This window comes from Balearica regulorum, chromosome 11 (assembly GCF_011004875.1).
Source record: "Balearica regulorum gibbericeps isolate bBalReg1 chromosome 11, bBalReg1.pri, whole genome shotgun sequence".
Lineage (NCBI taxonomy): Eukaryota > Metazoa > Chordata > Aves > Gruiformes > Gruidae > Balearica > Balearica regulorum.
The window spans coordinates 8,682,870-9,170,456 of record NC_046194.1 but is presented as its reverse complement, the minus strand read 5'-3'; the positions used below and the strand labels follow the sequence as shown (position 1 = coordinate 9,170,456).

General features: G+C 45.6%; 7 protein-coding genes, 3 long non-coding RNA genes and 1 other non-coding gene across 23 annotated transcripts; 3 read left to right on the top strand and 8 right to left on the bottom strand.

Annotated features, from left to right (window-relative positions):
• Positions 1-3,328: 3,328 nt before the first annotated feature.
• Positions 3,329-71,270, bottom strand: GPC4 (glypican 4). Its single transcript, XM_075763180.1, has 9 exons — positions 70,882-71,270; positions 40,026-40,184; positions 25,416-25,807; positions 14,529-14,694; positions 8,677-8,807; positions 8,327-8,473; positions 7,793-7,929; positions 5,401-5,576; positions 3,329-4,398 (listed from the first exon to the last, which is right to left on the bottom strand). Exons 1-9 carry the CDS (start codon positions 71,240-71,242, stop codon positions 4,190-4,192), a joined length of 1,878 nt encoding a protein of 625 aa, XP_075619295.1. The 5' UTR covers positions 71,243-71,270; the 3' UTR covers positions 3,329-4,189.
• Positions 45,614-63,479, bottom strand: LOC142603344 (uncharacterized). The gene is made up of 4 exons (XR_012837260.1): positions 61,282-63,479; positions 52,506-52,713; positions 47,632-47,724; positions 45,614-47,082 (listed from the first exon to the last, which is right to left on the bottom strand). It is a non-coding gene; the product is annotated as an uncharacterized LOC142603344 (long non-coding RNA).
• Positions 71,271-90,361: 19,091 nt separating the features above from the next.
• Positions 90,362-242,756, bottom strand: GPC3 (glypican 3). Its single transcript, XM_075763177.1, has 8 exons — positions 242,444-242,756; positions 233,221-233,382; positions 171,774-172,468; positions 151,276-151,409; positions 148,318-148,443; positions 136,406-136,526; positions 117,911-118,064; positions 90,362-91,532 (listed from the first exon to the last, which is right to left on the bottom strand). Exons 1-8 carry the CDS (start codon positions 242,601-242,603, stop codon positions 91,360-91,362), a joined length of 1,725 nt encoding a protein of 574 aa, XP_075619292.1. The 5' UTR covers positions 242,604-242,756; the 3' UTR covers positions 90,362-91,359.
• A 58,941-nt stretch (positions 242,757-301,697) lies between these two features.
• PHF6 (PHD finger protein 6) lies at positions 301,698-329,338 on the top strand. Of its 4 annotated transcripts, none has more exons than XM_075763161.1 (11): positions 301,698-302,003; positions 307,065-307,244; positions 307,449-307,550; positions 311,107-311,240; positions 311,548-311,591; positions 321,465-321,631; positions 321,811-321,954; positions 323,171-323,275; positions 324,091-324,224; positions 324,872-325,001; positions 326,608-329,338. In XM_075763161.1, exons 2-10 carry the CDS (start codon positions 307,107-307,109, stop codon positions 324,999-325,001), a joined length of 1,098 nt encoding a protein of 365 aa, XP_075619276.1. In that variant the 5' UTR covers positions 301,698-302,003; positions 307,065-307,106; the 3' UTR covers positions 326,608-329,338. The 4 variants fall into 4 exon arrangements, with proteins under 4 accessions (XP_075619276.1, XP_075619275.1, XP_075619274.1 ...); XM_075763160.1 differs by having other exon boundaries at positions 328,267-328,404; XM_075763159.1 differs by lacking the exon at positions 326,608-329,338 and adding an exon at positions 325,294-325,525.
• Positions 329,339-341,209: 11,871 nt separating this feature from the next.
• On the top strand, positions 341,210-364,273 carry LOC104635135 (hypoxanthine-guanine phosphoribosyltransferase). Of its 2 annotated transcripts, none has more exons than XM_075763157.1 (9): positions 341,210-341,546; positions 343,521-343,627; positions 345,107-345,290; positions 352,631-352,696; positions 353,710-353,727; positions 356,056-356,138; positions 358,410-358,456; positions 360,325-360,401; positions 361,039-364,273. In XM_075763157.1, the coding sequence occupies exons 1-9, from the start codon at positions 341,520-341,522 to the stop codon at positions 361,084-361,086; spliced, it is 657 nt and encodes a 218-aa protein (XP_075619272.1). In that variant the 5' UTR covers positions 341,210-341,519; the 3' UTR covers positions 361,087-364,273. The 2 variants fall into 2 exon arrangements, with proteins under 2 accessions (XP_075619272.1, XP_075619273.1); XM_075763158.1 differs by lacking the exon at positions 341,210-341,546 and adding an exon at positions 341,917-342,025.
• Positions 364,274-369,559: 5,286 nt separating this feature from the next.
• LOC142603342 (uncharacterized) lies at positions 369,560-376,657 on the bottom strand. Of its 2 annotated transcripts, XR_012837258.1 has the most exons (4): positions 376,567-376,657; positions 374,619-374,786; positions 372,136-372,209; positions 369,560-370,418 (listed from the first exon to the last, which is right to left on the bottom strand). It is a non-coding gene; the product is annotated as an uncharacterized LOC142603342 (long non-coding RNA). The 2 variants fall into 2 exon arrangements; XR_012837257.1 differs by lacking the exon at positions 369,560-370,418 and having other exon boundaries at positions 370,795-372,209.
• A 26,397-nt stretch (positions 376,658-403,054) lies between these two features.
• LOC142603341 (uncharacterized) lies at positions 403,055-416,283 on the bottom strand. Its single transcript, XR_012837256.1, has 7 exons — positions 415,164-416,283; positions 413,252-413,481; positions 412,671-412,764; positions 411,208-412,584; positions 409,812-410,826; positions 407,096-408,064; positions 403,055-405,984 (listed from the first exon to the last, which is right to left on the bottom strand). It is a non-coding gene; the product is annotated as an uncharacterized LOC142603341 (long non-coding RNA).
• Positions 416,284-421,044: 4,761 nt separating this feature from the next.
• On the bottom strand, positions 421,045-432,394 carry PABIR2 (PABIR family member 2). 2 transcript variants are annotated; one of them, XM_075763179.1, is made up of 10 exons: positions 431,906-432,394; positions 431,357-431,435; positions 429,947-430,003; positions 429,522-429,565; positions 429,387-429,441; positions 429,059-429,160; positions 427,662-427,750; positions 427,030-427,091; positions 424,571-424,667; positions 421,045-423,491 (listed from the first exon to the last, which is right to left on the bottom strand). In XM_075763179.1, exons 1-10 carry the CDS (start codon positions 432,019-432,021, stop codon positions 423,341-423,343), a joined length of 852 nt encoding a protein of 283 aa, XP_075619294.1. In that variant the 5' UTR covers positions 432,022-432,394; the 3' UTR covers positions 421,045-423,340. The 2 variants fall into 2 exon arrangements, with proteins under 2 accessions (XP_075619294.1, XP_075619293.1); XM_075763178.1 differs by having other exon boundaries at positions 427,030-427,094; positions 431,906-432,393.
• Positions 423,576-423,719, bottom strand: LOC142603416 (small nucleolar RNA U109). Its single transcript, XR_012837342.1, has one exon. It is a non-coding gene; the product is annotated as a small nucleolar RNA U109 (small nucleolar RNA).
• A 3,281-nt stretch (positions 432,395-435,675) lies between the features above and the next one.
• LOC104640240 (P2R1A-PPP2R2A-interacting phosphatase regulator 1) lies at positions 435,676-452,923 on the top strand. Of its 5 annotated transcripts, none has more exons than XM_075763172.1 (10): positions 435,676-436,086; positions 439,544-439,622; positions 444,348-444,404; positions 446,422-446,465; positions 446,545-446,599; positions 447,060-447,152; positions 447,716-447,804; positions 448,490-448,554; positions 449,586-449,682; positions 450,817-452,923. In XM_075763172.1, exons 1-10 carry the CDS (start codon positions 435,971-435,973, stop codon positions 450,971-450,973), a joined length of 852 nt encoding a protein of 283 aa, XP_075619287.1. In that variant the 5' UTR covers positions 435,676-435,970; the 3' UTR covers positions 450,974-452,923. The 5 variants fall into 5 exon arrangements, with proteins under 5 accessions (XP_075619287.1, XP_075619284.1, XP_075619285.1 ...); XM_075763169.1 differs by having other exon boundaries at positions 435,832-436,086; positions 448,493-448,554; XM_075763170.1 differs by lacking the exon at positions 450,817-452,923 and adding an exon at positions 450,453-450,627 and having other exon boundaries at positions 435,832-436,086.
• A 6,800-nt stretch (positions 452,924-459,723) lies between these two features.
• On the bottom strand, positions 459,724-474,551 carry MOSPD1 (motile sperm domain containing 1). 3 transcript variants are annotated; one of them, XM_075763176.1, is made up of 6 exons: positions 473,904-474,109; positions 469,017-469,273; positions 468,758-468,833; positions 465,328-465,554; positions 463,238-463,399; positions 459,724-460,809 (listed from the first exon to the last, which is right to left on the bottom strand). In XM_075763176.1, exons 2-6 carry the CDS (start codon positions 469,168-469,170, stop codon positions 460,778-460,780), a joined length of 651 nt encoding a protein of 216 aa, XP_075619291.1. In that variant the 5' UTR covers positions 469,171-469,273; positions 473,904-474,109; the 3' UTR covers positions 459,724-460,777. The 3 variants fall into 3 exon arrangements, with proteins under 3 accessions (XP_075619291.1, XP_075619290.1, XP_075619289.1); XM_075763175.1 differs by lacking the exons at positions 459,724-460,809; positions 473,904-474,109 and adding exons at positions 460,826-462,646; positions 474,533-474,551 and having other exon boundaries at positions 469,017-469,274; XM_075763174.1 differs by lacking the exon at positions 459,724-460,809 and adding an exon at positions 460,826-462,646 and having other exon boundaries at positions 473,904-474,128.
• Between the last annotated feature and the right edge of the window lie 13,036 nt (positions 474,552-487,587).

The window sequence follows — 487,587 nt, the reverse complement described above, 5'->3', positions numbered from 1 at the left end:
ATTGCAAAGTTCCTGCATCAATTTTCACCCTCTACTAAGTATTTTGTTATTTATTTTTAAATTACTAGTAGCCCTAGATGGCATCCCAAGGAAGAGAAGCAACAGAGGACAGGCCACCCTCCCACCAACCCTGCAGGCATTGCAGTCTTGGCTTATGGACCAGTGCAGACAGGTGGCCACTGGCCATCACATCAGACAAAGACTCGAGGCAGCGACACTCTGCAGTTATCGCAGATACTCAGTCTGGCTTACACAGAAAAATAAAACCATCGGCATTTAAAAAAAAAAAAAAGGTGCAAGCTATTTTCTTCCAACAGTGGGATATGGATTTATCCAGGGTTGGGTTTTCTACAGCAGCTGTGTCCACCAGCTTCCACCCACACAATCCATGGTCCTCAGGGTCCCCAAGATGCTCCAGGACTGCCTGCGCCAGCAGGACCTGGGTGTCTGCTGCTCCTGGCTGCGGAGATGTGCCAGTGGCACGGGCTTTCCCAGGGACAAGAAGACATGCCGCGGTTTTGTGCTGGCAAGCGAAGGGTGCGAGCAGGGCAGCAGCCCCTGGTACCAGCTGTCACTGGTCTGGTTGCCACCATCACCGTGGGGGGACACTGCCACATTCACACCGGGGGGGGGCTGCAGGAAGGTGGGCTGGGAAGAGGGTGGCTTTGGGGGGAAGGTGACAAACAGGGCCAGCAATTACTGCAGGACATGCGGTAATGAAAAACATCCAAACAGATGGAAGGGATTTTTATGTGCCCTCCTCCAAAATGTCCAACACCAGATGCTATCATGAGAAAGGAGCCAGGACCACACCAGAGGTCTTGCCCGGTCCAGCAAGTCTTACATCCAGCTAAAGCAAAGAGAGGACAGTGATGGAAACTCCAGCACCATCAGGTCTATGAAATGACCAACGTGCTGAGAGGTCGCACTTTCCCGAATTAATACACCAACGTGCCCGACGAGGACAAAAGCCAGGTTGGCTGAGGCGGGGGGCAGGAGCAGGAGCCTGCCCCGGGGGTGCGGGAGGACTCCTCTCGCTGCCCTGGTCATTTGTCCCGACTTAGGGCCACAGCACCCATCACAGCACAAAATGAGAGACTGATTACAAGAGTCCTATCACGTGCTCTCCTTTCCCCCTTCTTTGCTACCAGAAGTGCAAATATGGGGGCTGGTTGCTGGAGGAGCCCAGGGCAGCCTGACCGCACGTGTCGCCTACGGAGCTGTATGTGTTTCAGAGGAGGCACGGAGCTGCTAAAGCACGTCTTTTCAAGGGCTGTATTTTTTAATTCCACCTCTTTGGGAGACAGCACCTCACGTGCTGCCAAGAACACCACCTTTCTGGTTCATTTTGCATTTGAAGCTCGTTACCACTTCCATTTATTTTAATTATTGATTCTATGTGTGGGAATTTTTCTTTAAATCATGCTCGTAATGGCAATGATTATGTGGAAAAAAAAAAAAAAAAAAGAAATACTTGAAGGAAGGGAGCACATGCCTTCCTCAGAGTCAGCAGCATGCCTCATCCCTACCACTACGGTTTAGTTTACAAGCTCTTGTCAGAGAGCAGATTTCACACACAAACACAAAAATAAAAGCAGTAACACAACTTTTGATCATTCTACATTGATGTTTACTCGTTTCCTGTAGCCCCAGGTGACAAATCTGTCCTTTATATAGGGGAGGACCGTTGTGCTATCAACAAAGTCAACTGGACACGCTTAAAACTCACGGCAGGTCTTTGCATTGGTGGCTTGTACCAAACTAAGGAATAATAATCAGTAAGCAATTAGTTGTAAAACGATAAATATAAATTCAGAAACGTTTTTTCTGAGCAGAAAGGCTCAAAAGCAGGAGAATTTACAAGCAACTTTCTTACATATGAACACTTACGCCAAGAAGGGAGATGTTGGAGAAGTCAGTCCCTTCGAACACAAGGGCTTTTGTTTCACCATTCTCTGAGCTCTGCAGAATTTTTTTATTTAATTTTTATTTTTTTCTTCATTTAACTTTGCTGGCCTGCCAGCTGGGTGTAAGCCAGAAGGGTTATCCAGTCAGACCTTACTGCGATATATTTACAATGGTAGTGCATCTAAGGTTTGTTTATTTCGGGATTAAAATTCAAATGGCTAGAATCATTTAAATAATTAAAGGGCAATCAGAAAATGCCATGAAACCAAACAAATCAGTAAAAGTCATGGAAACCATCAGCAATATTTAATTCAGAAATTCTCTTTGTTAGGGAACTTAGCTGAAAGAAAACAGCTGGATGTAGTTCAACCCTCTAAATTAAAAACAATCTAACAAGGTCTATAGGGATAACTCTTTCAGCTACATATTGGAGACCAGATTCACTTCTACCAAGTAAATGTAATAGCACTCAAAGCTAGAAAGGAAATTCCTCAGAACTGAGGTAGTTTCTAAGTATCAGCACATTTTCCAATTCCTCACAAGGCAACTTAGCTATTTACAATCCATTTTTTCCCACACATAAATTTATAACTTTTTCAATTTTATTTTCTAAAGAAAAATAATCTAGCCAGAATATCCCTACTCTACTAACATCATGTTTTAATAAATAACTGGCTACTTCTAGTAAAATTAAGCCTCCAGGATTGTTTATACCAGCCAAGAATACTCCATCTTTATAGCTTTGCAGAAATTTGGTGTGAAAATAAAGTTGAATATAATGCTGACCCTGAGCTAACAAGTAATTAATGCTTCAATATAAAAATAGAAAATTATCCTTAAAACACAAGGGTGGAATAGAGCAAGCCCTCTCTCTCTGGATTGCTCTTCTGGCCAGATCCCAGCATCCAGCCAGACCAAAAGGCTACCTAAAGCAGGAGGAGACGTGCAGAATAATTTTGAGTCTTTCCAAAGACTTTGTTTTCCCTAAAATATTTTTAAAATTATTTCATCTCTTTTCTTAAAAATATACATTTCTTTCATTAACGAGTTGCTGTTCACCACAACACTGTTCCAACTGCGAAAGTACAGGTAGAGAGAGGAGGGTGTCTCATGTAGTGCCGAAAAGCTACAGCCGCTGGGCATCAGCTCCCGGGAGACCAAATACATGGAAAAGGAGATGTCTTCAGCCCTGCCAGCTCCTGCCTGCTCCTACTCGGATCTGCCTAAAACAGTGCCACAGGCGCTGCCTGCCTGCTCCTTCCCTTTTACCCCCATCGGAGAGGAACCAAAACTCTTGCAAAAACAAACCCAACACCACCCCGCCTCCCCTCCCACACAGTATTCCTTAAAAACAAAACAAAACAAACAAACAAAAAATTAATCCAGCATTCATCTAACAAACTTGCAGACAGGACACATGTTGGCATTTGGATCTGCAACACAACAAGTTGCTTCCAAACGAACAAGTTTAATGCCTCATTCCCACGGGGGATGCACGTCGGGAACTGACCTACAGGAGTTACAGCTAATTGCAAGGATCCTGGGGAACAAACGACAACTCTTCTTAGCGTCTGTGGAATTCTCTATAGTCTCTTCCAATTTAACCAAACCTCCTGTAAAGAAAGTACAACCTGCTCCTGGCACTAACGCCCTATGCAAACGGGGCACTTGGCACACTGACCAGCTCTGCCTTCACCTCCTGTTTTACCGCATAATAAAGACAAATTACTTCCACTTTCCAGATAAGGCAACTAACATAATGTGGATAAATGGGAAGTTAACTACATGAAACATGTTTTCTGCTCCTTGGGCAATTATTTTTTTCCCCGTAAGATAACATGATAAATAAAACTTGCTTCTGTACAGATATTTGTCATTTCAGAAACATACTTGTTACAGGCCAAGAGAAGACCCTGGGGTGGTTTTTTTGTTGTTTTTGTAAGAAATATGGTAAAATAAAATAAAAATTTAAAAAAAAAAAGGTGATAAAGACACAAATCAGAGCTAACTACAGGCTTGTATATACATTTTTGTTATCCACCTCTAACATGGACTCTTGGTGAACAGGACAGACTGGTAGTCACCATTCCTGTTATTCCCAGAATAGCAAGGGAAAAAAAAATCATCAGTATCTTAAAACCAGTGGCAACATAGTAAAAACTGTACATTGTTGTCCATTAACTTAAAAAGCAAAGTCACTAGATGGTATAAAAGTGAAAGCAGGTGCCTTCTAACTTTGATAATAAAGTCTTTTTTTTTTTTTCCCCCCTACGCTGCACAATTATCTCCATTGTCTTTGCATGGCCAAGAACAAAATGCTAAGGAGCAAGGCTGCTTGTGATAAACTGCTCCTGGTAGCAGCAGAAGTGTTCACGTTCTTATTGCTCTTGTTGGAGTTCTCAGTGACTTCGGTGGCATTGAATTCGAACTCCGGGGAGCACTGCTGGAGATCACAGCCGCTGCCGCTCTCCTCCCCGCTGCTCTCCTCACCTGCGGGAGACAAACACACACTGTCCTCCTCTGCCATCTGCAGCGCCAAGCTTCGCTTGCAGAAGGCAGCAGGGGGAAAAAAGAAAGAAGGCACGCGCGTGGATGTTTCAACATTTATGAGATGTAAGCGCTGGTCCTCTGGTGAATGCGAATTCTCCATGCTGTTTATCACACCCACCCATGCTGATGGATGAAATGCCGGACATAAGCTCGCAATGTGCACTCGCAGCCCAGAAAACCTACTGTATCCTGGACTTCATCACAAGAAGCGTGACCAGCAGGTCGAGGGAGGTGATTCTCCCCCTCTGCTCTGCTCCTGTGAGACACCCCCCCCCGCAGTACTGCATCCAGCTCTGGGGTGGCCAGCACAGGAAAGACATGGAGCTGTTGGAGAGGGTCTAGAGGAGGCCACGAAGCTGATCAGAGGGCTGAAGCACCGCTCCTATGTGGAAAGGCTGAAAGAGTTGGGGTTGTTCAGCCTGGAGAAGAGAAGGCTCCGTGGAGATGTTATAGTAGCATTTTAATAAAGGGGGCTTATAAGAAAGATAGACTTTTTAGCAGGATCTGTTGCAACAGAAGAACGGGTAATGGTTTCAAACTAAAAGCTGGTAGATTCAAACTAGATTTAAGGAAACATTTTTTTATGATGAGGATGGTGAAACACTGGAACAGGTTGCCCAGAGAGGTGGTAGATGCCTCATCCCTGGCAACGTCCAAGGTCAGGTTGGACAGGGCTCTGAGCAACCTGATCTAGTTGAAGATGTCCCTGCTGGTTGCAGGGGGGGTGGACTAGACGACTATTAAAGGTCCCTTCCAACCCAAACTGTTCTATGATTCTACCGGAACGACCCTCCTCGCACAGCCTGCCAGAGATGCCGGCTCCCACCCTCTTTACTAAGATGCTTACCCATAGCTGAAGCTTAACCAGCTACCCCATGTTAGCATGAAATCCAATTAAATAGGAAAAAAGAAAAAGCAAAAGGCGAACAACAGCAAACGTACTTATGTCAATGAAGTCGACATCGTTCCCACTGTATGCATTCTTCAGCTTGTTGGTCATAACCCGCAGAGCCATGATTTGCCGGCGAATCACCATGTCTGGTTTGGTAATATCAACTTCTACCTCCGGGTTATTCACTTGACTTGCTAAGCCGTTTCCAGTCACTGCAAAGTCATACCTGAAAAGAAACCGTTCCTGCTGGTACGGGAGCTGCAGCTCGGTGGGGTCCCATGCTGAAGGGTGACAGCGTGGGAACTCAGCGATGCCACCCCCATTTTCAGCTTGGGCGATATCCTGAGCCCGACGTGATCTTCCCACGTGCTAACCCTCACGGAGCCCTTCTCCGGCTCCTTACCCCATCTCCTCTCCCTGCGACCTGAGCAGCATGTGGAATTAAACACTGTTTTCATATACCCTGTGCCACAAAGGAAGGGAAAGACAATTTTCTCCCCAACTTGAAAAGAGAAGGAAGATCTGGGGTTTATAATAATAATGGCTTACAACAGCATAAATCAGGTCGCTGCAGGCCACAGAGCAAAACAAGCTGCTGAGATGCCTTGATGCCCAGTTAGATGACACGTTTGGGAAAACAACCTTTGGGGCCATAGTTATACGAAAGAAACCTATAGTAAGTGTTGGAGACAAGAGTGTCATTCTGGCTTTGCATAATGCACCTTAACCATCAAGCTGGGGTATTAAATGTGTACTTCTCACCACGCAGACATGAGATGCAATTTCCCTAATAACCCCAGCAGGAGAAACATCTGTGATGTTGAAGGTGAGATAACGTAACCCCACGCATTGAAGTGGAGCCGAGCTGCTCAGTCTGAGGAGGTGTGCGTGCTCAGGTCTGAACACACGTACAGCCTCTTGGTTTAAAAGAGAGACCGAGCAACAAAACTCAAATGAATACTTCTCCTGAAACAGGTATTTGGAGTATTATCTTACAGAGTAGGGATATGACACTTGTTTTCCCCCCTCCTCTAATTACCTGACTTGCAAGAAAGATCACTGTTTAACAGAAGAAAACATTACTTGTCTTAGTTATGATGCCAACATCAGTATCATGAGAGAGAGAGAAAATCCTTTAACATAATCTACTGATCCTGGAGACCAGGCAGTGAGATCTAAGCATACATTTGGAGGGGGATGTTCAAACCTTGTCCTGTATATGTGAAGGTTTATTATTATTGTTGTTGATGGTTTTGTTATTATTTGTGATCAATATTATGTTGCAAAGAAGCCAGAGAGAGACCAAAGTGTGGAAGCCTACTGAACTTTCAGCTTATTGGAGCCACAGAGAAAACAGAAACAGCGAAGCAAAATATCTTGTACAACCCACATGGGATGTCCAGCCTCCCCTCTGTCTCCTTGCCCATGCTGCCGAGGCTCCATCTCCCCTCCTTACTGGTGCCAGCCCTCACGCACACTGGGGAAATCTGCTGTGAAAAGCCCCACACGAGCTGCTGATAAACAAGACCTCAGAAGGGGAGAGGTCCCTCTCTTGTCGCAGAGACCCAAACCATTGCCCTGGCAGAGCAAGGCAGAGTTTCAGGCACACACAGAACAGTGCAAAATGTATGAGGTATGGCTTAGTCCTGTGCCCCAGAAATATCAAGGGCAAAACCTGCTATTACTTAGAAAAATTATTGGAAAACCTTGGATGATTTTTTTTTTTAATGGAACATCTTGGATTTTGCTTATTTCCTCAGTAAGCAAACAGAAAAAAAGAAACTTCTATTTCCAAAATAAAAGTTAAACAGTTACATAAACCACATGACAGAAAACCTTTGGCTTATTCATGTGCTGGTAATTTCTTCCTTACAAGAAAAAAAAAAAAAGTTTTGTAACTATTTTTCCATAAAAAGCATGCATGAAAACCACTGGCCCCCTTGTGCCACTGACCTCAGCAGCAGAGAAGAGGACCCATTGCCAGCCTCCATCTCCCCCTGCCCTTGCTCAACAAGAAATCCAGCAATAGCTCCTGGTAGAAACAGCCATGCAATGGGGCAATGGGGTCACTGGGACAACAGCGCTGTCAGACAACATGAGCATCCTCGCTCGGTGGCCGTGATAGAGGATTTTGTACAAATCACCTCCCCAAACCCATGAGCAACCAGTAAGATGCTTAAGTCCAACGAGAGATGCCATATCTGGATATCTAGACTCATTTCTCTCCTTTAAAACAAACCACCACGAAGAGCTTGGACAACCCTTTAGCTTTGCATTCAAGCTCTGCCATTTATAAAAAACAAGGGGTAACAGCAACAGGCTGTCTCGGGGGAGCTGGGGTCACTCCTGTAGGAGAAGGGGGCTCGGGGAGAGGGGCTGGCACGCTGGGAAAGGCTGGGGCAAGAGGGAGAGAGTTAACCGGGGGCGGCAGCATGGCCAAACCTGCTCTTGGCGCTCCCGTTCCAGCACTCGTTCTCATTGACAGTGCCTACGGACATCTTTTCATCATTGCAAATGTTGCCAGGGAGAGATGACCAAAATTTTTTGGCTTGCTTCAGCTTCTCCTTCACATCAGTAACCTATTAAATAAAAGAAAAAAAGAAACATAGGACATAATCCAGAATACCAAACGCTCATTAAAAGTGAAGCTGGAAAGGTATTTTTTATCACAACAGACGTGTATAGACCAGATCTTCAGGCTGCATGTTTTGATGGTTGATTTACTTTTTTAATACAAAATTAAACACCGCTCCTCAAACACATATTACTCATAAGCCAAGCCTTTTAACAGGCGCTTTTCTGACATAGACGCGTTGAGGTAATTCACGTCTAGAGCCATGGGCAGATTACACCCCTCAGAGAGTTTAAGACAGCCAAGGAATATTAAGAAACCCTATAAATTACAAACGGAAAATTATATGCTGCGGTACAGGGGTGCAGAGCACCTGCGCAGCACCGGCAAAACCAGGCACTCACCAGGCGGTCCAAACTTGTGCCAGCGGCTGTAGTCGGCCGCTCCTCTGGGTTGTAGGGTCTGAAACGAGCACTGAAACCGCTTTCGGAGATGGAGCGAGCAGTCCGGCCCTGGGCAAGTGTTTTTGGCTGGCCACATCCCTGGAAAACCTATGTGAGAGAAGGAAAGGGTTTTATGAAATGGGAGGTCACAAGAGCCTCCCTTCTCCAGGCTCCAACCCAGCCCCTGACCAACATAATACATCAGCTTTATATATACTTGAAAGGACATTAAAGAAAAAACATACTGACAAGAACAGGGGAATAAAACACATCGGATAAATAAAGCCCAAGTGTCCTGTCAGTCCATTTACCTTCTGAGACACCTGCATGCTGTTCTCCTGCATGTTCATGATTGCATCGGAAATCTTCACATCAATGGGGTCCATGACTGACTCGATATTGAAGGGACCCTCCAGCCTCTCCGCTACCAGCAGCATCGAATCTGACACAAAGAGAAAAAAAAGGCTTTTAATGGAGGAGCTTCAAGAACAACGGATAACAAAGGTCACAGATCGAGCACATAGGCATTGACAACTGCAGTGTCGCTTCTGACCAGCACACATCTCCAGGAAACATTTTGCTCCATTCCCAGACCCTACAGCTTCAGCAGGCACTTACAGCCTGCCAGCACCAAGCCACAGGATGATATGCATCAAAAGCCACATTAAAGGAGGGAGAGCCATCGCAGCCTGCCAACAGGCAGCCTGTAATCAGCTCCTCCCATTAGAACAAGCATTACTAACACACTCCTCTCCATGCTCATTTATTAAAGGTTGCCTTGTATCATTTGTTTTTCAAGACTGCTTTCAAAGCCAGTGGCTTCCTCATGCTGGTCCTGAACGCAAGAGACCAATGCAAAAGGGCCCAAGATGATCATGGCTGCCATCTCTCCCTTACGGAAATCCACAGGCTTTGCCGTGCCTGGGGAAGCCAAAGGATGGCACCTTCTGGCATGACACGGTCAATTTGCACGAGGGAGACTGCATGAGGCCAGGGTAAGCACTGTGCACTAATGATTATTTGGCACATCCCTAGGCAAGGGGAGATGGAAAAGTCCCGCAGCCAACACTGGGTCACTCTTCCTGTGCCGACATGCACGTCTTCATCAAATATATCATTAAACATAACAGCGACTGAACATCCACTACTTCCTCTGGGAAATTATTATTAGCATTAAGGCTTTTACCCTGCATTGCATTTAAGCCCCCTGTCTGGTTCTCCCCTAGAAGGTCCCTCCAGGTACATGCCTGGTGCAAGCACTCATCTCTTCTCGCCCAGCGCAACCTATATTTAACGTTAGTTTCCACTGTAGTCCCTCAGTCCCAAAGCACCCCGTTTGCTGGTCTCCTCTCCTGTATCACTTCATGATGCTCTGCCACAAAAGCATCATTTTCCAGTTGCATTTAACTCTTCAGTTTTTCCTATCCTGGGTGACGTGGGAGGCCAGGGCACAATGCCCTTTCCTGCCCCGAGGAAACCCTCTCCCCAGGAGCTCCTCCCTGCTCCCAGGGATACGCCTGCTCCCCTCCATTAAGGACAAATGGGCGGTTCACAGTCAGTTTCTTAATTTCTCTTGAAAAGTGTTTCTCATGACACTCAACCTCCTCCTAAGCGCAGAAGGTACTTTCAATAAGCAGAGAACTTCTGTGGGCTCCAGCTACCTGTTAAAGCCCTACGAAGATATTCCACATACTGAACAATTCAGTAATAGCTCTGCCTTAGTGTCCAAGTCACATTAAACTACACTAAAAAACCACAAACTGATGACAAATATACAGTTAAGCTACTTGCATATTTAAAATAAAATAATAGTAATAATAATTAATAATCAAACACCAAATACACCACCCCCCTACCAGGAACTGCCTTCCTAGCCTGTAAATCCACAGACAACTCAATATTCTAAAGATTTGCTGGGTGTTAGTTAAAGGTCTATCAGTCGATCAACCTATCCTAAACCCAGCGTCAGCCAGGACTCCAAGGTGCGGGTGTTTGAGGAGCAAACCCTGGGAGGAGCCCCGGGAAAGCCCCTCGCCCCGTAGGCACACACCATCAGCATCAATGACGGAGCTGTTGCAGGGCATGGTTGCAATTTAGCCATCAGGGACTACAAACAGGTCTGAACTAAATGCATTTTAGAGAAAAAAAAAAAAAAAAAAAAGAAAAAGGAAAAAGGTAATAACAAGTGAAACAAAGAGTCTTAGACTGTATTGTGGTGGGCTCCAATAAAGTGATGCTTCAAATCTCTGAGTAATGACTGCTAGCATGAATATACCATTGTGCCGGAGCGGAGAAAAATGCTTTTGATGTGCTACCAAATGGAGACTTTTGTAAACAAGTGGAGCACAACTTAAATGTGTTCATCATTGTCAAAGCTTTTGGGGGTTTTCATGCACATAAAGAACATCCTGATGCAGTTTGCAGGAAGCTGCTCATTTCAAATAAAAATATTATGAATAGACAGATACTAAACCACACAAAATGCATAGGGTGGGGTTGTTGTTTTTTTTAAGAAAAAAAAAAGAAAGAAAGAAAAATCATTTCATTTTGTAACTACTTAATTCTCTGAGTGGCCAGGAAAGGCCGCAGATCAATAAAGTGTTTGTGAAAGACTGAAAGGAAACATAAACCCCAATTCTTCTGGCTGTTTGGCGTCTTTGTAAACTTTGAGCCGGGCAGGCCATCCACAAGACCATGGGAATGTAGAGCGAATTGGGTCCTTTGTTAGTGGGGGTGCCATGGCGTTACATGTATCACAGCCCAGGAATGCAGCCTCCGCTTTGACTGCCGATAGAGAAAATGCATTCGGCCTCCAGCAGAGCTGCCAAAGCTGGCGAGAAAAGATAAGGAAAGTAATAATTGCCCTTGGAGAATATATTCAACTGGAGCTCTTTGGGAGCTGGGATAGATACTGGCAAGGAGCACTAAATGAAATAAACTTTCATTAAAAAGAAGGGGGGGAATGGAGGGAGGAGGCGCTCTGCTTCATCTACAGTTTTGATTTTGGGGGCATCCTGCAAACTTTTACCTCCCACCAGGAGCTGGTTGGTGTCCCCAGCAGCAGTGGTGGCGCAGCGGTTCCCCCGGTAGCCACGTCCAACATTGGTAAGGTTGGCTGGGCTTCAAGATAACGCAAGCACCGCTGCGCCGATACCAGAAGTGAAGCTTTGGTGCAACTCATCTTCCCAAAAGATTTTCCTCTTCTCTCCCCAGTATTGGGAGAAAGGAGTTGATTATAAATATCAATTATTTTGCCCCAGCTCTGGTACAAAATAATTGATATTTATAAGCCACGGTGAGGTGGCTCAGAGTTTTATCTGCTCCGCAAATAAAAGTCTGGCAGAGTGAAAAATGTACCCTGGCCATTTATTACAAACACACAGCATGACAAAGACTGTCTCTCCTCCCTGTGATGGGGAGATAGAAGTGGATTTAGGAGGGGGGGAACTCAACCCACACCATATAGCACCATCCCTTAAAGACCCTTTTCCTCCTGCATACATTTGTCCTTGCTACTGGCATTGAGACAATCCTTGGCGACAAAGCACCTCGCTCTCATGAAGGAAAGCAATTCTTTCGCATTGTGCCACCAATAATCAGAAACCCACATCTTCAGCCTCACTGTCTGACTTGAAGAACAAAAGGCAGTTTTCAGTCTTAACCCCAAGATCTGATTTAAAAGGGGAGGGAAGGAGGGGGAAGACCTTGACCATTCATTAACAATCTTTCTTTTTTTTTTAAGGGGAAAAAATTCTTTGCACACAAAGTAGTACTCCAAATATGTATATGGAGCCTGAATTCAACATCTTTGAGCAGAGTAAACCTTTGTGGGGAGGGGGGGGGAAAAAAATCATGAAAAGGCACTGGAGATTAACACTGTTCATTCAGGAAAGCTCCAATCCCGGCAACAGCTTGTTTGAAACAAAGTGTACCCCTGTCTAATTGGTGTACAACTGTGTCAGGAACAGAGGGCGAAATAATTTAAAGATAGTTAAATGGGAGAAAAGAGTACAATTTGGTCATTATTTCATACACTGCAACTTTAAATGGTAGCATAAAGTCTTTTTGACTTGAAAAACCTACGAACTTTACATCCCAGTTTGGAAAAGCTTTACACAAGCGACTTACACATAGACCCGGTAACACGCACATGCACCCAAATTCATATATACTTGCAGCATTTATTTCAACTTCTCCCACTTAACTATATTTAAATTATTTCACTACGTTCAAAATCCGTTTTTGATATGTAATAAATCATTATCATAACTTAGTATTTAAACCCATGAAGCAAAATAGCACTGAGCACATGCAGGTGGGTTTGCAGTTGTGGGGTGGTTTTGGGGTCGTTATTGATTTATTTATTTAAACCTTTAAGCACACACACAGAGGACATTTGTGACACATGCCCTGCCCCAAACACCAGATCTATTTAATTTAATTTGCCTCAAGTGGCAAATTGAGATAGAAACCAAAATCTGCAACATCACCAGCACCTGTTCAGTTCCTAAAGTGACTAAAGAAAGAAAGGCTTAAGCTTTTGGTATCCCTTCTCTGCTGCAAGAATTAACCCAGAGTGCAAGAAACAAGCAAGTACTGCCAATAAATGTAACGAAGCTTAATACCATACTTAAGTAATGAGTGGGCAAGAAGCCCCTTGGGGAGGAAGCACAGCAAGAAGAGAGCTTTGCTTCCAACCTGGAATCGCGTTTATTTATTTAGTCTTGTTTAATAATCTTAATTATTGTATGCAGCCCCTGATCAGTCTCCTGTGACAGGGGCTCACTGGCTTCCCCCAAGGTTCGTTTTTAGCTGCATACCACCTACAGCAATTAGCTGCTTGTGCTTTTGTCTGTTTTCTGGCATTATGCCCTTCCCTTTCATGGGATTCCTCTTTTCTACTTGGAGTAGATGTTTGCAAGTCTCCTGGCTTTCAGCTATTTCAGCAACAATTGTAGCTGAAATACTTAATATTCTCATGAGAAAGACGGCTGGGAGGAACAGGGGGGTGTCAGCCTCCCAGAGAATGACTTGGAAACCCAATTTAGTGTCACATTTAACTCCCTATATGGAATACACAGGCAAAAAAAGCCTTCTGAAAATAATACCCCACAAACATCCAGTTGGCACGGGCAGCAAAGTGAAAAGCCAGTGCACAAACATGGGAAAACAAGTTCTAAGATTTAAATCTAGCCTGCAACACCAATTATCAGCAATTTCCCTTTTTTTATCTCACAGCTCAATGAAAGGGAAATCTTTTCTTTCTAACAGTGTTTTTTTTGTTGTTTTTTTTTTTGCACGAGTGGGATGGGAAGAATACCACAGCCTTGTCAGTAGCAGCAGTACTTTACTTCATCACACATTAACTGGAGTAAAGCGACTGCTCCCAAAGGATGCTCGTTCACAGATAAATCAAACCTCCTGGAAAGGGAGTACAAATCAAAACTTTTAACATTATCTATTGCCCGTGCCCCCAAAACATGATGCATCGCAAATTCTGCTGACCCTTGACCCAAGGTAGAATTTAACATTTCAGTCTAAATTTCATGTATCCAACAATACTGTTTATAAGCACGGAAGAGAAGTAACAGGAGGAAGAGGATGGCAAAAGCACTCGCACAGCATCACGTAAGGCCTATCGACATTTCAAAAGGATGGTGGCCAAGTGCCAAGCAAGCTGTTTAAAAACAGATTCAGACACATGTCCCACTCAATTTTTTAATGTAAAATACAGGCCTACAGCTTTTCCCAAAGCTCACTACGGCTGCCAGTGAGACTCCCAGACAGCTGAGCAAGAAAACTGGCTTCAGGAAGGACAGCTGTATGCTGACGACAATGTGTAAGGAGTAGTATAGGAAAAACAGCTTGCACACACGCTTGCTCCAGCAAGAAGAGATGCTCCAAGTCTACAAGAACATGGCAGCTCCATCCTCCTAAAGCTTGCTGCAACAGAGGTCACTGGCACAACAGATGTCTCATTTATTTACAAACTAACATGAACTGCAAAAGGAGTCTTGTATACAGAGGTGTGGAAGGAAAAACACCCACCGCAGACACCCAAAAAACCTGCTATAGCTCAGCACAACCACTCACAAGAGCTGTTTAGGTTGGGGACACAGTATCGATATATATTCACATGCAGTTTTAACCCATATTGCCTTACCCATAAAGATATTCCACTCAGCATCTAAGTCGCCTTGGTTGGCCAAGCAGCCTCTCATGACGTTAAAGCAGTAGTTGTAACAGGGCTTCACCGACACCAGACCCCGGCAGTGTGGGCAGTACATCATTTTCAGCAGCGCTCGCGTACCCTGTGGTGTGGGGTTCACCTTTAAAAGAGAAAAAGGGGAAAGAAGAAGAAGAAAATTAGCCCTCAGTCACTAAAGCAAAAGATCCCCACAGGTTTACCCTGGGGCTGGTGGGAACAGAGCTGTGCAGAGGAGATGCAATGAGGTCAGCCACTGCTGCCCGGTCAGAGCTCCTCGCTTACGTGGTCCAGGGATTTGGGGTGCAGATGAAATGGTTTGGCTCACCTCCTTGGGTGTACCTGCCACTCCAGGGGCACAGCCAGTCCCTCTCTCTGCAAAACATTATCTGCACTGCAATACACCCTCTGTATTGCAGGACTGCTCCCCAGGTTCTAAGGACAGGCACCCTGAGGGGACACGCAGCACCCGAGCTCAGGGAAGGCAGTAAAAAGCAACCAAGCCAAAAGGCGTAATGCAAGGCTGCTCTGTCCAAGCCCTGCTGCAAACACACGCTGAAGACGACAATGCTGCGATTTCTCGGGAAAAAGTGGTCGAGATGGGATGCCTGCTGCTATCCCATCAAACCCACTGGGAGCGTGCCCTCCTCCTCCTCGGCTTTTCCAGACAATCGCCCAGCAGGCTCTCCAGCAGGGAGACCGGCTCCTTTATCTTACATTCAACTCGTGCAACACAACATTTACATGACAGATACCCAGGTTCATTTACACTCAGCACCCATCACGCTAAAAAACTCCATTCCCCACAACTGAAGGCGGCAGCAGCTACACCCCTGCAGCTGAGGACAAGCCAGGAGGACCCTTGAAGCCAACGTGCCGGTGATTTTGCAGCGCTGGACGTGCAAGCGGAGCTATCTGCAGCAGCGTCACCCCCTGAGCCCTCGACAGGGCTGTTTTCCAAAGTGACTCATGGTCATTGATGTTTGATTCACTCTCTGGCCCAGCTTCAAAACATTCATTGAAACCATTTCATCCCAGCCGGTCTGAGAAGCATTGGCTCCAGCATTGCGTAGTAGTGCCGACCACGTGGTGGGTCTGTCTAAAGCACTAAACAGAGAAGCTCCCTCAAGAGTAAGTTTAAGTGTTAATTAGCCACACATGGAAACGGAAAATTAAGATGTGATCAGAGATACGCTGACAAAATAGAAGCAGTCTCTGGTGTTTTAAGCAATGCACTTGAGACTTCTTGTAAGGCATTTGTGGAGAGCGCTCTAAATAGGTTATGATCCAAGACTGTGCTGAAGGAGGAGACACACACGCAGCCCCAAGGAAGAAAGAAGTCATTCAATATAAATGGCTGGAGATGTAGATGGCCTCCACATCATATCTGCTGGAGGTCTGGAAACCGACTTCATGGCAGAGCTGATGACAGGACTGAATGGAGATGAACGTACGCAAGGAAAACCTGGTGCCACGCACAGGCTGAGGACCTCACTGTTGTGAAGCTCATCTCAGCACGAGGGCTATGGAGAAACTGAACAGGATCTTCTAGTGCAAAAACTAGTTGACAGCAAGTGAAACTAGGAGGCAACAGATTTTAACAAATACAAACCAGAAAATAAAAAAACTCACTACATAATCAGGCTGGCTTTGCTAATAACATCAGCAGATTTTTATACCCTCTTTTCTTATGAAAAGACATGAAAGATAAAAATCTGCTGTGTTTCCTGACAACTCTAGAAATACCACGGTTTCTCTTCAGTAGGCAAGAAAACTGGTTAGAAAGACAGAAGGACAATTTTCTGCAGCTGATGGAGCTCACTGCTGGATTTTGGCTGGCCAGCAATGTTCGTTCAGACACTCCTTTACCCCTCTTTTGTCATCTTTACCCCTCTTTTGTCTGCGAGGAGCCTGTTTGGCTGAGGAAAAGGAGACTCAATGTAGAAAGCTGTTTGTGGTAGTGGGGGAATTTGATTCAGATGCTTCAGTCCACATATACATACATATATATACACACACTCTCTTATATATATTTTTTATATATATATATATACACACACACACGTATACTTGGAAGGCGCAGTGGGAGCCCCAGCAGAAAGCTCCCTATCGGGGCAGCCTGGCTTTAAAGCAGAGCTAGTTCAAACACTGGGAAGAGCTCGAGCAACAGAAACCAGCTAAATCAGATGATTTATAGTAGGAAAACTGAAAACAGGCAAATGTAAAGGTATCATCTGCCATCCAGATGGTGCAGTCCTTGCATAACAAAAAAGTTGCAGGGGGGGGGAAGAGGGAACTATACAACATCTCACACCCAGAGACAGAGCTCTGAAGGATGCCCCAGTTTAGTAGTCGAGTTGTTTCTCTGACAAAAACCTCTTCCCATGACACTTGGTGGTAGGTGCCAGGATCTCCGTGCCTCAACCTGAGGCTTATCAGCAGATCCCAGCCAGCCTAGCACTGCTGGCCCTCAAAGAAGTGCTCTGCATCCTCCTTGGGAAGAAAATTAGGAAAAGGTTGATAGCACCAGCCACATGCTGTAGCAGTTTGAAGTGGAATGAGGAGCTACCATGAAAAACTGCAACTTTATGAAAGGAATTGCATGGCAGCGTGTTGCAAAAAATCACCGGCAGAGCAGCAACCCAGGAGGGACCTTCCCATCTTAGGTTCCCAGCTCGTCCCACGAGCACCGAGTGGCTGCAACCCTGCAGCATCCACCCTGCTTTGATATTTCATAGGGGTTGATCTTTACGAATCCCAGCAGATGCAGGGGAAACCGAAGCCGCTTTCCCGCGTTCCAGGGCAGATGACATGGAACGGTCGCTTGAATTAGGTCCTTTGAACAAAGACCCAGGATGCTTTTAGAAGTAAACGAAGTTTTGCTTCCTTCCCTATGTAGGAAGCTATGTAGTGCCTCTGAGCCCTACACAGAGCTGAGCAGAGGGTGACGGCAAAGGGGACAATGGCAAGACAAACCTCAGCCTGCAGTCACTGTCGAACCAAGCCCTAACTAGTGATGGACGTAACCCACACGGTAGCTGTTAGTTTGCAATATAGCTGTAGGAGAAGAGGAAGACAAAGGTGAAATTCATCAGTCCAGATCTGGCATTTTATGGTGTCAGAAAGCAAGAGGAAGGCACAAGCAGAGATCAGCTCTAAGAGAGTTTTGGGGAAGATTATGAGCAATTACACCTCATTACAACAATGATAAATGCTTAACTGCTGCGTATCGCTGCAACAAGAACCTCAACCCCTGGCGAGGGGCCCGTACCCGGTCCAGACCAATTCTGGATCTGTCGCTGGGCTGTGCCATATGTTGCACTGGCAATTCTTCACAAGCTTTTAATGCGCGCTGTGCCACGCCAGGTGCAAGCTCTTAAAACACCATTGTATGTAACAGTAAACCCAGATATGCTTTGTTCTGGGGTTGTGTTTATCTTGGAAAGCAACTCAAGTTCATTCAAACTCTACTTTAGAATGACCCTCAAAACCAAATAATCTCCTTTCTAATAAAGCAGAGTCCCAAAGAAAGCTTTATTTGCTGAAGAGGATTTACTCTGGTAGATTGAGCCCAGGTAGTGGTACACTGTAGTGCACATACCCTGTAAAAGCTTATAATAGAAGTAAATGCACTCCAACCCCTTCCTTTTATCTTCTGAAATTTATTTCCTTTCCTGGCGTTCCACGCCACTGCAGCAATCCATCACCCTGCGGTTTCATCATGTAAATTACAATTTGTCCATGTCTATATGCTTTGTCAAATGTGAAGATTAAAAGCTGCTAACAGATGTGTTTGGGCACGAATCTTCACATTCGTATCAAACTTGCTCCTTAGAAATACGTATTTGCACACAATCCACAAGAAAGAAGTGAAAAACAAACAGTTCTGGGCTTAATTCAAATGTTTCATATCATATTTGTTGAGATACCCCATATCTTACATTTAGCAGTGAAGATGCAATCATGTTCTTGTAAAAATGATGTTCTCCTGGTAAAATAAAATCAGGTTTTGTTGGTACCTTGCCATATCCATCCCATTTCAGAGTCTCAGATAATGGAAACCATTTGCCCTATGTCCTTAGCCTTTTTCAACTTGTTGGCAATTGCATCTGGACGTAAATGTCTGGGAGAAACTTCACCATTAAAGCACACACCTACCACATGAAATGCCTTGTTAACAGCCTACCACAAAGCCACCAAACCTCAAGAGAAAAACCCAATCTGTGCAAGCAGAAAAATTTCAGAGAAGGAACCGGTTTCTTTTCCCCCTCCTTCCCAAGGCAAGGAATAGCTGAGGAAGGATGACAGAGCTCCGACCATGGACAGTCCTGCAGGGAGCTCCCACCAGCTGCCAGACAGCCAGAGCCACATTTTATTCTCTCACTCTACCCTCAAGTTAACATTAAGAATATTAATAACAACATTTAAAATCCTGTCAGCTTTCATAACTATTTAAAATAACACTGATAACTCAGGCTTTCTTGTTTTCCAAGCTTGCACAACAACAGCGTTGCCATGCCAGCAGCACAGCCACCAGAAAACATAAAAATCCAACAATTTGAAAATAAATGCAGTGAAATTACTTTTGATTTATACTGTGTTTTCTTTGCAAAAAAAAAAAATTATCAGGGCAACACTGGATAAAAAAGACTGAAGGAGTAACTTCTCAGTTACACAGAAAGATGATTTCATGACTTCAAAAACTAACTCCAAAGCTGACTGAAGGACTGTGGGATGTTCCAGGTGAGCATCCACTTTAGACAAGTGAAGTGTCGTCTATTTTTTGGAACCAACACAACCCTACTTGCATCATTTTTTCCTTCCCTTAGTGTTGTGCAAGAGCATCATCTTGGCACATGCCGGTCCAGACGGTCTGCTTACTGTGAAGCAGAAGATGACTCGGGTGGCTCTTGGTTTGCTTCTCCACCCCAAATATTCCAATGAAAGTGTTTTGGAATTAACTACGCATTTAACCAATTTTGCTGGCCCAGTGCTAGCACATGAATAAGTTAGAAAGCATCTGGTTCAACCACAGATTTGGGCCTCTGAGGTCTTGCACAAGGGAGCACATTTAGGAGCGATACTTGGGAACCGCACGGCTCTGTGCCTCGTCGGTATTCATTACCCATGGTGATGTCTGCTGCAGCTGTATCTGGTGCGAGGAAAAGTTCAAGAATACGTTTACACTCGATTCCCCACTTATAGCTTGCTTTCCATCCCCCCAAGATGTGACACTGCCAGAGGAACAGCAAAGCTCCCGAGAGTCACACTGCCAGTCACTCGATCTCCTCAGTCTTAATATTAACGTGTTAAAAGGGGAGTGCTGCGTGCTGGTCTTCCTCGCTGGCACCCACCACCCACGTGGGGCAGAGGGGGACCTCAGGGTGCGAAGTGGACACCTCTTCCACCGCACGCTTACAGAGTGATGCTAGGGTCAGCATCTCCTGCTCCTGGTGTCCTCAGGACCAACCTTTCAAACAAAGCTTGTTCTCCAAAGCACTTGCCTCTCCCTGACCCAGAGACACAGCAGATAATTAGGAGCATTCTGTTTCCTTTAATGAGCAAAACAGCAAGAACATTTATCTTGGCAGCTACACCCAAAAACTTCCTTAGTTATCCCTCACATTGTTTTCAAAATTAGCAGCAGAACCACAGTGTGGGGGGGAGGCAAAGAAAGAAAAAGAAAGAAAAAACCCCCAGTGGACTGAAACGCTCCCGCATGATGCCATCAGCTCCAAACCCACAGCCGCATCCATGCGCACTCTCAGCACGTTAAATCCGCGATGATTGCCGCTCGAGCATGCTTTGAAGGTTGTGCCTAACGCAGACCCTCAGATGGCTGGAGCTGAGGCAGATGCAGCCACATTCTTGGCAGGTCTTCTCAGGGTCATCTTTGATGTGGAGAAGTGCTTGGTATTGTTTTCTGCATTGATGTTTGCCCTTGACACGTGGAAGGCAAAGTCCCTGTGCACGGTGTCCCCTCGGTCTGGCTCTACGGCTTGCAACTTGCTGCCTGGACAGCACTGCTTCCTGAGAGGTCCCTCTGCAACACTAAAAGGGCTCCTCGGCTCTTCTGGCTGGTTCTCTGTTGCCCACAAAGCAAAAGCATCTGCCCCTCGTCTCCTCCCAGTGCATGCAAGCAACACGTTTCATTCCTGTCACTTCCCCGGGGGAGTTTGCTCTTGCCTGAAGGCTGCCCAGCTTCGTTGGATATAGGAACATGAACGTCTTCCTTAAAAAGGATTAAGGTCGTGTTCACCTTAAGTCAAACCAAGGGCAAAGACCGCACAAAGGGAGAGACCTTTGGTCTCTGACTAAACTTTTAGATCCTCAAATCTAATTACAAGGGGCACGACATTTACTGAAATGGGAGCTGAGTGTCCTAGTATTTTTGATGATACAGGCCTTAATTCTTATTTTTTCATTTTTTTATTACTTTCATCGCTGCTTCTCCTAAGCTAATATCTGGTTCACATTTGGCATCCATGCCGAAGAGGGCAGGAGCCACGGTTCAGGAGATGGAGCTGGAGGTAAGGGAGATCACGCAGGCCAGCAGCAGGTTGGTTTATGCAGGTTCAGAGCTCCAACTTTTGTTCCATGGAGGACTCATTAGAGATGGGGCAGCTCAGAGCAAAAGGGGTTAAAAAGCCGCTGGGCTCTTGCTCAAGCTTTGGAGTGGCTGCGGTAAGGCAATCACCTGTGCCCTGCACAATTCTCTTCCATAAACAGTTTGAAGAAAACTCCCTCCTTGGCTTCTATCATCACACTTCAGTAGGGAAGAAACGCTGATACCAAGCAAGCTAAGCATCCTCCACTCACTGTGAACACCTCCAGCAGCTTCCTCTCGGCTGTTAATGTCTCTTGAGAACAGCAGATGAGGAGGCAGGTGTATTCCTCCTATGAAGCTGTGCATTATTTCATGCGGCTCACATCTGTGCTTCCATGTTAAACACCATTTCTTGCATAAAACTTTGAAGCTGCTGCCTTTCCCAGGGTTCCCAAAGATGGGCTGGAAGCCCCTTCCTAGCAGCCCAGCTGCTTTGGTGGCAACTGCACCTCACGTGGCTTTCAGCACACAAATGTTTGTTGGGGAGGTGATTTGGGAGCCTCCAGAGCTCCCAGCAGTTCCTCCAGTGACTGGACACAAGGGCAAGAGGGAAAAGCGGTAAAAACACCCCAAAACAGCTTATCAGCATAAATCTCCTGGAGGGCTGCAGAAAACTCTCACCACCACTGCGACTGCAGGAGGTCCCATCCGCACATCCCCATCTGCAGCTCTGCAGAGACAGTGACACAAACGCAGGGATTCGCTGTCACACGGCTGCACGTTTCATCCTTCGTTTCCCTCCGCTGCTGACCTCCAGCCAGACCTCCCCTCCCAGCCCTTGGGTCAAGCAGGCTCCTCCTGACCCTACAAAACGCAGTCCTTGACTTCGCCGCCGCCTTCTCCCCCCACAACAAGGACCTCCATCCCATACCTGTATTTGACATGCACCCAACGAGCCCCTGGGCACTCTGCCCTCAAAGGCGTCATGACCCTCAACTGGGCTGTGGGTTTAATCGCATGTAACTAATTAAGGAAACACCTCTGCAGCTTGAGAACTGCCCAGTTGTAGGTTCTCACCCTTTTTTGGTCACTCTGGGCTCTCGCTTGTATTTGCTTCTTTTTTCCCACCCCTGGCTGGGGCAGGAAATGTCACTGCTGGCAGCAATTTAACCCGGCTGATTTTAGAGCTAAGTAGCAAGCGAGCAATTAGGGGATGGGCAGATTTCCGTCTCCCGAAGGCGAGGGCAGGAAGGTCAGAGAGAAAGCACCAGACGTCAGCAGGCGATGGAGGGAAGCGCTGGAGGCCCCCAGCCCCTTGCAGCCCACCTCGGATGCAGGACACGTCTCTAGCAGGCAGAAACGGCATCCTGGGTTTTCTTCTCTGATCTGCTGTTCAGGACAGATCTGGAGGATTTTGTACTTCTTGAGTCCAAAGGAGGGAATTTGAGGGGTGAAAACCTGAGCATCAAAATGGTGGGGTTTAGACACAGTTTGAAAAAAGGCTGTGCTTTCCCTCCATTGTGTGTTTGGGCAGCAGCACACAGCTTCTGAGCCACCCTGTGCCAAATTAAAGTTATTTCCCTGCATTCTGGCTCAGAAATCAAGCATACTCGCAGCTTTTCAATATTCTCTCTTCTTCTTCCCGTTTACTCCTAAACTCATGCAAGAACAATACTTTTCTAAATGCATCTCCCTAGTGAAGATGTAAAAATATATAGGATCATTAAAAAGCCATCAAGGCTGTTCTACTGTAAAGCACTCTTTGCTCTCCTGATAGCACCTCGGGAAAGTAAAAAGCAACTGGGTCTTGGAGTAGTTTGTACTTCTCCTCCTGAGGATTTTCAATTACACATTTTTAACTTGCTTGTTACAAAACACTAAGCTAATTTGCATTACTTTTGACATTTTTCATAAAAAAAGAATAGAAGATTTATCCCTCAAGTTAATCCCTAGTATAAGCAGTCATCCCACTACAACTCCTGAGTAAAAATAGTAAGGAAGCAAAGTCAATAGAGTCATTATACAGAGCTCAGCAAAGCCAGGCTAATCTATATGTAATGTGGGAAGCCCCAAAACACAACCGCAAAGCAGCAGGCATAAAAACATCAGCTTTTAAACTCGCGTATAGAATTTCGCATTATGTCTAGCAGAAACGTGATGTTAAATTTCCACTAAATGAGATTAAAACACTACAGAAAACATCGTTATTCCTTCTATGGCTGCAACTAAAGCTTAGGCATTCAGCAGCAGGGACTTTTGCTACCACTTTGGAAAGTCAATCTGTTGCAGGATTTCCAGTGCAGCTTGTGAAACTGAAGTGGAAAGTGCAGTAACTGTGATCGTCCACGGCACGTGAGCTATTTTTGCAGCTGAGTGGGTCTCCGGGTAACCTTCCACACTTGAGCAATTAATTCTAGAGTTGAAGGCAACTCTACACTTGAGGATCTTCAAAAGCAAAAGAGAAATCACGACGCCACCTCGGGTTCATGACTTTGATTCGTAACAGATGCGGGGACCGTAGCCCTCGTGGTCCCGTGTCAAGTCTGGATACATTTTGATGAATTCTGAGCAGATGGAGCATAAACACGATCCCTCATCCATGCACGTTTACTGCCTATCAAGTGATTGCACATTCCCGAAAACCGTACTGGGGCTTAGCGGACAGACCTCCCACCCAAATACTTCAGCTGCACTCTGCAGCAGTGAAAACCCTTTTTCCCTTTCTTTCTGACCACAACATGTACCACAGCGCTACACAACTAGAAACAGGAGTCACCAAATTTGAAACCCCTACCAAGAAGTCAGCAGCCTTGGCCAGTGACCTGATACAGAGACACAACGCTTGGCCTCACCCAGCACCAACCCTCCCTCCCACGTCTCCTTCCCACCCACCAGAGGACAGTGTTCCTGAGACTGGAGGATTTTGTGCTCTTGTAAGAGGGACCTCACATGTTACCTGTGGAGCTCCACAACACCCATCCTCCACCAGCAGCACACAGACACATCTAACGCAAGAGTCATCGCTATTAAATGGGGACTTAAGGTGTCCAAGGACCTAAACCTGCCACCGCTAACTTACAACTTGCTCCTGGAGCCTGGATGTATTAGTATGGCAACTCTTGTCTTTGCTAATATTCTCTGCCCTATCACACACATGCAGGCTTATCGCAGGCTGTTTTTTCTCATTTCTCTTCAACAAAAATTAACATGGAAGTAATTTTTTTTTTCCCCAGAGAGATAGTATTTTAATATTATTCCTGTAAGTCAAAGCAATTTGAATGATTATGTCACTTAACGATGCTGCTTGTGCTGCCTCCAAAATTGCGTTCTGCTTCTAAGAGTACCTGAACAGCTATTCTTTTCTGGTTTACTTCTTTTTTTTCTTTCTTCTTTCCTGTCACTTAAGGTGATTCAAACTACTGCCTGCCCTTTCAGCCTGGTGGTTTTTTTACTCTGTATCCAGGTAGAGAGAAAGTAAACCTCTCTCTGCCCAATTAAATGATTATACTAAATCTTCTATAGCCCACAGGAAATGAACCAAGTTTGTTAAAAGGAAGTCACTAATATTTGCTACCTCACACAATCACTTTAAGGGGATTATTGACTACTCATGTTCCCTATACCACACAGCTTGAACTAAGTCACAGACAAATCTCATATCAAAAAAAAAAAGTCACCTCACCTAAACCATTTCAAAGCAGTGTATAAGAAGAGGGACGTAAACATTTAAGTCACCAACACATCACATCTGTTTGACCCCAAAAAAAGGTGACTTTACCATAGAAGTCTGAGGTCTAACTCATGCTGCATGTGTGGCACCAAGTGCAACTGGCTCCTGGCTTACTGTTATCATAAAAGTACTGTTTGCTCATGCTAACAGCCTCTCCCCGTGCCTGGGAGCAAGGAGCAAATCATCAGCTGCTCCGTAACAGATGCCCACAGCATCCATGACTCGCTGTAACTTGAAGGCAATATTAAGAAGAAAATACAGCCATTACACAAGCAAACATGGTTATTTCCACTGCAGAACGTATTTAATTTCCTGCTTCTTGCTGTTCTCTAGATAGGAGGACAGCATCAACCTGGGGAACATCCCTGCTGCTGGGCTGCAGCACTGGATGGTGGTGTCCCCAGAATGTGACTCTACCACACAACGACACAGTCTACATAGATGGAATTTGGTCCCACCTGTGCTCAAATGCCAGCAACGCCTTTAGCTATCTAGTCAGGACAACAGGGAAAGATGCTACCCATCACGGGTCCGTGGGACATGGGAATAATCACAAGACAGGGCTCACCGCGGACACTTTGCTCACGACGTCCCTCGCGATGGCGAGGCCCTGCGCGAAAGTGCGGGCGGCCACGAACGCACGCGTCACTTGTAGTTTGAGCTTCCGCGGCACATCCCCAAAGGGCTTCAGCTGCTCGGTGTACTTGCTGACGCACTCGAGGTACTCGTCCGTGAAGTGGTACTGGGGGTTGACTAGCCGGAACATGCGCTCCAGCAAGCGTGCCCAGAACTCATTGAGCATCTCCTCCAGGTTGACATTGCCACCCACGTAGTACCGCTTCAGCTCCACGAAGAGATCCTTGAACAGCTCCGAGTTCTGCATGTACAAACGGCCGTATGTCCGCACAAACATGTCATTCAGCGACTTCTCGGCATTTTCAAGAAGTTCTTTGAAGAACTCTAGAAAAGAGGTAGAAAAGATATGGTAAACACGGGCACTGGGTTGTGTGTTCACACACTTCTACAACTGCTGCCATTGCTTAACTGGAAAGTTCAGCACAATGAGACCATCACCCAAATGAAATGGAAAGTTAAAGGACTCCCTAAAAATTTTTAAACAATTTATATATCTCAAAATTTTTGATTATTCTTCATAAACCAACTCCCCCCAACCTCTCTCCAGATCCAAAGACTTACATGAGTGAAATATCTTTTGATGTAAATCTGAATACCACGACAAAAGTCAGCAAAATGAAGAAGAAAAAAAATAATTCAAATTTCTTATGCTATCATTCATTTGCACAAATGGGTGTTTCTTTTCATGTCTTGTCAATTCGTTTTCTGAAATTATCATAAACAAGCCTCAAAAATTAACAAGTTTTAATACATTCTAAAAACAAACCCAAAAATCTACCTGCAGATTCTTTCTCCCATCTTGCTAGTTTGTCAGCTCTCCGGGTAGAGCCTGTCTCTAATTATGTAATTGGTTCTGATTGCAGACAGGGCTTTAGATGTTTGTGGCAGTACAAAAAACCCCACAATTAAGGCAGAATTTGCTCAACATCCAAGGGCTAAATACTTGGCACAAGAACAACACAGAGATTTTTCAGGTGACAGCAGATGGATGGGGGCCCTTGGGTTTCATCACTTTCTAAAAGTGAATCCCCACTTTGGTTCCCCCTCCAAGAGCACCAGACAGCCCGGTACCGGAGAGCGGCCGCTGCCGAAGCGCGGTCACTGCATCTTGGCAGTGCCACATACATCTCTGATGCCGGTAACGAGCTGACCTGATGATGTCTGGCACATCAGATGCATTTGCCAGGTCAGTTTAAAGAACATCCCCCACCAAGCCAGTGCCACCAAAACCTCGGCACATGGGTCTAAGCAAAGACTGCCCTACTGCAAAGCCTTTGCCTTGGAGATTTGGTGTAGATGAGTTAAATTAAAAGAAATAATCAGGAGGGGGTCTACTAAGGCAACTGCACTTGGGACATTTTGGAATAAAACTCCACACTACGTGGCCTTGAGAAGGAGCTAAGGAGAGCAAGGGTAGGTGCCGCTGAGACAAACCATCACAAGCCAGTGGTACTCGCACCAAGCTGCTGCCCATTTGCTCCAACCCCACGGGGGACACCGGCACCCCGGGGCATGGGCGCAGCCGCTCCACCGCCATGCACGGCGCAGGCAAGGAAGCGTATTATTTTATGCATGCCACCAGCAATTGAGGATTCTGACCTCTGCTTTTCTGTGACTCATATTCAATAAATATTTTTTAATAAAACATGCCTCTGTGGTTTTTTTAATCCTCAAAGGAGTAATGTTTAGAGCCAGAAGTTGTTGGGGGGGGTGGTGGAATATTTTGGCCCAGTGTGAATTTAAACCTTGTTAAAACGTATTAAAAGTATGCTGAAGTTCAGATTTTCGTCTTCAAAGTGCTCCAGTACAAACAAAGCCTAACACAGAAAACATTTTCTGGAAAAACTGAAACATTCTTCGAGTTCCTGACGAACAAAGTCATGGGGCTCAGTGCCTGACATGGCTGTATATAATGCAGCCTCTTAGGAGCACAAGAGAAATGATCCAGGGAAGAAGAGATTGATTTCAAACACCCGACACGTCCTCTGTCCAATATCAGCAGGAACCTCCACTTTCGTTCCCATGACTGGCATTTCCTCTCCAGGAAGATTTTTTTCTATGAGTTTATACTATAGAGATTAGCTTGCTGGATATTAATTTCTAATTCACTTAATCATTTTGAAGGCTCACTTCCTTCCTTTGCTCAGACCTTTTAGTAGGACCAAATAAGTTGTTTATTTAAATATTTTTTTGCCAGGCACAAGAGATGGCAGATGCATCAGCAAACTCTTCAAAAAGAATTAGATTTTGAAATTATATTGATGGGAAATCTATTAAATACATCCAACCAGCAGTCTAAAGGAACCTAAAGCAATGTTTTAAGCCAGGAAAGTTATCTCAAGTAATACATCGGTATTACCATAACCAATTCATTCTTCTCTTGCCCCAACTCATTTTATTGGTTACACTCCAAAGTGGGAGTTGAATAAACTGTATCCAGGCTTTATAGCACTTCATCTGTTAGCAATTTTTCATGTGGGCTAGAACCAGGTATGTTCATTAATTATCCTGAAAAAAAAAAAGAATGCAACCTAATTAGCAGTAAATACCTGTGCACCTGCAGACTTCCAGCCAGCAGCTTTTCCTTGCCCAAAAGGAAGGTAAATAAAGGAAATGAAAACTTCCCACCAAAACCAGCCTCTTCTAAAACCCCAACACAACACTGCTGAAGGAGGTACCACGTATGTGCAAAGCTGTTGTTTCTGGCTCGAGCGCCAGCCAGCATTTTCATAGGCAGCAAACATCCGTTCTCAAGTGCCACTTTCCACATAAGAAGGGGAGGAGGACAGAGGAGGCTATGTGTCTGCAGCCCAGGGTCAACTCCCACCCTCCCGCCCCACAAAGCTTCCCCACCACCATGCACCTGTGTCCCCAATCCGCCCCAGATGGGATGCCCTGGTGACTGGCACCAGTGGCTTGGCCCATGGGTGGCCTCGCTGGTACCTCCTGGGGTGGGGATGAGGTTGGGAAGGTTGGGGAGGAGGGATGCCGAGCACAGCACGGAGGGCTAGGGGCCACCCCATGCCAGCAAGCAGGGATGGACCCAGCAGCGGGACGTGCACAGCGACATCTTCCTCCATGCAATGCACAGCGCTCTTAACTTGGTCAGCAGCAGGGATTCAATTTTTATACACATATATATATGCATATACACACACACATTTTACTCTAGCTGTTGGCATACTGTAAGTCTGCATCCTCAGTTTCTGTCTCCCCTTCAAGAAATCAGCTTGGGTGCAGCAAGGAACATTAAGCTTTTTTCTGTGCAAAGCATGAGCATAGATGTCTGCAACAAAAAGAAGAAAGCCCAAAAGTCCTTTTTATGACTTAAATGTTAATCTGACTAGTAACGCCCTGCATCTAATTAGATATTAATTCTCCCCTTCACAGAAACAAGCTGATTAGCAAACACCAGTGTAACCCAGCATTAACCTTGCCACCACTAGAAGAAAAATGGCAGGTTCCTCTCTTACGTCTTGACTGTTTGCTGGGTAAAATAAATGACCACCTTTCATTTGTATTAGAAGTTGACTTGTTCTCAAACAAAGCAAACACACAAAGACCTCGGTTGCTTATTTTACAGCACTGTAAAAGCACGTTTTACAGCTGTGTTGCAAGCAATCTGTACTCATTAAATTATCACTCTGACAGGCTTCCTGTGAAAAGCTGTCAAATGCAAACATTTTTCACAGATGACAAATCATACTTTGCCGGTGCTCTCCGAGACGCTGCTATCCAGAGGGATGGCAGGGTCTCTTTTCCCTCCAGTTATCTGGTTTAAACTCCCAGAACAAGGGCCGGCCCCTCTGTCGACAAACAGGTATAAGCACACACATCGCCTGGAAGGGCTTCACAAACTGACCCGCAAGGAACAGCAGCACGGGGCTTCGTGGTCTCCCTGGTTCTCCTAGCCACGACCAGAGCATGGAGAGATGTCTGGGTTACATGGAGAGGATGGACAACAGACAAGGTGCTGGGCTATCATGGCTCAGCCAGCTCTGGTCCAACCTGATATGGGACCAAGCCCACATTTTACTGCTTCAACTCATCTCAGCTAAGCCCTGCTGATGCAAAGTCATCTTGTCGCTTGGGGTGATGCTCAGGACGACGAGTGCAAGGGCAAGGGTACCAGTGCTGCCATCCACAGAGCGCCGTCGAGCTGCTCGGTGGGACCAGAGCCACAAAACCTTTCCTAATGCCAAGAAGAAAGTTTAAAATTTGTCTGTATTGTAAAATAAATCCTGTGGATGCTACGGACTTTGATGCTCAAAGTAAGATGACATTTCCAATGAAATTAACTTTGAGAGATAGAAAAGGCAGTAATCTGCAGTCAGGCAATCTACAGCTCTGGGCCATGTTTATTCTTTTAACACATATTAATTTCAGGGTAGAATTTCAATGTCCAACACTCAGGGAAAGCCTAGAGATGTCATGAAATAGTAAGACTGAATGTGACGTATCTAGTATTTCTCTGCAATAGGAGACCTGGGGGGGGGAGGGAGAAAAAGAAAAAAGAAATCTCTGGTTTTTAACTAACCCTTCCATAAAAGAGTACAGTAGGAAACATAACCGTAGTTACTTGGCAATTTCCTTTTTTTCAGGTAGTAAGATGTATTAGCTGTTTGCAGCTTGAGGGCAGACCAGCCCTGCCAGTAACCCAGTGCAGGAGAGCACTGTACCTCCCCAAGGTGCTTCTGCATGACATCAGTTCCCACTGCCAGAATAACTCAAAACAATCTTTCTCACAAATTGCAGATACATGAGGTACTTATAGAAACACAATCACTCCACCCACTGCGAGGCATAGGGCAAATCCCACCTCCAGACAATACATCCGCTTCCTTGGATTCTTGTACCCAATATTGGTTTTGATCTCGGATTCATAGGTCTCATCTGAAAATATCCTTTTTTTTAAGTAAGAAGAGATGCAACATTTTCCTCATGGTAACATTTTCAGAAATATTAAGAGTAGGATTTTCATACAAGAGGGCTTTTGATGAGGAGAGCCCGCTGCTGTAGGGCACAGTCCTACCTAAACAAAGGCAGCTCCTGGAAATCAGATGCACGCATCAAAGGAGCACGTTCCCCTTCACCCACAGGCTGGTTTGGCATTTCCCTATGAATGCTGGTGACAAAGGAAGAAGCGGCAAAACCACCTGGCCTGAACTGCCTCCTGCCACCCCTGGCACTGTCTGCCCTTCGGCAGGACCAAAACACCGGTGTCCTCTGCCCCTCCAGCTATGCCCCAGGCAGGGAATCCTCAGGGCTGACCCCAGAGCTGACCACTGCAGGAGTGCAAAGTTCTGCCTTGAATTTCCTGATCTTCAGGAAAGAAATACATTTATTTCAGAGAATAATTTCACACAGAAAAGCACACCGCTCCATGGCACCCTGCTTGCTCCTCTTCCAGCAACTGCAAAGAGTCAAACCATAAGCAACCAGGGCTCAGCACCAAAACCCCCACATTTCATAGAGCAGAGGAAACCTTAACTGTGGTGCAAAAGAGGCAGGGTCTTATCCAAGAGCTCAGCAAGGACGTTGAGCCAACGTGCTCTCTACAGACGCCCATCTGCTGGCCATGTCCAGGTGTGCTGGTGTCCATCCAGCAGGAGACCAGGGCTACCATGCACCTTTCTGCTCCCAACGGCTGCCGGACATACTATATTTCCCATGCACCAGGTTTGCTTAGTTTAGAGCTGTGTTTTCAACCGGCCTTCTTCTGTTTGAGGTTTCCAAATTAACTATGCAAACAGATACCAGGTAGACATGCAATTACTCAACACACCTTAAAAAACAAATAAAACCAGGCTCAAGCACACAGAGGGAACATGCTGGATTTTTATGGGCACAATTAATTAGTTGCAGATAATTTGCCACCCAGCTTTTTGGGTATACTCTTAATATGTTGTGCAGATTATGATTAATTAAGGACCGTCTGCCTTACTGAAACCTTTAATTTGCTTGTCTGTATAGACAATTATGCTTTCTAGTATGTACAGAACACTGCCACAAAGAGATTAATTATATTTTCTCATAAAATGGTTTACTTGTAAACTGTCCACAACAGCAAGATGGATTCCCAGACAAATGCTCTTGCCTGAGCCAGGGCCCCAAAGGCTGTGCCGCGGAGGGGTCGGCGCCGGCTCCATCCCAGCGCCTTCGCAGAGGTGCATCTGTGGATGTACACTCCGCCCTGCAGCTGCTCCTACCATGCAAAGCAAAATTCAATCCAGACAGATAAAAGGAATTTGGAATGAAAAGGAAAAAAAAAAGAAAAAAAAAAAGAAAAAAGAGATGAATGTTACACAGTTCTTTTCACCTCGAAGGTGAAGCCATCCATAGCCATGCTACCTAGGAAAAAGATATGTTTTTTCCTAAACATACCTCATTATTTTTAATATGCCCTTGCTTCTTTATTGCATCTATCACATTTGTAATTTCCACCAGGGAAAACCAAACCATAGCTTAACAACCTTTTTCCAGAAGTGTTGAGAAACCGATGAATACATAGTGTTAACACATTTATTGAATATGAACTCAGGAAGGGCAGGGCAAATCCACAAGCTGTTTCTCTGTCTTGTTTTCAAACATGTGTTAGCACTTACTGACATGGGAAGAAGTCTTCCACAGAGTTTGAAGAAGTGCAGGCTTAAATCATGCCAGTGTCACAGCAACAGCCCCGACATGTGAACCTTGGAGAGCTGAGAGGGACATCAACATCTGCCCAAACTTTGCTTGATTAGTGAAAGGTTTCAAGACGATAACAACAACTGGGCTGCAGCCTCAGAGAAGAAAAAGCAACCACCAAAAAGATTTCTAGAACTTCTTGTTTCTGGAGGGCCCAAGCACATAATCTTCATCTGCACCCCGGGGCTGGCAGGAGCCCAGAAGAGCAGGGAAGGAGCTAACATACAGTGCGAGATCACCACCATCACACTGAGAGCAAGCTCGTTAAAGGAGTACGAAGCAAAAATGGCGGGGGGGGGGGGGGGGGGGGGGGGGGGAACAGTATGGAAATTACCGTCTGTAATTCAAGAAGCAAACAGCAGCACATCACATCCTGCTACACGTAACAGTTGTCCTATGAATTAGGAAAATGGTGACGGCAGAAATGCCCTTGGTCCCCCCCTTGGTCCATCCCTTTCTGCCAAGTCCCACACAGCAGGACAAACCCAGCCTTCACAGCCTCCTCGTCCCTGTTTCCAGGGACTGTCACTGCTCACGTGTCCTGTTCTGGGTCAGCTATAGTGGGTTTCTCCTGCTGCTCCCTCCCCAAGCAGCAGGTCCTTCATTCCCAGCTCTTCCATCATCCTCCTCACGGCCACAACTCAACAGTCATCTTTGCCAACATGCCTCCCATGCTGCTGCTTTTCCATTTGCTTGCTCTTCCCTCCACTGCCCCCCCACCATCTTCATTTTCACCACACCCATTCCTCAATCTCAACTTTCAAACACATCAATTATTTCTCAGCTGCTTTAACCTGCTGACCCAGGTCCATTTGCTACCAACACACCAACTTCCCACCACAAACAGCAAACATCACCTGCAAAATCTGAAAGTGAGTTCCTTCAGGGTTCCCTCCCGCACAGCCCCATTCAGATGAGCTTTCTGGGACGCTCACTAAGGTATTTCACACATCCGTATTTTTCCAAGCTTCCCTTCCTACGACTGCTGTTGAAGAGCTTGAGGAGGACCCGTGCTGAACAGTGGGGATGGCTGTCTTGTTCTGGTTACCTCAGCTCCCCTCATCTCGTTATATCTGCACCGAGAACTCTTCCAGCTAGGGCTGCCTTTCTTATTTGTTCATCCAGCATGCAAACAGTTGGACGTTAAGACATTACAGTACATTTAACACTACATAAAACAGCTCCAGCTCTGCACTGGTGGAATATCACACTCCCAAACCCACCATGCGACCCCAAAACACCAACTCAACAGGGATCCAGGGGAGCAGCTCCCAGAACTACAGAAGCAATCAGAGTCCACACCAGGCTAGGTGGCTCCTTTGTGCAGGAAGGAGGAAGACAGAGTTAATTTAAACAGACAAACAATAGCTCATTGACCGGTTGACAGCAATTAGTAACCAGAGAGCACCAGGCACGTTTCCTGTAGCCAAGTATAGAGCGTGCTGCCCATATCTTCGTTGGGGGGGGGGGGGGGGAAGAAATCATACACCTACGAGCAGTTTAGCTGTGATCTTAACAGCAGAACTGCTTGGACCAAAGACAGCGGAAGACTGTTTGATCCCTTCAAGCCTGTACAGAAAACGGCTTTGCCCATTGCTACAGTCTTTGCTCAGTTACAAAATCTAATCTTTTTTTATTCCCATCTACAGGGCAGGAGCCTCCCCTGCTTTGAGATCTCCTCCTTCTGAGATAACTTGACCTCAGGATCTTTCTGAGCCTCCCAAAACAGAGGTCTGGTCCCCACCACCACCAGACGAGCATCACCCTTCTTAAAGAACAATACTAAAAATCACAGTGGTTTTTCTACCTCCTTAAAAATCTCAGCTGGAGAGGAGCCAGTTAAAAGAAAACAAAGAATAAACAAACTTCCACCACAGACAGTGGAGACAGCAGACAATTTGTTTCATTACTGTTGCAGTGAGTGGGAAAGCACAAACAAAAGCCCACAAGTGGGATTTTCTAAAGGAAGTGTGTTGGTGGTTGCTCCGTCCTGCTTCTCCTAAATCACTCCAGCCCTACCCCGAGCAAGCACAGGTCTGAAACCAAGTCTGAAGGACTGGCTCTCAGCAGAAGGCAACTGCTGCTTTGGCAAAATTTGAGGGATCTTCCCACTGTTTTCTGCCCTGGTTGGTATGAGTTTTGGTGCCATCCCTTCCTGGAGAGGGAAGAACAAGGCTGTGCCTTCATCTAAATGTGAGCGGCAGCAGATAGACAAAACCACTGTATTATTTCTATGTTAACGATGCAGTCGTCATCAGCGCACTCGCTAGAGGACGCGTTGTAATGGTAGAGCTCTCTCCACCACCCAGATTTATTCAGAAGCACAAACATCACGTGGTTCTGGCACAGCAATTATCAAAGGTCCATCAGGTCTCCAGTCTGAGCGCTCCTGGGTGGTACAACACCCAGAGCTGCCTGCTGCAGACACAAACCTGCCAGCAGCCAGGACTAACCCCACGTTCCTGGGTGCTACGGACACGGGGACCCTGGCACACGAGCAGGACAAGGGCCTGAGTCTCTGCTCTTGCAGGCAGTTTCTGATAAAAGAGTTAACGCGAGAGAAAGGTCCCCAAAGGGCAGTTATTTTGGTAAGGCGAAGCGCCCAGATGGTCTGCCAAATTCTAACTATAGGAGCGGTGGGCTGAGCACCTGCAGGGCTCATCTTTCACCGTTTGCCTCTGCACCGCCCGGAGCAGCGGAGATGAGAACACCAAAAGCTTTCCTTGTCCCTCCGGTCTCAGTCCCAGTTATTAATACTACCCAGCCATGTATCCTGCTGTCCCAGCATGCCTAAATCCTACCTGGAGACAGTGGCTGGAAACCAAGGGTTATCTGAATGATGAAATCTAAATTAAGAAATGAGATTACAAGGGGGGGAGGAGGTGTCCAACAGTTTTAGCAGAGTTTGGAAGGAATTTGGACAACGTTCCAGCTGATTAGTTACTTGGACTTAGCCATAAACCAGTTATCAGAAGTAAATCAGTATTCATGCACCCAGGAGTAACACAAAGCTCATGCTAGAAGATCAAGGGCACCTTGGAATGCTTCAAAGATGCATGGCACCTTATAAAGCCACACTTTATAGCTGTGGCTACTCTGCCCAACACAACCACAGAGCCAACGAACAGGGGGTCCCTCTCCAGCCCCTCTGCCCAGTCCCTGCGCATCAGAGAGGTGGCTGCACCACGGTCTCGGGCACCCCTGGCCAGCTCCTGCTGCTTGGGTTCAGTTTCTTTCCACTCATTGTCCCAAAGGGGTTTTGTTTTACACTTCTGCATTTGTTTTATCTTAAATGCTAATGAAAAAGTCAGGGGGAGCAGATCAGAAAGGGGACTCTCGGCATTTAATATCTTCCTAGAAGCTGCTCAGGCTGTACGGTTTTGTACAAATCCTTCTGTTGCTTGGGCACTGGAAAAGCCAAACCTACCGCCAGCCCAGGACAGACAGACCATCGGATTTCATGTTTGTCTCCTGTACGTAACCATTCCTGTATGACAAGGGTTGCAGAAGCTTGCTCATCTTCCCTAAACCCAGAGTGTGCAGAAGAAAGGGACAAGACCTGGCTTAAGTGCAACAGCAAAAGCGCTTGTGAAATTGAAACAAGCAGCCGCTTGCCGGACCCAGCCCTGCAGGGCAGAGGCTCAGCAGCCTCTCCACTCATGGGGGCTTGGGGCTCCGTCTACCCGAATCGCTCTGCAACCAGCCTATACATAAAATGAAATTGTGTGTGTGTGTGTGTGTGTCCCAAAAAAGGCCTGGCACAACAATTACATCTTCTGCGAGATTCAGGAGGTGTCTTTAATAAGAAAAAACTAAGAGCATCTTATCTAGAAAGCAAGAGACTAGCGGAAATGCTGAGGAAGAGTTACGGGCTATGTCCTGTCCCTGCTCCAGTTCCTCAAACAGCTGAGCAATTTCCCCAAAGCACTGCTTGGCTAGCACAGACACCAGCATGGAAAACTTCAGCCCGAAAGGGTAAAAGAGGTGAAAGTTCGAGTTTAATAAATGGGACCGAGCATTAATGTCATCATTAATCCTATTAATGTTATTAATCCCTGGGAGAGGGAAGGGGAGGGCACTAACTGGTGAAGATGAGACAATGCAAAGCAGATTTTAAACACTCCCCCCCACCCTATCTTTTTTTTTTTTTTTTTTTTTTTAAGTCCTGACTGCTATAACCACTTCGGTGGCATGAGATGTCATCACAGTTGCACAGCTTTGGGGCTTTCCCATGGCTGTCATTGTCACGGAGGGAGATGCTTACATGGCCAGAGAATCTCACCCATGAATTTCTCAGTGAAGCCCGTGAACCTGTATGTGAGATCATGTATGCCAGAAAAAACAGCAAGTCTTCACCTTACAAACATCTAGCAGTGGGGAATCTGAAAACTCCCGAAGTATTTTTTGTTTTATTAAAAAAAAGCATTTCCCTTACTGCTGAAAATATATCCCTTACTGCCACATCAGGGTTGGGCTAGTTGTTTAAATTACAACAGGAGAGACCCCTAGGAGCATGCAGAGCTGTACTGTAAGCAAATATTTAGACAGGATATGTAAGATACGGGACTCCAAAGCTCCAGTCTTCTCCCAGTGTCTGCAAACCAAACCCACGCAGGAAGATCTGACGCTGTCACATTACGCATTAGGAGCCGAAATGACTTCTGGTCAGGCCTTTGGGGACAGATAATCAGCAGCTTGTTCCATGCTCCCGATTAAGAGGAGATAATCCATTTCTGTACGGCTTTGGTGTCAGATCAGAGCAATTCTGGCAACGGTTCCAACGGCACACAGTGCTCCCGCAACAGCTGATGCAAACACTCCAAAAGCCACAGGGCATCGCAGCCTCCATCCAAAGGACGTGCCGCCACTTTGACTGTCCTTTTGCAGTGGCAACTGCTGCAAAGGTCAAGCACATAACGGAGGCAGCACGGGTTTGCCTCTCCTCTAGGACCTGAATGTCAAGTCTGAGAGATTAGCAGTCAGAAAACCCGCAACAAAGATTTCCAAAGAGCTGGAGGATGCAGGTTACTCCTTGAGCTGCATCCCGGAGTGGCCTTGCACAGCACAGGGATGTCTCATTCTGCAAGAGGAGCATCTGTCCCACTTGCTGGGACACCAGCTAAGTGAAGTGAATTCAGTCTCTGCAATAACTCCATCCTGCCTGCTCAGTCCCTCGACACTGCTGTAGCACAGAGGATTTCTCATTAAACAGAGGAAGGTGCATGGCTCATTTTGTGTCAGCTTTATTTTCATTTGAATGGATTTAGCTACTAGCAATGCAGGAGCCCTAAAGAGCTGCAAATGCTAAAATCAGAGCCTTGACCCATGCAAAGGAAGAGCTCTGGAAGGGTTGGCATGCTTTTCAAATCTCATCCCTAGAGATCGGGACAAATACGTGGGTCTCTCCTCGAGGCTGGGCACATTCCACCAAAAAAAGTGTGAAGAATTACGTTGGACAAGGAGAACTCAAATGTGCAAGGCAGAACAGACCACAGCCACCCAATGACCACACGCCAGGATCAAAGGAAGGCAACACCACACCACAAGCAGCCGATCACTCTGTAGGAAGCTCTTAAAAACAAACCAACAAAACTACCACAGCAGTCTTGGGCATGGCACTCCACAATTTTTTTAAGAAGAGCCTAGAGAGCTTGAGAACCTCAGAGGGGAGGCTCCTCAACCTGCTCCAGCCACCAGCAACAGCGCTGTTGGAAAGGGGGTGCCTTCAGCCTCTGGGTGACGGGGCTGGAGGGAGAGAGGGAGTCATGATTAAAAGCCTTCCAAGACGTAAATGATGGAGGATGGTAATCAGTTAATCTCTGCTTCCTCCCCAGGTAAGATTAAAAATTCCCTAAATCAGCTTTGTCTGCAGCAAATGAAGATTGAGATCTGATATTAGCAAACGCTCAAAGACAGGGTCATTAGGCTTTGGGACACACTAAGGAGGTTGCTAATTCTCCTTCATTAGTTTCATACAGAGCACAGAAACACCCTTCAGGGACAGGCTGGGCACAATCAATCCAACAACAGGATCACACCATTCCCTTCCAGATTTGCCTGTCAAGGACTCTCAGGGCTACGATCAGGGTGGGACTGGCACAGGGCATGCTGCGAGGGGCTGACGGAAGAACCATGCAGCACAACAAAACAGATCATACAGGGCTCCCTATCAAAGCTCATCCATTTTGAAGCCTTGTGCTTTGACAGGTATCCAGCTCAGCTTAATATCCCCCTGCCATCATGCAGCCCTGCAGCCATCTCTCACCCTACAAACGGGCAGACACACCCAGCGCTACGTCTGCACCACGTCAGGGATGCTAATACAGTGAACCGTGCATGCTCTTTGTTTTCAATGCAGCATTTCAAAAGGCCTCATCGTTCATTTAAGGTGAAGCAGATGCTGTTCCTCTGGTCTCTTTGAAAATGCTTATCTATGGGCTGGATTTCATTAAGTGTCTTGTTCTGCATTTAATAAGCTTGCAAGTCTAGACACTTTGGTTCTCCCTCTATCACCCCTTTGGTGTACCAGCAGGTAGAGACAACAGAGGTTAAGAGGGAAATATTTAGCCAGCAGATTTAGATGCTATCAAGATGATTGCGTAATTCCACTTTGACTCACTGCCATTTCAAAGCTAGGCAATTTTTTGCTCACCTGTGCCAAACCCTTTTGAAAGAAAGGGGCTGCTACCTGCTGCAGTAGTGTAGAGGAACCTCCCTGGCAGGTTCAGGGCACAGACTTTGGGGTATTAGTAGAAGATCCATGTTGAACCAATGACCAAACAAGGGAGGAAAAAGGTCCAGAGAAGCTGTGTGGTGGAATCGCCCTCTACTACCAGATGGTGGTGATGATGTACGAGCAGAACAAAAGCCTCAGCAACCCAGTCCACCTGACTCTTCAGGTATTTCCATGCGCAACTGGGTGTCACCTCATTCTCCCAGACAACAAGGACAACCCAGGCAGGAGCCTGACGCTCTGCACAGGGGCCCAATGACCGGGAGCACCAAGGTGCCTGCAGAGACCTGTGGGAACTGCCATGACCAAGAGCTCGGCAGCAAAACCAAGAGATGCTGCTCGGACCTCAGATGGGTGCTGTGCCTGATGCCTGGGCATCAACTTCAGCTGTTTGCATGAAGCGTTCTTGAAAGAAAGGCACCTGACTGCAAGGTGGGAACGCTAGAAGGGTGCATGCCAGCTGCCTCCGGAGGGAGTTTCTTCCTGCAGCTCCCAGGAGCCAGCCATGCTGTGGCTGATGGATCCCATGATCCACCGCTGCGGATCCGAGGGCAATGCCGAGACCAGTCATTTGCTTATCAGTCAGCAGTTAGCGTCACTCGAGCAATGGGAACTCAGCCGAGACTTTGTTCATTTTGCTTCTGACCCTGCATCACACTTGAACCCTCGGCCTCCACACAAAACCAGCTCTGTATTTATCTGCCGCTCTGCCTAGCCCCAAAGGCTAAGTGAGATGGATACAAATCCTGTTGGTTCACAACACACCGGGAAAGATCAGCATTTTTGTGGATCGGGGCTGCAAGATGTGCACGTTACAATTACACGTGCTGCAGGGATGTACCAACAAAACTAACTGCAATCTTACATTAAGAGCAAAACGGTTTTTCAAAAGACTAATCAGAAAGAAAGATCTCTCTCTTTGGGAAGCAAGCAGCCATAATCAGCAAATATTGCTCTCTCACGGGATTGCAAAACAAGGCATGCTCTGCCCTCTGAGCCATGAGTCATGAACTTCCCCAGCAAAGGGGCAGGCAGAGCAGAACAACTGCATAGAAAACAACAGGACAGGAATTTTTTACATTTTATCCCAAGGAAGGGCAAGTTCAAGGTCTCTGCACTTACCATCAAACTTCTTGTATCGGGAACTAAACATGGTTTGTAAGTGATTGCTAAGCTCTACGACGGCGTTTCTGAAGTCGTGTTTACTCTGCTGACTGTACTTCTCCTCCATTTCTTGAGAGCAGCATGTGTAGTCTTGCGAGCAGACTTTCAAGTGGTCACCTGAAAAGAAGAGAAGAAAATATCCCAAGTTAAAAGGATTCTCTGTGCAAGGGCAAAGAGGTCGGTTTGCAAGGCAGGGGGGTGTGAGGACCCACAGCATCATCTCTTCCCAAGGAGACCTTCCCTCACTGCGAGCATGGGACCAGGGGCTGGCATAACAAAACCAGATTCCGTAGAAGAACTTTACAACAACACATGTAAATACCACACCTTGTCTTTCTGCAAGAATATTAAAAAGCATCCTCTTATTTATTCAGTTACTAAATGGAATAAACAGACAGTCACCTTGCACAGTATAATTTGAAGAACCTGCAAATTGACCTGTATATACTATGCTATCTTCCATGAAGTTTTTGCTCAGTATTTTAATTACTTCCAATTCATTCAGTTAATACACAACACAGTATCAATGGCAACGGTCCTTTTTGCACAAGATAAATTCTTTTTCCTTCACCCTCCCACCTCCAGTTATCACAGGAGAAGTAATCTCTCTCAGAAAAAACTGTTATCACTGATAGTAAAATACACTGGATTTATCAACAGCTCATAAAAAGGCTTTGTATTTCCCAGCTCCTAATTTTACAGTTTTCTGTCATCATCCCAGGTGAAATTGGGTGTTTGTTTTTGGAGAATTCAAACAGATTTTCTTCCTTCACCATTAAAGATAGGTGTCTCCTAAAAGTCATCTGGCTCAAGTTGGCTTGTGCAGAGGAATCATAACATGCTTCAGTATCTACCAGAGCTGAATTTCAAAAGTTCACAGACAATCTGGGCATAGGATCTGGCCCCATATAATTTGCTTTTAGAGCACCTCATTGCAGTGCAGGATGAGGCCGTCCTCTTCTAGCACCACCAGGAAAACGCTGCTGTCAAGTTTTGTGGGCCAAGGCAAACTCTTTGCGTAGCAATCCTCAGCTCCAGCTTCTCTGACAGGTCCCACACCCGCAGCACCATCACAGGCAGGTGGGCTGATGCTAAAGTGGTTCAAACTTGGGGAAACTGTGCAAATCGTTGTCAACGCTGAACATACAATCAAAACAAGCAGTTAGGATGAGAAACTCATCCTTCCAAGTCAGATGGTATTTTAAAAGACACAGCCTACATGTAAGCTGCTCTTCTCTCCCATTTCACACCCCACTGCCAAACCTTATCCTCCATCCTGAGGAAGCAGATGGAGAAGCAAAGGCCCTTCCCTACCTGCTCACACCCTGGAAGCCACCAACAACCTCCAACCACCACCGAGGTTCAGAGACTCACTGCCAGAGCTGCAAAGGACTTGTCAGCTCCCTGCACAGAAAATAACCTCTTCACAACAGGCTGTGAACTATGCACTTACTGAAGAGCAATCCTACCTGCCAAGAGCATCAAGAATGGATTCAGAGAAACAAAAGCAGGTTCATGCACGGTGCAAAACAAAGCCTGCCCGTGACTAACACAAGCAGTTGCTTCTCTGCCTGCCTTGTGCAAGATCTAATAATGATGTCATTCACCCAGCTATTGAACATTTGCACCAGCTTGCATGACTTTCTAGCCCAGAAATGTTAGAGTCTCTCCTTTCAGACTTAGGGACCGTTTTAAAATAAGATACATATAAAATCCCTAAGAAACGCTCCTCCTAAATCTATTTTCCTTTTGCGCTACAGGGTTTGTTTGTTTTCCCTGGCATTACAGAGAGTCCTTGACCAACAGATAATTCTGCCACAGTTAATTTATTGCACAAGACCGTCCACTGCTCTTGAATTATGGAAAGCTCAAAGTCTGTTACAGGAAGTAGCACTACTGAGGCACAGCCTTCAGAAAACACAGAAAAATCTCACTATCTCCTTACAGATTAATTTTTCTTTCAGGGACACTATTTCTTTCCATCTCAGAGGAGCACTTCCAGCAGCAAATATACGGCATTAAGGGGTGCAGCACCAAGGGATGCAGCTCCATTTAGCTTGATGAATCATTTAAGAGAGAGGAAGACGCACACCCAGGACTTTTGGATCCTACCCACCAATCCATCCCAGAACACACATGTGCACTCTTTATGAGCCTGCCTTACTAGCGAGCATTAAAAAAAAAAAAGTGCCCAAGTGCCACGCTTTATTTCACTTTAAATCTCTTTGCTCAGGTTCCAGTGCAGGACACCAAGGCTCTTTGACACAATGGGAAACAAACAGCAGCAAAGTGATAGTTACAGCTAGAGCAATGGGTAATTTCACAGTGTCAAAATAATTTCAAAAGTCTTGAAACAAGTTTTAGTTTCCTAAATTTCTTGTGAAGGGGGAATATGTTGGAAATATTTTACCTGAAATGCACTTCATGGTTTCAGTACCATTTCCATGATGCGGGCCTGCCTTTGGTGTTACAACTTACATACTTCCCATTCTTCCGCGTTGGAGGGGTAAGCCTCTACCCTACTGGGCAAATTCAAGCCTGCAGATAGTGGGCTTTCTTTTCCTAGCAACACTTTGCAGACACTTCTGACGTTGCCCACAGACACCCCAGGATCCCTAAAGTAGTGATTTTAACAACTACTGCAATTAATTTATGACAAATAAAAGCCCAATGTGTTGTACAAACACAAGTAACAGTTTTATATCTATTTATACTATTAAACTAAAGTCACCATCCCACCTAACATTACAAAGCACAATGATTTTTCTCTGAGCTGCCTCACCCCAGATTTGCATGGTGCCTCCCTGGCACACATGTGCAAAGCCAAGTGAGGAGAAGACCACTGATAGTAAATCAAGCTTGCACGGATCCTATCTGGTTGATCATTAAGACATTATGCTCCAAAATGCAACTCAGACATTCAAAAATGAATGACCAAGCAATCTAATTATGGAAGATATTTCTCAGTCATGTCAGCACTATGTGGTCTTGGCTCGTGATCAAGAATTAGCTCTGTCTGGAGCTTCAGAGCTTCGGCTACTCAGTGCTAATCATAGGAGGATGGACTGTGTTGTTACCAAGTATTAAAAACCAGAAAGTTTAGGGCTGTGGGCTGCTTTTCTTGCAGTTTTCTTATGCCACAGTGGGAGATACCAATGGGAAGTCACTGGAAGACACTGGAGCCCCCATTTTCCCACAGGGAGAGTTGTCCTTAGCACCTCCACACCCCTGAGATTATATCCTCGCTTGAGCAAAGCAACTCACAGAGTTTGCAAGAAATCTTATGTCTAGCATTCATTTTAAATCAGCTAGCTGAGCTGACCCATTCAGCATCCACCTGCAGGACTCATCCCATGCCTGAGTTTGCAGGGAGAGCAACACAACGTCCCAGCATCGCATTGCCTGTCTGGGTGATGGACCCATGGCACGTCCCTTCGGCAAGTGGCTGTGGTGTTGGGAACCTCTTACGCCTCCACAGACAGACCCTGAAGCACGGTGTCATCAGACAACAGCTTCAACACCCAACAGGTCTACGAAGCCTGGAAAGCAGCCGCTGCCAGCAGTCCACGTGACCACGGACCGGTTACGCACACGAAAAACACAGACCTAGAGCCAAGACCAAAGACAATGCTCTTCACTTTTCCAACTGGCAGTGAACTCCTGAAAAATATGAGTATTTAGGCCCACTTAAACAGAGATCTAATGTTTATGTATATTATGTAAAGAACTCTCATGGTGTGCACTCACTGTCAAGGACACATTTGGCAATAATTATTTCACAAAGTTAAAACTCATCAAACAATGCCCATACAAGGCAACTCTTCATCTACTGTTGAGTGTTAAAGACTCGGCAGCTTTTGTAATTTATCACCATGTGAGCGCAGCAAAAATATAACTCTGCCACAGCTTCCTTTCAAGTTAGGCTTTTTATTCAATTGTTTGGCAGGGTGCGCGATCATCACGTCGGGGGCTGCATGGCAAAAAGAGCTTAAGTAGCAGAGAACGACTCCAAATATCTACTGCATATGCATACCATCGCCGCAACTTGTCATGGATTTGCAGGAGATCTTTCCCATCGCCTGTTGCAGCAAGACTTTTTCTCTGTTTTACATTACATGTGAATACAGAGAGACAGCGATGGACCAAAATTACAAAAGAAGCTTGCTCCTCAGCTAGTTAATGGCACACCTCTGGGAACGGAGGTGGTGGTTTAAAGATAGAAATGCAATGGTACACGATGTTACTGTCTGCACATTCAAGGAAATGTGCTCAGAAAGGTAATCTTGCAAACTTATGATTTAAGCCATTACAGAAATGCCACATTTATCAGACTCCAGGCACATGGAGTTTCTTCCAAATCAAATAACTATTTTGCAATGTGTCGGAAAACAAGTTTTCATCGAATGAGTAAGTGTGCAGTGCAAACTCAGGGGCTCCGTGATCTTGAAAAGCAGTTCCCTTTGCCGAACATTTTTCCAAGACCTTTTCAAAATGTTGTTTCTGGATGTCTAACATGCCTTCCCAGCCTGCTTCTCCTCACCTTGACCAAGTTCACACTTAAAGTATACCTAGTTGCGAAACTAGCTAAACTTTCAGGAGTGGTTCACTGGGAGGCAGAGGGTGGCATTTCTTTAAAACACTCCTGTACACAGTCTAGCCCTTCATTGCAGCTCAGTAAACAAGCCAAAAGCAGTTTATGGTCTGAGACGTTACTCTTGGACTTTGCTCCCACGTAAGAAAACAGGCTGGGGTAAGCTGGGCTGGTGGAGGAACAGGAGGCAAACGCTGCTGGTGGACCGGCGAGCGAGGCCATCATTTCAGCCTCGCGCTCTGCCTCTTCCCTCTAGCGCACATCGGCTTGTGTCATCTTTAAGAGAGTTTTATGACTTCCTCTGAACCAACTACCAAAGGAATCCTGGACTGTAATGCCAGGCTCTAATCCGATTTCACACTAGACTTACCTTCTAATTATCACAGAATATTAGGCTTCCACCCATCATATATAATTGACACGCTACCGAGGCTTTACAAAACCCCCAACAAAGATGACAAGAAAACTAGCATCACCCCTGAGCACAGCTCCGCTGCTTCGGCCCCACGTTAACAAGGGGTGAGAAGAAAGACAAGTATGAGCTTGTGATTGACTCCAGCGGAGCCATCAAGACAGACAAGGCTACCGAACCACCCACCCACTCTGATCACCTTTAATCGTACCCAAAATACCAAAACCTGTCCAGTTTTCCCAGCTACAAAACGAGCCAGAGATGCTCGGCACCCCCAGTAATGGCCCACGAGCACTCGCCGGTCTGCAATGGTGCTGCCATAACCCATAGGTGCTATCGGCACAACCGCACATCCCACAGCCACCACAGTCCCTGTCCCCCAAGGCAAGGCTGGGTCACCCTAATCACTGCTTATGCTGCTCGGAGATATTTGCTAATGAAGAGCACTACAGAAACACAGACAGCGTCTTGACATATAAATCTTTCCAGGTGAAATGACACTAAGCTGCAAACACCAAAAAGAGGAAAAAAAAGCAACCTTCCTGCCTCCTCCCAGGCTGACACACGAGCATGCTGCTTGAAGGCATGCTTTTTGCCTGGTATAAGCAGCAAACATGAATTTTTAGTTGATGGCTCTTATTGGAGTACTCCTTTTTCACCAGGTGGTCAGTCTTCCCTGCTTGCTTTAAAGTGATGCTGCTGTGCAACTTGTGTTTATTTTACTGGGGAGAATACTCCCATGGAGATGGTCGTGTGCCAGGAAGGGAGAGATGTAAAACAGCACTGAGGTCCTCCTAATGGAGGTGATGCATCCATGCAGGGCAGCAGGGTTAGAAGTTTCCAAGCTCACATCCTGCAAACAGTGCAGTGCTGCTGGTACCCTCTGGCTGGAGCAAGTCAAACCGGGTTGGGACACTTGGAGCTATACCTCCCTCGATGCTCCTAAGCACACGGTGCTATTTCCAGCCTGAACCATTATTTCAACTGCACACTTCCAGGAGAAGGGCTTTGTGCAGCATCCTCCCTACATCTATCACCATCAGACAAAAAATGGACACAATTTATTTCCAATACAAATCATTTCCTATCCTAAAGCCCACCATCACACAACCAGAGTCAGCTTTCCTTTCTTCCCTCCTCAAAACATTTGCAATTCTTATTGGGATCTCAAACCCAACAGGCACCAAAATAGAAAGTGAGCACCCCACGTACCCAAACCCAGGTCCTCACCATGGAGGTCAGCAGCCAGCATTGTCCTCCAGCTGGGCACATGGATGCCAGCCCTTCCACAGCCACAGAAGCCCTGGTCCTGAATTCGACCATCATGGATGCTCATACCCACCTGCATCCCTTTTGTCTAGCCACCCAGGAGTTCTTAAGCCAGAAAACATCCTCATGCACAGCCGGTTCCCAGAGCTGACTGGTAGCGTTATGGAAGTACTGCAATTTGGCAGCATGTGCCAGTGTGCAGCATATTTAACATCCCACTCAATTAGCAACCATTTTATATAAATGGTTTATTTGCCTTATTAATGTTAAAGCCACTTGTTTCCCCTGCGCTTCCACTTAGGTTATTAATCAACGTGTGTTTCAGTTTTTTGCTTATTACTCTAATGGCACAGAAGAATTCCCCAGACTCACAGTGACAGCTTATAATATTGAAATGATTTTTTTTTTTCAAACTTGTCAAGCAGTCAAAATGCACTCTTTGATACCCAAACCAAAGCCCTTTCACCTACGCTTAACAACAGTGAACTATTTTCAGTCAACCTTTACTGCATCTGTTAACTCAGCTGCTAATCCATCTTGCAGGCGTGGGGAACGCCAGCGCACACAATACCTCAGTGACATACCTCACTTCAACACAACAAATAATCCTAATTATTTCCATAGCACGTACCTACAGTTACTTAAAATATCGTACACAACCGAGGTCTGTCTGGCTTCTATTTTTCCATTTTGCTTTGTTGACAGCTTCGGGTTCCCAAATTTACTGCCAAGAGGGTCAGGGACTGAAGAGAACAAGAGAGATTTATATCCATGTGTGTACATTAAGCCAAATGCACATTAGGAACCTTAATTTTCTACTGGAAAGAGCAACTTAGGACACAAAGAGGGCTCTTTCCTTCCACCCATCCAAATCCAAATTACTACTGCAAAGCTCGTCTTCCAGCTGATGACAGAGCCAGGTCCCTGAAGGGCCAAATCCCAGCAAATGCTGCCTGTTGAGGCCAGCCAGAGTGATTTTGGGACATCTCCCCAGGGCGGGGGCAGATGAGGAAAGCCTTTCCCAGCCTCCTAACACAACTCTTCAGCTCTCCGTGGCACCCCAAAGAAGCATCACTGGTCAACTGAAGTCCCGTCCTGCCCAGCTCTCCCGTTGAGGTTGGGGCAATGGAGAGGTTCAGGTGGAAGTCCCCAAGGATTGAACCCAAAAACTCTCTACAGCACACCTGAGCCTGGGACTGCACCCTTTGCAGGTGACGTCCAAGTGAGGAGGATGCAGGATCTCACCTTCAGCAGGGTTTTAAGAGTTCATTTAAAGTTAAAACCCTGCTCACCTGAGGAAAAATACCATCACCACTTCATTTCCACAGCACAGCCAACAATTTCCTTCCCAACAGGGTGGCCCGAATACCGTGAGGTTTTACACCCTGGAAAAACACGCGATGATAGAGCACGCTTTTATTCCAACAAACAGGATATTGAGTCAATTAGTGGCACACCAAACACAAACCAGATAGATGAAGATAGCAAACATCAAAAGAGAGAGAAACCACACAAAGACCTGAATATACAAATATGGCAAGGAAAAAAAAGAATACTACATAATTAAACTTATTATTTAAGCAAGCCCAGAGAGTAAAATAGCTCTGGTTAACTAGAGGATTGTCCCTGGATCTAGCTAAGACAGAAACCTTCAACGAAAACCAAGAGTTGTTTCTTAATTAAAAACCAAAACCAAAAAACCCTACTTGACATTGCGTAGTAAGAACTTTGGAAATGCAAATTCTCCTTATCATCGATTTAGATTAGATGTTAGAAAGAAATTCTTTACTGTTAGAGTGGTGAGGCACTGGCACAGGTTGCCCAGAGAAGCTGTGGATGCCCCATCCTTGGAAGTGTTCAAGGCCAGGTTGGATGGGGCTTTGGGCAACGTGGTCCAGTGGAGGGTGTCCCTGCCCGCAGCAGGGGGGTTGGAACTAGATTATCTTTAAGGTCCCTTGCAACCCAAACCATTCTATGATTCTACGATTCTATCACCGAATTCTTTAGGTATGAAATAGTTTTCATAATGTGTCTCTGCCTACGTGCCCTAAGTGCGACATGTTACACAACGGACAAGTTATGCTGAAAATTATCTTTGTTTTTTTTCCATCTCTCTGGTGAGGAGACACAAAGAGACCCATCTTCAGGATGGCAGAGGCAGGCAGTGCCCCTGACCCTCCATCAGCCACCAAACAGCAACTAGAAAGCCCAACGCTTGCAGTCAGTCATTCTGGGTATAAGTAAAAATAAAAGCAATGATAAAAACAAACACCTGTATACAGCCAGTCATGAGACTTCAGAATTCAACAGAAACTGTCCAGCAGATTTTACAGGGGTAACCCAAAAAAACCCCACCAAGTATAATTTCATGCAATTAAAGACAGGTGGGGGGAATCCATTGGGAACAGCAAATGCCCAGAATTACTGAAGCCTCAGGCACAAGGAACAGTAAATAGAAGAGATCTGGCTGGGAGACAGTTACTTACTTCGTGAGACTTCTCATTTTTTCCTCAAATTCCCCATTAAGAAGGCAAAACAAAGCCAAAAAAACTGCTTGTTTGGTTTTTTTTCCATAAAGCTTTGGGCTATTTGCCAAAAAAGCAGCTTTTAACCAAAATGGATTCCATCACAAACACTGTCATTGGAACTGGAATATTTTTCCTGCTTAACAAGATTTTTCTCCCTCTGCTTTCAGTCCCTCTCCCTCTGCGCTCCCCAGACTCTATGCCAGGCATGTCCCAGGATGCTCGTCGGTGCAGGAAAGCAGCACACGTGGGCAGGCAGGAGAACCAGGCATACGCCACTGGCAACCACTTTTCCAGTAATTTTTTTTTCTTTTTCTTTTCAAACATAGATGATTCCAGCATCAATGCACAAAACCATGTTTCAGAGCCGCACAGTAGCTTCCTGTGAGATGCACCCAGACGCACCTACTTGTGCCAGCGGACTCATCATCTGCTGGCAAGTCCCAGATTTGACCCTCGAAAGGTTCAGCAACGTTTTGAGGTCATACAGCCCTAGTAATTTGGGGGATTATGCTTTATTTAGGGAAAAAAAACAAACAAGTGACCAAAAAAAAAAAATCTCAAAAAGAAGATGTTCATGGCTTTGTGGAGGCACTCTGACAAAGATCTCGCCAGTTGAGAGCTGGACAACCGTGGAAAGCCCCAGTAATCTCAAATGGTGGCACCAGCACATTTCAAGGCAAGGATTAGTCCTCGTGCTGGGATCGTGGCCGTGTGATCAACCTCCCTGAACGTCCTACCCTTCCGATGGCGCCAGCTACGCAGAGGCTTGACAGAAGTGAAGTTTTCCAGCTTGCAAAAGCAAAACCAAGCATGCACCATTGCACAAAGCAGAGCTACCATTTCCACGTGTTAAAAGTCCACCAACAGGAATAAAAGTACTACAGGCATGTGAATTGGCAGCTATGACCCAAGCAAAAATTTAAAAAAGCCCCAAAACCTAAAGATGTTTTTAATTCCTTAAATAAGAAACAAAGCTCGTGAAATTCAGCCACAATTTCCTGTTTTCGACTTAAAATAAAATTAAAAAAATATCCCAGGTTTTATACAAACAATAATCTAATCTATAAATTGGAACGCAAGAGAGATGGATGTTAACTTCCAGAGAGATTAATTCTCTATTGCAGGATCCAAAATAGGCACTGCGGAACCTGCTGCAATTCTGAGACTTTACACAGAAGGAAAGGAAAAGGGGGAAAAAAAACCAACCCCAAACCAAAACACAACACCAAGCTGCAAACAACTATATTGAAGGGCAGTGTACAAATAAACACACAAATATCTGGAAAGTAGCAGGGTGATGTTTTTCATCCATACAGACACACTCCTTCACCCTGCCTTGGGTGGTTTTGGGCGGGTAGGACAGTGGGTGGTATGCAGGGGCTCAGGAGAGAGCCAGGACCCGCCAGGGCCACCCCAAAGTCCTAGGTGACATGGACAGGAGGTCTACTTTACTTCATGCAACTGCCAATGACAGGGCTTACTTCCCACCCTGCAAAGGCAGCCTGGACTTTGGACCAGAGCACCGACTCCTTATCTTCTCCTGCCACCCCGTGTGCCACCAGCCACCCACGCCGCAGCACCCAGTGCCACCAATCCCCAGGAACAATCCCACTCGGGGGGTGGGGTGGAGCGGGGAGCAAAAGCAAGCCAAAGCTCTGCACTGAGGAGAAACACTTCATCTTCTCATTTTGCTAGAGTATCACTTACTTGGGTTTTTTTGGGGGGGCAGGAGTTATGACTTCTGGTAATTGAAAGTATATAAAAAAAAAGATGAAAAGCTTTAAGGGTTCAGGCGTAGCAAAGTCCAGCTACAATCTAAGAGTTGGCTTGTGCCAGGAAATCGGGCACCCTCCCTCGCCTCTGCACATGCCCGTGGTCCCCCAAGGCACCTCACAAGACAGAAAACTCTGAGCTTTGGACTGCTGCTATCCGGAATGGCTAAAACCTGAGGGCCAAGGAAGAACGAGGTCGCTCGGGCAGGTTGCCCATCCACACCTGCTGAGAGCCACGGGCAAGTGCTGCCCCATGACCCTGCCCAGCAGACCCCACAGCCACCACCAATCCCCCCCTCTCTCGACAAAGAGGCAAATAACAAGGTGTTTGCCAGGCTAGTAAGCATCTGGCACCAGCATTTAGATGAGAGCAACCAGGTGCCATGTTCTTTTCAGGCCTGGTTGGGAAGAGATCAGTTTTGACCTGGCATCACGGCCGGAGCAGTGCCCGTGCCCCACCTGCCCTCGCCGGTACGTTGCCAGCCCCGAGGGTCCTGCTGGTACCCGCAGCACCGAAGGGCAGCATCCCTCCATCCGCCAGCTGGGCCACCTGCAAACTTTGCTTTCTTCCAGGCAGGGACAAGTCTTCCCCAGAGCACAGGAACACAATGTCATTAACTCTTTTGGTCTGGCCGCCCAGGTCCCGCCTGATGGATGGCCGGCTCCAGCCACCATTTCACGCCACTCTGGCTCATTGAGAACCAACCCTGAAGGCCTTCGCTCCCCAAATCCCCCCTTATTGAGGTGGACGGATACCTGTGGCCTTTCTGCAAGACTTGAGAAACCAGTCTGACCTACGAAGGGAGGCAAGGTCCCCAGCACACTTCTGACAGCATCATGCCATTCCTCAAAACAAACTCACTGGCACATGAAGTCCTCCAGTAAGAGGCCTCCTACCAGCCTTAGCTCAGCCCCAGGATGAGCGTCCAGCAGTTGGGGACATCAGCTCCCTGCACAAAGCGACAGTTTTGCAACACCAGCAAAAACAGAGCCCAGACATGGTGAGAATCATTCATTTGTAGGACGTTTCCCACCAACTGCAGAAATATTTGCTCCAACAGCCTTGAAATCTTTAAGGAAGAACTTGACTTTTTTTTTTTTAACATGCCCCCCCCCATCCATTATTTTCTATTTCTCCTACAGCGACTAAACCAACCAAAACCTACCTAAGTCCTCCCTGAACAGACCCCAACTACCAGACTTTCCCCTTGCAGAACAGAGCTGCTCCCTGCATGGCCACATCCTGCCGCCCCTCATAGGACAATTAGCCTTAATCCTCGTTAGTTCTGTACGTTTCCTTTAAATCCTGTTACCGCATTCCTCCGTGCACTCGAGCGCGGCTCAGCCAGCCTCTGCCGCCGCGGCGGTGACGGTGACCCCATGGTGCCTCCCGGCTCCTGACCCGCTGGAGCTGCACTGGTCCCAAGGGCTGCAACGCTCCCGGACTAATCTATCTTTGCTGATTAGTTCTTAATCAGGAAAGCAGACGTGAACGAAGGGCGCAGATGAAAAGAGAAAGAGGGAGTGGGGTTAAATAGAAAAAAATATTTTCTTCAAGGAAAGGTTCCCCTTTGCTGCTTTAGGAGACAAGTATGAAAACTTTGTCCAAAAGCAGCATTTGAAGTCTAGCTACTTTCATATTTATAACATTTGAGTCACTCCAGAAAACCTCTGCCAAAGCAGACCGAGTTGGACTACTACATTCATTTATTTTGGAAGTTTATCCAAGCCTTTGGTTAAAGATAAACAACACGCCTGGATGTGAGAGAACATCAGAGCCGGGCTGCCAGAGCGGCGGGGAGCTTCCACCCGCTTTGATAGCGCCAAGGCACGAGATGGTATCAGCACGACCCAAAATGTACTTACTCCTTCCTGGAGAGGCATGGCGAAAGCGCTGGGAAATTATTACTTGTCCTCAGGAGGCATTCTTGCCATACTAATATTATGCAAAGGATTCAGCTTAGAAATCTCACACACAATCAAGGCATTTAGACCTGAGTCATTAACGGCCAACAGTTAATAGGCTGGAGCTGTAATTCCTCTGTCTGTGGGCTTGGGGGTGTCTCAGCCAAATCTGTAAAAAAAATATATGTATTACAGCTGCTCTATTGAGCTGTTACTGAAGGTAGGGAGCACCTTCCAGTCTAGAACACCCCGAAAACCAAAAGTAAGACCAGACTTTACCAGGTCTCCACTGATTCTCAAAGCCAGTAAGTGCATCAGCATTCCTAAACCTGTCTCCAGCAGGGATGTGGAAAAAAGAGATCGGTAACACGTCTTAACGCTCAGTACTCTTTAACACACCCAAGGAAAATCCTCCATAAAATAAACGTTTTACAGAGAGCAATTCTCTCAAGAGCAGCACCTGCAAGTCAAGACTATCTTTGGAGCCTGCCACCCTTCTTTCAATTTAAACTTTAGCAACACCAACGCACCAAAAACCAGGGTCTTTCTTGCGAAAAGCCAATCTGGAAACACATGGCGAACATATTGCCAAATTTGAGAGACACCCCAAAAGAGCGACGATGCGAACTTTTGGGACTTCAAATAAATAAATTTGAACTAATCAATCTGGAAAGTCTGTTTTCTATTTGTGGCTTTGGGTTTGCTGTTTTATGTTTCTTTTTTTGTCTTCCCTGTTTGTTTGCTTTCAATTACCCGGACCCCTCCTTATCCTAACCTCTAAAACTCCCTGTGTCGTGCCGGCCAGGAGGCAGGCAGCAAGACACCATAGTCATGCGACTGAAAAACACGAGCTGGAGGATTCTCTTTCTTCAAAAGCCGCTGTTTTGCTCTTAAATGAACTTTTTTTGGCTTGTCTCCCCCACGGCAAGGGTACAGCATTGGCAATTTGGCGTTCTCTCCTCTGGAGCGGGGACTATTTGCTGTTTCACAGGTCATCAGGAGGTAGCAAGCAAAGCTTACCAGATGTGGGTTTTATCACCTCAAGTGGAACTACTATTTTCTTTATGGGAACCTTGGTTTTTAAGGTTTTATCAGATCACTGTGATTACAAAAGCTTCACTTACATGCTCAGAAGCTCCTATAAAACCTCTAGTTCAACGTTTATTTGGTCTAGGTGGTTTTCAACTTGGAGGAATGACTTGCAGACACAAGTAATTTGTCCTATAAGCTTTGACTGACTAGTCATTCGGTGCGCTCGAACCGCACCTGCCTTCTGAGTAAAATTCCATCAACTCACTGACCAAAAGATGTTCTTTTAAGAATATTTAAAAAAAAAAAAAAGGAAAAAAAAAAAAGCTTGCAGCAAAAAGGAAGTTTCAATTACTTTGTGAAATCAAGCAGAAAAATTAAGATCCAAGCAAACTTTATTAGCTCTGACAAGCAAATGCTGATGCCTTTGTTTCTGATGTGCACAAAACTTTTACTGAAGAGGGGGGGTGTACGTATGTTTTTGGGGTTTGCTTTTTTTCTTTTTTAAGCCACAGAAATATGCATCTTTTTTACAACATGCTTTGCTACAACAGGGTTTTTGTAAAGATATTCAAACGAAGGAACTGGCACAGAGCTATCACAAAGCAGTTGATTCTTCTCTAAGCATCCACCAACTTCACAACCACATTTATCGATGTAAAATTCATGTTAATAAGCCCTTCCCCTGCCTGCAGAGCTTGCCAAGCACAGTAACAGTGCAGGTAACTTCAGAATTTAGAGCAGGTTAAGAGACTGCCTAAAAAGATACACAAAAGGCCAGATTTCCAAGTGTATTTTGCATCCATGCCTTTTTTCTTTTTTTTTTTTTTTTTTCATTTAGACAATTTGGCTCTTATGAAGCATTTCATATTCAGTTTGTGGTCTGCACTCCGGGGGCAACTGGAGGGGTCTGTGGAGGCACGCACATAGGCAGTGGTCTGAAGCTGGCAATGCAGGGGGCTGTGGCCCAGAAATTAACTGTAAGAGGTCTCACAAGCTAAAACAGCTCAGGAGAGCTATGCTATCCACTACCCCACTCAGCCCTATGCAGCTCCTGCTGAAAAAACCGTCTCCTCTGCCAGAAACCCTCACTGGCTCCCTGTCACCAGCTCCCCGAGTGCAGGTGGGCTGCAAGGTGGTGGAGCAGTTATTGCTTCCCGGCCCGAACCAAAAAGTCTCATTTGCTTAGAAAATAAAGTTCAGTCCAAAAGCAGGTCCTGGACAGGCATAAATGAGACTTCAGTTATAAGCAGAAAGTTTTCCACAAGACATTTTCATAGCAACACGGAGACCGTTTGGCACCAAAGGGAAGGCAGAGCATTCGCACTGCTCCATGCTTGCGGCTCCCTGGTTGTTCCCCCAGTATAGCTCAGTGCAGGACGACCTTCTCAGCCTGGACACAAGCAAAGCCCTTTCCACAGCAAGTCAGATCTATAGCCTGTCCCAGTTTTAAGACCAATATTTCAGCTGGGAACCTCCCACTGCACAGCAGCTTTCTAGAATTGGAATCCGGAGCAACCATTGCCATTGACCCTGAGATGCTTCTCTAGAGCCACAACTCAATTTTGAGTTTATCTGCAGGAACTCACGCTACACCTCACTGTGTAACTGTACACTACGATCACCCAGTAAAGCAGCAAGTTTGATTCACATCGCATTTTTCAGCGCTGCCCACAAAAGCACATGAAGGCTTTTCTTGCTTCACCGGTGACCCAGCAATGCTGCCAAGCCCTCAGCTCCAGCCTGCTTCCCAGGAAGGAAGGCCACGGGTGATGCTCCTCTGCCCCACGTCCCCCCTCTGCTCATGACTATAGAAACAATTCCCCAATTTCAACTGGACCAGAAAGAGACACCAATTAAAAGTGTTTCGGAAATAATTAACTCCCATCAATCTGATGCAAACCGGAGCTGGGGAAGCAAGACCAGATGAAGAGCTCTGGCAGGGACAGTCTGCAGAGCTCAATCTCTCGCAGCAACTCTTCCACCGCAGCTGAAGGACTAAGGCATGCATTTGTGCTTCCCAGCTCACCCCCTCCCAGAGCTGCACGGACACGCAATGGGCTCCCTGCGGCCGTCGCGTCGTGGCTTGCGAGGCCATCAGAAGAAAGGCTGCATGGGAAGTTAATGAACAATCTGTTTATATGATATTGTGCGGGGGGGGAATAATTAAAAAAATTCATACGTTGCTGTGTACAACAGAACACCACAATTTGACATGACTTTCCATTTTTAAAGGTTAAAAAAACCCCTCACACCACATGTTATTGCAAAAGGCAGGAAAGAACACGTTCCTCAAAGGGGACGCCAGCACCAAAAACAAGGAGGTGGGTCAGATTTAAATCTAAACAGGTCCACCACACATCCATCCTAGGGCAACTGTTTATAAGCAGAGAAAAGGAACTTTATACACAAAGATCACACACTAGTGGTTCCTGGCTGTTCCCAGGAAGAAAAGCTGCTTTTCAGCTGAACTTTTTGAAAACTGTTCATGTAAATAAGACAAACCTCCAAAAACGCACACAGCTGAGCCTGAAGCATCGCATGGATGAGGGCAAATAAGCAGCACAACAGGAGACAGGGAAGTTCAGTGCCAAAAAACCCAAGGTGCAGCTTCCCCAAGCCCTTTGAAATGCCCCTGAAATTGGGCCACTGTGCGCAGCTAAGAGCCAGGTAGAAATCCTCCCTCCAGCAAGCAGCACAGCCCTGGGTTTAGCCCCTCTAAAAAAAAGGGCTGCAGACACCTTCCAAGCTACAGCGAAGCAGGAGGCATTGACCCCAGCTCTGCTTCACCCTGGGCATGGCAGGCAGGACCTCAGCTGGGGGATGCCATCGAGGCAGAGCCCAGTGCCAGTGTCACTGCCTCCTCATCTGGGGACAGTTTTTGGGAGCAGCAGCACTGGGACGGGAGCAGAACCCACCCAGCACGGGTGACATCCCCTACACCCACGTCTCAGCTTTATCTCCCTTTAAACAAATCACCTCAGAGCTAAGACCACAGCTGCGTTTGTAAATAAGATTTTTACCTGTAAAAAATGTGCTTTTAAGTCTTTGCCTGCTACTCCCACCAAGCATTACTTTTTTAACAGCCCAGGCATCTGTTGCAGAAGCCACCCAGCTTGCACAAGCAGGGCACTGTGCTCAGCCAGTGTAACACCACCTGAAAACCCATCCCGCTGCCCAGGCTCCCAGGGTATTCCCCAGGTCTGGAACCAGCAGCCTGCTGGTATTTGTGGAAAAGGTGAGGCTCACTAGTTTAACCTACCCTGGAAGAGGCAAGGAGGGGAGTGGGAGAGAGGGGAGAAAGGATTAAGATAAAGGTATCACAAAATTAAAAGTTCCTCCTTCTCCCCCCTCCAGGACGCCCTATCTACCCCTCTCTCCTCGGTGCAGCTGTGAACACTGGCCTTATCTGCTGGCAGGTTCACATGAGCACTCCTCCTCCTCCTCACATTAGCATAGATAAGTCTCAGCATCTTTTCAACAATTTGCAAGCCAACTTCTGCGCCACAAAGTTTGTTTGAGCAAAATCCTCCCAGGAGGGACAGCACCATCCCAGATGAAGGACGCGGTTGCAGAGGATAACTGCCCACAGGGAGGGCAGGAGGGCACAGGAGATCACTTCAGCTTTTTAAGGCAATTTTTTGGTTTCCCTACCCTCCTTTCAAAGATGTTTCACTGCACGGGTGTGCAATTCCTTGGCAAGGAGCCGGTGGTGGCAACTGCAGCTGGCATGGGGCTGGCTGTGCTGCTCTGCATGCGAACATGGCGTCTCTCCTTCCCCACGTCTGAGGCGGCTTTGCCCATCCCACATGTTGGATGGCTCATGCTGCCCGTGCAAGCCAAGCCACCCAGGCCCTGCTTCTACTTTTGCAGAAACCCTTCCCTGGCCTGGAACGGGACCCAAAGCTTGGATCTACCCTGCAGTCAGCAACAGACCCTACACCCACCCAGGAAGGTCTCCTCCCCTCCAGCCACCACAGGGTCACATTTTCTTAGGTATTTTGGAAAAAGCAAGTTTGGGAGACCTCTGCCCGAGGTATCGCAAAGACTTTCGAACTGCAGACATGAATTTTGATCCCCTCTCATGCACAGCAGCCGGGCTTGAACAAACAGCTGCTCCCACACAGGCCCTCCACTTCAGCGGGGTGGAAAAACAACATGCCCAGCTGAAAGCACCTTATCGTACCAGGGGACAACTGCATCAAGGCTTTTGCTGGCAGGCATCGAAGGGGTGTATTTTGTCTTTTTAAGCACGGCCCTGAGCAACCTGGGGGGAGGAACGAGTGCAAACAGGACCTTTGCCATCCACCTCCCAGGCGGTACCGTCCGAAATCCACTGGCGGGAAAGTAAACAGCCCCCGGCATGCTGCGAGCCCCAGGGAAGGGATGGTGGATTAGAAGGATGGGATGCATTTACCAGTTGTGTTAGTCCTTCCCAAGCAGGGAGAGGGGCTCCCCACCTCCCCACCGCCACTGCTGTGCCATCCTGGCACCCTCCAACAGCAAAAACACTCCATAAAAAGTTTGCAGCTAAAAAAAGGCCGGAGGAGACAAGCAGTCCCCACAGCAGAGAGGCATTTAGCAACCTGCAGGTGACACGAGGAGACACCACCAGGGCTGAGACAAAGTTTTACAGCATGGGGGCTGCCGTCGGTGGCGTTCCCACGTGGGCTGGGTGTCTCCAGTGGATGACCGAGCAACTAGCCACTATGGGGATGAACCTGTCCTGCGGATGCAACAGGATAAAACAGATCAAGAAGCATCCGGAGAAGTACCCGCAGCAAAGCTGTGAGGGGTCACGCTGGTTCAAATCCACGTGGTCAGGGTGCAACCAAAGGGATAAACACCAGAACAGGGCAGAAAGCACATGGAGAGGAGAGAACCAGGAGCCAGCAACTCTCCTGTGAGAGTCCATGTGCTGACCACGACCAGGTTTCATGTGCTTTCAGTGCAGCCAACCACCAGCATTTCTGCCCACCAGTCAAGACTTTCCATTTTTTTAGAGGGAGTAGAGTTTAAAACGAGAGAGAGAGAATAAAAGATGTAGCTTTCCAGCTTGGATACCCTGGGACAAAAATCCAAGCTACTGCTGAAGCCCTAAAGCCCCCAGGTAAGAACATTTTCAAGACTGCCACAGGCTTAGGAACAGCCCCCCTCCTGCTCTCATGCTATTTTCAAACAATGACATTTTTTCCAAAACAAAGTGTTTTGCAATCCTTGAGCAATCCTTTCATTTTCCAATAAAAAGTGAAATTCTCTTCATTCTCCGCCGGTCGAGACGCACAACCACAGGCACAACCACCAGCTCCAAATCCACCCACCCTGTAGACGGCCACGTCAGAGCCCTCTCCCCAGGCTCCCGCACTGGGCTGGCACTTCTGCTTTGGGAAAAGGTTAAATTTTAACTTGAAACTCTTTTACTGAACAGCTTGACTTGTCTTCTGAACCTAGCTCCTGTAATTGAGGGATTTCACTTAATCTGTTTAACTTCCAAGCATGCTTCTTCTGCCATAACTTGTTTCCACAAAAAGAAATTGCTTAATGTCTCAGAACATTAAAATATATATATTACTGAAAAGCCATAGAGCCAAAGACGACCTATTTCTCACAGCAATATAAATACTTCCAGGTCCTAACAAAGGCACAGGAAAAGTAGCTCGACATCAAAATGTAACTGAAGCCAATAAAGAGATTTACTCTGAAACAAATTAATATGAATCAAATCCAAAGGAAGCGGATTTCATGGCACAATCCTCCTATGTTAACTGCCTGGTAGTCTCCCAAACTGCCAGTCCAAAGGCAACACACTAAAATTTACATTCTGTGGTCACTCAGACACACATCTGGTGGAAAGGCCCGCACTTTAAAATAAAAACCCATTGAAAACATTTCTGGAAGACCTTTGCAGTTTAAAACAACACCCAGGAACTAACTGGGGCTGAGCAATTTAATCCCAGAAGACACAGAGGTAGTCCCATTGCACATCCCTGGATTCAGCTGGGACAACACAAGGGGTTAAAACTCACGGTGGGCTCACGCAGCAGAAGCATGAAGAGCCTATTTAAGAAGAAGAATCAGAAATAAGGAATTTTGCCAGTTTTTACCCCTGATAAATCCGCATTCCAGTCTGTCAGCTATCTTCTTATCCCCAGAGCTGCTGAAGTGTCTTTGGCTGTAACTATGCATGACTCCGGCTTTGAGTAATGGAAATAAAGTATGTGCGTTGCAACTGCAGCGTTCCTTTCCCAACCCCAGAAAAAGAAAGGCAGAGCAGGAGGAGATCCTACAGCAGCTCAGGATTTTGTACGGAGAAGATGGAAAGCTGCTTGCACCCTACATCAGCTGCTTACCCCACCAAACCTGCTTGGGGAAGGATGCCTAGAAGTTTTAAAAGAGATGCCAAGTTTTAGCCTAATACAGCAGCTTTTATTGTCTGCAATAACAAACAAATAAATACTCTTCCAGATTCACAAGTCCAGTTTAGCTGGCAATTCATACCCGGCAAACATTTGGAAGCAGTATTGTAAAATTAAACAAAGTATCATTTACAGGAAACCCTGCCTCGAGTACAAATTATAGAGTTGTTAAGTTTATCTGGCAATGCCTTGCCCCTGAGTGCTATATAATTATTCCTAAATCTTTCAGGAAAGAATGCAAATATTTTAAAGCCGTAATTCATTGACAAGGAGGAAGTCTCGTTTAACCTTTTGTGCATATTTTGATACCTAGAAATTAACCCCTACTCGTCACAACTATTTTTCAGTATCCTATTGAGCTGGCTGGCTGGCGAGCAGGATGGTTCCTGGTTTCGGCAAGGCTGGCAAAGGCTGGCCGGGAACACCGGGCTCGCCTGGCATCCTCACCCGCTCGCAGACTGCATTTTCAGAGCGGCTTCGGGGCTCGTTTGGAGCAGCACCGTGCCGGCCAGGCTGTTCCCCGCGTGGGAGCCTTCCCGGTAAGGGAGGTTTCAGGCTGCTGAAAAGGCTGGCTGTTCTCACGGGGGTTACGGCAAAAAAGTGGTATAAAGGAGCCTTTAATAAAGCGGAGGGCTGAGTTATGCAGAGTTTTGATAGCTAGGCGCCTGCCACCGGGATCCCCACGTCCCTTTGGCAGGCTGAATTCAATGGGGCCAAAACAGCCCTGAGCCCCGTCCCTTCAAGCCTCCTCTACCCACCAAGCCACAGCTCTCCAGCCAGCCTCAATTAACTCAGGTTAATTAGCAGAAGCCACGTGGCCAAAAGCAGTGCCACATTCCCAAACCCAAAAAAGAGAGTTCTGTTTTGCAAAGGAGAAGAAGGTCAACTCATCCTCTGTCCGGGCCCCCCCTCCAGCAGCCGAGCCCTTAATCTACCACTGGCAGCAAATTGGGGTATATTTCTAAAGAAACGGTCAGTGCAGCCAGAGGGGAGAGGATGTGCATCCCCCCGAGACTGGCAAGCAGCATCTGCAAACCCACACCTGGAGCCCCTCCCCCCTCCCGATGGCACCCACTGGGCGAGCACCCACTGCCCCACAGGGACTCATCCTGCTCTGGAGCAGTGCTGCATCCACAGGGTCAGCTATGCTGGCCATGCCCTGCCTGCCAGCACTTGGCTCTGCCGTCAGGGCTGCTCTGAAACCATAATGCATCTGCTATTAAGCTCAAAAAGGAGAAGGAAAAAAAACAACACAAACCACAACACACCAACAAAACAACACCCAACCTTACCTTTTCAAGAGGTAGTGCTCACACTATTGTATTCTCCTCCCAGTGACATTATTTATTTAATAAGAGCTCAGTGGTGGGTGTTATCCCCTGGCGCAACCTGACAGTTTCTCGGCACCGCTGCTCAGATGGCGGGATGCTGCGGCAGGCAGGCGCTGGCAGCCTGTCGTACAGCAACATCGCCGTTCACAATTACTCAGACGCAGGAAGCAAACAAGTACTACATCAAGGTTAGGCTGCAGCAGTTAATCCAGTAGCTTTGTATATATAAACGATATCTGTGATGCACATCAACCGTCACAGATTAGTGTTTCTGATACGGTGGATCTTGGAGGTGAAAGGACCTGGCTTCGTCCTCCCAGTGGAAGCAGGTCGGTGGATCCCTTCCCTTGCCAGTAGCTAAAACCAAGAGTTCTTAGCACAAAGATGAGCACTGTACTGAGAAATCACCCTAAATGGATTTAAACCCAACTCCACTAAGACACTATGATGCTCCATACCACTACCTGGGTCTTTCAGGAGTTGTCGCAGCGATACAAGTCCCCTTCGCCTCCTCTCCTTTGCAATGACAAGTTGTGAGCTTTCCTCCACACCTGGAGCTGGGGAAGGGAGGCCAGGCCAGGCTTAAAGCCGTGCTCAGGGAGCAGGGAGGCAGCGGCGTGTAAAACCAAACCAGCAAGCGATTGCACTAGAAGAAAGCAATCTCATTATGAGAGCTAATAAAAGCCAACCACAATTATTATGTAAACAGCACTGAATCATTAGCAGACACTATCAAAGCCATTTTTCCCTCCACCGAGGAAAAAAAAAAAAAAAAAAAGCAAAGCATGCAGTCCTACGGCACCCTCATCTCTGAGCCAAGCCAAAACTCAGGAGGAAGCCTGTTTGTTTTCCCCCAGTCCAAACCAAGCCAGTAGCACCGCTCTGACCTCTGATCTGCATGCCAGGTTTCTGCCAGCTGCCCGCTCCTGGTGCTTTGGCCCTGGCTGGGGGGCATTGCCGCCAGTGCCTCACCGCCCCGTCTCACCGGGCACCCTGCGCTTCCCCCAGCCTGCTGGCCACCACGCTTTACAAACCCAAAGGTTGGCAGGTGGGCAAGAAATATCCACCCCACTCTACGCAGAGCAAAAGGTAAAGCCCGCCTGGGTGCCCACATATACCTGGCAGGGGAATTATTTTCCATGAGGCTTGTGCCGGTTTCTTTGATCACATAAATGGCCTGTCCTCCCATGGGAAGAGGCCAAGAAAAGCCAGGGAGCATGCAGGCGGTTATTCTTCCCCCTTATTGCTATCACGCAAAGTCTCTCCCCATCACAAATTTCTTTCTAACAGCACCCGCCGGAGTTGGGTGAAGCTGCTTGCTCTTCAGTCTTCCAAGGGGCAAAGTTACCTTTAAAACAAACAAGCAAGCAAGCTCCCTTGTAAAGAAGACACTACCAGCCAGTTGGCTATAAAGACACTCCAACGAGATTCCTCATGTTTGTAGTACAAGCAAAAAACTGCATTTCAGCCCAGTAAAAACCCTGGCTCCATCTTTACGTTCCAAGAATGCTGAATCAAACCAGGCTCCGCTCTTTAAAAAGAGTACAAAGAAGCAAAAAAGTTTGTATTAAAACCCATGTAATCTTTCTGAAACACCATCATTAGAACCTGTAGCACCAGCCAAGAGTAATTTATCACCCCCTGTCATCGCAGCCTGCAACACAGAGCTTTTTATACCTGTCAATGCTACCAATCTAAAGCCCCAGCTCGTAATTTCCTAAAGCTGGCCCTCAGCTGCCAGCAAATCCTCTAAACCCTGGGGATCTGGGGGTCCGGGGCACTGCTCCTCCATCAGAGCCGCTGCCGGGGGGTCAGCCATGCGGGGCGATGCGACCCAGCACCGAGCATCCAGCACAGGCTCTGCACGGTGCTTCAAAGCAGGAGGATGTTATAAGTCAACGTAGGTAAACAATTCACCAAAGGTTATTTCAGCTTCCTTCAAAAGCAAAGGCAATGGGCCGTAAAGGCTTTAACTACATTCTCCAATGCAAGCACATCCCTTCGAAGGATGTACTACTATGAGGTGCCCGGTTTTCATGGGGCGAGCGGTCAGAGCTCTCTGAAAACCAGACACCCTGACATTTGGGGTTTTCCTGTGAAGTTGTTACTCTAACACACCCCAAATCACCAGTAATTTCTAGAATAGCACTACAAACCACAAGAGGTTAAACTTACTGCACATTACTTAAACTAACCTAAGTGTGACCCCGGGAAAGGAACAGCTATTGGATGTTGTGGTTCTGTAGAAACTCAATTACCAAAGCCAATTTCCTATGAGCATTTTAAAAAAAAGGAGGAAAAAAAAAAAAAAAAGCAGCAACAATGCTGACAATGTGTAAGGGCCACATATTTTCACCTCCCAAAAGCTGCAGCCTAGCCTGTATAAGAACAGTTCCTATTCCCACAAAAATGTTGAAACATATTTTAAACATTTCATCATTGTTTGCGCCCATCTGAATTTGCTTAAAATCCAGACAATTCTCAACTTCTAAATTGGAAACATTAAGAGAAATACTCCCTTTGAAATCCTTCACTCAGGGCAGCACTTCTCTGACCACCATGTACCTTTCCTACACCAAAACCAGCCAAGCAAGGAGTCCCTCACTCACGTCCAAGTTCATCAGCCACCAATGAAAACCACAGAAAATCTGAGTGGAAAGACTGGAAGTGAGCAGATTCTATTTTTCTGCAGAAAAGATAAAATAAAGTATTTCTAAGAGTGCTTCTGGATGGGAAAAGAAATCAGGCAATGCTTTACATTGGAGAAAAAGGCACTACAATTCCAATTTCACGTTCAAATCAACACTGTCCAGCCCTTAACGAAGATCAATCCCACCCAGTAGGTATCCCACACGCACTTTTAAAGCACCGTCTCCATTCCTTCAAGCATCGCACTTTGCCAGTGAGGTGATGCACCAACGCCCTTGGGGACCACCACCCCTTCCCCATCCCATCTCGCCGCTCTCCCAGGCCCCGTGGGGACACGACACATGCCAGATTGCAAGGCACAAACCGGTGGGGAAGCAGAGCAGAGATGCCTGCACCAGCCAGCGCTGTTTGCAAACAGAAAACACCGTCCTAAGAAAACCAGCACAGCAGCATCATCGCGGAGGCAAAGCCTGACGACAGCCCACGTGGCTGCCACCAGCCCTACGCACGTAAAGCCTCCGATGCCTCCTCATCAGCTTCCCTCTTCCCACCATGCTGCTTTTATCCAAGTGTCTCTCCCGGACCGGAAAAGATGTAAACACGAAGAAAATCCCCCGGAACAAACACAGTGCTTCAGCCACAGCCTCTGCGGGGCTGCACACGCACTGCACAGGCAAAGAAAAACACAGGTGGCCCAAAATCCCTGCTAGAAAGGCAAAATAGTTTCATGAAGCAGTAAGGAGAGTCTTTAACATACTGGGAAGCAGGTAAGATAGGCTACAACAAAGTCATTCTCCTTTAATTAAAATGCTTGGCAATTAAAAAAATAATCCAAGCAGCAGTTTTCTTCCCAAGACACACAAATCTCAGCAAACAGCACAAACTGCCCCTTCCAGGGCACCAGAGGGTTTTGCTATGGGGCATCTTGGAGAACACAAGGCAATTTAGGGAGCAAGGGGGAAATTTTCCCGGGCCCTCGCATTGCTTAGCAATGGGAGAAGGAAGTTATCTTCATAATCTCAAAAGAAAGAGAAAGCCGGAGGAATGTGAAGAATGCGAGGAGGTTATTGCCCCGGAGACCGGAGCTGGCAGCCCGCTCTCGCCGCTGGGGAGGAGACGCACACCCTGACCTCTTTGGCTAACAAGAATTTCCTTGCCAAAAAAAAAAAAAAAAAAAAAAAAAAAAAAGGCAGAACAAAAGCAAGGAATGGGTCCCAGAGGGTTGCTCCTCTTCTGGGAGGAGGCAAAGGATTTGGAGCAGATGGGATAATACTGATGCCCCATCCCGTGGTTTGGGGAGACATGAAGGATTGAGCCCTTGCAACTCGACACACACATGCACAGCCACAGAAGTCCCATGGTAAGCACCCTTCTGCTTATTGGGGGAATAGACACAGGTGGAAGAGGTGGGAGGTGAAAACCACATGGTCAACACCTCCGGAGAAGCTCTGGCAGCCCTTCACCATTCACACAGGCTCCAGAGCACTGCCAGGGTTGGCAACTCATTGCACGTAACCAGGACAGCGGGGTCCACACGAGCCACCAGCCAACACCACAGGGCAGGCTAAGACCATGGACATCACCACCCCGGATAACCTGGGACCCTTCCTGCCTCCTGACAGAGGTCCCAGCCCCGCTGGGCAGATACTACCTGTGCCTCGGAGACAGAAGACGCTTGTCTGGGACCTTCTCCCATCTCGCACCTATTGCTCGCATGCAGCAGTGATGCTTCAGCCTAAACTTCCTTGGCCCCACAGGTACCAAGGATAAATACCACAGGGAAGGGGAGAGACAGAGACTCAGGGCAAACCCAACGCCTCGCCACCACGCCAGCCTAGCTCTGCTGCCGTTTTAGCGAGAATAAAAAGTCTGTTGACATTCGAAAGCCACAGAAAATCTCCCTGAAACTACAAAACAGTACTGAAAACATTGGGCAGCTCAGGCCTCCTGCACAATGTACACACTTCTATTCAGCCTCTTAAAAAACAGCTACATGTCTAAGGAAACATCTGATAATTAAGGCAATTTTAACAATAGATAATAATTTGACTATGAATTGTATGGAATGTAATGACTGCTTATTCTGGCAGAAAAAACAGAACTTTCTATGAAGTGTCTGCCAAGGAAAACGATACTCCCACTCAGCCCGGACCACTGCAAGCAGTTGCTGCTAACCACATGCTTCACGCTGCCGGCTGCTAGGACACGGCTTGCTGCTGCAGTCGAACAAAACCCCACGCTGCAGATTTAGAGAGAAAGTGGAGTCCCGGGCAAGTGACGGCTGGAGCCATGAGTCAGCCAGGGTCCGCTGCTGGCTCTCACCAATGCTCGCTGAGCCACCCAGCCGCCAGCACCGGATGCCGGGGTGCTTGCCACCAGCTCCCCCCTCCTGCTGTTTCCAGTTGCTAAATGACATTAGAAGCAGCTAAAAATACTTCAAGTGATTCTCTCATTTACTTTTCCATGCCAGCGCTTGCGTTTGCTGCAAGGACGTTCTCCAATGATCACTTCCCCACCCATGGGTGATCAGGCAATTGCTCCATTAAAGCATGCCGGGCAGGAAAACCCACCCTGCCCGCCAAGGACCACTGCCTTCGCTAGACACGAGTCATTGCAGCAGCTGCAGCTGGTAGCTCCACACCTTCAAACGGATGGCGAGGAGGACCAGGTACTTCTCATACCCCAACAAGCTCAGGAGCTGTCTTGTGCAAACCAACTGCAACAGGCTCAGCGGTGCCAGACAGCACAAGTAACAGTCCTGGATGTGATCCAGAAACCGTTTCCCAGTTGGAAGAGGCCACATGGAAGACAAGCACGTGAAAAACTAGAAGTGTTGAACTTTATACATAAGCAGCAATGCCAACAAAGCAGTCTTCCAGATCGACCAAGGTGGCACACCTGGGTGATGCATCGGCACCCGGCTGACACACCGGGGACGAGCGAGCAGCAGGACATCAGGGCACCCCTGCCAAAGTTACTTTGGGCAAAATCCCATGAGTCCAAAAGTCAAGGGCTATGTGATTTCTTCTGTCACAGTGAAAGAACTGCTCTCCATCGCCCCTGACAAATGAATAGAGCTATTCCATTAATTCTATTTACATAGAAACAAAGATGACATCGAGCATCTTCACTGACACCAAACACAGAGTATTGCTTGCACCCAGCTCCCTGCAAAGGCAGGCTCCAGGCTCACTCTTTGCTCCCCACAGGGCGTCTTCCACTCGAGCCTGCCTCCACGCCACCGTGAAATCAGGACGGCAGTGCTAGCGAGGGAAGGCATTACACTTCTGCAGAAAATTCGCAGGTTAACTGACATGGCTATCCACCAACAGGCAAGATTTTTTTTTCCTTTTCAATCCAGGTAAAGAAACATCTATTTCTTCCACTTAGCAAGAAAAGGGAAGGAATTTCCATCCGTTTAACACCTGAGGGCAAAGAGGAGCCTCTTGAAAGAAACATTGGGTTTTTTTGTTTTTAAATCACAGCCACTGACTGTGGGTCTCCCGATGCCACCGACACCAGCTCGCTTTGCATTTCATTCTGCAACCGCACCAGACCAACGCAGCCCCCGCAGATGGTCACTCCCAGGGAGTTCTGCTCCATCACCACCATGGCCCTGAGACATGTGGGTTCAATAAGGAACAACACTTTCCGGGTAGTGTTTGAACAAAGTGAGCAGCTACAGGCTGTAGGACCAAGACCTTCCTGAGATGTGCCCTTTCCTCAGGAAACTTTTAAAGTAATCTTAAAACCAGCCACAAACTGGTGCTCTCCCTGCACCACCTTCTATCTATAAGTTATCAAGAGTCAAGTTTCACAAGCCAATCATCTACATCAGCTCTATACAAGCACCGATCTCTCCAGCAACACCGATCTCGCCACTGCCACGAGCTTTGCAACATATACATCACAAGGCTATAGGTGCAGAAGCTACTAAAGATCACTCGGATACAAGGCAGTACCAAAGGGCCATAACTTATTAAATGCTTCCATGCAGATTTATAGCAGTAGTCTGTCTTTCTAGTCTGCTTTTACACCTCTAACACCAAGTTAACATAAAAGGAAACAATTTCTATATTATCTACACTACAAACAACACATCATACACTTCTTATCAAGCAAGCAATGAATTGACCAGCTGCACACTTCTTTCAGAAATGCTTATGTATTTCAGTAAGATGTAACTTGCCATTTATGCATATTCTAATTACATCCTAAACCTGGTCTAAACAAATATTAAATTGATCTCCTAGGTAATTATGGACAAGCAATAGCCATTTAATGTGACTGAAATAGCAACAACCTTTCTTGAAAGAAAAAAAGTTGCTACACCTACTGCTCCAGGAGAAGATAAACATGGCGAAAAAGTCTGTGAGATGCTGCTAAATCCCGAATGATTTCTGTGCCCATGTGGTGAGGATGCATTTCACTTGCTGTCTCGCAGCCCGGTGCAGGGACACATCTGCCCACGCTGCCCGGCTGCTTCACTTTGACAATCCAAGGCCAACATTTTGTAGGATCAGTAATTCCTGCTTTGACAGTAAAAAAAGTTTCTACACTTACAGAAACTAACTTGCCACAGCTTTGAGGACATCTTTTTGTAAAAGTGCTAGGAAGTTTCTGTCTGCGCACCGTGATCTAAAGCATTTCTCTAAGAGACTGAGACGATAAAGCACAATCAACCAAACCAGTACAAAAATCTAAAGAACTTGATGGACTTCAGACTTGAGTTCATGCCAGTTTCCATATGTTATCCCACCACCACCTCAGCCCGCTGAACCCTCTCCAACCTGTTCTCCACCATGGTTTAGCAAGCAGAGAGGTGCTAGCAAGCAGAAATCACCAGTTTCCATCATCACCGCCGTGGGATACCCGTCCAAACACACAGCTCTTTCCCATGCACGTTTATCTCCTCCTCACCAATTAGCCAGGCTCCCAGGCAACTGCCTTTCCAATTCTCTTACCCATCTGAAGGAAAACACACTGCTATCACCTGAAACACCAACTGAAATCAAAGGTTTGGCAAGTGACTCGTTTTTCAAGACGCAATACACACCTTTTGCCCTGGCGTCAGAGCTCAGCCTCCAGCATTATCACGGGTGAGGCTTCCCACCCAGCCCACAGCACACCGGTTCCCTGCACTGACCCCGCAAAGGCAGATGAAGCACCGTGCACTCAGAAAGGTAAAAACCAGCAGTAGGGTGAGCAGTTACTGTCTGTCTGTCTGCATACGCCAGCTGAGTGGCACGACAGGGATCTGGAGCCTCTAAACATGACACACTCCAAACCCACGTGCATTTGCCGGGGGAATGCAAAACTGCAGGTGTAGCACCCCACTTGGGGTTTAAGTGCAGTCGCACTTGAGGTACACCATGCTTTAAAGCCATACGCAGCACACACCTCTTTCAAAGACTTCCACCATCCTCTCAGAAACACTCTGCAGAGCAGGATGACATTTAAAATGCAACTTTGCAAGACCTGTTGCTTTCCAAGTGAAGCCAGTTGCAGGCTCCCCTCCCCACATCCCTGGAACAACGACATAACCCAGCCGACGTTTGCAGTGTGTCATTGCAGAAAGCCCTTCTTTTGTCAAATAATCTTATCTCGCTCATCTCGTTTCTCTGACCCCTTATTTCAAAAGCACAGGGTCAAACCAACAACTGCCTTAGAGTCTCCAATGGAAGCCCTGTCAGCACAATCTACTCTTGACATCCTCCAAAGCTCACCAAGTCATCTTCAACAATACATAAAATAAGGACTAGGTCAAACCTTCCCAATACCAGGCGTACAAGGAAGTCGGCTCACGTCCTGATCCTACACTGATGAGGGCTGGACTCAAATCAAATCCAAGCCTATTTATGAGAGACCATTTTACGAAGCAGAGAGGGTGTTTTAACTGCAACCAGTCAGACGTTTCTCATTAAAATATTTCTTGGAGAAGTAAACGGACCCGCAATTTTATTCAAACAGATGTAGGCTAAATGCATATCATTAGCCTGACAATATAAAAGTGCAACCAATTGAAATCATTTTAGTTTTGTCAGTAAAAAAAAAGATAACGTAAGCATATCTGGAGGGCACACCAATGGTAAAGATTACCCCCAGCTTCTATCTTAGCCGTCTAAAGGTATTTACTTGGGGTCTGTCTGTGTTGTGACAGTGTCCTAGACCGAAATGAATGCCTCTAACACTCCACATTTTTGAGCCATTCAGTCATGCATTTTTGTTATTGTTGAAAGTAGTGCGAAATTGCAGTGCATGAGCTGGAGTCCTTGGTGGTCTCCGAGGATTCCAGCTAAAAAGGCACTTCCTTTGTTCCGCGGAGAATGCGGTCCAGTAGGTCATTCAGAAGGGAAAATAAAAGCAGCGGCCCTGGGAGGGAGATGAAGGATGAAACAAAAAGAATAAAATGTTTTGGGTGTGAGCACATTAGCTACCATTTCCTACTGCTGCCGGCTGCGAGCACTCCTGTCCCCTGGATGTGCAAGTACCTCGGGACGAAGGTGGAAGAAAGGAAAAGACAAAAAAGAGAAAAAAGAAAGAGCGGCACCTGGGGCGGGACGGGGCCGCCGGCCGCCGGGGAGCAAGGCAGCCCAAGGGCAGGCAGCGCCCGCTCCGCCGCCGCGCAAACCGCCGGCCGAGCGGCGGGAGCGGAGCCGGCAACAGGCGCGGTCCCGCCCGCCGCCCCGGCACGGGGAGGGGGGGGGGGGGGCGAGCGCGCCGGGCTCCGGGGAGGCGAACCGAGCCGAGTTCCGGGGAGCCGAGCCGGGCAGCGCGCCCCGCTCCGGGCCGGGCCATGCCCCGCGCTGCGGGGGGGAGCCGGGCCGGGCCGGGGGGAGCCGGGCGCCCACCCCGCGCTTCGCGGGGCCGAGCCAAGCGCGCACAAAGGCGGCGACGATGATCGCGACTCACCGCTGATCTCGTGGCTGGGCGCTTCGCTCTGGCTGAAGCCTTTGGCGGCGTAGAGCCTCCGCACTTCGGAGCAACTTTTGGCGAGGGGCTCGGCGCCCAGCAGCAGCGGCAGGCTGAAGGCGGCTAAAGTGCAGAGGAGGGGCGGCAGGCAGCCGCGCCGCCGCGGCATGGTGCGGGCGGGCAGGGGCCGCCGGGGCCGGGCGAGAGCGCCCCGAGGCCGGAGCCGGCCCTCCGCCGAGCCTGCCCCGCCGCGCCGCGCAGGAGCCGCGCCCGCTGCCGTGCACCCCGCTCCGCTGCGGCTCCGCTCCGCTGGCCCGGCGTGCGGCGGCGCTCTGCAAACTTGGCCCGGCAGGAAGCACATGGGGTGGTGGTGGTGGTGGAGGAGGAGGTGGAGGTGGTGGAGGAGGAGGAGGAGGAGGGAGGCGGGGAGGGCGGCAGCCAAGCAGGATCGCGCAGGGCCGGGACAAGCCTCTGCAGCCCCCGGGAAAATCAGGAGCTGGGATCCGCCCGCCCAGCGAGGCGGAGCGGAGCCCGGGGCTGCCCGTCCGCCCGCCCTCTCCGCCGCCGGCCTGGCCCCGAGCGGCCGCCCCCTCCCCGGGGCGCCCCCGCTGCGCTCGCTGCCGGGTCCCCGCCAGCCCGGGGACTCCGAGCTCCTCGTTCCCAGCAGGGCTGGCCGGGTCTGAGCATCCCCCGGCCGTGGGGAGTTGCCACCTGGCACCCACGCTCCCGTCTATCCCTAGCTCCAAAGTGCCCTGCAAGGGAAGGAGAAATTCCCTGGTAGGGGTTGGGGAGGGCTGGGTTGGCTATTCTTCCTTGGCTGGAGGTGTAGATGGTTCAGCTCTGCTCCAGGTTTAATGGGTTCACTAAGCTGATGAATTTTGACATCACTGTGACAGGTTTGAACTATGTGCATGAAAGACTCATCAAAACCACCTGGTTTTTCACTGATCTTTGTTTCCAAGAGTTTGGCAGGACAGAGGCCTCAGGAGCACGGGCACCAAAATGCTCCGGCCACTCTTCCTCCTTTGTACCCTGGCCCTGCACACAGATACATGCATAACTGTAAACAAGCCCCGCTAAACCCTTGAACCAGGGATTTAAGCCCAACAACTGCTGCTTGCTTCTGTTTGCTGAAAATCACAGAAATTATACTGCAAGAATGACAGGCACTGTCATAATTTCACGTGGCTGTAACGTCACTTAAAGGGTCTGCTTAAGGAGACCTTGCTCCCTGTCTAGCATGGTGAGGTCTTGGTGTCCACATCCCCTGGGTGCACATACTGTGCAGGCACCTCTGTCCTGCTGCAGCGTCCGTGTGTCTGTGCCCAGTGCTGTGTCTCAGCACAGTGTAATTTGCCCCATGACAGTGTAATGGCCTGGCGATAGCATCATTTAAAAAAAAAAAAAAAAAAAACGAAATGTGCAGCAGTTTACGTTTTAATATGCTCCTTTATTATACTCATTTCTCTCACTGCCACTTCGGAGAAGGACAGACTGAAACAACGGCAAAGGAAGTTGCCAGCCTCACCCCCTTGCTCTCAAGCTTTTGTCAGCGAAACGCCGGGCAGGTCAGGAGGAAAAGACCCTCTATTCATTTCCCCGACGAGAGCGCGCTGACAGCAAAGCATGGCCACGCTGCCCCGCCAGGCACTTCTCGTGGGAACGAGATGCTCGTTTAGCTCTGAGCTTTCCAGCGGCGATGCTGGCAGCTCACCGCAGCCTTGGGGCAGCACAGGCTGCTGCAGTCGAGGAATTACACCAAAAGCAATGGAAAGCCACGTTACCGCAGCCCAGCCTGAGCCAGCCACGACGGAGAGGCTCCTGCTACGGTGGGGCTTCCCCTCTGGCCGGGATGCAGGGAGCATCCCCTGCCTGCACGGGAAACAGGCCAAGCCATCCCGAGGGGCAAAGCTGAAGTTTGCTTTATCATGGTTTAAAAAGTCTCCAGAGACAAATCCAGCCATCCTGCTGGAAAGGGGTGTAGGGATCTCAGTCACCTGGCCATCCGCCGGGGCCACTCACACCGAGCTGGTGAGACAAGCCGGGCCAGAAGTTCTCATGAAGTTATAAAGTGTCCTGAGAGAGAATAATCCTCTAGGATCTGGCCCTGCAATGTATGACTGAGTTCTGGTTTTCAAAGCACTACCTCACCCTCCCAGCCTTTATTTGAAGAGACAATGTGAATTTTAAAGAGAACTCAGCAGGGAGCACTGCATTTTTTATTCCAAAGTGAGAGAGAAAACGAGAGTGAGAAAGTCTGTGGGGTTAGAGACAGCTTGCCATTTGTTGTTTCTCATAATCCCATACCTCGGCAGGATTTAAGAAACCTCCTGAAAAACACGGAGGGTTTTGTCGAATACTTGATCAAGTAGTTAAATCAAAGGCTGCAGCAAAACAATGGCACTGCCTGAAATTTTTCATGAAAAACTTTTTCTTTTTTTCCTTCTTTTTTAAGGAACGGGAAAGTAGCATCTCTCAAAAAGGAAATTTTTCTCTGATTTTTTTCCCTTTCTCCAGAAGTTTCTCACATCTGGCAGAACCTCCCCAGCCCCTCACCCCAAACTGCTTGAGTAATTCCCTTGCCCCACTTCTCTCCCTTTCCCAGGAGAAAAAGACGTAGAAAAGCAGAGGGTAAAAGTTGCAGTTTAGTTTTTAAAAGACGTTGGGGTTTTTTTTCAGAACAAAAAACTTCTCACTTCCCACCTCCCCCAAAACTCTGTTCTCTCCCCATTAGTTATTTCCGCCCCCAGACTCACTGTTTCTTTTCCAGCCCTAGAAGTTACCCCGAGGCCTGCCATGGTGGCACGGGATGCTCCCCGATGCGGGGGCTCGTGTCCCCATCTCCCCCACCTGCGCAGAGAGCTGAGCCCCTGCTGCCTGCAGGGCTTTTGGAGCCATTTCGGCTCTGCCCGCTCACAAAGTCAGCTGCGAGCCTCCTCTGCTATTTGGGGGGAGCCCCAACATGTCCCTGCCACCAGCGTGGGCACCCCTGGGCTGGGCAGAGCCAGCTGTGGTGCGGACCCACTGGCACAGCCATCGCTGGCCCTGGCGCAGGAGATGGAGACAAGGTGACATCACCCATGTTACGTCTGCACCGAGCCTCTTCCAGCATATGCCACGGGCCTTGCACAACTTGGCATTTCAAATTTCCGTCATCTCATTCAGTGGAAAAATTGCAGCCCTGCCAAGGTTTTTGGAGAGAAGAAAGGGTAGGGAAGGAGAAACCAGAGGAGATCCAGCTACTCTGCAGTTTCTCTTCATCTTCCCCTGGTGTGCCACCTCTCCTCTCCAGCACAGACCTCCGGCCACGCTGCTCCTGCCTGGGCCTTCGTCCACACAATAAAATTGTGTCGGTTTAATTAAAACCACTTTGAATCCGCTCTAGAGGAACTTGCACAAACCCTTCACGGGGGTGCAGTTAAATCAGTATAAATCTTACTGGTATTGACCAAGTCCAGGTCGGTGATGTACCGCCTTATGCTAAAAAATCAATACGAGTAATTCCCACCTGCAGGGAAGTCACTAGATCAATTTTAACTTTGGGTTGGTGGGAGTAGGACAGTCCTCTGGCACTGACAAATCTTGGCAGCAGAGAGGAACCTCAAGCCCAGCAGTGGCACCAATTACATCCGAAAATCCCACTGGGGTCCTACAAGGGCTTAAGTTTTTGGTTTGATTTAATTCTGGTCCTGGCCAGAGGTCTGCCACAGCCCTGTGGTGTTTCCAGTCATCTGTCAGGGAATTTACCTGGGGGTTGTGCTTGGATAAAGATTTCAGATGTAGCCTTTTAGGAAAACCGGGCTGAATACAATCCTAGGGCTGGCTATCATTAAGGGTGATTAAATCCTACACTCCAGCAGGAAAGCCTGGGCCGCAGGGAGGTTAGAAAGCGTTGAAAGGGAACTGGACAGGCGTGTCTTCCCAGCTCCAGCTCATCAGCAGAAGATGGCTCATTGTAAACCCGAACCAGGCGCGTTCGCTCTCCTGCGGTGGAGCGGTCAGGCTGGAACGAGGAAGGCTCGAGTGGAAACAGCCTCCTTTGATAAAACTCCAAATGCCACAAATTTGGGGTGTGTTTAATCCAGGGCATCTGTCATGAGGATGGGGGGATTCTGCTAGTTGTAAAATGACGCTCTGAATCTGGGTTTCGAATGTCAACAGCCTGATATTTTAGGGCAAGCAGATCTGGTGTTTCGGCATGGGCTGATGTCTCCATTTATTTTTATCACTTATTTTTATCCTAGGGCTCCTTGACCCTGTCCAGCGAACAGAAACCTCCCGCAGTAACCGCTCTGCTCTGAGGTAAGGGGTGGTTTAGCTCCTTGTTGCCAACACCGGCCGGGTTCTGCCACAGCAGGGTGCAAGGTGCTGTGCACACTTCCCAAAGCAATCCAAAGTGATGGAGAGATGCTAAGAGGGCAGGGAGGAACAGGCTGGACATGCAATGAAGTTGCTGCAAGGGTTTCACTCAGCCTCCTGTGTCTGAACTGACTTGCAATGCATGGGGCTTACTGTGCGGAGCTCAAGACCATCTCCATTTTAGGGAATGCAAGAGCTTGTCTCTCCCCGAGCAGGACAAGAAGTTGTCCCAGCTCCGTCCCCGGACAGCATGGGGAGGAGACCTGGGGACACGCAGCTTTGAAGGGCACAGGAACGCACTCAGTTTCACAGATTTTCATGCCTGCACCTCCCAGCTCTCCCAAAAACGACTGTGCGGCAGATGGCTCTGACGTGTAGCACACTCACACCCAGTGGATAAAAATATTCCCCAACAGATCCCCGGCAAGCAAACGTCAGTCACTGTCGCTCCAGAGCTGGTCACGGCTTCCTCTCCTCCCTGCTCCTCCACCACGGAGGCACAAAGAGGGTCCGCGGGCTCATCTCCCCGATGGCCACCACATGGCTCACTGGACCGATGCTGTCAGCTGGACTGGCACCCCGGATCCGCGCCAGCTCACCCGCACCCCTTCCCACAGCCCAGCATCCCTGCGGATGTGTCCCCGTCCTCCCCACCCCAGGTGGCTGTACGTCCCGTGCCTGTGTCAGCTTCCCGACACATCTGGCTGCCGCCGAAGAGGCTGGGTGGCAGGATGGGACCCTGTGTGGGCCTTACACAGGCCTTTCTCAGCGTGAATTACAGCCATGAAGTTTAATTTTCCATCCACACTTGTATAATCTTCCTATAGACATGAAGCGGGGTGGGAGTGCACAGGGTGGGGTGGTTGGAGGGGGAGCAGCAGTTGGAGGGCGGGGGAGAAGATGAATAGCATAATTTGGGGGTGACAGAGGAAACAAGCCCACAGCCTACATTTCCATCCCTTCCAAGTGGTAATCCCTTGCTCAGCCCTCCCCCAGGCACTCTGGGCTATATTTACAGCACTGCCTAGGCTACTTTTTTTTGCTTTTTTTCCCCTTGTAAGAGTTGGTTCGGTGCTGGTGCCAGCCCGGCATGGGGTGGGCACTGGCAGGGCAGGGGCAGAGCGAGGTTTGTGGGTGCTGAGCGGTAGCACAGCCAGCCCAAACGCTCCAGCCTGCCCACTCGGGTTAGTCTCACCCATTAAATGTGCAGTCTCCCAGTCCACAGATAAGCGTGTCACCCAGCTGGTGGGTTCACAAAACACCGGAGCTGCAGAGATTAGGACTGGAAAAAGCTTCAAATACCTGATGCATCACGCTCTGGCCTGGCAGGACCAACCTAGAGCTGTCCCCTCCCTCTCTGTTCTCAAAACCCCTCCTCAATCAAGACTGCAGAGCCTGGCCCAGCTACCGACTCAGGATCTTATTGCACAAAAGCATTTCTTAATGGCTAACCTAAACCTCCCTCGCCATGAGTCAAGACGGGTAATTTTTTTTTTTCTTCTATCTATCTATCTATCTCCTGTACATGGAGAAAAACATACCCTGCTCTCGGCAGAGCCCAGAGCTCTCGGCACGTGCAGCTGGCATGGCTTGGCTGGAGATGGCCCCGGTCGCTGTTGGTGGCCCCTGTGGCCACGTGGCCTTGGTCCCTGCAGACCTGGGGCAGGGGGGAACAACCCCAAGTGCTGTCTGGAGCAGCAGGAAATAATCTCCTGCCATGGAAAAGAGAGAGAGGGGGAGAGGCAGGTTCAGAGCAGCAGATAACCCAGCCAGTTGGCACTGCTTAAAAATGAGTAATATCTACATATTACCTGAGCTCCCTCATGCCAGCTAAAAACCCACAGAGCAAGGTCAGGGGAGGAGGCAGCCTGTTGCTCTGCAGTTGTCAGCAAGACCATCCTGGTCCCCTCTGATGCCAGGCATCACCGTTGATGGCATTTGCTCTCCCTGGGTGGGAGGCTGGTTTCCACCAGCAGCACTGGTGCTGCGCTGCAGGCCAAGCTGTGCTTGTCCAGGGATGGAGCCGCACTGTGATGGTCAGCAGAGAGGTCAAGGTTGGTTTCTTAGGACCTGGAAAGATCAGTGGGAGCTTGACAGGGGAAGATCCAGAGATCCTAATTACTGCACCCAGCACTTCGTCTAGGGCCTTTCATTCCCCTCAAAGCACTTCTACCCGGGCACCGGTCCAGCAAGCGCTTCATTTGTAGACATCCCGCCTCGTTACAGCAGGGATGCGCGTCAGCGCCTTTGAGGATTTCGTTAGCGGAGGAGAGCAGAAGTGGCTAACTGCTTTAATATCACCTGGGACACGAGAGGCAAAACGGGTCAGCAAGAGAGTGGGGGGAGCCCCAGCTCCGAGCTGGACTTGTCCCAGTCCTGTTCAGTACCAATGAAATAATGATAAATAAAAATAAATAATGATAAAATAATTATTTTCTTTACCCCCAGGCACTCTATTCATTCTGTTTAAAGGCTATTTCAAAAGAATTTGTGAACACAGAGAGGAAAGTGTATGTGCTTACGCGGGTGGCAGGAAAAAAAAAAACCTACGTAAAATCACCACCGCTGTGGGCAGGAGGTACTGGCAGCGCACACAGCGCTCACCCATGTCAGCTCACCCATGTCGGCAGCAGGGCTGGACGGGCTGATGTGGCTCCTCTCCCTGACAGTGCCATGCCGAAAACAAAACCCATGAAGGAGCAGCCCAGGAGAATGGGGTGCAGAGTGAGCACTGGCTCAAGTCCCGGTCCTTGAGGAAGACTCACCGGACTTCACCTTAGACCCAAATAGCCACAGCTCACATCCCCACCCCAGGTGCAATGCCCATCTGAGGGTGCGATGCGGGGCTCGGAGGGTGCAAACCTCCCCGCTGTCCCAGCCCTTGCACAGATGCTGCTGGGCAGCCCAGAGCAGGGCACCATCCATCCCGCAGCAGGGATGCGCTGCGGGGCTGAGCACCGCTCCTCCACGAGGAGCATGGGAAGCCCTTGCCTGTGTCCCCCCCAAACAACAAATGCTTTGCGTTTCGCTCCATCCTGCCTGATGGGGCCGCGGCGGCACACGGGCTGCCAGACGTTCATGGTTATATTGGTGCTCCTTGCAATCCTTTTTTTGAATCTTTTTCATTCCCCTCCGCTCTTGCCCCTCACCCCCTGTGGTTCAAATGAAAATATGCGAGTTGTGACTTGCGGGTAGCAAGTTGGGGCTTGCAAGGAAAGCCAGGAGGGAGGAGGGAGGAAAAGAAAGAGCGATCTGCTCCAAGTGCCAGCAATTGTTTTTATCCTTTCCAGATGAAGGAAAAAGATCATGTTATTTGTTCGGCGTAAAGTTCCAGATTTTCAGGAATGAAATCTGAGAGCAACATGTCAACAGTCTGTCTTGAGAGCCGGGGTGGATGGCGGCCTTTGTGCTCCCAAACACCAGCGGGGCCGGTACGCTCGGCTGCGAAAAAAAAAGGCTCCATTCTCACACTCTGAAGTGGTGGCATTAGATATCAGCAAGATAATGGGCCCAGGGTCTAGCCCTATTTCTGCTCCCAACCGAACGGCCCCAGGCAGCTAGCTTTGATGTGCTCATTTATTTGCCTTTTCTTTTCACAGATTTTTAACTGATACTGGGATTTGGGCATAGATTGTGGAGAAAAGGGGGGGGGGGGATGAAAGTAATTTTATTGAAATTGTTGATCAGGAGGGAGGGAAAGAAGAAAAAAAAAAAAAAAAGAAGGAAAAAACCCCAGCCATTTGTTAGCCTGCAGGTTGATGTTTCCTGCTGTAAATCAGCCGGGACACGGCGGTCTCGCAGCTGGAGGGAGATCCCGCATCAGCCTGGGCGAACCTGGAGACGCTGGGACCGTACAGCCCGCAGCCCCGAGGCATTTGCACTTGAATCCCAGGGGAGATGGAGGGAGATAGCGGGGTCAGGGAGGTGCCGTGGCGTGATTCAGCCGGGGCTGATTGATGTGCGGGGCGGCGTGGGTGGTCCCGCGCCACGGGGCCGGGAGCGTGCCCCACACGAGATGGGGACGGCGGGAGCAGCCACTGCCCCTTTGATGTGCTGCCCCGGCCATCCCCACCACGGAGGGCTGCGTGGCGGGGCCAGACATCCCGCACACTCCCGTCCCGCGGAAATCCAGCCCGCAGGTTGGGAGAGCCCGCAGCCTCCAGCCACATCCAGGACAGGAGGGGGGGGGGGGGGGGGGGGGAATAAGAGAAAAGAAAAAAAATGGTGAAAAGAAAAAAAAAAAAGGAAGGAGAAGAAAGGACTTTTCTTGTTTCCTCTTTCCACTTTCCAGAGGCCACGTGGGAGCAGCGCTCGGCATCCCCGGTGCGGGAGCTGGGAACCCCCCAGGATGACCAGTGCAGGGCTGGGCACAGCCCCGTGTCCCCTTCCCCTGGGGAGTGTCCTGGGGGGTGATGGGTGTGCAAAACAGCAGCCGCACAGCCGCAGGGAGACCTGGCATCCCCCGGGCTGTTACAGCCACGATTTGCACCTCCTTGGCTCCACCTCGGTCCGAAACAGCAGGACAGGGATGTCACCTCTGTGCTGTGCTCTTGCCTTGCTTCTAAAACTGCCTGCGTGCAAAATCGTCATCTCTTCTCCTTGCAGCATGCTCACCATCCCGTCCCCCCAAAAACAACCAGCCCCCCCACAGCCGGTAGTATGGGTCCTCACCACAGACTCTTGTGCAAGGGGAAAAAAACCCCAAAACATGCAGCAGGTTTTGGTATTTATGATCAAGCAAATGTTCCCCCTGGAAAATTTCATTCTGACTCACAACATCTTCGTTTCGGTTGAGCAGTGAAGTGTCAGGTAGCTGTGTGCTCGCTCCTCTTCTGCGACACGGGTCTGAAAGTAACCGCCAGCGATGCTGAGCTCTTGCAATTTAGGTTTCACAATACTTAATGTAAGTGCCCAGTACTTGAAATTGTTGTCTCAGCTCTTTAAAGAGCTTTGGGTTTTGCGTTTTTTTTTTTCAAGTCCCACAGCTTCAGTGGGAAAACTGAAAACTCACACTCAAAACATGCAAAACCAGATGGCAGAAATGAAACTCCAAATTAATTATTTCTTAATTTAAAAATTCTTTTAAATTTAATTTGGTTTCTAAGGCAGGCCTGGCTGTCTTGGAGCCTCATTCACCAGCTTGTATGCTGCTGGGATGACGATACTGTGACATTTACAATGACACCAGCTCCTATGGGTGGTTTTTTCCAGAGCCCATAAGCCGGCACACATGTCCCAGAGACACAGACACGCTCCTCAAGCCACACCTCGACTGCAGGACCCGGCGCAGGATGGGTTCCCCCATTGCTGGGACATTTGCTGCCTGTGCATTGCCAGAGATGGGTTGTGCAGGCAGGCGGCTCGGCTTCGACCCTGCAGGCTCGCTGCCAGCTCCCGCTGTGTCCCACCGCTCCCTCTGCCCGTGTCTCTTCCTCTCCATCCCTGGCCCTGCAAACTTTCCCTCCTCTTCGCAGCATGCCCAGCTTGCAGATGGATGGGCAAAGGGTGCTCAGAGGCAGCCCGCTCCCAAAACAGGCTCACCCGAGGTGAGGTGAAGCAGGGCTGCCTCACAGGCTGCCCCTCCTGCCTCAGCACCTTCCCGCTGTTGGGAGCAGTGAGCTGTTTCCCCACGAAAGATGTCCTTCGTGATAGCAACACTGGGGCTGGGGGATGTTCTTAGCCCCCAACAGAAATGTGCTTCAAAAGCAAGAGCATCTGGCCCTGCTCAGAGTGATGCTTTCAAGTGGAAAAAATATAAAAATGAAGGTTTTAATTAGCCTGGAAATCCATGCTGGTGTGTACCTGCCCAGGCCCCTGTGAAAGGGCAGGAGGCTGATGGGAAAGCCAGCACTGAAAAATTATAGGGGGTGAAGCATTAGCACCTTCCACACTGGGTAAGCACCTTGGTGCTCATCACCCTCCGGAACATGGAGCAAATTATGTTTTATTTAACACTTTGGCTAACTGTGACAACTTTGGGATGAAGCACCACAAACTGCACAAATCCCTTGGCCAGATGCTCCCAGGGATGAGCAGCATTTGTGGTGGAGACCCCCTGAAAAGGGCAGAGCAGATTTGGCCGGACAGACACGTGGAGGAAGCATCCCCTCATCCCTTCTGTGTGCACCAGGCACCCACCAAAAAACACGCTGGGAAGGGCTTGCTCTGATCTTTCTTTGCACCTCAGGTAGCAGCGATTTTATTGCCTGAGATGCGGCTGCTCCTGCTTACACAGCCAGCTCTCCCTTGGGTTTCACAGCGATAACAGCAACAAGGGGGTTGGGAGCGAGTCCCTCACTGGCAGCTCAGAACCTGGTCTGCTGGCCAGGCGCTGCCGGCAGCCCTGCAAACCATCCACACGCCCATCCCACGCTGTCAGGAATAAGATCAAGAGCAAACAGCAGAGTGTTAACCAAAATGCCATGTGAGGCTGTGTAAAAGAGGTGGTAAAAGCCATTTCAACAGTGAGCGGGGAATCCACTTATCCCGCAGCCAGGACAGAGCATCCTGAGGACCTTGAGTTTAGAGATTGCATTAGCAGGTCAAGGTCACAAAGACCAGGGGCTCCTGCCAGACAGTTGCCAGAGGTAGAGTCTGGCAGCCCATCAGGCAGCGGGATCAAACAGTCTCCTTAAAAATAATTAAATTATGTCTGTCTTGACTTAAATGATCCTTCTTTAAACACTGTAAAAAAGAGTTTCAGGCAAGCAGCACAGGAACCGCACAGAGGTTTGAGGGGTGTGCAGGATGAGCTGCAGAGCAGTTGGTGGTGGTGGTGCTGGTATTACTATCATGCCATCACATACAAGTGCCCCCTTCCTCCCCAGGAGTGAGCAAACATTGTGGCAGTCTCTGCGGAGGGAGGTGACACCGATGCTGTCCGACAGCCACATGCAGAGCAGCTCGGGGTCCCTTGGCACTCACACCCCACCTGCACCCTGTGCCAAGACCTCCCAGCACACTCCTGCTTCTCCCTCGCCCCCTGCTCTGCCCCTAACACTGGGGACACCAGCTTGTGCCACCCATGGCACCCACTGCCATCTCCTCCCTGCATCTGGCACCTGCACCCCCCTGAGCGGTGACCTCGCAGGAGGACAAGTTAGTCCCCAGCTTCAGTGGGGTTCTCTGTTTGTCCCTGGGAAAGACCTAACTTAGTAAGTGGTGCAGTCCTTCACCCCTGTGGCGCAGCAGCAGCGTGAGGGGAAGCAGGAGATCCAGCAAGTTTCCCCTCAACTTTGTGGTAGAGTTGGAGTGCTAGTGACGAAGTGGCCTCCACTTCTCTTCCTTTTTTTTTTCCCCTTTTTTTCTTCCTTTTTTTTTTTTTTGTGGTCGCACATTTGGTGTCTGCAGGGTGGTTTCTGTAAATGCATCACAGCTTATATAATACTAAATAAAGCAGCATGCAAATCCCATCCCCACATTCGCAGTCCACAGACATGTAGTGTTTCAAAGGTGCAAGACCCCTGCCTGTATTTATTCTTTCACCAGCAGATACACGGCTGCTTAACATTCTCCAGGTTGTGGGATGCAGCTCGCCCGTGCATCTCAGCTCATTTCCCTGTCCGGTCTTTCTGCCTGAGCACCACGGGTTTGAAAGCAATCCTTGTTATGCCGATGAATTTTTTCCCTCCCTAAGCAGCCTTTCGTTATGGATCTCTACCACTGGCTGCGGGCTGGCTCAGGGCATGGGGCAGAGGCTGGAGCCATGGCTGTCCTCTCCCTGTGCCTTTCAACGAGCTGTTTACCTCTGCCGTGGCTTAAAAAGGTGGTGGTGGGGGGGGGAATCACCATTTCCTACCCCAGGCCTTGGTCTTAGTTTCTGCAGGAGCATCTCGAGGTGGTGAGAGGGCAAGAACAGTCCTGTACTCCCCCACCAGTAGCTCCAGCTTGCGTGGGAGCCGGCGGTTCCTCCCCATGTGAACGACTCTCCGTATGTTCCCACGCTGACTACACCCAGGACTTTTTGGCTTCTCACACTGCCCTGCCAACGAGAAGGCTGGGGGTGCACAAGATGCTGGGGGGGGACTCGGCCATGACAGCTGACCCCAACTGACCACAGGGATATTCCATACCATAAGATGTCATGCTCTGTGTATAACCTGGGGAGTTGGCCAGGAGGCAGCACGGCTCGGGAACTAGCTGAGCATTCGCTTCAGGTAGTGAGCAATTGTGCTGTGAATCCCTTGTTTTGTACATTCTGCTATCCTTATTATTATTGTTGTTGTCCTTTTCTGTCCTATTAAACTGTCTTTATCTCAATCCACGATTTTTACCTTTTTCTTTTCAGTTCTCTCCCCCATCCCAACGTGGTGGGGGGGTGAGCGAACGGCTGCGTGGGTGTTTTAGCTGCCAGCCGGGTTAAACCACAAGGCTGCAGGCAGGAGAGCAGGACCTTGACGAAGACACTCACCCCTCCCACCCCCTGCAAGGGTTTTTCTCAGATCTCTAACCACAGCGACACCAAAAAGGCTCCAGTGTGGCTCTTACCGCACGGTGTGAACGGGTCTCCTGGCAGAGGGTTTCCATGGCACAGGGCTGGAGCAGCACCTTTAGCCCTGGCCCCAGGGAGCTGGGCAGGCGGGCAGGGCGGCTGGCAGCCGCAGGCAGGGCAGCAGAGCCTCTGGGACCGTACCGAAACGTCTCACGTATTCAGAAGACACACGGCTCTGTGTTTTGTGATAGGAAAATACGCAAGAAGAAGGATTGAAAAGGGAAGGTTTCTGTATTTCCAGGTTTAGGAAAGATTTCTTTTTTTCCAAGCTCCAGCTTGGATGACAGCAATGCAGCCCCCACGCACCCTCTACAAAGGACCCATAGCCCACACCCCCACACCCCTCCCCCCCCAGCTGCCAGGCTGCCTTCATGGGTGCTGAGAGTGGGTGGCCACAGCACCCTGCCCCACATCGCCCTGGAGTAGATCATGTCCCTAGCCATAACCTCAGTGACCAGGACGTTGCACCCCCAGCCCGCGCAGCAGACGCTGCCCCTCACCCGGTGCTATGGGGAAGCGAGACAGGACTTGCGGTGTACCTCAGTGCTTAGCACCTAGCTCAGAGCCATGCACCCATGCCTCCAGGTTGCTGGCTCCCCAAAACAAGGCAAGGCTGGCTGGCAGCGAGCGCAGGGCAGCACCATCCCATGATCCTTCCATTACTGTAAGTTGATAAGAGGCAGCAATCAAGGAAAGAGCTCCTGGCCACAGGCACAGAGTGGCCCCCTCGCTGCCATCAGTCATTCGGTACCAAATCAGCACCCACCCATAGACTCGGTCGGACCCTCTCTGCAATTATCCAGGCCAATAGGCACCTTTGCTCCTCAGCCAGATAGATAGCATGTCCCTGCTCCACGCTGCCCATCCTGGCCTTCCGAGCCACCAGCATCTGCTGGAGGTGCTGGCAAGGACGTCCATGGGCCACTGTGGTTGCAGTGCTCAGCCTCAGCTTGCTCTGATGTGCAGCGAAGTGATGAGGAAGTCCTTTGCAGGGGATTTCATGCCACCGAGGCTACCACGCTCGGGAGATGTTTATCACACACACATTTACAGGCAATAGCAGTGACTTCTGCCACACGTCTGGCACCCTGGGCCAAATCCTGGATCCTTCTGCAGGTTTCAGTTCACCATTATGAGTCACTTATGCCACCATCCTCCCTTTACTTTTTTTTTCCCCAGAAAACATTGTTTTTTCCTTCAAATGGGAACAAATACACCCAATACCAGGAATTTTGCTAGATAGAGTCCAGATGACAAGTTCTCAGAAAACGCTGTCAGCTGCTGAGATTCAGCTTCAAGAGACATCATCCAACGTTAACCATAAACAACAGGGGCAACAAAATGTCTGGCAGATCTTGAAGTGACACGAGATGCCTGTGCTCCACAATAAACCCATTTCACACCACGGGAAAGGTCACCACTTTAATCCACTTCTGGGTGGAATGTACACAAACGTCATTCTTCTTAACATCTGTAATTAAACAGCCTCTTGCTTTGCTATCCAGCTCGTGTTTATTTTCCCATTTGCTAACATGGTGGATGGTAATATAATATGACACTGAAGGGATACAGGCTGCTACAGGCAGGCTTTCAGCTTCTTTTTAGTGATTTGCCTGCAGAGAGCTGGATGCGAAGGGTGGTTGTGCTGCTCGGATCCAGCAGCAATTTCCTTTCTGGATGTGCAGCATCTTTACGTGCTGAAATAATACCAGCAAAGAGGACAGTGAAAGCAAACAAAAACTGCCGGCAGAGATCCCCAAACGTGTTGACTTGTTGCAAACAGTTGTTGAGGTCTCTGCTGGGCTCCTAAGAGGGAGGAGACAACCACTAAACTGGGAGATTTAGCCTAGGTCTGTACGTCTGCTATAGAAAAGTCAAGTTATCAATACTGGCAATGTGCTGGAGCGTTTGGGAGAAGTCTTCTGTGTCCCTATGGCCACGGAGGAGCATCTGAAATAACCCTGAGAGTCTCGAACGGGGCCCTTCCTTTCCCACAAAGTGTTCTTGGGTACCAGCACCAGCCCCCACCCCACCGCACAGCACCCTGGTGGAAATACCCCACAGCAGCAAGCTTTTTTTTTTTGGTTTTTTTCCTCTCCAAACCTTCTGGGCTGCAGGGCTGGCACACGCTCGCGGGGAGCCCCGCTGGGAGCCGGGCATGATGGCATTTGCAGGAATGGCGTAAGGCATTGGGAAGGGCCGTGGGATACGGCACTTCGCAGCCCAGAGGCATGGATGTGTACTTCAGATGCTAGCATGCTCTCAGCAAAACAACACCAAGATGTTTATTTTCAAAAGGATACAATGTTTGACAAAATAAACGATATTTGATTAATACTGACTCCTTTTCTGGTGGGTTTTTTTTTTTTTTTTGGAAGGCAGTAGATTTGCTGACTGTATAAACATGCCAGGGCCACTTTAGCTGCCTATATCAAAATTTTGGTTACCTCATCTCTGGGGAATGTCCTTCAGTAACACTTTGATTTTGTGGGTCTGGTTTTTTTTTTTCCCCCCGCACCCACTTTTACTTCTTAGTGAGGTCTCCCATGAGCAAGCCACAGGCTGGAGCTGGATACCCGAGCTGAACAAAACCCACTGCCTGTCTTCACATGGAGGGTTTCACCATGTCCCTAATAGAAAACCCAAATCTTCCTGCTGAGGACCAGTGAGCATCCTCCAATGTGATGGTTTCACCCCATTCCCCTCCAGATGCAAATTTCATCCCCCGACAATTCTGTTCCTGGCTTTTTGCTAAACCGACAAATAACACGCAAGGAGGATTGTGAATTTGCTGATGCCCAGCTGAGTCACCCCCAGCTGTGGAGGTCACACTGAAAAATCCCTGGGTTTCTGGGAATGGACACCTGCTTCTGGGATGTGTGGGTCATGATGCTGTAAAGCTTTAGCAGCGTTTGTCAATCATTAAGCTGCAGTGCTGCTGGAACAGTTAGGGAAATTCCCACCAAGACACCCAAGTGTTTGGGAACCAAATGATGTTTCTGAGCTGCTTCAGCTGAGGTGAGCTAGAGAGCCTGCAGGGCAGGACTTGGCTGGTGGACTTGGCCACGGCCAGACCCACCACCGAGCTACGTGCTCTGAGGCTGGAAGGCGGCATCTCAGCAGCACACGTGGCTCTGTTTTGAGCATTTTGAGGTCTTTGTGTGGTTTCCTGTATTTTACTTTATAGATTTACGCAACATCCCACGTCTGGTCCCCACCAGCAGCCTGCTTGTCCCCCTGCTCCCGGTGCCTCTTTCACCCCAGGACTGACCACCACCACCACCTGCCGTGTGGCTGCAAAGGTCTCACCAGGCAGCTGCTGAGAATGCAGGGCAGGAGGCAGCGCAAGGCAGTCACCTCCTCGCTTCCCAACACAGCAGTCCTTAGCATGCCGCCACGCCAGAACCCTGGTCTGCGCCCCAACCGAGCGCCCTCCGAGGCCGAGGAGCAGCCGGAACTGCCCTCTTGGTTGGTGGCATCTCCCTTGCCGTACCCATAGCCCAGCATCCACCGGTTTTGATTCTAAAGCAAATCAAAACACCTGACGGCACAGGATTACGTGTGCCCCCCTTATGCAAACCCGCAGGAACAGCCCTGTGTCCAGCTGCCGCTTTTGCAGATGTGGCTGGTGCTCTCTGCATCCTCCAGGCAAGCAGGATTTTGGTTTGGTTGGGAGCCCCAGTGAATCCAGTTCCAGATCCCCGCTGGATCCCCGCTCCAGAGCACTTGGGGGCTTTGCTCATGAAGATGAAGGAGCACTTCTGAAAAAACTTCCTGAAAAACAAAACTGAGACGCTCTAGATTTCACTTCCCAAAACAGCACGAACCGTAAGCACCAGCTGTTTCTAGCAGCTGTAAAGTGCGTTAGATTATACCATTCCAGCACCAAATTATTAGTCAATTGATTAATGAACTGGAACTTCCCATCCAACAAAAATATTTTGGTTTTCAATTATAATTTGATGCATGGTTAGCAGAGAAATACATTACACATGCTAAGCACATGTTTGCATCTCATCACCACCCTCAGACACGGGGACAAGGTGCCGGCTTGCCACCTTTTCAAGGCTGCATGCAAACCCACCCAGGGATGTGCTGGTTTTTGTGTGCGGCGTGATGCTGCTCACTCCTGCCCATGCATGGGATGTACGCGGTGGCAGCAGGCTCCTGGCCACCCCGCTGCTGCCACCGGTGTTTAACCAGAGCTCCAAAACCAGCCAGGAAGCATGAGGTTAGCTGCTGGGGGTAAGGGCTCCAACCCCTGAGACTGGGAACCTTCCCCAAGGTCGCTGGGCCTTTAGTGGGTGCCACAAAAGGTGACAAGCCCACGAGGCACCATCGGGACGCGGTACAGGCAGACAGAGGGCAACCATGCTGCGATGACTAGCCCAAAGATCTGCAGGAGGAGACTCAGGGATCAGAGTCAACAACAGCCCGGGACCAGCTCCGAGTTTCACCGCAGGGCTGGAAATTATCTGGAAAAGGGTTTTTTTCCAATTTTTTTTTTTCCCAGAATCACCTCCGTGACATAAACCCCTCTGTTCGGCTGCTTTTACTGCTGGCAGAAAACCAGGCAGATATTTACTCTGGCCACACACCTCACTGGCCAGACACGGCCACCGCCGGTGCTGGAGCCACATCGCCATGTTATCACGGCGCTGCGAGCACAGCCGAGACGCTGCCCCAGCACCTACCACCGGCTTGAGCCCCACATCTCCTTGACTCATATAAATACATTATCAGATCTATGATACATATACTCATTACTGATATATATACTAATATATATACACTAATAATAATAAAGAAAAACTGAAATATATCTTGACCGTGTATTAGCAGTTAAACCCACAAGCCCTGCGACAAGGCGTGGAGCTCCAGGTATATGTGCCCGGGGAGGTGACAGTGCCCATCTCCTGACAGATGTCCCATCCCATGGCAACACAGGTCACAGTCAGCAGAGGTGGAGTGGGGACACCAACAGGGAAAAATTATTCCTTATTTCTCATGACAAGGGAATGAAACGCTGCCCGAAACTGAACGCCAGCTTTACTCCGCCTTGGTGGCCAGGGCACCCTTGCAAAACCCCTGTTAAAACATGTGCACAAACCCACTGCAGGGTAAAATTCGACAGCTTTTTCTCAAGTTATAACGTATTATTTTATAAACTTGGCAGGTAGCAGGCTCAAAGGCTGTTTTTTGTGATCTCTTATCATAACAAAGTCTCCAACGACACAGCTTTGCTGAACAGCATGTGTGTGCAATGGGAACCTGGGCCCAGCGTGCTACAGAGGGGTCTTCTGCTGAGAAGCATCAGCATCGCGCTGCAGTGATGCAGAGTGCAAAACCCAGTGGGCTTTGTGAGACACACAGCAAGGCACAGCCCGCGCCATCTCCCTAAGAGAAGGAAAGCATGCTGGACTCGCACTGAAGAGCCGGTGTCACCATCCCGTCCTGCTGCTTATCTAAAGAAGGAGCACACAGAATATTTCCGACACAATATTAGAGGCAAGAACGTCCCTGCGCTGGTATCAGGGTGCCTGGTGAGGCAGAAGCAGCACATCATCTCTGAACAAAGCCCACGGCCCGCTCCCACCCCCAGCGCTCCAGGGGGATGAAAGGAAATGATCAGAAGGGAAGAAGCAACGGGAATTCAAGTGGCTTTAATAAAATATTCCCTTTGGTGGAGCAGAGGCTCACGGGCACAGCCAGCTGCGGCTGGGAGAGCTGGGCCGACACATGAATGAAGCAGCTGGTGGGTCAAGAAACACCTCTGCCAGCAACTCCCCTGCATCACCCCTGTGCACTGGCAGCCCTTCAACCTGAGGGCTTCCCAGCGAGTGGCGGTTCTGAGAGATGGAGAGGATCGCAATGTGTTTTGTGAACATGTAAAATACAAATACACGTCACACTGGCACGGATGTAAAAAAGCAGCTGCTCAGGCAGCACTTACAAGAATACCATATGGCATCAACAGTGCCCAGACATCCCCAGCGCTCACCCCAATGCAGATGGGACACGAGGGGTCAGAAACCCAGAGGACAGCTCTCCAACCGTTACCCAGCAGGTCACGTCGGGGCTTAGCCCAGATCCGCTCCTCTCCATCAGGAGTGGTGAATTGGGAGTTACTGGCCCCAGGCAGAGGAGCGGGGTGAGCAGCCAGCTCTCCCTCTGCCATGGCTCATCACTACAAAAATCAGGGTCAGCCAGATCAGCCACACCGCTTCAAAGTAAGACCAAGCAAAAGTACTGCTCTCCAAACCATCTGATGGCGTGGTTCGGATTTATCTACTTTCTCCCAACCATAAAGTTGCTTTTAAAAAGGTCTGAAACACACAAATATTTAAAGCATGTACGTGCACGTGAGTGTGTGCGTGCACACGTACATGCACATGCTGCAGCTTAAGATACTGCAGATACAATCACTCTAGTAAAGGCAGCATCTTGAACAGGAGTATGTAACCATTTTGGCCAGGAACCAAAGCAAACACTCCCTGGCCCCAGCCCATCCGTTTAATCGGACTATGCCAAGCCTTTCCGTGGTGCCCCCGAGCCGGGCACTGGTGGCCCTCTCCAGGCACAGGGCAGAGCATCGCCTCGCACATGCGGCAGGTTACTTCCAGAGCACTGTTTATAGAGCAACCGACCTTTATTTTAGAGATAGCTTAAGTAAAGTAACATGCAAAGAAACACGTGAGTAAGAGTCTCATCTGCCTCCGGGCTCCTGCAAATCCTTTTCTTTTCCTCCCTTGTAGCACAATGCGTTGGACGCCTGTTATTCATCCCCGTAAAGCATAGCGTGTACATCCACGCCGTCTGTCCTTTGGCTGGAGCTCTGTTTGCAGATTTCCCGTGGGAAAGGAGGTGCTTCACTTCTGAAGAATAAAACCAGGGCATTGCAAGGGCCACGGGGATGCCGGAGGGGCCCGGCCGCCTGCACGGAAGGGCTTCGCAGGACCTCACTGGGAGGCGAGCAGCAAAATCACCTGCAACTCGCCACGATGCAAGTGTGCTTTGTGCCCACGGGAGCACGTCTCTACAACAATCCCAGTGCATGACAACTCCTCTTCCGCAGCGTCTTTCCTCGTGCCGTATGTCTGACCTTCTCTCTCCCCTGTCTTCATACGCCCTCCTTATTATGTGCCTGGCCACATTCCTAGGGGTGAGCTTTGAATTTGGAGTAAGTACAAAAACCATTTGAACTACAGAAAAAATCTGTATTAAGTCAACTAGGAACAGGGGTCTGGTATTTGCTGAGAGTATTTCATAAATCATAGGTGTTCTGTACCCCATGAATGCTCCAACAACTCAAGATGAAACATGGTCTTCAAGTTCACAGCAATGGAGACCTCGGTCTTCAAAAACTGTGAGGAACACAATTTAATATCAACTTTCTTATGTTAAACAGGATTATCTTTAAAAAGCACTGTTACATATTTACTAGTTTACGATGAACAAAAGCTTTTTTAGGGTTTTTTTTTGCATGAAGTTACCATAGTCTTTTATAAAACCGACTTGAGTCATTTGCCCTGTCTTTGGAAATGTGCGTATACTTCAGGAGAGGTTCTGAATGCCTTCCTCATTAAAAAAAAGCATGGAGAGACACTGAGCCATGCCGCTGGCACCGCTCACAGCCAGTGGCCCAGCAGCAGCAGGGCCAGGGCGACGGCAGCGGCAGGGCTGGGGCGGGGGGCCGCGCTCCCGGGGTCGCTGCTGCGGATCGTGGCACCGTCTTTACTTTGCTGGTTCAGAAGCTGCTTGTTTACAGTGGTGTCGTCCATATCCAGGTCGTATGCCAGCTCTGAAAGCAGAAGGAGAGAGATGATTAGCAAGAGGCGGTGTGTGCCGGCATCCCGACGCACGGCACATCCAGCCCCCACCAGCACTGGTGGCAGCCCATGCCAGCAGCTGGGGACAGTGGGGTCCGAGTGTGGTCGAAGGCATCATGGCAGGGGTGGAAGGGCCAGAAGAGCTTAGCAAACATCTTGTCAGTCCTGCACTCAGCCCTGGTCCCAGAGAGCCTCCTAGTACCCCACACCAAACCTTATGCTTGGACAGACCAAAAAATCACAACTATCAGGTGGGCCAGTAGGAACACAAAAGAGATAAGGGGATCTGGCTTACTGGAGAGCTACTCCCAAAGAAAAGCAGCTGAGCTTTGGATGGGTGTTTAGCAATGCAAATCGTGTCTGGTCCCCAGACACCGCAAGGATGCGTGCAGGAGTGAGGAAATCCAGGCAAGCACAAATAGTCCCCCCCGAACCCAGAGACAGCACAAGGCCTTGCTCACCAAATAATACCATCTGGTTGGAGGACCTGAGGAGCTGTGCATTTCTGCAGTCTTACGTAAGTGTGTGCAAAATATGTTCCTTGCAGCACTTTCAACACATCCATCCCATCTCCTGTCCACCTCATCAAAGTGCTGGAGAGCGAGGAATGTGAATGGATCATGCACCCTAGGCATGATGGTGTTGCAACATGGGAACTTTGAGATGAAGCACATGGGAGCTCCGACCCAAGAAAATGCCCAGGATAAAAGTTTTGATAGTCCTGGCAGAGGAGCATGACATTAATGGTGGAAAAGCTTGTGACAGCCCATCACTGGCTGCAAGGGACCCGTTGAGCAGTAACTCACAGTCACCCTTCTCTTCCTGGGACAGGGAGGAATAAAAAAGTCCAAATAGGCAATGTGGAAAGGCAAGAAATCAGCAAGTCTCAAGGCCAAGAACAAAAAATGGTTTAAGATGCCATTAGCCAGATCCACCTGGGGTGTCTGTACCTGCCAGGCATCTGAACCAAGAGGATGCACCCATGCTTGACTCAAGGCAATGGGTTCCTCACTCCCCTTCTCGTGCTGCTGCCGTCTCCTTCTGGGGCCCAGGTTTTCACCCAGATGGGAATCAGTTAAGCCTGTCCATCTCATCCCCAGAGCCTGGCCTTTGGAAGTGGAGGAAGCTGGTGGTTTCCATCAGAAGAGACCCTGGCTCAAGCTTTTCAAAGGCCCTCGTGGATCACCAGCATACTGACGGGTTTGGATCATCCCACCCCACCCCTGAGAAAGAATCCAAGAAGCTGAATAAACACTCCAGCTAAAAAAACGCTGCATCAATCCAATGAACGTCACTGCCAAGTCAAACAGGCAGTATTTCTTAATCAAAAATACCCAAACACTGGAAAACAAAAGCATAACGATGTTAGCATGACAAGTGAGTCAGCCCAGGCCATCAAAGAGGGTCAGAAATGGCTGAAAGGGAGCAGACACCCACCTGCACAAAGGGCCAGGTGCAAGTAAAACCTGCCTGGTAAACTCTAACTTCTCCAGCAGATTCCCACAGATACTGGGATTCCTCTTCTTCACAGTTTTCCTGCTTTTTTTTTCATAATAGTACAGATATGCTGCTGTCTTCTGGAGCCACACCCCCACGGGCAGAGCAGGAAAAGGTGCCGCTCTGAAAGGGATGCGCCGAGAGGCCGCCTCTGCCCAGCCTGTGCTGCTTTCCGAGCACGGAAAGGAAAAGTCCCTCTGGCACAAGGGATGCTCAGGCTTCGGGGCAGTTTGGGAGCAGCCTGGCCGTACCAATTTTCCCAAGCTCATTTCTGCAGAATAAGTGAAGGGATTTTGATAACAGCAGATTATTTCACAGTTGGCCGTTTTACGCAAGACTCCTCAGCCAGTACAACGTCTCATGAGGGCAATGATGGCCTGCCCTGGTGTGTTTTGGAAAGTGTTTCCACACACTCCAAAGACTCCTAAAGCTTAAAAGATGTCCCATGGGGTCACAGCACCAGCAGGCACCCCGGTGCTCCCAAGCCAGCCGTCTGCAGCTGATGGGCAGAGTTTTTGGGGCAGAAGAGTCTCTTATTGGACATCCTAGCAAAACTAAAAAAATTCACAGGAACTGGAGTAACAACTCTTGCCTTCAGTTTAGAAAAGAAATTTGAAGCAAAAGAGTGTTTCAGCAAGGTGCTTAACAGCACAAAGCGTTTTGGCGTTCCCATTTAAAGTCTCATTCTGTGATGTTGTAATTTATGAGAAGCGAGTTCCTGCACGGTTTGCAATGCAGCAGCTGAATTGTGTTGGACATGTTCAGCCAAAGGATACCAAAATTGTCATTTCAGATATACTCTTTTATATGGGAAATTTTCAAATTCTGAGATTCTGAACCTGAGTAAGGGTAATTTTTGAAACCACGGAATTTCACCCAAATGGGAATGTCGATTTTCTCATTCATACCCTTTAACCAAATTACAGAGAAGTGAATAGAAACCCTCTTGTCATCAGAGATTTGAGAGCTATTTTCCTAGACTCGTTTAACTGCTTTAGAAGTTTAGGGTTTGGGTGTGTCATCTGTTTTTGTTGTTCCTTCCATTGTTTCCTTTTCTCAGCTTATTTGTGCCCAATTGTATTTTTAGGCTTGATCAATTTAGCCATAGGTCCTTTATTTTGTATTAATAATGGATCTGTAACTCTTGCAAATCCCTCTCACTTAACTTCTACTGACCTTTGGGACATAGGGGGAAAGGAAAATAAAAAGTATTAGCCTCTAACAGATCTGAGGCAGCTGATAACCAGGTCCAGGCAATAACAATGTTAAAAATAAATAATAAACATATTTCAAATCCAGGAATCCAAATTAGCAAATGTTTCTAACTAGGTCCTTCCTGAGAGGGCTTCATTATAGTTTCCAGCCTTCATTAGGATCCCTGGTTAGTCCGGGTCACCGCTGCATCCCTGCACCTCCTGCTCCCACAGCTGCCGGGAGAGAAGGAGCCCCAGCACCCGGGATGGAGCTGCAGGGTGGCTGCTGGGGTAACAGAAACTAACCTCCCACATACGCCATTTCGGTCATTTCCACCCAAAACTCTGCCTTTATACTGCAAAATAACCCGAGAAGCTGCTCCTCTGCCTCCCCGCTCCCAAGCCATCCTCTGCGTGAAGGTCTCCACAGCCCCCACTGTGATCACCCCCTGAATTTACAACCGTTTCTGCCACAAAGTGGCTCCTTGGCCCGCAAAGGCTTTTTTTTTTTTGGGGGGGGGGGGAGGAGGGGGAGACGACTCTAAAAAAATCTGTTTCTGTTTATAATCAGTTGGAGTCCAGAGGGTATTACCAACAATCTGCACTAATTACATATTCAATCTTCACTCATTTTGGCCCCTCTTGTCCTCTGGGCTGCGGATTAGATAATCCCCTTAAAATAATAGTCAATCATTAGCTCTGCTTTTTTTTTTTTTCCCCCTGCATCCAAGCCAAGTGTGCCGTGTCGTTTCCCGGAGTCCTTACACAGCTGGTGAAAGGTCTCCAGCCGAACACAAGCCGGTCCCTCCGGAAGCATCTTTTGTAACAAAAGCCTCTCTAACACAAAGCCGCTGCACTTTGCTCCCAGGACAGCAAAAGCTCCTATGGTCCTGCAGTGTGGATGACAAAACCTGCTGCCAGCTCTGCAACATGCACTTTCTGCGCCTGCAGAATGAAGCTGTGACATTTTTCTGTGGATTAGGACTAGAATTAGGCATACTGACTCTGTGCAAGCTTATCTGGCAGGAATCATTAAAGAGCTCTTCCTGCTAGCTAGCTTTGGAGATGGCTACAAAAGGCAGCTGAAGCAGGAGGAGATTGGTTTTGAGTTGGTATAGTAAGTCCCATGGCAGCTGGCGCAGAAGAAGCCAGGAGGATGAGTACCGGCACGCAGGCAGCGTCACGGCAGGCATTCCTGTGCCAAACCCACCGCTGCCTACTGAAACACCCCTTTTCACCCCTACAATGGCAGCACAGTCTTAAGCAAAGAACCGATCGCAAAAGCCACTCTGGCAAATGACCTCCAAGAGGACGGTGCCCAGCTCCCTCAGGCTGGTGCCCAGAGCCAGCGAATGTCATCTCGCATGCAGGCATCTGGGCTGCCCGCCTGCCAAGCCTGCCCTGGCAGATGGCTCCAGCGATGGACCTAATATAGTAACAGAGTCGTAAGGGATGGCTGTGCATGACAACCGCTTCGCGGTGTCGCTCGATAGCTCTGCTGGTGCACTGTGCAGCGGCAATGGCTGTGAAGGAGATCCCCCCACGGGGAAAACCATCGTGCCTAACGCAGCTTGTTCACCAAATGAGGTTGCCAAGTGGGCCAAAGCACTTGCGGGGACGTGGTGATGGCCCTTGTTTGCAAATGATGGAAACTCTGCGGTATGAAGGGACTAGGGAACGGATCATGACCATGTGTTTCCAATAAGCACAAAACACATCGGGCAGAAATGTCAGAGACAAGTAGGGCAGCTTGGCAAGCTCCTGCAGCTCTCGTGGTCAGTTGTGAACATCTGCCTGCGCATGTCCTTCAGCATTTGTCTAGGAAAGTACATGCTACCATCGCCAATGAGAATTACAATCTCTGGGGTGCATTGCTTTATTTAATTTTTTAAGCAGCAAGCCTCATCATTGTGGGGAGTGAGTTGCCAATAGATGCAGTAGACGCTGGCTGTCTCCAAAGTAAGACTGGATTTCTTAAAGGGAGAGATGTTTGAGTCAAGCCCAAGCTGTCGACACACTACCAGGTGAAGCGTAAGAGACTGTGATTCCACAGACCAGACTGCCTGACCCTGGCTCCCAACTCTCTCCATCTCTATGGCACCAACCACTTCACTCTCACAGGTGTTTGCACCTGAAATCTAGAAGAACAGTCCCATTTCATCCCAAACTCTTCCTGTTGGAACACCAAAAGCTCTACTCACCTCAGCTTCCAGTTACCTGGCTTTCTCATGCAAACAGCTCATGCTACAAACACTCCTCTGCCTCCACAAAGACAACACCTGAACTCATCCATGGAGTTACACGGCACACACGGCCATGACTGTGTGCATACAGCTGGGATCCCCAATCCTTTGCTTCTCCAAAACACCTTAAAACTCTTCCAAACACCTAGCCAAGCATGGTTTCATCTCACCAGGGAGGTTTTGCCCTCTGGCTTATTACCACTAAAATCCTGGAGCTCCAACTGGTTTGCCAGTTGTCTTCTTGTGCAACGAGCTGCAACAGCCCAGCCGTAGGTGTGGCCGCGCCGGCACGTAATTAAAGCACCGAGCCAGGGCTGGCCGCGATGCTTGTGTTGGCATGGTTGTGAGATCACTGAGATGGATGCACAGCATGTGCATGGTCTTGTGCCTCTGCTTTTCCACCTCCTCCGCAGCAATTTAGGAGGTGCGGCTCTTGGCAATATGAATTTGGGGGGAAAAAAAGAAAAAAATCCCGCTCAACACCATCTTGTTGCCATCGGCATTGTGGCCGAGGGAGCTTGGCATGGCTCAGCAGCGAGTGGTAAAACTGACTTCCTGGGCACAAACCCAAAGAAATCGGGTTTGGGATTGCTGATTTGCAAACCAAGACTCTTCCCCTGCTTGCCTGTTTGACACATCCCAGCTGCCGGCGCACTCCTGACAGCCCACAGCCTGCGTGACCCAAAGACCGCAGGCACCACCACAAAGCCAGCACCTATCCAGGGAAGTTCCCCCAAGATCAAACCAATCTTGATTTGGGGGGACCAAGTAATCCAGCACGGAGAGGTGAGGAAGCTCCAGCTCAGCCCCACGCCAGGGATGGGACCAGATGCTGCTCGGGGTACGGGGGGCAATACGGCCATGAGCTCTGCAAGGCAGCCTGTATGCACACTCTGGCTCCCCAGCCTCAAGCACTACCACAAAAGTCTTGTCCATGGATATCCTCAAGCTTTGGATGGGGCAAAGGGACAAAAGACCCACAAAACCCAACACATCAAATGGTAGAGGCAGAGGGGCTGCACCACGACCCCAATTCAGGCCACTACTCTTCCACCTCACCTTGGCCAGAGGCTGGTGGTGAGGAAGGGCTATCATTTATGACCTGGGCCTATGTTTACTTTGAAAACGTACTCATTAAATTCCTCTTTGCTCCTTGGTGTGCTCTAGATTTACCCCGAAGAGAATCTGGCGTCTGCAATTGCATTAATCATTTTCCCTTTGGCAGCAAGTGAAAGAGTTTCTGAACTGTACTTGCAGAGCGGAGCCACAAAAACGTGTTTAGCAAAACGCACTCATGTAATCTATTAAAAATTAACAAATCTCATTAGCATTATTAATTGGAAGTGCTGGAGTCCTTGTACTTTGATGACGAAGCGGCGTGCCCTGGTCGGATATCCAGCTGTCCTGTCCAGAAAAAGAGCTGCTATGTAAAGGCACTTAGGAGAGAAGAATTGAAAAATAGGGAGCTGAACATGGACCAAAAGCATCTACAAAGGCAGGAGTCAAGAAAGAAAAAGAGGAAAAGCTGGAAACAGAAAAGTATGAATGGAAGCAAAGTGATTTATGAGGCAGCAATGTCCCTGCAGATGCCCCACATACCTCAGCCCACCCAGATGTGGAGTCACCCTCTCCCTCTTTGGAGACCTTCAAGGTCTAAACCCACAAAGCAATCCCTTCTGATCACTCTGCTGTCACCTCAGACATCTCAGGATAGTCTTGACTTTGGGAGGTAACATTCCCAGTGATAGTGGAGCAAAATTAAATGCTTCACGTTTCCTCTAATGACTGAAAAAAACATCATCATGTCAAACTGAAATTTTCTCCTTCGTCTTTGCTCCCCCAAAAGCTCTTTGGATATGACCAGGACAAGCAGCTCTTGCTACCTGCTGGCCTTCAACTCTCCAAGCTCAGGACATTTAGTGACATTCATGTACTAGCAAGACCTGCCAAGGCACTGTCCTAAGGGGAACAGCAATGGTCCCTCCCTTCCAGATGCCAACTGCTAGAAGCAGCCCTCAAGGCAAAAAGATGTTTCTCAATGCTTGATCAGAAGACCTATGGTGGTGTTACGGCACCCAGGAACATCTGACATCTTCCTTTGTGACTCACTGTGTGCGGAAACCAGACTTGAACAGGGCCCAGGCCACAGAGATGATGGCTCGTGGCATTCATGCTCCAAGTAGGCAACCAGGAACGTGCCTCTTCAACCAGAAGGGATCAGGACTTCGTGCAATGTCTATGCTCAGTCAAAAATCCCTGGACATACATCATTGGCTTATGCTCATAAGGAAAAGAAAAATCAAATGTGGCTGATGTTTTGCTCCTTGAGCATGCACGTAAGGAAAGCATCTGAGCAGCGCTCCCAGCCTGGGGATCAAACTGACAACCAGTCGTAGCCACCAGGCTACAACTCATGATGCCAAGGAAAATATCTGGAGTGAGCTTTTGGATCATAACCCAAGAATTTGGGTTGGATACAGACATATCTGCTCAGCCCACAGGTAGAGCTGGCAGGTGGGCTGAGGCATGGAGGCACGCACACATCTTCTCAGCCTGCCTCCGCTCCTGGAGAAACCACCCGAGGTTTTGTGCTCTTACACTGCCCAGGATCACTGGCGTGGATGGAGAGCACGCTCCCCCTGCCCGTGCTGGGGGAACGTTTGCAGGGCATGGGTTGAGGTGAGAGCCCTGCCAAGGGAAGGGAGCCGAGAGGCTACAGCACCACCCCCTTTTTAAATTGCGTTAAGCTGCTAAAATAAATAAATAAATAAACAAACCCCTGGCTCTGCATTAAAACATTAAAGTGACTTCAGCCTATAAAATCGGGGTAATGCAGGAGGCCCTGGGAAACATCAGCATACTCAACTTTCCCACTTTATATACAAAAAGAAGGGTTGGGTTCACAGGCTGGAACTTTTTAACAGCTTCAGGTCATGTTCCCCATGCTGGAAGGAGCCCCAGGAACAACCACTGAAGTCTGAAACCAGGACCTGGCTTTGCACTGCCTTCTGCATGGCTGCAGAGAAACACCCAAATTAAACCCAGCTGCTTATTGGGTGCGCGTAACATCTGACACAAAAGCAGGGCTGATTCACGCCCCCTGTCCCCCCCACCCCACCCCGAGAGCAAACCTGGTCCCAAAGCACTGGTGGAACCATGGTGCTAAAAGCTAGAGTTGGGTGGTGGTGGCACCTCCGATGGGCCAGAACACTGTGGCTGCAGTACTTGGACTGTGCCAGATCCATCTCATCACACTTGCTCTTTCCTGGGGGCCAAGGGGCTCCCGTCACGCTTGGGGACCCGCGGCTGGGACCATGGTGGAGCTGGGACCACCTTGGCTGTCCCTACCTCAAGAGGAGGGAGCAAGGGAGGGAGGGGATCAGCCCTGGGCTCCTGCCCAGCACCTCCCCAAGTCAGCTTGTACGTGCAGCCACAGAGGGTACCAGGGACGGGGACGCACAGCTCACGTGGGAGCATCCAAATTGGTCTGGGGACACATCCATTCGCACAGAGAGTGGTGAAACAAGGAGGTGACAATGCAAGAGGGCTCCGAGGTCCAAGTCCATGAATTCCTCCTTTCCCGTCCTATCTGTAGCACTCACGGCTCAGTCTCAGGAATGTCACAATCACAGTGGAAAATCAAAATAAAAAGGCTACGTAATCTAGTTTGTAAATCCCTTGAAAAATACAAAATCCTCTCTAAAACGGATTATGGAGATTAGAGATAAAAGTTTCCTGGAAATCAAGAATTGCATTACAGCCTCCCTCCTCTCCCACCCTCCCAGAAAAGGGAAAAGAGATGGGCTCGTGCCCCGCACCACCCGCCACACTCCTCCCCGGCCATCACCCCAGCCTCAGGGAGCGACAGCAGCTCCCTCCAGCCCCTGAAAACAGCACAGCTGTTTCTACCTGATTTTGCCCTAAACACTATTTTGGGGCATTATCTGCTGCATGTACCTGAGCCTACGGGCAACATGCGTTGGTGCTAGGAAACCTCCCTGCACTGAGGAGAGGAGGAGATGCTTGCCAGGCTACTGCCACGCTGCTTGGTCCACCCCTTTTCCGAACAGGCTCCGCAGGACCGTGCAACGTGCTGCCGTGGTTTTGTGAGCTGCAGGAGCTGCACCCAGCCCTGTGGGTGCCCAGCAGAAAAACGTCCTCTTAAATCAGGGTGGTCTTCTAAAACTCAAGATGTTTCACTTGGCTGTGCCAATGGTGACGTTACCAACAGGAGAAAGGCCAAACACTCATATGCCAGTGATATAAAAATATTTAGTGGCCATACCATTATTATTCTGATAGATTAAAACCAACATTTTGTTTAATATTTTGACTCAAGTATCTACAGTCAATGGTGGCAGAACAATTTTATGTTGGGAATTTTTATTTCATGAGAGTTTTTGTGCTTTCATTCTTGTTTGGAACAACAAAAAAAACCCCAGATTGCAATATTAGCATTCCCGGCAGAGCACGCATTCAGGTTCCTGACCTGTTACTGCTCAAGGACTTCTGCAGCTGCAGATGCCTGTTTGGAGCTACAGTTAGGTCACTTTGAATGATGCTCATAGAATAAGGATCAAAACACTTACAGCTTGATCAAAAGGACATTTTATGAACACTGCAGCCCAAGTTAAGTGATGATGTGAATACTTATGTTAGCCCTTATATTAGCTCAGCTTGGTTCTAATAAAATTAACACCCTTTTAAATAATGCACTCGGTTTTTATTTGTTTCATGTTTTTGTGCCTTATGGCTTTGAAAATATATCCTCAAAACCCTTCCATCACTCTGGAAATGTCTAGCTGTGTTAGGATCTGGAAATCAACTTCTCCAGAGGAATAAAGGGGGATTGCTGCTTTGTGTTGTTGCTCCACCTGCTCTAACCTGAATTTATCCACCAAAGGTTGGGGGGCTTTTCCCCCCACAAAAGAGGGTAACACACAGTCAGACTCTTTCTTTTCCCAGTAGGAATTACTACCTGTAAATAAACAACTAAAAACCGACCTACAAGCACCAGCAGCATCAATGCTCCTTTGAAAAGAGACAACAGAAAAAACAAAGCAAGGAAAAATCCTGTCTCTTTTCTGCATTTCACTTGCACATTAGAGGCAAAATGAACTTACCAGTCCAGGACAGGGGACGTCTTATTGGCGCAATACAGCCGGTTAACTGTTCTTTAGAGATATTCATCTCAAAAGCCAGAACAGAAAGAGCATTTTCCCTCCTTTTATTTATTTATCTTTTTTTGTGCCAACTCACCTTAGCTGAAAAGCACATTGAGATTGTAATTATGGGAAGGCCTCATCTAGTAGATTTGTAAACTCAGCTATCGGCTTGAATTACTGGAATTAGCAAGGCTAATTTAATGTCACTGTTCAAAATAGCTCAGATTTGGAATTTCTTAATGGCCTTAGGAGAAGGAGTCTTTATGCATACTGCAATCTAGGCTTCATTCTTAGACTAAATTCCTTCTCATAGATTTTGTGAATGCCCTGTTTTGTAGCCAACACAAACTCTGTCCAGTAAAATAATGTAAGGACTCAGAATGAAAAGAGATTAGCTGTTCCCTGCTCCTGTTATTTTAAAGCAGAAATAACTTTGGCTTCTACTGATTCATAGACAAAGCTTGAAATGCAAAGCATGCTCAACTCCAGATTCAGCATGAAAAGGACCTTAAAATATTCCCAAGTGCAAGTAATGGACTTATTAGAGGGATGAAAAGAAGCACTTTTCACAGAATCCCAAGCTCTTTAGTCCTGTCATATCAATAATCTGGCTTAAGAATTTCATTCTATTTACATTTCTTTCCCTTCCAAATATCCTGCCTGACTCCGATGAAATAGAACATTTACGCTTTTAAAGTGTTAATTTATTTCTGTTAATGCTTGGTGGCAAGTGGTGTAAAACGTCTGCAGATCACCCAAAGCGTGAGCGGGTGCGACAGCGTCAGGACCGCGTGTGACAGGGAACAATTCTGTACGACGTGCAGTTTTACACCTGACAATTGATAAATGAGGAGATAATTTTAAAGACTTGGTTAAAAGCATCTTCTTTAAATACGGACAGTTGATTGTGCTGGAATTCAACATACCTGCAATCTGTTCTCCTCTATGTTTAACACCCTCAAAAACAATGCTGACAGTGAGGAAAAAAAAAAAAGGCTTTATAGATATCAGGAAGGAAATCTGCCTGGTTGTCCTTAAGCTACCAAAATATACTCTTTTTTTTACCCAGCTTGCTTAGTCTTTACAGGATGGTTTATTGTAAAACCAACATTAAACAACTAGTGGCCATTTTCCCTCTTTGTTTGAAGAAATGGCTGCAAAACAAAGATATTTCAGGAACAAATTACAAAAGCCCGTGTAGAAACACCAGGAAAGCAGATGGAGATGTCCCCTTTAAACTAGCAAGGGGAGATTTTTTTCCGCCACTTGGCTCCATGTCCCCGTGACAATTTGCACCAGTCGGGGAGCATCATAGCATGGAGGGGATAGAAGATGTGTTGGGCTACATGTGCCCACGGCCCTCCCGAAGAGAGCACCGGCAGAGACCAAAAACCCCCCTAACCCCGCAATACGACGAGCAGCCAACCCGGGATGGCCATGCATGGCACGTGGTACCGGCCAGTGACGATCTTCACAGACCCAACTGTGCGGTTTTGCTCTGGAAAGGCAAAGCACAGCGACTGCACGTTGCCTTTCACCCAAGGATCTCAAAGCACGCTACAGGCATTAATTATGCCTTCTGCTTTGCAGAGATTAATTAAGCACTGAAGCCTCACGGTTCCCGAGAGCCGAGCGCAAGCCTCCATTCACTGACGGTTAAAACTGAGCCAAGGTTGCAACGAGGCTTCACGAGCACTGATGGGCAAGCTGCAAAAAGCACCTCTGAGCGCCTGAGTCGCTCTGCAGCAGCAGCCTCCTCCTCCTGGGATGCTTTTAATTCCTCTGGACACGTCCCAGCAAGTCCCCCTGTGCAGGTTTTGCTCTGAAAACACTCTTGATGGCAAGGCACAAAAACTAGAGAGACACCAGGGAGCAGGGAGGGCAAGGAGCTGTCATGTCCCACTGCATCTGGCAGTGCACCCGCTCAGTCCCTATTTCGAAGGACACCCCAGCAGGTCTCTGACACTAGCAGGTCATTTTTCGGAACGATGAACTTGCAGCCCTGAAGAGACATCCCATGTTTGTCCACCAAGAAGCAACAGAAGCTTCTCAAATCATCCTCGTGTGCCACTGGCTGCTGTGTCACCCCTCTTCGGGTGGGACAGGCTGCAGAAGACTACCAGACTGCCTTTTTCTGCCCATCCTCCCACCCCATCCACCTGTGAGAGACGTCCCCAGCAGCTCTGCCAGTGCCATGGGAAGGCACCCTGACATGGACGGGTGCTTTGAGAGGCTCCAGAAACTGTCCTGCAGCATTTGCAGAGCTGGCATCCTTCGTTGGGTCAAACCCACGCACATCGCATGGGATTCGTGCAGCCTCGGTCACGCCAGAGGCCTCCTGTGATGCTTTAGTAAAGCTGCAGGGAGAGGCAGGGGCTGAAGCCACGATGCTGCGGTCACCTGTCTGGATGACTTCGTGTCTTCTCAGAAGCTGGTCAAACCATTTGCCGAGGGCACAGGTGCCAAGCCATGATGGATTTAGATGAGCAGCCTGCTGACCCACAAACATCCACTGTCATTGTTTCCTCAGCAACAAATGCCTGGATAGAATAGGTGACAAGTGCATTAAAAAAATATGATACCTGTGCAGCAGAGAGCTGGAGGGCAAAGGGGGATTGCCAGTCCCTGCAGCTAACAAGAAGTGCTGGCTGTGCTGCAGCTGCAGCCTGGGAAACCCATTAAGACCACATGGGGTGTCAAATTGTATGTAACATGAGTGCCGGGCTTGCAGGCACTGCGTGACGGCAGCCCCGCAATGGAGCTGGGTGGAAAGCGGGTCCAAAGAGACCAGAGACAACAAGAGTTTCTCAGCACACACTGGCCTTTGCCTCTCAAAAAACGGGAGGAGCAGGTAGACGGGCACAGCCCTGCGCAGCCCCCTGAGGAAATGCAAGGACACGGCGGGTTTGTACGGCCCCGGAAAGCCCAGCTGTGGGATGCAGAGGGCAAGATGCCCAGGGAGGGATTCCTCGGAGCAGGGCTTGCTATAGGGGCTGCATCAGTTTGCTTCGCTTTATGGTCAGTGAAGCCCCCAGTGTAGGCTTCAATGGGGCGGAAGTGATTTAGGAACCTCCAGGCAATCCCACACAGTCATCCCGGTTACCCTGTATCCCACATAACAGGAGCTGGTTAAGTTTTTACAGACAGGTTTCTGTTCCTGAATGTATGCAACTGGTCAGGGTTAGTCTTACTGCTGTTAGCAACCAAAATCGATCTGAAACCTTTTGCTTCCCAACCCAAGCACAGCAGTTCTTTTCATTCAATATGTAGAAATACCTTGCTATGTCTTTATTTTTGGATTTTGTTTTATCTTTTTGTTGGTACACGAAACCATTTTTCTTTTTTCCATGTTTTCTAATGAGTTCTGGCAGTGGGAAGTTGTTTGTAAATCACACAAGTATTTGTTTTACTGGAAACATCTGCTTTAACACATTTGTCTTGAAAAAACATTTTTTTTTAAACAAAGGTATTAAGCTGCAATGTAAATTGGGCACATCTGTTTATGAGTCACTGCAATAGCGCTGCCTCCAATGCACCAGATCACACGGATCTCCAGGGGCCTGATCCAGCAGAAATTGGAAACTTAGAGCTCGCTCTGCTCCCTGTTCCGGCACTACTTTTCTGAGAGTATTGCTGCCTGATTTAATAAATTAAGGCCACTAAATAAGAAAGACCTATTGAGCATCTGCTAACAGCATTAAGCCTCTGGCCCAGCAGACACTTAAGTACCAGCAAGATACTTAAGCCGGTGCCCCACTCTATAGGCACCCCAGGACCGAGCTCAGTGGAATCACTTGTGTGTGGGGGACACTCATAGCTGGGCACTCCAGGCTGTACCAGACCTACCTCTGCCCACAGCGCCATACCATCTCTGCTGCCTTCAGCCGCTCAGTGCCGCCATTAAAAGCATTTAGAGAAGCTAACTTGATACAAAGACATGAGACCTCCAAGATCAAAACCTGACGCACCAGCTGGTATTCGTTCACTGGAAATACAAGGCTCAGCAGATCTTGGGCAGTGGTCTGGGGCCCAGGAGAAACCATTCAGCTGGGTTTTCTGGAGTGGCTGGAGAGCATGCCCTGATTCTTCTGGGCTAAATAAAGCAAATGTGGGGGGTAGGAAGGGGGGATCAAAAAGATCAAGGAGATGCCTGAAGAGGGTGGATGCAGGACCTCCATCCCCACAAGAGCTGCAAGACCCCACCCACCCCACCAGGGCAAAGCTTTCTGACTGCTGCTAAAGCCATGCTAAAGCGTCCCACCAGAGCCCAGGAGGGGAACGCAGGGCATGCAAAGCCTTCGCTCCCTGCACCCAGCCACAGTGGCTCCCCAATACGGTCCACCTGTCCATATGAACACCTCCAGCAAAAGCACCAGGGTACCACTGTGACCCTCACACACCGCATATCTGCCACTGGCCCCACATTTGGAAAAATCAGTCCATTGGGAAAAGCACCCATGGACAGCCCATGCAGCAGCCCCAGGGAGGTGGCTGTGCACAGCCACATGTGGGCTGCATGATGCTGGGCACACCTTACAGAGTCATACAATGGTTTGGGTTGGAAGGGACCTTAAAGATCATCTAGTTCCAACCCCCTCCCATGGGCAGGGACACCCTCCACTAGACCACGTTGCCCAAAGCCCCATCCAACCTGGCCTTGAACACTTCCAGGGATGGGGCATCCACAGCTTCTCTGGGCAACCTGTGCCAGTGCCTCACCACCCTCACAGGGAAGAATTTCTTTCTAACATCTAATCTAAACCTACCGTCCTTCAGTTTAAAGCCATTAACCCTTGTCCTGTCACTCCATGCCCTTGTAAACAGCCCCTCTCGAGCTTTCCTGTGGGCCCCCTCTAAGTACCAAAGGCTGCTCTAAAGTCTCCCCAGAACCTTCTCTTCTCCAGGCTGAAAAACCCCAACTCTCTCAACTTGTCCTCATACAGGAGGTGCTCCAGCCCCCGATCATCTTTGTGGCCCTTCTAGTCTTTGCAAAGGCAAAAATAAAGCTACAAGTACCACGAAGGGAAATCGAAGGCGACAGCACACCAGATGCTCCTTGCCAACAGACACCGGAGCACAAGTGGGGAAGTTTGCCCTTAGAGAGAAGGGGAGAGCAGAGCGTTTCGGGTATAAATGCATTCTTTCACATTCTCTGCACTTGCCTTAGCAGATGATTTATGTGGACAAGGGAAGAGGAAGAGATACTGCAGGCTGTGTTCTGCGATGACTTTGGGGAGCATGCATCTTTTTTTTTTTAATTACTTTTTACTGGAATGATCTACACAGAACCAGAACAGGACGAGTGAACGTACCGAAGCTGCAGAGCAGCCAGCGGAGAGTTATCAGGGAGGCAGAGGATATTACTCAGACTCTGATAATAACCACCGGCTCCCACCTGCCAACTGCAGTCTGCCTAACACAAAAAAAGTCCAAAAACAGGCGGCAGCAGATGTCTGCCTCCCCATGCAGGAAGCGTCTCCAGTATCCATGGGACACAAAGCAACTCCAAAATAGCTTTGAGTCCAACAATTTCACAGAGACTCAAGATACTGAATTAAAAAAGGAAGGAGGCTTAAAAAAAAAAAAAAGAGAAAGGATGTGCATCACATTGCAGTTGTAATTTACATTTAGAAATCCTGCTGGGACTCCTGTGCTGGACTGAGACAGTGACAGATGCCCCGGCAGTCTGTCCAGCTGCTGAACCTGATGCAGCCAGCACGGTCCCACAGCAGCCAGTGGTACCTGCCACCACAATACCGACATCATGGCATATAACTAAGGGAGCAGTCAGCCAAGGGATGCAGCAGCATCCTGGCCATGCAGCAGCGCACAGGGTCCTTCAGCATCCAGCAGAGTCACCCCCCAAGGCAGCGCTTTGGGCACTGGCTCCCGGCTGCTCAAAGATGGGATATGCAGAAAGGGCCCCCGGAGGAAGGAAGGTGTGGGAAAGGAAAGGCACTGCTGGCAGGCGACATTCTTGGGCTGGGTTCGTATTCAAGATCTGTGCTGGGTGCAGACCCAGCCTCCCGCGGGAGGGAAGGGCCGAGCATCATCCCAGGTCCCGCGGGAAGCAAAGAGCAAAGGAAAAGCAGGAACAGACAGCAAGATGTTGTCGAGGGCCCCAAATACCACTGAAGACATTTTCTGAAACAACAGAAGCTGGTCAAAACGCCAGATTTCCATTCCCACAGAAAACAGGGAATGTGCTACTGCTCCAAAGCAGAACAAAGGCAAAATGCAGCCAAATTTTCTGTTGTTTAAAAAAAAAAAAAACCAAGGCAAGTTGACATACCACTCCAACAAAATCCAGTCAATTCATTTGGATTTCATTTTTTTTCTATGGTATAATTAAAAATGTAATCTCAAGCAGACTTTTAGACAAGAAGCCGCTCTGGAGTGAAAGCTGACAGCATTACCTTGCGGTATGGGCAAGCAGGCTGTGGCTGCATTTCTCTGCTGCAGGAGCAAAGATGTTCCAATTTATTTCCAAAACAAAAAACCCCAACATCCAAAACCCCAGCATGCTTCATTGCATCCTGGTTCCAGCGGTGAGGCGTTTTACAACACAAAGTCTTCCCATCAGAAAGTTTCCAACTTGCCCTAAAAACAACATGAGGGGAGGTTAAACTTTGGGGTGAAGTCACTTTTGCCCCAGGTGAGATGCACCATAGACTCAGAAAAGCTGGCAAAGCCAATGAACTTCAGAAGCACTCGGTTGCATGAAATTTGTTGATATGGAAGAAAGCTATCTGGGCTCTCCTTAGAGCCACAAAAGCCCTGGAAACCCCTGGGGCTGGGGATGGATGGTGAAAGCAGAGTGCAGCCCATCAGCAGCCACCGCGTGGGATGGAGGACATCTCTCCTCCAGTTCACAGCTCATCCATCTCAGCTGCGCGAGGGGTCGGGATCTGCTGGAGGTCTGCCTGGGAATCGGAGGAGCCAGCGCTTGGATGGACACACCTGGTTCAGTTCACGTTACTCCTGGTGTCGGCCCCGGCAGATGTGCGTGCACAGGTCACGGCTAAAGCACAACAGTCGAACAGAGCTTCGTCCTGACGGATGATGAATCCCTCGTTTCTGAAGTGCACAGAGCAGCGTTGACTCAGTAACCAATCGTGTCCTGGTAATACAGCGACAGATGAGTGATTTGCAGCCCAGACCCAAACGCACACCATTTTCACTTGCAAAGCAAGGGGTGGGGAGAAGAAGGAAAGAAATGTGAATTAAACCCAACGATTCCTGAGAGATTTCTCTGGAGGAGTATCCCTTTCCTTCTTTCCGATATCTTTTTGGCAAGGACTAAAAAGACAGGCTGCTTTCTGGGCAGGTCTGTGTTTCCTTCTGCTGAAGATCATCAAACACCAGTGCCAGGCTCCAGGATCAGGCCCACGATGAGTCCAGCATAGTCTCTCCACTGATTTCATTTTAAGAGACTCATCTCAGGCAATGCCTCTCCCTCCACCCAGGCTACAACCCATGATTTTCCAGGGAGCATCGCTGTTTGGAAAAACCAAGACATCTTCCAGATATTTATCTCACAGCTTCATTTAGTCAAGCTTGATCTGTTCATAGATACATACGCATGTATTTATGGAAAGATGTAAAAACTAATTTTCAAGAAAGTGATGTTTCCATCTGCAGCAAGTATGAACCTGTTGGATCCCGGGTAAGGAGATGGCTGCCATGTAGGCTCTCACTCAACCGTATCTAAGTAAACACCAGCTCCCCAGAAACTTTGGTTGTTGCCATAATGCGGTGCTGCAATTCGCACTGCTAGGTCATCACCACAATATCCTATGTAAAAAACCCCACATTTGTTCAAATTTGAAGAGGGGAACCAAGAGGTCAGGATTTTTAAGGCAGTCTGGAGAATTTCAGCATTTCCTATCTTCTTCCCTTTAGGGCTCAAGAGTGCCCTGAAAGTTGTATCCAAAAGTTTTCCGTGTTCTCTTGCACATGTCCCTCAGGGCAAGATGATGGACAGCAATGCAGCAGCCACAGCTGAGAGCCCAGGACCCTCTCCTAGACCCTTTCAATGAGACAGGGCCACCTGGCCCAATGTTAATTGTGTCTCCAGTTATTCACATAGCTCTATTTCCCCAAGGCGCTTTCTGGGCAGACGCATGTCAAGCTCATCCTGAGCCAAGCTGTGTTTAATAGTCCTTGATGGACCTTAGCTCCATGAATTTGTCTTCTTTTGACTTTGACTCCATGTAACCTCTGGGTGCCCCCACTACATGACGTTCCTCCTGTTCAATCCTTGCTGTTGCCCGTAGCCAAAGCCCCAGCATCACGGTGGTGTGCACCAAAGGATCCCAGTCTTTCTGACCCCAGTCTTGCATTCAGCTGGTGGCAGTGGTTTCTGAGTACCACCGAGCAGTAGCTCAGCTACAGTGCTGTCTCGTGTCTGCTCCCTTTCAGTGGTGCCCAGGCAAAAACACCTGAAGTATAAGCAGATATGACAAATTGCAGCACGATCCCAAGGACCATGAGCTAATATGGGCACTCAGCACCCACCCGTCTTCACTCTGCATCAGGGCTAAAGACAGCGCGGTGAGGTACACTGATCTAGCAGTCGACAAGGAAGGAATCTCAGCTGAACCAGCCTGTCCTGGACCGCAGAGGAGTGGAAATGCTGCCAGGAAAGAAGGCTGCCCTTCCTCACGCAGGGCACATCCCCCATCTTCTGAGACCAGGAGCCACGGGGCAAGAGAGGAATGGCCCGGCCCTGTGCCCACAGGACATCTCCAGGATGTTTTGCAGTTGAGTGCCAGCACACCAACATGAGTGCTGGGCACATGCATCGGCCGGCACGGCTGGGACATGGTCTGGGGCCGGAGCCCTCTCCTGCAACGCCGAGCAGGGCTGCGCCCTACAGCCTCATTTATTAGATCCCCATAATCGCTCTTATCGGCTTAGCTGCAGTAAGGCATTAGCGAAAGCCAAGCCACTCATGAAAGGGGCACCCTCCTCTATGTGAAAAGTCAATCAACATGTTATATTGTTATCAGGCTCGCAGACAAACCTCTCTTTGTACGACAAACTGCGCAGATACGATGCCCTGACTATCAGCGTAAGGTTATCTTGTCGGTCCATTAGCAAGTAGCACCTGGTCTGCTTCTGTCTGAAATATTCCTTTATTGTCCCCCCTTAAAAAGAAATCCAGTCTCTCCACAACAAAAAACAGCACAAAAAGAAAAGCAAGTTTGTATCCAAGTCAGGAATTGTGTTTCCCAGCTTCAGAAGAATTCACATGTTTTTAGCCACAGAAAAACAGATTCATCATCCTTTAAAGATAAATATGACTATCACTATTGCAACTGGGCAAATTTTTGCGTGCTTGAAATTGTTTTGATGTGTTCAGTCATGTAAAATGCTGCGCTCAGTAACAATTTAAAGATACATTAGCTCCCAAATTACACTGTTGAAAAGTATCTCCTTAGACGCTCTGGCATAATACAAGCTGTTATTCAAACTTGCAACCCGAACAGAGGGTAAAGCTTTTGCCAGCAGACTGGCATTATAAACATCTGGGATTGGTAAGGGATCATAGATTCACAAAGACTTCTGCGCATTTGTACAGTGTAAGAGCAGAAGCATCACCTCATCTGACCTTCAGCGTGTCTCCAACCCTTCAACCTCACCCTCGCCTTATACTGAGCCCAAGAACCAGCCTCATCTGAGCTGATCTGGGCTTCCCAGAGAAGGATTTAGGCCAATGTCTGCCCACACTGGGAACGCAATGCATGTCATTTATGGATATGAGGATATCAGGGATTTACATGCCCTCCACAGATCCTGCTTTAAAAAAACCTTTGCTTTGGGTCAGAATGGTCCGAGACAGTGGAAGTCAGCTGCTAAAAATACCAGATACAAATTGCTCAGATGGACTTAGATCTGCAGCCTGTAAGCACAACACTGAAAAAGTTAAAAAAAAAATTAAAATTGAAGAAAAACTGAAACCAGAAAATAGGAGCATGAGCTTAAAACATCCAGTAGATTTACTTGCTGATTCCACAGATGTTTTTGTATCATTTTGTTTTTCTGAAAGTGCAAACTTATTCTGACAGATGAATTTCTAGTTCTTCAGTTGTGGACTTACTGTTTCTTTGGAGGAACTCACAGCACAAAAGTTACAAGAACCCTTCAAAATGTATATATTACATACAATGTGAGGCCTGGAAGAGTCACAGCAGCACAAACAGCCAGATGATGGATGCTATAAACAAACCCATCTCTGAAAGCCACCAATAATTTTCCAGATCTGTCAATAAAAAAAAAATCATTTTTGCTGACGTCAAAAGTGAATTAATGAACATGCCACTCAATTAGAGCTTCAGCCAACTGCTACATGTGACTCCCTCTCCATCTTCTAGCGTGTATTTGAACAGTGACAAAGAATTCTTGACTTCCACCCAAATCTTCATTAAAAGGAGAAATTTCAACAAACACAAACACTTGAAATAGAAAAACAATAATCAAGCTATTGCGCTGTTTTAGTTGGTACAATTCCAGCTCTTCCATCAGGATCATCTAGCTGACATCTAGCCTTGTCATTTTCTCGCCCTGGGACAGGATGAATGTCTTGTAAAACAGTATGCTTCTGCTATCCTTGCTTCAGTCAGGCATTCAACAGGACTCTCTTTGGAAAAAAAAAAAATTAAAACAAAAAAGTTGTTGCTACAAAAATGATAGTTAAAAGTCCTAAAGCTTTCAGCAGAACAGAAAAAAAACAGCAGAAGGATGCTGTGTCAAACCGACACGGCTCACCCCGCCGTGTGAGCCAGGGACAGGGCACCTCTGCTGAAGGCTGAGCAGAGCCACGTACAATAAATATTGATATTGTACGCATGACATTTTTCAGTAGGACAACCCAAGCCTGCAGGCTGTACAGCAGGAAGGCACAGCAGCCACGTGGCCCTGCGCTGTCAGCAAAATCCACACAGATGGGGATGTTTTCCACCTGCGGAAGGAGTATTTTAAAAGTCAATCAGGTATTTGAAAATGTCTCTCTCAGCAGACAGATGAACGTCCCAAGGCCCAGCACAAAATGGAGCAGAGCCATCAGCAGATACTAGCCGCTCAGATACGGCACCCTGAAGGCATTTCCAGGGAAGCAATCACCATGATAAAGGGTGGGAAGACATGATCTTGTAAATATTTTAACTACTATTGGTCTGTCTCCCGGCACAAGCACGGAGTGAGTGGAGTGAGTCCTGGTAGACATCTGAGCACTCCCAGATCGGGAGCATCCCGTTTTCCAGAACAAATACCCACTTCTAAGGAAACTTTCTGGCAGGAACGGGCTGCGGAAACCTGAAGGGCTGCACCCAAAGCGACCCTGCACAGCCTCCAGCACTGCCACGCACAGCCACTGCCTCGGCAGGGAAACCCACCGGTACCCGTTTGCTCCCCAAAATGAACAGCCTTTTGCACCCCATGAAAAAGCAATTAAAATGTTATCGTAGCAGCAGCATCTCCTGTTCCCTGCCACAGCGAGGGTCGGATTGACCTCAAGAAATAAACCTGGGAGAAAACAGGGTGACAAGAGGAAGGTTACCAACGGCTGAGCTGAAGGAATGACATCTCAGCATCGAGACCTCTAAAACGTGCAACGGTTTCCTGGGACATTTGGAGATGTTTAAAAGCAGAATAGGGTGAAAATTGCAACTCACAGGGGTTCAGAGCAGCTTCCAAAAACATGGCGTGAGGAAGAAAGCAGCGACGTCCCGCTCTGCGCCCACGCAGGGCACGGCTGCCCCTTCTCTCTGGGAAGGCGGCTGCCAGAGGCATCACCCGCTCTGCAAAGTGCCTGTTCTCTGTTGGAAGCAACACCACCACCTTTGTAACATGTATAAAGGGGTTACCAACAAAGGGCTTTTCCGCCCAGGAAGAGACCACGCTCAGCCAGCCCAGAGGCGATGTTCAAGCCTGCAATTTGACGAGAGCTCTCGAAACATCCCTGCCGAGAGGATAAGCAAGCCAGAAGGTATTAAAGAGTTTCAGATCTGGGTAAATCAAGGGATACGCTGTGCTGATCTTGACTTTCATCCAGCGCCTGGGTACGGCATGGACTGCTGGAAACCCGCACAGAGGTCCAGCCCACCCGGCTGGCCTGGCAGCACACGGTGGCAGCCGGAGCAGCAAACGGGCTGGGTACAGGAAAACTCGGGGCTTCTCCAGGGGCTGGAACTACAAACTCCTCCTTAGGCATAACCAAGGGAGAGCAGAAAGGCAAAATTAAATGCAGGTTATGCAGCAGGAACAGCCAGGCAGGGGAGCTGTTTTACACACGCAAACTTGCAGAGCCATCTTTATATATCTTTATTGCACACATCTTATCCTTACATATCTCATGGGATGAGGCCAACTTCCCTTCCCAGGACAAACTATTTCTACTTAATTCTGCCAAATCCATCTGTTCCCAAGACAACTTTTGTTACTGCCTAACACAGATATTTTGGAAGGCTAAATCTTCCCCTCAACCTCCCACTCCCCCAGTTGCTGGATCAGTCAGAACATTCCCTGGGTGATGCTCCAGCCACTAAAAAGGATTTTTTTTTCCTCCTGGCAAAGCTTTGTGAGATGCCCAGGAGCACAGCATCCCTGCACAGGTGAGCTGGACCACACCACCTTTGCAAAGCCCCCCAGAAGCCTGCACCTCCTCTCTCCCAGCACCTGCTAAAGCCGCCCAACCAGCGCAGGAGCCTCTCCAGCACCCGTGTTTTATTTTCAGGCTTCCTGGCAACGAGCTTGTCGGTTATAAGTGGGATCTCAAGTGAGAATGACAGAGGTGAGCTAATTAGTGGCTGGCTGGCTGGAGCAGCAACGAAGCGCCAGCCACCCCGGGCTCTGTTTGCTTTAGGTGCCCGATGTAGGACGACCGATCCCAGTGGGGTGCGAGCGCACTTTTGCGTCGTACAGCCTGGAAAACATTTGCACTGACTCGTAATTTGGGAGAAAATACTATAATTTATTCGCAGGCATGATTTACCATTGGTGTGGCATAAATGTATGTGTGTGTATGTACACAGCTCTATTTTTAGAGCTGCATGGCCAGGGTGCCGGCTCCACGGTTACTCCATTGACAAACAGGATGCGCTCTTCTCTGAGCTGGGAGGTTTTCAGTCTTCCCCCTTATTGTAAACATTATCTGCCTTCAAAATCCTTAATGTGTTGCAGATGTGACAAACAACAAAAGACCTATCATAAAAAAAAGCCTGCCATCTCCGCGTTTCCCACTGGGGCAACTAATAATGAATTTATTAGCATATAGCGCTCACCAACATATGTTTATAGTCACTCACAAACTTTTGACTTGACAGTTTACAAGTATGTTTAAATCATTAAAGTTTAAGTTGACTGTCCAGTTATTACAGGCTCATTATAAATAGGAAACAAAGGTTACATTTTATGCAACAGGCGATAAATCAAAACTAGCCTGTATTTGAGACTGACTGGTTTGGTTTTTTCTTTTGCTCTTTTTTCATCCCCACGTTTTGAGGGGACATCTCGGTGAGGCCACCACCGAACAGCTGTTTGCAGTTAGCTGGCAGGACCAGCGGCACCCACGTCGGCGAGCAGGAGAGACTCCGACTGCATCCAAGAGATGCAAAGACCTCAGAGGTGGCAAACTCTGCCAATGTTTTTGCTCAACCGACGGCCAAACCCAGCGCCAGTCCCAGGCACCCAGCCCTCCTCCTCCCCAAGGCACTGCCAAGTCCATTTGCAAGTCCTGGGAAACCCTCCACACGGGAGGAGATCTCCGCTGCCACCACGGGGCAAAGGAAATTTCCTCCTAAGCTGAACAAAGCCTCTAAGAAAAGGAAAGCAAAGCAAAGCACTCAAGCTGGGTTCCCTGACTGCAAACCTCTGAAGGTCGGCAGGGGCACTCAAACACCCTCAAAGGGGGTTTTGGGTTTGAGCCCACTGCTACGACACACATCCCCCCTGCAGCCATCCAGCTGCGTTCCTGCCTTAACACTGCAGAGCATCCAGTACGGGATAAAACCAGAGTCAGTAACTCAACCCCAGTCCTTTCTGCCTCTATTACAGGGTAACCACCTTGGGAAGGAGAGAGATAAAGCCACGCTAAATGTAAAAGTTCATTTTGCAAAGTATTTCCAGATTTCAAAGCCTGGCACCATTTCAAATCGGCACGCTAACCTAAAATTTAGGATTTGTGGAAGGGGTGAGGGGGAACATGGAAGGGTTTCTGGTCCCTTTTATTTCGTGCTATGTACATGTGATATGAGATGATGGAAAAAAATTAATTGAAAAATACCCTTTCAAAGTAAAAAGAAATATCGTTCTCAAAAATGTTGAAAGTGAGTATTTCCACACCATCAGCAACTTTTCCTGGGCCTGTTTCCAACATAAAACTTGAGCAGAGTCACAGTTTATATCCAATACCAACCAAATAGGATTCTGTCACTGTCAGATCAGCTTCGCCTTTCTGCTCTAAAGCAAAACACAAGAAAACAGCATTATGGCATGAGGAAGCACCAGAAAGTCTCCCCGGCCACTGCAATGGCACAGCTTGTGTCCTCCAGGGCCAGACGGTGCCTAAAAGCTGTGCTGGACAAACCTCATGCTCTCAGCAACCTGAAAGACTTAACCTGCCAGGAACACAATGCCCCAAAGCCACGGCTGCTTTAAAGTTAATATTTACCCATCCTGTAGCAAAGGCAGCAGCAAACACCCTCCAGCAGAGTAGCACAGGCAGGACAAGTCCTCGTTTCCTACTACATGTTCACATACCGCAGTGACAAGAGAGGTCTAAATTGCTAGACAAGCAGGTTGTTGGGAAGATCAATACAGTGATTAAACTAACCTAGAGAGACAGCAAAAGGCAGAAAGGATTATACACCCAGCTTCAGAGATCACTGATGATATTATGGGGAAGGCTATAAGAGGAAACTAGAAACACATTAAAAATAGCATAAAGGTGTGACACAAAGATCACGGAAAATGAAACACGTATCTCTGCTCTCGACTCAGGACAATGAGGATCACCTGTATTTCCTTAACGTACACTTTGATATTTAGTTCCTGGATGAAATAAAGTACATTTTATCCTTCTCCGAATCCTGTATTTCTCTTTCAGACCTAGATTGGGGGATTTAAAAAGCCTTTTCTTTCCCTTAACCAATATTTGAATATATGTATTTTATATATTTTACATAATGTGTCAATAATCTTTGATATGAAACTGGCATTTAATATTTCAGCTCTCACTTCATCAAGGATATTTTAATTATCCCAGACCAATGGAAGGGAATTTATAAACATCTGTGCTTCGTTTAAGAGCCCAAATTTGCCTCTTAAACTTCAAAGCTGTAAAGCTGATTTTATCCAGGTTCGGTTGTCTGGTCTCTGGAAGAGCAATGCATGGCACTGGAACCAGCATTAATTGGGTCAAGCCTCCAGCCTGCAGACCCACGTCCAGCAGACACTGCTCATCCACGACAGCCACAGCCTCTAACAGCCTGGTCTTGCTCACAAGAGCAAAACGATGATACTGAGCTCCATGGAGCCAGGAGTAGAATGACAGTAAGTGGTCAGTGGGTCAGGGAGAAGGCATTTGTGACTGCCCAAGTCAGAACTGGTCCTCTGCTTCCTCCTCCCGATGGGTGACCAGGGACTACCTCATTAATAACGTAGCCTCGAAGCACTAGGAGTGCGCCATGGCTGTTTTCAAAGCAATCAAAGACATGTCTCGTACTGGCAAGCAATGCAATTTTAGGCTCCTGAGTACCTAAATCACTTCTGAAAAATGAGCCTGAGTTATATGTAAAAAATTACCAGGGGTCTCTATACCCTAGATCAGAAACAACCGTTTTTTGCTGCAGTCAAACAATCCCTACCAACTTTCTGACGTCCTCTAGAAAGCAGAAAAGCTCATCTCTAAGCTCATGAGTGTGGGCAGCAGTGGGAAGAAAAGAAGAGGGTGACCTACACCCTCTGGGGACCTACAGCAGGTTTGCAACCTGTCTTGGACCCACTCCCATGGGTTGCCCTCAACACACCCCTGCAAAACCGACCTGGAAAAGCAGCAGCATTACTTCTCCAGCTGCTGTCCCTGCTGGCACCAAGACCAGTTGGCACGATGCTGGGCATGAACAGTCTCTGAGCATTGGTGGTGCCTGCAGTGAGCCAACCTGAGCAGACCCCAGAGGGCAGCTCCCCACACCATCAACAAGACCTACAACCCCCAGAGGGGCAGCTGCTGTGGAACCACCGTCCCCATTACCTGCTAAGAACCGGAGCTGGTTCCTCACTCGCAGCTCTCCATCCCCGGAGCCTCCACCACAGTCATCCTCATCATCGCAGTCTCCGCTTTCCTCCTCCTCCTCTGGGGTTTTGCCTGGAGCTTTTCGGCGGGGCAAAGCCATCCCTTTGAGCAGCTGAAAGACACGAGGTGCCACAGTCATTCAACAGCTTCCCTCCGCCCTCCCTACCGCTTCATCCCGTGCTTGCAGGGGGATCGGGTGACAAAGGGGGACCGGGCTCTATGGAGCCAGGACAGTGGGACAGGACCCCATCGCGCTCCTCATGCCAAAGCACTGATGAACTCGGGTTCATTCATGGACAAAGCTGCACACAAAACCTCAGTGGAAGAAACAAAAGGAGGAGGAAAAAAACACATTGAGTAACTCTGTCCTTCAGGTCCTGCCCGGCGAGCACCACATGAGCTGGAGCACGTGTACCAGCTGTGCGAGACCCCGCTGCCACCCAAGCTCTGGAGCTGGCTACAAAACACGTGTCCAGAGTTAGGCCAGACAGGACAAAAACCAGCAGCAAGAGGAAACTCTGCTCAGGGATTCTCACTGCTTTGAGGGACCTCTCCCATCTGAGAAGTAACACATGTGAAAAGAAATGGCAGATCTCTCTGGTTCGCATTGTGCCTCACAAAAATAACCAAAAAATCTCATTCCTCACTCTTGAAGTGCAGAGGATGCTAGTCGAAGTTTTTGGACTAGCCAAGTGACACAATGAAAGGATCTTTTACAGCATGTTTTAAAGCCGAGTCCTAACGGCGACAGGTTGCAGACCCCCAAGATGGGGGCTCGAATACCTCCACGGAGCCCGGCCTCAGGACTGCTTTCCAAACATGGTGGGAGCTCCCCACACTGCCCCTTCGCAGCACGCGGGTGGATTAGACACATTTTAAGCTGTCGGCTTCCTCTTCCCGCTGACTTTTCTGATTTTGCTGTTGCTGAAAGCAGCCAGCTATTTCATCATAAACCCAGATCCACTTTGAAAGTGTGAGTCAGCCGGTTAATATATGCTGAAAATTTCTATCACTACCACTCTGCTGTTAAAAGCCTTCTTGAATTTAATCTCAGCACTAAAAAAATAATAATGAAAAGGATAAGTAACAGAGAAGATATTGCAAAATGGGAGCTTTCCGCATACTTCAGGGGCTTAGTTAGTTCCATCTATTGCAGCAATATGCGTGCCTTTCAAGGCATTTTTTAATATCTGGAATCTAGGTTATATTTTTAAACTATTAAGCTAGTCTTAGAAAACAGTTTCTCAAATATTTAGCTGCTGAAGTTTATACAGCCTTGGAGGAATGCTTTCGGCATCTGACTTGCTCTGTCCACGGCAATGTCCACATACCTCAGTTTTTATATTAGAGGAGCATAACGTAATGAAAAACAAATGGCTCAACATGAGACCCCTTCGGGTTCCCCGGCTGCGTCTTGTGGGGAGAAGCAACGCAGCAAAACTCTCCTTGGCAAGTGCAAAAGTCCGCCCAGCGTGACAGCCGTGCCGGGTCCCACACCCACTGTAGGAAGCAAACTGCAGCTCATCTCCCCCAAAAGTCAGGGGATGCTTTTCCGTGCCCTTCAACAGCTTTTGGCTCAGACTGTTTAAGTTCACTTTTCAGGAATTTTATTTTATTTAGACTTTTACAGGCCTTTCCCAGAATACGGTGTAACCACAAAAGAACAACAAACAACAACAAAGGCAAATGCAGCACAGAGAAGAACTTGCACAGGAACCAAACACACTGACCACTCAACTCTTGACACCATCACTTGTCATTCTCTCCTCCAAATGAAGTCCATGGCTAACAGCAGCCCTCAGCACAGAGTATGTCAGCTCAAGGTATAACGAGGGTCTCCCATGTACAGCAGCTAATTACAACATGCACCCGTTCGGACCCACGGTCCCCGCACACCACTGCTAAAAAACCAAGCCCATCATGGTGGAAGGGGACCACAACTGCTCAGCAGCAGGATGCTCACGGCTCTGCAGGATGCTCACTCCTCTCACTCAAGGCATAGAACAAGCCAGCCGGGACCCCACCGCACTGCTCAGTAGCACAACTTTCATTATTTACCCAAAACAGCAGAGGAACTTCCTGGCAGGGAGAATTAATTTTATGATATTTTCAGATTTTATCAACTCAGCAGGCGGTGGGGGAAAATCAGGATTTTTCAGTTGTGTGTTTTCAAACGTTAAAATTACTGAGCATTTCTTGTAGTATTACTTTTTTCTTGGCATGCCATAAATTAGCAGCTTAATTTCTCCACCTTCATAGCTACAATAAAACAGGAATTTTCTGAGAAACAACACGCAGGCCCCAACTTTGGATTGAGTGAACACAACATCCCTGCCACCACGTTGCTCCTTCCTTTTCCAGGACAAAAGCTCCATCCTCGGCTACACGTTCCTCAGCTGCCGACAACCACGGGGAGGTTCAATGAGCCACATTTTGCAGCTGGCTCTGAGAGAAACGAAGCCTGAGACACAAAACCAACTGGCATCGTTAGCAGGCGAGCTGGCGCGGGGTGGAAATCCCACCCTGCTCCGTTGGTGCATCCAGACCCTGGAGCGCTGTCGGATGCTTCGGCTTCGGCCGGAGCAGTGGCCACAGGCCCACTCATCGACCATTACACAACCACCCCGATGGTCTGCACGCTTTATGAAATTATATTTGGTGAACTGAATATAGATTCCCCATCCTTAAATAGTAAGCGGAGCTGGCTGTACCCTAACATTACAGTTTATTCATGTCCTGTGGTTTAAAGCCTATGGTAAGAGGCAGGAAAATACATAGTCCAGTGATCGCTAAAGTAGTATGTAACAGTGAGATAGCTTTAACTTAATCACAACTCATCCAGCTGTAAGAGTCTACAGTTGTATCTACTCATCTTTGCAAAACCATAACGGCAAAAATACACTGTAATGTACCCGATGTAAACTAGAGCACTAATTGTGGGAGTCCATGTGCGCACACGCACCTCCAAGGTGTGTGCAGGGCATTCATCTCCCATCGGCACAACCACCACAGAATCAATCACTTTTAGGCTGGAAAAGACCACCATGGCATGACACACATGGGCCACAGCATTTGCTCCACTGGCTCAGACACGCATCGGTTTTATTTCCAATCTCATCCCTTTTAAATCATGACCCTCCGGACAGGAATGGTGGGCAGTTGTCGGCACGAGGGACGCTGGGCAGCCCCAGCTGGTCTCCATATACATCTCTATAGCCAACATCTTTGTTGCTTGGCTTGTCCTGTGGTCTCCCTGCAGTTTAAAAACCAACCCAGATGGGAACCGTGCACCAAGCCTTTCTGCAAGGAAAGCTCCCCAGGGCATCCCAGCATGATTTACACAATTATTCATAACTGTGCAGTGACCAGACAAAAACAGCTGCGGCAACATGGGGTAATGACTCAGCTGGATTTGGACGGGCCACTGTATGTTGAAATCTTCGTAACTCCTCATTCTTTACAACCACTTTACTCAGAGCTCACCATCCTACCAGCCCACTGAGCCACCTGGTCTTGTTTTTCCAATTTTAACACAAACAGTGAGAGCTGCAACATACTTTTTATCATTAATCTCTTGTCTCCGAAAAGAAATCAGCATTGTGTTCCTTGGACTGTAGTTTAATAGCTGTTTTCTCCTTTTGGAAACTACGCCTGCGGTATTGCAAATATCAGTTTGAGCAATACCCAAAATTGTGCCCACAAATTCAGATAAAATATCGGCAGTGAGCTACAAGCATTGTGCTCCTTTAGGGCAGAAATCATCCCTTTCAACATACTTCAAAAATATGTAAAGTAAAGAGAACAGCCAAACAGATTATTAAGGGGAATAGAAGACTTTTAGAAAAACATTTAATTCCTTCATGAGTTTAGGGGAGAAGTCTGATTGATATTCGTAATCTTTTGGTGGACAGAGCTGTCATTTAATTTAGCTTGCATGACTGAAAGAATTTAATAAAAGTGTTCCATAGAGTTTTGCTGAAATTCTTTGCATGTTTTTAGTAAGCCTCTGGAATACGATCAAACCTAAAAAGCTGGAGAGGACGGAGACTGAACTTGCAGCTAAAATAATATCCAGGATTGTAATATACACTTAATAATCAAGTATTCACATCCAGCAGAAAAAGTGCCTTAGTGCAGAAACTCCTCTGGATCCCCAGCCGTGTGTCCAGGTGCTGCTTGGCATCATGAAGGCGACCCTGGGAACGGGATCCCGCAGCGAAAACCAGCCCCTGGCTCTGCTAGAAACCTTTCAAAACTCAACCAAACCCACCCACTCAGGACTGTCTGCAAAACTTGGGACGCCTTCCTTTGATAAGAAAGAATTTTGGAGGAGCGAAGGTGTTATTTTCCCCTGCATCACACAAGCTGCCTGCTCCGGCCATGCACTTTCAGGTACCCAACACAGATGCCGCTGTACTTCCCACACAATTCCCAAGATTCCCGACAGGTCAGGTTTTTCTATTTTAAATTCCAGCCTGCTGAAAACATTGGTTTTGGGGGGAGAAAAACTAGATCTTATGGCCAATCTGGACCTTGAAATCTGCAATACTGCATAATTTATGGGTGGCTTTTAAATCAGGGCAGCATCACGGGAAACGTGCAGATTTTCACACGATACTGTTCCCTGTTAACAGCTCATTACAATGTACAGAAGTATATTCCCATTATGAAATACAGCTGGGGTTGTTTTGCTTATGAAGGTCATTATCTGATCACAAGCAAGAATCGGGGAAAGGAACGCATTTTAAAAGGCTGTAGTTGTGGACTTTTCAAAAACTCATGTGTTTTGAATTTTGTGGCCTGATCATACACAAGCATGCAACAGGAGAATCGATTCTCTCCACTTCCCCTGCTTATTAGCCCTGGAAATAGCATGGAAAAAATTATATTTTATTAGCAAATACTCATTTTATTATTTAACTAACCCCCACCATGAGATTTGCTGATGCCCTGCACTCCACTTTCCTATTTCCCAGCTCTGTTCAGTTTATCCTTTCTGTGAACAGGGGCCTTGGTGGCTCAAGAGCTTGTGCAAGCAGAAACTTAAAGGAACATCAACACCATCATTTTCACTTTCCTCTTTCCAAGCTCTAGAGAGCTTTCTCCCTCTTGGGCGGTAACACAATGCAACACATATTACAGAAAACCTCAATGTTCCCTGTCACCGAGCACCAAATGCCATTTAAAAATAAGGATATTTAAAACTTTAAAAATATCTGTAAATACCAGGATTTGTACTTCTATCTTGCCAGAGCGAGTGCATGTGCGCACAGGCGGGCATCGCTGCTCTTCCAACCACAACATTAGCCCATGGGCAGAAGAGCCCATTTTGGCAGAAGGACACTCAAACTGGGGTTTCGTGATGGCCCTTCCAGTTGGATGCACCTTGGCAGCGCAGACGTGGCAAAGAAACCTGTTCCTAATTGTACTCCTATTTCAAGCTCAGCACAACAAGGACCGATCGCTAATCAAACGTTAATAAAGTGGAAGCAGGCTTTGGAGCTGGAAAAGTCATTTTCAGTGCTTCGAAAAACAATGAGTTGGGCACGTCAGCTGTTTTATCAGCTGCTCTAAAAGCAAATTCTGCATTTCCCTGTGCTGCCTGCTTCAAGACGTCTCGGGTTTTGTACTGCTGAAGCCATGCTCGGCAGACCAAGCCCCAGGCAGTACCTCCTGTCTGCTCTGGGCAGGGTGGGCAAGGTATGGCCCCGGAATGCCCTCCCCACGCACCACTCTTGGGCCACTCCTGCTTTTGGGGCTCCACACTAGCCCATGGCGACAGGTGCCAAAAGGGGTGAGCCATAGCTCTGAGTTTATGTTGTGGCTCTTCAGCCATAAAAACGTTTTAGTCTTTACTTCTAGCACTCAAAATATCATCTCCTGGAACAGGAAAACTCCCTACTGTCCATCCTTGAGGTCTACCAACACAGCAGGACCCCCTTTACTGTCTTCACAGGCTCCAGAGGAGATGCTCTCAGCTGCCAGTAAATCAGTTTTCCTGGTCACTCCCTGATAGCACAAAGAAGGTGGTGACAACAGTGAATTATTGGCCAAAGGGTGGCCCTACTTTATGGATCATCAGCTTAATTCCAGATTAGCTATCAAAACTGACAACATCCCTATGGGTAAAGGAAGACAGATAAAGCCCCTGAAGTGCTGGCAGTAATTAAAATGAGTCCACACTGGACAGTAAATCTCTTCCGGCAGCTGAAGAGGCTGCCAAGCCGTTATGAATTGCTCCGGTTTGGTGATGGCAGGCTGATGCTTCTGGACACAGGGGTTAAGCCCTAGCTGGCACAGCAGCAGGCAGAGGGACGGGCTCCTGCCTGCTGTCTCCCAGGCAGGGGAGGTGTCACTTCCCCGACTTGAACAAATGCTCATTCATCACAAGGCACATGCAAAAAAGAGATTACTTGGGCTTTACGATCAGCTCATTCACCTTATATCCAGTTCCTTCCCCTTCCACTCTGCAGCTATTTATGGCTTGTTTTTGTGCGGTGGTAGGAAGGAACAGGACGGTGTGGGTGCTGAGCAGAGCCACAGGGTCCAGCCCAGTCTGCTGGGGACCCGGGCAGTCCCCATCTGCTTCTGGCTCGTCCCTGAGCCCTGTATTGATGTCGACACTGGAAAAATGATGCTTTTCTCTTTGTGAGCTGCTACAGCTCCTTCTCCTCCTTTGCATTTCTGAGACCAAACTATCACCAGCCCTTCAGCATCCCTTCCTACACCTCTCCATCCACCTGCATCAAACACAGACATCCCTCAAACTCCAAGACCCAATTATTAAACAATCATTGAACACACAGTTGGACCAGGCAGTAGATGCCTTCAGCACCTTGCTGGAGTCTGCCTGGATGTTTTCCTACCAGGACTGGATAGAAGTCTGTGAGCTACTGCTTCTCTAGAAGTGACGTCGGAATGCAGCTATTTACTGCAAACACTCTCTTCCAGCTCTTCTTCGCTTTGCCCAGGCTGACCCACGTTGCTATGTCAGTCTCTGTCACAGGGCCCATAACTGCTCCAGATCCGGTGCTACTCGTGCCAGAGCACCTCCTGAGGACGTTTCATTTGGTGCACAACCTGGGAAATCATTTCTGCTTACACCTGTACTTTGATAAAGGGGAGCAGAATGCCACGCTAATCCCGCGGGTGGACCTTTAAAGCTGTATCGAGGAAAAAGCTGGTATTTCGAGATCACTTGGGCTGTCAGACTGCCTGGAAGAATGAAACGAGAGAAAGTCACCAAAAGAGCTGTCCCCAGCAGGCAGATAACCACCCATACCTGTTGAGTGGTAAAGGCATTGCAAAGATGCTCCCTTCCTTGCTACCTGCAAGGGCTGTCTGCTTCAAACCCTTCCCACATAATCTTTTCATTGGCATCACATTCCTCGTCTTTCATCCCACAAAGCTTCTCAGTCTCTACCAGCAGCCCCAGCTGCCTTCCCCTCTCCTTTCCACCCACTCTGCATCACTAGACAGGAGAACCTGGACCAATTTCTCTACCTGCCAAGCAGCCACCCCTCGGGGGGTTGGCAACTCAGTGAAGAAGGGGCGTGGGAGCCTACATGGGCCAGGACCCATCACTGCTATTATCCATATTTTCCGTATTTTGCTTAGTTATGTTGGAGCAGAACCCCACTCTGCCACCCAAACACCACTCAGAAAGGCCCAAAGCACACATCACCAGAAGATAAAACATGAGACAACAAGATGCGAGAGCATCTAGAAGGACACCTTAAACCATCTGCCAAAAGCGCCCCACGTTTCTGCAGAGGGGGACCAGCGTGCCCAAGCAGGGTGTGCAGCAGCGAGCAGGTCTCCACAGCCCCCTCGCCACCCACCAGCCAGCTCAGCCCAGCCTGGTCAGAACGGCTGGGAGATTTCCTCTTGGCTCAGGCTCCAGCACACGTGGCTGCTCTCCGGCTGTCGGCGATGTCTGCCGGGGCTGCCTGCGAGACAAACATCTCGTCCTTGGCACCAGGTAGGAAACAGTGAGCCGAGAGCGGCACTGGAAGGATATTTCACCCCCCCCCGCTCCTTCTGCCACACAAACGAGAGGCAAATCTGTCCCAGCCGCTTTCCTTTTTCCCTGAAAGCTCCCAGCAGAGAGGGATTTCTCAAATTGTGTATTTCTGTGCAGTGTTGTCTTGTACAGAGGTTTCTGCCAGAACACCAGCCACTCTCCCCCTGCCGCATCCGGCCCTCCCAGGGGCTGCTCTTTCTAGCTTTACTTTTGCATTCACTTCACCCCAAGGCACTGGAAGCCCAAAAAACATCTGCAAACAGCTCTGCTGAATGTCCTCAGCTCCGCAGAGCTCTCACAGGGGACTGAACAACTGCCTCATATGCCAGTTATCTCCTATCAGACAAGACAATCCCTGTGCAGGGCTAATTACCAAGCTGCTGATTTCAGCAGAGACTTAATCAGGCAGGAGGAGGGGGGCTCCACGGTGAACACCCCCCAAATCTCTTAGCTAGGGAGGAGCAAGAACCTGGTCTGCTCTCCCTGGGGACCTGCAGGCCACCACACCAGGGCAGGCTGTGCCTAGCTGAGCCCTGGACGTGGTCCTTGGGAGCTGGGGGTCAGTGGCCTCCAGCATCCCGTGGCACCTCTGCCACCCGACAGCCACTGCTCCATCCTGAGTGGAGAGCAGAGCAGGGGGTCTGCAGGCAGGACGGGGCCGGTGCTGCTGGGGAGGGTGCCCAGCTGGAGCTGGGAGCCCAGAGCCCCAGGCCCTGCTGCCACAAGTATTTATGCACTTCACATTAAACAGGCATTCGACTGAGACAAACCAGACCAGAAGTAATCCCGGGAACAGGGTCTCTCCAGCCTCCGTGGTCCCTAATTAATGGCTGATGGCTGGGCTGGCTCCTGGGCAAGGTCACAGCTCTCCTCTGCATTCAGAGCATGGCTGCTGCTTGCTAAAACCCAGAGAGGAGAAAATTTAACTTCATGAACTGAGCTTTTCCAGTGACAGTATTGGCACCTGCCTCCTAGGATGGGTCTACAAACAGGATGAGGAAACATCCAGGCTCAAGCACGGGCACTGCTGATACGCCGGGGTGCAACTCATCACCGATACTGAGTGCATCCAACAGGACCAGACCCTGCAAGGCTCAGGCCTCCAGAGCTGCAGGCAACAGGAGCCCTGCCCAGGGCGATTCTCCCACACAGATGCACAGCCACCAGCTGAGCAGCTGAAGCAACTCAGCGTTTAAATTAGGTTCAAAGATGGTGACTTTATACCCTCCCCCAGCGAGACCCAACACTCGCAGAGGAAGCCCTGAAACGCACCTACACGAGTCTCACTCTCAGCATTTAGGAGCATATGTGCTGCACGAAAAGGTCAGTAAACTCCTTCCCCGCTGGTAGGTGGGAGGCATTCGAGGGGTCCTGCCAAAAATAAAAAGTAATTTCCTGCCCATCATGATACGTCTTGATGGCTTGGACACCCATCCTCTGCCAGCTGCCTCCCAGCTCCCCGTGCTTCACAAGAAGGCATCTCCTTACATGTGTCCTCAGAAAGGCCAGCCAAGCACATTTTCTTCTTTTAAATACCATTTCCTTGCCATAGAGTCAAGCAGGGCCATAGGCAATAAATATCGCTGCAACCTAAACTTCCGTTTGCTGCAAGGGCCATCTCTCGCAGCATGTGCTTCACCAGCAAGAGCACTAGAATACAACCCAGCCTCTGCAGTTAGTTAGGTGTCAAAACCAAGCTAAGAAGTTTAATGAGCAACAGCATTAACTGAGAGAGCTCTCCTGAGCCGTGAGAGTTATTGACACCTGCCCAAGTGCAGACAGGTCTCACTGACTGGGGACAGGGTTGGCCAGCACAGAGACCTGCCTAATTACAAACATCTGCTTTGTCAGCAGGCGTAACAAAAGGAGCGAGATTACAAATTATTCATTACCTAAAATGTACAAAACCTCTTGCACTTTCTGACAGCAGCGCAGCTTGGATGAAAGCTGCAGCAGCATGTGCCAGCCACTGCCTCCACGGAGGTGGGAAAGAGCATCAGGAGAGGTCCCAGGAGCAGCCTCGGCTTCTCGACTAGCCAAGCCAGTGCTTTGAAAAAGGGACCACCACCCTCTCCCAAAGCAAGATTGCTGGGTGGGGTACAGGTCGGATGCCTCTTCTGCTTCAGTCCAAGAAAGCTCTGGTGACACTTGTTGCAAGAACAAAGCTGTTGAGATGAGAAGATGAACTGCTTCAGCCAGCTACGGTCTTTCTGTGCACAGCAGTAAGACACCTTACACTGATACCAGATCACTGGGTGCTTTCTGTTCCTTCAATACACGATGCACACAAATCCACAGCAGCCTGAGCAGGCAGGATCGGGAAGGACTCCCCTGCTACCCATCCCCGGTTGGTGTTGCAGACCAGGTATGCATTAATGCCTCTGGGAGAAAAAAAAAGCCATAAATGTGCCTTGTTCCCACTGCACAGACTGGTTTGGTGAAGCGGCAGAATTGCACCTGGAAAATCCCCAGCTCCAACCTTCCCTGTGCACGGAGCAGCCAGGGATGCAGCAGGAATCCCACAGGCATCCCAGCTCATGGAAACACTGCCTGCACACCGTGCCACAGCTGGGCGCAATGCTCCCGAAGCAAAGCCCGGTGTGCAGAGCGGACCTCCTGCCAGAGCTGGCCCTCCCTGCCCACAGCAGGTCTGACAGCACTGCTTTCTCCTCCCTTCCCCTGAGAACATCATCATTAAGCAGTTACACGCCATCAGGCTGGAATCAAAAGTAACATTATTGTTAACAGGGCTTTTTCTTGGGGAACAAGAGCAATCAGATTTGTTCTGTGGCCAAGAAAACCATAGGTTACCTTCCAGGCCTGCTCTGGACAATGGAGATTAGCTCCCTGAACCCCAATCCCATCTCGCTCTGGACCACACTTTAAAACCCTCGATGTTAAGTCAAATTTTGGAGAAAAACACATAAATGAGAAACCTACCAATCATCCCACTAACACCAGAGCAAGCTGGGTGCTCCGTTACTGGGACCATCAGGGAGGACACCCGCCCTGGATATCTACTGATTAAATTACCAGCCTGAGTCACAGCACAAGGCGATACAATTAACGAGGCCCAGAATAACTGTAATTAACTGTTAATCTGGTATCAATGGCTCCACTTACACCATGTTTTGTTGCACAAAGATTCCTCCAGGTTTGTTTCCTCCACAACAGGATAAACCCCAGCGCTGGTACAGGATATCTGGTGTTTGTTTTAAAGCACCGCTGTGCATCAGCTGCATGTTTTGGACACAAAAACAAATGAATCTCTTACAAAGGTATTTTTTTCCCAGCTGATTTCCACAGCATTGTTTGGAGGCTGGTCCCTGCAGGACACACCTGAGGCACCCGCCTCCCCGCTGGAGCTGGAGCCACAGGGACAAAGTTGAATCCTTTCTCATGCGTAAGACCACAGTGACCAGGGAATTTCAGGGATGGAGGGTGATAAAACGCTATTTATGTTACCCAAAGGTTACGAACATCTAACAATAAACTAGTGTGGAAACCAGCCAAATCTGCTGCCCATCCAAGCTCAGCCCCAGCTTCCTGGTCTTGCTGAGAAAAGCAAGGAGCCAGATTCACCGCCCGGGAAAGCTTCACTGCTCCTTTAGTCTCACCTGAGCTAAACACCTATTCCAATACCAGGTAAGTGGTGAAACACCTCCGATGAGTAAAGCAACTCTCGGAAAGGCAAGCGGGAAAAAGGAAGCACAGGTGAGACACTTCTTTTTCATACTGGTGTAGGAAATATATGGCTTCACACAGGAACGCACCTTTCCCAGTCCTCTCCTGTGTGTTCCTGAAATTCATTGCCATGGGCAGGACAATGAAAGTAGGAAGGACAAGGAAACAGTGAATCTTGTCTCAGAAAATGACAGCTCTGCAGTCCCATTATTTACCAACAAAAGGGACACATGGCTGTGAACCAAAGGACTTGGGTGCTCCGAGGAACATCCCACAATTAATTACCTTCTCCAAAAACTGGCTGATGAGGACTTTGGATATTGACGGGCATTTTGGCACTACCTTCAATAAAAGCAACTGATCAGTAAGAGACGGCAGTCATATCCGGGTTACACAGCACACAGGAGATGCTCAGGTGCTCAGCACAACTCCGACTGTGCTGTCACTGAGCAGTACCAGAAATGTGCTTATTTACCGCCCTTTTCTTACTGAAAATGGGAAATGCCTCACATTCCACAGCAAATTTAACTGCAAAAGCCGTAAAAGCATGGGGCTTAACAGTGCAGCCCTTACGCTCCGCTGTCTCGTGCAAGACCATAGGTAACACAGGCGAGAAACTTCAGCAAACACAGCCCAGATTATGCCTCTGTTTAAAAACACACATGCAAACACACCGGGTCTAATTAATCTCGAGCTGTTAAAGAAAACCCATTTCGGCTGACCTGCGGGTACAGCATTCCCACAACAAACCCGATAACACCGGGACATTTGTAGATATAGTCCCGACAGGCGATAGCTGGCGTGGGCAAACGCTGGCTCTTACTAAGATGGGAAGGAGGGGGTTGGGTTTAAAAAGCAACCCGACAGTCAGATACGTTCAAATTTAATTACGTTCTCGTTACAGAGGGTCACACTTCCCCTGATTTAACTGTCCTGGCAAAATCCTGTAATTGCCGTTTGCATATGGAGTGGGAGAGGATTTACCCGGCGTGTTAACGAGAGCCGAGGCACAGCTCAAAGGGAGGATGGAGTTAGTCTTTAAGTACCAGGCCTAGACTTGGTGGAGCTATAGATTATTTCGTGTAGTAAAAGAAGAATTAGCTGATTCATTCCAAAATGCATTTATCATTAAAATAAAAATCTTTTGTCATTTTATTTAATAGCCTTAGTAAGAAATAACTGGTCTGGTTGCTCTCAACAACATGTGGTTTTAATATTTTAATTGTTGCAAACTGTTTAATAATGTTGAACAAAAGGCGTGTCCAAGTAATTGTTGTGTTTATTAACATTTCTTTTGAGGACTTGATAAATTATATTACACATATACAACACTTCAGACATTGTAGTGTTAAGTTACTAAATTTAAAAGTGGAAAATTAGCCAAAAGCAACTTGTTTTGGTGCAATTTAAATATTGTATTTTCAAGTGATAAGCGTTGCGCATCACGTTATTTAACAGTCTGGCAGTTTGTGCACTTTTCTAATTATTATGCTGCTTCATCTGGCCATGGAATTAGAGTACAGTGGGAATAATAAACCTCACAAAGCCTAGCAGGCCACAGAGAGATGTGATTCCATCAAAGCCGTCAAAGTCACGGATTTTTCTGAAGGGAAAAATATATTCCTGAAAAACACTCGGCTCCCCAGGGTGTCCCATAATAAACTCAATAGTTTTTCCTGCTTGGAGCCATCTGGGACAGGGTCCGGTGAGGCGGCACCCCGGGACCCCACGTCTCCCTGGGGAGCACCCGTGGCCGCCTCGAGCTGCCCTGCACATGGAGAGCAATTGTCGCACCGCCCAGACAGCCCATTTGCACGTTCCCCGTGTGACCCGAGCAGGGTCCGGATCCGACCCTTGGCCTCCCCGAGCATCGTCCCCCCGTGGCGGGGTTAAACCCCCTTCACCGGTCCCTGATGCTGCGCCATACTCGATATTTTGAGCAAAGGGGTCGAGACAGACTCAGGCACAAGGGCATTGCGCTGTTCCCAGGCCTATTTTGTTTACATTTGATTCAATCAAGTTGTGGCCTTTTGGCCTCTTTCCAAATTAACTTCTGGGTGACCTCTGCCGTGCCCTCTCCCAGCAGCCAGGCCGCAGGGAAACAGCCCATTAAACCTACAAACAAATATAGGACATATTGGTTGATCAACCCAGCTTCAAACGCGGCTATTTAAATGCTGGGGCATGCTTTTTTTTGCAAACTTCAAGTCTATTTTGTCTTCAGTCATTCGCACCTCTGAGCCTCCTTTTTTTTTTTTCTTCTCCCTTTCCAGCTAAAGCTCCGTGTTTTACTGCCTCGTAAAACTTTTAAATTTTGTTCTCATCCTCCTGTAAACCCCACGAAGAGCAACGCGAGGCACTTTCACACGGGGCTCGCCGCAGGACCTGGGTCTTTACGCCGAGTACGTGAAGAAAGGCGGCGAGATCCTGCTTGGGGGGGGGGGAACACAGCTGTAATACTCCAAGAAATTGTGTGTTCCCCTTATTTCGAAGGCAATAAATCAAAGTGAGTTTCTCAGGGTCTGTGAAAGCGTATTGCCTGGATTCTGATCCCCAAAGGGCTTGGGTTTTTTTCAAGAGCTTATATGGTAGTTAGATTTCTGGCTAGAGAATATGCAATATGGATAAAAACACAGTCCCTATATGGGGCAATAAATTACAGATTGTTTGATGTGGAAACCAAAGAACTGTCAAACTCCAGTATATCTGAAATATTCTAAATGAGCCCTTAACTCCAGTGTCTGGAAATGTACAATATGTTTCCAGGCCCTACAGTCTTGTAAAGACACATCTCCCCCAGTTAAGTTTCCTTTTATGGATTTTATTTTTCATTTTTGGTGGGGTTTTTCCCCCCTTCTCTCCCAATATTACACTCTTCCTCGTAGAGATGGTCCTATGATAAACACCAGGATTTATCTAAGTATAAAAAGTGACGAGAACTGGGTGCAAGCTTAAGCAGGTAAGTGCAGTAAGGATGGGGTAAAGCATCTGCTCCAGCGGTGTCAGAGCCCTGTAAGCGTTGCAGAGAGCAACAGTCAGCTGGGGACCAAGAGGGACAGGAGGGAGGACTAAGAGTGTCACATCAGCTGAGCTGGTACCCACAGCCTCCATCCCTGCTGCTTCCTGGCACCAGCATCCCTCAGGTCCGCTCTCTGGAGCCCTTCCTGGGAGGAGGTTCAAGAGGAGGTCACCAACGTGGCAGAGCGCCTGGGTCATGGGACACAGGACACCACGGCTCCCGCCTCCATATGCATCTGTTAAAAACTGAACCTCATCTCCATCTGTCAGCCACCTAAACATCCCCGTGGTGGGAGGAAAATTGTGTGACCAGAGGAAATAGCTCACCTTGCACACCACTTTTTGCCTAGGGATGCTACCAAGTTACAAAAAAACCGAGCAAGACCTCGTGCTGACACAGAATAACCTTTCAATTTCAATATAGTTTCACGTGTGGGATGAGTGAAAACCCTTCTAGCTAGAAACAGACCCCATCCACTCTGGGAAATAAAAGTTAGGAACCAATTCCAACTCATTTTCCTGAAGGTGACCCTTGGCCTCCCAGCTGAGATAACAATGCTAATATTTATGGATGGGTTGTTCATGCCTCTGGGCACACAGCAAAAATAACACAAATCAAAACTTGGTAGACATCTAACAGAATTGAAAAAAAAAATAAATCCTTACTTCCAATATGGCAATAAGAAACTACCCCGCAACACCCACAATCACATGTTCGGGTGAAACAAAAATGGTCTGGAGTCTTGATGTGGTAAGTAGGCACCACCGAGAGGGACTCATCCCGAAAGGACTGGCTTGAGACAGCACACTACTCAGGCAGTGAGCTTTATTCATTTATTTACTTTAACTTAATAAAAGGTGCTTGAACCAAACTAATACAATCTGGCAAATTTTTCCCCTTCTCTCCATGTTAAGTTTTCTATACTTCTTTCAGTCCCTGTGGATTTTGTTCTAAGGCACAAACACCATTCTCATTTCAAACTGCAAAAGTTTGATGAGAATTTCTCACATATATATATATATATGCGCACTTACCCAGATTCAGTTTGAGAAGACATGAACTAATGAGTGAGCACGATTTCTGCACACAACACATTTGCCAAACTCAAGCAAGCTTGAAAATGTGGCACACTGCTGAAAGAACACACATTTTTCAGCAGCGTGAACAGCCTGGAATAAATCGAAGCCAAGTCATCAGCAAATTACAGACATTAGCAAAAATCTACAAGTAAAAGTAAAAGCTGTGGAACTCTTAACAAAAATTGCACTAACTAGCATGGCTCCTGAGTCTACCCACATCCACAAAATCCAAGCTGCATCTCCAACACAACGCACGGGGAGGAATTCATTACATGGTTCCAGATTCACAATTTACTGGTAGTCACATGGGGAATCCAGTTTACAGCTATGAGCACTAAAAACACCCAAAAAGATGCTCTTTTCTCCAAAAGATTCTGGATGTTTGAAAACCCTTAAAAGCCACTGTTGGCTTGAGCTTGGTGGATCAGGAGATTTTCACCCCCTCCCAGCCTGGGAGTCCCCACCACTTCCCAGATCTGAAGCCAACACCTGAAAAACACAACTGTAATTCATCCAGAGCTGCTTCTTCCACATTTCCTACTCTTTGGCGTTCGAGATGCATTCCAGATGTGAAGGAGAGTGCAAAACTTCGGTAGGCCAAGAAATAAGTGTGATGGTGAACTATGACACCCCAAATCCCAAATTTAAGTGACCTCCACAGTTACTTTCACAATATATAAGCTATTTACCATAGACTAAAGACCCTCCGCAGGAATAGCTAGGTTTATAAGTAATTTTCACAAATCACTTCACATTTTCTCCTGATTTTATTCTCAATCCCCTTCTTTCTCAAACACAGCTTTACAAGAGGGTTTGATATTTTTCAGACTCTTACATTTACACGGTTTAAGCCAAAACAACTCACCTGTCCCCCATAACACGTTCCAATCCAATATTGCAAGCCAAGGAAGGGAAGCGCTGTAAGAGACCATGACCAAGCTGACCATATTCACCCCCTTACCACTATTTTTCCCAGAGCAGTGGCTGACCAAGACACTCTGCTGCTGCAAACAGCTGAGTTCAGCCTGGTGATGTTTACCCAGGGTCTCTTGTTCCACAAATCTCCGCTCCTCAGCAGCCTGAACTGTTCAGCAAAGACCTAACTTGACCCAGTGTGGCAGCCAGCTTTTCACAACCGCTTTATGTCAGCAGTTTCAAGTACACTAATAACCATGTTTTGTTCGGTGCGACTTTCTCACTGTGAATGGCAAAATATCATTATCACCTGCAGGTTGAAGCCTGCCCTCTACCCCATTTAATAGGGAGCTGATTATGCTATTTCCCTCACCCCCTTTTTCATAATTACGGGCTGTTGGCAGATGGCATGGCTCGGCACGGGGAGGCATGCAGGAAGGCAGACCGGGCTGCGCTGTCGCTGCCCACATCGGCTCCCACATGCCAGGGTGCTCCCGGGGACCCCGAATCCACCGCTGCGTCCCGCTCCCAGACAGCGGCTAGTGAGGCGTGCCTGCATCAGAAGGTGCAGGGGTTAAACCGGGAACTGCTATGAAAACAGTCCCTGGCAGTCTCGGGAGCAGGAAAGCAGAGGTTAGCAGAAAAGTCGCTAAGGCAGCAACTTCAGACAGACCAGCCCTCGCAACCCATCCAGCCAGGAAGCAAAGCTGGGCTTAACCCCAGGAACCTGCCGCTGCCCAAAGCCTTGTGCCAGAGCGACCCTGAACAAGGTCCCCACCACTAAGAGCTCTCTCGGGAGAAATTGGGCAGCTCAGCCGTAGTAACAGACAGCATTACCATCAAGTATTTGCCCTGCAAGGTCCCAACGCTGTGTCCCTGCAAAGTACAAAGGTCTGAGCTAACAGCCTGCTGAAAAACATCCCCTCTACTCAGAGACACAGAGCAGAGAGCAGAGTCCAGAGCTGGACCCCAGCTCAGCTGGCCCGGCTGCAGAAGGGCTCTGGGAGCAAGCTGAACACCACGCAGAGATGCCACCTAATCCCTTGGCAGCAGTGGCGCGTGTTCACAGACCTAACCTGGCCTGGCATGATGGGTAGAGACAAGATACTGCTTGTCCTGGCAAGCATGCCAGGTCTGAGACCATGGGAAGGAAGCTCCTTCCCCAGCAGAGAGGGTCTCATCCAGCTCTGCCATTTCCCTATTCGATGGCAACTTGCCCCAGTAGTGACTGGGAGTGGATGCCCAGGAAGATACAGCAAAGAAACAAGTGACCCTCTCTGCCAGCCGCGAGCAATGCCAAAGGGGACTCCTCTGACCAGAGCGGATATCAGGCACGTGCCACGTAGGCACCTCGTGCTCGGGGGCACCACAGCAGCTCTATCTTTCTGGGTGCTTCATCAGGTGGGGGATGGGTGTCCAGCAGAAGCGCACCGCAGGGATGCATCCATGCATCCTGCCGGGCACAGGCTGAGCCCCAGAGGGCTGCACGTACCCTGCAGCTCCCGCTGCACCTGCGGAGCACCATGCCAGCACACACGAATCAGGACCAGCCACACACGCCCTGCGAGGCTGGTACTGCACGGGGCCAAGGCGGCACTGGCTCTGCACGCAGCTGCAGAAGATGCAGATGCCCCAGGTTGTCTGGCTGAGCCCGAAGAAAGTGCGGGGGAGGCCAGACTAATTTGGAAACCGCCCACTCTGGAGCCATCCCTGCTGGCACGCCTGCAACAAACCTGGTTGATGTGTTTCAGCTTGTCAATAATCTGGCTGATAACTGGCTCAGGACCTTTCATCTTCACCTCGTGGTTGCCAGGCTGAGCTTTTGCTCCATTCCTTGTGATTTGGGGACTGTACCTGTGGGAGTGAGAACAGAGGAGAGCACAATGTCATGGGACGAGATCTTTAAAGTTCAGTACAAACAAAAGAAATCCCAAGATAAGCACCAGCCCTTCCCAAAACAGAGTGCGCAAAACAGTTAATAATGACAAAGGAAAGGCAGAAGATTCCCACAAATATTTCTGCTCTGCCTTTGCAAAGCAGCAAGATGATGTACTTGTATCACTTGAGGACAATGAAGTCCTTTCCAGTCCATTAGTAACCAAGGAAGATGTTAAACAGTATATAACAGGGATAAATATTTTCACATAACTTGCACCCAAGAGTCCTAAAAAAGCTGGCTCAGAAATTCTGGCTTGCTCATGTTTGTTTAAAATAAATCTTGGCAGACCACAGAGACTCCAGTACAAGAGCAGTAGTGTTGTGACCACAGCCAAAAAAAATGAGTGGGATGACCCAGTTAACTGCAAGCTGATTAGCATAACATCAACCCCCTTGCAAAATAATGACTATCACTGATGTGCGATTTCAATAATAAAGAATTAAAGCATCAGAATATAATTAATGCTGTCAACATTGCTAATGGAAAATAGGTGTTGTCAAACAATCTTGATTTCAGTCTTTGATGAGATCCAGCCTCGGGGATCAAAGTAACTGCTTAGACAGAACGTACATTGAATTTGGTGTGGTGCTGGGCTCTGCACTACATGATAGCTCGATTTACACGGGTACCGTGCAAGTCAGTAAAGCACCCAGAAAGCAGATGAAGAGCTGGTGGAGAGATCTCCAGATGCAGCTCTCCACAGGGACCCTCTCTGCGCAGCCAGCCGCCAGGGCAGCTCTGCAGAGGAGGGCGGCCAAGCCTGTGCTCAGCTTTTTCATCGGTGATTAGGAAAGAAATATAAATTCACTGCTGCAAAATGTATGGAATGACAAAGTTTATCAGAGTGATAGAAGAAAGGAGAAGAGGGACGGAGGGATCGCTGCATGCTTGCCTTTGGAGGAATGCATTTCTACATGCCCTACCGGTAAGTTCATGATGCTCAGGACACGAGAGCCCCACACCAACCTCACACTCGGCCTCAGGACAGAGTGAGCGGCTGCCACCACTGGCAGCCACAGCAGTGGCACAGAGCCCACTGGTACCTTCTCGAGCTGTGGGTTGTTGGTATTCATCGGAGCCCCAGTGACGGGCCACAGTATTCTACAAGCACAAAACAAGTCCTTGTCTCCAAGACCTGACAGCCTGAGCACATGCTGCCAAACCCCAGCACAGCCTACAAAAGCGAGATCGCCAAGATAATGCCAAGCATCAGTCTGCTTTACTGTACGTCCGTTTTTCCGGTGCCATGGGTAAATATGATGAATATTCCTTTCTGCGATTCATCTCCTACGCATCACATCCTCACCCAGCTCCCAGCACCAGCCCCAGTGACTGCCTCCCCACCTGCCAGCTCCCTGCTCCCCTGCCCACTAATCCTTCATCCCCACGTTGCCAGGGCAGCTCGGGCAATGACAGTTGCCCCATCTCACAGAGGCTTTGAGGAGGAAATGGGACTTCAGCAGGGATTTAAAGGAGGGGAGCGAGATGGGAGGGATGGTGGGGCCAGCTCAGGGAGGATGTTCTGCTGGTGGAGAAAGCCAGAGGCACAGGGACATTCAGCCACAACAGCTGTGAGGCCACACCGAGGGTTTTGGGGATACACAGGGGGATGACTCCACTTAAACTGTAAATTAGGAATGAGACCGACTCAGACATGTGAGGATGCAAAGGGAACCCCAGATTTATACTGGTGCAGCAGGAATCTGCCCCAACCTGAAATATTCCCATCATTTAAAATACAGGACTGAGGCTGATTTCCATGGCCAGGGTCTTTCAGAACAGGAGTTCTACGTACAGGAGTGCTCTGCATCCCTGGCTGGGTCCCCAGCACGGGGCCCTCGGGGGCCCACGGGCTGAGCGCCCCACGAGATGCTTCACTGAAAGAGATGACAGACAAAGAAGGATGGGAGAAAGGAGGTGTTTGTGCCTCTAACAGAGGAGCACACGCCTGTGTATATTCCTTTTTCCAAACATAAACAGCTTGTCCAGGTACAGAAGAAGCATCACTGCAAAGCAGAGACATCAGCTCGGGTCGCCCAAGCCCCACCAGCTCCTCAGCACCAGGGCAGCTGCCTGCAGAGTCACCCCACCATGCAGTGCTTCACCTGCAGCGCGGTGCTGCCCAGGCATACTGGACCCACTCCAACAGCTCTGTCCTCTCCCCAGACACCTCTCCTCATGCTGTTGCCTCCAGTTAGGAGTCAGTGTTTTGCAAAACAGGCACTTTTTTTTTTTTTAAATAGTTGCATTATCCTGGCAAGTATAAAACACAGCTATACCTTAGACGCAATAGCTTCCAGCTCCAAAAAGCACTTCCACATGTAATTAGAGGCTCATTGTAGCCCGAAAGCTGAGTGACTGGTAGAAGTGGGACCAGAGAGCGCCAGGCTGGATCCCAGCCTGCAGCAGCCCGTGCCCAGGAGAAGGGCTGGCTTCCCACCACAAGCTCCGAGCACCATCTTGTGGGAAGATGCTCCTGCTGCAAGCACAGACCTGCCTGGCTCTGCAAATACTTGGGCTTAACTTTTTGCAGGGGAAGAAAGCACTGGGAGCAGTGAACCATTCAATCTGCTGCTTGTTTGTCATACAGTCACTTAATGCCACTGTGCCAACCTGACAAACACATCTGGTGACTGAACATAAGCATCCACAAGATGCATGACTTTTTAGATGCCAAAGAAATTACCATTTTTGGTGTCACTGTAAATTTAATTTGAAACACTGATGGAGCTTTAAAGCACATTGCTGAAAAGTCTCCTGTGGCTTAAGAGATTTAACTAGCAGGATAAATCTCCCACAGGTTTTAGCAAGAGCAGAACCAAGCCCGTTTGATGCCTACCTAAATTAATACAATCTCTCTCCTAAACAGTTTTATACAAAGAAACTCAATAGCTTGGGTTTGAGTGGGCAAAACCCTTTCTGAAATCCATGCAACTGCCAGAGAGGATTTCTGTAGCAATGTCGTGCAGGAGGGAGGAACACAGCTATGGCAGGTCACCATAACTACGTGTCCAAAAACTGAAACTGCTCTCCAGAAAACAGAGTCCCTGACTTGACCTTGGTGAGGGTGGTGGAGTAGGATCACCTTCCCCAGGGGGACAAGTCTACCAAAGAAGGAAGCAAACCTGAAAGAGTTTGCAGAGGGATCTCTCCCTAAAACAGCGATGCTGGAGGAGCAGAGTGGCACTGCCTGGTGCTTCCCACCCGGCCAGGTACAAGGGTACGTAATAGGCCTAAAATGAACCATTTGCATCATCACGCAAGTCATTTGAAGCAGCAAGGCAGAGGGCTCTGCAAGCTGCACATCTTTGAGCACAAATCACAAAGAAGCAGATGCGTGGGGACACGCTACATCTGAAGAGGCAGAGATGAGCTCCTGCATGGTTTGGGTGCTTCAGGACATACTGCCTCTGCTCTGCTGAGCTGAGACCTCCTGGTGCATGTGGGTACAAGGGGGACACCAGCTCCCCCTCAGCTGTGCCCCCCTCTGCCCATGCACCAGGGCCAAGCTGGCATTCAGGCATGTGGGATACAGCCAAACAAAGGGTTAAAGACTTTGAAATGTAGCTTCAGTGAGGGATGGACATTCCTGAAATGCCAGAAAAGCTGGAAAAGGCAGCTGGCACCCCTCCCTGCAGCCTGGCCCAAGCAGCCAGGCCTTAATATGGCAGAGAGATGCCTTTGTAACCCCCATGGAACTGGAGGATGGGGGGCTCCCAGGGCAGTCCCCATGCAGGCTCCCCTGCATCCCACCAAGCTGCTGCTTGGCTGGTGGGCTCACAGGTCCCATTGCAAAGCCAAGCCAAAGCGTCACCTTCCTCCCATGTTCCCCAGCCACAGATCAGAAAAGGAGAAATCTCAGAGCCATCTCGAGCTGCTTTCAACGTATGCCAATAAAACAGCCCCTTCTGTAGGACAAGTGCCACTCCATGAAACTCATCACATACCTTTGCCATGGCGATACCGGCACTGAACAGCAAATATGCACAGTGGTTCAAGTCTGCCCCATGGTCCCAGGGGGTCCCTGTGCCGAAGGGATATCAGTGTTGCAATATGAGCATGCTCTGGCTCCCACTTCATAAGCAAAGCCCAAAATACTTTCCTCTTTGACGTGTGTTGACGTCAGTCAGCAGCATCTCCTTGCCTGGGCTCTCTGGGTATGGCTTTTGCTGGGGACATGGTATTTTCCAAAGACAAATGTCACATTGTAAAATGTGCTGATAAGCAGCTCTCGCTAAAAATGACTTTAAGGACAACCACCTGATGAAAATACTGATGATCTGAGGTCTTCTGTGGAGATAGCACAACTTACAGACCCTTCCTGCTCCTTCTCATCCACCAGCAATAAATGCCAAAGCATGCAGTCAAATTCAGGAATTTTCTCTTTCTTTCCTCCCCACCATCCACAAACATCTCCTGTGAATGTTTGGTCATTCCAGTCCAAATGCGGCTCCTTCCAGGCTTTCATTTCAGAGCAAGGAAGACAAGATGACAAATGCAATTTAAATATATGGCAATGAATGTAAATTGTGTGTTCATTCTACTTGGCCATGCTAGGCTTAGATATGAGTTACTGCAATGCCTGACGTGTGATTTAGAGAAAGTAATCCTGTAAGTCAAACATAAAGAATTACACCTTTTAGAAAAAGGAAAGTAAGTTTTTCATTCAAATAACAATTAATTTATGCCTGCCTTCCAGTTGCAAAGTACTTATTCAAATGCAGCTCCACAATTTAAATAGCGTGATATCCCTTGCAGGCTCTTCCTTTACTATCTCTGTTTACAGAATCATACTTGTTTGAGGGAGTGGATGTGGGACAAATACAAGACAGTCTGCTACAAGACAGGACTACAATGCAAGAGAAGAGGTTTCATTGCACAGGACTTAATAACCGAGCTGGAGAGAGTGGGATTTCCAGCACCTACAACTCTCTGAAGCTGCTCTGCATTTCAAGATGTGATTTACTACAGGCCATGTGGGCTGGTGACACCGAGTCCTCACCACATAGGAGGCAAAAAGATACAAAAAAAGGGAGACAGGAAACAAAAGGTTCTCCCCCACACTCCTGGCAGGAACCCAAGTCTCATGTCCAGCTGGTTTTCATGGGTCAGTAAAGGTGGGCGCAGTGGTGATGTCCACATTTTACTCTCTCTGGCCCTGCTGCCTTTTGGTTTAGTGGGACAACCTTAGCATCACATCAGCGGTGCAAACAGCAGGAGCCAAAAGGCTGGAAGAGCTGCTCCAACCCACTCATCCCACCCTGCGGCCAGGGAGTAGCTCCTGGATGAGTCCATAAGCCTCCAAGAAGAGGTGATAACTCTTTCCTTGTTGGTTCCTCTCTAAAGAGAGACTGTCCCGAGATACCAGGTCAATCGCACTAATTGCCCCAGCCCAGACAGGGTCTAGGCGTGCGATGGAGGCCAGCCAAGTGCAGGTCCACCCCAGCTGTCCTCTTCCACACAGGGTGCAGGGTCCCACCATCCCTTGACCATATGCTGACACCTGTTATATGGGGGTGCAGGTGGCAGGAGCGAATTGGGGTATATGGCACTTGGGTGCCTTCCCAGCTTGCAATGTGCACTCGTTTGCTCATTTGCAGTGAGTGCTTGCAGTCATCGCAGAGCTTGCAATGCCACAGTCAATTTACACCACCAGCAGCTCTGAGCAAGTTTCTTTAAAAGCAACCAGGAGAATCCAACGCTCACAGTGGGGAGTGTTCTCACCTAAATAAAAAGGAGCCATTTTCTGCTAGATTTCCAAATATCAACCACCTTGCAGCCTGCCAAAGGGAAGTGCTGCCTTTTCCCAACCACCTTATGCAATGCACTACAGCCAGTAAGCATGCTGCAGATGTTAATTTGTTTTATTAAACATGAAGTCTCCGATAATCACCTGGTTCTGGAAGATGGGACTTTAAGAACAGCAAAAACTGTAATATCCATAGCAAAACTATTGGGAGTTTGAAGCGTACAGGGACAGCCTGAAGTCTCCCTCCATTCTTACTTCAGTTGAGTAAAGTTCAAGACAAATAGATTATGGAAAAATTGCCTAAACCCGAGACCAAGCAGCAGGCTTAATATAGGAAGATTCATGATCTTCATTTCTGAAATACTCTGGAAACAATTATGGCCACTCAATAACCCACTGAATTTGCCTACTATCCTTTCATTATAGCTTACATTTGCTACAAAGCTGTGTTTTATGTGCTTGAAAAGTTATACAGCCTCTCTCTTCGGGGACTCCATTGTATCAGATATTTTGCAGCACTGCCAGAAATAACCAAACCCTTCTTGAACTAAAGGGTTATTGCTGGCATGGAATTTCCTTTGTTCCAATTACAGAATCTCATTTTTCTCTCTCGCTTCCAATTGTGCTTTCATTGTTTATGATTTGTATGATTAAAACAAACCACAGTACATTGGCAACAGCAGGGAAATGTGAGACTTGTAGCTTGAAGAAGAGAATCTGGCAAGGTGCTAAAAATATATTAATTTGGAATTGGTATAAAGAGAACAAGAATTATGCGGGTGATTTAGATTAATGTACAAGTTTGTCTCGAGAAATTTGGAAATGGCAGTACCTAACCATAATATTTAATGTGCTTACAAGTTTTGCAGTGGGCAAATGTTGCTGTCATTCTATTCAGAACAGCTTGAAAGGAATATTCTCGTGTAAGCAGATTATTAAACTCTGAGAATCTAGATTTTAATAGGCTTTTAGTATTAAATGCTGCAAAACCCTGATACGATATAAGGTTCAAATCACCTTTAAGATTCAGACACCTAACCGCCATAGAAACTGAGATGAATTCAATATCACGACACCCACTTGATTTAAGCTGAAGTCTTTAGATGACCTAATTATTCAGCCAGGACTTCAGTGATAAGAATCACCCTCTGGTTTTTCTCTGCATTGGATGGAGATAAGGATAAGAGAGGCTGGACAACATCTTCTCACCACCCAACACCACCAGCGTGAGGGCAGGTGGGAGGATGGTGCATGAAGACAAACAGAGGCAAGGACGGGCATGATGGCAACCCTTGCTTAAGCACGTGTAAGCTGGTTCACCCCTCTGCTATCTCAGGGAAGCGCTTGTCAATTAATTGAGCCCAGGAAAGCTGCAAAGAGGTGCACAGAGATGCACAGAGACAGAAGGAGACCCAGCAGGTCTGGTCCCCAGCTACCACGAACACTCAAGCACCGTGACCTCTCACAAGCTCTTCACAAGTGCTGGAGCCCCATGCGGCTTTTGCTGTGAACTTTTGTAGTGTCACATAAAAGCACAATATGTTTCTGCACACTTTAAAAAGTGTGAAAAGCAGTATTTTCTTGCCTTTTCTTTTTTCTTCCCACTTTGGCTTATGTTCTTCAACCAGGCAGCAACAGCACAGCAAAAGACACAGGCACCACTCAGCGCGTGACCAGAAAGATCAACCTTCTCTGTATGGTTGCCACTGTTTGCAAGCCATTATTTCTGACAGATTAAAGCACCATGTGCTAAACGCACATAAGGGATGGTGATCAATCTACCAATCCAGAGATCAAACCTCAGGAAGGAGGATGAATTCTTGCCATTTCCAACCTAGAAAAGTAGGGAGATGGACAAAGGATCACAAAAGTAAGAGTCAGTAAAAGACAATGAGGGATGAATCACATTAAAAACGCTAGAATACACAAAGCAGGATGAGTGATGCTGATCCATCAGCAGAGCATGTTGCATGTAATCCCCACCACAAACCAAGGTGTACAAAGCCCTCAGTCAAGCAGGTCCTCAGAGATCTTAATTTCAGGGGGGTTGCAAGGGGCTGCACCATGCGTAACCCTGCTCCATCGGTGGAAAATCCGAGAGCGAGGGATGAAACAAGAACATAGCTCAAGTAGAGTCAGACCTCGATCAGCACAACCAGCAAAGTAGAGTCTGCGTAGGACTGCACTGAAACAGTTTGTTGTGTCAGGAGAAAAGCACAGTAAAATACTCCAGCAGGCTGCATTATCCTCAGATGAACATTCAGTCAAGGCAGGGGGAGTTAAGGGCAAGGAGGAAACAGAGGATGGTTCAAGGATTAAACTGGGAAATGAGACCCAGTGGAAAGGCATTGAGCATGTCCGGTCTGCAGGGAGGAGGGACACGCTCACTCTCCGCTGATAACAAAGCGCTGAGATAAACAGGACAGAGTAAATACTGATTCAGAGAAACCACAAGAGGAGGTCTGTAGGGCACAGAAGGGACCGTTTGCGTCAAATAGCAGGATACACATTGTCGGTATTATCTAGTACCTGAATGCTTTGGCAAGGGGCTGGGAAGTTGCTATTCCAGGCTTGATGTAACATGTTATAGGAAAAGGGCTTAGAATAACCAGCAAATTTTGTCATGACAGAGAAGTCGGGAAATGGATAAACCAGTAGGGCTCCTCTCTAAATTAACACTCAGGTACCGCATTAAAGATGTGAGAGGTAAATAGCCACAAGCCCTATAGAAACACCAGACAAGCCCATATGGATGCTCATGCCAAGCTCACAGCAATGCCAAAGCAGCTTTATCGATCATCTGTGCAGCACCAGACATGGAAACACATGGAAACACAGCATCCACCCAACCATCCCTCTCCCCTGGTCTTCACCTGATGCTGCAAAGCTTTCAGCAGCTTTGGCAGGTGCTTTCTAACCTATCCCTGGGCTGGGCACCTCATATTGCTATAGGAATCGCAAGATGTCTCCCCCAAGCCCCAGCTGCTATTCCACAGGGACGTGGGTGGTCTTAGATCTCCCCCATGGATGTCCCAGAAACCCAAAGGGGTCTCAGGTTGCACGTGGTGCCCACGCTCAGGCAACTCAATCCTGCCCCGAGGTGAAACGTATCCAGCAACCACGCACAGCAGGTTAAGTGCAAGGCATGAGTGTCTCCTCCTGTCCAGCCAGCTGAACTTTCAGTCAGGAAGATGTGATTTGCAAAACTCAATATCCAACAACGCAAGAGGGAAACATTAAGATATAAAGTGTATTTTACATGCACAAAAACTAGAAAATCAGACCCTTCTTTCTGGCAGCCATTACACGCATGGGACAACAACCAGGTCACCATCCTGAAATTAATACTAGCAATTCAAAAACCACCAAGCTTCTTGCAAAAAGTGGCAAGCTGGAGTTTGATGACCAACAAGTGCACATCAGTCCAGCAGGAGAATTGCTGTAGTCACGCCAAAAACACTCCACTATAATAATGCACATTCTCAGAGTGGCTTGCAAAAGAACTCCTACGTGGTGAACAGCTGCTTGGCTCCCTCTTGGGGAAAACACTGAATAAAGAAATTGGTGGTTTGGGGTACTCAAGCACCATTACCTTAAATGCTCCTGATTTTCAGGAACCCTCCCAGACACTCTGAAAGAAATGCCACGCTGGGAAGTCCAAACACTTGAAGCAGTCGGTTTTGGCTCCACATGAAGCAATGCAATTGGCTTTAGAGACCATTTTAACTATATGCGTGCTTCTGTTTGAAACAGAGGAGCACCCTGGACCGTTATCTTAGTTCAGCTTTATTTAGCTGAGTTACCCCTGTATTTTCATCAGCAGAAACACCATGAGGTATGAGACACTTTCTCAACCTATGGAGAGGAGAGGGTCACCTTGGGAAGGGTTACAGTTGCAGATGCTAAAAATACAAGGTGGGAAGACAATCCATGTGTTTAAGGGACAACAGCTATTTCCATTTTGTGCATCCAGTTTCCCTCCTTCGTGAACACCCTGCCTTCAGGGGGGTTTCAAATCTCCTCTGCCTGAGCCACCACCCATACTGCATCCTTGCCCAGCCAGCAAGAGTTTCCCCCTCCAGGACACCACCAATGTCCCTGTGAAGGGATGGGGGATTTAACTCTCAGCACCCCTTTCTGCTCGCAACAAGAAACACCAATATCTGCCTGCAAGGGAGCTGTTGCTAATATTTCATACGAGCTGGCAGAGGTGGTGACATCTGTGAAATAGATCAGAAGGGGCAAGGAGGAGAGGAGTGGAAAGGCACGCTCTCTTCAAGCACAGCAGAGGATTTAATCCTCAAGTTAACAGCCAGGGGCTGAAATCTTGGTGCCCCCTTCATGCGCACACACTTTATCATCTCCCTGCCTTGCCCCCTCCACATACCTTTGCATCTACGTGACCTGCTGTATTGTGCCACCAACACCACACCATTGCAGCAGGGGACCTAGGATGGCATCTCTGCCTATGGTGGTCCACTGGTATTCTCAGCAGAAAGCTGGAGAAGGCTGTCATCTAAAGTCATGTTTAATCTGCAATTAATTCTGAACGTATATTTGCAGGAGGATCTGGACCCAGCACCTTTCCGCTGCTGCCACTTCACCCAGCCGTAGCATCAGCAGGACCTGGACCAGAGCCACTGGCTGCGACTCTGGTGAATTGTCATAAGCAAAGACCTCAGCCTAGGTCCTCCCCTGCAAAGCTGCAGTGTTTATAGCACTGTTTTAAGAAGTTTTAATTAACAGTCAGTGAGACAGTATTGAAATAATCTTTTTTTTTTCCAATTGTACTTCTCACATAGGCATGGAAACTCAAGATGTTCCAGAAATAGGTACAGATAGAGGACACATTTTTCCTTAGGCAAAGTAAGTACATTTTATTAAGCGTGTGATCTTAGATACTTGAGCAATTTTTTTCAAAATATAGTTTGATGCTATTTCAGTCCCTTCAGTGTTTCAGGTCACTATTGCAAGTACAGGCTAATTACCACCTGAGGTTACTGATCAAAAAGTCATAATTAATATCTTGGCATTTCACTACTTCCTGATTTTATTTCTATTTCTTCCCTTATGCAAACTACTTAATAGCAAAGGATGCTTTGCAAAGAAGGGTGATTAGAGGAGATTTATGTATAATTATAAAAAACATTTCCAAGTTCTATTTCCACATTCTTTAACATTCCTGAGGGGCATTTTTTGCAAGAAAAAACATCTCCATTTCTATTAACACTTCCTTCCCCTTTATGCTATTACTCCTGTACTTGCCTGTCTTCATTAACATCACAGTTACCACCAGGACATCCTCAGAACCAACGAGTGGGGCAGGGAAAAATGGTGAGGGCATGACCTGGACCCTGGTGTGAATGGCTCCATCCAGAGAGGACAGCCAGGGCTCAGTTGAGGGAAGATGATCGGATGGCAGCACTGGAACCACCAGAGCTCAGTAGTCCTGACCCCCTCCAGCACAGAGCCATGGCCAAGGAGAAACTCAACAAGGTGGTTTCCCTTGTCACTCCTTGGATGGGGCAGGGGATGCCAGCCATGCTGTCCTGCTACCACTGCACAGAGTCAGGTTGGAGACATCCCCACTGCAACGCAGTGCATGGTGGCAACGCCCCCACTGCTGCTCCGGGGGAGCTACCCCTGGCACCGTGGTGCACCTTGCCATGGGAACACAGCTGTGCTGAGCTGCTGCTGCTCTCCCCTCTCGGCTCGCCACTACCAACCCACCCTGCAAGGTTTTCACAGCAGAGTGCAGAAAACTCAGTGGAGGGCAGCACACAACCACTTCTCTCCATGCAGACTGTGCACATCCATCTGAGCTGCAGCACAGGTGGACACAGGCTCTGCAAAAGGTTTCTTAAGGGACCGAGCAGTGTCCTGGTCACAGACCACTCCTGCAGCTCATTAACAAAAGATAAGCAGAGGAGAGGGAGGGGAAGGGAGATGTGATTCACCTCTCCACAATTTCTTGTCCATTCCAGCAAACAGTGTTGTTCTGAACAGCAGAGCTGTGGTTGCAGATGTACTCTGGCAAGTTGCTGTAAAAACTGCCGTAGGACTTCAGCTTCATAATGAGTTCCCTGGAAGAAAGGGAGATAAAAATGGTGCTCAGTTAAAAGAGGAAAAGAAGATGGAGTTGGTGGATTTTAACCAGTGAAGGTAGTCATACAAACACAAGAAAGCAGCTGGTAACAAACCATTAAGCATTGGTCTTATTTCTGACCTCAAGTAGCATTTTGCATCATCCCCTGACGTTATTCAGTCAAGGGCTGCATCCGTGTTTCTTGGGGCAAAACCACCAGTGATGGGAAGGATGCTGGGGCAGCAGAACCTCAGCCCAACCATGCAGCACACCAAAGCCAGAGACACTCTCTGCACTCTAATGAAAGGTGCTGCTGGCTCAGCCCGTGCATACATGGGGTGCATCGGAGCTGTAAGTGCTGAGGCTGCCAGCAGTCCCCTCCACTTTGCAGAAGTCAACAGAGGCCCTTCAGGAAAGGACAGCCTTGTCACTTTGTCTGCCTGACATCGGCCATCCAACATCCCTGCAAGGGCAGGTGGCATTTTTGGTGGCAGACCAGAGCAGACACTCTCAGCACAGACCCGTACAGATGGGTAACGCTGGGTTTCATGCCACGCTGTCAAAAACATACAATTTCAAGGCATACGCTGGGCTGGCCATCATGTCACAGTCTGCATTCGAAGGGACAGGTTACACTCAGCAAAATGGCTCTGCCGCGGGAAGGCATGAGGAGCCTCAGGAGCAGTGCGTGTGCCAGGCAGAGGGGATGTGAACCAGGCTGCACCCCCACCCTGCGTCCCCCCTTCCCAGCACCAAGGTCCCCAGCAAGTCTCCTTCAGCAGCGGTCCATGGGACACAAGCTGACCCCAGGGACGCAGACAGCCACCAGAAAGGGGAGAGGGGCTGTGGGACCAGGATGCACTCGTCCTGCCAGCCCGGGCTGGCCCCTCCGGTGGCACTCAGCGGCTGTCACCAGGAAACACCAGTAGATTTAATTAGCCAAATGGCACGAAGAGCATGCTAATATGAATAGCAGGGGCTGGAGGAAGTAAGACTTAGCCTCCTGGTCTCCTGGCTTCAGTTCAGTGCATTTCCCCATTTGGCAAGGGGTTATTTCTCGGCCTCCTTCCTCCCCCGGGGGGGATGACAAGGGGTCAGCACCTTGAGCTGGGAGCACTCCCGGGGACATCCCCTCGGTGCTTGCAGCGGTGGGACCTCGGTGGCACCTCCACACCCCGCCAGCTCCGGGGAGCTGCCCAGCAGTGCCAGGCTGTCAGACAGAGCAAGCTCAGGCAGGCTGGGGGGCAGAGGGGGTGCCTAGCTCCCTCCATCCCTCTTTGCCTGGGGATGTCGTGGGGTTCCCTCTCCAGACAAAGTCCCCGACTGCCAGCTGGGGGCAGGCGAAACAAGGAGAAGGCGCCCCAGCGAAGGCAGCCCGCGCTGCTCTGCTCTGCCTTTTTGCTAACGAGGAGCCTGTTTCTGCCATCGGACCGACACAGGCAGAGCCAGCAGCGATGCAGGCAGAAGGCCACCCAAATCCTCCCTCGGGTCACCACCACGCAGCCTGCCCGGGGAATTGCAAGCACCAACCCGTCCATGCCAATGAACAAGGGTTTGCCCGAGGAGTCAAAGTTCCTCCAAAGGGTGGGAGTTCAGCCCACAACCCCTCTGCACAAATTGGAGGGTGCTTCAGACATTCACCTCCTGCATGAATCCCCTCCTATGGCCATCTCCTGCACCGGCCTTACGGTGGGGCAGGACGTCCAACCATCACCATTTTGAAAGCCAAAATGAGGCAAGACCTGGGTCTTCATTACACCAAACCCTGAGCAGCCTTACGCTGCCCATCACACCCAGCTCCTTACATCCCAGGCGCTGCCTTGCTCCCCGTCCTGCAGACCCCAGCAGCGCTGGGGAGAACAGATGGAAGAAAACTTTCCTGGGGAGCAGAGCTCCCCGCCGGGAAGGGAGAAACTCCTCCGTACCTGCACGTATGAGCTCATGTAATTTGTCACAGCAGATTTCATTAGACTTCACAGTCCTCAAAGGACATCTGCAGCAGAGCCTGGGCTATGCAATCCTCTGACGTGTTGAGACAACGGAGGAATGCAAGCCCTGGTGCCATACCTCAGGAACTGTATCAAGAATGTGGCCCTGTTACTCTGTAGAGAAATCCATCCAACTTAGTCAATCCCCAGTTCCAAAAATTGCCAAGTTTGCCTGTTTCTCTCCCACAGGGATGTTTCTTATATTCAATACAGCAGTAAAGGCACTGCACGTCTCTGGGTGCGCTTTCAGATCCAGAGGGAAGATGCTTCTCCCTGACACTCCAGCGTGAGCTCACTGAATTACAGCTTCTGTTTAGAGAGGGAAGGAAGCACAGGGTGCAGTGCCAGCAGCAGAGGCACCTGCTTCACTTTGAAAATATTCTGTAAAAGGCTGTTAACATTCCTGAACTACCGTAAAAGATTGCACAAAAAAAAAGTGAAATGAGTCCCCCTTACCTAGAATGACCATTTCCACCTATAACTACACCTGTGAGTATTTCTGGCACTATAGCAGTGCCCAAGAAGCTCAGACAAGGCATTTGGTGTATGAATCTGGGTGTCTGGTGCATTGCAAAAAAGCAAAACAAAGACAAAAAGCAGGAGGCAGTTTTACAGGTTAAAAAAAAAATAAAAAAAAAGATGCTCTAGGTGAGAAAACACATGTAGACACCTCGCTGCACTTCAGAGCCAGCCATAGAGCAGCTCTGATGTTCAGAGTCAAAACCAGCTGCAGGTTTATGGGTAAGGGGAGCTCTTCCATCCGCTTCCATGGGGCCATCCCGTATGGCGACCGCTCCTGCAGCCCATCCTGTGGGTACTGCGCTCAGCCCAAGCATTCTCACCTCCTCCTGCTCGACAAAGTTTCTTCTTGCTCTATGTGAGTCACCTTCAGGACTTTCTTTTCAACGAAAAGGTCTTCAGGGTAATTAGCTGATCGATACTGCCTCTGCTGAGCATGGCCACATAACCGGCTGATCTGGAAAAAACAAACACAGTAGCATAAGGAAATTTTGGGACCAGAAATACTGCAGGAAAATAGCTGAGATGCACATTGGCCCCTGCACATGAGCTGCTCAGTCGTCCCATCATCCTCATCTCTCCCACAGCTCATGCAAGCACCTGAAAGCAAACTGCTGCCCTAAGGATGCAACCCCACTCTTGTACAAATATCCCCTGTGGGAGGGAAGGCAGCAAACTTCAGGCAAGACTTTTGGGCATCAAAGTACCTCAAGATTGTCAAAACCCTTGAGCTGCAGGCATGACCAGCAGAGCTTCTTGTGCTGGCTTAAACTCGTGCTGGTAGGAGGGGGCTCGAGATGTTCCCTGCTCCTTCCTTGCTGAAAGCTGCGGCATCTCAGGATGCTATGCTCCACCACTCTAGCCAGGCTTTTAGGTAACATCTCCTCTCCAAAGGTAAATCCCAAGATGCCAGTTCTGCATGTCGAGGCAGCTCAGCATCCACATGGCCTGCACTGCAGGTGCCCAGGGATGAGCATCATACACGTCATTACTCATTAAAAAAATCAGGGCCTAAAATACAGCAAGCATTATGGCTACACCACAGTCGTACCATGGGAGGTCTTGATTAACAGGGCTCTGTTAATGATGCAAATTAGCTCATTAGCACACAGATGATTCGGCAACCGGCTGCAGCAGCAAGGGAAGGAATCCAAAATGCCTCATTAAAGCTCTCCTGCGCGGCCGCTGTCCCGAGACTCAGCCAGCAGCACTGCGGCCACCACTGCAGTCCCTGTTGCAGATGGATTTGCAGCCATTTTCTTCTCTGGGAGACCACCAAGGGACATTTTTTCCCCAAGGCACCACTGCCGCTGGGAAACTCGCCTTTTGAACCACCCTGTGCTATTCTGCAGGACTCGTCCACGCTGGGTTGTGAAGGGGACTTGGCCGATTGCTGGGATGACGAAGGCACCACAGCTAACAGCAACCTCTCTTGCCTTGACCCGCATCCCTGGCGTCCAGGCTTGGGACCAACCACATACCCATAAAATGCCTGTTCCTTGCAGCACCTCATTTATCTTCACGCCACACCGAACCAAGGCAGGCAGCGAAACTCAGAGTTAGCGACGCACCCGAGGCTAAAAGCACACCCGCCACCCAAAGCTACAAGCATCTGATGTGTAAAGAGAAGAGATTAATTCTGTTCTATTACATCCTGCATTTGGGTGGGCAAATAAATTAGTAATGTCACCTCTTTCATTATCAAGAGCAGCACTGTTTGCTCAGGCTGCCATACATCGAAGAGTAAAAGAGAAACCTCCTGGGAGCTGGGCAGTGCCGTTTCTGGTTCACAGCACAGTGGGAAGAGATGCTGGCACCGGTTCCCTCTGCCAAAGCGGCTCCTCCCGCAGCTGCCGGGGGGACCAGTTTCTGCAGCATCTTACCTGGTTTTTTTCTCCGCTGCTCTCCCTTGGTGGTGCTTCCTCTCCACCTTGCCAAGCCCAAGTCTTGCAGAAGAATGTGTTAGCACTACTGCCCTCCCTAAATTACATGGTAGGCTTAAAAAAACAGAGGGAGGGAGTAAAAAATATGAACACTGCATTTTGGGCTGTTTTCTTCACCTTTTGGGTTTTCTTTAGCACTCATCTTTCTCTCATAAAATTTGCAGGTAGTCCCCTGATGCAGGCAGCCAGGATAAAGAGGAAATGATGGGGCAGCAGGAGACCTGGACAAGGGCTTTTGGGACACCTGAGACCCCACTGCTGCAGAACAGGTCTGCACATCCTGAGCTCTCTCTGTGCTGCCTGGTGCCACCTCCCTACAACGGGCAGCTTGGCAGGAGCACACGAGGATGCATGGGGTTCTGCAGACCTCAGCCCCCAAAGGTGACCTCCAAGCCCATGGAGAGGTCAGAGATAAGACCTGCCATGGATCCACCCCAGGGAAACACAAGGTACACAAATGCTACAGGACGATGGACGCAGAACAAGAGCCAACGCAAAAGCAGCATCGCTGCACCCACGCTCTGCACAGGCACGTAAAGCGGAGAAGTGGGAAAAGGTCGGATATTTTAAGCTGCCGTTTGTGATGACTCCCTTTGATTCTCCTCAGCTCTGTGAAAAGCCTCCCCCCCTTTCAAAGCCTGCCTTTCAGCTGGTGAAGCCTATTGAACCCCGAGAGAAGAGCAAGTCCAGGATCAAGGCTTTTTTCCCCAAAGATGCTGAGATGCGCTGAATGGGAGGGGAGGGCCGGAGCGACAGCGTGAACAATGGCACCACCCGGGAGCGTGCTTCAAACGGCAAAGCAGCCGGGCGGACCGGGGCTGCTTCGTCTCCCACTGAAGGTATCACAGCCCCTCTGCTCCCAGCTCCGGCGTGGCAGCTGCGGCTCAGCCGCATCCTCGCAGCCCCGCTGGGTACCACGGGCTCCTGCGAGAGATGAAACCACAAATGGGATCATGTTAGCCCTGCCATGGGACAGTAGATGAAATCCTTATGGATAGAAGCTGGAAAGTCTGAGCAGCAAATCCACATTTTTATTTATTTATTTATTCAATGAACGATTAACTTTTTGAGGAGAAGAAACACACCCCTGCAGCCCATCTTGTCAAGTCACGGTGCAACAATTGTCACATTTTAGTCAAACAAAAACCCGGCTGAGATTTGAACTTTAAGTAAAGCGAGAGAACGTAGAAATAACAGATTGCCTGCTCATTTGCAGGGGCAGCACCGCGTGCACTTTTGGGGTGAGGGAAGGATTTCACAAACCATCTGCCAAAGTCTGCTGGGCCATGAGCGGTCCTAGGACAACAACTCAGAAATCTTGTTTCAATCTTTCCTCCTCTTTGGTCCCCGCTGCAGGCTCAAGAACACATGAACCCAGTTTCCCAGTCTCTTCCTAATCACCGCTATTCTGAAGCAAGCTCCAAAATTTTAAAAAGTCCTGAAAAATGCCGCTGTAGGGCAGTCAGAGAAGGGACAACACAAGCCTCAAACCTTGGGAGGGAAAAAGTGAGATGCTTCATCCCACGGGCAAGGTGGGATGCCTGCAAGAGTAAGAGCAAAAGGAAGGTGGCATATCTAATCACGTGTGCTAAACTAGTATCGAGTGACAGCAGTAAACACATGGTTGCCTCCCACCACACAACTATAAATGTGAAATTCAAAGCAAATTGACAGAACGGAACCGCCGGCTCTTCTCCTCAGGCTCTACATGCTATCAGCGGGCTCGTAAATATACACAAGTCCTTATCTAAAGTATATTCAGTGCAAGAGCCGTGCAGTCTCTTATTTCATGTCACACAAACAGTCCCAGAAGAGGCTGAAGTTTGGAACATCATGCCACAAAAAAAAGAATAAGTAAATCAAATGGTAGTCTGGTTTTTAGGCAATGAGGGTTGGGGTTTTTGTTTGTTTTTAAGAGCATCTGCCAGTCCACCAAAAAACTGCCACGAGGGGACACAAGGCAAGTAAAACCCTCCCAAAGCCCTGAACTTTTACAAGACCCCAAAGCCACCAATACTGTAACAGCCAGGACAAAACCTCCCTATCCCAGCTTATTAACCAACTCACTAATTACCTGATTTCATTAGCCACCTCCATGCGAGCGTGACCCAGGCCATGAGGAGAACGCTTTGTCTCCTGCCAACCGCTACCCACCACTCCATTTCTTTATCCCAGTGGCAGGGCGAGCCCGTGCCCGCCGGTCGGGCAGAGCTCCTTGGGGACCTCGCGGCTCCCTGAGCCCACCGGCTGCTGACGGTCCCCGCACCGGATGGGGAAGCAGCTGGCTCCCAACACTCCTGGGAGCCGCACGCCATGTAATGGCTCTGCTTTAGAGGGATCATTGATTTGAGAGGAGCACAGGGACAAAGCTAATGGAATAGCACTATCAGCCCATTTTAACGCTTCCCCATTAATTTAGGGTAAGAGGTGCCGGAGGACTGCAGGGAACTTGTTGGCGGCTGCATAGAAATGATGCACCGTAAGCATCCGGGGAGGACCAGCACCAGGTTCTGTGTGAACCATCCCAGCCTCGGTGCAGCTGATGGACGGCAAAGCCCCTGCGGGCACCCCAGCCCGGCCACGGCAGGATGGCATCGCTCGCGGCGCTGGGGCCACCGATCGAACCCACTCCGCTGCCCAGGCTTGAGGCAGGGCGGCCGCATGGGGCAAAAACTTCTCACCTTGCACATCGGCAAGTAAATCCAGCTGGGGAAAGATTGGAAAGCAGCACACGTGTGATCCTCGGCACCAATCTGAGCATCACTTTTAGGAGTAAGAGCTTTTTAAAGGTAATTTTCTAGAAGATTTAAAGAAAAAGCTAACTACTTGGAAGAGAAGAGTGCATTAGACACTGTTGAATACCTGCTGCTGCCGCTTCTCATTCAGCCCATGAGCTCCGCTCTGCTCTAAAGGAGAGCTTGCTATATTTGACCTTTACTTAAACTTTACATGGAGTTTCCACTTGTCTTCTCTGTGAACTCTTCTGCTTACAGATTTGTTCTCCAGGAAGACACAGTATTTTTTGTTTCCTCAAGGGGATGGCCTCATTTTTGAAGATTTCCTCCTGCAATCTTCTCTGCTCTCTGGAGTTCACGTATGTCATTTTATACCTATTCCCCAGTTTCCTCTGGGAGAAGCTGCACATTAAACAGAAAAGCGATTAACTATTATAATTGATTCGAACACAGCCTCTGAAAGGGTGGTTTGCTACGGTGTGCACAGAAGAGACGACCACAGACCTCAAGAGACCATGCAGCCTTTGGAGGAACCAACTGGTACCCAGTGAACCCTGCACATCGTTCAATGACAGAACCCAGTTTGACCAGTAAGGCTCAGTAACGCATCTGCCTGCATGGGTGCTTCTTTCCCAATTCTTTTTCACAACCTACTCTGCTAAGCATCACACATATTATTAGCATTATAAACAGGGCTCAAATGCGTTCTTTATCTTTGAAGTCACCGTAAAAGTGACCCTGAAGTCTATTACTCAAGCGCTGCTATAGAAATCCGCTTAATTAAATTCTAAAGGGCTTAAACCAAAAATATACATTGCGATGATGGGGGATAGGACATAAACTTTTTAATAGTAGTAACCAAGCACATTTACTATTTCTACAGGTGTAATAAAAATGCTAATATATGTTAATGTTTAGTCTGTGGTTAATGTTTTGTCTTGTTAATTTCCCCAGGGCTTTTATTGCTGATTTAAATCTGCCACACTACCCCAGTGATTGCATCGCCTTCCACAAACTGCACACCACACTCTCAAACGAATACTGATTAACAGAAGTGAAGAAACATTTAGCGAGGACAAACACTCTTATGCTTGTAATCATTATATACATTTTGTCAGGAAGATGGGAAAGAGACAATTCCCCGCTCCCACACTCTTCTCATAGTGGAAAATATGATTATGGGCATAAAAATAAATTTACAAGCCTTTATTTTAGGAAGCACATCATTATTAGCTAAGTAATGATTGTTCTTCCAGTTCCAGGCACTCGAGCAGAAGGAACAAACTGAGTACGATAACACAGATGTCTTCTACGCACATTTCACTAAAATTCCTCATTAATGGAGTACTAAATGTTATTAATCAGCTCTGTAGCATTACAATTTCCATTATTCAGACATCACCTTGCAAGGATTACATAAGAGACATCCTCACTCACTCACGCAGAGCAGCAGGAATCGCGGGAAGTGACCTACTCTCTGTGCCGAGCAGAAGAGCGTTTAATAATGCATTACCTTTAAATAATGTAACGCTATAATGTGTAAAATGCACACAAACACTAATGCTTAGAATAACAGAGTGCCTGTCACACCAGCGCCCACGGTGACGCCCAACACATGCTGCAAACACGCGCTACAAATGCTCAGGGACCCCTGCAGCTACCAGACCAGGTTACACTGAAGGCCATCTCCACCTGGTTTGAAGACGAGGTCTTCAAACTTCTGCAAATCACGGAGGCATTAAGGAGGCATTTTTAGAAGGAAAAACAACTTCATTTTTATATCCCATCCTTCATGTGGAGCACCACAAGACACTTTGCAGAGGCTCAGCATCACAGTAGGAACACGGGGCCCACAGAGGACCAATGGGTGCCCCCTCCCTGGCCTCACTTCTTGTCTGCAAGACAAGAGAAAAACAAGAGTGGGCTCAAGACTCGATGGAAGAGGAACCAATGGCACAGCCGCCCTTGCAGACTCCAGCTGCTGCCCAAGGTGCTCACCATGCCCCAGTGTGACCCAAGGGCTAACTGGTGCTGGTTCCACAGGGCAAGGAGCAGGATGTGTTCCCCACACAGCCATGTGTGTTGATGTGACAGAGGTGACACAAGAGCTGGCAGGTCTGACGCATCGCATGGTTACACGGTTGCTCTACCCACAGTCTGCATAATGGCGTGGGTGCAGCAGCTCAGAAGAGCAGCGGAGCAAGGGAGCACAAGGGACTTTTTAAGGTTTTCAACCCTTGGTGCTAATTCCTGAAGCTGGATGATCCCCATCTGCACTTCCCCCTGCAGCACCAGGGCTCAAACAGCTTACACAGATGGAGACCACCACTGCATTTCCATCACTGCTCCCGTTAGGTCATGCCACCCTGTCCCCAGGGGGGCCTGATGCTCGGTGCCCCGTACATGTGCCGCAGCATCCGCACCATGTCCCGCCACATCCCAACCCCTGTGCTGACCCAGCTTCTCCCAGCGCAGGATACCCCTTCCCTCAAAGGAACCGTGACCTCAGCTTGAGTCGAGCCCTTTCAAACCTACATAAAATAATGCAAACAAGATGTTTCTTCTTTCTGGCGTCCCCAGCATGCAGCGTTTAATCCACTGGAGAAAGCTGCTTTGTGTTTAAGCAAAAGGCTGTTTATTGTTATTTATAGGTAGAGAGGAAGTCAGACTAAATGATCACAGTTGTTCCTTCTGCCTTTATAATCCGTGACATATAATTAAAGCACAACTTTTCAAGTCAGTGTTTCCCTCCAGTGTTTTGTTAATTCCGCATTTAACACAAAATTCGGTATTTCGGTTCTGATAGTCGGACCTCAGCAGCAAACCGCAGGGCAGGCAGCTGGTGCCCCAGCCAGGGCTCGGACCCAACCCAGCCGACCGACTGGGAGAGTCAAGGAAAAAGCATTTGCTTAATTTTCAGCACACGCTTAGGCAGTTTTCCCAAGCGGAGACACTTCCTGGAACAGGGCCCCGTAGCATCTTAACGCACCCATTATGGTTTTAAGTTAGATCTGCGCAATATAAGGTTTCTTAGACAACCAAACTAAGGCTTTTTTCTTGGAAAGAGAAGTCAGCCTTGCCTGAAAGGTGACAACAGAGCAAAAGGGAAGACGTGGGAGCAAAATCCAGAGAGAAAAGTAGGAACGTGCTAGACTGACCAAAGCCGGGTTTAGGAGCAAAACGCAACAGCACCTGAAGCCCGGCTCCTGGAGAAGCCCCGAGCCCTTGACATGCTGTGTGTGGGCTAATGGCGGGCTGGGGGGCATGGCAGAGGCTGGGGGCACGGCCGATCCTCACCCCATGCTGTTGTCACACTGTTGGGACTCTGAGAAGCCTGAAAGGGTTCCAAACTCAACCAGATGATTTAAAAATCAGCACTGAAACAACTAATGTGCTAGAAAATTTGGATCCAAGGTAACAAAGCTGATTTCTGCTAAGGATGCTAAATACATTGCAATTATACAACTGTGCACTGCGCATACTATAATACATGCACAATTGCTACAGCAGGCCCCTAGAAGACCCTTCTGGTGCAGGCAATTAAATCTACTCCATCCCAACAGACTGAGAAGCAAAGCAAGGAATTGGCTTGAGGGATTATCAGTTTCTACCAAGAATTTAAAAAAAAAAAAATAAAATAAAATTACTTTCTGCACCTCTACCTGTTGCAGAGCGCCAGCAAGCAAACAATAACCCCTTTGAGAGCATCAAGTTCGGCACAGGCTGTGAGCTCCAGCCCTCTTGCAGGAGTCGGCGGTGAAGATGCTGGGACTGGCCTGTCCAGCCGAGGCTGGGGCGATGGGGAACGGCACGGGGCAAAGCCGGGCAGCACGGCAGCTCCGGGCAAACGCCATGCGCTTGTTATTTTCCTTCCCCGAGTTAATTGGTTTCCTTCGCAGATTTCTATGGGTTTTAATATCGCACCATGTTTGTGCCTACAGCACTACAGAAAGGAACAATCAGAGAGAAATAAATTCCTAGCAGCTTAATTTAGAGAGGAAAAACAGATACCTGCCATCAGTCTGGAACGTAAGCCAGCAAGCCGGAGACAGGGTCTGTAATAGGTTATTTAACAGCAGCCGTGTCAGCTGGGTTGCAAATGTGGTCAATGCCTACTAGTCCAACTTCCCCCCCACAGCCCCGAGCAGAGATTCAATTATTCTTTGAGAAATACATCGCTAAATAATTAAAAAGTTACTGCATGGCTTTTTCCTTTTTTTTTTTTAAATTTTGGAAGTATAAAGCCATATAATGTGTCAGCTAGCAATTAGCTACTGTACACTGTTTATTCTTGAATATAATCTTTGAGTAGAACGGCAATATTCTTAGAAACGCAGCATTAACTTGTTCCTCAATGACTTTAATATGGCTCTTTTCAAATTACTGCTCATAAAATCTCAGGGAAGAAAAATCTACCGATGATATCCCATCTCCTTAATTAGTTCTCTCTCTCTCTATCAGCAATCCAATAGCAAGTGTAATATTTATATAAAATAAAGCACACAAGGCTTACCGCTAACTCTGCTTTAACCGGTGATATCAAAACCAGCAGGTAAAAAGCAATGCCCGTTTTGCAACCTGCGCAGACTGCGTTCACAGGTATACACAGCTTTTCAGATTTTTACTTCAATAAATGCTTATACCGAAACCTTCCCAAAGGTTTTTATGTCGCTAACAGTATTTTTCGTTATAAAATGCTGTTCTCCCTTCCTGTGCTGAATGGGAAACCCTTTCGACTCCAAAGGGTTTGGTACCCGTCATTCCTCCCCACTCACCCACCCCTTAACAAAGGGTTGTAACTCTACTCGCCTTAACCTCCCCATGGGAATAACCCCCCCCAGCAGCCACATTTTGCTTCCTCCATCCGCTCTTCTCTTTCCAAAGACCAGTTTCCCCTAAAACAACGCGGCTGGAGGCACCAAAGCTCACCAAATCATTTCAACGGTTTTTAAGTTGGTTAATATCTTCAGCAGAATAATTACAACCATTTGTTTTCCAGCCAAGCCCGGAGCAACCCCATGGCGCGTTACCCAGCCCCTGGTGAGGGGTGCACGAGGCTCTCCCCGTGGTGATGCCATGAACCTCCCCAAGCAGAGTCTAAAATAGAACCATAATAACTGTTATTAACGGAAAGCAGTAAAAATACCTCAGCACAGTAGAGATTAGCTGCTGGTAAAATTAATCCATTCAAGGCCAAAAAGGGGCTCAAGGAAGGCCCTATGTTCTTTTTCCATCGTTTTTTTTTCTTCATCTGTTGATTTTTCTCAGTTTTGAAGCTACCATATCCATATTTCTTTTTTTTCCCCTGACAGCCAGTCCTAGCCTAATCCAATTAAAGGTCAGCACCAAGATAGTTTACCCAAAACATGGCAGACAAGGTAAAAAGATTCCCGTTAGATTTTTGCTCATGATAAAGAAATTACATTTTTCCAAAAGACAAATCAGGCTTATTGAAAATGTAAATCATTATTTTCTATAAAAATATAAATATCTGCAGGGCATTTTTGAGACTTTGTTGTAACACATCTTGTTTTCACATGTACTGAGGTTAGTACAATTGAATTACGGAATGACTTACAGCGTTAGATTAGTTTCTGCTTGATTGAGAATATCTTTATAATGGAAATCGGTGTGCACTTTTAACCTTGTTACAATGCTATATTATATGTCTGATTAATATATTAAGTGACTCATTCAACAACAGGCTGTTTGCAGACAGAAATTAATTCGACTTTATCACAACACCTGTATTAATGTCGTCAAACTGAGGACTAGAATTTGATTACCAGAAGCAGATTCCAATAAACTGATGTGCAACAATTCCAAAATGAGAGAGGGAAGCAAATGGACCAAATACTTTAAATGCATTTCTGTGCATCTTCTTTATTTTCCACTCGCCTTGCAAGGTGTAAGCTGGGTGCTTCCACAACTCACTGAAAAGAAAAACCTCGCATCAAAATCTTCAGGTAGAATGCTACTGACGTGCTTTCTGGCTCCGAACCAGCAATGGGAATTGCATGAAGCAAGGCTCAGAGGTGTCCTGGACATTTTTCAGCATCTGCCATACAAACCCTTTCAGACCCATCTGCTCTGACCTACCGGTGCTGTTTTGCTGGTCAGAGCCATCCGAGCATTGCCCCGCATGGTTCCCACTGCCATCAAGCACCCTCTGCTCCCTGCTTTTTGGGCTGTCCCTCGAGGAGGGGGCAGAGGAAGGATGACAAACACCAGCACAGGCAGTTGAGATATCTACAGAAATACCTGCTCTCTGGTGCTCTGGAGAGCGGCAGCATGAAGTTTATTTGTACAGTGATACAGATCAATAGGTGCAATCCAGGAGTTAATAAGCTTTAGAAAGACGTAACTCAGAGCACATCAGTCACCCCCAAATTATCCTCACTAACCACCAGGCTCACTCGCCCTCTCCAGGTCAGTGCCTAACAGCATCATCTCTACCACCGCAGAAGAGAATTAGGTGTGAAAATTGATTAGGTTAGAAAGATACACCTGTATAAAGAATTGCTAAATTCCCCAACTGCTGGCTCACTTTTTTTTTCCTTTTTAAACAGAATTAACTCTGCCAAAGTAGCTGTAGGCTATCGGCACAGTTTTCTGCAGCCAGCCTGCTCTCACCCAAATGAGGCTTTGAAAGAATAATGCAGTTAGCAGCAAACTTCACTCTCCGAGAGCAGGCTCCGTGCCCTTGGGGGTTTATTAGTGGGGGAACACAACAGGTAGGGATGGAAAAGGCCACCGGTTCATTTTGCAGCAACTCCAAGAGGCTGAGAGGACCGCTCAAGAGCTCGGCCGGCAATGAGGGGTGCACTGCTGCAGTGGACAGCTGACAAATCTGCCTCAATTATTTGCTGTAATTTTTTTTTCAGCTAAATGTATTTGTAGGCAGCAACTTTAGTGCCTTGTACCTCAAAGCCGCTTTACAATAACATGTAAAAATTATATAATTCACAGCACCACACACAGGCAGAGAATTCAAAATGAAGCAAAACACTCATTGCAACCCAGGCCCTCATCCTCTCCAGCACGAAACAAAATGCCGCTGCTCCGCCTGGGCAGCTCTGGGCACTATTTCTGCTTTGCAAAGGGTCGCTTTTAAGTTTCTGGTTTGTTCTTGGCTCATTCATCAGCATTGCTAATGGGAGAGTTAGTTCTAGTTTTAAGGCAGCAACACTCACGGGGGTTACTGTCACTGGAAGTAAACTCAGCACAGTTAAGATGAAGGATGCCCGGTGAATGACCCCAGATGGAGGTCTTAGTGGAAACTGCAGTCACGGATAATGAGGCCAAAAGAGGGTTTAGCGTAAAAAGCATAAAGAGATGGATATTGGTGAGCACAAGTCTGGTGTTGTAAGGCTGTGGGTCTTAGCAAGGGTAAAAATCTTCAGGAAGGGAAATGGTCCAGAATATATTTTGCTAATAAGGCATCTATGTTAATAGAGGTTGCAGGAGGCTGCAGCAATCTGGACGGCAAGCGAGGGAGCCGCATCCGCGGGGCTGATACTTGGGGAATTTTATCGCTCTGATAAAACAAAGATGTGTGGCCAGTTTTGAGAGAGACTCCCAGAGGCAGCTCCCCGATTACCCAGTAAGCGTAGAGGGCAGCGGCTTGTCTGGAGGGATGGTTGGAACTGAGCTAAATAAGAAAGGTAGTTTATGCCATGGACGCTTCTATTTCTGCCATGCACCAGCTTGTAGCATCCTTCAGGTAAACTAAACCTGGATCTCAGCAAGGACCCCAAGCATAAGGCTGGTTTAACTCTGAAGAAGGTTCAGCTGCAAAGCTCAGCTGCAAATACACCCACAGCGAAGGGGCTGCGCCCCAGCCCTCCCCATTCGGGGGGACAGCCCCTCCCCAGCCAGACCTCTCCCACTGCTCCTGACATGGCAGAAGCCTCAAGACACCTGGAGGGAACTTTCTGATGCTGTGATCTTTGGTTTAGCCTGAAACTCGGGGTTTTTCCTGCTTAAATCCAATCATCTACTTCAAGACCTCACATTATGTCCTTGACCATTACAATTTATTACAAAATGAGACCATTGGAAATTTCAAAGCCTAAAGCCCAGGGCCCAAGGAACAGACACCCCCATACATCCCCTCCCACAATGTGCAGTCTGCTTTGGATGACATGAGCACCAGCTCTCTCCTCTCCTACATCACAAAGCATCCCATGTCCTCCTGCCCAATACAGCTGTGATGGGAGCCAGGAAAAAGAAGAGAGATGAGAAAAAAAGAAGATGCTCTATGCAGTGAAGAAAGCTGCATAATATTGCAAAGCTGTGTACCCTCATTTCCAAATGCTAAGATGTATCCTGCATCACTACCTCTGCTAGCTCTTTGTACTAATGTCAGGGCATTTCAGAACCAAGCATCTTTTTAAACGCTTGGAAGCCAGTTGCACAAAGACAAATCAGCTCCTCCACTAAAGCAAGGAACAGGCCAAGGCACGGTATGTGCAAACAGGTATGCAGAACCAGTAATTAATCTGCACGAGATCTTTAGGCTTGTTCTGACTTCAGCTCGGAAAAGATGCAAGATATCCTGCCGTGTGCAGCCTGCGTGCATCTCACTCGTGCTGTAGCCAACACATGATTTGAAGCGAGATCAAGCCAGGCTCAGTGGGCACCATATGATATTCCCGCCCATAAAATGCAGCAGCCTTAAAAAGCTCTTGTTAAGCTGCAGAGTAGTGAGGATGAAGTTGCCACCAGCTGAGTGATCTGCCTCTGACTGAAGTCAATGAAAAGATTCGTGTGAGCTTCAGTGCAAAGTTGGGTTGGGCATCAAACGCGCTGTCAAAGGATGCTCCCTGTGCTGCCGTGTGTGCATGGAGGGAGGAGGGGGCACCGTTAGCAGTTACCTTCTACTTGTAATTAAATAAATTAAAAAAAAAGCGCATCACTACAAATTCCATTGAAATGGCACAACATGCCAGAGGCTAGAACACATCCACTTAAAAGGACGGAGGGAGAGTGAAAAAGGAGAGGACAATAAAAAAATTTACAAATAGAAGCAAAATCAAATGCTATTTTAAATTAAACCCATGTTGATATTCAATGTCACCTCCTCTGGATTTGTGCTGGCAGGTTTCAGCTGGCCACATCCAGTGCTTCCACCTAGCAGCTCTGCACAGTGCAGCCCTGTGTGCTCGCCCTGCTTCATCCAGACCCAATTCAGTGACAAATTGACCCAAAGCCTCAGAGTGCCATCAGCACAAGCAGAAGGGGACACCAGTATGCCACTTTGCCCATGCTGGACCCCAGCAGAAAAAGGGCAAGGCTGACCAAAGACCATGAAAGCATGCTACCCATGTCCTCTACAGGCAAAGCTCTTGTCAGCAATGAATTAAGTACCAAGCACTTAATTAGGTACCAATGGCCTCCCTCCCCAGGCCAGACAAGAAGTAAAACTTGCACTAGGCTGAGAATAACATCTGAGCCTCACTCCCTTAGAGAGGCAAATAATGGTCAAAAGCATCCATGCCAAAATGAGTTGCAGACCCTTAATTTGCTACTGTGTATTTGAATGTTAAACCAAAGATTTAAGACCAGCAACAGCGTGCCAAAGTTGCTGGATCAAAACTACAGGCATGAATACTTTTTGACCTTATTTTTTCAGCACCAGCCAAGCTGCCAACAACGTTGGGATTTCTAGATCAAAATCAACGCCTTACAGTTCAGCGCCTTGCCATATGCTTCCCCAACTATCAGAAAATCTTTAATATCTGAAACCTCTTCAGACAACTAATTGTAATGCTCCCAAGGTATTTTCACAGAAATGGGAGCGTTGCTGATACTGTCCTTGATGATCAGGTTTATTTTCATCCTGCAGCAGGAACAGATGCTTGCTTTAACACACCTTATCAGGCACGTTACACTGCCTATCACAACATGGTTAACAAAAGTACACGATAAACACACCTTGGGATAGCTACAAGTGGGTCTGAGCTTGCTGAAACCCAAAACCTCACCCATACTTCCAGTCTTAAGTGAAAAATGGAGCTAGCTACCAGCAAGCATTAAAGAACAGCCTGAGGATTAAACTTTGCTGATAAAGAAACTGAAAAAACAGAGGCTGTACATCCAGCCGACTATCCCACGAGCGATGCCAACAGAGAGCAACCCTGCATTAAAAGTACAAAGAAACCGATCTCGGCATCTCAAAGGGAATGACTTCTCGAACAGCGCTGTAATTTCAAAGCTTTCCTCACAAGTCTCTTGCCAGCTCTAGCACAGAAAAAAAATCCATTAGCAGATAGGAAAACACACTGGAGCTCCCTGCTGCTGTAACCCACCAAGCAAAGCAGCTCCCAGCAAGTCGCCAGGTGAGCCGGATCCCAGGCAGCATCCAGGGAAAACCGCACCGGCACCACCATGCTGACAAATGCACTGAATGACTGTATTAGGCGACAGGGGATATTTGCAAAGGCCCTTTACTTACATATTCTTGGATTTCATCCCCGTGCACGTGCTGGTGCTGCAAATTTCTACACCAAGTTGCAACAGAGCAATGCTCTGTTGTGCTACAAGCAAAGTAGTTGGTTATCTTTTCAGCATGCTCATGGTCTTCCTACCAGGATTCCCCAAACAATCAAGGGCAAATGCAGGTATAGTTTGCCCAACTCTGTTCCTCCCTGGGGCTCCCCCGGCAGCTTCCCATGGCCAGTGTCAGAGCTGGATTCACAGCCAGCATTGCCTGTGCTGGCTGCAGTGAGTGCTCCGGCTTTGCGATGAAAGCAAACCCAGCCTGCACTGTGGCTTCTCCTCCCCTCCTCAGCAGCATGGCTATATAACCTATTTAACCCAGACCTCAGCAGTCTTTTAAAGATGTTTGCAGGGATGCGCTCACATGGCAAGCACGCTGAGGCTCCCACCCTGTACTCACTCCTGTGGGTACCCTTCCTCTAACCCGCTCCCCTCCCCAGCACAGATGGGTGCAATCCATTGAACAAAGGTCTGGCTCCCTTTATCCTGCAATTTAACAGGATTTTCCAGAAACTCGGCCATCAGTTCCGAGTGAAGAAAAATGCTCTGCTGAGTTCGCTGCTCTTTCCTTTCTAGGCAACGCTCTGCAGATAGAGCTACACACCTCCACCGACTGCAGAGGAGCAGCAGGGGCTGGGCAGCTCTGTCAGCCCATGTCTTCACGTCTCTGCCTAGAGATGCAGATGCCCGGGCTGGGACACACCTGCCTGACATGCCTGAACTAACTGAAGTTGCTTGATATGTCTTTTTGGTGGTAGGTTGCTGGTGTTTTCCATAATAAACTTTTTCTATGACACTTGTAAGACTAATCTTGTATTCCTTCACAACCAGTTCCCATTCCCAGATTTGGTCACATTACAAACACGTCAGCTCCACAGAATCTTCTGTGTCCGACCTTAATTACACTAACATGTACAGGTCCTGCCAAGCAGAGAGTCCTGCTGTGCAAGGCAGGGATCCGCGCCTGCAGCTCCATGTCCAGACAGAGAGGCACCACACGACAGCTAAAGGGCAGGAGAAGTCCTGCCACCCCTATGTGAAGGGCTGGAAGGGGACACGTGCCCCGCTGGGTGTGCAGGACAAAGCAGCTAACAAAGCGAAAACCCAAATCCCTTTCTCTGATGACTCACACCTGCAGTGCATCCTCTTCCTTCTCACATGCAATACAGGGCTACAGCCTCACCCCAAGCCACCCACCTTTTTTGGTTCATGCCTCACTATGCTAGGAGTTGCCTGTCGTTTCCCCACTCTGTTGGGATGGGTTCAAAACCCTGATGAGTTGGGGGGGGGAATCATTAAGAAAAAAATATTTATGTAGATAAATTAGTACCTGTGTCAAATCAACAGCCTTCACACCTCAACTCTTCACCCCTCTCAAAATAAACTTACAGTGCTGGTTTAAGGTAGGGAACCCCAGAGGGGATCAACTATTAGCTATGTAAGGCCCCAGGCTTATTGTCTCTCTTTTAGAATCATAGAATCATAAAAGTGTTTGGGTTGGAAGGGACCTCAAAGACCATCTAGTTCCAACCCCCCTGCTATGGGCAGGGACACCCTCCACTAGACCACGTTGCCCAAAGCCCCATCCAACCTGGCCTTGAACACTTCCAGGGATGGGGCATCCACAGCTTCTCTGGGCAACCTGTGCCAGTGCCTCACCACCCTCACAGGGAAGAATTTCTTCCTAACATCTAATCTAAATCGACCCTCCTTCAGCTTAAACCCATTACCCCTTGTCCTGTCACTACACTCCCTGATAAACAGTCCCTCTCCTCTTTCAACATCCATCTTTACCTTCAACATTTCCATCTTTACTTCCAACAGCAGAGAAAGCATTCACTTCAAGAGGTGCAGGGGTTGAATGTTTTATGGAGTTTATGTGTACTGCATCTGTCCAATTGTCTTTGTGGTAGAAGTATGAAACCACTCTTCTCTACATTTATGATTAAAATATGTACAAAAGGTCCATGTACTACGTACATTTTCAACCAGAAAAAAAGTAGCAGATAGGAAAATTGATATAGATATAGCCCTAGACAAGAATTTTTTTCCCAATCTGCCTTGAGACTCAGCCTCCTTGATAAAGTATTTTAATAGCATATTTTAGGGGTGAAGTTTTTAAACAGACAAACTGTAGAAATAATAAAGCTCTAACACGCATCATCGCTGACAAATTAGCTATTAAAGCAGGGTTTGGGATGGGAACTGCCTACTGCCATATTACTGAATTCACTCTTCTGCATTGCGGTTTACATACTGGGAACACCACTGGTGTGTAGGCTTATATTTAAATGCATGCCTGAAGGTGCACATTTTCCAAAAGCAGATTAACAGCTGTATGACTCCTCATCTTGGGGACCGCAAAGATCCTCAGAAACCTACCTGGAGGCTCTGCAACACCTCTGGAGCTCAAGTTCACATGCCCTTTGTAGCCAGGTCTGCTGCAAGCTATAAAAAGGATCCAGGTCCCCGTGCAAATGCCTGCACCCAGCCTAGAGGTGGGTGGTGAGGGGGACAGAGGAGCAGCCTCATGAAGGATGCTCAGTTGGGTAACACACCTGAAAAACTACTGCCACGGAAGTGCCATCAATGCCGCGAAAAACCAAAGCAGCTCAAAGGACAGGCAAGGGCAGTAGTGTTGTTAGTCAGGCTATAATCACTACGGGCATGGAAGATAAGTTTTCCATAATACCAGGGGATTTTAATGACAATTAAATAACCTGTCATTATCCTTAATAACATACAGGTGAATTGAACTTTGCCTACAGAAGCAGTGGTGGCCAAGGTCAGTAATAAAAGAGGTCGATACAAGAAGCCAGCGCAAGAGCAAAGCCCCACATTTTCAAAGACAACTCCTGAGGCATTTTATACTTTGATATGACAATGGTGTCTAAAACCAATCATATTTACAGGATAACAGTAAATACAACTGTTTGCTTCTGGGTATATTCTTTGAAACTCAATATGTACTGATAAGTTTAACAGAGAAACTTTCATTCCAGCACAGCTAAAAAAAAAAAAAAAAAAAAAAAAATTTGTATTCCATCACTTACAGGCAGAGATATTTACCCCAGATCCCAGATGCAGACCAGCTATCAGAGTCAGGCCATCTGCAATGTTGTAGTTAAGACTGTCAGCACTTCCATTACTGCCTTATTCTTCTACTGAACGGCTCACACCGTCAATTTGTAAAAAATTTTGCTCTGGGCTCAGGTTTGACATAAGAGCCTTAACTGAGCATCACTGGTGTTTTAAAAATAAACTTTAAAAACCCAGTGGTCATTCTCTCTTAGTGACAATTGCCAGACAATTGGCTTTCTTGGCTTGGATTTTTTTTCCTCTGCACTCCTGTAACTCAAAAACATCTCTAGAGCAAATAAAAGAATCACTCAAGTATTAAATAATTAAGAGGAGTTATGTTTAAATAAGTACCTAACTATATATGCCACTAATGAATTCAAACAGCTCTATCAAGTACGAAAGCACTGAATGGTTTTGCAATGCTCAGTGATTTTTTATTTCAAAGGAAGTCAATTTATGTTCTGGTTTAGCAGAGGATGGGCAGATTATGGCTGTACTGCCATGGCTTGCGCTGACTTTAGTGGCGCTCCACCTACTTGTCCTCCCACAAACATGTTCTCTGTAGACAGCTCAAGGTCTCAATATTCAATAATACAACTGACAGTCATGTTCCTTCACTGCATACATGGACATCTTCAAGAAAAAGTGCATTTTTATTGTTGTGCCAATAAAAGAAGGATATGGGAGGACAAGCATCCTTTCAGGATCGTACAGCAACGCACGTGTTGTGTGTGCTTGCAAAACCCAGCATATACCCTGTAAGGGCAATGCTTCTGTTCTGCCTTAGTGCCTACAAGCATGGCAAAATCACTGTGCAAAACATGTTGGATGCTTTTGCTCACAGCTGAATATGTCAACCGATCTTTCAAGATCAAATAGGCTCACACTACATGTAGAAGTAAGTTTTGTTTCTTACTGCCTTGGAAATGCTACCTGGACTTAGACTTGAGCTGGATTTTCTCTCTTGTATACATCATTATCACCTGTAACATAAATTCTCCATCTCACCTGACCTCAGGCTAAACCTACAGTTACATCTCTGCTCCTTTGCTGTTCCAGAGAAGGGTGGCAGGTTCTGACTGATGGGAGAAGAACCTGCCCTGGGTCCATGGCAGCAGAAGTTGAGCCCAGCAGAGCTCCTGCCCCTGGACCCCATCAGCTGGAACCTCCCTGCAGTCCTGGGAACACAAGAAACGCTTGGCAGGCTGTAAAATAGATTTTCTGCAGAAAAGGGCTAGGGCACTGAAAGCCAGTGTCCTGCACTGTACCCTGGAGCCTAACATGCTGCCCATGCATCCTGCCTGCATCTATCTGCCCGGGTGACCAACACCAAACCCCAGCCCTCAGCCACAGCCTCCTGCTCACCACAACACAAGAGTAATCAACTTATTGGAGATTTGCTCCCTAAATCCCTTCTAAGCAATGACGAGAGCTTACACTGTGTGTGCCAGGGGGCGTGAAACTGCCCGAGTGCCGCCACGTTATTTCACAGCCTGCAGATATGCAGTGGCATGTCTCAGGCAATCACTGAGCAAAGATGGCACATAAAACAGCACAGAAGAGTGCTGCTGGCTGACTGCCACAAGCTCAAAATCCATAAGCTGATACACTTTCATGGTCCCCCAAAAAGATAAGAGTTACTTACAGTGCAAGTACTACAGTGACCTACATAAACATGGTTCTTTTGTAAACAGGAGTCAAGACTGACAGGAACAAGCAGCTAACAGGGAAACAGTGGCAGATTTTAATCATCGTTGGCTTTAAGCAAACTATAACAACATTCCCGCACCCTTGCCCCCATCCCCAACTCTACCCTACCTGCATGGAGCAGCTCAATTGCGTCTCAAGAAAAATCTCCTCTGCAAAACAAGCACCGTATTACCACAGTCCATTTGTCCTTGGCATTCAAAAAGAGCAGCAGGATTTTCTAAACAAGAAAGCCTCAGTTTCTTGAGAGGCTCAAAAATTCACACAATGTGTTTTAAAGAGTCAGGTCACTCCTAATAAATAAGAAATAACCTCATCCCAGGATTAAATGTGGCCCGAAACTGGAATGAGTTACCAAAAGAGGGAAAAGCAGATGTCCTTTAGTAAATCCGGAAGCAGGGGATGCCACAGTACGTGCCTCCGGTTGGCACCTATTTGGAGGTACATTTTAGCGATGTTAAAAGAGGCAGGGGACACCTGGAGAGCAGGACCAGCCTTTCAGAGCTGCCCAAGGCAAGTACAGTACTCAGGGAACACTGAAGATGCTGGAACATCTCAGCTCCTGATCTCACACCCCAGCTGCAAGGCTGATGCCAGGATGACTCCAGACCCTTCTGCTCTGACCAACCTGAAAAGAGGCAAAGCCCTTAACTGAAGCCCAGGCCCCACAAACACCAGTTTCAGTTGCTACCAAAAGCTTTTTAAAAGTCAGAGAAATGGGGGTGGGGAGGGGCGAAGGAGAGGAGCTGGTAATTAGAGCATTTGGGGTAGGTTGTTTTCAACATGTAGAGCTCATGGTACACAGCTGAGCCCTGCCGCGGCAGTGAGCTACAGGAACTGCCGAAAACTACTCACGGTTGTTGAGAGCTTTCCTTCATTCTTTTGCACGTAGACGATCGCATCCCGCACCAAGGAGAAGAGGTTCAGGAGGACATACTCCATGTCATAGATGCCGTGCATGCCTTTGGTCAGCCCCTCCAGAGACCCAATGTACTGTCGCCAGTGGTTATCGATCTCTACGACGCCCGCCAAGCATCCTTGCATCACCACGCCGCAGTAGCTGGCACAGGGCTTGGCCAGGAGGAGCCCCTGGCAGTGCGAGCAGTACCACATCTTTAGCAGCGCTCGTCCACAGTCCTTACTGAATTTTAAGTGGTCTGTGGTGTTTATCACCTCAATCCCCAGGTTCAGCGCTTGCAGAAAGACTCTCGTAGCCTGCAGTGACTTGGACACCTGCGTCATCATCACCTTCGGGTAGTTACCAAAGACTTTGAGGTCTCTCCTGGCTGCCCGCAAGCATTCAGTCATCTCCACGGAGGGATCAGGGAAACCGGGACTAATCAAGTGAGAGTAAACCAAAGGGAATAAACTGTCGAAAAATTCATTTATCATGTCATTAACACTGATGTCAGAGCCCAATATGTACAGCGAGACATCAGTAAAAAGTTCTCCAACAAACTTAAGAGCTCTGGGCCCCATGCTCTGGTAGTGGGTCCTAAACATGCTGTTGGTGAAGTTTCTTGCATGCCGTACTACAATTTCAAAGGCTTCTGCAAAACAGAACAACAAAAGAAGAAGTTATTAAGAGACGATGAGCTCAGGAACAGGGAGGATAACATTGCACCACAGTACTGCTGCGAAGGCTGGTCCCATCCTGCCCGCTTCGGGTCAAACGCCTGCTGGCAGCCACTCTTGCTGCAAAACTTAGCAGCATCAGCAATTTTCAGGGGAAATGCATATATTCTTTAAACACAAGCTACATTTCAAAATGGCAAAAACTATGATCTAGTTAACATTTCAGCTTTTAAAGAAAATATTGATTCAAGAAAAGGGCTAGACTGCAATTTCTTTCTCTCCCTCTTTCATATTGATTTGAAATTAACAGAAATTCTATCTCAAGACTTAATTTAAGGCAGAGATAAACGTTTGACAAACTGTACAGTGTTGAAAATCAGGAAACAGTAAATGCTGACATTCCATTATGAAAAGGAAAATATTCACAGAGCATATTCAGACTCAACCCCCAGCACCCACCCTGCACTAAGTCTCCTCAAAGCCATTTGAAAAGCCCCCGCAGCACTGTCACTTTCCCGAATGCACCAGGCTCCTTTCAGCCGCAGATCCAATGTTTCATCTGCCCCGGACATGAGCTGCTCCATGGTCCAAAGTGATGCTGAGAGCTGGCGACTCAGCACCCATCTGCAGGTGCCCAGCCAGGACCGTCTCACGCACATCAGGTTGTGCCAAACTGCCCCGTGAAGCTCAGGTTTTACATGGAGACCATCTGTTTGCCAGGAAAAGCCAGGGTGCATTCTTCACTCTCCGCCTTCACAGACTTGAGGACTTTCTGCTCACACCTCCTCCACACGGTAAGCAGGAGAGCCTCCAGCAGCACAGTCACTGCGGGGTTACTCCCTTAATTACAGCCCTGCTCACCAGGAGGTTTCCAAAATATCCACACCCAGGTACGTAAAGACAACATACCTACACACACCCCAGTTTGCAAGTTAAAGCATTAGAAGGGGAGGCCATCAGTGCAAACTAAAGTCTCTTTCTTTGGCCAGCTCTGCCAGGCGGTGTCCCACCCTCCAGGGTGCTATTCATAAAATGCTAAAAATAATGAACAGCCTCTCAGTTCCCAGGTCACTGACACCCCGGGATGTAACTGCTCTCAACTGTGTCACTCTGGAAACACACATCCAGGCTCAATTTGCATGAAAATTATTCATGTTCAATAATTAAAAAGGAATGTTTAATTTTTAAAACCATAAGTGTTATTTTTCCCATTTGTTAAGGGTGGGATGCAGCTGAGCGTCGCCTGACGCCTCTCCACAGGGCCTCGGTATCAACGTTATCACAAGCAATGTCAGGCCTTGCTGCTCGCCCTGCGTAACCCCCCACGTTACTCAAGAGCTTTTGAGACCATCACATCCCCCGGACTTCCAGCTCCGTCTTCCCGGGTGCGCCCTGGGCAGGCACGCCTGGCGGGACAGGGACCTGCTGCTATTTGCTGCCCCCCGCACCGGCAGGCAGAAAGCTACGGTGTAAGCAGCGATCAAAGCAAAAATGGCCGATATACTTTTGCCAACATTGTCTCCATCCCATCTGGTGCCTTGCATGCCTCCCGGGCGTGCCACTGAAGCATTTTGTCCGCAGCTCCTGACAGCCGCACCAGGACTGCCCCAGCAAGCCCAGAGCAACCATCTGCATTCCCAGACGACAGCCACCCGTCCCACCACCGCAGGCTGAGGGCTGCAGCAGCGCAAGGGCATGGAGCCCCTCTCTCCGTGCCTCCTTCACCACGACAGCAGGCATCTCACCCCTCACACCTGGACAGAATATTGCGAAGCTCTCCAGGCACAACAGCACGTGCGACAGAGCGGGGTAAACGTCTGGGCTACCCAAGCAGAGCACATTTTGATTGCACTGTTATTAAAAGTTTTAAAACAAAAAAAGTCTCTTTAAATAGGGCACATGGATTATGAAACTTTTTTTTCCTTCTTTATCCTCAAGAGCACCAGAATAGCTTTTTCCTCAAAGAGCACAAAGCACTTTTTGGGCCAGTGTTTTTTTGACAGCACTGCAGATGATGGCAGGATTTTCATGCTGTGCCTCACCATTCGCCTTTAACCTCTTCTCTGTTAGTTCCCTTAGAAAAAGTCATCCCTCTTCCTTTTTTTCGCTCCTCTGTGCTTTGCAAGTTACCATCAGAGCCAAGAGACTCTTCGCTGATTAGAAAAATATTCCAAGCTCCTATGCAAACCTCCTACGGCGAGAAATGCTTCAGAAAGGAATCAAGAACAGTGGCATATCAGAAGAGCATGCACACACAGTCCCACTGCTTTAAAGGTCATGACATGCACATAATTTTTATCATAATAACTGGCTAAGAGTGTCTATTTTATGTGCCTTGGAGCCTTTGCATATATCCATTAGAGCGAGCAACAGGGACTATAAAAGCGTATGGAGCCTCCTGCTGCCCTATTAATAGATGCAAGAAATAATAAAACATTGGGAAAAAAAGAGGAAGAAAAAAAAAAAAAAGAGTCTTACACATCCAAAATCTTTTACACCCAACTCCCCTAGTAGTTGCTTATTCTGAAATATTCCTTGCAAAGGACTGGCTGGAAGAATATAAAAGCCCCAGCTGCCAGCAGCAGCAGTGACCCCCAGCCAGACTCCGAGCACTTCAAAGAGCAGGAAACTTTGCGGGTCAGTCCCCCGTGCTCCCACGAGTGAGCCTCGCAGGGAAACTAGAGGGGACATCGCATCACAAGAAGCAGCACGGGCTTCTGCTCCCCCCATAAAATCCCACAGCCTGGATTTGCTGCCGGTAAAATCTGCCCTGCTCATAACATGGTATTATTGAAACTCCTGTTGCTGGAGGACAATTGAATCTTTTCTTTCTTCTATTTATTTCAAGGATATTTAAAAAAAAACCCCACACGCAATTTAAGAATTTAAGGCAGCTGGCTTGCAGGTCTGGCTGAACAAAGCAAATACCTTAACAGCACTGATAAAGTGTAGCATCAGACTTGCACCCAACTTCCAGCAGGCAAAGGGACTGCACAACAGAGCGGAGCTCACATCTTCCCGTCTCCATCTCCACAGCCATGCACACCCAGCAGAACTCAATCATACAAATGGTTATTTATCTGCTTTTAAAATATTGTCTTATATGTGATTAGTAGGGAAAAAAACAAACCCACCAAACACTAAAAAAAACCCACTTCTACATGCACTAAAATTTAAAGAACCTTGACCCACGAGTCTGGCTTGGGCAGATGACAGCCCAAGCTGCCATGGACCACCACGTCAGAAAGCCAGTTCTGCCTGGGTAGCTCTTAAGCACATCTCATCTCCAGGTACCTAAAGGTGCTGACCACATACACAAATTGTACTCCAAAGTCATTTCAGTCAGCACAGGGACAAAACCTAAGAGCAACTTAGCCACGCACAGCACCACGGTCCTCTGTCCCAGGACAGATGGGAAGAACCATACTGTGCCCAGGTGAAACACAGGGACCATACGCAGGATTTGAGCCAGAGCACCATCAGCAAAGCATCGTACCTGCTGCACTGGTACCGTACATCTGTTGCCTATCTCTGTCGAGGGCAGTTTATCAGGGCTCCCAGAGGATGCCTGAAAGCTGAAATTCGAGACCAGAGTTATCAGGCACCAGTTGAAAAACATGGGCTATTACTTATTTTTCTGGCAGGGCTCTTGCTGAAGCACCTGGAGAGGAATTGCTGCCTGGTTCCAGTGGCCAGGAGGGAAGGACTAAGCTGCTTTCAAAGTGCAAAAGCTCCCCAGAACACAGCCCAGGGAGAGCTGCATGGCCACTGCGAACTGGCAATTAGAGAAAAGAAAATAAATTGTAAAAGAGCATAACGGTGCCCTGAGTGGGGATTACTGGCGGGAGAAGGAAATCACTGCGTTCTCGGCTCAAATAATAAAAGTCTGCTGCTTAGTTCAAACGCCAGCTTTCCCAAGAAGGCGCGTTCGCTCCTGAGCTGCAGCTACTTCAAAGGGGCCGATGCCAGGGCCAGAGGAGCTCCGGATTAACCTGCTGGCTCCCTCAGGCTGCAGAAGGCTCCAGCCAAGTCTGGGGCTTGATGAGTTTATTTAAGGGATTATGTGATGCAGTCACCTGAACCGCAAGGAGCCGGCGCAAGCAGCCCCAGCGAGCTATTCCTGCATGGCATCCCCTGGAGAGGCGAGAGCCGAAATCCAACAGCAGCTGCAGAGCCTGAGGAGTGACAGACACATCACACAGCCCCGATCCAGCACCCCTAGGTCTGAGGTCAGTGGGCGCAGCTTCACAGGCAACAGAAGGTGTTTGGAAAGGTGCTGCTGCCAGGAACAGGGAGGTCTGTCCTCCTTCTGTCCCTCCATGCCAGCTCACCAAAACCTGCACCACAGCAGCCATCGTTGCAGCCACATGGAGCAGACGTGCTGGGTGCTCTACCTCCCTGCACCACCTTGGCCACGGGGAGATGATGTGAGCTGGCACGGAGCAGTGCAGAGGGGAAAGCAGGACGCACCGCAGCAGCATGGGCTTCGTGCCTGCCCCTCTGACACCATGCCGCTGCTGTTGTGCTGCAAATACAAGCTTCCCATATGGAGAGCTGCCCTTCTCTGTGCATCACAGCACACTGCACAAGTCCTCTTCAGCACAGGCACACCAAAGACAATGGAGCTGCACAGCAAACTTGCTGCATTAGGAGCCCATCTTCCATAGCGCATCTTGTAAGGGAACAAAGAGGGGTGGAAGTACCGGATTGTGTGACATCCAGTCACTCCCAGTATGTGCACACCAAGGGGTTAAAACTCCACCTACAACCTTGATTTTACTGTTTCTTGACATCTGGGCACACAAACCACGCAACCATAAAGCACCCTCTGAGCAGGGAAGCTCCCAGCATGGCTGTTCCCACCATGACTACTCCCACTGCCCATCAGGAGCTGAGCTCCCAACTCCCGTTTGCACCTTTGCAAAAGATGCTTTTCTTAAAAACCAGGCAATTGTCTCCCCACATTTAAAGCTTTATCTTGACCATGTAAAAATACATCTTCACAGTTGAGGAAGTACAACATGTTTGTTATTCTACTGCCAAGAGCTAGTAAAGACAAGGCCCTGTTTTATGTTTTGGGAGACAGCCAGGCAAGTAATTCTAGACAAGGTCACAGAGTCACCATCGTGTTGTTACCTCCCCATAAAAGCTTCAGGGCCATCTCCTCCAGGACTTTGTGGCAGAGTGGCGAATCCTCACAAACTATGCCAAACTGTAAAACAAACAAGAAAGTGATTTCTGTGCAGCAGAAACCTCCCTGGAGATCAACACGGATCACTGGCATCCAGCAGAATTTCTTTCTCTGCAGACAATGATGCATTTTATGATTCACTACACCTTTCTCAGGATGATGCTGCTTGGAAGCACCCCAGGCTGCAACGCCACATGCAGCGCTTCCCTGTCCTGCTCACCAGCTCTACATACAAAAATGAACTCTAACCACCTTTTGGGTGTGAATGTGCCCCTTCTCCCTCAACAAATCTCATCTAAGGATGCAACTGCTCCAGGGCAGCAAGTGAACCAGCTCCTGAAGCTCAGTGGATTTGCTGACATCCCTCCTTCAGGCTCCAATGGCTCTCCCCATGTCCCCGTGTTTGCTCCCCAGACACCCTCCCTGGAGGGTCCCTACTCCCAGGACCTGGCACCAAAGTCTCTGTGCAAGATGCAGCAATAACCGCCGGGGCTGGAGAGCCCCTGGCCCAGCCAGGCTTCACCTGCTGAGCTGCTCCAGCTCCTCCTGCTCTCTAGCACTTCCCTGACAACAGTAAAACCTCATTTACTGCCTGTGAAATGACCTATCGACGCAAATCCTTCTCCCTTCACTCATCAGGACACAAATCACACCAGGAGAGAACCAGGCACTGGGATCCCTCAGCCCATGGGAATCATTTCCATCCTGAGGCAAAAACATGGATGTCCAGGCAGGGTGGTGGAAAATTCATCAGTTAATTAACCTGGTCCCAATGCAATCTCTGCATCCCCTTCAGGCCCAGCATTTCCAAACCTTTAAAAGTCTCATACATCTAAAAAACCAAAAATGCTCAGCCACAAAAAAAGCCCCCACCCATGTTCACTGATGGGAATTCAAATGTTCATCAAAGAAACACCAAAATTTTTGCTTTCTGTAAGCTTGCCAAAATATTTTCTGACACGGCAATTGCAGCGGTACTGCTAGGAAGCAGAGAAAGGAGCTGTAGGCATCCACATGTGAGTGAGCTCTAAAGTAAATACTTCTTTAATATCTCCAATGAATCAGACAACTTCAGACTCATTACAACAGCCCGTCTTCCTGAAAGACACACAAAAGAGCTCACCAAGAGAGAAACAACTGTTTGCAATAACGGCCTGGCTGCCACAGGCACTACTGGTGAGATGAACCGCAAGTCATTTTTCAAACAGCAGGTAATATTTATTTACAAACTTGGAAAAGGTTTGCAATATATTGAGCAGAAAGGAAACAAAATCCAAGAGATTTTCCCCCGGCAGCAATAAGAGCAGACTCCAGATTTGTTCTGTTATGATTTATACTACACTGCAAGTTTTTAACAACATTATCTGGAGACAAAAGCTCTTCTAAACAGCATAATTACTTTTGTCTGTGGCATTACAAAACCGATCAGATGGTGCCACTGCTGCTCTTACAGGGTTTGTTTCTCTGAGCACATTTGGGTTTAGAGCTTAAGAAATGTTTTTTTTCAACTATGACAAAGCCTTTTGGATTACTTTTACAATATTGTCACTATAAAAATTATGGACTTAAGCTCCCGAACTTATGAGATTAGCTTCAAAGCATTAGTAATAAAAATTAGAACAGTCCAGTTATTCCGTCTTCCAAATTTTAAGCCATCAAGTTTAGCACTTTCCTCCTTTGCTCCATCACCACTAGATCAAGAGAGGAAAGGTGTCTGTCCAACCTTTCAATGAGACGGGGCTCCTTCCAGCTCCATGCCCACCACCCTCGCTCCCGCAGGAGCCAAGTTAAAAGTTTCCAAAGCCAGCTCACCAGCCAAAGCCAAATCATTATGCTCATGTCAGAAAAGTGTCTTCTCTAATCATCTGTGCCTATCAAAACACCAAGCTCTGAAGCCATTTACTTTTAATTGTTCAGCTTATCTAGTGCCCTGGCATTTTAAAATATACTCCCTGAAGTTTCTAATAAAAATACTGTCTGCTAGCATCTCATTATACCCACTCAAATCGCCCTGAAAACATGCTCCTATTATATTCTAGGTAACAGTCCGACTGTTAGGCAATTAGTCACACTGTGGTTCACCCATTTATTATTTATATCCCGCACACAACAACTTTGTTAATGCAGACAGCAGAGCCCACCAACACAAGCTGCTACAAGCCCAGAAGCAAGGAGGTAAGAAACACTGGTGCCCACGGCTCCCCACCTTCAAGCAGCCTCTCGTGGTGGTCCATGCCCGGACTGGACCCTGCCTGGAGGGAGTTCAGTGCAGAGCTCCGTACCCTCTGCAGGCATCTGCACCTCATGACAGCCAAAGCCAGGTTTAGGGATGCTGGAGGGGACCACAGGAAAGCAGCTTTTCTTTTGAGGGGGACCGAGGTGCCTTGAGAGATTCCTGGAGACCCTCAGGAGGACTCTGACGTAGAAAGCCCACACTAAGTGAAATTTCAAAAAAAGCCCATAAAAATCTCATAGCAAACACCTCTCAAGAATGATTCTGCAGTAAAATCTTTTCGGGGGGTTCGTGCTTGAACACACGGCTGTGGCACTTTTGATTAAATATGGGTTGCACATCTATTGTATAATTTGTTTTCCTGAACATCAAGAAATATTCCCCTTTGTGCTGTGACAGATGTGTGAATGCTTAAAAGATTCCTGAAAATTTAATAAAGACAAAGTTAAAAATGCAAATAGTCAGGGCTGGCACGAGTGGTAGATGAACATGATTCTTTATCAAAACCAAGGGGAATGGGAGGAACGAGGGCCTGGAGAAACAGGCTCAAACAGAGCCCTGCGAACACAAGTAGGAAAAGCAGAGACAGGGATGTAAGAGGCTTCTGCGGCAAAAAGGTAACTGTTGTGCTGGTAACCTGTCAGACCAAAGAAAAATAAACATCTCCCCATGCCCCAATCCAGGTGCTGAACCCCACATAAGGGTTGGGGTTCAAGTGTCCAGGCTGCTCTCCATCACTGGGCACCAGTTTAGGGATGCACCACGCAGCAGAACCGCTGGGAAGAGGCATGGCAGAGCCCAGACGCAGAAGTGCCTGAGGACGAAAGGAAGCCTTTGGCTTGGAGATGAGCCTGGACACTCTGCACCCACCACTTGTGCGGGGCGAACACTGCTCCTGCAGAAGTGATTTACTGCAAAAGAAACGGTGTTTTTATCCTCGGCCAGTGGACGGCTGGGAGGCTGCACTACCCACAGCAAGACACAAACTGCTGCTCCGCAGGGCAGGGACCGCGGGGGTCAGAGCGGTTTCGCCCAAGCCAGGCTCGTGGGAAGGCAGCGGGGAGTGCGGAGCCAGCAGAGCTCAGGGTCAGCCCACGAGGAGTTCGCTTTCAGCCACACGCAGAAATACGTACACTCCAAATCTTTCAGGTTTTCTTCTTTCCCTCTAAAGGGGAAAAGTTAATTAAACCAATCTCACAGAACAGAAAATAAATCACTGAAAACAGCACCACCAGGCTTTTGTTATGTTATAATTATATCAGTAACATGCTCAGAACTAATGTCACATCACTGGGGAACTTTCACCTTCACCATTTTTTTTTTTTACCCCAAATATTTACACTCTTTGCTTCTAGTTTCTCTTACCTCTCCAATTTGCTGCAGAGATGAGTGTCTCAGTCCAGAAGTCTTATTTTGAGCCAGCTGCTCAGCCAGGGAGCACAGCCCAATGAAGCAGGAATAGCTTCAAAAACTCCAGGAAAGGAACATTTCTGCCCTGGGTAACTGAGCAGACAGAGATATCACAGACTCAGGGATTTTACCACTGCAAAGCCACATCTGGATTTGTTTTTTTATTTTTAAACACAAAGTGCATTCCCAAAAAAGAAGAGACATGGAAACCAGCACTTGGTCAATCCCTCCCAGCCATACTTCACTAATTGGAAGCTCCAACATCTACCTAATGGGATTATAAAGATATCGAAAATGCAGCATGCCTCTTAAAAGATGAACAAAGAGCCACATTTCAAGCAGAGGGCAAGTGATTCCATACAGTCCCTCCCAAATTTACAAGCCAAGCATTTCTAAAGACCAGTACACCAGTTCGCATAGTTCCTCCATTTATTTTAAACTAAAAGTTTAAGCAATTTCTGGAAAAAAAAAATTTAAAAAATGCACGCCTAGCAAATTCTTTTATTCATCAGAATAAGTGAAGATAAAGCAAACCACTAGGTCAAAGTTGAGCTTGTATTCAAAAAGCAAAAAAAAAAAAAAAAAAAAAAAAAAAAAAAGTCTTTGGAAGTGCATTGGTCTCAGTAACTTTAGAGCAAGGCAGATCTGAGACAGTTTTCCAGGCTCCTTTTCATTCCAGTAGGCTTTATCAGCCTGCTAAGTCTCCAACAATGGAGAGCAGACTATTTATTTAAGAAGCAAATTCCTTCCTTTATAATCTCCCCTGGCCAAATTCTCTTTAAAGTTATCTCAACTGCCTGATGAAAAGCAAATGGCAGAAGATCAGTTCTTGATCCCTATAGTAACACGAAGGACTTGCACTTATTTAAGGGCACCTGTTGACCGTTTTTAAGTCAGTCCAGCCCCTTTATTTCTGATTTTGGCTTCCTACCTGTGCTGGCGGAACTTGGAAAAGGCATTTGCTCAGTAACATAGAGCAAACAACATCAGTGGGACTCTCTTCCCCTAAGGAGCGGCTGTTTCCAAGACAAAGAACAGCGCCCAGACTCTCAAAAGTAATTTAGTGATTTTTAGGCCGATTTTGTCTCAGGACACCTCAGAGAAGGACAGGGGTTTCTAACATGGAAATAAAACCATGCATCATCTCAGTAGCACGCGTGCAACCAGCCCCTCCGATGCTCCCCAGCAGCATCTGACTCACTGGGCACACGCAGAATATTTTAGCAGCATCTAGCTCGATGCAGAGCAGGGTACCCAAACCCCCATCCTGTCAGAGATGCAATGGGGACACACAGGACACCATACCCACACCCCTACAACAGGGCTCAGGACAGCCCAGACAAAAACCTCAGGCACTGTCTCCACCCATTAAAAAAAGAGGACACACCCATGGTCCCAGTTTCCAGATTTAGCACTCTCCAAAAATTGGACTGACTTCTTTCTTTCCTCCCATCCTCTGTGGTATCTTGAGTGGAGTTCCCAAAAAAACCTGGCTGTTCTGCTGGGGGCAGGGGGGCTGGGTATTGTTTCGTTTTTTTGTTCACTTGTGGGGGAGGGTGGTTTTGGTTGGGCTTTTTGGTGGGGTTTTCTTTGTTTGGTGAGGGTTTTTTTGTTTGGTGGGGAGGTTGGTTTGGGGTTTCTTTTTGGTTGGTTGGTTTTAGTTTTAGTTTTCAAGTTGATGCATGGGCAGGTCCCTGCCCAGGGAAGAAGCAGAAGGTGAGACATCACATCCTGGTGGCACCAGCTGAGCCCATGGCTGGGCCAGCCCCAGCATCCCACGCAGTTCCTGCATCCCCTTTGTCCTGGCTCAAAGCCCCATTTTGATTAACAGTCATTTTTTAAAGGGGAGATATTTTATTGTCTCCTTACTCCCTCCTGTAACGGCGAGGCACCCGTTTTAACGGGAGCACAAGATGATAATTTGGCTTTCAAGAGCAAGGTTCACAACCACTGCTGCCAGAAATCGATCCGAGGCTCCACCGCGCACTCCAGACGGGCTTTCCTTCAAGAACATGAATAATCCTCTGCAAAGTAATGGCACTATTCATCTCTCGAAAGTTCCTCACAGGCTTAAATCCCTTGCTGAACAGGGGGGGCATGTGTTCAGCCACGTTCCCAGTAAATTAAAATTCAGCTTGTTTTTTTTCTAAAGAGAAACACTGAAGAGTATCATTCAATAAACTTACCAAAAGTTTTATGGCAGCTGGTTTTCTCAGTAATAGAGCAACCATTGCTCAGACATGGTTTAACACATAATCTCCAGATCAATATAACTTTTTATTTATAAATAATGATAACAAAAGGAGCAAGGACAAATATGCTTGGGAAAAAGTAAACACTTTCTCTGAAGGATACTTTCAGTATAATCCTCTCAAAATAAAGACTGCGTACTTCAAAAACCACATGTGGAAACCAACAAAGAATATATTATCTAACAAAGTTGAAGATTCATCTTCATCATTACAACGTTCCAACTCATCGATTCTGCAACTATCAGCACATAAGTACATGACACTCTTGGTTGCATTTGCTAAGTACTAGCTTCTCATAACTCCAGAACCCTTTTTTCCAAAGGGAAGTTACCACCCAGAGACACCACCCTTCTGAACACTTCCACACGAGGTATTTCCTTACTGCAAATGTTATGTTTATTATGGAGCCTTTCCTAAGCCTGAAAAACACAGGTCAGGAGGATTATAAATCCTATCACCTGACAATTTTTTCAATTACTGTGCATGTTAAAATGATGCTACCACAAATAGGTTGCAAGAGATATGCTGAAAAATCTATTAACTTACTGTAAATCTATTTAAGTTGGGAATTCACGCCTTGCAGAATTTTACCATTAGTCCTGAGAATTAGTTTATTGCTGGACAGTGAGGGCAGAGCCCACAAGGGTCATTTCAAAGACGTACTGCTCCATGGCTGTCTAAGGAGACCCCAATCCAGGTAGTTAATGTGTTAGTGAGTCTTTGAGTAAGTGCTTGCATGCTTCCCTCTACAGAGATACTCTGCTGAATAAGAAAAGGCATCATCTTTTTCTAATTTTCACATTGCTTCTCCTCTTGCAGCAGAAGCACTGACATATTTAAGAGGTTACAACAACGTATGTACAATTATTCGGTTGCTTTGGGAATCAACACCTGATTTTTTTTTATATCCATGGAGAAAAATTAGGGGGGAGAAAGAGCTCAGGTTCAAATACAGAAATTTCTGGTCCAAAGGCAACCGCCTTCCCTATGCCAAGCCTACCACCGTTCCTGCCAGAAAGAATATCTTCCCTTGAAAAGCTACTTTTTGTTGACTTCTTGTCAAGAATCAAAAAATTCATTTCCCGTGAGGTCTGCACTTAACTGGCTGGCTCAGTCACATCAGAGATGGATCCTTCTTGATAACAGAGTAATGGGAGTTTTTACAACCTCTAGAGACAGAAAGAAGACCCAGCCCATTTTCCGCTATCTGAATTGATCATTTGCTGTTTGTCCTCTGAAGGCATCGGCGAAGGGGAGCTCACGGACTGTCAGCATCCACTACGGCTCAGCCGCTGCACAGCCTCCCACACAAGGAACGTGAAAGGGATGGAGCGGAAAAGGAAAGGAATCAAACGCTGGCAGCGCAGCGCTAAGCCCACATCCCCACCACGTCTCTGGAAGTCCACACAACCTTGCTGTTTTGATCTGACCTACGAGGTAGTAGAAAGCTCAGATCTGGGGTCAGACCTCCCTCGCTCAAGTCGCAGCCAAACTCAAGCAGCATGCAGCATCACGGCATGGAGAAGAGCCTTGGAAAGACAGAAGGGGAGACCTGCATGCCCGTGTCTGGCATTAGGAAAAAAATTGGCTCTCAACATGCATGAGGAGGGGTGAACATCCTCTTTGCAGACAGTATCCCATTTTTATATCAAAATACATTTTCCTGTTTGAAGTAAATAGCATTCTTCTACACGTCCTCACTTTTCTTCAAAGTTTTCAGCTTTTCATACAAGACCCAAGGACCTTGGAAAGTCCCTTTCCCAAGGACCTTCCTGAAGGTCCCTCAGAACAGCCTCACCCTGAGCTGGGACAAAAAGGGTGAAGCACCAGGGCAGTTTTGCCCTAGCTGATGGGCAGTCTGCGCCCCTTCATCTACAGATGCCCTGAGCCCCTTTTGTGAAAGCCGCACCCTCTGTCCATCAGCTAATGAAGAGACCTTTACAGGCAGGGGAAGAGCTGGGGCCAGCAGAGGAGCAAAGAAGCTTTACAACATCCCTGTACCCACAAAAGCCTGCCTGGAAAACACACTTGACCATGGCCACATTGCAACACCGTGGCCGCCCTCCCAATGTGCTTTTCCATTACAAAACAGCTGACAGATTCCCTTCATCTTCAGGGCAGATAGGGAAAGCAAGCGAGCAAAACTAACAGCAGTTAACACAGAGAGGGGATGCTCAGCACAACAGTTGGAGCAGGCTCATGGAGGTTGAGTCAAAGGCAGAGTGAAAACGCTGCCAGTGATCAGATGGGATGGACTTGCTCTGTTGCTGACACTTCTTCCCAAACACAGTCCATTCGCTGTGACAGACTTTGGAAAAGCTCCTCCTGACTTCCAGAAGCAGCAGCTCAAAGCAGGTCCATGCAGACATGGGCCCAGCCTTTCTCTGAAGCACACAAAGTCGGGCACAAAGCACTCCTTTCATTTCTCCCTTGCACACAGCAGCCCACTCTGCTATTGCTAAGCCCAAGGTTGCTCTGCAAGCCTCTCTCCTCGTCCTGTTACCAATTTGACGGCATTTTACATGCCCAAGAAATCTAAACTGCAATAAAACCACAGTGACAAAACCAAAGCTGGCTATAGAAAAAGCAGTTCCTGCCCAGCATGACTGTGCAGGGAGCATGTTAAAAGTCGTCTGGAGCAAGAGCCATTAAAATTTGCAAACATGCAGCTCTCGGCTAACTCCCCCCAGACACCAACCCCCCCTCAGTCCAGACAAAGAGCCCATGGACGCCAGGGCTGCAGAATCTCCCCATAAACACTTTCATTTTAAGCCCGTTTAACTGGAAAAAGGTCAAGACCAGTAACAGCACAACATGTGTTACCAGTTAAACAAAGTTAGCAGCTATCAGTTAAACAAAGACCACTTAGACACAAACCAAATCAAAGATCCTCTGTATTTCAGGCACCCAGATGAATCTCTAATACCCTGCTAAGCCCCTGCATTTTATGTGCAGTCTCCATGAAGTCTGCATTGTGTGGTTTTCTAACTGCACATGAATGAATTAACCATCCAGGTAAATAGACTACAACTTAAAAAAAATGAGTAGCAACATAAAAAGCTAGAAGTGTCATCTACATTTCTGCTGCCCAGAGCAACTGCTGTGTTTCTGATTTCCCATCATCAAGTACCATCTAAATTATTGCCCAATTTGTATAGACAGCCAATAGACTATTTTCTCCCCTGAAAGCTCAAATAGAGAAACCTATTAAAGACATATTTAATGATCAAGTTTGCTCTTTGCATGCTGAATGTTTTCATACTGTGTCATCTTAGGTATATAAATACAGTCAGGATTCAAACTGGTGTATTCCCCACTCCAATAATGATATTTGTAGCAAAGTTTCACCTTTGACAAAGGCTGAATCTATTCCCAACCACTGGAATTGCTCTCACATCTTGCACAATCTGTTTTTTTGCCCTGAAGCCCCAGCTTTGGACAGAGCAGATTATATAAAGACCTCAGTTTACAATTAAAAACCAAAACAATCCAGTCCTCACTGCTGTGGGAAAAAGCTTGAAAATGTGACCTGTAGTGCTGGAAGACAAGAAAAGCAAATTAAGGAAAACCTCACAATGTATCATTTTTCGAACTTACCAATTTTAATGCCGATCGCATTGTTCTTAAGGCTTTAATCACAATTTCGTAATGCCCCAAGGTTATGGGAACTGAAAACCACATGCTTCCACTCAAATGAGACAGCAAAACATTTTGCAAATTCATCTTTCCTATGAAGACACTCATGTTTCATCCTAATCTTTACCTCCCCACTAAAACAAAAACTTACCAAAGTCTCCCAAAGACTTACTAGCTTAAGATATGGGGAAGCGCCCACAAGAGCCTCAGCTTTTTTTTCCTTTTCGTTTTTTTTCCAGAGTACCAGGGTAACCCTACCCTGATGTGGGGGAGTCCCAACCTCTACCTTTATATATAGACAAAAATGACCAATTTTAAAACACTGGGGTCTTACTCTGCCCCGTTTCCCAGGCAGAGGTGCAATTTATCCCCCGGACCTAACAAGCGGCATGTAAGCACAAGATGCAATTTCAAACGGCCCCAAACCACAAATGATTCCTCCCAGATGGGGCACTGGAAATTCGGACGCGTTTTCCCCGCCGGCTGAATGGCGCCGGAGCCAGGAGGGTGCACCCCGACACCCCCCATGAGAGCTGGGGCTGCCCACCCGGGATGCCCATGGCACTCCCTGAAACAACCAAATTTCAGCATTCACCTCCAGAGCTAGGAAAGGAAAAATTAAGGAGGAAAAGCTAATTTCTTTTGCTCCTGAATGAATTATTAGCTACAGTTCCTGTCCTAAACAAAGTGTTTCTGCTGGCCTAAGCAGCATGAAAGCGATGCGGACTGGACAGGAAAAAAAAAAAAAAAAAAAGGAGAGTTAGCAAGCAGCAGGTTCGTGTTTAACAATAACAATGCCAGTGTATCAGCCTGCATGGAGCAGGAAAAAAAGAAGGGGGGGGAGGAAGAATTACAGGAAATGTTAAGGGCTCCTCTCTGAGCTTTGCTACTTCACATTTTCTGCTGTCAAATCTGAAGTTAAAGCTGAAAATCCCTTATGTGTGCATACAGTTATTCCAACACCACCAAGCTGTTACACTACTTTGCCGTTCCAATGCAAACACCCCCGAGCAGGGGGGCATAGCTGCAGCCGTCAGCGGAGAGAGCCCAGGCGTCACATGGAATATATACGATAGCCATTCAGTTTTGTACACCAAAAAAAAAATCAAAATAATTGATTTCATAAAGAGAGAGGTCAGTGAGAGATGCTGCAGAAGTTGATCATTTCTAACGGTACTTTGACATGGATTTGACTGCACATGCTCCTCCTCCAGCACTGATACACAGCAAAAAGTGTCTGGCTTAAATACCCAGCCACGCGAACGCCCTGGCTGGCTGTGGAGGTGATTTGCAGCCGCCACCCAAATCCACATGCAAAGAGGTCCCAGCGTGGATGGGGAGCGCATCCCCACCAGCACCCGCATCTCCCAGGCAGCCCAGGGGACGAAGCCCTGCTGTGGCGGTTCCTGCAGCACCATCCTCTGCCAGACACCTCTGATGGCCACCGCCAGCCAGGGAAAGGCTTGTTTCACCTAAGGACTTAGAGGGTTTTCTTTGGGCTTATGCTGGATAAAAGAGGGTGGATGGCAAAGACCAAAAGTAATTGTAAGTTTATTTAAATTTTGGAGCTTTTTTTTAAACTATGTAAACAAACAGAGCATCACTTCCATTCCTTGCTAGATTTCGTGAAAATGGACTGGGAATCCCCACAGCTAATTTCTTAGCACATGCTCTCAAAGTTTTTCTCTCCATCAAAAAAGTGAACTAGGCAGTAACATCAACTAGATAGTAGGAAAAAAACAAACAAGCAGAAGCTAAACTGCTTTTCACCCTTCACATTCCTGTGCAAACCCACTCCTGCAACGATCCACTCTTCTTCCAGCCCAGGCCTGAAATTTTAAAACCCTGTCTGCAGAGAGAATTAGGCTGGATTTATTGTGAACACCTCCTCTGGACACTTGTAAAGCAATCTGAGAGCACCTAATGGATTTAGGATTTAGCTAAATTGGTGCAACACAATAAAGAGATTAAGAGCACGGTCAATCACAAGCGATTGAGTTAGCGCATCCTTAAAAAGCTACCAGCCATCAGTAAGGTACAAGAGTAACAACCAAGCAGGGAAAATGGGAAACAGAAAGGCAGGGCAGAGGTTGGGGAAAGTCTCTAAGGAGCTGCACAGGGCAGCTGGCATCGCAGGGACGCAGAGCTGCCCTCACCCTCCTGCCAGCCAACACCCACCCTCTCACCTGACCCCCCTGCATCCCTTGTGAACGTGTCCTGGTTTCAGCTGGGATAGAGTTAATTTTCTTCCCAGTGGCTGGTACAGTGCTGTGTTTTGGATTTAGGATGAGAATGATGTCAATAACACACTGATGTTTTGGTTGTTGCTGAGCAGTGCTTACACTAAATCAAGGACTTTTCAGCTTCTCACTGCCCTGCCAAGGAGAAGGCTGAGGGTGTACAAGAAGCTGGGGGGGGCGGGGGGGATACGGGACGACGACATGGATATGACATAGCCAGCACAGCTGACCCCAACTTGCCAAAGGGTTATTCCATACCATATGACGTCATGCTCAGTATACAGCTTGGGAGAAGCTGGCCAGGGGTTTAGACTGCAGCTCAGAAACTAGCTGGGCATCAGTGGTCTGCAGATGGTGAACAGTTGTGCTGTGCATCACTTGCTTTGTATATTCTATTATTATTATTATCTTCCTTTTCTGTCCTATTAAACTGTCTTTATCTCAACCCACGAGTTTTACCTTTCCCCCTGCCCCACCCCCAATTCTCTTCTCATCCCACTGTGAAGGGGGAGTGAGCAAGCAGCTGTATGGGTTAAACCACAACAGAGCGCTGTGGAGAGACGGTGTTTCCCATGCACTACCACCACCACCAGTGCCTCTGCAACAGCCAAGGAGAGCTTTCAATTTTAACATAGGAAACCTTTGGCATCATGAAGCATTTGGTCCAAGCTCATCTGTATAGGAAAGAAAACTCACTACATTCTTCTACTACTGGTAATTTAATTTTGGAGAATGTACTCAAAGAGAATAAACAGATCTGAAATAGCACATTGCTGGATGCAGACTCATTCCCACAGGTGATCATCTACAAAAATACCTTCAGGATCCAGCCAAGACTTTATAGGATCATCTCAAAGCCTCACCTGACCTCACTGTGTTTCACCAAATGGTGTCACAACAAAACACCACATGAGGCTGAGTCCAAGAGTTTCACATGCTCTGCATGTCCAGGGTCTTTCTGGAGCTCAGCAAGGTACATTTTTTCTGTCTTTCACTGTGTATTTCCACGTGCTTTCCAGAGTTCTCTCCCCTTCCAGCTCTGCTTCAGCGCACTTTGCCGGGGGATGCAGGGGAATGGATTACACACCAGCCTCTCTGCCCACTGGCAGCTCTCCTCCAGCTGGGCAGAGACAGGGTCCAGGGAGGTCTTTGGGTGGTAGAAAGTGATTTGACTCAGGAAAGTTACAGCAGCAAATTCCATTAGCGCTTAAACAGCTCAGCAGCACCTCGCACCGGCTGCAACGCCTTCCAGCCTAATTTCCAGGAATAGGGTTCATGAGCAGGTTTGTCAAACCGGTCTTTTTTGCAGTCCAGGAAAAAACGTGCATCATGTTCTGGTTTCATGCTCATGGAGGCTCTACACGAGAGCAGAGCCAGCCTTTACCTATCAATCACGCTCCTTCCTGCACCATTTGTTTCTGAGCGAACAGAAACACTAATAACCTTCCTCCTCCTAATACACTGAAACTGCACATCTTTAGCTCAACCAAGTCCTATACTATTTCTATTAGCCCTTGCCAATATATAAGCTCTCTTCATCTTAGAAGCCATCCGTATTCCACAGTTTCAGAATAATTATTTTTCAAACAAGTTGCAATGAAAGGTTTCCCCTCATAGAGCTCCAGTTCCACATGAGAACATAAGTATCCAAATATTTTGGTTATTGGAATTATATAATAATAGCCTAGCTTACTGCTTCATTTTGTATCAAACTTAGTGAGGCTTCCAGGCATTTACACCGCCAGCAGTCCTTCCCTTACTGTAAAATCTTTTTTATTGACAATTCAATCATGTCAAGTTTGGAACAGTAGACGCACTGATTTGATCAGCTATCATTGGATTTACAATATATAAATGACAGCACCATATCTGGCCTGCGTCGCAAGCAGCTGCCTTTTATCGATTTATATTCTACTAGCAAGGAAGAAAAATTGCAGCACAATGTAGTGGTATAGTCTCAGATCAATACCAATTTTTTTCTTAATGACACGAAGGCCAAGATAAGGACAGCATAAGTCAAAGCCAGACAGATCAAATTTGCCCGATATCCCTTTCAATTACTGAGGTACATACGCAGGGATATGTAACATTAAAGCTGAGGGGAACATTATCAAAACACTTTAAAATTACAACAGGCTTACAAGGTTGCCTAACGTCCCCACCGGCCCTGGGAATCATGATGGAGAGCCCGGGGCTGCCTGGCTCCGCCAGCCACCACGCTGCCCCACCAGCCCTCGATGCCTGCGGGCTGAGGCTCCCCGGAGAGCGTGCAAGACCAACTCCACTGCTATGGCACAAGGAACTCTGGCGTGGCACTAACAAAGCCGGCAACAGTCACGGTTACTGATATTTGCTCCATTGCTGCAGCTTCAGCAATGCCTGGTGCACCAGGGTGCTGGCACGATGTCCCTGGTTTTCTGGGAACTGCCAAAGCACCACCGATGCTAATAAAAGGATGGGAAAAAAAAGCAGCAGATAGCATTTCAGTATTCCTCCTAGGTCTTCTCTGTGGGTTTAACCCTTCTCCTCTGATAGCCTGGGTGCAGCGATGATGGTGTGCAGTGCCACCTCCCCACCCCTCAGTAAATGATGCACCTACCTCCAGGCATCATCCCAAAGTGACCAAGGAGGAGGGAGTGCAGGTATGCACTTGTTTAGATCCTGCCCCCCACTCTGTGCCAACCAGCCTGACCCCACGTCACCTACGGGGCCATACATTTAGCCTGGCAGCAAGAGAAGCCCATCTGACAACGTGTTCCTCTTCCCAGCACGCTGCACGGCCCAGGCAGGCACGAGGCGGCTTGGGCACGCTTCCAGCCACTGCATGGAGCGCCAACACGGGCTTTGGGCTCTTCAAGATAATGCATCTCTCTCTTAGGGCCAACCCATCAATAATAGAAAACTCCTAATTATTCCAGCAGTGCCAACATCTCATAAATTCAGTCGTTGCTTAATGAGAAGTTATGAGCGAGCCCTTTCTTCATTAACTCTTCTACGAGACACAGGAACAGAAACTTCTCAGCCTAAACCCTCCACACTTAGGCAGCTTAAATTCCCGTTCTTAATTGGCAGCTGGAAAGCAGAGCTGTCATGATTTATACCTCTCCTGTACTCCAAGTTTTGATAATTACAAGTTCTGCGTGGCTCATGATTAATCTGTTTGCACTGTATGAATTACAAACCCAAACACGTGTGAATTTTCTTTTCCAAATGCTAGCTCAAGTACGGGCAACGTGACAGTGAAACGGGTGACAAAATACAAATCAGCCCAAGGCTGCAGTCGAAACAATGGTGCCTGAGATCATCCCTGAAATCTAGTTTGGGAGATTAAAAAATTAAAAAAAAAAAAAACCAAACCCCACAGTTTAAAGTTTTCTTCCTCCTCGCTGCTTCTCTGGAGGCAGAAAAGGGCAAAAGCACTTAGATAATTATTAATTTATATGACCTTGATGCGTATGCATTCCTCATCTTTTTAAAATGCATTTAGAGCAGCTGGTGTAAAAGCACCGTTTAACCAAGGTGTGTGCACACGCACACAGTTAACAAGACAACACATTTTTTAAAAGGTAAGTGGGAAGGAAATCAAATGATTCTTGCTGATTATTCCCATAAAATCAAACGCCCCTCTCTCCTAACTGGTGCAGTCTTTTGGGTGCTGCGAGCTCTCCCGCAGTGCTGACCACTGTGGGAAGACAGGACCGGCTTCTGGCCAAGGAGCCCAGCAGTGACCAGTCCTGGGGCACCCGGATGACACGGACAGGACCCCCAAGAGGGACAGGGGACTGCTCACTGCACTGATGCGCGGCCCCTTGGGCACGAAGGACCCACTGCGTGATATCCCCACCCAACAACACGCAGGACAGGGCAACCCCAGCATCTCACAGCTCAGTGCGGCCATCACTGTTCTGCTCCTTGTCCCGTTACAGGTGCTGCCATGTCCAACGCTAAGATTTCCAAAGACAAATGGGAAATGGGGACTGGCTTCAACAGGCACAGCCAGCCTTCCCCAAAAACCCCAGAAACACAGGGATCAGCCACCTCTCTATGCAACCCAGCCTTGGTGCTCACCATCAGCCCACCTGGAGACTACAGACCCCCATTTCCAACTTCTTTTTCAGAGCATAATATCGCTATAACATACATAGCATTTGGGGTAACCCTGTTTTTCTTCCTCCCCTTCATTTCATGAAGATTACAATTCATCCTATAAATCAGTGCGTCCTTTTAGTGCAATTACTCTGAAAAAAAAATGCCATGCAGCAGTGAAACTTTTCACTTGACAGCGGCCACATTCCAAGAACGACTGAAAACGTTACTTCCACCCTGAAAAACAAACACCAATTTTTAATTGCCTAAAAGGACAAAACAATTTTGAATTCTGTTGAGAGATTTCTTCTTTGGAATAAATATTTATTGATACCTACACCCCACCTACTTAGTCATTTACTTTTTTAAAAATATGCACATTTTAAAATGGGTTTACTTTTTCCTCTGTCATAAAAAATGCAGGCTACATTTCTCATTCATGAGGGTTTCATTTTTAATCTGCCATCTCAGACAGGTTTGGTCTGCATTTGTGGCGAGGACAGGCATGAGAAAAATAAAACTTTGCTTTTAGAAGATTGAAAAAAATTTGAAATAAACTCTAAGCTTCCCCACTGCGTTTGCCTCAGAATCCCACAAGTCCTTGTGGCAGCAGATGCAATTTGATGTTCATACCAGGTCCTTGAATCTCATTGTTCCCAGAGCACATTAACTTGACATTTAGAAATATTGTTTTTGAAAGCCATTTGAACATTAAGAAGTTCCTGGCTACTTCTGATCTGCAGAGCAGCAACAAAAGACGAGGTTGATAATTAATTTCTCCCCCCTCACAAGAAAAATAAAAAAGTCAACCTCGAATGAAAGCTTTCCCTGGAAAGTGGCAAAGCGTATCCCATGAACGCAGCAGCAGAGATATACGGCAAGTGCTGCAGCCGTGCCGACTCTCCATTCATCAAACGGCACGGTGTGAAGCGCATGCTGGGGAGCACGGCTCCTTCCTGGGTTTTGAGCTGCACCTCACACACAGAGCACACTGGCTTGGGCTCCCCTGCTTGCACACTCACCGCAGCTGGTTGTTAAATTTCTGCTGAGAGGCACAAGACTTGAGTGTGCGTACACCCACATGCAACGTTAAAACAAGGCATCTCGGCCCAGCGTCCTCAGGAGCTCCAGCCGTCATCCGCCTGGACAAGGAAGGAGCTTACCCCAGCCCAGGGCCGTGGAAGGGTTTAGTGACATGCTTGAGTCCATTGTTTTTAAAGGATTTGTCCAGGATTTGCCCAGGTTCTAGAACTGCTGCCCTGAACACAGAGAAACAGAGTTAAGCCACATTTACTAGGTGCAAGACAGCAGCCAAGCACCCAGTGTGAGGGCGAAGCGGTGCCACCCGCAGAAGGCGGAGGGAGCGTGCACTTGTGTACAGAGCAGTTAATTCCCACAGGGCTGCACTGCAGGAAGGGCTGAGCATTTATTAAAAGCTTTCATGTGACTTCTGGATTCTTCCTTTCCTCCCCAGGCACCCCCATGCCAAAGTATTACAGATAAAAATTACAGCTAAAACAATTTGTCAACTAACAGAACAGCATTAAAACAACTAATAGCATTTTGCAAGAATCCTAGCTGGCTGATGATAAAAAAAAAATCCCCAAGCGTGGAAAGTTGCAAAACACCACCACAAAGTGCAAGTTGGGACAGTCGCGTGGGGCAGAGCCAGGTCTCAGATACATCCTCAATCTTCTCCTCAGCAGAGGGCATCAACCCATTAAACTCAGAGTCCAATTCCTAACCTACACAGCCACCACATCGATTGCAGGATATCTGCGGCTGCCAACTTTAGCACAGGAGACCAGAGATTATCCCTCAGACAGAAAGATCTGCTTGATGCTTCCCAGTTGCCTCCTTATCCCCTCCACACCCTGCTTCTCGCTCACTGGAAGGGGAAATGTCCACTTGACCCATGCCCAAGATCAGCCCACCTTTGAGCCTTCCCTGCCCCTCTCCCCCAAGGGCTCAATCCAGAAGCGACGTAGAAGACACTGACATGGGAAATAAAAAGGCAGCGTGTCTTCTGTGCTCTGGCAAAAAGAGGAGAGGAAAAAAGTCTGGCTCCTGCGTTGCCACAGGTCTGAGGCATCATTCACCCAGTTTGCTTAGACTGCGTCGTCATCAGGACTTTCTGAACAGGATAGTGAACCTAACACTGCAGGATGGCAACTGTAGATATATTGCATTTAAAAATAAATGTTTTGCAGTCTAGCAGGAGGGATGCCAGGGTGATTTTATCACCTACACACTGAAGAATGCCCAGGGCTAATAAGCCACTAAGAGAAATGCTGGAAACTTGCCTTGGCAGGAATCTCTTCCTCATCTCTCCACAAAATGCTCATGGATCAAATGGCAGCCCAGCAGCGTGGTACAAAGAGGTCTTTAATACCCTTCTGGCTGCAAAAGGGACCTCAGAGCAGATAAATTAATACCTCCCTGTGCAGCACTGAACTGCTGTAGGGATGTGGCAGCCATCCCAGCTCGAGGGGCAGGGGCTGTCCCCAAAACCCACCGTCCTGCAGCTTGGAGGAAGGCAACAGAAACGGGATGCAACATCAGAGCAGCCCCCAGGCTGCTCGAGAGCACACAAGGGGCTGAGCAGAATGGGATAAAAGCAGCAAGCCAACAATTGTTAGCCAGTTATTGTTCTCAGTAGGGCAATATATTTTTTATTTAAAAAAAACAAAAACAAAACCAAAAACAATTTCTGAACTCTATTTCTTGGAAGACACCCAAGGAGATACTGAACAAACTGAATTAACAATCCTGTGGTTCCTCCTGTCTGAAGGTCATGAAGAGACGTGCTCTGGAGCACTTCTGTCCCCCTGCAGTACCCACACTCTGTCCCCAGCCCTGGGACACCTTCAGGTTAGCAAAGGACCAGAAACAAGGACCACCAAGGCGGGCTGAGATGCCTTCAGCAAAGAGATGAGCATGTAAGAAGAGGTAAAGAGCAATGCATAGAGCTGGGTACAGGGCAGAGGAGAGACAGAAGAAAGTCCGCAGCAAGAACTCTGTGCTTCTTGCTCATCCTCTGCCTCCAAGGAAAACAGACATAATCCCACAGCCACCTTCATCTGTGCTGCTGCACCATGCTGCTTCCAGCGCTGTTACTGTGACCTGTAACTGCAACTGATAATTGTTTCCTCCGCCTTGAGCGGGAGGGGTACCAGGAACTTTTAAACAAGAGTTCTTAATTTCTGGCTTGTAGTACCAACAGACAACTGAACCCAAAAAGTCTAGCAAAGCAACAAGTACATGTTCTGCTGAGTCCACCCAGCTGTGCCTGGGGAAAGGGGAATTTATTCCCTTTGCATCCTTTGCAAAACAAGGCATAAATAGCCTTTACTCCTGTCCACACACACCACACTGCTTACAGTTAGTTTAATAGCATAATTCTTAATTCAGGCACACGGATGAAGAGTGCAAGATAGTCTGTGCAGAAAAGTGGTATTTACTTATGGAGATCATTTTTGCAGCTGATGGACTAGAACTGCTCCCACTGTGTGCTCCAAAGCTATACTACTGACAGAACAGGCATTTTCCTGCTTTTCCTATATTTCCTCTAAATCCCAAACAGATGGGTTTGCTGGATGGTTAGTCACCCGAATCTGCCACATTAGAAGCAACAGGAACTGTAATCCACCTTGTCCTTCATAAGGCTTCTTTCAACAGACCCCCTGAATCCACCTCCAATACAGCAAGGCGAGAGATGCAAGACAGAATAGCTGTCCCAGACACACACAGGAAAGAGTTATTCAGAAAGAAAACATATGTTTTCTTCACTTTAAAAAAAAAGGCTTAAAACAGGAGTACAGTTCGTTCAGTCCAGTAAACACCACGTGCTGAGTTACATCAGTACCTGCAAGTTCCCACTGACGGATCCTCTCTCACGTATTTCCACACTTCAGATTTGTTTTCCTATCAGGAAACAAAGGCTGTGGGGCTAAAGCAGAAGTTTGGCTGCCAGCATTGCCTCTGTGTTCTCCATTATCAGATTCAGACACATTTGTTCTTACTGAGCTTAATGACGAACAGACTAGCTGTGATTGCCAATACCCCATCAACTGCTCTTCGTTGTGTACCAACACCCAAAGCCACCCTCCAAAGGAATATGCTAATATCTGTCATTCAGCCGAGAAAAAAGTGGATCTAAAATGTTATTAAGGACGAACAACCCCGGATCTTTGGAGGGGGGCTGAAGTTGATGGCTGACAAACAGCCGGCTACATAAATGTGTCGAACTTATCAAGATGAAATGTGTAATTGCGCACACACGAGGCCACATATGGGGCATTCCAGCACAGCCAGCCATCTGCAGGAAGAGAATATTTTAATTTCACTCATAAAAGAAAAAAAACGGGCATTTTATAATTTCCCCTCTCTAAATTTGGTCTCTTGCATCGATTTTTACTAACAATTCCAAGACAGACAACACGTGCTTTGGTTTGAAAAGCTTTCTTCCTCTTACGTTACTGAAATGAAGCTTTTTTTAAAAGGGGAGCTGTGATTTTGGACCAGCTCAGCCCCATAACCACCAAGCAGCACAGGGCAGAAGCTGTGAAACAGAGTGAGCAACAACTTTTAGACAAATATTCTATTTTAAGCTCATTATTAGCAGGGCAGGTTCTCCCTTCTCAATAGTTATTATTCAAACAAGCCCAATACAGACAATTCTGTGATGCAAAGAAATAAGGGGAAGAAGGATGCTGTCTGATTTAGCTGACATCTGGCTAGTGGTCCAGCACGCAACAGCTGCCTTGCACCGTGAATAGCTGCAGCCCAAATTACAGGCTACATCCTGCTCTCTTACACCAGCCACACAAATGTCAGCATAAGTGGTATTTTGGGTATAAATCCAGGCAAAGTTTGATGCAAGTTTCCCAAGAATTATTCCACTTTAAAGTAACTTTCCCATCTTACACTTTCTACCCTGACCAACCTCAATGCTCCAGAGAGATCCAATTCCATTTCATACCCGCTAGTCAAAAAAATTTCAGACAGGCTTGAGCAAAACTGCTGTAATTAAGCAGCCTTCTCAGGAAGCTTGACTTCGCTAGCACAGGCAGCAAAGCAAGTGCCTGCAGTCCCTGTTAAAATGAGTAATGGCTATCCGAAGAGCAAATGCTGCTCAGGACTGCTGATTCCTTCCCCCACCTTCACCAGCCCCATGGTGTCTAGCAAGCTGTGCCATTGGGATTTTATTTTTTTTTTTAATTCTTTTTATGTGATACCTCAGTTAAAACGTAACCACAGCAAGTCCCTTCAGCACTTGAAGTGCAAGCATCTGTCAAAATGACAGCAGAAGCAGCGTAATCCCCTTCGGTTTGGATAAACCAAGTTATAAAGCATAAGCCTCCCGGCCGCTGCTGGCTCCGACGTGCAAGCGCTGAGCCAGAGCTTCCCGCGCGGTGAGGCTGGAGCCAGCGATGCTGCCGTGCTCCAGCTGATGAGAGCACTTGAAGGGTGCACTCTGCACTCTCCAAATGCCATCGTGACCCACAGCACAAGGAAATTTGGGCTCAGCAAGTTCTGATGGAGAGGCAGACAAGAGTCTGGGATCCTCCTCGAGCAGAGCCCCCCGCCAGCGTGCCCTGACCCCCCTCACCAACAGCACACAGAGCAGATGCTCCCCGGGCAGCAAAGGTACAAGCAAGGCGGGTCGGAGCCTCACTCCACAGTGATAAGATCAACACAAATGAAGGGGGGGACAAAGCAGCTCAGAGGAGAGCTGGGTTTGGGACAGACAGGCAGATTGCTCTGCAGCGGAGGGTTTATGGTCAAAGGCTGTGCTCACGGTGTGCCCACCCAAAGCAGTAAAAAAAGTCATGAGGCTAAAAATCAAGATCATTTAATAAAAACAAGGCAGACTCGTTTTATTTGTCTCCTGACATCTTAGGCTGTAAGACAAGACTGGGTTGGGTTTTCCAGCCTCTCTGCAGTTACCCAGCCTAAGCTTTTGTTCGGAAAAAAAACCCAAAACCACAAAAACCTCTTCCTTCATTAATTGTATAAAACAAGGACTTTCTTTTAACAGCATACCAGGTGCTGTAAGCAAACTACTACTGCTGTTAACCAATAAGCTCTCAAGTGTCCAAATGGAATTAAATGATCTTTTTAACAGCTAAATTCACAACAGCACCTGACTTCATGAACAGTTGCCTAATTTCAAGAGAAATGCTCAAACTTCTGTGCCACTGCAGGCTGGAAAAAGCTTCAGTGCTATTAGGAGGCCAGTTGGGACTTAGTATGCAATCTGCATTTTAAGCCATGGGAATGACAAGCTTTGCTAAACCCTGACCTTGACAGCCATTGTGCATTCATAAGGGATTTTATCTCAATGTCATTTAATACTCTATAATTATCACAGCATTCAACAGCACCCAACTAGTTGCCATGTTTATTTGCAGCCTACAGTAGATTAGAGAACATCAATTTTATTTCATTTTTTTAATCCTTCAAAATGAATAAAAAACCACCACACCCCCACCTGCCTGCAAACCAGGATAAAAAGAGGGGATAGGAATACCAGCAACCAAAGCCTCAGACCACCAAAAAGAGGTGTCACATTATTAATAGAACTTCTTTCACACACTTGTCTACATCCCTTAACTTAAAAGCCTTTACTTTCATTGCAGAAAATTATAATGAAAACTCACAATCTTGTGTAGCCAACTCATTCTGGTGTGCCAAACTGCCACTGAAAACATAGCGCCTGGGTCTCTACACGGTAATGACCAACCTTATCTTCTCGTGCCTTCCCGCAATTCTCTGCGGCTGCCTGTGCAATTCTGTGCTTCCTCTGTACGAAAATACACGGAACCCCCAAAGCGCTGATTGCAGCCACAATAGCAGGGCGAGGAGACACACTGAACAACAGTGAGCACAACAAATTTTTGGGAGCTTGGAGCCACGCCTTCGGGCGGCCACCACTCCCTCCATCCAGCGCCAAGCAATTGTTTCACATAATTAGGTTTAAGAGATATTTATGGGCAGACATTTTGGGAGTCACCTCCTCAAACCCACCGGAGGCTGGTGGGAGAGCTGCTTGGCAATGATGCGCCAGGATCATGCACCCAGGGCTGCGTGCCAGCTCGCTGGTCCTTGCTATGGGCCACCCAAGGTGTCACCTGAGGACAGATATGGGACATCTGCCTGAACAAGGAGATGGATTGGACATGCTTTACTTCTACCATATCAGTTTCTTTCCCCCACAAGATAAAAATATATTTTTAACATATTCCTTGCAATACAACCAAATGAGACAAATCAAGTTGCTGTTGGCTGCTTCATCAGTTTTTCCCAGCAAAACACAACTACACATGAAATAAAATTCATTGCATAGATTGTGTGCTGTGCCGGGAGACAACCACAAATCCAGGCTTCTGTGATTAAAGCCTCTCTGGTGACAAGCCAAGACAGAGCCCCAGACCCACAGTCGTTCCACAACAGCCGACCGGGGCTGTGAGCAGACATGTGAGGCACGTTTGAGTTGGAGAACAAGGCAAGCAGCAGTATTGGGAAGTTGGGTGGTTTTTAAGTTACCGGTATGCATACTGAGCTAAAAAGTGAGACAAATATGAACACTATTATATTTTGATCATTAATTAAACAGAAGAGAAGCATGCTCCTCAGAAGGGAGTGCTACAGGAAAGTAAATAATGAGTCACGTAGCCAGAAGCAGCCTTAGATCAAAAAGAGGTTTATAGACAAACTAGACAGTTCAGTGCAGATAAGTGTAGAGTAATGACGACTTTGATGAGTCTTTATCACACATGCCTCTGTGTCAATGACTGCAAGAAATAACAAACGCGAGAGGAAGGCTCTGCTGACACTTGTGTACATCATTAATGAAGAATGAGAAATTGAAAACAAACATCCCAACGCTGAGAATAAGCACGAGGAAGCTGCGTTTGAGGAAACTCTGGGAAGTCCCAAAGTAGGAAATGCACCACACAAAACAGCCTTTGAAATGTTCATACGTCACCCCAAATATCAAACACCTTTGCATTAGTCATGCACGTTCAAGGTACTGCTCACTGGAGGATGGTGTCAGAGGCAGAGATTCATCACATTTAATGACATCAGGATGAAGCTCAATATTTCACAGTTATGTGCAGTTGGACATTACTATACTCCGTGAGCCCCATATGCCCTAAATAATTTTTGTTAACTCATGCATTTTGCATGTGGCATCTGGTAATCATTTAAAGCTGGTTCTATTGGTTTAACTGGTGTCCCCTGTAAACTTACTGACCCAAGTTAATTCAGTAAATCGACAAGAAAAATTCATGCATTTGAACAGCACCAGTTAAATCAATAGCAAATCACCCTTTCATATAAACCCTCCAACTCTCAGGTAGGTAACTTGAAAACTGCAACCCCTGCCCCAAGAAGACAGCTGGACCATATAAGCTCCAGACATCCTTTCCAGCTTAAATTATTCAGTGAACAGACTGGAGCGGTCATACCTGGACTGGAGGCTCCTAAGGGACAGATTTTTTTTTCCTCTTACGCCTCTGTTTAACACCCAGTGACTCTGTATTCCTCCAGCAATTCAGCACGCTGAATTTCTTGCACTGTCTCCCACGTTTCACATTGTATATTCACCATATGAATATTTTACAGTCTCTCCCACTGCTGAATCACAAAGTCCAGTCCAGGTTGGGCCAGCTTGAATCACAGTTTTTATTTGTATGTGTGAATACGGAAGAGAGGTCTGCCGAGGCACAGCCACTCCTGAGACCAAGGCACTGCCCTCCTCCTCCCCCCTCTGCACTGGCACAACCCTTCTCAGCATCCCACCGCTTTCCAACACTGTTCAGTTTTCTGCACTTTAAAAATTCCTAAAAGACAACACACACAAGCACCTGGATGGCAAACTTATACCAAGTGACATTCAGGTGGTCCTAGTTTCACAGCTCTTTCAGAAGCAGACCCAGGACACAGCACGGGGGCCGCGGATTAAAACCCACGGCTCTATGCAGAACGAACCCAGGGACATTTCTGCAGACCGATCGCTATTTCCATGTGAACTGAGGGACATCCAAAGCCTCCGAAACAGGCAGCAAGGTTCACATGTTCCCACGGGAGGGGACTCCAAAGCAGGGTGTGAGCACGCAGGGGTGCTGCTGGCAGAGGGCAGGCGGCTCACGGGCAGCACGGCGCACGCAGCATCCCCGAGTCCCGGCGGGCAAACAGGGCTGGGTGCGAGGACAGCACAAAACCTGGGGGCCACTGTCCTCTACAATAAAATTGCCATCCTTGGCTAACAGCATTTAGAGAAGGAAAGAAAAAAAGGATTAGCTGATTTTTGCAAATCATCTTCTCCCTGGTCGATTGCTTAACAAATAGCAGACACCAAAACTCCCAGAGAAGTAGCAATGTCTCTTACAACCACCTTACAGGAGGCTATCGCTCCACCGCCTGCACTGAGGAGACGGGGTGCAGCACAGCACCCCTGGCTGTCCTGGGACAGTCCTTCTTAACGCTCCCTCTTCTGCTGGAAGAGGGAATTCTCCTAGGCCTGAATACTGCCTTGCTGGGAAGGGAGAGGTTAAAAAAAAATCCTCTCGCATTTCTGGAAAACAAGACCAGAATTCAAGATCATCTTAACAAATTGGAGAGACGATTCAATTAGCTCAGCAGAGAGCCCAGGGATGTCCTCCACCAGGACAGCAGGAGGCACATGGACTGACAAACACAAGGGTGGGCAGGAACACAGCAGAAAAAGCATCCGAGGCTGCTCACAGGGCAAGAACTCACAGGCACAAGTGGAGAAGCTGAGTGCCATATATAAGACAGGAGAATATTTTTTCTGCTGTTCTGCAAAGGGCAAAATATTAAACTGAATACTGAATCCACTCTGTTGTGCCAGATGTTAATGAAAATGCAAGAGAACTACAAGAAATCCAAAAGAATGGGTCTGTTTAGAAAACAAATTGTAGGGTTCATACTAGACTCCAGTTTGTAAAGCTAAAATAAAGCTGGTTTCAAGTTTATTGATAGTGTTCACCCCATCCTTTGTACAGCTTTCCATCAAGATGCAGTTTTAAACAAAGTTAAACAGATGCCTTTTTGCCCCAGATCAGCAACATATGCTTTTGCCTTCTCTAAACAACTCATCCCTAGCAGCTTTGTTTTTAATAGCCATTACGGAAGAGGGGAAGAAAAAAAAAAAAAAAAAAAGACATTAACACTTCCCAAGTCTCACTCCAGGTCTCATGATGTAAGGGATGGGAATCCAGAGGCTAGCAACTCCAGAGTATCACTTCTGAGACCAGACTACCCCATCAGCCAAGGAAAAAAAAAAATTAAAAAAAAATCAGTATCTATTTGCAGACCAGCCTGTGAGCAAGTCATCCATGAGTTAGAGACCCGCAAGAAATAATTCTGGTATTTAACACAAGACATGATGCAAAAGCAAAATACAGTTTACGTGAAAAAGTTAATTCCTGCTGCATCTCTTCCTTCCTCTCCTCCCTGGAAAAAGCACAGTGAGGAGCAGGCTGGAGTATGCATAATTCCACCTCCCGGGAACTGCCAGTGTAACGCTTAACAGTTGTATTTGCTGACCGGTCTGCGGTAGCGTGTAACTCCTGGGACTGAGATGCTCATCAGCCCAACTGTTGCCAGGCAGCCCATGAGGACCACGTCATTCAGTACAAGGAAGTCACTGGAGCATCCTGGCTACGTTCCTGATATCACTCCTCTTGCAAAACAAGGCAGAAATGTCAAGATGTAAAAATCCACCCCAATACAGCCAACACTTTGGAGTCTCAGAAATAAAAACCTGTTATTAGGAAGCTGTCACGTGAGCCATGACAATGCAATGTTTGTACTGTCTTTATACACTGAAGATTGCTTTCTGGGATTCTTTTTTTTTTTCCTATAGGACTGAGGAAAAAAAAAAAACAACAATATTTTGGAGATAAATTCTACATAGCTTTTCCAAACACAGATGGCTCATCCACACTGCTGGGTGATCTGAGCCAAAGAACCAGTCCTGGTCCTTGTGCTAAATGGTGCGGGCTGGCTTGCACACAGACCCCCGACCAAGTGTCCCCTCTGCTCCCGCCTCCAGCAACGCTCTGATCCGCTTCAGTCCAGGGACTGGGAACAAATGAAGACACGGGGTGTGACCTGGGGTACCACCAGCCTTATGCAAAAGCAACACAGTGAGGAGTTAAAAAAAGGAAAGTATTGAACCAGCAGCGTAGGAGCACCCACAGCTGTGTCTCACAGGATGGGAACCCACCAAAATCCGTTAGCAAGCAAATATGATGAGCACCAAAGGGAGCATCCAAAAGCCCAGCAAAAGCAGCTACGGTGTTAACTCTCACATTTAGAATTATTATACAATTTCTTACATTGCAACAATCTTCCTCCCCCTACAGCCAGAGGAGGAGGCTGGGCATGCTCTGCCTCTTGGGTTTTACTGTCTTTCTGGTGGAAAATGTTGTTACATGAAAGTCTGGGGGTAATTTTGAGTGCAATGCCAGTAGTTGTCTAAACTAATTGTTATTTGTCATACAAATTTTATCTAAACAGCAGCAGAGTAGCATTTACCAGAGACATACACCCCTGGAAATACACAAGTACATGATATGGTAAAGTGGTACCTGTTATCTGAGCTAGCGTATGCTCTCACTTACAAATATTAACATCTTGGTTACAACTCATTTGTCTTCCTTATTGCCCTGCTACATTGGGGAAAAAAAAAACCAAACAAAAAAAATGACCTCATGTTATGCTAATTTAATCAATATTTCATGCAAGGCAGATACAAGTTTAGATGATCTGTCCATATGCAAATTTGAAATATAAAGCAAAGTTCCCTTTAGCACACAGTCTGGCATTAGCAAGCTATTTCACAGGAAGGGAATTTTCAGTAAATTGCACATTTAATTTCCATGTTATGGGAAGTGGTTTCCCTTAGTTCTTCCAACAGTCAGCTCCTGCTATTAATGACCACAAGCAATGCAGTGACCCTTATAATGTCTGATTTCACAGCAAATATTTTAATTTCTGAAGGTGAAATGTGAGATGTACTCTCCTATAACACTTATCTTTATGGCGCTCTTAATTCTTTAGAATTTATAGTCTCCACTAAAAGCACACAGAACATAATTGAAATAGATTTTCCAAGATATATCTTGATTATTTTAACCTACCTTTCCTTGTTAGCCATTTATATTATCTTATTCTAACATAGGAAAAAAGTATTTTCACTCTAAGAGCTTCACCAGCAGCTTTTTAAACTTAAAAAAAATAAATTAATGGCACTTTTAAAAAAACATTGGTTCTGACAGTAAAGATTTCCAGAAATCAAGACTTGAGTGAGGGCTTTACAGCCCCAGGCATTCTCCCATTTCATCCAAATGGATCAGTATCTCAAATAAAGGCATTAACACTTCCTTGAAATTACATCTCAAAACAAAATGTGCAGTTTTAGAGATCCTAGAAATGTATGAACATGACATTGTAACGAGAGTCTCCAGCATGAGGAGAACAACTGCGATCCAAATCGGCCCTGAAGACAGGAAAACAGCATTTTCCAAAAATCTTTCCTGCTCATAGGAGCCCCACTGTGCTCTGGGAGAGACCGCCACATCTCCGAGTTTGAGAACCAAAGTAGACAAGTGCCCAGCAGAAATGACAGAGGTGAATTTCAGCTTGCTGTTAGGTAAAAGGGGGACCTGAAAGCCCCCCCAGATCCCTCCACCTTACTACATTGCATCTGTTAGCCAGGGAGACATAGATCATCAAGACTGGCTTTGCAGCCCACGAAACTCCTCTAACTGTTTTTCATTGTTGTTTTATGTGGTTTTTTCCCTCCAGAAAAAAAAATATTGAGACAAAAAGAACAGTTTGAAGAATGAATGTTTTTTCCAGTGTTATCACTGCAGCAATAGGCACATATGGGAACTCAATGAGAGCTCAGTTCTGATTTATGTTTGATATTTCATTTAATTGAATTTTGCCAGAAAACTGTTTTCATTATTGAGAAATGGACCTCCCATCATGCAAAAGGAGGGGGGAAGGAATCAAATGCTTAAACTCTGCCTCATTTAGCAGTGACACTTCTGGAATGAACAATAGCTTCATACATAAATTTGCTTGTTTGGCTGCCACAGATATGAATTGTCAGGGCATTTTAGAACAAAAGAAATGACACGTCAAAGCAAATCTATAGTTTAGGTAATCAAAATGCCATGTTTTAAATATTCAGGTTGTTTTACACCAAAAGAAGGCATTTATCAGAAAGCATATAAATTGACAGGAAATCTAAGATGTAAGTGGAATGCCAACAAAATAAGGATTTTCAAGTACATACAAGAAATTTATTTCCCTATGCACTTTATCAACCACCACCACTTCCCCTCGCAAAAAAAACCCCATAACACATCAAAAAATTGTATCCTCTGCCTCTTTTAAGCCATGGAAAGATTAAAGCCACCTAAAGCACTTTAACTAACAAAGCTGGCTCAGCATTTTGCATCGTTCAGAATGACAGAGTTGGTCACAACACTTTGTGAACAGCCCTTGTTGCACCAGCCAAGTCTTTCCACTAAGTTTCATCCAGGTGTTGTGAGCTCTGGAAGCTGAAAACCAGTGGCATCGCTGGATAGGGAATGGAAATGTTGGATACATCTGCAAAGATTTACCTTACTTTCTGCAGGCAGCCTGGGGAGAGGAGTGCGAGGGGATGCGTTTGGTGTCTTTAACATATATATGTGCTCTTTACCTGTAAGCAGGTAAAGGACTATAGATACCTTCAAGGATACTGCAGCAGCAGCTTACTTAACTATGAAAAAAAATAAAGGCATTGGGCACAAAACACTCATTTTGTGATTCCTCTGCAGGACTTCTGCTGCTCACAGCCAGCCTCCTTGCACCCCCTTAGCACCGCTTTCATGGAGCCCCGCTCCCCCTCAGACCCCTCTGCTCCTGCCAGCCTGCACTGAAGTTACAGTCAAATTTGTCAGAGTGAAAACCTTATTATGCAGGCACGACAGCTCCCTGTGCTTAGCTCCTCACAACACAATGCCCAGTTGTGGAAGCTTAACATTATCTCTTAAAAGTTAAGCCCCATTTGTTTATCATCTGTTGGCAGAATAGTTACTAGGATGCAAAGAAAACACTCCGAAGGGAGGCTTTTACAGCAGTCGGTCTGTCTCCTGCTTCTCCATGCTTCGGAGGTTAAGTCCATTGCCAGAGTGGATTCAGAGCATGTAAAATCCCACTAAGTCCACTGAAGATGTTGGTCCAGTTGTGAATCTCACTGCTGCCTACAAACCTGCAGATAAGCTTCCTGGAAAAACATCGGCTCTCTTCTAGTCTGCCACAGCACGGAAAGCTGCTACATCCTAGAGGCACAAAGGAAAAGCTACAAAAGGTCATACCCAGACTTTTGAAGAATTTGAGGAGCTGGGCTTCACAGTCCATTAATGAGCTGGGAATCTAACAGATTAACCAGAGTTCAAGAAAGCACAGCTGGGGTCCATATCCACGGAGAAAGGAACAGCACTAACTAGCTGAAGTATTGTTTACCATAAGGAAAGCATTCTATGCCACCAGATATTACAAGTATCAAAATTATCTGCCACTTTTAGGCAATCTTTCAGCAGGTCCCAAAATCCTGGGCTCCTGACTGACTCTTTACTACACATGGAAAAAAAAAAAGTGTGAAAATAATCCAGTTTACCAAAGTTCCTGAATAAGACAGGTTTTTGCACACGCAGGATTTCTGTTCCAGGCCAGGTATAGTACCAATTCTGGTAGGAGAGGGTTTGCACAGACTGAAGTCCTCAGCCCAGGGACCAGTAGATGTGCTTCTGCAAGACAGGCTGCAGAATAAAGCAGCTTCAGAAGAGGCACCTTTTTGTCAGGCTAAAAGATCAGGGTGTTTCCTACAGGAGACTTGTGCTTTAGGGTCACTGTGTTGTTGATTCAGCAACAATAATTTATGATAGTCTAAACTCGCAGACAAAGTGACTTCATCACCAGAAATGTCTTGCTGAATCTGCAAAAGGGAACGTGGCGCAGCATCACCGTGCCCGTCACCATTCGAATGCCAAGCTCCAACAGCGGGGCTGCAAGTTGCTGCTGATTTCCTGAGAGATTGAACTCCTGTTGCATTCCTAGTAAGTGACTGGATTGGTAAGCATTTAAGCTCAAGACAAACACCACCACCCAAAAAAACCAGATATTGCTACATTTAGTGCTACTAGGCTATGATGTCAACTGGATTTGAAAATTAATGGTACTAGCAGCTATGTGTACAAGTGTCTTATTTCTCCAATTCCCCAAGAAGCTGTCTTCTAGCAATCTGACAAACCTGGCAATTCCCAATGACTAAACACTTTTTGATGCCCTCAAGTGACAGCTAAAACGCAGCATCTAACACTTTGGGGCTTTACTTTGGATACAGCTGCAAGAAAAGGCACCCATAAGATCTTTAACTGCAGCTGTGAAGCAAAGAACCCTTTAAATATTTCTTGTCACTAATTTTAATAACATTTTTAGAAGAAAAACCATCTCTACAGCCTCTCCAGTAAGTGCTCAGGCAGACAGCATGCCTGCTTTTGTTTTCTGTACTTTGAAGAAAGGCACAGGACTGAGGAAATCTGTTCTCTGCATGACCAGAGCTCTCCTGCCCCAAACCCACACTGCCCAGTTTTCCAGCACCCAACCCAGGCACCTCTGCCTGCAGCAGCATCCGTGCAAACAGAGCAATGAACACTGATCTGGCGGGGACACAAAACAGTACTTCAGCTGTGATGTAAAACACAGGTTTCAAATGCCTGCCAGGTATGTATTGCAGCATTTCATTATTTGCACTGGCAAGAAGGGCACCATTGCCACATGCATTTCACTGGGGTTCTTGATCTCCCGCTTTAAATTACTAAAAGTTCTCTATTACTGGGAACTATACCATTTTTAAAATTTTAACTACTTCTATGGGAAACAGGTTCAAAAGTAACACTGTTGTAAGTCACTGCACAGCTGTGATACAGTCACACTTCCTAGACAGGACAGGGGTTTGGGCAAAAGATGGCTGTCTCCTAAAACAGTGAAGCAATGCTGCATTTGGAAACATTATTAGACTATTTAGTTCTTTATTAGTAGAGCCGTTGAGATTTATAGCCTACAGAAAAGGGTTGTTCAATCAACAAGGAGCAACTGAAGTGAAAAAGCATTAATGTTACCACGGAGGCAATTATTGTAACACGATCACAATTCCTATGCATCTTTAATTTTTGCCAACACAATGGATTCTCTAATACATGGATCTCTGTTTCATTAAAATAATATGATTTGTAATAATAATATGAGGTGGGTGAAACAGAATCCAGTCTCTTAACACTTGAACATTGCTTTCCCTCGGGGGATATCAGTACACAAAATAGGGTTTCCGGCAAAGCACTCGTAATCTCAGAAGCCAGCGCACCTATTAAACACTTAGCAGGGCTCCAGTAGAAAGACAATACCAGAGACAACAGTCTCAAGCGAGATAAAAATCTGTCCTGCTCTCAGGAGTGGAATGCTGGTTTAGTTCCATTTAATGTCTTATCTACTTGGAAATCCAAACTGGCAAGAAAATGTCATTGACCTTCGAGGAACAGAGCAGCGATTCTCCAATCCCACATGGCTCCAGCAATACAATCTTGGGCAGGTGACCAGTTTGTCATGGGGAAACCGATTCCCCAGGACCAGTTCTCCTGCCATGTGTCTCCGGTCCAAAGATGACACTTTCCTTTAGCAGTCTTGAAACGCAGACCCAAAGGCATGGGAATGCCTTGATCCAAGAAACCATCCTGAACTACTACTGCAAAATTTTGTGTGGGTTTTTTGTTTCATAGAATGGTTTGGGTTGGAAGGGACCTTAAAAACCATCTAGTTCCAGCCCCTCTGCAATGGGCAGGGACACCCTCCACTAGACCACGTTGCCCAAAGCCCCATCCAACCTGGCCTTGAACACTTCCAAGGATGGGGCCTCCACAGCTTCTCTGGGCAACCTGTGCCAGTGCCTCACCACCCTCACAGTGAAGAATTTCTTTCTAACATCTAATCTAAATTGACCCTCTTTTAGTTTAGGTTTCTTCTCCTTCTTGGGGGAAGGAGGGGAAAAAGGTTAGAAAGCACCAATAAAACAAGCTGTTATAACTAGAACACAAAAAGATGATTACTCACTTTACTGAAAGATCAGATCCTATCAAGACACTGGTTATCTCCATTCATCTCCTAATGAAGGCTTATCTGAGAACTATGGAAGAGCTGGTCACAGACCCTAGTCCTACCACAGCACAGAGTTTCTGACAAACTTTAAAACTTATGAGATTCTTTACTTAATATTTCACTGGGTTGTAGGAGAGACTCAATGTTGTCAAGAAGAGACAGACACCTGTTGCAGCAGAGAGAGGAATGCTTGTGCAGATGCATCAGAGCAATGGTGCAAGCCACTCAGTAAGCCTAAACTTCAGAGCAATGTAAGAGAGAAGGGAAAAGGGACTCCCTTTCAGGATCAGTGCTGAGCTCTGGATGAAGATGTTCACAGAGAGGAGGGAAAAAAAAACCAAACAAAAAAAAACCTCAAAGCACAATTTCTCATTGTGCTTAGGACTTCAGAGTGAACCTAACAGTTTTCTCGCATCAGGGAAGCGGCAGCTTTGCTGACCTCCGTGCAAGCCAGCAGACCCTCTGCTGCAGCACCCTCCCACCGAGTACATTCCTGTCCCGTGCCTCTTCAGGTCCCCTCATGGACAGGCAGATTTTTGCCATGTGCAGCCCTCTAACATTCTGCTGTTCTTGTACAAAGCCACATGCTCCCCTTAAAACTCACACCAATGTCCTGGCACCTGCTTTGGCTCTCAAAGACGACAACAGTCAGAGGGACAACATTTCTGTGCAACCCTCTGACTGCAGAGGTATTGTATCATTCACGCCCACTTCCAGAAGGTATCATGCAATAAAACAAGAAGGGAAAGTGAGAAGCGTGCACAAAGCTCAGCCCTTCCCCTGGAAGCCCTCCGTTGAATGCCCTGCGGAAAACCCCAGCTCTGTTCATGAACCAGGTAGCCAGGCGAGGGCAGCTCTACAGACCTCCTCATCACTTTAGCTGCAAGACAACAGCTTGGGCTTATGAAAAATAGAGGTTGTGACATTTGTTTTTTTGCTGAAACAGATGTTTTTAGCTAACAGGCATTTTTCTGTCCAGCTCTCAAATTGATTTTTTTTTTCCTGGATTCTCTACACAGCGCCACTGTTGCTGTGTTACACACCAAAAATATTTACAGAGGCATCAAAATTAACTCTGGGTAGGAGTTTGGCAAGCAGAGGAGGGAGGCCAAAAGAAAGCAATTCTGCATGTGGAAAAGAAGCTGTCTCCTTCCACTGCAATCAAAGAACCAGAGCAAATGGAGCACCAGCTCTGAAGTTGAATAAGATGAATGGCAACTACAGCAAGGGCCATAAAATCACCAATAAAAAGTAAGTTGCCATACGGGAAATACCCAGCTCAACACCTCTCCAGTAAGGTAAGCATAATAAACTCACTCCTAACATGGACATCAGTTTATTTTTTCAGGTGCAACCTAAATACAAAACCAGGGAGAGATGCAGGAGAAGCAGCACCCAAATTAAATTCCATCTGCTATGTAAATAATCTTGCTTGTTGATGGAATTAGTTGCACGATTTAGATCAACATAATCTGACCTTAAACAATGAAATTAACAGCTAAAAGCCAGTGCTCCCCTTCCCTGGGGGCTGAAGCAGTTTCACTGCAACCCCCTTTCTCAGACTCTCAAAGAAGCGATTCCTTCTGCGCCTGTCTTGGCACCTGTCAGAGACCATGTTTTATTTTACTTTGCACCAATGTAAAGAGGTTCTAAATATTCTGGAACGATCACAAAACATGAAAGTGCTTATAAGGCATTTTCACCTTCTCATCTGGCAAGTGAGTGGCTGATTTACAAGCCAGCTGTCAATACAGAACAATTGCTTACCTCATTTTACACGAAAGCAAAAAAGCACTACAAAAAAAAAGATAAGACTTGCAGGGCAGAATACTGTGCAAAATTGCTTTTTTCAACATGACAATCAGGAGTGTGTGTTCATCACTGACCTGTCAAGGAAAGATGCCCAGTTAGCTTTCAGATCAGCACCCATGAGCTGGGAGCTGCTAAGCAAATACCCAAAAACCACTCCAAAGTTTCCACCCCTGCCAAGCAGCGACCAGCATGTCCCTACAACTGATGACTGGCCTTTCCTCTGAGCATCTGCAACTCTGCACTTACTTGTGTCAACACAAAGCAGGATCCCATGCACCCTAAACGTCAAAGATAATCCTTGCAGTTAATGTTTATCTAGGCCAGCACACAGTTACAACTCTCACAGGAAGACTCCAGCTTGAAACTGTGAAGTGTTAATGCCTGCAGAGGGTGGATGGCAAATGCTTCACTCCATTTGATGTAACCCTTACTAAATGGAAAGAGCATAACAAAAAGCTGTCCCATGCACCCAGGGACACCTCTGCAGTTTTCCTGAAAGAAGACACCAAAATGAAAGCAGAAGAAAGCATCAGCACCTGACCTTACAGCTACCAATTCTATCTGCCCAAGACTCTGCTTATGATGCAACAGCGGATGGTATTTCTCTTTCCTTAAAGAAAATATCCACGCTTTAAGGAAGAGCATGCAAAAAATACTGTATCAAGAAGGGCAAATCTAGCCTTGTGAGAGACAGGGAACTGCCTTTCAAGTCAGCATTTTCAAGTTTGAAGAATCTGGCACTTTTCTGTACAAGGAAACCTCAAAACTGCCTCCTTGCTATTCGCTACACCATGCTATTCACCACTCGTCCCCATGGCCTGCAACACAACCACCTCTGTGCAAGTCTGGGTAGTGCCCCAGGGCACATAAAAGGTCCTGAGGCAGTGAAACGCCAGCAGCAGCAGATGGACAACCCACGGCTACCACGCTGCTCTGAAAAACAAACAGCTCCCAGTTACAGCTACAGCTCCATCCCCTACCACATCCACCGGAGGAACCTGCTCTGGGTCTTCCCCTCCAGCTGGCCCAAGGGGACACACCGGACCAACCCTGTCCTCGCCCCTGACTAAGCACCAGCCCCTGGCAGCTCTCGCCCGGTGCCTCCCCAGCAGCCCATTTTGGAGACCCCTGTCCCCGCTGCAGTGTGTTGTACTTTCTTTCCAAATTGCTGCCAGGCAGAGGGTTTTGGCAAGCCCCGGACTCAGCCACTTGCTCTTCTCTCCCCCAGAAATGCAGTTGGCCATGTGCTGCTATCAAGTGAAACCCTCTTTCAAGAGTCTTGGACCAGCCCTCACGCAGCTGGATGCTATTACTGGGCTGCATGAGGCAGCTGGAAATTCCACAATTTTCATGTCTTTGGCCAGCCCCTCTCTGTTACACGTAGCCAGTTTTGCAGCCCCCACGTACAAGCAACGCAGGGCGGTTTAGGTGCACTGACCTCCCTGGGTTTCCAGCCCCCCACCAGTGCTAACCAGCTCCTGTTTACTGAGCTGGTGCCTTAATCCGATTGAATTCTCCATCAACACTGCACTTCCTAACACCCCTCAATCTGCTACGCCGCCTTGCTTGTTAAATTGCTATTAAGTGATTAAAACAAGACCCTTGCCTACTCCCCAGGCACCACGTCAAAGATGCATTAAACTGCTTTTTAAAATTTTAATTATTTAGCTATTGCAATCATATTACCCAAGCCTTACTGTAATCATTCATTAACCTTTGGTTTTAAATAATTAGCAGGCCTCTGCAACAGTAATAACGTTGCATTTGAGTTTGTGAAGTTTGTTAAATAGCATGAAGGAGGACACGGCGCTCCCATAGCTGCATACGATGACAGAAGAAGGGACAGGTCGGTACAAGATGCCTTAGTACTGAAGTTACGCAGGAGGACTACACAGCTGGCAGAAGAGCAGACAACACAACTGCAGAAAGACACTTCCAGACCACTGCCAAAGGGCAACCTGGTACCTTTAGTAGCGGTCAGAAGCCAGGACATGTCTCCTCACTGCCACCAGCTGCACACTGCATAAAGCTGTGGATTACACCCTCAGCTACAGAGTCAGGGCACGTCCTACAAAACCAGTGACACGACAGCACTGTACGCCCACATCTGCCAGACAGCAAACGCTTCAGCTCCATGGTGAAGGAACAGACCTTTTGCTATGAACTCGAGCAGGAACAAAGCACGTTCCCCATAACGGGATGAAAGCTGCCTACAAAAGCAATCTGGTTAGGAGCGAGACCAGCGGTGCACAAAACGTACACTTCCATTTTTTGCAGCTGTAGTGACTAACCACAAGCTAGTCCAAACCTCCTTCATGCAGAGGACCTTTCAGCAGAACTGTTGTCATTGGGAAAGCTGCTAGAAGTGTGCAGTTGTACCTACATGTGCCATTAATATGCACGGTGTCGGCCAGCAACTATTACAGTCCCTATTACTATACCCTACTAGAGTCAATGAACAGCTGTCATCTCCTCTACGCAAGAGAGGCCACAATAATACTACAGGAGGCAAAGAAAGCAAAACCTACAGACTGACTCATGCAGCAGGAAGCACTGAAAAAGTAAGTCAGATGGCTGGAAACAGATTCATCCCCAACTATTCCCCTTCACCTCTTACAGCCAGGCAACAGACCTGACAAATGCACCTGCTGTAATGCAGGAAACCATTCCCACACAGCATCCCCTGCATGCTTTTAGACTACATGCACCACAAAATAAATAGAGATGGACACTTCTATGCAGTGTTACATTACAGTAAAGCAGAATTGAGCCCAATAAAACAGCCACCTCTATGCTACAGGAGTTTAAAAGCTTATTATAATCCTGACATAAGACTCTGCAAGACAGTATCATAATGCATAAAAAATATGATTATGTAGTAAGGACAAGGCAACTGCAGTTTGAAGAAGCAACTGTGACTTAGCCTAAAATGTCATTACTAGTATGAAAATAAACAAACCAAGGACATTTCATTTAATGCCATTAAGCATTCCGAAATATCTGGGTGACACCACTGTACTAAATAACAGACTAGTCGCTTTCCCATATAATTTGTTTAACAGGCAGCTGAAAACATTAGAAAGACAAAAGGGAGTTTTTATATTCTGATCATTTACATTTTATCTATATTAACAATCAAAAGCATCATAAGCAGTGAAGGAACTGTTGTCAGATACCGTTTTAATGACATGCAGCCTTTTAAGTGTATCCAGCACTCCTCATATCATTAGAAGCAGTGGAAAATTTAATAGAATACTAATGGCCAAGCAAACTCTGAGTACAATAACTATTCTTCTTTTCCGTTCATGTTATCAGCCCATGTTCTAGCTCCATTTCTTCCTGAAGACCATTTGAAGAAATAAAATAGAAATTTAAATGTACTGGACAACTACTTAATTTTCTCCCGTGCTCCACTACACCTGAAGGGCTACCAGAAACAAGGGCAAACCTACTTATTTCTATGCCTTCAGGTTCTTCCTTCCCACCTTTTTTTGCTGTGATGCTGAGACCACAGCACTTCACATGCTCATCATTACACCCAGTTCTTTGCATCCCCTTTTGTCTGTACTCAACTGCTGTCACCTGGTTTACACTTGGATTACAAAGCCCAGGGAGAAGCAGGATCAGACACAACAGCACCTCGCCCCTTTACAGGGGCTGGGTACAAACAGTTGTGTGTGTATTTATAAGCCAATGCTACATCATTGTCATTCAGGTGTTGCCCCTAATCCTAGATTTAAGCAAGAACCTACATCATAATTTCCTTATTCCTAAACTGAGGCGCCCTGGTGATCCCTTCCTTTCAAAGGACAAAAAGAAAACCAACATAAAAGGTCAGAAAGGATCAACAGGACAGCCCTTTGGTATTTTGCCTCCCCTTGTACTTTTTACTAAACTAGATCTGCGAAAACTTGAGAATTGCACACATGCAGAAAACCCAGGTGGTTTTCCCCACCGGTACCTCCACACACTCCCCAGAGCAGCACGGACGGAGCAGCCCGTGCTTTGCTGTACCAAGTGTATCTGTGCATTGAGAGGAGCGGAGGAACAGGGAACGCCGCTGAAGAGCGGAGAAATTCATAGTCCGTTAACTGTAATTACAGAAAAGACTAATTTATGAAGCAGATAAACTTGGGTGTATAAATTAGCTCTATACAGTAAGTGCACAGAAGGTAATGCTTTCTGAAGAGTTTACATTGTTCCCTGATAATCAACACTTAATTAGATCTTTTTACCTTAATGCAGATTTTCTCTCTTTAATGTTACTGCTGTCCTTTCACCATCTCATCCTTGCCCCCTAACGTTAGTGGCTTTGTCCTCTGACAAAAGCCCACCACAAAGGGGAAAGTGCCAACATAATTAATTTTTCAGTAAAAGCCAAGTTGTTGTTTTCTCTGAAACATTTTACACTTCAGAAAACGTCAGAAATGTCAGAGTCCATAAGCAGAAACAAAATCAGAGATCTGCTTCCCTATTAATACTGCATGACCTCCTCAACCATCTCGCTCCGGGAGAGGGAGACAGGGCACTGCACAGAGAGCGGAGGAGCCAGCAACCATGGCCAAGGATGGGGGGGGGGGGGGGGGGCAGGGAGCTAAATTAAGTATTAGCCACTAGCAGGTTAGAAAAAGCAAACAAATTTAAAATACAGGGAGCACAGAACCAAATGCCTCTGCCTTGGGAGTGGGCTGAAAAGCTGGATGTTCTTCCAGAGAAGGGATGTCCAAAGCCTGGAGGAGAGCAAGGAGGCAAGACTTCATCTTCAGTCCCCAATCAGTCTTAAATCCCTTCTCCAACACCTCTGCATGCAGAGGTGGCAACCCAAAATTATAATTGTCTATAGAGAGGATGGAAGAAGAGTGCTATGTTGACTCTACTTGTCTCTAAGGGATCCCTTAAGCCTCCCTTCAGTGCACCACTCAAGACAAGGCGGAGGGTCTTCTACAGAAATAACACGTGTCCTGTTTTCTGTTCCCTTTTACCCTTGAGCTTAGCTGCCGCTGGTTTACTGCAACCTCAGCTCCAATACATGCACAAACACTCCTCCTGAAGCCTTCAAATATATCACAGTGAGTTATGTGCACTTGCAGACCTCTACAGAAACACAAGAGGAGATATATCTCTTCCCTAGGACAGCCTTGGCAGAAAGGCTCAGACACAACAGGCATTGGCCATGGAAGACACCACCACAAGAGTTTTACAGCCCTAAAGATCTAAGGGCTCAGGTCACCATTCCATTTCATCATTTTGCATAGCTAACAGCTGGTTTTAGTACCAAAACCCAGTCCTAACAGAGCAGATTAGCTCCAACTCAGTAACTCAAAAGTGTAGCTTTGGTGCAGCGTAAAAATGAAGCTTTGCTCCAGCCTGCTGGTGGTCTTTTTATTGCCCCATGAACCATGACCAGCAACGTTACTCGCAGAATTGAGCGGTGCTTCATCCTCAGAAGGGTGACATCAGGCTCAGCTTGGACTACTGCAGCATCATCTCTGCAGCTTCTGCCACCTAACACAGGTTCAACTCTAGTTACAGATAAAATCGCATCTTCTTTTTCTTCTCTTGTTCCATTTTTCATCCTCTCCTCTGAACACATTAAGGATCTCTGAACATTTTCTGGCACATTCACAGTGTTTAGAATCAAGTCCTTGTACAATTGATCATTTCTCAGCCCATCTAGCAAGAGAACTTAGTTTATTAGTCCCCAAAGAGTTTAGAAAATGGTACTGTAATGCCTTCCATGCAAGAATATCCACACATGCTTTAATTTGCTCACACTAACTCCTGCAACATTGCAAACATGAATAAAAAAGGCATAGCTGTTTACAGGATCAGAACAAAAATTTTCATTATGAATGCATCAGCAAATCAGTAGTAAATGCAAAGTTATGAAAGATTTGTTCATGAACTAGATTTGTTAGGTTCATCTATTACACAGACTGATTACAGGAAGAGTAAAACAGCAACGTGGATACATGAGAAGGTTTGCACGACTACAGCAGGTATTACTCACACAGATCTAGCTGTTAGGAGGTGACACATTCCTAACATCATCTATACAGAGAATAAAAAGCCCTCTCACATTCTGCAAGCAAACTCACTTTAAGTACAGCTTTTGAGTCCCTTCCAAATCTCTGAATGATCACACTTCAGAACAGCACAATAGCTTTCTGCAACAGACATTTAGATTAAATATTATAACTGATTATAGGCAGAGCTGGTAGCCCTGCATATTACAGTTGCCTAATGCTTCTGATCTTTAGACTCTATTCCTACTTACCTATAATTTTGCCAAGCTCTAACCATCTGGACTGCAACTTTGCATGCCTTTTGTCTGCCTCAGGCAAATTTTAATTTCAGCCAAAATGGTTCGACTGCTTCTGAGAATAAGGCAGAGGAGAAAGATTTATCTTTTTTTTTTTTTTTTTTTTTTTGCCTACACTGAAAAAATCCTGCTGACCTTTTCTTTAATTAGCTGAAACATTTCCCAGACTTTGAAACAGAACTCTACTTTTGACGGGATTTTGTGAAAGTCTGTATAAACATGAACTTTTTTGTCACAGTTTTGGGGTGTGGTTGAGGTTTGGGGATTTTTGTTGTATCTGCAAAAGCGTACCAATTCACTTTTGGTTTGAGGAGAGGCGGAGAGAATAAGAGTTGAAAATTTTTTTCGTTTCAACTTGAAATTTCCTTCTTTTTAAAAGAGAGCCCAGGTTTTGGTGCATTATTGCTCCTTTTTACTAACTTAAAGGCAAAGTTGAAACACTTGGAAGTTGGATACTGCTCCTCCAGCTCCTCACCTTGCCAGTTCCAAAAGTCCAAAGGTGTGGAGTGCACAAACCGAGCATTAACCAAAGAGTCTGTACCCAAACCCAAGACCTACGTCTTAAATAATACATATTGCTACGCTGCCACAAACGCAGTCAAAAAAAGGTCTTAATTAAGTTCCTTCTGAATTTTAACTTTTCTATCCATGGATCAAACATGCTGCTACTCAGTGTTGAGCATCAAGAAGCAGCATAAAAATATTCACATGCAATTGAAAATTTTGAAGAATTCTGTCCTTAAGTGTTATTTGAAAGTATTAAGAATCAGGCATCAAACAATGACGAGAAGGAAAATGGCTTATTAAGTGACATTCATTCAGTGCCCTTACACAAGGGAAGGAGTTTGTGGAAAATACACACGATGTTGTAATTAAAGGCTCAGGACACATGAAACCAAACTGAGATTGCAGAGATTGCCTGGTTTGTTCATAACCTTCATAAACTTTTCACCTTCAATAATGTTCTTCTGATGTAGTTTTCTGAACGCAATTTCGCGATCTAGCTGTTGGTGTGAGACAAATCCAGGAGAATCAATGTGCATCTGAAGAGGTTACTTTTCCCCCAGCTCCGTCTCTTCAAGATGCATTTCAGGATCAAATATTTACTTACCAGTGAGTCCAATTATTTTTCATGCTTATGTCACAGCAAAGCATCACAAGCCAGAGAAATAAATGGTTTTCAACCTCTCACCAGTTCAAAGACTGCCTTCTCATTTGATGTGAAGCATTTGCTTTTAATACTACTAATGCAGTGCACTTTACAGTGCATCTTCAAGGTAAAAATCTAAGCGCCCTAGTGAAAAAAATAGCATTATACTGCCCATTAGTTCAAGAAGTAGATTCTGAACCACATTCCTTAGAAAATGAACCATTTCCCCAAATGTCAAATGCACTGCTTATTCTTCGCTGGTAGCAAAATGTGACGTACAGGGTTACTAATATCATTTCCAGGCTGTTATCTAAACAAACAGCCTATGAACAAAGCAAGAGAGGAGAAAAAGCAGCTTATCACCTCCAGCTTTAAAGCTGCTGCAAATTCCAACACGCAAGTGCCATCTCTCAGCAAACACAGATGAGAAGAGCTACTCTGTATGGAAACATACCTTTAATCTTTCCTCAGAAATCACAAAGCTCATTCCCAAGGACAACGAAGGCTACATCAGCGTTGAGTGCTCTTCAAGGCAGACCTTTCCCCCCTTTTCAAGCCTACCCATTTATATGCAGGCACTTTCTTCATTTATTACAACGCCGCATCACACAACTTGCAATAAGCGCGTGACCTCCTGGTCACTGCAATGTGTGGTCCCCCCTCCGTGCCAGCCGACAGACAGTGGATGCATCTCAGCCCCATCTTAGGTCCCAGACCCAGGGCGAGCTGCCATAGGAACTCGGCACAGCTGGGCAGATGTGAACTTACAGCACACTAGGAGCTATGATGGGCTGTTCATATATGCACCAGACACCTGCAAAGCCTCCCAGTATTCAGTCCCCAGCACATCCCACAGCAGCACCCCACCGGCCCAGAGGCCAGCCATTGTCCTCCTGTTGTCCCCCTGGTTTGTAGAGAGGGTAAAGCCCAACACACAGCTCACCAAGCAGCCACACCGTCCTCCTGCAGGACCACAGGCAAGAGTAACCATCCCTAATCTTACTTAAAACCAATTCACTGCCTAACTCTGGGACAACCTCAGGTTATTCTCACACGTAATGCTCGTGTGCATCCGTGGCAGTGCTTTTGCAGGGCTAGCTGCGGTGCCTGGCATACAAGAACCGCACCGCACACAGCCTGACAGTCAAACGTTGTCTTCGTCCAACCAGAACATACAGCTCTTCTCCAAAGGGAGGGAGGACCACCATTGAGCACCCTGTCCCTCCATAAGAAGCTCAGCAGAAGACCACCACCCAGCACTGGGCTTTTGCAATTCCCTCAGCACCCCCCTCCCAAAAAAAAAGATAGTATATGTTTTCAACGTTTCTTACTGATACACTAACAGCAGGAGCCAACTCCTCCTTACAATAAACATTTCACTCATAAGAAATGCTGGGCAAGCAATTCAGCATTCTCCTGGTCATTTTTCTCTTTAGACAAGACTTTATATTTAATTTTTTTTTTAATGTCTTTTCTACACGAGAGGTGACTTAGCTGCAGAACCATTCACCAGCTGTGCATCCTAGCCCCGATTCTACCCAGCCGAGGGGGGCAGTGCATTACACCACACAGGAAAATCCTTCTTGGGCCAAAGACCTCCATCTAGCTCTCACTAAGTACATAATAATTCCCAAAGGTTTCATAAGAAGGTCGATCACAGCTGTGTGACCGGACATCAGAGATTGAGCACTCCCCTGACAAACAACAGCATAAATAACAACCTTAAAAGCCTCGTCCAGAGGGAAGCCGAGCACCTGAATTAGCGAGGATTTCTCTAATACAAATGGTAGTTCTCACCCTGCCGTGGTCTGGGCTGGCATGCTCAGCTGAAGGACCAGGGATACTATTTACTTCCATTTAAAGAACTGTTTGGAATTTATGAGCCAATATTTAAGAACAGTTGATAGCGCATTTACATAGAAGACTCAAGCAGATTGAAATAATTTTGTAATTAAAAGGCCGTAAAAGCATATGTGTCATTTCAATGTAATTTCTTGGAAATTCAGTAGCAATTTGATTTTTTTTTTTTTTAATGAGATGATAGATTCAAGAGAATGCATTGATCTGATTAGCCTTCACATTCTTTCCTCTGCTTTTAGTGTAAGCCAATCTCCTTACATGGATTACCAGGCCTATTTAATTTCCTTTCCCTATGAAAAGGAACATCATTTTTCACTGCAATCATAATATGAATTTGACCAATACAAATATGCTGCATTACTGCAATCTGTTATTCACCCATTTCCTTCAGAAAGGGTGAATTCCACAGCTATGAGCTGTAATCCTAGAGGCAGCCTTACTGTTCTCTACTGCCTTTAAAATTGCTTCTTTATGACACTCAATCATAGATTTTCTAACCTGAAGATGACAAATTTGGGAAGAGCTAATCAGCAACAGAATTCATTTACATTTGATCTACACAGCTGTTTGTTTTGCCTTGTCTCAGAGGGTTGGGCTTTTTAATCTTCACTATTTTTTCCCCAAGCACACATTCAGATGATTTTTTTTTTCCAATCAAGATTTTTGTTTTAAATATTATCAGATTAACTATGCAGTGCTTCCCACATTTCATCTGTCATAAAAGATGCATTGATTCATAGGTGCATTACTTCATGGAAATGCATTTACTTTCACATGCCGCAGTTTTCTCTGTCTCCTGTGCAACACCAACTGCCACATGCAAATCCCTATGTCCAACTCTGACCCACCAGCCTTACATGGGACAAACCGGTTCAACTCAGCATCACATCCAAACCACGCAAAGAAAGTCAGGCAGCGTGCACACTGCAGCAATGACAGATTCAATCTAACCACTGTTAAATCCAGCATCAGAAGTTATTTAACTCATCGTATAAATACACTCTGATGCAGTCTCCCGTGCCGCCTTAGTGTAAGACCCGAGCGTGCCAAGGTATCACCATCCTGCCAACATCACGTCCAGGCACTACAGGAGAGGGAAGGGTGGAAAAGAGATGTCATTTCATCAAGCTGGTCACCAATTTCTATTTTGTGGCAGTTTTGAACTAATCTACAATGCAAAGCAGAGCTGAAAATATTCTTGGGCATACTGCAACCAACTCCTTAATTCATCGTGGGCCGACGGGAATTGATTTTGACTCCAGCCCTCCACCCACACACCACCACCAGCAGCAGCACACAGGTTGCACAGGAACAGCAATCAGCTGCAGTGTCATTGAGACCTTCGGATCAAGATTAAGAACAAAAATATTTTCCCTTTGTAAGGGGAAAAACCTGTTAGGCCTATGTTTATCAGAAAGCCAGAAGGGTTTAATCTTCTTATTGGCTTTAAAAAACAAAAGCCCACCACAAAGAAGGCACCGGAAGCAGACAGTAATTCACACATTGCTATTTTCAGCCGGGGAGAGCATTACCAGCCCTGGGCACACTAGTAAGACAAATGTCATCCCTTCCCAAATGTTAATCAAAGTTGGTGCTCTTTCCAACCGCCTGGTGGGATCTGTCTCCGAGATGCACTTGGGTCACATTCCTCTGCAGCGAAAGTGCAAGAGCTCTAATTTCAAAAGCTGAGCTTATACACCCACATGACTCCCATGTCCAGGACCTAGGGGTCTATACTGATGTTTCATCCCAAAAAATGCTCCAGTTGGCAATACCACGGAGGGACAGCTGGAGGGTACAGCCAGGGCGTCACGTTATTTTAGCCAAGCCTGCCACATGGTAAGTTGCAGCTTTCAAACTCCACATAGCCCAACCTAGCTATATGCAAGGGAGACAGCAGACACCCTCCTGTTGCTTTGGCTCTGTTGCAAGACCTTAACCATAAGTCAGGTTCAATGTGCCCTAGCTGCTGGCCACCAACCTGTTCCTGCTGCCACCATGCAATGCCATGCTCGCGCCTTCACTTTGCGGTAGGATCTGACCCTGCTGCTGGGAAAAATGTGAGGTTTAAGGTGTCCTGGAAGCCATGGCAAGAGCTTGGGTCAATCTTCAGGAAGCACCATACCACCAGCAGTCTGCAGCTGAGACCCCACAAACCCCAGAAACACTCAGCCATGCCAAAACTTCCCGGGTTCCCAGCAGCTTGTGTAATCAAGTTTACAGAAAGAGGACCTGCAGTGTGCCTTTAGCAACCTAAAAATGAGGCATTTCTTCCCCATTAGGCAAGTCTTCTCCCACACGCGCATGCCCTCAGGGATTGCTCCCTGTCAGAGCTTTCCCAGCACTGTTGATGTCAGGCAAGTTGCCCATTGATTCAAGGAGGCTTCCCTTCACCTCTCAGGGTCACAGCTGACTTGGGTGGAGAAACTGCATCACAGGCCCAAACAGGCTACATGGCAAACACAGGGCTGGAGACTCTTCCAGCAACTCCAAAACTCAGCATATTTGCAGGGGACAGCACATGGGTCCTCTCCTGCTGTGCTGAGAGAAGGCCGCTATGCAACATCATGACCATCCTCCAAGGCTCACAAAGCTCCTGAAGCTGAGATTTCATTTTAAGAGGAAGATGAGACGTTTTAAACACAGCTCAGTTTGGTACTTTTGTAAATAAACACTATGTAGGCACTTACCCTTGCTGCCTGAACCCATAAAGCTACCCAGGCCCTTGGGAGAAAAGCAGACTGCTTGGCACACTCTGCTTGGTAAAGCAAAAAAAGGACCACCACAGGGACACCACCTCTCTGAGGTGCACCAAGTATCCACCAGCAACCCATAAAGCAACAGAAGATCCAAAAAGCTGCCAAAATAAAGCCTACCTCAGAGAAACAACGTCCTTGCAGCAAGCAAGGAGATCACCCAGAGCAACATCTATGATTTTAGAACATTTTAAGGACAAAGCCCAAAGCTTGAGAACTGAACTGTCAGTGCCTTCAGCGTGTCCAAAAGTTACACAGGCTTCTATGTACCAGATAATCCAAGGGGCACTACCAGCTGTACACACTCGTGTAGAAGACTCTCATCTGCCCTCACTATTTGCGTGGTGTTTTTCACAGATTAATATACTTTCACAGTAAAATGAAAGATTATAAATTGTTAAAATTGATTTCACATCAGTGGTGAAGCCAGAGTGAGTAACACACCTGAGGTGACCCAGTCTGCTCGAGGGAACATGAAACCACAGCGTATTGACAGTTTTATTGGCTCAGCAAGAGTTCATTTCCCTCAGATGAAATGCGCCATTGGCCATTTTATCGTTGTATCTTATTGCCACTTTAAAAGTAAAGTAGATGACAATCTAGCAAAATGTTTTCTTTAGAGACAGTCCCTGCCTTTATTGCTGGGTGCTGGCTTCTTTCCCCATTTCTTCCCCAGCAAATGCAAACCAGCTCTTGTTTGCATTTTAAATACTTTGCATGATGAGAATGCCTCTATTTCTCCTCTCAGGCCAAGAGGGAAGATGCTGCCGTGCCTGTTTCTGTACTGGAATTACAAAGGAAAAAAACCAAACAAAAATACAACAGCATCAAGCAGTTCCATAAACACTACATTCAAGGGTAACGTGGCATTTACATCATCCTACCATAAGCTAGAAAGATGTAATTTGACTGCTTTATAGCATTAGGAGGCATTTTAAGAATGTTTAGTACTTGAACTATCAAAAGATGATAACTTGTAGCTCAAAAGGTAATTACAGAAAACAGTCCGCTTGTAGAAGCGGAAGACTCTGAGGAGCACATGAGCTCTCGCTCCCCGGTTACCCCGCAGTTCACGCCCCGACAGGCAGAGGATCGTGTTTTGCCAGCACAGGTTCAGAGCAGACAAGACAGAGGCAGCACCACCACGCTGCACAACGCCGGGACGCAGACATGGAGGAGCTGCAGGAGACACCGCAGGTATCTCAGCCAGGCCACGATGCTCCTGCAGAGACCCAGCCCAGACACCTCCCCATCCAAAAGGTCCACATCTATGGAGGCACAGCACCACAGACACAAGAGGATGCGGGTGCAGCATCTGCGACAGCCCTGCCCAGGGAGCAGCCCCATGGGCAATGCCTCCGTACGCCTCTGAGAAGCAGGGGAGCACCATCCCCTTTCACAGCAGAAAAGCAGCAGCGGAGCTCATGCAGAGGGACAGTACCCTGGCAGCCGAAGAAGGGCCCATGGGTATCCAGGAATTCTTCCGCACACTCTGAATTGGGGACCATTAAGCCCAGACACCAAGCACAATGTTTAAAAACTGCTGAAGCAGCACGTAAGCAGTTACAAAAAGCCCTCTGTTAACTTAATTGCAGGGAAAAAACAAAGAGAGGCAGGACACAGGAAAGGGATCTCAACCACACACAATTCCCCATGGCTGCATCCTTCAAGCCAGAGACCCCAAAAGCAGGGTCTGGGGATATCTCCCGCCGCACACACTTCACTCCTCCACGGATGTGCCAGGGAGTCGCTGCAGCCCTCTGCAAAGGGCATGGTGTAGCCTCTTCCTACAGCAGCCAGTCTGTGGGCACCCAGCACAGGGACCCCACAGGGGCTGCCTCCATGTGGAAACACAGATGGGAGCACAAGAGGCCATCGGTGTGGGTGTACATTGCAGAGCTCAATGGGGATGCAGGGAAACAGCAGCAAAAGCCAACGAGCTCCCTCCTGCAAGAAGGGACCCCAAGGCGGCATGCCGAGCTCTCCATCAGCTGCGAGGGCTGCGCAAAGCTGTCCAAGATGTGCCGGGATTTTGGAAGATCATGGGAAATGCAACCACTTTGGTATAGACTGAAGCAGGGGAGAGGGAGTTATTCCCAGGCAAGGGAAGAGCCCCGTGTCTCGGGTTCAGCCCGAAAGGCTCCTCCTGGGAACAGCCCCATCCAGCACACCCAGAGCCCGGGGAGCTGCATGCCAATGCCATGCTGGCATTTAAACTCCAGACAGCGATAGGAAGAAACAAAAGCAAAACCAAACATCTTTCAAAATCTCCCTTCCTGGTAGCATGCACTGTCATGCAATACTTCCAAACCCGTGGTTTATGCGGCTCAGGAGGGCAGTTTCATGCCCTAACTCCTGCATGATGGATTTTACAATTTGTTAAAGAAACTCGTCAATCCTCAGCAGTCATTTTTAATGCCTAGAGCCTCCACAAACTCCTGCATTTTGCTGATCCCCCAATTTCAAATCATTTGAAACTGCTGCTACTATTACAGCTCTGCTCCTAAAGCTAAGCATTATAGCACACTCCAGACTTCCAGCTTCATATGCTAGTGTAATAAACAGATTAACTGTGATTTATGAACAATAAGTTCTGGTTATTTGAAAGGAAACATTACCTCCCTAGACCAATTCTGACAAGTGGAGATCTCTCATTATGCAGACAGCTCTTTCCACTTACCTGTAATCATTGGTTTAGAACATCATGATCAACCTGGGAAACGTATCCCCATAGCTTTCCACTAAAACTTTGTGTATCCAAAGCATCTGGCAGGAACCACTGCCAAAAGCAGAATACTGGCCTGAATTGACCCAGCGGGACAATTCCTATCTTAAATACACATTAATAAAAAAAAAAAATTAAAACAACACCACCACAAGAATCTTTCGGAGAGGAGAGCTGCCACTGTGGAAATAGGTGTATTGAAGCAGGATGCAGTGAGACTTTAGTTAGCAGAGGACTAATTAGGAACAGGAATTGTAAGATGATAGAGATTTATTTGTGGTGCTTATTTACTTGTAAAGTCTAATTAGAGTTTTAATATTCTCTTCAAAAAATTAATTCATCCTTTGATTCCATTCTAAAATGTCAGCTTAATATTTTACAGGCCCACAAGCAAGAGTTCACATTTTCACATGCACTTTTCACAACACACCTGCAGCTATTAAGCTGACCACCCCACTCATATCACATTTGACTACTGCTAAGAATCTTTTTTTTTTTTTTTTTTTTACTTTTATTCAGTTAACTATAATTGCTTTTTTCCTGCATAGAAAAGCTGTGCAAGAAGCCTGGCCGATGATCCAAACCTGCCCATTGGTAAGAGATCCGAACACATGATCCTTCCTGCATTGTCAGACTTAATTGGCTTAAAGACACTGGAGTATTAAACTATTCCAAATGATAAGACACGAGCTCTGCTTGGCAGCGCCGATATCAGTGGACCCTTCTCAGCGATTAATGTGCAATAGCTCCCACCACACAGCCCATCTCTTCTCACCTAACTAATGCCGCATGCATCTTGGATTTACCTGTGCAAGGCATAATTAGTAAAGATAAAAGTTCTTATATACTTAAACCTCTTTAATAGAATAAAAGAAATCTCAATTCCCTCACCTTGACTCTGAAGTAGTAACAGCGGCTCGTGAAAAATGAAAAGCCTTGAAGGATTCGGAATAAGAAACTTGGAGACACAATCGCTGATCTTTTATCTTCCAGACTTCAAGCAGAATCAAGTTCTTCAAAGAAAACCCAATAAAGCCCAGACATTTTCATCATAACAAAATAAATAATTCAGTCATACTTTAGAGGACTCTGACATTAGGATCAGCTGTTTGATATATTTGTGGCTTAGGTGCCTCTAAACTGATTAAAGATAACCTGATAGAAGCTTGCAATGTCAAAACCGCCTTCATTCCTGACAGATATAAATGGATAGTGTAAATAACTATAAATAACCAAAATGGCTGCGTTTATGCCTAATGGAGGATTTACAGCCTTCAGAGCCGTCTGGTAGGACTAAGAGTTACAGCTCTGCCTTTATCCTACCGCAGCACGTAGGGGGAGATGAATCGACATCCTCCTCGCACCGCCTGCTCTGCCAGAACCACCGAGGGCTCGGCTCCAAAGGGGAGAAAACACAGGATTCTCCCATGAATAAGAGAATACCATACACGTACAGGCAGGTTTATCCATATTGATTTATCACACGGTCTTCCTAGAAACTACTCTGAAAGATCCCAAAAGCCTGTCAAAGCCCCACAGCCCCTGCAAGCTCCCCTTTGGTACCCAGCAGAGCTCCTTTTGTCTTCCAGCTGCCGTTTGCAGAAGGTTAAATGCCATTGCTTTTGAGAGGGAACAGGTCAGGTCTCAGTTTAAGCTTACAGGCTTTCACCAAGTGGGATTCAACTGCAGCATCCCAGCCAATTTTCCAGTTCAGGTAATTGCACTCCTGCCTTCCCAGCATCCCCCACATTTCCAACCAAGTCCAAGAAGCTCTGCAGCTCACTGGAGCTATTTGGGAAGCAGGTGGAAGCAAGCCTTGCACCCGCGCAAGCAGCGGGGTGGTTAGACTCAGGGTCAGAAACAGGCGTACGGTCTATCTCGAGATTTACACCACTGCTACTCTGCTGGCTCCAGCGGCCTCACCATCACTGAAAGGAGATTGCAGAACGGCCACCAACATGCTCCGACAGCCTGGCGTTTGCACCATGCAAAGAAAGGCCACTCCAGGATGTGACTAGCACCAACAGCAAAGGCTGCAGAAGGGCAACGTGAGATCATGCTGATAGCTTAAGCAATGACTTCAAATAATGAAAGCAACTTTCTCCAGGAGCACGCTGCATTACTCCTGCAGAAGTAGCCCCTAGTAGTCAGCTCTCCCATTCCTGTGCTTCACTCTTTGCTAGTTGAGGAAGATGAGCAGCAAGTCCTACACAAAGCAACAGGCATAGATGCTCCTCTTCCCTTGGAGGGTCCTCCTGTCTTGCAGTCTTTCCACTTTTTAAAAAGTACCTTTTCCCTTGGACAAAGAACTAGGGAGAGTGTACCATGAACACTGCACCTGAGCAGCTGCTAAAGCTTTAATTTTCTGTTATCCACAGTGCAACACTGTCAATATGCAGGACAAGAAATTAAGTGATCACTGAAAAGCAAATTCCCAAACTTAGGAAGCAGGAGGCATCAGACTGATGAACATGCACACAACCCAGCCCCAGGGAACAGAGATCCTTAGTGGGGGTAAGAAGAAAAAAAAACAACAACAACCCTAGTATTTTCCTGTTCAAGTTTACCTTTCACAAAGCTGAGATATTCAGATTCAGATGTAATATTTAGGAAATCAGTAGTGTTTGCTGAGGGCTTTTTCTGTTGTTTTAATAGGCACTGGAGAAAAAGAGGGGAGAATGCAAACTGTAGGCAGGGCTCTCACTGTGTGCCATAGCAGGTTAGTTGCACTAACTCACCAGTTAGTTTGGATGACAACCCCAGAGCAATACTAAATATTACTTGCAAAAAGACACATGAGCAAGTTTTGAAGCAATGTGGTTCAGCCTACGGACAGTACACAATGTAGCTCCCATCAGCTGAGAACCTGAACGTGCATGCACGGGTAGATACCGGCACAGATACACCACATGAAAGCAAAAAAAACTTGCCCCCAAAGAAATTCTAGAGCAAGATTTAACTGCAGTCAAGGTAGCTACAATCTATTTTAACACTGTCAAAGGCAGCAAGTTTCCAAAGGATTAAATCACTACTTAAATCATCTTCATAATTTTAAAAAAATGCCTGTAAGATAAGACCGGGAGCTAATTGTACCATTTAAATTTAGTAAAGGGAGGATTTTTTTGGTTGGGATTTTTCCTTCATAACTTCAATAAAGAAAAAGCCCAAGGGTCTAAAATTAATAATCCAATAAACTTTGCTAAGTGAACATTGTAACAGATAGGCAGGGATGAAATTTTCTGTAAATGCCAGACAATTTCCCTTGATCTTTATCAACGGAGATGCTGCTCTAGCTTCAGCGGGAAGAAATTAAATCTGGTGCAAAATAATAACATCTGGGTAAGATTTTGTTTGTCAAACTAGCAGTCCCTTTAGATGCCAGGCTAAAAATATTAAAATTAACTCTGAGGGGTTTCACATTTGTGTTTTTAATATGAGTGGTTAGGATATGTTTCCATACCAACATATTACCCTGCTCTCGAGAGCGGTGCAATTACCCATCCTCAGCGCAGGATCCCCGAGCAGATGCTGGGTCCGACCCAACGCAAGACACACGCCGAGCTTCCTGCCTTGCCAGAGCACGCCTGTGAGAGCCGTCATTGCTTGGAGCAATCCCACTCCTACGGTCCCAGTTCCTGAAGCCACAGGACACCTGTCCCCAGCTTCGAGCAGAGACACCACGCGGGAGTAGGACCTGCAGGAGATGCTCAGGGACCACGGGGGCTCCAACAGCGGTCATGAGTGCCTCTTCCCTGACCATTCCAGCTTTCCCCCCTGCAGCTGAACACAGCCTGCACAGCCCCGGGGACAGCCCGGCCATGGGCATCCTACACTCCCCAGCTGTGCCAGGGCAGCAGCAAGATTTCTGACCTGCCACCAGCTGTCATAGCACATACCTTGGCAACGTGGGAGGAAGCAAACGGCACACTGGTGGGGTTTGATTTGAGACATTGCACCCCAGTGCCAGATCCCTTAGTGATGCCTCGAGACAAAAGCCTGTTCCTGGTGCCAAGAAACAAGAAATCAGACCACCGTATGTTGGGTCCAAGCACAATTTCTATAGCTGTAACAGTCTCTGACACTGTAGCCATCAAAATACTCTTACGCAAGCAGCAATCAAAAGATCCACTTATTTAAAAACATGTTCTTCTACAGACTTTGAGACTAAATTTAAAGATAACAACAGTACACAGTTTTCAAAGTCTAATGAATTGCCCTTCCAAGTCCAAAACACTTTACACGAGGCAAAGTGAGCTCCTCAAGAGTTCCAGCTAGGAATTCCTCTTCTAAATGAGATTGCAAGAGATCTTTAAAATTAGTCATGATCTTTTTTTATCAGCAGAAGTGGTCAGGAATTCTTCAATTAAATGCTTTTCTTCCCCACCACCAAGAAGAATGGCAATTCAGTATTCAGTAACATCAGGTCCAAAACCCCTGCACAGGGAAAGAGCAGGATGGAAATCAAAAACAAACAAACAAACAAAAAAAAAGAAAATATCAGAGCAAGGGATTCGACTCTGTCCAGGAGATACAGCAAATTCAGAGCTAGAGCACCCGATTGTGCCACGCTATGCACAACCTGTAGTAACATAGGGTGTCATTCCTATACACGATAAAACCTCTAATGTTACAATGCTTTTGTCAAATGGTCGGGGAGGAGGTAGACACTTTGTGTTCTGGCCAGGTTATTTATTCACCATTTCTGAAGCTAGGCCGCACTTCCAATGCCCAGGAAACCACACTCTCATTAGTTTTACCCCACTCTGTTTAGCAGAATTGGAGCCTAATGATCACCACATTAAGAAGCATTGGGGAGAAAAAGATGCTGTTACCACCTCAGCAATTTAATCTTACACCCAAGAAAAACAACACATTAGACTTCATCAGTGAGTTGTGGACCAGAACAGAGCTTTGTCATGATCTCACAGGCTTTGGGTCTTGCTTTAAGTGATGCATGAACAAAAATAAATCAATTATTCTGCAAAAATATCAGCATGAAGGAAAAAATGCTTGATTGCTCATGCCTTCTTTTTTAAATATAGGCAAAAATGCCATTAATATAGAACAATGAAACTCAATACAAGAGCACTCAACAAACAAGCAATCATTTCACCGCACATTAACCATGGATGGAATAAGTTTTGCTTGCGTACAGGCCCTAAAAAAAAAAATTATTACAGATTTATTTGACAAATTCGTATCCACAGTAGAAAATATTTTCAAAAAACAGTTTTGCTAAAAATGCAATACATCAAATTATCGTTAGAAGGAGATAGTGTGTGGCATCAGGTTACCAAGCACTCAAATATCCCATGGCAAGCACCAGGGACCACACTTGTGAACAAGGCAGCCTCTACCTAACTTCACATGGAATAACAGACTTTGTTTTGAGACGGCTAACAATAATCAATACACATGTTTTAGATGCTTACCAAGCATTACACTGGGTTTGCAACCCGATCACATTGCTACAACACGGGTTTTGGGACTGGCAGAATCACACAAGATGGTACTTGCACGGTCTAATTCTTGGTGAAGTGGGTTTTTCATTTATTTTTAAATTTGCACTTGAAGAGATTTAGTCTTTAAATTTACATTTGCTGTTTCAGCTACAGCAATATTTAGGACAAGCCCTGCAGAGCTGCCATATACCAAACCAGGTGTATTATTTATTATAAATAAGCACATATAATATATACAAACATATGAAAACAAGTGAACAGAAAGCTTCCAGCCACCTGCACTTCTGATTACCCGGTGCTGAGGAAGAGGAGCAGAAGTGCCTCCTCATCCCACCCCCCAGCGCTCACCTTGGAAGATGGCAGCATTCTGGATGACGAGGAACTTCAGCTCCATGCTGGCAGACTGCAGGAGCTGCTCCATGTTCAGGCGGGCTGTTGCCTGGTACTTCTCCTCCATCTTCCTCGAGCAGCACGTGGAGCCCTTCGGGATACATACCTGGAGATCAGCCCCTGGCCAGAGACACAAGAAGGGCAGAAAACTTGCATTAGGAGGTGGAATTGCTGGGAGCAGAGAGGAAGCCAACTCCATACGTTGGTATCGCTGCAACTACTGTTTGGGCAAACTGATGACATTTCTGGAATTTGTCCTGAGCAAGCAGCTCAGGAAGATGACCGATAAGGCAGAGCCAGGACTGCTGAGCAATAGCCCCCGAGAGCTTGCTACGCACGCATGCCAGCACACTGCTTGCTTTAGCTCCCACACTCCACCCACTGATGTGTTGGTACCGAGCAGAGCGATACAGAGCATCGCCCCGCTACCTCCTGCATGCCTACCAGCACACTGGTAAGGGGCTGCAGGCAGCCAGAAGAGATGGAGTGGGAGATGGAAAAAGCAGCCAGGATTTGAAGCTGTGGATTTACAATGAATAGAGCAATGCATGTAGCTCAGCGCGCAGGATATGCTTGTGATTTGCATAGAGACTTAAAACAAATAACAACTGCATTATTTGCCTCTAATCTCCATCCTTTTATATCCACAGCAATAACAGTAACAACAGGAGGGCACAACAATAACATTTTACTTTTTTTTTTAGTGCAGACTTCTAAGTTGTACATATCTCCTGAGTCCTCCCACCAATTTCACCATCCCATCCTTCCTCCATCCCAACAGGCAAAGCCCAAAGTTAATCATTTCACTTGTGCAAGTCCCACTGCAGACAGACAGGTCCTGAGGGACGCGCTGAACACTACAAAAGGCAAATGCCTTTGCTGCAGCAGACATGCAACTGCATGGCTGCATGGGCAGCACCTCCACCCATTCACCAGAATGGTAGAAAAGCCAGGGTACAGAGGCAAGAGGAGTATCGCTTGCTCTGGCATCTCAAGCTGCAACTCAAAGGACTAGTCAGTGATGCTAAATTTTTGGTTTTGACATTCCCAAACCTCTCACTCCTGGAGGCAGTAGACAAAGTTAGCTTTCATTTTAGGAAAAGTGCTAAAAGGTGATAAATAAAATCTAGAAAATAAAATATTCATCTTTTGGGTTTAGACAACAGGAGAAATGGAACAGAAGAGCTGGAAGTGGCAGCAACAGAAAGTCTCAACCAACTTTCAGTAGCAAACCATGGCTCTGCAATAAGCTCATATCAAAGCAACAGCCCTTATCATACAAAACACATCTAACCCGATGCTGCTGTTACAAACTCAAAGAGTAAGCAACAACTCCATTAAAAACAGCTATCCAGGGCCAGACGGCAGCAAGAACCTTCCATTTCAGTTTCTGCCACCCAAACTGCAGCATGCCCCCAGCACACCAGTGCAGGATGAGCTCCCCATTAGGCTCAGCACTGCTCAGAACCAGGATTAGGAAGCAGTCCCCAAGACAGCGACTGACAGCCCAGACAAGGCTAAAGGCTCCATGCACCCCTCAGCCCTCGCTCTGTCTTCCCGTTTGCTACAGAGGTTCCTTCCCTCATTAAAAGCAAGTTCAGTAATTTACATATTTGCTCTGGAAGGATTACGCACCCTTCCAGGTTCTCCTCTCCTCAAGAGTCTCTTTACCACATCTACTCTCTCACTAATTACTAGAAAGTGTCAAAAGTCACTTTTGTAAGCGTAGTCTAGAAGAACAGGATTAATACTAATGTCACTTCAGTCGTGTATCTCCTGAAGAAGAGTCACGCACACTGCGGAGGGAAAACAGCTGTCAGGACTCGGGAGCAGTGGCAGCAGAAACCCTCCTCCCTCCAGCCCCATCCCTTCCCCGGCACAGCCTGGGAAAAACATTGTGAAACACTCCATCCGCAACGTGCGTTTCATTGCGGAAAGGAGCTTCAACCAATGCAAGTCCTGCCCTCACTGCAAAACACCAAGTGGCAAAGTGGGAGGAAGAGGCACAGCCCAGGGCTGGACCCACAACACCATCCTGGCTCCATCCCTACCCGCTGCCTCAGTTTCCCCTTCTGCAAAACAGGGTACGCAGCAGAAATTCCTTCATCAAGCCCTCCAACAAAGAGCCAGCACCACTGACATCTAAAGATTGAGTCTCAGCGGTTCGTGAACTAACCCACTCCAGGAGTACAGCGACAGGTATTTCATGCATTGAAAAAACAACCGGGACCATAAAACCGCGTAACAGCAAGACACTGTGTTAATGAGAGGAGCGGTTATATAACAGCAAGTTAAAGAGGTTTTTTAAAGTCAAATCCAAGTCAATTTACACCGCAAAAAGGCTTAGCATGGTCCCTTTAACACTACAATACAGCCATAAATTTCTTGTTAATATAAAGCTTTTTTCTTCCTACATTTATTATATTAGGACACATTTCAAATTTAAAAAAAAAAAAATCCTTCCAAAATTAATGGAAATACCAATATAGAAAATCTGAGAGCTGGCAATTAAGAGATCTGTGCAAGTGAAAGCCAGGGCAGGAAGCAGCAAGGTCATCTACCCACCTCCTATCCTTCTTTTTAGCAATTAAGCCAATTTCTCCCCTTAAATGGATTTTTATTTCTGCAAAGTAAGTAAAGACAGACGCATGCTGTAGTAGAGCAATCACGGAGGAGGAGGAAAAAGCCTGGGAATTAACTCTGACAGCTTAAAACATTTTACAGAGATAGCCAACTAACACCGATGACCAGAAACATCATGGTAAATGCAACAGGTCAATACAGGCAGGACAGACTCTTATCAGCTACCAGAGACCAGGTCCTTCTGGGCACAGAGCGTTGCTACAGAAGGCCAGGGAACGGGGGCCTGACTCCCATCTGCCAGCTATTTTCTGTATGTGGCTTTCCCAGCTGGCGAGCAGACCCACACAGCTGTAAGTCTCAGCAGTAAGGAAAGGAGGTTTTGATGCCCAGTCCCCCAGGAGCCACTAACCCACCCGCTGACCCCAGCCACAGCAGACACCAGTGGAACAGGGACAGAGCTTTTTGACCTGCAAGTACATTTGGGGTTTATTCATGATGCTGCTTGGAGGAAGCTCTTCTGCATTCATGCTGCAGCACCACCCAAAAGACCCAGATCCTGCGCCCCAAGTGCTAGGCACTGTGCAAACCACGCGTGCTCCGGAAGCGTGTGGATGCAGAGACACAAACGCCTGGAAACACGCTGCAAGCCTACGGATCAGACACTAGCATGAATTAAACCATGGCATGTTTCTGGCTCCATAAATGCCACAGGAAAAGGTCCTGTGAGTCATCAAATCCTACCCCCTGCCTCCCAATCCACCCCCTCTGAGCATTTCATCTAACAAACGCCTCCAGTGATAGCTCGGACCTGTGAGATAGCAAAGCCCATTCCACTGCCTAATGGCCCTTACTGTTAAGATTGTTTTTATCTCCCAACCTACACACCCCCCCTTCTCTTAAAGTTTCAACCCATTACACTTCGTAATTCCAGGCTCAGCACTTGCAAACAACCTCTGCCTTTTGCTATAGATCATTACAAATTCAGTTTTGGAAAGAAAGTGTCCCACGAATTACTCCAACCGTTTTACTAAATTGCATTTGGATGCTCACATACCAATCTTTGCATGATTAGTGATACTGATGCCATGCTAAGCACGGGAGCCTAACCCTCTGACACCCAACTCCCATGGGTGGGAAGGAGCTGGATGTGGCCCCTTCCATAGGCGCCGCGGATGCCAGCCACCGTCAGAGCACTGTGCCATTTATGCCATCTTGGGGAACAGCAGTGTAAATGCTCCAGTAATTTTGCATATGCTTCTAGCTGACACAACTAATCTCTACAGCTGCAGTAATTTCAGCAGCACCCTGCCTCTTCCTCCTTCTGACACGGGGAATTTTTACTGAAGACTGGGTAGTAGTGAATTTAAAGCATTAAATTTGACTTTGATGTATAATTATTCCCACAGATAGGTGGTTAGTACAGCAGAAGTGAAAATAATTTCAGCGGATTAAATGTCAAAAAACCCCTTTGAGATCATCCGCAGGCAGTAGTAGACTCCTTTGTGAGGCTGAAGGACTATATTTTGATTTTAAGCATCCCAGGATAGCCCCAAACCTGCCATCAGATACAGGCGGACAAGCCATGCTTTCCACTGAGGCACGCTAGCCTGCCCACCCAGATCACACCGCAGCTTAAATCAGATTAACGTTCCCCCCAAATTTACCCCAGGCATTGTCAAAATAAGCAACTGGCCCTGCTTAATGTTACATTACTGCAGCCTCCTCCCCGTGCGACGGGAGAGCTCTGCTACCCCGTGCAGCAGCATCCTTCACCTTCTGTGGTCTGGAAACATCCGAGGGCCTCGTCCCAGCCTCTTTGCTCACCCATTTGTTAATACCACCCATAAGAAAGCTGCTGCTTTGTGTTAATTTTCTTTCTCTAATTGTTTCAGTGTCAGCATTATGCTTTAAACAGATAAAAGCAGTGATTCAACCTTTAAATATAGTGGATTTTCCTGCAGCTATTCCCATACTTTTTTTTATTAAAACCTCCTTTTAAATTATGTGACTAAAGGGTCGTGCATCTGTCACTGGCTTTTAATGCTCAGCATTCGAGGGGGAAAGGAAATGCAACTGTTCAGAACCCAGGTTAAGTGCTGATCTTTTAAAAACCTAATTAAAAAGATATAAATTATAAACCAACCTCATTCAATAAGTGATTAAAGTTGGAACAGTATGGGTACTACATGGGATATTTATCACTGCTTAATTATCCTTTATTTTTTATTCCACCTTGTGTTTCACAAGGCCATCTGACTCTGAATTCCTCCCCAAGTCTTGCAGTGTTGGCCAGATGATTGCCACGCAAATATAACGCTCTATAACACTGCATCTTTTAAAAGAAGTAGTTATGGAGAAAACAGAGAAGTTTTACAGAGTAAGAATTTCCTCCTAAGAATGTACAAATGTATCAACAATATCGTCATCAAAAATATGGAGTTAATTTGTGGGCACCCACTTGAAATACACATTTGTTACAGGCACACACACACCCCCCTGACAGCCATTCCAAAGACTGGGAGGAACACTGTTCAGGATGTTGTTAAAATTAACCCCTGGGAACAAAAAAAAAAAATTAATGATCGCGCTATAAAACCACTGCCTGGGGAGGTTACTAAACTTTCGGGTTCTGCTCCTGCTCTCTTAACTATCAAGAGAGCAACTTGCAGGCCTGAAATAATTAAGAACAGAAAACTCAATTATCTAGTAAACTAAGACCTTAAACCACCATGCTATGCTAAATGGAAAGGCTGCACGGGGAGGAGTATCAATATCCCAACTCAGGAAAAACAGGATAAAAGAGCAGGAGTACAAAGGGACCCAGCTCGCGAGCAAAGGTGCATCGAGTCCAACGGGAAGAGTTGGGATTTTCAGTTTTTAAATTGTACGTTGGCACACACTGCCAGAAAAAAAAAAAGAAAAAAAAATAAAAAAAGCTTGCCACACTCAGCCAGCCAGTTGTAAAGCTTTACACCTCTACTCCAAAAGCAAAAGGTTAATCTCCTCTATTTTCTTAGGGTGAATCCATATTTGCTTCCATCAAAGAGAATGAACGAAAAGCTGGAAACTGCATTCCGCTGTGGGAGGAGGAGAACAGACACGCCAGCAGATATTTCTGCCAAAAAAAATATTCCTCGGCTTCCAGGCGACCAGGGGCAGAGATGTCCGTCCCTTCTCCCTGTCTCGGCAAGGCGACAACTCACCTCTTTCCCTCTATCCACATACACCAGCCCAATTATATGGAGCGTCACCACTAACACAAAGAAATCCGAATGGCAAAGAGGAAAGAAAACAGACCGGGGGGGGGAAATTCAAGCTATTCTTTATACATGAGAAATTATGCAGGGAAAAGACAAAAGGAAGAAGAAAATCAAGACAGGCAGTGTAAGAGAGAGAGAACCTATTTATTAATGACTGTGAACTTCAGAAGAAGCTATGAAAAGCACTCTCCCATCACCCTGCCTTCGCTCCTCTCCAGCACAAGGCCTCTCATCTAGCTCAGTCGAGCTGTTGGCATGAATTACATCCTCCCACCCCTCTGAAGAGTCAGCTGCAGCTCAGAGTAGCTAGGTCGTGCTGCTCCCCACCTCCGAGCGTGCCAAAGCATGCTCCGGAGCTGCAAAAACCTGGTCCCCAGGCTGCAGGACCAGAGGAGACCAAGTTTCTGCTCACTGCCTAATGCACGCCTTCAGCTAGAATTACTCCCAGAACATTAATGCCGCTCATGAAACAGCACGACACATTCCTCACATTTATCAGAATTGCCTTTTTCTTTTTTTCTTTTTTTTTTAATTAAAAGAATCAGTCTGGTGTGGCTGGGATCCTTCACAGGGAGCACTGAGCCAATGTCCCCCCAGCCCACGCACCACTGATCCAGTTAAACGGAGCCGTGGGACATTTCTCCTGCGTGTGTTGCAACTCGGCAGCATTTCCTTTACTTATGCCTTCAGCCACAACTGCTCATAATGCAAAATCTGGCTTCCAGAAATCATCATTTTCTGCTTGTGTCAAAAAAAACCCTCCACATTTTAACTAAGTTCTTTAAACCCTGAGTTTCTCCAGGGTGATATGATCTACAGGCAAAGGTTCTCAGAATTGATTCCGTGGTGATTTGTGACTGGGAACTCCAAAACTTTTTTTAATTGACAGATGTATGAAAGGAAGAAAAGCAATAAACAGAAGCCTGGAAAATAGTCCTTGAGTGATGTTCCCCTATTACAGAGATTTATGCAGCTGCTACTAGGAGAAGCAAGTGCTCTGAAGTGTAATTACTACACAGAGTCATGCAAGATGGGCCAGATCCAAGGTATAAGCAAGCAGTCATTGCTTTAATTATGATCAAGTTTATGTACTTAGGCAAATGTAAAATCCGCTTTCGATTTGATATGTGGGAACTTTATCATCATAACAAGCTGGAAGCATTCACTTGAAACGCCAGCCGTGTTAGGAGATATTGATCCAGCTACCCACAGGCTCTACAGAGAGGCAAACGGCTCTTTTTCTCCTCCTGAAAATCAGGGATGCAACTGCGGCTCCTGGGGAGCAATAGCACAACTGAGCAACTCCAGCAACCTGAATCCTGCTGGGAAGGGAAGATGCCCAGGCAAAGGCACCCACTGCAATCACAGCACTGCCTGCAGCTGGGATGGAGGATGCCACCGGCTTCTGGGGAAAGGACTGACCACGTTGCAGCACAGGGGCCCCAGCAGCCCCCCAACACTCACAGCACAGCCTGCAAGGACCCGCCGGGAACACCCTGTCTGCCCACCCCTCTGGCACCTCTCGCTGTAAAAATGCACTCCGAGAAAGTTACCTAGGGATTAAAGCAAATGTTGCACCACTTTCACAGAAACAGAGGAAGACATTTCTTTGATTACAGACAACAGAATTGGTCATTTTAGTGGTGATAAGAGCAGCTCCTTCCCCTCCCTGCAACTCTCCGTGCAAACATGTAATCACAAAGTATTTCCAGCACTACCTCCACACTGACCAGGACATTGAGGCCCTGCAGAGAAAAGAGAGAAGAGATGCTGCTCCTGCAGCTACTCTGAAGGGAGCATTAAGAAAAGAGGAAAAATTAATATGGGAAGGGGATGCAAGAATAGGAAGGGATAGGGGAACTACTCCCTCACCAAGGACTTCCATCTAAGCTCTCCCGCTCGATCTAACAGCTGTTGGGAAGCTGAGGTATTGCTACAGTCCTACAGACCAAAGAATTTGGGATTTGCACCAGCAGACACAACACCTTGCAGTCCCAGCCCTACACACCCTGCTTCTCCCCTTCCTCTCCTGTGCTGCAGCAGATCGTTGCTGAAGCAACTCTTGTATTTCTGGCCTGTGCGACACTGAATGCAAGAAATGTAACTCAACACATCGTTATTAAAAGCAGCTACTGCTGGCAATGATCTCATTGCACCTCGCCTGCCTGTCACGTTTGCCTGTTATCTCTTCCTTTTCATACTTTGATCATAAGCTTTTCAGGGCAGGCGTTCTCTGCCGCGTATTTAACCTAACACAACAGCACCCGAGTTCTTCAGGCAGCTCTGTAACACAGCTATCAAAACCTATCCGTTTGTGTACACACACTCCGAGCGCACAGCCACCCACCTGGAGGAGCTGACACTCCCTAGTTACCAAAAAGCTGCAAAAGGACCTTTAAAAGGCAGGGAAATCAAGTATTTCAGTTGCATTTTAAAATAGGAATGAGGCACATATACTGAAAGCAGCCTCACAGGGCGTAAGTGGTGAGGTTTGGTGCGGCACCACGCAGGCAGCCACCTGTACTGGTGATGGCACAGCAGAGTGACACCTCGCCCAGATCCGTAACAGCCTCCTGCCCGGGTCATCGCGTCCCGCACGACACACGCACGGCTCGGAGAACGCTGCGCTGCCCGCTTCCAGCCCCGTTTTCTGGAGCTGTGGCAGCCCTCGAGCTCAGGGAGGGGACGAGGGTCTGGATGAGCGGGGTTCCCCTCAGAGCACAGCTTTGCTCATCACAGCGCTGCCCGGCACACGGCGCCTCGTGCCAAACCGCCCTGGCAGGCCCGGGGCCGGCGGAGACGTGACGGGTGCGCGGGGCCTCCGCTCGCCGGGCAGCGTCCCACACCGGACCCCCGGCAGAGGCATGCGAGGCGGCTGGCTCTGCAGGCAGCACAGCAGCTCTGCCCGGCAGCAGAAGTTTGCGTGTGAGCCTCCTCTAGGTGAAAGAGCCCCCGAAACAAAACGAGAGCAGTAAAAGACCCGCTCGTCTAGATTTCCTTCTCGGGGACGTAACCGCAGGCTCCGTTTTAACCCGGCTGGATGCAACGGGGCGCACCCGAAGCGCGGAGCACGGCGATCACCGCCACCGAGCGGCCGGCAGCCCTGCGCCCCGGCTGCCGGGGAAGAGCCGCTCCCCGCGGGAGAGCGGGCAGCCCGCACCCGGCTCCGCAGCGTCCCGCAGCCGCACAGCGATTCCCCCGCACGCACCCCGGGGCGCAGCAGCCGTTTCGCGCCGCACCCGAGCGGCCCCCGGGCACCGCGTCCCCCCTCTCTCAGGGGACCGGCGAGCCCCGCGGGGCGGGGAGCGGCGGCAGGCCACGGGGCCGGGCGGTCTCACCTGGCACAGGGCTCTCGGGCACCCACTTGGCTCCGGGCTGCAGCACCTGGAAGGCGGCGCGGACCGGGCGGCAGGCGGCTTCCCCCGCCAGCTGCGCACCCCCCGGGGCGCCGAGCAGCGCGGCCAGCAGCAGCAGCAGCGTTCCACCGCTCCCCGACATCCTCCCGGGGCACCGGGGCGCTCCTCTACAGCCCGCCGGCAGGCATTCCCGCCGGGCCAGCTCCGCGCCGGGATCGGGCTGCTGCGCGGCGGAGCGAGGAAGCGCTGAGCGGAGCTCAGCCCCGCGCCTCGCGCGGCACTCCCGGAGCGCCGGGACCGGGACCGGGACCGGCTCCGCGCGCACCGCCCCACCCCGCCCCGCCGCGCGCCCATTGGCCCCCGCCCAGCCGGCTCCCGCGCTGATTGGTGCCCGCCCCCGTACCGGCGAACTTGCCCCGCGCGCGGCACCGTCCCGACGCTTATTGGTCCCGCGGCTCCTGCCCCGTCCGGCGCGCGCCTCACCTGCCCCGCAAAGCGTCCTGCGCCGCGCGGCAGCTCGCGGGGGGCGCGCGGTACCGGCGCACGCTTGCACGCGGTGGGGGTTGCACAGTTGCTTGCAGGGGCAGCCCCGCGTTTGCACGGGGCGGGGTGCAGCAGCGTTGCAGGTTTACACGAGACCGCGTGTTGCTCTGGTGCTTCCGCACTTGCTGTCTGCGCAACGAAGCACCTGCGTAACTCGGCCCGGCGTTTTGCGCAGCGCCACGCGTGCATCCCACGCGGGATTCGAAGGATGGATAGTCGCTCGTTTGCACGTGCACGTGTAGCATGAGTGCGTTGTGCTGCGTCACGAATAAATAGAGCGTCTCTTGAGCCCTCGCTGTCCCCAGTTGGAGGTGCCAGGCAGAGCTGAGTTAGGCTGCAGCCAGCGCCCTTCCCCTTCGGCCGACGGACGGTGGGGCCTCACTTGGGAACTGCGGTGAGCAGCGCGGTGCTGAGCACAGGGTCCCTGGCACGGCACCAGAGACCTGGATAACCCGGTCTCTGGGGGGGCCCAGGGGCGCCTACGGGTCTGGGGTGCCACGGGGTGAGCGCTGGCCGAGTTACCAGAGGGGCTACGCTGGAAACAGGCAGCCGCGCGTGGGCAGGCTGCATTGCTCCACCGAGACCCTTTCCCCACCAGTTTCCAGCCGGAGCCGTTGGAACCCCTCGCTTACCGAGCTGAAGCCCCCACGGAGTCCCGCAGGCCTGGCCAGACCCTGCGTCCCCCAGCCGCGGGGACCCTCGCTGTGGCGCTGGCCGGGGCTGGGCCAGCCCAGCTCTGTCCCACCACCAAAATCCCCCTAAATACCAGCTGGAAGGGGCCCAGCTGGTCATTGCTCAGCAAGCAGCTGTAGAAAGTGGGAAGCGAGCAGGGCAGGGCGAGGGAAGGGTTTATGTTTAAAAAGCAGGAACCATGTACAAAAAATGGCCAAAATTGTGTTTGCCCAGGCTGCCTCCTCACTGCTTGCCCCCCCGCCCCCCGTCCCCTCCAGCCTGCACAACGCTGCTTCTGCAGAGAAAAACAATGAGGGAACAAGCATAAGCAGAAGAGCTGGGAAAAAAATCTATTTAAAATTTCCAGTGCAAATACAGGATCAAATTATCGCTAATGGCTCGCTACCAGCTCTTTTTCACTCTGAAATTTTGAAGAGGGATGAAAAATGAAAGTCCAACCTGTGTGTTTGTTCTAAGAAAATGCCTGCCAGGGAGAGATTGTTAAATTATATTATGGATATGAGACTAATAAGCTGGAATGTGCAACACGTCTCGTTGGTTAATGGATTGTCAGAGCCTATTGCTGTCCGCAGACTGCACTATTTATTATCCGTTTATTGTGTGTAGTAAGCACGGCTGACAAAACTCCCATTAAGCGGGCAGCAAAAAGTCCCACTTTGCAGGAATTCGGAGGAATCCGGAAATTTCATTTTGCTCAGAGGAGCAGGTGCTCCACGGTGCAAACTGCGCCTGAATTCAGCAGAGCGGAGAGCTGGTGTGCACTCAGTGATACGGATGAGGACTCATCCTTTACACGTTTCCATTTCTTACATGAAATACCGTCACATGTGCTTCGGCTCATGTGAGCCACGTCGTGCTGGATAGTTAACGATTCTTTTCTGCATCCCCTTCTTTGATTCGGTGATGGATTTGTTATGTTTGGGGTTCGGGTACAGTATTGCTTTAGGTTAGGAATCAATTGGACCAAATTGCAAAATACAAAGGCTGGTATTTGAAACACTCCTTTATATACACTATTGCAATCTATATTATGTTTATGGTCTGAATTACAGTTGTCTAAAAGGCATTCAAGCATCTTCTGTGTTCATCTTCAAACCTGCTGTGTGTATTTCATTTAGTACGGGAGGCTTTGTTCCAGGTAAGTACACAGATATTGCCAACCATGCCATTACAGCAAAGAATTACGTACAGCGCCAAATAGATGGCATTTAGGTATCTCTGCTAAGATGAGGGAGTGCTTTAAAATTTCAAAATAAATTAGAAAACAACATTACTGCTCTTTACTGGATCTGGCTTCACAGTGGGATCTGTCATTATCTTGACAATGACTCCCTGCAGAAATAAAGTTTATTTATCAGCAAGGAGTTATGTCAGAAGCGAGTTAAAGCTTGTGGACACATACAACAAAACTAAGTGGCAGCCCTTTCTTTCAGTCACTATTTTAGGTTATATCCAAAGTCCACTGGCAGGAAAAAAAGAGCTCACATTTTAACTGAAGACTTTCTCTAACTGAGCAAGTGATTTTCGCTCATTTCCCCCAGTTTTCACTCTGGCGTTACTAACTTCCCCTGGAAAGCCCAAGGATGCAGCTGGATAGAGAAGGGGGGTGAATCCCATCCCATCCACGGACTAACAATATTGTCATGTTCTGTAGCACCCCCAGCCCTGTCCCCGAGCCCAAAGGATGCTCTCCACCCCAGTGCCCGCAGAGGCATCCCCCAGGTGACAACTGCAGATGCTCTCACCTCTATCAGGACTGCAACAGCCCAAAGAAAGTCTGAAGCAATTTTCCTGAGCACTGCACGTCCACGTGACTTATCCTTTTAATGAGCAAGGGTAGCAAGTGCAGGTTTATCCTGGAGGAGAAAGCAGACGACTTGCTCCAAGATCAGAGGCAAAGTCACTGGGTTAGTTGTCTGCCAGCAGATGTAGTAAGAGCCAAGTCGTTGTCTCATATCCAGGATGATAATTTCCCTTGTTACAACTGCTCACACTGTAAAAATTTCACTTAATCATCTACCTGCCTCAAGCCTGTAAGTAATGAGAGGCAGGATCGTGTGTAGCTGATTTTATCAAATGCTCTTACGAAGTTCTCCACTGGGAAAACCCTGAATCAATTAAAACGCCAAGGAGAGACGTAGGAGAGGGATTCATACTCCCCAGTAGATGCTCACCAGGTTATCAACACGTTTCACTTACTGTTCCACTGTAGACGGGATGGATGAGCTCCATGGGGACAAGGTCAGCTGAGCCATGCCTATAGCAGAGGAAATCACCGTGGGCCAGGGGAAAAAGGAAAAAAACCTGGAGCATCTGTTGACACATCTGCGTGGTTTTGGCACATACCTGACAGCCTACATGGGCGTGTTTGGCCTGGCTTTCTCGTCCCTACCGTGATCCCGTTGTGCTGACTATGGCCCGGCTGCATCGCTTGAGCTCTCGCGTGCCCTGCTGAAAACAGGAGCTGCAGGCAATGATGGCTTCTCCCTGTCCAAGTGACCCTTTCCATCTTATTCTGCACCCTGCAGAAGTTGCATTTTCAGGCTTTCATAACCATTTGTGGAGGAGGAGAAGGGAGAACCTCTTCACTATATAACGGTATTCGCACACTGATGGAAAAAAGAAAAGTGCATTTGCTATGGAGCACGGGGAGCAATGATGGATTGTCAGGTAGTAGACAGCCCTCCCCTCTTTGGCAGGATATTGTATTCCATGTGCCATACAGGAATGCTGATAGATCCATAAAGCATTAGCCTTTTCCTCACCCCAAAAAGCAGTGGCTGATAAATCACTAGCTCTCTGGAGTTTGTTGGGAGCAGATCACACAGCAGAAGCAGTGAAGCCTTCAGAGAGATGCATCACCTAAAGACACCGCAGATGCCAATAGAGCTGTACATCAACGATACCCAGACAAATCACTTTACCTATCCAAAAATGAGATAGTTCAGAACTGGAACTTTTTTTGTAAGTATGTACCAGTTTCAGTCACATTCACATCAGAAATGCCTCCTAGGGCCATGGAAAATCTCTGCCCTCTAGTCCTGGGGGTCCTCCCTTTTTTACAAAGAGTTTGAAAAGTCTTCTCTCCCACTATAGGACAGAAAACTTCCTGAAATTGCAGAATATTTCACAGGACAATATCCCAGCCAGACCCAAACCTTTCCAAACCAGCTCTTAACTGTGGCTAAGACACAGGTTTTGCAGGGGACAGCTAGATTTACAGCCAACCATCCAGTTATCTAAAGAGTTTTGCATCCTTTGTAAAACTAAAAACACACGGCCACAGCAGACGTGGCTCAAAAGCTCTTCTACACACCCCACATCTCTGGAGGACCCAAAGCACAGTGTGAAAGGATGAAACACCCAGCGTGCAGGAGTTTGGGGCACGCTGGTCACGGGACGCAGGTGTCAGGGAGGAAGGATGCTCGTAGCACTCCTCACCGCTGCCCAACCTGCAATACCCATCTCTTCTCCAGCTCACAGCGAGTGGGGCTGAACACTAGTGGAGCTCCGGAGCACAAGAGAATCGCTTGAGACGCAGCTCTACAGAGGGAATCAACGCAGAAGAGATGGGAGAAAACTATTCACCATGCACTGCTGCCTCTGCTGGGAGCACAGGGCAGACGTTTCTCAAGCTGATATTTTCATTTATCATAGCACAATGATTAATCAACTGAAAAGGCACCACCGGGAGACAAAGTGAAAGGGATCAGCCCAGAGCATTCACCTATGAAAATAAAGTGCTGCTGGCAATTACCAACCCAGGGCTCTCACGCCACGGGCATCCCACTCGCGGGGGGAGCTGGGATGTAAAATTACAGGGCACTGCTGTGAATTAGCCCTGCACAGAGCGAGCAGACTGACAGCTTCGGTGCAGGCATGGGAGGCACTCTGGATTTAACTCCGGAGGGAAACTGTGCTCCTGATTCCCTGCAAGCTCTGCAAACACCTGAAGCAACAGGCGATGTGGTGCACAGTCTAAGCACAAAGCAAGACTGGATCTTTGCAGACCAGGCAGCCCGAATAAGTGTTGTGTGGCTGCACACACTGATGAAGTCCCGCTGTACGATGTAGAGAGCACACAAGCTTTGAGGTGGGATTTACAGCAGAACCAACAGAAGTTATATTGAATATATAAATTGCTCCCACTCCAAAGGAGGCCACGATGTATTCAGGTGCCTTTCCAGGAGTGCTTTTTTCCTGTGCAGTGGCACCACAGTAAAACCTGATTTATACCTTATTAAATTATTTTAATGCTTAATATTATATGCAAAAACTCCATGAAGAGATATATTAGAGCAGTATTTCTGCTAGCCTCATGCAGAAGCTGTCTCCAATCGCATGGTAATGAGGCTCTTCCAAAGGTATCAGAAGCATTAGACTGCTCCTCAAACACCACTTTGCAGGTAGAAGAGTGGATGGGTGACCTAGTGGCAAGTTTTATGCCCAATAACTCAAGAAATTTTAGGGACGCAGCGTTCCTCTCCCTCCCTGACACAGATCAGGAGTCAGTTGCTGGAGCCAATGGATTTGGGGCAGCCCCAGCGAGCACCGAGTCCCAGCAAAGGAGGAGACCTTGGAACAAAGCAATGTGAAGCAGCATGAAGAGCCTCCATCAGCGACATGGTGAGCATATGTTGGCACAAGGGAAAGACGGTGGCTCTGGGGCCAGTGATGGCCTACCACAGTGTTCAGCCACTGATGGACATCATCTCTGTTACTTGTTCTGTCCCCTCCAGCGCCTTCTTCCTCTCCCTCTCCCATTAGGGCTTCCCACTCTCTTTCTCATTAAGGAAAGGTCATTGCACACAATGCCAAGGAGAAAAAACTTCAAACCGAAGGAGCTTCTGATTTTACAGCCACATTTTCCAAGTTCCCACCAGACCCGTGTGGTTGTTGGGAGCCTCATGCTGCAGCGGGGGAAGTGGCGTGATGTTCACCAGCTGCACGGTCAGCTCGCAGTGGGGCACAGCACCAATCTGCCCCTCTGCTGCAGATGCCTGCTGTTCCCCAGGGGCTCTCTTGGCCTCTTTGGGCTTTTACTGCTCCAGGTGTCCCAGCGCGGACATCGTGCCTGTGCCAAGCATGGCTGGCTGTGTCCCAGGACCCTTCTCTGCCCAGGAGGTGAGGGTCCCACGAGCCATGTAGAGCTGTCCCTTGCCATCAGCAGCTCCCTCGTCCTTTGTCCCTGCTCCAGCCCATCACATTGGGAGATTGTGACCTTGCACTAATCAGTTTTTTTCCAGCTGCCTTCATGCCCTGATCCTGCAAGCAGCAGCTACGCAAGAAACCGTCCGAGCTCTCCTCCTGGCTGGCCAGTCTCGGAGCTCAGCACACACTGAGCTTCTCAATATTAACATCCTTGCTTGCATCTGTGAGGACATTAATAGATCTCAGAGGGCTCTGCTATTAAGATTGCGTCCTTCTTGCACAAGCCAAATAATTTAATAAAAAAACCCAGTAAGATTTAACAGTTGTGCATTTGAAGGTGTTTCCCAAACAATAACTAATTATCCTGCTGGATGCTCAGCCAGGTTTCAGAGGAAACATCACGCCTCCACGGAGGAGGACAGCATCTCAACAGAAGGGAAGTTTTCTTTTAAAAGGAGCCTCAGCAGACGTCCACGTTTGTCTCATTTCCAATCAGTTAGAATAATGAACCACCTTCCATAGAGAGATTTATTTTGTTTTTAAATGCTAAATCATTCCTGCACACAATGCGTAAATGTCAGGCCTCTCAAACAGCTCTTCAGGGGTTTGGGGTTTTGTTTATATTATTACTATTAAATGTTAAGCAGAAATTGAGAAGCAGATAAGTGTGAAGCAGAGCTAGTTTCTCCTGACTCCCCCAGTCCTTTAAATAAGACTGAAAACCCCACACCTGAGCTATGGGGGTGTCAAGTAGAAATTCTCCTCTAATGCAGAAATCTCTCTGTGTGTGCATGTTTCAGGGATAGGATGGGAAAGAAAGGGAGAGAAAGCCACTGTGCTAAGTCACCACCACTGCTCCTTGGACACTGGTTTAGGGCACTTCAAAGGTTTTCCTTAAAGTCAAGGATTAATGCAATTAGGTCAAATCTCCACTTTAATGAAGAAGGAATAAAGCTGTTGACAAATTACTCCAGAGGGCTTGGCCAGCAATGGAGAAAGCAAACAGAAACAAGCCTGAGCTTGTTATTTTTTGTGCTTTGAGGTTGTTGAAATCAGTCTCATGGTACCGGAGGTGTGGGGGACCTGACTGGGCAGCACTTGGAGCTGGCGCTGCCCAAACCCAGGACCCAGAGCCTTGAAACGTGGGGGAGAAGAGCTGCTGGGACCAAGGCACTGCTCGGTGGCATCTCCAGAGGAACCCGAGCGCAAGCGGCATTTCAGGACTTCATTTTAACCTCAGTCTAAGAGCAAGCATTTAGAAATAAGTGACCACGATGTATATTCAATGGGCTGTTTTAGGAGAAACTGAGTAATTTAAACAATACATGCTTAAAGCCAAGTGAGTTTTTCTCCCTGTGCCCCCCTTTCTCTCATTGCACCATCTCTGAGGCCAGCAGTAAACGTCCTGCAAGCACCATTCAGGGCTTACACACGGCTTTTCAGGGATTTGTCCCCATTTGTAACCTGGGCAAGAGTAAGAAGGAAGAACTTAGGGAGAAAGAGGTTTGGCTCTGCTAGAGGCTGCTCTCATGAATGAGAATTGACGAGCGTTATATTGAACTACCCCAGTGCTGTCAGTGACCAGTATTTAGTACTCACAGGGTGAGGGTGGGTGGCTTTGGTTTAGCTTCCTCTGAAAAGCCAGACCTTGATTCAACAAGAAAGTCAATTCAATTCAAGAGCAAAATACCCCGCTGCTGCATGGCACAAAGCATTGAACCAATACAGATGTACTCTGCCAGTGCAAGCACCTTGCAAATGCATGGAAGGTTCCCGTTGTTCTGCAGACTTTCTGGCAGACGAGGCATTACCAAGTGCCGAGGGAACACAAACTGATTCTCGCTCGCAGGGCACGGTGCTAAACAGAAATCCTGCCACCGCGAGGTCCCGGGCTCCACCGCAAGCACGGCACTAAAGCATTGCAAATCAGCCGGCAGCATCTGACCTTTTGGGACCCACTCAACAAAAAGGCTTAACTCCAAACTACAAAGTGATCCCATTAAGCGGGCCTGTGTGCGTACCCCTGGCTGAATCCAGCCGGGAGTCTTAGAAGTGAAAAACATCACTACAAAAGGAATTAGTGATAGTCTCGCATAAGTATATTAAGCATCAGCCACGCAGCGTTACAGGAGGGAAGATGTGCAAGCAGAGGTGAACATTTAAGTGTTGGGATTTAGAGCGCAGTAGCTCCATCTCAAATGCCTCCAGACTGGCCGACCTTGGGAGCTCCTTCATTGCCTTGCTCCTCCACCTCTCCATTGGCAATGTGGGGATAATGGTTTTTCTGTGCTTTGCTGGGGTGGCGAGGAGATAAATTCATAAGTATGCTGAAGATGATCAGCAATTACAGTGCTGAGGTCACTCTCACACCTATCTCAACCACAGCCCAAATGGACCGTGCGAGAGATGTCCCTGCATCTTCCCGGGATTAGCATCGATTTAATACCACAGAGAAACTGCATCATTTAGCAACTTCTGACAATTATGAAGATGGTCAGGTTCGTACCTTGGAAAAAGGCTTTGACAAAGCTGCCAACGGGAAAGCAGCTAATTCCTGCTGGCTTCGCTCAGGCTGTGGCTGCAACACCAGAAATCTCCGAGGTCCTGAGAACACGAAGATGCCGTCTTCATTTCCAAATGGATTTCCACATTTATTAGATATTCCTGATAGAAATGGACGAGTAAGACAGATCCAATTAGTTCACCTAATAGTCTTGCATGATGAGATTGGCCTAACCATCTGAGCGCAGGATTTTGCACAAATGAAAGAGCATTCCCATAAAATTGAAAATGTAATTCAGCAATTTGGAAGGAAAATCGACAATCTTTTGAGAAAACTAATAGCTTTTTACTGTGTAGTATAAGCTCACCTATCTAGTGTGGAAAAAACATATAAGGCATTAAAGAGACAACCCTACCACTAAATGTAATAATAATAAAACCTCCTCAAATTATTTCTTATTACACATCTTTGTTCATTTTCAGACTCCCCAGAAACAGGGACTCTCTATGCTTCTGATTGATAATCTCAACGATTCCTCATACACACTCCCTGCAAGTTGCCACCCAAAAAAAAAAAAAAAAGAAGAACATTTTCTGCTTTATCATTTAAAAGGCAGCCCCGGGGCCCAGATTATGGCAGGTGTGAACTGGCTGAGCTACAAGTGATTTCATGGCACTGTTGGGCTGAGACCAGTCAAGGTGGTTTGTCTCTTTTCTGGATGTATTCGTCCTCACCTAAGGCCTTTTTTCCTCTCTTGCAGGGGAGACATTCATTTGTAACCTCCAAGATCAGAAGCGCTGGGTGCATTACCTGCTCTCCTGCACAGCACAGCTTCAAACCGCCTCCCGTTGCCTCTGCCCCTCGCCCATCTGTATTGTCTGGAGGCATCTGGGTTCAAAGTGAAGATGTTGCAGGATGGAGAATCCAGGGTTTGCCTGCCTGCTTCCTTCCCTCAGCTTCCCCTGCCCCAAAACGCAGCCCTCCTGCCTCCGCTGCACGTGTCCTGCAAACTGGCGGCTCCAGCCGCGCTTCTCCTGCCCCTCTGCTTCTGCCTTTCTCTCCAGAAAGGCACGGGATGCAAAGAGCACATCACCCTGGCAGAAAACATTGCCTTTGCCTTTTAGGTTGCCAAACTGTGGGCTATGCACACCCCGCAGCAGCCGAAGCCATTGAACACGGCATTAACATCACCTAGATCTTTGGTCCCCCTAAATCCTTAAGCGTGGCACCTTTGCCATCGCTGAGGCCACCTGAAGCCACCCAGCACAGCTCCCGTGTCACCAGCATGGTGATGCCAGGAGCTGAGTGGTCAGAGCAGGTCAGGGGCTGTATATGAAAAAAAAAAAACCCTCTATCCCACCTCCCTGCTGTGTCTCCCCCAAATCACTCACTAGCATTTACTCCTCAGCCAGGCAGCAGGGAAAAATGCTCTGAAAAAGTATTCCACAGCTGAGCAAAGAAGAGCTTGCATCTGATGAGATGGTTTTGCGGCGCTCAGTATCGGTTAATGCTGAGCACGCGGCACACGTGTTGGGTCGGTGATGCATGGAGATATTTACCTGACCCCTCAACTGGAAGCAAAGTGCTTAAATAACCACTGAGAGCACGGAGGGTGGTTTCAGAGAGATAGCTAGAGATTAAAACAATGCAAGCAGCGAGAAGCAGCACAAAGTTAAAAGCTGTGCTGGTGTTTCTGCACTGGATTTTGGAAAGACCTATGATTTGCTGCAGATTAATCATGTATCTGTCCTATTTGGATCGTTCGCATCCCCCATCAACACTTTCTTGAATGCTGCTGCTGTTTTCCAGGTTGCAGCAACAGCAGAAATCCAAAAGTTGGTCCCACAATGTGCGTAATGGTCTGGCGGAGAGTGTCCCTGCCCATGGCAAGAGGTTTGGAACTAGATCCCTTCCAACTCAAACCATTCTATGATTCTACAATTCCATGATAATTACCAATTTCAGAGAAAACCTACCCCTCCAGCAGCCCTGCTTGTATAGGTTATAATGTCTGGAAAGGGAATTAATTAGCCTAGGCAGCTCTCCGGTACACCCATGAACTCACTGCAGCCCATTTACAAACCTGCTTAGAAATGCTGGCTTAGCAGGTAGGCAGTCGGCTATAAATACAGCTGCAGATGGAATCCCTGAACATTTCAATGGTAGTTTTGAATGGGAATAACTTGACATTTAATTCTGGGACAATAGTGAAATGTCAACATCTGCTGTGGAAACACAGAGTAATGATTAAGTTAACACTACTTGCAGCTTTTAAGTGTGCGGTAGTGTAACACCACACCAGGATGCACTTGTAGAAAACTGTACTGAGCTTCATGGTCTGAATTAAAAAGAGAAACTGTCTGGGCTGGAGCACAGCAGGATCAGGCCCTGCTCTGGGCAGCTGTATTTCAAGGATGGAGAGCCTGTAGCTGCAGCCTGCCAGCTCAGGGATTGCCATATCTATATCAACCTGATTGCTATAGTCTGTAAACGCATCACTCGCAGCTTTTACAGAGGAAGAGCCTGTAACTACCATGGAGACCTCAGACCATCCCTTATGACTTGCCAGAGCTTCACTGTGATACAGTCAAACAAACCAAGGCTAGCTCAGTATTTAATTATAGGTCTGAAGTCTTTTACAAGGGTTTATTCAAGGATTTCACCTTTTGCTTCCTCTGATTAGCAAGCAAGCTGGATGTCCTAGGCAAAAAACTGTGGGATCTTGGTCTGACATGTCCTAAGTGAAACATCTCCCCATGTCATGAGAACATGATGGTGGAGCAAGGTGAGACCCCACACAAGCTGATAGACCAGCTGGAAAGCAAGAGTCTCCTGGGCTTAGCACGCAGAGGGGGATCCCGGCAGCGGCACCAGCTTTGCTGTTCACGGCTTCTCTACACCACCGACAAGCAGCCGACAGCCTCAGGCAGACTGCAAACACAGCAGCCAAAAACAGCCTGGAAAAAAGCAAATATTGGTGCATTTTGGGAAAGACACCCAAACTTCTCTACACCACTTGGTCCCAGCCACGAGCAGGGAGCAGGGCTGGGCAGCTCACCCCATTTGCAGGACTGTGTCCAAGAGGTGCCCAGGGCTCCCCTCATGCCCCCCCCCAACCCCGAAAGGCACCAACCAGGGCAGCAGTTTAGCTGAGCAACACGATGCTGCAAGAATTTCTCAAATCACTTCTACCCATCTTGGCTAAAACAAGCCGAAGCACCACGGACTTGGCACTGAGCGAGTTTTTGAGCTGCGTTTTAGGAACCAGTCTGAACGCAGGCCAAACCCCAAAGTACTCAAGGACATCGGTGCCATGGATTTTTTGATCTGAAGGAAAGTTACTGTATTTAACCATTATGGGGCATTGTTAAAAAATGGTCACTATACCCAGCCATCAAAGGGGTGGCACATTAACAATACTAGCCGGTTTGGCAAGCAATAAATACACAAACTGTTTTTCTCCTCCCCATGGTCATGCATCTACAGATTAAAAAAAAAAAATGCCTAGGTCAGCTGGTCTGTCTCCTTGGACATTTTACGCCATTCTGGAGGAGCCTTTTGTGTTCACAGGGCTGGATCCAGAAAAGTGCTGAGTCTTAAAATTTAATTGCGGGTATTTTAAAGGTGAACCGAATTGCAGCAGGGCATTGCGCACAGCATGGCAGATCCCGGTGCTTCGCGTCAGGCCGAGCATCCTAAGCTCACCCCACAGTCAGGGTGGTGTCGGGCATGAGGAGCCCCAGAAAGGGACCCAGAGAGGTCACCAACGTCCCCAAACTAGCAAAAAGAAATGCAGGTTTGTTTCCATAGCCAAGCTCTCGATTGTGCTGAGGGGAAAAAACCAGCGCGTTACCTGTTAACCTACAACCCACGGGACGGGGGAAGCTCCTGTGAGCAGGGACCGCCTGTGCCAGAATGGCCCAAACACCCTGCCCAGCGTCTGCTGGCACTTCAGCTCCTGCTGCAACCACAGCAGCAGACCTGACACGCAACAAAATAGTTGGATTCAATGTGGCTAAATCCTGCTAAAATAGAGGTTAGTCCTCAGGGCTCCAGTGCTGGAAATGGGGTGGAGGAGCTGGGCTCAGCATCAGCGCTTTGAGCCTTTAACCCTGCTCCCCCCCGACTCAAATCCTGGCCCAGCTGAAGTCAGAGGGAATTTTCTCATTGACGTTCAGCCCCTGCCTCTTGCCAGAGGGCCAGATTTCCCCGCAGAGCGGCTGGAAAGCTTTCCTCCGCTTCCACCAACCTCACACAACACTGCAAAGAGATTTGCTCCGGATTTTCTTGGATTTGAGCTTGGCATCAGGTCAGAGACCCTGACAGAGTGGCATCAAAGAACTGCAGGAAAGCAGCGCGCAGGGCCAGTACCAAGAAACACTGGAAATGTTGCTGTTATACCATAAACTCTGGGACTGGTACAACACCGACTGCAAGCCAGGTGCTAATACCCACCAATTCTGGGGTTTTTTTCATCCAACTAGCTCTTTTCTGTGCCTGCGCGTAGATGACTACATATTCAGCAGAGGAGTTTATTCACTGTGATAATAGTTTTTCAAATTAGTGCTTCACACTGTCTAGGTGATGGGGTGGCCAGGAGCGGGGGACAGAGGGAGCTTTCCTTTGAAGACCTATTTTAACCCGGTGCTATCATTAACAGCCAAAAAGAGGGAGGGATTTCCTTGGTGAGCTCCAGGCCTGCCGGCAGCCACTGGTGGCAAACCAGCCACAGGATAACACACCGCTTGGCAGGTCCCGGTCCGGGCACCAGGACCACCGAGGGACACGCAGGAAGGAGACTCAAAATTGATTCAAGGCTTTATCTCAACAGCTGATAACACCCTCCAGAACATCGCCTTTTCTTTCCCCCTCATTAGTAGCAGGATAACAACACTCGTGGAAGGGCTGGTTTTTTCCCAATTCAATCCTTAAATGAATGGGGGGGGGAAGCCTTTAAAAAAAAAAAAAATAAAAACACAACACAGGAGAGAATAAAATTGTCAGCAGTCAGGGCACAGCACCAGTGGTGCTCTCTTCCCATCGGCACCAGCATCTCCTCTGGCTCTGGCCGCCTCAGTCCCAGGAATTACTTGGCTCAATGTCAGCGGTCACCCTGGCATAACCATGGAGTAACCCAGGCTTGAGGAGGTGAGATTGAGTGAGGATGAGCAAGAGCAGGGGGATGCTAGGAGCACTGGTTGCTGTCAGCTTACCCCATCCTCTGCCCATGGTACAGCTGTGTCCAGGGACACGTTTCTCCCACAGAGCTGAAAGAGCTTGACCAGATTGAAGACACTAATAAAACCTTTAAATGGAGCCAAGGTGTCCTCCCAAATGTTTCACACAGGAGGACATGAAAAATGATTTGAGAGTGCGAGAGAATAGGAAGCATATCTAGGAAGAGTTGACTGGGACAATCAACTTTGATTTAAGACCAATAGTGCCTGCAGCTCTGCGGACGCAGCCCTGATTTCTGGCAGAAATCAAGTTTTGAGCAGCAGGAGCAGGATGGCACAAACTCACTCACAGCGAAGGACAGCCAGGGCTCCAAACACCATCTTCTTGGATACTTCCCTCAGCAGCCACCTCTGGGTTTTGGGTTTTTTTTTTTAATTTTTCTTTTTTTTCAAGTGAAGTTTTAAAAAACCTGCAAAAAGCAACAGATTTATCGGAGCCCTTGGCGAGCAGGACATAGCCACACTGAGGGGGCTTCCCATCACGTCTCCTGACTGCATCATTCTCAAGATAACTGGCACGGACTTGTGTTTTATTGTAGTTACTGTGACATTTCTGACATTTTAAGATTAATAATATCTGGTAAGCTTTTCTCCACCAGCAATCACATCACTCCACTGCGGGGCTTGGGCTTTATCCTCATTTCTTGTTCTGTCACTTCAAATAACACGTGAACAGACATTTGCTACTCTAACACTGGACTGTGATCAGGAGGATTTCCTCAGACCCATAAATTGCAGCCTGGACACTCACACTGTCTGCGAGAGCAAATAGTTTTGTTAGTGCAACTGAAGAGGGTTTTGGAGAGGAACATCTCAGAGGACTTTCCTTGGAGCCACTTGTAGGGCTACCCCTGCCCCACTCTGGTTCCCTGTGCTCCTGCCCAGGGCACCCACCACAAAGCCTTCAGCGTCCTCCTTTGACACCCCAAGTGTCCTTGCTTTGGCTTTAAGTCCATGAGTCTTAAAATCATGAGTATTATTTGCTACACTGACAAATCCATATTGTTTTTTTCTGAAGTTCATATATTCCCACTGGGCATTTGCCGTTACATTTCCATCAAAAACAAAAAAAAAAAAAAAAAGGTGTTAAGGAGAGGAATAAACTCGAGTCAGAAAGCTTCCAGAGTACCAAATCCTCTGCAGCATTAACGACTATCCAACAAACTCCAGTTAACTCCATCCTCTTTAAAATCACTGGAAGCTGTGTTAATTTACGCAGCAGCCAGCGGGTAGAAGCCATGAAGCTGAGTGAGACCACGGCAGTAAATCCGAGTGGAGCTGGGCGACAGCACCGTGACGCTGCCGAGAGCATCCGCGTGCTCAGGGGGATGCGGGTCCCAGAGCGAGCAAACGCCACTAACCTGCGGCTGGCCCGGCAGCAGCATGATGAGAAAGGGCATTTATTATGCAGAGCTAATGCCATTAGAGTAAATGGAGTTTTCCCAGAGGAGCAACAGTGCAGTGAGATAGTTACAGCGAACGCTGGAGTGCTTCCCTTGGGCTGGGGTGACGATAATATTCGGGTGGACTTTGCACACACAGGCTACGGGCGCGTTCGTCCTCACCCACCGCAGCCCCCCTGGACTGGGGGTGCCGAAACCTGGACGGGGCTGCGGTGCCCAGCCCTGCCCGAGCAAGAGGGAGGTTTGGGCTGGAGATTGTCAGCTGCTAGGGCTGGAGATTTCTCGCTGTATTTTATTTAGAAACAGCCTGCCCTCATGTGGCGAATGGAAAAGCAGGAGGCTGAAGATTTTGGACTAAAATTGTCTTGTGAACGTGCTGGGGCAGGGAACGAGGAGCCCTTCGGAGAAAATCTCTCACAGCTCAGACACTCACCTGTTGTACACAGCTTTTCCTCACTCATTTTTGCACCTATTTCCCTTCCCACCTGCGCAGCACCCACTTCTCTTGCTGGCCTGGTAATTCCCAGATAGCCACGGGCAAGTGCCCTGACAGAGCCCACGGGTGCCCAGCACAGCACCCGGGCTGCAGCACCACCCGCTCCCACCGCTGAGCCGGTCCCCAGAGCACCGGCATGGGGAAGGCTGCCCAAAGGCAAGGCAAGCCCTCAGCAGAGGCAAAGCACTGTGGCTCCAGCATATAAAATGAGGAAATTCCCTTCGTGTTCAGTTTATGGGCAGAACAATAAGTAGTTTTTCTTTAACGCTTTCCACGAGAGCGGGGGCTTGGCTCAGACAGGTAATCACAGTCATGTCACATTTGGGGGGTTTCTGGGCAGCCTCTTGGAGCAACCTCAGCTTATCATGACAGGGGATAAAAGCTTTACCCAGAATCTACATGATCGAGAATAAGTAAAACCAGGTTGAGTAACAGATCCGAGAAAGCCGTATCTTCCCCACCCAGCCAACTCTTTTCTCAAAAATCAGTGGTATGAATGAATCTTCAAAATCAGCAATGAGAAACCAGCCATGATGTGAGACGGGGCTTCAGTATCGAGAAGCAGAGTGCGCTGGCTGCACTTTGACAGCCGGGACAGTAACTCAACGGGCAGTGGGCTATGCTGCGGGGCCAGGAGTGAGACGGCCCATAGCCCGCCCTAACACGAGCGCTGGTACACTGCTGCAGCTCAAACGCGACCCCTCGACACATGAACAGGACATATCACAGCAGCTCCTGCCCAGGGCTCGCAGGAACCCAAAACCCAGCAAGATAACATACCTGCATGTCACATCAACTGCCTGCGCATCTGCGGTGCCAGCACCCCTGGCTTCCAATGGGACACAAGCAAAGTGGATCTGGTTCTGATTGCCAAGAGCTTCTTAACAGCATGGAAAAGGCAGAGCAGGATCCTGCAGCGGGAAGCTGAAGCAAAGCCAATCCTGCCCAACACAGGCACAGTTTCTAACCCCAGGACCAGGTCCCGCAGACAGGACCTTGTGCCATCGCTCTGAGCCATGCCAGGGGACAAGCTGGCTGCCCTGACACAGATCCGCAGGGAAGGCATCTTCCCGCTTTTTCCAAAGCCCTTCATTTAACGCTCCCGTTTGCAACGCTCCTCGATCGCAGTCAGCACAACTGAGCACCAACAACTCGTCCTCATCTCACTTGACCAGCTTTGAAGCCTCCACCGGGATGGGACACTGACTTATGACAGCCCATTAGAAAATGAGGGGGGAAATGCAATAAATGGCATTAGTCTAGATGGCGCTCATGTATTTGTCACAGCCTGAAAAAGCAGCAGCAGCAGTTTTACCCTAACACCCACTTTCTATCCTGGTTTCTGGCAGCAGTGGGTCCGACTGGCAACGCTTTCCCTGGGCACCTCAGGGAGAGCAGCTCCACAAACAGTTTTAAGTCCACAGAGCAGGATGCTTGCACAGGTCTAAGTCCACATTCGAGCTGTTCAGAGACCTGCTAATCCCCGTGTCCTGCCGACAACCTTCCAGCAGCTGGAGCATCGGCATTGCAACACAAAACGCCTGAGTGAGAAACTATTAAAGGCAGCACTACAGCCCTGCCCGCACTTGAGTGGAGGCTCTAATTCCATTTTATCTGCTTGTCATCACCTCCTAAAACAAGCCAGGCCCATGTTTTAGTTGGAGAGTGGGGCGTAACTGGGTAAAAGATATTTTTGGTATATAAAAATAATTCTGAGCAGGTCTGTTTACCACACTGCTGCCGCAGGAATGACCCATCTGCAGAGCTGTGGCAATGCAACGATCAGAGTTAATGCAATTGTATTTTGCTACTTTTACGGTGCTAATAAAATCGCACAGGTAGGTAGCAATGACAAGCAACGCTCCATCCCTTCCCCACTGCTCTCACACAGGCTGGTTGGTGGCAGAATCACATTCTCCTGATACTGTCCTAACTTTGTTAATTTTAGATTTACTTTCTTCAAAACTAACCAAGGCTTTTACTGCAGATAAAGCACTTACCATGGAGTCTTCCCAAAACAGAGGGTGAGTAGCCATCTCGCATCCCTTTCTGCTACTGTATCATGATAAAAAGAACTAAAACATTTTTTTTATCAATAAATTAAGAGCTATCAATATACTGCTCATGGATTGAAGAATAGCGCTCAGATGCAGCATTCTTCAGCTGTAGGGCTGATTTACAAGGTTTACTTCATTGCGTTTTGATAGAAACTGCTCCTTCTTTGAGCAAAGTAAGGATTTGAGGTTTTGCACAAGCTGAAATAGAGAGCAAAGACTAAATTCTTTTTCCATCTTTCTGTATCCTTTTTACTCCCTATCAGCACAAATCTAGATTTTTCATCAAACCAGAAAACATCTGACAATACATAAGACCCTTTTCAATAAGAAAAAAAAGGAAGCAGGGGGCGTGAGTAAAGAGAGAAGCCATTCCAGCCCATGCCGCAGCCAGCCTCGCCAAGGAGCAGACCTCAGTCCCTGGGCACAGCGATGCCTGGGGAGCAGCGGCAGGACAAACCTCCCATCTCCCGGGATGGCGCTTCCCCATCAATCCCCAATTCCTTCCCGCATCCCAGCCAGAAAGCTGAAAACTCAGCTACAAGCAGCGTTAGTCTGGAACTTTGCTGCTAACGAACACGGAGGAGTTGTCCAGCTTTGGAGGAGGAAAGGGGGATGTGTTATGAGGGCAGGAAGATCTTAATTTTCTTTTAATTGCTGCCATGACTCTGAGCAGGCAGGCTGGCCAACAAAGCGTGGCCTTTGAAGTCCCAAGAGATTTGTTACTTCTTTCAAGTTTTCAATCTGCCCTGCCAGCCATTTGCTATTGCTGCAGGGTACCTACCAGGGAACCAGGTTTGGTGCCTCCACAAGAATGGCACTTCGCACCAGAGTCCATTTTAATTTAAATCAAACAAACAGACAAACAAAATCACTGCACTCCAGCTCTGTATCACCAGACTAACAAAATGCTAATTTCCTCTTCTATGTGATAGATATATATATTAAAAAAATATGTAAAAACAGGTTTGGTGATTTCCCCTTTGGTTCTGTATCAAAATTCCCTACATTTTATAAAATCCTTTGGCAAATGCAACATAACCTTTACAAGCAACACTTCCAATGAGAAAGTTAATTAGCCAAATAACTGGCGACTTCTGACCCAGCTGCAGCAGCCGGCATCCTGCCTGCAGAAGTACGGTAACTTAAATCAATAGGGAGATGTAAAAAGTCAAAGAGAACGAGGCGTGTTGTTCTGGTGTATCATCACAGGGGATTTGATATGGCAGAGAAGTGCAGCCAGGGAGGAGACCGGGGACGGATGCAACACCTTATCGCTTTCTCAGCCAGCAGGTCCAGGTTGAGATCTGGTTTGGATCTGGACAATACTTGGTTCAGTGACCAATATAAGCAAATTAGAAATACTTATGCCTTTGTGTCAGCTGTGATTTAAACCTAATAACGTATGGAAGTGAAACCCAAACTTTATAGACATGCACTGTAACTACTTTGGACAAAGTAACTTGGGAGCAACCGAAGGTGAACGGTGGCAACATAACAGCTGTGCGCTGTGAAAGACACGCTGGTTAGAAAAGCTTACCTGGGCTTAGTGCACTGATTTAGACATAAACGTGCTTTAAAAAAAAACCAACCCACCCTGAAGACCATCAACAGCAGAAGATGCTTTAAAAAGAAATGATAGTTTGGAAGTATTAAGGATGATTTTAACAAGTTTCCTTTAAGAGATAAACACTGATTACAGGCGGGAATAACCACGCACACATTAAATAACAGAAAGTGGTGTGTGGCAGGAAGGACATCAAAATAGTATGAAATATTCCCATTCTGTAAAAATAGCCCAGGCACTCAGATGTTAGAAGCCCTCTGAAGTTTCCAGAACAAGAGTTGTCTCTTTCCACGAGAAGCCCTCACGTCTGCGTGTGCTCGTACCTATTTATAAACTTCCAGTAAAAAAATTACTGGTGCCGACTCCTTTCTGACGCCCCACTCCCAAAAATAGCTGCTGCAACAGCCCCTGGAACAGCCTCAGCCCCTCGGCACTGATGTCCAACGGCCGCAATGCTTCTCATGGATAAAAAACACCCCAAACCCTCCTTGTTTAAAAAGCAGCACAGCAACCCTGCACCGGCACAACGAGAGCAGCTGCGCACATGTGGCCGGGGAGATTTCAAAGCAAATTTTGCAAAGCGTTAATGCAGCGCCCGAACGCCCATCCCTGCACCCCCGGTGCTTCCCGTGGGACAAGGGGCTGCAGAGAGGATCCCAAGACAGATGGGGGAACCCCCCGCTTCAGCTTCTCCAAAAGCAGGGTCAGGGCAAGTCAAAAGGTATACCAAAAAAGCCCAAGATCCCAGGGATTCCCCCCCTCGCAGGGAGCTGGAGACAAACTCCACAGCTCCCAAAACAGCCCCGCTCCGCAGGCGGACACCCCACCGCAGAGCTCTGCACACCCCATCTCTGCATCCACCTTCAGAGTTCAGACCTCCAAACACCAAAACCAGCATTCTTGGGCTAGTTTGCTTGGTTTACTTTGGGGTTGGGTTTGTTTGTGGGGTTTTTCTGAGCTTTTTTTGTCACCCTGGGGCTCCACCTGAATATATGGGGCATCTCCTGAAAAATCTCCCTAATTGATGTTCTGGGTTTAAGACAAGGCAATTCTGTGCAGTGCTGCTAGTGTAGATGGGTCATTTGTGACTTCAAAAGTCAGGTTCAGCATTTTTAAACCTTTGAAAACGTAAATCATGACACAGGGATCTGGGCAGTGCAAAACAGGCTGTAGGTTTGACACAGCTACAAGCAAGGCTGGGTGGCCCGGGGGGGACCTGCTCAGAAAGAGGTTTTTGCAATCCGTGAAAGCCAGTAGTTTATCCTGGGGTGCAAGAGAGGAAAGGACAGCAGAGCTCACAGACAGACGCCTCGGAGGGAGATGCACAGTGAATGAGAGTTCAGAGCCAGCACACACTGCCATCACGTGAAGCCTCTGCAGCCTCTAACCACACCATACTCCTCCTCATCGGCCTTAGAGACACGCCAAGGTGATAACAGGAGCACGTTTGACTTCCAAATCCCACAATGCTGATACCCTGCGAGTTGGCCCCTCCTCGTCATTTCCCCAGCACTCTGGAGAAAAGCAGTGCAGAAGTCCTGGAGATGCACCACCCACCCCACTGTGCTTGTATTACTGGGGCCTGACAATAAAACCAACTTACTATATGTGTAGGAAGCACACCCAGGGCACTGGTTTGCAGAAGCTGCTCCCAAGGGAGCGGAGGATCCTGCTGCCTCCTGGTGCCTGAGCCAGTTTACAACTGCAGGAACATTCAGCTCGCTTCCAAATTTCAGCACTTTCAGCAAAGTTAGTACTGGGGCCCCAGTACAAGAGAGACATGGAGCTGTTGGAGAGAGTCCAGAGGAGGGCCACGAAGCTGATCAGAGGGATGGAGCACCTCTCCTGTGAGGACAGGCTGAGAGAGTTGGGGTTGTTCAGCCTGGAGAAGAGAAGGCTCCAGGGAGATCTAATTGCAGCTTACCAGTACCTGAAGGGGCCTACAGGAAAGATGGTGAGGGACTGGTTATCAGGGAGTGCAGGGACAGGACAAGGGGTAACGGGTTCAAGCTGAAGGAGGGTCGATTTAGATGTTAGAAAGAAATTCCTCACTGTGAGGGTGGTGAGGCACTGGAACAGGTTGCCCAGAGAAGCTGTGGATGCCCCATCCCTGGAAGTGTTCAAGGCCAGGCTGGACGGGGCTTTGGGCAACGTGGTCTAGTGGAGGGTGTCCCTGCCCATGGCAGGGGGTTGGAACTAGATGATCTTTGAGGTCCCTTCCAACCCAAACCATTCTATGATTCTATGAAATTCCACGTAAACTACCCAAACTGTAAACTGCAGGCTTCTCATTCGGAACAGATTGTGTACTCACCAGAACAGTAAAAACACCTACGCTGTTAATAGATAGCTTTCACTCGCAGGATCAGACAACAACAATCCCCCTCACCCAGATACCTCGAACACACGCCCCATTTACCACTGAAGCTATCAGTCACCTGCTAACAGCTCAGCCTGGTAGGATGGTTTTGGGGTGCCTGTCTCAAGCTCTGGCCCTACCGCGGTGCTCAGAAGCCCTCGCTAGCGAGACACCCCGGAATGACTGCGCCAGCACCTTGCACCAAACACTGGCCATGCTGAGCACATCTGTCAGTGGCATCAAATCCCCCCCCACACCCACCCCATCAACACAAGTCTGGTTCACCCAAAAAACCACCAGTAAGACCCTGCACAAGAGCAGGGTACAGCTCCAGCATTAGCAATACAGAGCCAGGCCTGGAGCATCTCCCGAGAGCGTGTTAACACAGTAGCAAACTTGGGTTTTGTTCCCGGCATGAACACAGCCTGCTGCCTTCCACCCGGCTGGAGTACGATGCACTACAGTAGATCACAATTAGCACATACTCCAACCCATTTTTCCTCACTGTCAACAAGTGGTGCAGCCAAAAGGGCTCTACACTCGGCAACATCTTCGCCTTTTGTTTGCACAGGGATCTGAAGGCCAGATTACCGCTCTCCAAAGCGCAAGATTACAACTCGACCTCAGATTAGATTCTGGGGTAGAAAATCACCCAGAACCACCAGCCGCAGGGAAGTCCCTGCAGGAGCTCTGTGGTCGCACATGAACTAAGGACGGACCACTCTGCTTAGCGCGTTTTATTCCCCGCTGTGTACAACCACCCCCTCGACCAGGTCTAGGCACAGGACTCAGGGGACAGGACTGCATCAGGGACCCACCGTGATATCAGCCCAGCTGCATTGGCCACCATAAACCAGACCAGCAAAATGATCCTCTTAGATCTCAAAATATTTTAGCTAGGGGAAAGAGGGTGTTGTAAACTCACTGGTGCTGCCCACTTAACCGGGCCACATGTATTTGTACAGAGGCAACTACAGCAACCGCAAACTGCAGTTCTGGAGCAAGTCTCAAAACAGCTCTGCCACATGTAACCATACAGTTTTAACTGGCAGACTAGAAAAAATCCCAGCTGAAGCCCAAGCATGCAAGCAACCACCTCCCCAAGACACTCAGAGGTTACCCTTAGCATATAGGAAAAACCCCCAAAAAACCCAAAAACATTTTTACAAACTCCAGCAATGCAGCAGCAGTCTCAGCAACACAACTCTCCCGAAGCACATCGTCACGCACACACCCTTAAGGTGCAGCTCAGGTTCAGTTCCCTCATTTGCCCCACAGCACCCAGACCCCATCGCTCGCTCCGTCAGCAGAGGCTCTCCCAGCAGCAACACCCGACAGCGGGGCACGTTTCAGGCTGCTACGTTCAGCTTGTGCAGTGGAGCCTCAGCTCTGGCCCCTGCTCCCACAGCAGAGCAGGTGACACCATCTTGCCAGCCTCTGAAGCTGGGACAAACCAAGGTCTCCGCGCTCCCAGGGGCAGCGGTTCAAGACAAGCTGCAGCTCCACTCCCAACTTCAAGGCTCAGCGAGTCATAGAGGGAAGAAAAAAAAAAGGGGGGGGGGAGCGTGACTATTGCTTAAGGGCAAGCATCAAGCACTATCACTGGATGACTTCCTTCGCCTGGTCTAGGGGAGAAACATTCCCCCTTCCCAGCAAAGGGCCTCCTTGAAGTAGCAGCAGCAAGAGGAGGTTTGTAGCAGATCCACCTTCTTCAAAATCGAGGGGGAGGAGGTTGCTGGAGGAGGCAGGACAAGGCAGTAACCCACAAGCCAGCAAAAAGAGGGTCTCCCGTACTTTTCTTACTTGTCTACTGCAACCACACTTTAGTGAGATACATTATTAAACACAAGTTTATTTCAAAATCTTTTTATTGGTAAGTCCACCACAGTCATTTACATGTTATTGCAGAAACAAACTCCCAAAATGTCCTTCCCTGGACCACTGCAAGTGTTCCAGGGGTTTGGGTTTTTGGGTTTTTTTGTCTTTTTAAATGGTAGACAAACCTTAGTATCTGGAGAAGTTCTCTTTCTTCCCATACCTTCAAGCTGCAGAGTCACCAGCAAGCCATTTAGATACATTACTACAGACTCTGCCGTGAGAATTGATTACTGACAAAAGCTACGTTGTCAGCGATGAAGGTCTTGCGGTTTACAGATGGATACCGTGCAATTTTTCTCCTACTAAACTAATCAAAATTGCATCGTGATCCACCCGACAACAGCAAAACAAAGCTTACCATACTGGCAAATTCGGGGCAGGGCAGCCTGAAGACAAGTCCTCCTTTCCTCCACAGGCCGGGACAAGTGCAATACTCTACATATAGCTACAAGTAATGCAACAAATCCCCACCCATGGAGAAACCAGCGCAAGGCATCTTCAGATCTTCCACGGAAAAAGAGGGGAGGGAAAAAAAGCTTCAAAACCCATTATTCACCACAGATTCACCACCACCACAGTCAGTTTTGCATGGATTTGCACAGCAATCTTAGTAAGCTGGGATGCAAACCTGCAAAACTGACTGTAATCAGCACCATCTTCTCCAGAAACTGCTACTAGCTAGGATGCACTTTATCTAGCAGTACTGTAAGTGCCCACATTACAGTAGGTCCAATTCAAGGCTACCTGCACTATGAGCACTTTGATACTGCTAGGACAAAACTACTTCCCGAGCAATTGCCTTCAATGAAAAGAACGCTTTAACTAAAATTATAATTGCTGAGCTAAAGCCAGATGGACGCGGGGTTTTTTTCGGATGCGCAGGCAGCAGCTTGTGCCAGAAGGAGCATTTAGGGCAGTAGATTCTACGCTACTTCACTAACTGCACTAGATGCACCTTAACACAAGAACCAAATTGTAACGTAGCTCTAACACAGCAAAACAACAATCCTGGTTACGTCTGTGCCCTGTTACCGTCACTGAATCGCCACAGTAATGCCAGAAGTGCTTATACTGCAGTAGATCCTAAACTCTACCTGCACTGTAAGCACTTTTGCACAACTCAAGGCCCATCACCAGATAGAAACTCTTCTACTTAAAAGGTCTTCTTGTTTCAGTGCAGCTTAAGCATCGCAGAAGCATCTTGACTGAAGCACATGAGCCAACAGTACCTGCCAAGAGAGAAGATTAATATTAATGCTGCATAACACAGATATGGATTTGCTACTTGATCTAGCAGAGATTTTCTTATTGAAGTACAGAGGCAAAAATGGGTTCAGAGTTTGGAGAAGGCAGCTTAACTGAGAGCACACCAAACAAGGAAGAGTTTGCAGCAAATTTTCACTTAAATTAAGGTGAAAATGGCTTCCTCCAGTTTTTAATGGCAGTTAAAAAACACCTTAATAGGTATCAAAACATCCCAGTTTCCTGCTCTCCTGTGTTTGGCGCGTTACTACAGCACACAAGACATTTTACTTGACCTTTCTCCCGGAGCTTTACCGAGTATCTTGCATCACCCAACCACCAAACATTTCCCCCCCCCAGCAGCATAAAGAAAAGTTCTGACACACGATCCCGCACCCTCCGCACCAGATAATGGAGTATCTGTACTCCAGATGATGCCATTAACTGCAGCGCAGCACAAAAGCGACAGACCCTCCCCGTAGGAGGGGAAGAAAAAAAGAAAAAAAAAAAAAACAAAAAACAAATTTAAATTTCCCTCCGGAGCCACGCTGTCAAGACCCGGCCTTACAAACCTATGGAGGTGGGAAGACTTTTGCTGGGGATGCCCGGGGGCAGCGGAGCCCCCCTACCCCCCCCCCTTCCCGCACCCCCCAAGCGGCTCTTGCAGAAGTTGAGCCGCTGCGGGTATTTATGGCGGGGGGGGGGGGGGGGGGGGGCTCTGCTGGGGGAAGGCCCCCACCCCCGGCGGGGCATTATCTCCCCTCGGGCCGGCGCTGCCCGCCGTTATCTCCCCCGCACTGACCATCTGCTCGGGGGGGCGGGCGGAGGGATTACTCGGCCACGCTCGCCACGTGCACGGCGCCCCCCCCCCCCCGCCCCGTCCTCCGGGGGTGCAACCGGAGCATCCCCAGGGGCACCGGCGCTTTCAGCGTTGGCTCGCACCCGGCCGGGCACGCCGCAACACACACACCTCCGCCTCCGGCCCGGGCTCACCCGCCCCGTCCCGGGAGGGGATGTGGGGGTGCCCCGCCACGTGCTGCCCGCCCCGTCCGGGGGGCGCGCGCTGCCGCCGCGGCGGCGATTAAAGCGCAGGAACAAAGCACGGTGGGAAATGCAGTCCTCCATTCAAAGCCCCAAAAACGCGCCAAGACGCCCGCCCGCCCCCCCCCCCCCCCGCCCCGCCGCTCCGCCACCAAGTGGGTCCCCAGCCCCCCCCCCCCCGCGCCCCCGGGGAGGGGGAGCAGCGAGCCCGGCTCCAAGTTGCGCCGAGGGCGGCTCCGTACGGCCGCGGGCGGCCCCTTTGTCCCGGCCCGACGGGGCAGCCCGGCTGCCTCCCGCCGCTGCCCGCCCGCCCCCCCCTCTCTCCCGCCGCCCCCCCGGCCCCCCTCCTCCCCGCCAGCGCCGCCACCCCCGGTCTTGCCTGAGCGCCGGCGGGGGGCGGCCCGGTGGCCGCGGATCGCGGCGCCCCGACGGCGGCTCTGCCGAGCGCGTGGTCTGGCTCCCGCCCGCCCCCTCCGCGCGCCAGCGAGCGCGCGCGCACCCGCGCGCCGCCTCCCGGCCGGCCCCGCACTACAAGCCCCAGCGCGCCCCGCGCGCCGCGCATGCGCACCGCCGCCCTCCCGCCGCCGCCGCCGCCATGTGCTCGCCGCGCGCGCCCCCTCCCCCCACGCACCGGCCACGCGGGGGCGGCGCGCGACCCCCCCCCCCCCCCCCCCCCCCCCCCCCGCAGCGGGCGCGGGAGAGGTGTAACGGGAGGGGGGGCGGCACGCGGGCTCCGTGTGTGTCGTGTGTGTGTCCCGTCCTCCTCCCACCCTCCGCACCGCAGCGGCCGGCCCGGGAGCCCCAAGTTTCGGCCTCCCGCCGCGGCGCCGTCCATTGTTGGTGCCGCGGGAGCCGCCGGCCATGGGCGCGGGGCGTGCACCGGGGATGCGCGCGGCCCCGGGGTGCGGGGGTCCGGGTGCGGAGCGGTGCGGGGAGAGGGGGGAGCAGTGGGGGGGTGTGCCGCAGCGCGGGAGCCGCGGGCCCACGCGGGAGGCAGGGCGAGCCCCGCGCACTCCTACAGGTGGGTGGCGGCCGCCCCGGCAAGGCGCTGCCGACCCCCCCCCCCCCCACACACACACTTCCCCGGGCCGGGGGTCGGGGCTGCCCCCCCCCCCGGCTGCGCGTCCCCCCGCCCCGGGCAATCCGTGCCGCCCGGCAGAGATTGCGGCGCAACCCGGCGGCTCGCGGGAACCGCGCAAGAGAGGGGCGGGAAAAAAAAAAAAAAGCGAAAGAAAAGAAAAAGAAAAAAAAAAAGAAAAATGATTAAATTATAAAAAGCGTGCAAACGCGGGGAGCACCCTCGGGCTCGCGCCAGCTTTTGGGGAGGGAAACCAAAAAGAAGCGCGAAGGAAAGTGCAAGAAAATGGAAAGATAAACACGTTACCTTTGAGCCCGAGCAAAGCCCTGGAATAAAAAGGGTTTTACGAAAGTGGCGCGAAGACAATATCATGTGATCCCAGCCCAGGGCGTCTCCTTCCCGCACCGACCAGCCAAAAAAAGAGAGAGGAATAAAGGGGGGAAAAAAGTACATCCGCTCCCCACGCCATTAGCATAATTAATTGTGTCCTGCAGCTGCAGCCGCGGCTCCCCGGCCAATGGCAGCCACCGCCGCCCCGGCCTCCTCTTCCTCCCGCCCGGGGAGAGGATGGTGATGGCCAGAGACCGGGGGGAAAGGCTGTGGGGCGGGCAGCACCCGGTGGCATGGCCGGGGCCGGCGGGGAGCGGGCTGCCCGCCCGCCCGGTGGGGTTTTGGGGCGGGGGGGGAAGGAGCGCGGGGACTTCGCCGGGGAGCGGCACCGGGAGCGCGGGTGCTGCCGGCCGGAGGGGGCCTGGCGTGGCGGGGGGCCGCGCCGGCGGCACCGCTCCCTTCCCCTCGTAGAAGCGCTAACCACCGCGGCAGCCGTGCAGCTCCCCGCGGCCACGCGTGGCCACCGTCACTCGGCACCCCCAGCGCGGCGCCGGGTGGAAACTTGTGGCCGTTTTGGGGTGAAAAGCCCCGAAATGATGCGGCGGCGGGGCTGGCCCGGCCTGGCTTGGCCTACGCGGCGGCCGGCCCGACCTGTGGTGCCACCGTGCCGCTGGCCGTCCCCCCGCCGCCTCCCGTCCTTCCTGCACCTGAACCCCCGGGTGCACCCCGACGGGTCCCGCCACACCTGAACCCCCCACGGGCACCCCGAGGGGTCTCGCCGGAGACCGGGCGGCCCTGACACGGCCGGGCCGGGGGAGCGCGGGCGGCCCTGCCTTGGCGGGCGGCCCTCGCAGGAATGTTAAAAATGTGCTAATTGTGCCCTGCCAGCAGCCGCCTGTTCCTCAAGGATTAGAAGTAATCATTTTTTTAACCAAAAAAAAAAAAAAAATGATCGATAACGAACAGTTTTGCCCCCGGCCGCTCCGTTGGGTTCAGCGAAAAAATACGAGGTGCCTGACTGAACCCTCATCATCGGTATCTGAAGTTGGAACAAAAAGGTCCCCATGGAAACCGGGGAGTAATCTATCAGTATTACGTTCGTTACACAACGAGAAAAGGGCTTTTGTCCCGCCTGTATTTACTACTGTTTAATTTCTTTTTTAAAATTCTGCAGCCAAGTTCTTTCAGGTTTGAAGGACGAGTTTTGCCGAGCTTCCCTACTTTCCTCCCCGCGTGCGTGCGTGTGCGTGCGTGAGGCCTAAAACAAAGCCACCATATCAAAGCGCTCCCGGAGCAAGACGGGAGGGCTCTCCGCAGGCAGACCTATTTCGCAGGCCGTTTTATTATTTCTTCCAGAAACTGCAATTTGTTTCTCTATTATCGGTGGAATGCTTGGCCAGGTTGTTCTTTGCAAACTTTACGTTGTGATGTTTCGGATAGATATGGAATTTACTGACTCCTGATTCGGAGCTGCAGGGAGATTTTGTGTAATGGAGGACGTGGGGAAATTCAAAATTTTAATTTTTTCCTCATTAGGCAAAGTACCTTTCTGAAGTCCCAAGCCGGGAATGCTGAAAGAGAGCAAAATGTTCAACGTTGAAGTCAATAATCTAGCATGGGTGTGTAAATTTGTTATCAATGCCCCTGCAGAAAACCAAATAGCGAATTGACACAGTAATGAAAAATACAAAAGTGTACAAAAGGTAACTCCTGTGTGCACAACGGGATAGGAAACATTCCCAAATAAAAGAAACTTCACATCTAACTCTGTAAAACAAAACTTTTAAAAACTTGTAGCTAATAAGCACAAAGCGCAACATGGTGCTGGAAAACTTTCTTTATAGAAGAATCATATGCTTTGCATTGGTATTTTTGATTATTTAATGTGAAAAAAGTTTTATCCTAAGTGTTACTCAAATCTCCTATATGAATAAAGTTAGGCGGGCTGCAAATTGATGAGCTCTTTTCTGCCAGTTCAGAAATAAATCAGTCTTTCAAGAAAGAGAGCCTGAAGATGGTGAAATAAGTCTACACGAAGTGTTGCCCAGATAAGATTAAATGGTATTTTTACATCCTCCTGCTGACCTTTGACTTGTATTTTTGTGTGTCTTGGAAGGGAGTCTTGGGGTCTGCAAATACATTGGTGGCTTAAGAAAAAAGTAATGGTCAGAGAAAAAAGCACCAGAACGTTTCTGAATGTTCTTAAGGGTATCGTCCGGCCACAGCATCCGTCTGCCACGTTAGCTGGGCAGGGAGTCGTGCGCTGCGTTGGCGGCCTTTTCAAGCGCACGTGATGTATAGATTGTGAGGTGGTGCTTGTCAAACACGTGGCTCGCTGGGGTACGGTTTGTTCCAGGTTAGGAGGAGCGATGTGAAGACGAAGCGAGGTGCAATCCCTGTAGAGACACATGCAAAAACATACTGTCCTGAAAATCACTTTCAGAATTTATTGTGAAATTATATAGCTCACGCTTTTCTCGTAACAGATACGCAGAAATTTGGATGTGTTTTTTCTGTCATGGAATCGTGTGCGTGCATACACACCGAGAAGATATTTCTGTTTCCTTCATTGCACTTCTCAGCGCTGCGGATAATTCTCTTCTATCTGTTGTTGGTTACTCATTCATTCACACTCTAACAACTGTGTTCAAGGATCGCCTGGGACTGTCTCCTCCACTTCTGTTTCCTTCAAGAATCAGAGCTGTTGTCTGACCTTTTTCATGCTGAGGAAAGCGCAGTGAATTGTGCTGAACTATCCGGATGCAGAAAATAAATGAACATCAGAAACAAGAGGGATGTGTCTCTGTGAAACAGAAAATTGTTTTTCAAAACAAGCTATCCAAAGATGCATAGCGGTCGGTGTATGGAGAGATTTCTCTCAGATTAATAAAATCTAACTTATTTCTCAAAACTCTGGGAATAGCTGAAAGCCTTAAGAAGGTCTTCTACTACATTTTCAGAACAGCAGCATGAAATCAATGTCCAAAAACCTATTTTATAGCCATTTTATAGTCTTTCAGACATCCTATTTCAGACTTCTGGAAGAAAATGTTCCCAGAGATCAGGTCATCTTAAAAAGAAACAAAAAACGCAGAGGAATATTTAAGAGAAAATACTTTAATCATTGGCTACAGAGTTACTCTCCTGATCCTCCAGAGGCTGCTAACTTTTTCTGTGAATGCTCGCACAGTCACAGCTTCGGTAAATCTTTGCAGGAGCGGAGTTCCTTAAAGATGTCTGGCCTCGGTTGTCTTCTGCGCACTTTGGATTTTTCATACAGCTGGGGATTACCTGTCGTTTGCTGCTAAGCGGTCTTTGTTTTAAAGCAATACATAGAACGAAAATAATTTTCCTCTTGTGAGGACAGAATAAAAAGAAATACTTTGAGATTACAGTTCACATTTTTCCTCAATGTCAATGAAAAATTTAACTCAAGATTAGTTTCCTGAACAGTCTCTACATATTTGCACTTCTCTATGAAAAATGACTGATAATAGAGGGTTTATTACAAAACTTTTCACACTTTTGTCATTGTATTAGTAAAACAGATTTACAACCGGCATTCACCTTTTTGTTTCTATTTAGTTTATTTGTAAAACTGTTTCATGTAAAAAAATAAGATGCAGATAAGCTATGGTACTCTGCATTTTTGTTACCTGAAATATGCTTATAAAACCACTAAACCCTCTCCTAAATAAGACAAATCTATATGTAAAATGAGAAACAAATGTATACTCGTGGCATAGACTTCGTGTCTAATTTTAATTATTTTTTTTAGTATCATATTGATTGCAGTGATAAATAATGTAACATTGTATCTCTGATGTGCTGTTAAGGACTGCCACAGCAGAGTGATGTCTCAAATGTGTCTTTTTAAGAGCTCTTTGAGAATTTATTATAAACATGTTGATTAAAACAAAAGTAAATGCAAAGAAGGAAAGCTCTGCCTTGTATTTAATTTCAAAGTTTGGTAGCTATGTAAATATGCTGAATTCTGCATTTGGCTTTCTAATCCTTTTATTCTGTTTTTATATTCTTTTCTAGCAGGCTGGAATTAAATTTCTGTGCAGCTTTTTAATGCAATTTCTATAGGTTTTGATTCTGCGAGCTGCTTCCACTTAAATTAACACAACGGGAAGTTAAATGAACTCATCCCTTCACACTGCTGAGATCTTCAGCTATTTCTCTCTGGATTCAGGTGGGTTAAATCTAAGCTATCTAATTGAAAAGGCAATTACTTGCATGACTAAATGACCCGTGTTTTGCTCACAGGGTAGGGCCCTACATGATGCTAGACTGCTGTATTGGGAATGCTTCCCATATTAACTTGCTCGCATTTTTCTCATGTCAAAATCAATTCTTTGAAGACAGAGTTTTGAATGCGCAGCCAAGCTGGCCATGTATTTTTTCTTTTGGGTTCTCTAGGTAAGTTTAGTCCTGTTAAATGCACCTTCAGATGCACTACGCATCCTCCTGCCATTTGGGTAAGATACCAGATTATACCAAATTGCTTCACTCGAGTCTCTGTGGTTTGGGATTTGCCTTTCTCATCAGAAGGTTTTTGTTGTATTACAGTTTCTCTGCTCCGTTTCAGTCCAGGTGTACAGACCCTTCCCACAGACAGGTTTCCAATTTTGCCAAATATTACTGGTATTTCAATGGGTTTTCTTACTGGTATTTCAATGAGTTTTCTTACTGGTATATATAACATGATGTTTTAATTCATGCATACATCCCTGCGTATTAAACACGAAGTACAGTTTTCTATTTTGTAATAGTACACAATCTCCCTTTTTGTAAAATTACTTAATAGATTTTATTTCTCCACAGCCAGCAATCAGAATATGTTGTGAACTGCCTAGATTTTGTGTCAATCTTCATTTTTGGAGGAGCCACCTATCTCAATACCTGCTTAGGCCCTTAAAACTGTGTAAATAGCTTAAATGAGGCGTGTATAAGTTTGCAAACCACGAAAGCTCTGTCTTGAGAAGCAGTAATCTTTCCATCAGAACAACTTACAGAGGCAGGATACACCGTGACTCTGATCCTACCAATGTTTTACGCGCGTGCCGGGTAACTGGGACCTGAGCCGATTATCCTGGCAGCCCCTGCGTGCCAGGGCAGGGAAGCCTTTGGTCCCAGTTCTGCACGGAGCTTTGTGTACGCTCGGCTTCTCAGCTTCTCCTTCAGGACAGTGGAACAAAATGGTACTTGTTTGAACTTCTTCACCGTACGTAAACTGAAGAATATGCTCGAGTCATTTCTAGATGAGGTATCTTCCTCCAAAATACACTTCCCTTACACTATGTGACATTTTAGAAATGAGTCGATAAATTGCTGTTTGACTACGCGTTGCACAGAAAATTCATCTTTTGTTGAGCTCTGTTACTGTAGGATGCAGTACAGTATTGCCTACATTTTCCTCTGCAATCGACAGGTATTATCCATGTTGGATGTAAGGACCTGATGAGAAGACCCAGAGCCCCAGAGCCCATCCTCATGTTTCCATTGTTTCACGTTGTCTGTATGTTCCTCTCTGTCCAAATGTTCCTTCTCAGGTAAAGGAACACATTTACCTTTCCCCTGTTGATCAGCTCGTATGCACTCAAGGGGTTGAGCAGACACTAGGTTTTGAGGCTGTTTCTGACAGCCTCTAAAAAAAGGCAGAGGTATGCATATTTGTGCGTATAAGAAAACTGGCAGTGTACACACGCACCATATGATCATGCACAGCCAAAAAACCAGCTGGTACTTTTTTTCCCGACGTTGAATTCCTATAGCTGCCTGCAATAGGAAACACTAGGATTTCTCTCTCTTTTTTTGCAGAAGCAACACAAGCACGCTGCAGACAAAAGCTCTCGGGTTGCCTGTTAAACGTACAAAACCTGCGAGGATGCAGGGCGGTCTTTATAAACCACCTGCAGCTGGCAGGATGCTGGTACTTCATGAGGTCCCGCCAGCACCCAGAGCATCCCTGAGGCCCTCTTCTTCTGTGCACACCAGAGCACTGACGATCGGCGCGTCTTCAAGAACATGGGCTGGTTGAGATCAAAAAAGCAGAAATCAGTGTACGTAGCGATTAAATTTCAAATCCTGCCAGTTAGGATGAGCTCCTCAGAGCAGGGCAGTGTGAAGTAGTTTTCGCATCCGTTTGGGGGAGGCATTTCATTCTGTACCTTGTCAACATTTCCCTTCAGTGATTTCTCTTCCAAACGCTTGTGCAGGAGCTGGGCAGCACGAGGTGTATCGCAGAGAGGCTGTTGCCTCTCGCAGTAGCACTTTAGAAAGTCAGGGAAGAGCTGAGTTCACAGGGTAGTTAAAAGACACTGAGACCTCAGGCTGACTAAACAACGCTAGGGTCTCTACTCCAGCCTGCAGAGCAGCTCAGGATTAGAATGGCATAAAACCAGTTTAAATCTGCTGTACGTTCCCAGAGCTATGGCTAGAGGGGTAACACAAGATCTCACCTCTCCCCCTGAGGCAACACTTTTTCCCAGTGCAGGTGTTGTGCACGCTCCAGGTCCCTACTAAGAAGGTAAAATATATTAACAGTAGTTTAACACATTTTTGGATGTGCATACTTAAAGGATGATCCTGTTATCCCAAGCCCAAAATGTTCTGCTAGAAAAGAAAAACATGACAGGAAGAAAACAAACCTTAGCATGAGGAAGAACGTGCAATTTATCTCGGCGTAGTGGGAAAATGTGCTTTCTTTGAGTAATAAAGTCCACAGACCCAGCCCAGCCTGGAAATAAGGCTGAGGATGGAGACAGACTGGAATTCACATACAAAGATGCAAAGATGCTCTTTTTTGGCAAAAATACTTTCCTTTCTAGGAGGGAAGCTCCTTTCTGCATCATTACAGTAACCAAATGTCTAACTGAGGAAAGAGGGTGGAATTCCCCCTCCAGAACCTGTCCCAGCTGCGAAAACCTCCAGAAAGCGGCTTTTCCCTGCTGCCAGCGCCAGCCAGTGTGGCTCTGCCCCCAAGCTGCAGGCAGGTTGAAGTACAGCGCTAAGAAAGAAAAGTATCCCCAAACCCTGAATAATATCCATCCGCTTTAATAAGAGAGAGAGACATTTGGGGTGAAGCCGGAGGCTGAGAAGACACCCCCGCCCCAGCCTGGAGTCCAAGCGCCGGGGAAGCGGCTGCAGCCGTGGGCCGCCAGCAGCGAGGACGCGCAGCAGCATCTCCGCGTCGGCGCTGGCAGTGCAGGAGCCGATGGCAGTGCAGGAGCCGATGGCAGTCCAGGATCCGGCACCGCAGCAATAGCTCCTCTGCAGAGCTAATCAGCTTGGCTTCCAGCCCCGGCGATATCAAGCAGATGCCGCGTCCTCTGTCCCGCCAGTGCTGCCTCCCTTTGCCTCCTGGCAAGAGGGGTATGAGACCAGCTCCTGCCCCATCAGATTGGCCAAAAATCATCCCTCCTGGCATAGTCCTTTTCTGGAATTTAGAGTCGTTGGCTTTGGAAAGACACCTCCTTTCCCTTGTTTGCATGAATTTAATCCTACTGTCTAAACAAAAACTATTAAATCGATTTTAAAAGCAATGCTTCCGCGGTGTAATTTCGTTAATCCAAACAGAGCATGGAATTGATGCGGATGAAAGGTAGTTTTTCACGTAAATCATGTATCTCAGGACACCAAGTTCTGTTAATGGTTAAGAACGGTTTACTGTGCAGCTTATTACATTACGTTATTTTCTGGTTAAACATGAGCCATATGCAACCAGCTGAGGCAAATTTGCAGTTTACATCGCAGAGTTGTCGGCTTTGCAAAAATGAATGAAAACATTCAGATTCTTGTGATTCAGCCCTCGAAACAAACTCATAACATTGTAACTTCAATAACATTCCCCACCATTTTTTGCAAGGATAAAAGTTAAACTTAAAGCCAAGGTGTAGAAATTCTTGGAGGCAGAAACTCTTAAGAATTTATATGAAATTGAGTTAATAAATAAGTCATCTGGTTCCCAAGTCCTCCTATCACATACGCCCTTTAGTTAACTCTTCCAGAAAAATCATACATTATTTTCTTTAGATTTTCATGGAAATTATAGGCCAGTTCTGCAAACGCCTAAACATGCAACTAGCTTTGTTTATGTGAGCAAAGTTACTTGTGCACGTAAATATTTTCAGGATGAGACTCTAAAAAGTATATATCAACTAAAAATATCGATATGTATAACTTCCTCTGTTTGATTAATTCTTGCCAGTACTGACTAGCAAAACCACGGCATTCGGGGACAAAAATGCCTTCGTGCTGCGTAAAATGGTGAAAGATTTGTTGACTTCTGCCTCCTACAGGATTGAGATAGAAAAAAGGTGAGTTTAGTACTACAGGCAGGACTCTATCAAAAATCATACATCCTGCAAACGACTTTGTCATCCACACTTCTTTTTCACAAAATACTAAATTCTGATATTTGAACCGATCACTGATAATTTTTCTCACATACAATCATTAGAAGAAACTGAGGAGAATCAAGTAAAAAAAAAATTTTTGAAAAAATAAAGGGTCTTAATAAAGAATTCTAAAGCAGTATGCAAAATGTATAGCAAAATGCATTTACTATTGATTTTTTAAAGTTTCAAAGTGGAGTAATTGAATAACTTAGGGAGGGGGAAAGGAAAATGCACAAAATTTAAGGGCAGGCAGCAAGGAAGCAAGTAGCACGCTGGGGTTTCTTTTAAATCAGCATGTGTTCTCACGTAAACTGAAATGCTTAAAAGATAAGGGCAGCCAATAATTATTAACACTGAAATCGTATCTGTCGGCAAGAAGATAGTTGCAGGAGTTTTATGAGCTCTGCACAGGAGCAAAACTCTAACCCAAATTTCTCTTATGCAAAACCAATTCTGTGCAATTTCAGCTAAGAAATGCTTTTGAGGTACCTTGTGACAAGGCGCTGGGTCATGACCTGGGTCTTGAGAAGCCTGAGTTAGTAGATGTTAGTTTTCGTTGGCGCTTTGTTTACCATGGACTTAGACATTTTGTATTATTAAGAATCTGTGGCTTATGAGGACATTCTATTTATCTTACCAGTCTTTTTTGATGGAAATGCCTGAATTTTCTTGGAAACAGGGATTTTATTGTGGATTCTTGGTGCCCCTTGGAGAGGCTTATTTTTCTGGACAATAGTTTTCCTTAGTGTCACTACCCTTTTGATTTCCCAATGGTCACAGGCTCTCAAGGTCGTGCAAAGTGCATCCTTTTGTTATAATGGACCCAGAATTTTGTATAAAAAGGCAGCAAAAAGATCTCTGGTTACTGGTTTAAAGTATATTTTCTGCCATGTACCTCTGCATTAGATTTTGGCTGTTCTGCTTAAACAAAGCTATGTACTTTGGAAGATAAAAGATTTAAAGGCAAATTACAAGACTATGCTCAGTATATATATATATATATTTTTTTTTTTAACTTAACCACATGTTCCCATGTAAAACTGAAATGCAGATGCTGAAGCAGGATTTTCCACATAAACCTCTGTATAATTTAAACATCCAATGTATCAGAGAGATTGTACCTTACAGATATTGTCATGTAAAGCATTAAACCGATATGCCTTTTTATTTCGTTCATTTTGATTTGGCTTGACTTCTCCTTTCCTTTCCAACTTACTCATTTACCCAGATCCTCTTCTCTTACATTCCTCCTGATGAGTGCTGCGTTCAAAAATGTGGATGGCTTGTGGCATCGCTGCATTTTGTGGTGGTGCTTTGCTTGCCTAGAAGATAAATAGTTCCTCTCTGTACTAACCAGAAAGCACAAAACTTTATGAAGGCTGAAGATTCAGTGAGAATAATATGAATTCTAACATGAATTTTTCCCTTATGATTTGTCTGTGTTTGCAATTTCCTTTTGACCTCTGTAACATCAAGTTTTGATTAAATGTGAAAAAACACATCAACCTTTAAGAGTGTTTCGATTCTTTCACTTTTCTTTACTTTTTTGCTACACGATTACACAGAATACCATATAAACTTATTATCTGCTTTGTGGGAAATACAAATCACAAACTGTTTGAAAACATGATTAGGAATAAGTACAGTTTGTCTTCAAAGTGGTGTAGGCTGCATGAGGTGCCTCGGGGCTCAAGAGGTCACTTGTAGGTTTGGGCTTTTTACCAAGTTTTTAGCACGCCTGTTAGGTTGCGGGCTTTTGTTGCGCTGCTTCTTCCAGCTTTTGCATAATCAGTTTCAGAAGTATCAGATCACGTATTGTCACTATAAAATCTACAACCAAAAATAATCGTTAAAAAGATCACATGCATTAGCAACTTAAACATTATTGCTTGCAGGAGAGTTTAATTGGCTTTTTCAGAAGTGAGTATTTTACATATTTCTGCAGAGATGACCAACAGTTGCAATATAAAATGTGTCAGTGCTCTTAGCATTGTTCCCCACAAATAAACTCTCACAATCAGTTTAACTGTTTAATTACACAATTTAAAATAATCTTTAAAAAACCCACTTCTCCATTTTCCTGATATAAATCCAGAGACTGTTAAAGCTGCAGCCTTTTGAACTGTATCTTTTTTCCTCCAGATATGCTTTTGCTTACTTTTTTTTTTTAAAGTCTCTTACAAGAAATGAGAAAAATCAGTTGATTTTTCTTTTGCTTCCAAGTAGTTTCTGGCCATTTTCATTGTCTAAACTTGCTCCACTAGCACAGCACTTTAACTTTGCTCTGCAAATCTCCGAGTAACATTTATACACAAACAAAAATGTGGCAACTGCATATTTTTACCTGTACACATTTTTATTAACCAATTTTACTAGAATAAAATGTAATTATAATGTTTGCATAAATTACCAGGCAATTCCCTAATACAAAGCTTATTAAAGTCAATGGAACTTTTTCTCTTCACTGATTTCAAGTTGAATTAGAAAAAGTCTTTGAAAAAGACTTCAACAACAATCATTTTTTTAAATTTTTGTATAACAATATATGAGAGAATAACTTATTTTCAGAGAGTATAACATGAGGTTCACACACAATTTTATTTATCTATATTTTTTATTTGCTATTTTCCCATGATTTGCAGTCTTCAGTGGAAAAAAGTCTCCTAGCTTCGATAGCAGCTTTGCTTAATTAAGAATTTAGGACCTGTCTTCTTTTTTTTTTTTTTTTTTTCCTTTTCTTTTTTACTTGAAATGTTTTCAGGTCAAAGTAGAGCTGATTCTCTAATTAAGCTCTTACATGCTGCTATGTTCTAGTAACGACAGAGTTAGAAGGCAACAAATTCACTAAAGCCTCCAGTCCTGACAAATCAGGTTATTTTCCCATCTGCTCCTATTTGCTGGAATCACTTTTTAAATCTACCTCTCTGATGCCCACAGAGCAGGCTGATGGATTTTCATTACCACGGAGTTATATATTTAATTTATAAAGAGATGATGAATTCTTAAAAGATTCCATTTCACATAGGGTTCTTTTTTTTTTTTTTTTTTTTTAAGGAAGAATATGGAATTTTCTTAGAAACCAGGATTCCTTTTTAGTTTAGATCTTTTCTTGAGCTTTGGATGATGCAAGCCATAGGCATAAACAGCTACACAAAGGAAACTGGGATTTTATTGTGCATTCCTGGTGCCCCTTGAAGAGCTTATTTTTGTGGACAATAGTTTTCCTTCGTGTCACCACCCTTTTGATTTCCCAGTGGTCACAGGGTTCCAGGGTCGTGAAAAGTGCATCCTTTTGTTCCTCCTAGCCTAAAATTCTGTATAAAAAGACAGTTAAAGGACCTTAAAGTTGGTTAAGGCACGGAGGGTATTTTGTGTAGCAGAACTTAAGTTGCAGGCTTTGTTAAATTACAGTTAAGATTGCAATTCAAGAGAGAAGATACCATTAAGCACATTGTTAGAACATCCAAACATTAATAAATATCTATTTATAAAGTCACAGAATTAATCCTGGAATATCTCTTAGCATTCAAGCAATTAATGATCAGCAAACAACAAAAATCCGACATTACTTCAACATCTAGCTACAGTTACAATTGTTTTAATTAATATTCTAGTGTATTTTTAAAACGGCTTTATTATGTATTTGTAATTTTATTGAGAAACACTAATGAATTGTTATCTACTCTTTCAGTTAAATCACGGTTCTTTGGGCCTCTCCACTCTTTCAAAAAGACTAATGAAAACTGAATTCCTGATTGGAAATTTAATAGCTTACTTTTGAAAAATTTGAAGAAAAAAAAAAGAACATTTCTTAAATATGTGTACTTCATTTTTAAAATAAAATTACTTCTACTAAATAAATTTTGTTATTTACAATAGTATAGCTCTTTAGCATTTCCACAGCTCGGTCCCGTCGTTGTTTCAGTTTTTATATACCTTTCTAATACAAGATGGCTCTTTAAGAGGAGATGCAGCCCAGGACCTAATGGTTGGAATTTGTGGCTTGACCGTATCATGCCCTGGCTAAAGTCAATACTGTAGAAGAAGAAAGCTGGCAGTCGCTCTCCCCTCCCACGTGCACAGCAAAGTATTCTGAAGCAGTTTTAAAGGTCTGAGCAAGAGCAAGAGCAGCTACTGGGTGGAGAACAGTGCGAGAAGCTGGAGAGGTCCCGGAGCAGGGCTGTAAGGGATGGGGAAGCGGTCAAACACAAGCCTGAATCCTGGGGGGAGACGGGGTGGGAGGGAGGAGAGTCGTCCAGTGATACGGGAGGCTGAGATAAGGCACCCGATTTATTTATTGACGCTAAGCGCTGGAGCCTGTAGTGGGCTGTCAGACTCCTCTACGCTTTAGGAGTAAGGCCGATCGCATCCTTTAAAGATAGAAAACTAGTTATTTCCCAACGTAAAATGTTCCATGAAAAGTTTATTATCTCTGAGCAAGTGTTGTTCTGTTTAGTTTTCGAATGAAAAAAAAAAAAGATGTGCACAAAATCTGAAATAGTCTGATTTGGAGAAACTTCATGGCACTTGTCAGTGGATCGCCTCACATTCTCATGTTCCTTTTTTACTCAAATTCCCACGAGGCAGGCAGATCCTGATCCATTCTCTTCTTTTTTTTTGAGGGGCGGGGAAAGAGTCCGTCAAGATAAAGACATTTTGCTTACAGAAAGAGCAGGATGCAGTTCCCAACATAAACACTGCACTTTGTAAATTAATGGGGTTTGTACTGAAATGTACACCAAAGCCTTTTCAATCTTCCCTGAAAAACAAGATAAGAGAGTATTTTTAAAGATATTTTATGGACCCCCTGAACTCCCTCCCCTTTCAAAGAATGCAACCCTGTATTCTCAAGGTGCAATTCTGATTTTTCTAAGCGCAAAAGGAGGGCACCTGGAAAGGGAAAGAACAGACCCTGTGAAGTATTCCATGTCCAGAAGACATTTTCATTGGTACCATTCAGATTTCTTGTTTCCTTGGAAATAGAAGGTATTTCTAATTTACAAGAATTAAATTAAACCATTTTATTTGTCAGCTGCTAGAATGCTGTATCTAGTGCCAGAGTGGCGAGTCACTACTGGATTGGTAGACCAGACTCACTGATATTTAATACTAGATGTATTTTCTCTGGTTCAATGTACGGATCGCAATCATTTATGCTACGATAAGATCATTTTCTTTGCAGTTGGTGGCTATGACAATTAGTGAGCAAACATTTAAGTTAAGCATCAGTTAATGGCTGCTACCAAACTTCCTTGTCTTGTTTGACCACATGGTTTTCCTAAACTCGACTTGCCTTTTCTGTGTGCCCATCTCAGCCCAGAATCTCCAGCAGCCTGAAGGATAATTTAAAGTAGGATCACATAAATCAAACAGAAGCTAATATCAGAACAAAAAATAGATTTGGGGGCTAAGAATGGTTAATTTCTGTTTCATTCAGTGCTTCCGTTTAATACAAGGAAAGAAGCTGAAAGAATTGAGAGGGAAGGCTTATTCCGATAAATGTTTGTAGGTTTGGCCCTTGCTCAACGTAGACCAGTCGCTCACTACTTAATGCAAATTGGAGGTGCTTCATTCTATCAAGGTGTTAATTATATCCTCAGCTAAGTAAATGTTGAGGCTGAAACACATAATAATATATGTGACACATTTCCATGACATATATGCACAGGATAACCTAGCACCATATACAAGAAAGGCACATATAAAATACATTTTAAAACGTATAATTAAATTTTAAATATTATTTCTATAATTTCATATTTAAAGTTTTGCATTTCATAAATTAATATCCTTTATTACATATCTCAGAAATGTATTTTATGTTCGTTAGTCTGATGAAAAGCAAAATACATTTAAGCTGGTATGAAGAGCTACAATTGCTCTCTGATGCCCTTTCAGCTGTGGAAGGGCAACAGTAGACTCCCGCTCCTCCACTAACCTTGTCAGAAGCTCAGGCCGGGCCACTCTCCGGGAGGATGGAGTACAGGATGGAGTACAGGATGGAGTACAGGATCAAGTAGAGGATGGAGTACAGCGCTCTCCTCCGCTCACTGGGACACCCGTGTCGGACAACCAGTACAACCCACAGACATCACAGCTGGCATGTAGCAAAGCAAGGGTGACATCTCCAAAAACCTCTGTTGCTCTCAAGGAATACAGACCTACCCACAGAAGGCTAAATTTTTATATTAAAGGAGTCAAAGAAAATTCTTCTTAATATACAGTGCTGAACCTGCCGTTGTACTGGGAAATCCGGGAACCTACACGACAGTCCAGCTCTTCACAAGTTGGATGTGAGAGGGTTGGATGGGGGATGCTTTCCAAACCAAAACTGCTTCTCCCGCTCACTTCCAGTTAAAAAAAGGGTGACTGTGTGGACAGAAATATATATGAATTTTAATGTAACTTGTGGTAGGACTCAAAAGGGATACACTGAGTTCAGAAAAAAGAGAAAAACCTTTTAACTAATGAAATATTGATTAGCAGTGAGAATTGTCAAGTGAGCAGCTGGTTTTCAGAAAGGGGATGAATCACGTTTTGGTCACAGAATATCTCTGGGGCCCCTCAGCTCTACAAAATGTGCCCGTCCTAGACCTGAAGATACTGTCCAGCCACACGTGTAGCTCCCAGACCTTCGGAGCTTTTTTTTTTTTCAAACACCTCCAGTGATCAGATTAAGAAGAGAAACAGTATACAGTAGAATAATGTCTTTATTTTCTGTATCTTCTCTTCTGACACACCTGCTTCCCTAAATACTTTTTCAGAGAGTTAAGTGCAGCTTTGATTCTGAAAAGTAGTCATGGTAAGGTGACATAAACATATAACTTAGAATAAAAGATGTTTGAGATGTTTCTGATTTGCATTTCATTCTTTTGCAGTATTATCCAGAACACATTGGGAGGGCTCTGCTGGTGTCTAATATCTACAGTGAAATCCACCCTAATTTGTGTTCTTTAATATTCAAATATATTTGGTCTCAAATGAAATTTCAATAGATGTAGTTATGTTATCATGTTTAAAAAAGCTTCGTAACTTTGTCTCAAGAGACTGTGACTTGATAATTCAGAAGCTATTGCATTTTCTCTGGGATGAACTTGTGCCATGTGCTACCTAAAGCTGCAGGAGAAATTGGTTGTGATTCAAGTAATTTTTATTAGTTATACTGAAAGCTTTCATTTTCCTTTCTTTTCTTGGCAATAACCCTCAATGTATCATTTTTCAAGCCACAGCCCCGAGAAGATTCTTGCAGAATGTTCAGAGGGGAAGCTAACAAGTCCCTCCGCAGAATTAGTGAGTGGGTCTAATTCCTCTCTAGAACATTTTCTCAGGAAATTTAGCAGCAGATGATCTCCTGTTCTGTAGAGGCATTCGGGCCATCTGCATCATCTGTAATGTCTGAGGACCTTCTAGTAGTCCTTTAAGCAAAATGACTAGCATATCTCATATGTGGTTCATGGCACATAGAGAAACTGTGCATTTGGGAAGAGTTAATAAAAGGAAAATAAAAACCATTGGAAATTTTCTTTGTGTCTTCATGCAGTGCTACCTGTTCTTCCTCTTCCTGTGATACAGATTCATAGAACGGTTTGGGTTGGACAGTGGTTAAGGACAGTGGTTAAGGACAGAGTAACTCGTATTGTACAGTCTCTAGTCCTCATTAAGAAAAATCATTAAGTAATGTACATAGATGTGTTTGGTTGATCTGATTCAGGTGAAAGCTGGGAAGATAAAGGGGCTTATTTTCAACCGTTGTGCTCGCAGGGATGGTGACTGTGTCTGGTGGAAGACGCACGCTGGGGAGTAACATCAGCTAGCATGTAGACTTGTAGCAGTACACTGGATTTATTTTTATTTTAGGGGTTTTCATCTCAAATGGATTCTGGCTGAGCCATGTTTCCAAAGGAGAGCATTTCTGAGAGAGAAAGTTGAATGTCCCAGAAAAGCAACACTAAAATGTCTCTTTCTTTATCTCATCTTGGTTGTTAGAGCTTGAAAACAGATGATTTAACACAATGTTGAATTCAGCCTGGAGAAGAGAAGGCTCCAGGGAGATCTAATTGCAGCTTACCAGTACCTGAAGGGGCCTACAGGAAAGATGGTGAGGGACCGGTTATCAGGGAGTGTAGTGACAGGACAAGGGGTAATGGGTTCAAGCTGAAGGAGGGTCGATTTAGATTAGATGTTAGAAAGAAATTCCTCACTGTTAGAGTGGTGAGGCACTGGCACAGATTGCCCAGAGAAGCTGTGGAGGCCCCATCCCTGGCAGTGTTCAAGGCCAGGTTGGATGGGGCTTTGGGCAACCTGGTCTAGTGGAGGGTGTCCCTGCCCGCAGCAGGGGGGTTGGAACTAGATGATCTTTGAGGTCCCTTCCAGCCCAAACCATTCTATGATTCTATGATTTTATGATTCTATGAATGTAATAAGAAGTTAAAAATCATGGTTCGTCACCAAGTTCTGTCTGTGGTTTGATTCCTTCTTCTAAATATTTGTGTTCCTCTTTGTCCAAAGTTTTGCTGCATCCAGTGCTGTTGAACTGGAGTGACCCCGACGACAGCAGTGTCCCCTCGTACCCGCTGTAGCTAACACAGATTCAGCAGAAGCATTTTTGCTGTTACACAGGCCAGCATCCAGTCCTGGCGAGTCTGGACGTGGCTGTCACTGCCCACCCAGCACACCTTTCTGCAAACAGCTTCTGCAGTGTGTGGTGTGCCGGGGGCGGCTCCTGATCTGCTCATGGGGTACTGGGGCCCCGTTTCAGTTTTATGGGTGTCAGCTTCAAATTAGCAGTTCCTAGTCTGTAACTGGAATTCTTTACTGTTGGAATTGTTGTTCGGTTGCTAGAAAAGCTGTCTAACCCAAGAAAGCATGCTGTCTGGAATGATCTTATGTTGCTTGAAGTGTTCCCCCCCCCCTTTTTTTTTCTCCTTTTTTTTTGTTTTGTTTTTCTGCCAGTGCATGCTCCTAAAATATAACTGTCACTTCAAAAAGCAACCTCTTTTTTCTGTGCTGGGAGACATTTGACAAGCACTTTTAGGAAAGGAGAAAATACAGTGGGGAAAGCACTGAGGTGGAGAAATAAGGGTGGGGAGGGATGAAGAAATGAAAATTAAGAAAAAGACAAATAAATCCACCTGAGTGCTCCTCTCTTCTTTCATTAGGTTCTTTCTTAGAGGGTGTCTAGGGCAAATTTACCTGGCTCACAAAGAGTTACTGGTTGTCGGAGAGGTTGAGACCCTCTCCATTCCCTTCTGCTATGTGCTTGTCATTAGACTGGAAGAGGAGACCCCACAAGTACAGAGCTTGATCGTGGATGCACCATCTTCTCGCAAGGCGATGACGGGATGGTCTGTCCTGATAGCACAGACGCAAACACTGCTGCATAGCAGTGCCAGATCTGGTGGCTTCTGATTTCTCTGGCAGGACTGGTGGTGTTCTTTCCAGCCTTGCTCGGCACTGCTCTTTGCTTGATCCTACTTAGCTTTTGACTTATTTAAATAGATCTTTTTCTTGAAGTAAATATCCAGCTGGCTTGTAGGGCTCCCCTACCCAAGCTGCAGGAAACAAGGGCTTCCTCTGAGATCAGGCTGCAGCAGGAAACCTGATGAATTTCTCCTTCCCTCCTCTCCTGTAGCCCCTTAGCTACCAGCCTAGCTCAGAGGTATAGTATATATCATGTAAGAAAGCCCGTTTTTAGGGCAAGCCTAAGAGGATAGGCTGCCAGACCAAGAGAATAAAATTGTGACCAAAATTGTTGCAATTACAGAGCTAGGGGCATCAGCATGTTGCTGGAGAACTGCCACAGTTCCAAAGGTAGCTGTAACTCATGTCGGTTGCTTTTAACTTGTATAATTTACCTGTGTAGTAGAAGAGGACTAAGCTGCACAGAGAACCTGTGCCGGGCTAGGAATAGTGGTTTATAACTCTTTGTGCTACTATTTAATTTTTCACTGATTTATCAGGCAATTATATTGGCACAAAACATTTTTGTAGATCATGCTGTTTGCTCTGTCTCACATACATGCCCAAGAGTGATTTATGCGACAGGTATCCAAAATTTTGAGATCCAGTTTCTGCCCTGGTGAAGTCTGTGCGGCATACCAGCTTGGCAGAGTTAGGTGAGTGCTGGGGCAGTCTGTTTGAAAATTCAAGCCTTCAGTATTTAATTAAATGCAAATGTGTTGTTTGGTTTTAGTTTGTGTATTTGCTGCATTGGAAGTCAGCATTCTCTTATTATGAAACGAGTATGTCATGGCTAATTTTATTCATGGGTAACGTGGTCAGAAATCCTACGTTTCCAAAGTTTGGAGCTGAGTTTTGGGATACATAGTTGGAATAATTCAAAGCTTAGCATTATAATAGATAAATAATAGTATTTACATTTTCTTTTTCTTTCCTTCTTTCCTTGCTTCCTTCCTTCCTACCTCTTCCTGCCTTTTTTTGTCTTTCATCCTGTCTTGCTTTTCTTCCTTTTCCCTTTTTTCTTTTTTGCAACTGCATTTTTGTTTCTAACCTGTTACACGAATGTACCACTCTTGCAAATTGCCTTATAATTGCCCTGAATGGCTCCTCACTACAGAAAACAGGCTGCAAATTTCTGTTACATGCACCCCTAGTGCACGTCAGTCTTGTTCTAGGACAACTCTAGGTGAAGTTGCCATTCTCTTACGATTAATAAGATCCTTGCCTGTACAACTTCAGACTCCTTTCCAGATTAATTTAGTCGCTGACCCCTAAGATGGAGGTACCTGCTTGTTAGAATCTGGACTAAAGAATCTGCACCACTGTCTAATAACTTCTAGATCAGGAAGACCAAAATCCCACAGAGGAGGAAGACAGATTCCATGATTACTAATCCTCAGTCAACCAAGACAGAAATTCAGGACTTCAAACTGCCTTCAATTCACGCTGATGCTCCTCTAATGTCAGTGAGAAGTTGATATGGAAACCAAAGTAGAAGACATCCTTTCTGCAGCATTTGTATTTCAATTTATTCATACTCATACCATATAGGAGTACCTCGACATATAATAAAGCATCTGTGAACCCATTACTGTCCAGTTGCTTGACTTTGGTTAAGTGAAATATTACTGCTGTTATTTAGTTACTACCTTTCCTCATCCACAAATACAAAGCATGCGTCAAAAATCTTGTTCACATCTAGTTTATACTACTTATAATACTTATAAAATTTTAAATTATACTTAGATTATCCAATTCTGAGAACGGACAAACATTTACCATAATCCTTTGTCAATATATTTCACCTCATGCAGTTGTTCTTATGGGATTTTAATGTAAATCCAGATAAAATTTGTTACTTTTCTATTTTTAACAGCAAGTAAACTGGGTTTCATCTCCTCAGTTCAGCAATTACGGTGCAATGAAACATACCTGAACAAATAACTCTGAGCAAATACGATAATAACATACTCCAAGTTTTTCACTCCTGGAGGGTTTGGTACATGTCCTGATTTGGTTTTAAGTGGTACGGTGCCCTTGAAGTTCCTACAGAAGTTTGTTTCCCCAGCAAAACTTACATAATTCTGTATAATTGTGTCTCTGCTCAGTTTGTACGCAAAAAATAGCCTATGACTGGAATATCAGGAATCTTGCAGGTCAGGATTAAAGGGCAATTGTCAGGGTTACCAGATGCAGCATATATTGCCTGTCTATACTATGTATAGCTTTCCAGTAATTCAGCATAATATGGTCTGACACCTCCACAGTTCTTAAATAACACTTAGCACCTAAATGGCAGCAGCGTTTCACATATTCGGATCCCAACGCAAATGTTAAAACAAAGTAAGTACCTTTGAAGAGCTTGAGTGGTTAATTAAATGAAGAAGCGAGTTTACAACAGAGTTTGTAATCCTCAGTCCATAAATGAAAACATTTCAAACATAAGTAATCTAAAATTTACTTTATTTAAAAAATAAGTTTTGCTTCATGCATGAGCTATACACATTTATTTGGTTTTAAAAAACATAGTTCCAAAATGTTTCTTTCAACAAAATAATATCATACCAATGGCTTTAATATCACACCAACAGCTAAAATACAGTTGAGCTCCTTGTATAGTTTAGTTAGTGTGTTGTAATGTTGCTAAGACCCTTACTTACACTGAATAAAACTACCTTGGTGTGTGTTTCCCACCAGCCTTATATAAGAACTGCTAAAGAAAGGTATTCGAAGTTTTAAACCTTTCGGCAATAAAAATAATCAGCATTCACATCAAAGCAAAAGTATCTTGGTTTATTTTTTTTTCCCCCTGTGATAGGAAAGAAAACTGAGGAATGGAAAGAAAACACTGGGAGGAGTTATTTTCTCTTAATTTCAGCGCACAGGACTTTTTCAGTCAAGCCAATCAATCTGAATCACTGATGTTTGAAAAATTGCCTTTAGAGAGAGTGAAGAGATTGAAAAAAACGTCTACAATACGGCAATTACAAGAATTCAAGAGGAAGAAGGGTTCAAAAGGAAAAGAATGGCCTCCCAAACTCCTTGTTCGAGCATATGAACCTCAGTTAGTAGGTGCAAAGATAAACATTTCAAAGGAGGAAACAGAAGGGGATTCTGCCTGCTGTGGGGCTGGTGATTTAGATGTCGGAGCTGAAGAAAGCTTACAGGGAACAGAGGGTCATTGTGCCCGGAATGCAAAGGCATTCGCGGCTTTGCGAATAAGAAACGCGCGGGAGCCGCCGGGAGCTCAAAGCCACGCGTGGAAAACCAGAAAGGGACCTTGGAGTGCTGAGCAGGAACGGCTAACTGCAGAGAGAAAAAGAAAAGGAAAGGGAAAAGAGAGAAAAAAACAAAACAAAACAAAAAACAAAAACTGCGGAACTCCCCAGTTACAGCAGATTCAAAGGGCAAGATTTGGGAAATTTCGACCTTCAAGGTTTAAAACAAGGCTTAGGTGAAAAATCAGCAAACTTAAGATTAAATGAAGAGTTGCTCCAGGCAAGAGAAGCAGCTTTTAACTTAAACAGCAAAGATTTACAACGAGAGTCTGAGCATTAAAACGGCAACCTGGGCTCGGAAATAAGATTTGCATAGAGAAGGTGGAAATGCATCGATTGGGAAAATAAGGAGGAATTGGAAGCTGTTAAAAGTGAGCTAGATGTTGAAAAGGTCTTGCATGCCTGGAATATTAAAGCTTTAGAAGTACTTAAAAAACATGTTTTGGCCCAACCACTGAGTGATGCACTTGATGACTTCGGGGTAAATATTTTCTAACAAGCAGAAGGAATCCCTTTTCGCTGCAAAGGGGGAAAAGAGTTGGGGAGAGAAAATCCGCGGCCGTGCCTGCCGCTTGACTTCGTTTTGTACCGCCAGAAACCTTTCAGGTCTCGGGAGGTTCCACCGGGACCGGACGCGGCGGTGTCCGGCGAGGATTCCCCCCCCCCCGCCCCGGCTGCCAGCCCCGTCCGTCCCGAAACCCGCCGCGGCGGCAGCCCCGCACGCCCCGAGGGCGCGGCCGGCCGGCAGGGGGTGCTGTGGCCCCGGCGCCGCGCCCCGGGGGGTCCGGTGGGACGGGGACGGGGTCGGGGGGCTCCCCGGGAGCTGCCCCGGGGATCCGGGCCGGGCTGCTCATGGCACAGGCTCGGGGCTGGGGAAGTGAGTCCGTGAATGCCCGTGGTGTGTGTAAAGGGGATGTGGAAATGCTGGGAAAAACCTAGGGAAAAAGACTTGTCCGATGGGAGCTTTGTGTCTGTCCAGCCACTCGGGTTCACTCGGGCAGCAGCTTGTCCTGTAATAAAACGGCACCAAAACCACCCTAGGCTGTAGTGGTTAGAAACTAAAAGTTTAGTTTCTAACTGCAAACGCCCCGTGAAATGAAACGCCATCCCCAGGTGCTGTTACGAAGTGGCAAGACGATGTGTCCAGTGCTGCTGGGGCCCTTTTCTGACCAGGTTTCTGCAAACCATCTCCCTGCAGGTGTGTGGGGAGGCGGGTCCCTCTGCTGCCAAAGCTGCTATCCCTGTGGAGTTACGCGTAGCAGGACGGACCTGGCAGCAGATCGCTTTTGGGCTAATTCATCTAACCACCCTAAGTTTAGTCATCAAGGAGTCATGTGCCCGACTTTGCCTTTCCCCTCCTTGCACTCTGTGAAGAGATGAGTGGTTTAAAGTCTACCAGGGCCCTGTGAGCCCCAGCAATTCATATTTACATGGGGGGCAGAGAGGGGTAGGATGCATTTAAAAATTACTCAGTTCAAAGGTAGTGGCTAGCCTTTGCCTGTCTGTCAGATCTAAGAGGAGTGAGTGGATTTTCATGGAGGAATTTCATGGAAATTAAATCTCTACTGGAGTGATCCATTCAGCTCCTAAAGCTTCAGCCCAGTTTTGTATCCTGGATGAATGCCCTGCTGAATAGCTTGGTGGGGATGCAAAAAGCCACCTTAAACTAGGGATTTTTTTTCTGCTAAATTGACTTCAAAGTAGTAATTAAACAATAGCTAGCTTAAAAAAAAATCAAGTTATGAGAAGCTATAGGACCAAACTACCCAATAAGTAGAGGCTGCATTTTAGGGAGGGGGGCAGGGGGATGAGATGTTCAAACTTGCAAAGTAATCGGGAAGAAGCAAACTGAGAGAACCAAAACCGGGTGCAAAAAAGTAAAATGAACTGCACAGATCCAAACATGGTGGGTTTTTTACAGCTGTACTGCAGTCTGGAGCTGGGTAAGTGGAGGCAGGAGGAGAGACTGCTGAATTGTTTGGGGTATTTTAAGCAGAAGCATCCAGCTCAAAGGCTGAAACAGCTTTCTTTGGCCTTTGTCCTGTCCTGTGTTTGAGGTTTGTCTTCTCCAGACTGCTCTGCATAGAGCTGAGCTCTGCACAGCTCAGTATTCATCTCTTCTTTTGTAAAACAAAACTGTGTTTGTGGCCAAGGGCATCCCTACTGCCAATCTTCTCCCTCTTCCTCTGCCTCCCAAACCCCCAGTCAGAACTGCATTCGTGTCTCTGTTCATGATTTAGAAGTACTTGAAGCTAAACCAAATGAAAACTAATCTCCTGCCTGACTCCTGTGGTGAACACCACCTAATTCTTCCCCCTGCCCCCGCAGTAAAACTCTCTCACTTGCTATTTGCTGATTCCAGCCCTTGGGGTCCTTGCTGCCACATGCAGAATGTTTCCCAGCATTATACCTTCTTCCATCATGCCTGTTCTGGAAGGAGAAACCTGGAAGTTTATAACCTAATTTCATTTAAAACCTCTTTGGTGTGATCGGATTGGGGGCATTCCTGGGTTGTTTAAATGCTTTTGTGGCTTTATTCCCCGCCATTTTGTTGTGTGGAGGCTGTCACCAAATTAGCTTACAGAAAGAAGGTGAGATAAACACAAATTTGGCATTATCACAGTTGCTAGATTCTTAGTCTTTAAGGTGAGGCTTACTATTTTAAAGTGAAATGTCCAACACTGCACTTAATCCGATAAACACAGGTTTCTCATACTTCTGGGGTATTTATGAGAATTCATGCTCAGGTTCAGTCCATGGAAGCATGGCAGTGCACACTAGCAGAGAATCTGATCCATGCATCTTTAAAATACCGTCCGTCTCTGACTTGTGTCAAGTGAAACCATGTTAAATGGTACTTGAGATAATGACTTTATAGCCTTATTAAAGCTTACTGCAGTCCTTAGGCTAGACTATCAAGCTTAAATATTCCCATTGCCCAAATGTCATATTGTTAGTGTGAAAGTTACTGCTAGAAGAAAGCTCGCAAAATATAATTTGCAATTGTTACACTGCTTTTCAAATATATTTCACAGTTCATTTGCACTGAGAATTGCTTTTCATTTTTTAAACCTGAATTTAATAGGTTGCTGATAACTACAGTGTAGCATTCTAGGAAGCGATGAGCTAAAAACTGGCAAAAAACGGTTTGATGCCAACTGTAAAATCCTGGTGAGTTTTAGCCCACACACAGATACTCTTATTGTTATAAGCCTTTGCTATACCTCTGTCAGAGGGCTGGTTTCCTGCCAGGCAGTAGTTCATGTGATAACTAAATTTTATCCTCTCTAAGACGATACAAGAGTTTGAAGGCAACACATGTTATTGACAACTCTTCAGAAGTACTGAAATTGGGAAATTTGGACAATACTTCTGTGCTGTTGGCCAGGTATTTAACAGCTATCCACAACGACTGTGCAGTAGTGCTAATGCAATGCGCTGAAAAGTCCACAATTTGGGTTCAGAAAACCATAGATGTTGCAATAAAACACAATGGCAGAGCATGTGTTTTGTTTACAGCTTTTCTGCATAGCTGTTACGCACCATTCGAACAGACAATGTTGCTGGAGTGTAACGTAATTGAGAGCTACACAGGGTGATTTATATCAGCTAAGCTTGAAGCCAGCAGCGGCTGGGACAAGATGTGGCGACAAGTCAGTCATGTCCTGTTGTTGTGTGAGAGGCAGTGGCGTGTGGATCACTGATACTTGCTGAATAATCAGGCCTCCCACTTTAGAAGAGCTTAGGGCTCTCAGAAAGCCGCCTTGTGTGGCCAGGTGGGTTTTCAAGCAATAGACTGTCCCGGGTCGTAAACCAAAATTGTCCCGGTGTACTTTACTTTAAAAAAATAGCCTGAAAAAATGCCTTCCCACAGTTGTGTCAATCCCAGCTAGGGCTGTTTTGCCAGTGAAAGAGAGTTCCCTCCCTACCCACATGTTTGTCATGCTTTGGCTCAGGCAGCAGAGCTGGCCTGAAATCAGTCAGATCAGGTTGCTGATCTGGTTGAAAACTAAAAACTCACACCACCACCACACTCCCAGTTAATACAGATGAACATGCAACTGCATCTCCTCTGGGAGTCAGAAGGATCTGAATTCCTTGTGGTAAGGGACAGAAACTAAACAAACACAAGAGTCAAGTCCCAAATCACACACACAGAATATCTACCTCTTTTGAGGGAACTTGACCAAAACTGTGGGCTGTTCTCTGAATGTCTTAACTCTGAATGTCATTCTAACACACGTGTTTTACATGAATTTTGCAGTTTTGCTTGCCTAGTGCAGGTATTCCCAGAGGACAGTCTTCAAAGCCATTACCGGTACTCACAAGACTGTTTTCAGTTATGTTTGACAGTGATTCCTAACATATAAAGAAGTGAACAGCATTTCAATATAAACAGAAAGTTTAGGAACTGCTGGTCCAAGATATCTTTATTGTCTGACTGTAAAGAACATACTCTGAACAGTTCTAGCACTTCAAAAAGCACAAGGGTGTATTAAATCCATAGCTGTTAAATCCTTTTCTAGATGGAAAACCAAGATCTACAATCTGAGACTTGTTTGTTTATTTTTAAGGAAGTGCTGATGCTTTTAACAATATATTGAATACAAATGAGAAGATGTTTTCCGTAAGCCACAGATGGCTTGAAACAATAGCTCTGCCAATAGCTCCAAGAACCATCCAGTGCTTTTGACTGGTTTAATTCAGAAACTTAAAGATGGTTATCTAAATGACAGTAGCATTAGCTAATTCTATGTTAGTATGTATTTAGCAGAAAAAAATAGTTAAAATACTAAAACCCAAATGGTCCTAACGTCCTTCACTGATCTTTAAATTTATCTTACCTCTAGCCTCAACAGCTTGCATGTTCCAGTTACTGATTGTAACCACAAACATCTGTTGTGTATTTAAAACAAGAGTGAAGTCTGAATTAACTACATCATAAATCTAAACAAATTTGATTTGTATTAATCCTCTTCAGATTTGTTCAAAATTGTTCTATTACTTTGGGAAATAAAATCATACAAACTCCAATGTTCTTGATATTAGCAGTAAAGTCCACCTGGTTAAGCCATATGTAGAGTATTCATTTTTAATGCAGTTCTTTTTGAAAAGAAGAATTGGAACAATGATTTATTATTTCAAACCTCATAAATGGTGTAAAAGTCTTTCTTCTTGATAGAATTTTATCTTTGTAATTGTAAAATAACTGATTTGTAATGCTCATCTCCTTTTAAGAATCAGTTTGTGAATTCCACGGGAGCAGGACCGACTTAGCTGTTTCTATAATCCTTAACTCCACAAGACACCAAAACACAGGTAAGAAGTCTAGTATTGAGATGTAGATTTCTGTCTATACATCTGAAAATATTGTATCTTAAATACATGTATAGCATAGCAGCTAGAGGGCCTAGAAAATATCAGGATGCTATTATGCTAGCTGCTATATAAGCTAGTAGAAAGAAACAGCTCCTGCTTGTAATCATCTATACGGACAAGACAGAGGAAAAAACACCAGAGATGAAGTGACATTCTTCCTGAAGAGATGTTCGGCAGTGACTTGTAGCATGAGATCCTAATTATGGGTACAACACGTATCATGTGAAAACTCAAGATATATAGTTTTTTTTCTCATCGCCACAGAAAGACAAACCTGGATTTAGGTCAGTGGAGAGCACTTGTTTATGTATTAACAGAGCATTTGCCGTTGTTTTGTCCCAGAATAACAGGAGAGCAGTATAAACGTGGCATATAGAAAATACATACACTGAGGTGACTGAACACCTAGTGTTCACTCACAGGCGTTCACATAGCGTCCTTATGGATACGTACCATAGCGCACGCTGTAATGCCTTATAGAGCTAACACACTGCTGTACTGCAGCATTGTCCAAAGCAGCGTGCTTTTAACTCAATTAATATGAATTAAGTGAGTAAGAACCTCTGTATTTTGTAATCCTGGAAGATGAAAGAGCTAGTTCAGGATTGTGAACGCTGTACCTTATACTATCTTTATGGTAAAATAATCAGTGGTAAAATAATTAAGGTTTCAGTCACTATTGGCAACATTTGTTCTTTTGAAGGAGATTTACAGGGACTTGTTTTGTTTCACTTTAGGTTTAAAGCCTGGACCTTTTGTGGCTGCTTTTAGAATGAAAGAATATAAGATTAACAATCTCGTATGACAATGAGCAAATGCAATTAAGTATCTAATACATATTTGCTTGTATTTTTCCAGAGCTGGAAATTGAGCTGCTGTTGTACAGTAAAAGCAGAGAAGAGACTTTTTTGCCTGTGGTGTTTTGGGGTAGAGCTCAAAGCTTGTTGGACACAAGTTCCCTTAGCACAGGCCTTTGATGTCCATATTTGACTACCCAACTAGGACACGTGGTCAACATTATTCATTATAATTTTTAAATTACATTTGAATGGCCATTAATAAAATCATGAGAACTTTTTCTTTTTTTCCTGTCTTCTGCTGATAAGCTAAAAATTATGGTATCTACGGGATGGCAAAGCAATTCAGTATTCTCTTTTCCCAAGACATCTTCCATTCATTATCAGTTTTCTTCTTTTATTTTGATTTCTCTCCTCAATCCTTGCAATGATTCTTTTGTGGATCTCCTTAAAGCAAAGTTGGCAATGCTTGTTTAAAATCTTACTCTGTAAACACATGGCCTTTGTTCATACAGTTTAAAGCACTGTCCAAATAGAAATTGGAATATGAGGGTTGTTTGAGCAAGTAGCTGGGGTTTTGGTTGAGCTGCTTGACTCTTTGGAAGCTGCCAGCACTGAAGAGATGGTATGTGTCACACCTTGTTTTATTTCAGTTACATTTTGTACCTAAACCCAGACTGCAGAAAGGGTAAGATTTGACTGACTGCACTGGTTTGGATTGTACTTAAATCATGTAGCAGAAATACAGCAGCTAAAGAGATTTTTGTTTTGTTTTATTTTAGAGGATTCAACCCATTTCTAAAATGACTTCTCTTAAATAGCTCCCCCGGTATATTTTTACAGAGCGTATATGTTTGGGTTTTGTTTTAATTGGGCACTGCTTTGTGGGAAATAAACGAGGTTTTATGTCCCATCATTTTAACTAAAAAAATTAGCTTCAGATGCTGAAGTGTAAAATGTACTCCACTACAGCTGGGCTATAGAAAATCGAAAAAACTGATCATGTCTTTGATGAAAGATGAATGGTTTCTATACAACTCTGAGGTCTATAAAGCAACTGGATTAATGCTGTATCTGTGAACAAATGACAAGCTCTGTTTTGTAATTTCAGTCTTTTTAGATTCTTGATTATGACATTTCTTGTTCCCTTGAAATGGAAGAAAGTAAATAATTGAGTTTGTGGGTGATGAGCTTGCCAAACACAAGGCACTGAGAAGTTCTGTAAGCTTCTGTAGTGGTTAATGCCTGCTGGGCTCCCTGCCAACACGGTCAAAATATTTTAGATTAAAGTTAGAATCTCCTTGTGTTGTCATTTGCCCACTGCAATTAATCGGCTAGCCATAACCCAGAATTAGGAATTAAAAACCAATCTGTGATACTGCGGCATGTGACCATTATTCATGAGATCTCTGCCTGTAAAACATCATGATGATAAAACATGAAGTCAGCTGGATATGCTGTTCCTAAAACTCATTAATTCTTTTGCCTTGCTGAGTCTCTCAGCGAAACTAAGTATGTACAAATTGGGTATTCATGTGAGGTACAGCATCCCTAGAGTGCTCTTAAATGCTGCGCTATGAGAGAATAAAGCAACTGACTATGTTAATTTTAAGTTCCTTTAGAAAGAAAGGAAAATACACTCGTGCTTGGAAAGTCAGAAATAACATAGGACCAAACACCACTATCTGATAATGCATACAAAACATTGCCTCTGCCTCCACCACACACTCCACACCTTCGGTTCTCAGCCTTTTACTAGAGCATGGAATCAGTAGGGTCACCACAGAAAGCTTTTTATGACCACCTCTGCAGGTGCCAGGGCTATACAGCAACACACTGCATGGCATATATTTCAACAGGAACCAAATCAAACAATGATCAGGATTATCTTTACTGTTGTGTATATTTTTAAATGTTACCCTCTAAAGCTCCTTGTGCCAAAGGAGGACAAAAGTATTGCCAGAGGGAAACAAAAATAATTGTCTTGGGAAGGAAGCACAATCGCTGGAAAAGTTCTTTCAAGCAAAAACCAAAGCAATTGTCTTTGTGCCTTTTTTTTTTCTCCCCAGTAGCTGATATTCAATAAACATTCACTGAAAAGTAAAAATCAAAGAATACCAGAGAAGGGAGAGGTTTTCCTCAAGACATGCAGTGTTTGCTGGAACTACATTAAGAGACAACTTTGTATTAATAAAGTGCAAAATAAAAAGAATAAAATAACAAGATGGTAGAATAATTTCTGTAAGGATAGGAGTGTAAATCATCTATGTATTATGATGTAAATGGCAGTATCTTGAACATTTAAATGTTTATCAGCATTTGAGTTTCTCACTATAGTGTAATGCAGACTTGGTCAACACATTCAATATGATGACAACTTTGTATTAAAAAAACAAGTATATTTTTTGTTACTGTGTTTCAGAAAAATAGGCAATCTCCTGGAGTCTGATTTTTGCCTCACATTTTTCTATTTAGTTATTATGGCAATTATAGCTAATAGCTTTTCTTCAGACCAATACTAAATGTTTTAAAATGTTTCAGCCACAGGAAAAGTGCTTTATCAGTTTGATTTATTCTTACACCAGTAGGACATACAGCTGCAACTTTTCTCCTAACACTGAGCACAATATCAGTGTTTTAAAATCATCACTATTCTGCAAATACAACAAATTGTACCAGAGAAAGCAGTTTTGCTGATACAACCTTCTGCTATATAGTTTTTCTCAACACAGAACAATTATTTCTGCCATGAATCGTGCTTCTCTGTGCTGAAGCACATCATTGAAGCATGGGGGGGGGGGGTGTATATACTCTGTGTATCGGTTAAGTTACAGTATACACTTATAGCTCAGATTACTTTTAAGTGTTGCTGACAATTATTTCACCTTGTATCAGTTAAAAGTGACAACCCATTTTCTATAAGCATTTTGAACTATTTTGTTGCAGTGGCTACCAAAAAAAAAAAAAAAGAAAAAAAATTCTTGAGAGTTCGTCTGACTATGAATGAATAGATGTACCCACAAAACTCTTTCAATCCATCCTTCCCATGGATCCTCTGGGAGCAAGATCTTTGTAGACATGAACCCAGCTGGAGAAACTAGTATCAAAATAATACCTCTCTGTATCTCTGCCATGTGGTATTAGTACAAGGTCGGAAGAAAACATAAGATTAGAGCCACTGTGGAAATAACCAGTGCAGTGACCATTTGCCATGCAATGACTATTCTGCCCCTCAGCTGAGGCTGTGTTTTTAGCAGGCATCCAGCAGGGATTTGTATTGATCACTGTTGGCTCTAGCAGTTTCTTGTCCTTATCACCTCTCTACCTTAGCTTCTTTCCACACTCGCCTCTCTTACCAACTGTTGTCATGCTCAATTAATTTCTCTTCAGCTCAGTCCTACCCCTAACTTTGCCACCATTACCCCACCCCTTCCCGAATACCTGGGAAGCCTGCTTGGCTGTCTTCTGTGGCTTGTACCCTTTCCCTCCTTGCTGGTCCATAAACCCTCTGGCTGAGGCCTCACTCTGCTGCCTCAGCACAACATTCAGCACAACTGGGTCTTATTTCGGTGGTCCAAAGTCCTGCTCTTACAGCTGTGACCAAGGAGCTGTGGCTAGCGCCCCGGTTTCTCTTCCCCTCACAGCGTAAGCCTGAGGACAGCAAGACCTCCCAGTTGGGCAGCTGAGGGAACCGCAACTCCTCTCGCTTCCTCCCCGGGCAGCTTGACACACAGCCACGAGGTGCTGCCAGACAGCACAGGGCTCTCCAGCCACCTCCACACTGCCCCAGCCCTGCAGTAACACAGGGCCTTGAGCTATATCGTGCTTTTGGTGCCTGGGCGACGTAAGCCAACCTCCTGCCACACTGCTCCTCACTACTGTCAGCCACTGTCCTTAACATCAACTATGTGTGTGCTCGCTTAGGCAGGAGGGCAAGAGTAGGGGTGCCCCGCTCCCCGCTGGTGTCACACCTCGGGCCGGCCGCAGACTTGCGAGACCCGGAGCCCGCCCGGGCCTGGCGCGCAGTGAGGAACCGCCCTCGGGGAAGCACCTCCCGTCCGCGCGGGCGTGCGCATGCGCCAGCCCCCAGCGCCTTGCCGCAGCGCTACCGCCCGCCTGGAGGCTCTCTGCGCATGCGCAGGCACCTTGCCGCGCGCCTGCGAGCGCCTGCGCCTGCGCGGCCCCAACGGTTTCCCCCACCACCACTTCCAGCAGCTGCGGGTGGGCTGTGCGCAGGCGCGGAGCTCCCCGCCCCTCCCCCTTCCGTTTCCCGGCTCTCTCGCCTCCGGGCCTCGCGGAGAAGCGCGGGGGAGGTGCGCGGCGGTGCGCGTGCGCAAGAGGCCGAGAGGTCCTGGCGTGCTCCCGCCGCGCCGCCTCGCGCGCCAATCGGGCGCCGCCCCGCAGCGTCGCGCCGTCGCGGCCCGAGCGCGCTGTGCGTGCGTGCGTGCGTGCGTCCGCTCGTGCGTGCGTGCGTGCGTGCTTGCGCTCGGCGGCGGCGGCGGCGGCGGCGGCGGCGGCGGCGCAGCGTCCCCTGCCCCGAATGAAAGGGACGGTCCCGGCGAGCGAGCGGCCGTGAGCGACCGGCGGTGACGGGGGGGTGGGGGTGTGCCCGAGCTGCTCCTCTCCCTGGCGCCCCACCCGCCACACGGGTGAGTGACTGACTGAGTGACCGACCGAGTGCCCAACCGCCTCGTTGCCCGCCCAGCCGCCTCTTTGCCGCGCGCCCGGGGCAGGCACGGCGCCCCCGGCCCGCCCGCCCGCAGCCCCCGGCCTGGGGAGCCCGCCCTGCCCTTTCGCCGCCGGCCGCCGCCGGTCCTTGGGCCTCAGCAAGCCGCCTGCCCCGGGAGGGTCCCGGCACCCAGCGCTACCTCTTCAGGGGGCGCCCCCCCGGTGCCGTTACCCCCCCCCCCTCCCCGAGCCGGCGGCAGCCCCTCGCTCCGCCCGCCTCTGCTCGCTCCCTCCTTCCCTGGAGGATCCGCCCCCCCTTGTCTCCGAGTCGCGATTCCCCCAAAATTTGGTGAGGAACGGGGGAGGATCGCCTTTCCCGGGAGCCCCGCGTCCCACCGAGGCCCCCTTGGTGGGCCCTCCGTCGGGGAGGGGTCAGGCCCCGCCGGTGCTTGCGACCGGGCCCCTGCGGGGGAAATCGCGGCAGTCCCTCCCCAAAGGGGTGCCGTGCCGTGCCTCTTCGATCTCCCCTGGGGAGGCGAGCGGCGGAGGTGCCGTTATCGGCTCATCTCCCGTTCCCTGTGGGAGTATGTAAACTTTCCTGAAGATCGGTCTGTGCTGTCTGCCAGATCTTCCTTACCGCAGGCTCTTCTTGTGTAATTTTTAGTTACCTGGTCTATTTTTGTTGTTTAGACTTTCCAGGGTTGGGCCCTGCCCCCCCATCCGCCCCTTGCCCCCCCCCCCCCCCTTTGGTTTCTTTCTTTAAGGAAGTTGCAAGGATAAGTTCCTATCCTACTTTTTGTAGTGGCTGTAGGATGCTCTGCGAATGTAACCCTTGGATAAAGGTTTTCATGGGACTTGTGACTTTGGGTTCTCTGCTACAGACACCTACAGGATACCTCCCTTCTCCACAGCTTCACTCCCCCTTCTCCAAAACAACAGCCCCAATAATGGGTGATTGACCCTAGAAACTAGAAAGCACTTGAAAGTTTCTTGAACGGAGAATGTGGTATCTCTAGTGAGCATCTTGAAAAATTAGACACAAATATTTTCTGTAGTTTTTCCTGAGAGTCCAAACCACTTCAGCATGTTTTATGAAATTTTACAAGGCTTGTGTACTTCTCTCATAGGTTTTCCTTGGCTGTCTGAAATTTTCTTGACCTATAAATTTAAATCTTAAAAAAATTTTGTATAATTTTGTAATCATACAGGCCACACCGCAAAACAAACTTTGCATGAGAGGGTGTAGCATATAGATCACTGTCCTTTGTTGGAAATATAAGTGGGATCTTAACTGCTCTAAACAGGCAGTAGCTCTTGAAACATATTTGGGCAATAGATAGAAATTAGAATCCAGATTACTTTCCGTTCTTCGGTGCTGAACAATGTCTCATACACTGAGAGCGTCCTTCTTTGCCTGAGAGTCGTTGAACTTGCTCTCTTCTTTTACGTTTGAAAATCTGTCATGGAGAACTCAGTAAAACAGTACACAAGCCATATGAGTTTGTAAAACATGCTACTTTAAAGATAAAATAAAGGTGCTATTAGGGGGAGCACCATGTTGAATACCTTAGTGGACATTAAGAAACATCAGTGCAAATGGACCAAGATTTTTTTGAGTGAAGAATGAATTTGAATGAATTTCTTCTTTTGTGATTTTAGGGTAGATGCAACTTTATTTTTTTAGACCAAGCCTATGGAAAATGTGTCTATATGTAATAATCTGTGTTTTGTAGTACACGTGTTCCATTTTGGTAAAGATAGTTCATAATCTCCTAGTCAGTGATTCCATAGTACAGTGATTCCATAGTACATTGCTTTCTGTGATCCAATCTATAAGACTTTTTCTGACAAAGCTGACAAAGCAAGGTTCCGTCAACAGTATATTTAAATACCATTTTATAAGTCTTACTCATTTGTTAGCTTTTTAAACGTGGAAAACAGAAATATTGAGCTGGTTTTAAGTTGCATTATTTTTCTTGTTCCAATGAAATGTAGCTTTATACTTGGCAAATTGGATTAGTTGCTTTTGGGTGATTTAACTCGAGAGATGAAAACAATTTTGAGTGTTTGCATTCAGAATTCTGGCTCTGTGGTACAGCTGTGTAACTTTTTCAGAAAATGGGTATTTTTAAATGGACAGGATAAGTAGTGCATTTTGGCACAAAGAAAAGTGATGCCAGGATGGTGTTTGCTCACATTTATGAGAAAGCAAACATGATTTAGGGAGAGGTCTACAGATTAAATGCTTATGAAATATTTCTCATGCTCATTTTTTTTCTGCAGTCTTTAGAAATGTATAAATAGTGTTAATGCCTAGTGATACAGAAAACACATGCAAAGAACACAGGACTGGAAAGAAAACTTTTAGATATCCCTGTAAAATGCTTTCAGAGTAATTTAATCTGATGGTGAAAAGAATGTGAGTTTCCTTTCTGCCATACCCTGATGACTTTTGGTCTGTTTGCGTTTCAAATAATTTTTCAAGTGTTAAATTATTTATCATTGAATAAGTATTCCAAAACATAGTATTTTCTAATTTTTTGTTTGTTATAACAACAACATCGATGCATCATCAGGTAAACATTGGCATTATTTTTAACTTCGCTGTGAGCCTTAAAAAATTTAATTATGCAAAAGTACTTCAAGAAGTTAGGTTATGTCAGGTTCTAGTATTGCTGTAGTGCAGTGCCTTCTCGTGTCTGTTAGTGCACTGGAAGGCATAAAGCTGTGAGAAGAGCCTTTATAATCTTGTTTCTTGGAAAGTTACTATTCTTATAAATTAAAGATGAGAGCCACTTAATTTTTTTATCTGTTCTATAAATTATTCGCATTTTCTAAAATAGGAATTTGCTTGTTAAATTGAAGGATTGCTATTTTTTATGGTAGTAATTCTCATTCCTGTAAGTCATTAGAACCTGCGCGTGTGTGCAAGGAAATCCCTGATCTTCTCTTTAAGAACTACTGTCATTGCTGACAATGTAGTGATAATATGATCTGAATATAAAATGAAACAGGTAGACCCAAGTGAGTGTGTGTGTATGTATCAAATTATTTATACCAAAGCAGAACTCCCTGCATTTTAAATTATTTTGTTAATATATTAACCTATCACTGTGTGATTTGTGTTAAGCTATTGAATGTGACCTGAGAACAAGAAATCTTTGTGATACTGTTTCCTACTGTTCTTTTGTGGGTCTTTTTTCTGCGTCCAAACATTTTATTTTTTTTTTAATTTAAAAAATTTTTTAAAACCCCACATTTGAAAAATCTGTGCATCTTTCCTTCAGAAACTATCCCTTCTTTCTACTCAGAAGGGATTACAGAATGCTCTTGTTTTATTTTTTCTTTAGAAGAATACAGTATAGTAATTCTTTTGTGTTTAACACTTAAGAACTCTCTATTACCACTGCAAAAGGGTGTGACTAGTTTATCCAGATTGGCACATTTTTTGTGCAAATCAGCAAGATCTGAAATCTATGCATTCTTCTTATGAGTATGCGTCACCAGCTAGTAAACTGCTTTCCAGTTATAAAAGAAAGCAAATGAAGCTGTTGATAAAGCAAAAGCAATAGATACTGGGCAGACACCTTTTGATGCAGGAGTTTTGTAGTAAATATTGCAAGACAAACAGTTAAAACTCAGTCTGTGAAATTCCGTTGAAACAGAACGGTGAGAAGCTAAAAGGATTGTCTTTTAGTAATAGTATATGCCGACAGAAACTTAATGACATTCCTCTGCTTTCGATTAGAAAAATAGTGAGTGATACCAGTATTATGAGCGTCTGACAGCACCGAGAAGCAGGCAGGTTTGCCTATGCAAATTTCAACAAAACAGTCATGCATTTTCGTGCAGATCGCCATTGTAGCACAGTCCAGATGTATTGCAACTCTGCTACTCTTATGGCTGGATTTTATATTTTTTTCCAACAGAAATATCAAACTATGTGGTGGCTTTTCTTATTTAGATGAGCCTAATGTACACAAAGGCTGAGGAGGATGCTTTTATTGCAGTTGTGGTCAATTCTGACAGTAAGGCTCAAATCTCCACAGTAAAAAGCTGTTAGCAAATCTATATGAAGCGGATGATATTTTCTTTCTTGAGAGATGTAGAAACAAATGAACACAAACTACTTAATACTGGGCCAAACAGCATGTGCACTTGTTGGGTATTTTCACTTTTGAACTTGCAGTGTCTGCCTGCTGAGGGGATTAGGACCTCAATGTTGTATTTTAAAATATGTTGCTGGTAACACATGAAAAGTTTGTGATTCAGGTTGAGTTTAATTTTGTTACTTTTCTTAGATGAGAATAGCAGCTCTCATGCTTTACTAGGAACCAGTATGGTACTGCTAAATTAACTGTGGGTCTTGAAAAGGTTTCCATTGCAGCCCATTAGTCATAGATCCTTCTAAAATTTTGTTCCTAATGCTGTTTGACTAGCCACAGTGTATCTGTGTAATACCTAAAATGGTAACATTTTATCTTCTCATCTCTGCCCTCATCTACGTGTAGTTACTCATCTGCCCTGCTATTTTGTGAGCTTTTATACGCAAAACCTATTCTGGATGAGATGCCAGACTCTTGAGTTTTTCTTTGGTTCTGTTTTTGAAGCTGTTCAGTAGCATGAATTTGATTGCGTGCACAGGTAGCATGTTTTCTACAAATGCCTTTGCTGTAATAAGTAGCTATAAGAATGGGATGAAAGAGTTGCAGTAACCTTTTCCCCTAATGATTGCTTTACTTGTTGTATTTTCCATTTATTTCTTCTTTTCCCCGTAAGTTTCGCATTCATGTCCAAAGTTTTATATTAATGTTCAAACTTTTTTGCCTAAAGAACTAATTCTGCTTGTTGATAAAATTTCATAAAATGTTGGGAAAATACTGCCTCTGCTGGGTGCATGTTTATTTGGGCATATTGTAGTAGTGTAAAGAAAAGGGTAAAAAGGGACAGATCATTTTCAAGCAACCAATGTATTTATAAAACTATAAATTAAATTGCCTGTTATTGATGTTAACATGCTGATTGCACCTTTTTTTCTGTAGCATTGAGAGGATTGAAGTGGCATTCTAAGGTCATTTAAAATCATGACAAGCTCAGTTGGACAGAAAAAAGTCTCTTCAAGACAAAGGAAGTGTGGTTTTTGTAGATCTAATAAAGATAATGAATGTGGACAATTATTGATGTCAGAAAACCAGAAGGTGGCAGCACATCACAAGTGTATGGTAAGTAACCCATAGGAAAAAGGAAAGGAATGTAGTGAGCTAGTAAAAAAAATAGAAACAAATGAAAAATTCAACCAGCTGTGGCATTGTCACAAATGATTAATCACTGTAAGTTGAACTTTTTGTGGTTTTCTTATATATAAATGTTCTATACCAATTTTACCCTTAAAACTTAAAAAATAAGTTTTGTTCTTACAATTTTAGCTGTTCTCATCTGCACTGGTATCTTCACACACTGATAATGAGAGTCTTGGTGGATTCTCTATTGAAGATATTCAGAAAGAAATAAAGAGAGGCACTAAACTGGTAAGTCTCTATTTTTGGCCTTGAAAATGGACAATAATATTTTCTTACCTTCTGTAAAGTTTACCATTAAGTTGTTCAGTGTATTATATATATGGTTGTTTTTTTTTTTAAATGCTACCTTTGTGTGAGCTCTAAGGTAATGGACAACTTATAGAAGAATTGATCTCAGATTTAGGAAAAAAAAAACCCTCAGTATATGTGATTATACTTCTATTAAAATGAAATTTAAATGTCAGTTAACCAGCCTTTGAATTGTCTTTAAGAAAGGATAAAAAGTAGTTTGTTTATTTCAGTCAAGTTCTGCTCTCATGGAAACATGTTGTTTTAAGAGTTGTAGCTTAATCATGGAATTATTTTTTTAAAAAAACCCACTAGAATTATTATTTTTACAGTCACTTTTTTCTCATTGGCAAATGTATATGGTTGTAGCAGATACGTAGTTTTTTCCAAGCACATTTGAAAACTCATTTAGAAAATATGCCTGTTTTTCCTTTTGGTGGGCCGTATATAAACAAATAGCATTTCCTAAATTTATGTTTCTAACCCAGTAATTTCTATTTAATATTTTCTGTTAGATTTCGGAATGAAACTCACATTCTAGGGACCTGGCGAGGGTATTATTGTGCCTTTACCAGTATTTGGTTTTGCTGCCAAAATCTGTTTTTAACTACCAAAGGTACTTTTATTTCTTGCTTTTATATTGATTTACTAGATGATGCTGTGAATATAGGCATCTTATGAGGTACGTGGGTACGATAGTGATTACAGCTCTACCAAATTCATGGCAATTGAGCAGCAATTACTTTTTTTAATTCCCAAGATGCTTATTCATGATTTTTTTTTTTTTTTGGTAGAACTAATAGTTTTCCATTTGGGAAATGATGGAGACTTTTAAAAAATATTTTTAACAAATTATCAATTCACTGAAAAATTTTCAACTTAGTTATTTAAAGCACTCTTACGTATTTATCATTTGTTGGACTACTAAGAGTAGTCTCAAGTATTATTGTAGAACTGCAATTGTATAGTAATAGTCCGATATTTCATCCAGTGTTTCATTTGAATTTTTTCCAATGCAGGGAACTTTATTTGCTCTAATTAGCTGAAGCATAAAGAAATAACTATTCACAAGTCATTCATGTTGTGATTAGGAATTTCCAAAGAACATAGTGGTAAATGGAAATACAGATCATAAAGAAACTTTTTGATTCTTGGGTCTCTTAAATGTTTTTTGAAAATTATTTCTTTTTGTGTCATTGGTGGTTTCTGTCTCTCTGCTTCTGAATCTCTTTATGTTCCTTCACTGATGCAACAGCTGGCTGTATTCTTGGCACTTACTAGCTGTATGTATCGGGCACTTTGTCCTGCTCTTTGCAGAAAACCTGGACCTGGTTAACATAATAGATTTGTAGTCCTGAGATGCTCGCTATTTGGAGAGAATTTACAAGATAATTTTAGATCTTAAGTTAGGTGCCTTATTTCTGTCTGTAGCTGTCAGAAAACCACAGCTCTGAATTACTCTCTCGAGAAATCTATCTTTCTCCATTGACTTGTATAGAAAGCTTAAAGCTAAATGTTTATAGTCAGCCCAAATACCCCCTCTTAGGTCTGCTTTGTGTTCCAGCCTGTTCTTTTATGTGGGAGCACACTGAGAAAAAATATCTCAGCGCGGTGCACTAGGTTAAGTAGTTATATTGATAGCTTGGACTAAATTTGTCTGCTGACAGATTTTACATAGTTGCTCTCCTTCAGCAGCACCTGGTGGTGCTGCTGACCAGGTATGCCCTGAAAATCAAGGCCTGTTCATTACTGAAGTGATAATGACTGAGGTGTAGAGCCTTTCTGATGGTAATATATTTCTGTCTGAGAAACATTTGTAGGTTCAAACCTTAATAGGCCAGTCATAAAAACATGTGAAGCCAAACATTTGGGAGTACAAGGCACTGATATAATTATTATTTCTGTTAGCTGTACGTGGCAGGATTTTTTTTAAAGAGCTTACCTGTTTTGCAGCTTGTCAAACTTCACATGTACCTGATAGAACTTGGGAATTAATTGATCTGTTGACAGTCACCATTTGGACAGCAGGACTTGTACCAATGGAATAAATACTTTATTACTGTCAGGAAACATAGACCAATAAGTAAATATAAAAATTCCTGTGGTCTGTTTTGTTCATACAGATACATCATGAGTTTAATAAAAAGAAAGTCTTTTTTAGTCATTTCTGGCTTTAAAAATCCTGAGGTACTGACTAAAATTTATTGGATGGTTATAATTTCAACCTAGGCTTTTATAAAGAGCTTTGATCAGCCATTATTTTATGTTAAATCATAACGCATAACAAATTTATGAGACGAAATACCCATACAAATTAGATAACAACTAGGGAATGGTATAGAACTATACCATTTCAGAGCTTGCAGAGGAGTAAATGGAGATGATCCAAGGCTTTGACATTTTTAGTGTTCAGTTAAATTTGTTAAAATTGAAAACCAGGGTGGTGGTACATAACTTTAGTGATATATTTATTTGATATATTTGAGACTAACAAGAACTTGATCCAGCTAGCATGGTGAGCAGAAAGTGTATTCCACAAAGATATATGTAAGGAGTATCCTACATTGCACGCTTACGCTTATTAATCTTTTGGGGGTGTGGGCAATGTGCAGGATACAAACAAAAATCTCTGGTTGTCTTGTGAGAGGAGTTTAATGGGAAATTCTGAGATTTTGGGGCAGTATTATGTCAGTGGAAAATAATATAGAGAAAAATATTGTTATAATATCAATTACTTCCTTTTCTAACACCATTTGAGAAGGGCAGTGAACAATTTAGAAGCACGATGGTTGATGTATCCTAAGCAATGACAAGTCTAATAGGAGAGTTAATTATTGGGAAAGAAGAATGAAGCAACTGGCTCCCATTTAACCTTTTCTGCGTTATAAGTATAAAGAGCAAAAATTAGTATAATTGAAACAAATACATTGTATTTAACAAATATTTGACTAAATTCAGTGTTTTGCAAATGACTTAAGGAAATAACTGTAGAAAAAAGAGGTGAAGTTAGCTTCTGAGGCTAAGGTAAATTTGCAGATCATCAGTATTGCTGACTCTGCAAGATTCACTGCCAAATAGTTGTTTGGGTTTCTTTTCCCCCCTCCTACCTTCATAATGTAATTCAGAATCAAAAAGGTACAATTTATTATTTTAACTTTTCTGAAATGGTTGGTACAGACTGTCCTTGGGAGTGAGTTATTTAGGTGAATAGCTGTGTCACTTTCATCAAACACATGATGTTCCACAAAAGTAAATTACTTTTTTCTTTATTGAATTGATAATCAATGTATGATGGTTATTGTATTGTTGCATAATTGCAACAAATTTCTCCTTGATTTTAAAATAAATTATGAGAAATACCTGAGAGCAGGAAGTATAATGCCAAGTGCATAACTGCATTTATTTTGTCACTTGGAGTGGTAACTATATTATTTTTAAACTCAGAAATACTAAGCCATGGATTGTAATATGAATTATATTTTCTTTTTCTTTACAGATGTGCTCTTTATGCCATTGTCCTGGAGCGACCATTGGCTGTGATGTGAAAACATGTCACAAGACGTATCACTACTACTGTGCTTTGCATGATAAAGCTCAGATAAGAGAGAAACCCTCACAAGGCATTTACATGTAACTATTATTTATTTGCTATGTTTATTTTTGTATTTATATTTCACATCCTTTGTTTAAAAAAACAACAACAAAGCAAAACAAAAAAAACCATTTTTGAATCTAAACAAAACTTGCAAACAATTCTAATGATGATTGTGGCATTCAAAATAGTGATGTGCTAGAAAAGCATATTTTCACTGCAAGATTTGTATATCAGTGAGTCTTACAAGTGGGAGAAAAATGTACTGGCATTTAAATTTAAAAGATGAGTAAATAATCTGTGAATCGTGACTGACTTGACAGTTTTCAACTACTTTGTTTATAGGATTTTATGTCGAAAACACAAGAAAACTACGCATAACTCTGAAGGTAAAATTATTCAATATAAATTTTTCCCATTGTAGAAAGATACTTTGGTTAAATTTAATTTTTTTTGAGAATATAAATGTTTTCAGTAAAAATTAGACCTACATTTTTTTTGAGACACAATGAGTTTGAAATCCCATCTGATTTCTGTATTTTCTCTAAAAATTATTGGTTGAGGTGGAGAAAAACCCAAAACATAAATTTTAGGATGTTTGAAAGTTTTGATGTTCTGTCAAAACAAAGTTTGGGTAGAAGTAATGCGTTCTCTTCTGAGAAGAAGCTGGCTTATATTTGTAGTTAAATATTCAGAATATTAACATCTAAAATATTTTGTCAGGTAACAGCTGATTTTTGCTATTGCTAATGTTCCTAAACATTCACTCTTTTTTTAACTATTAAATAGAGTTTAACTCTTCAAATAAGAAGGATCCAATAGTAAATGAAAAGGTTTGTGATCAGATCACTTATATCTATATTTCTGAGTAATTTTGATAAACAAAAAAACCTGTATGGATACATTCATAAAAGCTGTGCATCTTTGCAGGGGAGAGTAGTGAAATGCGTGAGGGATGATATGCCACAAACATAGATAAATTGTGTGGTCTGTTAAAATTCTGAACTAGTTGCACTATTGTGTAATTATGCAAGTGTATTTCCTTTTTTCTACTGTATCTGAATTTGGGTAAGCAAACAGTTGTTAGTTTACTTTAAACTGAACTGTTAACAGAATTAATGAGGAGTATGTGACTATTTAGTGAAGATCAAATTTCATAAATTACTTCAGTTTCCTTCTGCCAAATGTATCTGTACTTTTTATGCTATGGGAAGTAGATATATTAATGGTAAGGTTTGGAGGTTACTTCTGTGTTCAGAAAGATACTGAAGACAGAAAATCCCACGTGAAAACTGATTTTTTTTTTTTTTTTTAAGTCTCTTTAGATAATTATTGTCATGTGCTTTGTATAAAATACTCTCTGGTTTTCCTATTACTAGGTTTAAACAAGAAAAGCAGTATACATTGTAGATTAATTCTCTAGAGACAGGGCCACATTATCTTGTAGTTTGGCACTTTGTTTCTTTGTTTTGAGGTTTGTTTTGCTTGTTAGCAGGAACAGAATATGAAAGACATTTGAGTCCAGAGAGAGATTAATCTCTTTGATACTTAAACATAATCTTTTATACTTATTCATAAATGTGTTGATGTTTGACATTTTTTGAAAAATGCCTCCAATTCTGCATGGAGCTGAGTGCCAATGGACACCTTTTTCTGTTTGGAATTACTTGCAGGATCAGAACTTGTGCTTTTCTTTAAGAGTTTTCAGAAACCATTATCTTCAATTCTATGATGTCATTCTCTAACAGCAACGACTTTAAAATTTTATATGGATATATTTATCTGAGAAGACATGGGAAAAATTACTACAGAGGCATAGTGGCTTTTTTCTTAAATGTTGTCGATGGCAGTTTATTAAAGCATTGAACTAGACTCACCTAAAGAGGCTCTTTGAGGGTAGGAGAGGGAGGAATAAACATCATCATTCAGAAAAACTGAGGCCAAAGAACCCAATAGTATCTTACTTAGTATTTAACTTTGCACACATTTATTTCTATAAAATATTTAGTTCTGTTATGCTTTACACTTCTAGAAATATGTGTAGCTGTACTTCATATTTTTGTTTTCTGGGTTTTTTTGTTTAATATTTGACTGCAATTTTACCCAGTGCTCTTTCCCAAAGAATACGTTTTCTTTTTAGTCCATACAGTTTAGGGAACTATACCCATAGAATATTAATAATTACAGTTATAGATTTGATAATGCCAGAAGCTGGGGCTCTTTTTGTGATAGACCTCCTTTAAATCAAAGAAAATAAAAATATGTATTGCATCTGTCTTATGGAAATGACTTATAGCATTGTATAGCAATAGTATTTTACTACATTGAAAATTAATTACCTTTAGAAGACAGAAATATACAGGGTGGTTTTCAGAGTTTAGGAAGGGACTTTGGCGGGTTTGTTAATATTTAAATGATAAAGTTTGCTCAGTGAAATGGTAACTGGAAGATGTTGGATGGTGAGATTAAGCTTTATATATGTATTTTGTTTATTTCTTGAGGAATATGTGAATATCAAAGAGGAACTTAAATGTGAAAGAATGGTGGTGTGTGAGTCCAGAAAGGACTTGTAGAGAAGAGTGAATAGACCAGCTAGGGATATTAGATGCTAACACAGTGGCTTTTTTTTTCCCCCCTCTTTGTTTTTGTTTAATTTTCATGAATCCTTCCTCTCAGCAGTGTTTTCATAACAGAATAGGTAAAGCTTATCTGTGGTTATGTCACTCAGTGTAGGTGCAGAGAGGCACTGGGTTTATCAGTCCTTTTTAGTGGAAACTTATTGATCCTGCTGTGGGATGCTGTTGGTTTATTTTTCTTGGTCAGTGTAGAACATCTGGGGTTTTATCCTTTGTTCTCTGTATCCAGATTTAATTGTTGCAGTCCAAATATTTTTATTATGTTACTTCTATTAGTGGATGTTGAAAGAGTTTTTAGGAGTGTTTAGTTTGGTGTGGTCCAGAACAATTTATTTTCTGTAGGCAGTATTGCTGCATAATAGTGAGATTTTTTTTTCCTTCCCTTCCCTAGAAAACAGATGCTCTTGGAGGCATACTTGTTGAAGTCTGAGAACTGACTAATATAGCTTTTGTTAGAAGTTCTAGTTTAAAAAGAATTTCTGTTAACCATTTAATAACAGTTAAAGAAAATTTCTTGAGGCTGCATGGAAATGTGATTGAATTAAAGTTACCCAGTTAAAACCTAATAAAAAGGACCTCTTAGATGTTATTTATTGCTGTCATGAAGTTCAAGTGGTGTGAGAATTCATCAGACTAAGTATCTCTCTACTCATCAAGACAAAATTAATGAGTGATGTGAGTTCATTTTCCTTTAATTGACAGAGTTGCTGAACTACCTTCTGTTTTCTTGGAATACAAAAATATGAAACGTGGCAGGAAAGTATTGTGCTCTTAAATTCATTATCTGTTGCAGCAGATTGTTGGGTTTGTCTAATCTATCTGTATGGCCTAGTCTTCAGGTGACCTAGAAGAGGAAAATTGTATTTCTCCTCTATTTCCTTCCACTTTATGTGTGTATATACATATTTCAGAGTGATTCTTCAGTGCTGTGTTCCCACTAACTGGAAAAAGACAGTAAAAGTGAGGTACTCTCACTAGGCTGTGGCTGTGAAGTCAAGAGATTTGAAGACCAAATTACTGAAAGCTTCATATCTAGAGTTTTGTCTTGCTGTTTACAAATCTAACAAAATAATCTAACCTGAACTTCAAGTAATAGTTTAATTCATAATTTAGGCAAGCTGTCTAAGTTTTCAGCACCTAATGGGTTACAGGAATTGGTGCCAGTGCTTTCAAACTATCACAGCTAACTATTACTTGAATTACTGTTCAGTTTGATACAATTGCATTTATTCTTTTTGAAGAATAGAGTATTGTTGAACTAAGGTTTTGGAACCGTTTGTTGGAATTTATTCCAATGTACTGGAAATAATTGCTGAAAAATTTAAAATCTAGTATCTTTCAGTTCCCTGCAGGTGGGGCTGCCCTGGCCCTTGTGTTGAATTTAAAACAAATTCAGCTGATCAGGAATAGTTTAATGGAAACTAAGATAATTAATTTCATTCCTCTGTTACTTACTAGTAAAACAAGAATAATGAAGACAGCCATGTGACTATCTATTGTTAATGTTTAAAACAGATGCTTGGGAACTGTGGGGTCAGAAAATAAAGTGTCCATAATTCCTATTGTAGCTGTACTCAAAGCCTCAGGGAATTATGTTTCCACAATGGAAATAAGGACATTCCCTGTCTCAGAATACTTTTCCTGTTATTCTAAAGATCAAACATGAAATCTGTGCTTCTCGTACTGCTCAGTAAATTAAGTCAGGATAATATTTCTCTGAGAGACCTATTTAGAGATGCTGCAATCTATGTCAAACCAAGTGCTTTTTCAAAGCACTGTGTAAGCCAGAGGCTGGCAGGAAAAACATCTGAAACTTTTTGGCATTACAGTTAGGTAACATCCTGATTCATCTTTGGATTCTTTAATCAGTGTTTGTTCATAATTGCATTTTCTGTAACACTGTTCACAGCATGAGCTTGCCTAACATTGTATGCATTATTTCCATAATATATTCCATAACATTGCAGTTTGATGTCATTTCAGTTCTGTTGGTGGATGGTAACAAATTCTTCCCAGGCTCTGCTAACTCTACCTTCTTGTTGTCTGTCTTATGGAGAATGCTGCTCTGAATGTGGCATCAAATGTATATATAGTGTTATGACAAAAACAGTAGGTCCAGGCAGTGAGTTAGCAATCTCCTATGCAATCCTTTATAGACTTAACGAGGTATTTTGCAGAAGCATCACAATGGTGTTTTCTTATGAAAAATACACAGCTAATGGAAAAGGAAAAATGTAAAAGTAATGTGGTAAATGGTTTGTCCTATCTGAGGAGCTGTCCTGTGGGTTTTTTACATTATAATGCTCCTTCCTATATAGGCAAGACATTATACAAACAGAAACTTGGTCAGCTAACTCATACTTAATAGGTTTATCCTGCCAGTTGTCATAAACTTTCTGATTATGCAGATAAGTGAAGTGTATTGTCTGTCTTCAGTCTTTGCCAATGATTGTTTGCTTGAAAAAGCATTTAGATTGTAGGGTTATGAAGGACTATTTTATTCAGGACATGGACCTCTTGGAGTGAGCCCAGAGGAGGCCACAAAGATGATCAGAGGGCTGGAGCACCTCTCCTGTGAGGACAGGCTGAGAGAGTTGGGGTTATTCAGCCTGGAGAACAGAAGGCTCCAGTGAGACCTTGCAGCAGCCTTCCAGTACCTAAAGGGGCCCACAGGAAAGCTGGAGAGGGACTGTTTACAAGGGCATGGAGTGATAGGACAAAGGGTAATGGCTTTAAACTGAAAGAGGGTAGGTTTAGGTTAGATATAAGGAAGAAATTCTTCCCTGTGAGGGTGGTGAGGCGCTGGCATGGGTTGCCTAGAGAGGTTGTTGATGTCCCATACCTGGAAGTGTTCAAGGCCAGGTTGGATGGGGCTTTGGGCAACCTGGTCTACTGGAGGGTGTCCCTGCCCATTGCAGAGGGGCTGGAACTAGATGGTTTTTAAGGTCCCTTCCAACCCAAACCATTGTATGATGATTTTTCTACATTAAATGTACTTAATTAAAGAAAGAATCTCAAGTACTTCATAACGTAGATACTATTTAGTCAAAAATAGCTTTTGGACAAGAGTCATCAGTTCTCATGGTATCTGGTACTTTTGGAAACCATACTAGTGACAGGACCTAAGGGGTAATTTAATTTTTTTCCTCTCCACTCTTACTTTCTCCAGTTTAGATGTTTCATGTAACTTAGTCTTTTTCCATTTAAAAAAAACCAAAACACAAACTAAGAATTATATTCAGCATTTTGATTGTTAATTTCACATCATTTGCTGATAAAAGCTACTATTATTTCATGATTGGTTTACTTGATTCTGTGTTTGCTTGCAAGGGTTTTTATGCAAATCTCTGGTTCTTATTAATGCTTATAGATGCATTCAGATTTTTATTATTAACTACTGGGACAATAAGGTTTTCTGGGTTTTTGACATTTCTTTTCAATTTAAAATAATTATGTTGCCACTTGTTTCATTGGGATTCAGCCATATTTTAAGGATATCTTACTTTAACATACTAAAGTACTCTTTTCTTTCTCTGTTATATGCCATTTCTCTTCTAAAAAAATCTAGTTAGGTTGATTTTGTTCTTTGTAATTTTTAGAGTTTCTTTTATCCCAAATGCACGGTTAAAACTTTAAGTACATATGTGTGATTTCAGATTTACATAACAGCGTGTCTAAGCCACTTCCACATTCTACATTTTGGCTTCTTTTTATGTACAGTCCTACTTGCAAATACATTTTGTCAGTTAGTTTTGTTTATTATCTTCCTTGTACAGACTTGGACCCCTTTGCTTCTGGCTCCCTTAGTCTATTGTTTAAGGTAATGCAGGAGGTAGATACAGAGAGCAGTATTAACCTTTATTGTACACATCCTCTTTTTATTTGTTCTTTCACAACCTTTAAATCACTTAATTCTATTATTACTTTGCTTTAATCTAGCTTTTGGAAATTAGTGATTCTATGTATATTTTAAGCCGATGCAATATAGAATAGATCAGTGATATCTCAACCTCTTCTCTGCCAAGCCTTATTTTAAACAGCAAAACATCTTGATCCTTTTTCCTTCTAGTCATGATCAAAGGAGAATTTTTAGATTTCTCTCAGAAGCTGAGTCTCCCTGTTAACAGTTTATGTAATACAGCATTTTGCTAGTCTTCTTTTTGTGGTACTTTGTACTGCTCATGGATTTCTAAAATGCAAATTTGGGGCTTGTTGCTGCTCATCTTTCTGCTCATCTGAATTTACAATATCATGTTCTTAGGTGCTTTTTAAAATGTAGAATGTTTCCTCTTGATTTCTACCCCCACCCCTCCTTCTCAGACCATATTGCATATTAAGCTTGTTTTTTCAGATATAGCATTTAGGGACTTCTGTAGAAAGCTCCTAAGATACCTCATTTGAAGACTTTAGATAAAGTTATGTTGAGAATATTGTGATGATTTTAAAAATCAATGCAGTAATGGGATATGGGATGGGGGGCAGTTGAAGAATATCTAGGCAATCTCAGGGGATTCAGAGTATGGGTGATATCCATGGTAAAACGTCGTCTGGTCAGGGAGGAGTTGAACAACTTTTTGTGTTTTCCTTAGTTCAAGCTGACATGAGAAGTTGGAAACACCCAACCATCAGATGCCAGGGAAACAGGGTAAGCTGGCAGTGGGCTTGAGGGGAGGGATAGGGCACAAACCAAATTGTGTATTAAACAGTAAAGACCATCTGAGGCAGGTTTAAAGCTGGTTACAATCTCTTTCTTCTTGTACTGTTACGCTAGTTCATAGTGCTGTTAAAAATGAGAGAAACTTTAATGTTTTGAGGTATCAGTCTTGCAACTAGATGTGGTAGAGCAGATCCTCGCATCTTGGTGGTGATAATCTGTACGTCCATGTCACTTGTAGAAGGAGACCTAAATCTGCAAGGAATGTTATTTTAGTGAAGGGATCAATTTCAGTGAATTCTGAACTTACTTGGAAGTACTAGTTTTGAGCACAGAAAGTGGGTTCTCCTTTGAAGAAAGCTGTGCAATCTTGATGCTTGTTTTATCTTACACTGAAACCATCTTTTAAAAATATAGCATTTTTACTTTTCACATCTTAAATAGCCTAATAATTGTAGACTAAAAATAGCACTTAAGGACTTATTCTATAAGGAGGCTGTGACATTTCTTATAAAAAGTTGGTTTTCATAACATGTGCTTGGTTTCTAGCAATTATGATTCACTTTCAGTTTTGAAAGTTTGACCGTAGAGAGTTCAGGATATGCTTTAATGTTATTTAGAAAATAAGGGTGGACTAACAGGTGGAAAGCGTTATGGTTGACAGAATTGATAAGGAGCTTTGGAAAAAATAATGTTGGTGAATGGACTATATTTTGCTTGATCAAATACAGTAGGGAAATCTGTGGAATTATTTTGGAAGGGATATTTTTCACTTCTTACTGATGTTATTTAAAGGATCACAAATTCAATAGTCACATTTTTGTAAGACTTGTTTTTTCTAGAATAACCATCTATGATTTCTGTAAATGTAAAAGTAGAGACAAAGATTCACAAATTTTTTTAATATGTTGGTGGATAGCTCATACGATGAGGGACAAGATAAAATAGAACCCTTTTCTTTGAAAAAGGTTTTCAGATTGTAGTAAAATTTGCTATATGCAGTCTGAGAGGAATGATATCTAAATTACATAATCTTGCTTGGGGAATTTAGCAAGTAATGATAAATGAAAAACAAGCTTAGTAAATTCTGAGAAGAAAATGTAAAACAAGTTGTTTTGTTAGACAATCCATGTCATCATGTGTTTTATTTTATTTTTTCAGAGTACAGTAAATAGTGCTTTTGTCATCTAATTAGAAAAGAATAGTATATATATTAAAGCATAGGAATGTTGCAGTAGACAGACATGTATTTTAGTAGCAGCTTGGGAATATCTGTATATAGCTGTGTAATCTGTCAATTTAAACCACAATAATTTGCAGATTTGTATTAATTTATTCTCAAATTTTTGCCTCTTTCTAACCATACAACGGAGTAAAGCTTTGGGGCAATCATATTTCGGTATAACCTGTTGTGATGCAGTTGGATTAGTTTTCTGTCCTTTATTAGTAGATGTGCGAGAAGCTGTAGGTCTCTCAGGGATTAACAATAGCTATGATAGACGAAGCTTGATAGGATACACTTGTATGCAAGGCCTCGGGCTAGTAGTTCAGTTATCTTCTACTCTGCGTTGATGGCTGAGGAATATATTCAAGTCTTTGACTTCAGACTTCATGCAGTTGAGTTACTGTCAATCATGAGATAGAAATGTGATTTGATTTTTATGTGATAATAGGTAAGAAAGTTGAGTTCTGGTGAAGCAGTATTTAGTATCAAAATAAGATATCCCATCTGGATACCGAGTCCGAGATATAATGGCCATAAGTGCCCTAGCAATGCTTAAATAATAATAATAATAATAATACCACAACAGTTAAGTGACCCAGTAATGTGTAAAATAGATGTTCCAAATCTTCTGATTAGGATTTCCTTCCGTTTGGGGGCTCATTGATGTTTGTGGTTTGGATTTTGACAAACAAGTTCTTTAGTGGTGTGTGTGCATGTCTCTTCAAACAAGTCTGCTGAAATATCTTTGCAGTTTGAACAGGGGTGGATGTTATATATTAAAAGAAACAAAAAAGATGCTCTTGTGATCAGCTGATGATCAGGAGGGTTGTTAGGGACCGAATAGAGCTGGTTATTCAATATTAGATGTAACTTAATTAGATCATATTGGAAACAATCTTAAGTCTGCAGAATTGATCTGTATTAACTGTGGAGTAATCAAAAGGAAGGTCTGCTAGAATACTGGACTGCAGTTCTATGTAGCATTCAGCAGTTTAGCTGACATTTTCAAAGGAACTTGTCAGACCTCTTTGGTATGTCTGTATTAAAAATATACATTCTTCTATTCTTAATGGTCTGTAAATACTTTATCTGGGATATTGTCAGTGTGGATGATTTTCTGTAAACTGGTGGCTGCTTTTAGTGGTAGGTGTAAAAATATACTGTAACTAAAATGAAATTTTAGATTTGTTTTATGGAGGCAAAATACATTTCAGTTTTTAAAACTTAATGTTATAGCCAAAATGGGTGAATTTTTTCTTCAGACAAAAGGCATCAATTAATAAAGCAAGGAGAGAGGTATTATTTAGAAACAGTGGCATAATATCAAGTGCAATTTACATTGGAGTTATGCATCTTAAAAATAAATTAAAAGCTTATTTCATGGTTGAAAACATTTGCTGGTTTCAGTGTAGTTTAAATTATTCTTGTTTTCAGCAGAGGTGAATATATGTATCTGAGGATGCATTTTGGGTCTGAAAGTAGAAGTTGTAAGAAGTGCTAAACCTTCTTCATATATGATGTTATAAAGATGCAAAGCTGTGTCATATGTATAAAGAAGTAAATAATGTTTTTGGGATCTGCAGTTGCATGTTTGTAATAAATGGGGAAAAGTTGCTATTTTTATTTCTGACCAAAATACAGAAAATACAGGTTATGTTTTTTCTTGTTGTTTTTTGGTTCATTGGGTTTTTTGTTTGTTTCGCATAGAATTTCTGAGAATGTTAATGATGTTTTCTAACTTCTAAAGCAGATTTAGAAGAAAGTATCAATGAACACGAGTTGGAGCCTTCACCTCCCAAAGGAAAAAGGAGGGGTCGTAAGGGAAAGCCAAGAAAAACAAATTTAAAAGGGCAATCAGAAGACACTAGATCTACGTCCTCACATGGCACAGATGAAATAGAAAGCAGTTCCTATGTAAGCAGTAAATATGCTAAACTTCTTAGAAGACAGAATTGCATATTTCTTCTCTGCAAATATAATTTTTTATTAAAATTTGCATTTGTCTGAGCCTCCAGCTGGTGGCCACAGGCTTTTAAAATTACAACCTGATTTGTAACCCAGCAGTATATTTTAGTAAAATGTTTTTCTTTCAGAGAGACAGGTCTCCCCACAGAAGCAGCCCCAGTGATACAAAACCTAAATGTGGATTCTGTCATGCAGGTGAAGAAGAAAATGAAGCTAGAGGAAAGCTTCATATATTTAATGCCAAAAAGGCTGCAGCACACTATAAGTGCATGGTGAGTAACATTGTTGTTAACCAGTCTATTATGTGAATTTTGTCTGAATTGCTATTTTAGATTTTCATACAGTACCCTCACATGTAATTATGCATGAGTATTGTCTGTGTGCTGATGATCTCTTTAAGCGCTCAAGTGTTGCAAAGTGAGCAATTCATTTATTTTTACTGCAGGCAATATGGATAAAACTTGACTACGTGCTAAGAGATGGAATTAGCTCAGGGAGACTCTTTAGCTTATTAAAAATGCTCCCTCAGCGGCTAAATGCATACACAATATTTAAAAAGGAAAACAGAAAAAAGTTTTAACTAAAAGAATCCACTCCAAAAATAACATACCTTTACTCAACAGGCATTCAGACAAAATCTGGGAAGAATCCATGAATTTAATTGGTTTTCTGACCAGTGGGTTCAGGCTGTGTGACTCAAGTAGAGTGTGACGTGCAGGTTGTAGAAAACCCTTGCCTTTAGATTTCACATTTATAGAGCTGCCAACCTGAAAAGAATCTGCTAATTTCAATGAACATGAGCAGATAGTGCTATCTTTCATAAAACTCATTCTGTGAAGGAGGTAGGGCTTTGAGTAACAAACCTCAGTGGTTCCTGTTGTACCTCAAAGTCAATAAATAGTCCAGGCAATCTGTGGAGTATTAATTGTCTTTCTATACCTAGTCTCACTAAACAGAGAGCTGGTGTGTGCCAGCAGCCTTGAGTCTTCTTCGCTACTTTGTGTACCTGAGCTTCAGTTTTAAGACAGTATAAACTGACTATACCAGGATGATGATAGTAGGGATGGTACTTACGTGCTCCATTGTCATCCCTCAGGGCTTTTCAGGTACATTGACATCAGCTGTGCCGTGAATCTAATTGTCACAGGGAAGGAAATGGAATATTCCTAAAAAGTTCAGTGGTTTAATTGATAATATTGCCCATTTATTACCTTCTGTGTTCATCACGTTGTTATTTCTTGTCTACTCCTTTGTGTTTTAAAATATATTTCTCCAAGGCAACAAGTGTAATTAAAGCAGTCAGGTGGGTATCAGAAGGAATACTCATCATACTAATTACTCAGCATGGTTTTCCTGGTTTGTTGGTAAAGCACATGCTGTCTGAGATCACGGAAGGGGATGTTCAATACTCAGTTATTCCTGCACATTAAAAAAAAATTGTAATCATGTTGGTGACCTGAAATTATTTTGGACTTACTTGTTTTACAGTTGTTCTCTTCTGGCACTGTCCAGCTAACAACAACTTCAAGGGCAGAGTTTGGTGATTTTGATATCAAAACTGTACTTCAAGAAATCAAGAGAGGAAAAAGAATGGTATGTATCTGCAGAGTGTGATGAAAGTGTTACTGATTCTACTAAGGTGTATATAGCTCTGCCTCCTTCCTTTTGTGTTTCTGAACACAAAATTTAAATGTATTGTTACTTTTGGGACAGGTAGCCAGAGAGGAATCACCTTAAAAATTAGTGGTGGTTGGGCATGTGGTATTTAAAGTTCGTTATGATAGTATACATTGTAAATTATTATTAGCTTTCCTCTAAGAGTGAACCCGCTTTGGATCCTGTGTTACTAAAAGCACACTGTATAAAACTACAAATAAAACTTAGAGAATATGTTCTTGCAGTGATTTATTTCAACTGTTTTGATGTTTTAATATGAAAATGTGTTAAGGCCCCAGAGATGGGGATGTTGGTAAAGTGTCACATTGTATTTTATTAAAATTCAGGATGTTTTTAAAGTGGTAAGAAGTTTGGGCGGAGGGGGGACATGACACAACAAAAAACTCCTAACAATTATTGGTCCTTGAAAAAAGATTGCATAATATTCTTCATATAATAATGTACTAACTTCAGTGGCAATAAAATTATCTTGGAAACGAATAATAGGTGCAATCATGTAGCAATTTTCAATGCAATGGACAGGTAAATCCTAGCATTCATATTTTAATAAGTTAGTATTATATGGTTTCTTCTGTTTTACAATATTTTTGATTAACTTTTCCTTGGAAATATGATCTGGAAATTACTCCATTCCAAAATGGTAGCCTAAATATGAGGAACATGAAACTGAATAGTGAGAGGTAAGAGACTGAAAGGCTGAACAGTGCCATTCTTGTCTTTCCCCTGCACAGAAATGCACACTTTGCAGCCAGCCTGGTGCTACTATTGGGTGTGAAATTAAAGCCTGCATAAAAACATACCATTACCACTGTGGAGTAGAAGACAAAGCTAAATACATTGAGAATATGTCACGAGGAATTTATAAGTAAGGACCCATGCAATTCTTGAATCTTTAATGAAAGTGAAGATATTTCACGATGCTTTTTCTGTCTAATATGGCTAGTTATGTATATTATTAAAAAAAATTATTTCATTTAAAATGGTATTTTAAAGTAATTGTTGACTTTGCAAAATATTTCATTTACTCTAACTTAAAATTTCTGTAGTAGTGTTGTAATATGAGAAACGAGAAAATTAATTGACTTATTTTCCCCCTCGATTAATCTATAATTTATATGTAGGAGAACCTGGATAATTTATTTCATGATTCCTCCATATTAATACATTTTGAAGCTTGCTTTGGGGTTTTTTGGACCCCGTAACTTCCCACGCTTGCTTGCTCAATTGCTGGCGTTAGTGACTTGGCTGCAGTTGAGTTGCTAGTGTGGTCATGCCCACAAGAGGGCATTCTCTGAGCAGGAGAAGCAGTTCTTGAAAACTAGACTTGATAAAGTTTTGTCGGCTTGTCTTCACCCTTGTTTTCTTGCTCTGTTTAACTGATGCTTGACTGAAAACCATGAATGAGTTAAAAGAGTTAGCAATCGATTTGTAGCACATCTCAAAACTAATTGAAAGTCTCGTTTTGATAGATATTTTCAGTAAAAGTCCTTGCTGTTTCTTTTATTGTGCTAGACTCTATTGTAAAAACCATAGTGGAAATGATGAAAGAGATGAAGAGGATGAAGAAAGAGAAAGCAAAAGCCGTGGCAAATCAGGCACTGACCATAATGACATTCCTCAGCAGCAGCTCAATGGAAACTAGGTATGGAAGTTACTCCTGACAGATCTGTTACCGAGACTGAAACGCAATATACATTTAATGTAGTTTATTGCAGTGAAGTATTTAAATCTAGTGTATGCAGATAAGTACTTTTTATTGGCGTACTGTAGAAAAATGGGGAGGATTTGTTGTTTTTTAAATCCAGCTGACTTTGTAACAGCATAAGAAGGGAGGCCCTCATTTCTATTGCTAAATATAGATGTAATGTCAGAGCTGCTAAATGCTTTTCTGTATGATTTTACATTTACTATTGTTTTCATCATTTTTTAAACAGGTTCAAGGGACAGAGTTATAGAACTGGGAATGGCTAAGACATCATAACTACTAATTCTTTTAAATTGTTTTCTAAAATCAGAAAAGGGTTAGTAAGTTTTTACTGCCCCACTCTGTTAGAAATGTCATTGAACTGCCTCAAACGTTCATGTGTGTGAGCCTTCAGTAAGTGGCAGAGTTTTACATGTCAATATTATGTAGTTTGTAGTCTGCAGTGTCTGGAAAAAATGAAACACTATATAAATGATATGTAATATGTACAGTGTCAAAAGTTAAGGCAGACATTGAAATGAAGTAAGATCTATATTTCTGGACTGAATAAAACCCTTAAGATTTGGAATGTGTAAGTTGTTTAGTGGATTCATGCAATGAGGGAAGGTCTTAGCTAGTTTAATTAACAACATGGACGAGTTTGTGGTGGCAACAAGCTGGTACTTTGTGAATTTTGCGTTTTCTTCATACACAAGTTACGGAGGCTGTACGTGGGAAAGCCGCTCTCTGTTTTTGCTTGCAAAGCACACAGTAGAAAAGGACTCAGTGTACACCGAAGCACGCTTGAACATTTCAGGTTGTTCCTGTTGCGATTGCTCATTTCACCCAGCATTGTTTGCGGGAGATTTACTTGAGCAGCTGTTGGTTCTGAGCTGTGAGCTTTAGAACTCATGCCAAAGGGCTGTGGTTCATTCTTTCCCCACCGACTCACTTCTTTTATGTGTCCCTGATTTACAAAGAACACTTTGCTAAGTGTGATTAAAACCTTACTATAAAAATGTTTGGACTCTGCAGCCCAATCTCTTTTACTTCAGAGAGTTACAACTCTTAACTCACTATGGAATTTAGCCACCATATCTGACGTCCATACCTCAAGTGTTCTGTGTTGTGTGGAACACTTCATGTTTTGTCCAGAATATGCATAAAGGCCCCATATTCTATAAGAAGAATGAGGAAACAACCTTTTTTTGCTAGATTGGTATTTATTTTTTAATCTTATGACCACTATATGAGAAACTTTGCTTATCGTCCTTATTGTGTTAGTGATTATTTTTTCTCTTTCTGTCAAGTCAACAATCACGTCATGGAATTCTACTTGCTAGAGTTTGATGTTCCTGTGGGGAATAATCAGATCTAGGCTATACCAAACCTAACAGATCAGTCCTCTGACTGCTTTCAAAACACCTTGTCATTTCTAATGGCTACTAGCTTCTTCAATTGGTCTGTTAAAGCACATTCTCAGACTTACTTAAATAAAACCAAAAAACTCAATCTAGTCCACATGTTTGTCTGTTGCTATTGCATCACCTTATCGTTTGTTTAGGGTTTTGACTTGTTTCACTCTGAACTCCCAACAAAACTTCTGGATTTGAAGGAAGGAAACAAGCAAAATACACTGATTTGACTATAAACTGCTACAGTTCTTCTATGATTGGTATTGCAAAACCAGTTCATTTGTAACATGAGTTTCGGTAGCATTTTTTACCTGTATTTTTAAAAGATTTAACGTGTGTCATTTGTCTTCTTATGCATTCCCTTAATGTCTTGAGGGACTCAATTACTGTATATTGGAGTTTCTAACATTTTACCTGTTAGAATTCAATCAATTCTGTTTGCTTTCCTGGAGAATAATGCCATTTTGGAAAGAAATATTGCTGTGTACAGAAAATATTCAGTTACTGCTCTAAACATGATGCCATTGATCATTTTTATTTTGTATTTGTAACTTTCAAAATTAAAAGCGTGACTTGAATTGCAATGACAGATCGATTATTGAAATTGTCTATCAAGGTGTTTTGTTTCTCCTAGAATACGAACATTTTTCAGCCACTCAGAACAGGTTTAGAATGCAAAATAACATCCTTCAATGTTTAAATTACTTCTGGATTTGTGCCTCGGACATGGCCCTCCCATGGAAAAAAGGCACTTTGTTTGCAGCTACTGTATTTTAACTGAGGTTGCATGGGGTAGATCTGCCAGCATACTGGTTGACTGAGCTCTAATTCATAGTGTGTCAGTTGCTTAGTGTAATATTCAGTCCAATAATTCTTCTGTTGTGAAATAAATTACCCCATTCCACGCCTGGAAGAACCAGAACAGCACTTTACCTTCGGGTAGCAGAGAAGTAAGTGGCTGGTTTACCTGTTACCTCTTTGTGCTGAGATGGCTTTACTGAACTGTCAGTAATTCAGAATTCATGGAAACAATGTCAAAAGCAAAAATCTTTTTTCTTACAAGCCTCAAATTTGTTATAACTGACTTCAACTCATGTATGCTGGGTAAAAGTGCCTTACAATGTAAAAATTGTATTTATATGTTCCCAAGTAGCATCACCTGCTGGGGAGTAATTCTGTCGTGGTGTTAATACTTAGAAGAAATGTACCTCAGCAGTGTATTTACTGTACATCTCTTATGTCCTTAATTGTAGTTTTAAAAAGCATGACAATGTATGATAGTATACAACATTGACATCATTTTTTAAAGACAAAATACTGCCATTACTGTCTTTTAATGTGTATTTTAGCTTGGAATTTCAGACAGTCTGATTTTTTTTTTTTTTTTTTTGGTAAAGCAATGTAATCTTTGCAAGCATATATTGAAGATTATTCTGGAGCATCTACTGCCTTCCCAGAAATCTTAGAAGTAATGAAAGTGCTCTATAGGTGAAATAGGTATGTTTAAATTAGCTAGTTAAATTAATGCAGTCTGTTTGTTACTGAGATTTTTTTTTTAAATAGGCACCTTCTGCTTTCATCTCACAATCGGAGAATTCATGAATTTAACAAAACTTGTCTTACAAAACTGGTTTTACTTTTTTTTTTTTTTTTTTTTTTTTTTGGCCTTTGGGCATTTCTTTTGCTCACAAGAGTGGTGTGTGCTGTTTAAGGCACCTGGAACTCTCCGAGAAGGGAGGCTTCTCCCCAGCTCACTGTATCTCTATATTAACAGATCTCCCCAACTCACTGTATCTCTATATTAACAGATCTGCGATTGTGCTATACCAAGAAAGGACTGTACCAAGGAAGGACAGGCATCAGAAGGATATTGTTCAAATAACTTGAGGATACAGCTGGTGTAATGCCAGACTCTCAAGGCGTGATCAAACACTATAGCAGTAAGCTGTGCTATCACTCCATTTCAAGGAAGGGCGACAGGCCGGTTCGATACCAGCATCAGTGCAGCTAGCTAGGACAAAACAGATCAGGCGATCAAAGCATCTACTCCTTCAGCAGCTGTTGATCTACAGGAGCTTCTGTGATAAGGCTCTAGGAGTTACACCAGCTTAACACCTGGAGGGCAGCAGTAAGTCCACTAAGTCACCTACACTCCACAAAGTCTGATCTTTAGGTACAAAGAGCTGTGCTGATCTGGAATGGTATGACTATACCAAATCTGGCCCTAAAATGTAATCTAAAGGAGAGCTTGCTTCTTACTGCTGCCTATACGAAAAATAACTTCATGCTAAGCCAGAGTGAAAGATGAAGAGGTGATAATCCATTTGAAATATCAGACTTCTCTGACAGGTGATAATCAGTGCATTCCAAAAATATTAATATGCTGAATCAAATTGACAAAAAAATTAATCCTCATTAGATGAAATTAATCTTAAGAGAACTGAACGTACATTATAGCAAATAGTGACTCTTCTTCCATGTCTCCAGAAACAGATTCCACTGTATTAGTGATGGAGGTTAAAAAACAGAACACAGCTCTTGATTTATATACTTGTTGAAGCCATTTCTATATATGCATATGTATGCACATTCATTAGTCAGCAGTGACATCTCAACCCTTAAAGAATCCTGGAGAACTGTTGCTTGTCAAAAAGCACTCAGGTTAGGCTAACATTTGCAGCTTTTGCTCTAGCATACATTTACATTAGGTGTAAAGACAAGGAATGTATGAAAGAGGGTCAATGCATTCCTATCTACGATGTTCTGTATATTTTGTTCCTGTTATATTGGCTTTACTTCCAAAGTTGTAGTTTGCAGTATTAGTTTCTTTTTATTGGTATCCTTGCATATATATATTCAATAAATGAGTTATGAATTTCATATTTGCATATCTGTCCTTCTTCTGAAAGTCTAACTTTTAAAACAGCTGTTTTCATGTGTAAATGCAGTATTGCCTATTGAGGTTACAGGCCCACGACAATCTTACCACAAGAGAAGTGCGTACTTTTACAGTATGCCACTTAATCAGTAGTAACTCTGCATGTTTGTGTATTCTTAACTTTGTACGATGGGTAAGCTGCTTTGTATTTACCACTAGTTAATGACATGAAGTGACTGACTCACTGAAGGTTCCCATTCTCACCTTCCAAGAACTTTTTCTTTTTTTTTCCTTTTTCAAGAGCAAATTAATTTAGACTAAGGTACCAAGGGAGTGCAGAGTGTAATATAGTTACACTGCAGAAGAGCAGCTCCATCCAGGATGCACTTTAGAACCCTATAGATGTAGTGTAAGGGATTAACAAAACAAAAGATCCCTTGGAAAATGCTGGATTTGTCCAAATACATAACTGCCTAGAGTGAGACAGCAACACCTTTCAGTGGTTTTTAAAGTATCAAGAAATGTGATGGGAAGACTCTGTAGGAGGAAGGGTACTATTGCCCTATTTATGAAAATTTTATTTTCTAAAAACGACTACATGGTGTTATTTCATCACCTTAAACAAGGAGTCAATTGAATGAGTGTAGTAGGTATTCAGTGTGACCTCATATCCCCAGTCAGCACAGACTTAGCATCAAGAAAAAATTGTCATGCATCATCTTCAAATAGGAGTTGCCAAATGATCAGATGTTGTTGGTGACGTGTAATTATTGACAGTGTGATCCCATGTCCATCTTTGCAAAGGTTTCCCAAAGAGGTTAATTTAAGACTTTTATTATCAGAGTTGATGTTGGGAGCAGTTTCACCGCATGGCTTTTGATGCCATGGAAATAATTACTGGATGCACGTTGACTTCATTTGCTGTATGGTTTTTGTGTGTTACTTCAGTCAGCTGGGATCTCTGAAGGAAGCACAGGATTTTGTTGAGGAGTCTTCTCTGTCTGGTGGATGTAACTTCTCACTGAAATCTTGGAACACCTGTAGACATAGGAGCAGAAGACTTTCATTGTCCTCATACAGTGTGGCCTTGGGGCAGAGTAGTGAGTACTTAAGGGCTCTCGCGATCCCCACTCAGACAAGCTCTACTTACTTTGCCATATGTAGGAGATTTGCGGCACAGGCAAAACAACAATAGTTCTCCTCCTGCCTAGATCAGATACTCCAGATGGTAAATTACCTTCCAGTATCAAAGGGGGATGCCGTAAACTGTCTCTGCTTCCACCCTTCTGTTCAGAACTGGGGGTCAATAGTTTAAACTGGAAAATTAATGGCAAAGGGAAACTATTGGTGAGCTTCTAAAGGAAGGAGAGATCAAATTGTGTCAAGCTAATGTTGCTCCTTCTGCACCGAGGTAACAAGTGGTTACAGTTTTTACTTTAGGTGACTCTAATGACTTTCCATAAGAAAGTAGGGGAATGTGGTCTGACAACAATTTATAAGTGAGGTTATGAAAACCTCTTTGGAAAACCCTACTCAGAGTAATTATGAATCATTCAGTCTGACTGCAAGGATGTATTGAGTGGGATTCTCTACAGTTCTGCTCTGATGTGATGTTTATTGGTATTTTCATTAACAATTTGGATGATGTATGCTGCTTAAATTGTAGGGAGCACCAGACTTGAACTAACCACTGACTGAGTAGAAGACAATTACAATTCAAAATGAACTTGATAAATTCAAAAGTGTTAGAATGTGATTCAGTAAATCCAGGAATGGATTTGACTAATGCAGATCTGTGCCCTTCAGCAGAAGCAACGATAAGCTGAACAAAATACGGGACGGGCCAGGACAGGCTGCTCAGGTAGCAGTTGTACAGAGAAGTTCTCGTGTTAGAGCCAGTCACCAGCTGAACGTGATTCAACAGCATCCTGTTCCTGCGAAAAAAATATGTTGTGGAATGTATGAAGAGGAACATAGTCCGTAAGATACATGATGTGGTCCTTCTTCCTCATGATAGACAGCCTTTCTTGGAACAGGGTATCTAGCTGTAGGTACTGCACTTCTTGGAAAATGTGGAGCAGCTGGAGATAATCCAGAGAAAAGGACTGAGAGGGATAGCAGGATGGAAGATTGGGCTTGTTTCAAGGTGATGGGAGAGACATGTTTTCAAATCTGTAAGAGGTAGCTGCAAAGAAGGAGGAAATAAACACTTTCCCTCACCGCTGCTGGCAGGACAAGAAAAATAGATTACAGTGCAGCAGGAGATGTTTAGCTGAGAGATGAGAGTGAGCAGTTGGCCTTGACAGCAGGAAGAGTTATGCTCTGGAATACCTTTCCTCGACAGGTTGTGGAACATCTGGAATTTGATCTGTTAAAGAAAAAGTTAACGGGCATCTTACGGGGCTGGTGCAAACATGGGTTGGAGGTGCTGGGGATAAGGCTAACTCACACGCCCCCCAGCTTGTGTTTCTTACGCTGCTGCCCTCTTAAGTTTTCACACGGAGGCCCTCTGCAGGGGAGTTGGAGAACTGTTCTGGAGCAAAACCCGGCGCTGGCAGAGCTCAGCTTGACCTCAAGGCTCACAGCCATGCGTTTCCTTTTTCATCTTTTCTTTTAAAATAGCACTTGCAGTAATAACATCTGTGGGGAGACGGGCATGCTCTGGTGGAGTGGCCCACGTCTGCACAGTTGGTACAAACTTTCCAACACCACCCAGCGTAAGGCACTCTCCACTCTGCCATTTCATTTTTGGGAGTACTTCAGCACTCAACTTTGGGAGTGAGTATGTCCCCCACCTTGAATGTACATTTCTATTTCTATAAGCAAAGTGACAACAGTACTTTATATGCACATACATGTGGGATTAGTGCACACAACTCCTTGATGCTTCTTCATTGCATGCATACGTGCACTGGGATGATACAGAATTTGGAGTGGCTGGTCTCTTAACCAGTTATTGTGGCAGGAATCTTAAACCTTTATCTGAATTTTTGTCAGAGGTAGTCTCTTACTTTGTTTAAATCAAGTTCTCGGCTTTTATTTTTCCTAGAAAAACATTCCCACTGAGAAGAGAGCAACCAGGGCTGGTGCTGCCCTGCTCTTTATTCCCTGGATAGATATGCAGGTTGCTTGGCACATGTGCAGTACCCTGTTTCACAGTGCTGGCCAAAAAACATACCATATTCCCGTGCAAAGAGTCCCATCGAGCTCCCGCCTGCCAGTGGAGGGCATTACGGAGGCTTGGGGCAGGGGGAGGAAGAAACTCGCTCCCTAACCGTGTACTAAAAATAGACTGTGCAAACAGCTTTGCTGTGAACTTCCTTCTGGCATGCAGCCATGCAGCTGCCTTATAGCTTTAAGCCTAGATACCTCTCCAAAACAAGTCGTCAATGAAGTTAAACACAGTCAGCAACGCTTTTAATCTTATTACTCCCTGCTGTGTTGTATCAATTCTAGCTTCTTCCAGAGTGCAGGTAGCTTACTCGAGATCTAAGTTCAAATTTTTTTTACTTAAACCGCAGTTAAGACGGGCATTGGCAATCCCTGAAGTCTGCAAAGTTCAAAGCAGGGAGGAGGCCTTTAATCTAAAACTGAAATACTCGGGTGACACATCCAAAAAGTGCTTTTCTGCAGAGTAAGAACTACAGTAGCTGGGCTGCAAAAAGGTTTTTAAACTCTCCAAATGGCTGTTAACTAAACAACCTTAAATCCTGATGTGATGATACGAAATTGGCAGGTCAGTTCCTTAAATCAGACTAGTTTAGAAAGAATAAACACCAGACACAAGACTCTCTGGGCAGTTGGACTGAATGACAGAACTGATTCATTCAGGCCTTGAGGCCTGTGAGTTATTTGGTTTTGCCATATTTTTCCAGAGATTTTTACCTATTTATAGTGCCAACATTTTGCCCTATAATAAATCACGTCACATTCTTCTGTACGTTTTAACTGTGAAGACTGATGCTTCAATTTAAGCATCAAGCTTCCTTGTTCTTTGTTTCAATGGTTGTTGATTGTTCAGACATAACAAGATTCACATTTTCCTTTATCATGATTTCTCATTTGTAGCAAGAATATTTTCCAAGACCGTTATTAAATCTCTGGTTCATTTTGAGCTATTTCACAGGAATCACTGAAAACACAGTATTTTTGCATAGCTGTTTTTCCCCCTCTTGATTTTTTCTTGTCAAATACTCAGCTTTTATTTGAATCCTCTGTATCCAATTATCTGATTTGTGTGGCAATTAAACAGAAGATCAGTGCCATTGTACTTTACACTCTTTTTAAACTCTCATCAATAGCAGGACCATGCTAGTCTGTAAGTGTGTAATTTAAGATGTGCTTGGCAGGGGTTCAAAGAGAGAGGAGCTGTAGTCTGTCTCACTTCCCCTTGGAAAGCCTTTCTGATGCTGCCAAACAATATTTACACCAGAAGGGAACTGAATTTTGGGAAACTTTTCCAGACTCTGAGGAAACCAAGCAACCTGAGACTTAGATAAGCTTTGGTGAATTGAAAAACTCTTGATGCTATCACTGTGTAAAACTTGTATTAGCCCATCAGATATCACAGATTTACAATTTGAGGAGTGGATTTCAGTTAACAGATAAAATTAAGAGCAGTAGTTTGGCAAAAAGTGTTATTTGAAGTAAAATTCTCCTATTATCACCTCTGTTGAGCCCTTTATGATATCTTACATTTCTGCAATTACGGGTACAGGCGCTCTGTTCTGCAATTAACTGAACATACTGTTTGCTAAATAGGGCTAGAGTCTGGAGCCAGATAGGTTCAAAAGGCATCAAGCTTATTCTTTTTTCTGAGACCTTCAGCTTTCCAGCTGTCTGGAGAGAGAGTTCAGATGAGGTCCTGTTTGTCCCAGAAGAAAGGTGGTTTTCTCCCCTTGCTATGGGGCCTGGCAGTCCTTTTGAGAACAGGTGTCCCCCTTCCCATCCCTGTCTTGTGGGGTTTTTCGAGGACAGATTTCCGAAGGGTCAAGCAGGATTCTGGGTGGGTGACAGATAGTACACGGGAATTCTAGCTCCCCGCTGCCTGGTTGTTTACCTTGGGACCATATAAATTCACTTGTATCCCCTTTTAAACATAAACTGAGTTCTAAAAGCACTCTTCCACTGAACTGTCGGACTCTGCCCTTACCAAGCATCTCATCCAGTCTTGCACCGTTCACCCAAATCCAGATTCAGGGTCTGGTGTTACTCCTAGAAGAGCGTTTAATATTTGAGGATCTGAACAACCATTTTGCCAGCTCATACCATACAACTGAAGAGGTCTTGCAAAGCGGAAGGGAGTCCTGAAGTGCAGTTCCCTCCTGGCCTGGTGTGTGCTTCTTGTTTCTACTTCCTTTGTAATCTGCCCAGAGAAGATTTCTGAGATACTTGAACGGCTGCCACGATCTGCATGGGAGGCAGGGGCCTTGGCATGTGAGCTCTGCCACCTGATGCCTAGTCTGCACTGAGACCGTGCCAGCTGGACCTGCAAGCCTCGGCAAATACAGCCTTCCATCAGTGAGGTATCTGATCGGGCTGCTGCCTTGTGGTGTCTTGCTGGCTTTCCTCGTTCTTCTCACCTGTTGCTGAAACAGCCATACCACCTCCTCTTGCCTTCTCTCAAGTTTCTGTCCTCACGCAACAGACTGTTACCCCCTTTGTCCATGCTGCTATCCAGATTTTAATTTTTTTTTAAACAGTCCTTGCATCTGGCTCACCTGTGTGTGGCTGTACAGACACCTCTCCTGAGACATGTGATGCAGCTAGTCTTCTACAGCTTTTTAGAAATGCTTCCTGGGGTTTGCAGGTAGGTTCTGCACTCGGGTGCCTCGTGAAAGCAGATTAACCTGTTCATTCCTCAGAAAGCAACTGAGCAAGGGGGGGAACCCCACAGCTCTCGCTTACTCCCCCTTCCCTGGTAGGAAGATCTCCTGCCAGCACCAACCACCTGCATTTGGAGTCGAGCCTTCTCTTGGACTTCAGCTGAAGGTACGGTACAAGGAAGCTGCCGGTGCAGATACCCTGGGCTGCAGGGTTCCCTTGGTTTCTTGCTAGCACGCTTTCATCTAAAGGTTGACTGAAAAAACAGAGGTTGCGTTAACTAAGTTGTTGGCTAAAATAAGCTGCTCGACTTTAGCAAGAGCACTTCCTGTGCACAGCCCATCTCCCAGAACTCCTTTTATGCCTGTGTAGTCCTAGGAGCTTGCTGCATGTGCATGTTGCAATGTGGACATCTGTCTGCTCCTGTGCTCCTGGAGACCATTTAATTCTGAGTAAGCCAGCAGAGTAATGTGGCTGCCATCAGTCATATTAATTTTGGTAGGGTTTGCACTGAAATGTGTCACATAGAAGCTTCTGGGTCACCCAGGTATCTTGTTGATGCAAGTGCTGCTGAATGAGGGGAGCAGAAGAGTCTTCCTTCTTGCTGACACACAGAAAATGTACCTCTCAGTGATGCTTGCTGCCCAGTGAAGGAAGGAATCTGATTTTCATAACTGGTCTTGGCCCTGCTCTTCGTTCTACTTTGCTTTTGTAAGGGATTGCTGGGGACCTCAGATGACTTCTTCAGCATGAGAAGAGCAATGCGTGCAGTCAAAGGGGACGGGTGGGAGCAGCCAAAGGAGATCAGCCTGGGCTTTACGGTGTCCTTGCACCCGGGGTTTTCAGTGCCACGTGACAATGACAAGGGTGGTTCCCCTTGTGTGGCAGCAGGGACGCTGCACACGCTTGCAGCAAATGGTTAGCATAACAACTCTGAAGGCTGCTCTGCAGCAAGCACTGAGCTATTGCCACGTTAAAAAATAAATGTTTTTTTACCTTTTGCTGCGTGAAAAGTCAGCAACTCCATCAGGCCGCACTGTTCAGGGAGTCAAGTTGAGCTTAAAAACCAGCTGTTTCAAACAAAAAAGACAAATGCCTTCCAGGTAGTTACATTGCTCAGACTTCAACCTTTGTGTCAGGACAGGTTCAAACAAAACCAACGGCCTTGGGGAGCTCTCCAGATTTCAGGTATGCCTTCCTCCTCATCCATGCCATTCTCACAGCTCCCCTGTTCCTGGGGAGAAAGTTCCCTGGAGAGTGGGGAGAGGAGCAAGCCCAGACCCCAGAGCTGTTGGGGGGAAAGTGGGCACCCCATGTGCTTGGTCACGGCAGCGGGGCTGGGGCACCTCAAAGTCTCGGGTGCTCCCAAGGGCATAGGGCCCCACGGCACAGCACAGGATTGTGCTCACGGTCTGGCGGCACTGAGCCCACGCCAGTGACGGGATCTGCCTTTGCTTGTTTTCTGCCATTTTAAGATAATCCTTGTTTAAATTTCTGCAGGCCCTTAGGCTGGCTGGACCTTGGCAGCACACGGGTACTCAGTAAATCCCATCAGGCAGGACGTCGGTGTGTCTTTAGGTCTGCATAGTGCCAAGCGCCAGCCTCTCCGCTGTGTTGTGACAGACGCCGTGGCATGTCTGGTCCTGCTGAACCAGGACCACGAGGATAATTCTTAATGGATGTTTGCAAACAGAAGCCGGTAAATGCCATAAATACCAGCCCAAAGTGTGGCGTTGTCTGCAGCAATCCAGATCAGCGTTGCTGAGGATGGTTGACATGTGATACGCCAACACCGGATGTTTTGTAGCAATTGTGTAATTCTTGTGACAGCGACCATTCCTTGCACTACTGAAGAAAGTGCAAAATGTCTGTAATTCCTCCAAACCCCTGCCCAGAGTATGAAAGCATTTTTCCCATGAAGGTCGACAGAGGCAAAGATGTACATGGAAAAGGAAGTTACCTGCAGCTCCAGAGAAGGAGTGCATCAGGTCAGAGGCTTTGCTTATTTTCATTTTAATAAGTAAATTGTCATTTATTAGCCAAGCAGGGAGAGAAATCTTGGTAAACTCTCATCATCAGGGAAGTCCCAGTCTTGAAACAAGTAAGTAGATAGACACCACTTTCCAAAATCCATGGCAACTGTCACCACCGAGAATCACTTTGATGACTAATTTCTGCAAAAGTCAACAAGATGGAGAACAGGAATAACATTATTTTAAGAGGTATTTTGCAGCAAACAACATCTAGGAAGGGTGTATCTCTTTTTAAATGTTTTGGTAGATCTGACTTCCTCTCCCATTTAAAACTTTAGGCTAGAAAAATAATTTTAGGCTATTTAAAATACTAATCAAAGTGGAGGGAGCTGGGATGAAGATGGGATGATGGCATGCTAAATTCACGTTCTGGTGAACACTCTATATGTCATTTAATGAGATATTCCTTTTGTGATTTTCCTCTTGATTAAAAATGTTGGTGCTCATCTCAGGACCAGTTTAATATGCTTTGAATTCTCAATTTTTTTCCATTCTGTCTGCACAGACTAATTTCTGTTCAAAAATGAGTCCTGCTGGTCTCAGCTGTTAATCTCTTCAAAAAAATCATTGTGCTCTTTGCTTTTTTAGGAGGTTTGTCTTGTGAAAAAAAAAAAAAAACCCAGCAGATAAATTTTGCTAAGTCCCTGTGAGTCACCCAGCAGCAATGGCAACACTGGGAGGAAAAAATGGGGGGGAAGAGGAGGATTGGTGAATGGGCGGTGACCTGAAGATCTGACTCAGAGCACACTATTTCAAGTGTTTCCAAACGACAAATACGCAGTTGTTATCTCCAGGTTTCCCGCCACTGCGGGATGTCATTACCAAGGAAGTTTTTAAAAAAACTGTTGATAAAGTTACGTACGACCGACGCTCACGCAGGTCATAGTTCACTGGGCCTGAGCACTGAGATATGCCTGACTGGCAAGAGAGGATAAAATAATTATGAAATTGGGAATCTACTCAGAGACAAAACGTATTTATTGAATAGTTTGCCTTCTAAAAAACTGCGTATACCAGAGGAATCAGAACATTGGGTCTCCCACCTTATGCATCACCTAGCCAGAAAATGCGGAGCTCCCAGATACCCCTGAACCCCCTCCCTTCACCCTGCCCCATGAACCTCAGTGGCTCCCATACCAGCAAGAACAAAACCGGTCATCTACTAAATCTGTCACTGATCTCAGCTGACCAACTTCCTGTAATATCAGCAAATATTTCTGCTTTTGTAAATCTGTTCTTCCCTCCATAACGGGGTGCCGGCAGGACCAGGAATGCTTTGGATCTAGAAATGTGCTGGCTGGCAGGAGGAACAAAGAAATTGCTCACCCAGAAGGCCGAAACAGGACTAATGCTTTTGTCCGCTGGGGAGAAATCATACAGAAGTCAAGCCAACAACTTTTGCGTGTGATCAGAAAGGTGCTGTTGGATGCTGCTTTTAATGGCAGACATTGATATCGTTCATTAACGAGAAATGTCTTCAGTAACTAAAATAAAATCAGATCCTGTGGTTGAACGGTCTCGCAACAGATACTGCCCACCGCCCAGTAATGTCAGGCACTCCCTGAACTTGACAGGGCAGCTGCTGTTTTTCCCAGCCTTCTGGAAACAGGCCAGCTACGACATGGTCCTGATACTAGTTAGCTGCAGGGCGTATTTCATTCTGCTGCTCTAGGCAATTTGATAAAGGCCCCTTCCTCCCACTCCAGAGTTATCCCGCCCAAACTGTAGCTGAACCTAGCTGCAACAATACCACATTCGCTAGGGATCGTGCCTATTTGCTTAGTTAAAATTTGCTTAAATTGGTTGTTTCATATGAAGGAACACTTAAAATGATTTCATCGTGTTTTCTGCGCCAACGGTAATAGTGCTGGATGTATATCAGGAGCTGGTTGCTACAGCTCTCTGTGAATAAAGTTATTTTTAAGAATTAATATCCTTTTCTTGACACCAAGTATTTATGCAGCATAAAATAAAACTTGGTCTCTACCCCTTAGAGAAAGAAGGGAAAAGTCTTCAGCTGATACATAATTGTTTAAGCTAGAACATAAGAAATCACAAATCTCCATTTGTTCTGTTGCATTGTCCTTAACTCCAGACCTACAGAAAACGTTGACACCGTTGGGTTTTTTTCCCACTTGAGACCACTGGAGCTATCCAGGCATTTCCAAGCTTTCTTACTATTTTACTTCAAGATCAAATTTTTCCTTTGGATTATTAAAGATACAGAGAGCATCTGGAGGCACAGTTAAGCCTCATCTTCCATCAAACGGAGATGCACTCAACAAATGCACTCAAGTGCATTTTCTATCCTCCTCGTGTGGGGAGGTGATGGGGTGCAGGGTATCCCTTTCATTTGTGCATGGGAAAGTAGCACCTGTCTCTTTGCTTAGTGAAAAGGCACAGTCGTTACCAACTCTGCCAGATGGATTGAAAGCAGCTCCGAGGAGAAGGACTTGGGGGTATTGATTGATGAGAAGCTCAACATGAGCCGGCAGTGTGCGCTTGTAGCCCAGAAAGCCAACTGTGTCCTGGGCTGCATCAAAAGAGGTGTGACCAGCAGGTCAAGAGAGGGGATTCTGCCCCTCTACTCCTCTCTTGTGAGACCCCACCTGGAGTACTGCATCCAGCTCTGGGGGCCCCAGTACAAGAGAGACATGGAGCTGTTCGAGAGAGTCCAGAGGAGGGCCACGAAGCTGATCGGAGGGATGGAGCACCTCTCCTGTGAGGACAGGCTGAGAGAGTTGGGGTTATTCAGCCTGGAGAAGAGAAGGCTCCAGGGAGATCTAATTGCAGCTTACCAGTACCTGAAGGGGCCTACAGGAAAGATGGTGAGGGACCGGTTATCAGGGAGTGTAGTGACAGGACAAGGGGTAATGGGTTTAAGCTGAAGGAGGGTCGATTTAGATTAGATGTTAGAAAGAAATTCTTTACTGTGAGGGTGGTGAGGCACTGGCACAGGTTGCCCAGAGAAGCTGTGGATGCTCCATCCCTGAAAGTGTTCAAGGCCAGGCTGGATGGGGCTTTGGGCAACGTGGTCTAGTGGAGGGTGTCCCTGCCCATGGCAGGGGGGTTGGAACTAGATGATCTTTAAGGTCCCTTCCAACCCAAACCATTCTATGATTCTATGATTCTATGTGGAACAGCATCTGCGAAGGGTTCCCTGCACCACCCAGAGCAATGGTGGGTTGCTAGCTGTGACCACACTAATACTGCAAAGGACAGTGGAGGACAAAAATCGCACGATATTTTCAGACAGTTGTGCACCCAAGGACCCAACCGCTTGCATCAACTAGAGCCCTGAAGCATGAGATTTCGTTATCACAATTGTCCTGACACAGAGCTGCTGGCCTCGGTAGCATGTCGTGGTCAAGGCAGGCACCCCTGCCCTGCCTGAGGCCCAGAGCGCTGGCGGTGCCCCAACACCCCAGTGCCCACACATGCTCGTCTGATGAGTGTATTTCCCCCATGCCCTCGGCTGCCTGCATCAGGGGCTCAATTTCTGGCGCTTGGGGAGACAGAGGCTCCACCAAATCCCATGACTTGCAGGAAGACCCAAAGCAATGCAGACAGTCCCTGTTCTTTCCTCCTACAAGGTGCATGAAGCAACAGCGGAGGACAGGCCTGCCTGGGTGATGGAGAAGCCTGAGCAACACCCGGCAGGAGAGGGGTGTTCCTGCCGTGCATGGGGGTCTGTCCAGGGAGCCCCTCCAAGGATGTGAACACCCGTGGGAAGCACATCCCCTGTCCTTGGTTTCAGGATGACAGCAATTGTACACCCTGTTTCCCCTGGGGATAGGGGTGATCTTCCCAGGGAGCAGGAGGGGACGGGGGACATCGCCACATCTCCTTGGGGAGGGGCAGGTCAACTCTGAAGACCCAGGGATGGGGACAGGGAACAGCCCCAGGGACACCTGCACCCTGCTGGGATGGGGACAGCTCTACCGAGGGACGGGCATCTGTCATGGCATGGAGACAGCCCCGGCCAGGAAAAGGGGACCCACGCCGGGCAGAGACCGCCCCGTACCTCCGGCGCAGCGGGGCCGCTCGGGCTGAGGGCGGCTCTCCGCACCTCCGAGGAGGCGGCTGCCGGTGGGGCCACCCCATCCCCATCCCTCTCCCTATCGCCAGCCCCCGCGCCGGGACGCGACCGGTACAGGCCTCTGGCCGCTAGGGAAGGTGGCGGCGCTGCGGCCATGTTGAGGGCGGGGAGCGCGGAGGCGGTGCCGGGGCCGCTGCGGGGCGCGGCGTCTCTCTACTCCTCGCCGCCCGCCACCGCTGCTGCTCCTCCTTGCCTCCCGCAGCCGCCGCCGGCGGGCCGCCCCGCTCCATGGCGACCCCCAGCCCCTGCATCGTGGTGAGTGCGGCCCCCGGCGCCGCCGCGGCCTTCCCCCCGTGGGGAAGGCTGCCCGCTGCCGCCGCGCCGGGCCGGGGGCTGCCAGGCGCCTGAGGGGATGTCTGCCGCCTTGCCGCCGCCGGCTGAGGGGAGGGGGGTCCCGTCCTCCAAAATCTGGTGGTGATCTGTGAGGGAGCGGGGCGGGGGGGTGGGGTGGGGTGTCCCTCGTGTCCCTCAGCAGCGGCGGCAGCCGCCGCCCCGCGGAGTCACCTTGAGGGGAGCCCCGGCCTCCCGGCGCCGGGCCCGGGGCTCCCTCCCTTGCCCCCCGGGCGAGGCGCTTTCTCTTTCCCATACCCGAGCGGGGCCAGGGCCGGGGTCGCGGTGCCCCCTCCTGCCGCCGGGCAGCGCGGGGGTGGGTTCGCGGTCACGGGTGGCGTCTCGGGAGGATTTAAACGCGGAGGACGGCGAGGAGAGCGCGTGTTGTCGCCTCAGAAATGAAGGTGAAACAACTTCCAGCAGATCGGAGCCCTTCCTATTCCTAGCAACTTCCTATTCCTGTTGCTTTTCGTAGCGTGCTGGGGGGGAGGGGGCACCGGCTTGTTAGTGAGAGCGGGGAGTGTGGAGTAAGTCGCTTAAATGTTTAAGTTAGGATTTATTTTTGGAGGAAGAGCACTCGAGGAATATTTTTTTGGCATCATTGCCGTATCTGCTAAGGCTCTTACACATTCATTTGTATTATTTTTTTAAAGCCAGTGCTCGTGAAATACATGTGGTGTCTTATGGCTGAGAGCTGTGCCGGCGGCAAGGTTGCGACTGTAAATCCCTGCAGTCGATAAAAAACGTGATGAAATCTGTAGGAAGGGTCCATTCCCTACCAAATGCAGAAAGGAAAGTTTAGTAGACATGCTAGATACAACGATGGGTCTAAACCACAGGAAAATACCGTGTGTTTTGGGAGGAACCTGTCTTACTACTTAAAATAACAACCCGCTCTGGATTGCAGGGACCCTGATCAGGGACTCGATGTGTAGGTAGCTCGTACAGGGTCTGATTTGGATGGGAGGGTGAAATACTCATGAAATTCCCCATGTGAAATACTCATTAGGGGTTACACAACGAAAAAAAACCCATGTAAACAATTGGCTGTTCACAGGCCAGGTAAGTGCTTCCTTGGACACCAAAATAAGGTTGTGTCCTGCAAGGGCAGCGGTAGTCAAAATGGCTATTTAAAATGTCTGCCCTGGTGAACTGTCAATAATAAGCTTCGGTTTTCCCTTGGAAATTCTTAACTTTGTTTTACCTGTAATAGTGTTCAGCTGCATAACCTGAGAATGAAGTAATTTAAAAACATTGTCATTTTTAACTTGCAGCAGGGTTAAGGTTCAGGGAATGCTATTCCTGATGCTGTTGTGACAGTATGCCCCGAACCTCAGCAGTGTTTGGTATAATTATATACATATGCTAATCCCTTGTCCTAATTAATATACACTTGCTAATATAACAGGCTGTTTCATACAAGGAATTTGCCCGTGTGGAACAGGTTGCTGAAGTAGAGCTTTCGTTTCAGATTCTGAAAGATCTTGAACCTCCTGGGTTTGCAGATGGTGGTCTGAGAAGGCTTGCTTCACAGCAGTGTAACTTGTCATGCTCATCTAGCTGTCTTGTCTTGTCCTGAAAACTGGCTCATGTGTTTTGTTCTGATTTGGTGTTGTGGAGATTTGGAAGATGGCCGCATCAAAAACTCTGCTTGCTTAATTGCAAATGTTGTTAGGACTTAATTTCTTCCCCATGTTGTATTGCACAACAGCTCTTGTGAACTCTGCGCACTTTACGCTGTGTTCAGTGTGACTGATGTTTTTATAGAGAGGAAAAGTGAGGTGATCCTGATGAGTGTAATGGGTTTGCTAGTTTACTGAATAAAGCAAAGGACTTGCAGTTTCTCACCACAGACTTTCTATAAGGCTTTGTAGAAATCTCGCTTTATTTCCTTTTCAGATTGGTGACGATGAACAAGGTTACGACCTGGACTTGTTCTGCATACCCAAACATTATGCAGATGATTTGGAAAAAGTCTATATTCCTCATGGGCTCATCATGGACAGGTTGGTTTGACTTCAGACAGTACACTGCTCCAGCTGATTCCATGCTGCTAGAATAAACAATCTTCCAGTGATAGTTTTGCTGCCTGGTGACTGTCTATATAGATTAATAAGAGACGAAGAAGTGCAAGTGCTAATTAACTCTTTCTTGTTTGGCTTCTAAGAGTTTGTACATTTGCAGTTATGCTATTGTTTGGAAATTTGTCATAATTCACCAGCAAAATTTTGTAGTACATAGCAATTTACAACTTACTTTCCAGAGTTTCTTTGATGTTAACCTTCTTAAAACCTAATTAGAAAACAGTATTTGTGCCAGTTCAGTCTAAAAACAATTATAGTCTCTTGAATTTCCTTAGGATATTAATAAAAGTAAGTTATTAATCACATCATTTTAGACTTTCTCATGTTTGTAGGGTAGATAAGTAATATCCAACTTTATCCTACCTTCTGGGAAAGACATTAGTATCTGCAAATATCAGTCTGTCACTTTTGTGGTTGCTGAAATCTGTGATGTGCTGTGGAAGTTTTATCTTGTGTGATCAGAAATTGGTGCATAAGACTATTTTTGTTTTACTTTGATAGTTGCTAATTCCGTTTAAGAGAATGAACAGCAAATTCAGTGAAGTAGTTGTTGGAGAGACACAACCGTTTAAAAGTGGTGCTGGGTGGATCTTCCTGGAGGTCTTGTGAATAGGAATGCATGTGGATTTTGTGTGGTCCTGTTTGATTAGATATAATAAATGTTCCTATCATTTTATTTTTTTAAATACGGTAAAAACTTTACACTGGAAGTCCATATAGGGGAAAAAATTGGCCAAAGTACATGTCATCAAGTAATTGATGTACAGTTTATAATGGTAGGCTTTCTCTGAGAAACCTGCTGTCAGCTGGCACACACTAAATACATACCATGCTTTCTAAAATAACTTACAAGATAAATTTAGAAACAATGATTGCAGAAAAACAGTGCAGTAGTCTCTTACTCTGCTTTGTTGGTATTGTATGTTGCGGTTGGGACAAATTTCTGGCATTCTAACTTGGCAAATAAACTTAAACTCTTTAGTTTACAATTTGGGAATTTTCTTGCTTCTCAGTTAGTGAGGGCTACTGCCTTTTTGGTTATGTTAGCTTATGTTGCTCTTTGCATAGAAGCTGAAGCTATCTTTGGAAGGAGAAAACACGCTTTCATGTCCCATATCTGACAGTGAAACAGCTTCAGGGTGTTAAGATTTGCTTTGGCTGAGTGTGACGTATGAAAACAAAGGCATTTGGTAGTGCTACTGTTAGATTAACCTTGAAAAGCAAAACTTTGTTTACCAGTGACATGTAAAAGTGACTGAAGTGGTAGGCAAATATTTCCAAGCAAAATGTATTTCCAGGCTTGATGCGTGTATTTGCTACTGTTAGTGATATAAAATGCTGCTGCTGTAGTAAGCAAATGAAATGTATTATGACAGCTAACTCTTTCTTGATTTTGTATAGGACAGAGAGACTGGCACGAGAAATTATGAAGGGCATGGGAGGACACCACATTGTAGCACTCTGTGTACTCAAGGGTGGCTATAAATTTTTTGCTGATTTATTAGACTACATCAAGGCACTGAACAGAAACAGTGACAAATCAATCCCCATGACTGTTGACTTCATTAGGTTGAAGAGTTATTGTGTAAGTATCTCTGCAGTACTGTGCAATTTTTATATAAATTTGACTAACTTCCAATTATTAACAGAGATGGTTTAATATTGTTATTGCCAGAATGTGCTAATATTAAACAAATAATTAAGGGAAAGCTAACTTACTCTTTCTCTACCTTATTATATAACCTGTTTTCTTTTAGACCTTGATATCTCTGCAGCCCAGTGAAATCCTTATGCAGAGCACAGAGACCCTTTCCATGTCCTTTACTTGTTAAACAATTTCCTCTCTGCCCACCACCCCATCTCTAAATCCGTGGCTCTAGAATAATACAGAGGATTCTCCTGCAACAAAAAATTCATTTTAGGAATTTTTATGTGGCTTAAACATCATTCATTGGATAGGAAGACCTGACAGCTGCAAAAATGGTTATTCCTGAGTTACCTACCTCATCTTTTGTTTGGCTCAACCAAACAATGAACAAAATTAGTTGTGTTTGGCCTTGAGGAAATAGTAAATTCATAAACCTAGATTTATGATTAGCAGCTACTGAATATGGCTCTACCTTTTCAAGACTAGGCATAGGTTGCTTTGGGTTTACATTTTTTGGAAAATAATTTATTTTCATTCTGAACACAAGGATTTAACTTTATAGGGAAATTGAACATTCTGTGACATGAGGTAATATGTAAGTTTTATGGAAGGAAGCACGAGGTTATGTTGTGCAGGTCAAAGGAAGAAGCAGATGTACATTAGTACTGTATGCTTTCTGACTTACTGACAGCCTATTCTTGCATTTTCAGCATGGTATTTATGATTTGTTCCATAAGACCATCTGTAGCGTGGAAATAATTACATATTTTGGTTTCAGTTTAGAGTGTTTGAATAAATTGTTTCGTCAGGTTATGCTGTTAGTTCTGTCTCAGCAACTTTGCGTTCAAGTCAGCAGTATAGGCTGCTTGTCGCAGTTGTGGACAAGTACCTGTTCCAGTAGAAAAAAAAATAGATTACTAAATTGGAAACTTAACCTCATTCTTCATTTCATTAAACTGCAAAACCAGAGATGGGCTTATTTGCAAACTTAGTTTGGACTGTCAAAGAACTTCATAAATTCATGATTTCTGTTGAGCGATCTCTTATCATTTCACGGCAAAGCCCAGAGCTACGTGGGTCTTTGGTCAAGTCTGTTTGCAGGGCGAGCAGCCCTGGCTGCCCGAGGCGCACACATGGCTGGCTGTCCAGGGGTTACCTGGAAACCACGTTTGCTGAACGCAAGGCAGTCATTTAGCTGTGCTCTTTAATGAGAAGGCAAGGCTGGGCAGAAAGATCCATGCCAGCCTTTGGTTCTATCTCACAAGACACTCTCTGTGCTCGTGCACCTTATTTAAATCAGCGAGCAAGAGCTGTTTGACACCCTTTTCTTCTGCTCCCCCAAAAGATTCAGGTTCCTGCCACCGGTCCATGTAACCACTAAGTCGCCACATGCCCATATATTCTGCCTGTAAAAGTCACAACCAAAATCTGAATGTCTCTATTGCAGGATAGTATGTTAAAGAATAGGAAATGATGACTCTTGCCTTTTTTTTTTGTGTATCTTCTGCTTTCTTCAAGGAACACTTCAAATAACTTACTTGGCCTGTTTAAAAAACAATATAAAGACTACACCCTTTCACTCTTTCCACTTTCTGACTAACTTGGAAAAAAAATCATAGAATCATAGAATGGTTTGGGTTGGAAGGGACCTTAAAGATCATCTAGTTCCAACCCCCCTGCCGTGGGCAGGGACACCCTCCACTAGACCACGTTGCCCAAAGCCCCATCCAGCCTGGCCTTGAACACTGCCAGGGATGGGGCATCCACAGCTTCTCTGGGCAACCTGTGCCAGTGCCTCACCACTCTAACAGTAAAGAATTTCCTTCTAACATCTAATCTAATTCGACCCTCCTTCAGCTTAAACCCATTACCCCTTGTCCTGTCCCTACACTCCCTGATAACCAGTCCCTCACCATCTTTCCTGTAGGCCCCTTCAGGTACTGGTAAGCTGCAATTAGATCTCCCTGGAGCCTTCTCTTCTCCAGGCTGAACAACCCCAACTCTCTCAGCCTGTCCTCACAGGAGAGGTGCTCCATCCCTCTGATCAGCTTCATGGCCCTCCTCTGGACTCACTCCAACAGCTCCATGTCTCTCTTGTACTGGGGCCCCCAGAGCTGGATGCAGTACTCCAGGTGGGGTCTCACAAGAGAGGAGTAGAGGGGCAGAATCCCCTCTCTTGACCTGCTGGTCACACTTCTTTTGATGCAGCCCAGGACACGGTTGGCTTTCTGGGCTACAAGCGCACGCTGCCGGCTCATGTTGAGCTTCTCATCAATCAATACCCCCAAGTCCTTCTCCTCGGAGCTGCTTTCAATCCATTCCTCACCTAGCCAATAGTTGTGCTTGGGATTGTTGAACTTCATGCAGTTCGCATGGGCCCACCTCTCAAGCCTGTCAAAGTCCCTCTGGACGGCATCCCTTCCCTCCAGTGTGTCGACCACACCACACAGCTTGGTGTCGTTGGCAAACTTACTGAGGGTGCACTCGATCCCATTGTCCATGTTGCCAACAAACATGTTGAACAGTGCCTGTCCCAATACCGACCCAAGGAATGCCACTCGTCACTGTTCTCCACTTGGACATTGAGCCGTTGACCACAACTCTTTCAGTGCGACCATCCAGCCAATTCCTTATCCACTGAGTGGTCCATCAATCAAATCCATGTCTTTCCATTTTAGAGACAAGGATTTTGTGTGGGACACTGCACAAGTCCAGGTAGATGACGTCAATTGCCCTTCCCTTATTCACCAATGCTGTAACCCCATCATAGAAGGCCACCAAATTTGTCAGGCATGATTTGCCCTTAGTGAAGCCATGTTGGCTGTCACCAATCCACCTCCTTATTTTCCATATGCCTGAGCATAGTCTCCAGGAGGATCTGCTCCATAATCTTGCCAGGCACAGAGGTGAGACTGACCGGCCTGTAGTTCCCTGGGTCTTCTTTTTTTCCCTTCTTAAAAATGGGGGTTATGTTTCCCCTTTTCCAGTCAGTGGGAACTTCATAGGACTGCCAGGACTTCTCAAATATGATGGAGAGTGGCCTGGCCACTTCATCTGCCAGTTCCCTCAAGACCTGTGGATGCAACTCATCAGGTCCCATAGCCTTGTGCACCTTCAGGTTCCTTAGATATTCTCGAACCTGATCTTCTCCTACAGTGGGCGGTTCTGCATTTTCCCAGTCCCTGCCTTCTGTGACCTGCGCACTGTGGCTCAAGCACTTGTCAGTGAAGACCAAGGCAAAGAAGTCATTGAGAACCTCAGCCTTCTCCATATCCTGGGTAACAAGGTCACCTGTTTCATTCCAGAGGGGACCCACGTTTTCCATCATCCTCCTTTTATCACTGACACACCTATAGAAGCTTTTCTTCTTGTTCTTAACATCCCTGGCCAGACTAATTTCTATCAGGGCTTTGGCTTTCCTAACCTGATCCCTGGCTACTCAGTCAGTTTCTCTGAATTTCTCCCAGGCTACCTGCCCTTGCTAATATTGGAGAAATGGTTTGAAACACCTGAAAAACACCCTCTGTTAAAAAGCAAGGCTGCCTTATTAGACGCATGTTTTATTTGCTCATACTGGTGTGTTAGGCATGCTTTGGTTCATTTCTTTACTACAGCTGCTTTTGTTTATTACTCCCCAGAACTACAGTGCCTTGATATTAATAGGGAAGTGAGCAGCAAAGTAAGTTTTATGGAAATGAAAAGCCTGTTTTTGTAGTAAAAAGGAATAGACAAAGAGAAAAGCAGAGACATTTAGACAGCTGTCTAAGCAGAATGTTTTCCTTGAGGTGTTGGCTTCAGTATTTTTGGTTTTGTCAGCCAATTCTAGAAAAGAATGTTTTTGTGTTCCAGGTGAGTGAGGAGCTCCTGTTACCTGATGCCTCCACTACAGTATTTATGAATGTTTAATTTCTGTGGACTCTCTTAGGTGGTTATTAGTATCCAGACTTACGTCCTTTAGATTGTATAGCTTGATAGACTGGATAATATTGTCCTAACATGAACATGTATGTAACAGACTGATGAGGTCTTCCATCATTAATAGTGTTAGAATGATAAACCTGCTCTGTATTTTTTATCTGCCCTTTACTAGATGGAGAGATCTGTGGTGTTAGTGATGTGAAAACCATCACAAACTGTAATGGACAGTTGAAAGTGGAGCTAGCTCTCTTGTCACTGTCTTTGGATGCAGTTACTAGATCATGCTGCTTGCCTTTACAGACTGGGGAAAAGATGTTAAAAATACCCTGGTCGCATAAACAAAGCAGCTGAACTTGTGTAATGGTTCTGAAATTGATGCAATTGAGGTTCTATTCTTATTTCAAACTGATCATTTAATATTTACAAGCATATAAGGGTTTTTGTGGTTGCAATGCAAAGTTCATACTGTTCTGCACCCAAAAATAATTCTGTAAGAATACTGATATGATCAAGCTGTGATTAAATTTTGCTTGTAACTCCAGCTTTCCGAGTCCTTACAGATGAATTTTAATGATCTGGCAAGCTGTTAAGAAATGGAAGGATGGTTTTTGTGAACAGGCCTGGATCTCAGTATTCTTGACAAACAGTTTACTTTTGTTTGTACTACAAGAAGAATGGTGAAAAGCCATTCTCCTGCATTTAAACTTGGAAATGAGCAAACCTTGCATATGTAGTCACAAGAGCAGCCAAAAGACAATGGATGTGTTGCACTGTCACTTGGAAAAATAGGCATTTTTGGTAAAATCTGGTTAGGCTGGTCAGGGTAGTACTCTGAAAGATCTCTGTTAACTCACCCTTATAGCAAATACTGTAAGGAATTTAAAATGCCCTTTTAAAAAGTGATCTTGGAGTCACTTGAGTCAGGAGTTACAATCTTGTAAAGCATTATGATTTTCCAGCAGTGACAACGGGAAGGCAGTGAAAACAGATCTAAACAATAAAACTCTTATGTGTTAAACCACAAAGCATTAAAGTCTTACCAGTACTGAAATCAGAAATAATGCTCCTGAAGACAATTAAAACATTGCTTAATTATTAAACAAAGTTCTTTCCAAAGGAAATCTGGTTACAACCAGTGTCGGAAATTCTTTAACTGTTTTTTATCCTTTAATTGCTCAGGAACTCAGTACCTGCATAGGAATGCAGGTTTATATGCCAATGAAGATTTATGTTTTGTATTAAAAAGTGTAGCAATTTGTATTGGTTTTGGTGGGAAGGCGCAGGAAAATTTCTGTAGGTTAGATTGTTTTTTCTCTGCTGATCATCATACTTTAATATGCACAGTCCAAAGGTTTACAGTAACCTATGGTTTTGTGGTGGTCTTGTTTGAGTATAGTGTGTTGCTTGTAGGCAAAGAGATCATCAGGAACCTGTTCTTATGCATATACTGAGGAGTATGAGTCAGTCATCTATGCAAGTAATTTTAATGGAACAAATACTGTAACATCTTTCTCTATTGTTGTTTTGTAAGGAATGATGGTTTTCTTACAGCCTTTCATGGAAGGAGGATGAAATCCTTATTAGTGTAGGAATAGATAAGAGAGAATCCTGTAACATAAACAAGGAAAAGCTTAAAGAAGCTGTAATTTGAGATAATTTTAAGATAGGATGAACATAGGAAATGTCCTTTAGCTTTATGAATACAGTGCTTAACTAATCACATTTTTGTGGTTGATCTAGCCAGTATCTCAGGCATTCAGTAGCAGTGTGTATATCTATTGGGTCAACCAGCAATCATTTTGGACATCTTTGGGTTTGGACTTTTTCATCACAGTGACATTGATGCTGTTTGGTTTAGTTATTGTTTGCACTGAAACAGTTGATTATGTATCAAAAATGAATGTTCCTTATAGTAATGAAGCATGGCACTTCACTGTAATTTTGGAGTGTTATAACTCAAACTAATGTTTTCTTTAAAACACATGGGGTAAAACTGAAAAGATACTTTTTCTAATAACTTGTTTGTTTGGTGTGGGTTTTTTAATTTTGTGTCATAGGAGTCATAAAAGGAAGATATCTGTTAGTCTTATCATCTGCTTTTACATGCCTAGAGCTGTTACCACTTTATCGTAGACTGTTGACACTACTGTTGAAGGGATTTTAATACATTTTCTCTTTACTATAATCCCATGGTTACTTATTGAGTACTTGGTGTGTGCCTCTCTAAATTATGTTTCCCCTTTTTTTTGATAATATACTTAGTTTTTGCCTATAATTCATAGAGCATGAGTATCTGTCTTCACGTGGCTGTAAAAACAGGAAGCTTTACATGGCCGTCTCTGTTCCCACATGGTCCCCTCTGTACTGCATCTGTGATTTCTGGGTTTTTGGAGGGAACTGCTGTTTTGCTGCATGTCTGCATAGTTGTGCAGCATGCTTGGGCTTCAAGATGTAGCAGCAAAATGCTACCATTTTTCTAAAAGCAAGATGTGTGTTAAGGATCTATGAGAATAAAGTGTGCTAAGCAATATTAACTTTCGACTGAAATGATTAAATTGTAGGATAATGTCATCATATCTAAGTAGCACAATAAGCATATCACATCTAATACGAACTGTGGGAGACTGTCAAGGTCTAAAGTCAGTTGAATGACTTCAAACAAGCTGCAAAGATCTGTGAAACACTCCTGGCAGCTGTTTTTAACTTTTTTATGTAACAGTTCATTTACATTTGTATCAAACTTGAGTTTTATTGAAATAAAATGCTGTGTTGTAGTGATGGTATACCTATGTTGCTGTTCAATTACTATAAGAAGTTATTTGATGGTTACTGATATTTGTTGTAAACTAGGCAAACATAAGCTTTTCTGGCTATTTTTGTAGCTTGTATTTCTAAATATTAATCTGTGTCTTGTTTGCTGACTATTCTTGTTACTGTTACAATTGCTTATTCTTATTCAAAGAGTAAGGCTTTCTAAAGCATTAAAGTTTAAAATGGAAATTGCCAGCTATATAGCAGCATGCAGCTTGGAAACTGAAGTGCATTGAGTCTTATTTCCATATCTGTAGGGAATGCATAGTAAATCATATCTTTTTAGATACATATGTAGTGTAATGGTCACAGATGAGAGATGGTGCCTGTGTTTATGCAGATCTCTTGTTAAACAATCTTTAATCTGAAATACCATCTTTGAATTTGATCACTTGTCATTTCGTAGTTAATAGAGAGACACCGTTAGTGCTGTGTTTCCGAAAGCATTAACATTCGCTGGTTATGTACTTTGCAGTTTGGATATTTACTGGATGAAAAATTACTTTAATTCTGGTTATGCTAATGCTTGCCCTTCTCCTTCTTGTTAGAATGATCAGTCAACTGGAGATATAAAAGTCATTGGTGGGGATGACCTCTCAACCTTGACTGGAAAGGTATGGCTTTTTGTATGTTTAAAAACAAACAAACAAAACCACTAAAAAACCCAAATACTTTTATTTAGTTTTAGGGTTGCTCTTTTAATGTGTGAAGATTAAAAGTTTGTTAAAAAAATGAAAACAGAAGAGTTTTAGTTTTAAATATTTGCCACTGTATATAGAGTAGGAGAGTGGATAGGCCCCACCAAAGCCATCAGTTTAGTCTGAACTTAAACAAAAAACACCCCCTATTTACCATCTTCCGTATCAACAAGTTTCAGGGGATTTGTTTTACTGCAGTGCCTGCGAAGGATAATCTTGTGTGAGTTGTTGTCTACAAAATACCTTTCCACGAGATTGGCATTATTTATTTGCTGTATTGGTGTTTCACTGAAGTAGTGATGGGAATTCATACTGTTGAGTGGTGTAACGTGCAGCCTGGGTTAGGAGTGGAGGTTCCCGTTAAAGGCAGTGAAGGGAGAGGAAATGGGAGAATGTAAATTGGGAATCTGCTTTTCTCCAGTGACTCCGTGGAGATCGTTGAGCCACATGTCTGGGGCTAAAGCATCAGTGCCTCCTGCTCTGTCAGAACACATTACTTTCCCCTTCTCCTTACATATATGTGATCTTTAAGGCATGTATGTCACAGTTCACTATACATAGGTATGACAGAATTGTACATGTCTCGATAGTATGACACTCTTGTCTTTAGAAGAATACAAATTGTGTAGACTCTGTTGTGATCTCTTTTGCATATATCTAGAATTCTCAAAGTCTAAATAATTTAAAGACCACTTTGTACTCAGCATGAGACGTTGAGGAGAATCTCATTGCTGGCTAATTGTTATTAGAGCATCAGAAATGTTAACTACATAGAATTCGCTGTTATGTGTGTAAACATACATAAATGGTGGTACAAATATTTAACTGCAATTAAAACTAATAAGTTTTAGAGATTAATATATATAAGAAATTACATATTGTTTAGATATTAATGCATTTTTCGTTCTTTTTTTTTTTCTTCCCACCAGAATGTTTTGATTGTAGAAGTAAGTATTACATTTCACTTTGAAGTTCTAATGTGTGACTGCTAAAAGAGTTTTAACAGAAGTTGTTCTTAAGCCATAAAACCTACAGTTTCTGATTTCAAGGCTTCCAACTTCTGATTCCAGGTCTGAATTTTGCAAGTGGGCTCCGAATTTAAAATATATGTTTTGAATTCTCAAATTGCATTCAACTGCCAAATTTGACAAGGAATATATCCATGTAAAATTGTTTGCATTTGCTTTCAATTTTCTGGGATTCTGTCAATTCTAAAATGTCTTTTTTATTATTTTATTTTTATTTAATTATAATTTTATTTTATATTATTTTTAAATTTTAAAAAGTGCCCTGAACAAAGTGATATTAAGCATATTATTGTTTGGGGTTTATAACAGCAAGTTAGGAAATTAAACTGCAGGGGTAGAGAGAGGTTCCTAGTAGAAAATACGTGAAAAACAGATCTAAACCCAATGTCCCTGTGTGTAATTTGTTTAGAGAGTAGTGACACGGAGAACACCAATTCCTAATTAGCATTTTGCAATTGCTGAATTCCCATTTCTCAGTCTTGTCCTGATTCTTTGGGTGCCACCAGGTACAGTACAACTCAGTTTGATTTCCTAGTAGGTACTGTTGCTTAATTGTTGCTTTCATGCTTCTTTCTTGTTGGACAGTGTTGCTTATGTCACTTTGACAAAGGATGTTTTGAGTAAGATTGCCAGTTTCAGGGTAGGGAGGCAGCAGCAGTAGACAGGAAAAATGGACGTGCAATCTAATAATGTCTTAAGGCTCCAAATAATGGAAATGACTTGTTTGTAAGCAATCAAACAGCTATGGCAACTGATTCAGCAGCCAAAGGGAAGGATATTTCCTCTCGTAAAATGTGGTTTTTATGTATGGTCTTTTTTTTTTTTTTTTAATTTGAGGTTATATTACTCCACAGGAAGCACATTCAGTTCCAAAACTTCTACCAAAATAGTATGTATACAGCAGTCATCTGTGTGACCAGTGGTGTCCTTTGAAGTATATTTTGCTTCAGATAGGCAGATGCATTTAATTATGTATCTATCTGCTCCATTTCAGATGAATGTATGTCTTTAAAGTCCCAGACAGCTAACTAGGTTAGTTTCTCCTTTGTTCAGTGAATAATCTATCCAGTGACTTGTTTTACATGTTGTCAAATATGAACCCTTTTACCGATCATTGTTTTAACTGTCAAACAATAAAAATGCACGTTTATTGTAGGTTTAATATCTTGTGCACCACAGCACTAGACTTTTTATACAGCATCCCTTTTACTTGCAAAAAAAAATTCGAACAAAATGGAGATTCACCTCCAATAAACAAATAATCACACAATTCAAAATTAGTAATAGGTTCTATTTTTATTTTAAAGTGTGGAAATAGCTACTTCATTTTATTTGCCAGCTTCTATTTTTATCTATATATCTGCATGTCTTTCACTTTTCTTGAGTTTATAAGCATGATTAAAAGCATAAAGTGTTAAAGATGGTATTGCTGACAGGTGCTCTGGTTGAGTTTTTTGTTTGATTTTTATTATGGGAAAATAACCTGAAACCAGAACATTGCTGCTTCTGTGTTATCTACCTCCTTCACTTCAAATAGACTTGATTTCAGGCCAGGGTAAGGACTGTCTTACTAAAGATTGTGTGATTATTTCAGTCCAAACGAGGAGTCTGTTTCTGATGCTTCAGTTGTAAGCCATATATTCTTTTTTCTTTTTTTTTTTCTTATATGTGCAGTGGATGGGATTAAAATGGTGGGTCAAAATTCATTGTAGTGTGTTTGAATATAGACTTTAGAAGCGGACCCAGATATTGCTAGTGCAATTTCTTCAGCTGTTTCTTGAATCTATAATGTAAATTACACTCCTTTTTCTTTAATTGCAATAATGGGTTGTTCTGCCTATTTTTCCCTTGCTACTTTTCTTTCTGTTGTATATATCTGTCTCTGTAACTGAGCTCAACGACAAGACTAATGTTAGTCTTATCATATTGGAATTAAACATTGTTTATCTAATAGGTGCAAGGAGCCATAAAATCTCCAGAAGGAGCCAAGAAGGTTGTAGTTCAGTAACTGCTTTCAAAGTCATAGTTACCCACAACAATTAAGAACTATTATTAATGTGTGTGATCACTTTACTGAGCATAGTTGTGTAAGCACAACATGGTGTTACGTGTCACCTGTATTTGATTATGAACAGTATTTTGGCATATTTTCACGCTGTTGTGGATCAGCAGTTTCTGTGGTAGAAACTTGAAAATGCTATTCTGACATGTTTAATATTCTTTCTTACTTGAGATTTTTATTTTCAGGATATAATCGATACTGGTAAAACAATGAAAACGTTGCTGTCTCTACTTAAGCAGTACAATCCAAAGATGGTGAAAGTAGCCAGGTAAATTTTTTAATGATGATTAATTGTGCTGTATTTCACCTGAAGAAGGGGACACAATATATAAAGAGCAAATGGGAGGGAACATTTCTGCAGGAGTCATAGGAGTCATATATGCAATCTGATGGAATTTAGTATTATTTAAACTCCAGAAGTACTTTTGCTTTTTGTGAGAACATATGTTGGTTAAGGCTGGCAGAAACACTGTTCTTTCCAATCTTATTGCTGGAAGAATTTCAGTGCTTCAGAAAGGAATAGCTTGTGCATGCTGGATACATGTCTTGCCTTATCATGTTATGGTAAGGTTTGTGGGGTTTTACCACTGAAGTCGAAGTTAGGTTTAGAAATATACGGAAGAATTTAAATCTTTGGGGCTTAAAAAAATAACCTCTCAAGTTGGTAGAGGTATTTTCAATACAAATTGAGTTAATAAATGTAGAACTTAACTAGAGATGGGGATTAAAAAAAAATCAGTGGTTGTCACTTAGGTATATGTAGTATCTATCCAAACATGTTTGTTTCTGCTCGAGCGATCTTCAGTATTCTGCAGTGGTGTACCTGTGCAATGGGGACCTTTGTATAGTTTGCCTTCTTTAATTGTAGAATTAAATTAGTTTGCACACTGACGTTATTGTTTGTATACTGTGCATAGTGCAGCTGAGCTTTAGAGGTCATTCTGCAAGAATCACCCGACCATATGCTCTTCCAGGCTTTTCTACTTAGTTACATCTTTAATCAATTAGTTTCAAAACATTTTATAATTAAATAACTTAAAACTAACAAGAAATGTTGAGGATAATATTGTATTATTAACCAATATCAACATTCTTCCTGCTTCTTTTTAAATTGCATCTTTTACGCTGCTATGCTGTGGTTGTGTATTTTACAATAAAAGCGTAATGATTGCTGGGGATTAGAGATAAAGCAGAGCTGTGTGTAATATCTAATCAGTTGTGTTACCATAACAATGTCAAAGCAGTTGTTAGACATATGAGAACAGCTCTTCTTGCTGATAATCTGGAGGTGACCTGCTGAAGGTGAGGTTGTTGAGGATTTCTCCCTGGCCAGATTAAGTGTGCCAAATTTTAAATATTTGTCACTGCAGTGTACATCATGAACATAATATAGTATGAGCAAAGTCCAGTTTCCTATTGTTTAAACCTGTTGCAGTAATTTGTGTCTGCCAAAGACTTGAGCAGGTAAACATGATCATTCTAGGTAGTCTTAAGTGTAATGTTCTTAGTTACTTTGCTTGCTTTTTTTTTGCTTTTTTCTTTCTTTCTTTCTCTCTGACAAGCAGTTGTTGCAGGGAGATGTGACTTAATGCTAAAATGATTTGGGGGCTTCTTTGATCAAATCCTACACTAATTCTCGAAAATTAGGTCTTACAAACAGAAGTTTCAGTACCTGTCTAGAATTGAAACTGTGACTCTGCAAATGAAGCCCTACCTTTGGGGTGATCGAAGAGGGAAGGAGGTCTGTGCTTAATGCACAGTTACGCTGACCTCTGTCTTTACATTCAGCCATTGACCACTTTTTCTTTTCCTCCCAAAGTCTCTGTATGGCAAAGACAGACAAATGTCAGGCCCATGGGGTTGTCTTAGAAGAGGCAGAAGTGCTCAACTGCCTCTTCTATTGATTTGATTCAGTAATGAGTGAATCAAACTAGCAAGGCATTTCTCTCTACTGCAATAGCCCCAATCTCCATGCTTTTCACACCTCTGACTCTTAATTCTAGAAAAGTGGAGCTGGTTTGTATCACCTGATCATCAGAACCAATTACATTTTCTTTATGGGGGTAATTAGTACTGCCAGTGAAACACAGTTGAGAACATGTTGTGCAAGTGCAATTGAGGTTACATTTAAGCAGCTGAACTTTTGCTTCATAATGCTTTTGAAAAGAGCTCAGTTGGTCTGCCCAGATCCCAAGTTGTCACCTCTTTACCTGTAAGCTAAATTGCATCTGAAGTTCCTTAACACACATAAAACCCCATTAAGTCATTTTTCACAATGAAAGTCCATCCAGATCGGTATCTCCTAGCCTCTTTCTTGCAGACTTGTTAGTTATCCTTTAGACTGTGAGCCATTCATGATTCTAGGAAGTTTTGATTTTGTCATTATGATCAGCTGCACTCGCAAATAAAATCATAATTTAAAATGTGTGTAGTTATACACATTTAGGCCAAATTCAGCTCATCTGTCATCAAAACAGTCTCATATGTTTGTACCTGGTGCTTTTCCATGTTTCAGTTTTACATTGGTTTTATTTGACAGTTTGTTGGTAAAAAGAACTCCTCGAAGTGTGGGATATCGGCCGGACTGTAAGTAACTTTTTGACAACCATTACTAATTTTTGAAAGTATGTCAATGTATTCTGTACCCTTTGGTCAAAGTCCAAGAATGTTCCCAATAAGTTTTCACTAATGATTCTTGATAGATTTTTGCTTTTATTTAGGGAATTTAAATGTTTGGAATATATTTTCACAGAGTTAATCTGGATTTGGTCTGATCCTTTATTTTCTTAACTTTTGGTAACATTTTACTATGTGAAGAGCAAACTTTGATATTTTGGTCCAGGTTACACCCTTTTCATGTGCAAATTCTCCCAGCTTGCATGTAGTCAAACGCTTTGGTCAGCAGAATCTGCTGAGTTCACCTTCGACACTTTTGGGAGTGATTTGGGTGTCTAAATCTAGTCACCTCATGCCCTCTAGATGTCCCCAGGAATGTAGGAGGACCACATGGGGTAGCAGGTCTGATAAAAGTTTACAGTGATAAGATGCCTAAATTGGCACAAAATGGGTTATGTCTTGGCATCTTAATTACTCTCTTCTTGTCTTCTCCTGTCTGTCCCAAGACCACAAAGAAAGGAATAGCATCCAGAGGAGACAGTGGTACCAGAGTGATGGCTCCTCCTGCCTTGGGAAGGGCTATGTGTTTTAACCCCTTTCCAGAGGCTAAATTCCTGTTAGTCTGGACCATGTACTTTCACTATAGAAGTGGAGTGAATTTAGCAGCAGAATCGCATCTTTTTACTCTTCCTTTCCAAGGCTGTGCAGTATTCTGGAACTGAAATTTTTCAGTGCCTCAAAAGCTTAATTGAGGTGTTCCCCTCAGTCAAGGATGCCCCTCATTCCTGAGATCTTATTATAGGCTTAGCTGGGTTAATGGTCTGTCTTGTGAGCATCTTCCAGCAGATGACTTGTTTTGCCATCTGTCCACAGAGACAACCTGTTCAGTGCAGGACATGTGAGCTCTGAAAGAAGAGACAAGAAGGCAGTAATGGCTGGGCCTCCATTTTATCCCTGTATTATGAGGCCAAGTAGATGCTAAACATCGCCTTAATTTTTCCAAAAATGCACACAGCCTTTCCTTTGAGTTATATGATTTATCTCCCTGTTTTACTTATGGGGTCTCATTGTAGCCAGGGAGAGAAAAAACGCACAGCTTGCTTGTGCTCAGGAGTCTTTCTTTGTAGCATGAGGGGAGATTTAGAAATTTTATATTATTTCATATAATTTTATGGGCTTGGTCCTTTTATAGTGTGTGTGGACAGGTTGGACTGATAATGTTTGACCACCTGCAAACTGTCAGGCCAGAGCTGTTCAATCTGTGGAATAGCTGATGTGCTCTTTTAGGCAGCTTCTCTGGGAGAAGATAAAACCAATACAACTCAGCAAACCCCCCCACCTGCTTCTGAAACCTGCAAGTGACTCCATAAAGAACAGAGTGCCTTTTGCTCTTCCCTGTTCTCTATACCAAGGGATCAGGATCTAAGACATGCTTTAGCAGAGCTGTCCTGCAGTCATAGTGTATTCCTACTATCGGCTCTCTTTCTATGTATTTACAAAATTGCAGGAAATTTTCAAGGAATTTTACCTTCTGATAATAGTACCCTGTCTGTAGATTTAAGTGCTTTCATTCATTTCCTGCAGACTGCATGCTACCACCATGCTGCTGCGTGGGAACCAATAAATAAATCTATTTAATTTTGCTTTAGTTGATGAAATAAATCAACAAAGTAAGTTAAAATTTTAAAATAGCTCAAATATTAATCTGAGGGTACTTGAGTGGAAGAAATAAAGTGAGTTAGGATGCATACATATCTATAAAATTCCAGATTGTCTCTGTAAAAAGGTCTAGTGAATGCTAGGAAGTTCTTTTTTAACATACTTATGGTCTTTTTCAGTTGTTGGATTTGAAGTGCCAGACAAATTTGTTGTGGGATACGCCCTAGATTACAATGAATACTTTAGAGATTTGAACGTAAGTAATTTTTCCCGTATGTTTTTGTCCATTTAAAACCAGGGAGGAGGAAGGAAGGGAAATCTCCTCACATCACTCGCCCTCTTCTGTAAACCATACCTCCTGCAAATCTGTTCCGTTGGTGATGCAATGAGAGCAAACCCTAGAGCAGCAGTACAGCGTTTTGGAACTCTTACAAAACTAAAATTTATTTTGCTCCCTACAGAATGGAAGCTATGCATCTCCTGTTAACATTGAAATTACGTGAAGTTTGTGTGAAGTTTCTTGTCTTACCAGGTGTCTACAACAAATAAATGCATTTGCTTAGTTATATAAGAATTAGAGAAGAGAGACCTTGGAAGTTAGAATAAAAAATGATCCCTTTTTAAGTCATTACTTCCTCATTTGAGTCTCGCCAGCCTTATATCAGATGCTGGGTGCGATAATGAGAGGGAGCAGAAAGAAGGCACTATTGAGATTTTTAGACAAAAAAAGGCTTAAGTTGTTCTGCGTAAACAGCATCACAAGATTCTTTCTTACCGAAATGCGTATAGCACGCTCATATTTTTTTCAGAAGCACATTGTTGAACACGTATGTAAAACATCAGTCTCTCACATTACTGTTCTAACAGGATCCTTTTACTTTATTTTGTTTCAGCATATCTGTGTGATCAGCGAGACGGGGAAGCAGAAGTACAAAGCATGAAAGCGTAATTCAAGTGCTATGACAACAGAGCTTTGAAATGTTTTGTTTACCGAGTCCTATCTTTCACAGGCTTCAACTCTGGTACACCAGCTAAAATTGTAGAATGCCCCAGCCCCATTGTCATATGCTTACTATAATTTATTGCATGTACAATATAAGGTCTCGTCTTTGTTCATTTATATTTTAGAAATGTAAACACCTAGTGCAACTCTGCACTCCTTATTTTGATTTGCACTATGACTCTACCGACTATTGCTGCCCCTGGTTGGGTTGTGCTGTTTGTGAGCTCCAGAGTCTAACTCTTGCAGTGGTAAATTGCTTAAACCTCATCAAGCCAGAACTGAAATAGTCCAAGTACTGTAAATGTAAAACATTTTATGATAGGGAAGTCTATTAGTAATATTTTTTAAATCTGTAATTTAAGTTTTATATTTTAATGCACAAATGTGATTGTGATTAATGGATAGTTGCACCTTTGGGTGTTGTGAAGCATGCGGAGCAGCCAGTTACAGTATCTGTAATCTCCAAGGAGCTCATTCAGATCTCCTGGAGTTGCCTTATTGCTGTAAAGGAAGTCTGGGTGAAAAATGTCCCTTTTTTGTTTGTTTGTTTGTTTTAAAGGAGATGGAATGACAAAACAGAATGTTTAAAATCTAGTTTTAGTTGAGCTGCCTGCTTTTGTTAGATTTTTTTTTTTCTTTAAAACAATATCCATCAGCCAGTGGAATTGCCTTTTAGATTGAAACAATTTTAATATATTGCTGAAAAAGTATTGTAATTTTTACTTTATAAGATCTACAAAACAAAGTACTTTAAATAAAGGCTGTCTCTTTAAAATAAGCCCCATAAATCTATGCCACTCATTCCATATATTGAAAGGCTCTTGAAATTTTCTGCAGTAATATTTTTCATAAACGTTTCTGACAGTGAAGGCAGACTCTACATTTGTTACCTCTGTGGAGCTTTTGGTTAATATTATCCTATCTACGAGAGAGATGATAAAGTGCTGAGGGAAAATACTGAAACATGTGCATATTCTATAACCAAACTAGATTTCACAGAAAATGGTTTAAGCGCTGCCCTTTGTTTTATTTTGGCAAAAAGGAAGAGTGGAGATTGTATGTTCATTAAACATATACACGTGGAAAAAAAACCCACAACCATTTTGTAAGTAAGTAATCTTTTGGGTTTGTTTCTTTAACACCTTTGTTCATGTCAAGTTTAATTCTAAACATGGCAGCCCCTCTCATACCTTGTCCTTGCGTCCTGCTTTTTGGTCCCATAGCTTATGTGGTTCTTGTACGTCTGCGCATGGATTCTTCCACTGTATGCTTGGATTTAACGCTGCTCAGTGCTTAATACCTAATGAAGTTTTTGCCAACCTGTTTTCACAGATTTTCCTGTGGTTTTTATGTTTGAGTTCTGTTTCTGCACTTTTCCAGGTACTGCACACCATTGTCCATCCATGGTGTGTTCAGTTACAACTGTAGTAGTTAGCAGCAGACCTAAAATATGAATAATTTACACAATATAATTTAGATCAAATGACCACAACGTGTAGGAGATCTATTTGTAAATCAAAATTCTCATTAACAAATACCAGAACACTGATTGTGATTATACTATACTTCTGCAATGTTAATGTTCCAAAGTGCTTTTTTTCTAGCTGCACTACAAAGACTGATGGTATTTCTCGATGTCCTGAACAACATTTGTTTATATGCCTTTTCAAGAACCTGTACTGTCCCTGGGACGACTTGTTGCAAAGTATATGATGATCCTCAAGATGAGGAAACACAAAAGCAACATAGAAAAATCTGAACCCACTTGAGAATTAGTGTATCCATTCAAGTTTTCACTAGTTCTGGTTGAACTTAAGGTTGAATCTTAAAAAGTAGTGTTTTCTTCAACCTTAATAGTTCTTACTTCATAATGTGTTTTAAAATGAATTAATGGCAGCTGGAGATTACACCAGAGAGGTGGCTTAAAAGTACCTATTTACACTGAAAACGAGAATTGATGACGTTCAGTGTCTTTTTTAGGACTGAACCCTTAAACTAGTTTGTCCTGAAATGTTTTCCTGTCTTGGTTAAGACAATTATTGAAATGCTGTGATTTGGGAAAGGGAGGAGAGGTTGAGTTAGTCACAACGAGGGGTTTATCTTCCAAACCGTAGCTGGAGTGGGGAAATGACTGCTCCAGCGGGGACAGGAGTTGCAACTCCGTGGACACATATGTGCGGTGTAGTAACAGAAGAGGTTTGGGAAGGTACTCTTGAGCTACACTGACCCCAGGAGCGATGCTACAGGAGCCCAGGTCTGTCTTGTAACAAATCTTGCCTTAGTCTGATGGAAAAGGTCAATACTTAAAAAACCTACTTACTGAATGTTCCCACATGTCAAATGCTGGGGAACAGGCATTCCCCCCACACACACACTCACCTTCACATAGGTGCTTGTCAGATGGAGTTTATCACCTCAGAGCAATTCCTCATTGAAAATCTTTTGTTATTCTCGATGAAAATTTTTCAGAGAAAAAGTTACCCAGTCTCTCGCTCTTGCTAGAGCCGTTCTAACATACTGCAGCCTTTTACAGCACCTGTGCATGCACTACGGGAAGATAAATTCTCACTTGGAAAAAAGTTGAAATCACAATAGTTACTTTTATTCTGTAATTTTGGTTAAAAGACTGGGGTTTTAGTCACACTTTTGCAAGTTAAATGCCAACTTTATGCAGCGCAGACATACATTGTTAAAACATTATGAAAGCACAGAGAAAATCTTGTGTTTGAACATTTATGTGGCATTTGAAATTCATTATAGTTTTATGTTTTATGAATCACAAATGTAGCTTGAAAAATAATTTGGAATATTTACAGGCTTTAATATACTGTCTCACCCTGTGACATCTGGCATTTCTGCACATTTCGATAAGTCTCGCCTGCCGCAGACTACTGACGCTGCCTGACTTGGTACCGCAAATGTGTAGCTCTGGTTTGGAGTGTTTCTTCTTGCTTTAAATTCACACTGGTCCAAATCTAAAGTGCTTTAGACAGAGCTGGGAGATGTGGTGAAAAGTGTGAACCGAGCTGGCCATTCACTTGGGGGGTGAATCCTGGGTTTGAAAATTGAATTTTTAAGTTGCCTTATAATTGTATATCCTGGCTAATTAAATAGTGGTGGTGTTTTGTTGTCTGTTATGCTCTGAAAATCCTGTCGAGCATGCACTAATCCAGCAGCGAGGATCAGACACTACGTACGGGGAGCTGGTTACGATTCAATAAAGGGCTGTTCCTGCCCTGCCTGGCTGCCTTTACTTCCCATTCAGGCTGCACCTTGCAAGATCAGATCTCAACTGTATGCAAGTGCCTTTATAAGCAAATGAGACATCGCAGTGGTCTTTTTTTGGTGTGTAAGAACGTGTAATTTATTTCATTTCACAAGCAGTTGTAGTTTGGTAACTATTTTGATGGGGAAATGGCTTCCTAGCTCTGTAAACATGCCAGTACCCAGTTGCAGATGTAAAGATGAAGAAGGTAGGGCTAGAAAAGCACAAAGATTCAGCATGCTGCAAGAACTGGCAGTGAGGATTTTCATCCCTAGGGGAGCTGAGAAAGGGACCGTACTAGCAACTGCCAAGTGATACAGGTTGGTGCAAGGTGTGTGTAGGGGACACATCTGAACGGCTGTAAACGTATTTCTGTGAGCAGGCTTTCTTCCAGCTGTTCTGCTCCGGTAAAACACTAACTAACTGGGGTGAAATGAAACATCTCAGAAGGTGAAAATCCTCACAGAGCCGGGTAGTAGAGGCAGGCCTGTGATAGTAAATCACCATGCAGGTAAATTTATCTAACAAGTGATTATTGGTGGCATCTTTATTTTTCCCCCCACTCTAACTAGAAAGCAAACCAACCCTGTTGTGTCTTCTGTGTGTCTCCGGGTTGCCCATAGCAAAGTGCTGTATGTGTGAGCTACAGCTTCGGGCATTAGGGGTGGGGGTTTTCCCAGATGGTCTGTGCTCTCCTACAGGTAGTGATCACCCACCAGGTAGCGATCCCCCACCTCTACCCTTCGCAAATGTAGCCAGGAAAACAGCCCGACAGCTGGTGTCTGTGTGTGTAAATAGGACCCATCTCTTCCCAATTCCAGTCCCAGCTCTGTTAGGTAGCTGGGGAGCTTGTCTATGCCCCGTTTACAATCCTGAAATCTCCGGAGCACTGGTGGGAATGCTTCAGGACTGCTTTTGGGAGACACTTAGACAAAACTTCACTCTCCTACAAGATTTTGCTACGCATGGCAGTATGTAACCCTATTTGTCCTGTCCCCCCCCACCCCGTTCCAACCCTGCCACTGAAAGCACCATGTCTGCCCATCGATTTTGCATGGGAGAGCGTGCCACTGCCCTGCGCGTTGTGCAGCGGCTGCTGGCGTGGGGCTGGATTTTCTCCTGGAGCCCCAGCGTCCGCCGGGACGGCTGCCCTCTGCCACGATGCACCGCTGCGAGCACGGCCAGCGTGCGAAGGAGCTGGGGCAGGGTTTGTCATAAGCGCGAGGTGTTGGCTTAGCGATCCTTCAGGACAAAATCCTTTTCCCTGGGGACAAACTTTCTGAGTACAGATGAAATGCGCTGCCTTCTCTGCGCTTTCTGCTGGGTAAGCTGCGTGGCCCGGGAAGCGCCGGAGCAGCGATGCCGATGCTTCGCTTGCCTGTTTCCTGTTTCGGAGCTGGGAGGTGATAAAGCCAGCCCTAAGGTGGGGGAGGAGGGGGGGGGGGGCACTTTTAAATGTGCATTGCAGTATATTTATCAGATCTTCTCCTCCTCAATTTCCTTTCTTGCCGATTTTCTCTCTTCCATTCACAAAATGCAAAGTACCCAACAGCAATCAGAGAAAACAAAATATGAAGTAGAAATGTCCTTTGCAGTGCAAACTCCTTACACCTGCGATTAGAAAAAACCCTCTTGCGCTTTCTAGTAAGGAATAACCACACCCCGATCCCCCCCGCCCCATCTAGCTGTATCTTTCGCACCATCTAGCCCCTCCCTGCCATCAGACCTTGCCCCGAGTTGTGCACACTCCCTTCTTTTCAGCATGAGGGAGGAGCTATTTTCTCGCACCGAGCATATGGTGCGAGAACGAACTCTGGGCACTTTATGAATGAATATATGCTCTACTTGAATTGTATTTTTAATAACTTTCAATATTCTGTTACTTGAACAGCGTACAAGAATGGGTTTATGTGAGCAATTGCTAAGAGCAAGGTCTTACACTTTGCTTCAGAAATGAAAAGATTTGAACTTGTATTTTTCTTACGTTTGACAAGTTTCTTGCCAAGAACCACTGAGTCATCGGGGCACCAGCGCCATCGGTTGCTCTAGTCATTGCACTCTTGCTTTAGCAAACCCTTACTGGTAGAGCGGGTGAGCTGGCTTCTGCTTTGCCGGGTGGCTGCTACCTGCCACGTTTGATTTAACCCAAGGAGCGTTCGTCTTTTGTGCAGCTTTGCATCGGGGATGCTGGTGGCTTCCCGCTGAAGCCAGCTGCATAACTGGGACACAGAGCCACCTTAGCCAGAATTACCCTTGCTAAGAAAGACACATAAAGTGTTTTGGTTTTATTTTTCTCCCCCTTAGAGCAAAAAAGCAAGACCTGAACTTGTTAAGATCTAGCACTGGGAGTTGCTGTTGTGCAAGGCACTGCATGAGCACCTACAAAAGCCAGTCCTGGCTCAGCGCACGCTGGATGTGAGCTGAGGAAAAGCAGATGAGGTGGGTGGGCAAGAAGTGCAAGGAAAGCAAGATAATGCTGGATACCACAATGAGCTGCTAACCTTTGCCAAAAATTCCTTTCGCATCAAAGGAGGTGAGCAGGAAAATGCTGAAGGTAGATAAGGTGGCTTTTGGGGTTGCTTTTTAAGTGTTTACAGGAATCTTGCAACACCTCATTTGGCTCCCACACCACCACCTCTCTAATGGGGGTACCTGGTACTGTGAGCAGAGTAACATAGCCTCAGTCTTAGTATGTGGGAGGATTTTGGTCTGGGTGAAATGAAAAAAAATTGGTGTAGAAGCGTGCGATTAATAAGCTGGTCTAGTGTCTACCTACTAAACCCAGCAGCCACGCAGCGGTGCAATGGGCTGCATCTATCTACCCCTCGCAGGGAGCTGCTGCCTTCCAGCTTGTTTATAAAATCACACCAAAAAACTACTGATGAAGCTCAAAGACTTTTCTCCACAGTGGTCACATACATTCCTGATGCAGCAGACTTTACATTTAAAAAAAAAAAAAAAAAAAATCTTGCTTTACCCTATACAAACAGAAAATCTTGCCCGAGCTGCTTTGCATGTGCTGCTGCTGCGCCTTCGCACGGCTGCACGCCGCTTAACAGAGCTGCCCCTGGCAATGCGGTGCGTGCAGCAGCGCAGTGCAATAAGGGGCTGCGGGGGACTGAACTCAGAGCAGGGATGCTCTGCAAGCGCTTCTGTTGGTTTGTTTGGTTTGTTTTTTTTTTTTTTTTTTCAAGTGGTTTGTGCTGAAATGCCATAGTGAAGGCAATCTGCAAACATGTTGAAGACAAACTTTTAAGGGGGGGGGGGTGGAAGGACAGGAGCTGTCCCAGCTTCTCAGACAGTGAAGCACAGCTGGGTGTCTACCCCCTGGGCTTTAATAACTGGCAACATCCTGAAATATTTGGAGCGGAGCAGAGGTGTGGGGAGCAGCAGAGGAGAGCTAACCCCTCCCGGCAGGCACCGCTGTACTCGGCTGCGGCAGACGCAGAGCCCCGTGCTGCGCCGACACCCCAGTGATGGCACATCCATCACCCCATCACGGGGACCGTGCCCACGGCTTGGTGCTGCTTCCCACCGCACAGCCACCTCCACGGGTGCAGTTTTTTATCTCCCCGGGATGATTTTTTTTTTCTATTGGCTTGATTTAGCCTCTCAATTCTCTGCTTGCCCGCTGCTCCAAAACACATGCAGTGCTTTTACTCTCCTGTTACTGTCAAGTTGTTTTGATCCTGGCAGGAGACTGCAGCCTGAAAGCAGTTTTAGCAGGAGTCTTCTGTTTGTGAATGAAGTGGAAATCTCTTTTTCTAGCTAAAATCAAACTGATCACAACAGAAAGGTCTAAAAAGAAGGAATAAGCCTGATTTTTAACTTGCTCTTCACCTATAAATGCTAACAACAGAAAACTTTTCTAAAAAAAATCCGATGTAAAATTAATGAAAGTGTAGACGTACAGAACTAATCACTTTACTGACCAGTTTCCCTGTAAACCAAGTTATTGTTTTCCTGAGGGAAAGCAGTATTTTATGTGGCAATTAAGGGTTTGACTTGTAGAAAGCGAGAACAAGCCGTTGTACAGACACAACTGAAAGAATACCCATGTCTGATTTGAAATGGGCTGGTTACATGTCCAGATAGCATGACCTGTTTGCGGGTAGAAGCTTTTAAAAGCTGCACCTCCCCTGTGCTCGAAACAACATTTGTGTGCTGGGGGGTCCCTTGCACCGCTCTCCTGGTGGTACCGATGCTCACCACGCAGACCAGGAGCTGCAATTAAGCTGTAAATCAGGAAGAGGATATTCCCCCGCCACCTCCCTGCCCCACAACTACTGACTGTGATTTATTAATTCCTAAAAATGGTCAAAACCCCAAATGTTCTGGGATTTGCAGCCACCAGCGCTCAACAGGAGACTGCAGGATCAGGGCTGCTACTGATGCAGGACAGGACAAGCGACCTCACTCCCACCGCAGAGGGTGGATGCTCGGCCACGCAGGCACCACCCTAGCCCTTCCCGGGAGGAGCATCCCTGACCCCACGGTGGTTCCTGTGTCTATCCCTCGCTCCCATCAGGATTGGGAAGCTGCGAGTGGTGCAATGCTAAGGGCAGAGGAAGAAAAACCCTTTCACCTTGGGGCTGGGCTTGCCCTGGAGCTCACTGCTGCAGACAAACCCTCAGGTGCCCCAGGCCCACCCACTCTTCCCATCGTGGCCCAAGTGCTGCCAGATGCTGGATGCCAACAGCCCCCCACCAGCCGTGCCCAACCTGGAGACCCCGATGGTGGCTGGGGGAGCCACATGTGGCTGGAGATGATCCCTCCTGTTGCAGGGCTTCCCAGGAGCACCTCAGGCACAACTATGGGGCCCCTCCTTCTTCCCACCCAGTTGAAGCCCTGACAGCCACTGATGTTGTGTCCACCCCCCCCCCCCAGCTGCTGGAGGCAGGGTGCTGCTGGGGGAAAGCACCCAGGGGCCAGCGCTGCCTTGTCCCCCCATTGCACAGTGCACCCCCCACCCTCCCAGGAGAAGCTGGGGAAGGGCCTGGCACCGTCTCCAGCTGAGGCTCCTGGGCCATAGCAGTGCCCTCTGCCCGCTCCAGCCCCGGGCTTGGGCATCAGGTACCCACCAGCACAGGGGAGTCGGGGTGCAGCCCCCTCCCGCTGCCCCCTCCCCATTAACGACACCAAGCCCTCGTTCGTTGCTGCCTCCGCAGTGGTTTATTGGTGTGGGAGATGAGAGCCCCCGAGCAGCAGCGTGGAAGGCACCGCGGGGGTGCCGAGGAGGCACCCCGAGAGCCAGAGCCCCAGCTCCTGCGGCAGGGACCAATTTCCAGCCTCACTAAAGCAGCAATGCAATACTGGAGAGCAACAGGCAATCCCAAACTCCAGTATTTACGTGCTGCTAGAGCACTGCTGACAGCTCTCCATCCCAGTGCCACTCCACGGCCTCCAGACCCCCCCCTCCCCCCCCGGGGATCCTTTGCCCGGGAAAGGACCGCAGAGCAACAGGCGGGGTAAGGGGCCAGCTGAAGGCATGGTGCTCAAGCCAGCGCTGGCCGTGCCCATGCTGGAGAACAAAAAGGAGCTACAAGTCGTTCCTGCCTGCAGGGCCAGCCCTGCTGAGACCCACACACGCACAGACTCACAGGGAATATATTTGTGTCTGCAAAGGATGTGCACGGATACAAGCACCAAGAGGACTTAGCTACACATACCTGTTCAACTGAACTAAAGAGATACATGGGAATGTGCTAGCTTCCACATCTATGATAACCAGAAGCTCACTTTCTTGTCTTATCCTTGAGGTAATGAGGCAGCCCAGAATGGTCTGTATCTCCTTGTCCCTACAAACCATGATGTGCTGCTACATCTCCTCAAAGCCCACTGAATGTTGACATTCCAAATGGTATTTTGAATATATATATATTTTTTTAAAACCATGATATAAGGTACTGAAGAACACTCTACAATGAAGACATTTAACGTGCATGCATTACCACCAACGGGACATTTTTTTTTTTTCTTCACGGGTCTTATCAGAAAGTCTGTAACTGTAAGAGAACAAGCAGTTACACAGTGCAAACAAACCAGTTTCAGAAAAAAAAACCAGAAATAAACTGTTCTCCCCCTGCCCCCCAAAATATTCAGGCCTCAGCCTGAATCTACACGTTCAGATCCAGCAGACCTGCTGCTTTTGCGGCAGATCCCGCAGACCTTCCCGGCCCTTCCGAGGGTCTCTGGGGAAACGTCACCTTGTACATTCCTCTTAGGGGCTGCTGAGCTCCAAGGACTTTCTGGGAGTCGCAATGTTAATAATTTAAATCCAGATCCCAACAAGTTCAAACCTGTTGAGTTTTCCTTAGAATATTTTTTTATTTGGCTCATTTTGACTTTTGAGAAATCTAAAATAGCACCTTTTTTTAAAAAAAAAGGCTTGATTATTTACTATTTTAATGGACAAACCTTACGTGACCAGAAATTAAAGATACCCAGGAACTTCATCACCTCCCCTGCCTGTACCAAAGAAAACACCGGCGCAGGGCAGAAGGGAGGCCGTAGCTCTGAAGCACGCAGCTGCCAGAGGCACTTACACACCAGCCTGCGAGGGCTGTACAGGAGCCGTGCAGAGAGTCTGACATTTTTTGTGTTTCCTTTCGACTTTTTTTTTTTTCTCTCCAGTTATGTGACAACTTCCTTCAATTCATTTTCTTAAAAAGCAGCATCACAAAAAAACCTGAACAATGTCAGAAATGACGCCATTAGTTCAAATGTTTGTGCTGTCCCCTTGCGCTAAACACGCCACTTCGCCGAGTTCCAGTCTGTCCTCCTCCTAGTCCCTGCCCATTTAGCAAACTTAAAAATAGGAATTTCAAAAGCTCTCGTGAGCCGTGCCAAATTATTGCAAATTTTAAATCAAATATTTGCCAACAACAAAAAAAAAGCAGTATTTTTTTGCCACTTCAATGTCCTCACTACTGACAGTACCAGGTCCAACTCTTTACTGAGCAACTGCTACTTACTGCAAAGCAGCCAACAAGTACCCAGAAAAAGTTAAACCTGTACAAGCTAAAACAAAACAACCCCCCACGTAATTTTACCATTGTTTCTGTAACAATGTTTTACTTGACTGTACCTGTGTAGTCTTATTTCTTTCATCTCTTCAAGTGACTCAAAAAAAAAAAAAAGCAACAGCAAACAAGCTCAGCTCTAGAATCCATTTTGATTGTGTTGGAAGTTCACGTTTTAATTAATGTTTTTATATATATATAAAAACGACTCTTTAGCCTAGTTTGACAAGACGGGCAAGAGCTCTCTTCAGCAAGGAGGGCTTTCCAAAGTGCGGGCTCAATACACCTCTACCAGCCTATTCTCTAGTGGAGAGAGAGACAAATCAACATTCACACTGAGTATTGGGCAAGTGGAAATTTGGGATAGGCAGTGAAATACGTATCTGAGAAAATATGCATGTTTATGACATGACAGCATAATTATTTTAAGCAATAGAAAGCTCTGTGTTTGAATCATCCCATCTCACACTTTGGCTTCTTTCAAACTTAAGTTTGTGCTTTGCCTTGTCAATGTTAAATCAGAAAGATGGCAGCTGAACAGGATGGCTTGAGTTTATCTCGACCTCTCCGAGGTGTCACCTGCAGCGCCCAAGAAGGGATACGCATTTCAGAGGAACCTGCGCTTACTTATCCAGAGGGATGCAGATGCTGCAGGTATTTCGGAGCAGGTGGGACACGCGAGCTTACCTTCCCAACTCACCTTTGAGTGCAGGCATGCCGGCTCCCTCTGCCTCGGCTCTCCCTGGACACAGGCAATCGCTGTTTCAAGGGGAACTAGAAAGCAACACACAGAAGGGTTTACGAGGCGCTCGCAGAGCACTGCCGTGCTTCAGGAGCGGGGAGCAGGGCTGGCGGGCAGCCTCAGAGCGGTCCCTGTCCCCTCCCTAGGCACGGACAGACCACGAAGGCTCGGACAGGTACAAGTATTTTTAAAATTAGGGAAAAAACCCTCAAATATCAAGTTTTCACCTCAAGGTAGGGCAGACTATGAAGCAGCACTTAAAGAGCAATTGCATCCCTCCTCTCCTCGCTCTCCCCACTCCTGCAGCTGGTGCTACTGCTGCCAGGAGCGTGACTGGGCAGTGGGACCCAAGGCACGCCGGTGACCCCGAGTCATAACCCGGGTGCTGTACAGCGAGGAGGGACGGCACGGCTCCTGCCGGCCAAAACCAGCGGCAGCTCCGAGGTCAAGCAGGAAAGCCCCAGCACACAACCACGGCCAGCAGCAAGCCCACCTCCCCTCCTCCGAGGGGTTAAAACAGCAGCAGCAAGAGCAGCCTATTGGTCTTGGCAGACCAGAAGCAAAGAAAACATCTTATTTATGCTGATTTAGGTGATAAACCACGCTCAGGACAAGCGGGTAGAATGCAGAGTGGCTACCTGGGATTGGGGATTTTTTTTGGTGGTACTGTCGGGTGCTCAGCCCCTCGCTGCTGGGGGGAGAGACAGGACCCAGCAGCACCCCAACCTTGGAGCAGCACCTCACCATGGCCAGGAACAGAGGTGTCCCGCTGTACTGGTAGCCCCAAATATCAAAAGACCTGCCCCAAAAGCTCCACCTCAAAGCAAAGGCATCACCAACAGCTCTGCTGCCACAAGCTCCACGCCTGCGGTGCATACACCAGCTATTTCTAGACATCGAGAGTTCTACCTGTCATCTCCATAAGCCAGCCACCTACGGAGGTTTAATTAAATCCCCCAAATAACTGGGGAATTCGAACACGCAGAAATCCATTAATGTAGTTCACAAAACAATGCAACTTCGGCTTGCCAAAGTATATTGGGCAATTAAGTAAAAAACATCCCCCCCGCCCCAAGACCAAACACACGCACAAAACCAAAACAAATTCACCCTGAAATACAGAGTTCCCTTAAAACACAACCTAGTCCCTCCGCACCGACACTGTAACCAGAAAAAAGAGGGGGGGGGGGGGGGAAGTGAGAAAGAGCACTATGGGAAGGGAAAGGAAATAAATACAGGAGCCCATGACAGGACAGATTTGCATACAGACCCTTCACTGACTCGCACACTTCAGGGCTAGGTAAGCTCAAAGATAAGTAAATATTAAGCATTTCCTATATATATATATATATAAAAAAAGCACAGGAAAAAACCCCAACCCAACCCTGCTATCGAACAGTTTTTTAGGAGACACACACAAACAAATCCTGGTCATTGTTCTCATTTGAAAGAAGAATTTTTTAAAAAAATTAATTTTTTAAAAAAGGCATTTACTATTTTTACAAAAAGACTAAAATAAATCATCTCGTTACAGCTGAAAGTTTCAGATACTAATTAGCGAGATACAATTACAGTAACGAAATGAAAATAAGGGGGCGAGTAGCACCACCGAAACACTTCCTATCTGCCTGGGTCTGAAAAATCACACCGCTTTCACTCCTGCCTCCCTTTCAACAATGAAATTTAAACAAAAGTCATGTATTAATATTTACAGATGTGGCTAATAGCTGGAATCGGACCCGACGCTTGATCGACAACCACCAAATGGTTCCAGCTATTACATTTCCGATACAACTCGCCTCGCAAGGCTGCTGAAATCGAGCGAGGGCTGCGGGAAGAGAAATGACTATTAAAGAGCACTAAAGTCAGACGTGGGAACTGCACGCAGCCAAGTTACTTTCATTTGTACGGGCATCCACAGCGCATCTCGGCACGCACGCGTCACGCAAAAAATCGCCGTTACGCGCGCTTTAGCCAGCTAAGAATTCTTCCTGGGTGGCACGAAATAAATGAATAAAATATATTTTCTCCCTATTTGTATGTCAAAGCTATATGAGAGTGAATAATTTCTCATACACTTTAGTAAAAGTATTTTTTTCTCACCAATCTACCTAGAAAAAGGTCAGAGAAGCAGCGTGTATTTCATATAAATAAAAGCATATTAGAGCTACATTTTAATTTTAGCACGGCGCACCTTTCGCACGTTAAACCACCCAACGTTAATGTGCTCTTAGGTGGGGCAGAACACCCGAAACCAAACTGCAGCCACAAAGGGCAAATTCAAATAATGCAAAAAATTAATTCGTTAACTTTACTCGATTTGAAACTTGGCCCCGATGTTGCTACCAGCAGGATTGACTGCATTTATCAAGACGGGGCTGTTAATACGAGGGAGAGCTAATGGTGCTCGCAAAGGCCTGCGGGATAAGACTTCAACTTACAGTACTCCAGAAAACCAGTAAAATCCACAGTAAAATTCCAGGATCCACAGTTTTTTCTCAACACTGCTGAGGAGAAGAAAAGTATGATGCTTCTTGTTACTTCCATTTTTTTGCATTGTCATCTCATCCAGTTTTAAACAACAAGGGACAGATCTGGAAGCCCGACTCCTATAAAGTTGATTTGTTAAGAACAGAAAAAAAAAATTTTTTTTTTTTTGTCAGATGAACATTAATTCAAAACATAACAAGCACACAGTAATTTTTTTTTTTTTTTAATATATATTTGGGTCAGTTTGCCTGAAGCATTACTTAAAGCTTCCCTCTTATATTTCATAAACGTTTATTGCATTAGCAGTTCAGTTTTACTGTATTTCCCACCAAAGTGGATTAACTAAATACAGATTTTCACAGTTGATGGTGAGCAATGGAGTTCTTTGGATTTCTTCAGAGCAGAAGATGATGAAACTTGGCAGATGGTCCCTCACCTACACGCGTACATAGGCGTACAACACACAAGCACAATTTATTTGCCTTTTTTTGGGGGAGCAACCCATGTTTTAAACCTTGGAAAACTCACTCTCTCGACACACAAAAATTGTCTTTATGTACCCGATGAACGTGTGGGAAGAATATTGTATTTAGGTTAAATTGAACAGGGAAAAACGCCCCAGCACGATGCGCGTCGCTCCCATCACTGCGGCTCACGGAGTGCAGCAAGGCTGCGCTTGGAAGTCGGCCTTTGCCAGGATATTCAAATTTCCTGTACAAAGCAAGTAACCAGCGAGGGGAGAAAAAAAAAATATAGCAAAAGCTAGGTGCCAATTTTTTTTAATAAATATTTTAATTTATCTCGCCGAATTTTTTTTTTGTTACACTGGTTTTTTGGGGTTTTTTTTGTTTTTTAATGTATAGAACTATTTTCTCACGTGCGCCCGTTTTGGCAGCGGGTGCCGGGAGCAAGCGCGGGTGGCCGTGGGGACACGCAGGCCCGACGCCAGAACGAAGTGGGGGCCGGTAGTCACCGGGCTCCCCGGTTTTTCTTTAAAATATGAGGGAAACGGGCAAAAAACCCCCCAAAAACCACAAAAAAAACCCAACAAAAAAAAGCCCCAACCCCGAGCCACACCTGCGGGGGGCGGGCGCGGCTCCCTGCAACGCAAAAAATACATATAAAAAATAATTATTAATAATAAAAACCCACAAGGAAAAGGCGTCCCCGGGGGAGGGGGGCCGGCTCGGCGGGGCGCCCCGCACCCACGTGGGAACAGTCCCCGCGCGGGACGCGCGCTGCGCGGGGGGAAGGCGCCGCGCGCCGCTCCCGCCCTAACGGTCCGGCGGCGGCAGCGGGGGGCCACCGCCCCGCCCGCCCCCCCGGGCCCGGCCGCTCCCGCTGTCACTGCCCGCTGCGTCACGGGCCGCCGCTCCGCCGCCGCCGCCGCCCCCCGGGGCCGCCGACACCCCCCCCCTCCCATTACCCCCCCCCTCCCGGTGCCGTCTTTGTGCGGCGCGGGGCGGCGCCGCGCGGGCGGGCGGGGGGCGCTGTTCGGTGCCGCCGCTCTCCCCAACCCCCCCCGCCAAAAAAAGTTTTTTTACAGCTTTTTTCCCCTTTTCCCTCACAAGTTTCTCCCGGGTCCGTGTCCCGTGTCCCCCCCGCGGGGAGCGGCGCAACCCCGCCCACGGCGGCGCGGGGGGAGGCGGCGGGAGGGAGCCGCGCCGTGGCCCGTCCCGGCCCCCCCCCCCCTCCCGCCCTCGCCGTCGGGCAGCGCAGCGCGCCCCGTCCCGCCGCCGCCACCCCCCCGCGCCGCTCCCCCCCCTCCCCCCCCCCGTGCCGAGCCGCGCCGGCCCGAGCCGAGCTGTCCCGCCCGCGGCGGGGAGAGGGAAGGGGGGGGCGGCAGTCGGCCCCCCGCGGCGCCCCGGCCCCGCCGCCCTGCCCGCCCTCCCTCCTCACCTCCGAGTCCACTCGAAAATGGCGCCGAAACCGAAAAAACTTCGCAAATTTCATTGTAGGCGGTTGCAAGGGCTGCTGGGAGCGGGGGCGGCGGCAGCACCGCCCGACGGGGCGGGACGGGGATGGCCGCGGGGACGGGCACGGGGCGGGGCGGCCGCAGCCGGGCTCCGCGCGGGACGGGACGGGACGGGACGGGGCGATGCTCCGCCGGGAGCCGGGCGGGCGCCTCCCGGTACCGGCCTCGGTGGGGCGGGACGGCAGGGTCGGGAGATGAGCATCCCCGTGGGCACGTTCCCGCGTGGGTGTGCAGGCCGGCTGCCTTTCGGGTTCACCTGCCCCCCGCTCTGGTGCCGTGGCGGCGCCTCTGTGCCCGGGCCCCGCGGTCAGCCAGGGCTTCGGCGCCTCCGCGGCAGCCGGGAGCTGCGTGCAGAAGAAAACTCTCTGGGAGTTTCCCAGAAAGTGGGAAAATGGGGGGGGGGGGGGGGAAATCGTAAGATCTGCACGGGATTTGTGGGTAACCTCAGCTTTGCCCTTCGTGCAAACAGGCTCGTGCCGCCGCCTCTTTCCTCCATAGTTTACAGCCTGATACAAACCGTCCAGAGGGAGGATGATGCTTTTCCAGTCCCGGTTGGGCGACAGTTGATGATTTTTTGTTATTCACTGTGTGCTTCTGTCCACACGCTGTACACGATTTTGGACTGAGGCTTATGATTTATTTCACCCGCGTTACTGTGATACTCAAGTTCTCCGCAAACACTGACCCGCAGCCTTTCCCTGACCCGCAGGCTCAGGAGATGTTCCCCGCCATGTTCCCGTGCACGGCTGGCACAGCTTTATAACCTGCCCGGAGTCACCCGGGAGCGAGAGGAGCGGGATTTTGGGGCCCACATCACACGTCCTGGGTGTGGGGTGGTACCATGACACGCTTGCAGGCAAGACAGGCATTTTGGAGACCTGGTTTTCTGAAAATTTTGGAATCTAAAGAGTCAGAGCTTGGGAGGATTTGTGCGGGTAGGAAGCCCGGCAAGCTGAGGCATGGGGAAGAGCGATGCTGGGGCAAAGTGGTCCCTTCTGGAGGTCAGAAACTTCCAAGTTTGTCGCATCCATCATTGGGAACGGGCAAAGCTGTAAAGTCTGGTTAGCTTGGTTTTTACTTCTACCCCCACCCCAAGCTGTAAAAAAAACCCCCAAACCCTGTTGTTAAATAATTGCTCTGTTCTCACAGGTGAGCAGTGAAGCTCAATTAATTATGCTTTGTGAAGCGCTTCTGATCCTCTGATGGAAACATGTAAGGGCAAAACACTATTATTTTGCAACTTGCAAAGGCTGATAAGAGCGGAGAAAACGGAAAAAGCCTTACCACTGAAGGGTACTGCAGCCCTGCACTTTTTCCACTCGAGATCTTAGAAACTAGCTGATGGCTGCTGCTTTTCATTTAGAAGGGTTTTTTCCCCCCCTTTTGAAAGAAACGCAATCACTACCAAGTATTCTGGAGGGACTTCATCTTTAAACAAATAATGTTTTTCTTGTTGGGTGTGCACTATTATTTTCTTAATTATTCCTGGATTTCTGCCTGTTCCACCAAGAGTTTTCTCAGATGGCAGAAACAATTGGTCCTTTTTTATTACGCTAATAGCAAAAAGTATCCCTAATAAAAAGACTCTGTACATCCCATAAACTCAAACAGGACACGTTTTGCCAACAATCACACCTCTTCATTGAGGCATCATATATGCATCTTTTTTTTTTTTTTCTTTTTTCTTCCCCCCCCCCATTACTACCATTGTTTACTACTCAACCTCGCTGGCTGACTGCATTTCGGTGTCAAAACGAAAGGAATCGAGTCATTTATTTAGCACCAAAGCCCTCCCACTCACTCTTAGTGCGTACGTCGAGATCTCAGCAGATGTGGCGGGGAATGAATGGGCGAAGAGATTCACCTACACCTCTCACATCTACTTGTGGGTGGCCTCTAATTAATTTGGCTTCGAGGCTCCGCTGCAAGGTAGATGGGTTAGGAAGTCTGGCTGAGAGTCATCTGTTTGAATCATACCTATTTTATGGAGAACTTCATTGTGTAGCTGTGTCTGACTCGCACCCTTGCGAAAACTAATTAAAAAAAAAAAGAAAAAGAAAAAAAAAAAAGCCCTACACTTATTGGAATGTCAAATATAAATGTCAGCCTTTAAATGAAATGGTATCTTGGGAGGCTCCTGCACATTTAATCAGTCGGTTGCACCATCTATATCGTGGACTCAAAAGCAGCAGTGAGAACCACGAAAGGCACTGGCTTAACATCAGCAAAAGTGTTTGCCAAGCTTGGATTATGTCACTGCTTTATGATCTTGCTTTGTAAAGGGAGAATACTCTTGGGGAGAAAGGACTCGGCATGCCGGATCTACAGCGAGAGCAAGGAATGAATGCTGCTCACAGAAACCGGGGGGGAGGGCGAGGGATTGGGTTTGCTGGGGTATTTTTGCAGATGGATGCTTCACGGCCGCCTTCTTCAAGCAGAGATGCGCCTCACAGATCACTCAGGCTGAAAGCAGAAAGCCCCAGATCCCCCAGCGAAGCTGTTTGCTGCTTTCCCCCGCGCTGCCCTCCCACAGGCACACCTGCCTGGGCCCCCGCCTGGGTGCTGCCTCCTCGGCTGCCCGCTGGCTCTGGGTGCATCGCCGTTTCGCTCCGGAGAAAGTGGCAAGCAGCGCCCAGGCCCGCTGGCTTTCCCTCGCCTGCGGGGTACAGACACCCGGCCGGGTTAGGGCTTGTCAAATAGTCAAAATGTGATGCCTTTGCAGAGGTGGCAGCTATGGAACCGGTTAAAAAAATAAACATCCCTGCACCACACATACTAAATGTGGCCTGCCGAAATGCTTCTGCTCCTTGCAGCAGGGATGAGCCGTGGCCCCCCCTTCGGTGCTGCAGGTTGATGGCAAAGGTAGGAAGCTTTCTTTGAAAAGCCCAATTCTGTTAGTCCAGCGCCAGCCTACGTGCCGGGTTCGCCTTTGCTGTCCGCGAGTGGAAGGAGAATAAAGGAAAAAGCTTGGAGGTTACATGTCCTTTGAGGAGTGCTGTTGGTGGGACAGGGAACATCGGAGGGGACAAATGGCTGAAGAGAGATGACTCTTCAAAAGTAGCCCCTGGGGTTTGAGAGCTGTGCTGCCTGTGCTGCCCTTGCTTTCCTGTTGCAGTGAGAGCCTTGTGTGGACCCCACTCCCCCCCCCGCCCCTGACTCGCTGCCGGAGCATCCTGCCCAGCCTGGAAACTTTCCACAGCTACTGGGCTAATAAACTGCGGCTGCTTCTGCTCGAGTGTCTGGCCAGCCCCAAACCGCATCCCGGCACTGGGGTTTGGCACGGAACAAGGGGTCCCTGCGTCTGCAGGGGCTGTGCGGGGCACAGGGAGCGTGGGTGGGCAGCCCGGGGTGCCTGGGGCGGTGGTGGGGAGCAAGCACGGCTGTGCACGGCCACAGCACCTCGTGGTTCCCCATGTGCAGGACGGGAAGCCATGCCTTTGATTCATTGCGTTACCCCACGCGGCGCAGTAAGCTGCCCATCTCGGACTCTGGCTTCTGCACTAACCCTTCCTCTGGCATTTCAATCCCTTGCAACCAGACCGCAGGGTTGGGTTTGTGCTTGGTTTCTTTGTGGGTCTCCTTCATCTGACCTTGTGCACCAGCACCTGGCATTTTGCAATTCCCTCCCGCTTTGTGCGTGGCGTGGAAGTCCGAACCTCGGCTTTGCGGGCACCGTCAGTGTTTGTAGTGGCCTCAGCCACTCGCTGCAGTGTGGAAAATGGGTGTGGTGGTCGCGCCGATGGGTTTTTGGCAGCATCTCTTGCCTTCTCTTGGCTCAAAGAGTGCCCGGAGCGTAGCACTGTCTGGACAGGGATTTCATTACCCACCATCCAGCCTGCCAGCGCAACCTTGTCATTGCAATTTGTCACACATATTTGGTATGTGTTTAGTATCTCGCTGAGGGCTCGTTTGCCAGGCGATTCATCTAATTGCTACTTGTCTGCTGCAAAGAGCAGCTTAGCCTTCGCTGGGCCAACACACGGTTGTGCCGTGGGGCTGTGCCACGCTCTCGGAGGAAGCGCTGGTGCTCCAGAGCAGAGAGGTGTGAACCAGCAGCATGCAATTCCCTTACCATCAACCTCCTTTTTCCACTAGAGGGGCATTATTTTTGTAGAAAATGACTGTTTTTGTCAAAACAGTAATTTTAAAGGCTTTTTGTTGTTGTTCAGGGATGGAAACCTTCTGCAGAGGCACCAGCTCCTCACTCCTCCCCTCCTTGTCTTTGCAGTTAGTTGCTCTATTTATTTGCTGCAAAATTTGCTGTATTGCCTGACATTTTTCAGTTATCAAAATATTTTGATTATGTGCAGGGGAGGGGGTGGCTTGATAGTGTGGCCGGCATCTTGATAGAAAATTGCCTGTAAAATATTCTAAGTGAATTCAGGCCAGGGAAGAGTGAGATACTCCAGCCTGTCCCAGGCAAACCCGTAGCATTGCTGCTGCAACCCAGGCCTGTGCAGAGCCCCAGGTCAGCTCAGACCCGTTTCCCTGGATATTTCCAGCCCTTTCGGGTTTGAGAGCTTGGCTGGAGCGTGATCTCTCCCTATGGATGCATCAAATCCAGCAACTGCAGAAAGGAGGGCAGAGGAGGAGATGCATGAGACATAACCCAAAACTGCTGCGGAGGTTTTTTTGATGCAGCATGAGAGGGGACAGAGGCAGGATACAAAAAGCAGAGCTCAGAGGGGTGGGAGGGGACTTACATGTCAAGGTCACTCCAAAAGGGCTGGAGCTGCTTTGTTTTTCTCGCTGTGAGAAGCAGAAGCATGGCTCTCCATAGGGTAACCGCCAGCATGTTGGCCATGGAGATGTCTTCTGGCTTCATTCGTAAGCAAGTGCCATCGACAGAAGATGGGCTGACCCGTGAGTGAAAACAAAGCTGCTCTCATGCATTTGAAATAATATTGAGAAATTATCTGTTATAGCAGCTCTCCGGCTTCTGAGTGCAAAGCTGTTAACAGTTTTGAAGATCAATATTTATTCAAATGGCATGCAATGACTTTGTCTGCTGTCGCGATTTTTCTATGTCTAAATGCGTTCATCTAACTTCCCCAAAGCCAGCAGGTTTAAAACTTTTTCTGACTTGTGTTACCAAACTTGCAATTTGTCATTAATACAATATTCTATTAGAAATGCAGTGGTGTGCATGCACATATAAATACCGAGCTCTCCTGGCAGAGCAAAATGTCATGATAGGATAATGTGTTATTTAATACAGGGCTGTAGATTAGACAGGGACATTTGCAATACAAACTAGTCCTGACATCAGACATTTGCAAAAGTCCTTGCTATGCTGATACAGTAGGAAAACTGATATTTCCAGCTGAATATTTTTTGTATCATGCTCCTTGACCATCCCATGGACTTCTGCCATGTGACACGTAGTATTAAATTATACCATCCAAGAGTTATTTTGTACAATTCAAGGCAGTCGCCCCAGGAGGCATCCCTTAGACATGTGAGGAGTCTGTGAAATGGTAAGTTAGTGGTTGTCTTTAGATGCCTTGGCCTCCTCCTAGGAAAGACAGTCTGGCTCCTGGCTTTTTACCCGGAAGATGTATTAATTCCTAAACACCAGTTCCTAGAGCTGGTGAAAAGAAAACCCAAGCAGTGAAGCCATGTGTCTCTGATAGCTCACATCCAACAAGCTAGCAGGAAAACACATTTCTCTGCACCACCAGTTGCCCCATGGACCGCTCCTGGGCAGGAGATCCAGCTCCATTTCCAAAGCAAGCAGGTCCATGACCAGCCCAGACCACCAGGAGGGAGCCGGGGAGGCTCCTGAGCAGCCCCCGCCTGCCTGCGTGCTGGCCCCGCGCTCTCAACGGCTGAGTTTTAAGCCTCTCACTGTGATTTCGTTGGGACCACCTTGCCCTTTGCTGTTTGTAGGCAGCTTGTTCCCATGCTGGGTGTTGGACTGCGATCGCTGCCCTTCCAGCAGGTCTGGAGGTCCCTGGCAGAGGTTTGCTTTCAAAATTAAGGCTGGGCTGGTGGAGGACAGGAGCGAGGGTCCAAATGCTGGAGAGAGCCTGGTGGGTGGATCCCAAGCACTCTGACTGCTGGTGTGTCCCTGGTTTCCCACCCTAGGAAGGAGTGGAAAGGCTTCGGGAAGGGTCACGCAGCAGATCTGTGGCCCCCCAGCCCGTGGAGGCTCTTGGATCCCCACCTGGGGGAAGTTTAACTCAACAGGCTTTTGGAGGACCCAGCTCCCATGGTGGTCTTCATTGCTTTTGAAAATCTCCATCCTGGTTTTTGTTGCTGATGCTCATTTTCCCAAAGAAAAGTGTTCCTTTATAATAAGGCAGCTTCAAGCAGGGATAGCCGCTCCGTGCCGAGGCACCCGAGCCCAGCTGCTTGTGTTGTGTTCCGGGGCGGGGGGAGGAAATGGCAGCACTGTGTGTGCAGGCTGACCCTGCACCAGTTGTCCTATTAGCAGAGTTTTAACAGGAAGACAAGCATTGCTCCTGGGGATAAACATTGATTAGATTTCTAGATGGCCAGGGTACAACAGACCTTTAAACGTACATTTTACCCTGAAGTACTCAGTATGCAGAGTTGCATCTACTGTACAACAGAGTGTTTTCCACTCTGAGGAGGATGATGAACCCTCACGTTGCTCGTACCCTAAAGTCAAGGCTGGCAGAGCTCATGGGGAGGCACTTGGTTCACATCTTCTCTTCTTCCAGAGCTTTCTGTCTCACGGTGCGCTTCCTTGCAGGAAGGCTTCAGGGGTGAATCTGGAATTTAGAGCCACACAGGATCTGACTTTCTGTGCAGAACTGCAGACTTGCACCCGGAATTAATTCAGCAATGCACAGTGCAGAAGCAATGGAAAAATAGGCTTCAAATTGTATTTCTCCTGTTGTCCTAGGTGCAAAGAGATGTGGCATGTGCGGGAAGTCAAAACCTGCATGCGGCATGGAGAGTGATTGCACTACACACTGCTTTGCAAATGCCCTTAAAATAGTGTCATTTGGGACACAGGACCAGACACTTACCTGCCACATCTGGCCCAATTCCAGTGAAATCTAATAATAGTTTTATGATTTCCACCAAAACTGCAAACTGTAGCATTATTCATAGAGGAAGAAGCGGTATAAGGAAATAGTTGCTTAACATCATCACTGGACGTCTGTCTCTTGAAAGCTGCAGTCATTCCTGGGGCTCGCGATGCCTCCGTGTCTCTGTACCTGTGAGCTGCTCTGGCTTGTTCTGCAAGGCAGCCGGAGCTCTGCGTGTAGGGGAAGGATGGAAGGCAGCCTGGGGAAATGAAGGTAAACTCCTGCCCTGTGCTCGAGCAAGGGGCAGCCAGCGGGGGTTTGTGACCCCCAGGCACCGGGGCCAACCGCTGCAGAAATCGGGGGACAGCTGTAGGTGCAGGGGTGCTGGGAAAGGCGAGAGAGGAGAAAACGTGGGAGAGAGGAAAGCGGCAGCAAAACCAGTCTAACCCAAAAGGCAGAACGCCAAAATGAGACCACCCAGAATATGTTTAATTAGTACTTTTCCTAAATTAGTGCTTCTCTCTGCTCTCAGTGCTCGTCTGCGCTTTCATGAAATGTCAAGTCAAATGGGTGTGATAACATGTTGCTCTCGAGGGGAATGGGAGAAGGGCGTGCAGGCAGCGAGGAGAGAGCGTGGGCAGTAACTCCGGGCTGCCCTCAGGATGGGGCGCAGGATCGGGCCCCATGCCAGCCCCAAAACTGGCCCTGCTGGGAACAGGTCTGTTTTCAAATGGTGCTGGGGGGGGGCACAACCAGGTGTGACGGGACGGAGCAGAGCTGCCTGCAGAAATGCACATGTACATCCAAGCTGCTGCGTACTGCGGGCTCCCCATCCACTGCGTCAGTCGCACAATTCAAAAAGCGCATAAGGTGTCTCAGTTCACCCGCATTATTTATTTCAGTGGATGCTGAAAACTGTGAGAAATAATTAGTGTTTTTTAAGGGGTAGGCAGGGCCATCTCTGGAGAAGGAAAATCAAGTGCTTCAAAAATGAGGCCATGCTCCCATCGCGGGCAGAGTTGCTGTCACGGTGGTTTGCAGAGGGGAGAACTCTGAGCTCGGAGGCTGGTTTGTTGGCCATGTGGGTGGTGGGCAAGGCATAAGTTGGGTGTCTCGTGGGTCGGCTCCCACCACTGCGCCCCATCTGCAGCCTGGGAGGGCGGTTGGAGACCTACGGCAGCATGGCAGGCATCAGCTTCTGGGGATGTGCCTGCTGACGCACCTTCCCTGCCTGCACGGTTGGGAACGGTGCAGCTTGTCACCCTGCTGTGGCCAGACCGGGACCGCGAGGGATGCACGGAGCAGCCCATTGCGTGACGCTTTGTTGTGGAGGTGGGTGCTCCTCTCCTCCTCCCCTCCGCCGCAACAGGGCCCTGCTCAGCCCTTCCCAGCAAGCCCATCACCTGGGCAGACGTCTGCATCACACCGTTCTGAGCATCTCAGCTTTGCGGGAGCATGCCGAGGAGCCAGGAGACATGGAAACCCACGGAGCAGCAGGGCTGTGCAACCCATGGGGCGAAGCCGAGGAGGAAAGCAAGGAGACCTCCTTTTTTGTTTTTCAGTCTGATACGTGATTTGGGAGAGGTGGCGATGAGAGCTGCTGCCTTTTGGTTTATTCTTTTGCACTGACTACATCTAATAAAAGATTTTAATAAAAAATTAATTATTTCTGAATCTTGCTTCTGGGAACAGGATCTACATTTCTGTACTCCTTACAGGAAAGAAATCCAATTTTGTTTGAAAGAAAGAAATTTTTAGCCTCTTGGGGAAAATACCTAACTGCAAAGAGACAGAAGAAAAAGCCCAAATTAGTTTCATGATGTCAGTAAATGATACCATGAATTGGGAAATCCATGAGTTTCACTGAAACCAGTCATGGTTTCCTCCTCCCTCTGCCTCTCATCTGCTTCGAAACACTTTTTTCGGGCTCAGGGCTGGAGGAGGGCAGAGGTAGCTAAATATTTCCACATCTGGTTTGGGGAAAATTTGGAAAAATAATTTCACTGAAGAATTAACAACAGCAATGGAGTTTATTTGTGTCTCTCAATATATGGCAATATATTGCAGCATTTCTCCTCACACGCATCTGTGCCCGGGCTGCCTGGCCTGGCGCTACCGACTCACCTACTCCTCAGAGAGGAAGGTTTACTGCTTCCCTGAGAGATAACAGGGCTATTCTCAATGATGGAAAAACTTTTACAGTATCATTTTACCAGCCTCTGGTTGGGAAGGTTTCACCATTTAAGCCCTGCTTCTTCTACACTTTCACTAACTTCAACTTTGTGGTTTCATGCACTGAAAGGAAAGCAGCTGTCGCTGACACCAAAGAAAGTTATAACATGGGAGACACTACATGTGTTTAACCATTTACGCTTCCAGAAAGCAGAGGGATCAGTTTTGAAAGATGAGGGATTTCTCTTCAGAAAATATCTTGCCTAATGAGTTGTGCAAAGTGAAAGGGTCGATGACAAGGCCTCACCTGGACAATGCCCCGTGGTGTGGGTCACCGGCTGCGCCCGTCCAGCCTGCTATGGCTCTGCAGTGGTTGGCGGGATGCACAGTTCCACCTTCTCGCAGGCAAAGACCAATTTGCAAAACGCAGCAGCAGTGGGTTCCTTTTAGCGGTGCTGCTTGGGGATCAGGGGTGGGTGCCTGCACCGACGGGCAGCCGTCCTCTGCCAGTGCTGCCGAGGCAGAGCAGGACACCTGGGAGGGACTCGGGGCGGTGGTTAGATGGGAATAGCTCCGTGATGCACAGAAACCAACTGTGAGCTCTCCATGAGCAGAAGCGTCTGTGGGGCATCACCCAGCATTTGCAGTTGGTGTTGGCAGAAGCTCCAGCCACTGGCAGTTCCCTCTGAGGGGGCTTTGACAGGATGCCCCGTAGCAAGGTGGGTGCGTCGGGGCTGGGGAAAAGTGACAGCTCACGGTGCCAGTCACCTCTGAGGACCGGCTGCGTCGGTGGAAGGCATCGGCACATAATGAAACTTATGGACAGGTTTTGTTTTGTCCAGCAGTTGCAGTTTACAAACTTGAGCCAGATCTCACCTCCTCTGTGCCGCCTCTGCCGTCCCCCTGGGGAGGGTGATGGGCAGGGAGCCACCGCGCTCAGGAAGAGGCTTTGTTGCAGGGCTCAGCCATTGAATTCAGCGACTTTCAGAGAACCCCACACTTGTTTTAAAGATTTATTGTTCTCTTTGGAAAGCAGCTCTGAAACGCCGAGTTTGCACACCCTGAACACCAACGTGCACCGTCGGGAGCTGCCAGGCTGCTCATTGCCCCCGGTGAGGGCTGGACCTGGACCATGTGTAGAGCCACCCAGATTTTGGAGTGCTGGTGGCAGGGGCTGGGGTGCAGCATCTGCCTGGCACAGCCTCCGCAGTCAGTGCTGCACGGTGGGTCACTGGGGCTTCCCAGGGTGCAGTGGCAGTGGTGAGGAGGAGGAGGAGGCTGTGTGGAAAGGATAACAACATTCTTTTTTTTTGTTGCTGTTAAATTTACATCCTCTTCCTTCTCCACTGTCTTCAAGCTCCCGTCATGCTGGGCTGCTCCTGGGGCACAGCGAGTGTTTCAGCTCACTTGAGGCAGGTATTTCACCTCCTTTGCTGAGCGGCGGCTCCTCTCCAAGTCCCAGGAGTGTCAGGAGCATGACCAAACCACGGCAGTGAGTGGGGCAGCTGGACATCTCTGCAGGAACATGGATGGGGACACAGAGCTCTGAGCCAGGAGGGCTGGCTGTGCAGCAGCAGCCTCCTGTGCCGGGTCACCCTCCGGGATGTCTGGCTGAGAGGAGGCAGGCTGAGCCATAACCGGGCTTTTATGGGGCCTTGGAGAAGGTGTCTTGGCAGCTGTCATTTACGCCATGCAGAGTGCAGCTCCCCCACCTCCGTCCCTAGTTGGCAATAACCGCTAGAAAGCAGCCTTGAAACAACAACCAGCTTTCTAATAAAGCTGGCAAGAATTGCCAAGACAGAAAATGCAGGAGAACCCCATGCAATCATGGAGCACAGCCTACAAACCAGACCTTGCACTGCGATGTCCTAGCCTGATTCAGTGCTTCCCTGTCCCCTTTGGCAGGATGGTGGCTGGTGGCTGCAGCCTTGGCTCTGTGCTGGTGTCCTCCTTCTCTGCTGGTGGCACCTTGGTGGCCAGCTGTACCTGTGCGATGTAAGAGCGAGGCAGGTTGCCTCTGATGGTGGTGGTGTGTTGCACAGGTTACACCAACAGTGCAAGCTGGGAAGGCGTTGGTGCAAAAAGCTGCACAGTGTGTTTGTAAAAAAGCGGATTGACAAATGCACAGTGTCCTGTCTGTGCCTCTGTGACTTTATTAAAGTGATCCCTGCAGTACCAGTTTGTGTAATCTTCATCATAGCCACGTGTTGTAGTATCACTCCCAAAGCTTTCTTAAAGCTTTTATTTTGGGGGGAAGGTTTTTGTACTGTTTCCGAGGATGTGTGGATCCTGCCTGGATCCTGTGATCCTCTGCCCGGAGCAAGCCCAGCAGCACCGCTCTGCCCGGCCGGCACCGGGCACCCCTCCTTCACTGCAGGCTGGCTCCGAGATGTGCTTTGGGGTGTCGCTGGCCCTGGGGTGCAGGGGTGGCCCAAGGGCTTGGCAGCACCGGAGCGGTGCCGGTGCGGTGCCGGGCTGAGGACCAGCAGAGGGAGCACAAGAGCGCAAAAATCCCACCTGGGAGCGGGGGGACCAGGGCTCCGGCCGCACTGACGTGCACTGGTGTGCACTGGTCCCGTGTGGACCCCACGGATGCTCAGCCCTGCAGGCGAGACACCCGCCGCCCCATCGCAGAGCCGCGGGGCTCCCCAGGGTCAGCGAGCACCGGCGGGACCTACATGGAAAACAGCACCAAGTGGCACGGGCAGCCTCCGTCACTCAGGCTCTCCATCAGCAGCCCCCCGAGCCGCATCATCTGGTGGGCAAACAGCAGAGATAACCGGTCCCGTGCTCAGGATGCAGCTTGTGCAGGCACTCTGCATCTCTCTGTAAGGCATGGCATGGCCGGAGCTCTGCAGCGATGTTTCAGGCTCATCAGGTTGCATTTCTGTCCCCCAAAACTGAGTGTCTCTCCTCCACACGCTGCTGGAGTGAGCAAATCCCTCCTGCCCCAACCCACGCCTGCCGCCGGGGCCGGGGGGTAGGGCAGCGGGTACGTGCTGCACCCCAAAGTGCCAGGCTGCCCTCTGGGCTGTGCAAAGAAACTTTCACCATCTCTGAGCCCAACCTGCTTTTGGAGTTCACTCTCTGAAAAAGACACTGTGGTGAAGTCCAGGGGGTTATTTTTGATGGAAAACTATATTCGAATGAAAACAGAGCAGCCATCCAACTGTAGCTGAAGGACCTGGTGATATCCCTGCTGCAGCTTGACGCTTCCTTTCTTGCTGTGACATTTTCTCTCCCAGAGCCAAAGATACCATGAAGCTCCGGCTTACACCAGGTTATTCACACGGCGGGTATCTGCTCTCACATTTGGTGTCCGCAGCCTGCCTGTCTTCATCGAATAATTCTCTGGCTGCATTCGCAATGCGATGCCTGTGCTGGGACCTCCTTCACCACCATGTGCCCAGCAGCAGCAGCAGGGCAGGTCCCTGCACCAAACGGGCTCTACCTGGGCCAGGCTATCAAAACCGACCATCACAGGGGCTCGCAAAGTAAATAGACAAATAATTTCTAGCATGTCATTGCGGGTGGTATGGTACCGAGGGCTGGTTTTGCTTGCTTGCTCAAGAAGAGATGAATTCCACCCGGGAGGAATTCACTCCTTGCCTGTGCTAATATTAAAAACGTGCTGGATGGTTTAATTTTAGGCCCGGTTATCTTTCTCGCTGCAGAGTTTAACACAATTGCGTGGCAGGATGTCTGCAGAGGTCAGATGGGAATAATAGAGGTGTTAGTCACTCCAGAAAAGGAATTAAATTGCGCTGGGGAGTTTGCACAGTTACTTCTGGTGCCGCCGCGGGGAGAATTGCTAGGTCTTGTCTAGCAAAGCTTCAGCACTTATTTAGGAAAGCGTAGCCTGCATTTTTTACATTTTCGGCTCCCTTTCATAGCGGGGCAGTGGGTCTGTGTTGCAGCTGCCAAGGGGGACTGTCCCACTGGCGTCCGGGCGCTGGGGGAGGGTTATTGTCCCATTGTGCAGAAGGGAAATGCAAGCGTGGAGACGCTGAGCTTCACTCAGAGGCTCATGGTGGCTGAGCTCAAGTCTCTGGGGGCCTCGGTCCAAGCCTTAACTACAAAACCATCCCCATGTGCCAGGCGGTGGGTTTCAGAGCAGCCCCTTCCCTGCTCGTGACCCTTTGCCGGCAGCTTTCCTGCGCTCGCTGCAGGGTGTCCCTCTGGAAACCCTGCCGCTCTCTCCAGCTTAGGCAACAGCATGGATAAACCTCTGTTGCAAAAGCTTGAGCCCCAGCCAAATTTCCCAGAGACCAGCCAAGCTCCAGCAACGCAGAGCCAGGCAGGGTCCAGCTTGCCCCGGCACCGATGCCCAGCTCCAAACCCCAGGGGCTGGTCCCTGGGGTGTGGGTGCGAGTGACACCATGCACGAGGTCCGTGAATTGAGAGTGACCTGAGGACCTTCTTGGTCCAGAGGACCTCCTTGGCTTAAAACACAAACTGCTGAGCGAAGCGCGCATCCGCCTGAAGCTGCGACAGAAGAAAGGGACTGAGCTAACGCCGGCGGGAGGGAATGGCAGTTTTGGAAATGTGTGAGTCATGCTTGGGTCTGACATTCAAGATAAAAAGGCTGAGATGTGCAGGCTGTGCTGGTTTCCTCGGCGGCTTCTCGGCGGGTGAGAGGGCTCTGGTGGGTGCATCCTCGCGGGACCAGCCTCGCTACCCCGGGGCATCCAGACACACAAGAGCAATTGTGGCTTTCTCGCTGTTGGGCAATGGACGGGGCCTGAATATTGTTGTGGATTTCAATAGAAAATGCTTTCAGATTGAAATGACCTTGATTACAGCTGTTTGTATAATTTGTTGTGAATAAGGTTCTGTGCAAAGTTTGACATTTTAGTTTTCATTGCATAATAATTAGTGATTACATTTTTCCAGTATTTATACTGTGCTAATCTTGATATGAGCCTGAAATGCCAGCAGTGTGATGACAAGAACCAGTATTCACGCCAGCTGGGGCATTATTTACTTTCTATAGGACAGGAACATCAAGCAACCAGAATTGCTTCTCTCTCAGAAACACACAACTTACTGATGCCCATTTGACTATTTTTAATTTTATTAAGAGCTCTGCAAGTCTCCCCTTGGGGGACAGATGCAAATAGGGAGATGTGTTTGTCAGGCTGCGCACGTTAAGAACAAAAACTTTCTGCAAACATGTATTCCCATATAAAGCAATTTATTCCCACAGTGTTCCTTTCCATCATTATGGGATTATGGTTTTAGTAATGAAAATGAGGGTGAATAGTCCTTGGTATTTACACTGACCATTTACAGAACCAGAACTTCTTGTCTTCTATGCAATTTCTGGCAAAAATGTATCAACAGAATTATTCAACAAAATAATAATAAAAATCAGCGATTATTCATAGAAATGTAATTTAGATTCAATGCGTCTTTTTGCACGTGATATGACTTTAAGGACACATGGAATTACACTGATTAAACTATAGACCCATTTAAGGTGGGAAAAAAACTATGTGAGCACCAGAATGTCTTACTCTAAGGTAGACTATGTCCAATTTAAATTGTTTGGGAGTGGGTTTTAAGTAAGCCACAAGAAAAGTCTGCTTTAAACCACCACGATCGTGTCTGTACAGGAAGTTGTGTTTGTGTGTTTAAGCCGATGCAAATTTGCGTGCAGACAAACCCTGCGTGGCGTGTCCTTGTGGAGGGTCACATTTCAAACACACAGCATGCTGTACCTTTTGTGCTGACTGCAAACCAGGTGAGCACTGAGAGCTAGGGAAGAAGCTTGAAAAAAATGGGAAATCATCAAGATTTGTCTGTGGTGAACAATGAATCCAAGACAAAAAGGTTGCACTAAGTCGTCAGCTGCAGTGAATTAATCACCTGGTGTTTGCTGTTCTGCTTCCTCCATTGAGTCTCACTGAAGAGTAGAATTCACAGGAACTTTACAGCATTTATAAGAACTTTACATATGTCTATAGCATTTATAGGAACTTTATTTTTTAGATGAAATGTGATTTCTTTGAAGGAAAACTATGAATTGCAGTCAATAACGCCAATGACTTCAAATGGTCACCATGGTAGATTTGCTGACACGAAGGTGAGCCTGTTGGTCTCTGTATGTGCTCAGGCTGTTCTAAAGCACCAACAGGACTCTGGCACCTGCTGCAGCTCCAAACCCAGCAATGCAAAGGGGCGGCTCCAAGTATCCACATGAATTGGGTGGGAAAGATGTTGCTGGAGCATCTCCAATGGGACATCTCCAGTGGGGCATCTCTGACGAGGCATCTCCAGGGGCTGCACTGCAAGATGGGCTTGTGCCTTCCTGGCACAGGCAGATGCAAACACAGAGCTGGAAGGTGGATTTGCAGCAGGAGAGCTGTAGAAAAAGGGCTTGTCCAACACAGGGGTGGGAGACGAGACCCGTCCGGCTTCTCCAGCCAGACCCAGGGGAGTCCAGCCGGCTCAGCTGTAAATGTTATTGTATATTTATAAACGAGAGCAGACTGGAGGGATGACATGGCTCTATTTACCCCAGTGGCATGTGAAAGTAAACACCCCAGATGAGTTGATCATTAACTTGCCTCCTCTGCTTTGCTTTCGTGCCTTCTTGTATGAATAGAAACATTCCCTCTTGACTCCTTTCCTCTGTCTGGTTTTGTTTGCTCTATCTCCACAAGGCTGATTTAATAGCCCTCCTTGAACTCAGAGAAGGCTATCATTTGCTCGCAGATCAAAACAATGCTGGCTGCCTTACATCTGCAAAACCCCCAAATTCTGCTTTACGATTGAGATAAAAATCCTCCTCTCAGAAGGAGAGTTTTCAGAAAACAAGCAGCGAAACTTTGCGTGGTTCAGGACGGTCCCATGAAAACTGAGACTTTACTGAGAGCTTGGGAGCAAGCCAGCTTGATGCATTAATCTCAAGAAATAAATCACATAAATAAGAGATAAGCACATGTTTCCCCCAAGCAAGTAGAGGCCACTTGGCTGTGAAAGGCACGTCCTTCTCAAATAATGAGTGGGAGACTCTAATTTCATGCTTGCAGTCGGTGTTTCTTTAGGGGTTTGCAGGCTGCGAGTAGAGGAGTAGCTGAGCGTTATCAGCTATCTATTGAAAGGCTGTACATCTCGCACAGCTCACATAGCTAGCAGAAAAGTCAGCGTAGACTGTTTTCCCACCCACACACTTTCACAAGGAGTCAATGGCGCCACTACTGCACAGGTCTTGTAAAGGGTCAAGGATTTTTTTTTCTTGAGCGAGCAACAAACTTCTTTTTTCCACCAGCAATAATACTTCGTGACAGCGAGGCACCATCTCTAGGAAACGGTAGTCTCTGATCCAACGGATGCCAGAACTGCAGGCGCGCCGCTGGGCGAGTGCCTGACCTTCGGCGGTGTGCAGAAACCTTTCCTTTGCACCGGGTAAGATTTCAAAGACAGGTGTCGGAAAAGTAGGAAACACCTGAATTGCTGCTTGTGAAATCTTAATCCACCTCCTTCGTGTTTCATTGCATGAGCCTTGGTAATGAGGGCTTTGCAGGCAGCTCCAGGGATGTTGCTTGGGTGTTGTTGGGGTGCTGGGAGATACAGACCCACAGAGCCGGTCCAACACCGGGCACCAGTGGGGCGGGAGGGGTCCCGGGTGGAGGCTAACAGGTACTGGCAGAGACCGAGGCTGTCAGGATGGGAAGTTAGGCAAGCCGTCTATGTTACTTTGCATTCACCTTGATCTTCATTTTCCCTTTGGACAGTGAAAAGCCAGGGGTTTCTGTATGGAGAAGCCACGCGGCGAAGTCTGGTGCAGATTTCAGCCATAAGCTCGAGTGCCGTAACTTGATATAAGCAACCGCAGCAGCAAAGTCTGATTGATCTGGAGTTCAGCTTTTGCAGCTCAGGAAGGTCTTTCATTAAAACCCAAACCAGCCAAGCCAAATCAGGGCAAGTTATAGATGCTCCTGCACAAGCACCCACAAACCTGGTACCCTGACTCTTTGCTAAAATTAAGCACCCTGAGATAAGCTTCTCTTCTCTGCCTGCACAGTAGTACTTTCCTAAACTTGTCTTTTCTTGATTTTCCTCCCTCTGCAGCATCCTCAGAGCAGAGCAACACTGCAGTTCCCCGGACCACCCATCCTTGGCTCTGTCCCGGGCAGCCCCGTTTCTGTGGTGCCCCCGAGGTGGCCCGGATTGTGCTCCTCGGCCCCGGCGTTTCACCTCTCCATCCCCGCAGCCCCATTGCAACCTCTCACTTATTCTCAGTCATATTGACAGCTGGCTTGATTCTTGCAGAGCTACCAAACCACATTTCATGAAGATTGATCACAGAAGCCATTGTTGTCTCCTGTTAAGCCATTTATTTGCTGGTTAATTCCCAGGGTCTCTCCGGAGGGAAAGGGGGAAAGTGGACAATAGCGGGAGTGAAGGGACCCTACTCAGCACAGGCTTTCTCAGGGATATGAACCCCCCAGCTAACCACAGCATGCTTCCACCCAGACACCGGGCTATTTTTAGCGTAACATTTCAGCCGGGTTGCTGTTGCCTCCACTCGGAGCCCAACTGTGCTCTTGGGAACCGAGCACTGGCATCCCAAGTGGCCTGAGGCGGGTGGGTGGCACCGCTCTACCCCGCACGCCAAGCATCTGTAAGGATGTGAAATCAGGGCTCTTCAGGGCATCCTCTGGCAGGGTCTGGGCTGGTAACTCAGTGATAGCACCAGCCCCTGCTGCCCTTCTTCCTCTGTTCAGTGCTACCAGCGCTGTGCACAGCTCCTGAGCTGAATGTCCCTCGTACTGGACCCACAGGGCTGGACAGGCGCGGGCAGCGATGTGTGCAGGGATGCTGGAGGCCCGTGAACGACACGGAGCTGTGGTTGCTCTTGGATGCGTCTCCTCGTGCTGTCGGCTCACCTCACACCTGCTTTGTGGCAGCTCTGCCATTGCAAAGGACATATAGGAAAAACCAGGGGTCTAAAAAGCGACGCGCCATTGCTTTGCTCTGCATCGACTCTCCAGCCCAGTCTCCCTCACCTGGCTGTAGGATCCAGCCGCTCCTCAGGGGCTTTCCCTGCCAGCTGGAGCCATCTCCTCAGGATAACACCGCTCCTGCTCACGGGGTCCCAGTGTGCAGGGACAGGAATTATTGGACTGCTGAGCCTGGGACACAATCATGTCCTCCAGGGTCAAGAGAAGAAGACAGAGAATAAATACTCTATTATAATGAGTGTCAGTGGAGACAGATGTAAGAACTGTAGCAAATGGAGTCTCCTTTGGGGAAGAGAAGGGTTTCTGAGCAGAGCTGGTTGCCTTCATGCGCTGGGTGCTCACCAAGAGGTCTGGACAGTGCTTTGTGCCAGGGCACTGCCGATGAGCTCTGCCGCGGGTGCTTGGCGGACTGGGCACAGGGCGGTTGTTCCTGCGCCTGGACTGGGAACATTTTAAACAGGAGACTGAAGAGTAGCAAATAATGAATACCACACTCCAGTCTGAGGTTTTGGATGAATAATCATTGGTGTTGAAATATAGGAGACTCTGTGAGTCTGGGCTCCGAATGTTTTCACCAGTACCCAGTGATTGTCCAAATACAAACAATGAATAAGAGGAACCACAGCAAATGCAGCGTGGGGGAGGGCAGTGCCAGCTTTGCTCTGCCTCCCCGTTCTGTCACCAAGCAAGTGAACAGGGACTCGTCAGGTCTCTCAGGGATGCTGCAGCCACTGCGTGTCCGGGCCATGCAAAGGACATTTTGTGCCCAGGCTGCTCCCCAGCTCCCGGTCCCCTCTCCGTGTGCCTGCCCCTTCTGCTGCTGGCAGGCTGCAAACCCCTGTGTGCTGGCTCCAAGAGGCCCCCGGCCGCACACAACCGCCCGGTCTGTGTCCAAGTGCCATGTCTAGGACTCAACCAGGGCTTTTTCCATTAAGAAATAGCCTTGGGAGCCCTTGGCCATGGCAAGACAGTTTGTACTGCCATCGACAACCTTCGGAAAGGGTCTGTAGCTGGCTGAGTCCTGGGCTGCCGGCTCCAACCGGAGAAGCGGGTTACCAAAACAAAGACAGATGGCAGGGGTTTAACTCAAGGGCTTTTTCATTCCTGCTATCGTGACGCAGCCATCGGGAGCATCTGTGCTGCTGTTAACTGGAGGGCTGGGCTCCCTCTTGCCCCCAGCATCCGCTGCCCTGGCTGGGTCTGCAGGAAGCCTTTGCTCCTTCCCTGCCAGACTGGGACCACCACACTTCTCAGGGCACGCAGGTGTCCAAGCTGTCATCTGCAGGGTGCTGGGCCTCATGCAGCACCCACAGCGCCCAGTCCAACACGCTGCAGTGGATAACTGCTCCGGCCATCCTGCTGCCCTGCAGTTGGGGGGGTGCAGCCCCTGGCGCTGCCCACCCGCCAGCTGGGTCTCCTCACATTCCTCATCCCTTGCCCTGGCTTTACCCAGGGACAAGTCTGCCTGGGGGAAATGTGTCACTTGTTCTTCAAACATCACTGGTTCAGGCCAACATCACCTCAGTCACACTCAGAGTCAGTCAGAGGCTGATTTAAAATCCAAATTGTTGCTATATAAAAGGAGGAGGGATGTATCGGCAAGAACACAAGAGAGATTCCTTGCATGGGTGCAGAGGAGGAAATACATCCCAGGCAATGTCTGGTTCCCTTCGACAATTTCAATGGCTCTCTGGACACAAGACAAATGTGTCCCTGTACCGGGGAGCGTGGCACTGCACTTGCAGGGCTTCTCCTCTCCCAAGCCCAGCTGCTGCAAAAATGCAGGCAGGCAAAAATGTCCAAGGTCAGGAGACACCGGCACTTAGTTTTTAAATAGTTTGGCTATTTTAAAAGCTGGCAGCGTTTGTTTGTGAGGCCACAAGCTTTACACAGCCTCCCCCTCCCAATCCACCTGAAGCAGACCAGCTGGCTGCTGGCACAGGCACTGCTGAGGTGACACCGTGGCGTGACATGTCTGCCAAGGGACACAGGTCCCCACCCGCCACCGTGAGCAGCATCGTGGCGAAAGCTTGGCCAGAGCCTCCCCGAGCGCTGGCTGCCGGGTAGGAGCCTCATGTCGCTGTTTGAGGTGGCCCTGAACAACATTTGGCCGCGGGTTGTTCTTGCCTGTGTTTGAGTCGCTGGTTTGTGCCGGTCGCTGTTCCTGTAGGTGGCTGTGCTGGGTGATTTCAGCTTAACCAGCAAACTTTTTGTTCAAACATCAGCTGTACTAAATTTGTATGAAGCAATTCTCATGCTGTCCAGATGCCACTGCTTCTAAAAATAGTCCAGTCTAGTCCGTTTTCCCAGCTTCTTGCCTTTTGTCAGTAATATTTTTAATAGTCTTTGCAATATTTTGAGGAGTCGTTTGTCCATGTCAGGACAGCAATTACTGGGAACAAAAGTCCTTCCCAGTTCCCCTGTACTCTCATTCATGCCCTACACAAAAATACCATGAATCAGCTCTTTTTTGCACTGGAAAACAGAAGTTTTGGATGCACGCTTAACAGAAGCTAAGTGTTGGGCTGAGTCCAGACTTTCCCTGCAAAACTCCCCAGCACACAAAAGCTGCTGTGGGTCCCTCCCTTGGCACTAGTGCAGCATCTGCAGCGGGAGCAGGATGTCCCTGAGGGTCTCCAGCATGGTGGGTTGTTGTCCAATGTGGTCAGGAGATGGAGAGCCATAGGATGGATTGGGATGGGTTGGAATGAGATGGGATTGAGTGGGATGGTGTGGGATGGGTTGGGTTGGGACAGAATGGGATGGAGCGTGTTGGGATGGGGATGGGGAGGAGGGGCCAGGACGGGGTGCCAGGCCAGCAGCCAGGGGCAGTTCCCTCCTGCTGCTGCCTTGGTGGAAAAAGCTGTGGCACACGCTCTTGCCTCGGTTTCTTCATCTCTCAGTGGGTATGACTGTGCTGTTTGAGAACCTCGGAACTTTGTGGCTGGAGGTCACCACATCAGCAGTGCTGTTATGAGTGCAGAGACAGATACTATCTCTGACACTATCTTGCTTGCTAACATTTTATTTCATGAAACATTTATGCCATTTCTGAAGCATTTCTGCAAACACAAGCAGCTTTTAAGGACATTGGCATCATTTAAATATCCAACGACGTTCTTGAATGTTGTGGCTTTTCCTGTGTTTATTTTTCCTCCTCCTGGACCTTTTGCTCAGCAGACAGGCTGAGTTTTTTTCTTTCAGCTCTGCCTGCCTGAAGCAAGCGTCCCAGGAGGTGCAGCACTGGCAGAGCCTGCGTGGGGCTGTGTTGAAACCCCAGGAGTGGCTGCAGGGATGCCCCAGGAACCAGGAGGAGATGCGAATGCCAGGGCGGCCGACAGCCCTGCTCACACTGGTGGCAGAAACAGAAACTTGAATTTCCTCAGCCATAGATCAATGGGACCCATGGCATCACCTCTGCCTGCTGGGGCAGGTGAGAAACTGGGGAGACTCCATCCAGGCCACCTTCTCCCAGGGCTGCTTTGTGCTTTGGGGTCTTGGGGTGAAATGACCCTGAGAAATCCCAGGCAGTTGGCTTGGAAAATCCCAGGGAGTTTGATTTACTCGCAGCACATGTTTGCGTAACAATACAATGGGGGAGCCCTATTTTTGGTACAATGCATTGTTTTGCGTGCCAAGATGTGCTGATACTCCCAACTCGGGCAGGCACCAGCACCGCCATGCTGGGGTCATGCCCCGGCTGCCTGCTCTCGCCCTGCAGACCCTGGGTGAAGAGGGGGGCCAGGAGGGCTGGGAGTGGCAAGGGGATGCCCGGCCCTTGGCAGGGACCAACGCTGCTGCTTGCAGGGGCCCTCGCTGTCCCACTTTGGGCTGCAAAACCTCATGAGCAAGAGCAACTGGCATCCAAGGTATGGGACGTTACTGAGCCAGCTTTTGGGGGGATGTCTGAAGAGATCATTGAAAACCACCACATGGTTCTTCAGTAGCAAATGTGGGGAACTGGTGGGAAATACCATTCGGTGGGTGGAGTTGACTCTGTTGGGCTCTGCCTTGTAGGAAACCCCACTGTGTCCAAAATGCTTCACCTGGCTGCAATGTCCACGTCTGGTTTAGCTGTTTGCTTGAGTCAGGTTTGGAGATTTTGGTGTGAAAAGAGCTTTGCGGCACCCCAGCACCAGCCCTGGCAGGCGGTGTCCCACGGTGGCCTCCAAACAGGCAGCCACTGGGAACCTTCTCCACACCATCCCAGGAGGGCAATGGGCACCTCAAATAACTAGTGCGAGGGAAAGGCAAGGGCAGAGGCTTTTCTGCAACACAACTGGTGCCAGCCTGGCTGGCCCTGAGGTTGCATTCATGTTTCAAAGTGTGATGGACCAAACCTGGCACACCTGGAGAGGTGGTTTGGGAGAGAAACATTAGCGTTCCTCCGAATGCAGCAGCATTGCTTCAGCTTTGCAGCTGCACTGGGCTTCTACTAAGACCCTCTGGCAGCAAAGCTCTGCTCATCTTACTTGTGGGGGCCAATGGGTGCCTCTGTGCACCCAGGCATCTGCTCCTCCAGGCTGTCGGACACCACTTGCCTGGCTGATAACCAAATGCCTGGTTGTGTCTTTCCTCAGCACCAGACAGGGACGCACCCTCCCGGCAGCCATGGTGCCGCCTGCTCTGAGCAACCACAGCACCACAGCCCCGGTGCTGATGTTTCCAGCCCTGTGGTTTGGACCATTTGGGGGACTGGGATGGGCCTCTCCGGTTGGTAATTTGGCCTTCCAGGATCGGTTTGTATGTGGACTAGCGTTAACATGGGCTAGCCCTGCTGCGCAGACATGGGTACTCGTGCAGGCTATGGCCAGGAAGGTTCATGGGGGCTCAGCCGGGGGGTGCAGCCCTGTTTGCACACCCGGGTCTCCTCTGCAGGCGCTGGCTCCCATACGCTGCCCTTTATTCTCCTTCTCAGCCGCTGCTGGGAAGACACGGAACAAACAAATGTGGAACAAAGCTTTCCAGGAACCGCGTGCTTCCTCCGAGAGCCCCAAGGTCAGAGTTACGAGCGCTGCAGAAACACCCTGCCCTCGATGTGGCCAGCGAGCTGGAGCAGTGAGCATCCCGCCAAGCGGTCCTGCGGGCATCTTTGTTAAAAAAAACAAAACAAAAAAAAGATTTGTGACTTATGCCTCATCCTTGCAAAAGAGTGTTTGAATTTCCAGCAGCCCACAGAGAGTGCCGGTGTGAGGACCAGTGCACTTGTGCTTTTGCACGTTGGTGTTTCAGGGAAGGCTCAGGAAGTGCTGATGGAGCATTCGGACTTCAGGTCTTACAAACTGGAGGGGAAGATGCATGGCGAGAGGCTTGTTCCCATAGCTCCTCCAAAAAAATTCCTTGCCTGGGTGCATTTGCAGAGTGGGCTGCATATAAATTATCCATAAATAAACTTAATATTAGTGAGCAGGTGGAACAGGGCAGGGTTCAGGAAATTATGCAAAGAGAGTAGACAAAGAGCCGGGCTGCAATTGCTCTTTGTCTAGGGGAGCCGGGCTCACTTTCTGCAGTCACAATGAGTTAGTGCAGGGCACAAAGGCGGACAATTTCAGATTTGATTAAACTGTTTGACAGCATTCATATGTTAAATTATTATATCCTACTATCTGCTGCTACAGTATGCATATCTCAGGAGAATCACAAATGAATCCATTGAGGCCAGAGTGTAGTGTAACAGGAGATGTAATTGATAAGCTAAACAAGAGGGGAAAGAAAAAGCAAATTTGTTGTGGTTTTTACCCAGTGACCAGGCATGTCAAGTCAGGAAGAAATCAGTAACATGGGCAAACACAGATGCACATTCTGGCATTTGAGAGTCTAATCCGGATGCAGATATTTTAGGCAGGATCCTGTCTCCCATCTTCAAAACTTTAGACACGAGAGCTGCATGGCATCCCCTGCGTTGGCAGATGCCTGTGGAGGCAGGTCAGGGCTGTTCAAAGGCATTCCCAGCGTAAGGATTATTTTGCCTTTATGCTTGATGCCCATTCAGTCTTTTGTGAGATGCCACGAGGAATCAAATGACATTTGAAACAGGAGCGAGGATTAGAAACCCCCCGTGTCAGCCGCACAATGTCCGGGCGGAGAAGCCACGGAGGATGCTGTGAGGCAGAGGCGACGCACACCCTGGCATCACCTTCTCCGTGGGAGGAGAGTGCAGGGGATCTTGCACCCCAGCTGTGCTGCCTTCAGCCTCTCCTTTCCCCCACACATGAAAAGATGTCTCTGTAACACGAGGCTTCCCAGCAAAGCTGCACGGATTTGCTCCGTCAGCAGCCCATGGGAAAGGGACAAAAGCCCCTTTTGTGAGGTGAGAAGATGTTCAGGGATGGGTCCTGGCTGGTTGTCTGCTCCATGGGGGGGGCTGCATGGCTTTGGACATGTGTCCTAGGTCACAACAGGACCACACAAACACCTTGGCCCACAGAAAGGTAATGCCAAACCGAGACACCACAGAGAGGCCAAAAATGCTGGCGCTGCTGCTGAAAAATTATCTGCAATGACTCCTTATGTTTCCCTGCTCTCCAGGGCGGAAATATCTGACCAGTCCCTGCTGGGGGGCTGTGGTGTCACCCCAGGTTGCCTCATGGATGGCCGTGGTGAGAGGCAGGGTGATGCGCTCCTCTGCCGTGGCCCCATCCAGGTGTGGACAGACCCCCTCCCTGTGTGCACAGGCATCAGGCAGAGCAGCTTGCCCTGGCTCCAGATCAAAATCACCATAGGAAATGCAGAATAAAAGGAGTCAGACAGAGAATGGGTTGCAAAAGCTGACTCTCTGCAAGCAGTTTAGCAAGAAAAAAAATAGCTGCAAGAGGGAAGGAAGGAGGGACTGGTCCTTGGTGGTCCTGCTGGCTCTATCCCCCGAAGGCTGTCAACAGTAGCCGTGTTTCCTCCTCTGGGACAGTGAGACGGGAGAGTGAAGCTGTCCCTTGCAGGGATTTCTGCTGGTAACAGCGAGCCCCAGTACAGCAGAGCAGGTTCACACTTGCTGTGTTTTCTTATGGCCACCAGCAAGCCCCAGTGCTGCCCAAACAACCCCGGTGTTACCCGTGACGAGCCCGTCCTTGCTCCCCGCCTGCTGCAGCCAGACACGGGGTGTGGAAACAGCCAAACCCAGCTTTTTTTCCCAAGAACACCTGATGGGGAATAGCTCCTGGGCTTGCATGTGGGCTCCAGACCCGGGCTGTCCCCGTGTCACCCTGTGTCACCCCACACTCCCTCCATGCTGGCGTCCCTGGTCTTGCTTGGCTCCTGCGCCTGCCGGCTTGGTGCCGGGAACAGGATAAAACACAGCGCAGAGAAACCCAGCTGGCCAGAAAAGGCAATCATGCCTGCAGTGGTAAGGAATTAATCAAGATCTGTGCTGATAAAGTAACTGGCAGCGCCGCTGGGGAAGGGGCAGGCAAGGGAGGGGGTGAACTTCGGTTTGGGAAGGCGACGACTGGTGCTGCCGTGCTGGTGCCGCAGCAGGAGGGGAGCGAGTGGGCAGCGGGCTGCTGGGTCCTCTGCCTGCAGAGCTGGCCTTGGGTATGCCCTCCCCACCCGGCATCGGCACAGAGATGGGACCCATCTGCCTCATGTTCCTATAGCCATAGCACCCATCCAGGCTGCCTGCACGAAAGCACCTTCCAGCTGCCCTGTAGGCACGAGAGTCTGTGAACCAGCCGCCTCTGCAGGCTTGGGATGCCTGAACACCCGGTGTACAGGTAAAATGTGGGTTACGAGGGGCTGCGGAGGAATTTCCCCAGCTCCCAGGAGCAGAGGTGGGTGACTACCCCAGGAGCTACACCCCTGCAGACACTGGGAATTAATTCACCGCTGTCATTATGCTGATTGCCAGCTGCCAGGTTTAAGTTGCTTGTAGAGGGATTCACCCAGGGCTGGCTTAGAAACGTGTCTGTGGCTGATCTGAAGCAAGGTGCACAGCAAGGGGTCCTGCAATGTCACCTTGTCACCAGCCCTCCTGGCTCCCGGCAGCACTTTGCAGCACATTCAGGACAATATTCCCCCAAAACCTTTTCATTCCTGTTCTGCTATTGCCAACTATCTTCTCCCAAAGCATTTCCCCGTCTCTCCAAAAGAACAAAAAAGAAATCAAAAAGTGCATAAAGATTTATATCTGGAGACAGAGGGCTGTCGGAGAGCGGCCGCCTGCCTCGCAGCAGGGAGGGCAGGCTATGCAGGGAGCCATGGCCGGGCTGCCTGGCTCGGCATGGGGCTCGCCAGCACTCACGATGCACCAGATTGCAATGAAAGGTTTTATTGCCCAGTCATCTAGCCCATATCAGTCAACTATTTGGCTGAAGGAGAGGCGTCCGTTCAAAGCCAGTTTACAGCAGAGTCTTTATTTTTATTTTAAAAGCATCTGGAAATTAAAAATCCCCTTTGGCGCTCAGCCACTTTGGAGAGAAAGCCAGGCCTGTCGTCTGGCCAAGCAACCCTGCTCTAGCTGAGTTGGGTGGATCCAGCGCTGGGACGTTTTTCTAACTCGAGCAGACACGAGCTGCTGGCTTTCTTCCAGCAGCTCCGCAAACTTCCCACGCCGAGTGTTGGTTTGGTCCTCGCATCGTACGTGTGACACGGCGTGCACGTCACTTGGAGCTGTTTGGGGTGCGCCCAAGCCTGTGTTCTTCCCCGACCCAGGGGCGTCTGTCAGATGGTGCTTTGGCCAGGGCAGAGAGCAACAGGCAGTCGGTGCATGTAGGCTTCACCCCAGGTGAATGACACCAATGCAAAATGTGGGTTATTTATTTCCATTTTGGGATGGCTGCAGATCTGACAGGTATCGGTCACCCCCAACAAACTGTCCCCATGGGGATGGCACATTGCTGCGGCCTCCTCAGCAGCATGGCAGGAGGTGACACTACCCAGGGCTGGCTGAACCTGGTGGGACAGGTGTGCTGAGTTTATAGCAGAGCCCTGGAAAGTTCTACGTGAGCAGCGTTTTTCTCCCACATCCACAACATTTCATTGAACTCCTTCTTTGGCAGGCTGGTAAACCCCAGCTAGATCATCCCTTGGGTCAAGGTGTGTTTTGGAAAAAGGAAAAAAAAAAAAAAGAGACATAAATACATGCCTGCAGGCAGTTATAGTTGTGTAGAACTGTTTTTCATCCTGCAGGAAAAGTGCAGACTCTGGAAATCTCCAGCCTGCTGTGGCAGCTGGCACCTCTGGCTGCCCAGCCCCATGTGTCCCTTCACCATGTCTCTGCAGCGGGAAGGGAGGTTGCTCTGAAACAAGGCAGAGGACAGAGCAATAACAATGGTTTATCCGCTCTATGCTGCAGAAGGAAAATTGAGAAGCCCTCACCCAACAGCTTGGGATTGCCACTGTGGAGAATTGAACCTTCTAAGCGTGTTAGCTGCAACCCAGGACAGCATCTTTTATCCAAAAAAAAGTGGGTGAGATGAACAAACGTACGTTCAGCTGGAGGAAGAGTTGATTATCTCCAGACACAGCTTTTGCCTACGTCCTGCTGAGTGCCTGGGGCTGCCCTCCTCCCCTTGGGGTACACCACAACGTGGGGTGACCGCAGCAGCGGTGTGTTACCCTCTGCCTGCATCCGCGCCTGGAGGAATTGAGGATTGTTGCTTCTGAGTGTCACCAAAGTTTTCTGACAGGAGAGGAAGCCAATACCCCATCAGGCTGGGGGAAGGGGATCAAATGGGCACAGATCCATCACCCCTCAGCCGACCCTTCCCAACCTGCCCTGTCCCACCAGCTCCTGTGTCCAGGCACAGTGCCCGTCTCTGCTCCAGCATGCTGGGAGCCGCAGCAGATGGGCTTTCTCTTCTCCCTCCCAAAGCCCCGCTCCTAGCGAGAGCTAGTTCTTACCAGGAAAGACCAATTTCACCACTCGCGCAGGCCAGTGAGGGCCAGGCACCCAGAGACACGAGCAGAGACTCTTCTCTAATCTTAGCTAAGCTCTTGCAAAGCCCTACTGCACATACACAAACTAGACTTTTTCAGAGGCTCATAAAACTGAAATAACCGTGGTCAGATCCTTATGGCAATGGCAACACGCCCGTCTTTAGCAGAGAGCCTATCTTCCCCATTGGATTTCAAGTCCCTGTTTCAAAGTATGGAAGCATTAGATCTTTCCAAAGAAAGGATTTCCTGAATTATTCTAACACTGAAAAAACAATGTATTCTTCTCTGCCTGGCTCTTGCAAGCAGTTGAAGTACTTGGCTGAAATTTTCTTAAAAAAAAAAAAAAAAAAAAAAAAAAAAAAGTGAGAGTCATGACATAAGAACAGGATCTTGCATTTAGAAGGGACAAGCAACCTCCAGAGCAGGCTGTGCTACCAACTCTGCCTCTCATGATATCTGCCAACTTCATGAGCATTGTACATTGTTTAAAGAACCTAATCAAGTTATATATTCCTTTTGAAGTCAGACAACTTTGATTTAACAATGGCTTCAGAGCTTAGAAAACCCCAGTCTTTTCTAGTTTGTCTTCCATGATGGTTCCTTACCTGTCTCCCATCATTGAATAAATCATTATAAACATAAACCAGATGCCTGATGCTAACAATAACTTTAGAGAGCCCTGCTTCCCTTAAGATGTATGGGCAATGACTAACACACTTTTAGCCTCCAAACTTAATTCAAAGCATTCTGCAGTTGTGCACTGGTGAGATGAAGGCTGCCCGAGACAATAACTTTTACATTAAAAATAATCTCTGTCTTTAGCAACAACAAAGTCAAGATTGTCCTCTTTCAGCCCTGGTGTCTCAGCCTGCCATGGGCGCTCTGCAAGCCGTGGGTTGCACTTACATGAATTCACGCCTGAAGACGTCGGAAAAGGAAGACCTTGCACCACCTTAAAGAAAACAAGGTGCCTGTGTTTAAATGCACAGGAGCAGCGGCTTATGCAACTTGCGGGGAGCATGCAGCAGCCAAGCATAGCTCCTTGCGACAAAGTCGGCATTATTTTCAGCTGAGATGTGACAGGGGACGGTGCTGAGTCTCCAGACATGATGGCTCTCTCCTGCAGGAGCAGCAAGCGGTTGAGTTGACCTCAGCCTCTGCATCGCAAACTGAGCTAAAGCACTTTGAAACCTGGAACTCACCTTGTCTGAAGACAGATCACCGATACGGGGAGCAGTTCTGGGGATGCGCTGGTGGAAGGTAGCGTGTTTCTGACCCAGAGACCTCAGCCTGCGGAAAGCCTGTAGCTAACAGCTGCTCCAGAGCTGCTCTGTAGGGAACGTATTGCTTAACAGAGGAACACACTCTAATGCATTACTAGTACAGTTAAATTAGTGTCTGGAGATTGAGCTCTGGCAAAGAAACAATGTTTTGAAAGCTTTGTTCAATACTCTTTCACTTTCCTATGCCTGCACACACTGAGCCTACAGAGTTGGGTTAATCTTGCCATTTTATTTATGTATTTTTATCACCCTTTATTTACAAGGTTTGCTGTCTCATTCATTTGAAGCAATAACCAAAAAGTAGAGGGAAGGAAGGATGGGAAGAAATCTTTGGATCTGCCAAAGTTAGGGAAATTCCCTTGTGACGTACCAGCTAGCGTGGCACAGTGGGAAGCTCAGTGCAGAATTTCCTGACACAGAATGAACTAAAAAGAGTTATCACTAAAAATATACCAACAGGGAGGCTCATGGGGAGCTCTAGGGGGGTTATTTCTCCTCCCTGAACTTCATGGCAGTGCCTCTGTTTTATTAAAAGACCTTTGCGTGACGGCCTTCCAAGCAACCTGGTCAAGCTTAAGCCCAATGCTGGGTTTAAAGCCATGGCGAAGATACCACATGAAAAAGAAAAACATTTCAAGACAACCAGGGGGGAGATTTTCCAGCTCACCCTTCATGTGACGCTTGTGTTACCTTGGCATGACAGCATGCCTTTTCCTAATTTCCAGCTGCTTGGTGAAGCTTCAGCCCTGGACTTTTTTTTTTTTTCTTTCTTTTTCTTTCTGATTTTTAGAAAAATCACCAAATTATTTCATAAGGGGAATGAGGCAAAGCACAGAGTGGCTTGAGAGGACTAAAGAAAGACTCTGGACCCAGCCTCTCCCAGGAAACTTTTACCACCTGCTGCACCTCTGTGCTCTTGTACGACAACAGGAGAGCTCCGTGCCAGAATAGACCCTGCCAGCTATCCAGCCACGCTTGCACCAGCGCCAAATCCATCTCCAGAGGAAGTTACTAGAGCACTAAAATATAAAAGACCATAATTTATGCATTTTAAGCCATGTTTTTGATTATGTCAAATAGCGAGCAAAACCTGAAAAATATCTTTTATAGAAAACGTTAATTCTGTATGATGTTTTTTCCTTATAAAGAATGATTTACCTGTCTCTGGTGTTATGGTCTTTGTACAACAGAGCACATGTCTGTTCTGGTTCCTTAAGTCTGAGATACAGATCCCAGGCAAACAGCTGTCCCGTGGTATTGTGGGGTTTTCATGACAAATGGGAATCCTTTACAGGCAGCTTTCATTTTTTCATCTGAAAGTCTCAGTACATTAGTAGTTGCCAGAGTCCTGTGAACTTTCCTATCTGTTATGCCATCGCCACTATAAATGCTTTCAAATTAACAAGCAGCCAGATTTTCTTTCTATGACCAAGCAGGAAAATAAAGAGAAAAGACAGAAATTATTATGTTAGACTACCTTCTCCTCCGTCCCACTTAGCAATCACTTTGTAAAGTGATATGAAAGGTTATTTACGTTGGGATACATCTAAGGGGATGAATAGGAGCAAATGCTCCAAAAAAGGATCACAGCTGTTTCCTTTCCTACCCTTGCCCGTCTCCGCTGCTCAGCAATCACCCTCATGCCGGTGAGCAAGCTGGGGCTGCTGCAGTCCTGGCCACGCTCAGACGGGATCCTGACAAAGTACGGGAGAAATTGGTGAGAAATAAGCCTTTAAGTAACCTCATAAATTCATTAGCAATTTCATGTCTTTTTTAGCTCGTTACTTTTTTTGATTCCTGTTTGGTTTTGGAAAGGGCAGACGTCCTGTGCACGGATGAGGGCAGAGACGCCGAGAACAGCCCTTTCTGTAGGAGCAGATCTGCTGTTGCGTTGGCAAGAAGAGTTTCCAGGAAGAATCGAATAATAAGCAAGACAACATTGCAAGAGGAAGATTTTATAGCAGTATATTGCACAGCTGTCCCACCATTGCTGCCACAGACTTCCAAACATGCAACCATGGTGGGACGCACAGCGAAAGGCTGGAGTCACAGCCCCAACTCCTTTTCAGAGTAAGACGTCAGGATCCCAGGCGTCCATTCGGTGCATCTGGCAAAAAGATCATATTCCTAAAAATAATGAGTGATATTCAAAAATCAAGGAAATACACTTTATATCACTTCTCACAACTCTGAATTCTTCCTGTTAATTGCTCCATCTTTTGACTGAGCCTTTTCAAACGCTTATCAATGGTCCCAGCTGCTTGGCAATGAGAAGGGGAGGCACAGTCTTTGATGAGGTCTTGCAGGGCTCCGAGACCTTAGATGGTCACTGATGGGAGATCACACTCAGGCAACCCCAGGGATCCCCCTGGTCTGGCTGTCTATGGGTAAAATCTGGCTGAGTGACAAGATCCTCGAAAATTGCCATGGTGAGTAATCCTCTGACTTTTGGTGTTGCTCTCATAAACACAGGCTTGACAAATACGGTCTTCTTTTTTTTTTTTTAAACTTCAAAGGATCATATTTGCTTTTAAAGTGATGTTTAGTCATAATATTCTGTTCCTACAGGTCAGTTGCATTGTGGGGAGGACACAGTCATTTCAAAATAAATGATGCAGGATCTGTTCTGCTAACTGATACTCTTGAAAAATTGTACATACAACAGATGCCAACGCACACTTCATTTATACGAGACACAACTGATGGTAGATTATGTTCTATCCTGGAAACACACACACGTTTTATTTCTGCCTTCACCGAGGACAGAATTTTGCATTCCTGTGCTTTTCATAAATCTTCCCTCAACCTGCTATAACTTGTGGCAAAACTTCAGCCTTGAAGAACTGTGGTGAGGGAGCTTTTATCAAGGGGACATCTAGGGCTGCTTCTGACGCCTTTATGCCATAGGTTCAACCAAAAGGGACCGCCAGGGAGTAGGTTCAGCCCCTATTTATACATATAAATGGTGATGCAAAAATCAGAAAAGTAGCAAATTTTATTATCCCTGAGCATCTTTGACCTCTTTTGATGCCTTGGGGACAAGTCTGTCAGGGCTGTTTCTTCTCATCCCTATTTCTTATGTAGGTTTTAGCGTTGCATGTGAGGAGATCACAGCAGAGAGAAAGGAAGATGCAAAACCTCTTTTCTTAGCCTCTTGGCTAAACCCCAAATATTTTAAACATTTCTGCTAGAGGTTGATTCCCCCAGTGAGTCTCAGAGCTCTCATCTCTGACTGCTATAAACCAAAGACTGTTTACATGAGATCAGCACATGCCGATATCGCTTTACACTTTACAGCGTGTTCACTTCATATATCGATAGTGATGGGCAAGCCATCCCTGCAAGCCCTTCAGTAATCTTAGGATTGTTCTTTTATTTAGAGGGAGAAAAGCATGATGAAAGTCATGCAAATGATTAAATGCAATGATCTGTTCATCTTGTGAGACCACCAGTAAATAACAAAGATCTTTAACAAGTCTCACTCTAAAGGAAAAAGTAGGTCCACTTTAAACCCTGCTTTTCCAATTTGGATGTCTAAATCAGTACTGCAGTCTTTTAAAGCAGCCAAACTCTCTACAGAGTCAGACACAGAGTCTGGCTGCCAAGTGTAAAAGAGAAAATTGTGAGAAACTCCGTAACAGGCAAGCATGGGGTAATCTCCCTTCCCCCAGAAGAGCTCATCTGAGCCTTGGAGACTAGCTAAAACATTAAAGCAAGAGGTTTTGCCCTACCCAAGCCACTATTCACGTGAACTCTACAGTGATGGTTCTTCTCAATAGGAAGATTCTGCAAAGCTTTTGATAATTTTATGGAAACTCCTCATTGCATATTTTAAGTATTCCCTTTACCATCTCCCTCCCAGAAGCACGCTAACCTCTCCAATAAAATACAACTAGAGACGTAACATCTTGTGGTCTTTGGGTTCCTGACCATATAGAGAAGCCTTCACTGGCATGGCTGTTTCAAAGCCACTGGTGAGGCTTGTGCAAGGAGCGTGGGTTCCTCACCACGAGACACCTGATTCTTGGGGAAGAGAGTACAGGGCAATTAGTCACCGTAAAACAGTCTAACGAGGCTAAAGAATTGGGAATTGCCTAGGCACCAGTAAAATCCAGTGCTTTATATGACTTGAGATGCAGTTGGGGGAATCTGGCTAATCTTTTACTCTCCTAGTAAATCATTCATTGAGGCCATCTGTGAAATATGAGAAGAGCAGCTTCAACCCAAAATTCCCGCTTAGCAAAGCTCTTACTAGCTTGGCCGGAAAGAAGCTTTCCTGATAAAGTTGATAGCTGGTCCAAGCCGTCATGATTTCCAGCAGCAGTAATCCTTCTGGGGAGATTAGAGAAGCAGCCCTTGAAGGTCCTGAAGTATGGCCATGCATTGCAGCAAAGTTCAAGGAGGGAAAAAAACAACCACAAACCCCACAGCACTTGCCAGAGCCTGGCCCAGAGATGCACCTCTCGGTGCTTTCTTCTCCAGCAGCCTCTGTACACAGGTCTGACAAAGAGCCCCCAAACCAGTTGGTCACAGACCCTCTGGAACAGGGAGCAACTGTGGGGCTCAAGGAAAGCATCAAGGAAGAAATCTGGTGCTTCAACGGCCAAGACTGAACTGTGGTTTTGTTCAAGGAGAGGCACGGACGCCCATCTGGAAAGCGATATTCAGTGCTCTCAGCTGAATCCAGAACCCAAACTTCCCTGTTTTGGGAAAGTTTGTGCCTGGACCAAACAAGTACAGTGTGGGATTATGTCACTTGAGGAGGAATAAGTCATCCAAAACACTCCCACCAACTCTCCATGCCAGGCTGCTTATCTGTGTCCTCCACCCAGATTTGATTCAGTTTTTTAAGCAGCAGTTAGTTGTTCTCCACAGGCGTTAGTAGTAACCTGGGAATAGAAGAGAGTCCTTAGGCAAATACTTCATAGGGCAAAAGAAATTTAAAAAAAGTTTAGCTTACAGGAGAAATGGACTGAACACCTAACCACAGTAATCAAGGACATGAGTTACAATCCACCCCCTCCAAGAATTAAGACAATACAGTTTTTGACAGCTTTTTTTTTTTTTTTTAATAAATCTTCTAGTTTATGAACTCTTAGGATCTGCAATTCCCAGGTGGCTCAATAGCTAGAAGGAACAGAGAGTTTCAAAGTGAAAGATGAGATGCCCCAACTCCTAGACCCAAATCCTTGAAGGGAAGGGAAGCAAACCCCAAGTAGTAGACAATATAAGAGTGCAGCAGGGCTGGAGGCACAAGCCTACAGTCTTACCTGGTGCTGGGCTCTCAGAAAAGGCGAGGCTTGCGGACCACAAGGCTGAGCAGGTCCCACCTTTGAACTCTGTCAAATCTGAGTTGTATAAATCCAGACATTTGTACCATGTTTGGGCGCCTTGCAGAAATACAGCCACAGAAGGGGAAATACACCCCCTCCTCCCCTGTGCATAAGCTAGGCAATAACATCCTTGGTTTAGTGTTGAAGTCTTCCAAACGTCTTGGTCCAAATTACAGCACTCTTGATGACCAAGTTGGGGAAGTGATTATGTCTTGGACCGGCATGTCTGACAAACAGGAGGAGCTGTAGTTTCTGTAAAGTCAGAGATCCTCTTTGCTATGTGAACTTTAACCAAAGTTTGGTGTGATAATCCCTCTGCGCTGTGGTTGGTAAGATTTTAACTATTCTTTCTGTTTTCCTTGGCTACCTGGTGTTTGCTCCACTGAACCTTGAGGTCAGTAACTGTGGAATACATCAAATTTTTTGCCTTCTCCCTAAAACCTCCTCAGATCTAAGCAAAGCAGCATCTCATTGACCATTACACCAACCAACTTATTAGTGGTGCATTTTCTGTTGTGGAAAGAAATAAGTCAAGGCAAATAAGATTGGATGTTGCTTTATTTTGGTTTTAAAAGTGAAGGGTTCTTCCTCCCCACTTAAGTATATAACTGTTGAAGAAAATATTTTACCCTGTGCATCAGCTAAGGTGTTAGGGAAGAGTTTCCTCCATTTCCAGTTAGCTGTAATAAACAATATAAATGTCCCTTCCTGTAACGCTGGTTCTATTCTTAGCGTGTGCTGTACCATCCTTGGCAGTCAGGGCAGTTGGCTGTGGTGGTCCTAACTGCAGCTTGGATCCTTGCAAATAGAGAGGAGCTGGAAGGAGAAGCAGGGAGAGCAGCCAGCATCTACTCCCTGGGTCAGAAGCAAAGTAGAGGAGGAGGAGGATGATATCTAAAGGGTAACAGAGAAGTGCTCAACCTCAGCAAGGCCAAGGAAGTACCGTGGTTGTGGTACTGAAAAGCACCTGAGCAGAGCTGCAGAGAAGATATGTCCCAGCATGGCAGAGCTGACATAAGGAGATCTCCTGTCTCGGTGTCAGCTGGGCTCTGGGGCAGAGGGATTTTTCCATTAGTCGGACAGGACTTGTGTTATTCAGCAGAAAGCTACCCTGGCCTCCCAAACATGGCAAGCTTGGTGAGTCCTCCAGTCTCCAAGTCACACACACAGTGAAGGCTGCAGGAGCATCTGTTATAAATCCTCTTCTCTGGGCATGAGCAGGAAGCACAACTTTCACAAGACTTTCCTAAATGCAGAAAATCATCCAGGCCTTTTCTTTGCAAGCGCTGCACCCCTCCTCGAGCCCTTTGTGATCTAAGTTGTTTAGAAAGTAAATGAAATGGAGTGAGCCAGAGAGACAGTAATGGTTATTTCTCCAAGAAAGAAAAGCTTAATTTTACCATGGGGATCTTGTGTCTGCCATGACCCCCCCAACAGCTCACAGGAAGGCAGGAGGAATTAACCAGCAGTGAGGACTGGTTCATTCTTGCAGATCTGTGAAGAGTTTCATCTTTGTTCTTAACAGAAATATGCCCCCCTGCAAAAAAAACCAAACCCAAACACCACCTAGTCCTCAGCTGGCAATGCACAGCTTCTCCATAGCTTATAGAACTCTCCTTTTTCCATCTAACCAAAGCAGACCTAGGGCTTGTAACCTCTTTGGAGACTTTCCTGGGCTGCAGCTGAGATGATCAATGCATAAAGGGTGGGCAACCCTGGAGGAGCTGGTTCCAGAAAAGGTGAGAGGAGAGGGAAGTGAGAGGAGGATTACCAGGCTCAGAACCATTTGTCATTTGCTCGTGGTTAGTATCTGTTTAGCTAACTGGCAATTGAGATCAATAGCTAGGATTTTTCCATCCAATCTAAGTGAGCTAGCAGTTGGGTTTCATTCAAGTAATTGTTCTAATGGATAATAATGTATTATTATGACTAGAGGGCTTATTACTAGAATGTTGTAGTAAGTTCAATAACCCAAACTCACCATATATTGTCCCTCTTGTGGGAGCTTCAGCTGTTCGAGAAGGAGCCTCACAGTTGCGTGATCATCCCTAAAACCTTCTCCACTAAGTTCCAACTTTGGGGAACAAGTTGTTCATCATATGCTGAATTCAGCCTTGGAGTAACTCCAGTGAAAACAAAAGGAGTAACAACAGGAATGGATTAGGCCCAATTGCTTTCATATTTCTCCAACTTGAACTTCCAATTCCAATACTAAGGGAGGAGTAAAAAAAAAAACAAAAAAAAAACACACCAGAAAAAGAAAAAGAAACCAAATATATGGCACAGTGACAAAATATACTTCAGAACATAAGTCTATGCCGTGACCTCATGCCCTTTGGAAAGTGCACCAAGGTGAGCTTTCACAAGCTTACCCATAAACAAAACCCTGCTGTCATCTGGCAGGAGCAATATATATTCCTACTTCTGCCACTGTATTGCAAAAATTGTTACGCAGAATGGTCAAACTCATCCAGCAGTTCTAGGCTGCTACACTTGAAACTACTGACCTTCCACACGTCTGAAAAAAACTAGTATCTGCCAAGCTGAGATATGAAGTCATGAGGATTTCATTTCATAAAAACATACTGAGTAAGATTAAGTAGTGCATGTTCTGTAGTGACCCCGTTTTCCAGGGAGAGCTGCGTGCAGATCAGGAGAGGGCACAGTCTCACCTACAAATCTGTGTCTGATAGATCACCTCCTTGGCATCTCTCTGGTTAAATAGATGGGAGCAACAGGGAGCAAGTGGAATAAGGACTGAGACAGAGAACCCCAAGCTCCTCTGCTGGCTATTGAACCATGCTTTCTCTTGATGTTTGCTGCACTACTCACTTAGTAGCTTTTAAGTAAGTTACTTCTAACTTTGACCTGCTGTTTCCTGCCAGGGCTGATGAGCCACGAGTGCAGAGTCGCTTCCTCTGGGCCAGTTCCTCAGTGCACGCTTTCAGTAGCTGCCACATGAAGTTAGCCTACGAAAAAATGTTGCTCTTGTTTTCACTGGAGTTATTCCCAGGCTATTTCAGCATGTTACAAAGTGGGTAAAAGAGTTATCCAGCGATCAGAGAACTAAACTGCAAGTCAAAGCCCCAGGTTCAATTCCTAGCTCATATTAAACCAACACTAACCATATGTCGTCTTTGTGCCTCCACGCACTCATTTGAGAGTTTTAATAATAATGATGACACTCACTTAAAGTTATTCCTAAACAAATAAATTTATGAAACGGCACAAAGCATTAAGACCACGTTTGACCCATGAGCTTTACAAAGTAAGCGCACAGCTTCATTCGACTGACAGGCTGGAAACCAAGGAGTTCAGCTCAGCTGCTATCTAGCTCAGAAATCACTGCACATTGTTTGCAAACTTATCAGGAGTGACTTGAATTGTGAATTAGCTTCAGCAAGGCAGCTGGCAGGCTGCTGAAGCATACAATGCCTGCTGAATCTGCACTTCCTGTTGGAGACGTGCGAAGGAGAAGGCAAACTATGAAAGAGCAGAGAAACCGCTCCCAACGCAAGTCAAAACTACGTGCAGCACAGTCACAACAGGGCCAGCCGCTGATCCGGGGGCCAAACCAGAACTCCCGTCAGCAACAGCGCTGATAGTACTCAGCCCTTGCACAGCACTTGTAGGGAGTGATCTCAAAGCACTTTGTGAAGAAGATCGGGCTCATCCATCTTCCCCCACCTCCTCGCTAGGCTGGGTTAGACCGCAGAGCTGGAAGGGCAGTGGTCGGACCTTCCCAGACCCACACTGTAACCCTGCAGGCAGTTCTACCCCACACAGCCCAAGGTTGGTGCTTGTTTATTTTGCAGTAAATAATGCAATCTATGTCAAAAGCAACAGCGGCAGACACCAAGACACGTTCTGGCCAGCCTTAGCCAAGCACTCACCTGGACATGGCATCAGAGCACAGCTACGCGGTCAGAGGCTCACTCTGTGCAGGCAGATGTTCCCCTCGTGCTGCAGGTTACAAAGCTGAAGCCGCTGTAAATTCTCCAAGATCCAGGTCCGTGTGTGCCCACTCAGAAATAACAGAAAGATGCTTCCCGCGCGCGGTCTGACGGGAACGCTGCAGCATCAGCACTTCAGGAAAAGAACCCCAGCTTGTGCACTGCAATTCACTAAAACCAACTGAAATGTGCCACAGCATGCTTCTTAAAGACTTCACAGGGCTGGGAAAACAGCCAATATGCAATATACTCCTAGAAAAGCTCTCTTGCTGAGAGTAGGGCCGTTTCATTCATTTCAGGTTGTCAGTACATTTGATCAAAGTCTCCTCTAGCATGGGATTGTGTCATTCTTTTACCTAAGAACGTTCACCTTTTAATCAGTTTTCAGGTCATTAATACAATGAAGTCCAAACCTCACTCCGGAAAGTTAGCATTTACTCTGAGAGGAAGGGGTTACATCACTGGTGAAAAGAAAGAAAACATTAGAAATTTCTAGCAATAGAGGCTGCAGGATAAACGCAGTTTAGACACACTTCAGCCAGTAGTACCACTGCTCATTAAATACCGTTCCGTGCTTTGCAAGCCACAATACGCCATCCTGTGGTCATCCAGATCACAATTAACGACTCACATCTGGGCCAAAGCACCCAGCAGACTTAGATACGCGTTGTGCGTGCTGGCTCTTACGCTCATCATATAGTACTACATAATACTACTAGGCGCCTCATTGCTAATGCAAAGCAAGGCTGAAAAACTTCAGATATTCTCCAAAAAATACCTGAAAAAACCCAGTAAGTGCAAGTTGTAAGATTGCTAGCTGTCTGCATGCAGCTACACCAACAACCCCTCTTCCTCAGCATGAACCTTCTGTTGGCAACAAGGATAACCACGACTCTTCACAGGAAAATCATCACTTTTGCCATCCCAAGCAGGTGCACCAGCCTCCTGCCCTGCCATCTCCTTTCTGCTGGGTGACATTCCTCCTCCCGCTCTGGTGCTCTCCCTGCAGTTCCTCATCCCACCAGGTCCCCCGTGCTCTCCCCGCTGTGCCCACAGCTCTTTGGACATCCCTGTCCTACGCCTATGCTCTCAATTCCTCTTTCATTTCCCCTCTGCCCCCATGAAGAGTTTTGCCCACTAATACCTAGGACATACCCTGATGTTTGGCAGCATAGTTAGATCGCCTGCTTCCGTCAAAGACAGGAAGTTGAGCATCCAGCCTTGCTTTGGTTGGCCAACAAACACAACTATAACCTTCAAGGCTGATGCGAACTCAGTGTAAAGGGGGCAGGAGTGAAGCTGTGAAAGCACACACAAATCCAGCTAGCCCTCTGGACTCCTCCTTGTTGCCCATTTGGCCCACCCTACCCATGCTGCCTCACACTGCTCATGCCGCTGGGTTTTAATACAGAAGAGGGGGAGGGGGAAATCGGGGGGGAAAAAAAAAAAAAAAGGAAAAAGTGACCAGCAGCAATAAGAGTCCTCAAAAGGCAAATGTTTCCTATTACAGTGCTAGCTCTTTCAGGCTCTTTGATGTCGCTTCTCCCACACAAAGCTGTTTCTTTCACAGTCTGTCCTTGCACACGAACAAGATGTTACATGTACTATACGTAGAACATCCTCAACTCTTATTTAAAGCACATTTGTCCCTACTCACTGTACTTCGTTCTCTGTATCATTTTTAAAACCAATACTCATACATCATAGGCACAGAGGCAGTTTTTATTCTAACTTCCCCTTTCACGTTTATTTTTCTTCCAAATTCTTGGAGGTTCTGGTCATAAGTAGAGAATTGTTGACACTTAACTGGGGTTGAGACTGAGCTGCTAAGTTCATGGCAGTAGCTGAATTTTTCCAAAATTGTAGGGGCTTGTAGGGCAAAGGGTTTATAGAATCATAGAATCATTTTGGTTGGAAAAGACCTTTAAGATTATCAAGTCCAATCGTTAACCTAGCACTGCCAAGTCCACCACTAAACCACGTCCCTAAGCACCACATCGACAAGTCTTTTAAATACCTCCAGGGATGGTGACTCAGCCACGTCCCTGGGCAGCCCGTTCCAGTGACTGGCAACCCTTTGGGTGAAGAAATTTTTCCTGAATTGGTTTGCTTTTCAGAAGCCAGCTCCAACATTTAGGTTTAGATTCTGATTAGTTAACTTTAATTACATTCATTATTTTACTTTGGCCCACAGTTTTTGATACCACCTGCTTCCTACCTGCACATTGCAGATCCTAACCTTTTCATACTGAAAAAATTATTGACCATGCGTTGCATTGATAAACCAATACAGTTCTCATGACAAATTTAAATTGCAAATTATTTGGGGCAAGGAAAACCTTTTTGTTCTAGTACAATAGGGTTTTCATAATCTGCATTATAAACTACCCCAATACAAATAATAGCCTGGCATTTCTGCCGACTTAACTTTCACCAAAGTTCAAAAGCGGTGGGGACTGCAGCAGAATGCGGGAGGTTTCTGTAGGCGATGCAAGAGTTAAATCAGGCAACTTCTGCAAAAATGGATCTTGGAGACAATGACATGCGTTCATTTGACTCATGTTGTTAAAGAGGAGTTACTTCTGCATAAACTATATCCAAATGCCTTGCAGAATTAAAACACAATGGATAATTCTTCCAGAAGACACACATTGCATTATCTGAAAAATAATCAAAAATCCCAAACTTTGTTATACCCCAAAATGAGAGACATGCAAAAGTCCACGAAGTCCACCGGGAATTTTACCACAACTATTTAGTAAGACAGTCAACCTACAGTAATTAACATCTAATAATAATTGTGTTTGTATAAAAGGTAAAAATCTCATGGCCCTCAGAAATAAGCTAAGGGAGACTAAAGGTATTAGAATTATTATACAGGGTAAGATGATGCTTTTTGGGCAGAAAGGAACTGCTAGACAGCCTGGTGTCACTAACGGGCTGTTGAATCACAGGGGATCGTTACTGCAAACTGTTATTCAGAGGCCAAGACAGGCCATGCCCTCTGTTCCTTAGAGATGAACAAAACTTGTCATCTTTCAGTAATAACTTCTTGCTTTACAGTAAGGAGCTTTTGGGGGTGAAAGCACATTGGATTTTGTTGCTGTGTTACTAATGGTATGTTCAAAAGACTATTGCGTCCATTTAAAAAAAGAGCCTGGTATCAAACCAGTCGAATCGGTTTGCTAAAACTAGGTATTTCTTTGTTCTGTGTTTTCAGGTCTCGCTTCTTTTAAAACCCCAGTCTTCTGTGATCACCAAAGCTAACATGCATTCTTTGCTAATAGCAAGAACCTTCCTACTCTGCATTTCCAAACTTTATAATGCAAGAAGAACAAAACAAACTGCTCCAGGTTTAAAAAGAAAGCGTTGGCCCTGGTGTGCTAATCAGAGGCAAGACTCAAACCCAAGGCCCAGTAGGCCCCATATCAAAAGGCTTTAAGATCTAAAAGCAAGTAATAAAAAGCAGCTTTAATGCAAAACGGTTTGGATTGAAACAAGAGACTTCCGTTAAGTGCCTGGTACACTAATAAAAGGATAGCCTTGAGGTATACGTACAAGTTAAGAGTGGAAGTTGAGAGCGGTTGTGTTTATGGGAATGGCAGCGCCCAGCCAGCAGCTGGTCACTATAGCTGCTCACGTGAAGCCTCTCCCTCCGCTGCAGGAAGCAAAGGCAGGCTATCTTGCCTAAACCAGCTCCCTCAGAAAACAGACGTGCCCTAAAACATCTACTTTTGATTTTAGCCCGATGACAAAGGTCCCAGCCGTGAATTAGATAACCAGCCCTTAAGGAAACCCAACTCCCTGCCCTCTCCAATGACAACTAAAACCCAGACAACTGCTACTCTAATTTTGACTGGCAAGCAGAGCACACTCTTTTGGGGGTGGATTGAGCAAAACATTCCTAGGTTTGCCAACAAGGAGCCTTTTCCTCTAAGTTTGAGCAGCACAGACCCTCACAAGAGTCTCAGTTGCTGGAAAAATGCATTCTTCATTCCAAAATTAGTTGGATAAGCTGGGTCTACACTGAGGGCTAAAACTCTAAATTAGAGTCCAAGGAGCTAGTTACTACATCCTTCTCACTGGGTCATCTGGTACCTTCAGTGACCCATCTTACATCAATCCCCGAATTTGCTAAGGATTATTTAACAGATCTCAAGAGAGACTGAAATATTGAATGGTAGGCAAAGTCCCTTTCCACTTTCTATGGACAGTTGCCATTTATATAATAGCCTTGGAATACAACAGGCAGTTTGTATAGCTCCAGAAATATTTCTTGGCCTTTATTCCAAAAAAACAAATGAAACAGTCCTATGACTTCATGAAATATTTGAACCCATATTAATGCAAAGCTTTTTTATTATGAAGTTACCAGGAAGATTATATGCAGATGAAATTCCTCCAGGAAAAACAAGTTCTCGTCTTTGTTGTCACACAATATATTAGCAGGGTCTACAGATAAGAATGTGAGTATTTGCAAAAAATAATTTCCCAAGACTAGTCTATTGTGTTTGTGCACTAGGGTACCAGAGTTCCAAATCCATCTAAGCCTGCTCAAGTTGACCTCTGCATCCAGCCCCCAACACAGTTCTGTCGAGAAAAGTGTGCCAAGTTGAAGCCTTATATTTAAAATGTTTTTAGTATATCAGGTTGTTAAAATAAGTACTCTATTTTTATCATGACTTTTTTTAAAAAAAATCCCACTTTACTGTTTTTATACAGTATAGCTTTCCTTGTGCATTTAAAGAATGAGTTTTCCAATAAAGTCTGCAGGACTCAGATTTACATCCTCATCACTGACAGTTTAATTACTTTCATTGTAGGAGAAAGTATTTAATCACATACAGTCAGAAAAACAGCCCCTTAAATACAGGCTTTTGGGCCCATGATCCCCAATTTGAAATTCAATGAAGGAGAATGAAACATGCATACTGTGATCTATTTCCTGATTCAGAACACTTGATATTATCAAAACAGAACAGAGTTCCACAGCTGACACACACATTTTTCTAAACCATTGGTAAAATCCTTCCAGCGTTTAAGCCCACGGAATGAGGATTCCGTGTGCCTCGGGCATGAGCTAGAGGCAGTGCTAATCAATGAGCTGTACAAAGACCAACATCGTAACGCTGTGCTAATTAACATTAAAAATAGTCCATCTGAAACGCTGCTTGAATTACGCAGGTATTTGCTGGTATTTTAATCTTTCAACAATTACAACGCTAAAGGTAAGTCATCACTGGTAAGTCTCAGCAATGGATGTGCATTAATGGTTCCTTATCAAAAAAAGGAAAAAGGAGGGGGAGGAAAGAGGAATTCTGACACTCATCATGGCAATTCAGCACAAAGTAGTCTGGTGAAATCATGAAAGCCAGCTGTTAAGTGTCAATAGTTACGTATTAAAGCTGACTACCAGCACCAGCTGGCCTTCTTCCCCAAGGTGGTATCTAATTCATTATAGACAAGACAGTTAATAAATCCAGAAATGCAACTTTTAGTCAGTTTAGTCAGAGTACGCTATAGTAGCCTTTACACTGCAATAAAGACCAACTCTAAGCAGCAGCAACTCACATGCAGTTAAGTGCAAATATCAGCTATCAGAGCATTAGAAAACTTGCTTTAAAATGAACAAGTGGTCTTACAGCCACATGTGCGAAACAGAATATGGTCCTAGATGGGACCTATTACATTACACGACATTCGTTCTGAAACAACAGACATGGCATATGTGTGCATTACGTACATATTTTATAAGAGAGCAATACCTTCTGAAGAGAGGAGAATAGCCAGAACACTAAAAAAAAAAATGCTGTAACAAGAGTGAATATTTGTGCGTTTGCTTTATGAAGCTTACATTCTAATGTTTACAAAAGCCAGCACTTATATAAAAGACTCTCCACTAACAAACAAATCTGGAATACATCAATTGTACAGGTAGGTCAGCCAAAAATAAGCGATAGCTATGCTCTTCTCAATTTTAAGAAAGCATGCAATAGGTTTCTCCCTTCTGGCACCCCTTGTTCCGATGTCTAAATCACAGTACCAATAAGTGCATGGTATCATGAACCCGGGGCACAGGTAACAGGTTGAATTTTATCACAGACTGTTTATCAATATTTTGCAAATGTCAAAGCAGCCTTCCTTTAGCATCAAGAAGGAAGAGGAGATACAAGCATGAATAAAAAAAATAAAGCAATTTAAGACATCAAAAATTCAAGAAATAGCACTGTGCATATACAAATAAAATTAACATTCAGTACTGTAGAGCTCATTTAAAAATGGCACCAATGGACAATATTTTACAATATGCACATTTATTTGAGGTGGGGAACTAATGCTCCACAGGTGAAAATGGTAATACAAATAATAGTGCCACTGTTGGCCTGTTATGGTGGTTCTTACAATTTAATGGAAACACTTTTAAAAATAATCTGGTATGTACATACCTTCTGGAAACTCAACAGCTTCTTCAGAACAGAAAAAACTATGGTTCTTCCCCTCCCCTTTTTAGCCAGACAGTATTGCCAGAGACTGTGCTCACTGTTAAAGCACATAATCTTACTTTAAATTCAGTGCTATTTTCTTTCAAAAAGATCAGAAGTTGTACTTTTAGATAACAAAAGCATTTATGTTACAAACATTCAAAAATGGAAGCTTATGATTCTGGCAGACAATGTTGCGTATTAAATACAAACCAGCCAGCAATTACTGAACATAAAAAACTTATTCAATCATAAAAAAATACTGTAATTCATCACCACAGACTTTTTACATAGTTATAAATAATAAATAGCATAACACAGTAGATTACAAACGGATTTATTTTGCCCCGTTAAAGTCTTTAAAAAGTAAAATATCTATTCTTACCTCAGACTGACCAAGGTACTGTATCAAGACTACTCATAGCTCAAATATAACTCCTTAGCCAAACAATTTGCAGAGCTCGTATTCAATCCAAACTTTTAAGTCTTTCCTTAGAAATTGAATGTTTGCTTAGCTGTTTGCCCTGCTCATGACCGACAAAGGTAGAAACGCTGTACACAGTGGCTACAAAGAGCATTAAGTTTGGCTGCCACTTCACAGCAGAGTTGGGACTGCCCACAGCACCTTGCAACGGAGCACACACCTCAGAAAGGAACACTAAGGAAAGCAGCATCGACGACAGATTCTGGTAAGCACTCTATAAACAAGCTGTACACAAAGGACTTTTTTCCCCACCCACCCCTCCGGTTTACATTCCATAATTTTGTAACAATGTCCCCTAAGGCACAAAAATACCTATGACCTCAATGCCACAGGAGACATCGATGGTGCCATACATGGTTCTCCTACACAGTAGTTTAAATAACTTAGTTATCTGCACTGTATGTCCTAGATCAAAGCGTGGATTAATTTTCCTTGGCCAAATCTTGCTGAATATTGACCTTATTTCATACAATCTGTAGGATAAAGGATCTGGGGAGAGAACTATGCAGCTATTTTAATCATGTTCGTAGAGTACTGTTACTCCTTCACTGACGGCAAAAGTGCCAGTCATCAGTTATTTTGTTGTGTGGTTTTTTAATGTAATAGAGTGAGATTTCCAGACCCACTGTGGTCTTCTGTAATAAAAGTGACTAGCAGCACTAAAAAGGTATTTTTTTTTCTCCCTTCTGTAAGAGAATTTGAAGCTAGTGACTGAAAAAAAAAAAAAAAAAAAAGAATAGTTTTACTCAATGGTAGAAGTGCCAGAGAATAAATTAGTATTTTCAAATCCTTCCAAACCAAATTATTTCCCTAGACATAGTGACCACGATAACGATAGAAGGATTTTCCTAAAAATTGCAACACTAATAGGTAGATACCTATTCTCGGAATCAAAAAGTGTATGCAAGTTCCTGAAAGCAAAAAGTTAGTATAATCTGAGCAGACATCTTGTTTAAAAAATAAGTTCGCAAAACCAGACATTAATATGGTCTACAATGTCCATTAAATGGATAAATCAAAACCACTGGAAAGTCGCCAAGGATTATGGTTACAATAATTTTTCCTTTTAATAATCCTCGTGCTAACGGTTCAAGGATCAGAGTTCGTTTCTCTGTACAAGTGCACAGCCAGACACTGACTCAGAACTTAAGTCACTTAGGTGAGAGATCATCCATCAAAATGAATGAAGAACATGAGTTTGAGCACGTTACTGGAGACTCTGTGGTTATGCTGCCTTTAGTCAGTGAATCAGAGGAAGAGCCAACACTGCTGCTACTCCCATCAAGAATATCTGAAGACAGGCTGGGGAAAAAGAAAAAGATCATTTAGTAACATGGGCATGATGACTTTGCGTACAAAGCTAATGTCGTTTCGCCTTTGTAGAGAAGATGTAGGAGACCTATACTACCACTCAGTCTTTACTGCAAGACTGGCAGCCCTGAAAACTCCTTGTTTTCTGTAGCATGTTATACATATATTCATACTCCTTATGGGAATGAGGAGCAGAATTATTATTCTTTTAACATGCAGAATAAATTATTATTTTAATCAGTTATAGAAAGGAAATGACAATTAACAACAATGAAATCCTAAAAGGTTATAGGAAAGGAATAATAAGAATCTAATCAGCAATGCAGCAAAGATGTCATTAATTAGCTAGTATGTTCTTTAATGTTGCACTACTCAAAGCAAGATTTTGAAATCTGTTTTTCCCTTGTAAGGAATTCCTGTGTTTGGATTTCAAAGTCTTGATACAAGATTCCAGAGGGCACACAAGTTGATGCTTTTGCAATTTAGCTGGAAGCAACACGAAAAAAAATGTATTTCTAGGCAGTTTCGAGTCTGTAGGTAAACTGAAATTATAGAAACACAGAGTTGATGTTTTAAAATACTTAAAATACAAAAGAGAACTCAGCTTTTTATGATCATAACACAGAAAGGAGACAGACTAACACTAAAAATCATGAATGTATCAACATGAACTATGTAACTGCAGTAACTGTTCACACACATTTTCTAAGTATTCAGATAAGTACCACAGATACTATATGACCGCTGACTACAACATACTGAAATGATGAAGCACCTTTGAGGGAAGTAACTTTGATTATGAACCAACAGGGATTTGTAACAATTATATTCAGTATAAAAGTTTTGCTACACAAAATCTAGACTTGAGTCTGCTCAGGAAGAGTTGATCAAAGGAGCAGGAACATTGTCACACTACACTATCACAGAAATAGTTCCCAGTAATACACACAAACAAGCTACACAAAGGATTTTTTTCTAGGGGAGGGGAAAAAAAAAAACCAAAAACCACCAAGCTTGTGATAAATGCACATTCCCTGTTTCGGCATTTCAGGGCACATGAAATAGTTTACCATGAACTGAGATCTGTCAGATGTGTAACATCTGGAGAAAGCATGTTGGTTGTTCCTTGAAAAAGTCTCTTTGGCTGACTTTCAGTTTCCATTTCACCTAAAGAAAATAGCGCAAATAATCAAACTCACTTGAGTCTCTGGAACATCCATTTAATACTTTTCTATTGTAAAAGAGAGGTTTGTCTCACAATAGAGCAAGGTTGCATCTGTAACATGGTAAATCCTCTGATTCAGCCAACCAAGCACTTTGGTAAGACATTATTTGATGCTAGCTGTTGCTTCAGGAGTTATCTGAGGGGCTACAACGATCTCAAAGACACAAAACCAGGCACTTGCTACTTAGACTACAATCAGACAAAATAATCTAAAGCAAACTAATTACTGTGACTTAATTTTAAGCAAGCAGTTAAGAGATGAGGCAACTAACATATGCCAAAATACAAACATTAAAATTCTTAGTGATTATGAAAACAGGAACGCCAGCTTGTTTCACAGTTTCACCCTCCTGTGTACAATAAATTCTGATGCGTATGTACACTTTTACAGAAAGGTTGAATAGAAAAAAACTGGGCATGTGTATGCATTTCCACTTAGTCATCATGGATCAGACTATCTTTGTACCTGTAATCATCTACTGACATTAAAAGATTAAACATGATGGGGAGAATTCATATAATCTGTTTAGAATAATCTGCCCTGAGTGAGCTAGCTCTTTAATAGCACCTGTACAAGAGACACATTTGGAAATGCCATGAACTTGCCAATAACAAGCTTAAAAAAAGAAAACCCTCTCAGCTACAGTATATTTTAATTTTTAGTTTGGCAACAAAAACGTATTTTTTTATTTTCTGGCTTTTTACCTATACTTCACAGCAGTTGTGGTGTCAAGTGAAAAGCTGAGAGAGGTTAAGCATTATAGCAAACCAGTATATATTAATGTATGTAATGCAGGAGAATTACACTACCACTTGTTCTATAAGGGACTGATAACCCCCCAAATTTCCTATTTCCTTTAGCCCATGGATCCTTCCCTTCAAAGAAGGGAATGAATAACAGCTTCTATCAACCAGAATGGGCAAAAACCCATTTATAAAATACTTGGTCTTATACAAAAATGAAGAAAATCCCAACTACCAACTGCGGTAACTCTTTTGCCACTTGAAATTTCACAAAGACAAATCTGCACTGCTACAACATGTTGCATGCTCTACCAGTATTACTCCCCTGTAGCAGTGAAATGTTCTTAAATACAGTCTTAAATACTTGTCTTCCCTCCGCATATCATGGCATCAATTCGTTGCCACATCACGTCTGTAGAATATGAACCATAAAGCTACTGCTAAAATTCAGAAAAAAGGATTATGTATTTAGGAAAAGAAATCAGGTTAATTTAAATGGATTAATGTTTTAAAATTAAGTAACATTTTGAAAATTCCTTGATATTTCGAGAAAAAAGGCAAACTCATATCTCCACTTTGTAAAAGATGCTTCACAAGAGCACACGGATAGGGTGCGGAAAGCCTGCCGTATACCTGCGCTGTTTTTAATACAATCTGTGTAAAGTCTATTGTAAAATGTTTAAAGTAAAACAACACAGTATGAATATCTATTCCCTATTGATCACTGAGCTTGATGAACTTTTCTTTAATTTTTATGCCTCTAAGATTCATAGAAAATAACACCCAAGATAGAATTGGCATCTATGAGAAAACTTGTCTTCTCTGCCAATTCAATATAAATTAGACAACATTCTTTATCTGATAGGAAAAGCAGTCCTAAAAAAACCATAAACAGTAACTTTTCTCAAAGGCTAAATATAATTCTTGTAAAATAAAAGGACGTGCTTCTGGTGCAGTTAAGATTGCCTAAGTTAAAAAAAAAATATGCAGAAAGGATAAGCATAGCTGGAGGCACACTTGTAAATATCTCAGTCTTACAGTTATGCTATGAAGGCTCACTCTGGGATGTAATTTGAATATCCTTAATGCAGAATACTTCCAGGAAAGAATGCAGTTTTTCCCCCTTCAGGAGGAAAGGGCACTGATCTATTCCACCTCTCTAAACACTCACCTTCTGAACTTTCAGAGTAAAAACAAACATTCAGTACTAAGTTTAGAAGATATTGCATGATAAGCAACATTCCTAAGATGATCTGAAGGGCGTGCACCATAGAGTGGTACTCTGAGGAATGTAAGGGCTTATGAATATTCATAACACTTAATTTCATGTGGAATAAAGCTTGCCTCTTTCAAGTAGTAGCTGCTTTTAAAGTTTTTCATTCTTGTGTTTTAGACTAGCTACTTGACATTTTATTTTTAAGTTACAACTGGCAAGTTCCAGTTCACTGTGGATACAAGTGTATTATATTTACAGAAGAACAAGAAAAATATGGGAGAGAAATGTATCCAGCAGCAAAGCCACATCCATATTAAAACATCTGATAATGTAAATACACATACCTTTTCTTTTAATGGGGCCAAGAACACTGGGTCTGATACAGTTGATTGGACTTTGACTCCTCCTGCTAAAGAGAGAACAACAATAGCCAGGTCTGTACAGGTTCCATGTCTGAACACCACCATACCGAGCATCAAATCAACACAACCACATCATATGAAACCTTCTTTAAAACTGCTCCTGCACAGCTGGAATGCTTAGGGAATCTAAATACACAGATAACAAAGAAGTGCTGTCTATCAGAGCCGATTATCTGCCATATAACATAGTAAATTTTTTCTAGGGTGTTCTTCCCTTAGTGCATCACATCCTCACTTCAATCCATTTCTAAATTGTCTGTAATATTTATATAAAATTGGTACACTTACAAAGTTAATAAAGTTCACTTGAAGTACCCAGGAATTTCCCCACAAGTTACCAAGTCTAGTTTAAAGCTGACATAGGGTCCTATGAGAGGACCCACATAAAGTTAGCATTGGTAAAGGTTGAACTTCCAGAACAATTTATGTGGCAATACTTCAGCTACCGTAAAACTAAAGTCTCTTTTAATGCCTTAACATCAGCTTTAACTAATCTTTATGCTAGCCTTGGAATTTAAGCCAATGTATACCTGTTACTTGCAGGTGTTACTTACTTAGAGAATCGCCTTGTTGGACTGGGAATAGGACTTGGAGGTAATCCATTACTGCTCACAAACATTTGCAATGATGGTGAAAAACATTGCTGCAGAAAAAGTCACATTAAGATGCTTCAGAATTTCCTTTTAAATACTCAGGTGTTTCCCCCCACCCTCCAAACAAAACATCCCAAATTAAAGAAAAGTTAGTAACAGAGTTAAGGCAGAGATCAAACACAATCTCAGAGGCACTAAAACTTAACTTACAAAAATATACTGGCTAATGCAATACTGCTCAGATTAATCTAAAATTCAAACCCACAAGAAATCTGAAATTGAAATAGACACAGTTTTCTAAATAAGACAGTTTTTCTGTTCTTCCTGATACATTTAGAAGTAGCAGCACAGTACTCAGGACTTACTTCTTTCAAGGGGTTTGCTGAGTTTACTCAAAATATGTATGACCTGAAACTTTAACACAATATTCCAGAACAGAACAGAGTACTTAGCTCTGTGGTTCTGCAGCTAATCTGAGCTTAGCCCGTGAATGCCCATAGCTAAGCACAAAAATGTTTCTGTTGAGTTACCTACTACTGCTTTACAGCCATGATTCCAAAGGTACAGAACCAGCTGCCAGCATCACTGTTATAGTAGGAACACATTTACCTAGCACTAGTATGTGGCTGCTACTTGCATCAATACTGGTAGAGGCATGCAATAAAATAGTAGCAGTACAAAAGCAGGACCACAAAAGAGGGTGAAATCAAGGTCAAGCAACCCATCTTTAAAACACAGTTACCAGTTTCTCAGTGCAACATTTCAGTTTTCCAATCCTCACTGGAAGAAGCGTATCTAAGATCCACCTCTTCCCCTTTTCCAGCATCTGCCATCAGTCTTCAGTGCAAATTCAGCATGCCCAAGTCCCCCTCCTCAGTGAGTTTATGGAAAGGAAGGCATAACTGATGGACATATATTTTCACAGATATGCAGCTTCTGGTCTTTGCCTACACTCTTACTCTACACATATGATACATTCTGATTTTGGTGCTTCTTCCCCAGCATCCCCCCACTTATGCAGCTGAAGATGATGTCCAAATCTGATTACTCTAACAACCTCTTCCAGCTTCCCTAGAGCCAGAAACCTAACCCATCCATACATTGCACAAATAGCAGCAACTGCAAACATTCAGTGTGACAGAACTGGCACACTGCTTAAACTCTGCAGGCTCTAAGATGGTCTCTGACTCTTAGAAACCAGGGGTTGAGGGTTGAGTTAGGAGGGGTGTTGGTGTTGCTGTTTGGTTGTGTTTTTTTAAAAACCTATCAAACAATTTGTGAAGTTACACATCTTCACAGTTCACTTTGGTCTAAAATTCTAAAGTGTTCTCTCAGTTTGGTATTTCACTATATCCTACCTTTCCTATTCCTCTTGTAGGTGAAGGTGCAGGCGAAACCGGAATGAAGTCTATTCTCTTTGGGGAGGAAGATTTCTCAGACTTGTCCAAGTCATTGTCACTCTGTAAATACAAGGTTTCCAACTTAACACTGGCACAGGATTTTACCTTAGAATCCAAGGCACAACCTTCTAATGAAAAATCATTGGGCCAAATGCACAAAATAGCTACGGCAGATGAACTTAAGTTCTTCTTAAATTATTTTCACAGTTAATTCCTCTCTTTCCCTTAAATTCGTCATTGAGTGTAAAAGTAGAATTAAAATAGGAAACATCTATAAAGAGATTACCAGGCTCAAGCTTTCCTCCCATGACTGGCTTATCTGCATTGCTGTTTGCACTTCCCTAGAATACAAAAAATCCCATCAGTAGCTACAAAGAGGCTAACTCTGGCTATTTTATCATCTTGTTTCAATAACACTCACCTTTCATGTGCTGTTTCTCTGTTCATTAAATCGACTCCTTCCTCCTGCAGGAGATAAACGTCGTAAGTTTTCCTGTAACATTTAATTCATCACAGCTACTCAAAATAACAGTGGTGATTCATTAATTTGCCATTAGAATTAAAAATATGAACAGCAGGAGTGCTCCAGAAAGACAACACTGCTACCAGCCCAGCTCACCGTTTCTCTTGAATGAAACAACACTTCAAAACGCAAGGCAGTTTAAACATGACAACAAGAAGCCTTGCAAAGATGCTTCCTTGTTGAAATTAAGTCTTAAAAAAGACTCCGTTTTCTCCAGTACTTGAAAAATTCAATAGGAAAGAAATTCCCATTATGTAAGTACTTCAATATTATATAATACTTGTCATTCTGTTACTAAATATACAGATAAAAACTACACTTACCCTTCTGATCTGATGAAGTCGGCTACTAGGAATACGAATAGGAGACGATGACAACAACTGAAAAAAGTGGCAGCCACAATGATTAAATCACACATCAATGGCTTGCATACATCTCATTTACCATCACCTACATTCTTAGTGAATTAAAATGAGCTGTACAACTACATGTGGATGACTCAAACAATGTTGCAAAAAGAAAACACTGACCTTCAAGAAAAAAGACTTGTTTTACCACTTACAGATTCATTCATTCATTGCTCAGCAAGTGGCACTGATCTCAGACTTGTGAGCAGATACTGCTCAGCATCTCAAAATACAGAAATAGCTATATGTGCCATTTATAGCTATATATGCCATTTAGACAAGTGAGGTATTATAAATGAAACTGCAAGCATTTTACCATTCTCTGCTGCCTAGAGTAAGACAAGAAACTCCTGCACTAACTTACTCAACCAGCTCACTATTGTAAAGGAGAAGTCTCAATGTTTCAGCTCTGTCTTGAACAATGCTCCCTAAAACTTAACTTTTGCAATTTTTCAGTTGCATAAAAATTTATGCATCTCATTCGTCCGTAACTTTGGCCACCACCACACAGAAGTAGGCCACCAGTTCCTATGTGTTTATTCTAATACCTACTGATTTGAGTTCCAAAATTTTGTATTCTTATTTTTAAAAAAAAAATCTTGTAACAAAAGATTTGAACTAAAATTCTATCTTGCTTTTTCTGAACAGAAGACACAGAAGAAACATATTTCAGCACTTTAAGTTCTATGGGTTTTGAGAAAAGCAGCACTTAATCTTCACTACCCTCAGATGAAAAAGAAAAATTTTAGTGGAAAAGAACGTACAAATCGCTGAGTTCACAAGGAAAGGGGGAGGGGGGAAATGCAACACCCTTGAAGAGTTAAATAACTGCAGTACTGTACATTATCAGTGTACTTATATAACAGTGGGCAGAATATCACCCAGCTAATAAATTACTCTTCTTTAAATGATTTTCTGGCATCTAGTGTTCAGTCTTTGCAAAAACTGAACGGCCCTGTCAAAGAAAAACAAACAGGTCAACAGAGACTTGTGACTCACTCTTCACATTAAAACACCCTTTCAAGACTTTTAACCGTGACAGCAGTTCTTTCTTCCAGCCCATGGTCAGGTCCAAACTAACTTGGAGACTGTACTTAACACTGGGAATCGCACGTAGCTTCAGCTATTGCTGTCTTTTTGGAGACATACAGTTAATGCACCAGTATTATTTCATTGGAGGTTGCAGTTTCAGTGAAAAAAATGCATATTCTGCAGCCTGGAAGCTCGCTAAGATGCTTAATGCAAATACAAATCAAGTCCAACTTCATTTCTCCAGCCCAATTATTTCTTGTTAGGTGTAAACAAAACATGCTTAAGATTCCTTACCATACTGTGGCGGCTCATAACTGTTGTACTGTTCCTGCGAGTTCGCAACACGTAAGGCTGAAAAACCTGTGAGTTGTCACTGGAGAGACAAAAAAGTTTTGTGAACAACTTTCCGAGCTGTGCTTTACTTAAAACTACACAGTGCCACGATATGCGCTCCAGTCTCCAGAGCACGGAAAACATCCATTTTATTTCAACAGAAGTACTACTTTCACTGAAGGAGCACTTTTCTCCTTCCAGCCCGTGGAGATGCGCACACCGCGGCTCTGCAGTTACAAGAATTAACTCGCCGCCTTGACTCGAGCATTCCGAGAAACAAGTGACACGTTTCTGAGGCCTCCACCACGCACCAGCCACGGCGCGGGCAGAGCTGGGGGCCAGCAGCGAGGCGGGCCAGGCTCCGAGAGCGCAGGGGGCCCGACTGGCTGCGGCCGATGCTGCTCGAGCAGCCGAACCCCACCAGGCAGGGCGCTCCCGGGGCGGGCCCAGCCGCTGCCGGGGCTCCGGGAGCCGCCGCTGGCACCGCGGGCCGGGCCGGGCCGCGCTCACCTGAGCCCGTGGATGAGGGGGGCGCTGTTCGATCTCCTCAGGCCGCCCCCGTCGCTCGGGGCCGCGGCGCTCCCCGGCGGCAGCTCCAGGTCCAGCTCCATTTTCTCCTGAGCCATCGCGGCAGCGGCTCCGGCTCCTCCCGCTCCGCCGCGACGCCCATTCACTGCCGGCGGCCGCAGCGGCTCCTCATGCCGCCGCTCCCCCCGGCCAGGCGCGGCGCGGCCGCCCCTACAGGCCCCGCGGGCGGCGCCGCAGGCAGAGTCCGGGGGCGCGCCGGGCCCGGCGAGGGGGGCGGCCCCAGCAGCGCCCCATGCCGCGGGCGGCTCGGGGGGCGGCTCGTTCCCCCCGCCGCTGTCGCCGACGGACGAGCTCCCCGGTCGCGGTCCCGGGGCGGCTGCTACTGCTGCTGCCGCCTCCTCCGCAGGGGAGCGAGCGCCTTGGGCCAAACACCCCCCCACGCCCGCCACCCCACGGCGCGCATGCGCAGGAAACGGGGCGGAGGCAAAGCTACCCGCCTCCCGTAACGCATGCGTCCTGCCACCGCATCCCGCCATTGCGCATGCCCACCAGACAGGCACCAAACCCGAGTCCCGGCTTCGGCCGCCAACGGACTCCCGAGAGCCTCCGGAGAGGGAGTGCGCGCGGACTGGTTGACGGGGCAGGGCGTGTGTTTGAAACGGTACAATGGGCGGCGGCGATGTAATGTGACGTCACGTGAGGGCGTGGCCTGGCGGGGACGCGGGTTCGAGTCCGACGGCGGCGATAAGCCTCGATGTGCTCTTACCGGGCGAATCCCGGGCAGGGCTCGTGCCCGGCCCTGGCCGGAGGCAGTGTTACCGCTGTTCAGGGTTAGATTCTCTCTTCAACCTAAATCGCGCCGCCTTTTCCGGTATTTTTCCCAGATCTCTATACTGCTGAAGAACGTAATGCTTTTTTTATGCGTAATTAGAACACGAGCCTCTGTGCTGTTCTCAGAAATCCGCACAAAGTGCGTTATGGGACATGTGATTCTAGTTCTTGGCTGCATTTAAGTTTTTGGAGTGACCTTTGCTATTCCATTCGAAGCAATCAAAGTATCTAACTTTGTGCTTACTGATTTTTATTTTCTAATATTTTTCTATAATAACAATCGCAACATACGCAGTTGTCTCTTACGTGCGGGGGATCTTCAGGGTCTTTACCAGCACCAAATTTAAAAAGGTTTTCACTTTCTTCTAAGAAACAGCAATTCTTTTTCCAGAGCACTAGATGCAGAAACAGTTAAGATGGAAAAGTTACGATTTTTCATCATTTCAACTTTCTTAGGTGGAAACATGGCTGTATGAACTATTCTCTTAGTTCAAAATGATTTAAGGTGGATGTTCCTAGATAACTGAGTAGAACTATTGCTTATATAGCTTGCTATTTATTATGGTACCTCCTAGCATTTTTTGTCAAGATTGACTCAAATATTCCATTTTTCTACCTTCAGAGACAGTGTATACGTCTCATCAACTGTTTTTGTTGATGCTCACATTTCTTGCATTATACTGACACTGTTAATTAATTCTGACATCTTACTGCCTGAGATGAGTTGAGGCCCACAAGATTATATTTTAAATGCTTTCAGGATTTCTCAATATGTATTTATATTGAAAAAATTGAGATGTAATTCCTTGTGATGTATTACTGCAGAAGGAAAACCATTCACAGTCCCATGCCAGTGCTTACACTGTGATACATCATAGCCAGTAATGACAACTTTCTGTGAGATGATACAGAATTGCTATCTCCTCCAAAATAAACAAGGTAAATATCTAACACTTTCTTTGCCTTGATTTCTAATAATTCTGATCAGTCTGATTCACTGGAAAATGAAGATCTGCTGCTGCAAAAAGAAAATGCTGTTTATCACATCTCCCTGCCACCATTCGCTAAAAGCAACATCACACTTTTCATACAGAACCCGCCCCATTCTCCTTGTCCAGCGCTTCAGCACAAGCATTTCATACAACAGCTGGAGAGTGCCCAAAAGGCAATTCAAGCGACAGTATCTGGCCAAACTCCTAGCCCTGAACAGACATCTACTCACATGTATGTAAGCCATTTGCAAAATCTGACCGCATCACCAAATATGTGGATTTTGCTATTTATTTTTATTGTGGAGTTATTATACTATGTCCTCATTACTGTGGACAGCAAAAAGCTTCACATACTATGTACTGTTAAAGAAAATAATAACAAAATTAACAGAAGAGCTCTAAAACATCTGCTTTGTATACTCAAATTTTCCAGTGACAGGGACCAACACATTAACCTACTGCCCAACCGGGATTTACTACAGCCAGGAGAACCTTAATGGGACTGTAAGTAGAAGAGAAAGTGGGGACTGTCAAGGTGAAACTCAAAGGCCTGGGGAGGGTAATGAGGCAGAGAAAAGGGAATGTGGCTGTGGGAGAGTTGTGCTATGGAATAGCATGAGGTGAAAGATGGAAATGAGGAAAACAAAATTGCTGAGTTAGAGAAAGAGTGCAAATGACCATGGCAACAAGGATTAAGAAAGGAGAGACTGTGTTAAACAGAGCTTTGGGAGCATATGGGTGAAGGATGGAGATTCAAAGTGGGGAAACAGAGACTGGGAGAATGAGACACGTGGGTACAGTGATACTGAGGGGCTGGTGGGCATGAAGTGGTAGGGCAAGGGCAATGATGTGGGAGATATTTGATAGTGTCAGGGAAATATCCCCATGGGTGAAATAAACACGGCCACTCAAAGTTATAAAATGCCATCAGCCTTAGATAAATTCGTAAGCATGTGACCTGTGAAAAAAATGCTTTAGCTATCTATTATCTACTTTTCTTCTCTGGTTATTTTTGTTCTGAAAGACTGCCTGAAAATCTCACCTGGAACATAAGCTGACGAAGAGATGTCTGGGCATGCAAAGAAGCATCAACTGTATTTCTGAGAAGTGACAGTGGTGAGGTAGTAACTCAGATGCTTAGTTTTCAATATTTAAAGGTCAGCATTGTAGCACTCAGTACTAATAAACATACTTTAGACACCTAAAATATTTACATCTCAGTTGTAAATATCTAGCTACAGTTAGATAAAATGATTTAACTACCGTCAGATGGATGGGTACATGACAACAGCTAAGTATTGACATTGAAACATAAGACAGTAAGTGCACGAGGGTAGTATTGTTCTGTACACAAATGTTTATATTGGGCTTCACAGAAACTGCTATAGCATAGAAAAATAAGGGTACAGATGTCTCCTATAGCACCGAGTACCTGTGCCTCAGAGCCGAGCGGCCGGCCTGGGCTCTCCCACACGCAGCAGCCGGGCCAGGCAACGCCGAGGAGGGGCCAAGTGCGTTGTTAAGCTTTCTCACCGCTTGGGCTGCGGCTGTTCGTCTCCAGGCACAAGGCAGCCCCGGTCCCTGAGGGCAGTCCCGCCGGCAGGCCGCGCCGGCCCCTCGATCACCTCACAGCAGCGGCGGAGGCTGTGCCTGTCCGTCCCGCCTCAATTCTCCCAATGATCTTTGGTTGTCCTCGCCTGAAAGGCTCGGCGGGAACAGCAGCACCAAGCCCGCACCCCTCCACGCACCGGGCTGGCCGCAAGCCCAGGGGCAAAGAGCCCCGGGGCACCGGGCCTCCCCGGAGCCACGGGGGGCACGGGGACGCTCTGCGCATGCGCCCCGTCGCCCACCGGCCCGGGCCCGCCGTGCGGGGGCTCTCTGTGGCGCATGCGCGCTGTGCGGCGGCGGGCGTAGGGGGGGTGTCCGGCGGCGGCGGCGGCAGCACTGGGACCGCGACCGCGCGCGGGGAGCTCGTCCGTCGGCGACAGCGGCGGGGGGAACGAGCCGCCCCCCCGAGCCGCCCGCGGCATGGGGCGCTGCTGGGGCCGCCCCCCTCGCCGGGCCCGGCGCGCCCCCGGACTCTGCCTGCGGCGCCGCCCGCGGGGCCTGTAGGGGCGGCCGCGCCGCGCCTGGCCGGGGGGAGCGGCGGCATGAGGAGCCGCTGCGGCCGCCGGCAGTGAATGGGCGTCGCGGCGGAGCGGGAGGAGCCGGAGCCGCTGCCGCGATGGCTCAGGAGAAAATGGAGCTGGACCTGGAGCTGCCGCCGGGGAGCGCCGCGGCCCCGAGCGACGGGGGCGGCCTGAGGAGATCGAACAGCGCCCCCCTCATCCACGGGCTCAGGTGAGCGCGGCCCGGCCCGGCCCGCGGTGCCAGCGGCGGCTCCCGGAGCCCCGGCAGCGGCTGGGCCCGCCCCGGGTCAGGCTGCCGGGGCGGGGGATGGAGGGGGGGCGGTTTGGCCGCCTTGGTTGTAGCCGCGGGGGTTGCCTCGTGCCTATCCAGGCCCGCCCGGGAGGCGTGTTGGTTCCGCGCAGCTCAGGTGGTTGCTCCTCACAGCCCGTCCCGCAGCGCAAAGCGATGGTGATGTTTTGGGGCGCCTTGGGCGTAGGGGGAAACGTGGGTTCCTGACCGATGTCCCAAGCGGGAGGGATTTAGGCAAGACATCCCTCTTAGTGCGGAGGGGTGCAAGAAAGCCTAGGTGCCTGTAGCTTTCTTAAAATGCTTTGTTTGTTTTCATCCAGGTCTGCTGTGTGTTGTGTAGCTGAGAAATGTACAGTATGCAGTGTCGAAGTTGTGGCCATTATTATAAAGTAGCGATCCCTGTGATTTCTATAATCGTTCAAGTTTGACCAAAATATCACTGCACTGTGTACAATTACAACAGTAGATGCTTTCAGAATAATTGGGCAAATTAGATCATTACATGGGACCTTGAAAGATACATTGTTTTACACTAAATGAAAACTTATGTATCAGTTGTCCAGGAGTTTTGTTGGATGATACTAATTTTGTTACTATGGATGTTGCCATCAGCTTGTGGCAGGTGGTATTTGCAAGGGTGGTTGGATGTTTGCCATGGGTTCCAGGTCTAGCTCTCTTCAGCTGACAGGGCAGAGACAGTGGCAGTCCCAGGCAAGGGCTAGGAAGAAAGCTCTCAGATATGCATGGTCTCTTGTATGGTTTTGTGTTTTGGTAAGTTTATAACTCACAGTGCTATTTCTTGCTTCCTCTGGGCTGTCATGAAGTTGGGAGCTGGACCACCCTGAAGTTAGATGGTGCCATGTGCTGTTAGTGGTAGTATGTCTGCAGTTTGGGAGAGCATATTGACAATAAACTTTATAGACGATAGTAGTCTACTGGTTTTCTTTTTCCTTAAACTTTGTGTTTCTGTAAGGACCTAGGTATCAAGGGGCAAACAAATCTCATAAATCTTTTGTACCAAAATGGTTAACAGTACATTACAGTTCAGAGGAAATACTAATTCTTGTCTATTCAGTCATGACGTAAGGTTAAGTAAACATAATTGTGATTCTTTTACATAATTGCAGTGAAACAACTATCGGTTTACATTTCCGTGCAGTATAGAAGTATTGTGAATGGCAGTGATTCCTCAGGGAGATTTCTGAGCAGGTAAACTAATTACGTAACTGAGATGAAGTGTTTTTATAATCTCAGTGTTTTGTAAGTTGTTTTTTTAAAAACTGTGAGACCCTTGACTCTTTAAAAAAAAAAAAAGGCATCTCACAACTATGCTGTAAACAAATTATTTATTTCGGGGCCTGGGCAGGTAGAAGGGTAAGCCCGAGCTCTTGCCTTGAAACTGTGCATACACTAAACGTTAGGTGTTTATAGCAAATTGAACTGAAATGCCATTGAACTAATTTGAGGTGGTTGCAGTGGTTTGCCTGTTTGTTAGGAATTTTCCAGCAGAAAACTGTTTTTGCAAGATTGCAGCTCTTGGCAAGAAACTTCAGTTTTTCCCAGAATGGCTTTGTTGAGTAAACTGAAACAAAAGCTCTTGCTCTTGCACAGCTTGCTTTTTCTACTCTGCCTCCTGTTTCGACTTCTTCATTAACAGATTTAGTAAGGAGCTTGGAGAATGAGTTACCATAGAGCCAGAGAACATTTTTAAGCTGAATATTTTAGATCACAGAAGTTGCCTTTCGCAGAACTTTTGATTCTTGTTTTCATGCCAAAGAGGATTGATTTTTAATGGGGACTGTAAGAATTTTCTGTGAAAGGTAAGTCTGAGATCTGACCAGCTCTGGTGTTTTTGCAAAGGAGCTTAAGTTAAGGATATTGTAGGGGTTTTTTTCTCTCCCTCTCTTTTTTTAGTTAGCACTGAGTTATTGGACTCAGCTTATGGTAGTGTGTTACAGAATCATTCCAACCTGTTTTCTCCATTCAAACCCTGGATTTCAGGATGTTTGTGTGGTGTTTGCATATCAACCAGTATGCTTACACTGGAAAGGAGTTGTGGCTGTTGGCCTCAGCCAGTACATCTCGTCTCTAAACATCACGTCATGGACCCCTTAAATTTCTGCTGTTCCACCACCTATCAAATAACAACTGTTTGATCTCTTGTGGGTGTAAACTGAGTGAAACTTCTTTGAAAATTGTAAATGCTGTCTGGTCATTTGGACTTGATGGTTTAGAGAAAGAGAGTCAATGCATTCTTCTTGGCGAAAAGCACGGTGCTTATGCCAATTTCTATTGGCTTCGATTTCACAGTATAAGCTTTGTTTATTTTTTATTTACAGCTTCATAAAAGCTATCTAAAACTTATGTGTCTAACTGGTGCATCTTAAACTGGAGGATTCTCTTTGTGATGTGCCTTTAAATTGCATTATGATTATCAACCTCTAGAACAAGGTAGTACTATTGGCCAGATTAGTTGTGTAGTGCTTTTGTTCATCCCAGGTTAGCAGCTGAAACAAAAAGATACAACTCAGTGACTTCTTGTAATTTGGATCTAATAACAGTCTTACATTTGGATCTGTTTGCCTGTGCAGTTCCTTGGTGATTTTTAGGTGTGGGAATTGGAGGATTGTGGCTCAGTTTTTATTCTAGTGACCATACACACTTAATTTTTGCAGTCTCATTCATTAAGTAGTGATCAATGGCTGTTGATAATACTACTGATGACCAGAGAAACTTGCTTTAGGAATCAATAGAACTAAAGCTGCTTTGAGAAAGGATCTCATATTGTATCGAATAACTAATCCTGCATTATATAAATGGATGCACTGCTTCCTGGTTAGAAACATGACTGTGGCCAAAAGTCTTAGGGCTTTAAAAACTGGTTTTACTGTATGTATAATTTAACCTCTCCTGCAAAAAAGTTCAGAACTTATTAAATGTTCATAGTGATAAGATTTATCAAGATACTGTATTTTTTTATTCTATTTTATCTGTGGCATTGAAGCTGGTTTCAGTTACTGGTTATATGCTATTTATAAATTTGTTCTGTTGAATGACGTTCGAAGCAATATGCAACCTGCAGCCATTCCAGACATCATAAGTTCCCACATAAACGACCAGTCTTAACAATTTTTCAGTTATTCCAAAGCCTCAATATGATTCATTAAAATTATTAATTGAAGTAGCTGGGACTTGGGGGAAGAGCAATTTGATTTCTGCTCTCTGCCAACAAGCTAAAAGAGTTCTTAGATACCTGTCTCTTGAGTGCCTTGTCTTGAAATGACAGCTGTCATAGCATTTGAAACTGAGCTTATATTAAGAGGTACTTTTTGATAGGAAGGAAATGGCTTTTGCATTTGACAAGTGTTTCTTTTCACAGCGATAATTCACAGGTGTTCCAGGCTAACGTTTTGCGAACCCGCAGGAACAGTACCACAGTTATGAATCGTCATAGTCTGGTAAGAAAACTATTAGACCAACCACATCAGGTCCAAAGTAGAAGTGTGCAAACAGGATTAAAGAAGAAAATTAGATTGTAGTCTGTGAAGTGAAAACCACATGTTTTCAGAAATAAGGCTCTAAACTCTGACATTAATATGCTGTAGCTATAGTGAGATGTTATTTATAGACAATTTGGCCCTGGAGAGTACTTAAATTTCATTGTGATTATAACTTTGTTTATAAAATGCAAGCAGATGTTCTAAGAGTAAGAAAGGTAGTTCACAGCAAAAACTAATTACATAGATGTATTGTTCAGTAACCAGTGTGCTGCTAATTTCTGATTTTTTTTTTTAAAGTGCAGCGATGTTCTGATCTTAAATTTTCTTTTATATAATAATGACAGAATAGAGTGTTGTAATCAACAACAGATATAACAAGATATAACTGGCTGATAGAACATGAGTCGTGAGGCTGCCAGGATGAATGATTCTGTAGCTCTTAGAGATGTTCATTTGTGATTTCGACTTTTGTCAGACTTCTGTTATTGCAACTCCCCAAATCTGAGTTTTAAAAATATTACTCTAAACCCAGAGAAAATATGCGTACCTTGTATTTTAGTATTGTACAAATTGTGGTAGAAGGGTGTGATTTTGACTGATTTAGAACACCTGCACAGGATCACATAGACAGCATGATTTGCTAACCTTTAAAGGGTTAGGGTGCGTGGGGTAGTTGTTTGCTCTAACCAAAAGGAATTTTTTGTCAGATTTTCGTGTATAACCAAAATGTAACTTTTCCCCTAAGAACGTCTTAAGAAACAGGTAGACACAGGATAACATCCAGCTGCATTCAGTCGATTATTAATGTTTTGGAAAAAATTAAGCTGTGTTGGGATGGGAGGGGGGAGTAGTATCAATTTTCTTTTAAGTATAGGAAACAAAGTCCCTGTAATGCTAACAGCAATTACCCTGTTTTTCTTAGTTACCTTTTGAAAATGCTTTAGAAATAATTTGTTAGCCATGTTAATGGTTGAAGAATACTACTCTCCTATTTTATTGACTGATGCCCCTTAGTTAAAATTTGGTTTTAAAATCAGGACAGACAACTACTTCAGCAAAGGTTTGCATCTGTAACAGAACCAGGATACTTATGTCAAAGTCCAGAAAGACTGGTGGAAAAGCCTTTCTCCTGCTGCAATATAAAACCCAATAGAACATATTATGGTAAAGGTTTCTTTAAACAAAAGTCTCCTTCATACATATTTTTAGGGTGGCAGCTTAGGGTAAATTTGTTTATGCTTGTGGTCAGCTGAAAAGAGAAACAAACAAAGGCAAAAGCTCAGTTTATTGTGTTTACTTCTTGAAGATCCTCACTTGTTGGGCAAAAAGGAAGTTAATTTAGGGCTCATTGCCCAGAACTTGCTAGGAAGCAGGAGCTAGTTCACTGATGGGCTAGCTCTTCTGGCTGCCCCTAACAGATGTTGCAGTCTTCTGGGCCAAACCAGTGTTCCCGTCTTCATGGAATGATGTTCCCAACCCTTCACCTCACTTGAAGGTTATTAAAAATCATTCTGAAAGTTAACTTTCTTCTTCACCCTGGCTGACCAGGTGCTGACAAAATACAGCTGAAAATTTATGCTAAAAATCAAGTGCCCCATTGACTGCTAGATCACTTGTCCCCTTTGAAATATTTCTTTGAATTATGGTCTGTTTTTTTGGTTCTGTTGAACATGGCAGGGAGGATGGAATTGGAAAGGAACTTAGACATTATCTCATCTTTCTGTGGTCCTAAACCAGGAACATCCATAGGTAAATAATTTTGTGAAAATAATTAAAGTTTCAGCATCAAGGACCCTAAGCAACCTCACCTGGTATTCTTGCTATAGTGAAGTAGTAAGTGTAGTTTTATGATGTTAGAGATATTCCAAGGAGCTAGCTGACATCTGCTTTGGTAAATTAAATTTTACAATAATTAGGTGATAAAGTGTACTTCAAAAACCACTTTTTTTGCATTTAGGAAAACTAATCCAAGTTTTACTGCACTGTAAGCTCTCATAAAGATGGTGAAAAGATTCAGTAACTGACTGAAACTTTGTTAATTTAGTATTATAAGTACAGCTAAAATTCTATGTTTTGTTAAACTTTGTGGAAAAAAATTGATGAGACTAATATTAATCTGTGTTATGTTCACTGTCATGGGAACAATGGGAGTTGCTAAAATGCTCTGATAACTGATAGCTCCATCTTTCAGGGCTGTTGTGGTTGTCCCAGATGCTTATCTGAATTCTAAAATATTTTCTTTTTTGAGTAGCTTCTCCAAGTATCAGACTCCAACTCTTTTAGAATGATGACTACAGGGGCAGCTATGCCATTTTGGCTGGGGCTAAATCTGCAGTTTTCTGACACTACATGTAATTGCCAGGGAAGGGTCAACTAGGCTCAGTATCCGCTGTTTATTTCCTTCCAGAAGACATCAGTGGCATCTAGTGAGTAAAATGTTTTGGTGGTTTTTGTTTTGTTTGTGTGGTTGGGGTTTTCATTTTGTTGTTTAAGCACAGCATTTTAGTCTGTGGTTAGATGTTCAGGTACTATTTCAGCAAAAGTTGATTTTTTTCAAATTAATTTTTAAAGCTAGGTAAGTTCCCTGTTAGGGTTCACTGTGTGGCCCCACAAATGCTGGTGCTGGCAGAAGGCAGGGGGCACTGCAGGGACGGCAATGGAAGGGCAGGGCAGGTAACTGCTTGCTTTGGCTTTGCTGCCTGCCAAACTGGCTCTTCTGAAACCTTACCTTCAGTGAACAAGGTTATCTAACATACTGGAGAAGGGAGGAAGGGCAAGGTGTTTCTCCTCCATGTGATAGTGTAATAGTTTGTAATGTTTTTTACTAAGCCTTGTACTTAAAACATAGGGGATTTGAGTAGTGTAATTTTAACAAATGTATTCATACTACTTTAGCAAGTATCCTTTAAAAGTAACTGAGGTTTCTGATAGTTTCTTTTCACAATAATTAAATCAAAGGACTACAAACAGGGAAAAATGAATTTTAAGCATTGACAAAGCAAGGATCATGACTTGTTGGAGTTGGGATGTAGGATCCTTAGAGTTAATGTATTTAGTTAGTGCATTAGATCTTGCAGAGGAACACTTGACTGTCTTTTTATAGTTTTTATTTTACACTGCGAGCCGCTGATTTTGTATATATTCTATTAATGTCAAACTTAAAGTACATGGATCACAGTCATAAAATTAGAATATAATGAGTGGAACAAATGTATTTCTACTGTGTAGTGACAGAGTGAGTAGTCAGGAATGTACTATTGTCCAGATTCTTTTCTCTGCGTGAGAATCAAGGTCAACTCAAGGTCCATGTTGGTTAGTACAGCTTGGAGGAATTTTTATTAGGTGCATAGGATTTGTGGGAGCCTGGTATTGTAGCAAATCCAAACATTATAGCTGTTAGACTTTAGTAGTATATATTATGATGACTAAATTCTGGCACAAACATTAGACATCCTCTGTGTGAGTCTGATAGGCTAATATCTTTTGTGAGAAGAAGGACATGATGTCTTGATTTTTATTTATTTATTTTTTTAAAGAGGGAGGATTCTGGAAATATGAAGCATTAATAGTCTGTGATAACTTACCATAACCTTTTGTGTAAGACAGCAAAATCTTTGTATTCCCCGGGGCACTGATTAGAAGATGGTGCAGTAAATGGTTAACTGAATGTTTGTTCTCCAGCGTTAGCATAATGAAGAGCTCTAGTAAAGTTTTGTGAAGTGGATGAAGCCTCATACTGCATAAACTGTATAAACAATAATAATACAAACCTTACTTGCCGAAAACACATCCATTTTAAAAAGACACCTTGGTTTTTTTGGAGGGGTTGTCAGCTTACAGAGAAGAAGTTAAACCTCTATTCAAAGCTTTCGGTTTGAATTTTTGAGCCCTGAATGGGTTATGACAAAAGTCAACTGAGGGCCAAACATTTGAGGCAAATATATGAAAGGAAACTATATTTTTGAGAAAATAACTGCTTTTAATTACTTGAGTTTGAGTATGCAGTTTCAGATCGTAGTATTCCAGTGAGATCTCGATACAAAACTGACAAAATTAACAGAAGACCATTTTTAGTGACGACATCTCCAATTTCACCCAAATTGGTGAAGCTCTTGAGAAACCATAAGGAAGGTATTTAACTCTTCGTTAGCCCTCTAATAGCTGAGGGGTCTTTCCACCTGTCAAAGTACTCATTTATAGGCAGACAACAATCCAGAAGCCTTTTTGCACAATGTGTCGTTTTGGCTTTGTATTTTTAAAGAATCTATTGGGGAGCCTTCTGGATCACTTAAATGAAAATATTTATGCAACCACATATATATTAAGGGTGGCAGTGTGCTAGTTAAAAGCAGCTTCATTCTGTAGAGAAGGCTGTGAGTTGTAGTTGTCTGGAAACGAAGTGAAAGCCAGGCTGATACCAATTAGCATCTGTGAGCATACAAAGCAGCGTAATGTGGAAATACATATTATCATGTTCTTGCAAGTAATTAATGTAGCTTGTGTATACTGAGATTGTTATGAATGGGGGTTTTTAATTAAAAAAAACCAAGCAAACAAAAAATTACATACTTTTTTTTAGTTGGGGATACCACTGTAGAGTGGTTATTAACATTCCTGCACCTTTCTCTCCCCTCTCCTGTAGTTTCTAAGTGTGTTTCAGTTGTATGTGGCTTTGTTTTGCAGTTTGTGCCGTCATCTCCTATCCGTATTCCTAGCAGCCGCCTTCATCAAATCAAACAGGTAAGCACAGATTCTAATTTTTTTAAATTTTTAATTTTTTTATAGGTGGTTGGTTTTTTTCAGTTCATGTGTAATACTCTTCAAATGCCTATTGATTTTTACTTTGAAAGTGTAGTACAGAGTCTGCAGCAGGATGTTTTCAAAAGTAAAAGCTGTATCTTGTCTGCAGAGTTCCAAATTTCATAAAGTAGAGTGCATCTTATAGTGAGAAGAAGATTTGAGCAGAAAGAAATCTTAAAACGGACATTTTAGAAAGGAAATCTTTAATGTAAACCCTTAGGGTAAAGTTTTACCCAGTTTTTGGCAGTAGTGCCAGCATAAATATTCAGGGCCAATAACAAAATGTTCTTTAACTTGTGTTGGCACAAGACTTTTGTGCAGCCAGAAGATGAACTGGATAAGGAAGCACTCTGGCTAAAAAATAGTTCGGAGTCTTCTGGCTGGGCTATTTTTCATCTGTATAATTTTCTTACCCAGATCACTGTACTTGTGCTGTCACAGCGTAAGCGGAGGGGGAAGGGCAGAAAAGCAAACACTTAGGAAGGGGGGTGTGTGTGGCAGATATCTGAGTAGGCCTAAATAGCACTGCTACCAGACAACAGACCACAGTCCAAAGACTCAAGTTTTAAAATCAACAAGCTCAAACTCTTGTGGCTCGTCCATTTTATATGTTGACTTTTTGACGGTAGACTATTTAGAAAATTGGCTTGAAGATGCTTGGGGTGTTTTTTTCTAATGTTTTTTAGCTTGCTAGTTTTCAATGGATAGGCTTGATTTTTACAGGGTGAAAATTAAGAAAACAATTTAATACTTTAGGCCACATTTTCAGGGGATGATGTCTGAAGTGATGGAAGGCACTTACTCTTCCCACCTCAGATATTTAAGGTGCATGCATAGTAATCCTGAAGAAAATAACTGCTTGCTTTCATTATGTAAATAATTTACTGGCTTAAAGAGACTCCGAAGCCCTCAGGTCAGTTGTAGAGCTGTTTTTATCAACATAAAAAAGCTTAGGATTAATATGTATATGTGCTGAGAGCAAGGGAGTGAACTACTGTGGTTCTGCTATATTACATGAAGTAAGGTTTGATAATTCAGTTTTTTGGAAAATACTTCTGTATTCATACTTGTTCCACACATTTATTAAAGCAAACCATGACATTTCCTAATTTGTGCTAAATAATTAAATTGAGAAATTGAAATTCCATGTCCTGTATACTTACTGGCACAGATGAGAACCTGTGTGATTTAATTCTGAGCTCTTTCAAATCTTAGCAAATAATCACAGAGTTGACCTATGTTAATAAAACTCTTCCTACATATGATGAAGATTGTGAAGATATTTTGTTGAACTTCTATTCTTGAACTGGTCTGAATTAGGGAATCTACTAATTCACTCAACAGGACTGGACAGTATTCAGTTAGTTTGAAGGAAAGGTGCATATCTAAGAGAGGATTGAGTTAAGTTTGTACTTTAACTTGGTGTTAACGTTTAGTTTAACTTTACATCTTTGATCCATTTTAATAATATTTTTATGGATGTTTTAGAAAAAAAAGACTGCATTGCAAATGAGATGCTGACAGAGTCTAGTTAGTTACTAATACATAGAATAAGGCAAGGATTATCTGTACTAGTTTCCAGTATCCGTATTTTCTACTATCTGTCCTAGACTGCATAAAGATAGTCTAGCCTGTGCAAAATGTTTGGTTCGTATGATCATTGTTCAGTTTTGTAATGATCTCTTGGATAGTAATGAAAATAAAAAAGCTGCTTGAGAAACACGCAATTCCCATAAGCACTTCTTGTGTGATGGTCTCTCTTGCTACATCTCTTTCCCATCCTCTCCCCCTCATTCCTTTTCACGTAGCGAGAGCTTAGGGTTATTGCTGCTTAACCGAGTTGAATTAAATTTTCCACGTACCAAACTTTACATACTCAAAATGAAACGAGGTTTTCTGATTTGCTGTAGCAAAGCTTTTTTTTTTTTCTTTAATTTTTCATCTGCTAATATTTTAGGAAGAAGGAATGAATTTGATGAACAGGGAAGCAGTACGTGAAAGGTAAGCATTAAGGCAAACTAGAATACTTAATGCAGTCTTCTATGGGACTGGGACAATACATTTCTTTTCTTCTTTATAGAGAAGTGCAAGTAGCAATGCAGATGAGCCACTCTTGGGAGGAGAGCTTAAGCCTGGTAATGCATTCATGCTTTAATTTGTGTTTCTATTATCAGTATCAGGACACTAGAGACTCTGTCATGTCAACATTTTCTTCTATAGTTTGACCTACAATTAAGGTGTTAGTATATCACTGCTTTTGATCAGCAATTTTTCACAATTCATTGAGGCATTGAATTGTTCGAGGATACATGTGGGTTCCTTGGGCTGGTATGTCAAAAGAAAATTGCATGGATGTCTGCCTGTTCAAATTTTCTTCCATGTTCTGATACTTACCACATAATATTTAAGGCTTTTTTTGGTTTGGTTTGTTTGTTGTGATTTTTTTTTTTTTGTTAGGCTTAGCTCATAAACGGCAACCTAAAAATTATGAATATGATGGAGGTTAACTTTGGAATCTTACTCAATTCCATATCAGTCAGTCCTTTTCATGTTAAGGTACTAGCTCATAAGATTAATTATATGTACTATTTACAGAGCGACAATGATTTTGAAAAATCATCATCACCAAAGCAAGTAGACTTTGTCCCAGTTTCTCCAGCTCCTTCACCTACCAGAGGAATAGGGAAGGTGAGCAAAATGTGGTGACAATGATTTTATCTTGAGTGGTGCTAAATAAATTCAACTGAATTAGCAGCAAAAGATTAAACCACCTGCTTCTTTCTACCTCAGCTGCAAACAAGCAACTAAAGAGTAAACAAAAAAACCCCCTAAAACCTCAAACCAGAAAATATCAGCTAGCAGTTGCACATCTTGTGGATGTGAATTTCTGTGGAGTGTTCAACTGTTAATCTGTGGTTAATAAACCTTATTCTTTATTTGCTTTCCTCTTTGAATAAGAGGAAGGGGCATACGTTCTTATTTTATGAACCACAGTCTATTTAACCAGACTATGGTGAAATAAATCCTTGTCAACTTGCATATATTCTGCAGGAAAATGCAACCTATTCAACTTTTTCTTAATTTTTTTTCTTCTCAGTAACAAAAAGTAGTATCTCAGTATCCCCAGCTATATTGACTGCTTGCTTAAATTGATAGTGGGTTGCTTATTGACCTGCGATAAGGATCAGTTGTTACCATATGAGTGTGTCACAGTCTTTATACATAATTAACACAAACTGTTTTACTCTCAGCAATGTTTCTCACCATCTTTGCAAAGTTTGGTGAGTAGCAGTGGATTACCTCCAAGTCCTAGCCCAAGCCCAACAAGGCGATTTTCAAGGTAAGTACCAGATCATAGCAATAATAGAAAATTGCCATAGCTTGTTAACAGTAAGCTTTTGAAATACCAGAATTTGTTACATACATAATTGATCTCTGACCACAAATACAATTTTATATATTCATGTAAACTTTGGGTTTTACAATTCTCCAAAATATTTGTTAAGATCCTCATGTCATAACAGTGGGAAAGTGGACTGCATTTTGGCATCTGTCATCTTAGTGTAGTCTCTGTATTGCTCTTAATCAGATCTTAATTGAATTGAATTGAATTCTAAGGGGGGGGGAACCCAAACAGATTTAGAGTTTGTTACTGCTTCTGGTTTTAGTTGTATTGGATGTTGCTTTGAGTGATGTGGGCATACAATTACATTTTATTAGGCCTAACAGTTTAGCAAAGTACAGCCTGTCAACTGAGATCTAGTCAGTGCCTAGATGTGAGCTTTTAGACTGCCCCAGCTGTGAAATAATGTGATTAAACTTTTTCTGTTAAGGTCTATGCTTCCTGGTCTTTCTTCAGGGAAAAAACCACAAACCCAAACATATTTTGTATAAGCTGTTTTAATGCCTATTTTCTTACTGTTTTCCACTTAATAGTTTGTTATCTGAATATCTTTTGATTCTTTACATGTTTTCAGGCTTCCTTTATTAGTGGTGAGGTCAGTATAGCATATGCCTTCTTTTAGCAGGAGAAGCCAGAGTCCAATTAACTGCATTCGACCAAGTGTTCTTGGGTCAATGAAAAGAAAAGGTACAGTATTTGGTTTTGGCTAATACAACTTATTAATTTTATAATAATCCATACAGCTTTCTTCATAACTCTGTTCAATTGGCTGATATTTCAAAGAGGGACTAGAAATAAGAAATGTTACAGATGACCAAATAAATGGAATGATTTGTAGGGATAAAACAGACAAATCAGTTTTTACTATTCTGTAAAACTAATAGTTGTTCTAATGCCTTTCCATTGCTGTAGTCATATAGATCTGATAAACTAATGTAACCCGTTTAACAAAACAAGAACTACAACTATTGGTATATTTAACTTCACAAATAGAAAATTTTGAAAGTCCTGGCAAACTGAAGCGCACAGGTAATATGCCAGTAAAAACCAAAAACTGATCCAGAGAGCTGGTAAACACCTTACTGCTTTATTGGGAAATGTTCCTCTGTCTTCCTACATTTTTCTTCAAGTTTAATTTCTGGTTATTTTATTGCATCTGTTTTTAAGTATATCGTCGTGCTTCACCTTTGTAACAGAACACTTCTGGCTCTCAGACAGCTTTTAAAATACTTTTATCTGAGTTCTGTTGTAGCCTATTTAAGCATATATCTATCCTCCCTTCTTCTAATGTATTTGGAAATCAAAGTCAATATATACATTTAGTGACAATCCTGGACCTTGTTTATATTGCTTGCAGGAAGAAAAGAAGCTTTCCTTATTCTCAGCTTCGGTACTTTGACAGATCTAGTTAGTGTACTGAGACTTGAATAAACTGGAACAAAAAAAATTATTCTCCACTACTGAAGAATAAATATCTGATACCTAAACCTCAGTTCATAACTCACTAAATTTCCCTGAAGCTTGGACTAGAACACTTCCAAGAAATAAACAGTCTTTAAAATTTCAGCATTGAACTTCTATGATTTACATACAAAATAACAATAGATTGTAGTAAGTTTGAATCTCTATTCTGTTTGCTATGTAGAAGTACATTGAAAGTAGATTTTAGTTTAAATGAGTAGTAATTTTTTTTTATCACTCCTTATCTCTTACCAAAGGTGTGACGGAGATAGAAGATCATCCAAAAAGATTATTCCAAGGATCCACCAACATGCTCACCCCTGAAGTCTCACATCAGGCAGACCTTGGGGGATGGTAAATGTTGTGCTATTTATTGTGTCGATTTCTTCACAAGCACTACAAGTCATCTTTCATCTAGCAATGATCATGCTTGAAGGGTTTTTTTTTTTTTAATGATTATTATTAATACAGATATCCCGTAACTTTGAAGCACTGAAATTATTGCAGTAAATAGGCAGTAATATTCACTACAATCTTACAGTTTCTATACGCTTCACATATATGGGAGTTGACCATATTCAGGAAGAGATGCCTCATGGCTGATAATTTTTGGAGTCTAGTTCCAAGTTGCAATCAAATATGAATGCTAATGCTTGTGGGTGCGTTGGGGTTTGTTTTCTTCTTTTTTTCCCTTGCTCTTCATCACATAGGAAAGTTAGTCTGTCTGACCTTTCCTACTGGGAGGAGATAAAAAGTACTATGTAAAAAATCATAACGACTTGAAATAGCAAGGGATTTGGATATAGTATTTTAGTCAAGAGGTTAATACACAGGGTGTGCCTACACAACTATCAAGACAGGTTGTTCACAGTCCATTTGTCCTTTTTGCCAATGTACGTGGCTGTGCACAAGCTTTCAGCCCATTGCAGTGGCAATAATAAAATAGATGTTTTAAAGGGACTTTAAAAACACCTTTTTGTGCACCCTATTTATAGTAGGCATGGCACTGGAGGTTCAGTTGTTGCAGCTTGATGTAGGAGATGGTAATTTTTAAAAACACACTGATACTATCACTGATGATAGATCTGCTATCGTTACAATTTTGTGTCCTGTGAAACACGTAGTGGATGGTACAACTGAATTATGTACATTTATCATTGGCTCTCCTGATGATAGAGGCCTCTGGATATATGCTTGGCCATGACCTCATGGGAGATGGGGTAAAGCTTGCAATGAACTGCTTCAGCCCGATGTCTCTGCACGCCATTTCTGGGCGAGCTGAAGGGGGACTGGCACAATGTCACCTGTCTGTCTGGAAGGGGCTGTGAGGTGTGTAGCTGCGGATCTATTTCAAATCATAGGGCTTACTGTTCCTTCAGAGATGTATGTTTGTTTTTAAAATGGCTTTATAATGAATGGCAGCTTGTATTTGAAACTTAGCAGAAAGAGTACCTCATTGCTCATATCTTGATGTTACTTTGTTTTCAGTCTGTCACATGCTCTTGATGACAACAGAAGCAGTGCAGGCTCTTCCTGTGACTCACCAGCTGAAGTTGGCACCAACACCGACTCTCCAGTCTCGCTTTCTGACTCCAGATCTCCTTTTTTACCAGTAGATCTTACAGCTAAGTTACCTATTGATTGAGAAGCAGAATTCTGCTAGTGGACACCAAGAAACAGGCTGGATATCAATAAGACTTTCTGTTGTGTGTAACTGATTCTGTTCCTCATAGGAACTTCCAGAAATGTTATTTCTAGAAAACTTCCAGAATAGTTCCTTGAGGAGGAATTTGCGTTTCTAGTGATTTGTATGACATTTACTAAAATACAGTAAGCATTTGAATTGCAAACATATTTGATGCTAACATCAGTAAGCAAGCTGTTGATTTCCAACGGATATCGTCTCGTTGGCCTAAGTTACAAATACTGCATATGCATTCTGCTTGTGGAAGACTTGGCTTTCTACCAGCCAGCGGGCAGTGTCCTCACTAACATAAATTGGTGCTTATGTAGTAACAGATAACGTTCACATTTGTCCTCAGTCTGAAACCAATGAAGCAGCTTACCAATTTGTTTTTATTCTCTGAGTGTTAGATATTTATATTTTTTGTTCTTCATCTAGAAGAGGGAATATTAGGGGGGGATCAATTCTTGTGTTCTATTATGATTGGCTGTTAATCAATTCTGTGTTCTAATAGATGTCAAAAGAAGTTGGTGAATTGTCAACTTAAACTTATATGTTGGATTTTAGTCACGATCGTGACTGCTGTTGTGACTAAATCCAAATTAGGCGTGGAACATTCTTCTGGGGTTTTGTTAGTTTTTTTTTTTTCTTCCCCATTTAGATCATGTATTAGAGTGGTAGATGCTCTGTTAAAGGTCTTTTAATAGTGAAAAACAGTAATGTTTGGAACAAAACATTAAATCCTGAGGTTTTAGTGTTTAGTACTGCAGTGCATTATTTTAACAGACAGTATTTGTTGGACAAATACAGTGAGGAATCTTGAATGCATTCTACAGGATGAGGCAATCAAACATGTTTAATCTGTGTTTAATCTGCTGATGTCACTTCCTCAAATAATGGCATCAAGTTATTTCTGCTGTTGAAAACTTCACATGCTGATTGGAAGCCTAGAATTTGGTCCTCTGAGCTGTTTCAGGATTCTTGTGCTATATTTGAAAAGTCAGTGAGTTGAGGCATCCTGATCTCAACTCTGAGATTCCCCAAACAGGACGGAAAATCTGCAAACCCCACCATTGACAGCAGTTTCAAATTTTCCAGGGGCAACCTCACGTTGGTTGTTGGCTCCTGTTTGCAATTGGATTTCCCCAGCTGGGCCCTGTTTGCACACGTGCACGTGTCTGTACTGTGGGGTTTCAAGCCCCCTCTCCAGAGAGGTTAATGACGAAGCAAAATGTTTTATTTTTAAACACTAAATCTTTGTAACATGTAATAAAGTGAACAAAGTATGGAAACTTCCTCAAGCAGGAGAAAAGCCCACTCTGGACTCTGCTGTGAAAAATTCATGTGGATGAAGCTTTGACTGACAGCAGCCATCAAAAGTAGAAATGGATGACTTGGAGTGCAAAGAGCTGGTGATCTGAGGACCAACGACCAGTTTCTGTATATCCTTATTGTAGAAAGAAAATAGAATCTATTTAATAGTTTTACTCTGTTCAAGTAAGATATGACATGGTTTACTTGGGACTTCATTCCTCTTAAATTATTGTAATAATCAACTTCCTGATTGCGGTTCTTTTTTTTTTTTTTTTAATTCAGACTGCCCTTCATCCCTGTGGCAGATGGACAAGCTTGTGTTTAATGTCTGTTTGCTCTAATAGGCATGGTTTCATTTTGCAATTTCAAGTATGTGCCAAAGAGTTGCTGTGCATTCACTCTTTTGTGGTGAGGGCAAGACTTTTGGGGTGTTTTTTTTTTTTTTAAATCTTGGTTATTTCTTAAGAATAAGAATCTCTTCCAGTCTTTTTTAAAGTAGAGGGGTTTAATAGTTGCGTGTGGGTCAACTTGTCTCTTTTCTGTTTAATATTTATGCTATTTTTCAAATAAGTGCCAATAAATGGAAAAGTAAATGTGTTTTGCTGTTTCTGCACTTTGTTAGAGAGGTAACCATAACCATATTCTTGTTTTAATCTGTGACTGAATGTTTTTCTTTTTAAATCAGAATATCTCTTGTAACCCACTTCTACCCAGTCTAGTTTACGTTTAAGTTGGCCCTAAAATCTGCAGCACCCTTTTCTGCTTTCCTAGTGCAATGCTATCCTAATGTTCTGTGACAGCTCTAGGAAAACCAAAGAATAAAATGAAACATTTTCAAAAGATGTTAATAGCTAAATGCGTCCCTAGTTTATACTTAGAGGAAGTCATGGTGAAATAGTTTGGAAGATAGATGTTACAGCTGGCTGGTGGACAGTACTGAGGCTCTTACCTCTTGGGAAGAAGTGTGGATTCTTTGTGGTTTGCCTTAATAGGGCAATTGATGGTGTTGGAGGAGAGAGAAATAGTTATTTATCTGCAGTTGTTCCTTTCCCTGATTTTGCAAAATAGAAATTACTTTGAACTTGTGGAAGAAGGCATCTCAATTTTTTTGTCCATCCCTGTCATCAAGAAGCTGCAGTTTTGTGCCCTGGGGTCAGGAGGCATGGGTAGTTTCTTTTTCCCACCAAAATGAAAGATGAAATTTTGTAATCAAATTATCCTGCAAAATATGTATCTGGATTCAGGGAATTAGGGTGTCATACAATTCACATAATTTCAGCCCTGTATGCACATAGTAACTCATGCTGTTGGTATTACCTCTATTTTACTAATTCCCCATTTAGTCGTGAACAATGAATATTGAAGCTTTGCTTGATTAAATGTCGTGGTTACAGGACTGTTAGGTATGGCATTCCTTCACTGGTCTGAGTTTGTTACACGTGTCTATGCCTTTGTCTTCCTCCGAGAAGAAGTGGGCGGCTTTCTTGTCTCAGGCCATATTGGAAGTATTATGATCATATATATTTAAAAGTCTAATACAGAAGTCTACATTATTATATGTAAACTTTTTTTTATTCTGCAGCTCTTGTGGGGCATACAGCTGTTTGTTTCTCTCCGGGGTTCTGCCACTCCATGCCAAAGTCATGCTTCTGATCAGCACTTGGTCTGGTTGAAAACTATCCCGTAGGATTTGTTGGCCGTGAAATCGGGTCTTGGGCCAGTACGTCTTCCTTGACAACTGATGGATGTTTTTCTTCCTTCCACCTTCTCCAGAATGACATAGTTGTTGAGGGAACATTGATAACCGTGCCAGTGCTCAGGGGGACTGTATTTTTGGAGTGAGCACTTCAGTGGTTACTGCATTTAGCAGAGGAATAGATACCTCACACTAGGAGAGGTACAAATGCCAGGAAAAATGAGCCTGTGCATCAGCGCGATTAACTTGCTGGGGTCTTCTTCATGTTGTCAGCAAGCCAGTTGATCTGAATACTCAACTGAATAGCTGCCCACAGTCCTCCTGAGATTAGTACGAGAACTTAATCCTAACTTTGTTCTTTTCACCTTTCTTCAGAGAACTTGAGTGTAAATGGTCACCAGCCTGTACAAACAAAACAGATCTCCAAAATCTTGTATTGGTGAGACTGAGATATTTTGATTTAGAAATGTGTATCGTGGTTCTAAGACTAGTGCTGTATTTGTGAGTCTGGGCCTGCTATTGTGAGATGATTTGCTAGTCAAGTGACTAAAGCCAGTGACCTCTGGAGCTCCATCAGCTAGTTTCCAGCTGGAGAACAGCTTGTGCGTTTCTCAGCAGTAGTATTTCAGAAATGTTCACTTTATGCTCTTGTGTTCTTGCATATGGAGTCGTAACTCATTACTTAAAATAGAGAGCTTCAGGAGTCGTAATTAAAATGTGTGAGCTCTTCATATCCTGTTTTAAGCAACCTTTCTCATCACCAACTGGCAGATGGAGTTTAAGTTGATCCCTCTTCTCCTGGAAGCACCGAATTAAAATATTTGTAAACGTAATGAAATGTTTACAGCTACAGTACAGCAATTAAAATCCAAAGAGGAGCACTTGGCTTGCAAAAGTCCTTTTTAATAACTAGATGCAAAAATTGTCACCTCACATTTTGATTCGGTCTCTGTTTCCCAAGGGTATGTCCAGGCTGATTTTGTTTTACCTGTAACAGCAGAGTTTCTCTGTATTACCAAGTATGTGGGGGTTTTGAAACGGAGCATCCTTGTTTGATCTCTGCATCCACACAATGAACTTGAGCCCAGCTGAGAGCCAGCCTAGGTCTTGCTCAGGAGATGCCTTTCCCCTGTCACAGTGGACCCCAAGCAGACAGCTGCACTACCCTGCTGGGGTTTTGTGGTAGAAGCAAGAGAGAGGCAGGGGAAAAAAATAAACAACCGAAGGAAAATAACCTTAACCTTGTTGGACTTTCAGTAGCTGGCTTGGGAACAGAAATTTCAGAGCGGGGGAGGAGTCGAGTGCATTGAAACAAAAACCAAAGACGGTTTTGTTGTGCCTTCATGCTGGTTCCCCTCTGTCTCTCAAGGAACTGGTGAGACTTCCCCAATCCCATGAAGATTCCTCAGAGAAATCTGGCATTTATCAAATTTAAAATTCTTCTGATAGTTTAGGTTTTTCTTTTACTTGCTTCATAAGAGCCTTGGGAAATGGTCGTTATTTAAGACTTCCTTCCTTGATTAATAATGGCATGTAAATGTTTAGAAATTTGCTGGATGTCAGCTTAAGTAGGAAGAGCTGCTCAAGTGGGAGCAGTTTTCCCTGCAGGTACTAATCTTTGGAAATGCGGTTCTCACAATTACCTTTTCCCCTTGTGTGGAGACAAATCAAAAGCATGATGTGCATACCATGCATTGGTTTTTGTGGCACGGGAATGGTGTACTGTGGTGTCTTTCAAGCCAGCTCCAGTCAGGCTGTGTGGCACTGAAATCGCTGCAAGAAACTCCCTGCTAAAAATAAATCAAGACCGTTCCATTTTAAGTGCGTTTACTTCAGCAGTTGGTCTCGATTTTGGAGATTCCTGGCAGATTCCTGAGGGAAAGGCGCTGGTGGATTTGGCGATGCTGATGGAACACGGGATTCCAGAGCCTGGCTGCAGAGTTCTGTCTGTCTCTTGATGGTGGTTTCTTGTTTGTCAAAGCACATACATCTAATGCCTTGATGTTCGTACCTCAGGCCACCTAGAGTATCTGCAGTTTCCTAGAGAAGAATGCTCTTGTTATTGTAAACTGTATTTTGTTATTGTAAATTGTATTATTAATTCCTCTTTTTTTAAACTGTAAACATGGATTTAAGTTCCATTACAGACCCTTGGGTCTTTTATTCCATGTCTCTGATCTGCATTTTATCAGTCATCTTTGATCCTTCATAGTATCTCTTGTTCTGCTAGGATCAGGATGAGTGCAGCTGCGTGTGTCTGAGCTGATACTCCACAACAGGTACTACAGGGTGTCTGTTACTCAGGTACCTTTTTCCTCACAGTGAGGAGATCACCCGTTGCTTTGAATGTGCTGCTGTAATGATGGCTGTGCTCTTGCTTAAATTATTCCTTTGCAGAGTCTCTGCTGTTTCAGACCAGCATGTGTTACTGTGCCTGCAAGTAATTCCACATTATATTGTCAGCATGGTTATAGAGCTTTGCAAATTTTCAAGAGCTGGTATGCGTTAGCTACAGTTCATTTTCCAAAGTAAACAGCTAGTTGGCGTACAGCAGAGAGCTTCTATAGAAGACAAAAATAGACCAAAAAGTGAGTCCATCCCCTTACTTGGCTTTAGTTGTTACACTTGAGTGTCACGTGTCTGCGTTCATACCTCCAGTACTTATTTTTTGGGATACACAGGTTCTCTAGATTCCTTTCATTTATACATTAATTATCTTTAAATGGCTCTTGCTAGACTGCAGCAATGGTTTCCCAATCCTCACTAGCTTGTGCAGAGCAGTACTGAGCGAGTGATGTGCTGCTGGCAGCAGCATACTGCACCCTCCTTCAGCAGTTTCAGTCTTAGTTTAATTTTCTCAGGCAGCAAGCTATGTGTTCAAGGGAGACGGACTCCCATCAGCTTGGGATGTTTCTGCCCCAGCTCTAGTGAGAGATGAAGCCTCCTCTAGCACTGCCGTGAGAAGGCGAGTGCCCTGTTTCACAGGGATGTAGGAGAGAACCTGTTTTTCTACGGCCGCTCAGCCCCATCTCTGCAGGCAGCCAGACAGGATTACTCAGCCCGGCATGCTTTGTATTGCAGTCTGTTCCCATACTACCTCTTTTTTTAAGCCAGGAGGGTCTCATATAACATCAGAGCCCTGCTCTGACCCAAGAACTCGCCCTTCCTCCTGGCAGTGAGGGGAATTTAAAGTTTTGGGGTTTTTTAAGAGCTCCTATACAGCTTGGTCCCTGAATTTTTCAGGTTGCCCTGGATCCCCACAGGCCCTATGAAACAGATCACTGCAGCACCTGAGAATTTTCTTTCCTGTAAACAAAGTATTGCTGGATCTGGTTTATGGGCTCAGGCAAGTTCCCTTCTGAAGCCTTGCCCTACCAGTGGGATGGAGCTGATGCGTGATGTCTGAAGCATGAGAGTCACGCTCCTGACAAAGGAAAGGGGTGATGGAACTTGGCATTCAGAAAGAAAGCTGTTGCAAAGCAAGCCAGCTATCTTAAATATACATTGACAAATGAGGACTAAAATATGGTGATTTACTGCCAAACCTATTTGGCAGCTTCTTTCCAGTTTAGGCTTGTTGGTTATCAGATACTTGTGAACATAAAATGAAATAACATATGATTGACAATTCTTAGCTAGTTGATTCCAGGACAGATTTCTCTGTTGTTGAAGGCACACTTCTGTGCATGGGCTTCTCTTGGAGCTGCTGCAAACACTGCTGTTAACCTGTGTAAGAGCAGTGACTGTTCCCGTCTGACAGCACACTTGGTTCTCTTCCTGGGACGTTTGGAGAAATGTCGGCAGCAGCATTTCCCTTTGCAGGGACTGGAGCTGTTTCCAGGTGATCTCCACATGCGGCTGCTCGAGCTGCTCTCCAGTCTCGGGGGGGGGCTCCATTGGCTGCGATCCCTGGTGTGAAGAACTGATTATCCAAAAGCCCCGACTGTCCCTGGGGCTCTGAAACAGTTACATTGGGTCCCTTGTAGTTTTAAGTATTCTGTGAATTGCTCCTTTCAAGAAAACAGGGATGTTCACGCATTTTCTGATCCGGACAAGTGCAAACACGGAGAGGAGATCATGTACTGAGCCTACAGCTACCAGGGGTGACGCTAATGAAAGCGATCTCCGTAGCACTCTCGTTTCCTGCCTGCCAGCATTGCTTATTTGAGATACGGTGCCATAGCAAGTGCTGGGTAAACAAGATGATTGTTTCTGCTGGATGATCTTAAAGCTCTCCTAACTGTCTGCTGAAAATACTTGCCCATTGCAAGGAAATGACTGTTTTGTTTGTGTTGAGAGGAGTGGGAAATGACGTGAACACTGAACTGTTTTTCCTGGTATTTTTAAGAGGAGGTATATACACTATCATCTCAGGTCTTATTTCCAAAAGGCATTCAGTGTTTTCCATAACCCTATTAAGTAAGTACGAGAGGTATGTGCATGCATATATATATGTATATATATGCATCATAAAATATATATCTTGCATATCCATCTGGTAAAATTTTACTAGCATCTCCCTGTAACCATGCTGTAATGTGATTTGAGATATTCCCCCTTGCAGTGCTGAACTGAAACTGTTCTCAGGTCTCATTTTTCCCAACACTGGAATAAATTTGTGATTATACAGTGTGCTGTAATCTCCCTGAAAAAGGAAGAAGTCAAAATTCACACTTGTCATTATTATTTTGCCCAAGCACCAGTTTTATCTGCATCTGCTGAGTTATACTGTGCATTTAATCTTTTTTATCTGTGTATTTCTCCTTGCTTGCCCTTGAAAAAGAAATGGTCCCATGTTCTAGTCTTTTTAGTGGCTGAGAGCTCTTTGTTACTGATTTCTTTGGTCAAGGTGTTTTCTAAACCAACTGCTTCTAAATTCCTTGATAATGAACACTGGCACACTGCATCTCTGTTGTCCTGCGATCTCGCTTCCCAAGTCTCCTATGTGCGCTGTCCCACAGGACTAAGGCATCTGCGGGTGTCAGGACTTGCTTATAGTGACTTGAGTTCCAGGATGTAGATTCTCTCTCTTCTGTACAAGTGCCTGGCAAAACATGGTCCTGGCCATGGCTGGAACTCCAGGATCGGGGGGAAGAAAAGGTTTGGTTTGTTGTTCTTTTTAATCAGCTTGGACCTTCAAGACATGGTCTTTGCATGAAGTCCTGCTACTCTGGCCCACATAAAAGTGTCGGTGTTGCAATACAGAACAGCCAGGCTAAGCACCACACAGCAGTTTTATCTGTTCCATTCCCTCAAGAAGAGCCAGGTGAAACCACCTTGTGAAAATCAGAATTAGCAGTGTAGGTGCTAACAAAGAACAGTGAAGCAACGCAGCTCTACAGTGGCAGGAAAAGGCTGCGACCCAAACAGAGCCTGTGTAAGCAGGGGCAAGCGTTGTGGCTGCAGCACAGGCTCTGGAACACTTGGCTCTCTAACCAGTTAGGAACCTTTTTTTTTTTTTAATGTTAATGTTTGACTCTTTATCATCTGACCCTGATAGATGACACAATCTCAGCTCTTCTGATAATCAAACTAAAGTAACATTTTATTGCCCTATAGAGACTGACTTAGTTGTATTAAAGAAAAATGTACAGCGATTAACAACTTAACTTAAATTCAACCTTTTTTTGTTTTTTAAACAACCCATTTCTGCATGGTTTCTTTCTACTTCCATGCATAAACAGAAAAGTGACCCATAACATGCAAGGGGAAAAAGTTTAATTTCCAAAATGTTTCTTACATAGATCAGAGCATATCATATAGACTTCTTATGAAGATTTGTGTGTATGAATCAAATGCAGTAAGAGTGGCCCTTGAGTAGAAACATTTTTAAACTTAACATCTCGACAATGAAATGTCAAATGAAGGGAAAGAGTTGTTATATGAAACAAATGTTCACCTAGAATATAAAACTGTAATTTAAGCAGAAGTTTCTGATACAGAAGAAATCCCCCCTCTTAGCTGTGGGGGAAGGGAAGGTGCAGAGGAACACCCTTGTTGCTACACTTAAGTTTGATCTCTAAAATAGAAAAAAAAATGCAGGATTTTATATTAGCATGCCATGCAAATTCCACTTCCGTCAACACATATTGCATGCATCCCTAAGAAATGAAAGGATCTGCTTACAGAATTTGTTTTTATTGTCTAAAATCGTGATACAAAATGGCTGTTGCAGAAATTATTTCCCCAGGTAAGAAAATGAGCATTCAATGATATATTTGTAATGAAGTAAGGAATTTGAGAATTACTTCTTCACCTAAAATTCATGGTTTATTTCATAGTTTCACTGATGGAATTTTTAATTTTCTTCAATGATTAGTCATGACTCCCATCCTTCTGGTATGTATACAGAAGTGTTATGCACCAGCCTCAGCATGTACAACCACAAGCCAAATGAATATTTTACATAAGACAGTTTGCTTTTATAGTGATCACGCACTGATGTGAACATAGACTAAAAATAACAAATGTTGCTTTAATAAGGATTTTTTACAGTAGACGTAAATATAAAAGTTTTTCAAATTATTTTCACAGGTATCACTGAACATTTCATAGCTGTCTGTTACAGAAGCACCGAAAAGTGCTTTGAGTCTTTCATTTATTATACATAGTTAAAATATATTACACTTCTGAAGGTATCTTAAATCACTGAACAGTTTTGCTAACGTCTTAATGAGCCAAATGGGAGTAAAAGGCAGTCCACATTCATGATGTGAATATACAGTAAGGTGTTTGACATCCTATTAACTCATTGCTCATGTTCTCAAAATAACCATGGTGATGAGACCTGAAAGACAAGAATTAAGAACTAGACACTTTAATTTCACTGAATAAAACATTTAAAATAAAGACAGTTTACCCTGTCACAGGCCAGAGAATAAGGTAAAAAGTACATAAACACATGCAGAATGAATTTATTTATACGCTTAAATAGTGGAAGTATTGCTCTGAATGTTGATGTAGTCAAAATCTGTGTAAAAATGACACTGAAGTGCAGTATATCTAGTAAGTAAACTTCAAAGAAGCTATAAACACTCCAAACAATTATCAATCTCGCTACTAGAAGGTATTAACATTGAGATTTTTGACTTAGGGAAATATAACACTAGCATGCAAGCCACCAGTTTTCATGGGGGCATTTCAAATGCCAAAGGCAGATTAGCTGAAGGCTCCAAGACATTTTTGTTTCTGCTCTGTGCAGAATAATTGATCAAAGACCAGTTTTAGACAAAGATGTTAAGCTTTCTTGTCAGTCTGCATAGGGAGCTTTCTACAGACTCTTTGTTGTGACCTTTAAAGAGGGAGGGGAAAAAAAAAAGAACTGCTCTGATAGAGGTTAAAAACAATTAAAACCAGATGAAAGTAGGAAATGTGGGGCTAATAAACCTACTCATGACACACTGAAAAGTTCACTCTAATTATGTGCAGATACCAGAAAAAGTACAAATCTGCAAGTTCTTAGCCATGAGTTATATTGCACAAGGCAAAGAGGCATATGGAAAAACATCAGGGCTCCCTGAATTCCAACCTTATGTAACACCAAAATAGTAATTTATCAGTTCTTAGGCAATCTTACTTTCTTGCAGGCTCAGATGATGTTAATATAACAGCCTTTCACTGCAGAGAGCTTAGCTAAAGCCTACAGATCTCACCACGGATAAGAAAATTTCTGAGACCATTTTACTGTCCTGCCACTACGCGCTGATTTAACTGACTGACTTCATAAAGATTTTGAAGGTAGAAGCATGACAGACCAGAGCTGTAATGCTGCCTTCCATTAGATAAGCAATTTATCCATTAAAGAGGAAAAGTTCAGCTATTTCTTAAGGTCTGTATTAGCTTAGACAATCAGCACTACCAGAATGGCTGTAGGCCTTAGCTTGGATTATCTAAATCATTGCAGAGTAGTAACAGAAGCTTCTAGAAGGTGCTACAGGACAGCCTGTACCACTTGTGCAGGGACTTCAGGCAATAAAGAGTTTAACTCGTTGCTGTAAAGCAAACACTTCTCAAATGTCATACAGCCCAGTTGGTGTGGTGTTAACCTCCCTTTTCAATGAAATGCAATGCAACCCAGTTGCACTTCATTGTGGAAGAAAGTCATTTCATCTTCTCAAGGGCAATCAACTCTCTAGAGGAGCAACAGTTGCATACTGATGAAGAATCATGTACACTAAAACCACTGCTACCGAAGGAATCAACGCCTCTAACAACTTCATAGTGAAGCTAGAAACACGTAAGTTGTTGCAAACGTATGAAGTCAAATGGTTTAATACTATAGCTGGCACCAGTAGACAGTGGAGTAATTTTTGAAACTAGAGATAAAAATAAAGGAGGGATTACTGCAAGGTCCTCATCTGAAAACATATCACCATCGGCTCCAGCAAAGATGTGGGCTTCTGATTAGCAATAAGGGAGTTTTCAAACCATTTCAGCAGGCTGACTTGCATGAGTCAGCCAGTTGACTGAGTGTGCGCATTAACCATCAAGAACTTGCATCTTTTCCCATCACTACCTCACCTCTAGCTATCAGTTTGAAGCTGCCTAGCTCGTTTCCTTTAAATCCTCATTTCTGCCAGGTAGTGGGACAGGAGAATTGAGTTTAGAGTGACTGTTCTTCAAATCTGGAATAGTTATAGAAAAATAGTCATAACAGATGAAATGTGCAACTTAACTTATCTATGCTTGCTAATTCAGAAGCAAGTTAAAAATCAGGAAGAATTGTGGATGGTAGTGGTCTCTTAGGAAAGGTTTACGACAATTTATTTCTATACATTTCAACTGCTTATCAACAAAGTAGTGAATGGAGCCTTTCAGACCAGCTCAGCTGAGTGGGAGCAAGAAATAAAGTAAAAGAAGAGATCTAGGTGCTGCAATAGAGTAATTCTCTATTTCAATATAAGAATAAGAAACAGCATGTTCCATTCAGTTTTGTTGGCAGATGACTACAGTTGGCCAGTCATCAAATGAAGGCAAAATTAACATGTAGGGGCCTGTATATAATATCGACTAAAATCTGGTCTAAAATCCTTACAGTAACTAGTTTATCCTGATAGCACTATGGCTGCAAGTTAAAATATAAATGGAGATGCAAACCAAAATGTAATGTGGTGCTTTGTCTCCATCAGGTTTCCTGTAGCCACTGGCAAACACAGGAGAAGTTTCTCAAATCACAGAAGTTGCAAGAAAACATTTACAAAATCCAAAATACTTACCTAAAACATAAGCAGCTACTAACTTTTGATTCACACTTAAGTGGAGGTAGAGAGGCACCAGGGATTCCATTTCCCCCAATGTAGGTAGCATTAGTGCTGCAATACAAACTATTCCTAGGAAGACTGTTAGTAAACTAGGTCCCGATGAGGCAGTTCTGTTTTCTGAAAAACAAGATGGTACCAATTGTAAGGAACATCTACCCAATGTAAGTGTTAAATATTCTCCAAAAATGTTTGCAGTACATGGGAGCTGCAATATCCTGAGATTTTCTTTTCCCTTTGGAGGGTGTGGAAAACAACTCTTAAACCCACCCTCCTAAACCTTCTGTATCTTGCAGTGGAGAAGGCTGCTCCCTGTTCTGATGCTGGAACTTGTTTTCACATGACTTCCCAAACGCCTCCCTTCTGGAGGAACAGAGCCTGCCAGGCCCAGTAGCTATATATACACACTCATGACAGCTGGATGTTTCAGCAACGCTTGAGGTTTCACCACGCATCCTGACTCCATTTCTTGGTATGTTCCTTCAGTGATTAGTAATAAATTAGGAAAGAGCACCTCAAGGAGCTGCACAGGCAGATAATGCTGCTTATGCCTCCAGAATAAAACGTGGCTACACAAAGAGCACAGGTTCTCAGTCCAGATCAGTTCCCCCTCTTTCCTTAGAGGATTCAAGGGCTGCACCTGCCAGAACCAGCTTATGTGCCACAACTTAGTAATATTAGAGTCTTACTTTAAAACCTGTGAGAGTGAACCATTCTGACAGTTCAGTATCACCAGAATAAGGAAATGAAACTATAGATGAACTATCCGTCATACTCTTTATTGCGCTGCAGTTTAACAGCTGGAACCTACTCAAAGGCACACTGTGTAATCTTTGAAAAGAGCTGATAACATTAGTTCAATACCTCTAACCAAATTCTTAAGACCCATGGGAAGTTAGCCAATGTTGTTATCAAGTTTTTCTAACCTCAGCAACTAGCAATAAGTGTCCTGTTTTAATTCCATAAATCTGATATTTCTAGGTTGTAGGTTATATGCAAAGGCTGTAGTTGCTTTGTTTACTGTTTATCTGTAAGCAAGCAATACAATGTAGTCAACAAGGTTTTTAAGGAGAGAAATAGCATTTGGATTAAGACCAGTATCAGATTGTTCTGGATGGTTCAAACCCTCTGTACCAGAACAATCATCACAGTAACATTTTGTTCTGTGAGTGGGGAGATCTTGTAGGTTTGCTTTAACCATGTATCCTAATAGCTATCTTGAGGGGGTTTTGAAATGCCACGAAAAGGTGTTTTCACCAGCCCACAAACTATGTATAGGTGAAACACTTTGGTTTTAACAAGAGGAACACTCTCAAACAGGTTTGTCTATTTTATGGAATAGATTTTTGTTCTTGTCATGAAAAATAAAAGTGACAAGAATATTACAGTATGAATCAGTAAAAGTAACAAAGTGGTAGACTGTCAAGTCAAGAACTAGTTTAGATTCAGTGCTGGTAAAACTGATACTTTTTATCTTTCTCCCTACCACTTCAATTTAACTGTTAGATCCAGGTTTTGCTTAAGACTGTTGATTCGCTTCCTTATGTATGAAAGAGTTTTCAGCTAGCAACTGTGCTTTTCTGTACTTGTGAGACAGACCAATGAGATGGTGCAGAACAAGGAGCACTTTAGATGATGTTTTGGCAATATTTCCTGCTCATCAGGAAATGGAGGATGAGGGGTTTAGAACAACCTCAGAATGGGCGTAGGTTCTGAAAGAGCCCAAGGGAAAAAATAACTACCATCCTTTTGCAGATAAATTCCCATTGGCTGTAACAGAACTTCTGCATCTGAGGAACAGAGGATGTACTCTCCGAGGTATGACGTGCAAAGCTGGGGCAGCAAAGGGTCTTGATTAATCAAGACAGCATAAGCAGAATAGCCATAGTTTGGGTTCTTGGGCACTATCATTCCCCAGTGATGCAGACAGCAGTCTTACATGTAAGTAAAAACAATTATTTTAAAATTTATTTTAGTCTAGGCTTTCTAGTCCCTTGAGCTATTCATAACTGATTCAGAAGACAGGAGGGGTAAAAGATTTCAGCTACCTGGTTGACACAAAGTCTGCTCAAAAAAGACACTTTCAGTCAGGTGTTCTTTTATTCGTTTTTCCTCCTCTTCCTTTTGTTGTTGTTGTTCCTTTGCAGATGGAAGCAGAGTAGCAATAATCTCCTTTTTCCCTAATGCTTTCCTCTGGCTCTGCTCAGACACTTGTAGACGGAATTTATCTATCACACCATAGTAAGAAGCCCGAACATCTCTGTGACGAATCACACTGCAGAAGAAAACATTTTCAAACAGAGGAACTAATAAAAAGCATATGTCCTGTGGAATTACACCCTACATCCCAATGTCTTCCCCTTTCCCCCATACACAGACACACTACCATACTACAGATCCCCATTCCCTCCTCAATCACTCAATGTTCTTGAAGATTTGATCTTGCCTTCTCTCTTCTCTCCCTATGTTCGCTCCGGTTCTCAAAAATATTGGCTCCAATTGTCTGGCCAAAAAGAACAGTTAAATATTTACCTCAAGCACACCTTTGCCTCAATCTGAGGCCTAGCTGCCGATTTGGATGAAACATCAATTATCTGAAAGATGCCTCCTCTTTTATCAAAGTCATTTGATGTTGGCCAATGATTTTAAAAGCTATGAAGGGACTGGAGTGGACAGGGAAGGAAAGAGATAAAGTGAGACTGCCAAACACTTGGACAGATGATGGCAAAAGTCTAGCTTTTTCAGGAAACCAGGCTCAGAGCTTTACAATTATACCTTCTCAGAAGGAAAACCTCAATTCTCCTTACATTCTAGAGTCAGCTAGATGTGAAAGGATTTTCAAAATCAGAAGCCCACCATTAAGAGCATGTAACACTGCAGTAAAAATGACTACGTATCTATGTAAACATTTCTCACCTGTCTTTCAGTGAGTAAATCTGGTGATCAATAGTAGAGCTCTGTGCTGTCAATCAAACTACCCTGAGCACGTTTGATAGGCTGCATTGAAATGCATTATGCTGTAGATGCTTCACTTGCTACCAAGAGCTATGCCGGGTATAGCTACACAAGCTGCAATTGCAACTCAGACTGTAGCGTAGTCATGTCCTCTGAATTATAGCTAAAGAGTCAGTTATTTTCTTGGTATGCCTTCTCACTGTCCAGCAACCATTCTGTTACTCTACTGTTTTGAATATGTTGACCAAGATGGCTTCAACAGTAGGACAGGGTGATAGCTGTTGCATTCCTTCTAGCTTTACGGCATTTCATGGGAAAAATTGTATGTGGGACCTACAAAAGGCACAGTTTTAAAACAACACTGATCAAAGGCAATACAGACCTCTGAGCAGTGCTCTGCACAACTGCCTCCTCTCTGCATTTATGATTCATTATGAAAATACATATCTACCATTAAAAAGCTATAACATTTAGGTTTTGAAGTCATATCAGCTCTTAGGATTAATATAGATTTTAATTATTTTTCCAAAGTGGAAAACTTTTTTTTTGTGAAAAGCTATTCTAAATTTCTAAGATAACTATAGCTAATCTGACAAAATACCTACATAAAAGTGATTTGACTTCAAGAAGGATGCCATCTCCTGAGGGGAAAAAAATTATTCTACCTTTAGTAATACAGGATTGTAGTCTTAAAATTGCTTCAAGAAACCTATCTTTGTGATAATATATACATTAAACTGCTGCGAGAATCTGATTTTTGTGTTTCAGTATTTGTTTACAGGAACTACATCACATCAAGATATCTACAACCCTTAACACATAGCCAGTGCTTGTAACTGGTATCTAGTTTGATTAGACTATTCAACAAGGAAACAGAGACCAAGTCATCCCCAAGCGAGAAGGCTGCCGGAATGTATGTAGTTTTACGTCACTTGAGGCAAAGGAGTGCTTATGACTGGCTTTTAGCAAACTGAGTGTTGGCTGGGCAACTGCCTTCACTAAAACAAAAGGCTTTTTCCCCTCTGACAATCCTAATTCATACAACTCCCAGCATATCGGAACAGCAGATTGAACTCTTATTTCTTCCTTTAACGCTTCCTTTTAAATTTTTGTTTCTATTCTTAGTACCATGGTACTAACCACCAACCTAAACGGAATCTTTACATAACACTGTGCTATGAGAACATGCATCTGCTGCCAAGCAGAGAGATGTTTTCTGCAGACCCTTATAAACAGATACATTCTCCTGTTTCTTTTTAGAGACCATTGCATAATTGGAAGCTCTGTAGAATATCTGTTTATCTGGCAAATGGCCATACTTGCATAGTACTGCTCATATCCTAGGAGTAAACACTGCCCTTAGACAGCAACCATTGGAATGGGATGGGGGGTTTGCGGCACAAAAAATTCCCTTGGAAACATGCATATGTCGTATTTTCCTCTATTTAATAAAAGACACTTGTTTAAGATGAACCAAATATATTCGAGCTTGCATAAATGTATGTTAAAGACTGGAATACCTCACTAATACACTGGTATATTCTGACCTGTTTTGTTCTGGTTTTAGGATTGTTACTCCTGCCCATCGAAAATTTTACTTCCATGTTTTAAACTTCCTTTCTATTTGGTGAGTCCTTGGAATTTTCCAAATTACACCCAAGGAAAACAGTCTACAGGAAAGAGCCATTCCCCAAGCACAGTATTATTTATCTGACAAGGGACGGATCATTCAATAGCAGGGGGTTTGTATATGGCCATTTGTTAGCTGAAGATTCCACAGGGTGTTTTACAGTTTGCAAATTTGTACTCAAAAAGCTCAAAAAGGTACTTCATACTTTCTTTAGCTGTACATCAGCACAGAAATAATGTAGCAAATGAAAAAAAAAAGGGAAAAAAAAGATTAAAAAAAAGAGGGCTATTTTAGCTTATATACCTACTGTACTTTGAATTATAGCAGCCTACAGACCCTACACACTATTGTGGTCACTTAACTGGCCTTTATCTTTTCTCTGTTACTGGACTGGGACCTGACAGAAGAAACAAATAAAGGGGAGACAGAGAGATCTGAGAATGAGAGAGGCAGTTGGCGTGAAAGGTAGGCAAAAGTACCTTTATTAAACACGGCCCAGGAAAGCGTGCTCAGTAGAGCTGCATACATTTTCATTTTGCCCATCTGCAAACAAGTATTTCTCACAAAGAAATCCCAGCCCTGGAGGTCTTGCTTTTCTTGTTAGAAATAACAAAAAAAAGTACTCAGAGGAGGTTCACATTACTCTGACTGCTGGTTTACAAACTATACTACATTTACTAGCATTTTATTTATGCCCAAAGACAAAACTAAAGGAGGAAATATCTCTAATATTGTAATATCTCTGCCCTAGAGTGAAAGAATAGCAAAGACCAGGTGGCCACAAGAATATAAGATATTAGGAAAATATTACATCTTTATCCAACTTAGTTTATACTACGCACGCTGTCATTTACTGACTCTTAAATAATAAAAGAAATCAAGGTAATACTTACATATCAACACAGCACTGAGGCTTCACTGCACCAGTAGCATCAACCACCGCATATTTATTTGGAGTTGTACAAAGAACTGCAATGAAAAGGACAGTGGTGGTAACAAATCATGAATTAATACCTCACTGACTTCATCAACAGATATAGGTAAAGACATGAGTTTGGTTTTGTCACAAATATGATTTGTTGCATGAATTATAATTGGACTGTTCAAGATCACCAACTAGCCCTTAAATAAAACTTAACCTAGGAAACCCACCTTTGAATTTTAAGGCAAACTCATAGGGGTTATATAGAGTCAACACCTGCTTGTGTGTTGACTGGTCATCTGCATAAAATATAAGTTCTGTAGGAAAAACAAAAACAGGAAGATTTCCTTCCACTAACTCTGGCTGTCTTTTTTGTTGCTGCATTGGCACTGAATCCTCCTTGCTGCTTCTTGTGTTCTTATGATTTTGTATCCTCAGAGACTTCAGTTTTTGAATCGTTTAAGAATTCCAAAGCATTTTGGCAATTCTAAAGGAAAAAAGGGGAAAAAAAGAGAAAAGGCAAGAAGATTATTTTCATAAGTCTATACTAAACTGAGGCAGTCAACAAAGGTGTAAAAATATAAAGCTTGGTCCTTAGTTGTGAATCTACCTTTACTTAAGTTCCTTCATAAATACAGAAATAGAAAAAAATATTTGCATCAGGTTTCCATCTATTTAACGAACTGCTATAAAATAAATGGATAAGCACTTTTTCAGTGCATGATGACAGCATTTTGGGGTCCCAGTTGATGACAAGAGCTGCTTGTTCTAGGTCTGTGCAACACAAACCAAACAACAACAAGAAGATACACCATCCTTGCCTCAGAACACTAACACTTGAGAAAAAAACAGAGCAGAAATGAGGAAACACAAAGATGTAGGGCAGCAGTAGTCACCATTTAGGCAGGAATCTCTGTGCAGTGACGACCTTCCCGGATGAGGGATAACAACTTAGGTATCTGCTCACATAGGCATTGAGGTATGTCAAATCCCAGAGATTCAGAACAAAAGAATGGGGAACACCTTCATGCCTTCTTTAAACTAAGCTCTTGTTACAATTGCATGGTAATTATAGGCAATGAATTGAAAAATAACTGGGATGAATAATAGCAAACAGATTTGGGATTTACTATTTGATTAAAAAATAAGACAGGTTTTCTACCACCGCTGTCTCTAACCAAAGTATAACCATTGTCATTCTCCCTCTGCCACTCCCCCAGTTTTGTTTTATTTTGAGTGATGTCCCAGAACTAAAACCAGAACCCATGACCCAATCAAGCAACAATCCCAAATGTATTTCATAAAATAAAATTAAGGCCAGACTTGTCAGCACACATACCATTGACTTTACACACTACAGACAGAACAAAGTGAAACAGCTACATATATCCCCCCCCCCCCCCCCCCCCCAAGAAGGGTCATATTTTACTGTAGCTCCTATAGGTTAATTATCAAACTGACGGTGTACTTTGAGGCTTAACTTTATTCTATAGTGGAAAAATATTAAGAGAACAAAGAGTTCCCACTGATCCATTAGCTGCAATTTCCACTTCCAATGGAGCTTTATAAACGAAGGTCCATTTCAGCTGTTCTCCAGTCTAATAAACTGATTTGGTTGCACCTATAAAACTTTTCCGCAGTGAACAGCCCCAGTATTATGAACCATCAAAACCAAGTGCTTGTTTTTGCATTCTAAACATCGTGATGTTCACATTTCCAAGCACCAGATACATGTTTCATACTTGAAACATGACACAAGTTTAGGTGTTTACTACAGAATATCTGTCATTTTCAGATTTACAGGTTCTAATTCTTATTCACAAATTAAGCTCTTTTTTTTTTTTTTTTTTGAAATAGCAAATCATCCCTGTAAAATTTAAATTCATGGCTCTTACTGAAACGTCCTTCCCCAAGATCCAGTTTCTTTTCAGAGCACAGGTTTGTTTCCACTTCACTGAAATGCTACTAATAATATTCTGAAAACAAATCCCCAATGATAGTGTTCCAAGCTGATGTTCTGCTACCTTATTAAGAAGAGCCTAGAAAAAGAAATAGCTCTCTAAGTGGCAATTTGGGTTCTGAGTGCTTCTTAGAATTTTGGTGAATCCCTTTTGTTTCAGAAGAATTAAACTCTGGAATCACTTTGTGCAGCAAGTGTAACCATTATTTCCTGAACAACTTTATATACTATTGCAAAGTGAGATTCATTGTTCCATTCAAATACACTAAGACTATATGAAGAGCTAACGTGGAAAAACTGCCAGCTTGCAGGAATACAAAATAACTGCTTCTGAAACTTCTCACAGGCAGAAGAATTTTTTTACAAAAGTTAGCTTGATGCAGTACGCAGTAAGCATATGTGAGAATCTTTGGTTCTCATACATATCTATACATACATTATGCGTAACAGAAATATAGGTAGTCTTTGAAATTAACAGAAGAGGGTTTTTTCCTAATAAATGTTTTAAACTACTGTACAACCAATAGCAAACTACTGCTAGCTATTTTAAGTGACAATAATAACTTTGTTAATTATAATAAATAATATTTTAAAATTCTTTTGATCCTTTAGATTTTTATTTAAACACTGCACAGGTTTCATTCTGATTCCTGGCATCATACCACAACTGCAGTTTCTTCAGCTCAGCCAGCGGCAAGCATTTAGGTGTCCAAAAAACCCACAAATCACATCAGTGGATCACTAAGCCTATTAACAGGCTCATTTTTCTTGCGCACCCATTGAAAACACAGCGTGCAAACCTCCCAGGATTCCACAACTTGCAGGCGGAAAGCCACCAATCTTTAAAAAGTATACCCCGTTATTGCTTTCTTTTCTTATTTAACTTGGCTGGATAAGAAGTCACTGCTCAACCTGGCAAAAGTAAATCTGGCAAACCCAGGCCTACAGTAGACATGTTTGCTTACACAGCAATGTAATTCAGAGTATAAACTTCTGGATTTCTAAGCGAGCAACCAGCATCCTTTTTGAGACAATCACTCTGGCTTAGAAGTCACCTTGCTGGGATATCTCACCAAGTGACATCAGTAAAAGCACTTTTCCCAAAGACTGTGTTATATACATACAGTGGGGAGATTTGACGGTTCAGCATTAATAACAGCATATCTTTCATACAGCACTCATCAACAAGAAACTGCAAAAACTTTTACAGAGAAAGTCTGTATCATGAGAACTTCTTTGCACAGACTAACCCTATAGCAGCACTCCTGCAAACACCCAGAATAAGGCTCTGACACCCCAGCCAGTTCATTTAGAAGAACCTTGCCCAGCACTCTTCTATGTTGTGCACTGTGGCAGATTCTCACCACAATCACTAAATACAGTCAATAGTCACCACGATTACTTGCAGAACATAAAGGTAGGCACAAACAAATCTGTACAAAACCAAGATGTCTCAAGTCTGTGACCCACACTGCACAGATGGGCTTCTCTTAGGACCGCCAGTGAAACTCCTCGTAGGCGCAGGAATCTGCCACACGTAATGTTCATTACAGGGCACGGGCCAAAGTCTAACACCTGAACAATGCCAGCTTGCTTTCCAACGCTCTTTGAAGTCCAGACAAACAATTGTCACCGATATTTTTTCTTAGCACAATAAGGATCTTTCCTCCCTGAAGTTACTAAATATATACTGCTGGTGTCACAATAGCACAGATCTGCCAGCATTTCCTTTGAAATCCCTTTCTTCATAAATTTAACAGAGAAAAACACAAAGTGAAACGTAACTTCTCTCTAAGGTCAAAATAACACAGATTGTGATTTGGTTTTGCTTAGCAAGTATCTGCTGAAAAATTAAATCAAGTGAGGAAGTTTTTTTGTTCCCATTTTAACTTCCAACAGCCTCATCACCATGGCTTCTGAGTGCATTTGTTGGTTGGTTTTTTTTTTTCCTCCTAACAACTGCACATAACTCTACAGAATGTCATCTGGTAAACACTTTATTCAGAAAGTAATCTCTTTACAGTCAATGTCTCCACATTCTCCTTTTAAAAATCGTCTGATTACACTGTAATCTATTTTTGTTATATCGCATGATCTACCCTCTAAATCTACACAATAAGCTTTTCCACACCATATATTCAATAAAATTGATGCCTTTTGAGAGCATATTTACAAAATAAGCCACAAAGACTTCTTCAAACTTGCCTCCTGCATCAAGTAGTGCAATTACTTTAGGATACATACGAACACAGCATAAGATCTGAAGCAGATCTATTAACGTTCTGTTTCTCCAAAAGTTTTTGAAGGCCTTAACGTGCGCTTATGCAAACCAATGTTTAAACTATCTGCAATTATTTCGGAGAGTCATCCAATGATTAGAGCACAGACCCAGCAGCCAGGATGGCTGGATTCCATTATTGCTAACTCTGTCACTGACGCTCCATGACCTTGAGCAAGTTGGTTAACCTCACCTCAATCTGCTAATCTATGAAGGCACATATTCCACAAAGTATTTAAGTAGGCGGATAGTCACATTTAAACTGGCAGAACTACTCTGACACTTTGCAAAGACCGTGCCGAAATATGCTACTGTCTACCTCCTTACAGGGTGATGAGAAATGTAATTAGTAACTGTCTCCTGGATTCTGTAAAATGAAATAGTCTCAGAGCATTACCTATTAGCATGGATGCCTAAAACATGCATAAATCATGCTGATAATGACAGCAAAATTTATTAGGACCACATTATCTTTTTCCTTTATTTTTTCAAACACTGAAAAGGTGACAGTAACAAAAAAAAATTATTCGAATGCAACTAAGAGACACGCAAAACCGGGAAAACCAAAATAACAGCTGTGCATTGTTTCCGAACCCTTCTACTGTAATGCTCAGAAGAATTCTATGGCAGACTTTCAAGGGCACATCTGCTTTAGTCTCTCTTTTCTCACTTTCAGGTTGCGTTTAATACACTAAACTGGCTGCTTTTCAAACGCACGTTGTGCTCACTGGTGCTGCGTGGCCTTTTGCCATGCCTCAGACCAGGTTCAACCACGCAGCTCCAATGCCAAGATGCCACAGACGAACTGAGGAAAACGCTCTTTCCTCAGAGACCGACGGGAAGAAAGACTTTCCGATTGGACTCTCAAAGCGCACCTACCGAAGGCAGAGAAAGAGCAATAATTGCACACGCTTAATTGATCCTCTTTGTTCTCCGACAACGAGCAGCAGAGATCAAGGCTGAGGCATCTGCGCCCTAACGGCCTCGCTCCGCAGCCCGCGCCCTGCCCGGTAACGCCGCCCGCACCTTCGCACCGGCCCCGGCCCGCCCCGCTCCCCACCGACAGCGCGGAGCAAGTCCAAGCCAGACCCGGCCCCACCGACGGCCGGTCCGCACTCGCTCCCCCGGCACAGCCCGGCTCCGCCCGCCCCGCTCCCCGCCGAGGAGCCCCGCGGGTGAGAGGGGCCAGGCCGGGCGGGCGGGCGGGCGGCGCCGCCGGGGCCTCGGAACGCGGCCGCCGCCCCGCTCCTTTTCACGGCCCCGCCGAGGGAAAGAGCCGCCGGCGCCGGGCTCCGCCAGCGCTCCCGCCCGAGCGGGCACGGCGAGGACTGCCGGTGCTGGGGGAAAGCCCCGCGCCGCCCGCCGGAGAGGAGGCGGGCGGGAGGCCCGGCCTGTCAGGGCCCCTCACTGCCCGGCCCGGTAACCGGGGGGGGAGGGGGGGGATGTCGCTCCTCCCCCCCCGCGCGCCGTCCCGGGGTGTCGCGCGGCGCCCCCCGCCCCGAACTCACCCCTCCGGGGCCGCTGGATGCGGGTTCGCGCGGCGCCCCCTTTGTCCGCCCCCCCCCGCCTGCTCCCGTCACTGCAGGTAGCGTCGTCGCTATGGCTGCCGGGATTCGCGGCGAAGTCCCGCCCTCCCGCCGCGGCCATCGCGAGACGTCACGGGGTCCCGCCCCTCGCGCACCACCCAGCTCCTCGCGCACCACCCAGCCCCTCCCTCCCTGCCCGCCGTCATGTCAGCGCGGGCTGAGGGGAGCGGTGAGGTGTCGGGGCTGCCCCCGGCCTTGGGGCCTTGTTCCGCGGCTGCTTCCCCGCTCCCGGCAGGGGGCCTTTCCCCAGCCGGCTGACCAGGGCTGGGCCGCCCTTCCGGGGCATCCCGGCGCCCTGAGGAGAGGGTGAGGAGCGCCGGCCTGCGCTTCTCGGGCAGCAAAGCGAGGGGAGGCCCCGTGGCGGGAAGCGGGGAATTTTGTAATCGTCCGGCTTTCCTCGCGTGCGGAAGTTACGCTTTAAGAATAATTTGCCTCATGTAATGATTTCTGAGACCTGACCTGTCCCCGAGAGGGTTCCTGGCCCCTCTCCGGGCTCCCGTTGCCGTTGACCTTGGGCTGCAGTGTTTCCTGGCGTGCGGGTCCCCAGACCCGGCTTTAGGTTCAGGAAAAATGCGGTTCCGGAGCTCCAACTCGGAGCGATCTTGCTGATTATTTACAAATCCTCCAGCGGGTAGGATCAGCCCGTCTCACCTGCTCTGATTGTAGAATAAAACTGGGTAACAAGCCGAACATTCATTCCTGATCCTCTAATTGTACAGCAGCACAGCTTAAATGGTGCGTGTTGTCTCTCTAGACTGCTTCTCTTGCTCTTACTTTTGTTCTATATTCCTTTTGTTTGCTTAATGTGTTTTTATTAAACTATTTGTGGACTTTAACTCATTTTATGCAGTATCCACTATCATCTGTCTTTGGGTTTTTTTCTGTCTTGGGCTTTTCAGCCCTGTGTAATTAAAAAAAAGTAGCAGCATAACCACCACCTAAGATCATTCCCAACTTTAAGATTATTAATGCAGCAAAATATTTTCATTGCAAGTCAGGTGAATAATTAAGATTTATATTAAGCCATCCAGTCAGCAGGATTGCAAATCTTTTATCCATTACCAGACTTTACCCACCAGTGAAATGAGCACACTTCTATAGTGAAATAAACACAGCAGCCATTCGTATTTCGGAATAACATGAAACAATCCAGGATAGGAAGTACATTTTTGTCTATTTAAAATAATAGAAGACATTAAATTTAAAAAAAACCCCGAACACCTGTTGCCACTTAGCCAAGATGTGTGTGTTAGTGCTCATCTTTTTCCAAATACTTTCTTCTGCAGGTCTCATAGTCACCAGTAGTGCAGCAACAGTTTGAGTCTTACAGCCACAAATTACATAACATTACAGTTAAATTATTATATATAGAAATCACAATCTTGTCAGCATTTCTGAAAATGTATGCATGGGAAACTGGTAAATTTTGTTTATTTCTTGACTGGTGTCAATCAGCTCATAGAGTTTAACAATTATGTTTAAAAGTAAACTGGAATTCTTGTTTTTAAACAGACTATCAGACTTCAGCCCTCAGGTTACATTCAGAAAATTACTATGTTTTTACTGAGTATTAAGCAAATGTGGGGTGTTTCTGATTTTGGAAACCTGCCTCAGGAGAAGCAGCAGACATAAACATGCTTCAGAGATTTTCAAATTAATAATAAACAGAATGATCCAATTAGAAAAAACATAATTTAAAATTGCTAGACTTAGAAGCACATTAACTATCTGAGTTCATCTTTTGCAGTTCATCCAGCTCATTACCAGAGAAAGTTCAGGATCTCTAAACGCAGGTTCTAGGTCTCCCTTTGTAAGTTCCCCAGGATTCAGCTTGGGTTGCTTCACATCCACTGACCACCTGCTGAAAATCAGATATTATGCTTGTCTCCTCCTTCTTCCAGCTTGTTTCTAGGTTATTTTGTTATTTTAAAAGCCCTGTGTTAACTCCAATTAAATGCAAAAAGTATTGTACGAGTAGGAGTCGTGTTCTTCTATCTTTGTTGTATGGTGCCTGATGCTTCAGAGAGCACAAACCCAACAGCAACCTGACGATTGTGCAATAATGTGCCCTTGAGAGAGATTATTCCCCATCCCAGACATTGTTAAAGGTACGTATGCACCATCGCAATTTATCCAGGGCTGACGTACGCAAAAATATTACAGAGCTGCTTGATAAACTCACTGGTGCCAAGTTTTTTGGTTTGGGGCATGCACAAAGCCTGGCTTGGCACAGCCGTGCTGCTCTTCTCGCCGCCTTGCCAGCAAGGCTCAGTGCTTTAGGTGGATAAAAAAATTATCGAGAGGATGTACATGAGTGTGCCCACATGCTGTGTGCTCTGGGTAGACTGCTCATCTGCGATGTGGAAGATGGAGACTACTGCCATGTGTGGCAGTAACTAGAATTAGATCTGTGGGAAGTTCTCTTGTTTATTGTTAGGTTATTGTTTCTTTCGCTTTCTCCTTCTCAGGCTACTTTATTTTGCCTGAATATTACTTCTGGGATCAGAGGCAGACTGAGGTTGCAGTCCATGTTATGATGCTGGTAGAGCAGGGAAAAGATGAGAGGAAAAAATGTGGATGAAGAAATAGTCAGAAATACAGATGCAATGGAGTAGAGATTTAAGATGCAGTAGAGAATCTGCAACAAGTTTGTCAGGTCACTTTCAGTGTGATCTGATGTGTAAAAAAAAGTCTGTTCCTGTAGCTAATGTTTGGTCCTCTGATTTTTTACCTACCTTAGAAACCACTGTGAGTTACCTAAAAATATTGGCTGTCTTCTGCTACATAAAATATTGCCTCCTTGCAGCAGGAAACCTGAGACTGGAGTCTGCAGATACAGAATGATCCTGAATGACTCTGTCGTGGTTTTGGTTGCTGTGGTGATTATCCATGTGTTTAAATACTTTATATGTGAGATTGGCAACTCATTTATCATGGAGAAGATTTTCTTAAGTTGTGAGAGACACAGCATTATGCCCGATTCCTGTAATTTTCACACCTGATTAGTGAAAAATTCCACTTTATCTGCCATGGCATACGGACATTGCGTAGTATTTAGAGACAGAGGACATGGCATTCCTGTTCTGTGTTCACTGCTAGCCCAGTGTGCCTGTAACATTGGCATGTGTGTGATGGTGGTGCAGTTGGAAAGGCTGACTGCAAACACTTCATGAGGGGCCTCTTTTAATGAATCCTCAGTCTGAAGCAGGTTACACAAAATAAATTGTATTTCTACAGAGTCTGATAGGAAAAGAACTAGCGTGCAGACAGGAGCGCTATACCTTTTACATATCTCAGTCTTACCTATACATCTTAATGTATTTAATTGTTAACAGTGAATATTCTTAATGTGGTATTTTGTTTTTCTTGACAGTTGCCTTCTCCATGACACAACATGGCAGATCCTCTTTGACTTTGAAGTGACTCCGGAAATGGAGTGATGTATCTGCATTTCCATTTGCACCCATGTTGTGTTGTTTTTGTCTTGTCTTTCTGTAGAAAATGATTTGAGTTTTCTTTCTAATTAATACCAGTTTATAAAAAGTCTTCATAAAAGATCTTTTTTTCATTTTAAAAGACTATCAAAAGAAACAAAATACTGCATTCAGACTACCACCTTAAAGCAGCATACATCTTCTGACTTACAATGGAAGCAAGAATTGCTAAACCTAAACTGTCCAAGCTGTTCTTGTAACTTTAATTCACCAGTAAAAAGGGTTTTTTTAACTTGCTTATGTGGCAGCTTTTCAAATTTCCACCCCCCAGTGGCAGCATGCTGTATTCCCATTTCGTGTCACCAGGGACTTAAACATACTAGCATGTATTATTTTGTGTCAGAGGTGAGACTGTTTATTTTTATGACTAATAATGTGGACCTTGGGAGCCACATATCTAAGCTCCATTGAGGAAATATCTAGACCTCTGTTAAAGTGTAATCCCTCTCAGGGCATGCCTATACAGGAGAGCAAAGACAGCTCGGAGCTCTCTGCCTGTGCTCCACACTGGCTGGAGGCAAGTCAGTTCCACCCTAGAAGTCCTTCAGCTCAGCTCTTTGCCCGTGCTGATGTGTCCCTGAGCTGTCCCTAGGGACGTGGTGAGCACAGCGTGCCAGAGAGCCGTATTTGCTGCAGAACAGATGAAATGAGTTGGGGAAAATACAGCCTAAAGCATAGCTGTCTTTAAAATACTAAATGTAAATGAGGGCAGGTTTCATGCATGCTCATTCTTGAGAATAAGGCTGGTGTAAGATCTAAGCGATCATTCAAGTCCCTCTCAGGTCTTGTGCTGGGTGAATTTTGCCCAAGAATGCTTGCATTACACTTCAGTAGGTATCAGGGTTCACTTCTTTATCCTTGGTGTCTTACAGTTCTTCACGTGAGAGCTCCCAACATACGCTTTGCTCCATGGAGCTGTATGAAAGAAGCTGTAATTGAGTCTTAGACACCATGGTATTTATAATCATTTAGAAACCTCAGAAAGAGCAAACATTTAGAGTTTTATAGACAGTCATCATCTTTATGAAGTGTAGGATCTATTTCTGTGTTGTCTGTAGACCCTGCTGAGAATCTCCATTGTCCTGCTCATTGGAAAGCTGCAAACCCAGCATGGGCTCTGCTTCTTTCAAGGATGTGTGCATACATCTCTTATAAGTAAGCAGTTATGGTTGTTTCATTAGACCTCTAATAACATCTCTATTTCATTTTCCTTCCAAAGATGTTTACTTCAGTGTTGACACATATTTATAATGTCATCTAAAAAGTAAGAGGCTATCTTGTCAGATTTACAGCTATTATAAAATATGATGCTATCTGCATATAAATGGACGGCAGGAGCCTTACAGACATTTCCCCTATTATTACTGCCTAAGGAAGCAATAAAAATTTAACATTTACCATTGGGAAACACCTGCAGAGATTAAATTAAAACTAGATTATATGCTTATCAGTTAAATGTTACAAAAGCAAACTCTTTAGAGATTAACATAAAAATCATTGTTATCAAAATCTTATTAAAAGCTTCACTTAATACAATCCATTTTGCACCTCCGCTGCTCAAGCGTTCTACGTGTGCAACTTATTAAGTCTTTGTGCAGCTGTACAGAGGGGAGGCAGGGCAGCCTCTCCGACGGCTTTGCTATTGTGTTGGCAAATGCCTACCCTGCTATTTAGATGTGTCTTTACAAGCTGACCACAAGTACCGTTTGTCCCTCTCTGTCTGATGCTGGCCCCTCTCTGAAGGGCTCTCCACATTGCATGCTCTGTTTCTGGAGCATGGCGCCAACGGCATGCCTGCTCCAGGCTCCCTCATGGAGTTCTGCTGGGAATCACTCTGGAAACCACTCACCTTTCCTGCTGAACTCGTTCCTTACCATGGTCAGCAGGACAAAGACAGGATTTAAAAAAGGCTAGAAGTCGAGAACAAGAAACTGTTGTTGCTGCTAAGCAGATGGTCTTGTACTTAGTTCGTGCAGCCTTCAGTACGTTGCAAATGCTGCAGAAAAGAGAGATCTGGGAGGTGAGCGGGCTGGAGTCGATCTCTGACCTGGAAATTCAATAAACTACTAGATTTGGGCTTTGCTGCCACTGTGGATTGGGAAGTTTACAGTGTGGACAATCTATGTGCACTGACTTGAGGAGGACACCATCAGCACAGATCCTACCTGTACCTGATGTGCACGCACAGTGGTGAGAGTTTATTTCTCCATCTGGTATGGTGACCGAAGCAGCCTGCCCTGGGCATCTTCTGAGCTGCGTATGGAGGGTGCGACTCAGCAACAGCCACCTCCTGAATTACTTACGTGAAGGGCCAGGCCCCAGAAAAACCTCTTTGGTTGTGAAGATCCTACTGAGTTTAGTGGATCTGGAGAGCGTGACACTAACGAGATTGAGATCATTGATGAAATGGTGGTAAAATAACTCAATTCATGTAGTTTGCCAAAAGCCAAATTCAGAGGGGGATTAGGGAGTATCAGACCATGGTTTCCTGAAGACGTTTATCCCGAAGACAAATTTGATGCAGGGACTTCCTGGCCATTTTTTCCACCCCCATGCCATCTCCTCTGTTGTGTTGACACAGAGCGTAACATTTAATTAAGTGAATCAGGGGCATGAGGGGAATCCAACTTAAAAAAAAAAACAAACCAAACAAGTTTGTAAAAATAGATAAAATAGTGCATAGACCACAATGGGGTAGGGGATGCAGAGGCTGAAAAGCACAGCTGAAGATCAGGGGAGCAGAAATAGCTGGAGCTTGCTTTGCAGGGAAGAAAAAATGTCTGTGCAACCCTGGCCTAACATTTTAAGTAACAGGAGTTTGCTGGCCCAGCTGAGTTTCACTGCAATAGTTAGGGAGTGTTCAAACAAGTATATCCAGATCAGAGGGGTGGTAACGTGCAGCCGGGCAATGCTCAGCACCCCCTGGGCAGACTGGGGGAGGACTCTGCTGTCAACACAGCTGGATTGGGGAGGAGATACGTGTCCACAGACCGACTCCCGGCACTGTCGCAGCCTGACCCAGCCTTGCTGCACGCCTCCCTCTCTGGAGCAGCATCTCCTCGCACAGCTGTAGCCTGCAGTTCGCCTTCCCATGTGCCTGAAGGGGCGAGTCGTACACCAGCGTTTTTGTAACAGGCTTTCCTTCGGTTATGGATGGATCTGGTAACCTCAGAGCAGCCACGGGCACATCCGAATCCTGGGTGTGAGCCTGCGTTCTGTCACTTTATTTGGACAAATTACAGTATTTAACTTGGAAAGGCCTGCTTATGTCTCTTGCTTCACTTTCAGGCACTGAGCAGTGTGAATTACTGACATGGGGATTTAAGATTTCATTTTTCAAAAATGACGCACATTTTTGTATGTACATACCTATATCCAAGATGTAGAAACTACTTAACTGTAGTCTGAATTTTCCATAGTCATTATGCTAAGTAATTCGCTTCTACTGCCACTAGAGGTATAACATTCACTTGAGCAAATACCAAAAGAAACATTTAGTTGGAAGCCTTGCCCATATTAATATTTCATTTTTCAAATAATGTTTTTGATCTGGAGTTTTTTGGAGGCCTCAGCCTACTTTGCCTATTCCTGTTGGGAAGTCTTTCTTCATTCAACTACAGCTGACTACTCGTGAGATGAAACGCCACTTTGCGATTAAAGGGAACAGAATTGAGTGCTCATTTAAACTGCATAAAAAGCTAAATTGTAGTATCAGTCATCGTATCAATCATCTGTGACTGCCTCATGTGTAAGCTTGTACCAACAGATTTGTAAGGCTCATTCCACATTGCTTGTTGTTCTGTTGCAAATTCATATTTTTTTTTTTTCTAAAATGCAAACATAACAAAATGTATTTAAAATTAATTTCCCTTTTTTTTTTTTTTTTTGGTGTGGTGACCAACACTCACCCAGCTATAACCTCTCTTTTGAAACTCATGAAAACCTCAGTGGGCACAAGGATAGCAGTGAAGCTCCCATGTGTCGGCTGGGACTGGCAGGAGAATCACTGTCTAACCCGGGGTTTAACTGCAGACCTACGCAGCCTGAGTGCAGCGGGGATGGCTCAGCTCGGTGGTGGTGGTGGGGGGTTTGTTGGGGGGGGTGGGCAGAGGCTGGCTAAATTCCGCCTAGCTGCAACCCTGCTGGAGCGTAATCTCTGTCTGTTTGAAGTTTGTAACCTTTCAAAATTTTCTGACATGCTCAGAGCAAGGCTTCCAGCTCAGTGCTGCCTGTGCAGAGGAGCCGGGGAGCTGTGGGTTGCTGTGGGAACTGCCCGCCGTGCCATCATTGCAACACCGCGGCCATCGCAAGCTCTCCCGCTGCAACCGGCACGGCCCGCTTCTGCTTCCCACTGCATTTCCACATGCTGCTTTTCACCTCCTCCTCGGCTCTGCCCGATGAGCGCAGCCCAGCAAGACGCCAGCGTGCCAGCTCAGGAGCGAGCGTGGGGAGAGCGAGGTGACGCGAGCCTGAGCTGCAAATCTCTTCATGGAGAGCGATCCCCCCAAAGCAACCTTCCTGCCATGTTCTCCTTGCAGGACTGCACCCACCTCACTCCAAAGAGACATGGAAAAAATCTGGGAAATTCCATGATGAGCCCTGGAGGAGAGATCTCTTTTGCTGGTTTTGTGAAGTTTAGTTTGTTATTTGGGGTAAAATTGCAGCGTTCAGAAAATAAAGGCATGATGGATAGATTGGAATGTCTGTTTTAATTTAGAATCTACAATATGGTATACACTGTATTTATAGGCACTATGCTACATGTCACAGTAAAATTATTTTGAAGAGAAAATACTGGAACAAGACATCAGGTGCTCTCAGAATTTTTACTTTTCCCTTAAAATGAAATTTTGACAAAATTATTGATCACTTGAAGCATTGAATTACAGTGAAAGTGGGCTTTTGATGGGAAAAGTGTTTCCAGCATAAGTGAAGCACAGATCCTCATAAAAATTCTGGCCTAGTGCAGCCTTTGGGTTGCTCCTTTCCCCAGTGCAATGCTAACAGCACATTCAGCATAGACAACAGAGATATTACACTTGATGTATTCTTACTTTTAGTTTCTTCATGCTTTTTGTAGTAATACTGATAAATTCACCGGAGTCTTATTACACTCACAAGAAATTTTTGAGTAGAAGAAACAGTGTACAATTGGGATGCTTTGGATTATATTAGGATAAAAGTTGATAAAGGAATACTACTGAAATTACAGCAATGTGAGATAAAAATCAGATCCACTGAATTTACTAAAAACAACAGCACTGCTATCTGATCTTACTTCTGCCCTATATACAGTCATTAGCAAGACTCTGCCATTTATTTACAGCTTCCCTCTATTGCACGCACAATCTTAGGCAGTAAATTCGATTGCTGAGGTATTTTGAGTGCAATTCACTGGAGCAGTTGTGTTTAGAATAACGTTACCGACACGCTTCCTCCCAAAAATCAAGAAAATGGGTGGGAACCTTTTATGCTTTGTCCACAATTTTGATAACTCTTCCCAGTGATGCAGTTTAGTGTCAAGTTGACCTTTATGGTTTTCACAGCTAAGGCCACAGTTATATAAAAAGGATGAATGAGCAACAACAAAAGAGGAAGGCTGGGATCATATAATCTGGAAACTGGAACTGCCTGCTTTTATAGTTTACTATTTCAGTAAGGGAGGCAGCACTGAAGAGTGGTCAAAGCTCGTGGCTCTAAGTAAGGAAACAGAGGTTCTGCTCTCATGTCTGCCTTACATTCCCTGTATTGCCCTGTGTAAGTTGTTTTAAGACCAGATTGCAAATGTCATCTAATGTAAATTAAAAAGGCAGAAAGTGTAAAATTAAAAAAAAAAAAAAAATCAAACTTATAACCAATAGTCAAAATGATGCACACAGGTGAAGAAAAGGAGGCATGCAGCCATCAATGTGATTTTCAGTGACAAAAGTGCCTTTGGTTCCTACTGATTAGACTTTGATTTCTCCCTCAGTGAATCAGAATAAAACACACCATGTGAAGCACGTTGGATGTGAGTTAGTTTATATAACGCTTAACAGTTGGGATTAATATTTGTCACTAAACCAAAATATTGGCAAGTACACAAGTAATAGGAAAGTGTCACTGTTTCTCAGTCTTGCTGGTTGTTTATGCTCCCCTCTTTAGTTTTTGCTGGGATACAAAAGCCCTGACTTTCACACAAAGTAATAGTTTATTTGTTATTAGAGCTGCATGACATGTCCATAATGATGGTTGGGCAGGAGGGTTTCACTTTGTTAAGATCCCAAACCAGATCTGGGCTCTTCCAGAGAGTTTCTTCCAATCTGGCAATCATAGAATCACAGAATCATACAATGGTTTGGGTTGGAAGGGACCTTAAAGCCCATCTAGTTCCAACACCCTGCCATGGGCAGGGACACCCTCCACTAGACCATGTTGCCCAAAGCCCCGTCCAGCCTGGCCTTGAACACTTCCAGGGATGGGGCATCCACAGCTTCTCTGGGCTTGGATTTAACTGGACCCTGAGAAGCCCAGGACAGATGTTGGACTTCTTTCCTTGCTTTGAAAGATATTAGGGATTTTGGGGATATCTGGGATGGCTTAAGCCTCTGGATAAAATTCTGGTCCCCTTGAGGGAGTAGCAAATAGTTCCTAGCCTGTGAAGCCAGAAATTTGTACTTTCTTGACTGAAAATTGACATGTTTGTCCCTCCCAAGTTTTGGAAGGAAAGGGAATCTGTTGAAGAAGCAGCAGGTCAGCCTTGATGCCACTCAAGCCCACTGAGTTTTTGTTCGGCTGCTGTATTCGAGGCCTGCCTACTTCTGATTTTAACCATTCTTTGAATAACTTCAGAACTAACCATGAAGAGTATTGGCATTCGTATATTTGTGGGGTTTGCTAAAGCAGTTTGCTTATAGTTTAATTGACCTTGGCAGCAATAAACAATAGTGTTTTCAGAGGGAGAACTGAGTTTCTCTGTATGTTTGTCATGCAAGTTCTTGGTTCAGGATTTTTTCCACTATTGTCTGTTAAAATTTATTTTATGGCCTCCGTGACACAGTGACTGATGCTGAAATCCTCCAACATCTTTTGGAAATGCAACAGAAGCAATTTCCAGCCCATGTCACAGGAAATCTCCATGTTCCTATGAATAAAAATTAAGATGAGAGCAGGGTGTGTGGGAAGACCTGCTTGTGACAGTCTTTCCCGGCTGCTTTCTTGGTTGGAGAGCAATCACAAAATAAGGATTTGTACCAAGCATGTTTAGATCCTCATAAGTGGATTTTGGCAGGAGGCAGGATGTGGCCACTGCCAGCTGCCTTGCTGAGTTATATGTATGTTCTGTACCTCCGTAAAACTAATGATTAGGCTACAATGAGAAAATAAATCGCAATAGGAAAGAACAGTTAGCAAAACCCTAAAGCCCGTTGTCCACAAACAGTCCCATTTCTTAGATGGGCTTGCTTTATGTTAACCATGTTAGGGAAAAGCTCCATTTTGAGACAGGAGGCATAGCATAAACCTGCTCTGTGAAATTAGATAGCACTCCTTTGCCTATCTACTGAGAAAAGGAGCAGCTGAGTGTAACGCTTGCACACAGGCAGCTCTGTATAGTGTTTCAAGAGAAGCTTTGAAAAAGATAAGATTCTTATTTTGTACTTTGACAAAGAGTTGCACTGACTGCAAGAGTTTCCATGTTACACTTGGAGCGAGTACAGCAGCCTTCCATGGCATTTCTACAGCACTGCCCTACCCTATTTTATTGTCCTCCCTGTTTGCCACATCAGCAGCTTTGGGTAGCCAGGGGTGCTGCGGATGTCCTGGTCCTGGGGGTGAAGCATCCACAGGGCAGCTTTCTGAGTCTCTGCAGCTCCATGAGATGGGAAGTAAGAGTCCAGCTCATTAGCAGATATCCTTTGCTGGTTTTGTTTTGAAAATAGTAAATGAGTAAGAAAAATATTGTGGTTGTATCTGGTATGCACCAAGGCTTTAAATTTGAGTTTACTTACCTTCCAAGCTCTCCACATATCCCTTATTTGACCAGAGTTTTGCAAAGGTGGCCATGGGAGAGTTGCAGGGGCAATTGGCTGACGACCTGGAGACTGTAATTAGCAAGGAATGCACCAGCCGTAGCTGCATTCCCTGTAAGGAGCTGCGTAGCTACAGGTGCTGTCCTGCTGTCCCTTCGCCCCTTGTCATCAGGAGTGCTGCTCGTTGCAGCTTGTGCCACGTATGGAAAACAACATCAGAAATTAGTCTTTCTGTTTTCTGTTTATTGCTCTGCCAGTGATGCAGGCCGTATCCTTGGGTTTGGGGTCTTGCTGCCCTCTTAGTCTTACTACACATTAATCCTTGGTTGTCAAAACTGTGGTGGATTCACATTTTTTAATGCCTCTGTTTGATTAACCATTTCAGGACAGCTGGGCCTAGGTCTGACAAGCATCAGCTGCTGATCTTACTGAGTTCATCTGGAGTTTCAGGTCATTGATACCTCCGAGAATTAAGCTCAAAGTGCACTGGGCTAGAGTGCCTAGAGCCAAAATACCCCCGGTCAAAGCCCATTAACTGAAATGTCTGTGTTTCACCGAAATTCCCTTTGGAACGCTGAGGCTAATTTTCCATTTGTTGCTGCTATTCTGAAATGTTGTGCCTCAGTGCTCTGAGATTTAATATACTGTTAGGATTTTTTAAGTAGTCTGATAGCCAAAGAATCTCTTTTTAATTTCTAAATCAAAAAAGTTAACTTGTATTTGGTTAATTTTTATTGGTCATTTTAGTTTTATCAGGTTACTGTGGTTGCCTGGGATGTGGTCAGGTAAGCTTCTCCTATGTGTATCAAAGGGTAATTTATGGTTTCAGTTTATTAATTTATGCATTTTTTGTAATTGTGGCTCTTCCTAAAGAACAACAGGAACCTTATTAGAACTGTCCTTCTCTCTGTCCTTGTTTTCCTTCTGATCTCCACCTTTGTTCCACAACTACTTTTCAGAACGGTTTTTTCCCTATTTTCCTTCCATACATCCATTCTCCTGCTGGTCTGTGTTCCTTAACGTGTGTGAGCACCGAGGAGAGCTGAGCATCTGGAGAAGGGCAAAGGGGCTGTGAGCCCCGAGGTATCGGTGACTCTCTTCCCAGGAGAACCACCTTAGCAGGGGTGCTAAACATCTTAGGACCCCCTGCCTTCATGCAAGTATACCACTTGCCTTAGATTTTTTTTTGTTTAGTGTGTTCCAAAGCTGAGAATGCAAGTGCTATGGAAACCTTGAGTCATCACTAGCTCATCACAGATTTCCACTGTGCTAGACCGTCACTAGGCTTTTGTGGTCTTCCCCCTTGAATTTTTAATCCTGTTTTATTTCTTGTGTATATGTAAAGTCTGTGCCCAGCACTGATCACCCACCATGTCCTGTTCCCTCCACGCTTCTCTGCTGCTTTCTCCTCTCTTTCTTTTCTGCTGGATGGTAAAATGAGGGCACGGGAGGGGTGTTGTGTTGGGAAGAAAGG

Coding starts and splice junctions, on each gene's coding strand:
- GPC4 (XM_075763180.1), bottom strand. CDS start 71,242: ATGTGCTTCCTGCCGGGCCAAGTTTGCAGAGCGCCGCCGCACGCCGGG. Junction 40,185..70,881: donor GCCCAGCCACGAGATCAGCG/GTGAGTCGCGAT, acceptor TCTTCTTTTCAG/GTGACCACTTGAAAGTCTGC. Junction 5,577..7,792: donor AACGGGAGCGCCAAGAGCAG/GTTTGGCCATGC, acceptor GTTTCTTTTCAG/GTATGACTTTGCAGTGACTG.
- GPC3 (XM_075763177.1), bottom strand. CDS start 242,603: ATGTCGGGGAGCGGTGGAACGCTGCTGCTGCTGCTGGCCGCGCTGCTC. Junction 172,469..233,220: donor GAATGCTGCCATCTTCCAAG/GTGAGCGCTGGG, acceptor TCTGTTTTGCAG/AAGCCTTTGAAATTGTAGTA. Junction 136,527..148,317: donor GGACAAGAAATTGTGGAGAG/GTGAATCACATC, acceptor TCACTCCCACAG/GTACAGTCCCCAAATCACAA.
- PHF6 (XM_075763161.1), top strand. CDS start 307,107: ATGACAAGCTCAGTTGGACAGAAAAAAGTCTCTTCAAGACAAAGGAAG. Junction 311,241..311,547: donor CCCTCACAAGGCATTTACAT/GTAACTATTATT, acceptor CTTTGTTTATAG/GATTTTATGTCGAAAACACA. Junction 311,592..321,464: donor AACTACGCATAACTCTGAAG/GTAAAATTATTC, acceptor TAACTTCTAAAG/CAGATTTAGAAGAAAGTATC.
- LOC104635135 (XM_075763157.1), top strand. CDS start 341,520: ATGGCGACCCCCAGCCCCTGCATCGTG. Junction 343,628..345,106: donor CATGGGCTCATCATGGACAG/GTTGGTTTGACT, acceptor GATTTTGTATAG/GACAGAGAGACTGGCACGAG. Junction 345,291..352,630: donor TTAGGTTGAAGAGTTATTGT/GTAAGTATCTCT, acceptor CCTTCTTGTTAG/AATGATCAGTCAACTGGAGA.
- PABIR2 (XM_075763178.1), bottom strand. CDS start 432,021: ATGGCTCAGGAGAAAATGGAGCTGGACCTGGAGCTGCCGCCGGGGAGC. Junction 430,004..431,356: donor TTATGAGCCGCCACAGTATG/GTAAGGAATCTT, acceptor CACTTTTTTCAG/TTGTTGTCATCGTCTCCTAT. Junction 424,668..427,029: donor TGGCCCCATTAAAAGAAAAG/GTATGTGTATTT, acceptor TATTTTCTTTAG/GTGAAATGGAAACTGAAAGT.
- LOC104640240 (XM_075763172.1), top strand. CDS start 435,971: ATGGCTCAGGAGAAAATGGAGCTGGACCTGGAGCTGCCGCCGGGGAGC. Junction 446,600..447,059: donor GGGAGGAGAGCTTAAGCCTG/GTAATGCATTCA, acceptor TACTATTTACAG/AGCGACAATGATTTTGAAAA. Junction 447,153..447,715: donor CTACCAGAGGAATAGGGAAG/GTGAGCAAAATG, acceptor TTTTACTCTCAG/CAATGTTTCTCACCATCTTT.
- MOSPD1 (XM_075763175.1), bottom strand. CDS start 469,170: ATGCAGCAACAAAAAAGACAGCCAGAGTTAGTGGAAGGAAATCTTCCT. Junction 468,834..469,016: donor GTTTGCCTTAAAATTCAAAG/GTGGGTTTCCTA, acceptor TTTTCATTGCAG/TTCTTTGTACAACTCCAAAT. Junction 462,647..463,237: donor AGTAGCTGCTTATGTTTTAG/GTAAGTATTTTG, acceptor TAACTATTCCAG/ATTTGAAGAACAGTCACTCT.